Source organism: Cervus elaphus, chromosome 29, assembly GCF_910594005.1.
Source record: "Cervus elaphus chromosome 29, mCerEla1.1, whole genome shotgun sequence".
Classification (NCBI taxonomy): Eukaryota; Metazoa; Chordata; class Mammalia; order Artiodactyla; family Cervidae; genus Cervus; species Cervus elaphus.
The window spans coordinates 55365547-55942262 of NC_057843.1; the positions used below are offsets into that span (position 1 = coordinate 55365547).

At 38.6% G+C, this 576716-nt stretch overlaps 1 non-coding gene across 1 annotated transcript; it reads right to left on the reverse strand.

Annotated features, from left to right (window-relative positions):
• Positions 1–349661: 349661 nt before the first annotated feature.
• TRNAW-CCA lies at positions 349662–349734 on the reverse strand. The gene has a single exon. It is a non-coding gene; the product is annotated as a tRNA-Trp (tRNA).
• Positions 349735–576716: the final 226982 nt, after the last annotated feature.

The following is a 576716-nucleotide window of genomic DNA, read 5'->3' on the forward strand; positions in this document are numbered from 1 at the left end:
GTAAAATGTTTGACTTCTTAGATTGAGTCTCTCTATGTGTCTTTTAAATCTCTTCTCTACCTGCCTCCTGTGAAACCTGTATGCAGATCAAAAAACAACAGTTAGAACCAGATATGGAACAACTGACTGGTACCACGTTAGGAAAGGAGTACGTCAAGGCTGTATATTGTCACCCTGCTTGTTTAACTTATATGCAGAGTACATCATGCGAAATGCTGGGCTGAATGAAGCACAAGCCAGAATCAAAGATGGCTGGGAGAAATATCAATAACCTCAAATATGCAGATGATACCACCCTTATGGCAGAAAGCAAAGAAGAAGTAAAGAGCCTCTTGATGAAAGTGAAAGAGGAGAGTGAATAAGTTGGCTTAAAACAACATTCAGAAAACAAAGATCATGGCATCTGGTCCCATCACTTCATGGCAAATAGATGGGGAAACAATGCAAAAAGTGAGAGACTTCATTGTCTTGGGCTCCAAAATCACTGCAGATGGTGACTGCAGCTATGAAATTAAAAGACACTTGCTCCTTGGAAGAAAAGCTATGACAAACTTAGACAGCATTGTTGAAAAGCAGAGACATTAATCTATGGTTTTTCCAGTGGTCATGTATAGATAGGAGAGTTGGACCATAAAGAAGGCTGAGCGCTGAAGAATTGATGCTTTTGAACTGTGGTGTTGAAGAAGACTCTTAAGAATCTCTTGGACTCAAACCAGTCAATCCTAAAGGAAGTCAATCCTGAATATTCATTAGAAGGACTATTGCTGAAGCTGAAGCTCCGATACTTTAGTGAAGAGTGTTGGAGCTGATGTGAAGAGCCAACTCATTATAAAAGACCCTGATGCCAGGAAGGATTGAAGGCAGGAGGAGAAGGGGATGACAGAGGATGAGATGTTTGCATAGTGTCACCGACTCAATGGACATGAGTTTAAGCAAGCTCCGGGAGATGGTGAAGGATAGGGAAACCTGGCGTGCTGCAGTCTGTGGGGTTACAAAGAGTCAGACACGACTGAGCAACAACAACTTGCTTTTGTTCCACATTCTTAAAGATTTCCTTACCTTTATCTTTTAAAATTATAATTGAATTTTTAATAATAATACTTTTAATTTTTAAGCATTTTTTTCTGAATTTTTTTCTTCACATTGTGTTCTTTTGTAGATTACATCTTCTTGAATGTTTTGGAATATATTTATGACAAATTAAAATTTTAAAAAATCAGTTTCTTTTAGGTTCAGTTTTTCTATTTCTTTACTTTGGTCTTTTTCATGTAGTTAGTTTTCTCCTAATAACCTCTGATTTCTGATTGTTGGTTCATGTATCGCTATTGTTGTTCAGTTGCTAAGTTGCGTCTGAATTGGCCACCCCACGGACTGCAGCACGCCAGGCTCCTCTGTCCTTTGGTTTCTCCTGGCATCACAGTTCAAAAGCATCATTTCTTTCGCACTTAGACTTCTTTATGGTCAAACTTTCACATTTGTACAGGACTACTGGAAAAACCATGGCTTTGACTATATGAATCTTTTTTTTTCTTTGGCAAAGTGATATCTCTGCTTTTTAATTTCTACACAGCATGTTGAAAAGCAGAAACATTACTCTGCTGACAAAGGTCTGTATTGTCAATGCTATGGTCCTCCCAGTGGTCAGGTACAGTTGTGAGAGCTGGACTGTAAAGAAGGCAAAATGCCAAAGAATTGATGCCTTCTAACTGTGGTGCTGGAGAAGACTCCTGAAAGTCCCTTGGATGGCAAGGAGATTGAACCAGTCAATCTTAAGGTAAATCAACCCTGAATACTCATTGAAAGGACTTATGCTGAAGCTTCAGCTTCAGTAGTTTGGTCATCTGATATGAAGAGCTGACTCACTGGAAAAGTTCCTGACGTTGGGAAGGACTGAGGGCTGAAGGAGAAGAGGGCATCAGAAGATGAGATGACTGGATGCATCACCGATGCAATGAACATGAACTTGGGCAAACTTTGGGAGGTGGTGAGGGACAGAGAAGGTTGGTGTGCTGCTTTCCATGGGATCACAACAAGTTGGACATGTCTGGGCAACTGAACAACAACTAGCTTTCCTTCCAAGGAGTGTGTAAGTGTCTTTTAATTTCATGGCTGTAGTCACCATCCACAGTGATTTTGGAACCCATGAAAATAAAATCTGCCACTGTTTCCACTTTTTCCCCATCTATTTGCCATGAAGTGATGGGACAGGATGCCATGATCTTAGTTTTTTTGAATGTTGAGTTTCAAGCCAGTTTTTTCACTCTCCTCATGTGGTTGAGGGAATAGGTGAGTCCTCTGTGAGCTTTGTGTATACAGGGAATACTTGTAAACCTGCAGGCTTAGCTCTTATATGAGTAGATGGGAAGTTTATTGCCCTGTGTGAGGCTGTCAAAGAAGAGTTGAGGGGTTGACCATTCACATGTAGAAACCTTTCATTACTCCAATATTTTCACTTTAAAGTTTAAGTGAAAAATTTTAAGGTTCCATTCACTTATCTACTGATTTGTTATTTCACAATAATACCAGGAGTCGACTCCTTCCACATTGAAATTCCTTCCACAGATATTTTTAGTTTGCAGCTTTCTCCTTCCTATTTCACTTAGTGACATTCTTTTATTTCTCTATCTTAGATATTTGTTGAAATTCACTCCCCTGAACCTCTTATTTTCTATTATAGATTTGTACCTCTGTTATAACTTCAGCATAATTTTAATAGATTCTCAAGAGGGAGGAGGAAGAAGCATGTAACCTCAGTTGGATACTTCACCCAGTAGTTTTCTCCATACCTTACTTTATCCGCCTGCAATGTGGGAGACCTGGGTTCGATCCCTGAGTTGGGAAGATTCTCTGGAGAAGGGAAAGGCTACCCACTCCAGTATTCTGGCCTGGAGAATTCCATGGACTATATAGTCCCTAGGGTTGCAAAGAGTTGGACATGACCGAGCAACTTTCACTTTTTCTTTTACTTTTCAAAAAGGAAAAATCCTAGCTTTATATACTCTGCTCAGGAGGAATATCATTCTTCTTTAACTGATGAAGGAATACTCTTTATGTAGTAGCATCTATATTTGCTATACTTTTAGGTCCTTTTAGCTAAAGCTCTTAAAAACAATGATGTTGTTTATGGTTTAGCACCTACAGGGATGGGAATGAAATCCTTATGTTGGTGTACTGATATACTATCCATATATCACTATATTATGGAATATGATAGGTCTGTTATAGTTCCTTCTTCCAGCTCTCCTGGGATTATCTGATATATTGGACAGGAACTCTTACAATACATGTATATAAATATGCTTAATTAACATAGACAGATTTCTAGTCAGTGGTTGGTATATTAATCTGGCAAATCCTTCTTCTCCCATCCTGCCAAATTTTTGATTCCATGAAAATCTGCCAATCTAGTTCTTAATGGGTCTAAATATGGGGAACCCTTCATTTACACTTCCTTGAAGCAATGGCCTGTCTTCTTGCTCTCATTCTAATTCTTTTGGAATGTTCTCTTCTTTTTCTCCCCTGTTCAAACCCCTGGAAAGTCACTGCCTTCCTCATTGGGTAGATTTGACTGGTTTCCTCTCAAGTCCAGCTCATGTTTTATTGAACTCACATTGAATTCTCCCAGGGACGTGATTTGCATGTCCTCACCATCTTTTCTTTCCTGTAAATTCTTCTAGCTCTGTGTCTTCACCATCAGCAAGAGTGTCCTTTAGACTCCCCCTGAGAGTTTTCACACGTTTTCCCTGTGTCACTTTTCTCATGCGAGGCATTGGAGGTGTTTTCTTTGTTGTCTTGGTAGCTTTCTAGAAATACAGGTTAGATAAACAAGAAGGACTTTAGAAACCATTTGGACTTAAATATTCAGCAATATTAGATCAATTTTGGTGTAGATCAAGGTGCAAGAAGGATTATTATTTTTATAAGTCTAAAGTATTTCATTCTATTAATTGTACATATATCTGTTCAACTGTATATAGTATCACTAAAAAGTGTTTCACTGCCCTAAAAGTCCTCTGTGTTTCACCTGTTCATTTCTTTTCCCCCACTAATCCCTGGCAGCCAGCAATGTTTTTACTGTAGTTTTGTTTTTTTCCAGAATGTCATGTGGTTTAAATCATATAGCATGTAGCCTTTTCAGATTGACTTCTTACACTTAGTAATACGCATTTAAGCTTCTTCCATGTCTTCTCATGACTTGATAGCCTATTTCTGTTCAGCACTGAAATAATATTCCATTGTCTGGATGTACATAGTTGATTTATCCATTCACCCACTGAAGGGGACATCTTGGTTGCATCTAAGTTTTGGAAATTAGAATGAGCTGCTATAATCATCCAAGTGAAGATTTTTCTGTGGATTTTGGGCTCCAAAATCACTGCAGATGGTGACTGCAGCCGTGAAATTAAAAGACACTTGCTCCTTGGAAGAAAAGCTATGACAAACCTAGACAGCATATTAAAAAGCAGTGACATTACTTTGCTGACAAAGGTCTGTCTAGTCAGAGTTACGGTTTTCCCAGTAGTCATGTATGGATGTGAAAGTTGGACTGTAAAGAAAGCTGAGCACCGAAGATTTAGTGCTTTTGAACTGTGGTGTTGGAGAAGACTCTTGAGGGTCCCGTGGACTGCAAGGAGATCAAACCAGCCAATCCTAAAGGAAATCAATCCTGAATATTCAATGGAAGGAGTGAGACTGAAGCTGAAGCTACAACACTTTGGCCACCTGATGTGAAGAACTGACTCATTGGAAAAGACCCTGATGCTGGGAAAGACTGTGGGCAGGAGGAGAAGGGGACGACAGAGGATGAGATGATTCAGTATCATCACTGCCTCAATGGACATGAGTCTGAGCAAAGTTCGGAAGATAGTAAAGGGCAGGGAAGCCTGGCATGCTGCAGTCCATGGGGTCGAAAGAGTTGGACATGACTGAGTGATTGAACTGAACTAAAATTTTAAATTCTTTTGGGTAAATATCAAAGAGCATGATTACTGGATGAGATGTCTAACTTTATAAGAAAGTATGTTTAGTTTTATAAGGAACTGCCAAACTCTCTTCCATAGTGGCTGTAACATTTTGTATTTCCACGGAGAGTTTCTGTTTCCCCACATGCTTCCCAGTTGGTGTTATCAGTGTTCTGGGTTTTGGCCATTCTGGTTGGTGCGTAGTGGTATCTCATTATTGTTTTGGTTAGCATTTATCTAATAACATATGATGTTGGACAGCTTTTCCAATGCCAATTTGCCATGTCTATATCTTTTTTGGTGAGGTGACTGTAAGGTCTTTGGATCATTTTTTAATCAAATTCTTTGTTTTCTTATTGTTGTGTTTTAAGAGTTCTTTGTATACTTTGGATAACAGTCCTTTTTCAGGTATGTCTTTTGTAAGTATTCCTTCCAATCTGTAGCTTGTCTCCTCATTCTTTTGACACTGTCTTTCACATTAAGGTTTACTTTTGATAAAGTTTTATGTTCTGTGCTGTCTGTCTCTTTGTGCAAAAAGTACTTCTGGAATCTGGAAATTCTTGTCTAGAGGTGAAATAACTTTTGTGAATTTTGGTGTAGTCTCTAGAGGGACATTCCAAACTTGATGTCTTAGCTTACCCTTGAAGGCTCACATTATATTAATATCTGTCAGTCAGTTCTCACCTCCTTAAAGGGAATTCTATGCTCTTGACCTTGGGCAGTTGTGGAGTTTTGGCCATGAAGTGAGAGCTAAATATTCTGTGGGTTCTAGATCTCTTATTGGAAGAAGTGTAAATCTTATTCCCACAAAATTGAAAACTACTACAATAATGTTAGAGGCAGTGTGATTATTGGAATGTACATGTAATGAGGAGTAATGAGATCTGGTTTCTAGTGTGAGCTAACACGGTAGCTAGTAATTTTGGCTAAATAATGCTAACAAAAGCCCTTTTCCTTATCTGTAAAGTTGGAACAATAAAGCTTAGTAATATTAATTACTAATAATATTCTTTCATGGTTTTAATGGCTTGATAGCTCTTTTCTTTTTAACACTGAATAATAGTGAATAATTTTGTGATGGTTAATTTTACGTGTCAACTTGGCTAGGCCATGGTACACAGATTTTGGTCAAACAGCATTCTAGATGTTACTGTGGAGGTATATTAATATTGTAGATGTGATTACCATTTAAAATCAGTAGGCTCTGAGTAAAGCATATTACCCTTCATAGTATGGATGGGCTTCATTTAGTCAGCTGAAAGCCTTAAGAAAAAAGATTGAGGTCCCCCAAAGAAGAACAAATTCTGACTCTTGACTGCCTTAGACTTGAGACTGTAGCATCAGCTTTTTGCCAGATCTTCAGCCTACTGGTCTGCACTGCAGATTTTTGTCTTGCCAGTGTCCATAATTGAATGAGCTGATTCCTTAAAATCATTCAGTCAGTTAATCAGTCAATGAATCAATTAATCAGTCTCTCTCATACACAGATACACAGCACACACACACAGTCACACACATACTATATTGGTTCTATCTCTTTGGAGAACGCTGACTAATAAAACTATGCAACTGTCTAGATACTATGACAGTAGGATAAAATCAGTTAATGAGTGCAACTGTGCTATGTAAACTTTAGGGCACCACACTGAAATATAAATGACATAAAACCCAAATATAGATACAGAGGCTTTTCTGTATAAGGGAATGATTATTTCCTTGTTTTTTTTAAATTTGTTCACCCACATTATACTAATTAAAATGGTTGCAAGGTTAAAGAGCAGATCTGGAAGCAAAACATGAGCTCTGGAGGTTGAGTGAAGATTTGGAATAAGGGTCAGTTAGAATGTACTGAATCTCAGAAGGGTAAAACAGAGAGGGGGTTGGTTATGAACACAAAGAAGGGGGTGAAATAAGGGTTTCTGGATTTGGTCATTAGGAGGTAACAGATGGCATTTCATGAAATGGGTTTCATAGATTGATGGTAGAGGATCTCCATTTGTATGGGCAAATCCAAGGTCATAAAATGTTTTCAAGAAGTACACTCTAGAAAAGAAGTAAAATCTTGGGCTCGTACCCTGTACAGTTATTTTAGAAACACTTACTTTCAGAGGAGATCATGCATCATCAAATGGCCAGAACAGTAACTTAATCCAGCAGGGTGGGAGGTCTTTTTGTGAGTTTAAAAGCAGAGAAGACATTTTAATATCTTACTTCTTTGTTCAGATTTCTCTTCTGATTGTGTGGGAAAGTTCTTAATAAAGAAATTAAATAGAGAGATAAGAACTTTACGTAATATACTGTGTACATTTGATGCTATCAAGATTGGCAAATTTTCTAGATTAAAAGCTGCTATTAGCTCACTGTTTTTTTTTAGCCAACTATTTTCATTCAAATAATCTACTGTGCACTGACATGCAAGAGAAACATCAGTTCCTAATGAAATAAGCCCCCTAGTTTTCTGATGTTTTATATCTAAGGGTAATCTCACGAATACAAAGTTTAATGGAACTCAAGTGCTGTACTAAGTAAATATCCCCTTTTTGCAGTAATCTCATGACCATATTTATTTTAAATTGCTGGAATAAATGATTTCTGTTCAGATGATTTTTAGGTAGACCTACCCAGAGTTGATTCCCTGATGCAAGTGCTTATGTGCAAACAGCAAGAGTCTGAATGCATGCATAATCAATAATGCATCTAGAGGCTCTCAGCTGAGTTCACTCAGAGTATCTATTAGATGTTGTCTCTCAATATCTCATCTCTCTAGCTAATTAGGCAAGCATTCCAGGGAACCTTGGCTGCAGTAACCCACCTTACTTTGAGCAATAAGGAGAAAGAAATTATCCCTAGAGGGGTGAAGGGTAGTTTTCTGTGGTGGCTCCATACATATTTGAACCTGTGCCTCAATGATTTTGCACAACTGGCACATATTTTAGAGTCCTTTATTCTTTCAACATTTATTCAAAAACATTAACTGAGTGCTTCCTAGGTGTCAATTATTGTTGGGGATAGAAGACAGGTTTTCTGCTGTTTGTAGACTGTTTAATCGGAGAAAATAGAAAATATACAGGTAAACCAATAAATAAATGAGATAGTTTATAGCTAGTACCTACAAGTCCTAAAAAATGAAGTGGGTATGTATTATAGTGTGGGTAGTGAAATTGGCAGGGCTAACTATATACAGTAGTCAGGGAAGGCCTGTTCAAGGAAGTGACTTAGGCTGAAGATTTAGAAGAAGAGATATTCCAGGGCAAAGGGAATTACAATCCCAAAATTCTGAAGTAGGATTTTGAAGTGAAAGTGAAAGTTGATCAGTCGTGTCCGACTCTTTGCGACCTCATTTACTATATGGTCCATGGAATTCTTCAGGCCAGAATACTGGAGTGGGTAGCCTTCTCCAGGGGATCTTCCTGACCCAGGAATTGAACTGGGGTCTCCTGCATTGCAGGCAGATTCTTTCCTAACTGAGCTATCAGGGAAGCCCTGATATTATATATATGATATATAGGATTTTAATATGTTGAAATAAAAAAGGAAGTCTTCCCGGCCATAGTGCAGAGATTAGTAGTAAGAATGATATGAAGGAAGATCCTGCACAATCTTAAAGATTGTGATTGGGAGTTTGGATTTTATTCTAACTATATTTGGAAGCCACTGGAATATTTTGAGTTGGGTGTCAACATGATCTACCCTCTGTTTGTTCTGCCATTCTTTCTTACACTTTTTGAAGCACTTAACTGTTTGCTTTCCATGGGTTTTCTGAGTCAGTATTTCAAGTAATGTGTTCTCTAGATAGTTCTTGTTTGTTCAAAAGCCCCATTCCATGAAGTGTTAGTAATAGTATTATTACTGTTTTTTAATTGCATAACTGCCCCAATATTTTTTATTTACTCTCAAATGAATTGTGATACTATAACATCTCATGAAGTGAAGTTAAATTGATTCCATTATATTAGAGTTTGCACACACACAGACCATGAGGCACATTCAGCCCATAGACATGTTTTATTTTTTTCATTTGGGATTTTACAAATTGGGAAACTTAACATAAACATCTAGAGTAATGGGAAAGTATCATATATACACAAATAGGTAAAGTATATACTCAAATAAGCTCACATTTGGAAAATAACATTAGAGAAAGAACTTAACAGGAAGGGACTTAATCAGACCAAAAGACAAAGATGGTGGGGAAGCAGGTTCACAAAGCCAAAGAGGAAAGCCTGGAGACCAACATTCAGTGTGTGTGGCTTGCGGTATTTGGGAAACTGTCATATTACATATAGCTTGTTGTTGTTCAGTTGCTAAGTTGTGTCTGACTCTTTAAGACCCCATGGACTGCAGCATGCCAGTCTCCTCTGTCCTCTACCATCTCGTGGAGTTTACTCAAATTCATATCCATTGAGTCAGTGATGCTATGTAACCATTTCATCCTCCGCTGCCCCCTTTTTCTTTTGCTTTCAATCTTTCCCAGCATCAGGGCCTTTACCAATGAGTCAGCTCTTCACATCAGGTGGCCAAAGTATGGGAGCTTCAATATCAGTACTTCCAATGAATATTCTGGGTTGATTTCTTTTAGGACTGACCGATATGATCTCCTTGCAGTCCAAGGGACTCTCAAGAGATTTCTCCGGCACCACAGTTGGAAAGCGTCAATTCTTTGGTGCTCAGCCTTCTATATGGTCCAACTCTCACATCCATCCATGACTACTGGAAAAATGGCTTTGACTGTATGGATCTTTGTTGGCAAAGTAGTGTCTTTGCTTTTTAATATGCTGTCTAGGTTTGTCATAATTTTCCTCCCAAGGAGCTAGCATCATTTAATTTCATGGCTGCAGTCACCATCTGCAGTGATTTTGAAGCCTAAGAAAATGAAATCAGTCACTGCTTCCAATTTTTACATAGAGCTAGAGGGATCTAATACATATTATGAACCCATATTGTAGGAGTTCAAGTTTCAGATCTAGTGCTTTTTATATATATGATCTTGGACAAGTTACTTAATCTTTCTCTGTTTCCATTTTCTTCTCTGTAAAATGGGGATAATAAACTCCTTTTTCATAGGGCTGCAATGAGTATTTTTTAAAATCAGTTTTTGTTTTTCTTTTATTTATAGTTGATTTACAACTTCCCTTCCCTGACAGCTCAGTTGGTAAAGAATCTGCCTGTAATGCAGGAGATCCCGAATCAATTCCTGGGTTGGGAAGACCCGCTGGAGAAGGGATAGGCTACCCACTCCAGTATTCTTGGGCTTCCCTTGTGGCTCAGCTGGTAAAGAATCTGCCTGCAATGTGGGAGACTGGGTTCAATCCTTGGGTTGGGAAGATCCCCTGAAGAAAGGAAAGGCTACCCACTCCAGTATTCGGTCCATGGGGTCACGTAGAGTCGGACATGACTGAGCGACTTTCACTTTCACTTTTGATTTACAGTGTTGTGTTAGTGTCTGCTGTTCAGTTCAGTTCAGTTGCTCAGTCGTGTCCGACTCTTTGTGACCCCATGGACTGCAGCTCACAAGACTTCCCTGTTCATCACCAACTCCTAGAGCTTGTGCAAACTTATGTCCATAGAGTCAGTAATGCCACCCACCCATCTGATCCTCTGTCGTCCCCTTGTCCTGCTGCCTTCAATCTTTCCCAACATCAGGGTCTTTTCCAGTGAGTCAGCTCTTCACATCAGGTGGCCAAAGTATTGGAGTTTCCGTTTCAGCATTAGCCCTTCCAATGAATAGTCAGGACTGATTTCATTTAGGAATGACTGGTTTGATCTCCGTGCAGTCCAAGGGACTCTCAAGAGTCTTCTCCGACACCACAGTTCGAGTAGTCATGTATGGATGTGAGAGTTGGCCTGTAAAGAAAGCTGAGCACCAAAGAAATGATGCTTTTGAACTGTGGTGTTGGAGTTTCTGCTGTACAGTAAAGTAAATCAGTTATACATAAATATATCTACTTAAAAAATTCTGTTCCTGTATAGATCATTACCGAGTATTGAGTATTGTGCTGTGTAGTAAGTTCTCATTAGGTATCTTTCTTATATATGATGATGTGTATATGTCAGTCTTAGTATCCCAGTTTATCCTTCCCTCTCTTCCCTCTTGGTAACCAAAAGTGTGTTTTCTACATCTGTAAACTCAATTTCTGTTTCATAAATAGGTTCATATATGTTGTTATTCAGTTGCTAAGTCTTTGCGACCCCATGGGCTATAGCATGCCAAGCTCCTTGTCCTTCACTATCTCTGGGAGTTTGCTCAAACTCATTTCCATTGAGTCCCTGATGCCATCCAATCTAGATATCCTCTGTCACCCCCTTCTCCTCCTGCCTTCAATTTTTCTTAGTATCAGTGTCTTTTCCAATGAGTTGGCTCATTCAGATCAGGAGACCAAAGTATTAGAGCCTCAGTTTTAGCATCAGTCCTTCCAATGAATATTCAGGGTTGATTTCTTTTAGGATTGACTGGTTTGATCTCCTTGCTGTCCAAAGGACTCTCAAGAGTCTTCTTCAACACCACAATTTGAAAGCATCAATTCTTCGGTGCTCAGCCTTCTTGATGGTCCAACTCTCACATCCATACATGACTACTGGAAAAACCATAGCTTTAACTATACAGATATTTGTTGGCACAGTGATGTCTGTGCTTTTTAATATACTGTCTAGATTTGTGATATCTTTTCTTCCAAGGAGGAAGCATATTTAATTTCATGGCTGCAGTCACCATCTGCAGTGATTTTGGAGCCCAAGAAAATAAAGTCTGCCACTGTTTCCACTTTTTCTCCATCTATCTGTCATGAAGTGATGGGACAAGATTCAATGATCTTCATTTTTTGAATGTTGAGTTTTTAAGTTAGTTTTTTCACTCTCCTCTTTCACCCTCATCAGGACGCTCTTTAGTTCCTCTTCACTTTCGGCCATTAGAGAGGTATCTGCATATCTGAGGTTGTTGATATTTCTCCTGGCAATCTTGATTTCTGCTTCTGATTAATCCAGCCTGGCATTTCACATGATGTACTCTGCATATAAGTTAAATTAGCAGGGTGACAATATACAGCCTTGCTGTACTCCTTTCCCAGTTTGAACCAGGCAGTTGTTCCTTGTGCAGTTCTAACTGTTGCTTCTTGATCTGCATACAGTTTCTCAGGAGGCAGGTAAAGTGGTCTGGTATTCCCATCGCTTTAAGGATTTTCCATAGTTTGTTGTGATCCACACAAAGACTTTAGCATAGTCCATGAAGCAGAAGTAGATGTTTTTCTGGAATTCCCTTGCTTTCTCTATGATCCAGTTGATTTTTGCAGTTTGATCTCTGGTTCCTGGTTCTAAATCCAGCTTGTACATCTGGAAGTTCTTGGTTCACGCGGTATCAAAGCCTAGTCTGAGGGACTTTGAGCATTACCTTGCTAGCATGTGAAATGAGTGCAGTTGTGCGGTAGTTTGAACATTCTTTAGCACTGACTCTCTTTAGAGTTGGGATGAATACTGACCTTTTGCAGTCCTGTGGTCATCGCTGAGTTTTCCAAATTTGCTGGAATATTGGGTGCAGCACTTTCACAGCATCGTCTTTTAGGATTTGAAATAGCTCAGCTGGAATCCTATCACCTCCACTAGCTTTGTTTGTATTAATGCTTCCTAAGGCCCAGTTGACTTCACACTCATCTTTAAATTTTAATTTAATTTTTTGTGACTCCTTTTAAAACATTTTTTTACTTTTTTTTAAAAAATGGAGTGCAGTTGCTTTATAATGTTGTGTTAGTTTCTGTTGTACAACAGCAAACACCAGCTGTGTGTGTACATGTGTCTTCTCCCTCTTGAGCCTCCCTCCCCCCCACCCCTATCTCACCCCACCCCCTGCCTCACCCCACCCCTGCCTCACCCCACCCCTGCCTCACCCCTCCCCCTGCCTCACCCCTACCCCTGCCTCACCCCACCCCCTGCCTCACCCCACCCCTGCCTCACCCCACCCCCTGCCTCACCCCACCCCTGCCTCACCCCTCCCCCTGCCTCACCCCTACCCCTGCCTCACCCCACCCCCTGCCTCACCCCACCCCTGCCTCACCCCACCTCCTGCCTCACCCCACCCCTGCCTCACCCCACCTCCTGCCTCACCCCACCCCTGCCTCACCCCACCCCCTGCCTCACCCCACCCCTGCCTCACCCCTCCCCCTGCCTCACCCCTCTGAGGCATCCCAGAGTACGGAGCTGAGCTCCCTGTGCTATATGACAGCTTCCCACTGTTATCTGTTTTACACATGGTAGTGTGTATATGTCCGTGCTAGTCTCTCAGTTCGTCTCACCCTCTCCTCCCCTTTTCCCCTTGTCTACAATTCCATTCTCTAAGTCTGTACCTGTATTCCCGTCCTGAAAATAGGTTCAGCAGTACTGTTTTTTCTGGATTCCACATATATGCATAATATACTATACTTTTTTTCTTTTCTTACTTACTTCACTCTGTATGACTCTAGGTTCATCCACATCACTGCAGATGGCCCAGTTTAATTCCTTCTTACAGCTGAGGAATCTTTCATTGTATATACGTGTCACTCTTTATCCATTCCTATGTTGATGGACTTTCAGGTTGCTTCCGTATCCTCGCTATTGTAAATAGTGCTGCGATGAACACTGAGGTGCGTGTGTCTTTTCGAATTGTTGTTTTCACCGGATATATTCAAGAGTGGGACTGCAGGGTCCTTTGGTGGCACTTTTTAGTTTTCAGAGGAACCTCCATACTGTTCTCCGTAATGGCTGGACCAGTTTACATTCCCGCCGGCAGTGTGTGAGGATTCTTTTGTTATGAGGCTGAAGTTACTAACACATATGAAGCACTTAGAATAATTCCTGATACTCAGTAACATTTAGTAAGGATTAGCTATTGTTAACGATCATCCTCACTTTATCAATGAAAAAACTTGACATACTCAAACAACTAATTGATCTCATAGAAGTTACCCAGAAGTTCTCCTGGAGAAGGAAATGGCAACCCACTCCAGTATTCTTGCCTGGTGAATCCCATGGACTGAGGAGCGTGGAGGGCTACAGTTCATGGGATTGCCAAGAGTCAGGTACGAATTAGTGCTGTCTTTCTTTCTTTTTACCCAGAAAGTTAATGGAAGACTCAGATCCTGAGACCAAGTCTCTCTTTTTTTTTTTTCATTTATTTTTATTAGTTGGAGGCTAATTACTTTACAATTTTGTAGTGGGTTTTGTCATACATTGACATGAATCAGCCATGCATTTACATGTATTCCCCATCCCGATCCCCCCTCCCACCTCCCTCTCTACCCAATCCCTCTGAGTCTTCCCAGTGCACCAGGCCCGAGCACTTGTGAGACCAAGTCTCTTATGATGCTCTACTGGGGATAAGTGTTTCAGGGATAATTTGAATAGTTTATCTTGAGTAAATTTTAAAAAATAATTTACCTCTGTTAAGTCCAAAAGTTTATCTAAATCAGCAGTTCTCATTTTTGCTTAAATTTCAAGATGCTTTAACATTCTTAAAAATTATTGAAGGCCCCAAAAGAACTTTTGTTTTTGTAGGTTATATCTATTAATATTTACTATATTAGAAATTAAGGTAAGATAACTTATTCATTAATTCATTTTAAAAACCAAAAATAAACCTATTACAAATGATCATAAATAACATATTTTTATGAAAAATAACTATTATCAAAAATAAAAGTATTTAGTGAGAAAGTGAAATTATTTTACATTTTTACAAACCTTTAATGTCTGGCACAATGACATCTGGATTCTCATATCTGCTTATGCATTCAATCTGTTGTGATATTACTCTGGAAAACTCCAATGTATATGCAGTTCCTTGTTTATATGAAAGTGGTTTTTACTTGACTGACTCTCTTATAATCTCAAGGACCCCCAGAGGTCCTGAGAACCACCGATCCAGGTGAAAATGGAGACTTTAGATGGAAAAGATACAAAGCCCTCCCAAGTCCCAAAACTTAGTTTAGAGGTAGAAACTTAGTGGCCAAGAGCAAACTTTCCCAGGGAACAAACAGTAAAATCAAACATTTGTTGCCTTGCATACTCTAGGTACATATCTTTAAAGCAAATGCCCACAGCCACCCCAAAATATTTATTGCTTTATCTAATTATAAAATATTGTCTATCTAACCCCACTCCCTCAAACTACATGTCCGAAAGAGCTTGAGTGAAACAGAGATGGTGCTCAGTTGCTCTAAAGTAAATTAATAAGTAAACGTATGTTCTGTGAATTCATAGGAAAATGAGAAATAGTCCATGTACTCACCTGTCTTCCTTCTTGTCCTTCCAAGCTTCTTGGCCCTCCTAAATATATGGTATTAGTGCTTTGTGATAGGAGTTGGGTTACTCCAGTGGCTCCTTTCTGCAGTTGATAGGGATAGATGGGGCATTTGAAGGATAATTTCTACTTGATAACAGACCCAATGACCTGTAAAGTATTCATTTTTCTTCTTATCCATTAGATCTTCACAGTTCTGAAGACTGGTTATTACACAGACTAAATTTAGAAGAAGAAAATTATTTATAATCAACCTAGCAAAGCACTGATATTTTAGGCAGGTACGTAGAAACACTTTGAATGAATCATTTCTTATAATGAGATTTATTCTGATTAAGTCTGAGTATTTGTGGACTCTTTAACAGGCCAAGTATTTCATTTCTTCAGGCAAAGCTTGAAGTCCCACATCCTCTGTGAGAGACGTCTATAATGCATTCATTTACTCAATTGACACCGTTTTCTAGCTATAGACATAGTGCCAGATATAGTGGCAGATACTAGTGACCTAAAGATAAATGTTCAAAATTTATGTACTTGAGACGGTCAGGAGATATGTATATAAGTAAATTATTCACATATATGTGAAAAAACACCATAATAGATATAGGAACAGTACTTTGGGAGATGAGCAAGGGGAGACTGATTCTACCTGGATAATTTGTGAAAAGGTACTCACTGGAACCTGGTCCTGATGAAGGTACAAGAATTCAAGGCAAGCAAGGGGAGGATGTTATTAACAAAGGGGATAGAATGGGTAGAGGCTTGGAGTTGTGAAAAAGCATGAGGTGTGCAGGGAATGATGAAAAGTTCCATGAGACTGGAACGTAGGTTGCAAGTGAATGGAGGCTTGGCAAGGCTGGAAAGGAAGGCTGTGGTCTCACTTTGACAGGTCCTGGGGGTTGAAAAAGGAAGATTTACATTTTATCCCTTAAACTGCAAGGAACCTTCTGTGGGCTGTTTTCTGTTGAGATGTGTATTTTAGGAAGATTTCTCTGGTAGTGAATGGACAGGTAGGTGAATGAGTTAGGGAATGGGAGCTGTAGTCCAAGTGAGATAAAATGTTTCTGTCACTAAGACAATCATTGTGGGAATAGAAGGGAGATGTGGGGTTAGACTTGAGAAGTATTTAGAAGTGGAAATCAGTCATCATGGAGATTGGATGTAGCAAATGAGAGTGACAACCTTAAGGGCAACTTGTAGGAAACTGAATTAGTGAATTAAAATGGAAATGACTACTAACGTGATATAGAAAACTGGAAGAACAATAGGAGGTGGTAGAAATGATGATAATGATTTTATTTATTTATTTTCCCAATTATTTTTATTAGTTGGAGGCTAGTGGTTTTTGCCATACATTGACATGAATCACCCATGGATTTACATGTGTTCCCCATCCTGAACTCCCCTACCCTCTCCCTCCCCATCCCATCCCTCTGGGTCTTCCCAGTGCACCAGCCCTGAGCACTTGTCTCATGCATCCAACCTGGACTGGCGATCTGTTTCACACTTGATAATATACATGTTTCGATGCTGTTCTCTCAGATCATCCCACCCTCGCCTTCTCCCACAGAGTCCAAAAGTCTGTTCTATACATCTGTGTCTCTTTTTCTGTCTTGCATATAGGGTTATCGTTACCATCTTTCTAAATTCCATATATATGCGTTAGTATACTGTATTGGTGTTTATCTTTCTGGCTTACTTCACTCTGTATAATGGGCTCCAGTTTTATCCATCTCATTAGAACTGATTCAAATGTATTCTTTTTAATGGCTGAGTAATATTCCATTGTGTGTATGCACCACAGCTTCCCTATCTATTCGTCTGCTGATGGGCATCTAGGTTGCTTCCATGTCCTGGCTATTATAAACAGTGCTGCGATGAACATTGGGGTGCACGTGTCTCTTTCAGATCCAGTTTCCTCAGTGTGTATGCCCAGGAGTGGGATTGCTGGGTCATATGGCAGTTCTATTTCCAGTTTTTTAAGAAATCTCCACACTGTTCTCCATAGCGGCTGTACTAGTTTGCATTCCCACCAACAGTGTAAGAGGGTTCCCTTTTCTCCACACCCTCTCCAGCATTTATTGCTTGTAGACTTTTGGATAGCAGCCATCCTGACTGGCATGTAATGGTACCTCATTGTGGTTTTGATTTGCATTTATCTGATAATGAGTGATGTTGAGCATCTTTTCATGTGTTTGTTAGCCATCTGTATGTCTTCTTTGGAGAAATGTCTGTTTAGTTCTTTGGCCCATTTTTTGATTGAGTCATTTATTTTTCTGGAATTGAGCTGTAGGAGTTGCTTGTATATTTTTGAGATGAATCCTTTGTCTGTTTCTTCATTTGCTATTATTTTCTCCCAATCTGAGGGCTGTCTTTTCACCTTGCTTATAGTTTCCTTTGTTGTGCAAAAGCTTTTAAGTTTAATTACGTCCCATTTGTTTATTTTTGCTTTTATTTCCGATATTCTGGGAGGTGGGTCATAGAGGATCCTGCTGTGATTTATGTCAGAGAGTGTTTTGCATATGTTCTCCTCTAGGAGTTTTATAGTTTCTGGTCTTACAAGATGATAGTGATTTTAAACATGCTAAATTTGACCTATGGTTTATGTAGGTGGCATTTGGAAATATGGATCTCAAAAGAGAGGTCAAGGAGAAGTTTGTGTTTTATTTCTAGAAATTTCTCTAACATGATCCATCTATACTGCATATGAAGTTGATGACAGATCTTTTGTGTCATTCTTGGATGTCTTGTGTCTTCAACTATAAATAAAATTTTCAAATGCTTCCAAACATTTTGGATATCTAGTAGTAAGCTTTTAAAAGATAAAGATGATGGATTCTACCTCTTTTGTTAACGTTCTCTGCCCAACATGGAGCTAGGCATGAATTAGAAAGAAACAAAACAAAACAAACACCTAACAATTTTAAGGTCTGAAGAGAGAATCAGAGATGAAAGGCAATGAAGAATATTTTAGAAAATTGAGCAATTAAAGATATTCAGGGAATTTATAAAAAGAATAAAAAATCCCTCATAAGGATTCTTAGTAAGACGTAGAAAGAAATACAGAATCCAGAAAGTATGAGGAAAGATGAAGAATATGAACAGTGATGGTTTTTTATTTCTGGTACTAACACTGATTGAAGGAACAGTACTAGCTAGGAGGGAAAATTTTTAGAAGAGTATTTAAAAAATATAAAATATTTGTAATGTTACATAGAGAAAACATAAACAAAGATGTCACTGAGGGTTAATAAGGTGATGAACTTGATGATTACGGTAAAAAAAATTCTTGGGATATAGGGAGCCAAGATGGCGGAGGAGTAGGACGGGGAGACCTACTTTCTCTCCTACAAATTCATCAAAAGAATGACTGAACGCAGAGCAAACTTCGCAAAACAACTTCGGATCACTAGCTGAGGTCATCAGGCGCCCAGAAAAGCAGCCCATTGTCTTCGAAAGGAGGTAGGACAAAATATAAAAGATAAAAAGTGAGACAAAAGAGCTAAGGACGGAGATCCGTCCCGGGAGCTCTTAGGCGGCATTGCTTGGGGTAGGGTCCGGGCCTGAGTGCCCTGAGGACAATCGGAGGGAACTTCTGTGAGTTGCCAACTTGAACTGTGGGAGACCAAAAGAGAGAGAGTAAATTAACCGGCCCGAACACACTGCCGGCCGTTCGCAGAACAAAGAGACCGAGAGGGTCCAGAGAGGAGCTCGCAGGCTGCGGACCGGCCCAGCCCCGCCGGAGGCAGGAGGCAGGGGGGAGGGGAAGGTCGCGGCGAGACACAGGGCGCAGGCACCCAACCGGCGCGGGCGGGGACTGGGGCTGGGGACGCGGAGGGCGGAAGGCGCACGCATCCGACTGGCGCCAGCGGAAACTGAGACTGGGTCCGCGGAAGGGAGGGGGCGCGCCACACCTGGGTAGAGTGCGCCCACCAAGCCCTTGGCTGCCTGGACCGCTCTGACGGGGAAGGCACAGAGAGTGGGCGCAGCTTTTCGTTCCGCGCTTTTGTGGAACACCCGAGGGCTGGAACCTCGCGCAGCGCTGGGCGCGCTCCATATAGAACAGCCGGGAGCCTGAGCAGCACAGACGGAGAAAGCAGCGTCAGCCGCTCCCGGCAGCCCCAGCCCATCCCCGCGGCGCAAGCCTGTCCCCACAGCGCCAGCCTCTCCCTGCAGCGCAAGCCCCTCCCTGCCCCGCAGAGCGACGGAACTAGCTACCTGAATAAGAGTCCACCTCCGCCCGCCTGTGTCAGGGCGGAAATGAGGCTCTGAAGAGACTGGCAAACAGAAGCCAAATAAACAAAGGGAACCGCTTCAGAAGGGACTGGTGCAACAGATTAAAATCCCTCTAGGAAACACTGACTACACCGGAGGGGCCTGTAGATATCGAGAAGCGTAAGCTGGAACGAGGAGCTATCTGAAACTGAGCCGAACCCACACTGACCGCAACAGCTCCAGAGAAACTCCTAGATATAATTTTACTTTTTTCTCTTTTTTTAAAATTTTTTCTTTTTTTTCTTTTTTCTTTCTTCTCTTTTACTTTCCTTTAAAATCCCCTATTACTCCCCCATTGCTCCTTAACTTTCATTTCCACAGACTTTTACAATTTTTTAATTAGGGGGAAAAAAAAATTTTTTTTTTTTCTTTTTTCTTTTTTTTCTTTTTCTTTCTTTTTTTTTCTTTTTTTTCTTTCCTTTTTCTCTTCTATTTTCTATTTTTCTTTTTCTCTTATTCCTTTTAAAGTCCTCTAGTACTCCTCTACTACTCCTTAATTTTCATTTTCAATACACTATAACCTTACAAAAAAAAAAAAAAAAAAAGAAGAGAAGCCCTATTTTTAAACTGAAGATTATTCTCTCCCAATCTTGACTCTCTGTTTTCTACCTCAGAACACCTCTATTTCCTCCTTTCCCCTTCTCTTCCCAATCCAATTCTGTGAATCCTTGTAGGTGACTGGGCTACGGAGAACACTCTGGGAACAGACAGCTGCGTAGATCTGTCTCTCTCCTCTTGAGTCCCCCTTTTTCTCCTCCTGTTCATCTCTATCTCCCTCCTCCCTCTCCTCTTCTTCACGTAACTCTGTGAACCTCTCTGGGTGTCCCTAACGGGGGAGAATCTTTTAGCCATTAACCTAGAAGTTTTCTTATCAGGGCTGTATAGTTGGAGAAGTCCTGAGACTACAGGAAGAAGAAAACTGAAATCCAGAGGCAGGAGACTTAAGCCCAAAACCTGAGAACACCAGAAAACTCCTGACTACATGGAACTTTAAGTAATAAGTGACCGTCCAAAAGCCTCCATACCTACACTGAAACCAACCACCACCCAAGAGCCAATAAGTTTTAGAGCAAGACATACCACGCAAATTCTCCAACAACACAGGAACATAGCCCTGAACGTCAACATACAGGCTGCCCAAGGACACACCTAACACATAGACCCATCTCAAAACTCATTACTGGGCACTCTATTGCTCTCCAAAGAGAAGAAATCAAGTTCCACGCACCAGAACACTGACGCAAGCTCCCCTAACCAGGAAATCTTGACAAGCCAATCGTCTAACCCCACCCACTGGGTTAATCCTCCACAATAAAAAGGAACCACAGACCTCCAGAATACAGACAGCCCACTCCAGATACAGCAATCTAAACAAGATGAAAAGGCAAAGAAATACCCAACAGGTAAAGGAACATGAAAAATGCCCACCAAGTCAAACAAAAGAGGAGGAGATAGGGAATCTACCTGAAAAAGAATTTAGAATAATGATAATAAAAATGATCCAAAATCTTGAAAACAAAATGGAGTTACAGATAAATAGCCTGGAAACAAAGATTGAAAAGATTCAAGAACTGTTTAATAAAGACCTAGAAGAAATAAAAAAGAGTCAATTAAAAATGAATAATGCAATGAATGAGATCAAAAACACTTTGGAGGGAACCAAGAGTAGAATAACGGAGGCAGAAGATAGGATAAGTGAGGTAGAAGATAAAATGGTGGAAATAAATGAAGCAGAGAGGAAAAAAGAAAAAAGGATCAAAAGAAATGAGGACAACCTCAGGGACCTCTGGGACACTGTGAAACGCCCCAGCATTCGAATCATAGGAGTTCCAGAAGAAGAAGACAAAAAGAAAGGCCATGAGAAAATACTCGAGGAGATAATAGCTGAAAACTTCCCTAAAATGGGGAAGGAAATAGCCACCCAAATCCAAGAAACCCAGAGAGTCCCAAACAGGATAAACCCAAGGTGAAACACCCCAAGACACATATTAATCAAATTAACAAAGATCAAACACAAAGAACAAATATTAAAAGCAGCAAGGGAAAAACAACAAATAACACACAAAGGGATTCCCATAAGGATAACAGCTGATCTTTCAATAGAAACCCTCCAGGCCAGAAGGGAATGGCAGGACGTACTGAAACTAATGAAAGAGAATAACCTACAACCTAGATTACTGTATCCAGCAAGGATCTCATTCAGATATGAAGGAGAATTCAAAAGCTTTACAGATAAGCAAAAGCTGAGAGAATTCAGCACCACCAAACCAGCTCTTCAACAAATGCTAAAGGATCTTCTCTAGACAGGAAATGCAGAAAGGTTGTATAAACGTGAACCCAAAACAACAAAGTAAATGGCAACGGGACCACACCTATCAATAATTACCCTAAATGTAAATGGGTTGAATGCCCCAACCAAAAGACAAAGATTGGCTGAATGGATACAAAAACAAGACCCCTATATATGCTGTCTACAAGAGACCCACCTCAAAACAAGAGACACATACAGACTAAAAGTGAAGGGCTGGAAAAAAATATTTCATGCAAACGGAGACCAAAAGAAAGCAGGAGTCGCAATACTCATATCAGATAAAATAGACTTTCAAATAAAGGCTGTGAAAAGAGACAAAGAAAGATACTACATAATGATCAAAGGATCAATCCAAGAAGAAGATATAACAATTATAAATATATATGCACCCAACATAGGAGCACCGCAATATGTATGGCAAACGCTAATGAGTATGAAAGAGGAAATTAATAGTAACACAATAATAGTGGGAGACTTTAATACCCCACTCACAACTATGGATAGATCAACTAAACAGAAAATTAACAAGGAAACACAAACCTTAAATGACACAATGGACCAGCTAGACCTAATTGATATCTATAGGACATTTCACCCCAAAACAATCAACTTCACCTTTTTCTCAAGTGCACACGGAACATTCTCCAGAATAGATCACATCCTGGGCCATAAATCTGGCCTTGGAAAATTCAAAAAAATTGAAATCATTCCAGTCATCTTTTCTGACCACAGTGCAGTAAGATTAGATCTCAATTACAGGAAAAAAATTGTTAAAACTTCAAACATATGGAGGCTAAATAACACGCTTCTGAATAACCAACAAATCATAGAAGAAATCAAAAAAGAAATCAAAATATGTATAGAAATGAATGAAAATGAAAACACAACAACCCAAAACCTATGGGACACTGTAAAAGCAGTGCTAAGGGGAAGGTTCATAGCATTACAGGCTTACATCAAGAAACAAGAAAAAAACCAAATAAATAACCTAACTCCACACCTAAAGCAATTAGAGAAGGAAGAAATGAAGAACCCCAGAGTTAGCAGAAGGAAAGAAATCTTAAAAATCAGGGCAGAAATAAATGCAAAAGAAACTAAAGAGACCATAGCAAAAATCAACAAAGCTAAAAGCTGGTTTTTTGAAAAAATAAACAAAATTGACAAACCATTAGCAAGACTCATTAAGAAACAAAGAGAGAAAAACCAAATTAACAAAATTAGAAATGAAAGTGGAGAGATCACAACAGACAACACTGAAATACAAAGGATCATAAGAGACTACTACCAGCAGCTCTATGCCAATAAAATGGACAACTTGGATGAAATGGACAAATTCTTAGAAAAGTATAACTTTCCAAAACTGAACCAGGAAGAAATAGAAGATCTTAACAGACCCATCACAAGCAAGGAAATCGAAACTGTCATCAAAAATCTTCCAGAAAACAAAAGCCCAGGACCAGATGGCTTCACAGCTGAATTCTACCAAAAATTTAGAGAAGAGCTAACACCTATCTTACTCAAACTCTTCCAGAAAATTGCAGATGAAGGTAAGCTTCCAAACTCATTCTATGAGGCCACCATCACCCTAATTCCAAAACCAGACAAAGATGCCACAAAAAAAGAAAACTACAGGCCAATATCACTGATGAACATAGATGCAAACATCCTTAACAAAATTCTAGCAAACAGAATCCAACAACATATTAAAAAAATCATACACCACGACCAAGTGGGCTTTATCCCAGGAATGCAAGGATTCTTTAATATCCGCAAATCAATCAATGTAATACACCACATTAGCAAATTGAAAGATAAAAACCATATGATTATCTCAATAGATGCAGAGAAAGCCTTTGATAAAATTCAACACTCATTTATGATTAAAACTCTCCAAAAAGCAGGAATAGAAGGAACATACCTCAACATCATAAAAGCTATATATGACAAACCCACAGCAAGCATCACCCTCAATGGTGAAAAATTGAAGTCATTTTCCCTGAAATCAGGAACAAGACAAGGGTGCCCACTCTCACCACTACTATTCAACATAGTGTTGGAAGTTCTGGCCACAGCAATCAGAGCAGAAAAAGAAGTAAAAGGAATCCAGATAGGAAAAGAAGAAGTAAAACTCTCACTGTTTGCAGATGACATGATCCTCTATATAGAAAACCCTAAAGACTCTACCAGAAAATTACTAGAGCTAATCAATGAATATAGTAAAGTTGCAGGATATAAAATTAACACACAGAAATCCCTTGCATTCCTATATACTAACAATGAAAAAACAGAAAGAGAAATTAAGGAAACAATACCATTCACCATTGCAACAAAAATAATAAAATACTTAGGAGTATATCTACCTAAAGAAACAAAGGACCTATACATAGAAAACTATAAAACACTGATGAAAGAAATCAAAGAGGACACAAACAGATGGAGAAACATACCGTGTTCATGGATTGGAAGAATCAATATTGTCAAAATGGCTATTCTACCCAAAGCAGTCTATAGATTCAATGCAATCCCTACCAAGCTACCAACGGTATTTTTCACAGAACTAGACCAAAGAATTTCACAATTTGTATGGAAATACAAAAAACCTCGAATAGCGAAAATAATCTTGAGAAAGAAGAATGGAACTGGAGGAATCAACCTGCCTGACTTCAGACTCTACTACAAAGCCACAGTCATCAAGACAGTATGGTACTGGCACAAAGACAGAAATATAGATCAATGGAACAGAATAGAAAGCCCAGAGATAAATCCACGAACCTATGGACACCTTATCTTTGACAAAGGAGGCAAGGATATACAATGGAAAAAAGACAACCTCTTTAACAAGTGGTGCTGGGAAAACTGGTCAACCACTTGTAAAAGAATGAAACTAGAACACTTTCTAACACCATACACAAAAATAAACTCAAAATGGATTAAAGATCTAAATGTAAGACCAGAAACTATAAAACTCCTAGAGGAGAACATAGGCAAAACACTCTCCGACATAAATCACAGCAAGATCCTCTATGACCCACCTCCCAGAATATTGGAAATAAAAGCAAAACTAAACAAATGGGACCTAATGAAACTTAAAAGCTTTTGCACTACAAAGGAAACTATAAGTAAGGTGAAAAGACAGCCGTCAGATTGGGAGAAAATAATAGCAAATGAAGAAACAGACAAAGGATTAATCTCAAAAATATACAAGCAACTCCTGCAGCTCAATTCCAGAAAAATAAATGACCCAATCAAAAAATGGGCCAAAGAACTAAACAGACATTTCTCCAAAGAAGACATACAGATGGCTAACAAACACATGAAAAGATGCTCAACATCACTCATTATCAGATAAATGCAAATCAAAACCACAATGAGGTACCATTACACGCCAGTCAGGATGGCTGCTATCCAAAAGTCTACAAGCAATAAATGCTGGATAGGGTGTGGAGAAAAGGGAACCCTCTTACACTGTTGGTGGGAATGCAAACTAGTACAGCCGCTATGGAGAACAGTGTGGAGATTTCTTAAAAAACTGGAAATAGAACTGCCATATGACCCAGCAATCCCACTTCTGGGCATACACACTGAGGAAACCAGATCTGAAAGAGACACGTGCACCCCAATGTTCATCGCAGCACTGTTTATAATAGCCAGGACATGGAAGCAACCTAGATGCCCATCAGCAGATGAATGGATAAGGAAGCTGTGGTACATATACACCATGGAATATTACTCAGCCATTAAAAAGAATTCATTTGAACCAGTCCTAATGAAGTGGATGAAGCTGGAGCCCATTATACAGAGTGAAGTAAGCCAGAAAGATAAAGAACATTACAGCATACTAACACATATATATGGAATTTAGAAAGGTGATAACGATAACCCTATATGCAAAACAGAAAAAGAGACACAGAAATACAGAACAGACTTTTGAACTTTGTGGGAGAATGTGAGGGTGGGATATTTCAAAAGAACAGCATGTATACTATCTATGGTGAAACAGATCACCAGCCCAGGTGGGATGCATGAGACAAGTGCTCCGGCCTGGTGCACTGGGAAGACCCAGAGGAATCGGGTGGAGAGGGAGGTGGGAGGGGGGATCGGGATTGGGAATACATGTAAATCCATGGCTGATTCATATCAATGTATGACAAAACCCACTGGAAAAAAAAAAAATCATTGGCAAAAAAAAAAAAAATTCTTGGTCTTTATGCACACTAAATCAACAGAGGTGTTTTACATTCCATAAAGAGAGAATACAGACTATTGATTAACTGAAGAGTAAATTCTTACTGTACAGAGATAGACATAAGCTCAGTAGAATATACTGTGTTTTCCTATAGCTTGATGATGACTTTGTCAAGTAAGTTTTTATTTTGTTTTATTTTCAGGCTATATGTTGTTTTCTCACTATTTCCTCTCCACCCCATATAGTATCAGTTCAGTCACTCAGTTGTGGCCAACTATTCGCGACCATATGGACTGCAGCACACCAGGCTCCCTGTCCATCGCCAACTCCTGGAGCTTGCTCAAACTCATGTCCATCAGGTCAGTGATGCCATCCAACCATCTCAACCTCTGTTACCCCTTCTCCTCCTGCCCTCAATCTTTCCCAGCATCAGGGTCTTTTCTAATGAGTCAGTTCTGCACATCAGGTGGCCAAAGTATTGGAGCTTCAGCTTTAGCATCAGTCTTTCCAATGAATATTCAGGCTTAATTTCCTTTAGGACTGACTGGTTTGACTCCTTGCAGTCCAAACAGTCTTATTCAGCAACACAATCTTCTCAAGCACAAGCTTCACAGTCTTCAACACAGCACAAGCTGTCTTCTCCTGCACCACAGTTCAAAAGCATCAATTCTTCGGTGCTCAGCTTTCTTTATTGTCCAGCTCTCACATCCATACATGACTACAGGAAAAACTGTAGCTTTGACTAGATGTTATTTGTTGGCCAAGTAATGTCTCTGCTTTTTAATATGCTGTTTAGGTTTGTCATAGCTTTTCTTCCAAGGAACAAGCATATTTAATTTCATGGCTGCAGTCTTCCTCTGCAGTGATTTTAGAGCCCAAGAAAATAAAGTCTCTCACTGTTTGCATTATTTCCCCATCTGTTTGCCATGAAGTGATGGGACCGGATGCCATGATCTTCGTTTTTTGAACGTTGAGTTTTAAGCCAGCTTTTTCACTGTCCTCTTTCACTTTCATCAAAGAGGCTCTTTAGTTTCTCTTCACTTTCTGCCATAAGGGTGGTGTCATTTGCATATCTGAGGTTATTGATATTTCTCCCTGCAATCTTGCTTCCAGCTTGTGCTTCATCCAGCCTGACATTTCGCATGATGTACTCTGCATATAAGTTAAATAAGCAGGGTGACAATATACAGCCTTGATGTACTCCTTTCCCAATGTGGAACCAGTCCATTGTTCCATGACCTGATCTAATTGTTGCTACTTGACCTGCGTACAGATTTCTCAGAAGTCAGATAAGTAGTCTGGTATTCCCATCTCTTTAAGGTCCCCACAGTCTCTTGTGATCCACACAGTCAAAGGTTTTGGCATAGTCAATGAAGCAGAAGTAGATGTTTTTCTGGAACTCTCTTGCTTTTTCTGTGATCCAGTTGATATTGGCAATTTGATGTCTGGTTCCTCTGCCTTTCCTAAATCCAGCTTGAACATCTGGAAATTCTCGGATCATGTACTGTTGAAGCCTTGCTTTGCTAGCATGTGAGATGAGTACAGCTGTGCGGTAGTTTGAACATCCTTTGGCATTGCTCTCCTTTGGCATTGGAATGAAAACTGACTTCTCCAGTCCTGTGGCCATTGCTAAGTTTTCCAAATTTGCTGGCATATTGAGTAGAGCACTTTCACAGCATCATCTTTCAGGATTTGAAATAACTCAGTTGGAATTCCATCACCTCCACTACCTTTGCTTGTAGTGATGCTTTCTAAGGTCCACTTGACTTTCATTACAGGATGTCTGGTTCTAGGTGAGTGAATACACCATCAATCTTATCTGGGTCATTAAAATCTTTTTTGTACAGTTTGTCTGTGTATTCCTGCCACCTCTTCTTATTATCTTTTGCTTATGATAGGCCCATACCATTTCTGTCCTTTATTGTGCCCATCGTTGCATGCAAAGTTCCCTTAGTATCTCTAATTTTCTTGAAGAGATCTCTAGTCTTTCCCATTCTATTGTTTTCCTCTATTTCTTTGCATTGATCATTGAGGAAGGCTTTCTTATCTCTCCTTGCTATTCTTTGGAACTCTGCATTCAAATGGATATATCTTTCCTTTTCTCCTTTGCCTTTTTCTTCTGTTCTTTTCTCAAAAGTAAAGCCTCCTCCGACAACCATTTTGCCTTTTTGCATTTGTTTTTCTTGGGCATGGTTTTGATCACTGCCTCCTGTACAATGTCACAAACCTCCATCCATAGTTCTTCAGGCACTCTATCAGATCTAATCCCTTGAACCTGTCTGTCACTTCCACTGTATAATTGTAAGGGATTTAATTTAGGTCATACCTGAGTGGACTAGTGGTTTTCCCTACTTTCTTCAGTTTAAGTCTGAATTTGGTAATAAGGAGTTCATGATCTGAGTTCAAGTCAGCTCCCAGTCTTGTTTTTGTTGACTGTGTAGAGCTTCTCCATCTTTGACTGCAAAGAATATAATCAATCTGATTCAGTATTGACCATCTGGTGATGTCCATGTGTAGAGTCATCTCTTGTGTTGTTGGAAGAGGGTGTTTGCTGTGACCAATGTGTTCTCTTGGCAAAATTCTGTTAACCTTTGCCCTGCTTCATTTTATACTCCAAGGCTAAACTTGCCTGTTACTCCAATCATCTCTTGACCTCCTACTTTTGCATTCCAGTTCCCTATATTGAAAAGGACATCTGTTTTTGGTGTTAGTTCTAGAAGGTCTTGTAGGTCTTCATAGAACCGTTAAACTTCAGCTTCTTTAGCATTAGGGGTTGGGGCATAGACTTGGATTACTGTGATATTGAATGGTTTGCCTTGGATACAATCTGAGATCACTCTGTCATTTTTGAGATTGTACCCAAGTGCTGCATTTTGGGCTCTTTTGTTGATCATGAGGGCTATTCCATTTCTTTAAGGAATTTTGGCCACAGTAGTAGATATAATGGTTATCTGAATTAAATTTGCCAATTCCAGTCCTTTTTAGTTCACTGATTCCTAAAATATCGATATTAACTCTTGCTATCTCCCATTTGACACTTCCAATTTACCTTGATTTGTGGACTTAACATTGCAGGTCCCTGTGCAATATTGTTCTTTGCAGCATCGGACTTTACTTCCATCGCCAGTCACATCCGCAATTAGGTGGTGTTTTTGCTTTGGCTCTGTCTCTTCATTCTTTCTGGAGTTATTTTTCTACTCTTCTCCAGTAACATATTGGGCACCTACCAACCTGGGGAGTTCATCTTTCAGTGTCATATCTTTTTGCCTTTTCACACTGTTCATGGGGTTCCCAAGGCAGGAATACTGAAGTGGTTTGCCATTCCCTTCTCCAGTGGGCCATGTTTTGTTAGAACTCTCCACCATGACCCATCCATCTTGGGTGGCCCTACATGGCATGGCTTATTGTTTCATTGAGTTAGAGAAGACTGTGATCCATGTGATTAGTTTGGTTAGTTTTCTGTGATTATGGTTTTCATTCTGTCTGCCCTCTGATAGAGAAGGGTAAGAGGCTTGTGGAAGCTTCCTGAATTGAGCACCATTTAACATTTAATAATGCTCAATTTTCCCTACTCGTATTATTGACATAGTGTTCCACGTTTCATCTGTCATACATAGATATATTCCTATTTGAGCCTCTGGGCCAAATTAACTCCATGTACTAAATTTTGTCATGTGCTGTTCAATTTTTCTCTTATTTAGTAGATCATTATTAATTTGACGAACCTGGCCCTACATGGTGCTATAGGTGTGGAAGAATTCCTACAGTATTGATGAACATTTTTTCTTTTTTTTGTCGTTTGAGTGCTGCACAAGCTATTCTGCAGCCAGAATTCTTGGTGGCCAAATATAAAGCCTACTAATTAGAAGTATGTGATGCTATAATGAAAATATTATCGAACCAGCTGTACTGTGTATACAGATTTTCTGTTTTTATTCATGTGTGTGCATCTATTACAAACATAGCACAAATAGAATATAAAAATAAGTTGACACTCACAGCCAAACCTGTTAAATTTAGTTCAGCAAATTGTATGAAACCCTCCATCTGTTTGCTACATTATCCCCACAATGATAATAGGCAAGGCAGATTTGCTAGCTGAGTTTTATAGAGCGAATGGCTTGTTCAGAAAATATATAAGCTTCCCTAAATGAAACCAAACCAAACAGCATTATTTTCTTTTCTGTGGCTTTGAGTGTTTATGTTGTGATATTACATTTACACAGATGTTATTGTTGATCTGTTGTGCCAAAGGATGACTTTGAAGCTCTTTATCAATAATTATTGCTTTGGCCAATAGGTGTGTACCAAAAGAGCAAACAAGTAGGAGGAACAGATCTTTCGATTTCTTTAGTGACGGTCATGAGCTGAATTCTGCCTTTTGTATCTTTTTTCTATGGTTTGCTCTTGGCATTGCAAATACAGCATTTATGTTTTCAGATAGAAGAGGGTCACGAAGGTCTTTATCATGTAATATTTTGTAAATGGAATACTATTCATATTGTAGGATTGTTGAGGATTGCATGAGACAAGAAGTGCCTAGCATCAGTGCTAACTTCTTAGACAGTGAAGAACTTTGCTTATTCTCCCAGCACCCACATCTCTTTTAGCAGTAATTAGAAATTGTTGGGGATATTTCAGAAATCCCATGACACGTCTTTCTAGACTTGTGACTATAGTTTTCTGAGAAGCAAACTTAGTTCTAAGATATCTCTCTCATGATAATTTTAAAAACCTTTTTCATTTTAAATGCACAAAAATTAGCTAGCTGCTATTACGTGTGAAGCATCTGTGTTCTGGCTATATAGGGGCCAAAGATAAATGAATCATACAACCTATACAGGTTCAAATGTTTACTTGGAGCACACTTTTATTTCATAAAAACAAATTTCCCTTTCAGTTATTGAATATTTTGATTATTTGCTTGGAGAGACCTTAACACCTGTCAAGAAATCATAGCTACATGTCACACATCTATCACTATTCATTAATTTACTCATTTTAAAACTTATTATTATTAGCTTTTTAAAAAAATATAAACAGGATTGAGACATTTCAAGAAATAAGAACTATGTAGAACCAAACAGGTTTCATTATACTCTATATTCATACTAAACCAGTGTTCCCCAATTCTCCAGGTGTTAGGGCCATATCTCCCTTTTGCACTGAAATTCTAGTAGTAAACCTCCTCACTATCACACTTATTATAACCAGAGGAATGCATCCCTCACAAATCTGGGAATTCCTGGGGAACATGTGCATGCTCTTGAAATTGTATTCTGGGAGGTTTTTGCTGTCTTAAACTCTGTCTGATTTTCTCAAGTCACATATGGAGATCTTGTGGCAAGCTTCTCCAAGCTGCTGTCACCTTCCTTTCCTCTTCTGTTCCACATGTGAACACAAACATTCGTCTAACTCTCTGTAGTACAATTATAATTAGATTCCCTTTAAGAATTTTGAATTATTAGGTAGAAGTGTTTAGCATCTGGCTTTTTCAACCTACCTACTTCTTTTTTTAAAAAAAAAATGATATATTTATTTTAATTGGAGGATAATTACTTCACAGTATTGTGGTGGTTTCTGCTATACATCGACTGGAATCAGCCACAGGTGCACATGTGTCCCCCTATCCTGAAGCCTTCTCCCAGCTCCCTCCCCACCCCATCCCTCTGGGTTGTCCCAGAGCACCAGCTTTGAGTGCCCTGCTTCATGCATTGAACTTGCACTGGTCATCTGTTTTCTGTATGGTAATATGCATGTTTCAATGCTAATCTCTCAAACCATCCCACCCTCACCTTCTCCCACAGAGTCCAAAAGTCTGTTCTTTACATCTGTGTCTCTTTTGCTGTCTTGCACATAGGGTCATTGTTATCGACTTTCTAAATTCCACATATATATGTTAATACACTGTATTGGTGTTTCTCTTTCTGACTTACTTCACTCTGTAGAATAGGCTCCAGTTTCATCCACCTTGTTAGAACTGACTCAAATGCATTCCTTTTTATAGCTGAGTTATATTCCATTGTGTATATGTACCACAACTTCCTTATCCATTTGTCTGCTGATGGACATCTAGGTTGCTTCCATGTTCTAGCTATTGTAAACAGTGCTGTAATAAACATTGGGGTACATATGTCGCTTTCAATTCGGGTTTCCTTGGTGTGCATGCCCAGCAGTGGGATTGCTGGGTCCTAAGAAGAGAAGTGAAAAGCAAAGGAGAAAAGGAAAGATATACACATTTGAAAGCAGGATTCCAAAGAATAGCAAGGAGAGATAAGAAAGGCTTCCTCAGTGATCGGTGCAAAGAAATAGAGGAAAACAATAGAATGGGAAAGACTAAAGATCACTTCAAGAAAATTAGAGATACCAAGGGAACATTGCATGCAAAGACGGGCACAATAAAGGACCGAAATGGTATGGACCTAACAGAAGCAGAAGATAATAAGAAGAGGTGGCAAGAATACACAGAAGAACTGTACAAAAAAGATCTTCATGACCCAGATAATCACAGTGGTATGGTCACTCATCTAGAGCCAGACATCCTGGAAGGTGAAGTCAAGTGGGCCTTAGGAAGCATCACTATGAACAAAGCTAGTGGAGGTGATGAAATTCCAGTTGAGCTATTTCAAATCCTGAAAGATGATGCTGTGAAAGTGTTGTAGTCGATATGCCAGCAAATTTGGAAAACTCAGCAGTGGCCACAGGATTGGAGAAGGTCAGTTTCCATTCCAGTCCCTAAGAAAGGCAATCCCAAAGAATGCTGGGACTACCGCACAATTGCACTCATCTCACACGCTAGTAAAGTAATGCTCAAAATTCTCCAGGCCAGGCTTCAGCAATATATGAACCCTGAACTTCAGATGTTCAAACTGGTTTTAGAAAAGGCAGAGGAACCAGAGATCAAATTGCGAGCATCCACTGGATCATTGAAAAAGCAAGAGAGTTCCAGAAAAAACATCTATTTCTGCTTTATTGACTACGCTAAAGCCTTTGACTGTGTGGACCACAATAAACTGTGGAAAATCCTGAAAGAGATGGGAATACCAGACCACATGAGCTGCCTCTTGAGAAACCTGTATGCAGGTCAGGAAGCAACAGTTAGAACTGGACATGGAACAACAGACTGGTTCCAAATAGGAAAAGGACTATGTCAAGGCTGTATCTTGTCACCCTGCTTATTTAACTTATATGCAGGGTACATCATGAGAAACGCTGGGCTGGATGACGCACAGGCTAGAATCAAGGTTGCCAGGAGAAATATCAATAACCTCAGATATGCAGATGACACCACCCTTGTGGCAGAAAGTGAAGAATAACTAAAGAGCCTCTGATGAACGTGAAAGAGGAGAGTAAAAAAGTTGGCTTAAAGCTCACATTCAGAAAACTAAGATCATGGCATCTGGTCCCATCACTTCCTGGCAAATAGATGGGGAAACAGTGGAAACAGTGGCAGACCTTATTTTCTTGGGCTCCAGTATTTCTTCAGATGGTGACTGCAGCCATGAAATTAAATATTCTTGCTCCTTGGAAGAAATGCTATGACCAACCTAGACAGCATATTAAAAAGCAGAGCTGTTACTTTGCTAACAAAGGTCCATCTAGTCAAAGCTATGATTTTTCCAGTGGTCATGTATGGATGTGAGAGTTGGACTATAAAGAAAGCTGAGCACCGAAGAATTGATGCTTTTGAACTGTGGTGCTGGAGAAGACTCTTGAGAGTCCCTTGGACTGCAAGGAGATCCAACCAGTCCATCCTAAAGGAGATCAGTCTTGAGTGTTCTTTGGAAGGACTGATGTTGAAGCTGAAATCCGATACTTTGGCCACCTGATGCAAAGAGCTGACTCATTGGAAAAGACCGTGATGCTGGGAAAGATTGAAGGTAGGAGGAGAAGTGGACGACAGAGGATGAGGTTGTTGGATGGCATCACCAACTCAATGGACCTGAGTTTGGGTAAACTCCGGCAGTTGGTGATGGACAGGGAAGCCTGGCATGCTGCAGTCCATGGGGTTGCAAAGAGTCGGACATCTATGGCTGATTCATATCAATGTATGACAAAACCCACTGAAATGTTGTGAGGTAATTAGCCTCCAACTAATTAAAAAAAAAAAAAGAGTCGGACATGATTGAGCGACTGAACTAAACTGAACTGAACTAATGGCAGTTCTAGGTCTAATTTTTTTTAAAGGAATCTCCACACTGTTCTCCCTAGTGGCTGTACTAGTGTGCATTCCCACCAACAGTGTAAGAGGGTTCCCTTTTCTCCACATCCTTTCCAGCATTTATCGTTTGTAGACTTTTTGATGGTGGCCATTCTTACTGGCCTGATATAGGACCTCATTGTGGTTTTTGATTTGCATTTCTCTGATAATGAGTCATGTTGAGTATCTTCTCATGCGTTTATTAGCCATCTGTATGTTTTCTTTGGAGAAATGTCTGTTTAGTTCTTTGGCCCACTTTTTGATTGGCTTGCTCATTTTTCTGGTATTGAGCTGCATGAGCTGCTTATGTATTTTGGAGATTAATTCTTTGTCAATTGTTTTGCTTGCTATTATTTTCTCTCATTCTAAAGGCTCCCTTTTCACCTTGCTTATAGTTTCCTTCATTGTGCAAAAGCTTTTAAGTTTAATTAGGTTTATTTCTGTTTTTATTTCCATTACTCTGGGAGGTGGGTCATAGAGAATCTTGCTATGATTTATGACAGAGAGTATTCTGCCTATGTTTTCCTCTAAGAGTTTAATAGATTCTGGTCTTACATTTAGATCTTTAATCCATTTTGAGTTTATTTTTGTGTATGGTGTTAGAAAGTGTTCTAGTCTCATTCTTTTACAGGTGTCAACCTACCTAATTCTGAAAAGCAGGATTTACAACCTCAAATACCTTTGGAATCTGTTAAATATGAATATGTGGGATGAAGTAAATATAAGAAAAATTATGCAGTTCTCAATTTTTATTGAAATATACGAGTGGACTTCCTAGGGTATCTCTCATTATTCAGCCTTTGATAGAATTGCTACTGCTACTGCTAAGTCACTTCAGTCGTGTCCGACTCTGTGCGACCCCATCCCTGGGATTCTCCAGGCGAGAACACTGGAGTGGGTTGCCATTTCCTTCTCCAATGCATGAAAGTGAAAAGTGAAAGTGAAGTCGCTCAGTCATGTCGGACTCTTCGCGACCCCATGGACTGCAGCCTACCAGGCTCCTCTGTCCATGGGATATTCCAGGCAAGAGTACTGGAGTGGGGTGCCATTGCCTTCTCTGTTTGATAGAAGAAGGTATAAGAAATATTAATCTTAATTGTGAAGACAATTGTCATCTGATACATATAACAGCTAAAGATAGGACTGTGGTGAATGGAGAGTACATCCTTCATTGTGGAGAGCTTGGTAACTCAGCTTCAGTTGATTATACCAGGAGAAAGCATTGTGCCACTGTTTCCTACTCTTCCAACATTTTGAGAGATACCAGAAATTTACATTTTGATGTGATAATTACTTATTAAAATACTGTTGCTTTTTAATTTGTCAAAATCCAAGATCTTAAAAATGATAGGAGAGTCAGTGGTATATATTTTAGTTAAACATGTCTGCAAACCAGATCTGACTTAAGGCTGCCATCTTGCAACCACTGTTGAAAAGAATTGGGGGCTTCACCTTTGCAAAACCAAGAGGCCAAAAGGTCAGTGAAAGTTTTTGTTTTTTTGCCAAACTGTCTACCCATTAATAGTGTTTCCATTCTCCTTTGGAGCAACAGGAACAAAGAGCTATGACATTATCATAGCATTAAGTCCCTGGTACATCGACAAGATGAAGATTTTAGGGAAAAACGGTTGTTTACCTGAAAATGTTTAATTTGGTGATAGAAATCAGTATGGAATAGTGGAAAGGGTGTGAAGGGGTTGGAATCAGAAAGATTTAAGCTTAAACCCAGCTTGGATATTGATGTGTAACTTGGTATAAAAGTCAAACTCTGTGACTCATCTTTCTTGTTTGTTAAATGGGGATAACAAAATCTACCTTACAAGTTATAATAAGGCCAGATAATCTTTACAAATGACTGATGCATAGTAAGCATTAAAAATATCACTTTCCTCCTTTCCACCTCCTATTTTCTTTAATTTAATGATCACCTTTACCTTAATTCTAATGCCAGAACTCTTAAGTTTGTTTTGTTTCTGTGTAGGTTTTGCAAATGTGTTCAAATGGGATGGCTATCTTGACAAGTTCCAGTAGATTATTAGTTTCATCAAATGGCAGACTTCCTGGTCTCTTGCCAGGATTAATTATGGCACTTCCCCAGTACATTGTCATATTTCAAGTACTGAGTTAATCCAACTCACTGTGCTCACTTGTTGCCTAATGGCTGGTCCTGCTGTTATAGCCTTAGCAACCTTATTCTGCATCCAGAGCAGCCAGGTAGCTCGTTCACCAAATTTACATTTAATTGTTTTCATAGTTGCATGTATTTCTCCCTTACATCTCCATTTATATCATTCTTGTGGAATTTGGGGCAGAAAAGCTATGGTCTCTTTGCCTGTCGTTATTCATCTATATGAATCAGTGCAAAGCAGTCTGGAGAAGGCACAGGTTTGGTATCAGGAACTCTGTGTTCTAGTAGCAGAAGGTCTGACATTAGCTGTATGCCATTAGGCAAGTCACCTGATTCTTGGGTGTTTGGTTATCTCTTTTGCAACTCAGAGTTAATAGCTTTTGCCCTGCATATCTCTTTGAGTTGTCATGAGATAATAGACATCAGGAATTTCACTGTACAAATATAATGTGATTGAAAAAATAAAGATCATCTTTTTAGACTTTCAAGGAATAGAGCTTAAAAAATAAAGAAGGCTGAGAGCCAAAAAATTGATGCTTTCTAACTGTGGTGCTGGAGAAGACTCTTGAGAGTCCCTTGGACTGCAAAGAGATCAAACCAGTCCATCCTAAAGGAAATCAACCCTGAATATTCATTGGAGGGACTAATGCTGTAGCTAAAAGCTCCGATACTTTGGCTACTTGGTGTAAAGAGCTGACTCATTGGGAAAGACCCTGATGCTGAGAAAGATTAAGGGCAGGAGTAGAAGGAAGCAACAGTGGATGAAATGGTTGGATGTCATCACCACCTCAATGGACATGAGTTTGAGCAAACTCTGGGAGATCATGAAGGACAGGGAAGCCTGGCGTGCTGCAGTCCATGGGGTTGCAAACAGTTGGACATGACTTAGTGACTGAACAGCAACAACTAAACAGCAACAACAAAAAATAAAGATCATAATTTTCGACTTTTAAGGAATAGAGTGAAGTTCTCAGAATTTGGGAAACTTTTTAATCACTTGAGGAGCTTCAAAATCTCCCCATAGCCAAACATAGCTGTTGATAAGCCATTAAACTAGACCCTGGGGATGGCACCAGGTATTGACATATTTTTTAAACTCCCCAGGTTATCTAATGTGCAGCCAAGTTTAAGAACTAGTGCTTTAGCATCTTGCTCTTACAATGTGATCCTGGACCAATAGTTACCAACATTGTCTGAGAACTTGTTAAGATTGCAGAATGTCAGTTCCAGTCTAAACCAGAGTTATTCATGAACATATTAAAATTTGATAAGCAGTAATTTAGAGGTTATTTCATCTTTTATTTCACAATTGAGGAAATCTAGAGATAGAGATTTACAGAGGGTCACAATTCTAGATTGTGAAGCCAGAACTAGAATTCAGCTTTCTTGAATTCTAGGCATGTACACATTATCCCACATCTGGATGTGGATGAACATTATTCTCCATATAGAAAAAAAAGGTGTGGATAAAATTGTCATTAGTGTGTACACTCTAACTCTACTTTGAGTGTTTTTCAGATGTGGTTAATGGACTTGCTATGATCCATCTTATCTTCCCAGACTCTTCACCTTTGAGAAAAATGTTCATGAGATGGAGAAAGTGACTGAAATTGCACTTAGGTTGCTTTGAATATTTTGGGAGAGAGTGGAGTAGTTGGCAATTCGTGCTTATTATTGAGTTTCTTACTAAAATCTCCCAACCCCAGAGCATAGATTCTAATACTAGTATTTATAAAATAAGACTTTTCTGTTTATCATTAGCTGATTTATTAGTCTCAAAAGACCATGGCATAGGATAAGAATACTAATATGCAGCATGTTTAATAAACATTTTTTTTTTCTTTTTTTAGTTACCAACTTGAAGCTTTTGCAAAGAAAGAAAATCTAGAAATTTGAGGATGCAGATGGTTCTGTAAGTAGTTGACTGAAGGCGGAGTTTTTGCTGGTCTCTATGCCCTAACTTATCTAGTCAGAGTATAAAGGAAGCTGGAGAGAAAATGCAGGCTGGGTTGTTGTTGAATTGTCCAATCAAACACCACATGGTTATAGCAGATGTATGCCATGCACACTGAGATGTGCAATATTAAATTTCCTGGGGCACTGCTTGTTGGAGACAAGCAGTGTGTTGGACTCATCAGGCCTCTTGGTAATATGTACCTAGCTCTCTCCCCCTCTCTGCATCTGCTGTGCCACTGATTATACTGTAAGTAATGGCAGCTTTGCCCTGGGAGGTTATGGATGTGCTACAGATGGGGGCAACCCATCTGTGAAGGTGTGCGAATTTCAAATTGCTAGTTGCAGTTCCTTGCAGGAGGGCCATGGGGAGCAGAAGGGAGAGAACCCCAGTGGGAGTGACACCCAAAGCCACAATAATTTCGGACGATTAACCTCCTGTTTTTCACATCAGCTATTATGTATGTTTCTAGGATCATAGACAAAATGCTTGCTTTGCTGTATGGAAAATCTGGTTCTGTAAAACTATCTAATCTTCCTCACATGGTATCATAATACCTCTGGTAGCACTATTTGTAGCTAAAACTTCTCTCTCTTCCTCGGGGCTTCCTGTTTTTTCCTCTGTTTGATGTCCCTTCCTTTCATTCATTAATTGCCAAGGGACATCAGCCTAAAGGGAGGTTGGAGAGTAGTGTGACAGCGGTAGTGTGAAGGCCTCAGAGCTTCTTGTCTCCCTGGTAAGAAATGTGCGTGTGCGTGTGCTTGTGTATCTGCTTGGGAGAGGATTCCTAGACACCAAGAATGGTGTTATAAGAGCTAACATGCACTTAGAGAACTCTAATCACATGAATGTAAGGATTGAGGCAAGTAATTTAAACGAGTGACTGGGCCAAGAGTCAGCAGTAAGTAATAGGGTCTGTGGTGGCCTTGATAGCTCCTAGTCTGTCTTAGCAAACCACCAGCCAGCTCCACCAGCTTTTGCTTTAGGGAGTTACAATCCAGTGCTGTGAGATTGTATCATTTTTAAAGAGAAGCTGAAAATTCTAATCCCATGTGATACTTTCTGCATCTGAATGTTCATAATTAATTGAAGTTTGTTTTTAACACCGTGGATGCTAAAACTATGCAGGGTGAAAACCATGTCTCTGGGGGCTGGACTGGACCTGTGGGGCAGCGGTTGGCAAACTTGATTTAGTCTGATGTTCCTGTCATAGAAGAAAAGGGATTTGTTCAAGATTATGGCATTGGTGAGGTGCAGAGCTGAGAGAAGAATGCAAGTCAGGAGGCTTTCTATTCCTCTCACCTTCTAACATACCTGCAGGAGGATTTATGTTCTGGTCACAGCAAAGTCAGGGTTGTGTTGACAGATATTGCTCCAGCCCTTAATGAGCTTACAGTCTGATGAAGTGACAGACAAACAAATAATTATATCCGCTGGTGTATGTGCAACAAACAAGTAGCTACATGATGCAGAGGCAGCAGTCAGAACAAGTATGTTTTGTCAGAAGAAGGAGTGATATGGGGTGGAGAGTCAGGGATGGCTCTCCAAACAAGGTGATGCTTGAGTTGGGTATTTACAGCTAAATATTTTAATAACAGTTTTAGTGTTTGGTTTGTTTGTTTGCTTGCTTCTTTTACTTCAGTTGGACAGCTGGTTTATTACTGTGATTCTGATGAATTTTTGGAGGTAAAAATCAACAATAATTTTTTTATATTGGGTTTTTGACTTAAAGCTCACACATATAATCCCTCTTGAACCTCAGAAACTTGGGGGGGATAAAGGAATAAGACAAGAATTAATTCTGTTTTATAGATGAGATAGAATTTAGGTCTGGCCAAGTTCAAAGAACATATCATAAGAAGCCTAAAATAAATGAATTTTCCGTGTAACAGAGATGAATTTATTTCATGTCATGGTTTCATTTGGAGGTGTGTGTGTATATGGATGTTTATGTATGATGAGGTGGCAACAGAGTAAGAATGCTGGAAGAAATAACCAGATGGATGAGTTGGCTTCTAGACCAATTTATTATGTTGGCTATTCACCTTCCATTTCCCTGTGTTAATGGAGGTAAAGAGTCTGGTGGCAAATCTCAAAAGTGAACAAGTGAAATTATTTGTATTGGCATTGGGTGTGAGTGTGTGTAATGGTTTAGAAAATTATAAAACAAATAAAGAGACCATTTAGTCAATATTCAACATGGGAGGAATAGGAAAGCTGTGCATTTCATCAGCTCTGTTAAAACGACCTCTCTCTCCTTTCTTCTCCCACATAGCAGTGTCTCTTAGGTAGGCACAGGTTAGGCATATAAAGGAAACTGGTTTCTCTCTCTCAGTTTGCTTTTTGGCTTTTTTCAAGCCTTGGAAGAGTTAAGGTAGCTAAATAGCTTGGTGTAATGGAGGAAATTTCTAGCCTTCTTTTCCAGTTTCTGTTAGTCCACAGCCTACAGTTGGGAGGGAGAAAGACTACCAGTTCATTCAGTCTACCGTACTTTTATTTAACACCTAACATACACGTATAAAAATGACACAGGCAGATATGCCACTAACTACATTGTGGTTGGATTGTAACAAAACAGACCCAGACCAGGCCAGGTGGGAATCATGGGGAATCTAGTAATTTGATGTCCTTAGAACACGTGTTTAAAAACTATTTTTTAAAACATTTGTTTAGCTGAGAGAGGATTATTACCAGCGAGATTTTTGTTGTTGTTGTTCAAGTGTATCATCAGCTTTGATGAGCAAGATCAATTTATGTGTTACCATGGTACCATTTTATTCCAGTGTAACCCCCTTTATGGATTATTGTTTTTGGCCACCACTCAACTGGTCCAGCCCTTTATTCTGCTTTCCAGAGAAAAATGGGGCTTATAGATACAGGCGAGGGAGACAGAGGAGGGAAAGACTAATTTTGACTGGGGACTGAGCCAGGCCTCAAACAATGAACAAAGTTTCTAAAAGCAGGGAAATTCAGGGCCAGGGCAGGAAGGGCCTGGCAGGAAGAGAGGGCAGCAAAGAGGGGGCAAAGGCTGACCCCATGAAACAAAGGTGCTAATACTACACATTGAAAGCAAGATTTAGGTAGTCTCTTGCTGACTGCAGAGATTGCCCTGATGAAATGTGTCTGGCAGATTCAAAGGTTTTATTTCTCATGATACAATTCTACTCATGAAGAGAAAAAAATTGAAGTTGAGATGAAGTGGGTGAGGGCAAGGCTGAAGTGTTTCTCTAATTGGTGGTGATGGTCATTCCCTTTAGGATATGCCTGTTCTTAAGCATAAGCATTCTGGGCCAGCTTCCAGATTACCCCAGCTGCCCTTCACCTTGCTTTTCTTAAAAGCTTCTCTTGAAAGGATGTGACATTTGCTGGCTCTCTGTTACTTTTTTTTTTCACATATCTTGAGATTACTGAGTTTATCTTTTATGACAAGTATACTAATTGGACCAATTTATGAAGTTAATGAAAGGGTGGGGAGAGGACCAGGCTGAGAGCCTAGAAGAAGTGAGATGTCTGTTGGTTCTGCTTGAAGCAGTCTTTCCTTATGAGAAACCCCTAGGGACATTAGAGGAGTTGAGCTCTCTAGGCTTAAAAAATGCCTGGACCTTTGGAAATGCAGACTTAAGGAGAAGATCTGCCAGACCAGTATGCAAGATGGGAGACATTACTTATGTAATTATAACTCCATGTTAGCTTTTGGCCTTCACCTTTAAGAACAAGGGCTTCCCTGATAGCTCAGTTAGTAAAGAATCTGCCTGCAATGCAGGAGACCCTGGTTCAGTTCCTGGGTTGGGAAGATCCTCTGGAGAAGGGATAGGCTACCCATGCCAGTATTCTAGGGCTTCCCTTGTGGCTTAGCTGGTAAAGAATACGCCTGCTTGCAGGAGACCTCGGTTCGATTCCTGGTTTGGGAAGATTCCCTGGAGAAGAGAAATGCTACGCATTCCAGTATTCTGACCTGGAGAATTCCATGGACTATACAGTCTGTGGGGTCACAAAGAGTCAGACACGACTGAACGACTTTCACTTTAGGAACAAGTACATATTTTAATGTTTCTTGGTTAAGCATTAAGACAGCTATAGTTTTACCCTTACACTCTGGCCACAGGTACAACACAGACATAGTAACTCAGGATTTTTAGAGAAGAGGGCATTTAAGGAGGAGAATATTTAGAGAGTGGTGTTACATGGGGTGTTGCGCTAGCAAAGTAATGCTTAAAATCCTCCAAGTCAGGCTTCTACAGTACCTGAACCATGAACTTCCAGATGTTCAAGCTGGATTTAGAAAAGGCAGAGGAACTAGAGATCAAATTGCCAACATTCGATGGATCATCAAAAAAGCAAGAGAGTTCCAGAAAAACATCTACTTCTGCTTCATTGACTATGCCAAAGCCTTGACTGTGTGGATCATAACAAACTGTGGAAAATTCTTAAAGACATGGGAATATCAAACCACCTTACCTGCCTCCTGAGAAATCTGTATGAAGGTCAAGAATCAAGTTAGAACCAGACATGGAACAACAGACTGGTTCCAAATCGGGAAAGGAGTACATCAAGGCTGTATATTGTCACCCTGCTTATTTAACTTATATGCAGAGTACATCATGTGAAATGCCGGACTGGATGAAGTACAAGCTGGAATCAAGATTGCTAGGAGAAATATCAATAACTCCAGGTATGCAGATGACACCACCCTTATGGCAGAAAGTGAAGAATAACTGAAGAGCTTCTTGATGAAAGGGAAAGAGGAGAGTGAAAAAGTTGGCTTAAAACTCAACACAGAAAACTAAGATCATGGCATCCGGTCCCATTACTTCATGGCAAATAGATGGGAAACAGTGGAAACAGCGGCAGACTTTATTTTCTTGGGCTCCAAAATTACTGCAGATAGTGACTGCAGCCATGAAATTAAATATGCTTGCTCCTTGGAAGAAATGCTACGACCAACCTAGACAGCATATTAAAAAGCAGAGACATTGCTTTGCCAACAAAGGTCCATCTAGTCAAAGCTATGGTTTTTCCTGTAGTCATGTATGGATGTGAGAGTTGGACTATAAAGAATGCTGGGCACCGAAGAATTGATGCTTTTGAACTGTGGTGTTGGACAAGAAGAAGAAGAGGACTCTTGAGAGTCCCTTGGTCTATAAGGAGATCCAATCAGTCCATCCTAAAGGAAATCAGTCCTGAGTATTCATTGGAAGGACTGATGCTGAAGCTGAAACTCCAATACTTTGACCACCTGATGTGAAGAACCCGACTCATTGGAAAAGACCTTGATGCTGGGAAAGATTGAAGGCAGGAGGAGAAAGGGACGACAGAGGATGAGATGGTTGGATGGCATCACCAACGTGATGGACATGAGTTTGAGTAAGCTCCGGGAGTTGGTAATGGACAGGGAAGGCTGGAGTGCTGCAGTCTATGAAGTTGCAGAGTTGTACACAACTGTGACTGAACTGAATTGAACTGAACTGTTACATGGGGAGTTTTTTTTTTGTCACCTAATTTTCTATCATTTTTGATGTTTATTTTTTCCAAAGGGTATTTTGTAAAACGATAAATGGTTTTGTTTAAAAATAAAAAACCTCTCTGGCTACATGTATTTGGGAAATGTTTGGATTAAAACAGTTAAACAGACTTTTAAAAAATAAAGTACAGGACTTATCTAAGCTTTAAATATGATAATATACTTTTTGAGTTTATAAGAAGAGTATGTGGTACTCATTGTTTCCTCTTGTATAGTAAACCAAGATCCATTGTACACAACATGCAAAGTATTGCTCTAGATCTTAATTTACATGTTTTCTTAGAGAAGCTACTTGACTGCTAAACTGCAGTTTGCAGTATGAAAATTGACAATGAGAGCACTTGGGATCATGTGACAACCAACTGAGATTTTGCCAACCTTAAAGTGCTAAGCAAATGTTAGTTACTAGTAGTCTATAAAATTTATATCTTCAAAGTAGAACATTTTAGAATTATTATTCAATGCAATAAAATTTTAATGGTATTTCCACTGTTTTATTGATTTCAAAAAACAAAAAAAGTGAGAATGGAGGAGTTTAGAGAATATGAATGGATGTTTGAGTACCATGTCATAGTATTGTTATTTCTTTCTTAAAGTTAATAAAGGGGGTACTCTTAAGTGTTTCAAGATAAGGTTTATTTAATATAGGAGAATAATAATAATGCCTTTCAGGGGCTGGAAATAATTTATAGATATTAAATCTTAGTTTGTTTCAACAACAGCATTTTAAGGACCCAGAAAAACTAAGGAGTTCAGGTATTATCATACAATCAAATTCCCTCATCATACATCACAAGATGCATCAGTATAAACTGAAGGAATGTGACATAACTGGACAACAACAAAAAAAGAGAAATAAAAGAGAGCCCTTTATCTCCTTGATTGTTAGTATGAAATATGGTATGTTTAAGCTGTTTTAGATTGGGGAGTGTATCTCACATCATCTTGGAGTGTTTTTCAAGAACCTTTAAAAGTGCTAAGCAATTTCTATTAATATAAATTACAGATTTGGTTCCATGTCTTAATTCCTGGAAAAACATGGTTTAAATTAGGTTACCATTAAGTGGTTCATACCTAGTTGGCAATGAGATTTTTAATGATTTACTGTCAACATAAGAGCATTTATTAGCTGAATGAAACTCCACAATGGTCAGTCTTTGGGCAACTCAGTGGGGATTCCATTCAGACTAATTCACTTAAAGAAAGAAAAAGAATCTCAAGAAGATAAATTCTTTACTATTTTTGAATAAGTATGTAAGAAAAAGGAGCTGAGTATCAAACATCCCTTCCTGACACTAGGCAACAAAGCTGATTGTTACCAAATTAAGACATTTAAGATACAGTTAATGGCGGTCTTTGCCTATAAACGTGAACTTCTGAGGCCTTTGGATATATTATCTTCCAAGAACATAGATAACTTCTTCTGGAGCTGCCCTCTTTTATCCAGGCCTTTTTATATTAGGCCAGGGTAGTGCTTACATTTTATTCATCTTTGTTTGTAGAGCTAATATGCTCCCATGTCATTGCACTGGCATCATGGCGCTGCTCTGTGTAAAATAGCTTTTAGAATCAGCTAGGTCTTCATTGGGCTATTTTCTGCTTTCTGGGGATAGCATAATGAAATCAGACAATTAGGAAATTAATACTGTCCGAGCTGTATCATACGTATGCTAGCCTCTAGTGACATGTGTTTATTTAAATTTGAATATAAATTAATTAAAATTTAAAAATTCAGTTCCTCAGTCTCACTGGCTAAATTTTAAATGATCACTTGTCACATGTGGCTAGTTTCTACTGTATTTGGACAGCAGAGATATAGAACATTTCCATCATTGCAGAAAGTCTATTGGGCTGTGGTGTTCTAAAGAATAGCAATATAGATATTGAGATACACCTCTATTTGGGAATATTTGGGTTATTTAGCCTCAAGAATAGGTGCGTGAAAGAGACGATGACAGCCATCGGCTATATGAAAAGCTATAGTAAGCATCTTGTAACTTCAGAAAGGAACAAAAAATTAAGCTCAGGTAAAATTGAAGCAGGAAAGATTTAGATTAGACCCTTAAGGTTGTTCTAGCCAATGAGGATTAAGAAGCACTGGAATCTAGTGAATATGTAGAATGTGCAAATGTTTTCTGGATTGTTGATAAAAATGTGTAGAACAATAATTTCTAATGTTATAATGTAAAAAAAAAATCACATGTATGGATATTATCCTTTGATAAAAGTAAATTTAAAGAAATCCACATATCATTGTCCCCAGCACCCAACCCTGAGTGTAATGTTGCCATTAGTGTCTGTGGTTTGAAAAACCACCTAAGGAAAGAGAATTTCTGTGATCAGTAATGCTTTGAAATCAGTATCTAAATGTCATTTTAAAGTGGTGTTTTATATTTGTGTGAGACATATTGTTCAGTCAGCCCCAGTTAACGTTTGTTGCTCATGTGGCTTCTTTGACTTCTCTTAATAACTCTGAGTCTTGCCAGAGGTTTGTGGTTCATGCCTGGGAACCACTGGTTTACACATTTACCTCAGAGGGAGTTAAAAGGAGTTTGACTGGAGACTATAGGCAGAGGCAAATGACTTTTCACTGTTCTTTCTGGACCTCAACTTTGTGATTAATTACTTCTGCTCATATGTTTGAGCTTTGTTACTTTTATTTTCTGGTCTCTCTCCAGATTTTTACTGGTTTGATCTGAAATGAAATTTTTCATTTGATTTAAAATCAAGTCATTGTACACTTTTGAAAGCTCAATGATAGCTTCTCATGTCTTATCTTTAGTACCCTGAAGGATCATTTTATTAAATATAAAACCAGATGGTGTCCATCAGAATTAGCAATGTATACACGTTCTACTTCCAGTAGGACCTCAATTATGAACATTTAAGCATGAAAATTTTGTTTCCTTTTCAGTCATGCATCCTTGAGTTCCTTGAGAATTAATTCTTCTTCCTTCCTTTCTTCCTCCCTCCCTCCCTTCTTTTCTCTCTTTCTTTCTTTCTCTTGCACTCTCCCCCTTCCTTCCTTCTAAATTAATAATGTAAGTCTATGAACATCTCATTGAAAAGGATTAGCTCTTAGGAGAAAAGATATTTGAATTCTTGATTTGTATTCATCAGTCTAGGATGGGGAGTTTGGGACCATTGATTATGGCTCTGGGAAAATTGGTTATCCTGTGCATAATCTCATGTGGACAACAAAATCTGCTAGGGAAGCAATTATGAGTTCATTTTGTTTTAATCTTGCTTTATTCTGAAGACCAAACTCTGGTGGCAAGCAAACATTCAACAGTCTAGCCAAGGAAGCCTGCATCATGGTTCAGTGAAACCCTCAATCCCTTTAGTCAGTTTAAGAACAATGTTTCTTTCAGAAGTGCCAGAGGCACAGCATGTAGAAATCAACATTCAGGTCATTTTAGCTATAGGAATTGCCCTCTCTTTAACTGAAGATGAACATTTCTCTCTAGCCTAGCGTAGGAAAAAAGAAATTCTTTTACAACTTGGGCTATAAAGACATGTTACTGATGAACATCATCTTTAAAATTTTAGGGTCCATAAATTCTTAAGAATGGGGAAGAAAAAATATTTTATTTTTATTTATTTATTTTTTTAATTAATTAATTTTTTTACCATACATTGACATGAATATACAGTGGTTTAAGGAGCACTTACTGAGTATCAGCTCTTTGCCAGACACTGGGGATATGATGATTTTTCATGGGAAAGCCAAACAAGTCAACCTGTGTTTACAACATAGTGCAGTTAGTTTGGTATTAGAGTGGTACAAATATTTCCATGGTAGTGCAAAAGAGAGGCACCCAGCCTGCCTGTGTCAGTGAGAGGGGGTTAGGATTAGATGAGTTTTCCTAGAAGATGTAGTGTTTAAGCTGAATGGTGAATGATTTTTTTCAATGGTAAGGAGATAGAGTTGGGGAAAATTGAGGTCATAAGGAAGATATGTGTAGAGTGCTACGAGAGTCCTGTTTAGGTAGAATGTAAATAGCAAATTATTGAGTATCAGGACATCTAGAAACAAAGAATGTCAGCAAACTGTCCTTGAATGTCACATGATCATTTCTTTCCTCTTAGCTCAATATCCCAAACAAAAATAACTGAAGTAAAATACATACATATGCAAACATGTACACAATTTTCAAATATAAGGAAAGCAAGTGCTGTGAAAACAATACAGTATTTGAAAGAAGTTTAGCTGAGGTCAAAATTAAAGCCATCAGTCAAGAAACTAGACTTCAAATCTTGTCAGAGCCAAAGAGAGCAAAGAAAGAAATTTCGAGTTCCGATCAACTTTTGAAAACCACAATTTCACCCCAATAGCTCCTCCAGTAGCCTAACAAATATTTATGGAGTTATTGATTATTTATTTTGATGGTTGTGATGCAGAAGCAAGTTTGGAAACATCAGAAAGAGTAATTGTTTCCTCAGTTCATAGAGGACAAGCTTTGTCCTTCTGCTGATGAAGTCTCTAGAGCAGACAGCTAACCACATGGTGTGCTCAGTCTCATTTACAACTTGCTGCTTGCTAGGCTCAAGCTACAATGTAGTCTTGGCCTGAAACACTTTGTTCTGTACCCTCCCTGAAAAAATAAAAATAAAAGGTATTCTCTATGTAAATAAAATACCATTCTGTTACTTAAGGATTTGGGCATTTTAGTTCTTCATTAACCCTTCTTTGAAGTATGGGTCACAGCACATCTGTAAAGTGTCCTAGGTTTTTATAAGGCTATTTTTAGATTTTGAACAAATTTAACAATTTCTACTGCAAGAATGTCTTCTTCTTTTTTTTTTTAATTAGGATTAGAAAAACATCATTTTAATTTTCTTCTGTTTTAGTCAGGAGCTGAGATTTTCATATTGGTCAGAAAAGAACATTTCCCGAAAGCAACAGATTTTTACCAAGCCAGGGGTAATTTTTATTTTCTTTCTTGGCACAGTATGAGGAGAATTGCAAAACTCATATGAGAACTGATAAAGAGTACAGAGCATGTTCTTTGTTTCTTGGCAAAAGAAGCTTCGTCCGTCCCAAATGCTGTAGTTGAAAGAAACATAAATCCACCCCCAAAAGAGCCAAAATCATATTTGGATTCAAGTGAGAAACCACTTTTCTGGTTACGCTTGGGTGGCATCCTTTGGCTGGTTCTTAGAACACTCCCCACAGTAGAAGGCTTATGAGTTCGTCTAAGTGGGTTGAATATGCAGTGCCTTTTCATTCAAAGAAACTCAGTCCACGTATTTTACAGAAGCAGGAGGCTGTCCTTCGAGGCTGCTTGGGAAAGAATGTCTTGTGGTGAGTATCAAGCCACCTGAACAAACGTGAGCACAGTAAGGGTCTCCCCACGAGGACTTTCTCAGGATGGAAGGTGGAGAAGCCACCGTTTTCATCTCTAGGAAAGCTGAGAGTTTACTTTCTTAAGAGAGATATGACTCCATCTGGGCCTGAGTTCTGCCCTGTTTAAATCTTTGGAGTGAAGGAGGTGGCAGGCATGTGCATAGATCTGCTAATACAAGTCATAGAGCCTTACTTCAGGAGGGATAGCAATGCCAGACTTCGGAATGAGCACATAGACCCTGTTAATTTCTCATCAGCTCCATTTTGGATGCCAGAGAGGAAAGGGGGGATGGGGAAAGTATAATGGATTATTGCAGTGAGGAAAGGAATGCATACTGCTGTTTATTTGAACATCTGTGAAAAAACACACAAAGGAGAAGCCGGCATGAAGCATGACAGGCCTTTGTAATTGGGAGATGTCTTAGGTTAATATACTTTTATGCCTAGGATCATTGTGATATTTAGTCACAGGTATTCAAATAGAATGATACCCTAACTTGCTAGTGAACAATACTTTTGGTTTGAGATTGAATAATACATTTGGTTTGAGGTTGGAATCATATTACCCAAGGAAGTTCTTATAACAGGCTAAAAATACCTCCCTCCCCCCAAAAGATATCCACCTCCTAATCTCTGTATACTATAAATGTTATTTCAAAAAAGAATTTTTGTGGATGTGATAAAGTTAAGGATCTTGATATGAGATTATCCTGAATATTTATGTGGGTCCTAAATGCCATCACATGTGTCCTTATGAGCAGAGGGAAATTATCCAAACAGCAGAGGATGAGGCAGTGTGACCACAGAGGCAGAGATTGGAGTGATATACTCACAAGCCATGGAATGCCAGCAGCCCCCAGAAACTGGAAGAGGCAAGAAATGGATTCTGCCCTAAAACCTTCAGAGGGAATGTGGTCCTACCAACGTCTTGATTTGGGGCAAGTGATACTGATTTTAGACCTCTGGCCACCAGAGCCAAAGATAATGCATTTCTGGCATTTCAGGCTACCATGTTTACATGATTACTATAATTGGTTTTTTTTGTTTTTTGTTTTTAACAACAGACATAAGAAACTAATGCAGTTCTGGTATCAGACCACTGACAAATTACTGAGAACTCAGGACTATTAATATGGAAATGCAAACTAGGGAGAAAAGACAACAAACAGTTCATGAGCTGGGCACCCTGGTCCTCTGGAGTCCAGGATCAGGGGTGGGAAGTCTTCCGAGAAGGCTGGAAGAACTGAGCAAGAAGAAGAAGGATGTGGTGCAGCTAAGGGACAGGACAGAGTCATGAAAACAGTGGATTCTAGCAGCTTATGTGAGTAGTTTGGCCTGTCCTTATAGGACTGAAAGAAGACCCTAAGTCACATGCCATCATCTCAAGACACTGAATTCATAGGGCCACGTGGAATACAAAATAGTGCTGTCTTTCCTGGATTGCCACCAGAAGGAGTGCGTCAGCAGAGTAAGAGGGAATTTGGTGAACCTAAAATACTCACAATGCCTTTTATCTTCTATCGTCCAAACCCTGTCTTTACCATACCCCTCCATCTCCACTGCTAGAGAAGAGTGAAAGGAGAAAGTTTGATGCCTGAGGACGATTTGGACTGAAACAACTTCATCCATGAAGTGAGCCCATGACTCAGGTTGCTTATATATTTTCCTCTGCTACTTTCATTTATTTTCTGTTTTCCTCACTTCATGCAGTTTATTGCTACGTTAAAGGAGTTGATATTGATTTTCAAAATACACAGCATTCTGAGTCATTTTAAAGAAAGCATATTATTTATCTATCCATTGATTATCTATATATCTATCTATAATGAAGTCTTAATGAAAATGAAATCCCTTAGAAAAACTAATTTAGGGATTATTATAGGTTTGGAAATGTCTCAGAGACAGTTTTGAGAACAAAGAAACTCAGATGAGTGAGATTTACCCATACTGTGAGGGTACAATCTAAATTGTCTGTTTCAGCTCTCTCACTTAGCTTTATTTGTTTACGTGAGTCATCAATTCAAGCACCTACTAAGAGCAGATAGTGTGCTATGTGTGTGAGCTATAAAGCTCGAGAAGCTGCCATTCTGTCCTTAAGGACTGGAGAGGCTTAAGGAGAGAAGGCTGGTGGCCTGCTCAGCTTTCTTTTTTAAAATTGGAATTTGTATGCTTTCTCTGTTTTACCATAGACCTCATCTCTCCCTACTGTGTTACACATAAATAGCTTTATATATTTACTTTACCTGCCTGATCCCTGAAGACAACAGAGTTTTAGAGACCTGACTTGAATTTTATTTGGGAAGAATAGTCTCTGGGGGCTGTCCTCATTTCAGACTTTAATTCTTGAATCATTATCAACCTTTCATGGCAACCGGAGACATGGAGTCTGGGAACCATGACTAGAATGAATGAGCTGATGGAAAAGGCCTGTACACGGACTAAATGGGGATACAGCGGCAGCATTGATGTCCTGGTTGGATACTGGAGCCTGGTAACAAAAATTCAGAGTGCTGAAAGTCTGATTTTGAGTCCTGAGAGAAAAACATGATTCCTTAGGGAGAACTGGGAGTCACATTTACTTTTAGGGATATAAGAATTCCATGGACAGAAGACTAATCCAAATCCTAGATGGACGGCACTGGCGTGGTCACCTAGTAACTATTAGGACATTAAAGAGCCAGTTCCTGAGGATTATTTATGACCTGAGGCAAGTCGGCAGACTTGGTGTGTCAGATGACAATCCCCAGGATATTCTGGATGTGAAGAAAAATGACTATGAAGAAAAAAGCATTTAAGTTTGAACCAGTACTTATTCTTATTGTAATCAATGCCTAGAACAGCACTTGGTACAGAGTAGTTACTTAATAAATATTTGTTGGATTGAGTCATTCTGTGTACTTGGACTGGGTGAGTTGGAGGTGGAGTGAAGCAGGGCTGTGGTTTGAAGCTCATGAAACTTTTTTTTTTAAACAAAAGTTTATTTCTAAAAGATAGAATAGCCAGGGGGTTAGGATAACTTAATCTGTTGTTCAGAGCTTTTAGGTGCAAAGACTTCTTGACTTGTTCCTCTATGTGTTACGATGGATGAGAGGAAGTTCCTTAGGAATGCTGCAGCAAATTGTGACTTTCAAAGGAAAAATGGAGGGGGTGTGTGTGAAATGTGTTAAGGTGGTCAAAGGGCACAAACTTTCAGTTAGAAAATGAATCCTGAAAATAGAATAAACTACATGGTGTCTGTAGTCAATAATACTGTATTATATATTTGAAAGTTGCTAAGAGAGTAGGAAAGATATTCCCATTTGAATGCAGAGTTCCAAATTAGCCAGGAGAGAGAAGAAAGCCTTCCTCAGCGATCAATGCAAAGAAATAGAGGAAAACAACAGAATGGGAAAGACTAGAGATCTCTTCAAGAAAATTAGAGATATCAAGGGAACATTTCAGGCAAAGATGGGTTTGATAAAGGACAGAAATGGTATGGACATAACAGAAGCAGAAGATATTAAAAAGGGGTGGCAAGAATACACAGAAGAACTGTACAAAAACGATCTTCACAAGCCAGATAATCACAATGGTGTGATAACTCACCTAGAGCCAGACATCCTGGAATGTGAAGTCAAGTGGGCCTTAGAAAGCATCGCTACGAACAAAGCTAGTGGATGTGATAGAATTCCAGTTGAGCTATTTCAAATCCTGAAAGATGATGCTGTGAAAGTGCTGTACTCAATATGCCAGCAAATTTGGAAAACTCAGCAGTGGCCACAGGACTGGAGAAGGTCAGTTTTCATTCCAATCCCTAAGAAAGGCAACCCCAAAGAATGCTCAAACTACCGCACAATTGCACTCATCTCACATGCTAGTAAAGCAATGCTCAAAATTCTCCAAGCCAGGCTTCAGCAATACGTGAACTGTGAACTTCCAGATGTTCAAGCTGGTTTTAGAAAAGGCAGAGGAACCAGAGATCAAATTGCCAACATCCGCTGGATCATCGAAAAAGCAAGAGAGTTCCAGAAAAACATCTATTTCTGCTTTATTGACTACGCCAAAGCCTTTGACTGTGTGGATCACAATAAACTATGGAAAATTCTGAAAGAGATGGGAATACCAGACCACCTGACCTGTCTCTTGAGAAACCTGTATGTAGGTCAGGAAGCAACGGTTAGAACTGGACATGGAACACCAGACTGGTTCCAAATAGGAAAAGGAGTACGTCAAGGCTGTATCTTGTCACCCTTCTTATTTAACTTATATGCAGAGTACATCATGAGAAACGCTGGGCTGGAAGAAGCACAAGCTGGAATCAAGATTGCCAGGAGAAATATCAATAACCTCAGATATGCAGATGACACCACCCTTAAGACAGAGAGTGAAGAGGAACTAAAGAGCCTCTTAATGAAAGTGAGGGAGAGTGAAAAAGTTGGCTTAAAGCTTAGCATTCAGAAAACTAAGATCATGGCATCTGGTCCCATCACCTCATGGGAAATAGATGGGGAGACAGTGGAAACAGTGTCAGACTTTACTTTTTTGGGCTCCAAAATCACTGCAGATGGTGACCGAAGCCATGAAATGAAAAGACTCTTACTCCTTGGAAGGAAAGTTATGACCAACCTAGATAGCATATTAAAAAGCAGAGACATTACTTTGCCAACAAAGGTCCATCTAGTCAAGGCTGTGGTTTTTCCAGTGGTCATGTATGGATGTGAGAGTTGGACTGTGAAGAAAGCTGAGCAGCGAAGAATTGATGCTTTTGAACTGTGGTGTTGGAGAAGACTCTTGAGAGTCCCTTGGACTGCAAGGAGATCCAACCAGTCCATCCTAAAGGAGATCAGTCCTGGGTGTTCATTGGAAGGACTGATGCTGAAGCTGAAACTCCAATACTTTGGCCACCTCATGCAAAGAGTTGACTCATTAGAAAAAACCCTGATGCTGGGAGGGATTGGGGGCAGGAGGAGAAGGGGACGACAGAGGTTGAGATGGCTGGATGGCATCACCAACTCGATGGGCATGAGTCTGAGTAAACTCCGGGAGTTTGTGATGGACAGGGAGGCCTGGCGTGCTGTGATTCATGGGTTCGCAAAGAGTTGGACATGACTGAGTGACTGAACTGAACTGAACTGAAGAGGGTAGGTCTTAAAAGTTCTCATCAGATGTAAAAAAATTTGTCACCATGTGTGGTGATGGATGTTAACTAGATTTATTTTACTTTGTAATGTATACTTTGCAATATATACATATATTAAATCATTACATTACATACCTGAAACTAATACATCAATTATATCTCAATAAAATAACAAATAAAAGTCTTTTCTCTAGGAATGCACAGCATACTTTTAAAAAACATATCTGCCTTAGCTATAGTGTTAGAGCTTTATGAGTATTAGAAGATAGTACTTGGGAAATGGTGTTTTTCATATCTAATTTTCCAAATCTCAGCAACTAAAAAATGGAAGAAAACAGCTCTGTGTGTTGTCCAGATTCAGTTTAATTCAGAATAATTTACTGAGCAGTAATGGTTTAAGATAGTACAAAACTGGATGCACAACTCCCCTCAGGTAGCTCAGAATATAGTTCTAAACTGTGTTCATCTGGGAATTCCCTGGTGGACCAGTGGTTAGAACTCAGCGCTTTCACTGCTGAGACCTAGATTTGATTCCTAGTCAGGGAGCTAAGATCCTTCAAGCCACTTGGCACAGCAAAGAAAACAAAATAAAAACAAACCTCTAGGTTTTGATAGGTCAGGCCCATCAAGAGATAACCACCGTTTATATAATGATGACAATAAAAATAATAACTACTAGTGGTAACAGCCACCACGCCTATGGAGAGTCCACTCTAAGCCAGTTGCTGTGTTAAGCTCCATCCCCACGTTCATCGCTGTATTTAAACCTTGCAGCAACCTTGAAAGGTGGGAGTAGTTGTTCAACGTCAATAAATATGGAAGCCAGAACTCAGAGTAATTAAAGAACTTGTCAAAGACTACACAGCTAGGAAAATATAACCAGGTCATAAATGCAGGTCAGTTTTGTTCTGGATAGATGCTTCTTACCTTTCATCACATTGCTTCCCCATCCCAGACTCGTTCACGGAAGAAGATGAGCATCTTTTTTTAAATCACATAATATATATAGGGTAATATAGGATCGTCTCTGGGCTCGGCACAATACTAGATGATTTTTTGGAACATAATCACTAATTCTCACAAATACTCCGTAGGAAAGATATTTTGAGACCCATTTTGTTGATGAGGAAGCTGTTCAGAGAGTTTAAGTAAGTGGACCATCATCAAAAGTTAATAGACACAGATCTGGCATAATCCCTGAAGCCTCCTGTGTAGCCGTATTAAATGATTATACAGCATGATTTGTAAAGAACTGAGTAGTCCTCAGAGAATTTCCACTTCCCCTTAAGCTTGCTACAAGGATCATAATTCCACCATTAGAAATTTATTTATTTGAGCTAATTAACTTCTCCCTGGTATGAGAAAAGGTTACTATGGAGATAGGGATTCTGGTGGAGAAACTAAGAAGTGGATCTTTTTGTAATACGGGGTCTCACTATCAGAGAACTAGCCTGAATGAAGAGCTCCAAAGGGGAACTCTTGGAAACCACAGGCCAACAGAAGGCATGGCAGTGTTGTGGGACAGTAGGAAAGTATCCGACTCTGCCAGTGGGGCATATTGAAGGGCAGGTCGGTTAGAGCAGTGATTCTCAAACAGGAGAATCATCTGGAGGGCATCTTAAGACACAAAATGCCGAGCTTGACAGATTTCTGATTCAGCAGGCCTAGATTGGGGGTCTAAGAATTTGCCTAGCTGACAAATTCCCAGGTGATGCTGAGGTTGCTAGTTTAGGGACCACACACTGAGAACCATGATTCTATAGCCTGGTACAGAGAATCATGAGGTATAATGATATCTGGAGGAGGAGAAATGTCTGGCATTATTTGGTTATCTTCTGCTTGATATTGTATCCAAGGGATGGTAGGGGAAGAGACATAAATAGGGGAGGGAGAAACCAATGGGAAATTTAAGATTTTCTTTGTATTAGCACCAGATATTTTATATTATCTCTCATTTATTAATCTCTATGGAGCGAATTTAAAAAATATGTAAGTCCATCACTTCGTGGCAAATAGATGGGGAAACAGTGGAAACAGTGTCAGACTTTATCTTTTTGGGCTCCAAAACCACTGCAGATGGTGACTGTAGCCATGAAATTAAAAGACGCTTGCTCCTTGAAAGAAAAGTTATGACCAACCTAGACAGCATATTAAAAAGCAGAGACAATACTTTGCCAACAAAGGTCCATTTAGTCAAAGGTACGGTTTTTCCAGTAGTCATGTATGGATGTGAGAGTTGGACTATAAAGAAAGCTGAGCGCCAAAAAACTGATGCTTTTGAACTGTGGTGTTGGAGAAGACTCTTGAGAGTCCCTTGGACTGCAAGGAAATCCAATCAGTCCATCCTAAAGGAAATCAGTCCTGAATATTCATTGAAAGGACTGATGCTGAAGCTGAAGTTCCAGTACTTTGGTCACCTGATGCGAAGAACTGACTCATTGGAAAAGACCCTGATGCTGGGAAAGATTGAAGGCAGGAGGAGAAGGGGACAACAGAGGATGAGATGATTGGATGGCATCACCGACTGAATGGACATGAATTAAGATAAACTCTGGGAGTTGGTGATGGACAGGGAGGCCTAGAGTGCTGCAGTCCATGGGGTCACAAAGTGTTGGACACTACTGAACAACTGAATTGACCTGAAAGAGCAAGCTTAAAAAATATGTAAGGAAGACACAGTTAATAATGCTTCTATGAGAATATGTTCAAACAACAAAAACAGAATTGGCATTTAATGCATGTATTAGAAGTAACTCAGAAGCAACATACACACTCCTGGAAAGAACTGAAACATTAATTAAAGAATTAAAAAAAAATTCCCAATTTCTTCCTTTTGTGTATGGTCTACATGGTTGACTAAAAAGTCAGAAAATGGACCTTAATGATAACACATTTGTGTGAAAACACAAATTAATTTTGTCTTTAATTATATCACTTACACTTAGCAGAATTTAATTTAGTCCTAAATTTAAGACACTTTGCTTGACCATGTGAATTTAAGGTACAAACAGGTGGCTCAGAATTCTTGGCTGTTTATTTCCTTACTCCCAGAGAGTCATGTGCTTAATAACTGATGATGTGTGATGAATTTTCAGTGAATGCCTCTGGGTGAACTGTTCTGACTTGCAGCTCAGAGAGAAGCTGGAACAGAAAGCAAAGGAGAAGGTTGCAAATCCCTTAATGAAATTTTTAATAAAAGCAGCTTTGAATGCATGCCTTTTCAAATCATTGCATCCGACCATTTTTGAGAGTCGACGTAACTCATCAAGAGAGTGAGTAGTAAGAATGCTAAAAGACGGCACAATTAAAGAGAGAGGCACATCTAGGAAAACATTATGGCCAGAAAGTAACTTTGCACCTGGATCAGGAAATCTTCATGGTAGGCATTTCTCATGGGGATTTTTCAGGATGCCTATCTTTTAGTTCCTTCACCTTGAAGAATAAAAAGTGTGTAGTAGAAATTTGTATGTACCACTGCCATGCCACCATGACCGTGTATTTCTAGAGTTTTCATAGTGAGAGGAAGAAAATTTTGTACAGGAACATTACAGGGCCGGGATTTTGCCAGGATCACAACGCCAGGTGAGAGATGGGTGAGGATATAAGCTATGTGAAGGTACTTCTTGAGAGTTTAGTGGTCAGCCTCACTTCCGTCTTAGGCTGTCTTTGCTCTCCACTCCACTGAGAGCCTTTTTCCCAGGTGGTACTGAGGTCACCTCATGGACGTTATTGCTCGTCGAATGCCAGAATCTCCTGGTCAAAAGGGATGATCAGAAGATGGCAAGGGTCTATTGGACAGACATTTGTGATATCTGGACCGCTAAGCTGTTCTCACCCCTCACAGCAAAAAAAGCAATGGTGTTGCCTGAAACGTGCTAATGGACACTTCTTGCCTTTCCTTTCTTGAAAAAAATAGGCATTGTTTTTAAGGCTTCCTCAGAGCCAGGACTCAGGAAGCATTGACCTCCAAGGTCCTCATGGTATTCCCTAACAAATGTAAATTAAATAAAAAAAATCAGTATGGCAAGCCCAATGAATGAGAAAGACAGTGAGAGCAGGCATAATTGTCCTCTCAACAATTATTTGCAGACATCATTAATAAATTTCCCTCTGAAGCAGCAGTCAAGCCAATCCTTCCCTTTGGTAAGATGTTTAACTGCTACACAGAAATAGCTGTAAGCAGACCAAGATTAGAACATAGGGAGTCTTACTTTGTGTGTTTCCTTTCTCCTGTAGTTTTTGAACAAGTGTTTGTGGTACTAGGCAAGTAGGTTTCCCAGTGATCCTGTGTATATGCCCCTCGGGAGTCCTCATTCGTTGACATATTTATTATATGTGCAATGGAAAGTTCCCCTTATCCCATTTTTGAATCTTTTGTGTTTTATCAAAAACAGAATGAAGTACCCTTTCTGTATGTTTACACTGAAAGTGTGTGGAGAGGGTGTATCTCAAAAGACCCCACTGAGGTGTAATTCATTGCAGGTTTTACTGGGGAGGGAAAAGAAAGGGGATGAGAAGAAAAGATTTTTTTTTTTTTTCTTCAAGAAAGGATTTTGTGGCTTTTGGCACTGTTAATAATTTGTGTGGAAAAATAATGTTTTCTTGTGTGTTTAATCCTGTGCCAAGGCAGCTGCTGGTGCAGTAGCGTTCTGCAACAAATTAGGGGGCAGTTAGAGCGAGATTTTCCACCATCAAGAACAAAGCAAGGCCAGTTAGCATGAGGACAGCTTGTTCTACTTGCTAATGTGCTTAAAAACTTGCTGCACATAATTTGAAACAGCTTTTGTGTGAGGATGCTGCAGCTCCGGTTTCTGAGGTCTAGTTCTAATTCCAAATCAAATGGAAGCAGCTGAATTAGAAAATGACAAGTTATGCTCTGACATCGTCTGCCCAGGCTACCAAGATAATTTTTTCATCATTGCTATTGATTTGAAAGTTAATTCCTCTCAATATTAAAATATTTAATGGATGACAGCTGTCTGAAATATGAAACCTGCAGCCCCTATTTACAGAAGGAGCATTCTCAGTAACTGTGTGGCAGCTCTAACACACTTACAAATTATTTAAAGATGTATTACCTTTGCTGGTAAGGAAGCAGATGTTAAAAAGATTCAGGGCTTCCTTAAAACTTGATCTGAATCTCAAGAGTTTTAATCAATGTAGCTCTTTATTTCACTGACTTGGAATTAAATGGGATTCCTTGGTTGAAATGCATTGGAAAAGAGCATGCTGTAGTCCAAATACCTTTCAATGCCTAGAATTTAAAACTTTCATTTGTAACTCTGATAGGCTGTAGAGAATTAAATCTAGGTGGGAGAGAAATAGGAGAAGGCGGATTTTCAGTTGGAGTTTTTGCCTACTTAAACACGGGCTGGGCACAGCTGTAGTGGTGAGGTTTCAGACCCTGTGTGAGCAAGGAATGAGGATTCAGCTCCTAAATTCACATTCATCTGGCTGAATACTAAGTTCTTCTTAAAGGCCACGTGCACTGCTGACACCCTCACTAATAGGATTTCAAACGCTATTGTTGTAGCTATACTAAAAAATACTAATGAGGGACATTAAGGTTCAAAGACGGCCTTGAAGAAATCTCAGAGGTCAAAAGTTCTTGGGACAGTGTATACACTTGAAGAAAAATCAGAGGATTTTGGCTAAAAATAATTTAAATAGCAGAATTTTATTCAAAGGAAGCTTGGGAGCCCTCTCTTGATACCACTATGCCATTTATACCATCAGCACCTGGGGTTGGAAAACAATATACTTTTTAAAAACTACCTAAAGTCAAATATAGGCCTCTTTGGGTTCATTTTCTTTTGGGGGAAATATAAATTGACCACATATTTAGTATTTATAAACATACATTTTGAACTTCCCTGGTGGCTCAGACGGTAAAGATTCTGCCCACAATACGGGAGACCTCGGTTTGATCCCTGGGTTGGGAAGATCCCCCTGGTGAAGGGCATGGCAACCCACTCCAGTATTCTTGACTGGAGAACCCATGGACAGGAGCCTGGCAGGCTACATACAGTACATGGGGTCGCAAAGATTTGGACACGACTGAAGCGACTTAGCAGCAGCAGCAGCAGCAAGCGACTTAAGCACACACACATGCATTTATCTCTGGTTGAACTGAAGTGAACCAGAAATAAGGAATTAGAGTAGAAAAAGGGTGGGTTGGACCTCATAACACACAGGAAAATGAACAGCTGTGTATTGGTAAAGAGCTACTGTGTGTGGTTGTATTGGTTGTGCACTGTACAACTGAAGGGGGAACTGTTCGGTTTGTAGTCTGTGTGAATGATATCAAAAGAGTTATGTAATATACAATTTGTATGGCTACCTGTGGTCATACCTGAATTGGTGGATTTTAAGGTACCTGGACAAACTCATCTATCTAAATCAGTAGTCCCCGACATTTTTGGCATCAGGGACCAGTTTTGTGGAAGACAATTTTTCCAAGGACTCGGGTGGGAGATTATTTTGGGGTGATTTTTTTTTTTTTGTATTTTATAAGTTTATTTGTGATTTTCAAAAAGCTAGAGAAAGAAAGACCTTAGCAACCAAGAAGACACAAAGAAAAGAAAATCCATGAGGGGATTTTTAGGGTAGGCTTTCTCAATTATTTAAAGCTAACATGCTGAAATGTGAATTCAGCATGAATTCAGGGTACTAACTTTGCATCTATAGGTGCTTGTATATATATTGCACCTTAGGTTTGTTTCCGAAATCAATGTGTGTATTACTGATTTTTTTTTCCAGTTGAGCTACTTAAAATCTTTTTTTTCCCAGTTTATTTATTTATTTATTTATTTTCTTTACAATATTGTATTGGTTTTGCCATACATTGACATGAATCCGCCACAGGTGTACATGTGTTCCCCATCCAGAACCCCCCTCCCACCTCCCTCCCCATCCCATCCCTCTGGGTCATCCCAGTGCACCAGCCCCGAGCACCCTTGTAATGAGTGCGCTGTTTGATCCCTTTCACATAGTAGTTCACAGTAGGGTTCGTGTTCCTATGACAATCTAATGCTCCCACTAATTGTACTGGAGGCAGAGCTCAGGTGGTAATGGAGAGAGGGGGAGTGGCTGTAAATACAGGTGAAGCTTTGCTTGCTAGCCAGCTGCTCACCTCCTGCTGTGTGGTCCCGTTCCTAACATGCCACAGACTGCGACTGGTTCGTGGTTCAGGGTTTCAGGATCCCTGGCCTAACTTTTCTGTTATGGATAATCACAGTACCTGATTTTCTTGTATAAGTAACTTGATAAGGGATAACGTTTAAATGATTTATATCAAGGATAGTAGCAATGAAGAATCATACTTTAGTAAGCTAACATATGTTAACGTCCCCACAAATTTTTGGTAAAAGAGGCATTGTTACTGTCTCTATTAGGATTCAGAATGCTATAAGAAAGGAATATAGGAAAGGTCAGTATTAATGATGAAATAGGAAAGTATTAGAAGCTTGAGGAGCTATTTGGTTTAGGAAGAAGCATAATATGGTAGGTTTGGCAGCAAAGAAACAGTTTGAGAGCATTGAGGACCTGGGTTGAAAAGGTACAGAAAGAAGGAATAAAAGCTTGGCATATTTCAGAATTTTTCATAAGGGTATCCTAATTGAAGAAACAAGTATTCACTTGAAATTTTCAATTAGTTCTGCATCCAAATTAGTAGGAAAAGGCTTGAAGAAATATTTTAAAATAATTTCTATTCTTATCCATTTTCTACAAAGACTAATTGGTCTTCCCAAGATTCAGCATTTCAACAAATACTTAGTGGGCACCTCTTACCAGAGAGAAGTGAGGTAACATGCAATGGTACATGTCATAGTTCCTGATCTAGCTGTTGACATTTAAGTAAGAGACATAATATAAACCAAATGCATTAACATCAGCATAAAAAGTTCTGAGGATTTAAAGAAGGCAGAGATCATGTATGGTTAGGAATAAGATCAAGAAAATTTTTCTGGTGAAGGTGGTATATTAGATGGGCCTCAGTGAATGATACCAGTAGCCACTCGGACTAGAACTGAATCCCAGGGCCCTAAAAGTCCTGAGAGTTTTAAGGATTTAGACAGGTTGAAAATTTTCCTAATATCTTTTGTTTTCCCCCTAATATCTTAAAATTAAGTTTGATTAGAATTCCATTTAATTTGTTCATGTTTTATGCTAGCTATTTTTGTTACCTTTTGGAGAGAAAGATGTTAAAAAAAATAAGATATTTGTAGTGACAAGGAGTAAGGATAATATTGCATAACAGATATTTTGTGAAGCAACTTGAATTGTTCATGTCCTCTCAGGAAAATATAGTTGTATCTTTTCCAGCCACTTTCATGCTGAATCTAAGCCACCTAAACTTCTTGAGCAACATCATTCTGAACAGACAGCACACAAGCTGTCTTTTGTCCCTTTTGCTTTATTTTGTTTTGCTCAATTCTGTATCTTTGAGATACTCTGTGGAACATAACTCAGAATTATCCTACTGAGAGTTAAAGGGGTTGGAGTAGCTATTTACCAACTCTTCCTCTTACAGTCCATGGGGTCGCAAAGAGTCGGACACAACTGAGCGACTTTCACATCACGTCGTATCCTCTTATAGGTTACTCCAGAGAGTAACCTCCTGGGGCTTCCTGAACTGATGGACGTGCTGAACATGCTCCAGTGGCCAGAGCACGCCTTCAGACAGAGAGATGTAGGAAGTGGCTTTTAAGGAAAGTTTCCCCAGGTGATCTCTAGGAGGGCTCCAGGATATATAGGAGACGAAAGAGTGGTGTCTGTTATAGTGTAATCCTTACCAAAAAAGAAAAGAAACAAAGAGCAGGACTCTGTGGTAAATAAGAAGCTGAGGAGTACAGTTAGTTTCTTTACCATTAGACTTCTTAGTAATTTTAATATTCGTTATGAATATTCTAGAAGGAATTATGTCAGTTTTATCAAGTTTAGTTGAACAGAGAACACAGCTTTTTGAGAAGGAAATTACAAGGCTATTGCATGGAAGATATTTTGTAAATATTTGTATTGATAAATACTTTGTAAGTATCTTATTCCTACATTTATATAATATCTCTATATTGAGGTTACCCTCCAAGGCTCTAGATGAGAAAAGGGAGATGTAGAAGTAAATCTGACTTAAGTCTTGGCTTTCGGTTGCTTGTGATCCATTAGAGAAGATAAGATATGTATGACAGTTATCATTGTCATTGTTGTTGTTCTGTCCCTCAGTCGTGTCCGACTCTTTGCAACCCCGTGGACTGCAGCACGCCAGACTTCCCTGTCCTTCACCATCTCCCCAAGCTTGCTCAAATTCAAGTCCATTGAATCAGTGAGGCCATCCAACCATTTCATCCTCTGTCATCCCCTTCTCCTCCTACCTTCAATCTTTCCCAGCATCAGAGTCTTTTCCAATGAGTCAGCTCTTCATATCAAGTGGCCAAAGTATTAGAACTTCAGCCTCAGCATCAGTCCCTCCAGTGAATATTCAAGACTGATTTCCTTTAGGATTGACTAGTTTGATCTCCTTGCAGTCCAAGGGACTCTCAAGAGTCTTCTCCAACACCACAACTCAGAAGCATCAGTTCTTTGGTGTTCAGCCTTCTTTATGGTCCAACTCTCACATCCATACAGGACTGCTGGAAAAACATAGCTTTGACTAGCTGACTTTTGTCGACAAAGTAATGTCTCTGCCTTTTAGTATGCTGTCTAGGTTTGTCATAGCTTTTCTTCCAAAGAGCAAGCATCTTTTAATTTCATGGCTGCAGTCACCATCTGCAGAGATTTTGGAGCCCCCCAAAATAAAGTCTGTCACTGTTTCCATTGTTTCTCCATCTATTTGCCATGAAGTGATGAGACCAGATGCCATGATCTTCATTTTTTAAATGTTGAGTTTTAAACCAGCTTTTTCACTCTCTTCTTTCACTTTCATCAAAAGGCTCTTTATTTCCTCTTCACTTTCTGCCATAAGGGTGATGTCATCAGCATATCTGAGGTTACTGATATTTCTCCCATCCATCATGATTCCAGCTTGTGCTTCATCCAGTCTGGCATTTCACATGATGTATTCTGCATATAAGTTAAATAAGTGTGTGACAATATACAGCCTTGATGTACTCCTTTCCCAATCTTGAACCAGTCCATTGTTTCATCTCCAGTTCTAACTGTTGCTTCTTGATGTGCATACAGGTTTCTCAAGAGGCAGGTAAAGTGGTTTGGTATTCTCATCTCTTTAAGAACTTTCCACAGTTTGATCTGATCCACATAGTCAGACATAGTCAACGAAGCAGAAGTAGATGTTTTCTGGAATACCCTCACTTTTTGTGTGATCCAACGGATGTTGGCAGTTTGATCTCTGGTTCCTCTGCCTTTTCTAAATCCAGCTTGAACATCTGGAAGTGCTCGGTTCACATACTGTTGAATCCTCGCTTGGAGAATTTTGAACATTACTCTGCTAGTGTGTGAGATGAGTGCAATTGTGCAGTAGTTTGAGCATTCTTTGGCATTGCCCTTCTTTGGGATAGGAATGAAAACTGATCTTTTCCAGTCCTGTGGCCACTGCTCAGTTTTCCAAATTTGCTGGCATACTGAGTGCAGCACTTTCACAGCATCATCTTTTAGGATTTGAAATAGCTCAGCTGGAATTCCATCACCTCCACTGGCTTTGTTTGGAGTGATGCTCCCTAAGGCCCACTTGTCTTCACATTCCAGGATGTCTGGCTCTAGGTGAGTCATCACTCCATCGAGGTTATCTGGGTTGTTAAAATCTTTTTTGTATTGTTATTCTGTGTATTCTGCTTCTGTTGGGTCCATACTACTTGTGTCCTTTATTGTGCCTATCTTTGCATGAAATGTTCCCTTGGTATCTCTAGTTTTCTTAAAATTGTCATCATTATCCTAATGTAAATTAATAAGGGATGAATAGGATATCACAGATTAAAAGAAAGAAGGATTTTTTTTTTTCCTAGCTGGGACATAAGGAGCCTTCCTGAATGAAGCAGCATTGACCTGAACCTTGAATTTAAGGTGCTTTTGGCTTTTTAAGAGAGAGAATAGTAGCAAGTTATTCTAGGCTAAGGAAGCAGTATCAGCAGAAGGCATGGAAGGTGGAATTACTAAAGAATAGTGTTGAAAATGTCCTTCTTTTATAGATCCTCTAGTCTACAAAAATTAGACTAGAGGCATGAACAATAAACTATGTGTGTGTGTGTATACTGTATATACACAGTAGTTACTAAGCTTCTGAAAAGCCTTTCCATGTTGACATGCAACCTCATGCTCTTTGTTGCTGAATCTAGGAAGTAGTTCAAAATGTCATGAAACTGCCTGGTGTTCTCTAGGCATCTCCTGTGGGATCTCTTATGATTTTTATTACATATGAATCTGTTACAGCTGCTGTCTCAACCCTTCAGAGGGCTTCCCTCATGAAAAATCTGCCAATTCTAGCAGGTACTGCATTCCATAATCTGTCCATTTAACCCTGAAACTCAAAAATGTTTCTTCTATCCCTTTAACTTAAATTCTTCCAAGTGCCTAGGTGACTGCTTGTAATGGAAGGCGAAGGTGATTAGTTCAGTTGCCATGTAAACCAGACTGATAACAGTGAAGCTCTCTGCTCCTGGTAAAACAATTCGAAATTATATAATTATGTTGTTAAAAATATACCAGAAGTTTCAAGGAAAAGCTTCAATAAGACTACTTTTCATTTTCAAAATGTTGCCTTCTAATTCTTATCCAGATGTGTGCATATTTTTCTTATTACCATAAAGTGTTTCCAGTGTTACATTCTTATTTATTAAAGTGCCTTATTTTTTTGTTCCTCCATATTCTTTTTAACTTTAGTCAAAGCATATATTTTTAAAGAATAATTTGATTGTGTTTGCAAAAACTTTTAAAGTGCTCGTTATAAAAGTGTCAATCAAAACTCAAAACTACAAAAAGAAAGTTAAAAAAAATTCTAAAAATTCCACTTCCCAAAATAACTACCATTAACAGTTGTTATACATCATTCTAGGCATATTAGCATTATGTTTCAGCAAGAAAGGTTAAAACTGAGGTAATTGCTTATATTTAGATAAACCTCCTTTTAATGCAAATATGGGGCTTCCTAAAGTGTCCCTTTAAAATTTTTCATCAAAACAATATTGATAGAGTAAAAAAGACTTGATTTTGTTTTTTAGCTCCGTGTTTCAACTTTGCCTTTGCCTTTAAAGATGAGAAAATTAGACTTTCCATTTTCCCCTCCCACTTCTTTGTATTATTGCATTGTCATTGTAATATCTTCAGGTTATATTTGCATTCTTTTCCATAACCATAACTTTTATAGTCCTGAGTGATTTATTTTGATTCTCCTTTTTGTTAATTGGATAAATAGCTCTTGTGTTTTATATACTTGAGCTCTTTCATACTGTCCTATATAGTAACTATGTGGGTATATTTGGCTACTGAATACTTGAAATGAGGCTAGTGCGACTGAAAAACTGAATTTTACATTTTGTTTAATCTTAATTAAGTTAATTTAAATAGCTTTGTGTGGCTAATGGCTGCTATATTGGATAAAAACTCTTATCTTTAATGTTTTAGCATATTTTCATATCTTTTATATCTCTATATCAAATGTATAAAATCTTGAAATACAAGTTTTCCTTAGAAACTTGTATGCATCAAGGATTACTATGAAAAATTCTAAGGCTATTATTAGTTTTTCTTTCTTGTTTGATAATATTTAACATTTTGAGAGATCCCAGGGGCAGGTGGAGGAGGCTGCCTAGAGCAGCCTCTTATAGTGGGCAGGATCCGTGATATTTTGAACTGTTGTTCATATTTACCAACCAGTGGTTGCATGTCCTCATGGATATGTCAACATAGGAAAGTTATTCTATTGCAAGTTATTGGTTAATATTATCCCAGTTTCACAAAAGAGAAATTTAGAGACATTAAATAATTTTTCTAATGTTACATTGATAGTAGATGGCAAAATAGGATATGAATCCAAGTTTGTTACTGTTTTTTCCACCACTCTAGTGATTTAATCTTTTCAGCAGCAAAAATTCTTACCTAAAAATGAAATTTTGTGTAGAATTCTAAAATACAGTTATTTAAAATTGCTTATAATTCTATAATATCTTAAATCCCAAATTTGAAACATTAAGTATTAAAAAGCCAACATATGAGAATAATGAAGTTATATTAATCAACACCAAAACTTGAAATCTGAGCCTATAACTAACATTTGTAGCTTTACATTACTCAGCATCCAACTTATTTCTGTCTAGTTTAGTTTACCACGTCATGGAATCATGACTCATGCAGATACATGGTTGTAATGGTCACTGTTTTTAGTGGCATGCATTTAGCTGAGGACATTTTTCAATTAAGCTGATCCAGAAACTTAAAAGAGAAGCAGTAGAAAAAGTCTCTGGCTTTAAAATTGAGTCATAACCACATCTAATAAGTGCTTGCCTTTCTAAACTTTAATAGAAAGGTCAACCTCAAACTTACAGCAAACATCAAAGCTATCTGTAGAATGCTACATGTCACTGGTTTAATTATAATTGAATAAGTGACTACTGAGATATGCCAAGGGCTTGAGCCAAATAGACATGTGTGAATCTTTCCTGGTACATGACTGAGCAAACATTCCGTGATGTAGTGAATATTCACCTAGGTGCTATTACATGAGTAAATTTTTTAAAAAGATGATAATTGACCTATAACTTTTCTGACTAATGGTACATTTTTAAGCTCACAGAAGTGCATAAAGGTAGTCAGGGAGGCTCCCTTCTGATATATGTAAAAAATAAAAAATAGATTAATCCGGCAGCATGAGTTAAATTTTTGTGATCTTCTGTGTCATATAATTTAATGATTATATATTAAGTTCTGTATCTTATTTTTCTAAATGCAGTTTAAATTATTTGGATGTGATTGAAAATCTATTTGAACAAAATAACCCATAGAACACTATTGTATACAGTTGACATAGTTTCATAGCCTCACTATCAAGTCTTATAAACCTTTATAGATGCAAATATTTATGTCTGGATAGCATCTATCAAAAACATTGCCACAGGCTTTCATTATTTTGTTCCTAAACTCATTATTCATATTATTTCTTTTGTGGCCAAGGTAAAAATGGTAGTCCACTTGGACCTGCTTGCTCTGAATTGGCAAAGAGTGAAAAAAGATCACTCTTCCTGGTGTAGATCTTGTAGACCTTGAAGCAAGAGGTGTTTGGGTGTGTTACAAAAAACTGGTATAATTTACTAGAGCCAGTGGCCCAAAAAATGGTCTAGGCTGATTATATTGCATCTTAACAAAAATCTTGTGTAGAGATCCTGGTCAGCTCTGGAGTCGGTCAGCTCTTGGTCAGCTGGTCAGCTCTTGCTGGGAAGAGTGCCTGATTTTTCTTTTTTACTATCATGAATCACCTTTTGGCAACTCTGGAAAGAAATTCCAGAAGTGGATATTACTCTCCTCTGATTTTTTTTTCTTTAGTTGAAATTCCATGCTTCTGAGGTTCCTCATCTGAGCTCTAGTCTTTGGCTAATTCTTACCTCTTACAAAAGTAAGACAGGTCTATGCAGTCAATCACAGGGAAGAGGGATCAGATATGTGCAGACAATAAAATTTGAAGGATACACAAGGTGAATCACACACCTTAACTTTTGTGTGTGTGTGTGTGTGTGTGAGAAGACTTGCTCTTCTAAATTTAGAAACATTCCAAGTATTGGTCAAGACTATGAAATTCTTTTCCAAAATATGGGGAGAGTAAGTTATCGAGGTAGAAGGAAGTTAATATCCCTTAAAGATGCCTCCCATGTAAAATATGAGATATAGATTAGTTTCATTCATTGAATGAAGGAAGGCAGGGATCTTGGAGGAACTGTAGTTCACCACCTTCATGGATTGATGGGGAGAATGAGGCATGGGGAGGTGCAATGGATTCTCTAAGGCCAAAGGCCAAGTGAGTGCCAGCTCAACTTTCACTTGTATACTTACTATTCAGGCAGACATTATCCTTGACTCTGCAAAGTAGATATGGTCCGTAATCTCAAGATGCTGCTTATATACTGTGGGAGCAGGCACTTGAGGAGAAATTTTAGTACAGTGCACTTATATAAGGATAGAATAGATTTACCTAAAGTAATTTTTTCACTTTGTTTAATTTCCTAAGGATCTGCTTTGTAACTGGTTCTGCATCTGTAATTACCAGCCAACATTTATATGTATGATTATTTTATTACTCAGAAAACCCATTAAGGTAGATACTATTATCTGCCCCATTTTATGGATGAGTAAACTAAGGCTAAGGAAAATAAGCTGTTTGTCTGCAACAGTTTTATTTTATAATATCCTAAAATAAAAGCATGTGACAGATTCAAATTCAAAACAAAAATCAAAACAAAATCCCGCAAACCAAAAAACTTTAAAGAGAATGAGAAGACGAGTCACCGACTTGGAGAAAATATTTGCAAAACACACATATGACAATGGACTATTGTCTAAATATACGAAGAACTCTTCAAACTCAACAATAAGAAAATGAACAACTCAATTAAAAAAATAGAAGATACCTCACTAAAGTAAACGACAGATGAGCATGTGAAGACGTGCTCAATATCATATGTCCTTAGAGAATTATAAGTGAAAGCAGTGACATACCACCACCCAGCTATTAGAATGGCCCCAATACAAAAGCATTGACAACACTAAGTGCTGGGAAGCTTGTAGACCAACAAAAATTCTTGCTCATTGCCTCTGAGAATACAAAATGGTACCGTCACTGCAAAAGTCAGTGTGGCAGTTTCTTATGATTCAGCAATAACACTCCTTGGATATTTACTCAAAGATGTTGAAAATGTGTATGCATGGAAAAACCTGCTTATGGAGGTGTGAAGCAGCTTTACTCATATTTCGGTAAACTTGGAAACAACCAAGGTGTCCTTAAAGTATGGTACATCCAGACAATGGAACATTATTCAGCACTAAAAAACCCCAATCTTCCCTGAAAAGACATGAAAGAAACTATTCTATATACTAAAATGGTGGATGCTTGCCGCTGTACATTTGCCAAAATCCATGGGGTTTGCCCAGTTGGACATGACTGTGCAACGAAGCATGCAGCGGTGCGTAGAACGTACAAGAACAAAAGTGAACCCTAATATAGACTATGGACTGTGGGTGATAATGATGTCCCAGTGTAAGTTCACTGATCGCAGCAGACATATCACTTTGGTGAGAGATGTTGGAAGTGGGGAGGCTGTGCATGTGTGTGGGCAGGGCATGTATGGGAACTCTTAGTACATTTCACTCAGTTTTGCTGTGAACCTAAAACTTCCCTGAAAAAATAGTCTATTAAAAAATACTGTTAGGCTCCTTTGCCCAAATGCAGGATTAATTGAGAAGGTTGGCTTAGCAAATGATTGGCCCCTGATTTATTACTTTCTTTTGATCCATATTGGTGGGTAATATTTTACTCAGTAGAGCTCTAGGTAACCTTGAACCTTCTTATCAGAAGAAACTAAGGAAAAAGCCTTCAACCAAGAAGAAAATGCTTATGTACCTTACACATTTTTTTACTTCATTAACTGTCTCTGTATTCCATTTCCTCATTTGAAGTGTATTGTTAATGGCCTTTTCCTTCCCACAGTTGAGGGTGGGCAGATGATTACTAGGTCATACTGACTTTGAATGGGGCATACATTATGGGAAGGCCCCACTGAGTTTATTATTAATCCCTATATATAATAGGAAACAAAACAAAATCCTCTACACAACCCTGACCCTCTGTTTCTTGTTTGCATTATTGTTTGTTGTGGTGTGCCGCTGCCTGACCTGATGTAAATGCCAAGTTCACAGCCCCTTCTTTGAATTTAACACTGCAACCATAAATTGTTTGTCCATTTATAAATAAAATAAAATGTGGGAGATGATGGAGCTTGAGAGAACATACTGTCTGAAACGCTTGGATCTCGTTCTTACACAGATGTGCCAAAGCTAAACGTTTGGCAAAGTATAAATTGAACTGGATGTTAAGGTTGTTCATAGCTCTCTCGGGGCAGGTGGGCTGGGTACTTGGCTGTGAATGCCTCAGAGCATTAGAAAATGGCAGTTGCCTGAGACTTTTCATGCTTTTTCCTGAAACATTTCTCTCTTCCCATTTCCCTAGTATAACCATTAAGGTTGATTTGGATTAGCTAGGAGTGTTACTGGTTGAAGGAAAAAAAAAAACCCTTAGAAACTGACATATTCAGGGGCTTCCCTGGTGGTCCAGTGGTTAAGAATCCATCTGCCAGGGGACATGAGTTCAGTCCCTGCTCTGTGAAGATCCCACATACCATGGAGCAGCTGAGTCCATGTGCCACAACTGCTGCCCAAGAGCCCGTGCCCTGCAACAAAAAAGCCATTGCAGAGAAGCCGGTGCGCTGCCGGCTGGAGGGTAGGCCCCACGCGCTGCAACTTGAGAAGCACCGCTGCAACAACAAAGACCCAGCCAAAAGTAAAATATAAAAAAATCTCTAAAAAATAAATTCACATGTTCAAATACTGCATAAAGAGGTGACTTGTTTTCTCTGCAGGGACAGATACAGAGAAAGCAAACTTTATTTCTCATTAAAGTTTACTTTTCCAATTTTATTCAGTTTGGAAATGCCAAGAGGCTTTTGAAGATTAAATATGACATTGGATGTGCCACTCCTTTTTATGTGATTGATTTTTCCATGGAATTAGAGCAGGACATGTGACTTTATGAGTGAGTGTTAATTGGTCATTGAACAAGAATGGTGTGGAAGTGACTTGAGAGAGAATCTTGTATCACGAAAAGTGTGGTAGTGCCTAAAGACCCAGGTGCTGTCTCTGGTTCTGCTACTAATTAGTGTTCTTCATGAGTGGGACACTTGAATTTCACAGTCTCTGATGCATCTTTTGTGAAATCTATGAAGAGAGGAAGGTTGAGTAGTGTTAGCATATGGCTACCAAAGTTCCTCTTGATTCTAACTTTTTATAGTTCTGTGAATATGAGCTGGGACATGAGGGGTTGGCTTTGGACATTCTTTGAACAATTTCCCCTACAATCTTCTGTCCACTTCATGGAGGGAATCTACAAGAGATATTGACCTTCTTCTCTCTGCCCTCTACCACAGAACAAACAGACCACACTAGAATTCTGACTCTCCAGCCCTTGGTATTTTGTAGATGAAAGAGATCGTCTCCATGTATTATCCTCTCAAAATTCTCTAAGATGTGTACTGCCATTGTCCAGAGCTTAAAAGTGAGGAAACTATCTCAGAGGCAAAGAATGCTTGCCCAAACCATATAAAATCATCCCAGGCTGTCATGAACTGGTAGTGAAGTGTAGCCTTAGGAATAGAAAAGACTGGTTTTGAATCCTGACTCTGCCATTTTTTCTTTCTGTAATCTTGTGCAGATTACTTTATTTCAGTTTCTGCACTTATATAAAGACAATCTTAATACTCAATGTTTTTATATAATGTGTGTGTGGTGGCAAAAGCATGTTTTTATATAATGTATGAAAAATGAATTGTACAATACCATCCATGGAATAAATATTTAAAAATTACAGCTCTGATTATTATTTTATTACTAAGTAATGTTATTATGAAGGCTCCAGGCCTTCTGATTCATGATCTTCCTACTATACCCAGCATCATTTGGGAGCATAGACATTTTTATGATCTCGATCACTTTAATGTTTGGAGATCAGTTTCTCTAAAAATGTCAATTTATGGCCAAAAAGATCCTATATGAATCAGTACCTGCTGGGAAGGCTTCATTTTCTTGCTACTTAATGGAGTGAAAATGGGCCATAGGTCAACCTTAAAAGAACTGGGGTCATCCTTTTCCACAGTTTCCAAGGAAAACAAAAGCAAGAAATACCAATGCCCAGTTGTTGTTTTTTTTAAAGTTATCCTTATAAAAATAATATAGCTTATTTTAAAATTTTTTGGGACAATGGTGTAAATAAGGAAGAAATGAAAATATACTGCATATGGTTCTATCTCTTATGAACAAATGCTTCTCACCTAATGGTATAATTTGTTTTCTTTGCAGGGCATTATTGTTAATATCATTCTTATTGGCCACAGTTACTATCAGCTCTGGTAGAATAAGTATCCTAAAAATATGAACTTTAATTCCTTCTAATCCTAATTATTTGTAACATTTTCATAGGCTTGAGAGAATGAAGGGAAGTGGGAAACACAGTACTGGATGACTGTCTTGGCAGTTTTTAAAAAAGGTTTAACTTCCTTTCAAAAGGAAAAACCGTAAAGTCTGAAAACAAAACTCAGGTTTTAGAAACCTGGTTCTAACCTGTTACTGATACTATGTTACCATGTTTTCTTTGAGCCTCAGTTTTCTTTTCTTTTTTTTTTTTTTATATTGTAGTGGTTTTTGTCATACATTGACATGAATCAGCCATGGATTTACATGTATTCCCCATCCCGATCCCCCCTCCCACCTCCCTCTCCACCCAATTCCTCTGGGTCTTCCCAGTGCACCAGGCCCGAGCACTTGTCTCATGCCGTTACACGCCAGTCAGGATGGCTGCTATCCAAAAGTCTACAAGCAATAAATGCTGGAGAGGGTGTGGAGAAAAGGGAATTCTCTTACACTGTTGGTGGGAATGCAATTTAGTACAGCCACTATGGAGAACAGTGTGGAGAATTCTTAAAAAACTGGAAATAGAGCCTCAGTTTTCAATCAAAGAAATCACAGAATTGGTTGTAGGACTTCCTGAAGATTTATTCTTAATTCCTAAAGTCTCCTGAGGTATGACTCTAGAAAGTAGTTCTTATCAACCTCACAGGTCTGTTCAGATTTCAATTCTGTATGGCTGTGGATGCCTCCTGCTATTTGCCAAGTCCTGGCTACCTAAGATAACATTATGGCTGCTACATCATTTTGCTATTGTCACAAAACATGCTACATGAAAACCCTGTCAGACTCAGTGGCTAATCTACAAGTATTTATTCTTGTATATCTGTTGTCAGTCGACTGAGGGTTGACTGAAAGAAGCTGATCCTAGCAGGCTGGCTCTGTTGCTCTTGGCTAACTCACTCAGATGTCTGGCGGTCGGTTGGCTGATGTAAGCTGGGCTCAGTCTGGCAGATAGACCTGGCTTCCCAAGTCTCTCACCCTCCTTTTGCTGAAGCCAGTCAGCTAGCAGGGGCTTGTAATAAGAGCCACAAGAGAGGAGGTCAGCAAGGCAAGGACTTTTCAAGCCTTTGGTCACAACACACCTGCTGACATCACATTGGCCAAAGAAAGTCATGTGGTCAAACCCAAGGCCAAAGGATAGGGAAATATACTTTGCTTATCTAGCAGGATGAATTGAAAAATCATATGGTATAAAAGAGATACATACAAAGAGGGCTGAAGAATCGGGCCACTGATGCAATCCACTGTGTGTGTGTGTGTTCAGTTGCTAAGTTGTGTCCAACCCTTTGCATTCCCATGGACTGCAGCATACCAGGCTTCCTTGTCCTTCACTATCTCCTGGAGTTTGCTCAAATTCATGTCTGTTGAGTTGGTGATGCTTAGCCAACCATCTTATCCTCTGTTGTCCTCTTCTCCTCATGCCTTCAGTCTTTTCCCAGCATCAGGGTCTTTTCCAATGAGACAGCTCTTCACATTAGGTGGCTAAAGTATTGGAGCTTCAGCTTTAGCCAACAGTCATTTTAATAAATATTCAGAGTTTAATTCCTTTAAGATTGACTGATTGATCTCCTTGCTGTCCAAGGAACTCTCAAGAGCCTTCTCCAATACCACAATTCGAAAACATCAATTCTTTGGCACTCATCCTTCTTTATGGTCCAACTCTCACATCCATGCATGACTAGTGGTAAAACCATAGTTTTGACTATACTGACCTTTGTCATCAATCTACTACATATCTTTCTTTTTTGAAACATGAAGTTGCACTGTTGCCTCCCAGACACATTTGTACTGATTGGTCTCAAGGAAGAGATTTTCTGTACGTGATACCTGTCTTTTAGGAGATGGCAATATCTGGGTCTACCTTTCCTGAGACTCATTTTGCCTTCTAATTAGGTATCTAGGATTGCATAGTCAGTGCTACTCAAAGTGTGGTTTGAGGGCTGGCAGTATTAGCAACACCTAGGGTTTTGTTGGAGCAAATTCTGGGTCCCATCTGAGAACTACTGATTCAGAAACTCTTTGGTGGGGCCCAGGAATCTGTCTTGTGACATGCTCCCCAAGGAATTTTTATGCTTACTGAAGTTTGAGAACCACTCAGTTCAGTCAGTTCAGTCATTCAGTCGTGTCTGACTCTTTATGACCCCATGGACTGCAGCACGCCAGGCCTCCCTGTCCATCACCAGCTCCCGGACTTCACCCAAACTCATGTCCATTGAGTCAGTGATGCCATCCAACCATCTCATCCTCTGTTGTCCCCTTCTCCTCCTGCCAATCTTTCCCACTGTCAGGGTCTTTTCAAATAAGTCAGTTCTTCGCATCAGGTGACCAAAGTATTGGAATTTCAGCTTCAACATCAGTCCTTCCAATCAACACCCAGGACTGAACTCCTTTAGGATGGACTGGTTGGATCTCCTTGCAGTCCAAGGGACTCTCAAGAGTCTTTTCCAACACCACAGTTCAAAAGCATCAATTCTTCGGCACTCAGCTTTCTTTATAGTCTAACTCCCACATCCATACATGACTACTGGAAAAACCATAGCATTGACTAGACGGACCTTTGTTGGCAAAGTAATGTCTCTGCTTTTTAATATGCAGTCTAGGTTGTTCATAACTTTCCTTCCAAGGAGAACCACTAGAAAAGATCAGATCAAATCTTTGCTGTGGTGTTCCTGGCAGCTTCATCCCTTGTAACCTTGCCTTCTCTTGCTTAACTAAACTGCCATCATTCACTGCCTGACCCTGCTATTGGCGATCGCAGGGTAACAATTAATATCCCAAATTGGTAGCAGCCTTCTTTACTGGGCCTGAGGCCAAAGTGGTCTTTCTGATCCTTCTGTCCCACTTTGAGTCTCAACTTCTACACCAGTATGTGTGGATTAATACAGAGAAGACTGCAGATGACAGAGGATGAGATGGCTGGATGGCATCACTGACTCAATGGACGTGAGTTTGGGTAAACTCCAGGAGTGGGTGATGGACAGGGAGGCCTGGTGTGTTGTGGTCCATGGGGTCGCAAAGAGTCAGACACGACGGAGTGACTAAACTGAACTGAACGGATGACCGCCTATCCCTGTGTTTTTTATGCTTGACAGGAAGCCTCACTGTCGTCCCCTTCTCCTCCTGCCCTCAATCTTTCCCAGCATCAGGATCTTTTCAAATGAGTCAGCTCTTCCCATCAGGTGGCCAAAGTATTGGAGTTTCAGCTTCAACATCAGTCCTTCCAATGAACACTTAGGACTGATCTCCTTTACAGTGGACTGGCTGGATCTCCTTGCAGTCCAAGGGATTCTCAAGATTCTTCCCCAACACCACAGTTGGAAAGTATCAGTTCTTCGGCTCTCAGTTTTCTTTATAGTCCAACTCTCACATCCATACATGACTACTGGAAAAACCATAGCCTTGACTAGACGGGCTTTTGTTGATAAAGTAATGTCTCTGCTTTTTAATATGCTGTCTAGGTTGGTCATAACTTTCCTTCCAAGGAGTAAGTGTCTTTTAATTTCATGGCTGCAGTCACCATCTGCAGTGATTTTCGAGCCCCCCAAAATAAAGTCTGACACTGTTTCCACTGTTTCCCCATCTATTTGCCATGAAGTGATGGGACCGCATGCCATGATCTTAGTTTTCTGAATGTTGGGCTTTAAGCCAACTTTTTCACTCTCCTGTTTCAGTTTCATCAAGAGGCTCTTTAGTTCCTCTTCACTTTCTGCCATAAGGATGGTGTCATCTACATATCTGAGGTTATTGATATTTCTTCCGGCAATCTTGATTCCAGTTTGTGCTTCCTCCAGCCCAGCGTTTCTCATGATGTACTCTGCATATAAGTTAAATAAGCTGGGTGACAATATACAGCCTTAACATACTCCTTTCCAGATTTGGAACCAGTCTGTTGTTCCATGTCCAGTTCTAACTTGCTTCCTGACCTGCATGGAGATTTCTCAAGAGGCAGCTCAGGTGTTCTGTTATTTCCATCTCTTTCAGAATTTTCCACAGTTTTTTGTGATCCACACAGTCACAGGCTTTGGCATAGTCAATAAAACAGAAATAGATGTTCTTCTGGAATCCTTTTGCTTTTTCAATGATCCAACAGATGTTGGCAATTTGATCTCTGGTTCCTCTGCCTTTTCTAAAACCAGTTTGAACATCTGGAAGTTCACGGTTTATGTATTGCTGAAGCCTGACTTGGAGAATTTTGAGCATTACTTTACTAGCATATGAGATGAGTGCAATTGTGCAGTAGTTTGAGCATTCTTTGGCATTTCCTTTCTTTTGGATTAGAATGAAAACTGACCTTTTCCAGTCCTGTGGCCACTGCTGAGTTTTCCAAATTTGCTGGCATGTTGAGTACAGCACTTTCACAGCATCATCTTCAAGATTTGAAATAGCTCAACTGAAATTGCATCACCTCCACTAGCTTGTTTGTAGTGATGTTTCCTAAGGCCCGCTTGACTTCACATTCCAGGATGTCTGGCTCTAGATGAGTGATCACACCATCGTGATTATCTGGGTCATGAAGATCTTTTTTGTATAGTTCTTCTGTGTATTCTTGCCCCATCTTCTTAATATCTTCTGCTTTTGTTATGTCCATACCATTTCTGTCTTTTATTGAGCATATCTTTGCATGAAATGTTCCCTTGGTATCTCTAATTATCTTGAAGAAATCTGTAGTCTTCCCTATCATAATATTTTCCTCTGTTTCTTTGCACTGATCTCCAAGGAAGACTTTCTTATCTCTCCTTGCTATTCTTTGGAACTCTGTATTCAAATGGGTATATCTTTCCTTTTCTCCTTTCTTTTCACAGCTATTTGTAGAGCCTCCTCAGACAGTCACTTTGCTTTTTTTCCATTTCTTTTTCTTTGGGATGGTCTTGATCCCTGTCTCCTGTACAATGTCACAAACCTCTGTCCATAGTTCTTCAGACACTCTGACTGAGCCAAAGCAAAAACAACACCCAGTTGTGGATGTGACTGGTGATGGAAGCAAGGTCCAATGCTATAAAGAGCAATATTGCATAGGAACCTGGAATGTTAGATCATTCAGGTAGTCATCAGTTCAGTTCAGTTCAGTCACTTGGTCGTGTCTGACTCTTTGCGACCCCATGAATCGCAGCATGCCAGGCTTCCCTGTCTATCACCAACTCCCGGAGTCCACTCAAACTCATGCCCATCGAGTCGGTGATGCCATCCAGCCATCTCATCCTCTGTCGTCTTCTTCTCCTCCTGCCCCCAAACCCTCCCAGCATCAGGGTCTTTTCCAATGAGTCAACTCTTCACATGAGGTGGCCAAAGTACTGGAGTTTCAGCTTCAGCATCAGTCCTTCCAATGAACACCCAGGACTGATCTCCTCTAGGATGGACCGGTTGGATCTCCTTGCAGTCCAAGGGACTCTCAAGAGTCTTCTCCAACACCACAGTTCAAAAGCATCAATTTTTTGGCACTCAGCTTTCTTCACAGTCCAACTCTCACATCCATACATGACCAGTGGAAAAACCATAGCCTTGACTAGATGGAACATTGTTGGCAAATGTCTCTGCTTTTTAATATGCTGTCTAGGTTGGTCATAACTTTCTTTCCAAGGAGTAAGGTGGTCATAGGCATATGCAAATCTTAACTTTGAGTCCAATTAATCAATATGTGCCAATAGACATCACATCAATGCTATCTCATTAATTACATGAATCATTCAACTTTATAGCTAGAGATGAAGAGGATTAAAGACTGCTTCTTAATACTTCTAAAAGAGTGAAAGTTATATTCTTCGTGGTTGCAGAATTACTGGAGAGGTAGAATAGTGATGTTCCCTTTTGTCAGAGAAACTTCCCTATTGGATCAGACAGTAAAGAATATGCCCACAATGTGGGAGACCTGGGTTCAATCCCTGTGTCAGGAAGATTCCCTGGAGAAGGAACTGGCAACCCACTCCAGTATTCTTGCTTGGAGAATTCCGTGAACAGAGTTGCCTGGTCAGCTGCAGTCCATGGGATCACAAAGAGTTGGACATGACTGAGCAACTAACACTTTCACTTTTCTTTCAATCTTCTTAGCAGTTTTATGACTCTTTTGAGATGAAAGTTTTACATCTTGTTTCCATTTAGCAACTAGTATATATTATTTATTGAAAATGGTATTTGTGATCATATAATATAATGTAATATCTAAAAAAATACTACTTTCTCATTCTCATTTCACTTTGAGATAGCAGAGCTGAGTTTGCAAAGTTTAGTATCAGCACTTAACATTCCTAAGATGAAAATATCTAGTGTCATAACTCAGCACAGCTGTATGTTAGCTATGCATATGGTATGTCACAGGGAAAAAGACGAAAGGAAATAAAGGAAAAGTAGGGAATTGCTCTGGAGAAGGCAATGGCACCCCACTCCAGTACTCTTGCCTGGAAAATCCCATGGATGGAGGAGCCTGGTAGGCTGCAGTCCATGGGGTCACGAAGAGTCGGACACGACTGAGGGACTTCACTTTCACTTTTCACTTTCATGCATTGGAGAAGGAAATGGCAACCCACTCCAGTGTTCTTGCCTGGAGAATCCCAGGGATGGGGTCGCACAGAGTCGGACACAACTCAAGTGACTTAGCAGTAGCAGAGAATTGCTCACATGATAGAGGAAAATATTATCCTGCCAATTCCTTCCTGGAACCATATGCATCATATCCTGTGTTTGTGATATAGCACTAGGAATCATTGCTGACAGTGAATAACATTATTGGGATGACACCAGTTTAAGTGAAAGAGAAATCTGAGTTCTAACAAACTAGGCATACACACACAACGTGAAAAATATGTAATGCATTACCACGACCAGTTGTGTCTGTAGTGGTTAAGATACTGATACTGATTGGGAGGCTTATCTGTACATTTGATTGTGACTCATTGTTTAAATCTCTCTGAAGAGTGGAGGGTGCTGGAAAGAGCTAGTTTGCTCTGATTGATGGTGCAAAGAGGGAGGTTTCATCTGCTTCTCATATATTTGTAAGAAATAAGCTTCTCTGAGCTTGTATTGACTTTATTATCAGAGATAATCAACAAATAGATTCTAAAAAATTAAGAGGAAATCTAAAAGCCTTGAAAGCTTTGGAAATTGCTGTGTTAACACAAAGCCAGTTACTGATACCTTTGCCAGTGTTGTTGTCATTGTTTATTTGATAATTTGCTTTCTTCCATAAACGTATGGAAGAAAACATGGAGCTGTAATTGATACATCACTTTTCTCTTACACTCAAATTCATGGGAATTGTCATCTTTTATTCTCAGTATTTCTAGAATATTCCCTTTTCTCTTTATTCTTGCTGTCACTGACTTGCTCATCCTTAGTCTAATTCTTGTTCAGTTTATCCTTTGCCAGAGCTTTCTAATTGGTTTCCCACCTTCAGTATTGGATGTCCTTCTTTGTAGCTGCCATCAGTGATCTTTTTACTCTTTGAGTCATGAACTCTTCCATGGTGCACCGTCTATCACTGTGGCAGTGTTTTTCAAAGAGAATGTTCAAGGTGACTGGATTGGGTAAAGGAAGAGATGCTAGCACATACAAACATACATAGTTGAAAATAATTAAGAAATAGAGATATATTATCATTTAATATAGAGTGACACTGTCACTCATACTCTGTCTCTGTGTCATGTTTGGATTGAGGTAACCAAAGGAAAGAGGGGATTCTACAACAGAGTGGTAGAAAGCAGTGCCTTTGTGAATCTGCTTAACTGTATTTATAGGTCATACCTTCCAATTTTAACCAAATGATCTCCCCACAAAATGGGCAAGTGACTTGCAAAAAAAACAATAAGACAATAGTGGAACTCGAAGTTTGCTTTTTCTTAGTACATACTCTTTATCAACTATATTATGGGCAAATGCAATCAGAATCTAATTAGATCTGACAAATAGCCAAAAAGAAACAGAAATTATCAAGAAGACTATTTGCGTTAACAAAGAACCTCTCCCACAGTGTAATCATGCTTTGAGATATTAGCTATGAGAGTGATAGGTGTATGTAGTAAGTACAAATTATGCTTATATATGTAATTTTTAAAGCCAACTTAAACGTAAATTTCAAGCTCCTCAATGTAGAATGCTAAACTATCACACTCTGGCCTCTAGCTTCAGTCCAGTCTAGTTTATCTTCTGTCCACTCCTTCATCTCACTGGACTTCCCAGATGTCCCGAATAACCTGTAGTTTCCTAGACATTTGATGATGGCTCATGTCTCCAAGTCTGAGCTTTTTGCCCGAATAACACTTTTCTCATTCATCTCCTGTCCAAATACGTTGTGTCTCTTAACTTCCACAGACCAGAGGGCTATTTTGGTAGGACATTTTTGTCTATTGTAGTACTTCTCAAAACTTGGCCTGGGGAGCTTTAAAATATACCCACTGCTCAGGCCCCACCCCTAGAGATTCTGGTTATTTCAAAAGGTCCTCTTGTAATTCCGATGTGCAAATTTGATCCTAGCATTGATCATATTGATTTATGGTGATCAGTTCATATGCTTATCTGCTAGATGTAAGCATTCAGAGGGTAAGATCTGTGTTATTCTTTCCTATATCCCCAATGTTTAAGACATTACATGGCTCTTAGTAGATGTACCATAAAATTATTATTGATCAGTGGTTCTTAACACATCAGAATCACTTGAGGAGCTTTAAAAATATTAAAGTCTGGTGTGACTTAAGCATTATGATTTTTGAAAGCTCCCTATGATTTTAAAGTTGAGATCAAAACTGGTCTCAACCAATTGATAAAACTATAAGCATTTTCAGTAACTATTCAAGGCTCAAATCCCAGCTCTGGTACTAATTAACTATATGACTCTGGATAAGTTAACCTTTCTGAGTCTTTGTTCCCTTACCTTCAAAATATAGGAGTGGGGCCAGAGGAATTTTTAAAGACATTACAAACCTATAATTTGATTTTTTCTCTGTGTTATCATCATCTAAAAATTAGATTTTTAAATATATAAGTGGAATTTATTTTTTTAATTACCATAAATTTTAGAACTTTATTTTTGAAAGGAAATTTTATTTAAAATATTTCATACTTCCCTCACTTCTTAAACAGAACCCTGAACGTAATTTGACTTTCTTTTGATGTTTTAGCATCATTAATATACAATTCCCTATTGTACTGTTTTCTTATATAGTATTAGCTTTAAGTGCCATTGAATTATGCAGTTTATTTGCCCTTATATTAAATGGTTCCAGACTGCTATAATTTCACTCACATGTGACTTTGTTTTTTTGTTACCACCAAGTTGCTCACTGGTACTTTGTACTGCTTCATTGTACGTGCCCTCCACTTCCAGTCTCACAGTTTCAATTTGCTGACTGTAAGGTATCATAGGCTCGGAAGAGAGACGTATGGTTAAAGTAATAGCAGTAACAGAACCATTTAATCACTATGAAGAGTAAGGGAGTTGAAGCAAGACTGAAGTTCGGATTGTATTAACTTGTGTGTGCTTTGGTATCCTCATCTGCCAAATGGAGATAATAGTGATGATATTCAGATCAAGGGTTTTAAGATACGGCTTGCAACATGCTAGGGTAATACCCTGCAGTACTAAATACATTTTAGCAACAACAATTAGTAATGATACCTAATGTTTATTAAATGATCACTATGGCAGATGGTGATGGCAGCCATGAAATTAAAAGACGCTTACTCCTTGGAAGGAAAGTTATGACCAACCTAGACAGCACGTTAAAAAGCAGAGACACTACTATGTCAACAAAGGTCCGTCTAGTCAAGGCTATGGTTTTTCCAGTGGTCATGTATGGACGTGAGAGTTGGACTATAAAGAAAGCTGAGCACTGAAGAATTGATGCTTTTGAACTGTGGTGTTGGAGAAGACTCTTGAGAGTCCCTTGGACAGCAAGGAGATCCAACCAGTTCATCCTAAAGGAGATCAGTCCTGGGTGTTCATTGGAAGGACTGATTCTGAAGCTGAAACTCCATTACTTTGGCCACCTGATGCAAAGAGCTGACTCATTGGAAAAGACCCTGATGCTGGGAAAGATTGAGGGCAGGAGGAAAAGGGGATGACAGAGGATGAGATGGTTGGGTGGCATCACCGACTTGATGGACATGGGTTTGGGTGAACTCCGGGAGTTGGTGATGGACAGGGAGGCCTCGCGTGCTGCAGTTCATGGGGCCGCAAAGAGCCGGACACGACTGAGCGACTGAACTGAACTGATGTTACAGTTACTGTCCCAGACACTTTATATAGATCAACACCTACAAAAGCCGTGTGAGGTTGTGTTTCCCATTAATCCCATTTAACCTTCTAGTAAAGTAAGATCAGAGTGGTGAAGTAACTTGTCCCAGGTTGCACACTTTGGTTCACTGGGATTACACCCTGTGCTGGCTGTCACATGTGGGGAAGGTGCTTTTTCCACCCCTGTGTCTTCAACCAGGATTCAACAGGCCTGGTGGACTCTCCTTGATCTTTTATCTTCCTTAGGGGTAGTTACTCTTTCCACCTGGGCCACTGCTAATCACCTACAGTGATGTTTTAGTTGACTTTTAAAAACTCAGAATAGTCATTTGACAGAGATGTTCAAGGCAGGGTCTGTGTTTAGTCACATCTCTAACCTCGGGAACTAGAAAACTGTCTGGTTCATACTGTTTTGAATGAGAAGAAACTTTTAAGTTAAAGTCAGTTTCCAAATATGTTTTTCCTATGTTCTAAAAAATTACTCCACATCTCACCAGTTCTTGACATTGCAAGAGGTTGAGGGAAGTTGTGATCCCAGAAAGAAATCTTCTGTCAGGAAGCAGTGTCATTCCCATTTTCCACTGTGGGATTCCACTGCTGCTCTACAGGACAGTGAACAAATCGGGGAGTAGGAGAGAATGTTTCAGACGGGCGTTTCCCAAGTTTTGGCCTTGATCCTTTGGCCAGGGAGGACAGGAGAAGGAAAATTGTGAAACCACTATTCAAGAATGTATCATATTTTAGAATTGTTGTGTAAAATGCCAAGTGAACCCAGACACATGATGTAGAATAGTTCGCAGCTGGACTTACGAATGACAGCAATATATGGCCAACTGTTTTGGGGGGGGGGATGAATAGTCCTCTTGATATATCAACCCAGAGCCTGATAACATTCTCTACCTGTCCTTTCAGTTGGAAAGCTGGAGAAGCAGAAAGGACTCCTTCACGGGGCTCCCTGTAGGGAGCTGTGAGTCAGGATGAAACAGGCAACATTAACTATCAGAAAGTGAGCTTTGAGGAGTGATATGCTCAATTTTTCTCCCTTTGGCATCTTCCCTTTCTCCTTTCCTTCCTCCTCCCTTTTTCTCTTACTTCCTCCTTCTGTTCCTCCTTCTTTCTTTCCTGCCAAAATAATTAAATGCAAAAGTTTCTTGAATGCAGTGACAGGTCAAAAATTTAAACCCTCAAGAGTCAGTAAGTGTAGAACTGAAAGCTTTTAGGGGGACATTAACTTTTCCACTTTTATATCATATAGTAAAGCTCTTCATTTAATAGTCTAATTTGTAATCACATAAACCGTGGGAAATTTTGCTATGCCAACCTCTGGCTTCCCTTGTGGCTCAGCTGGTAAAGAATCTGCCAGGAATGAGGGAGACCTGGGTTCCATCCCTGGGCTGGAAAGATCCCCTGGAGAAGGAAAAGGCTACCCACTCCAGTATTCTGGCCTGGAGAATTCCATGGACTGTATAGGCTATGGGGTCACAAAGAGTCAGACACAACTGAGCGACTTTCACTTTCAACTTCTAGCTTCAGTTTTCCTGTCTTGGTTGGTGATTCTGAATGTTGTAACCTTTAGAAATGCATATTTTTAGTATTTAGCAGTCCATATCACTGGCAGATTAAATTGCTTATTACTCACAATCTTCTCACCTCTATACTTTTCCTGATACATAATAAACTTGGTAAAATTTAATGAGGACACATCTATAAAGATAAGAATAACTAACTCCATTTGTGCTATTCCCCTTTGTTTAACTTATATGTGGTCTAATGAAAGTGTATTCCACTTATTTTAACCACAGGAAGCCATGGCTCAACCACTGTTAATGATTCTGTTTAGAATTAGTTCTTAAAAGACCCCTTGTCCATTGAGTGCACTAAGGTCCCTGTGTGTCCTTACTCTTTTTTTCTGTGACTTTGTAGCCCCTTCTCTGATGGTTGGCTTGATCATGTGATTTATCTTGGTCAGTAAATTTGCTTTAGCAATTGTGACTCAAACGGATGCTTGACAAACACTTGAGATGTCCACCTGTTCTCCTGAGAACATGCCTAGGCTAGTCTTCTGGATTTATAAGAGAGAGCCAGACATCCCAGCTAAGGCCACCTAGACAGACCAGCTCCCAGCCCACACACTGGCTGACTATACTCACATGACTGAGCCTGGCCGAGACCACCAGAACCTGAGCCAGATCAGCAGAATCACCCAGTCAATCCATAGACTCAGGACAAATAGTAAGGGAATATCTTTTTAAGACAAGTAGCATTGGTGGCATCTGGAACACAGCATTATTGTGATAACAGATAACTTATACACCTCTCTGTAAACTTTTTTTAACATTGGAAATGGGTGGGAAGTATTCCTTACTCACTTCTTTAAAGCAGTTTCTTTGAAGTTATGAGCCTCCTGTGGTAGAATCAAAACTTTTGTGTTTAATCCCTTATACTGTTGTTTTACAGCGTCTAGTCATGTGGTGTGTTGCCAATTATATTTCTACTATTTCTTAAAGAGAGAATTGCATTCAGAAACACCTGGTGGAAGCTCTGCTTCTCACAGTCTGTCTCCCAGACCCCCAAATTCTGTTTTCATTATTTCCCATTTGAGTGTTGGCTAGGGAAAGCAGCAGCTCTCTGAGTCTTAGATAATCTCATGAATAAGGTCTTCAGTTCCCCCATCTAAAGATGTGTTAAAGGCAGGAGAGTTTCCCGACATACACCAGTAAAGAAGAAATCCCTGTAAGAAGCAGCCTTCCACTTGACAATGCATCTTGAAAGTCCTCATCAACAACCCCCAACTGCTGTTAAGATGCACCCTGTCTCTTCAGAACGAGGACAGATTGTCTCCTCTCAGCCTGATTCAAAGGTCCCGAAGCACCAGATTATACACCAGAAATATTCAATTCTGAGTACAGAGGTTTTTAATGATTTTATTATGTGCCTCACAATCTGTTCCTAAATCTGTTCCCATATAGTTTACATTTACCAATTAATAGGTGAAGTAATGGACCTTTGTATGGGACATTAAAGATGATAACAGAGAATAAGCTCTATTAGAATGATCAGCTTTGATGAAAATGTAATTTGAGGATGTCTGATTAAGTGTACTGGATTCATTGTTGTGTATATTATCTGAGTCAGGAGAAAACTCCAGACTGGACAAAAATAAACATAATCTTTAATAACCGATAGTACAAAATTAGCGATTAGAAATCTATGGTAAGTCGCTATTCATTATTGTTACTATTATTTTTAGCCATGCTGCATGGCATATGGGATCTTAATTCCCAGATCAGGGATCGAACTTGCACCTTGCTAAAGTGGGCGCACAGTCTTAACTGCTGGAGGATCAGGGAAGTCCCTATGAGTCTCTATTTAGATAGAAGGCATCCTTCTTCCATTAGTTGAAAGTGCAAATACTGGAAGTAGAAAATTTTTAATAAAACAGTAACAGTGCTCCAAAGGTGAGTGTGAAAGTTACTTGGGCATTTGGCTGATGGAGGTTTGCTAAATACTAATCATGGGTAGGATAAGAAGGAAAGAATGGCCCACAGACTGACTTTGGAACACATGCCTGCAAAATATAGAAGTCTTGTGCTGTCTGATTGAACTTTATATATATTTTTTTCTTGCTACCAATTTGTTAACTGCACTTTATACTGCTTCTTTTTGCACACTCTCCTCTTTGTCTCTCAACTTTCTATTTACTGACCGTAAAGTGGCGTGGGCTGGGAAAAGAGGCCTGTGAGTCTGTGCCCACACATAGCTGATAGGTAGGGTATAGAGTTAGCCAGACCTGTGTTCAAATTTACTATTCACCATTCATTAGCTGCGTGACCTTGGATGGCTTTGAGTTTCACGAATCTTATTTGTAAAATGTTGAATGGGAAAATAATAGTTAACATGGCTTGTTATAAGGATTAAATTAAATAATACTTGTGTGTCTGGCATAGGGTCTGGAATAGAATAGGCACTTGATAAATATTCAAGCCCCCTCTTGTCCCTCCCTTCCTCATCATGTTCTAACTTTAAAGAAGTTTATAATATGCTATGACAGGGAAGACAGGGAGTATGGGACATTTTTTAGTACTCAGAATCCTTAGGGCAGCTCTGTGTGAAGCTGGCAGCTAGCTAATGAGGCCTGATTTCTTGGGCATTTGCCTCTAATGGCTGACTGACCTGGTAACTGAATTATTCAAAGATTTTCATAATATGTTTGAATTTCTTATATCCATTCAGTGGCTAATGATTCCTAGCCAGGCCTAGGGCCTCAGTTGAGAGAGAAAAACAGCTCTCTTCTGAAGTGAATTTTTTTAATTTAAGAAAATAGTTATAACATTCTGATGAATACCTGCAATTATTAGTTTGGGATTTATTGAAATTGGATGATTTGATAGTAACAGTGAATTTAGGCAGACGGTGTGGGAGAAAGTTGGTATATTGATTTATTCTCACAGGGATTCCAACAGCTGATGATCACAAAACTAGTAGAAGTGCAATACCAGAGTATTACGGTTTATAGGGGGAAAGTTATGTTGGTCATTTTTAAACCAGATAGCACAGTCTGAACCTTTCCCACTTGTCTAACCTTTCAGTAATGCCATTACTTTATATTACTATTAAGTTTTAAAAAATGCCATTTGTGTAGATGTTGTGTCCATTTAGGATATTTCTGTTATAAGCTTTCATCTCTGTGCTAAGCTCTGAACTATCAGTCACCAAGAGGTGCTCCTTAGATTCCTCTAAAGTGTTATGTGCCTGCTTTTAAATACAAATATGTGTTAAGATATTCTTTGGGTTATCACCAGAGAGACACCTGTATAACTGAAAAATGACCCTATTTGAAGTAACTACTGGATCCACATTAAGCATACAGTGAGGAGAAATTATTTCTAAGTTTATATGGGTAACATTTTTTTATTTTAATAAGTAATAGTGAATTAGACATGTTCTCAAGAAGGAAGCTATTCCTTTCTTTTAATTATTTTTTCTCACTATCAAAAATGTTCATGAGATACAAAACAACTCCTGTGTGCCCCCCTCCCCCCGCCCCATCCCTGCAAAAGTCCACCTTTTAAATTCTGGCATCCTCTCAAACCCTAAAGAAGTCATTTTTTTTTTCCTTTGGTGGTGGGCCAGTTGGCCAAATAGGAAAAGGTCTGTCTGTAGATGCCTTCTTATTTATAGGAAGGATGTGGGAAGGGAAGCGGCCAGATTGAGGGACTATCCATGGTTAACCATTAATAGCATTCATAAATATCTTTGCTTCTATGATTCAGGTGCCTTGTTATCAAAACTTTGATACCAATTCATCTCCAAAATGTTGATTTCCCCCATCACCCCATTCTTTGAAGATGGTATCTTGGAATTTTTTAAAAAAAATTATGTGTTTATTCTGTTCTCAGTGATATTATCTGTCCAGAGCTACAGCGTCTTCCAGATTGTTTTTCTTTCCCAAGAAATAGTGTATTTTGGGAACCACTTCATCTCAAGGGAATGTAAAAGAGAAATGTGTGCCGACTAAGTGGCTCCCATCCTCTGGGATGTGGACTTTGAGGGTGAGGAGCTATGGAAAGAGTCCAGACATTTGTAAACTTCCTAAGGACTAAGTAAGTAACATGCTTCTACATGGATGTTTTGTTTTTTGTTTTTGAATGTATGTCTGTGGTTATTCTGAAGGATAGGCACATCTTCTTAAAGCTGTTTCTGAATTCTTAATTGCTTTTTGCCATTTTATGTTTTTTAAGTCAGTGATTACTAAAAGTACACCTGCTACATGCAATTTATTAAGTAAAAATGAAGTACTCATGTTTGAAATGTTGGGGAGCCCCTACCTACAGTGAGAAAAAGTGGAGATAATTATATTTAGAAAGCGATCAATGAATCAGGAGAGAGAAAATAGGTTTGCATAAAAACTAATGAACTGAAGCAGGAAAATTAGAAAACTAATCAGTAAATCAGGAGATAGAAAAGAGGTTTGTATAAAGAGTAATAAACTGAAATGAGAAAACTAGAGAACTAGTCTCATGAAATCATGAAATGGGAATAGCTAAAATAGGCTGGCAAACTGATTACTTAGAGCTGTAGTTATTTACTACTGTGTAACAACACTAAGACATAGTGGCTTTAAGAAACACCATCTCTATAGGTTAGGTGGGCAGAGCATGGCTACACTCATTTGAACACTGAACTGGCTGGATGTCTAGGACTTTACAAGCTGGACACTTTGACAGGGACAGCTGAACTGCCAGGCCTTTCTTATTCTCTGTCATCTTAGAGCTTCTCCCTCTGAACTGCTGGGCCTTTCTTGTTCTCTGTTATCTTAGAGCTCCTCCCTCTACCTGTGGTCTCTCCAGTAGAGTGACCAGACTATTAAATGATGAGCCAGGGCTCCCCAAAGATCAAAAGTAGACTATCCCAGGTCTTTTCAAGGTGCAGGTATCGAACTGGCATAGCATCACTTTCTCTACATTCTGTTGGTTGAAGCAAGTCACAGGTCAACCCACATTCACTGTGCTAACTCGTTTCAGTCGTATCTGACTCTTTGTGACCCCGTGGACTGTAGCCCGCCAGGCTCCTCTGTCCACGGGATTCTCCAGGCAAGAATACTGGAATGGATTGCCATGCCCTCCTCCAGGGGATCTTCCCAACCCAGGGATCGAACCTGCATCTCTTATGTCCCCTGCATTGGCAGGCAGGTTCTTTACCACTAGCTCCACCTGGGAAGCCCTACATTCATTGTTTAAGTGGGGACTATTATAAGGGGTGAAATACCTGTAGGTGAGGTTTATTGAGAGCCATTTGGGAGACTAGATACCACAACCAGGCGTGGCCATATACAAAGAACAGTGTGGCTAGTGGTATGTTTTTGCTGGCCCTGTGGCCCCTGGGTACTCACATGTCTAGTAGTGACAAGGGCTAGTGATATTCTTTAATAGCCACTGCATTTTTACCTTATTTCTTCGAGGAGTGTCTGAGTGAACCAGTAAAGGTGTCCTAAGTGTCAGGCAGCGGGGAGAGGGATTGTGTCTCTTGATGGTTCCTATTGTAGAAGGCAGAGACTGCCTTTTCCTGGGTGTGAGCAGCCAAATGCCCTGGCTTGCTTGGAGCAGTCCTCGTTGATATTGATTATTGCAGCATAATTATTAACAATGCCCATTTAACTCTTAATAGCTTTTCCATGTGGGATAATGAATCATCTGTTCATCCTATGGCTGACCTGCACAATGGAGAATCCTCTAAAATTAAGACAGGATTCAGATCGCAGATAACCAAAAAAATAAAAAATGCCTCCTCCTTCCAGTCATTTCGTTGGCTGTCCAACATCCACATACTTCTTCATGTACTTCATCTACACTATTCTTTATGTGTGTGTATTAGTTGCTCAGTCATGTCTGACTCTTTATGACCCCATGTGACCCCTGTAGCCTTCCAGGCTCCTCTAGTCCATGGAACTCTCCAGGCAAGAATACTGTAGTGGGTTGCCATTCCCTTCTCCAGGGGATCTTCCCAACTCAGGGATGGAACCCGGATCTCCTGCATTGCAGGCAGGTTCTTTACTGACTGAGCCACCAGGGAAACCTGTTCTTTATGTACTTTAAAAAGATAAATGTCTCCAGTTACAGTGAACCTAGGTCTTCTTTGTAGAACTGGCTGTATAGTCCATCTTCACATATAGGGTACTAAGTCTTCTCAGTTACTTCATCCTGTTAAAAACTTAGAATCTCCACAGTTTGACCATGTTCTGTCATGACCCTCTTTCCATTTTCTGTGATCTAACGGATAAGCTATAAAGTTAACTATTTCTAACACAGTCCATATACAATAGTTAGGGAAAAGTGAGAGAAAATGAGTTAAAATATGTAAGCATGCATATAACACAACAAAGAGGAAAGAACATACATTAGAGGATACACTGCTTATATCTGCATCTGGCATCTTACCCTGGACTTTCAGTCCTGAGTTAGGAATACTCTTTCACTGTCCTTTCACATTCACCTCCCTCCCTAGAGACTCAAAGTACAAGGCAAGATTGGTGGAGCCTCACATCATGAGCAAATGTCTAAACTGCTACAAGAAAGACAATATCTGCCTTTCTCTCTCCAGGGGTAGGAGGCATGGTACTGCTTTCCATAAGACTCACGTAATAGTGGATGCTTCCTGAGTAGAAAAGGGAACAAATGCTTATCATTCACTTTCATCTAATACTTTATTGAACATTGTGAAAAAGGACATTGATAGGTATGGATGAAGTAGGGGCTTTAGATTTTAAACTTAGTATATAGGGAATTTGCTGGCCAAAAGATTATTAGCTGAGCCCAGGGGCTACTGTCTTGGGATAATCTAAATCAAAATGTTTGTACAGGGGGAGAAGAATCTTTGCAAGGGCAACAATGGTGAGAAGTGTGATAAAGTAGGGGAGGAGGGAACACTAGCTGTGTTGGAGAGGCAGAGGCAAGGAGTGTTCTGAGGGGTGTGTATTGGCAGAATATTTAAAGGATGATGTAGATTTTAAGAGATGTGGCATAGAATCAGCGTATATCTCTCCTTCAGTTTGATAAATGCCTGTCTGAGCCAGGCTGAGAGCAAGGTGAGAGGATTGGCTGGTGCTGGAAAAAAAAATGGAGGAAACATAGGTCATATTCTTGTGATGGGTTAAAAAATGATCTCAACACTTAGAAGTCCCTTGTGTTGAATTCTGAAATCTAAATTCTAGTCTAAGCCTGCCTCAGATTAGATGTGTTACTATTGTTGTCTGTTACCACAGATAGGGCTTGTTTCTTAATTCATAAACTAGAGGGTTTAGATCAGAGTAGTGAATCTTAATATAGAATCTCCAAATTCCAAGAGATCCTCAGTAAAAGCTGGGGGTGGGACAGAAGTCGGTTCACTATCTACAATATTGATTCGTAGGTTAGCTAAAAAGGTTAATTCCTGTAGACAGAATGTGATGAGAAATGCCATGGGGAAGTATAGAGTGCTATGTAAATACACTCTGCAAGACCTAACCTGTTCCAGGGGTCTGGGAAGGTCTCCTGGAGGAAGTGGTACTTAAATAAAAGGGGAAAACAAAAGTGGGGTGTTTCCAATAATGTTTAGAAATAATTCAGTTGTGGGGCATGATAAAGAGCAGCAGATGTGGAGCGTGGATATTTCTTTATAAATGTCCTAGTTTATAACTGCAAGGAATCAAGGTTGTTTGAGAAAGGTTTGCTGCTGATATAGTAATGCTGCACAAACTGTGCAGGAACTTAAATTTTTCTTGCAACTTGGTAATTTTTCCAGCTCCTGTCTCCTTTAATGAACCACAGTCCCAGATTATGAACAGAGCACTTCAGCCCTGAGATGCTCTTAGACCTCCATATAGAAATGTACCTTACTTTTGAACTTGAAACCATCACTAAATAATTGTTGAGATGCTTTAAATAGACCTCATTAAGGTTAGCATATAGCTCTGTGCCTTTCTGTCATGCCTGTGTTAGTGAAGGATGGTTTTAGATGTACGATTAAAGTTATTCCAAAAAACATGATGTATCAGTCACCGATTTTATTAGAATTTCAAGAATTTGGGCATAGACCTTCCTTTGCCTTGTGCCTGCTGCCACTTCAGTGAAATTTTTTTTTCTTGAATATTTTGCTGATGAAGCTTGAAGATTCTGTAGTTTGTCTGTTAGAGGTACTATTATAGCAAGGTTGCCATGGGAAAATAGCCGTCCTTCCCTTAAGATTAATTATTGTTTAGTCTCTGTCACAAGCATGAGGAGAGATGATTCAGAAATTATTAATTCTGGTCTCCCAGGTTGCCACTGTGCCTACAAATCTATTGTATAAAATCCTATGGGACTAGTGAAAGAGCACTTCCCATGTCTCTCCTACAAAACTCAAAAGTCCAAAGTATCAAAGAAAAATATTTACTGTTTTTATGAAATGCAAAATACTTTTGGTTTTAAATCCCCAGAGTTTTGTAATACTGAACACCCATTATCTTTTTTCTTCTGCTCAAATCTCTTTCTCGCCTTGTCTATGCATTTTGAACACTCTGCATCAGCTGTGGCCAGTATTTCCCGTTTTCTGTGTCAGGGCGGTAATAAGTGCCTGTGTCATACTCCCCAACCCAAACTATGGACTTTCTGCTCAGAGGGACAAGCAAGCATAATGATATCCATCTGGGAGGGAGCTTAAAATAGCGTCCATGCGTCATTTTGCAGTTAGGAATCTGGATATGGCTAATGAGGTGTTATCAATCAAGAGATAAAAAAAAAAAGTTAAAATCCTACATTAGGAACTGCTCCTGCCAGAAACAGTGGATTTTGTAACAGCTGTTTTCTATTAGATGCTATTGTGTTCTTTAGCAACAAATTACATAGATCAGAAATGTACAGTTAACAGTTTCCCCAAGTGAGGTTGTAAATGAGCCTGTTGTCCTCTGTACAAAGTAGTGCAGGAAGGAGAGGAAGCTATGAGCAAAGTCTTGGTGGACTTAATGCAGTTTTCTGCTCCCTCTTGAAGGCTAGATAGCTCTCTCAGAAGGGAATATATATATGTATATATATATATACATATACATATATAAAATCCTAGTAAGGAAATGATCCTAGGGAAGTGATCCTAGTAGGGAAATGACCTTTTGAACTCTGGAGGGGATGATATTAAAGCTTTTACCTGGATAGTGTCTCCTACAACCTGAATTTGATTGGTTTCAGAATTCATTAAACCTTAAGGGGAAAAATTATATGGAGGTGGGGTAGAGGGCAGAGAGAGAGAGAGGAAGCCCTGTATCCAGCAAGCACCAGTGTTTCAGCTCCAAATGAAGATAAGTTGTTTGAAATTAACAGCTAAGAGACAATCGGTACATTCTCCTCCTTACTGTGACTCAGTAAATTAGACTTGGCATGCTCAAAGGTTGCTTCTATACTGATGTTCCTGCCTTATGGAAAATAACATGCTTCTTCCCCGCCCCCCCCCCCACCTTTTTTCTGTCTCTAACAGATGACAGTAATAATGAGAACTAAAATCACTCAAGTCAGTGTATGAAAGGGTACTGTCTATTTAAAAAAAATAAAAATTAAGAGACATCTCTTTGTACCATCTGCTGAGGTACAATAATGTTTTGTAACGGGTTTTGGAAAGCACATTAAAAGGCTTTATCTGTACTTGTCCTTTCCAGTTAGTCAAGATATAGTTGTGTTTCTTCTGTTTAATGTGGATTCTTGAATCATGTAATTATTTCTAATTTATCTCTAAATTGAAGCGTCTCAAATACAATTTTAATTGGGATTTCATTAAGCACTTATTATACCATGTGTCAAATGAAGTTGATTATTCTTAGCCTGGATATAGATTCTGAAAAAGATAGTAGGAGAATGATGGGTACCTCTGAAAGCTGATGGTGCTCAATAAATACGTCTTAAAAATAATCAGTTGATATATAATTAACATAAGTAATTACTGCAATTAAACTCAGTTTGTGGAACCCTGCTGTGTTGTTTTCCCTCCTGAGCTTAAACATGATTGTTGTTCTTTTGCCCAAATAAAATTAATGTAATGAGAGAAAAATAGAATAAATATAGGCCTGGATAACACAGAGATGAAAATATTTTCCCTTTATTAGAAAAGAATGGCATGAAGAGAAAATTTTCCTTTCATCAGGAAAAGGTATATGAGGCTTTAACTATATCCTTTTCACCTAAATGAATTAGACACATTCAATGCACATTGAAAAGTGCAGAAATAACTTGGAGATACTGTGGGTTTGGTTTTAGACCACTGCAATGAAGCAAATATCACAATAAATTGAATCGCATGAACTTTTTGGTTTCCCAGTGCATATAAAAGTTATCTTTATGCCATCCTTTAGTGAGTAGAACAAAGAGTTATATCTAAAAGAACAATGTACATAGCTAAATTTAAAAATACGTTGTTTAAAAAAAATTCCAGAAGAATTACAATAATAATATCAAATACCACTTATCACAGATTACCACAACAAATACAGTGATAACAAAAAATGTTTGAAATATTGCAAGAATTACCAAAGTGTGACATAGAGACACAAAGTTAGCAAATGCAGTTGGGAAAATGGCACCAGTAGAATTGTTCGATGAAAGGTTGTCACAAACTTTTGATTTGTAAGTGATGCATTATCTTCAAGGCACGATAAAGTGAAGGACACACAAAATGAGGTATGCCTATAATAGAGTTAGTAGGTGGGGTAAAAGTATATGGATCTAGATGAAGGAAGAAGAGAGATGTTGCTGATCTGAAAAGACTTGATGGTGAAAAAGTAGATTGCCCATAGACTCCTCATCATGTGGTTGCTGTTTTAATTTGTCTCTATATTCTCAGCACTTAGGATAGTGCTGGCTCTAGTGAGTATAGATAGTCTCTGCCTTATGATGATTCAACTTACAATTTTTCAGCTTCACAATAGTGTGAAAGTGATACACATTTCAGTAGAAACTGTACTTCAGATTTTGAATATTGATCTTTTCCTAATCTAGCCACAGGCAGTTCCATACTTTCTCATGATGTTGTCAGTGAGCCACAGCTCCCAGTCAGCCATGCGATCATGAGGGTAAACAAGCGATAGAGTTACAACCCATTCTGTATCAGTACATCCATTCTATTTTTCAGTTTCAGTATTCAGTAAATTACATGAGATATTTATTATAAAATAGGCTTTGTGTTAGCTGCTCTTGCCCAACTATAGGATAATGTAAGTGTTGTAAGTGTGTTAAAAGTAGATTAGGCTAAGCTGTGATGTTTAGTAAATTAGGTATATTAAATGCATCTTGGCTTCATATTTTCAACTTAAGATGGGTTTATTAGGACTTAATTCCACTATCAATTCAGTTCAGTTGCTCCGTCGTGTCCAACTGCAACCCGATGGACTGCATATGTTGAGGAAGACTGGTACTTAAGGACTACAGTGCTGCCTGACTATGACTAGGTCAAGTCTGTCTTGAGTGACAGTGACCATACCTGGTTTACAGAAGGGTGATGGAAAAGCAAATGAAGGGAAAAAAAGATCAACAGACTCAACTAAATGTGTTCCTATGATCAAAGTAAATGTTCCTAACTTTTGCTTCTGGGTAACAGGTATTGGGTTTACTTTCCTACCTGAATCAACTTGAAAAAGTAGCAGACAAATATATGGAACAATGGTTTCAAGACACTGAACATCAAGCAATAAATGACAACTTCCTGAGAAATGAGAAGCAGATGAGGAAGACCATCTGATTATCCCAGCTTGCTTCCTAGAGAGAGTTTTTAGGTTTTAGCAGTGAGGAAGAACTCAGGTAAAACTGGGTTGCTGCTGATAAGTCACTTCAGTCGTGTCCGACTCTGTGCGACCCCATAGATAGCAGCAGTCTCCCTTAATTAATGAGACAGAGCTGGGAATCTGGGGAGATCAAAGCAGCTAGAGTTTGCAGTGCAGGGAACAAGAGGAGAGATCTGTATAGAGAAAGAACTTCAGATATCTGCAACTCTCCTTTGAGGCTTCAGCTGAATAATGATCAGCACATGCTGTTGAGGAAACTTCTGAAGCCATGGAAAGCACCATCTGAAAGAAGGAGAAGGAATATTCACAAGGACACACATAGGGCTTGGAATAGTTCCTGACTTTACCAGATAAAATAGTTCCTATTATTACTCACTCTAGAAAAGGTAGATGGAGTATTCAGAGGATTTTAACTCAGTAATGTAGCAAATTGTACTTCAACAGTATGTGAGCCATGAACTTCCAGATGTTCAAGCTGAGTTTAGAAAAAGGAGAGGAACCATAGATCAAATTGCCAACATCTGTTGGATCGTTGAAAAAGCAAGAGAGTTCCAGAAAAACATCTACTTCTGCTTCATTGAATATGTCAAAGCCTTTGACTGTGTGGACCACAACAAACTATGGAGAATTCTTAAGGAGATGGGAATACCAGACCACTTTACCTGCCTCCTGAGAAATCTGTATGCGGGTGAAGAAGCAACAGTTAGAATCAGACATGAAACAACAGACTTGTTCCAAATAGGGAAAGGGGTACATCAAGGCTGTATATTATCACCCTGCTTATTTAACTTATATGCAGAGTACATCATGTTAAATGCCAGCCTGGATGAAACACAAGCTGGAATCAAGACTGCTGGGAGAAATATCAATAACCTCAGATATGCAGATGACACCAGCCTTATTGCAGAAAGTAAGGAACTGAAGAGCCTCTTGATCAAAGTGAAAGAGGAATGTGAAAAATTTGGCTTAAAACTCAACATTAAAAAAACTAAGATCATGGCAACTGGTCCCATCACTTCATAACAAATAGATGGGGAAACAATGGAAACAGTGACAGATTTTATTTTGGGGGGGGGCTCCCAAATCACTGCAGATGGTGACTGCAGCCATGAAATTAAAAGATGCTTGCTCCTTGGAAGAAAAGCTATGGCCAACCTAGACAGCATATTAAAAAGAAGAAACATTACTTTGCCAACAAAGGTCCGTCTAGTCAAAGCTATGGTTTTTCCAGTAGTCGTGTATGGATGTGAGAGTTGGACTATAAAGAAAGCTGAGCACCGAAGAATTGATGCTTTTGAACTGTGGTGTTGAGAAGACTCTTGAGAGTCCCTTGGACTGCAAGGAGATCCAGTCAGTCCATCCTAAAGGAAATCAGTCCTAAATATTCATTGTAACGACTGATGCTGAAACTGAAATTCCAGTACTTTGGTCATCTGATGTCAGGAACTGACTTATTGGAAAAGACCCTGATGCTGGGAAAGATTGAAGGCAGGAGGAGAAGGGGACAATGGAGGATGAGATGATTGGAAGGCATCACTGACTCAATGGACATGAGTTTGAGCAGGCTCTGGGAGCTGGTGATGGACAGGGAAGCCTGGCATGCTGCAGTCCATGGGGTTGCAAAGAGTCGGACACGACTGAGGGACTGAACTGAACTGAACTGAATGTAACAAAGTTAGCTGTAGACTGAAGCCTGCTCTGTTACCACATAACAAAGTTTTAAAGGAAGACCCAAGAAGACCATGTGTTAGTTTAGAATGCTATAACAAAATATCATGGACTGGGTGGCTTAAACAATAAACATTATTTACCAGAGTTCTGGAGGCTGGGAAGTTCAAGATCAAGGTGTGATCAAATTTGGTGCCTGGTGAAAACTATCTTCTCATTCATAGATCGGTGTCTTCTCATTGTCTCCTCATATGGCAGAGTGAGAGAAGTCTCTGGGGTCTCTTATAATTCCATTGACACTAATCTCATTTGTGGAGCTCTGTTCTCATGACCTGAGCACCTCCTAAAGGCTGTCTCCTAATTCCATCACTTTAAGGGGTTGAATTTCAATTTATGGATTTTAAGGACCTAAATATTCATCAGATTGTTTCCAATAAACTTGTGTCCAAGAACAAAGCTCAAGACTATGTATAGAGACACAAAGTTATCTAGCACCCAACAAGGTAAAATTCACAATGTTTGGCATCCAATTAAAACTTGCTAAGCATGCAAACAATCAGTAAAATATGACTCATAATAAACAGAAAAGACCGTCATTTGTGAAGCCTAACTTTATTCCAAAGTGAAGGGAGAGGCAGATTCTCTCCCTAAAAAAAAAAATAAAACCAGATAATTTGTCAAAAACAAACATCTTGTGGCTCTTGAAATCAACCAAAGGGGGAAAAAAAGACAAATTGAGAAGAACTTATTCATGAGAAACTGCTGAACTTCAGAGGAAAACATTGGGAATCAATCACATTCTTGCCTGGAGCTTTTTCCATCTTTCCTATTTTGGTTGGTATGGTAGTTTTACTATGTGGGGCAGGCTCTGAAGGCAATAGCTTTGCTGCCAGAAGGGACTCACTTGATTTTGGGTGAAAGGTGAAAAACCCACTCTCAAAATCATTCTCAGCAAAAGTAATGATCCTGGAAGTGTGCAAATGAGAAAGGCCAGCAAGTGTTCATTTGAGGTATAGTCCCATTTGAGAAAAGCAATAGGTTGGTGAACCAACCAGACGTTAAACAGAGAGATCCTAGATATGAGATAGCCACAGAGGTGGTCGGTAATATCTCTACACATCCCTGGCTGCCTTCATTGTGCTGCACATGTGGGATGAAAGACAGTCCAATATATCCAACTGTGAAAATGAAGTGAAAGTGTTAGTTGTGCACTCATGTCTGACTCTTTGCAATCCCATGGACTGTAGCCCGCCAGACTCCTCTGTCCATGGAATTCTCTAGGCAAGAACACTGGAGTGGGTAGCCATTCCCTTCTCCAGGGGATCTTCCTGACCCAGGGATCAAACCTGCATCTCCCGTGTCACAGGCAGCTTCTTTACCGTCTGATCCACCATATGCAAATAACCGTGGTGAACACACTTGTGAAGAGTATATCCAAGAGAACCCAGCAGAAAATAAATACTGGGGTAGGACAGAAAGCCTTTGAACTTTGAATGAACCCACACACAGAACCAGTGATAAAAGATAGAAGGCTTATAGGTTCAGAGAGATTGAGTGTAACTCTGATGAATCATTGACTGACTTTAAGCTTTGCAGACATAGAGATGACTTCAAGGAAGTCAAAGTTAAGAATAAAACAAGAATTTTAAAAATTACTGAGAAGAGAAACCAGAAACTACACATGGCAGAGGAAACCAATTCCACAGATTAAATATCTAAAACAAGTAAATGCAGAAAACCTACTACCAACAGCAAGGGAAAATATTAGAATCCAGAATTACTGTAAGACATTATCTAAAATGTCCAATTTTCAAAAAGTGAAACATTCAGAGAAACAAGAAAGGGTAACCCATACTCGGGGGAAAAAAGCAGCCAACAGAAACTAAATAGGTACAGATGTTAGATTTTTCCAAGAAAGGTTTCAAAGCAGCTGGTATAAATATGTTAAAAGAATTACAGGAAACCATGCTTAAAAATTAAAGAAAAGTATGATGCCAATCAGTTAGTAATTAGAAGATATCAATAAAGAGATACAAAATGTAAAAAAGAACTACATGGACGTTTGAGAGTTGAGAAGTATGATAACTGAGGACAAGTTCATGAGAAGGGCTCAGCAGAAGATTTAAGAAGAATCAGCAAATTTCAAGTAAGTTAGTAGAACTATTTCAATATGAAGACTAGAGAGAGCAAAGATTTAAGAAAATGAACAGTGTGCCAGAGAACATGAGTCAAAAGCAAGTTTATCAGTGTAAATATATTGGAACTCCCAGAGGAAGAAGAGAGAGAGGAAGGGGTAGAAGGAATATTTTTAGAAGTAACAACAGAAATTTTCAAAAATTTGAAATAAAAAATTACTCTAGAGATACAAGCTCAGCAAATACTAAGTAGAATGAAAGAGATATATACCTAGTCATGTCTTAGACAAACTGAAAGATGAAATCTTAAAAGCAGCAAGAACAAAAAAAAGACACTGAATATAAGGAAACCTTGATAAGATTAACAAATCACTTCTTATAAGAAATAATGAAGGACATGAGACAGTAAAATGATACATTCAAAATACTGAAAGAAAAAACAAACCTGCCAACGAAGAATTCTATGTCTAGGAAAATTAGCCTTCAGAAATGAACATGAAAAAAAGATATTCTCACATAGCTAAAGGGTGAGAGAATTTTTTACTTGCAGATTTGTCTTAAGAAATACAAAAGGAAGTCCTTTAGACTGAAAGGAATTACATTAGATGGTAACTCAAATCCATAAGATTTAATAAAGAGCATCACTCATGTTTAAAATATGTGGGTAAATATAAGATTGCACAAATATTTTTTACTTTTCTTAAATTCTTTGAATGCATTAGGCTATATGAAACACTAATTAAAACTATAGTGTTGGGTTTATAACATATGTAGATGTAATAATAGCACAAATGGAGAGTACAGTAAAGGTTCTGCATTTTACCAGAATTAAGTTTCTATTAGTTTGAAGTACACTGTGATAACGTATGTATTATAACCCTTAGATCAATCACTAAGAAAAGAACTAAAAAATATATATAGTGAAAAATCAACTTCTGCTTCTGCAAAAATGTAGAGAAACAGAGACCAGATTTACGCTGTCACCTGAAATAACCAAGGTAAAAGCCCCACTCAGTCCAAATGTATGAAACAATGGTTTTTAAGACACTGAACATCAGGAAGGGAGAAATACAAAAGAATATAAGGAACTTTTGAAGGTAATGGATATGATATGTTCACTATCCTGGTTATGGTGATGGTTTCATTTATGTGTATATATTTATTTCAAACCTTACCAAACTGTCCAATTTAAATACATGTGGTATATGTCAATAATATCAAAATAAAACTTTAAAAGCATTTTGCATATCATGGATGCTTAAATTTAAAACACATATACACAAACATGTACAATACATACACAACTTACTTCGGAAGGGACTATAAAAGTAATTCATGTTAACTTGAAATTCTCCTTATGGAACACTTATCCATAATTTAGAAATAATTTTGAAAACATTTAGAAAGTGGATAATTTAAAAGATACAGAAAAGTAGATGTAGTTAATATCCTGGTAAGTTTAGCCTTTAAAAACTGTTGTTGTTCAGTCACTAAGTCATGTCTGACTCTTCTCGACTCCATGGACTGTAGCAAGCCAGGCCTTCTTGTTCCTCACCATCTCCCAGAGTTCATCCAAGTTCATGTTCATTGAATTGGTGACGTGATCCAACACCTCATCCTCTTCTGCCCTCTTCTCCTTTTCCCTTCTGTTTTTCTGAGCATCATTCTGAGTCTTTTCCAATGAGTCAGTTCTTCACATCAGGTGGTCAAAGTATTGGAGCTTCAGCTTCAGCATCAATCCTTCCAATGAGTATTCAGGGCTTATTTCCCCTAGGATTTACTGGTTTGATCTCCTAGCTGTCCAAGGGATTCTCAAAATTCTTCTGCAGCACCACAATTCAAAAGCATCAATTCTATAGTGGTCAGCCTTCTTTGTGGTCCTAGTCTGACATCCATACATGAGCACTGGAAAGACAAAAACTTTGGCTGTATGGACCTTTGTTGGCAAGTTGATATCTTTGCTTTTTAATACACTGTCAAGGTTTGTCATAGCCTTCCTTCCAAGAAGCAAGTGTCTCTAATTTCATGGCTGCAATCACCATACACAGAGATTTTGGAGCCCAAGAAGAGAAAATCTGTCACTGCTTCCACTTTTATCTATTTGCCATAAACTGATGGAACTGATGACATTATCTTAGTTTTTTTAGTTGAGTTTTAAAACTTAACTTAGTTGAGTTTTAAAACTTAGTTGAGTTTTAAGCCAGCTTATTCACTCTCCTCTTTCACCCTCATCAAGAGGCTCTTTTGTTCCTCTTCGATTTCTGCCATTAGAGTGGTTATCATCTGCGTATCTGAGGATGTTGATATTTCTCCCAGCAATCTTAATTCCACCTTGTAATTCATCCAGCATGGCATTTCACATGATGTACTCTGCATAGAAGTTAAATAAACAAAGTGACAATATACAGCCTTGTTGTAGTACTCCTTCCTCAATTTTGAACCAGTCTGTCGCTCCATGTCTGGTTCTAACTGTTGTTTCTTGACCTGAATACACGTTTCTCAGGAGACAGGGTAAGGTCGTATGGTAGTCCCATCTCTTTAAGAATTTTACACAGTTTGTTGTGATCTTGTCAGACGCTTTAGTGTAGTCAATGAAGCAGAAATATATGTTTTTCTAGAATTCACATACTTTTTCTACTATCCAGTGGATGTTGGCAATTTGATCTCTGGTTCTTCTGCCTTTGCTAAATCCATCTTGTACATCAGGAACTTCTCAGTTCACGTACTGTTGAAGTCTAGCTTGAAGGAATTTGAGCATAACTTTACTAGCGTATGAAATGAGTGCAGTTGTATGGTAGTTTGAACATTCTTTGGCATTGCCTTCTTGTGATTGGAATGAAAACTGACCTTTTGCAGTCCTGTGGCCACTACTTAGTTTTCTTAATTTGCTGGCGTATAGAGTGCAGCAGGTTATTAAGACCATTTTTGTATAGTTCTTCTGTGTGTTCCTGCCACCTCTTCTTAATCTCTTCTGCTTCTGTTAGGTTTTTACTGTTCTGTCCTTTATTGTGCCCATCTTTGCATGAAATGTTCTCTTGTTATCTGTAATTTTCTTGAAGAGATCATCAGTCTTTCCCATTCTTTTGTTTTCCTATATTTCTTTCCATTGTTCATTTAAGAAGCTTTCTGATCTCTCCTTGCTATTCTCTGGAGCTCTGCATTCAGTTGGGTGTCTTTCCTTTTCTCCTTTGCCTTTTGCCGCTCTTCTTTTCTCAGCTATTTGTAAGGCCTCCTCAGACAACCAGCTTGTCCTCTTGCATTTCTCTTTTCCTTAAGGATGGTTTTGGTCACCACGTCCTGCACCATGTTACGAACCTCCATCCACTGTTGTTCAGATCTAATCCCTTGAATCTATTTGTCATTTCGAGTGTGTAATCATAAGGGATTTGATTTATCATACCTGAATGGCTTATTGGTTTTCCCTACACTTTTCAATTTTAGCCTGAATTTTGAAGTAAGGAGCTCATGATCTGAGCCATAGTCAGCTCCTGCTCTTGTGTTTGCTGTATAGAGTGCTTGCTATAGACTGTATAGAGCTTCTCCATCTTCAGCTGCATAGAATATAATCAATCTGATTTTGGTATTGACCGTCTGGTGCTGTCCATGTGTGGCATCATCTCTTGTGCTGTTGGAAGAGAGTCTTTGCTATGATCAGTGCATTCTCTTGGCAAAACTCTGTTAGCCTTTGCCCTGCTTCATTTTGTACTCCAAGGCCAAACTTGCCTGTTACTCCATGTATGTCTTGACTGCTCACTTTTACATTCCAGTCCCCTATGATGAAAAGGATATCTTTTTTTGGTGTTAGTTCTAGAAGATCTTGGAGGTCTTCATAGAACAGTTTGACTTTTCAGCTTCTTTGGCATTAGTGGTTGGGGCATAGACTTGGATTACTGTGATGTTGAATGATTTGCCTTGGAAATGAATTGAGATCATTTTGTTGCTTTGAGATTGCACCCAAGTACTGCATTTCAGACTCTTTTGTTGACTATGAGGGCTACTTCATTTCTTCTATAATGGATTCTTGCCAACAGTAGTAGATATAATGGTCAACTGAATTAAATTCACCCATTCCCGTCCATTTTAGTTCACTGATTCCTTGATATTCACTCTTGCCATGTCCTGCTAGACCACATCCAATTTACCTTGATTCATGGACCTAACATTTCAGGTTTTTATGCAATATTGTTCTTTCTCTGAATTTTCCTCTGAAAATGTTTATTCATTTAAAAATGACTTTGTGGATGTTTTGCCAAATCCTGAAACTGGTTCTCTTCTGTAGCAATGCTGGAGATTGAACTCAAGGATGAACTGTAGGTGATCTTAGTAACCAAGCAGTCAGCATATATTTGTTGAGACTTTATGCCAAGTTCAGAGAAAGGAGAAATATGGACAGTGTTGTTACCTTTATAGGCCCTTTTCCTGGAGATTTGGATATTGCAGAGGCATCATTCTGAAAGTTAAAATGGAACATTTCAACCCTTGATTTTGCAGTCACTGTTAGAGATGAAAACAAGTCGTATGGGGGCAAGATTCAGGAATATAGAATTGAATGCCTCCTGTGGTCAGGAATCTAACTTAGTGGGGCATATAACAGCTCTGATTCTGCTTCACTCAGCTTCAGTCTTTGCTTCATTTAAGTTAGGAAAATGCCTAGATTTCTTAATTACAAAAGGTAGGGGATAGTATGTGGAAATTCTGGGTACACTTAGTATTTTCTGTAGAATCAAATTATGGTATAAGTGCTACCACAAAACCAGACTGTATTTACAGCAATTAAAGTGATAGTTCTTTGAAAGGCAGAATGAATATGGTGCTCTTTGGTTCTCTGCAATAAGATTTCCCTCCACATTATTGACTTGATATCTGTTTATAAAATTTCTTTTATTGAAAGTATAGTTGATTTACAATGTTATGTTAATTTCTGCTTTACAGAAAAGTGATTCAGTTATATGTATACATTCTTTTCCATTATAGTTATTATAGGATGTTGAATGTATTTCCCTGTGCTATACAGTAGGACCTTGTTTATCCATTTTATATATAATAGTTTGCATCTGTTAATTCCAAACCTTCACTCCATCCCTTCCCCATCCCCTGTTTCTGTTTCATAGATTAGATTCTATGATTTATGGAATAAGTAATTTCTGTTTGATGTGATTGGTATCAGTGTTAAATTTGAGCTAAAAAATTTGGATTATGGAGACACTTAGTTCTAAAGTGGATTTTTCCTGATACTTTCTTGAATTTTCTTAATTAAGCATTTACCCTTGCTCCATATTCTGGGAGACGAAAGGTGATGTCATCATTTTAAATAATCTAACATTCATTACTCCCTTGGTAGATTTAATAGCACAGGAGCAATTATTAAAATATTATTTCTGTACAATTTTGACTCAGTAATTTAAAGAGTAAATTATTAAAGTGCTTTAAATAGGTTTTATCTAAGATTTAAATGGAATAAGACAAGTTTTATTTATTAAATGCTAATTATTTCAAACATGTTTTGGTTGCTTTAAGAATGGCATATGATTCCAGAAATCACAGCCTGCATTGAATGTTGAAAACAATGTATTTGCTTTGAATTTATGCTTTTTATAGCTATCCTAAATTTGAGTGCATTTAAATAAATGAAATTTTGTGGAAGATTTTTAATACTTCAAAATCATGGTGATATTTGGCACCAGTAAGAGGGTTTCATAGGGGTATAACTCTGACAATTAGTTGGAAAATAAGTTTTGAGATTCAGGTCACAAGTTCAAGCTGACATCAAGTTTATAATGACCAGTGTTGATACCATCTGAGAGCTACTGATTGGTGCTTAAAATGAGTGGATAGCCTCAAAATATTTTTTCTAATTCCTACATACTTTTAGTAAAATATTCTTCCTGCAAGTATTAAAAAGTGCTTTATTCATTGTTTAACAGTCAACTGTAAATTTGATAAACATTGAATTAAAAAGAATCATTCTTCACTTTTACTGGATAAAGAATTTTAAATACTATAGTTATTCAGGCCCAACTTTTAACAACTGGTAGGTTTTATTTTCTTGTCTTTTCCTGTTAGCGTAAGGGAGACTGTGTCAATTTAATCTATTTTTCAAGAAGGAAGTACACCTGAAATTACTTTGTCGTTGTTGTCGCTTAGTTACTAAGTCATATTAGACTCCTTTGCAGCCCCATGGACTGTAACTCGCCAGGCTCCTTTGTCTATGGGATTTCCCAGGCAAAAATGCAGTAGCGGGCTGCCATTTCCTTTTCCAGGGGACCTTCTTGACACGGGGATCATACTCGAGGCTCCTGCATTGGCAGGTGTGTTCTTCAGCACTGAGCCACTGAGGCTGACTTTACTCCAGAAAGTGTTGTATTTCGTCTTAATGCCTTCCGAGGTTCGGGGTCCAAGGGTGCGTGAGCATGGCCTGGAAGCCAGTGTTGGCCTCTCAAAGTGTTCAGTCACTAAAGTCAGGTCCAGCTCTTTGCAACCCCATTAACTGCAGCATGCTAGGCTTCCCTGTCCTTCGCTGTCTTCTGGACTTTGCTCAAACTTGTGTTCACTGAGTTGGTGATGCCCTCCAATCATCTCATCCTCTGTCACCCCCTTCTCCTGCCTTCAATCTTTCCCAGCATCAGGGTCTTTTCCAGTGAGTGAGCTCTTCGCATCAGGTGGCCCAAGTATTGGAGCTTCACCTTCAACATCAGTCCTTCCAATGAATATCAGGATTGATTTCCTTTAGGATTGACTGGTTTGATCTCGTTGCTGTCCAAGGGACTCTCAAGAGTTTTCTCCAGCACCACAGTGTAAAAGCATCAATTTTTTGGTGCTCAGCCTTCTTTATGGTCCAACTCTCATATCCACACATGACTACTGAAAAACCCATAGCTTTGACTAGATAGACCTTTGTCAGCAAAGTGATGTTTCTGCTTTTTAATATACTATTTAGCTTTGTCTTAGCTTTTCTTCCAAGGAACAAGTCTTTTAATTTTGTGGCTGTGGTCATTGTCTGCAGTGATTTTGGAGCCCAAGAAAGGAAAGTCTGTCACTGTTTCCATTGTTTCCCCATCTATTTGCCATGAAGTGATGGGACTGGATGCCATGATCTTAGTTTTCTGAATGTTGAATTTTAAGCCAACTTTTTCACTCTCCTCTTTCACCCTTGTCACCTTTTAGTTCCTCTTCACTTTCTGCCCTTAGAGTGGTATCATCTGCATATCTGAGGTTGTTGATATTTCTCCTGGCAATGTTGATTCCAGCTTGTGATTTATCCATCTTGGCATTTTCCATGATGCACTTGGCATATTAATTAAATAAGCAGGGTGACAATCTACAGCCTTGTCATACTCCTTTCCCAATTTTGAAACAGTTCATTATTCCAGGTCTGGTTCTAGCTGGTGCTTCTTGCCCTGCATACAGGTTTCTCAGGAGACAGGTGAGGTGGTTTGATATTCCCATTTCTTTAAGAATATTCCATAGTGTTTTATGATCTACACAAAGATTCTAGAGTAGTCAATGAAGCAGAAATAGATTTTATTTTATTTATTTTTGGAATTCCCTTGCTTTTTCTACTATCCAGTGGATGTTGGCAATTTGATCTCTGCTTCCTCTGCCTTTTCTAAATCCAGCTTGTACATCTGGAAGTTCTCAGTTCACGTACTGTTGAAACCTAGCTTGAAGGATTCTGAGCATTATTTTGTTAGCCTGTGAGATGATTGCAATTGTTCAATAGATTGAACATTCTTTAGAATTGCCTTTCTTTGGAATTGGAATGAAATCTGACCTTTTCTAGTCCTATGGTCACTGCTGAGTTTCCCAAATTTGCTGGCATATGGAGTGCAGCACTTTCATAGCATCATTTTTAATGATTTAAAATAGCTCAGCTGGAATTCCATCACCTCCACTAGCTTTGTTCATAGTGATTTTTCATAAGGCCCACTTGACTTTACACTCCAGGATGTCTGGCTCTAGGTGCGTGATCACACCATCATGATCATCTGGGTTGTGAAGATCAAGAGATGTCATAATATAAAACAATGACTTGCTTGGTGAATTTTACGATTCATATAAAGTTTAAAGACCATAGACATCAGTTTAGAATGAGTGAACTTTTATAGAGTAGATGGGACTTGCATGTTTCAGAAGCAGCATATTTTGATTTGAGTGACGAGTAAGAATAAGGATTGGTAAAAGCAGAAGAGACAGCTAGGGACTCTCAGAATAACTGTATAGAGGAATGGATTTTCAGCTAGTTACATGGTCATGGTAGAGGTGTGAGGAACCAGAAATCAAATTGCCAACATCTATTGGATCATCAAAAAAAGCAAGAGAGTTCCAGAAAACATCGACTTCTACTTCATTACACAAAAGCCTTTGACTGTGTGGATCACAACAAACTGTGGAAAATTCTTTAAGAGATGGGAATATCAGACCACCTTCCCTGCCTTCTGAGAAATCTGTATGAAGGTCAAGAAGCAACAGTTAGAACCGGACATGAAACAACAGACTGGTTCCAAATAGCAAAAGGAGTACGTCAAGGCTGTATATTGTCACCCTGCTTATTTAACTTCTATGCAGAGTACATCATGCGAAATGCCAGCCTGAATGAAACACAAGCTGGAATCAAGATTTCAGGGAGAAATATCAATAACTTCAGATATGCAGATGACACCACCCTTGTTGCAGAAAGTGAAGAAGAACTAAAGAGCCCCTTGATGAATGTGAAAGAAGAGAGTGAAAAGCTGGCTTAAAACTCAACATTCAAAAAACTAAGATCATGGCAACTGATCCCATCACTTCATGGCAAATAGATGGGGAAACAGTGGAAACAGTAACAGACTTTATTTTGGGGGGCTCTAAAATCACTGCAGATGGTGACTGAAGCCATGAAATTAAAGGACACTCGCCTCTTGGAAGAAAAGTTATGACCAAAATAGACAGCAAAATAAAAAGTAGAGACATTACTTTGCCAACAAAGGTCCATCTAGTCAAAGCTATGGTTTTTCCAGTAGTCATGTATGGATGTGAGAGTTGGACTATAAAGAAGGCTGAGTGCTAAAGAAGTGATGCTTTTGAATTGTGGTGTTAGATAAGATTCTTGAGAGTCCCTTGGACTGCAAGGAGATCCAACCAGTCCATCCTAAAGGAAATCAGTCCTAAATATTCATTGGAAGGGCTGATGCTGTATGTGAAACTCCAATACTTTGGCCACCTGATGCGAAGAACTGACTTATTGGAAAAGACCCTGATGCTGGGAAAGATTGAAGGCAGGAGGAGAAGGGGATGACAGAGGATAAGATGGTTGGATGGCATCACTGACTAATTGGACATGAGTTTGAGCAGGCTCTGGGAGTTGGTGATGGACAGGGAAGCCTGGCGTGCTGCAGTCCTTGGGGTCGCAGAGTCGGAAACAACTGAGTGACTGAACTGACCTGACATGGTCACGGAGGAATTATCTGGTGAGAACTAGGACCTGCCTTGTGAAGGAGGATCAGATTAGTAATTTTCTAGAGAGATGTGATTAGGAACTCACTGAAGAAACTTAAAGTAGACAGGTTAGTGGATAAAACTGAAATTAGGACCTTGACATTTGCCTTCATATCGCACATTAAATTCTTTAGTAAATTCCTTCCACTCTTTGTTCAAATTATGTCCCCCAGTACTTTTCCTCCTGCCATCTGCTCCAACCCAACACCATTTTTTAAGTTGGGGGCTATGGCAATAGATCCCATCTGGCCTCCTTCTTTTCATTCTCCCTCCAACTCCCATTCCCATGAAACCATAGTCTTTTACCACACAGTAGACATGACTTAGCAAGTAAACAACAACAACAACAACAGCAAAGCCTTGACTTACTTTCACAAAATCAGAACCCTTCAAATGGTTCATCATCCCACTAAGAATGAAAGCCCAAGTCCTTTCATGGTATACAGAGTCCCATATGACATGGTTGCCAGCTACCTTCTTAACTGATTTCTTCTCAGTGTCCCTGCCTCATTCACTGTTTGCCTGCCCTGCTCATTTTCTTGTTCTTGAACACACCAAACTTGTTCCTCCTCAAAGCTTTGGATGTGATATTCTCTTTGTTTGGGACACTCTTCTCCAGTTAGCTGTCTGGTTCGCTTCCATAATACTTCATAATACCTCCTCAGAAAGATATTCCCTGATTCCCCATCAAATATTCATGCTCACCACCCTATCACTTTCTAACCATTTATTTTTCTTTATATTTTTCCCATAGCACTTATATAGCCAAAGTGAAGTGAAGTGAAAGTCACTCAGTCGTGTCCGACTCTTTGTGACCCCATGGACAATACAGTCCATGGAATTCTCCAGGCCAGAATACTGGAGTAGGTAGCCTTTCTCTTCTCCAGGGGATCTTCCCAACCCAGGGTTCAATCCCAGGTCCCCTGCATTGCAGGTGGATTTGTTACCAGCTGAGCCACCAGGAAAGCCCTTTATATGCCTGACATAGTATATATATATATTTATTTATTTATCATCACCTCTTTCCACCAAAATATAACTCCATGTGGGCAGAGATTCCTTTTTCTTTGCTGTATCCCAAGCACCAGGAATGGTGCAAAATATATATTAGGTGTTCAAAAAATATTAAGTAAGCTGAGGGTTAACCCAATGGAACAGAGGTACCAGAAGAAGTAACAGCCATGATAACCTTTAAAGTGATTCGGTTCAGTTCAGTTCAGTCACTCAGTCATGTCTGACTCTTTGCGACCCCATGGATTGCAGCATGCCAGGCTTTCCTGTCCATCACCAACCCCTGAAGCTTACTCAGACTCACGTCCATTGAGTCAGTGATGCCATCCAACCATCTTATCCTCTGTCATCCCCTTCTCCTCCTGCCTTCAATCTTTCCCAGCATCAGGGTCTTTTCAAATGAGTCATTTCTTTGCATCAGTTGGCCAAAGTATTGGAGTTTCAGATTCAGCATCAATCCTTCCAATGAATAGTCAGGACTGATTTCCATTAGGATTGACTGACTGGATCTCCTTGCTGTCCAAGGGACTCTCAAGAGTCTTCTCCAACACCACAGTTCAAAAGCATCAATTCTTCAGCACTCAGCTTTCTTTATAGTCCAACTCTCACATCCATACATGACTACTGGAAAAACCATAGCTTTGACTAGATGGACCTTTGTTGGCAAAGTATTGTCTCTGCTTTTTAATATGCTGTCTATTTTGGTCATGACTTTTCTTCCAAGGAGCAAGCATCTTTTAATTTCATGGCTGCAGTCACCATCTGCAGTGATTTTGGAGCCCCCCAAAATAAGGGGATTAGAAGGTTTAAGGGGATTAGAAAGTTCAAATTCTAGATTGTGGGAATATAATATCCTGCTCTCATTCTCCTGGGAAGACAGATAGTAAGTAAACAATATGATGACTTTAGAGGAATAAGACTTATGAAGGTAGTCTTAAAAAGCTTTTCTTTTTAAGAAAATAGAAATAGAAAGCAGAGCAATAGAAAGTGATGGGTATGGAGTGTAGGGCATTAGATGGGGTAGTTAAGGATATATTCTCTGAGGAAATGATAGTTGAGCTTGGACCTGAATGATAAAGTACCAGTCAAGTAACTGTTTAGGGGACAAGAATTCTTTGTACTGGGAAGAATAAGCGAAGGTTCTAGAGTTCCCTTGGGTGCTATCCCAGGGCAGTCTTTTCTTGCTATGTATATGAGTGTGCTATACATGAGTGTGCTAGGGAGGAAAGACAGGGTAAGTGGGGACTCCTGGGAGTACTGGCTGTGCCTTTTTAGATTTATGAGTTCTCTTTGACTATTGTCTTTGGGATGCTGAAGACTTTGTCAAGGAGCCATATGCATGTAACTCTTGAGTGCTTCTAGACAAATGCTCATCTGCAAAATAAGAAAACGTTAATAGTACTGATAATCCCCCAGATCAGTCCAGCACACATTTAAAATAGGGACACACTGATAGAAATAAAACACTTCATTTGTTCTTTTATTAACCATCTCTTACCTTCTCCCAGTTACAGGGTTTCCAGGGTCTCAGATGTGCTCAAGAATAAGACCTATTGTTTTCTATATCATCTTTTCTCCATTTGTTCAAGTCTTTTTAGTGGTACTGTGAAGTTTTTTTTACATAGATTGTTCATATTTTGTTGTTTATCAATACTTTGGCCACCTCATGCGAAGAGTTGACTCATTGGAAAAGACCCTGATGCTGGAGGGGGGATTGGGGGCAGGAGGAGAAGGGGACGACAGAGGATGAGATGGCTGGATGGCATCACCGACTCGAAGCAGAGGAGTCTGAGTAATCTCCGGGAGTTGGTGATGGACAGGGAGGCCTGGCGTGCTGCGATTCATGAGGTCACAAAGAGTCGGACACGACTGAGCAACTGAACTGAACTGACTGATGATTTCATTTTTGGTTATAATTGTAAATAGGCTCTTTTATATATTCTATCTGGTTGTATAAATGCAGACTATTGATTTGTGTACATTTGGCCCTTCTTATCTGTAGGTTCTGCATCTGCAGATTCAACCAATTGCAGATCAGAAGTGTTAAAAAATCCAGAAAATTCCAGAAAGCAAAACTTGAATTTGCCACACACCAGCAAGTATTTACATAGCATTTACATTGTATTAAGTATTATAAGTAATCTAGAGATGATTTAAAGTATACAGAAGGGTGTGTGTAGATTATATGACAATACTACACCATTTTATATAAGGAATTTGAGCATCTGCAGATTTTGGTGTCTGCAGGGTGTCCTAGAACCAGTCCCCTATGGATGCCAAGGGACAATTGTAGGTTAATTCTGTAACTAGCCATTTTACAAATTTTCTAATCGTAGATAATAATTCTGGGACTTTCCTTTAAAATATTAGTCATTACTTCAATATAGATTCATAGGGTTAATAGGAAATTCTGATTCATTCACTAGGAAATATTCAATGAATATCTGCTCTATGTCAGGTAATCTTCAAGGCCCTAGATATCAGGGCTGTTATTCTGGAAGGTTTTTTTTTTGTGTGTGTGTGTGAGAATTAGCTTCCTCAAGAGATTTTTCTTATGGAAAGTTGTCATGATATCCTGATTTTATTGAAACATATTGCTTTTTCAGCATAAATTTAGTGTGTTCAGTCTCTAAGTTGTGGTTATGTCCAACTCTTTGCGATCCCATGGACTGCAGCTTGCCAGGCTTCTCTGTTCTTCACTATGTCCCAGAGTTTGCCCAAATTCATGTCCATTGAGTCAGAGTTGCTATCTAACCATCTCATCCTCTGCTGCTCTCTTCTCCTTTTGTCTTCAGTCTTTCCCAGCATCAGAGTCTTTTCTAATGAGTCGACTCTGCATCAAGTGGCCAAAGTATTGGAGCAGCAAAAGTAAACCTGCAAATCTACGTCTGTGAATTGAATGACATCTTCTTGGATGTCATGCCATTGTGCAGTGATAGCCTGCACATGCAAATACAGCATCCAAGGAAACAGCAATATGAATCAGATAGTCTAAGGATTCTGCTCTTACAGGGCTTACCTTTTGCCAAGGAGATACAGTTTTTGCCAGCGAAATGAACTTGTAGGTGTCATGGAATATATTCGTAAAATCATCTTTGTTTTGTCTGCTGCTCTTTAAACCTACTTAGAGGAAGTTATCCTTTCCCTGACTTCTTCATGAATACCTTGGTAATCCTATGACCTTTCTTGTCACTCTCAGGTTATAAAATATTTTATTCATTGGAAGCTGAGACCACAATCCCAACTTACATCTTCTCTATGTTCCCTAGATGAAAATCTGAAAGTGAAAGTCGCTCAGTCATGTCCGGCTCTCCAGGCCAAAATACTGGATTGGGTAGTCTTTCTCTTCTCCAGGGGATCTTCCCAACCCAGGGATCGAACCCAGGTGTCCCTCACTGCAGGTGGATTCTTTAACAGCTGAGCCACAAGGGAAGCCCAAGAATACTGGAGGGGGTAGCCTATCCCTTTCTACAGCGGATCTTTCTGACCCAGGAATTGAACCGGGGTCTCCTGCATTGCAGGCGGATTCTTTACCAACTGAGCTATCAGGGAAGCCCTGATGAAAACCTACCTACTGAGAAAAAGTATTGTTGGGTTCCTCTCTTTTTGTTGTTGACCTTCTCCTCTACGCATAAGTTAATTGCTGTTCTTGCGTCTCCAATGTTGGGGCATGGAGATAGAGGAGAGGAAAGGGTATCAGGAAACTGATGCTGTAAACAGCTTCTTTTCTGTCTGTGGACAATTTCTCATATAATTTTTTTTCTGACAAACTCTGGGAGTTTGGACTGATCATAACACAGTTACTGCTGCTATCAGAGCAGCCGGCAGCCAGCAGCCTTTAACCTGTTAGGTTTCTCAGATGACAGTCAGACTCAGACTCAGCTCATTTGCCATTCAAAATCTAAGGGTCACGTAGCAGACTCCAAGAGCTTCAGTTGAAGTCTCTTGTATTAGACTTGGGTTTGGGAAGCAGCGTTCCCTCACATGTATGTCTCTTCCTTATGAGAGTCAATGAGAAGGAATAAACATGGTTCAGCTCTCAGTAAAATAATCCTCCTCTCAAACCCCCATCTCCATTCTTTCATCTTTTTAATTTCATTTTTATAAATCTACCATCTTATCCCTTGCTACTAAAAATGTGGTTTTTGGACCAGCAATATCGGTATTACTGGGAGCTTATTAGAAATGCAGAATCTTGTGCTCTCTCCAGACCTGCTAAATCACATTTTAACAAGATCTCTAGGTGATTTATGTGCATATTCAAGTTTGAAAAGTACTGATCTAATCTATTTTTATTCTCTTATTTTAAAGTTTCTTTTAGTAATCTTTCTCATACTTCATGTTGATATCCAATATCTGTCATATCATGGTACCTCAAAGGAGACTTAAAATTTACCATCGTTTTACATAGACAAAGGGCAAAAAAAAAGTTTTTTTTAATCAGATTGGAATAACTTATATGAAGAAAATATATAAAGGTAATTGTTATGAGTTGAACTGTGTTCTCCCCATATTCATATCTTTAAGTCTTTATGCCTACTACCTCAAAATGGGACCTCGTTTGGAAATAGAGTCATTGTAGATAGAATTAGATAAAGATGAACTTGCATTGGAGTAGAGTGGGCTCCTAATCCATTATGACCAATGTCCTTATAAAAAGAGGAATATTTGGACACAGACACACACACTGGGAACACATCATGTGGAGATGAAGGTTCCAATCAGGGAAATGTTTCTACAAACCAAGGAATGCCAGAGATTGCAATATGTTGCCAGAAGCTGGGAAAGAGACAGAGAACAGATTTTTTTTTCTTACAGCCCTCAAAAGGAACAAACCTTGCTGACATCTTGATCTTGGACTTCTAGCCTCTAAAACTATGAGCCAGTAAATTTCTGTTGGTTAAACCACCCAGTTTGTGATAGTTTGTTACGACAACCCTAGCATGCCATGTGACTGGGACCTCAGTGAGTTACAGTTAGGAGGGGAACACAGGAGATGATCACAGTTTACAAAGGAAGGTCAAGAAACATGGAAGGGTTAAGTGAAGGCTTACTCAGAAGAGAGGGAGAAGCAAAAGTAGAACTCATTTCTGATTCTCATTGCTTGTAGCTTCTGCTGGTCCCACTGCAGCTTCCTCCAGAGCCTTTGTGGGCAGTGAATACATATTTGTTGATGTGACAACATCAAAACATTGTCTTGCTTTGGGAAATGTAAAGTGAAGAGAAAAAGGCAGTTTCTGGTAAATGGAAGTAATTCTTAGCAGGCTGAATTCTTACCCAGTGAACGCTAAGGAATTTTGCTCAAGTCGTGAGAATGAAAACATATTGAAACAAATAACCCAAGTTTTCCATTGCAGTTCCAGAAGATGAGGATTTGGCTTGTTATTAATATTCTGCACTTGATTGCTTCTTTCTGTTGTGCTAGAGATGAAAGTGCTCTGTGGTCCTATTCAAGCAGCTATTCATTAATCTGCAGACAGGGCTGGAGGAGTGACTGATGTGGAGCATAGCCTAGCAGGATGGGGACACGTGGGGCATTGGCGGGAAACCTGGAAACATGCTAACCAAAATGTGAGGCAGGTGAAGTTCCCTTTTCATGCCCTCTTTTCTCCCTTTTCTGCCGATATTAATACCTCATTCTTTCAATGAGGAAATTAGTTTTTAATGATTGCATATTCACATTAAATTCTCACAACACAATTTGATATAAGAATTTTTATTTCTAACTTCCTAAACAGACACTTGGGGCTAAAGGTTAAGTCACTCACATTATGGAACATCTTAAAGTTGACATAATTTGTTGAGGATTGGCCTCTCCCAGACAGGCTACCTATGCTCAAATTCCATCTTCACCCCTTACAAACTGTGGGACCTTGGGCAATTATTTAAACTTTTCTGTACCTCTGTTGTCCCATCTGTAAAGTAAAGGTAATAATGTTGATAGTTCTTATTTCCTGACGTTGTTGAGAGGATTAAATGGATCATTATGTATAGTATTTGAAACATTGCCCAACATACGAGGGTATTGTAGGAGGAGCATGAATCCAGTCCTTTTTGACTTCGAGACCAGCGCTCTTTTCATGATGCACAAGCTACTTCTCTCAGCACCCAGCTGCCCTCATGACCCTTGTCCATTCTTCAGATCTTTCTTTCCTTTTCCTCTCACCGCACTTACCTCCTTTGATCTCCAATTCCTCATAAACTACCAGGTATATGTATCAATTAATTGGATAAATCTCTGAAGGCTAAGCTGTTAATGAGTGCTCCTGGCTTGATGATATGCTTTTTAGTATGGTGTCAGTTTGAGTTGTGCAGACTTGGAATGAGCTCTCATATAAAGTAAAGATTGGAAAGTCACTGTTAGGGGGACTGGATAGGGGATACAGGATCTGGGAGAGAGTGAATCTACTTTTCTATGCAAAGGGAAGACCAACCAATGCCAGAAGTGCAGCCATTATTACTGCAGATTCGGAAACTAGACCTTTGGGCCATAGGCCTTTGTGTTGCCTCTCAAATCTTGCCATTTGTTAGAGATCTTTTGCACTTGCACATAGGTTAGCCGGACCTGGTGGGGAGCGGAGAGGAACAAGTCATTTAAAATAAAAGCTAGTCACTTCAGAATCTTAGTAGAAACTGATTTACTATTTCCATAGTCTTTTTTTTTTTTTTGACCATTCAAGGTTTCCATTCTTGGATTAATGTATTTTTCTGGGTGATTTTCTCAAGCCAAAATAATCATTTATTTTAAAATTTATATCAATACTAGATGCCGGAAGTTTAGTTTTCCAAGTAAACAATTCCTTGTTCAAGAGATTTTTTTCTGCCTAAATTTTAACAACCTAAAGAAGGTTTTAAATGCAAGCCTAACCTGACTTTCAATGATGGTGCAAGAAGTGCACTGAAAAGAAAAATTTTGGCAGGAATCAGAAAAGAAACAAACTGACTAGCACCATCCCCTGCTGCTAAAAACTGAACTAAGAAGGGGAACAGGCTAAAGAACCACAGATCTTTTAAGGAAACAAAGCTTGTGTGTGTGTGTGTCTGTGTGTGTGTGTGTGTGTGTGTATGTGTGCGCGCGCACTGCGCGTTCGTTCTTTATTTCTGTTGACAGATGGGTCTTAGCTACCAAACTTGGAAAAAATGTAGGCAGTAAATCAGTTTTCCCATTTCATGACAGACTTTATCATGAAAGATGATTCTAAATGTAAACACAGTGGGTAAAATGCCACTTAGAGGGAATTTAATAAACATACTAATTTAGACCTCAGCAAGAGAGCACCTAAATATCAAACATAATAATATACCACAAATCAAATATTCAGGATATCTTTTTTAATCTAAGAGGAAACAGAACTCTTTATTCTAATCTTGCTGTAAATCCTTTGGCTTCCTAAAGTATGTGATCTTGTTAAATTAAAGGATTAAAGTGAATGCATCCTTACTTTGGTATGTACTTACAACTAAATAAATAACATGCTTGTTATGACTGCAAACAAATGAATTAAGTGAAACAAGACAGACAGCATGGACTTGCTGATGTCTTTGTTTTTGACAGCCTCTAATCCTGGAAACAGGAAGATATCGAGATGAATAAACATTCCTTGCCTATGTGAGCTCCCAAGTGGTTAAGTCTATGCCCAGATTCGTGCTAAGAAGTTCAGAAACTGAAGTATCTGGGGACCTTGCATATGTATAAAGGAAATATCTCTCGTCCATTGTCTTCTCTGTTTCCTGCTTATCTGAAAACCCATCAATGCTTTAGCATTTGGGGCCCTCAAAATAAAGTAGGGGCAGTGGGGATGGGCAAGAAACGTTTCTCATTAGATGGTTTTGAAGAATTGTCCCCCTTGAACAGCTGTCCCAGTTTAGTCTCCACCAGCTGTCACTGACCCTTGTGAAAAAGCAAAAATGACATAGTGCTGTCAAAGTGAAACCCCATTCTCCACAACATTTAACCCAGGGGCCACAAATGTGTCCCCTTTCTTCATGGAATGTGGTCCTGAACCAAATATGCTAGCAGTTAAACAGCCCACGAACACACCACAAATATTTGTTTACTGGGAATCAAAATGTGGAGTGGGCTACAAAACCGGGGGCTGGCTTATTAAGACCAGATTTAAGAGTGCTGTGGTGGTGCTTGGGTAAATATCACTAGTGGTACAATATTGAAAAGATTGGGAAGTCATCAACCAGCCCTTCAGAACTGAAACACATGATTTAACCACAAGCTGTACTTTATGAAATCTTAAACTGTAACACGAAGAGTGACCTAATTTAATCCATGTGGGCTATATGTTTGATGTCAACAGACTTTTCTTTTTAAGCTGTTTGGGGAATGCAACAGGGTCTTTAGTCTTTAATAAAATCTGGGCTGTTTCCTGCTAAGTCACTTATCTTGAGGGATTAATTATTTTACTTTATGATTGATATTCCGTGGATTCCATGGGTCTTCCTGTACCTTTTGTGCATATCCTTTTTGCAAAAGATAGCTACCTATAAGTGTTAAAACATTAGTCTCCCACAGGTGTAAGAGGTATGGAAGTAGATCCTAAGGCAGACAGTACTTTTCTTACCCTGAGAGGCTTATGAGAGACAGAATGAAGACAATAGTTTCTGGTATACGTCATATACATGATACTTGCTTCATAGAGAGACTACTTGTTGACTTAATGTTACAGACGTGTACATAATATAGAAAAACCCTTCCTTAAGCAACTCTTCTTAAACCAGTTTGAGACAAAACTTGGAGGCTGGAGCCTTGCCATAGATTAAGCCCACAATATATTTTGTCACCAGAATGAGATTGTCTCGACATGATTATAAATTGTTTTTTTTTTTTTTCCTACCAGATGGACAACAAGTTAACCCTTCACTTTTGAAAAATACTGTGACCATTAACTGAAAATACCAGATGGGATTATTTCACAAGTGTGTCTTTTTAAACGCTCAGTGTGACTAAAATTTCTGAGATAATAGCCTTAGTCCACACTGGAGTAGTTGAAAGTGATACGGTGTCTGCCCTCAAGTACTTTTGAGGATTGCGAGCTTGATAAAAACAGGGATAACATAACTAGACTATTAAAAAAGAAATAAGCTAGGCAGAATTTAGGCCTGTGTCCCTTCCCTAAAAGTCAAAGTATTAGTTGCTCAGTTGTGTCTGACTCTATGTGACCCCATGGACTGTAGCCCACCAGGCTCCTCTGTCCATGGAATTCTCCAGGCAAATATGGAGTAGGTACCCATTCCCTTCTTCAGGTCCCTTCCCTACCTGTTCGCAATTATTTATGGCTTCCCTGCTCAATGTGATGGCTTGCAGACCCTGGCATTATCACCTGAAGGTTTGTTAGAAATGTAGACCGACTCAAAGTCTTCTCCCCAGACCTACTGAATCAGAATGCATTTTACCAAGAACCCTGGCACATTTATATTTGAGAAGCACTGCTTTAGCGTGTTTGGCAACATGATTATAGAACAGCTGAGCTCATCTCTTAAAAACTCCTAGCCGAGCTGATCTCTTAAAAAAATACCCCATCGAAGGGAAATTTCCTTTTACTGGATTCTGATATCAGAATCATTTTGACGTATCAGAACCAATGAGTTAGGACGAGGTTTATGTGAATATATAAAATCATATATCTAACTAAGTATTGAAGGATGGTGTTCAGTACAAAATGAGAATAAGAATAGACATGTATCATCCCTCTGTAAAAGCCTGAGGCTGAATATAGTAAGAAAGTAGACTGTGGGTATTCTTTCCTGTTTAATAACTTTAAAGTTGAACTCTGCTCTTTAACTTTCAATTTGAACAGTCAAATATTCTAGACCAGAAGTATCTTCACAATTTCTGGTTTTTCCTCTGAAATTAATTAGATAGGAGAGGACCTTTTTCATAGGGCCGGGCCTTTAACACCTTAAAAATACTTTGGTTCGTACTATGTAAAAAAAACACACGTTCTACTTATTGATGAAACTGAATATTCAATCCAAATTGTAAAATATTATTATGCATACTAACTTTGACATTTGTCTTATATAATAAAAGGAAATGTATTCTTATCAGATACTTGCCTATTTTTAATTTATTAAAAATAAACATAAATTTACAAGTTCAAAAATTCCAACTATAAACACAAAGTAAAAACAAAAACAAAACTTTTCTCCCTAATTCTTCAGGCTCCTCTTCCAATACCAAAAAAATTAATTATGGTTAATGGTTTATTTTTAGTATCTTTCCAGAAAAATTATTTTATTCTTCATTTGTTTACTTTCCTTTTTCTCTCCCGCCCACTTCTCCCCTCTTCTCTCTCTTTGATTGTAATGCCTTAAATTTCTACAATAGTGTTGTTTCTTACTGATATTATAGTGCTTTGCTTTATTCACATAATTTGTTTTGCATAATTTTCCATGTCATCACTTTCAGATATACCTCATTTTTATTTATTTGGAAACTTTCCCAGAGAAGTTGAAAGCATACAATTGTCCATGGGTATTCAACAGGGATAGGTAGGTTCCAGGAGCTCCTCTTGGGTACCAAAATTCATGTTTGCTCAAGTTCCTTATATAAAATGGCTAGTATAATGAATACAGTTAGCCCTACATATCCATGTGTTTCACATCACTGGTATTAGCCAACTGGGATTGGTTAGTTGAATCTGAAAATGTGAAGCCTGCTAATAGGAAGGCTAATAACTGTAGTACATTGTACCCTTTACTCAGATTCACTTATTAGTTAACATTCTACCTCATTTGACTTACAATTTGAGCTCTCTTTCCTCTGTATCATTTTCTGTGACTTAGTATCTCTGTATATGTATGTATTTACCCTTCATGGATCACAGCCTAGTAATGGCAAAGGAGCTAGGGCAACTCAATGAAGCTAGGAGCCTTGCTATGCAGGGCCACCCAAGATGGATGGGTCATAGTGAAGAGTTTTGACAAAACGGTCCACTGGAGGGGGAAATGGCAACCCACTTCAGCTTGCCTAGAGAAGCCCATGGACAGTATGAAAACGCAAAAAGATATGACACTGGAAGAGGAGCTCCCCAAGTTGGAATATGTGCAATATCCTACTGGGGAGGAGTGGAGAGCAATGACTAATAGCTCCAGAAAGAATGAAGAGGCTGGGCCAAAGTGGAAAAGATGCTCAATTGGGAATGTGTCTGGTGATGAAAGTAAAGTCTAATGCTGTGAAGAACACTGTTGCATAGAAACCTGGAATGTTAGGTCCATGAAACAAAATAAATTGGGTGTTGTCAAGCAGGAGATGGCAAGATTTAAGATTGACAGCTTGGAAATTAGTGAACTAAAATGGTCGAGAAAGGCAAATTTAATTTAAATAGCCATTGTATCAATTTCTGTGGGCAAGAATCCCTTAGAAGAAATAGAGTAGCCCTTGCAGGATACAAAAGAGTCTGAAATGCAGTGCTTGGGTGCAACCTCAAAAACAACAGAATGACCTTGGTTTGTTTCCAAGGCAAAACATTCAACATCACAGTAAGGGCATGGAACAACAGACTGGTTCCAAATAGGAAAAGGAGTACGTCAAGGCTGTATATTGTCACCCTGCTTATTTAACTTATATGCAGAGTACGTCATGAGAAACACTGGGCTGGAAGAAGCACAAGCTGGAATCAAGATTGCTGGAAGAAATATCAATAACCTCAGATATGCAGATGACACCACCCTTAAGACAGAGAGTGAAGAGGAACTGAAAAGCCTCTTGATGAAAGTGAAAGAGGAGAGTGAAAAAGTTGGCTTAAAGCTTAACATTCAGAAAACTAAGATCATGGCATCTGGTCCCATCACTTCATGGGAAATAGATGGGGATACAGTGGAAACAGTGTCAGACTTTATTTTTGGGGGGCTCCGAAATCACTGCAGATGGTGACTGCAGCCATGAAATTAAAAGACGCTTACTCCTTGGAAGGAAAGTTATGACCAACCTAGATAGCATATTAAAAAGCAGACAAATTACTTTGCCAACAAAGGTCCGTCTGGTCAAGGCTATGGGTTTTCCAGTATTCATGTATGGATGTGAGAATTGGACTGTAAAGAAAGCTGAGCACTGAAAAATTGATGCTTTTGAACTGTGGTGTTGGAGAAGACTCTTGAGGGTCCCTTGGACTGCAAAAGATCCAACCAGTCCATCCTGAAGGAGATCAGTCCTGGGTGTTCATTGGAAGGACTGATGCTGAAGCTGAAACTCCAGTACTTTGGCCACCTCATGCAAAGAGCTGACTTATTGGAAAAGACCCTGATGCTGGGAAGGATTGGGGGAAAAAATAGAAGGGGATGACAGAGAATGAGATGGCTGGATGGCATCACCAACTCGATGGGCATGAGTTTGAGTAAACTCCAGGAGTTTGTGATGGACAGGGAGGCCTGGCGTGCTGTGATTCATGGGGTCGCAGAGAGTCGGACACGACTGAGCGACTGGACTGAACTGAACTGATGCCTCAACCACTGATGAGAGATACCCAGGAATAACAGGCAAGTTTGGCTTTGGAGTACAAAATGAAGGAGGGCAAATGCTAACAGAATTTTGTCAAGAGAACAAGCAAACACCCTTTTCCAACAGTACAAGAGACAGCTCTACACATGGACATTACCAGATGGTCAATACTAAAATCAGACTGATTACATTCTTTGCAGCCAAAGATGGAGAAGCTCTATATACAGTCAGCAAAAAAAAAAAAAGGCCTGGAGCCGACTATGGCTCAGATCATGAGCTCCTTATTGCACAATTCAGGCTTAATTTGAAGAAAGTAGAGAAAACCACTAGGCCATTTAGTTATGACCTAAATCAAATCCTCTATGATTATAAGGTAGAAGTGACAAATAGATTCAAGGGATTAGATGTGGCAGACAGAGTGTCTGAAGAACTATGAATGGAGATTTGTGATACTGTACAAGAGTCAGTGACCAAAACCATCCTAAAGAAAAATGAGAGAGGCAAAGTGGTTTTCTGAGTAAGCTTTACAAATAGCTGAGGAAAGAAGAGAAGGAAAAGGCAAGGGAGAAAGGGAAGGATATACCCAATGGAATGCAGATTTCCAGAGAATAGCATGGATAGATAAGAAGGCCTTCTTAAGTGAACAATGCAAAGAAATAGAGGAAAACAATAGAATGGAAAAGACTGGAGATCTCTTCAAGAAAATTAGAGACACCATGGGACCATTTAATGAAAGGTGGGCAAGATAAAGGAAAGAAATGATAAGGACCTAACAGAAGCAGAAGAAATTAAGAAGAGGTAGCAAGAATACACAGAAGAATTATTCAAAAAGGTCTTAATGACCTGGATAACCAAAATGGTATGGTCACTCACCTAGAGCCAGACATCCTGGAGTGTGAAGTCAAATGGTCCTTAGGAAGCATTACTCTGAACAAAGTTAATAGGGGTGATGGAATTCCAGCTGAGCTATTTCAAATCCTAAGAGATGATTTTGTTAAAGTATTGCAATCAATACGCCAGTAAATTTGGAGAAAACTCAGCAATGGCCCCAGGACTGGAAAATGACAGTTTTCATTCCAGTTCCAAAGAAGGGCAATGCCATAGAATGTTCAAACTACTGTACAGTTGTGCTCATTTCACGTGCTAGCAAAGTTATGCTCAAAATCCTTCAAGCTAGGCTTCAGCAGTATGTGAACCGAGAACTTTCAGATGAACAAGATGAGTTTTGAAGAAGCAGATGAACCAGAGATCAAGTTGCCAATATTCACTGGATCATGGAGAGAGCAATGGAGTTTCAGAGAAACATCTAGTTCTGTTTCAGTGACTATGCTAAAGCCTTTGACTGTGTGTCTCACAACAAACTGTGGACAATTCTTAAAGAAATGGGAGTACCAGACCACTTCACCTGCCTCCCGAGAAACTGTGTGCAGGTCAAGAAGAAACACTTAGAACTGGACATGGGACAATGGTTCAAAATTGGGAAAGAAGTAAGCCAAGTTATATATTGTCACCCTGCTTATTAAACTTCTGTGCAGAGTACATCATGTGAAATGTTGGGCTGGATGAATCACAGGCTAAAATCAAGATTTCCAGGAGAAATGTCAACAACTTCAGATATGCAGATGATATCACTCTAATGGCAGAAACTAAAGAGCAGCTAAAGAGCCTCTTGATGAAAGTGAAAGAGGAGCATAAGAAAGCTGGCTTGAAACTCAATGTTCAACAAACTAAGATCATGGCATCGGGTCCCATAACTTCATGGCAAATAGAAGGGGAAAAAAAGGAAGCAGTGACATTTTGTTTTCTGGGCTCTAAAATCACTGCAGACAGTGACTGTAGCCATGAAATTAAAAGATGCTTGCTCCTTGGAAGAAAAGCTATGACAAACTTAGACAGAATGTTAAAAAGCAGAAATATCACTTTGCTGACCAAGGTCCATATAATCAAATCTATGGTTTTTCTGATAGTCATGTATGTATGTAAGAGACCATAAAGAAGGCTGAGTGTGAAAGAATTGATGCTTTTGAATTGTGATGCTGGAGAAGACTCTTGAGAGTGTCTTGGACACCCAGATCAAACCAGTCAATCCAAAAGGAAATCGAACCTGAATTTTCATTGAAAGGACTGATGCTGAAGCTGAAGCTCCAATACTTTGGCCACCTGATGTGAAGAGCTGACTCATTGAAAAAGATTCTGATGTAGGGAAAGACTGAAGGGAAAAAGAGAAGAGGGTGGCAGAGGATGAAATGTTTAGATAGCATCTCTGACTCAGTGGACAGGAATTTAAGGAACCTCTGGGAGATAGTGGAGGACAGAGGAGCCTGGCGTGCTATAGTCTATGAGCTTGCAAAAAGTTGGACATAACTTAGTGACTGAACAACAGTAGTCATATGAATGTGAGAGTTGGACTATAAAGAAAGCCGAGCACCAAAGAATTGATGCTTTTGAACTGTGGTGTTGGAGAAGAAGAAGACTCTTGAGAGTCCCTTGGACTGCAAGGAGATCCAATCAGTCCATCCTGATGGAAATCAGTCCTGAATATTCTTTGGAAGGACTGATGCTGGAACTGAAACTCCAGTACTTTGGCCATCTGATGCAAAGAACTGATGTATTGGAAAAGACCCTGATGCTGGGAAAGATTGAAGGCAGGAGGAGAAGGGGACGACAGAGGATGAGATGGTTGGATGGCATCACTGACTTGATGGACATGAGTTTGAGTAAGCTCTAGGAGTTGGTAATGGACAGGGAAGCCTGGAGTGCTGCAGTTCATGGGGTTGCAAAAAGTCAGACACAACTGATCAACTGAACAACAACAAATAGATGTTTGGTAATAACTAGTTTGTGTTTTAATTTGCAATTTCCTAGTAACATATGAAGTTGAGCATGTGTTTACATGCTTATTTGCCATCTGTATATCTTCTTTGGTGAGGTGTCTATTCAACAGGGTTTTTATTTTCCTGTTCATAAGTTGAGTGGTTTGCTTTTTATTTTGAGTTTTAGCTGTTATTTGTATATTTTGGATAACAGTTCTTTATCAGATATGTATTTTACAAATATTTTCTCCCAGTCTGTAGCTTGTCTTCTGAGCCTTTGATATTACCCTAGGTATATATTGCTTACTTCCCAGGTGGCACTATTTGTAAGGAACCCACCTGCCAGTGTTGATCTCTGGGCTGGGAAGAGCTCCAGGGGCTCCAGGGGCGTGGCAACCCAGTGTAGTATTCTTGCCTGAGAAGTCCCATGGACAGAGTAGCCTGGCAGGCTGCAGTCCATGGGGTTACAAAAGAGTTGATCATGACTTTGCGACTAACAACAATATATATTGCTGAGTTTGATTTGCTAACTTTTTTCAAAGGTTTAGCATCTATATTCACAAAGGATGCTGGTATGCAGTTTTCTTTTCTTTTGATGTGTTTGTTATTAGTGTAACAAGTGCTTATCTCATAAATGAGTTGGGAAGTGTTTCTTCTTTTTCTAGTTTTTGGAGAAGAGATTTTGTAGAATTAGTATTGTTTCCTTCATGAATGTTTGCTAGAATTCACAACTGAAACCAGTTGGGCCTGGAGTTTTCTTTACTGAAGGTTTTTTTTTACTATGAATAAAATTCATTTAGTCATTCTACATATAGGACTACTCAGTTATCTATATAATTTTGAGTGGATTTTTTTGTGTGTCTGATTAATGCTCTCTCTCTCTCTCTTTTTTTTTTTTTGGTCTTACTCCCTTGATTTCTGCTCTTATCTGTATAATTTTCTCTATTCTGCATGATTTCATTTCCTTTCCTCTCCTTTCTCTGGTTCTCAACATGGAGTTTTAGGTTACTGATTTGAAAATTTTTTTCTTTTTTAAAATAAAAACTTAGTGCTATAAAATTTCCTCTTGTTTTAGCTACATTCCACCAATTTTGACATATTGAATTTTCATTTCTTTTCACTTCAAACAGTTTCATTGATCTGTTTTGATTGAAATGTTATTTATAATTGTGCTGTTTAATTTCCAAATAATCAGGATTTTTCCATGTATTTTTCTGTTATTGATTTCTAGTTTAATTTGATTATGGTCAGATTATTTTTGGTTAGTTAATATTGTTTTCAATTTGGTAAAATTTATTCTATCACCCTGAATATGATTTCTTCATCAACATTCCAAGTGTATTTGAGAAAAATGTGTATTGAGCTGTTGTTTAATGTCATGTTCTCTAAATATTACTTAGATAAAGCTGGTGATAACATTGTTCATGTTATCTAGATCCTTACTGATGTCCTGCCTTCTTATTCTATCGATTACTGAAAAGAATAATAATATCTCCAGTTACAATTGTGAGTTTATCTGTTCTATTGTCTTTTGCTTTATATATTTTGAAACTCTATACACAATTTAGGATTGTTATATTTTCTTTAGAATTGATCCTTTTATTATTACATGATGTCTCTCTTTATATAACTTTGATTATATACCTTGTTCTGAGGTCTCTTTTGCCAGATATTATTATAGCTATTCCAACTTTCTTTTGGCTAGTGTTTACATTAATATCATATATTTCTTTCTATCTTTTAAAGTTTACTTTATCTATATCTTTATGTGAAAGTGGATTTCTTATAGATAGCATTTAATGGGTATTGCTATTTTATCCAGTGTGATAATCTCTTATTTTATTTGTTTAGACCATTCACACATATGTGATTATTGATATGAGTGGACTAAAATCTCCTCACTTGAAAGCTATTTACAATTTGTTCCATTTGTCATTTATCTCTCTTTTCTCTTTCTCTTCCTTCTCTTAGATGAATCAAGCATTTTTATCCTATTTTATCTCCTCTAATGAATAATTATTAATATTTATCTCTTTATAAAAGTTTTTAGCTATTACCCTAGAGTTTACAATATACATCAGAATCTATCTTTAAATATTTTAACACAGTTTCATTTGTAGTGTAAGGACCTTACAATATGACATATTGAATTCTCCATCCCATCCTCTGTGGTATTATTATGCCACATTTTATTTTTTTATGTGCTATAAACAACTGATTGCTACATTTTTTTCTATTTTTTGCTTTTCACAGGTATATTTTAGACCAATTAAAATAGAAAAAAATGAATTTTGTTCAGTTTGCTCTGTTTCAAGTACCTTTTATTTCTTTATGTATATACAAATTTGTCTTGCATCATTCCTTCTTCTTTAATATTTTCCCCCAGCATTTTAAAGAATTTGACCTGTAGCTGTATAAATTCAAAATGTACAGCACAATCATTTGATACACGTATTATTGTAAACTGATAACCACAGTAAGGTTAGTTAACACATGCATCACCTCATATAAATGCTATCTTTTTTTTGTAGTGAGAATATTTAAGATTTACTCTTAGCAACTTCCAATTATATAATACAGTACTGTTAACTCTTGTCACCATGCTCTATATTAGATCCCTCAAACTTACTAATCTTTTAACTAGAAGTCTGTGTCCTTTGATCAAAATTTCTCCATTTCCCTATCCCTCCCCCAGTCCTTTCTTCTCACCTCCCCTAACCCTGGTAGCAACCATATACTATTTCTATGAGTTTGGCTTTTTATATATTATGAGTTTGGCTTTTTATATACATGTATGTGAGATTATACAGTATCTATATTTCTCTGACTTATTTTATTAGCATAAGACCCTCAAGTTTCATCCATTGCAACTGGAAGGATTTACTTCTTTTAAAAATCCAAATAATAAATGTTTTCTGAATATATTGAGATGACTATATGATTTTTATCCCTCTTTTTATTAATGTGCTGTATCACAGTTATTGATTTGCATATATTATACCATCTTTGCATCCAGGGATATATCCTATTTGATCATGATATATGATCCTTTGAATGTGTTGCTGAATTTGGCTTGCCAGTTTTTTCTTGAGAATGTTTGCATCTGTATTCAGCAGGGTTGTTAGTCTGTAATTTTCCTTTCTTGTAGTGTCTTTATTCGCTTTGCTATCAAGGTAATGCTGACCTCAAAAAATAAATTTGGGAGTATGCCTTTGTGTTTGATTTTTTTAGAAGAGTTTGAGAAGTATTGGCATTAATAGTTTAAATGTTTGGACAAATTCACCAGTGAAACCATCTGGTCCTGGGATTTTGTTTGTTGGGAGGGTTTTAGTTACTGATTCAGTCTCCTTAGTTGTTATTGGTCTATCTGAATTTTCTATTTCTTCATGATTCACTCCTGATAGGTTATATGTTTCTAGGAATTTACTTATGTCCTCTGGTTTATCCAATTTGTTGGCACATAACTGTTTATAATTAAAGCCTCTTATGACACTTTATATTTTTGTAGTGAGCAGTTGTAATGTCTTTTCATTTTTAATTTCCTTTGTTTAACTCTTCTTTCTTTTCTTGGTCTAGCTAATGTTTACTAGTTTTATCTTTTCAAATAACAACTGTTTGTTTTATTAAATTTTTCTATTGTCTTTATAGTCTCTTATATTATTTGTTTCTATTTGATTATTTTAGTTCCTCTACCAACTTTGGGCTTAGATTTTTCTTCTTTTTCTACCTCTTTAAGATGTAATTTTTGATTATTTGCAATATTTTGAGGGGGGTCTTGGGTCTTAATATTAATGAAGTTATTTATTACTATATTAATAAATACCTGACTTAGACCTGCTTTTGCTGCATACCATACTATTAGGTGAGCTGTGGTTTTGTTTCATTTGCTTCAGCATACTTTTTAAGTCCCCATTTGATGTCTTCTTTAACCCATTGGTTGTTCAGGAGTGTGTTGTTTAATATAAAAGCATTTGTGATTATTTTTTCCATTTTTCTATTGTTATTAATTTCAAGTTTCATACCATTTTTGTCAGAAAAGATGCTTGATATATTTTCAGTCTTGTCAAATATGTTAAGTGTTGCTTTGTGGCCCAACACATACTTTGTCCTTGAAAATGTTCCATATATACTTGAGAAGATTTGTATTCTGGTGCTGTTGGATGGAATATTCTGTAAACGTCTGTTAGATCACTTCAGTCTATAGTGTTACTTAGGTCTTCTGTTTACTTACTGATTTTCTGTCTGGATGATCCACCTAATGTTTAAATTAGTGTTGAAGTCCCCTTCTATTATTTTATTGTTCCCTTAAGTTCTGTTAATATTTGCTTTAAATATTTAGGTACTCCAATGTTGGCTGCATATATATTTGCAGTTGTTATATTTACTTGATGAATTGACTCCTATATCACTTATTTTATGTGACCTTCTTTCTCTCTTTTAACCAGTTTTGACTGAAAATCTATTTTTACCTGATATGCCTAGATAATTCTGTTCTCTTTTGTTTACCATTTGCATGAGATATCTTTTTCTGTCTCTTCACTTTTAACTGTGTATGTCCTACAAAGCTAAAATGACTTCTCTTGTAAGCAGCATATTGTTGACTTTTGTGTTTTTTTTCACCCACTCAGGCATTTGGTTTTTTTATTGCAGAATTTGATCCAGTTATGTTTGAAGTAATTATTGATAGATAAGGACTTAATAGTGTCATTTTGTAGTTATTTTCTGACTATTTTTTAAAAAATCCTTTTGTTGATGTCTTTCATTCTTGCTATCTCTGTGTGTTTTTCCGTTTTTTTTGGAGTGGTATGCTTTTGTTCCTTTCCTTTGATCTTCTATGTATCTATAATAGGTGATTTTTTCCTTTTGTGGTAGCCATGAGACTTACATAAAACATTTTATAACTATAAGCTAATAACAACTTACCTTCAGACTCATATAAAACCTCTACCCTTTCACTTCTCCCCCATGTTTTGTGCTATTATATCACACTTCTATGTATTTTTAATATTGTGCATCCTTTAGTAAATTATTGCAGCTATGAGTATTTTAATAGTATTAAAAATCTTTTCTACTAGAAATAAAAGTACTCTATATACCATCACTACAGTATTAGGTATTCTGAATTTTACTATATATTTACCTTTACCAATAAGTTTTATACTTTTATACATTTTCACGTTGTTACTTTGTGTCCTTTTATTTCTTTAAAAACTCCCTTGAGCATTTCTTGTAAAACATATGTATTGGTGATGAACTCCCTTAGCTTTAGTTTATCTGGGGATGTCTTTAGCTCTCATTTATTTCTGAAGAATGATTTTTCCAGGTATATTATTCTTTGTAGGCATTTTTTTTTCTTTTGAGTACTTTGAATATATTCACTGTCTTCTGACATGCAGAGAAATCTGCTGATAACCTCATAATGGGATGTTTTTCTCTTGTTGATTTTAAAATTATCTATGTATTTTTTACTTTTGACATTTTGACCATAATGTGTCTTGGCATAATATTCTTTGGTTGATCTTACTTGGAGCTCTTTGAACTTCCTGTGCTTGATGGCATATATTTTTTCCCAAGATTTGGGATGTTTTCAAATATTATTTTCTTAAGTAAACTTTTTACATCTTCCTCTCCTCCTGGGACTCCCATGATGGGAATATTTGTTCATTTGAGTGTGTCTCATAATTCATGTTTCTTTACTTTTTTCTTTCTGTTTCTCTATTTGGTTAATTTCAAATGATCTGTGAGAGTTCAGTGATTCTCCTGCAAGATCAAGTATGTTGTTGAAACTCATTATTGAACTGTTCAATTCTGTCATTATTTAGCTCAGCTCTAAGATTTTGGTTTGTTTCTTTCTTATCATTCTCTTTTTTATTAAACTTCATTAATATTTTGTTCAAATATTGTTTTCCTAATTTTATTTTTGTGTTTGTCTATATTCTTTTGCATTTCACTGAGTTTCTTTAAGATTATTATTTTGAATTCTTTGTCAGGAAAATCATAAATCTTCATTTCTTTGGAGTTGGTTATTGGAGCTTTATTAGTTTCCTTTGGTGTCATATTTGCTTGCTCCTTAGAGATACCAAAGGAAGGTTTCATGAAAAGATGGGCACAATAAAGGACAGAAGTAGTATGGATTTAACAGAAGCAGAAATATTAAGAAGAGGTGGCAAGAATACATAGAACTATACAAAAATGACCTTAATGACCCAGATAACCACGATGATGTGATAGCCCACCTAGAGCCAGCCATCCTGGAATGGGAAGTCAGGTGGACCTTAGGAAGCATCACTACAAACTATGTTAGTGGAGGTGATGGAATTCCAGCTGAGGTATTTCAAATCCTAAAAAATGATTCTGTGAAAGTGCTGCACTCAATATGCCAGCAAATTTGGAAAATTCAGCAGTGGCCACAGGACTGGAAAAGGTCAGTTTTCATTCCAATCCAAAGAAAGGCAATGCCAAAGAATGTTCAAACTACCACACAATTGCATTCTTCTCACACACTAGCAAAGTAATGCTCAAAATTCTCCAAGTGAGGCTTCAACAGTACATGAACCAAGAACTTTCAGACATTCAAGCTGGATTTAGAAAAGGCAGAGGAACCAGAGATCGTATTGCCAATATCCATTGGAACATAGAAAAAAGAAGCAGAAAAATATCTACTTCTGCTTTATTGACTATGCCAAAGCCTTTGACTGTGTGGATTACAACACTGTGGAAAATTCTGAAAAAGATGGGAATACCAAACCATCTTACCTGCCTCTTAAGAAATCTGTATGCAGGTCAAGAAACAACAGTTAGAACGAGACATTGGGAAAGGTGTACGTCAAGGCTTATATTGTCACCCTGCTTGTTTAACTTCTATGCAGAGTACATCATGTGAAATGGGAAAGGTGTTCCAAATTGGGAAAGCTGTATGTCAAGGCTATATATTGTCACCCTGCTTATTTAACTTATATGCAGAGTACATCATGTGAAATGCCAGGCTAGATGAAGCACAAGCTGGAATCAAGGTTGCAGCAAGAAATATCAATAACCTCAGATATGCAGATGCCACCACCCTTATGGCAGAAAGCAAAGAGAAACTAAAAAGCGTCTTGATGAAAATGAAAGAGAAGAGTGAAAAAGCTGGCTTAAAACTCAACATTCATAAAACAAAGATTATGGCTACCAGTCTGATCACTTCATGGCAAATAGATGGGGAAACAGTGTGAGACTATTTTCTTGGGCTCCAAAATCACTGCAGATGGTGACTGCAGCCATGAAATTAAAAGATGCTCCTTGGAAGAAAAGCTATCACAAACCTAGACAGCATATGAAAAAGCAGAGACATTACTTTTCCAACAAAGGTCCATATAATCAATGCTATTTTTTTTCCAGTAGTCATGTATGGATGTGAGAGTTGGACAGTAAAGAAAGCTGAGCACTGAAGAATTTGAACTGTGGTGTTAGAGAAAAGACTCGAGAGTCCCTTGGACTGCAAGGAGATCAAACAAGTCAATCCTAAAGGAAATCAGTCCTGAACATTCATTGGAAAGACTGATGCTGAAACTGAAGCCCCAATATTTTGGCCACCTGATACAAATATTTTGGCCAACTGACTCATTGGAAAAGATCCTGATGCTGGGAATGATTGAAAGCAGGATGAGAAGGGGACGGCAGAGGATGAGACTGTTAGATGGCATCACCGACTCGATGGACATGAGTTTGAGCAAGTTTCGGGTGTTGGTGATGGACAGGGAGACCTGGCATGCTGCAGTTCATGGGTTTGCAAAGAGTCAGACACGGCTGAGCGATTGAACTGAACTTATGATCCATGTAGCCTTGCGTTGGTATTTGTGCATTTTAAGATAAAAAACACCTCTTCCAGTTTTTATACCCTGGTTTTAGTGGGTAAAGATTTCTTATTTGTTCCCTCGGCTGATAGGATTACCTCCAGAATCTTAAGTTGTACTGCCTTGGAGCTGGTTTATGAGGCTGTCACAAGTTTGTGGTGGGGTTTCTGGTTGGTGGGCTTGTTACAAGGGTTTCTGATGGGTGTGGATTTTGTCTGGTCCTTTGGTGCATTGGATTACTTTCAGTACCATGTTTAGTAGGGTGGTTCTTGGACAAGGATTTGCTTCAGGATCCACAGTTGGCTCACTTGTTAGTGGGCCTATTACCAGGTGCATGGCCAGGTGTGGGTTCTGCCAGCTTCCTGGAAAACCTCCTGCCTTGGTTACTGGATTGATCTCTAGATTGGCTGGTCTGGTCTTGGACAATAGCAAAAAGGGACTGGGGCCAAGCCCCAGGGCTCTTTCAGGTTCCATAGTCAAGATCGAGGTCTCTAGACTTGGTCTGAAGCCATGGATGAGCATATCTTCCTAACAGGCTCCTGCGTGGGTTCAACTGCTTCCCGACCATGCCTAGAGGGACTGGAACCAATAATAGGGCCCTTTTCTGGATCCCCTGAGGTGCAGTTCTGAATTCCCCGCTGGATCACTGGGTCAGCAGTGCTGCTTGTGAACTGTGACTGAAAGGAGCTGGAACTGAGTATAGCGTCCTTTCATGGTTTTTGGCAGCACAGATAGGAGTTTCTCCTGCTGGGTTCTTACGCTCACAGAATTGTTTGAGAAGTGTAGCTGGGGGTGGGGGGGAAGGAAATGGCAACCCACTCCAGTATTCTTGCCTGGAGAATCCCGTGGACAGGGGAGCCTGGTAGGCTGCTGTTCATAGGGTCGCACAGAGTCGGACACAACTGAAGTGACTTAGCATGCATGCATGCATTGGAGAAGGAAATGGCAACCCACTCCAGTATTCTTGCCTGGAGAATCCCAGGGGTAGAGGAACCTGGTGGGCTGCCGTCTATGGGGTTGCACAGAGTCGGACACGACTGAAGCGACTTAGCAGCAGCAGCTGAGAGGGACTAGAACTGAGCGTTGGCCCCTTTAGAATCTCTGGAAGCACAGGCAGTCACGTCTTCCACTGGGCCCCTGGGCACTCAGGACTGTAGGCAAACTGTAGCTGTGAAGGGCCTGGAGCCTTAGTGTAGGGCCCATTATGAATGTTCAAGGTTGCAGATGGGATTGTTTCCCACTGGGTCCCTTGACCTGCAAGACTGAGGCAAACTGTGGTTATGAGGAAGCTGGAGCCAAGTATAGTGTCCTTTCAGGATCTCTGGGGCACAGATGGGAGAGTTACCTTCCAGGTCCCTATGCCAGCAGGACTGTTCACAGAATATGACAGGGATGAACTGGAGCCCAGTTATAGGGCTCTTTCAGAATCTATAGTCTTACTTTCAGGGGCTCTCAGACTATGGCTGAGAGGAGCTGGAGCTGGTGTACAGGCTAATTCAGGGTCCACAGTTGAGACCAAGTTCTGTATGCCTATTACCCAGTGTTCACGTGGGTGTGACTTCTACTGGTTCCTTTGGTATGTGATGTCAGCCCTGGTGGCTCAGAGGGTAAAGAATCTGTCTGCAGTGTGGGAGACCCAGGTTCAGTCCCTGGGTTGGGAAAATCTCCTGGAGGAGGGAGTGGCTACCCACTCCAGTATTCTTGCCTGGAGAATTCAGAGGAGCCTGGTGGGGTCCAGTCCATGGGGTCACAAAGAATCGGGCATGACTGAGCAACTAACACTTTGATATACGATGCTTGTGATAGGACCGAATCAAATGGGGCTGCTGCCAAGTCCTCAGAGGATGGAGATTTTTCTGGGTCTGTAGCTGGGACCATGGTCAGTGATTCAGCTGCTTGGGTGACATCTTGCTTTTTCAATGTGGCTGTCCTCAGTGTTAGACTTCACTGAGGCTTTACAGTCTCCAACCTGGATTCTAGCACTCCCAGAAAGGCACTTTTGGGAGTGAATGGATGCCAAATTGTTTTTCAGAAGGGATACAATTGAAGGATGTCTTGTTTGACCATCCTGCTGATAATTACTTACATTATTTCTTGTAGAGTAGGGTGACTGGCAGTAAATTCCTACAGTTTGTCTGTGTCCGTGAAAAGTTTTCTTTTTCCTTCATTTTTGAAAGTTACTTTTGCTGGGGTTGAATTTTGGGTTGACAACTTCATCTTTTAGTATTTTAAAGATATTATATAATTATTTTCTAACTTGTATAGTTTCTGAAGAGAAATTCATGTTTTAAATATTTTTTTTTCTTTTGCATGTAACGTCTCTTTTTTTCCTCTGGCTACCTAGTTATCTCTTGTGTTTTGATTTTAGCAATTAAATTTTTTTTTTTCACTGTGTTACTTGGATCTGTGGTTTGGCATTTGTAATTAATCCTAAAAAATTCTTGGTCATTATTTTTCAAATATTTCACCCTGTCCTAGTCTCTCTCTCTTTTCCTTTCTGGGATTATAATTATGTGTACACTATACTGTTTGATATATTGTCCCACAGCTCTTAAATGTTCCATCCTTTTTTATTCTCTTTTTATCTCTTTATATTTCAGTTTGGATAACTCTTTTGACCTAGTTTTCTAGTTCACTGATTCTTTAGTCTACTTATGAGCCCATTGAAAGTATTCTTGTTCTCTGATACTATGCTTTTGATTTCACATTTCCATTTGATTCTTTTTTGCAGTTTCCATCTATGTGCTAAAATTATCCCTGTGATGTTAGGTATTGTCCAACTATTCCATTAGATCCTTTAACATATTAATTCCTACTTATTTAAAATTTTATGTCTGACATTTAACATCTTTGTCATATCTGACTTTGGCTATGATGATCACTTTGTCTTTTGGGAGTTTTTTTTTTTTTCATGCTTTCTATGCCTGTCCTTTTTGTTGAAAGCCAAACATCTTAAAAATTTTTTTATTTTATATTGGTGTATAGTTGATTAACAATTTTGTGTTAGTCTCAGGTGTATAGAAAGGTGACTCAGTTATACAAATGCCTGTATATATTCCTTTTCAGATGCTTTTCTCATTTAGGTTATTATAGAATATTGAGCAAGCTTCCCTGTGCTATACAGTAGGTCTCTGTTGGTTATCTGTTTTAAATATAGAAAGCTGAATGAACATTTTGTGTAGGACATTAGAGATTGATGTAAATAATTTTTATCTTTGGAAGTGGGCATGCATTTCCTTTAACCAAGCCTTTAGTACCAGGATTTGTGTTAATCTAATTAAGAGCTGGGCTAGGTTTGAGGTTTATTGTTGCTATGATAGCCCTATTACACCATGGATTTTACATTCTACTGGGGTTATTTTCTGTTTAAGATAGTAGTTAGTTATTTGGCTTTTTTCTTGTTTCTTGATGTAAGCCTGTAATGCTATGAACCTTCCCCTTAGCACTGCTTTTACAGTGTCCCATAGGTTTTGGGTTGTTGTGTTTTCATTTTCATTCATTTCTATACATATTTTGATTTCTTTTTTGATTTCTTCTATGATTTGTTGGTTATTCAGAAGCGTGTTATTTAGCCTCCATGTGTTTGAATTTTTAACAATTTTTTTCCTGTAATTGAGATCTAATCTTACTGCACTGTGGTCAGAAAAGATGACTGGAATGATTTCAATTTTTTTGAATTTTCCAAGACTAGATTTATGGCCCAGGATGTGATCTATTCTGGAGAAGGTTCCATGTGCACTTGAGAAAAAGGTGAAGTTGCTTGTTTTGGGGTGAAATGTCCTATAGATATCAATTAGGTCTAGCTGGTCCATTGTGTCATTTAAAGTTTGTGTTTCCTTGTTAATTTTCTGTTTAGTTGATCTATCCATAGTTGTGAGTGGGGTATTAAAGTCTCCCACTATCCATAGTTGTGAGTGGGGTATTAAAGTCTCCCACTATTATTGTGTTACTATTAATTTCCTCTTTCATACTCGTTAGTGTTTGCCGTACATATTGCGGTGCTCCTATGTTGGGTGCATATATATTTATAATTGTTATATCTTCTTCTTGGATTGATCCTTTGATCATTATGTAGTGTCCTTCTTTGTCTCTTTTCACATCCTTTATTTGAAAGTCTATTTTATCTGATATGAGTATTGCGACTCCTGCTTTCTTTTGGTCTCCGTTTGCATGAAATATTTTTTTCCAGCCCTTCACTTTTAGTCTGTATGTGTCTCTTGTTTTGAGGTGGGTCTCTTGTAGACAGCATATATGGGGGTCTTGATTTTGTATCCATTCAGCCAATCTTTGTCTTTTGGTTGGGGCATTCAACCCATTTACATTTAAGGTAATTATTGATAGGTGTGGTCCCGTTGCCATTTACTTTGTTGTTTTGGGTTCACATTTATACAACCTTTCTGCATTTCCTGTCTAGAGAAGATCCTTTAGCATTTGTTGAAGAGCTGGTTTGGTGGTGCTGAATTCTCTCAGCTTTTGCTTATCTGTAAAGCTTTTGAGTTCTCCTTCATATCTGAATGAGATCCTTGCTGGATACAGTAATCTAGGTTGTAGGTTATTCTCTTCCATTACTTTCAGGACGTCCTGCCATTCCCTTCTGGCCTGGAGGGTTTCTATTGATAGGTCAGCTGTTATCCTTATGGGAATCCCTTTGTGTGTTATTTGTTGTTTTTCCCTTGCTGCTTTTAATATTTGTTCTTTGTGTTTGATCTTTGTCAGTTTGATTAATATGTGTCTTGGGGTGTTTCGCCTTGGGTTTATCCTGTTTGGGACTCTCTGGGTTTCTTGGACTTGAGTGGCTATTTCCTTCCCCATTTTAGGGAAGTTTTCAGCTATTATCTCCTCGAGTATTTTCTCATGGCCTTTCTTTTTGTCTTCTTCTTCTGGGACTCCTATGATTCGAATGTTGGGGCGTTTCACAGTGTCCCAGAGGTCCCTGAGGTTGTCCTCATTTCTTTTGATCCTTTTTTCTTTTTTCCTCTCTGCTTCATTTATTTCCACCATTTTATCTTCTACCTCACTTATCCTATCTTCTGCCTCCGTTATTCTACTCTTGGTTCCCTCCAAAGTGTTTTTGATCTCATTCATTGCATTGTTCATTTTTAATTGACTCTTTTTTATTTCTTCTAGGTCTTTATTAAACAATTCTTGTATCTTTTCAATCTTTGTCTCCAGGCTATTTATCTGTAACTCCATTTTGTTTTCAAGATTTTGGATCATTTTTATTATCATTATTCTAAATTCTTTTTCAGGTAGATTCCCTATCTCCTCCTCTTTTGTTTGACTTGGTGGGCATTTTTCATGTTCCTTTACCTGTTGGGTATTTCTTTGCCTTTTCATCTTGTTTAGATTGCTGTGTCTGGAGTGGACTTTCTGTATTCTGGAGGTCTGTGGTTCCTTTTTATTGTGGAGGATTTACCCAGTGGGTGGGGTTAGACGATTGGCTTGTCAAGGTTTCCCGGTTAGGGAAGCTTGCGTCAGTGTACTGGTGCGTGGAACTTGATTTCTTCTTTATGGAGAGCAATGGAGTGCCCAGTAATGAGTTTTGAGATGGGTCTATGTGTTAGGTGTCACCTTGGGCAGCCTGTATGTTGACATTCGGGGCTATGTTCCTGTGTTGCTGGAGAATCTTCTTTCCTACTGTTCCACATAGTGTTGGAAGTTTTGGCCACAGCAATCAGAGCAGAAAAAGAAGTAAAAGGAATCCAGATAGGAAAAGAAGAAGTGAAACTCTCACTGTTTGCAGATGACATGATCCTCTATATAGAAAACCCTAAAGACTCTACCATAAAATTACTAGAACTAATCAATGAATATAGTAAAGTTGCAGGATATAAAATTAACACACAGAAATCCCTTGCATTCCTATATACTAACAATGAAAAAACAGAAAGAGAAATTAAGGAAACAATACCATTCACCATTGCAACAAAAAGAATAAAATACTTAGGAGTATATCTACCTAAAGAAACAAAAGACCTATACATAGAAAACTATAAAACACTGATGAAAGAAATCAAAGAGGACACAAACAGATGGAGAAACATACCGTGTTCATGGATTGGAAGAATCAATATTGTCAAAATGGCTATTCTACCCAAAGCAATCTATAGATTCAATGCAATCCCTATCAAGCTACCAACGGTATTTTTCACAGAACTAGACCAAAGAATTTCACAATTTGTATGGAAATACAAAAAACCTCGAATAGCCAAAGTAATCTTGAAAAAGAAGAATGGAACTGGAGGAATCAACCTGCCTGACTTCAGACTCTACTACAAAGCCACAGTCATCAAGACAGTGTGGTACTGGCACAAAGACAGAAATATAGACCAATGGAACAGAATAGAAAGCCCAGAGATAAATCCACGAACCTATGGACACCTTATCTTTGACAAAGGAGGCAAGGATATACAATGGAAAAAAGACAACCTCTTTAACAAGTGGTGCTGGGAAAACTGGTCAACCACTTGCAAAAGAATGAAACTAGAACACTTTCTAACACCATACACAAAAATAAACTCAAAATGGATTAAAGATCTAAATGTAAGACCAGAAACTATAAAACTCCTAGAGGAGAACATAGGCAAAACACTCTCCGACATAAATCACAGCAAGATCCTCTATGACCCACCTCCCAGAATATTGGAAATAAAAGAAAAACTAAACAAATGGGATCTAATGAAACTTAAAAGCTTTTGCACTACAAAAGAAACTATAAGTAAGGTGAAAAGACAGCCGTCAGATTGGGAGAAAATAATAGCAAATGAAGAAACAGACAAAGGATTAATCTCAAAAATATACAAGCAACTCCTGAAGCTCAATTCCAGAAAAATAAATGACCCAATCAAAAAATGGGCCAGAGAACTAAACAGACATTTCTCCAAAGAAGACATACAGATGGCTAACAAACACATGAAAAGGTGCTCAACATCACTCATTATTAGAGAAATGCAAATCAAAACCACAATGAGGTACCATTACACACCAGTCAGGATGGCTGCTATCCAAAAGTCTACAAGCAATAAATGCTGGAGAGGCTGTGGAGAAAAGGGAACCCTCTTACACTGTTGGTGGGAATGCAAACTAGTACAGCCACTATGGAAAACAGTGTGGAGATTCCTTAAAAAACTGGAAATAGAACTGCCATATGACCCAGGAATACCACTTCTGGGCATACACACTGAGGAAACCAGATCTGAAAGAGACACATGCACCCCAATGTTCATCGCAGCACTGTTTATAATAGCCAGGACATGGAAGCAACCTAGATGCCCATCAGCAGATGAATGGATAAGGAAGCTGTGGTACATATACACCATGGAATTTTACTCAGCCGTCAAAAAGAATTCATTTGAACCAGTCCTAATGAAATGGATGAAACTGGAGCCCCTTATACAGAGTGAAGTAAGCCAGAAAGATAAAGAACATTACAGCATACTAACACATATATATGGAATTTAGAAAGATGGTAACGATAACCCTATATGCAAAACAGAAAGAGAGACACAGAAATACAGAACAGACTTTTGAACTCTGTGGGAGAAGGTGAGGGTGGGATGTTTCAAAAGAACAGCATGTATACTATCTATGGTGAAACAGATCACCAGCCCAGGTGGGATGCACGAGACAAGTGCTCCAGCCTGGTGCACTGGGAAGACCCAGAGGAATCGGGTGGAGAGGGAGATGGGAGGGGGGATCGGGATGGGGAATAAGTGTAAATCTATGGCTGATTCATATAAAAAGAAAAAAAAAAAAAAGAAATAAAAAAAAAAAAAAAGAAAAAAAAAAAAAAAGATAGTAGTTAGTTTGAAAAAGTAATTTTTTTCAGTGTTTATTCTCAGCCTTAAGTCTTTCGTTTGTGCCATTCCTTAGAGTGATCTGGCTCTTGCATGTTACTTGTGACTCAGTGCTTCTTAGTCTGGCAGTGAGCACTACGGTTCGGTTCAGTTCAGTTCAGTTGCTCAGTCATGTCTGACTCTTTGCGACCCCATGGACTGCAGCACACCAGGCCTCCCTGTCCATCACCAACTCCCGGAGTTTACTCAAACTCATGTCCATTGAGTTGGTGATGCCATCCAACCATTTCATCCTCTGTCATCCCCTTCTCCTCCTGCCTTCAATCTTTCCCAGCATCAGGGTCTTTTCCAATAAGTCAGTTCTTCGCATCAGGTGGTCAAAGTACTGGAGTTTAAGCTTCAGAATCAGTCCTTCCAATGAATATTCAGGTCTGATTTCCTTTAGGATGGACTGGTTGGATCTCCTTGCAGTCCAAGGGACTCTCAAGAGTCTTCTCCAACACCACAATTCAAAAGCATCAATTCTTCAGCGCTCAGCTTTCTTTATAGTCCAACTCTCACATCCATACATGACTACTGGAAAAACCATAGCTTTGACTAGATGGACCTTTGTTGGCCAAGTAATGTCTCTGCTTTTTAATATGCTGTCTAAATTGGTCATAACTTTTCTTCTAAGGAGAACGCGTCTTTTAATATCATGGCTGCAATCACCATCTGCAGTGATTTTGGAGCCCCCCAAAATAAACTCTGTTACTGTTTCCACTATTTCCCCATCTGTTTGCCATGAAGTTATGGGACCAGATGCCATGACCTTAGTTTTCTGAATGTTAGCTTTAAGCCAACTTCTTCACTCTCCTCTTTCACTTTCAATAAGAGGCTCTTTAGTTCTTCTTTGCTTTCTGCCATAAGGGTGGTATCATCTGCATATCTGAGGTTATTGATATTTCTCCCTGCAATCTTGTTTCCAATTTGTGCTTTGTCCAGCCCAGTGTTTCTCATGATTTACTCTGCATATAAGTTAAATAAACAGGGTGACAATATACAGACCTGACGTACTCCTTTTCCTATTTGAAACCAGTCTGTTGTTCCATGTCCAGTTCTAACTGTTGCTTCCTGACTTGCATACAGATTTCTCAAGAGGCAGCTCAGGTGGTCTGGTATTCCCATCTCTTTAAGAATTTTCCACAGTTTTTTGTGGTCCATACAGTCAAAGGCTTTGGCATAGTCAATAAAGCAGAAGTCGATGTTTTTCTGGAACTCTCTTGATTTTTCAATGATCCAATGGATGTTGGCAATTTGATCTCTGGTTCCTCTGCCTTTTCTAAATCCAGCTTGAATGTCTGGAAGTTCATGGTTCACGTACTGTTGAAGCCTGGGTTGGAGAATTTTGAGCATTACATTACTACCGTTTAAGATGAGTGCAATTGTGTGGTAGTTTGAGCATTCTTTGGCATTGCCTTTCTTAGGGATTGGAATGAAAACTGACCTTTTCCAGTCCTGTGGCCACTGCTGAGTTTTCCAAATTTGCTGGCATATTGAGTGCAGCACTTTCACAACATCATCTTTTAGAATTTGAAATAGCTCAACTGGAATTCCATCACCTCCACTAGCTTTGTTCATAGTGATGTTTCCTAAGGCCCACTTGACTTCCCATTCCAGGATGTCTGGCTCTAGGTGAATGATCACACCATTGTGATTATCTGGGTCATGATCTTTTTTATATAGTTCTTATGTGTATTCTTGCTACCTCTTCTTAATATCTTCTTCTTCTGTTAAATCCATACCATTTCTGTCTGTTATTGTGTCCATCTTTGCATAAAATGTTCCCTTTGTATCTCTAATTTTCTTGCAGAGATCTCTAGACTTTCCCATTCTATTAGGGATGGTATTCTCCATTGTTTTATTTAAGCCTCTGTTTGAGGCAGTCCTATGTTCAGGTATCTTGGGGATGTGGTCTTAACATTGACCCTGCCCATCACCCCGTGATGTTCTGAACTTTGCACATATATTTTTCCTCCCTCAGGGATCCAGGTTTGTTTCTCGGTCTGTTCCCCCAGCTTCAGTGGGATTTCACTAATGTCCAAAGTGTGTTGGTGTTTTTTCTCCTTTCCCTTCAGATTAAAGCTTTTCCTCTTTTCTTCCCTTCTTTCCTTCTTTCAGTTTTCCTCCCTCCTTCCCTCCCCTCTTCCCTTCTTTCCTTTGCTTTTATAGGTGAGAAAAGAGAGAAGGGTTTGGACAAATTGCTTCCAATTTGTCCGCTGTTCTCCTTTTTTAGTTCTACACCAGAAGGGAGACTTTTTCATTACTCTCCCAGTTATTTCTGTGAGTGTCCAGTGCAGTCTGTGTGTGCGGGGAGGACGAGGGGGTGGGGGGAGGGTTTTACATTTGCTGCGCTTAAGAGTTTACCCTCTCTCCAGTGTATTGTTGGCCTCCAGAAATGTGTCTGCTTCCTTAGCTGAATTCTTCTTACTGGTGTTTGGCTTCCACTTTAATCCAATCAAATTAGATTAACTTCTTCCTGGATTTGACCTGGGTAAGTTAGTGTTCCTATGTTGTCTGTCCCTGTAAGTGCTTCTTTTTCCCTAGGTGCTGGGCCAGTTGGTTGCCCCATAGCATTGACACACTGCCAAGTTTAAGAACAGTCATGAATTTGTTTTTTACTCCAGCTTTTGTTTTTTTCCACCAAAATGTTGGGAGCAATACTCTTCCCTGCTTTATATATCTCCAAGTGGAGATTGGATATCTACTATTGTTTTTATTTATTTTTTTTTTTTACTTTTTTTTTTTTTTACTATTGTTTTTAAAATTATAATAATTATATATTTTCAAAAAGAAACAAACAGGACAAACTGCACATATTCCACAGGCAATCTTTCCACTGTCAGTAGGAGCTGAAGTAGAGAAAGAGGAAAGCAGATAGTGAGTACAGTCATGTTCACATAGGTTTACAGAAGTTGGACAGTTTATTCTGAAATACCAAAGTAAAAATATAAACAGCGCTAAGTCTTCCTTTGAGGTCTATTTATAAAACTTGTTAGAAATTAGTGTTTTCTAACCACATTGACAGATGTCAGAAAGGAGGTAGGACTTTATCACTAGCTTCCCAGTTTACATCATTTATGATTCAGTATTTTTCTACTTTATTTTCTGATCTCTAAATTATCCTCAAACTCTAAATAATAAATGCTATTTATTATTATTAAGTAATGCATTTGTCTTTCAAAATCAAATATGGACCCTCTAACAAAATATTACCATAATTAAAAATAGTATGAATGAAGAGAGCCCAAGATATAGAAGCAATAGGAAGAGGCATAGAAGATGTATTCAGAACTATGTCTATCTTTTTCAACAAAAAGAATACTTCTCAAATGCTGAGCAGATATGAACCATTCTTAACTGAGAACTGGTGGACTGGTGGCTAGTGGAGAAAGGACTGACCCAAGAACCAGGAAACTTTAGTTTGCTTCTCTGTGTAACTTTAAGCAAGTTAGTTAATATGTCTAGATCTCAGCTATCCCAAATATCAAATAAGAGGTGGGGTGGATTGGATTAAAAGGTCTTTAACATTCCCCTTACATTAATGATTGCTGGAGTATCTGTTGTGCTTCCTGATATCCGATATCTTTCCAAAACGTGCATGGATACCCATTTTAGGTTGTTGTCTACAATTCATTCTGGCTCCAGGAGCTCTGCCAGATTCCTGGGCTCTCCCACATTGGGGGCTCCTACCTTATGGCTCACTGGTTAGCATATTAAGTATTTTCAGCTCTAAGATTTATACCTGTGTTTTTTGGTCGATGTAGGAAGGCTCCTCCTGGAGTTAGATCCTCACTTAGTTTGGAACCCAGCTGAAGCTGAATTCCTTACAATTGTGAAGAGCCTTCCTCCAGTGGTGCTGAAACTGCCGTGGAGTTACTTCACTGCCTCAAGCCTTTGGGATAAACAGACTGTTGAGGCACATGTGCCCACATGATATAATGGTTTCTAGGCACCCAAATGAAACATACAGAATTACAAAGAAACCTTATTTAGGCACTTTCAAAGAAAGAGAAGTTTCTTTCTATGCTCTGAAACAAAATAAGGTGATCTCAGCTAAAGAAACACAAGGATTGGGTTGTATTATCCTCAGACCCAAAGGAAAATATTAGAGGTTGCACAAATTAAATATGTATTGTGTGAGTATGTGCTCAGTTGCTCAGTTGTATCTGACTATTTGTGACCCCGTGGACTATAGCCTGAGAGGTTCCTCTGTCCATGGGATTTTCCAGGCAGGAATACTGGAGTGGTTGCCATTTCCTTCTTAGGGAATCTTCCAGACCTATTTGCTAAACTTGAGGGAAGTGAGTGCTCTTTGCAGGAAAGGGCCAGAGGAGCAGATATCACTGTGGAAAGGGAGGGAAGGAGTTGGTTTTTCTGTAGATACTCAGAGTAGCATCAGGGTCACATGTATAGCAGCAAAAAGGGAGCATCCTGATAGGAGGCAAAGGGGAAGCCAGAGTCTTTAATTCATGGGACCAGCACTCAAATTTCAAAACTTTGCCCAATTTTTATAGAAATATGGACTCCCTAGAAAGAAAAGCTGGATGAGCAGCAACATTCTAGCCCACTTGCAAAGGGCATTATTTAATGGGTCTTATTTCGAGTGGGGCTGCTGAAAGATTTGTAGTGAGAAGGTTTGGGGGATTTCAGTGGATTTGGGAGGCTCTGTTTGGCTCAATGTGAAGAAGTTAATGATCAGTTAGTAATGCTTGCCATGAGCCTAGGATGGAGGTTATTGAAAGTCCCTGAGAGCATTGCATTTTATTATTGAAGGAAAGCTTGGTACATTCCAGTAAACCAGCTGGGGTGAAAAATCTGTTTTAATAAATCTTAGGTGAAAAATCTGTTTTAATAAGTCTTAGGTAAAAAATCTGTTTTCAGAAATCTTAACTGATTAGAAATATTTTTCTTTTTTTGGAGTACTGTTGCTTTACACTGTTGTGTTAGTTTCTGCTATACAACAAAGTGAATCAGCTATAAGTGTACGTATATCCCCTCCCTCTAAAGCCCCCCTTCCACCCCACCACACCCAGAGTCTTACCCATCTAGGTCGTCACAGAGCACCAGGCTGAGTTCCCGGTGGTGTAGAGCAGCTTCCTGCTAGCTGTCTGTGTTATACATGGTAGTGTGTATAATGTCAGCGCCACTCTGCCAGGCCTTCCACCCTCCCCTTCCTTCACTGTGCTCGCATGTCCATTCTCTGTATCTGTGACTTCATTCCTGCCCTGCAAATAGGTTCACCTGTACCATTTTAATAGACTTCATGTATATTCATTAATATATGATATTTGTTTTTCTCTCTCTGATTTACTTTACTCTAGTGACAGACTCTGGTCCATCCACATCACTTCAAATGACCCAGTTTCATTCCTTTTTATGGCTGAGTAACATGCCAGTCTCCTGCAGAGACGTGGGTCAGCAGTGGCTGGCTGTGGTGACTGGTGGCAGCAGTCCTGGGAGGCATGGTGTGTCGGCAGAAGTCCTCATGGAGGAGGTCGCCATTAGCCATGCAGTGGAGCCTATAGTCCTACCATAGAGCCATTGGGTTGGTGATGCACGATTTGGAGTATAATTGTACCAAAGGAGTTCCTGAACTGTTGCAAAGGTTCTAGGCCCCACATCAGACTTCCTAACCCGGAGATCCAGCAAAGGGACTGAGTATCCCCAGGGAATCTGGCTTTGAAGATCATCAGGAATTGATTACAGAACTTCCATAGGCCTAGGGGAAACAGAGACTCTTTGAGGGTGCAAACAAAACCTTGTGCACACCAGGACCCAGGGTAAAGGAGCAGTGACCCCAGAAGAGACTGAGACAGACCTGCCTGTGAGTGTTTGAGGGTCTCCTGAGGAGGTGTGTGTTGACAATGGCCTGCCACGGGCACAGGGGCACTGGTATTAGCAGCTGTGGGAGGTGCAGCATAAGTCCTCTTATGGGCTAAGTCCTCTTGGAGGAGGTCACCATTAGCCCTACCACAGAGCCTGCAGACTCCAGGACTGGGCCATCTCAGGCCAAATAACTAGCAAGGAAGGAGCAGAGCAAGACCTTTAAGCAGAAAATTGGATTAAAGGTTTACTGAGCATGGCCCTGCCCACCAGAACAAGACCCAGTATTCCTCACAGCCAGTCCCTCCCATCAGGAAGCTTGCACAAGCACCTTATCCCCATCCATCAGAAGGCAAACAGAAGAAGCAAGGACTACAATCCCATGGCCTCCAGAATGAAAACCACAATCACAGAAAACCAAAATGATCACATGAATCACAGCCTTGTGTAACTCAATGAAGCTGTGAGCCATGCCTTGCAGGGCCACCCAAGTCGGACAGGTCATAGTGGAGAGTTCTGAATGAACATGGTCCACTGGAGAAGGGAAGGGCTAACCACTTCAGCTTTCTTGCCTTGAGAACCACATAAACAGTATAAAAAGGCAAAAAGATATGACACCAGAAGATGAGCCCCCTAGGTTGGTCGGTGTCCAATATGCTACTGGGGAATAGTGGAGAAACAGCTCAACAAAGAATGAAGGGCTTGGCCAAAGTGGAAATGATGCCCAGGTGTGGATGTGTCTGGTGGTGAAACTAAAGTCCGATGCTGTAAAGAACAATATTGCATAAGAACCTGGAATGTTGGGTTCGTGAATCAAAGTAAATTGGATGTGGTCAAGCAGGAAATTGAAAGAGTTAACAGCAACATTTTAGGAATCAGTGAACTAAAATGAACAGAAGTAGGGGAATTTAATTCAGATGACCACTATTATCTACAATTGTGGGCAAGAATCCTCCAGAAGAAATAGAATAGCCCTCAGAGTCAACAGACGAGTCTGAAATGCAGTACTTGGGTGCAATGTCAAAAACAACAGAATGATCTTGGTTTGTTTACAAGGCAAACCATTCAACATCACAGTAATCCAAGTCTATGCCCAACCACTGATGCCAAAGAAGCTGAAGTTGAATGATTCTATGAAGACCTACAAGACCTTCTAGAACTAACACCAAAAAAAAAAGTCCTTTTCATCATAGGGGATTGGTATGCAAAAGTGGGAAATCAAGACATACCAGTAGTAACAGGCAAGTTTGGCCTTGCAGTACAAAATGAAGCAGGGCAAAGACTAACAGAGGTTTGCCAAGTGAACACACTGGTCATAGCAAACACCCTCTTCCAACAACACAAGAGATGACTCCACACATGGACATCACCAGATGGTCAATACAGAAATCAAATTGATTATATTCTTTGCAGCCAAATATGGAGAAGCTCTATACAGTCAGCAAAAACAAGTCCTGGAGCTGACTCTGGCAGCAAAATTCAGACTTAAATTGCAAAATTCAGACTTAAATTGAAAGTAGGGAAAACCACTAGGCCATTCAGGTATGACCTAAATAAAATCCCTTATGATTACACAGTGGAAGTGACAAATAGATTCAAGGGGCTAGATCTGGTAGATAGAGTGCCTGAAGAACTATGGATGGAGGTTCCTAACTTTGTATAGGAGGCAGTGACCAAAACCATTCCAAAGAAAAAGAAATGCAAGAAGGCAAAATGGTTGTCTGAGGAGGTCTTCCAAATAGCTGAGAAAAGAAGAGAAATGAAAGGCAAAGGAGAAAGGGAAAGATATACCCAATGGAATGCAGAGTTCCAGAGAATAGTAAGAAGAGATAAGAAAGCCTTCTTAAATGAACAATGCAAAGAAATAGAGGGGAACAATAGAATGGGAAAGACTAGAGATCTCTTCAAGAAAATTCAAGATACCAGGGGAACATTTCATGCAAAGATAGACACGAAAAAGGACAGACATGACAAGCACCTAACAGAAACAGAAGATACTAAAAAGAGGTGACAAGAAAACACAGAAGAACTGAACAAAAAAAAATCTAAATGATCTAGATAACCATGATGGTGTGCTCACTCACCTAGAGCCAGACATCCTGGAGTGTAAAGTCACATGGGCCTTAGGAGGAATTACTATGAACAAAGCTAATGGAGGTGATGGAATTGCAGCTGAGTTATTTCAAATCCTAAAAGATGATGCTGTTAAAGAGTTGCACTCAGTATGCCAGCAAATTTGGAAAACTCAGCAGTGGCCACAGGACTCCAAATGGTCAGTTTTCATTCTAATCCCAAAGAAAGGCAATGCCAAAGAATGTCCAGACTATTGTACAGTTGTGCTCATTTCATATGCTAGCAAGGTAATGCTCAAAATCCTTCAAGTGAGGCTTCAACAGTACATGAACTGAGAAGTTGCAGATGTACAAGCTAGATCTAAAGAAGGCACAGGAGCAAGAGACTGAATTGCCAACATCCCTTGAATCAGTCCATTAGTATTCACTAGTAATGAGGAAAAAAAGAGAATGTATTTCCAAAAGTAGCCATCCTTGCCCTCCCACAATGTTCATTACCCTTATGAAAGTCCCAAAGATGGAACATGCCTAATTCAAAGCTAAAAGACAGCAAGGCAACAGGAGCTGTTGGCTTCATTGTAGAGAGTATCTGAGATAAGGTCCTCTAATGCTGTGTTACTTCAGCATGGCAGATAAGTAAAGTGAAAAAAAAAAAAAGGTCATTAGGGAATAATCTAGTGGACAAATTCTTAGCTTTATCCTTGTCATTCTAATTAATTCCCTGAAAAGAGTTTACTGATTTCTGTTTTCTCTGGTTCACAAACAGAGCAAAGAACATTTCTGGATAGAGATATGGCTCTTTAGGAATTTGATACTTAATAGAAAGATGTTTGATAGTTATAATGACAGCAGTAAAAATAACTATAATTAGTTTGACAAGAATATAAATTATCAACAGTACTTGCCAACTTTGAAACGATCATCTGCAGTTGTCTTTTAAAATTATAATTCCAAAGCTGGTGCTCTGGGACAACCAACAGGGATAGGGTGGGGAGAGAGGTGGAAAGGAGTTTCAGGATTGGCGGGGGGGACACACGTGTATACCTATGGCCAATTCATTTTGATGTATGGCAAAAAAACACTCCCAATATTATAAAGTAATTAACCTCCAATTAAATTAATTTTAAAAACTATGTTTTAAGCAAATTATTTTATTATTTGATGGGTAGCATAAGTTCAAAAACTTAAAACCTACATTTCTCATAAGTCCCCTAGAAACAATTTTATTATAATACCAATGGGTTCTTGATTTTAAAAGGTGTTAAATCTCTTTTTAATTCATGAATGTAATCTATTATGCAGTAAGACACTGGTAGTGTGCTCATGTGCCCCAAATATCATTTGGGGGCAGCATTGTTTTAGACTTCATCATAGAAATAAGAGAGAGTGCTTTAAGAAATTAGGTATAATAGTTTAAAATGAGTAAATGAAATAAGGAAATTAAGAAAGATATTAGAAGGTTTTTACCTAATGGAACTGGTAATACTTGAACGTACTGTGCGTCACCTTATCTGATTTCCCATGGCACTATCTCAAGGAGATGATTAATTTGTTTGTCTGTCACTTAATTATTTGTTTGTCTATCACTTTCATTATAGAAAGTTCTCGGAGGGTAGGCACCATGCTTTATGCATCTGTACTTCCTAACTACTGCAATACCTAACATATGGAAGATAGTCAATGCGTCTTTATTAATAAATAAATAGAGCTATGGGCACATGGAAGAATGAGTATAAAATAAGTTTAGGGAATAGAATATAAGATGTGAAGGGAAAAATATTAGAGTGACAAAAAGAACATCCTCTAAATCAAAAGAAATTAAGAATTCTGAAGACCCTGTAGTTTGGAAGCTGAGAGTAGATAAAGGGTCTGGAATTTCCAGGAAAATACCTTGCAATACCTTGTACAAAAGATAAATATTCTCAGTGTGAGATGATTGCTTTTATGCTATATCATTGCATGATGAGTTGACTGGTGGTAGATTTTAATTTGAAAATATTTTTCCTCAGAAGTATAAAGTTACTACACCAGATGTTGTTTTTGGTGAAAAGTCTGATGCATATTTGATTATCATTCCTTTGTAGGTTGCATTTTCTCTCTGCAAACCTTAAGGTTCTTCTCCTTATTCTTTTTTTTATGTTTATTTATTTACTTTATTTTTGGCTGTGCTGGGTCTTTGTTGCTACGTGTGGGCTTTCTCTGGCTACGGTAAGCAGGGGCGACTCTGCAGCTGTGGTGTGAGGGTTTCTCTTGTTACAGAGCCCAGATGTAGGGCAGGAGGGTTTCAGTAGTTGTGGCGCATAGGCTGAGTAGTTGCAGCTCCCAGGCTCCAGAGACCAGGCTCGTTGGTTGTGGCACGTGGGTGCCATTGCCCTGCAGCATGTGGGAATCTTTCTGGGCCAGGGATCTAAGTGGTGTCGCCTGTATCGCATGGCTGATTCTTAACCCCTGGACCACCACAGAAGACCTCCTTATTCTTAATGTTTGGAGCTGTCACCGTGATGTGCCCAAGTAGATATTGTTTGTTGTGCTGGCTACTGTTGTGCCCTTGCATTTCGAGGACTTGAGTCCTTAAGTTCTGGAAAAGCATCCTGATTGAGTACTCACTTTCATTTTCTCTATACTGTCATTCTGTGACTCCTACCATTTGCAATTTAAATTCGTGGACTATAAGTTTTCCACTTTCAGTTATAAACTTTAATTTGTTCAGAATTTCTCTAATGTTTTCAGTCCTTTGGATCTACATTCTGAGTTATTTATTTTAGTGCACTGTATTTTTGGTAATAATATTCTTTAAGAGTCTGTTTTTTCTTCTGTTATTGTTTCTTTTTCATGTATATAGTACATGGTCGAAAAAAGGACCTCAATTCCAATATCTATTAAGTTAGGAAGTGCCTATAATATATATGGAATTAGCTTAAAGAATCTGGGTTCATCACCTGCAGCCTTAAGTACTACATTATAATGCACAAAGAGATAGAGACATGTAACAAAATTTTTATGTTTGCTATACATTTCTGTGAAAAATACAGATAGATGTTCAGGTTCTACAGAACATTAGCCCATATTCTGCAATCCAGACTGATATAAATGCAAGTAGAGAATCTGTGTGGTTTCACTTTTGGAACTGAGGCCAAGAAGGGAAGTCCTTCTTGTTTGCTTATGTATTATTTTGTTTAACACTGACATTCCTCCTGTAGATAATTCTCAAAGTTGCACTCTAGAGTGCTGAAGAGGGGGATACTTATAGCAGTTAAATTTTATCTCAAGCTATTTTAAAATGACTCTAAAAATGTGCTATGACTTTGTCTTGCACATCAATAACAGACATCTCTCACTCTATTCGAGCATTTATTCACTTCATTCAGATGTTGTTTATTTAAGTGATTTGGGGAAGGATGCTTTTCTTCTATTTGTGGTTCTAAAGGTATCTGTTGCACACTTTGCAGGAAGGAAATCACATAGGTTTCAGACAAAAGGAACTTCACGTGTAGTGAGGATAAGAGAAATGGGTAAGAGTCAGTGTTAATCAGACATGTCTGAAAAGGTCCCCCATGGGTTGACTTGTTATAGAAACTGTGGCAATGGAAAGAGACAAGTAACACTCAGAAATGCAGAACAGCAGGGTTTATTCAGCACTGGTGCGGGCTCAGTGGAGTTGCTTCCAGAGGCTGAGCACCCAGGCTTTGGTCTGGGTATCTTTTATATGGCACAGGCTTCTGAATTCTAGTGATTTTCCCACCTAGGCAGTTTGGCTGACTCAATAAGCAGATCAGTTCACAGAAGCAGAGGTAAGCAGTAATAAGCAGGTCAGTTCACGGAAGCAGAAGTGGTGAGCAGTGAGCATAGCAGTAACTTAAGAAACTATTTTAGTTTCTTTTTTTTTCCTGTCCATTCCCCCCTTTTGATGCTCAGGGTGTATCTGAAGCTGTCAGAGAACATCATCATCTGCCAGCTGCTGGTATCATCTTATAAGTAGCAATTGAGTGGCCATCTTTCTTTCCACACGGTCTCTATGGAACTTTTTACAGTGCTGACTAGGAGGGCCATGAGGCAAGGAATAAGCAAGCATCCGGCGAGCATGGCCATGACTACCCTGATTATTGTCTTAGTTCCTCCTAGCCAAGAGAACCATCCTCTGAAGAAACTGTTTATGTCCCATCCCTTCTAGGTCTGAACCGGGACATGAACAATCTTTCTGATATTTTTAGCTATGCCTATTATGGCCTTTCCGTTTAACCACCTCTTTAACTGCTTCCTTCCTAGCCTGGTCCTGTCTCCTGCCACCCCCCTCCCCCCATCTGACATCCCAAAAGGAGTCTTTCGAGGCCAGCAGGCCATCTGTCTTGGGGTGCCATAGCACGTTAGGTCTTTCTCCCTGCAAGTTTTAATTTTTTCCTTCCAGTAATGTTTTCCTTCTCTAGTGAAGAGGCTGAACTGTAAAATGCAACCAGTTGGTAGGTATAGTAAGCAAATCCTCGGACCCATTTCCCCTCATGGTAGAAAGATTCCATACAGTCAAAACAATCATCCTGACTTTCAGATGAGGAGGGGATTTTACAAATTAACAAAACTGTAAGGCAAAAATACACTGTTTTCATACTTAAGCTGATCATTGTAGGAGGAGACTCCAAAAAATAAGAACTATGAAGAGGTAGGCAAAGCAGAGGGAAAGTTTTCGAATGATAGTCCACTCAAGGGGAGACACAGGGTACTGTCCTATTTCAAATAAGGTAAGTAGAAGGAATCCTGGTCCAATTAGTAACCAATACATGTGTTGTTCGCCAGTCCCGCTGGTTCCTCAAGCTTTAGCCGTGCATTGACTGACCAGCTTCCCGCATGGCCAGAGAAGGGATCGTTGTTCCCTTCTTTGCAAGGTCGGGTGCAGGGGTTCCTCCAGATTGAGGGCGGCTTCCTACTTCCTTTGGCTATCTGTTGGACTCGAGGGTTTGACTGTGCAGTTATGGATTCAAGCGTCTATTCCTGCCATTTTGAGGGCAGGGAGAGTAGTTAGGATTACAGAATAGGGCCCTGTCCATGTGGGTTTTAAGGCTCTATTCTCCAGTCCTTTACCCATACTTGGTCCTCTGGTTGGTGGGGATGTACTGTTTTGACTAAGGATATGGGTATCCTATCAGTTACCTACTTATGTATTAGAGAGATGGTGTGTCCTAACCCTTCCAGCTGCTTATGTAAGTCCAAGTCCCCCATTTCTCTGGTGTCTCCCCTTAAGTTGACTGGCAGAGGCAATTATCCATACAGGATTTCAAATGGTGAGAATCCTAGCCCTGCCTGGGGTGAGCACCTTCAAGAGGGCCACAGGTAACACATCTACCCAAAGTAAGCTAGTCTCTTGACATAGTTAGGCCATGTTTGAGGGTTCAGTTCATGCATTGTACTTTCCCTGAGCTCTGGGGACGGTAAGCAATATGCAGTTTTCACCAGATCTTCAAAGCCCTTGCCACCGGTTGTACTGTCTCAGCTACAAATGCTGGTCATTGTCTGACCCTATGGTCAGAGGCATTCCATATCTGGGGACAGTGTCTCTCAGGAGTGCCTTGGTTACTTATCTTGCCTTTTCAGTTTGAGTAGGAAAGGCCTCCACCCATCCTGGAAAGGTGCAGATAAAAGCTAAAAGGTATCTGAATCCTCAACTCAGAGTGATTTCAGTGAAGTCCACTTCCATATCCTCAAATTGGGATCAGTTCAGTTCAATTCAGTCACTTAGTCGTGTCCAACTCTTCGCGATCCCATAGACCACAGAACACCAGGCCTCCCTGTCCATCACCAGCTCCCAGAGTCTACTCAAACTCATCTCCATTGAGTCAGTGATGTCATCCAACCATTTCATCCTCTGGTGTCCTCTTCCCCTCCTGCCTTCAATCTTTCCCAGCATCAGGGTCTTTTCAAATGAGTCAGCTCTTCCCATCAGGTAGCCAAAGTATTGGAGTTTCAGCTTCAACATCAGTCCCTCCAATGAACACTCAGGACTGATCTCTTTTAGGTTGGACTGGTTGGATCTCCTTGCAGTCCAAGGGACTCTCAAGAGTCTTCTCCAACACCACATTTCAGAAGCATCAATTCTTTGGCGCTCAGCTTTCTTTATTGTCCAACTTTCACATTCTATATATGACTACTAGAAAAACCATATCCTTCACAAATGGACTTTTCTTGGTAAAGTAATGTCTCTGCTTTTTAATATGCTGTCTAGGTTGGTCATAACTTTCCTTCAAAGGAGTAACCGTCTTTTAATTTCATGGCTGCAATTTTCTTACATATTGCGGTGCTTCTATGCTGGGTGCATATATATTTATAATTGTTGTATCTTCTTCTTGGATTGATCCTTTGATGATTATGTAGTGTCTTTCTTTGTCTCTTTTCACAGCCTTTATTTTAAAGTCTATTTTATCTGATATGAGTATTGCGACTCCTGCTTTCTTTTGGTCTCTGTTTGTATGAAATATTTTTTTCCAGCCCTTCACTTTCAGTCTGTATGTGTCCCTTGTTAAAAAAAAAATAATAACAATAATAATTTCATGGCTGCAGTCACCATCTGCAGTGATTTTCGAGTCCCCAAAAATAATGTCAGCCACTGTTTCTACTGCCTCCTCCTCTATTTGCCATGAAGTGGTGGGACCAGATGCCATGATCTTGGTTTTTTGGATGTTGAGCTTTAAGCCAACATTTTCACTCTCCTCTTTCACTTTCCTCAAGAGGCTTTTTAGTTCTTCTTCCCTTTCTGCCATAAGGGTAGTGTCATCTGCATATCTGAGGTTATTGATATTTCTCCCGGCAATGTTGATTCCAGCTTGTACTTCATCCAGCCCAGCGTTTCTCATGATGTACTTTGCATATAAGTTAAATAAACAGGGTGACAATATACAGACCTGACGTACTCCTTTTCCTATTTGAAACCAGTCTGTTGGTCTAGTTCTAACTGTTGCTTCCTGACCTGTATACAGATTTCTCAAGAGGCAGGTCAGGTGGTCTGATATTCCCATCTCTTTAAGAATTTTTCACAGTTTATTGTGATCCACACAGTCAAAGGCTTTGGCATAGTCAATAAAGCAGAAATAGATGTTTTTATGGAACTCTCTTGCTTTTTCGATGATCCAACAGATGTTGGCAGTTTGATCTCTAGTTCCTCTGCCTTTTCTAAAACTAGCTTAAACATCTGGAAGTTCATGGTTCACATACTGTTGAACCCTGGCTTGGAGAATTTTGATTAATACTTTACTAGCGTGTGAGATGGGTGCAATTGTGTGGTAGTTTGAGCATTCTTTGGCATTGCCTTTCTTAGGGATTGGAATGAAAACTGACCTTTTCCAGTCCTGTGGCCACTGCTGAGTTTTCCAAATTTGCTGACATATTGAGTGCAGCACTTTCACACCATCATCTTTTAGGATTTGAAATAGCTCAACTGGAATTCTATCACATCCACTAACTTTGTTTGTAGTGATGCTTCCTAAGGCCCACTTGACTTCACATTCCAGGATGTCTGGCTCTAGGTCAGTGATCATACCATCGTAATTATCTGGGTTGTGAAGATCTTTTTTGTATAGTTCTTCTGTGTATTCTTGCCCCATCTTCTTAATATCTTCTGCTTCTGTTAGGTCCATACCATTTCTGTCCTTTATTGAGCCCATCTTTGCATGAAATGTTCCTTAGGTATCTCTAATTTTCTTGAGAGATCTCTAGTCTTTTCCATTCTATTGTTGTCCTCTATTTCTTTGCATTGATCACTGAGGAAGGCTTTCTTATCTCTCCTTGCTATGCTTTGGAACTCTGCATTCACATGGGTATATCTTTCCTTTTCTCCTTTGCTTTTCACTTCTCTTCTTTTCACAGCTATTTGTAAGGCCTCCTCGGACAGTCATTTTGCTTTTTTGCATTTATTTTTCTTGGGTATGGTCTTAATTCCTGTGTCCTGTACAATGTCATGAACCTCTGTCCATATTTCATCAGGCACTCCGTCCATTAGATCTAGTCCCTTAAATCTATTTCTCACTTCTACTATATAACCATAAGTGGTTTGATTTAGGTCATACCTGAATGGTCTAGTGGTTTTCCCACCTTTCTTCAATTTAAGTCTGAATTTGACAATAAGGAGTTCATGATCTGAGCCACAGTCAGCTCCCCGTCTTGTTTTTGCTGACTGTATAGAGCTTCTCCATCTTTGGCTGCAAAGAATATATCAGTCTAATTCTGGTGTTGGCCATCTGGTGATGTCCATGTGTAGAGTCTTCTCTTGTGTTGTCGGAAGGGGGTGTTTCCTATGACCAGTGCATTCTCTTGTCAAAACTCTATTAGCCTTTACCGTGCTTCGTTTTGTACTCCAAGGCCAAATTTGCCTGTTACTCCAGGTGTTTCTTGACTTCCTACTTTTCCTTTCCAGTCTCCTATAATGAGAAGTACATCTTTTTTGGGTGTTAGTTCTAAAACATCTTGTAGGTCTTCATAGAGCCGTTCAACTTCAGCTTCTTCAGCATTACTGGTTGAGGCATAGGCTTGGATTACCATGATATTGAATAGTTTGCCTTGGAAACAAACAGAGATCATTCTGTTGTTTTTGAGATTGCATCCAAGAACTGCAATTTGGACTCTTTTGTTGAATATGATGGCTACTCCATTTCTTCTAAGGGATTCTTGCCCACGGGAGTAGATAAAATGGTCATCTGAGTTAAATTCACCCATTCCAGTCCATTTTAGTTTGCTGATTCCTAAAATGTCGACATTCAAATGGGGATAGTCTACAACACTGTGTCCCTCCCGGCCTACTAGGCCCCTGACAAGCACTGTTTTGTTAACAGGTTGCACATTGCTGGGAGACAGAGGAGCCGAGTGCGGGGAGCTGAGCGATGAGATAGTACCAGACTAGCAAGGTCTCCAAGGCAGTCTTAGAGACCCGTATGGGTCAGTTCATGTTGTTGGTAGACCAGCTTCTAGGTTAGCTGCTCCAGAACATTGACTCAGTGGTGTTTCGTGATCCACCATGCTGTCTTCGCCTTGGTTCCCCCTTCCTTTTTTATCCATTCCTCCTCTTCAGGAGAGTACCTGGGGGCAACTGATATTTTCAGGGCTAGCAGGACTTTTGGTTTGTCTGGCGGCTGCCCTCAGGCAGCCTGCATTGGTGTGTAGGTTTCCTTTGTCCACTGGGTCTCCCCACTTCTGGTGGTCTTTGCAGTGGATGCCTGCCACTTCCTTCGGTCACCATACTACCTCCAGGAGGTCCCCGTACTACCTTCAAGATTTCAGCTTGGTTCCTGAGCCCCTTTCCTTCTGTAGTAAGGAGTCCTCTTTCCTTGTACAAGCCTCCATGAACTTGTAGAGTAGCGAAAGCATACCGTGTGTCTGTATAGATGTTGCCTTTCCAGTCTTGGCTGAGTTCTAGTGCTCTGATTAATGCCCACAACTCCACTCTCTGTGCTGAGCATCCTTGAGGACGTGCCTCTGCCTCCACCACTTCAGAGTCAGGCACAATGGCATACCCGGCCATCCTTTCCCCATGCTCCATGAAGCTGCTACCATCAGTATATAGGACCAGGTCTGGGTTTTGGAGTTTATCAGTCAAGTCAAGTTTATCAGTCAAGTCTGGTCTTCTAGAAAATACTTCATCTAGTATTTCTAAGCAGTCATGGTCCAGGGGCCCTGCTTCGTCTGGTAGGAAAGTAGCTGGGTTTAGAGTCCATACAACTTCCAGTTTTACTTGTGGATTTTCACATAGTAACCCTTGATACTGAGTCATCCATGCATGCGTGAGCCAATGGTGGCCTCTGTTATCCATCAGGGTTACAACTGAGTGTGGGACTTTAACACTGAGGTTTTGCCCCAGCGTTAACTTGTCAACTTCCCTCACTAGTAAGATAGTGGCCGCTAGTGCTCAGAGGCAGGGTGGCCCTGCAGCCACGACTGAGTCAATTTGTTTAGACAGGCTGGCCACTGGCCTTTGCTAGGGTCTGAATTCTTGGATTAGGACTCCCAAGGTCATTCTGTTCTTTTCATGAACAAAGAGGTTGACCACTCTGGTTACACTGGGAAGTCCTAGGGCTGGGGCCTTGGAGAGTTTGGCCTTAATTGTTTGAAACGCTGCCTCCTGGGTTGGTCCCCACTCAAGGGGGACCTTTTCCTCTCCTTTTAGAGCCTCATATAGGGGTCTGGCCAAGTCTGAAAATCCAGGGATCCATGTCCCTGCAGAACTCTGCTGCTCCCAGGAACTTGTGGACCTTCCTGTGAGTGGTAGGGGTAGGGATGGTGCAAACTGCTCGTTTCCTTTCTGTTCCCAGCATCCACTGGCCTGGCATGATGCTAAAACCTAGATATTTCACTTGTCTTTTTTTCTTTGATACCCGATACCCAGCTTCCATTAACAGGGAGAGGAGGACCTTTGTTCCTTCTAGGCATTGAGCCTGTGTCATGCTGGCCAGCAGAAGGTCATTGATGTATTGCAGCAGGACACAGTTTAACTCTTGACCAGGAAATTTAGCCAGGTTGGTGGCCAAGGCTCTGCTGTAGGGAGTAGGGGAGTTCTTGAACCCCTGAGGAAGCCTCGTCCAAGTAAGCTGTTTCTTGCTTCCCATGTATAGGTTTTCCCATTTAAAGGCAAATAGTGGTTGGCTGACAGATGCTACCCAGAGGCAGAAGGAGGCATCTTTTAAGTCCAAGCAAGTAAACCATTCGGCTGTGGATGGGATCAGTCTTTGTAGGATACATGGATTAGGCACTGCCGGGTACAGAGTAATTGTTGCCTGTTTACAGCCCTTAGGTCCCGAACCAGACAATAGTCGTGTGTTCCCAGCTTTCTTATGGGCAGCAATGGGATGTTCCATGGTGACTGGAATTTTATCAGGAGTCTGTGTTGGAGTAGTCTGTCTTAATGAGCCTGGATTCTCAGTCAGGCCTCTTGGGGAATCGAGTACTGTCATAGTTTTATAGGCTGAGCTCCTGGTTTCAGATCCATCAGGATGGGGACATAGTGTTTTGCTAGGTCTGGGGGGTTCTCCTAGGCTGAAACTAGTGGGTACTCAATCTCGAATTCAGGAGGAATGGTCCTCTCTTCTGGAAGGGAGGAATACAGGCTCCATTCTTCTCTCCTTAAAGCGAGAGTCATAATCAAAGAGGTGGGTGGTCCTTTAATTTTAGCTGGGCTGACCCATCGACAGAGAAGGAAATTTGGACCCCTATCTTGGCAGCAGTTCTCTTCCCCTCACGGGGACAGGGCAGTCAGGTAGGTAGAGGAATTCATGTAGTACCTCATGACCCCGTAATTGGCATTGTCGAGGACCACAGAAGGGCCTGCAGGTCTGAGCACCTGTGGCCCCAGTGACAGTGGTCTCCTTTTCTGAGATGGGGGGATACTTGTTGAGTGACCACAGAATGCCCAGCCCCTGTATCCACCATAAAGTCCACTGGATGGCCCCCTACTTGAATTCTGACCATAGGCTCTGGGGGCGCAATTGGAGAGAGCCTGGTCCCCTCTAGTCATATTCTGCTCCAGTTAGGCCAGTCAGATTAGTGCGGGGTGGCTCAGGTTGATGTCTGCTCAGTGGGCCTGCTGCTTTGGTTCTCTTCTCAGGGCGGCTGGGGACTCATTCTTCCAGTGATACTGCTCCTTGCAGTAGGCACACTGATTCAGCTGAGGAGTTCCTCTTTCTTGGGTCTGGGCCCCTTGACTTTGAGGTGGCCCCACTAGGGCTGCAGGCTTTGACAGGGCAGCCACCAGGAGTGCGGCTTTTTGCTTCATCCTCTTTTCTGCTTCTCGATGTGCTGTTTGGTCACGATTGACAAAGACTTTGTTAGCCATTGCTAGTAGTTCTGTGGCGTTTTTTCCTGCAAACCCTTCTAACTTCTGTAATTTCTTCTGGATGTCCAGTTGGGCCTGTCCCACAAAGGCCACATTTATCAGCCGTTGATTCTCAGGGGCTTCAGGATCAAAAGGGGTGAAGGCCCGGAAGACCTCATATAGCCTCTCGTAGAAGTCGGCCAGGCTTTCAGTCTGGTTTTTTGCAATACCTCAGTGGTCCTGGCCATGTTAGTAGGCTTATTAGCCCCAGCTTTTACTCCATGTAGGAGGGCCTGTCGATACCTCTCCAGCCAGTTTTTCTTTCCCTTGGTGTTGGGGTCCCAATGGGGCTCTTCTTCTGAAAGGGCCTTCCATGCCCAGTTATCCACATCTAATTGACCCCCTGGGGCATTGGCCTGGAGCCATTTTCAAGCCTCTATCACAACTCATCGCGCTCCTCAGCATTGAACAGGGTGAGGAGAAGCTGCTGACAGTCCACCCAGGTGGGGCGATGAGTCTGGAAAATGGACTCTAGGAGATCAACTGGTGTCTGAGGTTTCTCAGAGTATGAAGGAGTATGATGCTTCCAGTTGAGAAGATCAGTCGTGGAAAATGGTTGGTAGCAGAAGACAGTTCCTCCCTCTTGTAGAGTCCCACTGGGGACAATACGCTGCAGTCCCTGTGTCTCTCTTAGAGGCATTTGAAGTGATAGGGCAGCCGCCCCTTGAGCCAACTGGAGACCCTGCTCGTTGGCTCTGGGGTCTCTGATCATGGGGGCACAATAGCTTCAGGAGCATCAGGGGGAAGAGGTGTAACAGAAGCCGGTAGACTGCCTGGTAAATGCAGATCCGCTGCTCCCGGCTGGGGAGCTGTGGGGACGTAAGGTGGGGGCACTGGAGGCATGTCTTTAGCTTCACCCTGGAGGATAGGTGGTTCCTTTTTCTGACATGAAGCCTTTTTTTCGATTGAGCCATAGAACCTTACCTTGCCCCTGACCTGTCATGCAGAACCAAACCCAGGGAGGCCTTCGCTGGGCAATTTTTAACCATTGGTCAATATATGGAAATTGGTCTGGGTGGCCGGAGTCTCCAGTCATAACTCTATATACTGCTTGGACAGTGGGCACATCTAAAGTCCCCTCTGGGAGCCATCCAACCCTAAAGGAGGGCCATTCCAGGGTACAAAATTGCGCAGCTTTCCAGGGGTTAGTTTCACACCGTACTCTCCAGAGAATCCTTTCTTAAAATCTTAATCATGCTTTCTAAAACAATAGGTTTTGAGGTTGAACTGCCCATTATGTGAGAGTTCCTAACTTGTGATGGTCCCACACAATGAACAAAGGGAAACACTCACTTTCATCTGTCTGGCCGCTCCCCTCATGGAGATTTAGCTGCCTCTTAGCACTGGCAGGTCAGCATAAGCCCCTGACTTGACCAGCCTCACGGGGAGGAATTAGATCCTCCTGGAGACTGGCGCTGTCCTAAGTCATATGAGGTCATTACGGAACCACAGGTTGGGACTTAGGCTCCGTAGTCAAAGATGGTGGAGAGCGGTCTCTCATTCAACACAGGCACACATCCACAGCACCCAGGATTAATAGACCACCCAAGGGAACACATCCTATTCTGAGTGACCCTCGGGTCACTGGCTTCTGCTTCTGTAGCATGGCCAGTCCTGACTCGGGCAGATGTCCCCAGGGCACTGTCTGACATCCGGTCCTGGAACCCGCTTCTGCTCTCCTTCTGAGTCCATTCAGCAAGCAGCATGAGCCACAGCCGATGCAGCCCTTGTGAGGGGTCGGTCTCCAGCAAACGGCTGGTTGGCATCACCGGGCTGGCAGCTGTGGCTTCCCTCGGTTCCCTGACAACGGTGGCACAGGGGAGCAACTCAGTTGTCATTTCTCGGCCAATGTACCAGGAAATCTTATAGAAACCATGGCGATGGAAAGGGACAAGCAACACTTGGAGATACAAAACAGCAGGGTTTATTCAGACCAGTGTGGGCTCAGCAGAGTCGCCTCCAGAGGCGAGCACCTGGGCTTTGGTCTGGGTATCTTTTATATGGCACGGGCTTCCAGGTCCTCCTGACTTCCCACCTAAGCAGTTTGGCTCCCTCAATAAGTAGACCAGTTTACAGAAGCAGAAGCGGTGAGCAGTGAGCACAGCAGTAAACTTAAGCAACTATTTTAGTTTCTCTTTTTTTCTTCCTCTTCAGACTGAGCATGATATCTACATCTAGATAGTACAAGAAGGTAAAATAATACAGTAGCATTATTTTTTTAATTTAAAATAGTAGTTATTTTTAATTATACAAGTTATATGTGTTCAAGATAAAGAATTCAACTATTAGATGATTTAAGGTAAAAATAAAAAATTTTGACTCCATATCCATACCCTTGGTGACAGACTAATATACCTATAAACACAGTAAAGGAGTCTTCATCTTAGAGTCTATCAGAAATATTCAAAACCTTCCCAATACTGTAATTATCCTCCAATTAAAATTAATTAATTAATTAAAAAAGAAATACTCAACAATGAAATTGATTAATGCCTTACATTAAAAAAAAAAACAAAAAACCTGCAGTTGAATGATGGGAGAATATTAGACTTAGGTTTGGTAGTATTGGGCTTCCCTTGTGGCTCAGCTGGTAAAGAATCTGCCTGCAATGCGGGAGACATGGGTTGCCTTGTAATGGAGTGAATTGATTTATCAGTGATAACAAAGACACCAAGCTATAAGGTGTATATCACGTATTATACATCACAGGAAAGATGATGACAGCAACTACAGCAACCTTGATTATAATGCATAAGTTGTCACACTTTTCAATCACGTGTGTTAGTAGGTAAGTCTTATTGGAATTCGGTCAATTATATGTGAGCAGGATTGCGGCCTCTCTTCTGATATTCTTAGGTCAGGTTTACACCATAGTTGGGTCTTCCCAGGTGGTGCTGGTGGTAAAGAACCCGCCTGCTAAGGCAGGAGACGTAAGAGACACAGTTTGGGTCCCTGGCTCAGCAAGATGCCCTGAAGGAGGGCATGACAGCCCACTCCAGTATTCTGGCCTGGAGAATCCCATGGACAGAGGGGCCTGGCGGGCTACAGTCCATAGGGTTGCACAGAGTCCAACGTGACTGAAGCAGCTTAGCATGCACACACGCACACCATGGTTAACAATTTTTCGGATTTTGGAAAGGCAGTGTAGTATACACACCATGTATTTTGTAACATTCATGGAGGAGTTGGACCAAAGTCATATAATCAAATACCTTAATATTTCTTCAGTGAAATGTAGGAATGGTTGGGTTTTGCTGCCAAATATATCATGAAGAAATTTCCAAGTTTCAGAACATTTTCTATTTCAGAATCATGGACTGGTGAGATATCCTATTCTTTAATCCTGATAATGCAAAGAAAAATTAAGATAGCATATCCAAAAGATGTTGGCACTAGACTGAATTTGTTTTTCAAATAGTGTGCTCTTTTGGAGTTAAGAAGTGGGAACTTCAGAAATATCATTATCTAGAATAGGTCATATGTTAGTCATTCAAGTAAATTCTGTATGAATATAGAAAATAAAAGATAAACAGAGAATGGGTGAATTCAGAAGCTTGTAGTGAGTAACATACCTGGCAGGGAATTTAAGAGTTTCACAGAACAGGATCTTTTTTAAACAACAGAAGCTACTTGTGATGGGGTAGCTTGAATATTTATTTGGAAATTAAAGAAGTTCCTTCTGTGAGGATTTTTGGCTGAGAACAGTGAAGTTTTCAATGGAAAATTTTCTTAACTCTGCTTTTGTAACTGAGACCGAGTGTGTCATATGTTTAAATGAAATGTCTCATGTAAAACCGAAGCTTCCTTTTACATTTCAAGTAGCTATTTAGATACCTGGTCTCTATTGTATGATTTTTTGATTTGCACATAGTTTGTCTTTCATTCCTACCGGGTTTCCATGACTCAAACCACTATGTTAGGCCAGAATGTGGTAATAGAGGCAATTATGCCATTGAGTATGTGGCCCAGCCTTCAGATTAAGGTTTCACACCTGGGTATCATTATTCTTTCCCGTATCAATTTATTATTTAAGGACTTATTGTTTGAAAGTCCTTATAGCACATAAGCAATTAGAGTAGCTGAGAGTCTGCCTGAATTCAGTGTATTTATTTTGCTTTCCCTAGCTTTTTCATGCCAGAATAATTAAATCCCCTTCTAATGTGTCAGGAGCAGACTGTTTTGAAATTGACAGCACTCTTTCCTCTCCTCTTCAATAAGAAAAGAATCACAGAAACCTGGCAGATAAATAATAAACTTTACAAAAAGGGAGGAGAAAACAGAACACATTCATTGAAAGGATATTCTCCCCTTCCACCTAAAGCAGTAATTGGTGAATGTAACTGATTAATTTTTTTTTACTAAACAGAGTTTACAAATGCTGCTATTTTGTTGACTGCATAAGAAACAACCTACTTCTTAGAAATGAATATTTCATGTAGCAAATTTGTTTCCTGTAGTGTGTGAGTAACAAGATGTTATACTGAGCTTTTACAAATGAAGTGACCTATTCCATAGGACACTTTTGGGAGAAGGAAATGGACTGGCTAGACCTCATGGAAATATTTATTTGCATATGCTTCAATGCAGTGAGCACTTTGCAAATTTTGAATTTTACCATGTGGTTGTTGTCGCAGAATAGCTAGTCTCTTTCTAAAGAGTATATTTGCATATGATAGTTTAACAGCTTTCCCCTTTTGTTCCTAGAAGATTAAGTCTCAGTCTGAGGAGGAGAGAAAATAAAAGTGGTTCCTTACAACTTAAAAAAAATATAATTTGAAGATAAGAGCAAACTCTGAAATGCACTTTTTACTTCAAAAGTTCAGTCTAAGAAGTACAGTTTTTCTCTGTATGTGCCAGCAGAGCTGTTGGTGATTCTTGGTGGCAGGTGTGTTATCAGGAGCCCTGTGAAGTTGAAATAACTCATCAAAATTTCCCCAAACTATTTTTTTGCCTACCTAGTGAAATTCAGGCTTCAGCATTTCATTCCTTTGGTTTAGGTTTGCATCCTTTGTTTAAAATTAAAATTTTCTCAGGGAGTGGATGAGGAACAGAGATGAGTGCTTTCCAAACATTATTGATCACTTTAAATGCTCTGTGAATAAAAAGGCTGTGAGCTTTAAAAAGATTAGGAAACTGCGAAGTGTATACCTTTGAAGGATCTTCCCCCGCTCCCCATATAATACCTATTCGAGTCCTTGAAATTGATAACCCCTGGGATACATTTGGGGATATTATACAATTTCCTGGGTAGTATCTTAGAATTGTTTACTGATTGATCAAGGATATTCATATTAATTTCCTTGGAGTTCTACACAGTGCTGATTCCCATTAGACTGTGGGCAGCAATGGACTATAGAATTCTGTGTCTCTGCAAGTGAGCAAACAGATGGGATGTAGAGGCACTGGTTTGCTTCTTAAAGGGTCTTAGGTTAGTAATCAGGAAACTGGCTGACTGACAGCTTTACTTTTGCTTATGTTTGATCAATGTTATGTGGGGAAAGCTTTACTAAGATTTTAGCAGAATGTATATTCCACTGGAGCACTGCCAGTTCTTTGGGGTGACATTGTTCTTTACCAAACTTTGTCTCCTTAATTATTCTGAGAGACAAAATGAGATTTAGAAATAGCATACAGAAACAGGAGGAACAGGAGGACTACATTTTAAAAAATCTCCGTTAGGTCTTCTTGTGTAGATATTTGTGATTATTTTCTGCTACTGTTGACTCAGTTGTTTATTTCCCTGATTTTTTCCTTTCAAATTCTGAAAAGCAATCTAAGTAACACTGAAGCAATTTTTCTGTTAGCAAAAATAAAAGGACCCAGCAAATTCATCTGTATTCTGTGATTTGTTTACAAAGGTACTTAGAAATAATAATTTCTTCCCCTAATTGTTGCTAAATAGGTCTGCAGTGGATGCAGAGTCCTTCCATAATTGCAGATTAAACAATATTGCACTTTTGAATGAAATTAGGGAATTGAGGACTCAAAATTGGCAACATAACAAATGTCTGTTATCTCTGAGGAAATTTGTGATGTTGATTCTAACTAAAAGTAGAAACTAAAAGTAGAAACACACTGGGATATCAAGAGAACAGTTTAAAAAGCCAATGGGATGGTAGTTGTGGTGGTGATACAGATTTATGATTATAAAATTACAGAGTATAATACTTTGAAAACACCTGTGATTTTTACTTAACTATTTTAGTTGAAAACTGTCACTGACAACACCGTTGTTCTCTGAACAAGTTATTTACTACATTATTAAAATTTAATGCACTGTGGCATGCTCTTGAGAAATCCATTCCCTCAAAACAAACAAATTACACTTAAAGAGTTCTTTCTAGCACACACCTGGGAGTTAACTTCTATATGTCTTTAATTGGTAAAATTAGATTAATAACACATATTGGTCAAGTGACATAGAATCAAAAGAGTTGAATATGTAAACAACAATATCCTCCTCTACCTATCACTTCCCAAATGAATGCAAATGAGCATTTCAAGAAAAGCAGTGTAGACCATTTAAGCAGTGTTTACTTTTCGGTTCAGAGTATGTTTATAGTATATCACATATCCAAGGAGATTTAAAATGTAGCCATGTATTTAGATGTTTGAAATCATTATGCCATTAGGACATAGAGTCTTTTCTCACCATTGTATTCCCTGCATGCATCATTTAGGTTGTCTCCATGTCTTGGCTAATGTAAACCCTGCTGCAATGAACATTGGGGTGCATTTATCTCTTTGAATTATGGTTTTCTCCAGATATATGCCCAGGAGTGGACTTGCTGGATCCATTATTAGTCCGTTTTTAGCTTCTCAGGGAACTTCTGTTCTCCATAGTGGCTGTGCTAATTTACATTCCCACCACAACACAGGAGGGTTCCCTTTCCTCCACGCGCTCTCCAACATTAATTGCTTGGAGACTTTTTGGTGGTGGCCGCTCTGACAGGTACAAAGTGATGCACATGTGCAAGCTAAGTTGCTTCGGTCGTGTCCAACTCTTTGCTCCCCAGGGGACTGAAGCCCACCAGGCTCCTCTGTCTGTGGGACTCTCCAGGTAAGGATACTGGAGTTGGTTGCCATGCCCTCCCTCCAGGGGATCTTCCCAACTCTGGGACTGAGCCCATGTCTCAAGTCTCCTGCACTGGCTGGAGACACTATTTATTTACCACTAGAGCCATCTGGGAAATATTTTTTTTAAAATACTCATTGTATTTTTTTAAAATTTATTTATTTTTAACTGAAGGATAATTGCTTTACAGTATTGTATTGGTTTCTGCCAAACATCAACAACCTCATTGTATTTTTAAAATATTTTATATTTAATCCTCATTGTATTTTTGAGTTGCATTTCTCTAATAATTAGCAATGTTGAGAATATTTTCATGTGCTTTTTGGCCATATGTATGTCTTTAGAGAAATGTCTATTTAGATCTTTTGCCCATTTTAAAAAAAATTTTGGTTGTTTGTTTTTTGATACTGAGCTACAGGAACTATTTCTATGTTTTTAGAGATTAATCTCTTGTGAGGTCAGTCATATCATTTGCAAATATTTTCTCCCATTCTATGGGTTGTCTTTTCATTTTTTTATTTTATATTTATTTATTTGTATTTTTTTTTGGCTATGCAAAAGCTTATAAGTTTAATAAGGCCCCATTTATTTATTTCTGTTTTTACTTTCATTATCTAGAAGGTAGATCCAGAAGATATTGCTATAATTTATATCAGAAAGTGTTCTGCCTATGTTTTCCTCCAAAAGTTTTACAGTATCCAGCCTGTGTTTCCTTACTGATTTTCTTTCTGGATGATCTGCCCTTTGATGAAAGTGTGTGTTAAAGACCCCACTATTATTGTGTTACTGTTGATTTCTCCTTTTACGGCTGTTAGTACTTGCATTATATATTAAGGTGCTCCTATTTTCAGTTCAGTTCAGTTCAGTCACTCAGTCATATCCAACTCTTTGCGACCCCATGAACACAGCACGCCAGGCCTCCCTGTCCATCACCAACTGCCGGAGTCCACCCAAACTCATGTCCATTGAGTCAGTGATGCCATCCAACCATCTCATCCTCTGTTGTCCCCTTCTCCTCCTGCCTTCAATCTTTCCCAGCATCAGGGTCTTTTCCAGTGAGTCAGCTCTTTGCATGAGGTGGCCAAAGTAATGGAGTTTCAGCTTCAGCATCAGTCCTTCCAATGAACACCCAGGACTGATCTCCTTTAGGATGAACTGGTTGGATCTCCTTGCAGTCCAAGGGACTCTCAAGAGTCTTCTCCAACACCACAGTTCAAAAGCATCAATTCTTCAGTGCTCAGCCATCTTTATAGTCCGACTCTCACATCCATACATGACTACTGGAAAAACCATAGCCTTGACTAGACAGACCTTTGTTGACAAAGTAATGTCTCTGCTTTTTAATATGCTATCTAGGTTGGTCATAACTTTTCTTCCAAGAAGTAAGTGTCTTTTAATTTCATGGCTGCAATCACCATCTGCAGTGATTTTGGAGCCCAGAAAAATAATATCAGCCACTGTTTCCACTATTTCCCCATCTATTTGCCATGAAGTGATGGGACCAGATGCCATGATCTTAGTTTTCTGAATGTTGAGCTTTAAGCCAACTTTTTCACTCTCCTTTTTCACTTTCATCAAGAGGCTCTTTAGTTTTTCCTCACTTTCTGCCATAAGGGTGATCATCTACATATCTGAGGTTATTGATATTTCTCCCGGCTATCTTGATTCCATCTTGTGCTTCCTCCACCTCCTATTTTGGTTTTATGTATATATTACAATTGTTATATCTTCCTCTTGGATGATCCCATGATCATGATGTATTGTCTTTCTCTGTCTCTTGTAACAGCCTTTATTTTAATGTCTATTTTGTTTAATATAAGTATTGCTATTCCAGCTTTCTTTTGGTTTTTATTTGTATGGAATACCTTTTTCCATCCCCTCACTTTCAGTCTGTATGTCCCTAGATTTGAAGTGGGTCTCCTGTAGACAGCATATATATGTATGGGTCTTGTTTTTGTATCCATTCAGCCAATGTTTGTTTTTTGGTTGAAATGTTTAATCTGGTTACAATTAAGGTAATTTTCGATATGTATGTGCCTATTGCTGTTTTGTTAATTGTCTTGGATTTGTTCTTGTAGGTGTTTTCTCTTTCCTTCCTGTTTTGTTCTCTTGTGATTTGATGACTACTTTTAGTGTTGTGTTTGGATTCCTTTTTCTTTTTTGTGTATGTATCTATTGTAAAAGTTCCATCTGCAGTTACCATGGGGTTTTTATGTAGCATTCTTTAAATGAATGAGATTATTTAAAGTTGCTGGTCTCTCTTAATTTCAAATGTATTTCCAATATTCTACATCTGTACTCTACTGTTTGCATGATTCCTGGCTTTGATATCATATTTGTGTGTGGATGATTTCCTACCTTCACCATAGGTTTACGTAATCAGTGAGCATTTCCATTCTTAGTTTTTTTGTTTCTAGTTGTGTCCTTTCTTTTCTACCTAGAGAAGTTCCTTTAGCTTTTGTTGTAATGCTGATTTGGTGATGCTGAATTCTCTGAGCTTTTATTTATCTATAAATGTTTTGATTTCTCCATTGAATCTGAATGAAAACCTTGCCAGGAAGAGCATTATTGGCTGCAGGGTTTTCCTTTTCATCACTTTAAATATATTTATGCCACTCCCTTCTGCCCTCTAGAGTTTTTGTTGGAAAATCAGCTAATAACATTATAGCGATTTCCTTATATGTTATTTGTTGCTTTTTAATATTTTCTCTTGTCTTTAACTTTTGTTAACTTGATTAGTGTGTATCTTGGCATATTCTTCCTTGGGTTTATCCTGTATGAGACTCTGTGCTTTATGGACTTGAGTGACTATCTTTTTCCCATGTTAGGGGACTTTTTAGCTATTATCTCTGCAAATATTTTCTCAGGCCCTTTCTCTCTCTCTTCTCCTTCTGGGACCTGTATAATGTCAATACTTGTGTATTTAATGTTGTCCCAGAGGTCTCTTACACTATCCTCATTTCTCTCCATTCTTTTCTTTTTTTCTATTCTGTAATAGTGATTTCCACCATTCTGTTTTCCATTTACACTGGTGTTCTTCTGCCTCATTTATTCTGCTATTGATCCCTTCTAGTGTATTTTTCATTTCAGTTATTGTATTGTTCATCTCTGTTTGTTCTTTATATCTTCTAGCTCTTTGTTAAAAATTTCTTGTATCTTCTTGGCGTGTGTCTCCATTATTTTTCTGAGATTTTTGAACCATCTTTCTACTCTGAATTCCTTTTCAGTTAGATTGCCTATCTCCACTTCACTTAGTTGTTCTTCTAGAACTTTATCTTGTTCTTTCATCTGGAACATATTTCTCTTTTGTCTCATTTTGTCCAAATTACTGTGATTGCACTTTCTGTTCCACTGGCTGAAGGGTTGTCAAGAGTGTAAAATTTACAGTGGCTTGGTGGAACTTAGGTTTGCTGCTTCTAGTAATTATATACAGTGGCACTGGTTAGTTCCAGGGCCCTGAGGCACACTGCGCAGTTTTTTTTCTAGAAAACTTCTGCCTGGTCCATAGGAATGAGCCAGTGGGCAGGAAGAGCCAATTGACTCCAATTTTGAAAGAAATTCTACCAGGAGTAAAAATGCTATCAAACTGGGTTGCATACTACAGAGAAGTTGTTCATGAAGGAAAAGTCAGTGATGTGACAAACTTCACTATTGTCTTATTTTAAGTTGAGGGAAAGGATAGCTTGAGATTGACATGTACACACTGCTATATTTAAAACAGAAAACCAACAAGGATCTACTGTATAGCACAGGAAACTCTGCTCAATACTGTATAATAATCTAAATAGGAAAATATTTAAAGAAGAATAGTTTATATATATATATATATATGAAAACTGAATCACTTTACCATACACATGAAACTAACAACATTGTTAATCAACTATCCTTCTGTATAGTAATAAATTTTTTTTTTGTAATAAAATTTTTAAAAAATTAAGAAAAAAAGAAATTTCCACATCTACTCAAACCATTAGCAACTTCTACCCTGATCAGTTCAGAAGTCCCTGGTGGCCCAGAGTGTAAAGAGTTTGCCTGCAGTATGGGAGACCCAGGTTCGATCCCTCTGTCAGGAAGATCCCCTGGAGAAGGAAATGTCAACCTACTCCAGGATTCTTGCTTGGAGAATCCCATGGACGGAGGAGCCTAGCAGGCTATAGTCCACGGGGTCACAAAGAGTCGGACACGACTGAGTGACTTCACTTTCACTTTTTTCACCCTGATCAGTCAGCAGCCATCAATGTCAAGGCAATAACTAGCAAAATGTTTATGACTCACAGAAGGCTCACATGTTGCTTAGCATTTTCTAGCAATAAAGTATTTTAAAATTAAGACTATGTACATTTTTTAGATATAATGCTATTACACACTTAATAAACTGCATATACTATATCCTATAGTGTAAACATAACTTTTACATGCACTGGGAAACCAAAAATTTGTGTGACTTACTTTACTGCCATATTTGCTTTGCTGCAGTGGTCTGGAACTAAATCTACAATATCTTTGAGGTATACCTCTAAGTACTGATTCTAGATAGTTTAAGGTAAGTCCAAGAATTAAGTGAATTTGAGCACTTAAAAACAGCAAATAACAGGGATAAAGAGTTACATTTGGAACAGGATTTTGGCTTTAAGTATAGCCAGGTCTGGGTCCAAAACCTGGTACCACTGGTTATTAGCAGTTTGGCTTTGAGGAAATATCTTAATGTTTCTGAGCCTCATTTGTAAAGTGGGACTAATACTAATAGCTATCCTAGAGAACTGCTGTTGGAAAGATATGAAGTAAAATCTGTAAAGAGTCTATAGCATAATACCTGGTATATTATAAATACTTAGTGTCCCATGGATTCTCATCCTGTGCTCAGAATTTAATTCACATTAATAGCATATTCTTGCTAAGTCTAAGCTCTCTGTTTCATGAAAATTCAGTCACTTGCCGAGTTCTGTTGTCAAAGTATTTCTGAGAATCCCCAGAATTGTAACTTACATGTGTGAAGTAGTAGTCTTATTGCTATTATGGTACAGTGTACAAGGACTCCCAGACAATGACCTTGAGTTATCAGTAAAAATCTGCTATTGGTTGTAAAACTACCAGGATTAAACTTTGCTGCTTATAAGGAGAAAGATTATATGGCATACCTTATATGTGGACTCTAAAAGGAAATGATACAAATGAACTTACAGAGCAGAAAGAGACTCACAGACTTAGAGAATGAATTTATGGTTGCCTCTTGTTTTTGTTGTTCATTCCCTCAGTTGTGTCCAGCTCTTTGTGACCCCATGGACTGAAGCATGCCAAGCTTCCCTGTTCTTCACCATCTCCCAAAGCTTGATCAAATTCATGTCCATGGAGTCGGTGATGCCGTTCAACCATCTCATCCTCTGTTGTCCCCTTCTCCTCCTGCCTTCAATCTTTCCTAGCATCAGGGTCTTTTCCAATGAGTTGTCTCTTCGCATCCGCTGGCTGAAGTGTTGGAGCTTCAGCATCAGTCCTTCTAATGAATATTCAGGATTGATTTCCTTTGGGACTGACTGGTTTGATCCCCTTGCAGTCCAAGGGACTGAGCCATTGAACAACAGCAAGTGGCAAACAGCCTGTTAAGAGGTGTAAAGTACCCGCATATCTGCAGCCTCTCAGGGATCTGCATTCTCCCATGAGCCCATATTTGGCCTGTATCAATTTCCTAAACATTTTTGTTTGAATTCTTTCCAGTATCTGACTGCATTTTCCTTGGATAAACAAGTGTTGGTGTCCTGACTCTTCTCAGAGATACCTATCTTTCCTTAAATTTCCAATGAGTTGGGTGTCCTGAAGTTTCAGCTCTCTGATGAGTTCAAGAGGAGTTATGAATCTTTCCAAATTGTTCATTACTTTTTGTATTTATTTTCGTGTGTGTGTGTGATGGTAGGAACATTTCTTTCCAACTTTCTAAATCCCAGGCAGGAATTAGAAGTCCCAGACATCTCCCAGGGTAACTTTTTACCTCGTTGGTAGGAGGTAGAACCAGAATACAAATCATGCAGTTGACTCTAGGCTCCATATTTGTAACTACCAGGCAACTGAGTTGCTTTCCCTTGGTGACAGCGACGCTTCACAGGCAGTTTATTGTTGACTGTGATGCTTTAATCTGTGCTGTCTAATAACAGTAGCCACTAACCACATATGACTATTTAAAGTTAAATAAAATGAAATAAAATGAAACATTTATTTCCTTAGTCACACTAGCAGCCATACTTCAAGTGCTAATTAGCCACATGTTTTAGTGACAACCATCTTGGACAGCACAGATAAGAACATTTTCATCACTGTAGAAAGTTCTGTTGAATAGTTCTTCTTTAGTTCCTCTCAACAACAAGTTTGTCTCTTGAAACAAGAGGGAAAAATGCACTTCCTCTTCTTCTGGGGTATGCTTAAGAAAAGAAAGTGTTACGGAATTTAATGAAATGATTTATTCATGTGTTGAACATAAGTCTTTCTGTTTGGCCACCCTTATGCCACCAGGATATGGGCATAACAGAATGAATTTCCAGGAAAGCTGAAACACTGCTCTTGAATCTACTAGCTGCTTATAACTTTAGGCCACTTTGGTACACTGTGATTTTTCTGCCCTCACCGTGAATTCTCCTTCAGAGGCTCTATCATAGTTGACTGAAATTTGGCTTTCTTTAGGTTTCCTACAGTCAGTCAGACACATGGATATGAACGTCTGTGTTGGGCTGCATTGCAACAGTGCTCTGAAGTCAGGTAATTTTCCTAGCAGCCTCCTTAGCTCCCATGCAAATCAGTGGACCCAGACACAGAGCCCGGGAAGCCTTCTCCCTAACCCTACTCAAATACCAAGACTAGTCTTATCATTAGAGAACATCTAAAAGCAGTCAACCACAAAGGAAATCAACCGTGAATATTCATTGGAGGGACTGATGTTGAAGTTGAAGCTCCAATACTTTGGGCCACTGATGCAAAGAGCAGACTTGCTGGAAAAGACCCTGATGCTGGGAAAGATTGAGGGAAGGAGGAGAAGAGGGTGACAGAGGATGATATGGTAGGATGGTATCACCAACTCAGTGGACATGAGTTTGACCAAACTCTGGGAGACGGTGAAGGACAGGAAAGCCTGGCATGCTATAGTCCATGGGGTTGCAAAGAGTTGGACATGACTAAGCGACTCAGTGACAACAACAACATCATCTAAAATGTGACGCAAAGTCTATTCACTCAAGCTTTCTTGACTAAGATTTTGTTAAGGGTTCTTGTGATACATATACTTTTAGTTTCGCCTCTGAAATCTGGAACGCAATACTAAACTTGGAATTTCCGTTGAATATTTTTATCACTACTTGTTAATAAGCTCAACTAATCTAAAAACTTGCTTGTATTTAGTTCTCTTTCTCATTATTTCCCCATCTGCTTTAGATTCCCCCCCCCCCCAAAATCCTCCACATCTTTTGGGCAAAATAATAATGATGATAGCACAAGTGTACACAGTCAACACATGCTAGGCATGTACCCATTTACTCCTCAGCACAGTTCTACCAGAGAGATACTAATATCATTCTTTTTTCTGGATTAGGGAAATTGAGGCATGGAGAAGTTAAAGTTTGCAACACTAATATGATAAAGCTTAGGGATCTGAATCAAGATTGGCCTGGTATGGTCTAGAGGCCAAGCGTTTAACCTAGATGTTAATTATCTAAGGTTACTAACGGGGACTTCTCTGGTGGTCCAGGGGTTAATCCACCTGCCAATGCAGGGGACTTGGGTTTGATCCCTGCTCTGGGAAGATTCCACATGGTGCGGGGCAGCTAAGCCTGTGTTCCATGACTACTGAGCCTACACTCCAGAACCCAGGAGCTGCAGCCGCTGAAGCCTGCATGCTTTAGAGCCCGTACTCTGTGGCAGGAAAAGCCCCCACAACTGGAGAGTAGCCCCCACTTGCCACAACTAGAGAAAGCCCACGTGCAGCGATGAAGACCCAGTGCAACGTTAGATATGTAATTTAAAAAGCAAAATCACTAATTACCTGCATAATATTTCCCTATTTTTCTTGAAGACTAATTGCGCTGAGTATCTTCCTTACTAAAGAAAACTACTGGCCATGTTGTCCAGTCTGGGATGTTCCTGACCCATTAGTCAATAGCTCCTCGTTTTGCTCTGACCACTTAACTTTCAAATAATCCCTTCCCTTGGTCTACCCTCTGACTGTCTTTCATTTCTGACATTGCCATGACCCAGATGTTTCTTTTACCGGGTTTTTCTTTTTTTGCTGTTGTTGAATGAAGCTAATTTCCAGTATATCCCAAAACACACTTTTTCTTAATACTTTAAACCCTCAAACTAGGTAGAATTTAAATGAACATATGGTGTTTTTTTTTTTTTCAGAGTATAGAAGGTGTTTTTTTCTTTCCATATATATAAAAAGGTAAAAATATATCCATGTAATTAAAGTCATATTAGTTTCCATGTCTTTGCTAGAAAACTTGATTGCTATGATTTAGGGAAAATTATTCATCCACTCCATGTATGCAATTCTCTCAATTCTGAAACCCATAAAATAATTTTTTTCTAGCCCACCATTATCCATCTCTTCCTTCTGCCACCACTATCTTCTGTACATCATACACTTTGGTTGCATCAACCTTTACAAGTTATTGCTAATGAAAAATTTTAAGTGCAATAGTTGTCGTGTTAACAATATAATATATGATAATAATGGGACCTAATGAAGAAAAATGACATAAGTAAGCTGAATATTCATAATTGCCTTTTAAAATGAATAAATACAAGAGAATTGAGGTGCTAAGCATGCACAGTTTATACTTACTGAGTATGTGTACTTGGTGACATTGCCTTCTAAGACATATTAAGGCAGATTAGTCACTGTGCTGTGTTGTTTATCTAAACATGATTTGTGACCTTAAACTTCCCATTTGTTCTGATCAAAGCTCACCTTAAGAGCCAAATTTAATAATGTTTTTTCCCTAGTACTAGTGCTTACAGAAACCCATATTCTCTGACATTTAGAAAACAGTATTGCCCACAAAATCCATTAACATCTAAAGAGATTAAATTAAAATTCATTTAAAGGCCTCACACGTTCATGGAACATTCTTGTTTTAAGATTTCAGTTTAAAATGAATTTTTCCCAAATTCCTGATAATTTTTTGTTTTTATCTAATAGGAGTTAATCTCAACTATACCCAACGTTTCTTCCCCTTTTCTTCTTCCTACTAAATACTGAAATAGTAGCCCAGTTGGAAAATTTGGCTAATTCTTCAGGTAGACATTCTGATATAAAAATGTTCTTATTAATCTAGATACCACTGGGAAACTAGTTTCCTTTCCCTTCTCTTCCTTTTGGCTGGGGGAGGCCATGGAGCTGAGAACCATAAACTTAATATCCTAACTACCAATCTACAGGCTTTTTAAAAAAAATTCTGAAAGTGTTGTATATTTACTTTTGCCAGATAATTACTTTTCTATTTGTCTAGGCTATTAAAATGTCAGAAAAAATGCAAACTGCCAAAACAGATATGTTAATATCCTTATTCATATAGCACTGGAGCTAAGATCATCAGTCAGTTCAGTTCAGTCGCTCAGTCCTGTCCGACTCTTTGTGACCTCATGGACTGCAGCATTTGAATGTAAAAATCACATTAACTAAAATCAGTAGGAGATGGAAGGAGAAATTGGGATTAGACTATGTAGAGACATCATTTTTGTGGCATTTGTAAGGTGATGTTTTATCATAGGATCAGAAAGGTAATGTGAAATATGTGCAATAAACAATCTGGCTAGAATTATGCAGTCTCTGCCACAAACATATAAAGAACTTTCTTGTTCGAGGGGCCAGAGAATTTGAATGAGAAGAACAATGCTGTTTTACTAAAGAGCATTAGTTGTAATTTAGACTTTAATATTAAAATAGAAACTCTGAAATCAGACCTGTATTCAGATCCCATCTGTCTTTTCTAAGTGTGTAACCTTCTGACTTCACTTTCATAATCTGTGAAATGGGGATTAAAATAGTACCCATTTCACATGGCTTTTATGTAGAGCACTTCAGATATTGCTTGGCACATGACAAACACTCCATAATGGTAACTGCTGTAATAATAACATTATTAATAGTCATAGCAATTATTATAATGTTAATATATATCATTATTAAAATCCTAAGGTGAGAGGATTGTTCTTTTGGTGTTTTTTTTTTTTTTAAGTGTATCAAGTTGCTTTTTCTATTTTCTGACTCTGCAGAACTTTGCCAACTGGAGTCCTTTGTAGAGCTAGGATAGTTCTACCATAATTAGCCAAGATAGAGTAAAATGGGTTTGCCCTTGGAATTGCCTTCCACCATCATCAATTCCTAAATTGGTACCCTTTAATAAAATTTATGGCATTGAATGTATATTCTGCCAGATCCAGATTTAATGCTCTCATTAAAAAAAAAGTGTTTTTTCTTTTCTTTTTAAATCAAGGAACCAAAAAGATCCAAAGGCAGAAAGACTTCCCTCCCTGTTTCTTGTTCCCTTGTACTGAAATGTCCTTTCCTACTGTTCTACCATAACTTGTCCATCTGACTAACTCCTTTTTGTCTTTAAAATCATAGTGTTAGAGTCACTGCCTTTAAGAAACCTTTTTCAATCTGCACAGTTGGATTTCATGCCTCTTCTCTGATTGCCTATCGTCACCTTTATACCCTAGATCTTAACCATTTGTTTATTTGTATACCTCTATCTTTAATTTAAAGACTTTCCAGGCGGTGCAGTGGTAAAGAATCAGCCTGCCAGTGCAGGAGATGCAAAAAATGGGTTCGATCCTTGGATTGGGAAGATTTCCTGGAGTAGGAAATGGCAACCACTCTACTATTCTTGCCTAGAAAACTCCATGCTCGGTGGAGCTTGGCAGGCTACAGTCCATGAGGTTGAAAGCATCAGACGAGACTGAGCACGCACACTAATGCACGCTCTTTAGTTCGTGAGTTCTTTGAGGGCAGAATATTTAATACTTGTACCTCATGTAGACAGCAGATTCTTAATAAATATTTGTAGAATTAAAGAATTTAGAATGAAAATAGAGATCAAAGTAGAAACTAAAATAGCTGATAGACATATGAAAAGGTGCTTAACATAATTTCTTATCAGGAACATGCAAATTTAAGCCCAGTGAAATACCCATGCATACCTAACAGAATAGTTGAATTCAAAAAAATTGATCATACCAAGTTTTAGATAGTTTGAAGAGCAACTGAAGCTTTTATATACTGCTGGTGGGAGTGTAAATTGCTTTGACCACTTGGAAAAACCATTTGGTAGAGCCTATTAAAGCTAAACATCTGTCTACCTAATGATCCAGCGATTCTACTTGTAGGTATATACCCAAGAGGAATGAATAAAAAGACAGTATAAAAATGTTCATCATATCTTTATTCATAATAGTTCCCAAATGGAAGCACCAAAGATGTTCATCAGTAGTAGGACATATAAACAGACAATGGTATATTCTAACAATAGGAGGAAAACAACAACAACAACAACGCCTTATATACACAGCCTGCAATGCAGAATCTGCCTGCAATGCAGGAGACCCGGGTTTGATCACTGGGTCGGGAAGATGTCCTAGAGAAGGAAATGGCAACCCACTCCAGTATTCTTGCCTGGAAAACCCTATGACAGAGGAGCTTAGTGGGCCACAGTCAGTCCATGGGATTGCAAAAGAGTCGGACACTACCGAGCACACCACATTACTTGTGAACACAGGTTCTCTCTACCCATCTTACAGGTAAAATCACGATTACCTTTACAGGAAGAGTGTAGACAGGGAATGAGATTGGAGGAGCACCCTTTGGGGTGCTGGAGATATTATACCTCTTGATTTAAGTGGCGGTTACATAGCGGTGGGCTTCCCTCATGGCTCAGTTGGTGAAGAATCTGCCTGCAATGCAGGAGGCCCAGATTCAACCCCTGGGTTGGGAATGTACCCCGGAGAAGGGAATGGCAATCCACTCCAGTACACATAGACAGAGTTTGTCAAGCTATACACTAAGCTTTCTACACATTACTGTATATAAATTATGTCTTGAAGAAAACATTAAAAAAACTTTTAGAACCTTAAATCCCTAATAAACAAACTTAAGCTTTTCTCCATGTTCTTTTGCAGCTCTTGTTCATTTATTCAGTTATATATATTTCAGCAACCCTGTTAAAAATACATTTCACTCCAAGGTGGTTAGATGTGGTAAACCAACATGTAGTAAACATATTTTAGAATTATCATCAGCAGAAATGGCAAAATAAGGACCTTCGAAAATCTCCTGCTCAATAAAAGCTATGAGAACACTCTATGACAAAAAATTGTCACAATCAGCATATTCAGAACACAAAATTAACCAAAGACTTGCAATATGAGGTATATTTATATAAGATAACTGGCTAAATCTCAGTAAGAACAGTGAGCTTTGTGGCATTTTATTTTGTCTTAGGTCCATCCCCTTCTCTCCAGCAATGTGGTATCCTCCAAAATCAGTACCCTTGAAATCATGGGGGAAGCCATCAGCGTTGGTGCCTCTAGGGGACAAGGAAGAACTCTGGAGAAAGGATTAGAATTCTTCCAGAGTCCAGTTCCCATAAAGTTGTCATTATTTAATCTGTTTGGAAGTTCTCTAAAAAAATCCCACTTGGCTTTATTTGACCTAGCTCAGACATCAGCTCATAGAAAGTCTCTCCTACAGTAGCATTTATCAGAAACAGTCAGTCTCAATAATACAATATCACACCTGCCGAAGGTGAGGACAACAGTTGGAGCAAATCACAAGCTGATGAAAACATTTAAAACAAACCCAAGGGAATGGAGATGTCACAGGGAGCTTTAAAAGCTCTGACGTATTCCTGAGGATCTAGAAAACTATGCACGTGTGTAAGGGTTGTTGCACATGCCCAGAAAGACCAGAGAATACCCTAAGAAGGCTCTCACTTCTAGCTGACTTTGAGGATCCATGAAAACAGGAAATGAAGGCCAAGACAAAGTAGTATGTATAATGCCTGCCTGTGCATTAGACTCATGCCCCAGCACACACACAGAGCTCCTTAGCAAGGACTATGGGCTTTAGGGAATTTAAGGAAATCTCTTCCAGTCATTAATTAGCCACTAAGCCAACTGAAGGGCTTTCCAGGGGGCTCAGTGGTAAAGAATCCGCCTGCTAACGCAGGATAGGTGGTTTAACCAAGGGATTGGGAAGATCCCTTGGAGAAGGAAATGACAGCCCACTCCAGTATTCTTGCCTGGGAAATCCCACGGACAGAGGAGCCTGGCCGGCTATAGTTCATGGGGTCACAAAAGAGTTGGACGTGACTTAGTGACTAAACAACAATGACGAGTCAACTGAACAGACACTTCAGTGGCCACCTATGTCAAAGAATACTGAGTTTACAGAATTAATTTCACAAAGAAACTAAACAAAAAACAGCAAAAAGAAACGGCCACAGCAAATGCTAGAGAGAGAGAAATCTGATTCTGTAATTGCCACATTATTTAGAATGTATACATTATTTAGAATGTATAGTTAGAAAAAGAGATAGATGCAAAGAAAGAAAAAAGTATGACCCATACACAGGAAAAAATAGTCAAATAAAATTTTCTGAGAGAGTCCAGCTATTGGAAGTACTAGACAGAGTTCAAAGTTCTTTGACATATATTCCATTGTATACTATATACCATGGGAAGAGCTGACTCATTGGAAAAGACCCTGATGCTGGGAAAGATTGAAGATGGGAGGAGAAGGGGATGACAGAGGATGAGATGGTTGGATGGCATCACCGACTCAACGGACATGAGTCTGAGCAAGCTCCAAGGGTTGGTGATGGACAGGGAACCTGGGGCACTGCAGTCCATGGGGTCATATAGAGTCAGACATGAATGAGTAACTGAACACAGTATACCATATCTTCTTTATTTGTGATGGACACTTCGGTTGTTTCCATATCTTGTCTATTCTAAACAATGCTGCTGTGAACATTTGGATGTTATTTTTTTTTTTCAAATTAGTGTTTTTGTTTTCTTTGGTATATACCAATGAATGGAATTGCTGAAGCATATGGTAGTTCTATTTTTAGTTTTTTGAGGAATCTCCATCTCCAATAATGGATGCACCAATTCACATTCCCATTAACAGTATACAAGTGTTCCCTTTGCTTCACATCCTCAGCCACATTTGTTATTTGTGGTATTTTTAATGATAATCATTTCCACAAGTTGAAGGGGTATCTCATTGTGGTTTTTATTTGCATTTCTCTGACAATTAGTGATGTTGAGCATCTTTCATGTGCTTGTTAGCCATTGTATCTCATCTTTGGAAAAATGTCTGTTTAGGTTTTCTGGCTGTTTCTCAATCAGGTTGTTTGTTTCATGTTGAGTTGTATGTGCTGTTTATATAGTTTGAATATTAATCCCCTATGGATCATCTTATTTGCAAATATTTTATCCCATTCCAGTTGTCTTTTCTTTTTGTTGATGATTTCCTTTGCTGTGTGAGAGCTTTTAAGTTTAATTTGACCCAATTTGTTTTTATTGGGTTGGCCAAAAATTCATTTGGGTTTTTCCATACTATATTACCTGAGTGAAACTTTTTGGCCAAACTATTTACGTCCTTTGCCTTAGGAGACAGATCCAAAAAATATTCCTAATATATGTCAAAAAGTGTTCTGCTTATATTTTCTTGTAGGAGTTTTATGATTTTTGATCTTACATATAAGCATTTAATCCATTTTGAGTTTATTTCTGTATATTGTGTGAGAAGTGTTTTATTACATGTACCTGTCTAGTTTCACAGCACCAGTTATTGAAGAGACTTTTTTTCTCCATTGTATACTCTTTCCTCTTTTGTCTTAGATAAATTGACCCTGAGTGCATGGGTTTATCTCTGGGATCACCATTCTGTTCCATTGATCTATGTATCTGTTTTTATGCCAGTATTATCTTGTTTTGATTACTGTAGCTTTGCAGTACAGTTTGAAGTCAGGTAACATGATGCCTCTAGCTTTTTTCTTTTTTCCCAAGATTGTTTTGGCTCTTCAGGGTCTTTTGTGTTTCTATAAAAATGTTAAAATAATTTGATCTAGTTCTGTAAAAAATTCCATTGATATATTTTTTATAAAGATTTGCATTGAGTCTTTAGATTGCTTTGGATACTATGGTCATTTTAACAGTATCAATTCTTCTGGTTTTTGAACATGATATATCTTTCCATGTATTTGTGTTAGCTTCAGTTTCTTTCATCAGCTTCTTACAGTTTTCCAACTATAGGTCTTTACTTCTTTGAGTAAGTTTAGTCCTAGATATTTCATTTTTTTGATGTGATCATAAGTAGAATTGTTTCCTTAACTTTTCTTTCTGAGAGTTCATTCTTAGTGTATAGAAATGCAACAGATTGCTGTGTATTAATTTTGTGTCCTGCAACTTTACCAATTCATTGATGATATCTGGTAATTTTCTGGTGGCGTCATTAGGGTTTTCTGTGTATGTAGTATCGTATCTTCTGCAAGCAGTAGCAGTTTTACTTTTTCATTTCAAATTTGGACTGCTTTTATTTCTTTTACTTCTCTGATTTCTGTGGCTAGGACTTCCAACACTGTGTTGAATAAAATTAGTGAGAGTGTGAATCCTTGTCTGATTCTTGACCTTAGAGAATGCTTTCAGCTTTTCACCTTGAGCATGATTTTAGCCGTGGACTTTCCACACCTGGCCTTTATTATGTTGAAGTATTTTCCCTCTATACCCATGTTTTGGGGGAGTTTTTTAATCATAAATGGATGTTGAAGTTTATCAAAAGATTTCTTTTGCATCTATTGAGATGATCATATGGCTTTTATTCTTCAGTTTGTTAAAAGGGCAAAGGACCCTCAGTGTTCCATTAACTGAAGAGTGGATAAATAAAATGTGGATTATGGATGAATCTTGAAAATCTTAGTCCTTAGTTAAGTGAAAGATGTCAGACACAAAAAGTTACGTAGTATATGATTCCTTTTACATGAAATGTCCAAGATAAATAGATTCATAGAGATAGAAAGTAGATAAGTTGATTTCTAGGATCTGGGTGCAGGGGGAATGAGTAAAGCTACTAATGCTTATGGAGGTTTCTTTTTGGAGTGATGAAATATTCTGGAATTGCATATTGGTAATGATTGTGCAACTTCACAAATATGCTGGAATTGACTAAATTGTAGACTTTAATTGTAGAATTTTATGATATGTGAGTTACATTTCCGAAAGAACCACCAAAACAAAACCAATTTAAAGATACAACTTGCCACTGGCATAACTTGAAGCCACCAGCCTATATCTATCTAGATCAAAAGTGGAATTCCATTCTGTATGGAAAACGTTGTTCTCCGTATAACCGACTGCAGTAAAATAGTGCCCTGATAATGTGCTTTGGGGTGGCAGAGTGCCTAAAGTGCCCAGCACCATCCAGGAACGTTCTGTCAGTGAGTTGTCAGAAAGGAATATGAAGGCACTGCATGTCATGGTTCAGGTTTTTGGTTCGTTTGTTTTTATTTTTTGGTTTAAACTACTTAATGACAGTCATTATATTTCTGATATCTCCTTGTTCAAAGTGTATGGCATAGAGAATGATTGAAAGTTTGCCCAGTAAATGTTTTTGCCAGTAATTACTATCCCTTACAGTGTTAGAATTTTCTATTTTTAAAAGAACTTTCTATTGAAAACACAGCAAAGCCTATTTTGAAGTGCTTAAATATTGTTCTTAATTTTATTGATTAAAGTTTGTCACATGAAGCATATATGTTTTTAGCTTTATTTCTAGAATTAATTTAGAGAATTATGAGTTTTTATCAATAACCAATCAACAGAACCACCAGGTTCCCAATAAACAATTAATCTTGGTTTTGGGAGAACACATGTAGCAACAAAAATGGAACTGAGTCCTGTTCTGCCAACTCAAGTGCCTACTTGAAAAGAATATCTGTTATGCCCTCTACGAAAAAGAAATTATTATATTTATAGTGGGAACTTGAAATTTTTTATGCATGGCAGAGGCCACTTAGAAAATCCATTAGAAGTTATCACTCAGATTCAATGTTATGAACATCACTCACATTCAATGTTGACTGCTCGGCAGTCAAAGGATAGATGGTCCTAATGGTAAATTGGATGTATGGGATGACCTTAGATGTTTGTCTTTATTGCACTTATTAGTATAAGTAAGTAAGTATTAGTTGCTCAGTCATGCCCGACTCTTTGCGACCCCATGGACTGCAGCCCACCAGGCTCCTCTGTCCATGGGATTTTCCAGGCATTTCCTTCTCCAGGGGTTCTTCCCAACCCAGGGATCGAACCCAGGTCTCCTGCACTGCAGGCAGATTCTTTACTGACTGAGCTACAAGAGAAGCCCATTGCACTTATTAGACAATCCTAAATTCATGATTTTAAGCAATTTGAGAAGTAGTATAAGATTCAGTTATTGTTATTTTCAATTGTTTTAAAAAACTAATGTTAGTTGAATTTCATTCGTAAATGTAAAACTAAGGGAAGCATTAGTTTGGGATTTCAGACTGAAAATGAACTTGAAACCCTATGCTGAACAAACAAATCGGAATAGTATTAATGGGTGACTTCTAGTCTAGAAACTGTCCTTTCATGAGAAATTCAAGACAGCAAGGCTAGTTTCCCTAAATGCAGCACATTCATTGCAACCTACAAAGCCCCTGAAATAATGTCAAGCTTTTCCTCTTCTGTGAAATAAAAAAAATGTCCCCAAAGGAAAGAAAAAAAAATGTGACTGTAAATGAAATTGAAATACCCTTTCAAACTGTTGCATATAGTGCCTTTCAGCTTATCATTCTGCCTTATTTCTTTTTCACCAACTGACAGTTTAGGTAATAACTTAGAGTCAACTCACCTGCTTTTACCAGTGCCCTGTGATGCTGTGGAATCACAAAATGAATCTGAGTCTCAGGATTTGAGAGAAGAGTACATTCTAATAATGCTTTAAGGGTTGACCAAGAAAATCCCCAAAATTTTGGTTTTCTCTTAAAAAAATTACTGTAAATAAGTTCAGTTTATAAGCCTTTTCAATTTTTTTCTTTCTGTTAACTCCCCGACAGGTTTAAACAGTTTTTGATAACCATTATCATTCAAACTAGGTGGAAATATCTATCAAAATGCAAAGGGTTGGGTTCACCGTTCCCGAAACTATGGGGGATTAGATATCAGTAGTTAATTGCATTATCATGTTAAATATTTATTTGTTATTTTTCTCACATATTGAATCACTTTAGTATAAGTGGCAAGGATCCAATAAAGCATAAAATCAGAAGTTTCAAATATGTAGCCAATGCAATGAAAGTCAGAGTGAGGAAAACCAAGTTGTTCCAAAACAACATAAAATTCATAATGGGAAAAAGAGGCTTTTGCCCCAGTCATTTAAAGACCTTTTCTGAAATGCATTTGCTATTCCTCCAAAGTCATTTTCCTACTATTTTGTTTCTAGATTTCCCATTATGTAAAACTTCACCTTTACTTTAAATTATTGTGCTATTGGAAATATTTTTAATCTTGAGGATAAATTTTCTTAATGTTCTAGGTTATAGTAAAAGGGTAATATTTTTGTCAATCTCAAATACCAAAATCAAATAGGAATAGATCAAACTTGAGATGTTCAACAGATGATGGCCTTGGCATATTCTCTCCAGAAAAGACTGATAGAAAAACCATCATTTCCTGTCTGCTCTTACCTCACTAAACTCCCCTAGTTCCCAACTTTTTAGTATTCTCTTGGGGAGATTTCCTTTTTACACTGGAGCTTTTGCCTTGGAAATTTTCAGTTTCTTAAGTGCTGTCATCTATTAAAATCATTTCAATGTTACATTCTTCAACACTATGAAGTTGATACTATCCTCATCTCTCACCTTGGAAACTGAAACCTAAAATGTTAATTGAATTGCTCAGGATCACATAGTAATGGACAGCCTTGCAATTTAATTCTTCAGACCTGATACTAACTTACCTGGAATGTTGCCTGTAGTGTAGATCTTCACAATTTTCAAGCAGCAATATAATTTCTTGGTTCCTGTCAGCCCTTCCTTCTTCCTTGTCCACTTTCTTTGAATTCTCAGCTTTCACCCATGTTCAAAAGACTCGTGTTTCTATTTATTGCTTCTTCTTCTTCTCTAATTAAACTGTTTCTACTGTTGCATGCGTTACTCCACCCAGGCAATTTGGTTTCCATAATTTCTGTACAGTGTTAAGAGAGCAAACCTCAGGGTTTAAATTTGGTCAAATTGACTGCTTTTTGTTTTCATCCTTTCTAAAATCCCCTTGACTCAAGTCTAATAAAGTTCTTCAAAAATCCACTGGCTTTTTGCTTTTGTACCATGGGAGTAGTAGCTTCCACCACTGTACAACATCTAGGTGGCTTTCTGTCTGAAAAGGATGAAACTTTCAGGATTCTGCCATGGAGCTGTGCAGGGATCACATTGCTTACAACAGGTCTCTCTCCATTCCTAATCTCAAATAGTATTTCACTGTGCCTTCCTGCTTTTTAAAGCAGCTTTAAAAAGGAGCTTTTATTTTACTCTCTCCAGGATGTCTAACTTTCAAAATGTATTGAAAATTTTACATTTTTCCTGAAATAATAAACACATATTTTTTTAAAGTATGATAAACACATATTTTTTTTAAAGTATGAAGAGAAACAAGAAGTTCTTATTTCCATCCCTCTTTATTCTTCTCAATAACCATTTCTTCTCTTATTCACCTAGATATTAACAACTAAAGATATGTACTGCTGTTTTTGGAATTATAAGTATTTGGGTATCAGGTGCTAACTTTTTGATATAATAGTTTATCTCTTTTTATTATTCTTTTAATTTCTCTGTTTCCATTATCCTATTGTCGTCTACCACAGCTTTGTTTAAATCAGTTCCAGTGTTCATAGTACTATTGCCTTGTTAAAATTCTACATTACAGAGCCAAGGAATATACTGTGACTTATTTCAGGGTACATATTTTGTAGTTAAAAACTTCCTAAAATACTCATTTTAGTTTTCTATGAATTTGTTAGTTTTCCAAATAATCCAATAGTTCTGTTGTAGTGCTAATATTTCTGTGTGCCAAAACATTAATTGATATATTGGCTATTTTTCCCAGGAATCCTCCTTTGACATCCTTCTAATTTACTCTAATATAGTCTTTCATTTTCTCCTTCAGTCAGAAATGCAGCTTTTATTCTGGGCTGTCCTTTTATTATTAATACCCTCCTGTGTTGTAATCCTTATTTCCTGGGTTTCATCTAGATAACTTTTCCATATTTTGTAGCATATTCTTCAGGAGATTTCTAGTAAAAGATGCACTGAAATTATTATTATTATTCCTTGCATGTCTAAAAATGTTGACTGGCAATAGGGCTTGATAGAGAATTCTAGTTTGAAAATAATTTTTCCTTAGAATTTTAAAACCATAGCTTTATCACATTCTAGATTCTATTGTTGCTAAGTATAATAAAAGTCAATTCCTTTTCCTATATGAAAATTTTAATGATTTCTCTTTACCCATGATGTGCAATTTCATGATGATATACTTTGGTACTTTTCCCTTTCATTGTTCTGGGCTTTTAGTGGGACTATATGATTGAAATGCATGTCTTTCAGTTCTGGGAAATTTTCTTATATTATTTGGCAGTTTTCAGCTTTCCTTTTGTCTCTTTCTGTAATTACTCTTAATGAGAATGTAAAACTCCCAAATTAATTCTCCAATTTGTTATGTTTCTCACTTTTCCCAGCTCTATTCCCAGCTCAACTATCCGAGAGACTTCTCAAGTTTGCTTTCCAACACTTATAATATTAACATATTTGTTTTGCTTAGCATATTTTTAATCTATGAGAACACCTTCTTGTTCTAGTATTTCTGCTTCCCTGTTTTACATACAATGTGGTTATTGTTCTATAGACACAGTATTTCCTTTTATTACTCTGAATATTTGAGAAAATTTCCTTTTATTACTCTTGTTTTTCATTTAAAATTTTTAAAATGTTTCCTTCATATTGGAGCTTTTTCTCAAACACCTGGTGAAATGTGTCAGTGAACAGAGGCATTGGAAAAATAAAGTTTATGGGCTACTATATTTGTCAGAAGTTTTTCAGTTGTGATTGACAGAAACTCAGTTTAAACTAGCTCAAGAGAAAAGAGAGATCTAGCCTCATACACAACCATAAAGCAGAAAGCAGTCTTTAAACATGGTTGTATTCATAAGCTAATATAATGCTGTCACAATTATCTCCATTTTTCATATGGTGGGGTCAACTCTTCTGCCACATGAAAATGAGTGAAAGAAAAGAGGAATTCTCTGATCAAAAGAAGGTTTTAAGGGAAGGGAGTAATTGAAAGAGAAAAACCATTACTGTCTCCTAAAGCCTCTTTGGGGCTTCCCTGGTGGTTCAGCTGGTAGAGTCCTCTTGCAGTGTGGGAGATCTGGGTTCAATTCCTGGGTTGGGAAGATCCCCTAGTGAAAGGAAAGGCTACCCACTCCAGTATTCTGGCCTGGAGAATTTCATAGACTGTGTAGTCCATGGGGTCGCAAAGAGTCGGACAGGACTTTCACTTTCACTTTCAATCTTTCACTTTCACTTTCAATCTTGACTACAGGGAGCTGCTTTCATAAGCTTCAAGACTGAGTCAAGTCCTTCATAGCTTAGGCCTTTATGTAGGTAGGCTAATGCATCCAGGATGAATAATTTACACTGACCAGAGTGAAAAAGCAAACAGTGGGGGGAAAAAAAGAGACTTTCTGGGAGGGATGTACATTTTCTAGGGGCTTCCCCAGTGACTCGGCAGTGAAGAATCCACCTGCAGTGCAGGAGACACAGGAGACGTGCGGTTCAATCCCTGGGTCGGGAAGACCCCCTGGAGGATGATGGCAACCCACTCCAGCATTCTTGCCTGCAGAATCGCATGGTCAGAGTAGCCTGGAAGCAGAGTCAGAAATGACTGAAGTGGCTGAGCATGCACATCCGTTTGCTAACTCTCCAGTACCTCAGGCTTTCTCTGCTTCTGTATGAACATAGACCTAGGGGAGGGCTATAGTTTATACTTGTGACTGCAAATGAATGTGAGATTGGCCAAAGTCAGTCCTCTGCAAACAGATGCTAACTAGCTTTTAAAAAATACAGTCTGAAGTCCATGAAGTATCAGAAGAACAGATAAAAATTAAACCATAAGCTCAATACCTGGTAAGAGAATTTGTCCATAATGAAGGCATGGGTATTCACAAATAGTAAGAAATGTGTGTCTTCCTGTGGCACTGCTCCCCAATGTATACAGTTCTTTCATTATTCAATAGTAGTATTTCAGTTCTACTGCATTATTACTCTCAATTTTAGCTATGTATTTTTATCTAGAATAGAAACTTGAATAATGGCAACATTTATTTTTCACTGAAGTCCTGAGTCTTTTCCATATTTTTATATCTCTTAGAACTCATGTTTAGTCATTCCTCACATGCCTGGGATCTTTAAATAATAAAAATTAAAGCAATGCTGTGAGTAATTTGGCACCAGAACAACCTTAGGCTTTGGTAGAGAGGTGTGGAATGATCAAGGCTTAGGGACTGGGGAACCCCTGTGTGCTAAACCTGGGTCTGATATTACCTTCTTCAGGAACTGGGGCAAATGCTCAGCTCAGTTGCTCCCAGCTGAAATGGTCAGGAGGCTAATAATACTTAATCTACCTTTCCCATAGAGAATTAATTAACTGGCAAAGCACTTTGGGTAGAGGTGGGGGAGAAAGGCCTATTAAATACTCAAAATGGTATGTATAAGTTCTGCAAAAATGTGTTCATTGAATCCCATCAGCTCCAAAAGTGGTTTGCAGTTCCTGTCCAATGAATGATTGCTAAAGTTTAAACACCAGTTAACACACTATATTAGAATTACAATCATGAGTATGTTTATACTTTGGACACATATTTATGTAAACCAGAGGGTTGTTATGAACACTTGTGATATCCTTTCATAATTCATGTATTTACACATGGAGCCAATCTTAAAAATTGACTAAATGATTCCATCCATTTTAGAAAAACGGAAGGTGAAGAACAAGATCAATTAACTTGGAGTCATAGACTATGACTGCTTTATGCCAGAGGCAGGACAAGAAAAACAAAAAAGAAAAATGTGCATTTGTTGAGGGTCTCCTAAATACTAGAATCCTGCTGATATTCTTCACATAAGTTATTTAATTTAATGCTCACAGTAAATCTTTAGGGTATTATCCATAAAGGTTTTATTTTGTCCAAGGCATCACAATTAGCAATGTAAGAGCTGGAGTCCTACTGGTTGAAAGAGCATGTTTTGCTTCTTTATTTCTTTGCTTCTTTATTTTACACCTAGCTATCTCTGTAAAACAGAATTATCAATGCTTAAAAAGTCTAGGTTTTAGGGACAAGAAGCCCAGGAAATCTGGACGTAGTCCTCTCAGACGTGCTCTGGGATGTTGACTGGAGAGTCCCTATTCCCGTAACAGGTCTCATGCTCTCCATTCCAGACATGATGTTAGTTCTGGTCTCCAGGTGCAGTTATGCCACCTCCCTATGTTCCCGTTACCACCCATCTCTCCCAAAATTCTTGACACTTCCCAAAGTGTATCTTTGAACTTCTCTGTTTCTTTCACCAGGTTTTAGAGACCCTCCTCCTCTTTATAAATAAACTCTACAAGAGTTTATTCAGTATTTTTTAATTGATAAATGGTGACCATCATATTTTGGCTTCCCTGGTAGCCCAGTGTTAAAGAATCCACCTGCCAATGCAGGAGATGCAGGTTCAATCCCTAGATCAGTAAGATCCGCTAGAGAAGGAGATGGCAACACATTCCAGTATTCTTGCTTGGGAAATCAGATGGACAGAGGAGTCTGGCAGGCTACAGTCCATGGGGGCACAAAAGAGTTGAACGTGACTTAGCGACTAAACAACAACAGCATTAGCCATCACATCTGTAGGATTATGCATGAGCCAAATATTCCACAGAGAGAACACAGGAGCTATGCTGACATCTCTGGCTTGCACAAACCACACTGCAGGATAATTTACGCCTTTGGCTCTTGTGCTTAGTCCTTCAGTCATGTCCAACTCTTTGTGACCCCACAGACTGTCGCCCACCAGGCTCTTCTGTCCATGCGGATTCTCCAGGCAAGAATACTAGAGTGGGTTGCCATGCCCTCCTCCAGGGGATCTTCTCAACCCAGGGATTGAACCCCGGTCTCCCACATTGCACATGGATTCTTTACCCTCTGAGTCACCAGGAAAGCCCGTGTTCACCTTACTAGCATACTTATGAAAACATCAGAAACCCAAGTGCAGAGGCTTCACTACTTCAAAACCTATAGTCCATTAGTGGGTGTATTTCACTAATGCTAACTGGTAGCATTTTAGTAGTGTTATAGACCCTGTCAGTCAATTGTGGAAAATCAGTTTTCCATGTAAGAGCCTTTACTTGTATTTACAAGCTGAGAAAAATTTAATTTGCCCTCTGAATCCCTTTTTATGAAACTTCTTACACAAAGCACATGTGCTTCATGGTTTTCATGGCTGTGTATATTCTAAGACTTATTATTAAAAGTTTCTAAAATAATGTGAGCAATAGTCATGAACTTGGATTTTTTGTTTTCTCTTAAGAAAGACATATTGGCAATATAGGCCTTATTAGAGTATAACACAGTCTTGAGAATGACATAGAAAAGCTAGAATCAAGATTTTCATAAACTTGGGACATGATATACCTATTAATCTTATAATTCATGTATTAACTACTTAGCTTGACAATTAGCTTGTTTAATAAAGCCCCACTTGTATTTTGTATTTGTAAACCAAGAGAAAATAGTTTGTAGGAACCTCAGTCAAAACAGTCTCTTTACAAACTCACTATTTCTATTAGTTTTTCTATAAATCATCATCAAGGCGCTTTTTTAATTAGAGAAAGTGGAGTTTTGTTAGGAATTATTCAGTGATCTGATCTATTTCTCATAACATTTCCTTTTTTTTCTTTTTAAGGATAATTGCTTTACAGCATTTTATTGTTTTCTGTCAAACCTCAACATGAATCAGCCATAGGTATACACATATCCCGTCCCTTTTGAACCTCCCTCCCCATCCTATTGCTTTAGGTTGATACAGAGCCCCAGTTTGAGTTTCCTGAGCTATATGGCAAATTTCTCATAGCAATTCTTAATATTCAGAGAAATACCAAAATAGTCCAATTGGTTGTTAGGACAGCCCAGAAATTTAGAATCTTTTAAACTCACTATTAAGAAAGTCACAAATTCACAAGTTAAATACATAGCGCATTCATTTCTTGCTTTGGTATACTCACAGAAGAAATATGTTTGAGAGTGAGTATTTGGGGTTTTGGCATTCCTATATTACTATATCTTTTACCTATGTCTGTTGACAAGTTCAGCCCCAAATATAATGGTTTTAAATAACAACCATTTCTTTGTTCATGAATCTGTTGGTTGGCAATCAAGGCTGGGTTCAGTTGAGAGGGCTTGGCTCTGTACCACCATATATTTGGCTCTGCCGTATGTTTGGCTAAGCTTAATCTTATGTTTGGGCTCATGATGTTCCCCAGTCATATGTTTGGGGAAGCTTAGGTTACTCTCTGCTTCCTCTCTCATCCTCCAGAAGGCTATCCCATGCTTTTCCATATAGTAATAGAAAAGCAAGCAAAGAACATAACCCCCCATGTTCAAGCCTTTTTCTAGCTTCTGCTTGCTTCATATTTGTTAATATCCATTGGGTTCAAGATCCAGATGGAGAATCTTAACCCCGGGATCTGGAACCAGAAAGATGAGCACCCGTAGCTAGCTTTGAAAACTGGTGAAACTTACTTCCAGGACAACCTGAGGACAGTAGTTAACTGAGAATCAGTTCTTAATGGAGTTGCACACAAACTCATTCACCCTGAGTCCCAGTGCAGAAACAGCAAATTGAAAAGCATCTGGTGATCTATCTGGCCTGCCAAGATCGCCCCAGCAACCACACTGGCTCTGCTGTTCTCTGGTAAAAGTCACGGTCCGTGCTCAGTTCGAACTCCAGCCCCCTGCCAAAGCAGCAGCCTCCAGTGTACCCTAAGAAAAGCCCAAGAAAAGCCCTGGTCAGTGTCCAGCTCTGGTTCCAGTCCTCTTGCCAAGATGTAGCCCCTGATGCAGCCCAGAAAAAGCCCTGGCCTATATCTCTTCCAGCTCCAAGTCTCCTGCCAAAGACACTGGAAACGTGCAACTCTCTTAGGGATGCTCCTACACAAGGGATGCCACATCTTCAAAACCTGGGTAGGTAACTATTTCAAGTAATTCATAGAAACAGTTAGAGAAAGTCAAACAAAATGAAAAGACAGAGGAATTTGTTTCAAGTTAAAGAAAAGATAAACCCCCAGAAAAACCCTGAAGAAATGGAGATAACTGATTTATCTGATAAAGAGTTAATGTCATAAAGATTCTCACCAAATTTGTCAGAGAAACAGAGAAATACAGTGAGAATTTTGACAAAGACTTAGAAATTGTAAAGGAGAACTAATCAGAGATGAAGGATATAATATCTGAAAGGAAAATGCACTGCAAGGAATCAAAAGCTTATTAGATGATACAGAAGAAAGCATATGTGACCTGGAAGATAGAATAGTGGAAAACACCTAATCAGAAAAGCAAAAAGGAAAAATATTTTTTTTTAAAATGAGGATAGTTTAGGGACCTGTGGAACAACATCAGGCATACTTTTAATAGCGTCATATTATAGGGGTCCCAGAAGGAGAAAAGAGAGAGAAAGTGGCAAAAAACTTCTTTAATGAAATAATAGCTGAAAACTTCCTTATCCTAGAGAAGAAAACAGATATTCTGATCCAGAAAGTACAGAGTTTGAAACAAGATGAATCTAAAGCGATCCATAGCAAGTCATATCCCAATTAAAAAGTTAAAAAGGAAAAATGTAAGGGCAGCAAGGAGAAAAAACACTGAGTCACATACAGGGGAACTCCAATAAGGTTATCAGCTGATTTTTCAGGAGAGATTTTCTAGGCAAGAAAAGAGTACCTTAATGAATTTAAAGTGCTGAAAGAAAAAGACCTTCAAACAAAGGTACTCTGCCTAGCAGGACTGTCATTCAGAATTAGAGGAGAGAGGAAGAGTTTCTTAGATAAGCAAAAACTAAAAGCTTATTACCACTAAATCAGCCTTATAAGAAGTGTTAAAGGATGTTCTTTAAATTTTAAAAAGGGCCATAACTAGAAAGAAAAAAAAATATGAAAGAAAAAGACATCATAGACTCTTGGTAAAGGCAGACTCAATTACTTAAAAAGCTCCTAGGAAGGTTAGAGGATAAAAGACATAAAATCAACTATAGCTACAATGAAAAGTTAAGGGATGCACACAGAAAAAAGATGTAAAATATGAAATCAGAAGCATGAAGCAGGGAGTAAAAAATGTAGAACTTTTAGAATGTGTTCAAACTTAAGTGACCATCACCTTAAATCAAATAGCTATGTGTGTGTGTGTGTGTGCGCGTGCATGTGTGTGTGCATGCTCAGTAGTGTCTGACTCTTTGTGAACCTATGGACTGTAGCCTGTCAGGCTTCTCTGTCCATGGAATTCTCCAGGCAAGAACACTGGATTGGGTTTCCACTTCCTCCTCCAGGGGATCTTCCCATCCCAGGGATTGAACCCACATCTCCTGCAGTGCCCGTGGATTCTTTACCATCTGAGCCAGCAGGGAAGCCCAAGCCCATACATATACTCACATACACACGAACGTTATAGTAACCATAAACCCAAAGTCTGTAATAGATACATAAAAAACAAAGAGCAAGTAATACAAACTAAAAAAAATAAAATAAAATAACCTGGCTCTTCTGCCCCTTTTTTGATTGGATTTTTTTTTTTTTTTTAGTTTCCTTAATACTGTATTTCAATAAACTGATAATAGTGTATCAGTATTTTTTTTTTATATTGAGCTGCATAAGCTGTTTATAAATTTTGGAGAATAATTCCTTGTTTTCGTACTGTTGAGTTTTAAGAGTTCTTTGTATGTTTTGAACACAGTCCCTCATCAGATATGTGGTTTGCAAATATTTTCTTCCAATCAGTGGCTTGTCTTTTTATTCTGTTAACAATGTTTTACACAGAACAGAAGTTTTTAACTTTTAGAAATCCAGTTTCTCAATTTTTCTCTCTTATGAATCATGCTTTAGATGTTCTATCAAAAAGATCATCACCAAACTAGTCACCTATATTTACTTCTTCATTGTCTGCTGAACATTTCCTACTTTTTTTTTTTTTCAGGGAATTATCCTTGCATAGCAAAACCTTTGTCTTCCTTGATGTTTTCCTCTCATCACATAATGCCTTTTCCCCCCTTCTGTATACTTATCTAGAGAAGTCTTAACCATTCTTCAAAGAATCAGTTCAAGGCTCACATCCTTCAAAACTTGTCCTGGCCATATCACTCCACTTTGATTTTGTTCTTCTTTGAACTCCTAAAGCTGTGGGAATCTACATATATTGTTTAGTACTGCATTATACTCTGTTTAGTTCTATTTAGGAAATTATTGCCATATGATAATCATATATTTCAGGCAAGAGAAGTTGGGAATTATGCACCCTTTATAACTACCAGAAAACTTAGTATAGTTTGGATCCAGTGCAGAGTCTAAAAAAAAATGCTTGGAATCAGGAAGCTGTAAGGTGAAATCATTAAGACCCTGAGTTTTGAAATCACTTTAATAAGGTTTTATTTCGCCTGTGAGACTGATGCCAGTGTGATATTTGGCAAACAAGTTACTGGACCTTTCTGCCTTGAATATGTTTATCTGTAAATAGAGGATTAAGATAATACCTATCTAATATAGTTGATATCAACAGGAGAAAAATGCAAAAATGATCTTAGCAGGCATCAGGACACATGCCATGTGCTTTATATTGTCCTTGTTATTATTATATTAGTATTTAATAAATATAGTAAAATATGAGTATGAATAACTAGAATATGAATGGGCTAGGTTACTTATAATGAGGATACAAATATGAAAATACTTTGTGACTTCTATGTCTGATTTTCATTTTTCATGCTATCAATATTATGCTTAAAGGCACATGTTATATAGAAAAATATTAAATTGAACTAAGAATCTTGGAAAACCCATTTTATATCTTAATTTTACCTTTATTCTTCTAAATTGGATTCAGCTTTCTTGACTGCTATAGAGTATACAACTTAGTGATCACATTTACTAGCTCTGTAATCCTCGGAAAGTTGTGTTCCTCCTTCCATTCCCTTCACTAGAGCTGTTTCCTCCTTTTAAAAACCTATCAAAAACTACCTCTCAAAATTGTTATAAGGGTTAAAAAGATTATTATGTGAAAGTAGCACAGTCTCACATTTTGTGGCTGTTCAATAAATATTACATTTTGATTTCCTCAGAGTGGGTGCCCTTTAAAAAATCTTCATAAACTTCTCCCTTACATTCTTCTACGCAGTTGTCATAATGGGTTACCTGAAGTGCCAGACAGGCCAAGCAGCTTCTATTTCAGTGGCTTCTTGCCACTGGCTACGCCACAATAACATTCAACTGGAGACTTCAGCTCCTGTCTTCCCATATGGTCTCAGTGTCTGCTTTTCTATCTCATTTTAATAATATGAAGCTCCAGTAATTTCTTCTTTCTATATTCCATTCTTCCTGCTTTTATACCTGGCTAGTTCTTTGAAATGGCAACCCACTCCAGTGTTCTTGCCTGGAGAATCCCAGGGACGGGGGAGCCTGGTGGGCTGCTGTCCATGGGGTCACACAGAGTCGGACACGACTGAAGTGACTTAGCAGCAGCAGCAGTTCTTTGAGACTCAGTTTAGTTATCTCATTCAGGAAGATCCTGGGCACACACCTTTCTGTAGCCAGGCTGGTGTAAATCTTCTGTGTTTTTCCATGGCATCAGTCTTACTCATAGATCTTCTTCCCAGGACTGTAATCTCTTCAAAGGCCATGATGATTCCCTCAGTATACAGTAAATAGTAGGTGCTTATTAGTGAAGAATAAATAGAAGAATTAATTCTTTATTGAGCTCTATTTTAAAATGGGTCCTAATACAGTGTCTTCTGTACTCTAGTCATCTTATAGATTTGGTGAATGAACCAACTGGAAAATATAAGAATGAAGATGACATTTTACGTGAGGACAGGATTCAGATAACCTCTCAAGATTTTCTTAGCTTTGTTTTTATATAAAATATCCACATAATACCAGTGTGGTAGAGGCTTTAACATTAAATGTAAAACATAAAAAAGATATGCAGTAATTACGTGGCTATAGAAATTTGGGACCATAACTCTATCTTCAACAAAATCACTAGAATGAATAACTTCTTAGAATCAGACATGTTTTATGTAAATAAAATTATCTTTTTATATGTCTACTCAATGGGAAGAACTCCAAAGTGTTTCATAAACATTTGTCTCACCTGCTGTGTGCTCTTAGTTGATTAAGTCCCTTCCTCTTACATAGAACTCAAAATGTGGTAAACTATCCACTCCCTAATAGTGCATGTCATTCAAGAGTCATCAAGTTATCTCCAGCTCCAGGGGTGGGTTTGGATAAATCATTCAATACATTCTCAACACCTTTTGCCATGATTGGTCCTAGAGATCAAGCTTAAGCCAATGAGCATATGATATTCCCTTGGGGACTGTTGGTGTGGCACATGACCCCAGTGAGCTAAGTCAGACTGGAGGCAGCCCCCTTTTCTCCCTGATTTAGGGGGGGCTTTCTCTCTCTTGCTTGCTGAACAGAAATGAGAAAGAACAGAGTCTCATTTGACCCCAGAACCTCGAGGGGAACCAAGACCAAGAATTGCAGAACAGAGAGGTGGACAGATTCTGCATACTTTATATAAGTGAGTGTCTGCATAGGTGAGATAATTGTGCTTTTTGTTTAAAATAATTTTGAGACAGACTGCCCTATTGCATTTCCCAAAAAAAATCCTAACTAGTACCTTTTCATAATTTTTCTATACTTTATATAGACTAAGATATAAAGTAGTCTTTTTCTTTTTTTAATTTTAATTTTATTTTTTAATTGAAGGATAATTGCTTTACAGAATTGTGTTGGTTTCTGCCAAACATCAACGTGAATCAACCAGAGGTATACATATGTCCCCTCCCTCTTGAAGTCGTCTCTTTCTGACTCAGCAGTGAAATGAGTATAAAAGCGTATAACCAATTCCCTATGAAACGATGGCCTAACTTACAGGTAGATACATGAGATTTAATCAGCAGTCCACTGGACCTGAGGGAAGAAGTGTAAAGAGGAGGCTTTGCACCTGAAGGTGATAAGAGGAATCACCAGTGGAGAGCAGAGAGTGATGCATCTTTTCTGATAGCCAGAAAAGCTGAATGTAGTCTGTCTTGAGGTCATTTCCCTTTTTCCTCTGGATTTTCTAATGATAGGTGAGAGCAAAATGTCTCCCTTAAGATATAACCTCCCATAAGCTGAGGAGCCAAGTATTAACATGAGAGAGAGAAAGCAGGGAAGAAAGACTGTGTGCTTTCCTGGAGCTGTTAATAATATACTGGACAAGGACAATAAATAATTGATAGTTGTCACCTTTCTGCTTCTTAGTTATTCATGGGCTTCAAGATGGTCCTTTATCTTAGCGCCATCTAATCGTGTTACATCACATGCACTCCTTGTCGCCAACATTAATATGTCTGCCAGTGACATGTGCTGCACACGGGCTTTTCAGAGCTATCACAAACTGCTGATCTGCGCCAGTCAAGAGCAATGTAATTGTCACCAGTAGACAGAAATATTACCGCCAGACAGAATAGTGTAAATAATACAAAAAATAGCCTCCACCACCACCGACAAATTTCCATAATTAGGGAGCGGTCTCTTCCATCACATCCACTGTACTACTCTCCTGCTTGAGAATTGCTGTAGTCTGGAGGGAAGCAGGCTCAATTCAATCAGGCTGAGCACCTGCACTCTTTTGATTATATATGTTGCAGAGACAGAGTAGGTTGGATTCTGGAGCAAAGCAGTGGGGGACTGCGAGTGAGTATTTTAGATTTTTGTTCCTGAGACCTTTACATACACCTGCAGAGGTACCACAGCAACCTAGCAGTGATTGCCTTCCATGGCAATGTGGCCGCATTAACCCACATATACGGCATTTCCTAAATCTTGATTATAGGCAGAATGAGAGTACTAAGTACAGAGGGAATAAATTCAGAAAGAAAGAGAAGGCAAAATATGTGCTTTGACTGGAAGCTGAAACTATCTAGACATTACACAGCTTACATTTTAGTCTCAAGTGTTCAAGGGAGCATTACCTAATGAATTCTTTTTATCAGATGCTGCAAGATCCCCCATGCACCTGTGGCAAACATTATCCATTCCTCTCTTCATTGCCAACAGGATTCCAATTTTGAACAGGATGGCAGAATGCCCAGCTAAAGAAAAACTTCCTCAGCCTTCCTTGCAGCTATGAGCGGAAGTGGCAGAGTTCTGGCCAATGAGACACAAGTGGAGGACTGTTGGAGATTTCCGGGATTTTTGTTTTCCTAATAAAAAGAGCAGATGTTACTGGAGCCACCCTTCTCTTTTCCACCCTCTACCTGCCTTGAAATTCTGAAGCTAAAGCAGCTCTGAGGACAAATCAAGAGATACACAGATTCAGACTCTGACCTCAGCTAGCCATGAATTATGCTAGTGGTCCCTTAATTCTGGGTTTCTTATTTGAGGGAAAGAACCCTCTATTTTTTTGTTGTTGCTGTTGTCCCACAGGTGATATTTTGTATTGTTACTTGCTGATGAGCACATTCCTAAGTATAGGACCCAATCTAAAAATCCCTTGCTACATCCCCAATATTAAGACAAATCAAAAATTTAAAAATTCTTTTGAAAGTCACATTGAAAAGTGAGAAGAGATAGGAAAGAATACGGTAATAAACTAACATCTATTGAGGATATACGCTGTGCTAAGCACTTTTGTAGGACCTTTATATGCACCAATTCATTCAACCTTTACAGCAATGTTATGAAGTAGGTTCTGTTATAAACCCATTTAATAAATGGAAGAGAGGCATATCAAGGTTAAGCAACTTTCCCGTGGGCCGACATCTAAGAGAGGATGGAGCCAAGATTCCAGATTCCAGAGTCTAGACTTTTAACTATTATATTTTCTGGTTTACATTTTCCATGTCATAAAAGGGGAAAACTAAATGAAAGGTTTTTTTTAAATTTTTTAATTGGAGGATAATTGCTTTATAGAATTTTGTTATTTCTGTCAAACCTCAACATGAATCAGCCATAGGTACACATATATCCCCTCCCTTTTGAACCTCCCCCCCATCTCCCTCCCCATCCCACCCCTCCAATTTGACACAGAGCCCCAGCCTAAGGCCCCGGAGCCTCATAGCAAATTCCCGTTGGCTGTCTACCTCACACATGGCAATGTAAGTTTCCGTGTTACTCCTTCCATACATCTCACCCTCTCTTCCCCCTCCCCATGTCCACAAGTCTGTTCTCTATGTCTGTTTCTCCATTCTGTCCTGCAAATAAATTCCTCAGTACCATTTTTTTTAGATTCTATATGCGTGCGTTAGAATAAGATATATATCTTTCTCTTTCTGACTCACTTCACTCCGTATTATAGATTCTAGGTTCATCCAACTCATCAGAACTCAAATGTGTTCCTTTTTATGGCTGAGTAATATTCCATTGTGTATATATACCACAATTTCTTTATCCATTCATCTGCCAATGGACATCTGGGTTGCTTCCATGTTCTAGCTATTGTAAATAGTGCTGCAATGAACAATGGGACACATGTGTCTTTTTCAATTTTGGTTTCCTCAGGGTATATGCCTAGGAGTGGGATTGCTGGGTCATATCATGGTTTTATTCCTAGTTTTTTAAGGAATCTTCATACCATCTTCCATAGGGGCTGTATCAATTTACATTCCCACCAACAGTGCAAGAGTGTTCCCTTTTCTCCACACCCTCTCCAGCATTTATTGTTTGTACTTTTTGATGATGGCCATTCTGACCAGTGTGAGGTGATATCCCATTGTAGTTTTGATTTGCATTTCTCTAATAATGAGAGATACTGAGCATCTTTTCATGTGTTTGTTAGCCATCTGTATGTCTTTGGAGAAAGGTCTGTTTAGGGTTTTTTCCCCACTTTTTGATTGGGTTGTTTGTTTTTCTGACATTGAGTTGTATGAGCTACTTATATATTTTGGAAATTAATCCTTTGTCAGTTGTTTCATTTGCTAGCATTTTCTCCCATTCTGAGGATTGTCTTTTCACCTTGCTTATAGTTTCCTTTGCTGTGCAAAAGTTTTTAAGTTTAATCAGGTCCCACTTCTTTACTTTTGTTTTTATTTCCGTTACTCTAGGAGGTGGGTTATAGAGGATCTTACTTTGGTTTATGTCATCGAATGTTTTCTCCCTATGTTTTCTTCTAAGAGTTTTATAGTTTTTGGTCTTACATTTAGGTCTTTAATTCATTTTGAGGTTATTTTTGTGTATGTGTTAGGAAGTGTTCTAATTTCATTCTTTTACATGTAATTGTCCAGTTTTCCCAGCACCATTTATTGAAGAGGCTGTTTTGCCCCATTGTGTATTCTTGCCTCCTTTGTCAAAAATAAGGTACCCATAGGTGCGTGGGTTTATTTCTGGGCTTTCCCTCTTGTTCCATTGGTCTATATTTCTCTTTTTATGCCAGTACCACAGATATACTGCTATTGATTCCTTCTAGATTATTTTTAATTTCAATAGTTGTGTTGTTTGTCTCTGTATGTTTATGCTTTAATTCTTCTAGGCCTTTGTTAACTGATTCTTGGGTTTTCTCCATTTTGTTTTCAAGGTTTTTGGTCATCTTTACTATCATTATTCTGACTTCTTTTTCAGGTAGTCTGCCTGTTTCCTCTTCATTTATTTGGACTTCTTTGTTTCTAGTTTGTTCCTTCGTTTGTGCAGTATTTCTCTGCATTTTCACTGTTTTGTTTTGTTTTTAACTTATTGTGTTTGAGGACTCCTTTTCCCAGTCTTCAAGGCTAAATTCTTTCTTCCTTTTGGTTTCTGCCCTCCTAAGGTTGGTCCAGTGGTTTGTGTAAGCTTTGTATAGGATGAGATTTGTGCTGAGTTTTTGTTTCTTTGCTTGTTTATTTTTCCTCTGATGGGCAAGGCTGAATGAGGTCGGAATCCTGTCTGCTGATGATTGGGTTTGTATTTTTGTTTTGCTTGTTGTTTAGATGAGGCGTCCTGCACAGGGTGCTACTGGTGGTTGGGTGATGCTGGGTCTTGTATGCCAGTGGTTTCCTTTGTGTGAGTTCTCACTGTTTGATACTCCCTAGGGTTAGTTCTCTGGTAGTCTAGGGTCTTGGAGTCAGTGCTCCCACTCCAAAGGCTCAGGGCGTGATCTCTGGTCAGGAATGAAGATTCCACAAGTGGTTTATTATGGCACTAAGTGAGATTAAAATATCCAAAAATGAAAAACCAAAGAGGAACCCCAGACAAATGGTGGTTATAAAATCAGGCAAATAATAATTAAAATTATGGAATAAACACATATACATGTACACCCATGAGCAAAGTGAAAATAGTCCAGCAAAAATAAAGTACAATAGATTGGCCTGTTGAACAAAGAAAATAAAAAATTATATCTACCAGTTAAGAACAAAACTAGCTAAAGCACAAACTGGAAAACAAAACTAAAGCAAGGTGCCAATTGGGGAATAAAGCAATGAAAATAAAACTAAAATATGTTGAGAGGAAAGGAAAGAAAGAAAAGAAAGAAAGAGTAGATATGCAAAGTTAAGTAGAGGTAGATAAAGATTTATGTACATTATGGATTAACTGCAAGGGGAAAAGAACAGTAGGAAAAGCAAACAAAGGAATAAATGTAGAAAAAATAATAATAGGTTTAAAAATGAAAAGAAAAAAAAAAGGAAAACTCCACAGAACTGCAAAAGCCCAACGTAGAGGCAGAGATTTATAATAATAATAAATAATGTGACTGAGAAAAAAAGAAAAAAAAAGTTCAAAAGCTTAATTAGATTTCATTGTGCCAGTAAAATCGACAGCTACAACAGAGGGGGGAGAAAAGGAAAAAATCCAAAAGAATCTACAGAACAAGTCAAAAAATAAGAATAATGTTTTTCTTGAGTCCCTGCTGTCAGAGTCCTTTCCCTTGCTGGGAGTCACAGTCCACTTCCCCTCCCTAGGATGCCCTCCAACACTGTGCTGGTCTCTGGCCCTGCTGTGGGGGCAGCTCAGATTCTAGTCTGGTCCTGCTCCTGTGTGTTCTTGCCTCCAATGTCCACAGCTGTCAGAGCTAGTGCGTTTCCTCTTGTGGGAGCTCTCAGTGGCCTTTTGTAGATTCCATAGACACACAGTCTGCTCAGTTGATCGTGTGGATTTAATCTGCAGCTTGTGCAGCTGGTGGGAAGGTTTGGGGTCTCCTTCCTTAGCCACACTGCCCCTAGGTTTCAGTTGTGGTTTTATTCCCACCTCTCCATGTGGGTCGGCCACTGGGATTTGCTCCTGAGGCTGCCCTGGAGGACCTGGGTTTGCCCCGGTGAGGGCCAGGTATGGAGGTGGTGCAGCTGCCTGGGTTTCAGGGGTTCTGGCAGCACTAGGTACTCAGCGGGGTTTGGTGGCTAGGGCAGCAGGAAATATGGTGCTCTAGGAGGGGATGGCGGCCAGTATTGGCCAATACGCTCCAGTGTTCTTGTCTGGAGAGCCCCCCTCCCTGACAGAGAAGCCTGACAGGCCACAGTCTACAAGGCTGCAAAGATTCGGACACAACTGAAGCGACCCTGTGTGCATAGATAGAAGACTTTTTTTGCCTGTGGCAGCTCTGCCCCAGTGAGAGTTGAGTGTGAAGGTGGCGCAGCTGCTTGGCTTGCGGGGACCCTGGCGGCGCCAATTGTGCAGGGACACGGACTGCCTCCACCACAGGACTTACGGCCCTATGAGAGTCTGTTTTTGAGCTCTTCTAGCTGGCAATCAGAAGGCCTCTTTGGTCAGTGTTTCTCTGTAGCTCTGCCCGTTCAGGCACTTAGAGGGCTCCTGTGCCTGGGGTCCTTCTCTGTTGTTGGGTGCATCAGGCACATAGAGGGGCCTCCGGGGCTGGGGTCCTACTCTGTAATTTGGCACATCAGTCTCTTAAAGGAGCACGCTGGGTGGGGTCCTATTCTGTAGTTCAGTGCATCAGGCGTTTGATGGGCCAGCCTCTCTCTTGTTCAGCTGTGAATGCTGGCGTGTGTGGGGGGAGAGAGGCTATGATGATGTCTCCACCCCTTGCATGTGACTCAGCAGCATTGCCCCTCTTCCGTGGCTGCCCAGCTTTCCTCCACAGGTATCTTCCCACCACAGTCTTCTCCCTCACCCCGCCCCCACCCCCCCGATCTGTCTCTCTGCAGTCAACAGGAGCCCTTGCCTGGGGATTGCTCCACAATCCCCAAACTCCAGCTCCCAGCCACTGTGCCTTCCAGGGGGTCTGTGTCCCTGTCTGGGGTATGTGTGGCTGCGGCAAGGACTGTCTGATTCTCATTCCATTTAGGCTGCCACAGATCAGCTGTTTCACTCTCAGCCTTAAATCTTTCTCCTCTGACTCAGACAGTTGCCCCGCTGTGGGGATCGGACCCCTGCTTCATTTCCCCCACCTGCTGAGGGCAAGTCCAGTTCTACTAACACTCCTGTTTCCCCCCTAGTTCCGTTGTCCTACTGAGTTTTGCGTGGTTTTATATTTTCTTTTCTGCTGGTTGGGTACTCCTGTCCGCTCTCAGCTGGTGTTCTGCATGCACTTCTGTGTCTGAAGGTGTATTCCGGATGTATCCGTGGAGAGCGATGTACTCCATGTCCACCTACTCCCCCACCATCTTGTTCCTTCCCCTAAGTCAAAAGTTTTAATTGATGAATCCACAGTTATAGAAAGCTCTTTTTTGAGATATAGTTTTGCTGTGTCTTCAGTATTACCAGGAAAAGATTCTTTTGTGAGATATAATTTCAAGCAGTTTTTGCTTTATGTAGTATTTTTGTTTTCAGAAGCTCAAAACAAAAATTTAATCTATCCATCTATCCATCATATGGAAATTACCATGGAAACGATCCACACTGCATCTAACATATTTGCATTGATATGTGTTGAACTTGCCCAGTTTTTGAACTGTGGCATTTAAAACAATATTCTTTAAATTTTGGTTACCCTAAAGTGGATTTGAAATCCAGCTATGTTGCCGTTCTGTCCCCCCACCCCCACCCCCGCTGGAAGCTAAAGCATCCTTTTGTGTATTCATTATCATTGAAAATGATAATGCATGTCAAAATATTTTGGAAATTATAGAAATTATAGAGGTATTTTGATGTAGTACAATGAGAATTAGGAAACCTGAATTCTTCTGGCTGTGTGTCTTAATTTCTGTGTGAAATGGGAAGAGCTCACTTATCATTTCTGGGCATTGTTGACCTGACTTTTGTTCTCTGGGCCAATATAACGCCATTGTTCCATGTATCTACCAGTTAATAAAAGTAAGATAAGAACATTAATCATATGTTTGGAGGCTCTCATATTGACCTCATCCTTCTGTATTTATTTACATCTTGCTTTTATTTGATCTCATCTAATGGTAATTGGACTGTGAAGAAAGCTGAGCGCCAAAGAATTGATGCTTTTGAACTGTGGTGTTGGAGAAGACTCTTGAGAGTCCCTTGGACTGCAAGGAGATCCAACCAGTCCATCCTAAAGGAGATCAGTCCTGGGTGTTCATTGGAAGGACTGATGCTGAAGCTGAAACGCCAATACTTTGGCCACCTCATGCGAAGAGTTGACTCATTGGAAAAGACCCTGATGCTGGGTGGGATTAGGGGCAGGAGGAGAAGGGGACGACAGAGGATGAGATTGCTGGATGGCATCACCAACTCAATGGACGTGAGTTTGAGTAAACTCCGGGAGTTGGTGATGGACAGGGAGGCCTGGCGTGCTGCGATTCATGAGGTCGCAAAGAGTCAGACACGACTGAGCGACTGGACTGAACTGAACTGAATGGTAATTGGGCTTCCCTAGTGGCTCAGCTGGTAAGGAATCCGCCTGCAATGCAGGGGACCTGGGTGTGGTCCCTGGGTTGGGAAGATCCACTGGAGAAGGGAAAGGCTACCTATTCCAGTATTCTGGCCTGGAGAATTCCATGGGGTCGCAGAGAGTAGGACACAACTGAGCAACTTTCACTTTCACTCACTTTCAGTGGTAATAGTTCATATTTATTGAGTGCTTGGTCTGTGTCAGACACAACAGGTAATCCTTTGCTTGTACAATCTCATTTAACATATACCACAACTAGGACATTTACCTATAGGCAATAGCATGACTAGACTGATTCTTTTTACCACTGGTTCCAAGCTGGGTTTAGAAAAGGCAGAGGAACCAGAGATTAAATTGTCCACATTCACTGGATCATAGAGAAAACAAGGGAATTCCAGAAAAACATCTGTCTCTGTTTCATCAGCTACACTAAAGCCTTGATTGTGTGGATCATAACAAACTGTGGAAAGCTCCTAAAGAGATGGAAACACCTGTCTTCTGAGAAACCTGTGTGCAGGTCAAGAAGCAATAGAACCCTGTATGGAACAACTGATTGGATCAAGATTGAGAAAGGAGTATGACAGGGCTGTCTGCTGTCACCCTGTTTGTTTAACCTATACGCTGAGCAAATCTTGAGAAATGCCAGGCTGGATGGGTTACAAGCTTGAATCAAGATAGGCAGGGGAAATATCTACATCCTCAGATATGTGGATGATACCATTCCAATGGCAGAAAGCAAAAAGGAACTAAACAGCCTTTTGATGAGGGTGAAGGAGGAGACTGAAAGAGCCAGATTAAAACTAAATATTAAAAAATTTAAGACCATGACATCTGGCCCTATTACTTCATTGCAAATAGAAGGGGAAAATGTGGAAGTAGTGACAGATTTCCTCTTCTTGGGCTCTAAACTCACTGCGGAGTGTGACTGCAGCCATGAAATCAGAAGTTTGCTTCTCGGCAGGAAAGCTATGACAAACCTAGACTGTGTGTTGAAAAGCAAAGACATTTCTCTGCCAACCAAGGTCTGTGTAGTCAAGGCTATGGTCTTCCCAGTGGTCCCATACGGTTGTGAGAGTTGGACCATAAAGAAGGCAGAGCACCAAAGAGTTGATGCCTTTGAACTGTGGTGCTGGAGAAAATTCCTAAAATTCCCTTGGACAATAAGGACATCAAACCAGTCAATCTTAAGGGAAATCAATCCTGAATACTCATTGGAAGGACTGATACTAAAGCTAAAGCTCCAGTATTTTGGTCATCTGATGTGAACAGCCTACTCATTGGAAAAGTCCCTGCTTCTGGGAAAGATTGAGGACAGAAGGGGAAGAGGGCATCAGAGGATGAGATGGCTGGATGGCATCACCAATGCAATGGACATGAACTTGGGCAAACTTCGGGAGATGGTGAGGGACAGGGAGACCTGGCGTCCTGCAGTCATGGGATCACGAAGAGGTGGACGCAACTGGGTGACTGAACAACCACTGATTGACCGCTGCCTGTGTTCCTGGCTGGTGCCGATTTACTGTTATTTTTCATGTCACCCCTCATCACAGCTTAGGAAGATAGGTTTGACTGTTATTTCTATTTTTTTTTTTTATTTTTTTTATTTTTTTTATTTTTTATTTATTTTTTTTTTAATTTATTTTTTTTTTCCCAATGGGTTTTGTCATACATTGATATGAATCAGCCATGGATTTACATGTATTCCCAATCCCGATCCCCCCTCCCACCTCCCTCTCCACCCGATTCCTCTGGGTCTTCCCAGTGCACCAGGTCGGAGCACTTGTCTCATGCATCCCACCTGGGCTGGTGATCTGTTTCACCATAGATAGTATACATGCTGTTCTTTTGAAATATCCCACCCTCACATTCTCCCACAAAGTTCAAAAGTCTGTTCTGTATTTCTGTGTCTCTTTTTCTGTTTTGCATATAGGGTTATCGTTATCACCTTTCTAAATTCCATATATATGTGTTAGTATGCTGTAATGTTCTTTATCTTTCTGGCTTACTTCACTCTGTATAATGGGCTCCAGCTTCATCCATCTCATTAGGACTGGTTCAAATGAATTCTTTTTAATGGCTGAATAATATTCCATGGTGTATATGTACCACAGCTTCCTTATCCATTCATCTGCTGATGGGCATCTAGGTTGCTTCCATGTCCTGGCTATTATAAACAGTGCTGCGATGAACATTGGGGTGCACATGTCTCTTTCAGATCTGGTTTCCTCAGTGTGTATGCCCAGAAGTGGGATTGCTGGGTCATATGGCAGTTCTATTTCCAGTTTTTTAAGAAATCTCCACACTGTTTTCCATAGCAGCTGTACTAGTTTGCATTCCCACCAACAGTGTAAGAGGGTTCCCTCTTCTCCACACCCTCTCCAGCATTTATTGCTTGTAGACTTTTGGATAGCAGCCATCCTGACTGGCGTGTAATGGTACCTCATTGTGGTTTTGATTTGCATTTCTCTGATAATGAGTGATGTTGAGCATCTTTTCATGTGTTTGTTAGCCATCTGTATATCTTCTTTGGAGAAATGTCTGTTTAGTTCTTTGGCCCATTTTTTGATTGGGTCATTTATTTTTCTGGAATTGAGCTGCAGGAGTTGCTTGTATATTTTTGAGATTAATCCTTTGTCTGTTTCTTCATTTGCTATTATTTTCTCCCAATCTGAGGGCTGTCTTTTCACCTTGCTTATAGTTTCCTTTGTAGTGCAAAAGCTTTTAAGTTTCATTAGGTCCCATTTGTTTAGTTTTGCTTTTATTTCCAATATTCTGGGAGGTGGGTCATAGAGGATCTTGCTGTGATTTATGTTGGAGAGTGTTTTGCCTATGTTCTCCTCTAGGAGTTTTATACTTTCTGGTCTTACATTTAGATCTTTAATCCATTTTGAGTTTATTTTTGTGTATGGTGTTAGAAAGTGTTCTAGTTTCATTCTTTTACAAGTGGTTGACCAGTTTTCCCAGCACCACTTGTTAAAGAGGTTGTCTTTTTTCCATTGTATATCCTTGCCTCCTTTGTCAAAGATAAGGTGTCCATAGGTTCGTGGATTTATCTCTGGGCTTTCTATTCTGTTCCATTGATCTATATTTCTGTCTTTGTGCCAGTACCATACTGTCTTGATGACTGTGGCTTTGTAGTAGAGTCTGAAGTCAGGCAAGTTGATTCCTCCAGTTCCATTCTTCTTTCTCAAGATTATTTTGGCTATTCGAGGTTTTTTGTATTTCCATACAAATTGTGAAATTCTTTGGTCTAGTTCTGTGAAAAATACCGTTGGTAGCTTGATAGGGATTGCATTGAATCTATAGATTGCTTTGGGTAGAATAGCCATTTTGACAATATTGATTCTTCCAATCCATGAACACGGTATGTTCCTCCATCTGTTTGTGTCCTCTTTGATTTCTTTCATCAGTGTTTTATAGTTTTCTATGTATAGGTCCTTTGTTTCTTTAGGTAGATATACTCCTAAGTATTTTATTATTTTTGTTGCAGTGGTGAATGGTATTGTTTCCTTAATTTCTCTTTCTGTTTTTTCATTGTTAGTATATAGGAATGCAAGGGATTTCTGTGTGTTAATTTTATATCCTGCAACTTTACTATATTCATTGATTAGCTCTAGTAATTTTCTGGTAGAGTCTTTAGGGTTTTCTATATAGAGGATCATGTCATCTGCAAACAGTGAGAGTTTTACTTCTTCTTTTCCTATCTGGATTCCTTTTACTTCTTTTTCTGCTCTGATTGCTGTGGCCAGAACTTCCAACACTATGTTGAATAGTAGTGGTGAGAGTGGGCACCCTTGTCTTGTTCCTGATTTCAGGGGAAATGCCTTCAATTTTTCACCATTGAGGGTAATGCTTGCTGTGGGTTTGTCATATATAGCTTTTATTATGTTGAGGTATGTTCCTTCTATTCCTGCTTTTTGGAGAGTTTTAATCATAAATGAGTGTTGAATTTTGTCAAAGGCTTTCTCTGCATCTATTGAGATAATCATATGGTTTTTATCTTTCAATTTGTTAATGTGGTGTATTACATTGATTGATTTGCGGATATTAAAGAATCCTTGCATTCCTGGGATAAAGCCCACTTGGTCATGGTGTATGATTTTTTTAATATGTTGTTGGATTCTGTTTGCTAGAATTTTGTTAAGGATTTTTGCATCTATGTTCATCAGTGATATTGGCCTGTAGTTTTCTTTTTTTGTGGCATCTCTGTCTGGTTTTGGAATTAGGGTGATGGTGGCCTCATAGAATGAGTTTGGAAGCTTACCTTCATCTGCAATTTTCTGGAAGAGTTTGAGTAAGATAGGTGTTAGCTCTTCTCTAAATTTTTGGTAGAATTCAGCTGTGAAGCCATCTGGTCCTGGGCTTTTGTTTGCTGGAAGATTTTTGATGACAGTTTCGATTTCCTTGCTTGTGATGGGTCTGTTAAGATCTTCTATTTCTTCCTGGTTCAGTTTTGGAAAGTTATACTTTTCTAAGAATTTGTCCATTTCATCCAAGTTGTCCATTTTATTGGCATAGAGCTGCTGGTAGTAGTCTCTTATGATCCTTTGTATTTCAGTGTTGTCTGTTGTGATCTCTCCATTTTCATTTCTAATTTTGTTAATTTGGTTTTTCTCTCTTTGTTTCTTAATGAGTCTTGCTAATGGTTTGTCAATTTTGTTTATTTTTTCAAAAAACCAGCTTTTAGCTTTGTTGATTTTTGCTATGGTCTCTTTAGTTTCTTTTGCATTTATTTCCGCCCTGATTTTTAAGATTTCTTTCCTTCTGCTAACTCTGGGGTTCTTCATTTCTTCCTTCTCTAATTGCTTTAGGTGTAGAGTTAGGTTATTTATTTGGTTTTTTTCTTGTTTCTTGATGTAAGCCTGTAATGCTATGAACCTTCCCCTTAGCACTGCTTTTACAGTGTCCCATAGGTTTTGGGTTGTTGTGTTTTCATTTTCATTCATTTCTATACATATTTTGATTTCTTTTTTGATTTCTTCTATGATTTGTTGGTTATTCAGAAGCGTGTTATTTAGCCTCCATATGTTTGAAGTTTTAACAATTTTTTTCCTGTAATTGAGATCTAATCTTACTGCACTGTGGTCAGAAAAGATGACTGGAATGATTTCAATTTTTTTGAATTTTCCAAGACCAGATTTATGGCCCAGGATGTGATCTATTCTGGAGAATGTTCCGTGTGCACTTGAGAAAAAGGTGAAGTTGATTGTTTTGGGGTGAAATGTCCTATAGATATCAATTAGGTCTAGCTGGTCCATTGTGTCATTTAAGGTTTGTGTTTCCTTGTTAATTTTCTGTTTAGTTGATCTATCCATAGTTGTGAGTGGGGTATTAAAGTCTCCCACTGTTATTGTGTTACTATTAATTTCCTCTTTCATACTCGTTAGCGTTTGCCGTACATATTGCGGTGCTCCTATGTTGGGTGCATATATATTTATAATTGTTATATCTTCTTCTTGGATTGATCCTTTGATCATTATGTAGTGTCCTTCTTTGTCTCTTTTCACATCCTTTATTTGAAAGTCTATTTTATCTGATATGAGTATTGCGACTCCTGCTTTCTTTTGGTCTCCGTTTGCATGAAATATTTTTTTCCAGCCCTTCACTTTTAGTCTGTATGTGTCTCTTGTTTTGAGGTGGGTCTCTTGTAGACAGCATATATAGGGGTCTTGTTTTTGTATCCATTCAGCCAATCTTTGTCTTTTGGTTGGGGCATTCAACCCATTTACATTTAGGGTAATTATTGATAGGTGTGGTCCCGTTGCCATTTACTTTGTTGTTTTGGGTTCACGTTTATACAACCTTTCTGCATTTCCTGTCTAGAGAAGATCCTTTAGCATTTGTTGAAGAGCTGGTTTGGTGGTGCTGAATTCTCTCAGCTTTTGCTTATCTGTAAAGCTTTTGAATTCTCCTTCATATCTGAATGAGATCCTTGCTGGATACAGTAATCTAGGTTGTAGGTTATTCTCTTTCATTACTTTCAGGACGTCCTGCCATTCCCTTCTGGCCTGGAGGGTTTCTATTGATAGATCAGCTGTTATCCTTATGGGAATCCCTTTGTGTGTTATTTGTTGTTTTTCCCTTGCTGCTTTTAATATTTGTTCTTTGTGTTTGATCTTTGTTAATTTGATTAATATGTGTCTTGGGGTGTTTCGCCTTGGGTTTATCCTGTTTGGGACTCTCTGGGTTTCTTGGATTTGGGTGGCTATTTCCTTCCCCATTTTAGGGAAGTTTTCAGCTATTATCTCCTCGAGTATTTTCTCATGGCCTTTCTTTTTGTCTTCTTCTTCTGGAACTCCTATGATTCGAATGTTGGGGCGTTTCACAGTGTCCCAGAGGTCCCTGAGGTTGTCCTCATTTCTTTTGATCCTTTTTTCTTTTTTCCTCTCTGCTTCATTTATTTCCACCATTTTATCTTCTACCTCACTTATCCTATCTTCTGCCTCCGTTATTCTACTCTTGGTTCCCTCCAAAGTGTTTTTGATCTCATTCATTGCATTATTCATTTTTAATTGACTCTTTTTTATTTCTTCTAGGTCTTTATTAAACAGTTCTTGAATCTTTTCAATCTTTGTTTCCAGGCTATTTATCTGTAACTCCATTTTGCTTTCAAGATTTTGGATCATTTTTATTATCATTATTCTAAATTCTTTTTCAGGTAGATTCCCTATCTCCTCCTCTTTTGTTTGACTTGGTGGGCATTTTTCATGTTCCTTTACCTGTTGGGTATTTCTTTGCCTTTTCATCTTGTTTAGATTGGTGTATCTGGAGTGGGCTTTCTGTATTCTGGAGGTCTGTGGTTCCTTTATATTGTGGAGGATTAACCCAGTGGGTGGGGTTAGACGATTGGCTTGTTAAGATTTCCTGGTTAGGGGAGCTTGCGTCAGTGTTCTGGTGCGTGGAACTTGATTTCTTCTCTTTGGAGAGCAATGGAGTGCCCAGTAATCAGTTTTGAGATGGGTCTATGTGTTAGGTGTGTCCTTGGGCAGCCTGTATGTTGATGTTCAGGGCTATGTTCCTGCGTTGCTGGAGAATTTGCATGGTATGTCTTGCTCTAAAACTTATTGGCTCTTGGGTGGTGGTTGGTTTCAGTGTAGGTATGGAGGCTTTTGGACGGTCACTTATTACTTAAAGTTCCATGTAGTCAGGAGTTTTCTGGTGTTCTCAGGTTTTGGGCTTAAGTCTCCTGCCTCTGGATTTCAGTTTTCTTCTTCCTGTAGTCTCAGGACTTCTCCAACTATACAGCCCTGATAAGAAAACTTCTAGGTTAATGGCTAAAAGATTCTCCCCCGTTAGGGACACCCAGAGAGGTTCACAGAGTTACGTGAAGAAGAGGAGAGGGAGGAGGGAGATAGAGATGAACAGGAGGAGAAAAAGGGGGACTCAAGAGGAGAGAGACAGATCTACGCAGCTGTCTGTTCCCAGAGTGTTCTCCTAGCCCAGTCACCTACAAGGATTCACAGAATTGGATTGGGAAGAGAAGGGGAAAGGAGGAAATAGAGGTGTTCTGAGGTAGAAAACAGAGAGTCAAGATTGGGAGAGAATAATCTTTGGTTTAAAAATAGGGCTTCTCTTCTTTTTTTTGTAAGGTTATAGTGTATTGAAAATGAAAATTAAGGAGTAGTAGAGGAGTACTAGAGGACTTTAAAAGAAATAAGAGGAAAAGAAAAATAGAAAATAGAAGAGAAAAAGGAAAGAAAAAAAAGAAAAGAAAAGAAAAAAAAAAAAGAAAAAAAAATTTTTTTTTCCCCCTAATTAAAAAATCGTAAAAGTCTGTGGAAATGAAAGTTAAGGAGTAATGGGGGAGTTATAGGGGATTTTAAAGGAAAATAAAAGAGAAGAAAGAAAAAAGAAAAAAAAGAAAAAAAGAAAAAAAAATAAAAAAAAAAAAAAGAGAAAAAAGTAAAATTATATCTAGGAGTTTCTCTGGAGCTGTTGCGGTCAGTGTGGGTTCGGCTCAGTTTCAGATAGCTCCTCATTCCAGATTACGCTTCTCGATATCTACAGGCCCCTCCGGTGTAGTCAGCGTTTCCTCCTTTCGAAGACAATGGGCTGCTTTTCTGGGCTCCTGATGACCTCAGCTAGCGATCCGAAGTTGTTTTGCGAAGTTTGCTCTGCATTCAGTTATTCTTTTGATGAATTTGTAGGAGAGAAAGTGGTCTCCCCGTCCTACTCCTCCGCCATCTTGGCTCCTCCCCCCTGTTATTTCTATTTTAAAGTTAAGGAAACACATTAATATTTGGTATTCATGTTTAGGGCTTTTTTCCCCTAGTGAATTCTGGCTTATTTCACTCCTTTCACCACTAGTGGCTATTTTTAGTTTTTTAGCAACTGCCTATCCATGCGAGCCCCATTCCCTTATTCTAACCTCCGGCCCAAGGAGCCCATTTTCACTTTTGGCATTTTGTTTGGACACACTTGCTTGTATGTGGATTAGTGACTGAGTGAGTTTGGTCTCAGTCCCTGGGTTTTAGAGTCTTAGAATAGAGTAAAACACTTCCCCTTTTAACCTGACATTTCTGACTCATCTTGCTTGAGCTCCACTGCCATCCTCAATACAGATATAACCTATCAGGGACAGAAAGTGGGGAGTGTGTATGCTTCCTGCGTCTGTATGTGTATTTATAAATAGAAAAACATAGGCATACATCTGTCTTCTCTATATTTTCCAAAGTTTATTTTCTTTTACTTACAGTAAAGAATTAAAGTTCATTAAAGTTCATTCTGAGATATGAATTAAAAAATACTTTGGCCCTTTAGTTTTAGAAAGATATGGTCTAAGCCAATATAACAATACTGTCACTGCAAACTCTTAGACACTAAGAAGAATAGAGGAATTTCTATAAAAATCCATGGTGGAACTAGTAAGCAAGACAGGAAAATCAACAAATACCAGAAAAAAAAAGCATTAGGTATATGAACCAATGCCACAACAGTCCTAGACTGGAGGAAGATGAGAGAAAGATAATATTGTACTTGGTAATAGCTTGGGAAGATTCCCTGGAGAAGGAAATGCCAACCCACTCCAGTCTTCTTGCCTGGAGAATCCCATGGACAGAGGAGCCTGGTGGGCTACAGTCCATGGGATCACATGAGTCGGACACGACTTAGCGACTAAACCCCCACCACCAATAGGTAACTACTGAGGTTTTAGGATTCTACTCAACGACACAGAGAAACAACAAGGAAACTTGCCTTTGTTTAGGATCTCTGTTTTTAAAAAGCTTCACTCGGAGTCTGATTTAATGCCATCAGTGTGGTAAGAAAACCCCTGCTAAAAAATGAACATAAAGATTGGTCCCAGGCTATTAGGTGTAAAGCACCTGGCATAGGCAAACAAAGTCACCTTGGAGAGACATTTTTACAAATCATCTGTGCAGAATTCACACAGAAAAGCTCAAGCTAAAGATGGACTCAAAAAATTAGGAGACACATAGATTATACCTGTGATTGAGAATCAGCAAATACAAGATGTATCAAGCTTTGTCCCTCAGAATATTTGGGATGAACACTCTTAACTAGATACTATAAAGTATTTTAAATTATTGGTAACTCAACTATAAGAAAAGAACAGTAGTATGTTTGCAAAAGTATATAAAAGTAATTTTGCAAAAAGATAAAAATATAACTTTCAAGAATATGAGATATAGTCATGGAAATTAAAATTAAACTGGATGGATTATATAAAACAGTGGATTGGACATAACTGAAAAAAAAAAAAAAGGGTTGGAAAAACAATTTAAAGAAATTAAGAGGGTGCTTCCCTGGTGGCTCAGTGGTAAAGAATCTGCCTGCCAATGCAGGAAACAAGAGTTTGATCCCTGGTCTGGGAAGATCTCACTTGTCGCAGAGCAACTAATCCCACATGCCACAACTATTGAGCCTATGCTCTAGAGCCAAGGACCCACAACTTCTGAAGCCCAAGAGCCCTAGGGCCCATGCCACACAGCAAGAGAAGTCATCGCAATGGGAGGCCTGCACACGGCAACAAAGACTTGCCCCCACTTGTTGTAACTAGAGAAAAGCCCATGCAGCAGTAAAGATGGCCCAGCCAAAAATAAGCAAATAAGTAGCTTGCACTTCAGATGATGATATGGAAAAGAAGAAAGAGCTTTACAAATATGTAGAGTAGAATGGAATAGAAAGTTCTAACATTTGTCTAAAAGGAGTTTCCGAAAGGGAGAAATGTTCAATTGGTTATAATTTTCTAGAACTGAGGAAAGATATCAACATTATTTAAAAAAACATAAGTTCTAGCAATGAAAATAAATCCATACCTGGAAATATCTTAGAAAAATATCCAGAAACAAAGAAAGAATCTTATTAGCTACTACAGAATAAAAAGCAGATTACTTACAGAAGAAACAACAATTAGTGTGAAAATATATATAAAAACTACAGTAAAGGGCAGAAAACAATGGAATGATATATTCAAATGCTGGTTTAGGATAGCTATTTTAAATTACTTTTCTGATAATTCTAACATTTCTGAGTCCAGTTCTGACACTTCATTAAATTGTATTTTTTATCTTCTGGCATGCTTTGCAGATTTTTTTGTTGTTGTTGTTCAAAACAGAACATGTTACAGTGGATAAAAGCACTGAGGTAAATAACCCTTTACTGAGGTTTTATATTTATCTGACTAGGAGTTAGACTTTGTTTACTGTTTACTTTAGTTGTAGGTTTCAGAGGCTAAAATTTCCTCTGGTGTCCTTGTTTTTGTCTCACCTGTTGTCTTTGGATTTATCTAGAGACGTCTTAAAAATTCTCTGGGATGCATGGTTTTTTCACTTGAGCACATAGTTCTTTTCACTGTTTCACAGGAGCCTACACAGATATGGGTAAGGTAAAGAGGATGGGGAAACAGAATTCTATAGTCCTGGTAGGCTTCCATGGTGGCACAGACGGTAAAGAATCCACCGGCAACGCAGGAGACCAAGGATTGATTCCTGGGTCAAGAAGATCCCCTGGAGAAGGAATGGCTATCCACTCCAGTGTTCTTGCTGGAAATTTCCATAGGCAGAGAAGCCTGGCGGGCTACAGGACTGAGTGACTAACTTAACACTTGATTAGTTTTCAGCGTTGTGGTGAGCCTGTACCCCTGGGCTGTGATCTTCACAGATGCTTCTGAGTTTTGTTTTATTTTTTCCTCCTTAGGTGGGACAGGAAGGTCAAGGCAACCGGGGTGGATATTTCTGTTCCGTCAGGTTGGTTAGTCTTTGAATAAATTCCCAGTCAGTTAGGCTCTGGTAAAATAGTTTCTCATGAGGGCAAGACTTGTTACAAAGATTGCTCTGGGCACTTTTCAAAATGGGTGTTTTCACCCTCCTCCTACTAGAAGTGAGACATTTTTCACCAATCTTTGCTGTCAGAGGAACCTGGCAGGGCTTGTGGAGATTCACACATGCAAGTGTGGATCCCCCACTCCAGGACTGGACCTCCATGAGTCTTAACCTCTCGAACTTCTCTACCTTGATCCTCTCGCAATTCATTAGTCACCGTTTAGGTTTTTCTACTTTGGTGCTAGTTCCCACAAAGATTTCTGATTTGGTAAATTATGATTCTCTCTATCAGCCTGTGTGTCTCTTCATTTTGGGGGGCAGTGGTTTGCCCTGGGGCCTCAGTTCTCTTGTGAATCTAAGAGGAGTTGTTGACTTTTAGTTTTTGCAGCTTTTTCCTTGTTACGTGGTTGGGAGTGACAAGTTCCAACTTCTTACTTGCTGGAAACTAGAAATTTCCACAGTTTTGACTATAGTTAATAAAGTACCACTCAAAAATAAAAGAATATAAAGAAATTTTATATGGCTCTCTAGAAAAAAACCACAAAATTGCTAACACCAAAAACACGATAAAAAAACCAAAAGATTAAAAACCCCCAAAAAAGTGTTAAAGCTATTTATTCACAGATCCTTAAAGAAAGAACTAAAGAGTATATTTTAATAAGAAGGAAGGAATAGAATATGAAAAACAATAAAAATAAACCTTTAGGCTCATTCTGGTCACTGTATTTAAAATACAGCAGATTTTTCTAATTGTTGGGGGAATAGAAACTTTTTAATAAGAGAAATTATTAGTTATTATCATTATTAGTTACATCTATTTTTATTAATAGCAGAAGCTTTTGGTTTGGTCCTGTTCTACTTATTCAAATGTATTTCCATGATTTTTCAATATAAACTGTCCTTTCCCATTACACAGAACTCCTCCCCATCCTCTCTTTATCTCCAACTACTGTGCCCATTCTCACCAGCCTATTCTGTGCCCTGACTTTGAATAACTTATTTTCCCCTGAATTTCTTAACTGTACTTATACTTCAAGGTCCAGATCAAGTTCTGCCCCCTCTATTTGATGCTGAATCATTTCCAAGATGATTCATCATATATTGTCTTCACCCCCACAAGTGGAGTGAAAGCTTCTTGAGTTCACCAGGCATGTTTTATTTACTTATATATAAGACCTGTCTACCAATATCATAAAATGGGAGTAGTTGTCTAATTTTCCTTCCCCGACTAAAATTAGACATAGAGACCTCAACCAAATGAGTCAGATACTTGCCAGCCTCAACATTTGGTCAATTTGACTTTCAGTTCAGTTCAGTTCAGTCGCTCAGTTGTGTCTGACTCTTTGCAACCCCATGAATCGCAGCACGCCAGGCCTCCCTGTCCATCACCAACTCCCAGAGTTTACTCAAACTCATGTCCATCGAGTCGGTGATGCCATCCAGCCATCTCATCCTCTGTCGTCCCTTTCTCCTCCTGCAGGCTAACTGAAATTTAAAGCACTATGAAGTCAAGTGAAGTGAAAGTCACTCAGCTGTGTCCAACTCTTTGTGATGCCATGGGCTGTAGCCTGCCAGGCTCCTCTGTCCATGGAATTCTCCAGGCCAGAATACTGGAGTGGGGGGATCTTCCCAACCCAGGGTTCAAACCCAGGTCTCCCACATTGCTGGTGAATTCTTTACCATCTAAGCCACCAGGGAAGCTCAAGAATACTGGAGTGGGTAGCCTATCCCTTCTCCAAGGGATCTTCCCGATCCAGGAATCGAACCAGGGTCTCCTGCTTTGCAGGTGGATTCTTTACCAGCTGAGCTACCAGGGAAGCCCCTAAAGTGATTTTAAAGATATAGTGTCAGCTAATGTATAGCTTTTCAAACACATCCTTGTGGCTACAAGCCTTTGCATTAATATTTGTGAGTATGAGTTGCTTTCCTTTGAATGGACAGTTGGCAAGGGATTAAAAATTTCTTACACAGAATGACTCAATTTTTCTTTATGTCAGTTGAAGGTTTGAATTGTTCTCAAAACTAAAAGATTACATACCTGTGACCACATGGTAAGAAAACAGATATTCAAGTGCACATATACAGAGTATTTTTAAATTTGAAATCTCATGTTAAGCCACACACACACACAATTAAGAACTTGTTCATATTTGTAATCACTTTGTATTATGTACATGTTTAGGTGACTGTTTGACAGCTTGAATGTCTTTTTTTTTTCATTAAGAGATTCAGAGTGAAAATCAACCACATTAGTGAACATTGAACTATCTCTTTTATTCTCACTTCTGAGAAGTGGATAATAGCCCAAACTGTCTCTCTTTGGCTTTTCATGAGTATGGTGAGTGATTCCTTTTACCCATAGGCAATTGTAAGACGGGAGGTAGTGGTTTGGTAGGATGCTGGTGTGATTACTGATTCTAATGTTGAAGTTATTTATTGCTGTGATGCCACTGTACAGGTGCCGACCTCACCACCCTGGCATCCACTTTGTTTCTCTTTATTGATTTTTCCACTGCTGTTGTGCTTCTTTGCCTAGATGTGAATAGTTTTCATTGAGAGGTCTTAGAGTCATAGACCATTTGTGCATTGGTGTCTGAAATCTTTCATTTAGGATTTCCTTCCATATTCTTGGAGAAGGAAATGGCAGCCCACTCCAGTACTCTTGCCTGGAAAATCCCATGGACGGAGAAGCGTGGTAGGCTACTGTCCATGGGGTCGCAAAGAGTCAGACACGACTGAGCAACTTCACTTCTATATTCTTGAAAGATGTCAGTTTCCCCCCAAACATCTCCATTACCAGCCTCCTCTCCGTACATGCAGTGTTTTAAGTGTTGACTGAAAAATATAGTCACAACCTGAAAGTAGAGAGTTCTTTTATTTGGTGGGAATGTTTTGGACTCAGATCCCAGGAGACAGCACCTCAGTAGCTCTGAGAAAACTGCTCCAAGAAGGCAGGAGGGGTAATCAGTCAGGCTATGTAGGAGTTTGCAACAAAGGGAGCAGGCAGTCTGAACATCAAAGATCAGGTATCAAGTTAAGGAATTTAGCATTCTTTGTCTGGGAAGATGCAAGCCTCAGGGCTCACTGACTTTATTCCTTTCATATGCACCTCAGCTATCTGGGGCCAATCCTGTTTCCTTGTTCACCTTGCTTCTTGCATTCCCCCAGCTCCTCAGCAATCACCCTGGGGAATGGCAGCATCCTCTGGATTGCAGTTTTGGGAGCCCTCTTTCACATTTGAAGGCCAGAAATCACTGATGGCTGTGACATTTCTTGTTTATTAATATGGCAGAAGATATTTTCATTTCACACAAAGCTGTAGGATTCCCATCAAGAAAAGAAGGTTATTTCCTGCTTTTGCCCAGCTAAAAATGTTAGTATTATTCTTAAAGGATGCTTGATTTACAAAGAAGGTTTACTACTGCATATCCGGGTTTTTGGTTTATTGGCTACTTGATCAAACACCTAGAAAGGAGATAAAGCACATTTGAAGGTTTCATCAATAAGAAAACAAATAAACAAAAAACAAAAGTGTTGTCAGTTAATATGTAGTTTCACAAATATGTCAAAATCAACATATAACTCTTTCAGGAGAACATCTGTTAAATAAATCAGAATAATGTGCACTGCTTTAGTTTAGCAAGAAAATGACTTTCTAACTTAATAACATTTTCTTTTTCAGGCTGAGAATGTATAAATCTACATTCTCTTTCTCTCTCTCCTTGTCTCTCTCTCTCTCTCTCATTCACTCCTCCTCCCTCTCCTTCATTTCCAATATGCAGCCTCTAATTATGCATGTGAAGATTTTATTTCAGTAAATAAAATTTTAAAAGCCCTTGAGAATAAAATGTCAGGGAGATCTTAGAAAATTAAAGTTCTGCCTAAGATAGTTTGGGTCAAGTCTATTGGAAGTAATTATTCATAATACAGGCACAAGTTTAAATGATCTTTTATCTGACAATGATTGTTTAGGAAGTACTTTTTCTTTACACTGATTAAATAAGAATTAAAAACTTGATAATTCTTAATGGGCCAATACATGGAACAACTCTGTGGTTAAGTCCAGTATGGCATAAGGTCTATGAATGTAGCCCGTGAAGCCAGATTACGTGGGTCAAATCTTAGCATTACCCCTTATAAACTGTATAAGTTGAGTAAGTTACTTAACTTCTTTGTGCCTCAGGTTTTTTACTTGTCAAATAGTGTAGAGGATGACATACCCCAGAGAGCTGTTCCGAGAACTCATGCATTAATATCTATAAATTACTTAGAGTGGTGTGGGGAACTTAGTAAACACTCAATAAATATTAGCTTAAAAATTCCCAAATCATAGATCTATATGCTTTTGAAGACTTTGTTTTTCCTTCAGTATAGTTAGTAACTGCAAATCTTTAAAATATATTTGGACTTTGCTAGCTGACAATTTCTGTGATAATATATCATATCATTATAAATTGTGATCCTATACTGTGAAATATAGAAGGCACATAAAAGCTTAAAATTTATAGGGCTATCTCAGGTACCTATCAGTAATACCATAGACAGCACAGTACGTTAAAGTGACAGCAAGGTTCACTATATCTATAGTAGCCACGGAATTCAAAGTTGTCTAAAAATTTTTCATCTACTGGGTTTCATAGAACTGTATATATGGTGTGGTGGTGGGTTACTTTAATAAACTCATATGTTATTAGTCGAAAATGTATTTCCTGCAAGAAGTAGCTTGATATATTTAGGACCTTAAGATCAGAAGCTTGAGTTTGCTTTTTGGGTCTAGCAGTATCCATAAACCTATCTAGACCTCAGTTTTTCTTAGCTATACAATGGAGATAATAATACCTGGTTTTTAAGACTCAAAATAGATAAGGTATGTGGAAGTACTCTTTATAGTATAATATTCGTTAGGGCACTGTATGATTTTACTATTTCCAAAACAATAAAGTTCTAATGTAAATTATTTAGTGCTCCATAAAAAAAGAATTCAGTTCAGTTCAGTTGCTCATTCGGGTCCAACTCTTTGCGACCCCATGGACTGCAGCACGCCAGGCCTCCCTTTCCATCACCAACTACAGGAGCTTACTCAAACTCATGTCCATTGAGTTGCTGATGCCATCCAACCATCTCATCCTCTGTCGTCCCTTTCTCCTCCCGCCTTCAATCTTTCCCAGCATCAGGGTCTTTTCCGATGAGTCAGTTCTTCGCATCAGGTGGCCAAAGTAAAGAATTAGGTCATCAATTAGTTTGGGAAACACTTGTACCTGTAGCAGCTGCTCTCAGAGCTCTTCACGTATTCACAGGCCTTCCTCCCTCTGTACTGGGCTTGACTTCCCACCCCTTGTGTTGGAAGTACCCAGAATTCACACCTGTTGGAGCAGACTTCTTCCAGTGACTGACAGCAGTTGCGATATAGAGTTTTCCTGCCCTCCAGATGTGACAGGTCTGCAGCATGGTTTCTACCTTGTGTCCCAGAGGTCCCACATGGAATTGTGCTTTGGTTGTGCTCAATGAAACTGTCCTAAAATTACACTCTTAATTAGTTGCCTTCCGTTCCTTTCTCACTTTTCTATTCCCTACATATCATTTCTGCCTCTCCCTCAATGTCACTAGTATTCAAATCCTCTTCTTGGGATCTGCTTCTTAGACAAACCGTGATGATAGAATAGCTTCTCTTATGGAAATTTGTAGTTGCTTTTGCTTGTTGAAGCTCAGAAAGAAGCTCAGAAAGACTGAGTGATCTTTTATAGTATCTTAGTCTTTCCATACTTTTTAAACCTTTTGTTAGGGAGGAGTTTGGGTCAGGTCAGTGTCATTTCTAGCAGCATTAACCCTTTAAGGACTGAAACCTTATGTGGAGTTGCAAACAAAAATTAAAGTCCTTTCTTATATGTATAACATTACTTTATGCTTACAGTTTATAACACTGACTTGCTATAAATAAATCAGTGAGAACAACCTGGCTATTTGGATTAACACTTAAACTTTAAAATTGGGGGTTTGGATGACAATCATAGTTTTTTATGAACATCATCACCCAATTTATTTCTGTACTTTGTTTGGCTCCACAGTATTGCAGTCATAAAATTCAGTACTTACAAGTAGTAGTAAATGGTTTGCTTTGCAATTTCAGAACTATTTTCAACTGAACTGAACCAGAACCTTAAAAAGGATGTGGTAGAAGCAGTTAGCACCAAAGTTGAGTTAATGCCAGTGTATAAAAACTACTTACACACTATCATTGTAAGTGTTCAATTAAGAGAAAATTCATACTCATGCACCTAAATGTTCACTCTTCTATGGGGAAAATAGTTTTCCAATATTCTTTATGTCATTAAAGATGTTTAAAATTCTAATTTACTTCATTTTAGATACTTCAGTGCCTGCCTTTGTCAGAAATTCACAACTTTTCAACCAGTAAAATTTATCTGTTTATTTTGCTTAGCATATGAAGTTCAACGATTTAGTTTATTACATTGCTCAAAGTATATCTGTAGTACTGTGATACTATAACCCTAACAAGCCAAACTGAACTTGTTTCACTTATTAAAACTATCAGGTAGTAGAATCATATCATGTTAAAAATATATTTAGTTAATGAGGTTTATTTTATAAGCAAACAAATGTATTCTCATTTGAAATATTTGTACAATGAATATTCTTGTTTTGGTTCAGAATAGCCAATAAAGTTTAGTATAAAAGGCAAACTACTCTCTGCTACTGTAGTTATAAATAATTCCTAAACTAGGAAATATAAAGAGACATGTTAATTTGTGTGGTTGCCCAACTCTGTTTTGAAGCTCCCAGCATTGTTTCAGCATAGGGCTCACCTATACAATGCATATTTGAACATCCTGGTTATTTTAGCAGCCTCTTTAATAGGGACTTTAGCTCCTGTTTTTTTTTGTTGTTGTTTGTTTGTTCTATTTTGGGCATTCTTTTTGACTGTCATTACAGATGTCACATCATTTTCCGATGGATGCTATGGCAAAACGGACATAAATGCTTAAATTTTGTTCTCCTGTTGTGTTTATGTAGTATTCGTACAAAGCTACAAATCTATCTTATATTTTCGTCCATGAACCTTCTCAAAAAGAGCAAAAAGAGTTCTGCAGTATCTTTCTCCTTGGTCAATGATTTGTAAAGAAATACATTAATGGGGACTTTAATTCTTCATGTACATTTTAAAATTTTGACTAGATTGCATTTTTCATAAAAGGATATTAATTTTATTATTTAGCTCTGTGTCCCCAGCATAGCACGCCTAAGAATGCCAACACAGTAGGCTTGAATACATTCAACTTGTATCACCTCAATGCTGTGATTTTCATTGTCATGTGGATTTTCATTGTCAGGTTTTACTTTTACTTGTGTGTTTTACATATGTGTCTACATATCTGCAAAACACATTCACAAAGTCCTTGAGTTCCACAAAAACAGCTTGAGATTTCCTTCTTATGAGGAAGTACAAACGGAACTGAAAGTCAGGATTTTCGGGGTGATCCCTTTCACCCTTGTTCATGAACTACTCTCATTTTGGGAGGCTAGATATAGAAGGTTTTGCCATAGGCTTGTCATCTGTGAAATGGAATTAATGCAGTGCTCAAAGTAAAATATGGATAGCAGCAAATAAAAGCCTTATAAAATGCCCTTTGAAGCCACAGAGGGTCCACCTATAATGTTTGTAAACTAGGGGCCAGAGACGGCTAGATTGTTTGGAGAGCCAGCAAAAGTTATCCAGTACTAATTTTGGTAACAGAGTCATGAAATAAAGTTAACTTATTTATGTGTGTATTGAGGAAATATTTATTATGTATTCCATGCACTGTCTAGGCTCTGAAAATACAATTGAGAACAGGGTAGTCACCATTCTTCCCCTCTCAGATCTTAACAATCTTCAGTGTTATGATCAGAAAATAAAAAAGTACTGTGGGAGCACATAGGAGGAGAAATTAACATGGTCCAGCTGGACAAGGTGATAGGAAAGATTATTTCAAGATCAGAATATTTACACAGCAAGTCCCCCCTACATACAAAAGAGTTCCATTCCATGATCACATTCATAAGTCCAATAAAGTTAGGCTAGATATCCAACTAGTGTGGTTGTCTAGGTAGTACTGTACTATAATAGGTTTATACTTTTCACATAAATAATACATAAAAACAAACACAGAAGATAAAGAAAACATTTTTCATCTTATAGTTCAGTACCTTGAAAAGTACAGTAATACAGGACAGCAGCCAGCCTGCAGGGGCTGGCATCAAGTGAACAGGCAAGAGGAGCTGCTGACTGAAAGAAGGAGAGTAGGTGGGAGATGGTAGAGCTGAGATCCTCAGCAACAGGAGATGGAGGGCAAACTGCAATTTCACTCACGCCTGACGTTAATGACACAGGTTCTGGTTCCTTTGCCGGATGCAATTCATTTGCATCTTTGAAAGTTCACAACTTGAAGTTTTATATGTAGGTGACTTACTGTATCATGAAATTTTATCATACAGTAATTGGGATTCATATGTTACAAGCAGTTTTCTCAGGAAAGAATGTCTATACATTTTACATCTTGACAGAGTGAAGAGTTTTGATGTCAGCACTGTGTCTGGGTTCACTTATGTTACTAACTCAAAACCAAGTTTGAGAACTTAGATCTCTGTTTCAAATGCAGATGCCAGTCGCTACCTACTTTGCATACACTTGGAAAATGAGCAATTGTGAAATAACTATAACCATACTGTAGCAGTTACACTAGAGAGAGAGAGTTGCTGAATAATAGTTTTGGTACCTAAATATCTTCTATCAGAGCTATTTAATACTTAAATATATTCTATCAGAAGACAGTAGGCCTTCCCAGAAAGAGTTGTTTCAGATTCAGGGTATCAGCCATGTTATGAATGAGAAAATTTTCTTTATAAAGAATTCTTCAGTGGATATTCAGTCTGATGCTGATGGTACTGGTAGTAACCTTTCCTCACTTTAATAATCAGGATTTAAATATGTAATAAAATGCCTTACCTTACTCCTTCCAGTTTCTAGTCTTGTAATTTTAAACTTAATTCTTGATGCTTCCTGATTGTCATAAACCAGTGTTTTTTAAAGTCCACATGACTTCCTATTTATGAAAGAAATCATCACCTGCTGTATAGGTCAGCCCTTAGTGTGAGTTCCCTATTGGGCTACTTTATGCTTTTGGGGTGAGTGAGGGCAGAGGTGCTTTGTGGTGGTGTTCCATGGGGAGAAGAGGGATAGAAAATGTGAATGGTAGATACTTAAGACCCTTTCTCACTTGCTCTGAATTTTTCCTGGGGCCAGGCTTGGATAATAGGATATTGTAATGCTTAATGTTTAGATCTTGTTATTATTGCTGTAAAAATGTGCACATGCCCAAATTAGAAAAGGAAGGATGAGGAGGAGGAGTAGATGAACAAAATGGTCAGAGAGTAAAGACATTTTTGAGCATTAACAAAATCAATCAATCCACTTTCTACATTTTATAGACGAGAAGACCAAGGCCAACTAAGTAGATATGTAGTTATTCTTGAAATCAGAAATCAGAATCAAAAGTCTGTTATTTATTTTGAATCACCAGTCAATCTACCTTCCTTCTCTTTTCCTCTTTTCTGAAAACATTAGAAAAATCATCGTTGAATTAATCTAACCTTGGGGAAAAAGCTACAAATTTCCCATAGTGTGTGGTCTTACCATTTCTGGGTTTCTGGGTTATGCAGTGAGTGAATGTTTGTATGTGTGTGTTGGGGTTGGGGTTGGGTGGGAATGTTACTGGTAATAGCCACACACATATGTTTAGAAAATCCAAAATGCATTTGGCCTTAAGCACTTCCCTCCTCACCTTGTTTCTAAATCCATGTGTATTTCAAGAAAATCTTAATCCATATGTTCCCGATTTACTTTCACTAAGTCATCTGCGTGTTGTTGGAAAGAGTCCTTTGATGTCTACAAAGACTTATATGAGCAACTTTTATGACCTCTCGGAGCCTTTGTTCTTTCAAGAAGCAAGATGTGCTTTGCCGGCATGGATAATGCTTTCATTGTAACAATCAAAAAATTTCCTAAAATTTGTAAAGGTGGTAGAGTGAATCCTAATCTTGACCAAAGCCCCATTCTTTACCCAGTGCCAGAACTATAGAGAGAAAGGTCTTGTCTGACTCACGAAAGGAATGTGCTGTCATCATTCAAGCATCCCTTTATTTTGTGCTTTGATCCTTCCGTGTTCAGGCAAATTGATTACTCTTGTTGGGAATGATAGTTTATTAAAATATTAATTTGTGCTCATTATTTTTTCATTTATTTTCCTTTTCTCATTTCACACGGGCAGTCAGGTCCTTTATAATTCCCTGCCTCAGAGAATTTTTTTTTAGTAGGACTGAAAGCAAATCCTAAATTTATTAAAGTCATTATGTAGGCTCCCTATTAAAGTCATTATTAGGTAGCCAGGAAAGTAAGAGAGGGAGTTGCCTTTCATAGCAGAGAGTACGGGGAGGTAATCCCTTTGACTGACACGGGAAAAGAGAATGATCTGATCCTTTTGGAGTGGGGCTCATATCTCACTCCTGGCAAAGTCCTGGGAAGATGAAAGAATCCCAGAAGTGATGGCCAAGCAAAACACTGGGAACTGTACTCTGAGCTCAGGCTTGAATTGTAGCTAGTCCAGTTGCCTACTATTCAATGCACGGCGGAGAAGAAACTCAGCTGCTGGTGACCCACAGGGACCATACAAGCTGGGTCACTGGGCGTGTCAGTAGTGACCAGTATGGAACAGTGTGAAAATTCCCTGAAGTTCTTGTGTTAAGAAGACCCTAGGATTTTTTCTCCTGGAATAGATAATCATGACTGACACTGAATTTCCTTCAATAAAGGAGGATGAATCATTTAAAATGATTTAAAGAAAATGTGAGTACATGATAATTCTGAAATACCTGAGTTTGTGTACTAGGGTTCATTTCTGCTATGCCTACTTATTTTATTTTAGAGTACCATAAATATCAGTCCACAAATATCTCCTGTGTGATGCTATCCTGTGTCACCTTCTGGAGTGAGGGAAGTGGTTAACGATATAAAGGAAGTTTCCATCTCTGTCTTCAAGTTGCTTCAACCTGAACTGTAAGCTGTCACCCTGGTTTTTATTAAGTTTTATAAAATGCCTTTAGTAAATTCCAAACACTCTACTAATTGCCTTAAGTAGATTGTCTTTTTAAATCTTTGCAACAATTCTACAAGACAGAAACTTTTATTTTACAGATAAGGAAGCTGAAGTTTATGAAACAACTTGCCCTATATCATACTGATAATAAAGAATCAAGCTAGGACCCGATATGAGTCTATTTATAAAATAGTTTATTTGATTAAGCCTGGGGGCTAAAAAAAGAGACTGACCAAGTTCAAAAAGAGGAGTCAGGGAAGGCTGAAGTGATCAGGGATGGGTTCAAGGAAACGTAGAATTTAAAACGAGTCTTAGAATAGTGAGGTTAAAATGTAACTTAGATGTCATTTAATCTGTTCCATACCCTCCTTTACAGATGTGGAAACTGAGCTTGTGTATATTGATAGAATATAGATAAGCAGAAGGTAAAGACAGAACAATATGTCTGAAGGTATAGCTGTGGGAATGATTATATTAGTCATTTTTACATTAAGAAACCAAGTCATAGGACAACAGAAAAGTGATGTGGGATGAGAAGTAAGTTACAGTGGGCCTCAGGGCAGCGTACTTCCTCTTGAAAGCCTTCCTTAACCACCATCACACCACCCAGACGGGATTATCAGGACGACTTACTGATATCCCCAGTATCAGTATATAGTGGAGAAATTACAGAGATCCATGAGTTCCAGGTTATAGCTCTGAACTTCATCTTGGATGTTTGTTTATAAGACTTATTTATGGATACCATACCATATCTAAATCAGAAATTTTATCCTGATAGGGGCTGGGCTTCTTAATTTGCCACAGGCTCCACACCCCAACATCTCAGTGATTGAGATTTTCACTTAAGTTTGAGGACTAGTGCTGTAGATAGTGGGGATCGAGTGCATGACAGGCACTGGAGATTGCAGAATAGAGAAGAGGCCTCTGAGGATTTATTAGGTTGTAGAACATGGGTTGGCGACCAGAGAGACTAGCCCAGATATAGAAGTCAGTCGCGATATAGCACAGGGCTTATCATTGTGGAAAGAGTCTTCAGTATCTGTGGGAACCAATGAGAGTAGCTGTATAATGCTTAGTTTGAAAAAAGAACCAATAGGCTTGGTGACCAGCTAGGTTAGGGCGATCAAATCAATCATTAGTCCTGTTATCTCTACTCATAAATAGTTCTCAACCACTTTCAGGTTTCTCCAGTCTCACAGCTCATGCTGTTATTGCCCTTGCCCTCTGGTAGTCTTCCTAACTTAATCATCATCCCATCTCTCCTACTGTTTTTCCCCCACTATTGTGAGAGTGATCCTTCTAAAATGGAGAACCCACCATGTCAATGTTCTGTTTAAAAGTATTTAAGTTTCCCATTGCTCTCAGAATCCCTTAAATTTCTTTATAAAGCATACAGGGCTTTTCACGGTCTGGCCTCTACTGCATCTAAACGTCTTCCTCTCCCTCACTCCCTACACCTCTTGGTCTCAGCTGTGCTGAACTTGGATCCTACCCTTTTTCCAGCTCTGAATCTCTGCAGCGCTCTGCTCCATTTTCCTAGAAGTTTCCCTGTCCTCTCCTCTCGTGACCTTAGGTTTCATATCCTCTTGGAAGTCTTCCTTCACTACCACCACCCTGCCCAGGCTGGATCAGGACTTCCTCTAATGTGTTGCCATTATCCTTTATTTTTTCATTTAATGTGCAAGCTTCTTGAGGGAAGGCCATGTCTGATTCATGATTGTAAACTAGTATCTAACACAGGGCTTAGTCCATGTCCTCATGACCTGTTGGCTGAATAAATGAACATATGAATGATTGAAAAAGAGGGAAGAGCTGAGGACGTTACCAAGGTATCATGCCTGACTACCTTGAAGAAGTGGTAATGTTAGAGTGCTCATTTACCTCTTCAATAATTCCACCTCAACCTTAAGGAGACACAGGGCCCTTTTCTTTCTCAGGACAAAAACAATAATGCCCTAAGCTCTGAGATCCAATCTATCTTAACTGATTTAGTTTTTTTAATGGTTAGAAGTCAACAGCTCTTCCAACCAGTATAATAATGACCAAACTGTGCCTAACAAGACTAAAACTAGTATTTATCAAATCTGTATTAGATAAATCATGTGAGAACAGAAAGCTATGCAGTCGTTCATTAAATGCTTTTTTTTTTTTGATTGGGGGGCATTTAAAAGGAACCCTTTTTCCACTGGGAGAGGGAGAGGTGAGGAACAGGATGTCTTGATCCTGGGGAGAAGCAGCAACCTACTTTGTGTGTTGACTTTCTGTTTGTGAGATATATAGTCAGCATTTCTAATGAATCTGCTGGAAGCGGCTGGAATATTATGATTTATAGCACCTTCCCACTCTCTATCATAGCATTTTATTAGATGGATGGGAAGCTGGTAGTAATGAGGTTAGGAATGAGAAAACATCCATCAAGCCCTGCTACATCTTCTCAGGAAAGACAACACACTATCTCATATGTCACAGGCAGTGATCTAGGTCACGATGATATAAAATGCGTGATTAAAACCAAGCATTTGACACTAGATAATAGGCATCTAGTTAAAAAATAGCTCTAGTGTTCCCGACTTTTAATTAAACCCAACTCGTAAATATGCACTGTGGTAAATATACTGCAGAATGGGGCTTGTTTATATTCCACCACATAACAATTACCTCCAGAATGGGTGCTTTATTTCACTACATAGTGTTATTAGTCAGGCGATGGACTGAAATACAAATGTTAAGCCAGTGATGTCAGACAGGCATGCCACCGCAGAGCCTCCACGCGACTCCTGCTTTTCCCTCCCACCTGCCCTGGTTTTCCTGCCTTTCTCTCAACCTCTCCACTGGAGCTGTCAATCTAAAATAAAACACATTTAATCATTTCCAGCAATCTCTTACTGTACGTTTGATTGCATCAGTAATGACTGGAAGAGAGAAGATCTTTTAAATATATAACCTTGGCATTCCATAAGTCTGCCCTGTTAACAGGTTTATTCTTTGACAGATTTGTTTATGAGAATTTTTTTTTTTTAAATACCAAATTCAGGACTATAATACTAGTATAGCATCGAATGGGGAGGAGTTAGGAAACAGGCTAATTGAGCAGAGTTTTTTCATATTGTTGGGTATTTGGAAATTTGGAGGGTAGTAATATGGATCATGGACAGGGCACTATCTAGGATTTAGATTTAACTCTGACATTAATTAGTTATCCGACATTTAATTGCCTTTTAGCCATGCAACTTTGGTGAGTGTTCACATTTGAAAAATGAGATTAGATATGACCTTAAGCAAGATTTCTTCCCCTCTGCTGGTTTATGAATCAGTTAAATCAGTGCATCTCAAACTCAGGTGTCATACAAATCTCTGGATCTTGTTAAAATGAAGATTATGACTCAACAGATGTAGGGCCTGTAATTCTATATTTCTGATGAACTTCTAGTGAATGCTGATCCTACTGATCTACAGATCACACTTTGGGTAGCAAGATGTTAAAATACAAGGATCACTTCTCATCATTGCAGGCTTTAAAGCTCTGGGTGTGTTTTCCCCTCTCTCTCCCAGTATAATTACTTATTATTTGTGTAGCGCCTTTAGGTAGAACACCTACCTTTTTTTGGGTAAAATATTGTTAGAACCGCTTTTTTTTGACCAGTGGTGTTAAACCAAGAACATTTCTGAATACACATCTACCCTCATGGAGTTCAATCCAATTCAGTTAATATTTCTCCAGTGTCACAGTCTAATTAGTAACACATTCCTGTGATCAGACAGCTCCCTGTCAGAGTGATTCGTAATCCCTTTAGATCCCACATGTTCACATTTAAGTTCTTTTTTCTTTCTCTGATTTCAAAGGAGATGAGGAACAGCTGATCACCTGTGGAAGTAATTTATATTAAATTGGCATGGGCAAACCATGTGCCTCAGAGCTAGAAAATTCTGTTAATAAACAGGAAGCCAACCAGTCAAGCCTCTCCTCCAAAACTTGTGTCTCTGCAGAGCCGGGGAGCAAAAGGTTTCACACCCAGGACAGTCGAGCAGTTAACCAGCCACAAGCATCTGTGAACGGGCTGGTCTGAGTGCCTGTGTGCATTTGGAATAAGGAGTTTCCTCTTGCATGAGATTTAACTTGTTATTTTATTTCTTCTTAATATGAAGATCAGATCTCTATTCTCTTTCCTGTATTTTCATTCAGTTTTGATGCGATTGCCGTAATTATGTGTCAGCTATTACCAGCACATTCTAATTACTCCACTTATTGCCAGAATTGCTACTACTGCATACTGCTTTGTTCCCTAGTGAACTCTAAGGGGAATTCCTTGTACATGTCACACTTTAGAGACAGTTATATTTTCCATGTTGTGTGATACTCAAAATCATTATTATTTTGAACAAATTCACAAAATTAATATGTGATTTTCAATTGGATTTTTTTGACTAATGCAGCTCAGCATTTCCCATTTCTGAACATGTTGTTGCTAAGAAAAATAACCATCTCATTATTTGATAGGAGTACATAAAAAGGAGAAGATTTATGAATCAATATTTTGCTTCCAGCTTTTAAAGATAGCGCCATGGTGTTTTAATTTTCAAATCACTAAACTCCTTCATTGATTTTTGTTTTTAACTGCATGAATTAGATAGGCTTTGTGATTCTAAACCCAGCTTCTCTATTGACTTATGTTATCTTAAGCAGCTGGTCAGAGTTGAGCCTCCCTTTATCCATCTGTAAAAGAGTTTTAACAGAGCTATCTCTCAATGTCCTAATAATGCTGTGAATTTAACAGGCTGTTTGATATGTGAGACAGTGTCAGTATCCTCAAATCTTAGAAAAGCAAAGGCTATTAAATTTAACAAATTTTTACTGATTTTACATAATATATTCTAAGTTTCTCATTGAATATCAACTCTGTACCTTTTCACTCACTTTAGCATACATTTGTATACCCTTTGTAGATGCAGTTATTTCAGTTTTTATTATCTTTTATTCTAATTCTAAAAATTTCAGTAAAGTATTACTCTTATCTCTTCCTCTTATCACCCAAACATCCGATAGATTGATCAGAGAAAAATAAACTGCATCTGAAAACTAGGAATAAGTATTTACAGAAAGATTTTTCAACCTGGAAGGAGTAAAACATAACATCCCAATGCAAAGGAAAAGAACACAATTTTAAAATATTGTCTATAGAAGTAAACATGTGTTTTATATTTGCAATAAAATTTAAAGACCCATAATATTAAATGTTAAAGATGAGAGAGAATGATATATTGGCATGAAGAATTGGGAAGAAGAGGTAAGGAGAATTATATAGGATAGGGATCTAAGTACCTTTCTTACTAAAAGGTAAGAAAATAAAGTATAAGACTAGAATTAATATTATCAGAAAATAAATTGAGCAGTTTGGAGAAAACTTTGAAAAGCTCAATTAGAATACAGAAGAAATGGTTCAAAAGGCAAAGTATCTATGGAGGTGGTTATACTTATGGAGATCAGAAAAATTTAGTTTTTAGTTTTTATAGCAAAAAACATAATGCCTATAAAAGAGAAAAATGATTCTGACCAATAAAAGCTTGTACTGAAACAAAGGGACTCATTATAAATCAGAAAAATACATTCAATAAGAGAAGCCTCTAGGTTTAGTCTGAAGAAATGGTTAAATTTAAGTGTAAAGACCTCCTGGAAGCATCTAACTAGAAATAATAATAAAAAGAACTATCAGATGTGTTTCAGACTTTTCCTCTACAACAGGATTAGTGACAGGAGACCATGGAATTAAAGTTTCTTAGGAAAAGGATTCTAATCCAATAATTTCACATCAGTCAAACTGTTATTCATGGAGGAAACATAAAATTACTGAGAGTAGTTCAGACATGTATGTTTCCTGGGGGGAAAGTTAACCAAACACAGCAGTAAGCTGAGATGAAAGATGAATAGAAAACAAAGAACTTAAATATAGGGAGATCACACTTTGAGGAAGGTCAGAAGTAAATTTCAAACCAAATTTGCCATTAAATAAAATAAATTTACCATTAAAAAAATAATTTGCCATAAATAGAATAACAAATGGTAATATGATTTACTTAAAGAGAAGATATAAAGTGTGGAAAAAATGGTCTAGAGGATCAGTTGTAAAAATTAAAACAGAAAATTGTTGGAAAGAAGTTGAAAATTATTTTCTTGTTTTTTTCACGTAAGGAATTCAATGGGTACTGATCATTAGAAAATAATAATGTTCAACTATGCTTAGAAAAAACTTAAGCTTGTAATAAGATAGATAACTTTTAAGTTAAAGAGAAAAGATTTTTAAATGTCAAAAAAAGAACAGAAAGAGTAAAACAAGACAAAAGTCATTGATTATTTGAGAAAATAGATGAAATGAGGTAAAATATCACTAATAAGAAGTAACTGGAATTGAAAATCAGTTCTATACTTTGTACAAAAACTTTACCTAGAATAAAATTATAGGGAATAATTAACACTAATGGCTGTGTAGAGTTAATAGGCAAATGCAAAAGAATAAAGTAGTTGGCATTAAATTAATATTAGTGTGTATTTCAAGGTATTAGTTCATTAAATGAGTATAAATGCAAGGCAGATAACCATTAAATCTTATTTACTTTACATTGAAAAACTGTTATAATCTGCAATGAAGTAGGGATGTTATAAACTTTATTTGATGAATAATATATACCTTAAAATGTGAATAAAAAGTATTAGAAATACAAATAGATGCTGACATAATTATGATGGTACCATAAATATTACCATGTTGCCTTTAGTTCTTGATAGATGATGTAGGAAAAATCCAACTAAGAAAACGCAAGATGAATAATAAAACAATAATATTGACTTAATAAAACATATCTAACTCAACAACTTAAACAAATAAAATATATTTTCTTTTGCATTGACCTAAACATTTCTACAAAGTTGATCATGTGTTCTACAACATGGTCTCAAGAAATTCTCAAATTATAAATTTTACAAGACTGAATTACCTGACCAAAGTGCAATATAAGAAGTAATAACATCAATAGTAAAGAATGCAAACAAACAAAAAGTTAAGAGACTTTCTTAAATATGTTATGGTCAAGAATAACATGAAATTATATACTCTTTAGAAAATAATAATAATGAATAGTTTATATAATGTTCCTGATAAGTGGAAAATTGTAATCCGGAAGTAAATTATTTATCTAAATTACTCCATTATTAAACAAATAATGATCATAAATTTTAAAATTTAATGTATGAAGTAAAGGGAAACAAAACTGTAGCAGAAACAGTTATTAAGAATAAATTTAAGAATTAACATCTGTAAAAGAAAAAAAAGAAATCAAGAAGTGATTCTTTTAAGAAAAATTATTGATGGTCCCTAACTAGCAAGCAAGATGAATATAAATGAGGGGAAAAAACCCAATACACACAGCTTGCAATTGATAACTTCCTCAGACCAGTTTTCATTTGGATTTTATAATGCTCCACTACACTAAATTCCCTTGTAGTTCTCTAGTCATCCCTTTGTTTCTTTTGAAATTTGCTTTTCCTTTGTGAATTCCAAATATTGGAGCTGTCCACGGTGGACCCTTAGCCCTCTTCTCCTGAGGCTTTGAATTACTGTTTTTCAGTCCCTATATCCTGTCTGACTCTTTGCCACCACATGAAATGCAGCACATCAGGCTTCCCAGTCCTTCACTAATGGAGTTGGCTCAAAATCATGTCCATTGGGTTGGTGATGCCATCCAACCATCTCATCCTCTGCCGTCCCCTTCTCCTCCCGCCTTCAGTCTTTCCCAGGATCAAGGTCTTTTCTAGTGAGTCAGTTCTTCGCTTCAGGTGGCTGAAGTATTGAAGCTTCAGCCTCAGCATCAGTCCTTCCAATGAATATTCCAGATGAATTTCCTTTAGAATTGACTGTTTGATCTCCTTGCAATCCAAGGGACTCTCAAGATGTCTTCTCCAGCACCACAATTCAAAAGAATTAGTTCTTTGGCGCTCACCCTTCTTTGTGGTCCAGCTCTCACATCTGAACATGACAACTGGAAAAACCATCGCTTTGACTCTGTGGACCTTTTTCGGCAAAGTAACGTCTCTGCTATTTAATAGTGTCTAGGTTTGTCATAGCTTTTCTTCCAAAGAGCAAGCATCTTTCAATTTCATGGCTGTAGGTCACTGTCTGAAGGGATTTTGGAGCCCAGGAAAATAAAATCTGTCACTGTTTCCACTTTTTCCTCATCTATATGTCATGAACTGATGTAACCATCTGCCATGACTTTAGTTTTTTGAATGTTGAGTTTTAAGACATATTTTTCACTCTCCTCTTTCACCCTCATCAGAAGGCTCTTTAGTTCTTCTTTGATTTCTGCCATTAGAGTGGTATCATCTGAATATCTGAGTTTGTTGATATTTCTCCCAGCAATCTTGACTCCAGTTTGTGAGTCCTCCTGCCCAGCATTTCACATGATGTGCTCTGTATAAAAGTTAAATAAGCAGGGTGGCAATGTACAGCCTTGACATATTCCTTTCCCTACTGTGAACCAGTCCATTCTTCCATGTCCATTTCTAACTGTTGCTTCTTGTCCTGCATACAGGTTTCTCAGGAGGGAGGTAAATGTTAGTTGCTCAATCATGTCTGATTCTTTGCAACCCCGTGACTGTAGCCCGCCAGGCTCCTTGTCCATGGAATTTCCCCAAGAATACTGGAGTGGGTTGCCATTCCCTTCTCCAAGGGATCTTCCTGGCCCAGGGATTAAACCTGAGTCTCTTGCATGCATGCACTCCTGCATTATAGGCTGATTCTTTACCACCTGAGCCATCAGGAAAGATATCTCTTGAAGAGTTTGTTGTGATCAAAGGCTTTATTGTAGTCAATGAAGCAGATGTAGACTTATTTTTGGAATTCCTTTGCTTTTTCTGTGATCCATTTGATGTTGGTAATTTGATCTCTGGTTCCTCTGCCTTTTCTAAATCCAGCTTGTACATCTGGAAGTTCTTGGTTCATGTACTACTGATGCCTGGCTTAAAGGATTTTGAGCATTTCCTTGCTAGCATGTGAAATGAGTGTAATTGTACCATAGTTTGAACATTCTTTGGGATTGGAGTGATAACTGACCTTTTCCAGTCCTGTGGCCACTGCTGAGTTTTACAAATTTGTTGACATATTGAGTGCAGCACTTGCATAGCATCATCTTTTAGTATTCGATATAGCTCAGGTGGAATTCCATCACCTCCACTAGCTCTGCTTGTAGTAATACTTCCTAAGGCCCACTTAGCTTCACACTCCGTAATGTCTGGCTCTAGGTGAGTGACCACACCATCATGGTTATCCGGGTCATTTAAGAGAGTCCTATTTATTCCCCTTCCATATGATATAACCCAATGCATTCTCTTCACTCCTCAGCCCACTCTGGTCCAAGCAGTAAATCTTTCTCACCTAGATTATTCTAGCAGCCTCTTTACTAGCTTCAATTCCACATGTGCTCCTCTACACTGTTTTCTACACAGCAGTGACAGAGAGTCATCTTTTTAATATAGACATATTCTGGTTTTTTTTTTTTAATATTTGTTTATTTAGCTGCATTGATCTTATTCAGCATACAAGATCTTCATTTTCTCAGGCAAATATTCCATTGTGGTGCATGGACTCTCTAGTTGTGGCACAATGATTCAGTGGTTGTGGTGGAAAGACTTAGTTGCTCCCCAGCATATGGGATCTTAGTTCCCCTACCAGGGATCAAACCCACATCCCCTGCATTGCAAGGCAGATTCTTAACCACTGGAACACCAGGGAAGTCCAAAATAAACACATATTCAAAATTCTTTGATAAATGACAGTGCAAATAAAATAATACCTAGTCTGCACAAAAATCTGTGCAATAACATTTATACTAGCTTTATTAATAATTGCCAAAACTTGGGAGCAACTAAGATGTCCTTCAAGAGGTGAATGGATAAAGAAGTTGTGGTATATTCAGATAACGGAAGTGATAAAAAGAATAAACTATCAAACCATGGAAAGACATGGAAGAACCTTCAATGCATATTGCTAAGTTAAAGAATCCAGTCTGAAAAGGCTACATATTGAATGACATTCTGGAAAAGGAAAACTGTGGAGGCAGTAAAAAGATCAGTGGTTGCCAGGGCCTCAGAGGGAGGGAGGAAGGGAGGGATGGATAGATGGAGTACAGGAGATTTTTAGAGTGGTGAAATTATCCTATATGATACTGTAATGGTAGAGTCATGACATTATACATGTTTTAAAAGCTGCAGAATGTAAAGCACAAAGACTGACCCCTAATGTAAACTGTGGAAGGCAGCTGTGGTCACCACTGTATCACCGACACCCTGATGTGAAGTATGGATGTTAATAACAATGTACCATAATTTATTCTTAATTGCCAAAATTTTATCAGTTGTGGAAATTTACTGTATTAATTTAAGATGTTAATGATAGGAGAAACTGATTGGGATATGGAGTGAGGTGATAAAGTGGGGGAGTGAATGAGGGTGGGAGGAAAGGGGTTATATAGGAGCTTTCTGTACTTTCTGCTCAATTCTTACATAAAGTAAACACTGCTAATAGTAAAATCTAGAAATTAAAACAAATTATTTAAACTGGTTACAGTGACCCATAAAGATCCAAGTAGTCAGAGCTATGGTTTTCCCAGTAATGATGTACAGATCTACAGTGATGTGAGAGTTGAACCATAAGGAAGACTGAATGCCACAGAATTGATGCTTTTGAATTGTGGTGCTGGAGAAGACTCTTGAGAATCCCTTGGACAGCAAGGAGATCAAACCAGTCAATTCTAAAAGAAATCAACCCTGAATACTCATTGAAAGGACTGATGCTGAAGCTCCTATATTTTGGCTACCTATTGCAAAGAGCTGACTCATTGGAAAAGACCCTGATGCTGGGAAAGATTGAAGGCAAAAGGAGAAGGGGGCGACAGAGGAATAGATGGTTAGATAGAATCACTGACTCAATGGACATGAATTTGAGCAAACTCTGGGAGATAGGGAAGGACAGGGAAGCCTGGCGTGCTGCAGTTCATGGGATTGCAAAGAGCCAGACACGACTTAAAGACTAAACAACAACAATATGATCCACAAAATGCTTGTTACAGAGTACCGCATTCTTGGATATGGATTATTGATTTGTTCTCTAGTTTACATAAAGAACTTTGCAAAATTGGTTATAACTTCCCCTTTTGATTGGATTGCCAGCACCTAATCAGAAATTAAACAGAAACCTAAACAGAAACCTAAACAAAAATTGCCCAAAAGCCATTGAACGACCTACATTACCTGCTTGGTTTTCCAAAAGCTTCTCAGGGACCTCTCCTGTTTCAGCCACCTTGTATTTCTTTCTTCCCTTCCTTCAGAGCTGGTTCTTCCTAATCTTCCAGGTCTGGATAAATGTCACCTCATAGTGAGGTGTTCCCATACAACTCTCTTAACCCTATAGCTCTACTCCCAGTTTTTGTTACCTTCATAGCATTTATGGTGGTTTAGTTGCTAAGTCATGTATGACTCTTGCAACCCCAGGCTACAGTCCATGGGATTCTCCAGGCAAGAATACTGTAATGGGTTGCCTTTTCCTTCTTCAGCAGATCTTCTCAACCCAGGGATCGAACCCAGGTCTCCTGCACTGCAGGCAGATTCTTTACTGACTGAGCTACAAGGGAAGCCTAACAATTTGTAATTACTTGTTTGCTGACTTGTTTACCATTGTTCTTGTCCACTTGGCTATGTAATCCTGAAGGGCCTGAAACCATTTATGGTTTGTTTATTAGTAATTACTCAGTGCTCTGAGCAGGGTCAGACACAAAGCCGATGGTCAGTAATGGGGCAATTGGTAGAGACAATGGTTCTAAGATTCCAGATATGGAGAGAATGTCATAAACACATTTTTATTCTAATTAATATGACAAATTTAATAAAATGAACAGTTTACTAGAAAAAAGTGAATTTCTAAAAATAATTCAAGCAGGAATAGAAGATCTGAATATTTATGGAATAAACTGAGACGATTATTAAAACACTAACTCTGTGGAGGATACAAGGCTAAGAATATTTTAAGGATGAGTTTCCCTAAACCTTTAAGAAAAAAGCAATTCCTATGTTATTTAAAATGCTATTGAACTTAGAGAAAGATTAATTTATCCCTTATTAACTTTTTGAATCACAAAATATAGCCAGTTCACATAAGAATAAAGATTTAAAAATCCTAAATAAAATTAATGACAGCTCATATACAGACTGTATTAAAATAATATGTTATGAACATTTTATTAAGTCTAGGAAAAGATGGATTGATCCCCAGTTCATTTTATGAATTACAAAAATAGCTAGCTCACTTAAGAGTAGAAATTCAAAAAACCCTAAATAAATAATAGCAACTCAAATACACTATTTTATTAAAACATGTATGTGTTGACTTTGTCACAGAAGTGCAAAATATTTTTAAAGTAGAAAATTTATTAAAACAATTAATCGTACCAAGAGATCAAAGAAAGTGAAAAACTTATGTGATCATCTCAATTGATGCTAAAAGGACATTTAAGAAATTCAGCTTCAGTGGATGAAGAAAGGTTTTGCAAAATAGGATATATAGTCAGTGTGATAAGACCTATTCTAAAATCTGAAGCAAATATTTGCATTAAATGTCAAAAATTAAGAAACTGTAGAGTGATATTTGACAGTGCATTTTATCCCTGTAAGTCTTAATTTCCATATCTGTAAAATGGAGGTAAATAATATAATTTCCTTTATGGGGTTTTTTATTGTTTTTCTATGTTATTTATAAATAGATTTACCCAATACCTATTGGAGAGTAATAGAAATTAATTTTGTGTGTATTTCCCCTCTTCATTCCATAAGCATTAGGCTTAGTTTCATTTTGAATGGTGAACGCATAGAAGTCTAGGTAAATTACAAGGAAAGGACTGCAGCAAGACAGGACAGAAAAAAAAGTGTGATATTTATGATTTTGTGTTATGAGAGTTCAGAGGGCAAGCTAAGGAAGATAGGCCTTGGATCTAGGGTTTCAGATTCCCAAGCCTCAACACTGAATGGCCTCAGTAAATCCATAGCCTTGGAAAACTAGATGCCAGTGGACTAGAAGAAGAAGCAGCCATGAGCGTCCAGAGAACTGCATCTCTTTGCTTTGCCTGGCTCAGTTATACCTGGCATATGTCATGAGCCCTCATCTTGCTAGATTTTCTGAGAATGAAAGTCATTTGCCTGTGCCTTGAGATCTTTCCTGATAGTTATTCACTTATGGCTTGAGGTAATTTTATATCATTTTGATGCTTTAAGATCATACTCCAGTTGAGTCAGATTTCTAGGGAAGATGCTTCTGTGATATATCCCAGGATGCTGGTAACCCTAAGAGGACCAGTGGATACCATATCAGGATAGAAAATACAGTAGGTTCCGTTTTAAGATGTCTCAATTTGAGGCTAGCCTAGGGCATGTTGAACTGCGAGTGGTGGAGTATTGACAGCTCTGTGATAAATACTATATGCCTATTTATAATATCAATAGAATCTACCATTATCATTACTAATGTTTAGTTTTGCCTTGGAATTTCTATCCAGTGAAATAAAATGAAAAGAAACTGTAGCAGTTTCTTTTGGATTTTTTTATTTTATATTATTATTTAAAATTATACTTGGAGGTCTTATTATTTTTAAATAGGAGTATTAGTTACCTGGAAAAATCTAAAAGATTTGACTGTAAAGCTCTGAAGTTTAACAATAGGAACAGAGTTCAATAAGAGTACTTCTCACAAAATAGCTATATATAACTTCACATAGATCTTATAAATGAGTAATAACCCTTCATAAAATATAAAGGAAATATGCTGTTCCAAATAGCAATTTAAACTTAAAATCTGGAATATCTACATAAAAAAATTCTATAAAACATTTACTGAGAGACTTAAAAGAATTAAAGAATTGGAAAGACCTACCCTGTTCTCAGATAATCAAGGCTTGAAAGATGTCAGAGTTCCCCAAATGTATCATAAATTATATAACACAAAGAGTGCAGTGAATTTTTGGCTATATCTGATGAAATGATTTTGAAATTATGAAATACGTCCCACACTAATAACCAAGAAAGAAACATTAACCTAGAAACAATAATATATTTGATACCTGCACTATCGAATATTAAAATTGTTGAAATAGTTACAACAATTACAGTAGTGTGTTGAAAAGAGAACAATGAAATAAAGTAAAAATCTAGAAATAGACTTAAGCATGTGTTAAAAACAGCACAGTAAGCAGAATTTGGGCTTCCCTGTAGCTCAGACAGTAAAGAACCTGCCTGCAGTGAAGACCTGGGTTCAATCCCTGGGTTGGAAAGATACCCTAGAGAAGGCAATGGCAACCCACTCCAGTATTCTTGCCTGGAGAATCCCATGACAAAGGAGCCTGAAAGGCTACAGTTCATGGGTTCACAAACAGTTGGACATGACTGAGCGAATAACACTTAAGGAGAATTTACATGAAAAGTGGTGCTGGAAATTCTGGTTGATTAGTAAGGAAAGCAAAAAACAAACTGTATCTTATATGTATTATAGAATTAAATAGATTTAGATGTTACATGGTTATATATTTAATATAAAATTAGGATATAAATTAATATTATCTGAATCAAGGATGTAGAAATGTTTTCTAAACTTAAAGCAAGTCTTTTAAAAACGTCTTGATATAAAAAGATTGATGATTTGAATTCTGAAACTACTTGGAGTTTTCTTTACAAAAACTCACTATAATCAGGGTCCATGAATGGAATGGAGTGTTAGGTCCATAAATCAAGGTAAATTGGATGTTGTTAAGCAGGAGATGGCAGGAGTGAACATTGACATTTAGGAATCGGTGAACTAAACTAATGAGAATGGGCAAATTTAATTCAAATGACCATTATATCTACTACTCTGGGCAAGAATCACTTAGAAGAAATGGATAGCCCTTGTACTCAACAAGAGAGCCTGAAATGCAGTACTTGGGTGCAGTCTCAAAAATGACAGAATGATCTTGTTTCATTTAAAGGCAAACCATTCAACATCACAGTAATCTAAGTCTATGCCCCAACCACTAATGCTAAAGAACCTGAAAGTTGAACAGTCTGTGAAGACCTACAAGACCTTCTAGAACTAACAACAACAAAAAATGTCCCTCTCTTTGAAGGGAATTGGAATGCGAAATTAGGAAGTCAAGAAATACCTGGAGTAACGGACAAGTTTGGCCTTGAAATACAAAATGAAGCAGGACAAAGGCTAACAGAGTTTTGCCAAAAGAACACACTGGCCATAGCTAACACCCTCTGCCAACAACACAAGAGACAACTTTACATGTGGACATCACCAGATGGTCAATACCAGAATCAGATTGATTATTTTCTTTGCAGCTGAAAATGGAGAAGCTCTATACAGTCAGCAAAAACAAGACCTGGAGCTGACTGTGGCTCAGATCATGAGCTCCTTATTGAGTGGGTTGCCATTTCCTTCTCCAGGGGATCTTCCCCACTCAGGGATCAAACCTGGGTCTCCTGCATTGCAGGCGGTTTCTTTACTGACTGAGACATCAAGGAAGCTCCCTTATTGAAAAATTCAGGCTTAAATTGAATAAAGTAGGGAAAACTATTAGACCATTCAGGGATGACCTAAGTTATACAGTGTATATAATTATACAATTATACAGTGAAAGTCACAGATAAATTCAAGGTATTAGATCTGATAGAATGCCTGAAGAATAATGGGCAGAGTTTCGTGATATTGTACAGGAGGCGGTGATCAAGACTATCCCCCCCAAAAAAGAAATGCAAACGGCAAAATGGTTGTTTGAGGAGGCCTTACAAATAGAAAAAGAAGAGAAGCAAAAGGCAAAGGAAAAAAGGAAATATATACCCATCTAAATGCAGAGTTCCAAAGAATAGCAAGGAGAGGTAAGAAAGCCTTCATCAGTGATCAATGCAAAGAAATAAAGGAAAACAATAGAATGGGAAGACTAGAGATCTCTTCAAGACAATGAAGAGATACTAAGGGAACATTTCGTGCAAAGATGGGTACAAAAAAGGACCTAACAGAAATGGTATGGACCTAACAGAAGCAGAAGATAAAAAGATAAGGTGGCAAGAATACACAGAAAAACTACACAAAAAAGATCTTCATCACCCAGATAACCATGAAGGTATGAACACTAACCTAGAGCCAGACATCCAGGAATGGAAGTCAAGTGGGCCTTAGGAACAAACCTAATGGAGGTGATGGAATTCCACCTGAGCTATTTCAAATACTAAAAGATGATGCTGTGAAAGTGCTGTACTCAATATGCCGGCACATTTGGAAAACTCAGCAGTGATCACAGGACTGGAAAAGGTCAGATTTCATTCCAATCCCAAAGAAAGGCAATGCCAAAGAATGTTCAATCTACTGCACAATTGCATTCATCCTACATGCTAGCAAAGTAATGCTCAAAATCCTCCAAGCTAGGCTTCAAAAGTATGTGAACTGAGAAATTCCAGATGTTCAAGCTGGATTTAGAAAAGGCAGAGGAACCAGAGATCAAATTGCCAACATCCGTTGGGTCATCGAAAAAGCAAGAGTTCCAGAAAAACATCTACGTCTGCTTTATTGACTAAGCCAATGCCATTGACTGTGTGGATCGCAACAAACTGGAGAATTCTTAAAGAGAAGGGAATACCAGACCACCTTACCTGCCTCCTGAGAAATCTGTATGGAGGTCAAGAAGCAGCAGTTAAAACCAGACGTGGAACAATGGACTGGTTCCAATTTGGGAAAGGAGTACGTCAAGGATGTATATTGTCACCCTGATTATTTAACTTGTATGTGGAGTACATCATGCGAAATGCCAGGGTGGGTGAAGCATAAGCTGAAATCAAGATTGCTGGGAGAAATATCAATAACCTCAGATATGCAGATGATATCACCCTTATGACAGAAAGTGAAGAGGAACTAAGAGGCCTGTTGATGAAGGTGAAAGAGGAGAGTCAAAAAACTGGCTTAAAACTCAACATTCAGAAAACTAAGATCATGACATCCAGTCCCATCTTTTCAGTTCAGTCACTGAGTCATGTCCAACTCTTTGCAGCCTCATGGACTGAAGCATGCCATGCTTCCCTGTCCATCGCCAACTCCTGGAGCTTGCTCAGATTCATGTCCATTGAGTTGATGATGCCATCCAACCATCTCATCCTCTGTCATCCCCTTCTCCTCCTGCCTTCAATCTTTCCCAGCATCAGAGTCTTTTCCAATGAATCAGTTCTTCTTATCAGGTGGCCAAAGTATCAGCTTCAGCTTCAGCACCAATCCTCCCAATGAATATTCAGGACTGATTTCCTTTAGGATGGACTGGTTTGATCTCCTTGCAGTCCAAGGGACTCTCAAGAGTCTTCTCCAACACCACAGTTCAAAAGCATCAATTCTTCAGTGCTCAGCTTTCTTTGCCATCCAACTCTCACATGACTACTGGAAAGACCATAGCTTTGACCTGATGAACTTTTGATGGTAAAGTAATACCTCTACTTTTTGATACACTGTCTAGGTTTGTCATAGCTTTTCTTCCAAGGACCAAGTGTCTTTTAATTTCATGGCTGCAGTCACTGTTTGCAGTGATTTTGCAGCCCAAGAAAATAAAGGCTATGACTGTTTCCATTGTCACTTCATTGCAAATAGATGGGAAACAATGGAAACAGTGACAAAGTGCTGAAGAATTGATGTGTTTTTTTAATATAAATTTATTTATTTTAATTGGAGGCTAATTACTTTACAATATTTTAGTGGCTTTGCCATACATTGACATGAATCCACCACAGGTGTACATGTGTGTGTTCCCCATCCTGAACCCCCCTCCCACCTCCCTCCCCATCCCATCCCTCTGGGTCATCCCAGTGCACCAGCCCCGAGCACCCTGTCTCATGATTCAAATCTGAACTGGCAGTTTGTTTCACATATGATAATATACATGTTTCAATGCCATTCTCCCAAATCATCCCACCCTTGCCTTCTCCTACAGAGTCCAAAAGACTGTTCTATACATCTGTGTCTCTTTTGCTATCTCGCATATAGGGTTATCGTTACCATCTTTCTAAATTCCATATATATGCATTAGTATACTGTATTGGTGTTTTTCTTTCTGGCTTACTTCACTCTGTATAATAGGCTCCAGTTTCATCCACCTCATTAGAACTGATTCAAATGCATTCTTTTTAATGGCTGAGTAATATTCCATAGTGTATATGTACCACAGCTTTCTTATCCATTCATCTGCTAATGGACATCTAGGTTGCTTCCATGTCCTGGCTATTGTAAACAGTGTTACAATGAACATTGGGGTACACATGTCTCCTTCAATTCTGGTTTCCTCGGTGTGTGTGCCCAGCAGTGGGATTGCTGGGTCATATGGCAGTTCTAAGAATTGATATTTGAACTGTGGTGTTGGGGAAGTCTCTTGAGAGTCCCTTGGAGTGCAAGGAGATCCAGTCAGTCAACCCTAAAGGAAATCAGTCCTGAATATTCATTGGAAGGACTGATGCTGAAGCTGAAACTCCAATACTTTGGCCACCTAATGCAAAAACTGACTCATTGTTCAGAAGAGGATGACAGAGGATGAGATGGTCCACTGACTCAATGGACATGAGTTTGAGCAAGCTCTGGGTGTTGGTGATGGACAGAGAAGCCTGTTGTGCTGCAGTCCATGGAGTGACCAAGAGTTGGACACTACTGTGTGACTGAACTGAACTGAATTGATACAGTATATCTTTGATACCTGAAACTAAGATAATATTGTTAATCAACTATACTTCAGTAAAACATTCAGTTCAGTTCAGTTCAGTTGCTCAGTCGTGTCTGACTCTTTAAAACATTATATACTTTAAAAATTCATGCTAGGAAAATATTTTAATTACATGAGAAATACTCATTTTAGACTATTAAGTGAAAGCATTATTTAGAAAAGACAGAAGAACCAGAGATCAAATTGCCAACATTCGTTGGCTCATTGAAAAAGCAAGAGGACACTAGAAAAACATCTACCTCTGCTTTATTGACGACGCCAAAGCCTTTGTGTGGATAGCAACAAACTGTGGAAAATTCTTAAAGAGGTGTGAATACCAGACCACCTGACAAGCCTCCCGAGAAATCTGTGTGCAGGTCAAGAAGCAACAGTTAGAACTGGACTTGGAACAACAGACTGGTTCCAAATCGGGAAAGGAGTGTGTCAAGGCTATATGTTGTTACCCTGCTTAATTAAGAGTACATCACGCGAAATGCCGGACTGGATGAAGCACAAGCTGAAAGCAATATTGCTGGGAGAAATATCAATAACCTCAGATACACAGATGACAGCACACTTATGGCAGAAATTGAAGAAGAACTAAAGAGCCTGCACTCATCTCACACACTAGTAAAGTGATGCTTAAAATTCTCCAAGCCAGGCTTCAGCAATACGTGAACCGTGAACTTCTAGATGTTCAAACTGGTTTTAGAAAAGGCGAAGGAACCAGAGATCAAATTGCCAACATCCGCTGGATCATCGAAAAGCAAGAGAGTTCCAGAAAAACATCTAATTCTGCTTTCTTGACTATGACAAAGCCTTTGACTGTGTGGATCACAATAAACTGTGGCAAATTCTGAGAGAGATGGGAATACCAGACCACCTGAGCTGCCTCTTGAGAAATCTGTATGCAGGTCAGGAAGCAACAGTTAGAACTGGGCATGGAACAACAGACTGGTTCCAAATAGGAAAAGGAGTACGTCAAGGCTGTATATGTCATCCTGCTTATTTAACTTATATGCTTATACTCATCATGAGAAACGCTGAGCTGATGAAGCACAAGCTGGAATCAAGGTTGCCAGGAGAAATATCAATAACCTCAGATATGCAGATGACACCACCCTTGTGGCAGAAAGTGAAGAACTAAAGAGCCTCTTGATGAAAGTGAAAGAGGAGAGTGAAAAAGTCGGCTTAAAACTCAACATTCAGAACACTGAGATCATCACAGCCAGTCCCATCACTTCATGGCAAATAGATGGGGAAACAGTGGAAACAGTGGCTGACTTTATTTTTCTGGGCTCCAAAATCACTGCAGATGGTGATTGCTGCCATGAAATTAAAAGACGCTTACTCCTTGGAAGGAAAGTTATGACCAACCTAGATAGCATATTAAAAAGCAGAGACATTACTTTGTCAACAAAGGTCCATCTAGTCAAGGCTATGGTTTTTCCAGTGGTCATGTATGGATGTGAGAGTTGGACTATAAAGAAAGTTGAGCGCCGAAAAATTGATGCTTTTGAACTGTGGTGTTGGAGAAGACTCTTGAGAGTCCCTTGGACTGCAAGGAGATCCAACCAGTCCATGCTAAAGGAGATCAGACCTGGGTGTTCATTGGAAGGACTGATGTTGAAGCTGAAACTCCAGTACTTTGGCCACCTGATGCAAAGAGCTGACTCATTGGAAAAGACCCTGATGCTGGGAAAGTTTGAGGGCAGGAGGAGAAGGAGACGACAGAGGATAGATGGTTGGATGGCATCACCGACTGAATGGACATGAGTTGGGTGGACTCCAGGAGTTGGTTATGGACAGGGAGGCCTGGCGTGCTGCCGTTCATGGGGTTGCAAAGAGTCAGACACGACTGAGTGACTGAACTGAACTGAACTGAAAGAGCCTCTTGATGAAAGTGAAAGAGGAGAGTGAAAAAGTTGGCTTAATAGTCAACATTCAGAAAACTAACATCATGGCACCTGGCCCCATCACTTCTTGGCAAATAGATGGGGAAACAATGGAAACAGTGACAGACTTTATTTTGGGGGGCTCCAAAATCACTGCAGATGGTGCCTGCAGCCATGAAATTAAAAGACGCTTACTCCTTGGAAGAAAAGTTATGGCCAACCTAGACAGCATATTGAAAAGCAGAGACATTACTTTGCCAACAAAGGTCCATCTAGTCAAAGCTATGGTTTTCCAATAGTCATGTATGAATGTGAGATTTGGACTATAAAGAAAGCTGAGCACCGAAAAATTGATGCTTTTAAACTGGTGTTGGTGGAGATTCTTGAGAGTCCCTTGGACAGCAAGGCAATCAAACCAGTCCATCCTAAAGGAAATCAATCCTGAATATTCATTGGAAGGACTGATGCTGAAGCTGAAACTCCAGTACTTTGGCCACCTGATGCCAAGAACTGACTTATTGGAAAAGATCCTGATCCTGGGAAAGATTGAAGGCAGGAGGAGAAGGAGACGACAGAGGATGAGATGGTTGGATGGCATCACTGACTCAATGGATATAAGTTTGAGTAGGCTCTGGGAGTTGGTGATGGACAGGGAAGCCTGGCATGCTGCAGTCCATGGGGTTGCAAAGAGTAGGATATGACTGAGCGACTGAACTGAACTGTATTATCTCCATAGAAAATTTGATGAAATAACATATCTTAAAATGTTCAGTTCAGCACGCCAGGCCTCCCTGTCCATTACCAACTCCTGGAGTTTACTCAAACTCATGTCCGTCAAGTCGGTGGTGCCATCCAGCCGTCTCATTGTCTGTCATCCCCTTCTCCACTACTACTAACTTTAACTCTAGATTGTGGTTATATGGGTGGTTCTAAGTATATATTTTATATTTTTATGTAACTTCCTTTTTTCCCAATAATCACATATAACTTTGTAATAAATGATAACAATAAATTTTATTTTTCAAATTATAAATAAAAGTTTACTAAAGCTTGAAAATGTATAGGAAATTATAAAAATGATAATAATACTAAATTTTTGTCCTAGCACCTAAAATTATTGTTCATGTTGAATTACCTTTTTCAATAGAATATGGCATAAAGAAGGAAAATGTAGCCAAAGGAACTCAGCTTTGGAAGAAATATAAAGATTCATTTTAGCTTTTTCTTAGGGGGTATTCTTTAATGATTATTGCAGATGGAGGTATATTGATGATTTGTTAAAAGAAACCCCATTTCATGAAAAATAATACTTGAATTGACAAAGTTTCATCTTTAATAATGTTAAAGACATATCTCTGTCATGCCTACTCTTAAATATCATGAGTATATAGGTTTGAGAGTTACTTTACATTAAAGACAGTATGTGGAAAGTCCAGCATAATGAAGTAAACGTCAATCACCTGGACCAAGTTTCTCAGACTTTAGTGAGCACACGCTCACCTGGGGGGTGTTATTACTGGGTTGGCCAAGACATTCATTCGGTTTTTACATAAGATGGCTGTTGTAGTGCTTTGTTATCTTTAACTTCATGCAGAACAGCTTTGTTAGATTGTTTTGTGAAAGCTGTCATTTCAGCATGCATTAAAAATATCTTATCAAAATTGGTGAATTTTTGTGTAGGCATTTTAATAATGAAGATAGAAGGAAAAAGGCAACATTTTGGTATATTATGCTTATTATTTTAAGGAAAGTAAAAACACATCTGAGAAAGATTTGTCTCGAATATGGAGAAGGTGCTGTGACTGATCAAATGTGTCAAAAGTGGTTTGTGAAGTTTCGTATTGGAGATTTTTCACTGGACGATGCTCCATAGTCAGATAGACAAGTTGAAGATGATAGCAATCACATCAAGACATTGAGAACAGTCAACGTTATACTGCATGGGAGATAGCTGACATACTCAAAACATGCAAATCAAACGTTAGAAATCATCTGCACCAGCTTGGTTATGTTAACTGCTTAACATAAGTGAAAATAAAAAACCTTATTGACTGTATTTTCACATGCTATTATCTACTTAAGCATAAGAAAAACATTCCATTTTTAAAACAAATTGTGATGGGTGATGAAAAATGAATATTGTACAATAATATGAAACAGAAGAGATTGTGCGGCAAGCTAAATGAACCACCCCCAACCACACCAAAGGCCAGTCTTCATCCAAGAAGGTGATGCTGTGTATATGGTAGGGTTAGAAGGGTGTCCTGTATTATGAGCTCCTTCCGGAAAACCAAGTGATTAATTCCAGTAAGTTCTGCTCCCAATTCCAATAAGTTCTGTTCCCAACTGAAAGGAATACTCAATGAAAAGCATCTGTTAGTCAACAGAAAATGCATACTCTTCCATCAGGATAATGCAAGACCCCTTGCTTCTTTGATGACCAGGCAAAAAGTGTTACAGCTTGGCTGGGAAGTTCTGATTCATCTGCTGTATTCACCAGAAATTACACTTTTGGATTTTCCATTTATTTTGGTCTTTACAAAATTCTCTTAATGGAAGAATTTTCAATTCCCAGGAAGATTGTAAAAGATACCTGTAAAAGGCATCTGCTCAAAAAGATAATAAGTCTTGGGGAGATGGAATTATGAAGTTGCCTGAAAAATGGCAGGAGATAGTGGAATAAGACTATGTTATTGAATATGTTGTTCAGTAAAGTTCTTGGTGAAATGAAAACAAAGTTCCTTCGTTTTTTACTTTAAAACCGAGGGAAGTTTTTGGCCAACCAATGAAATACAGATTCTTTTCCCGGATGAGGCATCAGATACTGCATTTCCAGGAAGTTCCTAGGTGATGCCTATGCTGCTGATCTGTGGACTCTTCTCAGAGTAACAAGCGTTTTTCTTATTCCTGGATCTGCAACTGATCCTGGTATTATTAGTTCTTGCCATCTTTTTTTATATATTAATAAAACTGAGACTAAAATTCAGGCTTTTTAAATAGGGAGGGGTGAAATTATATTTTTTTGGTTCAAAAAAATGAATTTCAAAGTACTTATTAAATTTCAAGTCTTACCTAATAGCATTCTCAGTTCTCTACATAATATTTTTCTAGGGGCATTGTTGCTTTTTTTTTTAAGTGACTAAAAAGGATTTGAACTTCCCTAGTGGCTCAGTGGTAAAGAATTCATCTGCAATGCAGGAGCTGCAAGAGATGCAGTTCAATCCCTGGATTAGGAAGGTCCTCTGGAGGAGGGCATGGCAATCCATGAACAGAGGAACCTGGCAAGTTGCAGTCCACAGGGTCACAAAGAGTCAGACATGACTGAAGCAATGTGGCATATGCACACATATGAAAAAAGATTTTTCCTACTCCTGTGTTATTAAAACAATTACAAAAAAGTAGTTATCAGTAAGCAACTTTGACGTTGTCAGTTGCCCTTTTCTTTAGTGACCTATACTATTATTTTTCCATATGCATCATAGATCTTAGCAAAGCTTATTAGTTGTTTTCTGCACTTTAGGAAGTGATACAAGTGTGTGACCAGTAGCACTAAGTCAAAATGTCCTAATTGTGAAGAGGATATGAAATGAGAGAAATGAGTTATTGATAACATTTTGTTTTCATGAGTTGCAGGAAGCTGAAATAATTTTGCAATGTGAACACTTCTCCAAATTAAGCAGCAACTTCCTTTCACTGAATTCTCTTGCCCTGTCAGCCAACTACTCTCCACAAATATCCCTAAGTAAATAGCTTAGCATGTGTTTCTCCAAGGATTTTTTTTTTTCCTGGTAAGATGTAAGATGTAAGACTGATAGTGGGTAGAGAGTGAACAACCAACACCTTTGTCGTGGATCTTTTACTCTGGTTTTCAAAGTTGTCATTCAGTGCTATAATTAGAGGACTAAAGGGAAATCTGTAGTTTTTAAGACTAGCTAAATTCTTAACAAAAAGTCTCAGCTTGCTTTTAGAATATATAATTCTGTTACTTAAGTAAAAACCTTTATATTTCATAAAAAGTATGATATTAACACAAAGATTAGTAACCTACTCAAGTATGTTTATCACCCACCCGAAGAAATAAATTACTACTAATATTATTTCTTGAGCTTCCCAGGTGGCTCAGTGGTAAAGAATCCACCTGCCAATGCAGGAGACTCAGGTTCGATTCCTGGGCCAGGAAGATCCCCTGGAGGAGGAAATGGCAACAAACTCCAGCATTCTTGCCTGGAAAATCCATGGGCAGAGAAGCCTGGTGGGCTACAGTCCTTGGGGTCTCAAAGAATCGGACAAAACTGAGCAAGCGGTGTTGTTTCATAGTACATGTATTCTTCTACAGCTTTCTTTTTTCTAACGTTACCTTTGTATGGTTCATTCTTTCCTCTGGTTCATTCATATTCACTGCTATAAAGTATTACATTGTATGACTATACCACACCTTAGTGATCAGTTCACTTACTGATGAACTTTTAAATTGTGTATTCATCAGGATGTAGGCTACATCCAAATCATAGTGGCCTGAGAGAAAACATTTACTTTTTATTTACTTGAATTTTGCCTATACTTCACGTCCTGTACTGCCCAGCCGGGGTGGAACCTAGCCTGACAGGACCTCCACCATGTGCAGGGTCCTGTTACTATGGTGAGGAAAATCACTGGGGTGAATCATACAGTCTCTTAAAACTGACTTGACCCAAGTTCCTTCTGTTCATATTTTATTGCCATAGAAAGTCACATGGTCACTCTTAATTCCAAAGTGTGTGTGTGTATTAGGCACTCAGTTGTGGCTGACTCTTTGTGACCCCCATGGACTATAGCCCACCAGCCTTCTCTGTCCATGGAATTCTCCAGGCAAGAATACTGGAGTCGGTTGCCATTTCCTTCTCCAGAAGGTTGCAATCTCCTTCTCGATCTTCCTGATCAAGGGATCGAACCTGGGTCTCCACATTACCGACGGGTTCTTTAGCAACTGAGCCACTAGAGAAACCACAAATTACAAAGGAGTAAGTTAAAACTGTGTAACCATGTCATGTAATCGAAGAAGGAGACTCATAATAATAGCCAGTAGCTATATGATAACTGCAAGTCATTTTCAAAGTTTTGTCTTGCTAACAATACTGATATGAACTTAGATATATTTAATTTCATATGCATATATGTAAAAGTTCCTAAGGCTAAATAGACTTAGAATTGGATTCACTAGGTCATGGGCACTCAACTTTCTGGAAGCTATCAGAATGCTCTTTAGAGTAATACAGATATACACTCCCACCAGCAGTGTATAAATGTTATCCATGTGCTGTATTCTCAGTAGCATCTTCTGTTTTCTGCCATTCTGATAGTTATGCATTGGCAATTGCATAATATCCCTTCATATTTTTACTAGAAGTTGAGGTATTTTTTTGGGTGTTTATTAGCCATTTAGGTTTCCTTTTCTGTGATTTGACTATTCAAGTACTTTGTCCATTTTTCAAGCATTTTTATCTTTTGCATATTAGTTCATGGGGGTATATCAGTTACTTTTGAATGCTAATCCCTTGTGATTATTGGTATGACAAATATTTTTCCCTAATTTACTAAATCATTTTTCCATTGATGAAAGTGGGGTGTTAAAGTCCCCAACTATTTTTGTGTTACTGTCCATTTCTCCTTTTATGGTGATTAGTATTTACCTTATATTTTGATGCTCCTATGTTGGGTTCATATGTATTTACAATTGTTGTATCTTTTTCTTGAATTGACCCTTGATCATTAATTAGTGTCCTTCTTTGTCTCTTGTAACAGTCTTTATTTTAAAGTCATTTTGTCTGATACAATTATTGCTCCTCCAGCTTTCTTTTGCTTTCCATTTGCATGGAATAATTTTTTCCATCCTCTCACTTTCATTCTGTTTGTGTCCCTAGATCTGAAGTGGGTTTCTTGTAGACAGAATATATATGACTCTTGTATATATATATATACAAGCCACTGCCTTCCCCCTTGTATATAGCCACCCCCCCAACCCTTGCAGGAGACCCTTCAATACTAGCAGGTAAGTCTAGTCCAGTCTTTTATGAGATTACCTCTTTTTTCTCTTGGCCCTGGTGTGCAAGAGACCCTGTGTGTGCCTTCCAAAAGTGGATTTTATGTTTCCCTCAGTTCTGTGGAATTTCTGCAATGAAACTCCATTGGATTTCAAAGCTAGATTCTCTAGCGGCTCTTCCTCCTATTGCCAGACCCCCTCAGGCTGGGGAGCCTGATGTGGGGCTCAGAACTGTCACTCCTGTGGGAGAATTTCTGTGGTATAATTATTTTCCAGTTTGTGGGTAGCCTACCCAGTGTGTGTGGGATTTGATTTGTATCATGATTGTACTGCTCCTACCATCTCATTGTGACTTCTTTGTCTTTGAAGGTTCCACCATTTTTTGTCAATGATTGTTTAGCAATTAGCTGTGATTTTAGTATTTCCATAAGAATAGGTGAACTCATGTGCTACTCCATCATTTTGTCTCCAAGCCCTGTTGGTGTTTGACTATTGGTGTTTTTGACTTGCCATTCTGCAAGTAGTAATTATTCTGCCATCTCTGGCAATGTACTTGCACTGTGCCCCCCAGCCTCAGGGAAGCTCCACCAGGCCCCTCCACCTATAATATCTTGATGTTTGGTAAGGAGTATAGATTTTTTTAGTGTTCCTTTCACCCATACTAGAGGGCCTTTTTAAAAAATAATTTTATACCCCCAGTATATAGAAAAGTACCTAGGATAGGGTATATGCCCTCTTACTATGAGTGGAAGAAAGTGTTAGTTGCTCGTTGTGTCCAACTCTTTGTGTCCCCATGGACTGAAGACCACCAGGCTCCTCTGTTGATGGGATTCTTCAGGCAAGAATACTGGAGTAGGTTGCCATTTCCTTCTCCAGGGGATCTTCCCGACCCAGAGTTGGACACAACTGAAGTGACTAAGCATGCACATCTCTTATACTATCTCAACTAAAGGAGGTGATGGTCCTAATCTACCTCTTTGTACAGATACATCTGTAGTTTTGGGTCCATTTATATCTTCTAGGCTTTATGAATAACAAAGGTAGACTTGAGTATTCTTGGAAGAGAGTTCTAGGTACAAGTGGACTCAAAATTCAGTAATATTGGCGCATGTGGAGGAGGAGATTGTTTTGATTGGAGTGGTTCAGGTGGTGGTGGAGAGGGGTGTCATTAAAAATGTGTCTCTAAATGGCATCAATAAGAGGAATGGATAATACCTGAAGGAAATTCTTTCTCACTGGCAGTGTTCAAGGATAGATTCACTAGCTGACCTAGTGAATTTTATACCAGGGATTCATTTCAAAAGTGGTGTTTGTCAGTATAACTTCTGTGGTTTATATACATTTCTTGAGACATTATATGTTTAAATTATTTAATAAATATTCCTTTGATGTTTAAATGGTTCTACCTCATATTTTGGATGTCTTATTATGTTTGGCTCTCACTTTTGTCCTGTATTATGAATGATGAAAAATAAGTTAAGCGTTCCCTAGCCTTCCAGATATGTGACTATAACCTCAGCCTAACCTACTAATTTCATTTTTAAAATTTATTTATTTTTAATTGAATGATAATTGCTTTACAGTATTGTGTTGGTTTCTACCAAACATCAACATGAATCAGCCATAGGTTTACCTATGTCTCCTCCACTTGAACATCCCTCCCACCTCCTTCCCCATCCCACCCCTCTAGGTTGTTACTGAGCCCTGGTTTGAGTTTCCTGAGTCCTACAGGAAATTCCCATTGGCTATCTATTTTACATATGGTAATGCATGTTTCCATGGTACTATCTCCATACATTCCACCCTCTCCTTCTTCCCCACCACCAGCCATATCCATGTCTGTGTCTCCATTGCTGCTCTGCAAATTGGTTCATCGGTATAATCTTTCTAGATTCCATATATGTGCGTTAGTATACAATATTTGTTTTTCTAACTTACTTTACCCTATATAATAGGCTCTAGGTTCATCCTCATTAGGACTGACTCACATGTGCTCTTTTTTATGTCTGAATAATATTCCATTGTATATATCTACCACAGCTTCTTTATCCATTCATCTGTCGATGGACATCTAGGGCTAACCTGCAAATTTCATTTTTGTTGTGCATTGATCACCATCATTCACCAGCCAACCTGTCCAGGGCTGCAAAAAGCAAACTAGGATATGTGATTACATTTTGAGTGTATTACTGAGTTTGTGTTTCTCTAAATAATAGTTTTAGAAACAAGGAAGAACAATGAAGGTAGAGAGTGAAAAGTTCTTGGGTTAGGGACCATATCCAGTTATGTCTGTTGCTTATCATATTGCCTGAAAAATGAAAGTGTGCAATTAATATTGGTTTAATTTAAAGAACTGTTATTTCTCAATAATCATAGAAACTGTTCATGTCATCAGTAGTAAGGATTACTTTAAATTAATATTAATTAATATATTTGTTCTTTGTATACAAAACTTCTTGTCCTCAACATTTACTGTGAACTATGGGGGCTAGGGAAACTGTATTAGGTTTGGGAGAAAACAGATTGAGAAGTCAGAAGTTTTGTTTGAGCCCAGGATAAACACATTATAAGTACTTTAAAACTCTGCAAACCAACACATATTCATTTTTCTACAGTGTAGGAGCATTCATGAAATACACCAAGAAGGAAATGATTGGAAATCATTGTATTAAAAGCCTTTAATTTTTGACTTTTGACAGCCAGTTCCTCTCCACTCCAAAGGGTAATATCAGTAATTTATATTTTGAATTGCAAATTATTTAAAGTGACTTTCAAGTTCATTATTAAGGGTTACTCTGATGGCTTCGAAAACCAAGTTTTACCAACCTTTTAACACTTGGGAATTATGGCTTTGAAAGGAATTTGGACATAATTCCTTTTTGGAGTTTACTAACAAAAATCATATATGAAGTCAGGTATTCATCCCAGACACTAACATAAGTTAAGTAGTCTTGATTTCATTGTGGGACCAGAATAGTTCTTTGAAAAGAATAAGTAAATTCCTAATGTGAGTGCAGGTTGCTTTCCTGATGCCACCATGATCCTCACAGCAAGAATGATTTATTATGTTGGATTATATTGTCCAACTCTTTTTTCAAAGGAATAAATCACATGCTTCTATTACTATGATAATATGGAAGCAGCTATGACCACTGTTGAATACTCTCTCAGCCACATTTTTTATACTGTGCCAATTAAGCAGAAGGTGGGGAATGTTGGCAGGGGATTTAAATGTCTCATTTAAAGGTCAACACCTAACAACAGGACAGCATTTATCCTGAACTGGACTGTAGAGTCAGCACTGGGTTGGAGCCCAGTTGCTGTTGGGGGACTTAAAAATACAGTCCTCCAAATGAGAGCAGGTGGTGTCAGAGGAGTTATACTGGTGTTCACGATATATCCTAAAATAGCTTTAAGCTTCTCCATGACCTCATTTTGCCATGCTGGCTTGCTTACGAGTGTGTTTTTGGGTGGTGTTAATGTTCTAGTGTTAGCCATTATAATTTATGGACTCACATAGTATCATTAACACTGAGCATGGATTATACTCAGTAGCCAAGGCATAACTTTTTCCCTTCCATGTTTCCTGCAGCTGGGTAGTGTTTTGTAACCAGGGCACCAACTCTGGAGTCATTTGGTAACTTTAGATGTTTGATTGGGTGTGCAGCTGGCATCAAAGATGTGGTTAACCAAGGATAATATTAGAGTATGCATGACAGTTTCAAGATTTCATACTGTTAGAACTAGTTTTAGCACAAGATGAAACCAGATAGCTGGATCTATAGTAAGCTTTTATTTGATAAGAATGTTTTATGAAGGTAAAAGTTGTTATTGTTCAGTCACCAAGTTCTGTCTGGCTCTTTGCGACCCCACTGACTGCAGCACTCCAGGCTCCTCTGTTCTCCATATCTCCTGGAGTTGCTCAAATTCATGTCTATTGAGTTGGCGATGCTAACTATCTCATCCTCTGCTGCCCCCTTCTCCTTTTGCCTTCAGTATTTCCCAGCATCAGGTTCTTTTCCAATGAGTAGGCTTTTTGCATCAAGTGGCCAAGGTATTAGAGCTTTGGTTTCAGCATCAGTCTTACCAATGAATATTCAAGGTTGATTTCCTTTAGTATTGACTGATTTGATCTCCTTGCAGAACCCCATGGGCAGTATCAAAAGGTAAAAGTAACTGTGACTATATGGCCTTTGAATACGTGAATGAGTTAATAATTTTTAAAATTAAATTTCTATTTTAATCAAAGCATGTCATGTATGTGGTGTGTTTGTAAAATGAATAATATTCTAAGACTTACAGTGAAAAGTATCGGACACTTCCCATGATCATTTCTTCTCTGCCTTAGGTCCTGCTTCCAAGGGACTTTCCATTCTTTTTGTTGCACCTCCTAGTATTTGCCACCATATTTTTAAATAACACCATTATACTTGTGGTTCTTGATTCTTCAGTTTTAGAAATTATAGATTGTGTTTCTGTTATGAAAGATGAATATTTAACTTTTAAACCCCTTTGCTTCCAACACAGATTCTTCTCTTCCTCCTATCCTTTCTGTCACAAATTTTGGTGAAATCAATATTAGATATTTTTCTCATTATGACCATATAAACTCGTTGGTTTCCAACTGGGACAGAAATAGTCATTAAGAATGAATAGTCATTAAGAGATTACAGTAATTTAGGTTAAGGAGTATGATGCTGCTAAAGCAATGCTGGGATACTACTATAGAGACAAAATGATATGCGGAACTTAAAGAAGTAAGTTGCTTCCTGGGCTTAAAAGGAAAAAAGCAATAGCATAAATATATGTGCCTCCAAACAGAAATCAGAAGTGGATGCTCTGCGGGAGAGGGGTCAGGGAGGTCTATAGTCCCTGACCTTGCTAACTCTAGCCACTTTTGTTTTAGTTTTATATCTGCAGAACCTAAAGGTCACTGCTCAAAATGGTCCTTGGCCATCTCTTTATGTCTCAGCCTGAGTCTGTGAAGCAATTTCTCCTCCAGTTGTCAGCAAATGGAGAGGAATGGTGTTGATTGAACTTCAGGTATTGATTGAACTTTAGGCAGCAGGTAAAGACTGGCACTATTTGAAGCTGTCGCATCCTTGGATAACATTTTGTTATTGGGAGCTAAGGAGAGACTGAGAAGTTGAAATTAAATATTACAAATGCTTTTACAAGGTTACTATAATCCAGGGCAGAGATCAAGCTTAATGTGTCATCACATACATTACAAACAGCAAAAACTCCACAATGTTAAGGTGTATTTTGTGTGTATCTGTTTAAAAGTCCTTTAACTGGCCTCATGAACTCTTGCAGTACTTTTACTAGCACCTAACACAATCCCTGTCACATGCTAAGAAATAAATAATAGTGGTTTGTTCGAGTCTCAGCTATTTGCATATAACTGTGTAAGGTGTAGTTTAACTTACTATTCAGGTGCAGTCCTTTCATTAGGGCTGTTCCCTAGCAGGTGTGCCCACTTGATATGCTAAACTCTCGATGGTAATTATCCTCTGTGTCATCTGATCAAGTTAACAATACCAAAAGGGCTCTTTTACTTGGAACATTACAGTGACAATAGACTTGGTAACTTGGGAATAAGTGAACACACAGGAGTGAATTATATCATGAAATACTTGATTTCAGCAGATATATACAGGTAAGAAGCTACAAATGATATACAGAGTGGGTTTGGATATTTAATTTATTCCTACCTGTAAGGGAATTAGTGAAATACTAAGCTAGATCATGTTAAGAGAAGTATCTCTGTCTTTACTCTCTTTATATCTTTGCCTTCTTTCTTTATCCTTTTCTTATTTTATGTGTTATTTTTTCTTCATGCCCTATATTGGTCCACATCCAAATCTATTTGTCATTATTCAAGTTTAGATATTAATCACTGAATGATTATAATCTAATGTCTTTAGGTGAATATTTTATTTAATAACTTTAAAAAATAAATATTCTTTTTTGAAACACTAGAAAATAAGGAAAAGTCAGATAATCAAACAAAAAAATCAATTCTCCTGCCCCAGAAAAAGCGCTTTTAACACATTGGTGTAGGTGCTTCTCTTTCTCTGTATGTGCATGTTTTTGTATATGGATTAAAAATTGGAATCATACTATTTTGTAGCTTGTTTTCTTTTTCTTAGCATTTGCCCATGTCAGAACTTTTCTTTAATACTATTACTGGTCATGGGTGTATTATGTTTATTTGTATGAATATACTACAATTTGGAATAATAAATTATACTGTTGAAACTTAAGTATGCTTCCAGTTTTTTTGGTCATTGTACCTATGATCTCTGCTATCCTTGTTCCATTGAATTACTGCATTGACTTGGGCAAAGCTGAGAACAGAGGTTTCCCATTAACGTACAGACTTAAAATATGTGAAGATTCCTAGGTACCCTGTATGCATGTCTCCTCTCTCTCTCTCTCTCTCTCAGTTTTGCTCTCACTCATTCTTCTAACATAAGGTGGTAAAGAGATTTTAACTATCTCCTAGGATTCATTTAGAAAGAGTCAAACTTCCTGGCTTGATTTTACCTAGGAGCATCCCCCCCGCCTTTGCACAAATGTTATTAGCTTTTAAATGGTGATTTGACCATTTCAAGCAGTCTTGTATGTTGTTCTCATGCTTTATAAAACTAGCCCCCATGGGCTTCAGCATTTCCTTGTCAACAGTGGATTATAGTGAACGTGCAAAAGAAACTTATAAGATGCAAGGGTTGAGGGATGCTGTGGAAGCAGGATAGTGTAATGAACAACCAGCCTGCCAGGACCTTTGCAAGCTAATTATTGCCTCTCAACTTCTGTTTTGTCATCCGTACAATGAATATATACGGATATATACAATGAATATATACGGATACCCAATCATAAGGTTTTTGTGGAGATTAAGAGGGAAAATATATTTATTTATCAGAACAGTGTCTTGTACAGAGCATTAATGGTATCGTTATTATGTTGTTCTGATGACACTGCAGATGGCAAGAGATATGCTGGTGCTGTGTTGAGGCGCATATCCAGATGGACAAAGCCAGATGGAAAAGGATCCTTAAAACAGATCTTCCATAGTCTTTATTTGCCTACCCTCCTTCATACATCTTGGAAAAAGCAGCTCTTTTTTATTCCAGTATTTTCCCTGTCCTGAGAGCCAATATGATACCAATGAAAAGAAAAACAAAACAAAACAAAAAAACCCCACTAACAGCCTGAAAACTGAGAGTGCTCCTGAGAGGCCAGCATTTGCTGGAGCTTTCCCAATAGATTAGTATTCATTTCTCCTACTTCCTACTGGCCCCAGACCCTCTACCAGCTTCAGTTTTACTTTGTTATTAACAATAAAGGCTTTGTTCATGAGCAAAGCAGATACAGGCTTCATCTTAACTGATTTGTTTAACCCTCATTTAAAGTTATTGCTTTTTGCAACCCAGGGCATTTCTGGTATTCGAACAGGAAAAATTCTGAGAAAATGTATCAACTAACACTTTGTCTTAAAATTATTCTTTATTACCAATAAGCTAGCTAGTAAGCATAGAGTAGCACAGTAATTGGGATTATATTCTTGAGCAGGGTCACCGCATTTAATTACCAAAAGTGTTATCAGCACAGTGTTATAAATGAAGATACTCTTGTTATAAATCTAAGTAGTAATTTCAAATGGTAAAATGTTGCAAGTCCCATAGAATAAATATAAATATACCTTATGCATTGATTATGCAAGCAATCTTTATGAACCATAGAGTGTACACGTAGCACATAAACATACTATGTCATAAATTTGGCCTAGCTCAAATTAATGTTTGCTATGACAAAAATGTTAACATTTAAGTCACAATTTTAAATTTAAATTCATTTGGAGACATTATTTGAATGATTAAAATAGATTCAAAAGCTATCAAATGAGGTTTGATCATTTTTTAAATAAATAAATTTTTGCTCTAGTAAGTAGAAGCATTTATAGTCATTTCATTGACCTCAAAGCTGCTGTCAAATTTGAAATGTTGATTTTTTTTTAAAAGAGGCATTGAAGTATCTAAATATTTCAAGGGTTCGCCAAGGATTTTCATTGTGAGAGTTTGAAGAGCAGTAGACTCTTAAGTCCTGCCCTTCTGTTCATCTTTCTTCTCTCAGCAACTAAGCAACAATAAGGGCAGAAAGGAATAAGAAAAGAAGCCACAGAACAGTCCCCGAAGCAACAGGGAAGGTGGGATTGGGGAAAGGCAGTCATGCCTCTTTCCTTTTAAGGTTGAAAGTATTTTCTGGCTGATCTATATATCTGTGTATCTATCTATTGCTATCTAGGTATATAACAATATGAAACTCTGAGGCATATATATATTTATCATGTTCTATGTATGTGTTTGTGTGTATTATTATATATTACATATACATACAAACTCACATATAACATATTGTGTGATATGTCATATGTGCCTATGTATATACATCTATATATATTTCAGCCTCAGGGTTTCAAATCTTTTGAGAGCTCACCTCACAGAGTTGCTGTCTTTTTCAGGTTTAGTTGCCTTCTAGTTTGTACCATGTTGCAAAAATTCTATAAGCAGATGTTGCTGAAAAGTAGAAAATATCCCTTTTCTATTACTTGTTAATTCTGTGAACTTGAGGATACTATTACTGTATTGAGCATGAATTTCTTCATCTATGAAATAGAACTCATAATACCAACTCTTTAAGGTGAGGATTACATAAAATATTAAAAAGAAACTGGTCATGATAGACGAGCTCAAAAAATAGTTTTTATAATTAATGTTTCTATTATGATTATGTCTATTACTAATAGTAGTGTCTAAGTAAGTGGAATTTATCAGGCAAAATGTTGACTAAAAGAGACTGACTTTATTATGGTTTATATATTTACTTGGGCTTCCCAGGTGGCTCAGTGGCAAAGAATCTACCTGCCAAACAAGAGATACACGTTTGATCCCTGGGAAGATGCCCTGGAGAAGGAAATGGCAACCCACTCCAGTATCCTTGCCTGGGAAATCCCATGGACAGAGAGACTTAGCGACTAAACAGCAACAGCATATATTGACTTATATTACTCAAGTTTCTTGAAACAATGCATGAAGCAAAGTTTCTATTTATTTCTAAATATATTTCTATTCTGAGTCTCAAATTAGAATTTTTTCTCTAAGCAATTCTTATCCACATTGTTAAGTATAGGCAAAGTCAGTGTAGGTGAGTTGAAAGGAGCTAGATCATCAGAGCTTAATATTTTTAGCCTTTGCCTATAACTAGCTATAACTAGTTATAAGGGCTATAACTAGCCCTTAGTAGCTAATGGGAGAGGCAAGAACATTTATTTTAAAAAGAAACTTTTCAGAGGTTGCCTAAGAAGAGTTTGGAAAGAATTGTAGTCTCACTTGTTCTGATGTTTATTAAAATGCCACAAAAATCCTATGCCGACTTTGATCTTGACTCAAGAGAATGTCATGAAATTGTCACCAAATGAATCAAATCAACTCTGTATTTGTCTACTTGGGTGCATCTTGCAGACAGATGAGAAGGAGGAACAGGAAAGATTTGATGGCATACATCTTTTTTGAAAGTGTAATATCAACTAGATGTTGGAAAGAAAATACATTATACATTCTGGCATTAGTAGTCAATGTCCATCTAATTATAAGAGCTTCAGGAACCTGGTATTCTGTTTGACATCAAACATGTTAAAGGCTAACCCTACTATAATATTTTCTGAGGATTTGGTCAGATCATTTTCTTGCCTCAAATATTTAATTGAACCAGTTGTGGGTAATGAGGTCAGCTTCTTGACATCTCACTAGTAGTTTTCACACTGAATTATCCTTAATCATATGTTATATGTCATCTGTGGCCTTCAGCACAGGCAGATGGGAGTTTGGTGGGACAGTCCATGAAAATTTGTTGTTGTTGTTCAGTCGCTAAGTCGTGTGTAACTCTGCGATGCCATGGACTGCAACAAACCAGACTTCCCTGTTCACCATCTCCCAGAGTTTGCTCAAATTCATGTCCATTGAGTCGGTGATGCCATCCAACCATCTCACCCTCTGTGACCCCTTCTCTTCCTGCCCTCAGTCTTTTCTGAGCATCAGGGTCTTTTCCATTGAGTCAAGTTTTCACATCAGGTCGCCAAAATATTGGAGCTTCAGCTTCAGCATCAGTCCTTCCAATGAATATTAAGGGCTCATTTCCTTTAGTATTGACTGGTTTGATCTCCTTGTTGCCCAAGGGATTCTCAAGAGTCTTCTTTAGCACCACAATTTAAAAGCAGCCAATCTTCAGTGCTCAGCTTTCTTTATGGTTCAGCTCTCACATCCATACATGACTGCTGGAAAAACCATAGCTTGGACTATACTTAAATAGCTATATTTAATTGAACTGGCTGTGGGTAATGATGTCTGCTTCTTGACAACTCACAAGTAGTTTTCACACTGAGTTATGCTTAATTGTAAGTTATATGTCATCTCTGGCCTTCAGCACAGGCAGATGGAAGATTAGTAGGACAGTACATGAAAATTTGTTGTTGTTGTCAGTTTAGCTATTATATGTAGCTTGGACCTTTGTCAGCAAAGTGATGACTCTTTATACACTGTCTAGGTTTGCCATAGTTTTTCTTCCAAGGAGCAAGCGTCTTTTAATTTCATGGCTGCAGTCACCATCCCCAGTGATTTTAGAGAACAAGGAAATAAAATATGTCACTGTTTCCACTTTTTCCCAATCTATTTACCATGAAGTGATGGGACCAGATGTCAAGATCTTAGTTTTCTGAATGTTAAATTTTAAGTCAGCTTTTTCACTCTCCTCTTTCACCCTTATCAAGAGGCTCTTTAGTTCCTCTTCACTTTCTGCCATTAGAGTGGTATCATCTGCATGTCTGAGGTTGTTGATATTTCTCCTGGAAATCTTGATTCCAGCTTGTGAGTCATCCAGCCCGGCATTTCACATAATGTACTCTGCATATAAGTTAAATAAGGAGAGTGACAATATACAGCCTTGATGTACTCCTTTCCCTGTTTTGAATTAGTCTGTTGTTCCATGTCTGATTCTAACTCTTGCTTCTTGATCTGCATACAAGTTTCTCAGGAGACAGTTATGGTAGTCTGGTATCCCCATCTCTTTAAGAATTTTTCACAGTGTGTTGTGGTCCACAGAGCTAAAGGCTTTATTGTAGTCAATGAGGCAGAAGTAGATGTTTTTTGGAATTCCCTTGCTTTTTCTATGGTCCAACGGATGTTGGCAATTTGATCTCTGGTTCCTCTGCCTTTTCTAAACTCTAAACCTTTCTAAAGCCAGTACATCTGAATATTCTCAGTCCACATACTATTGAAGCCTAGCTTGAAGAGTTTTGAATATTATCTTGCTAGCATGTGAAATGAACGCAATTGTATGGTAGTTTGAACATTCTTTGGCATTGCATTTCTTTGGGCTTGGAATGAAAACTGACCTTTTACAGTCCTGGGACTACTGCTAAATTTTCCAAATTTGTTGACATATTGAGTGCATCACTTTCACATAATCACCTTTTAGGATTTGAAATAACTCATCTGGAATTCCATCACTTCCACTGGCTTTGTTCATAGTAATGCTTCTTATGGCTCACTTGACTTCATACTCCAGGATGTCTGGCTCTAGGTGAGTAACCACACCATCATGTCCTGCCAACCAAAGCAAGACCCAGTTTTCACCACAGCCATTCCCTCCCATTAGGAAACTTGCATAATCCTCTTATCCTCATGCCTCAGAGGGCATACAGAAGAAGAAAGAACCACAATGGCATGGCAGCCAGTATGAAAAAAACCACAGTCTTAGAAAGCTAACTAAAATGATCATTGAGCCTTATGTAACTCAATGAAACTATGAGCCATGCAGGTGCAGGGCCACCCAAGACAGACAAGACACGGTGGAGAGAACTGACAAAACGTGGCCCACTGGAAAAGGGAATGGCAAACTACTCCAGTTTCTTGCCTAGAGAACCCCGTAAACAGTATGAAAAGGCAAAAAGGTATGGCACTGGAAGATGAGCCCCCAGGTTGGTAGGTATTCAATACACCACTGGGGAGAGTGGAGAAAATACCTCCAGAAAGAATGAAGAGGCTGGGCCAAAGTGGAAACAGTGCTCAGTTGTGGATGTGTCTTGTGGTGAAAGTAAATTCTGAGGCTGTAAAGAACAATATTGCATAGGAACCTGGAGTATTAGGTCCATGAATCAAGGTAAATTGGACCTGGAAAACAGGATATGGCAAGAGTGAACATCAACATCTTAACAATCAGTAAACCAAATGAACAAGAATGGGTGAATTTAATTCAGTTGATCATTGAATTATTACTACTGTGGGCAAGAATCCCTTAGAAGAAATGGAGTAGCCCTCATAATCAATAAAAGAGTCCAAAATGCAGTGCTTGGGTGCAACATCAATAACAACAGAATGATCTCAGTTCCTTTCCAAGGGAAACCATTCAGCATCAAAGTAATCCAAGTCTATCCCGCAACCACTAATGGCAAAGAAGCTCAAGATGAACAATTTATGAAGACCTCCAAGACCTTCTAGAACTAACATCAAAAAAAGGTGTCCTTTTCATCACAGGGGATTGGAATGCAGAAGTAGGAAATCAAGAGATACCTGTAGTAACAGGCAAGTTTGGTCTTGGAGTCCAAAAGGAAGCAGGGCAAAGGCTAACAGAGTTTTGCCAAGAGAATGCACTGATCATAGCAAACACCTCTAACAACAGAAGGGTAATTCTACACAAGGACATCACTGGATGGTCAATACTGAAATCAGATTGATTATATTCTTTGCAGCTGAGGGTGGAGAATCTCTATATATTCAGCAAAAACAAGACCTGGAGCTGACTGTGGCTCAGATCATGAGCTCCTTATTGCAAATTTCAGGCTTAAATTGAAAAAGCAGGGAAAGCCACTAGGACATTCCAGTAAGACCTAAATCAAATCCCTTATGATTATAGAGTAGAGGTGACAAATAGATTCAGGGGATTAGTGTGGTAGACAGAGTGCCTAAAGAACGATGGACGGAAGTTCATAACATTGTAGAGGAGGCGGTGACCAAAACTACCCCGGCAAAAAAGAAATGCAAAACGGCAAAGTGATTGTCTGAGGAGGCCTTACAAATAGCTGAGAAAAAAAAGAGAAACAGAAGGTAAAGGAGAAAGGGAAAGATTTAGTCAACTGAATGCAGAGTTCCAAACAGCAAGGAGATAAGAAAGCCTTCTTAAGTGAACAGTGCAAAGAAATTGAGGAAAACATTAGAATTGGAAAGAACAGAGATCTCGTCAAGAAAATTGGAGATTACAAAGGAACATTTCATGCAAAGATGGGTACAATAAAGGGCAGAACGGGCAAGGACCTAATGGAAGCAGAGGAGATTAAGAAGAGATGGCAAGAATACACAGAAGTACTCTACAAAAAGGGTCCGTGAAAATACTGGCCCATAAAAAAGTCTTGACAATAGGCTGTATTTCAGAACACTTCATTCAGGCCTTATGTCAGTGTAAATATTAGAAGACTTGGGAGAGTTTGCAATCTTTAGCCTGGTTAAATTGTTATTTTAACCCTTCCTTTTCCTGAGTACCATTTATGGATAGTTTAGTCCATTTGTTTTGTTTCTCATGTTGTTTTCCTAAAGATTTCCCACTTTACGGAAAAGGAAACCAAACAAAATGATACAAAGCACAACATAACACAACAATAACAAAAAACAATGTGTGATCCATTGACATAGTTTGGAGTTGTGGCTTATTAATTATTTTTTAATCTCAGAAAAAACCTTAACTCTATTGCTTAGATATAGAGTTCTGTAAAAGCCCCAGGCTTTCTGTGAGCAGGCTTTTTCTTTTATAAAGGAATGGAGATTACAGGAAAAAAAAATAGCAGTTGGAGAAATCTGTTAAGTAATTTGCATGTGAATAATCCCCAAGGATGTTATTTAGGCATAAGAGTATAGCAGCTTCTACAAAATGGAAGTGACGCTAGACAGGGAAAAATAATTTTATAGCTTGTATTTGAGAAAAAGTAAACTAGGAAAGGAAAGATGAAGAGCCTGATTCTTCTGTGAATGTTGTGTACTTGGACAGTAAACACGTCCGTAGCGATTCTGTGTTTTGTTTTTCTTCAGCCATGCATGGTGCTTTTTTGGATGCATGGCTTTTCTTTCTTGATGCCGTCAGTCCCAGTTCAGATCTCCACATCCCAGACTGCTTGTCTTACATTGGCTGTGTATTAAAATTGCCTTATGTCATACACTCCCTGCAATCTAGAGAAAGATTTTTCATTGTGGAACAAATTTGAAAAAACGAAATATCTCTTTGAAAAGCAATTTGCTTTGCTAGGCTTTGCTTGTATTCCCAGTACAATTACTATAGATTATATGAGTTTGAAAATGAGCTTTCTTCCTCGCAATCCACTCCTACCTCTGGTTCTCTCGTGAAGTCATAATCCTCTGACATAAGCCTGTTACCATGGAGATTAATGTGATGTTACAAAGTTGCTATTATTTATGACTTCATTGTAAGATGGATCCAAAGAGAAATTAATCTCTGATTTCTTCACCAAATATTTGGGGAGACATATGAGAACAGGTGAAGGTATTTCAGCTTGCACCTCTTAATTGGAAAATGGAAGTGTTTTCACTGGTAACAAATAAAAATATCCAAGGAATAATAATTTTTAAGAATATTAAAATAAATATCTTGAAGGAAAGTTGAAATGTGAAATGGTAGGATAAAATATATATTCCATTTACATAATATCTTCTGAGAGCTACAAGATAAGTCCCACCTTGAGAAGTGCAGACGTGTCATTCTCTGAACAAGTTCCTCCTTGGTACCGCATGTTTACTTTCTTAGCAAAAGAAAGCCAAACGGTGAGCCTTCTTGGTGCATAAGCCCCTCAACCATTGAGATATTGAATTCTGATCTTTAATAAACCAACATTGATTTACTTCACTGCTTCTGTTTGCTTAGTTAAGCTCCATTGGCATAGGAAAAGGCACACATAATTTAATTAAATTACTCTTTTTTTCATTTGATTTTTTATTAGTGCATAAAGTAGGCTTTAAGCATTTGGAATTTATTTTTACCAGTAAAATATCTTTCATCTCTCTTGGAGGCAAAGTTTGAAATTTCAGTTAATTTCACCCCTTACTCTCAATACATACAAAGATAAAATACAACCAAAGATCTTATTTTTGAATGTCAGATTTACTTTTTCTTTCTTGACATCAGTGTTGACTCTTAAAGAATCCAGTGTAATATCTAAACAGGGCTGAGCTTTGAGATTTCCAGATTTCAGATGCCAATAAGCAACTTGATATCTAACATTTTTAGTTATGCAACATTTTTGTTTTGTAGGAACTGAATTTTTCCTGATCATCTAGGTTAGCCATTTAATAGATCAAAAAAACATACTTGGAATGGTGAAGTCGTCTGTCAAAGCTCAGGAGGCTGATCGGTTGACAGTTCAGGGTTATATTCAGAGATCTTGAGAATTTAATTCCACATTATCAATGTTACTTGAAAAATACTCTTTCTTTTTCTCTTGAGTTTACTTCAAATTAGAGAGTTAAAACTTGTTTTCCTAAATATAAAAGTTAATGTTAAACATATTTTTCATATCTAATTTTTGTTAGTTTTCTTTTTAAGACACTGGATATTTAGAATTTCCAAACGAAGGTTCTAGTTGTTTCTGTGGGAAGGAAGTCAGTGAATTATTTTAGAGTGTGAGTGGGATGCATGAAATAGCTTGTGATGTTGCACTTTGAGAGGCCTAGAAGCACATAGACTTGCCAGCTTTATTGGAGAATGACAAGGTCAAAAAGCTGTGAATTCTGTTTTTCTGCACAATACACTTGTTTCTTATGACTAGTGCAGGGTTAAAAAATATAGTAGTGTTACTTAGCTTTATGAAATTAGTCTAACCAGCTGTTACAAATTTTTATGTATAGAATTCTTCTGAATTATACTGTTCTACAGGTATTTCTCAATTAATGGAAGATATCTTTTTCTTATTTCCCAACATTTGAAGAGTAGGGAAGGGTTTTTCTCTCTATCACTTGATGCAGGCAAGGAGGCATTTTTCCGTTAGCTGGATGGCAGCCACCTCCTCACCGTGTGGAGAACTAAGCTTGAGTGGATAGAAGAACATATAGGCAGAGTGGAGAGATGCAATCTGTCTGGGATCCTGATAAATATATTGACACGCTAAGTTAAACAGTCCTAGAACCTGAACTACTTTTGGATATAATTTCATATGAGATAAGAAATAACCTTAATACTGTACTGACCAGTTTAGCTGCCTCCCAGATCTGCTCACCCCCATTGCCTTCTAGCACTCAACCGTTGCCCTGATTCCTGGACAGAGTGAGGACCAGACTGTGGCAAAGTTTCTATTATATCTTCCATGTCTGGAGCCCCAGTTCAGAAGTTCATCCCAAATGGACCCACTGAAGCTCTGGCTTTCCTCCCTAGTAGCTGCTTAGAGTGGTAATGAGAGGGTGTTAGAGAAGAAATGAGGAGTTGGCAGATAGATTGCTGGCTCGTCCCCACCCTACGGGCTATTTAGAGATTTAGTGGTTCCATGTAGCTGACGTCCTACATGATTAAGCAAATCAGTTACATTTTTTATAAGGCTGTGGCCAGCTGCATAATGTACCACTTCATAATGTTCTTCCTCATTCAGTGTTCATTCCACTCCCCCTTGTTCTTGCTTCCCTGGGATTATAATCCCTAATCTCAGTGAAAGGTTAAACTGGTAAATTACATCTTAGATTCTATTTTCTAGGAAACTCAGATCTGAAGATTCCCTTAGAACCCTGTAGAGAGGTCCTAGAAGGCAGACCCTCAGCATGGATTACCTGCCTAACAGGGGGCAACAGGGGCCAGATTGCTGCTGGTGTGGGGAGTCGTGATCATCTCTGGCACGCATGGCCTCACAACTGCAACAGTTTCCATAGTGGTAAATTAAGATGAGGTAGAAAGGCAAGTCATTGGAAATGATACAACTACTGTGCTTGACTGGGAAGGCAGAAAACAATGTAAGATTTGTGGTATGGGGTGGCTGTTTTTGATGGTATTGAGGGGCCTTGCTAAAGGGCAGTGGTATATTTGGGTCCTAATTATTTATATAAGGTATGCTGAGAATGCCAGAGGACTTCCATAGCAATTCTAAAGAAGACTAGTTTAAAAAGAAACAAAATAAAATGAAAACCAGGCTTAGCATCTAATTAGAAATGTGACAGACAACTGCAGAAGAAGGAAAGTAAAGATCTGCCCCATGTCCTATGTCAAAGTCAGGGCTCTGATAAGACAAGAGTAGGCCATTGAGACTAGCAGTGTAAGTGGGTAAGACTAAGAAATTTTAATCCTTTCATGCTTCTGAATCACTGGCCATAAGGAGCAGCCTCTTTTCTCTTTCTAGAGGAGAATGGCCTCACAATACCTGGAGACTACGGTGCTTCTACATAAAGCATTTATCCAGCAAAATGATGTTTGTTTTCATTACTATCCTTCACTACTGCCCCCGTTTAGTCAGCTAACCAAAGTTATTCTATAGCTGATATTAATATTTAGTAGGAGGGAGTAGGGGTAAAGAATAGAGGAGTGGATCCCATGGGCTCACTGGATCCACACTGAAACTCTGGCTTATCATTCCAGTGGCTCCTCAGAGGAGAAAATAGCACAATCTAAGAATGAGAGGCAGTAAATTTAAATGCCATAAACTTTAACCAGTGAGAGATAGGAAATGGCAAACAAATTCCTAGGCCTTTCTCCCCTGAATGGATTGCTTTTGGTACAGTGGTTTCATATGGCAGAAATCCTTTACAACTGAGCAAACCAGCAGTATTTTCTAGAAAAAAGAAAAGTTGTGTCTATCTGGATGTTAAACTTGTGGAGTTGGGAGTGAAAATGTAAAGCTGGATGGGGAAAATTCATTGTTATGGAGAAATTCACCTTTGATTAGGAATTTGATGTTCTGGCAAGGATACTTGGTCTGATGGTGATAATTTGTAGACACGGTTCCTGGGATCTGGTAAGCAACAAGAGCTATTAAACAGGGCTGATATGCCAGAACTTCTTGGCGTGGTGTGAAGGAAGAAATCAGAAAACTTAGAGAATTGAGAATGTACCTCTATATTACTAGGTAATATCTGAGACTCCATCACATTCACGTTACTATGTAGCCTGGGGATTAAGCAAGGGACACTGCCTCGTTTAGGTAATAAAGAATATACTGGGATGGATGGTACCAGAACCTTTGAGAGCTCTAGTAATGATTGTGAAGGCTAGGTGTGTTAGTTAGAGTTGCTGCCATAGCCCTGGGCTCCCTAATATCTCTGAGGATTATAAAATTCTAAAACAGGAGAGTCCAGGTGGCAACCTTTAACTGTCAGATGCAAAGTATGTGTATTTACTGGAATGGACAGCAAGGGCAGAGTGACAGCCACAGGCGCCTTTGCCCACAGGAATCTATGGTAACGAATAATAGATCATGGTGGTGTCCTTGCAGTGGGACATACAGACAGTGACTAAAATACTGCTTGCTTTTTACAATACAATAATAATAATAATAATCCTGAAAGTGTTGAGCACAAGGCTGACACCTAACACTGCAATGAAAATGGTGGTTTTTCAGCCTGTTTCCAGATATATATTAATTTACTGACTCATAGCCCATTGGCTGAAGGGGAAAATGTGTTTACTTTAAAAGGACTCTGCAGTAATGCAAAACTACATGTGCAAAAATACTTCTCTGATTATTTTTCAAAGAGTAATCCCTCTCTACAGCACTTTTTAACAACATCTTCTTTTCTCTAAAGAAAGAGGATACCAGACTTTTAAAGGACTGTTAAATATGAAGTCTGTATGGACATTCATACCAGGACACCTGAAATGTTGTCATAGTCTGATTAGGGTGAAGACTATGGAAGCCACATAATAAATTTAATTTTCTAGATCCAGTGTGTTTGAGCACCCATTCTGTAATTATTTCTCTACTCCAGGAAAATATAATTGAAGTAGATATGCTATACTCAGAAACTGACAGAACCCTTACACCGGCATCCCGACTTACTCTAGGAAGCATTGTGGAAGTCCTTAAAATTGTCCCAACACCTGTCCCAAAACTTGAAAACAGCCATGATGATAAATTAGAAGGAATGCTGTTCTTGGAATGAATCACAGAGATTAGTAACATTACCGAAGATTTTAAGGATATAGCAGAGGTGCCCCTTGTCTCATTCCCTTACCTGAATGCTACAAAAAGCAGATGGATCGTGACAGTAGATAATGGACTCCCGTAAACCAAACCAGGTGGTAGCTCCAATTGAAGCTGTTAGACTGAATGTGGTATGTGTCATGCTGAAGCCTGATCTGCAGACCATGCACTGCCTCTTTTATTTAGTATGTGATTATTGATTTGGAGGATGCTTTCTTCTACAGTAATATAAGTAGCACATAAGTACAACTTCACACAGTAAGGACAGAGGTACACTGACACTATCCTTAGGGCTCTGTTCACTCTCCTGATTTCTATCATAAGGGACTTTGATCATTGTATCTGTCAGAGTCTATTTAAGGAACAGAAACCATACCAACTACTTAAAAGATGTATTAGTATAAAGAATTGTTAACCTACTGTAAGTGAACTGAAAAAGCAAAAGGAACCTGAAGTATCACAAAAGTAGCAATTACAGGAAGCATTTATCACTCGTAGGGTTGATAGTAAAAGGGAAGATATTGGGACTATTATAATCTGGAGGCTTGAACAGGGGACTCAGACCTGGAAGAGGGGCCTTGCATGGCTGGTGTAAGTGCCTAACAGCTCAGTGGAAAGATACGGCAGCTGGGATTTAGACCTGTGAGGAGAGAACTCAGCTGATGTGCTAAGTCAGAAAAGGTGTGATAAAGCTGATGATAGTTGTGTGGAAAAACTGCAAAATGGAACTAGTTCCTGTTACTGGAAACAGCTAGGAACAAGGTAAATCATGGACATGAGAGTAAAGCGTATCACACCATGGAACCACTCCTAAAGAGGAGAGTCTCAGCAGTAAGTGAATAAAATCACACATCCTGAGTATACTCACCACCCTCTCTCCTCGGCCACCTCATCATTGCACAACAAGCTCACTTAAAGAGAAAACATGGTGTCAGGGATGGAGGTTATTCATGGATTAGTAGCATAAATTCTCCTTAACCAAAAATGATATAGCTACTGCTACTGCTGATTGGCCAAACTGATAGTGAAAAAAAAAACTGAGACTCCTGTGGATATAGCCCCTGAGATGCCTGCTTTATGCAAAGCTGTCTTATTAGAACTCCCCTAGGAGGAGCTCCCATTGAGCTGGTCCTTGGCTTTGTCTCCTGTTCCCAGAACTCAGTTCTTTCTTTTTCCCTCTTTTCAACTGTCCCTCTCTCCCTCCCTCCTTTCCTTTCTTCCCCTCTCTCCCTTTCTTCCTTCCTCCTCTTCCTCTTCTTCATTTGCTTCCTTTCTTCTTTTGCTTTCTTCAGTTCAGTTCAGTCACTCAGTCGTGTCCAACTCTCTGCAACCCCATGGGCCATCACCAACTCCTGGAGTTTATCCAAACTCATGTCCATTGAGTCAGTGATGCCATCCAACCATCTCATCCTCTGTCATCCCCTTCTTCTCCCACCTTCAATCTTTCCCAGTATCAGGGTCTTTTCAAATGAGTCAGCTCTTTGCATCTGGTGGCCAAAGTATTGGAGTTTCAGCTTCAGTATCAGTCCTTCCAAAGAACACTCAGGACCGATCTCTTTTAGGATGGACTGGTTGGATCTCCTTGCAGTCCAAGGGACTCTCAAGAGTCTTCTCCAACACCACAGTTCAAAAGCATCAATTCTTTGGTGCTCAGCTTTCTTTATAGTCCAACTCTCACATCCATACATGACTACTGGAAAAATCATAGCCTTGATGAGATGGACTTTTTTGGTAAAGTAATGTCTCTGCTTTTTAATATGCTGTCTAGGTTGATTTATTTTATATTTAAGGTTGTTTATATTTAAAATTGTTTTATTTTTTATTTAAGACAGTGTTTAAATAAGATTTTCTTCCATAGATAGCCAGCTGTTTCAGCTGCATTTATTGAGGAGTTCCTCCTTCACCCAGATTGTTTACAAAACCAGTTCTTTTCATGCGATATCTGTTCTTTTCCACTGGTCTATTTGATTAATTTTGCACTAATTACAAATACTTAGGTTGTATAGTTTTAATATAATTTTTAATATCTGAGGACAGCCAGTCCCTTAACCATCTTTTTCTTTTTCAGTAGTGTTTCTACAAGCTCCCTCTTTCTCTAACAAGTTAACTTAGTTATTTTATAGACTTTTTTCTTTAGTTATATATAACTTGTTTCTCTTATTCTTTATTATTTTTTAAAATTGAAGTATAGTTGATTTGCAATATTGCATTACTTTGAGGTATACAACAATGTATATATTTGCATATATACATATATGCAAATCACCTTATATCATACATATATGCAAATATTTATATTCTTTTAAAAATTCTTTTCCATTATAGCTTATTGCAACGTATTTAATATAGTTCCCTGGACTATATAGTAAATCCTTGTTGTTTATCTATTTTATATATGGTAGTGTGCATTTGTTAATCCCATACTCCCAATTTATTCCTCCCCCAGTTCCCCTTTGTCAACCATAAGTTTGTTTTCTATGTCTGTGAGTCTGTTTCTATTTTGTAAATAAGTTCATTTATACTATTTTTTTAGATTCCACATATAAGTAATACTATATAATATTTGTCTTTCTCTGACTTCTCTTAGTATGATAATCTCTAGGTTCATACATGTTGCTGCAAATGGCATATTTCATTCTTTTTTATGGCTGAGTAATATTTCTCTTACTCATTTAAATGTTGAATATACTTATTTTTATATGAAAAGCCTGATATTTTCCCATTTTTGGAGTCTCGTGCATATTGGCTCTCTTTTTTGTACCTCCTTTTCTTGTGAGTTTTGAGGTTTTTGAATTTGTGTTACTGTTAAGTGGAACTCTATCTAAATTACCCCTGTGAGGCATTCTTGAAGGTATGTTAATCTAGAAGATTTGCTTCTGCCAAAGGCCCAGGGCTACCAGTAATCCAGGACAAATTGAACATAAATCTTGGTTTAAGGTTTTGGGGATTATCCTGGAGGTATGACTGGCTCATGATTAAGAATTCACAAAGGAAACTTTGATTTCACCCAGAGTCAGGGCTGAGAATGGAAATCTTTCTTGTCTTTTTCTAAGGACCTTATTTATTTTGGTCTACTGCTATACAATGGTCTAGCCCTCTGGGAAAACTCCCTCTATGTAGCTATGTCTTGCTAGAACTCCCACCTTGAACTCATCCTGCAGTTTTGTCTCTTGTTCCCAGCACTCTGCTTACATATTTATCAAAACAGAAACTCAGTGTACCCAGCATTGAATACTTGTCCTCAGTGTGAAAACTGCTTTGATTTCTTGTCTTTTCAAATTCTGATTTTACTTCATTATTGACCTTTGAAGTTTCCTAAACTTTCCTGCCAACTCAGTAATTGAATATGTCTTTTATTCCTCCCTTTTATCTTTCTATATTTTTTCCAGCATTTTTGTTATTTTTAAAATAGAGGGCTTAGTCTACCATGTTTCAAAATGGAAATATTTATGAGACCATTTTTTTTAATGAATGTGAAAGGGTAACTTCAAGGTTATAGACACATGCATCATCTGCTCTGCCAGTAGCTATCAGACTGGTCAGATCATGTAAGCTAATCTTTTGGTGATTCTGTTTCTATAAAATATGCTCCTCTGTCAGGGTCATTGTGGGGATCGAATGAGGTTCTGTAGGCTGAAGCAGTAACTGACATATGTTGAGCTTTCATAAGTTGTTATAAATATAAATATTATGAATCATACATCTTTCTAGATCTATGATTTAAGAATTCTTATATAAATCACACAAATATAAAGAGATAATCTCATAAAACATACCATGGCTTGTAAAACAACAACAGCAATACTTGAATGTTTAAAATAAGGATTTCTCTTTAAAATGTTGGTTGTTAAACTGAACCACTGTAAATTAACAATCCCCACAATAAGTCCACAACTAAGACAAGTTGAATAATTTGAAGATAGATCCTCTTGCTATTCCAAGTGGTGCTAGTGGTAAAGAACCCACCTGCCAATGAAGGGGATGTAAGAGACGCAGTTTTGACCTCTGGGCTGGGAAGATCCCCTGGAGAAGGGCATGGAAACCCACTCCAGTATTCTTGCCTGGAGAATCCTATGGACAGAGGAGCGTGACAGGCTACAGTCCAGAGGTCGCACAGAGTTGGACACAACTGAAGTGACTTAGCATGCACGCCTCTTGCTAAGACAGCTCTGGAAATAGAGAAGCATTTCCTATGTTTAAAATATACAAAATTTCTAAATCTCATGAGTACCCACTAGCTCTGTGATGTTAGCAGAAACTAACAGCAGTGGCTCTAGATTTGCCATCCAAAAACTTGGTTACTTCTTAAAATTCTTGCTAGTGTACCATCTGTGTAGTAGACTGAGCATAGGTTTAGTATACTCTGATATTTTTATCCTCCAGATTGTTTTTAAAAACATTTATTTACTAACTAGTTTTTCTCTAATTTTTCCTCTCTATTTGGAAGTTAGAACATTTTAATGATCACTGATTAGTTCTGGAACAGTTAATATGTTGGTAATTACAAAATATACATTTAAGGGAAAATTGTTTTGATTTTCTGGTCAATAAAGTTTAATAGTATTTTGACAGTAATTATATACATGTAAAATGCAAATTAAAATGTATGCTATTATTTAGGAAAAAAATAGCTAGGCAATTGTGGGTTTCTTTAGTTTTATATTCCTAAGCCCTAGAGAAAGTTAGAATTTGACTCATTGTAACCAGAATGATCTAGCCAAATGTCTATATTTTCTAACAATATTCAGAATAGCCTAGGTTGAAAACATGTCCCTATCTAGCTCTATTGGTCTCTGCATTGGCAATGTATCAGAACTGTTTTTATCATGATTTCCAAAAATTACAATAGAAATTAATGTGGGGTTTCAGTGCAGCCTCATAAGTAGTTCTATTTCAAGAAATAGCCTTATTTTTCAGAATATTGTTATCTTTTACTGTATAGTGGTCCCAAAATGCACAAAAGCCATATTTTTGGCAATTCTAATGAACTCAAAGAAACTCTGGTTTATAGTTTTATGTATTTCTGTTGAGTAAAAACTCAAGTCAAAGATCAAGTATTTACTTGAGTGAGGCTTTGTGTTACATTAAAAAATTATACATTTTAGTAAATTAGTAATGGTTATTGAGATGGTTATTGCTAAGATTCAGGCACTTTACTAAGTGATCTGTATCTTATATTCTTTAAAACAACTGTTTTTGAAACAGATACATATTCCTGGATTGAACTTCCAGGCTCCAAGTTGGAACCTATTGTATCAAGTCTTCTTTATCATATGGTGAAGTGAATTACAAATGCATACCCAAGTCTCAGTTTATGTTAAGTTAGTTTTGTTTTAAAAATATTTTGGAGTGAATTATAAAAACTAACTGCCGTTTTCCTGGCATTTTGAATGAGATTTCATGTGTGTGTGTGTTTATGTAGTTTTAACTGTGATATTAATTGATACTATCTTCTTTTACAAGTGTGAAAGTTATCAGCTTTAACTCTTCAGTATAAACTTTTTTGTATAAACATCACCTGACATTTTATTCTGGGTTGATTAAAGTTAGCTGCCTTAAGGTTTATGTGATAACTCTGAAGCTTCAATATCTGAGCTTAATTACAACAAAAGAGACTATTGTGAAGTTTTAAGTATGAGTGTTTCATTCGTCCAAGTAAGAGCTCCTAAGTGATTAATCTTAATGAGAGTTCCCAGAGTGACCAATTGCTTCTAATATTCTTTTATGGCCAGATTTTGTTTGCTGAGAATAGGTCACAAAAGAGAAATCTAAAGGGCACTTCATAATCTTTGAAAAACTTCTCGTTTTGTCTTGCCTGAGGTTTATTTAGCAGAAAAGTTAACATTCTAAGGTCATTTTGGGAAGTTGTACATAAAACCTGATGTTTAAGAATTGAAAGTGAGGAATTACCACTTACTACTTTTAGATTCTGCTCAATTCAGAGAACCTGCTTTTGTTTTTTTTTAAGGAATTTTTCAAGTTTTATTTACTTTTTATTTTAATTTTCGGTCACATCCTGCAGCATATAGGATCTTAATTCCCCAACCAGGGATAGAACCTGCAGCCCTTGCATTGAAAGCCGGAGTGTTAACCATTGGACTGCTGGGGAAGTCTCCAAGTCAGAGAATCTTCCCAAAGTCTTGTTTTGCTCTATAAAGTACTCATTGTTCCTATACATGGATGCTGTTGAAGGTATTGCATAGATTAATATATATGGTAAGGGCTTCTCTAACAGCTCAGATAAAGAATCTGCCTGAAGTGCAGGAGACCCCGATTCTATTCCTAGGTTGGGAAGATCTGCTGGAGAAGGGATAGGCTACCCACTCCAGTATTCTGGCCTGGAGAGTTCCATGGACTAGTCCATGTGGTCGCAAAGAGTTGGACACAACTGAGTGACTTTCACTTTCACTTTCAGTATATATGGAAGCATTTCATAAGTGATTAAGTGCTATACAAAAAATAAGAGCGTGTTTACCAACAACTGTAATACTAGTTTGGTGCTAAGAATCTTGGAGTGACTTGTTTATTTCAGTAGTTAAATCATACCTATTTTTCAGTATCATTCTTTAAGCTGCAAAAAAGTAAAGAAAAAAAGACACAGAAAAGGAAATTTGTGTACAGTGGGAAATTCATTGTACTTCAAGAAAAATCCTGGGGGAGGAGCCAAGATGGCGGAGGAGTAGGACAGGGAGACCACTTTCTCTCCTACAAATTCATCAAAAGAATAACTGAACACAGAGCAAACTTCGCAAAACAACTTCGGATCGCTAGCTGAGGTCATCAGGCGCCCAGAAAAGCAGCCCATTGTCTTCGAAAGGAGGTAGGACAAAATATAAAAGATAAAAAGTGAGACAAAAGAGCTAAGGACGGAGATCCATCCCGGGAGCTCTTAGGCGGCATTGCTTGGGGTAGGGTCTGGCCCGAGTGCCCTGAGGACAATCGGAGGGAACTTCTGTGAGTTGCCAACTTGAACTGTGGGAGACCAAAAGAGAGAGTAAATTAACCGACCCGAACACACTGCCGGCCGTTCGCAGAACAAAGAGACCGAGAGGGTCCAGAGAGGAGCTCGCAGGCTGCGGACCGGCCCAGCCCCGCCGGAGGCAGGAGGCAGGGGGGAGGGGAAGGTCGCGGCGAGACACAGGGCACAGGCACCCGACCGGCGCGGGCGGGGACTGGGGCTGGGGACGCGGAGGGCGGAAGGCGCGCGCGCCCGACTGGCGCCAGCGGAAACTGAGACTGGGTCCGCGGAAGGGAGGGGGCGCGCCACACCTGGGTAGAGTGCGCCCACCAAGCCCCTGGCTGCCTGGACCGCTCTGACGGGGAAGGCACAGAGAGCAGGCGCAGCTTTTCCTTCCGCGCTTTTGTGGAACACCCGAGGGCTGGAACCTCGCGCAGCGCGGGGCACGCTCCATATAGAACAGCCGGGAGCCTGAGCAGCGCAGACGGAGAAAGCAGCGTCAGCCCCTCCCGGCAGCCCCAGCCCATCCCCGCAGCGCAAGCCCGTCCCCATAGCGCCAGCCACTCCCGGCAGCGCAAGTCCCTCCCTGCCCCGCAGAGCGACGGAACTAGCTACCTGAATAAGAGTCCACCTCCGCCCGCCTGTGTCAGGGCGGAAATGAGGCTCTGAAGAGACCGGCAACAGAAGCCAAATAAACAAAGGGAACCGCTTCAGAAGGGACTGGTGCAACAGATTAAAATCCCTGTAGGAAACACTGACTACACCGGAGGGGCCTGTAGATATCGAGAAGCGTAAGCTGGAACGAGGAGCTATCTGAAACTGAGCCGAACCCACACTGACCGCAACAGCTCCAGAGAAACTCCTAGATATAATTTTACTTTTTTCTCTTTTTTTTTTTTTTTAATTTTTTTTAAAATTTTTTTTCTTTTTTTATTTTTTTTCTTTTTTCTTTCTTCTCTTTTATTTTCCTTTAAAATCCCCTATTACTCCGCCATTACTCCTTAACTTTCATTTCCACAGACTTTTACGATTTTTTTAATTAGGGGGGAAAAAAAATTTTTTTTTTCTTTTTTCTTTTTTTTTTTCTTTTTTTCTTTTTCTTTCTTTTTTTTTTCTTTTTTTTCTTTCCTTTTTCTCTTCTATTTTCTATTTTTCTTTTTCTCTTATTTCTTTTAAAGTCCTCTAGTACTCCTCTACTACTCCTTAATTTTCATTTTCAATACACTATAACCTTACAAAAAAAAGAAGAGAAGCCCTATTTTTAAACCGAAGATTATTCTCTCCCAATCTTGACTCTCTGTTTTCTACCTCAGAACACCTCTATTTCCTCCTTTCCCCTTCTCTTCCCAATCCAATTCTGTGAATCCTTGTAGGTGACTGGGCTACGGAGAACACTCTGGGAACAGACAGCTGCGTAGATCTGTCTCTCTCCTCTTGAGTCCCCCTTTTTCTCCTCCTGTTCATCTCTATCTCCCTCCTCCCTCTCCTCTTCTTCATGTAACTCTGTGAACCTCTCTGGGTGTCCCTAACGGGGGAGAATCTTTTAGCCATTAACCTAGAAGTTTTCTTATCAGGGCTGTATAGTTGGAGAAGTCCTGAGACTACAGGAAGAAGAAAACTGAAATCCAGAGGCAGGAGACTTAAGCCCAAAACCTGAGAACACCAGAAAACTCCTGACTACATGGAACTTTAAGTAATAAGTGACCGTCCAAAAGCCTCCATACCTACACTGAAACCAACCACCACCCAAGAGCCAATAAGTTTTAGAGCAAGACATACCACGCAAATTCTCCAGCAACGCAGGAACATAGCCCTGAACATCAACATACAGGCTGCCCAAGGACACACCTAACACATAGACCCATCTCAAAACTCATTACTGGGCACTCCATTGCTCTCCAAAGAGAAGAAATCAAGTTCCACGCACCAGAACACTGACGCAAGCTCCCCTAACCAGGAAATCTTGACAAGCCAATCGTCTAACCCCACCCACTGGGTTAATCCTCCACAATAAAAAGGAACCACAGACCTCCAGAATACAGAAAGCCCACTCCAGATACAGCAATCTAAACAAGATGAAAAGGCAAAGAAATACCCAACAGGTAAAGGAACATGAAAAATGGCCACCAAGTCAAACAAAAGAGGAGGAGATAGGGAATCTACCTGAAAAAGAATTTAGAATAATGATAATAAAAATGATCCAAAATCTTGAAAACAAAATGGAGTTACAGATAAATAGCCTGGAAACAAAGATTGAAAAGATTCAAGAACTGTTTAATAAAGACCTAGAAGAAATAAAAAAGAGTCAATTAAAAATGAATAATGCAATGAATGAGATCAAAAACACTTTGGAGGGAACCAAGAGTAGAATAACGGAGGCAGAAGATAGGATAAGTGAGGTAGAAGATAAAATGGTGGAAATAAATGAAGCAGAGAGGAAAAAAGAAAAAAGGATCAAAAGAAATGAGGACAATCTCAGGGACCTCTGGGACACTGTGAAACACCCCAACATTCGAATCATAGGAGTTCCAGAAGAAGAAGACAAAAAGAAAGGCCATGAGAAAATACTCGAGGAGATAATAGCTGAAAACTTCCCTAAAATGGGGAAGGAAATAGCCACCCAAATCCAAGAAACCCAGAGAGTCCCAAACAGGATAAACCCAAGGTGAAACACCCCAAGACACATATTAATCAAATTAACAAAGATCAAACACAAAGAACAAATATTAAAAGCAGCAAGGGAAAAACAACAAATAACACACAAAGGGATTCCCATAAGGATAACAGCTGATCTATCAATAGAAACCCTCCAGGCCAGAAGGGAATGGCAGGACGTCCTGAAAGTAATGAAAGAGAATAACCTACAACCTAGATTACTGTATCCAGCAAGGATCTCATTCAGATATGAAGGAGAATTCAAAAGCTTTACAGATAAGCAAAAGCTGAGAGAATTCAGCACCACCAAACCAGCTCTTCAACAAATGCTAAAGGATCTTCTCTAGACAGGAAATACAGAAAGGTTGTATAAACGTGAACCCAAAACAACAAAGTAAATGGCAATGGGACCACACCTATCAATAATTACCCTAAATGTAAATGGGTTGAATGCCCCAACCAAAAGACAAAGATTGGCTGAATGGATACAAAAACAAGACCCCTATATATGCTGTCTACAAGAGACCCACCTCAAAACAAGAGACACATACAGACTAAAAGTGAAGGGCTGGAAAAAAATATTTCATGCAAACGGAGACCAAAAGAAAGCAGGAGTCGCAATACTCATATCAGATAAAATAGACTTTCAAATAAAGGATGTGAAAAGAGACAAAGAAGGACACTACATAATGATCAAAGGATCAATCCAAGAAGAAGATATAACAATTATAAATATATATGCACCCAACATAGGAGCACCGCAATATGTACGGCAAACGCTAACGAGTATGAAAAAGGAAATTAATAGTAACACAATAATAGTGGGAGACTTTAATACCCCACTCACAACTATGGATAGATCAACTAAACAGAAAATTAACAAGGAAACACAAACCTTAAATGACACAATGGACCAGCTAGACCTAATTGATATCTATAGGACATTTCACCCCAAAACAATCAACTTCACCTTTTTCTCAAGTGCACACGGAACATTCTCCAGAATAGATCACATCCTGGGCCATAAATCTGGTCTTGGAAAATTCAAAAAAATTGAAATCATTCCAGTCATCTTTTCTGACCACAGTGCAGTAAGATTAGATCTCAATTACAGGAAAAAAATTGTTAAAACTTCAAACATATGGAGGCTAAATAACACGCTTCTGAATAACCAACAAATCATAGAAGAAATCAAAAAAGAAATCAAAATATGTATAGAAATGAATGAAAATGAAAACACAACAACCCAAAACCTATGGGACACTGTAAAAGTAGTGCTAAGGGGAAGGTTCATAGCATTACAGGCTTACATCAAGAAACAAGAAAAAAACCAAATAAATAACCTAACTCTACACCTAAAGCAATTAGAGAAGGAAGAAATGAAGAACCCCAGAGTTAGCAGAAGGAAAGAAATCTTAAAAATCAGGGCGGAAATAAATGCAAAAGAAACTAAAGAGACCATAGCAAAAATCAACAAAGCTAAAAGCTGGTTTTTTGAAAAAATAAACAAAATTGACAAACCATTAGCAAGACTCATTAAGAAAGAAAGAGAGAAGAACCAAATTAACAAAATTAGAAATGAAAATGGAGAGATCACAACAGACAACACTGAAATACAAAGGATCATAAGAGACTACTACCAGCAGCTCTATGCCAATAAAATGGACAACTTGGATGAAATGGACAAATTCTTAGAAAAGTATAACTTTCCAAAACTGAACCAGGAAGAAATAGAAGATCTTAACAGACCCATCACAAGCAAGGAAATTGAAACTGTCATCAAAAATCTTCCAGCAAACAAAAGCCCAGGACCAGATGGCTTCACAGCTGAATTCTACCAAAAATTTAGAGAGGAGCTAACACCTATCTTACTCAAACTCTTCCAGAAAATTGCAGAGGAAGGTAAGCTTCCAAACTCATTCTATGAGGCCACCATCACCCTAATTCCAAAACCAGACAAAGATGCCACAAAAAAAGAAAACTACAGGCCAATATCACTGATGAACATAGATGCAAAAATCCTTAACAAAATTCTAGCAAACAGAATCCAACAACATATTAAAAAAATCATACACCACGACCAAGTGGGCTTTATCCCAGGAATGCAAGGATTCTTTAATATCCGCAAATCAATCAATGTAATACACCACATTAACAAATTGAAAGATAAAAACCATATGATTATCTCAATAGATGCAGAGAAAGCCTTTGACAAAATTCAACACTCATTTATGATTAAAACTCTCCAAAAAGCAGGAATAGAAGGAACATACCTCAACATAATAAAAGCTATATATGACAAACCCACAGCAAGCATCACCCTCAATGGTGAAAAATTGAAGGCATTTCCCCTGAAATCAGGAACAAGACAAGGGTGCCCACTCTCACCACTACTATTCAACATAGTGTTGGAAGTTCTGGCCACAGCAATCAGAGCAGAAAAAGAAGTAAAAGGAATCCAGATAGGAAAAGAAGAAGTAAAACTCTCACTGTTTGCAGATGACATGATCCTCTATATAGAAAACCCTAAAGACTCTACCAGAAAATTACTAGAGCTAATCAATGAATATAGTAAAGTTGCAGGATATAAAATTAACACACAGAAATCCCTTGCATTCCTATATACTAACAATGAAAAAACAGAAAGAGAAATTAAGGAAACAATACCATTCACCACTGCAACAAAAATAATAAAATACTTAGGAGTATATCTACCTAAAGAAACAAAGGACCTATACATAGAAAACTATAAAACACTGATGAAAGAAATCAAAGAGGACACAAACAGATGGAGGAACATACCGTGTTCATGGATTGGAAGAATCAATATTGTCAAAATGGCTATTCTACCCAAAGCAATCTATAGATTCAATGCAATCCCTATCAAGCTACCAACGGTAGTTTTCACAGAACTAGACCAAAGAATTTCACAATTTGTATGGAAATACAAAAAACCTCGAATAGCCAAAGTAATCTTGAGAAAGAAGAATGGAACCAGAGGCATCAACCTGCCTGACTTCAGACTCTACTACAAAGCCACAGTCATCAAGACAGTATGGTACTGGCACAAAGACAGAAATATAGATCAATGGAACAGAATAGAAAGCCCAGAGATAAATCCACGAACCTATGGACACTTTATCTTTGACAAAGGAGGCAAGGATATACAATGGAAAAAAGACAACCTCTTTAACAAGTGGTGCTGGGAAAACTGGTCAACCACTTGTAAAAGAATGAAACTAGAACACTTTCTAACACCATACACAAAAATAAACTCAAAATGGATTAAAGATCTAAATGTAAGACCAGAAACTATAAAACTCCTAGAGGAGAACATAGGCAAAACACTCTCCGACATAAATCACAGCAAGATCCTCTATGACCCACCTCCCAGAATATTGGAAATAAAAGCAAAACTAAACAAATGGGACCTAATGAAACTTAAAAGCTTTTGCACTACAAAGGAAACTATAAGTAAGGTGAAAAGACAGCCCTCAGATTGGGAGAAAATAATAGCAAATGAAGAAACGGACAAAGGATTAATCTCAAAAATATACAAGCAACTCCTGCAGCTCAATTCCAGAAAAATAAATGACCCAATCAAAAAATGGGCCAAAGAACTAAACAGACATTTCTCCAAAGAAGACATACAGATGGCTAACAAACACATGAAAAGATGCTCAACATCACTCATTATCAGAGAAATGCAAATCAAAACCACAATGAGGTACCATTACACGCCAGTCAGGATGGCTGCTATCCAAAAGTCTACAAGCAATAAATGCTGGAGAGGGTGTGGAGAAAAGGGAACCCTCTTACACTGTTGGTGGGAATGCAAACTAGTACAGCCGCTATGGAAAACAGTGTGGAGATTTCTTAAAAAACTGGAAATAGAACTGCCATATGACCCAGCAATCCCACTTCTGGGCATACACACTGAGGAAACCAGATCTGAAAGAGACACGTGCACCCCAATGTTCATCGCAGCACTGTTTATAATAGCCAGGACATGGAAGCAACCTAGATGCCCATCAGCAGATGAATGGATAAGGAAGCTGTGGTACATATACACCATGGAATATTACTCAGCCATTAAAAAGAATTCATTTGAGCCAGTCCTAATGAGATGGATGAAGCTGGAGCCCATTGTACAGAGTGAAGTAAGCCAGAAAGATAAAGAACATTACAGCATACTAACACATATATATGGAATTTAGAAAGGTGATAACGATAACCCTATATGCAAAACAGAAAAAGAGACACAGAAATACAGAACAGACTTTTGAACTTTGTGGGAGAATGTGAGGGTGGGATATTTCAAAAGAACAGCATGTATACTATCTATGGTGAAACAGATCACCAGCCCAGGTGGGATGCATGAGACAAGTGCTCCGACCTGGTGCACTGGGAAGACCCAGAGGAATCGGGTGGAGAGGGAGGTGGGAGGGGGGATCGGGATTGGGAATACATGTAAATCCATGGCTGATTCATATCAATGTATGACAAAACCCACTGGAAAAAAAAAATAATAATTAAAAAAAAAAGATACATGCAAAAAAAAAAAAAAAGAAAAATCCTTACTATATTAAAGTTAAACTTGGATCTCTTAGTCAATTATTGATTTTTAATATATATATTTTATTGAAGAATAATTGACTTACAGTGTTTCAGATGCACAACAAGGTGATTCAGTTATACAAATACATATATATCATTTTTGACATTATTTTCCATCATGAGTTATTATAAGATATCGACAATGGTTCCCTATGCTATATAGTAAATTAGATTACAATATTGCTTGTTGCATATCTATTTTTTAATTAGATATCTATCATTCTTTTCATAGTCAAACAAGTAGAATCAAAATGTCATTTTTTTTTAGTTAGGCAAAAATCCATGTTTTCTAAAATATATATGTATAGTACATATTTATATGCATATATATATATATATATATACACAAAAGTTTTTCTACTACACTTGATAAAGGCTTGAGAAAGAATATCTTAAAAAAGCAAGATATGGAGAAATTGGAGAACATAAACTAAATGAAATGGGAGCACTGAATATGAAATAGAAAAAGTGAAACAAACTGGAGTAAAGTAAGTGGTCATCATACAGTCCAGTTGTTTTTAAACATGACTACTTATCAGAAGCATATCTGGAGCTCTGGGGGAAAAAAAAGCAATACCTGAGCATTTGTATTTTTAAAAAAATTTCAAGGTAATGATATGAATCTGGATTTTAAAAAGTGATTACAGATTTTTCTATTAGATCCTACTTTTGGTGATGTAGAGTTCTATTATTTTTCTGTTGGCCGATCGTGATATAGTGATATTAAATTAGGACTATGGGGTCGCACAGAGTCGGACACTACTGAAGCGGCGCAGCAGCAGCAGCAGCAGCAGCTACATAATCACAATAGTAGAAGACGTTTATCAGTTTTCACAATCAATAGCTATACAAAAGATAATAGATAATTACAGTTCCAAGCCATAATGGGAACATGATTAACTTAACAATATAAAATAATTACATACAATTTGGGGGATCAAGCAAAGTGACGTGGTAAGTGGAAGTGCATACATGCGCATGTTTTCACCCAGCCAGCCAGTCGATGTCTTTTGGTTGGTTCATTTAATCTACTTACATTTAAGGTAATTATTGATATGTATGATCCTATTACTGTTTCTTAATTGTTTTGAGTTTATTTTTCATAGATCTTTTCCTTCTCTTGTGTTTCCTGCCTAGAGGAGTTCCTTCAGCATTTGTTGTGAAGCTGGTTTGGTGGTGCTGAATTCTTTTAACTTTTGTTCAGAAAGTTTTTGGTTTCGCCATCAAATCTGAAGGAGAGTTTTGCTGGGTAGAGTATTCTTGGTTGTAGGTTCTTCTCTTTCATTACTTTAAATATATCTTGCCATTCCCTTCTGGTTGGTAGAGTTTCTATTGAGAAATCAATTGACAGCTGGTGGGAAGTCCTTTTATGTTATTTGTCGCTTCCCCTAGTTGCTTTTAATATTTTCTCTCTGTCTTTAAATTTCGTCAGTTTTATTGTCATTGTCTCAGTGAGTTCTTCCTTGGGTTTTTCCTTCCTGGGGCTCTCTGTGCTTCCTGAACTGGGTTGACTATTTCCTTTCCCATGTTATCTCTTCAAATATTTTCTCAAATATTTTCGCTAAAATGTGAATGTTGGTGCATTTAATGTTGTCCCAGAGGTCTCTTTGGCTGTCTTCATTTCTTTTCATTCTTTTTTCTATATTCTGTTCTGTGGCAGTGATTTCCACAATTTTGTCCTCCAGATCATTTATCCCTTCTTCTGCCTCAGTTATTTTGCTATTGATTCCTTCTAGTGTATTATTCATCTCTCTTTGTTCTTCAGTTCTTCTAGTTCTATGGTAAACATTTCTTGCATCTTCTCAATCTTTGCCACCATTCTTTTCCCGAGATCCTGGATCATCATCACTATCATTATTCTGAATTACTTTTCTGGGAGGTTGCCTATCTCCACTTCATTTAGTTGTTTTTCTGGGGTGTTATCTTGTCCCTTCATCTGGGACATAGCTTTCTGCTTTTTCATCGTGATTACTCTGTAACATGGTTTTTGTTTTAGCTACCATGAGACTGTGCTTCTTTGGTCTACCCTCTGATGGATGAGGCTAACAGGCTTGTATAAGCTTCTTGACGGGAAGGATTGGCCATGGGAAAAACTGGGTCTTGCTCTGGTGGGCAGGGCCTTGCTCAGTAAAGCTTTAATCCAACTCTCTGCTGATGGGTAGGGTTGCACTCCCTCCCTGGTAGTTGTTTGGCATGAAGTGACCCAGTCCTGGGGTCTATGGTAAGGTTAATGGCAAACTACAGGAGAGTTTATGCCTAGAGGGACCTTCCAATGCTCTTGTCTCTGTGGTGAGCTCCTGTCAACCCACGCCTCCACAGGAGGACCTCCAACAGTAGCAGGTAGTTTTGGTTCGGTCTCCTGTAAGGTCTCTGCTCCTCTCCTCTGGGTCTTGGTGCACACAAAATTTTGTTTGTACTCTCCAAGACTGTGGTCTCTGTTTCCCTCAGTCCTCTGGATGGCCTACAGTCAAATCCCGCTGGCCCTCAAGTCCAGATTCTCTGGGGATTCCCAGTCCCTTTATCTGATCCCCAAGCTAGGAACCTTGATGTGGGGTTCAGAACATTCACAATAGTGTGAGAACTTCTTTGGTATTATTGTTCTCCAGTCTGTGAGTCACCCATCCAGCTGGTATGGGATTTGATTTGATCTTGACTGCGCCCCTCCTACTGTCTTGCTGTGGCTACTTCTTTGTCTTTGGATAGTGGGTATCCTTTCTCAGTGGGTTCCAGAGTCCTTCTGTCAGTGGTTGTTCAACAGCTAGCTGCAATTTTGGTGCTCTTAACAGGAGAAGATGAGCACACATCCTTCTTATCCACAATCTTAAACCAGAAGCCTCAATTATTGATTTTAGAGAGTGGGGGGAAAAAAAAGAGTAGGGAAAGAAGGCTTAAAACAATAGAGTGTTTCCTTCATCTATGAAAGGAGGAAGGAAAGACTTTTTGACATCTCATTTTTAACTTACTTGTCATTTATACAAACAGCAAAGTTCTGTTTCAAAATATAACTGCAATTTTCAGCTAAACTGGGCCTGATATGTTTTCTTGATTTGACTAGAAGTAACAAGGAGATCCAACCAGTCCATCCTAGAGATCAGTCCTAGGTGTTCATTGGAAGCACTGATGCTGAAGCTGAAACTCCAATACTTTGGCCACCTCATGCAAAGAGTTGTCTCATTGGAAAAGACTCTGATGCTGGGAGGGATTGGGGGCAGGAGGAGAATGGGACGACAGAGGATGAGATGGCTGGATGGCATCACCAACTCGATGGACATGAGTTTGAGTAAACTCTAGGAGTTGGTGATGGAGAGGGAGGCCTGGCGTGCTGCGATTCAGGGGGTCGCAAAGAGTCAGACATGACTGAGAGACTGAACTGAACTATAATCTTTATTTTTGATAACAAATTATAAACTCTATCCTTCTACTTCAAATGCAAAAATTTTGATATTTTCTTGGGTGCCTTTTTAATAAACAAATTTGATATGTTGATAAAAGTAAAAAGAAAAATTTCAAGAAGCTAAAATATCAGATATTTCTACAGACTGGCTGACTAGTTTCTTCTTGAACCTTAACTTTGTTATTTAATCTAGTGTCTTCCTCTCATGGGAAATGCACTGATGGGGAATCCATATAAAATTAAAATTCTGTTTCTAAAGGGCAAGAAGCTACAAGTGCCACAGAAATTAATCAGGAGTAATAGACACAAATAGGTATTACCATCACATTAGAATGGGCACAAATCAGGAGGAACTTTATCTTATCAAGTCCAAGACTATCTCTGGGCATTATAAAAGGCTGTAGAATAATTCTTAAATCAAAATCCATTCTTAGTCTCATATAAAAATCACATACCTTTAATAGTTTGAACAAAGATATAAAGTTTGAGCAAAGATATTACCAAAACATGAAGTAATAAGAGGTTTGCATTTAATGTAAATTATTCTGAGGAAATATCATTGGCCTAAATTGCTGGAGAATTGGGCTAGTTCTGTCTTTGCCTAGCTTGCCATGTAACCTGAAGTAGCAGCTTCTCTGTGCCCTGTTTTTCTAGCCTGAAAAATGGGGGTTTGGATTTTTCCCCTTATCTTCTTTGATGATGCCATTTATGTTTATAACATGCTCCATTTAGTACCATTTCTCATTCCATTCAGTGATTCTTAGTAAGAATGCTCCCTGTCCCCACCCGGTTGAGAATTGCCACTAAATAGTCTCTAGCATCACTCAGAGCTATTAAATTCGGTGTGTCCCAACTTAAGAAAGGTCAGGAGTTCACTGTTAAGCTTTTAGGCCAATACTTACTCAATGTCTTTCATATTGCTTTCATGTAAGAATGGTTAGTGCTCTTGTCAGGAGGATGCCTCTGATGTTAAACTATCATTTTTTTGTATTACAAATAGCTTAATTTTCTCTTCAGTGCATCAGATACAGATCCCAAAAGTCAGCTTTAAGGATGCCTTCTGTATAGTGTAAGCAGTTTGGGATCTATAGAGCTAAATTCTCATTTTGAATCAGCAATGAGAAATAGCTTATTCAGTGCCTAAATTAGCATTGATAAACTTTTACATTTATACAGAGGGATCCAGGGAAGGTATAAGAGAACATTATAAACTTTCATTACAGATTATTTTAGCCAGTATTTTAATTTATATTTTTAAAGGATTTTAATTTGGGGGGTGGACTTCACAGTGAAAATACTATTGTTAAAGTAAGTGATTTCATTGCTAAGTCCTTCTAATCATAATTATAAGCTATTGGTTGAATGTCCAAAATTAACTATAATTATTGCTATGAAAAGAGGAAGGAAACAGAGCAATGTTGCCATTCACTAGGTATCTTTATATGAAAGGATATTTGGGACGTGAGCCAGCACTGCTCCACTGCTATTAAAAGAAAGCAGTCAATTTGACTTTGTCATTCAGAAAGAAAAAATATTGGCCTTTAAGGTTTGCTTTGCCTGTAGATTGAGGTGCATTTATCTCTTCCTTTCCTCATTTTCCATACTCTTAACATTTCCACAGAGGAAAGAAATTTGCACTGTCCAGAAGGAATGAGAATGGAAGAAACTCTGCTGGCCTCTGTTTCCATATATTCATACTCATTTCTTGTTGGAGATAGAAGGCGTGGCTTCCCTGAGAGTGATATCTGGAGATGTGCTTGCTTCTCTCACTTAGAGCTGTTTGGCTTCAGGAGTCTGAGCTCTGAGCTTGCTCCTGTTTCCATGTTTAAGCACCCAGTAAATGGATCAGAGTCCACACCTGTCTCTGTCTCTGCTCTAAGGGCTCAATGGGTATAAGACTACAGTTGTGATTAAGAGGGTTGTCTCTGTAGACCTTTGCTTTTCTTTAAATGGCTCTCTGAAAGTCCAGACTTTGGGATAGAGGTGAGAGCGAGGGGAAGATACTAGGAGGCCAGAGGTTGGTCACATGCCCAAATCACAGAGGTGCCTTAATTTCTATCAGTTTGATTCCCTATTTCTCAATTGCTTTGAAGTTTGCATGTAATATTAGAATGTGAACAATTATCATCCTTAAAACCTAGTAATTTATTTTGCTAAGTTGTGATGATAGACAAATTATTACTATCACAGATGTCTGCTTTATTTATTATGAACCTATACATTAATCTGTTCAAGCTTTTTGCTTTATTATAGATTTTCTAAGAGTAGTTTTAGGTTTATGACAAAACTGAAAGAGAGGTACAAAGGTTTATCATGTGTCTCCTACCCTTTCACATATATAACCCCTCCATTATCAACATCACACACCGGAATGGCATTTTTTTTTACCAAGGAGGAACCTACATTGAAACATCATAATCACCCAATATCCATAGTTTACCTTAAAGTTCACTCTTGGAATTATGCATCCTATGGGTTTGGACAAATATATATATTTGTCCATATACACAATATACTATATATATGTGTGTGTATAAATAAATATATCTGTATATACTTATAATATATGGAATATTTTCACTGCCTTAAAAATTATGTGCTCTGCCTGTTCATCTCTGTTGCCACATGCTTGGCTACCACTGATATTTCTATTGTCTCCATAGCTCTTCTAGAATATTGTATACTTGCAATAATAAAGTATGTAATATTTTCAGATCAGCTTCTTTCATTTAAGTTTCCTGCATGGAAACTTTTTTCATGGCTTGATAGCTCACTTCTTTTTAATGCTGAATAATATCCCATGGTCTGCATGTACCAGCTTATTTATTTATTCACCTACTAAAGGACTTCTTGCAGAACTCGCCTGGTAACTCAGGCAGTAAAGAATCTGCCTGCAATGCAGGAGACCTGGGTTCAATCCCTAGGTTGGAAGGATCCCCTGGAGAAGGAAATGGCAACCCATTCCAGTGTTCTTGCCTGGAGAATTCTATGGACAGAGGAGCCTGGTGGTCTGTGGTCCATGGGGTTGCAAAAATTGGACACAAATGAGCAACTAACATAACACAAAGGATTTCTTGGTTGCTTCCAAGTGTTTTCATTTGTGAATAAAGCTTCTATAAACATCCATATGCAGGTTTTCGTACAGACATAAGTTTTCAGCTCCTTTGAGTAAATGCCAAGGAGCATGATTAGCTAGACTGTTTCATGAGAGAATGTTTAGTTTGGTAAGAAATTGCCAAACTGTTTTCCAAAGAGTCTGTACCATTTTGCATTCCCACTAGCAACAAGTGAGAGTTTTCTTACCCCACATCTTTGCCAGCACTTGGTGTTTTTAGTGTTCTGGATCTTGTGTATTCTAATAAGTATGTCATGGTATTTCATTGTTTTGCACTTCCCTGATGACATAAGATGTGGTGCCTCATTTCATATGCTTATTTGCAATCTGTATATCATGTGGATGAAGTGTCTGTCAAAGTCTCTGGCCAATTTTAAAATCAGGTTCTTTGTTTTTTTATTGTTGAATTTTAAAGTTCTTTGTATATTTGTATATTTTGTGTGTTTATCAGGTGTGTCTTTTGAAAATGCTTTTTCCTAATCTGTGGCTTGTCTTTTTATCCTCTTCATTCTTCTCTCTTCTGCTCTTTCACAGAGCAAAAGCTTTAAATTTTTATAAAGTCCAGCTTATCAATTATTTCTTTTATGGATTTAGTTTAGGTTTTGGTGCTATATCTAAAAAGGTCTCACCATACTCAAGGTCTTTTGGGTTTTCTCCATGTCATCTTCTAGGAGTTTCATAGTTTTACATTTTACATTTAGGTCTATGATCAATTTTGAGTTAATTTTTATGAAAGGTGTAATGTCTGTGTCTAGATAAATTTTTTGTGTATGAATCGTCAATTGTTCTAACACCATTTGTTCAAAGACTGTTTTTGTTCCATTGTATTACTTTTGCTCCTTTTTACAAAGATAAGTTAAAAAAGAGTTCTATTTCTAGGCTCTCTATTCTCTTTCATTGATTGATCTCCTTGTCTATTCTTTCTCCATTACCACACTATCTTGATTACTGTAGCTTTATAGTAAATCTTGAAGTTGGGTAATATCAGTCCTTCAATTTTTATCTGTTCAATTAATATTGTGTTGACTTTTCTGATATCTGGGCTTCCCTGGTGACTCAGAGGTAAAGAATCTGCCTGCCAATGCAGGAGGCATGGGTTTGATCCCTGGGTTGGGAAGATCCCCTGGAGAAGAAAATGGCAACCCACTCCACTATTTTTCCCTGGGAAATCCCATGGACCCAGGAATTTGGTGGGCTGTAGTCCATGGAGTCACAGAGAGCCAAACATGGCCTAGCCACTAAACAACAACAACAACAACAAAATTTTGTATTCTGCCTCTGCATGTAGACTTTAGAACTGGTTTATAGACATCATAAAATAACTTGTTGAGATTTTTATTGGGATTGCATTGAATCTATATACCAAGATAAGAAGAACTAAGATCTTGCCAGTATTGAGCTTTCCTATCTATGAGCATGGGATATATATCCATTCACCCACCTCTTCTTTGATTTCGTTCATCAGAATTTTGTAGTTTTCCACATACAGATCTTGTACATGTTTTGTTATATCTAAATATTTCTCTATTTTTTGATTGCCAGCATAAATGGTACTGTGTTTTAATTTCATATTACACTTGTTCATTGTTGGTATATAAGAAAGCAGTTTACTTTTGTGTATTAATCTTATATCCTGGAATCTTGCTGTAATTGCTTATCAGTTCCTGGAGTTATATTGTTGATTCTTCTGAATTTTCTACATAGAAAAATATGTGGTCTGCTAACAATGACAGTTTTATACCTTTCATCCCAATCTTTATAACTTTTATTCCTTTTATTGCCTTATTGCATCAGTAAGCACTTTCAATACAATGTTGAAAAGGAAAGGTGAGGGGGACATCCTTGTCTTGCACCTGATCTTAGTGAAAGTCCTTAAGAGAGTTCCTCACTATTATATATGATGTTAGCTATAGGATTTTTTGCAGATAGTCTTTATCCAGTTGAAGAAGTTTCCCTCTATTCCTAGTTTACTGAGAGGTTTTTTTTTTTAATCTAAATGGGTATGGCTTATGTCAAAGGCTTTCTCTGCATCTATTGATATGACCACGTGATTTAATATTTTTAGTCTATTGATGTGATGGATGACATTACTTGATTTCTTTTATAATTTTATTTATTTATTTGTATAGCTATTTTTGTCTAAGCTGGGTGTACATTGCTGCGTGGGCTTTTTGTCTAGTTGTGGCAAGCTGGGCTACTCTAGTTGTGGTGTGCAGGCTTCTCATTGCAGTGACATCTCTTGTTGCAGAGCACATGCTCTACAGCTTGTGAGTTTCAGTAGTTGCAGTGCTTGGGCTCAGTCAGTGTGGGTCTCAGACTCTAGAGCACAGGCGCAATAGTTGTGATGCACAGGCTGAGTTGCTCTGTGGAATGTGGGATCTTCCTGGACCAGGGATCAAACCTATGTCTCCTGCATTGGCAGGTGGCTCCTTTATCACTGAGCCACCTGGGAGGCATTTTTATACATTCAGTTCAGTTCAGTCACTCAGTCGTGTCCGACTCTTTGCGACCCCGTGGACTGCAACACACCAGGCCTCCCTGTCCATCACCAGCTCCCAGAGTTTACCCAAACTCATGTCCATTGAGTCGGTGATGCCATCCAACCATCTCATCCTCTGTCATCCACTTCTCCTCCCACCTTCAATCTTTCCCAGCATCAGGGTCTTTTCAAATGAGTCAGCTCTTTGCATCAGGTGGTGGAAGTATTGGAGTTTCAGCTTCAACATCAGTCCTTCCAATGAACACTCAGAACTGATCTCCTTTAGGATGGACTGGTTGGATCTCCTTGCAGTCCAAGGGGCTCTCAAGGGTCTTCTCCAACACCACAGTTCAAAAGCATCAATTCTTCGGCACTAAGCTTTCTTTATAGTCCAACTCTCACATCCATACATGACCACTGGAAAAACCATAGCCTTGACTAGTCAGACCTTTGTTGGCAAAGTAATGTCTCTGCTTTTTAATATGCTGTCTAGGTTGGTCATAACTTTCCTTCAAAGGAGTAAGCGTCTTTTAATATCGTGGCTGCAATCACCATCTGCAGTGATTTTGGAGCCCAAAAAAATAAAGTGTGCCACTGTTTCCACTGTTTCCCCATCTATTTGCCATGAAGTGATGGGACCAGATGCCATGATCTTAGTTTTCTGAATGTTGAGCTTTTTTTTATTTTTTTATTTTTTTTATTTTTTATTTTTTTTTTTTCCAGTGGGTTTTGTCATACATTGATATGAATCAGCCATAGATTTACATGTATTCCCAATCCCGATCCCCCCTCCCACCTCCCTCTCCACCCGATTCCTCTGGGTCTTCCCAGTGCACCAGAAAAAGAGACACAGAAATACAGAACAGACTTTTGAACTTTGTGGGAGAATGTGAGGGTGGGATATTTCAAAAGAACAGCATGTATACTATCTATGGTGAAACAGATCACCAGCCCAGGTGGGATGCATGAGACAAGTGCTCCGGCCTGGTGAATGTTGAGCTTTAAGCCAACTTTTTCACTCTGCTCGTTCACTTTCATCAAGAGGCTCTTTAGTTCTTCTTCACTCTCTGCCACAAGGGTGGTGTCATCTGCATATCTGAGGTTATTGATATTTCTCCCAGCAATCTTGATTCCAGCTTGTGCTTCCTCCAGCCCAGCGTTTCTCATGATGTACTCTGCATATAAGTTGAATAAGCAGGGTAACAATATACAGCCTTGACGTACTCCTTTTCCTATTTGGAACCTATTATACATTATACTCTACTGAAAGGTATTATAAGATATTGCCTGTAACTCCCTGTGCCATGCAATACATGCTTTTTAGTTATCTATTTTATATATATTATTTAAATCTCTTAATCCCATGATCCTCACTTGCCGCCCCCCCTTTTGGTAACCACAAATTTGTTTTTTATGTCTGTGAGTCTGTTTCTGTTTTGTGAATACATTAATTAGTATTATTTTTTAGATTCCACATGTAACTGATATCATGCAGTATTTGTCTTTCTCTGTCTGACTTAAGTTTCTCTAAGCATAATATTCTCTAGGTCAATCCATACTGCTGCAAATGATGGGATTTCATTCTTGTTTATGGATGAATAGAATGTCATTGTATATGTTATATTATGTCTTCTTTATCCATTTGTCTGTTGGTGGGCACTTGGGGTGCTTCATATTTTGGCTAAGAAATAGAGGAAAACAATAGAATGGGAAAGACTAGAGACCTCTTCAAGAAAACTAGAGATACCAAGGGAACATTTCATGCAAAGATGGGCTCAATAAAGGACAGAAATGGTAGGGACCTAACAGAAGCAGAAGATATTAAGAAGAGGTGGCAAGAATACATAGAAGAACTGTACAAAAAAGATCGTCACGACCCAGATAATTACAGTGGTGTGATCACCCCCCTAGAGCCAGACAACCTGGAATGGGAAGTCAAGTGGTCTTTAGGAAGCATCACTATGAACAAAGTTAGAGGAGGTGATGGAATTCCAGTTGAGCTATTTCAAATCCTGAAAGATGATGCCATGAAAGTGCTCCACTCAGTATGCCAGCAAATATGGAAAACTCAGCAGTGGCCACAGGACTGGAAAAGGTCAGTTTTCATTCCAATCCCAAAGAAAGGCAATGCCAAAGAATGCTCAAACTACTGCACAATTGCACTCATCTCACACACTAGTAAAGTAATGCTTACAATTCTCCAAGCCAGACTTCAGCAATATGTGAACCATGAACTTCCAGATGTTCAAGCTGGTTTTAGAAAAGGCAGAGGAACCAGAGATCAAATTGCTAACATTCACTGGATCAGCAAAAAAGCAAGAGAGTTCCAGAAAAACATCTATTTCTGCTTTATTGACTGTGCCAAAGCCTTTGACTGTGTGGATCACAATAAACTGTGGAATATTCTTAAAGAGATGGGAATACTAGACCACCTGACCTGACTCTTGAGAAACCTGAATGCAGGTCAGGAAGCAACAGTTAGAATTGGACATGGACCAACAAACTGGTTCCAAATAGGAAAAGGAGTACGTCAAGGCTGTATATTGTCACCCTGCTTATTTAACTTATATGCAGAGTACATCATGAGAAGCGCTGGGCTGGAGGAAGCACAAGCTGGAATCAAGATTGCTGGGGGAAATATCAATAACCTCAGATATGCAGATGACACCACCCTTGTGGCAGAAAGTGAAGAAGAACTATAGAGCCTCTTGATGAAAGTGAACGAGCAGAGTGAAAAAGTTGGCTTAAAGCTCAACATTCAGAAAACTAAGATCATGGCATCTGGTCCCATCACTTCATGGCAGATAGATGGGGAAATAGTGGCTGACTTTATTTATTTGGGCTCCAAAATCACTGCAGATGGTGATTGCAGCCACGATATTAAAAGACGCTTACTCCTTTGAAGGAAAGGTATGACCAACCTAGACAGCATATTAAAAAGCAGAGACATTACTTTGCCAACAATGGTCTGTCTAGTCAAGGCTATGGTTTTTCCATTGGTCATGTATGGATGTGAGAGTTGGACTATAAAGAAAGCTTAGTGCCGAAGAATTGATGCTTTTGAACTGTGGTGTTGGAGAAGGCTCTTGAGAGCCCCTTGGACTGCAAGGAGATCCAACCAGTCCATCCTAAAGGAGATCAGTCCTGGGTGTTCATTGGAAGGACTGATGTTGAAGCTGAAACTCCAATCCTTTGGCCACCTGATGTGAAGAGCTGACTCATTTGAAGAGACCCTGATGCTAGGAAATATTGAAGGTGGGAGGAGAAGGGGATGACAGAGGATGAGATGGTTGGATGGCATCACCGACTCGATGGACATGGGTTTGGGTGAACTCCAGGAGTTGGTGGTGGACAGGGAGGCCTGGTGTTCTGCGGTTCTTGGGGTCACAAAGAGTCAGACACGACTGAGCAACTGAACTGAACTGAACTGAACTGAAACATTGCTTCAGTGAACATTGGAGTACCTGTGTCTTTTTGAAATGGTATTTGCATGTTTTTCAAATCTATACCTCAGGATGGAATTGCTGTATCATATGGTAGCTCTATTTTTAGCTTTTTGAGGAACCTCAGTACTGTTTTCCATAGTTGCTGACCAAGTTACATACCCACCAGCAGTGTACAGGGGCTCCCTTTGTCCACATCCTGATGTTAGTCATTTGTAGTCTTTTTAATGAAAGTCATTCTGACAGGTATCATGTGATATCTCTTTGTTGCTTTGATTTGCATTTCTCTGGTAATTAGCATTGTTGAGCATCTTTTCATGTGCTTGTTAGTCATTTGTATGTCTAGAAAAATGTCAGTTCAGGTCTTCTGCAAAGTTTTAGCTGAGTTTTGGGGTTTTTTATATTAAGTTTTATTAGTTGTTTGTGTATTTTGCATATTAACTTCTTGTCAGTCATATGAGTGTAAATCTTATTTCCCATCCTGTAGGCTTTTCATTTTGTCAATGATTTTCTTTGCTGTTTAAAAGCTTTTACATTTAAACTTGTTCATTTTGCTTTTATTTCTTGTGCCTCGGGAGACAGATCCACAAAATTTATGTTAAGAATGTCTTTCTGTGTTATCTTCTAGGAATTTTATGGTTTTAGGTCTTATATTTAGACCTTTAATACTTTTTGAGTTTATTTTTTGTTATATGATATGAGGAAATGTCCTCACCAGTTAAATAAGAACAAAAATGTAACAGTTTTATGTCAACAAATTGGACAATCTGGAGTAAATGGACAAATTCTAGAAACATACAACCTCCTAAGACAGAATCAAAAAGAAACAGACAGTTTCAACAGGGCTGATCACTAGTAGTAAAATTAAGTTTGTAATCAAAAAAACTTCCAGCAAACAAAGTCCAGGACTGGATGGCTTTACAGGGGAAGTCTACCAAACATAGAAAAAAGGACTAATGCCTATCTTTTTCAAAATGTTGCAAAAGGTTGATGAGGACAGTACACTACCAAATTCATTCTGTGAGACCACCATTACCCTAAATGCCAAAACCAAAAAAGCTACAGAAAAGTAAATTACAGGACAATATCTTTGATGAATATAGATGCCAAAATTCTCCACAAAATATTAACAAGCCAAATACAACATTATATAGAAAGGATCATACAGAATGATCAAGTGGGATTTATTCAAGCAATGTAAGAATAGGTCAACATTCACAAATCAATCAATGTGATAGGAAAAATAAAAATCACATGATAATCTCAGTAGATATAGAAAAACATTTGAAAAAATTCAACATCCATTCATGATAAAAACTCTTATCAGAGTAGGTATAGAGGGAATATATCTCAACATAATAAAAGCCATTTATACATTTAGCACACACCAATAGCTAACATCATACTCAGTGGTGAAATTCTGAAAGTTTTTTCTTTAAACTCAGGAACAAGAAAAGGAAGCTCACTCTTCTATTTAACATAGTATTGGAAGTCCCAGCCACATCAATCAGACAATAAAAAGAAATACATAGCATCTATATTGAAAGGGAAGAAGTAAAATTGTCAGTATTTGCATATGACATGGTGTATATATTTCATAAAGAAAGCCCACAGTATTCAGCCAAGAACCATTAGGACTAATTAATGAATTCAGAAAAGTTTCAGGATACAAGATTAATGTACAGAAATCTATTTCTTTTGTATATACTTATAATTAACTCTAAGAAAGAGAAAGTTTAAAACCATAGTTACATTTAAAATTTGCATCAAAAATAATTAAATAACTAGCAATAAACTTATCTAAGGAGGTGAAAGACATATACTCTGAAAGCTATAAAACACTGATGAAGGACATTGAAGATAATACAAAGAAATGGAAGGATATACTGTGCTCTTGAATTGGCAGAATTAGCATTGTTAAAATGGCTGTAGCACTCAAAGAAATCTATAGATTTAATGCAATTCCTATCATAAAGCACATGATGTTTTTCACAGAATCAGAATAAGTAATCCTAAAATTCGTATGGAACCACAGAACACCCCTAGTTGCCAATAAATCTTTAGAGAAAAGAACAAAGTTGGAAGTATCATGCTCCTAGTCTTTAGACCATACTGCAAAGCTATAGTAATCAAAACAGCTTGGTACTGGCATAATAACAGACACATAGATTAGTGGAACAGAATAGAGTGCCCAGAAATAAAGCCACACACCGATGGTCAATTAACCTATGACAAAAGAGGAAAGAATATGTAATGGAGAAATGACAGTCTATTCAAAAAGTTGTGCTGGGAAAACTGGACAACTACACAGAAAACAATGAAATTAGAATATTTCCTTATAATAATTAATTTTTAAATATTGAACCAGCTTTGTATATCTGAGATAAATCCCTCTTGGTTGTGGTGTATTAAATCTTTTACATTTTTTGTATTTTATTTTTAATATGTTGCTGAGAATTTTTGCATCTACGTTCATGAGAAATATTGGTCTGTAGTTTTCTTTTCTTTTCATATCTTTATCTGGTTTTGGTATTGGTGTAAAGCTGGCTATAGAATGAGGTAGAAGGTATGCCCTTTGCTTCTATTTTCAGAAGAGATTGTAGAGAATTGATATAATTCTCCCTTAAATGTTTGGAAGAATTCCCTAGTGAACCCATCTAGGTTAGGTGCACTCTATTTGGAAGGGTATTAATTGTTGATTCAGTTTTGCTAATGTGAATAGGCCTATTCAGATCATCTGTTTCTCCTTGTGTGAGTTTTGACAGATTGTGTCTTTCTAGGAATTGGTCCATCTATAAGTTATCAATTTTGTGGGCATAGAGTTGTTCATAGTATTCCTTTATAGTCCTTTTTATTTTCATGAGATTGATGGTGGTCTCATTTCTGATAATTAGTAATTCGTGTCGTCTTTCTTTTTTTTTTTTTAGTTAGCTTGTCTAGAGGCTTATCAAGTTCATTGATCTCTTCAAAAAAGCAGCTTTTGGTTTCCTTGAGTTTCTCTGTTGATTTCCTATTTTTCAATTTCATTGATTTCTGCTCTAATTCTTATTTCTTTTTTTCAAGTTCCTTTGGTTTTAATTTGCTCTTCTTTTTCTAGTTTCCTGTGATGGAAGCCTGGAAATTGAATTTAGTTCTTTCTTCTTTTCTAATACATGCATTCACTCCTATAAATTTTCCTCTAAACACTTCTTTTGCTGCACTCCACATATTTTGATAAGTTGTGTTTTAATTTTCACTTAATTCAAAATATTTTAGAATTTCTCTTGATATTTCTTTTATTTATTTATTTTTTTTAACACCAAAAATATTTTGTATTGGGATATAGCCAATTAACATCGGGATGGGGAATACATGTAAATCCATGGCTGATTCATGTCAATGTATGACAAAAACCACTACAATATTGTAAAGTAATTAGCCTCCAACTAATAAAAATAAATGGGAAAAAAAAAACAAAACAGTGTTGTGACAGTTTTAGGTTAACAGCAAAGGGACTCAGCCATACATATACATATATCTATTCTTCCCCAAACCCCTCTCCCATTCAGGCTGGCACATAACATTGAGCAGAATTTCAAGTGCTATACAATAGGTTTTTTTGGTAATCCATTTTAAATATAGCAGTGTGTACATGACTTTCCCAAAGTTCTTAACTATCCCTTACCCGTGGCAACCATGAATTCATTTTCTAAGTCTGTGAATCTCTATCTGTTTTGTCAGTAAGTTCACCTTATCATTTCTTTTTGGATTCTAGATATATGGGATGTCATATGATGGTTCTCCTTCTCTGTCTTACTTAATTCACTAAGTACGACATGTTCTAGGTCCATCCATGTTGCTGCAATGGCCTTATTTCATTCTTTTCAATGACTGAGTAATATTCCATTGTATATATGCACCAAATCTTCTTTATCCATTCCTCTTTCAATAGACATTTAGGTTGTTTCCTTGTCTTAGCTATTGTAAACAGTACTGCAATGAACATTGGGGTGCATGTATCTTTTGGGGCCATGTTTTTTTCTGGATATATGCCCAGGAGTGCAATCACAGGGTCATATGGTAGCTCATATGACCCTGCAAACTAAGATCATGGCATCTGGTCCCATCACTTCATGGTAAATAGATGGGGTAACAATGAAAAGAGTGACAGACTTCATTTCCTTGGGCTCCAAAATCTCTGCAGATGGTGACTGCAGCCATGAAATTAAAAGATGCTTGCTCCTAGGAAGAAAAGCTACAACCAACCTAGACAGTGTACTAAAAAGCAGAGACATTACTTTGCTGACGAGTGTCCATCTAGTCAAAACTATGGTTTTTCCATTAGTCATGTATGGATGTGGGAGTTGAACCGTAAAGAAGGCTGAGCATTGAAAAATTGATGCTTTTGAACTGTGGTGTTGGAGAAGACTCTTGAGAGTCCCTTGAACAGCAAAGAAATCAAACCATTCAATCCTAAAGGAAATCAGCCATGAATATTCATTAGAAGGACTGATACTGAAGCTGAAATTACAATACTTTGACCACCTGATGCGAAGAGCCAACTCATTAGAAAAGATCCTGATGCTGGGAAAGATTGAAGGCAGGAGGAGAAGGGGACGAGAGAGGACAAGATTGTTGGATGGCATCACTGACTCAATGGACATGAATTTGAGCAAGCTCCAGGAGATGATGAAGGACAGGAAAGCCTGGCGTGCTGCATTCATGGGGTTGCAATGTATCGGACAGGACTGAGTGACTGAACAACAACAGCAAATGGTAGCTTTATTTTCAGTTTTTTAGGAACCTCCATACTCTTCCCCATGTTGGGTATGCCAATTTACATTCTTACCAACAGTGAAGGAGGGTTCTCTTCTCTCCACACCCTCTCCAGCATTTGTTGTTTGTGGATTTTTTGATGATAGCCATTCTGACTGATGTGAGGTGGTATCTCGTTGTAGCTTTGATTTGCGTTTCTCTAATAACTAGTTATTTTTAATATCATTTCATGTGCTTTTTGACCATCTGTATGTCCTCTTTAGAGAAATGTCTATTCAGATCTTCTGCCCATTTTTTGAGTGGGTTGTTTGTATTATTTGGAAGCGTGATGTTTAATTTCCATTTGGGAGGGTTGTCCAGTTTTCCAGTTTCTGTTATTCATTTCCAGTTTAATTTTACTGTGGTCTGTGAGCAGATATTGTATTATTTCTATTCTTTTAAATTTGTTATGCTTTATGGCCCAGATTGGGCTTGCCTGATAGCTCAGTTGGTAATGAATCCACCTGCAATGCAGGAGACCCTGGTTCAATTCCTGGGGCGGGAAGATCAGTTGGAGAAGGGATAGACTACCCACTCCAGTATTCTTCGGTTTTCCTGGTGGCTCAGCTGGTGACTAATCTGCCTGCAATGTGGGAGACCTGGGTTCAATCCCTGGGTTGGGAAGATCCCCTGGAGAAGGGAAAGGCTACCCACTCCAGTATTCTAGCCTGGAGAATTCCATGGACTGTATAGTCCATGGGGTCACAAAGAGTCAGACACGACTGAGCAACTTTCATTTTCATGGCCCAGATTATGGCCTGTTTTGGTGAAAGTTCCATGTCAGTTTGAGAAAAATGTGAATTAAGCTCTTGTTGGATGGAGTAGTCTTCTAGATATTAGCTAATCCAGTAGATTGATGGTGTTGTTGAGTTCAGCTGTGTCCTTGCTGATTTCTTTCTGGTTGATCTGTCCAGTGCTTTGAGTGGAGTGTTAAGTCTTCAGCTGTGATAGTGGATTCATCTCTTTCTCCATGTAGTTCTCTTAATTTCTGTCTCATATAGTTTGATGTTTTTTTGTCAGATGCAACATGTTAGGATTATTATATCTTCTTGGAGAATTGACCTCTTACTATTATGCAATGCACTTCTTTATATTAATACCTGATACTTTTTCTTACTTTGAAATGTTCTCTGCTTGAAATTAGTATAGCTTCTCCTTCCTGTTTTGATAGGTATTACCATGTTATATTTTCCTCCATAATTTACCTTTTTTTGGCTTCTTCATCTTTTGTCCAACATTGTACTTGAGGTTCCAGCCAATATAGTAAGGCAGGAAAAGGAAACTTGTTTCACCAGCTTGCAATGAAACATTAAAACTGTATTTATTTTAAGAAAATGTGATTGTTTATGTAGAAAATCCAATGATCCTCAAGAACATCACTAGAACTAAGAAGTAAGTCCAGAAAGGATGAAGCATTCAATATCAGCATCCAGAAATTAACTGACTTTCTGTGTAGTAGCAAAGGCAACAGTAAGAAAAGACGAAAAGATATGACACTGGAAGATGAGCCCCTCAGGTCAGAAGGTGTCCAATATGCTACTGGGGAAGAGTGGAGGGCAATTACTAACAGGTACAGAAAGAATGAAGCAACTGGGCTAAAGCAGGAAAGACCCTGAGTTGTGGATGTGTCTGGTGGTGAAAGTAAAGTCCAGTGCTGTAAGAACAATATTGCATAGGAATCTGGAATGTTAGGCCCATAAGTCAAGGTATATTAGACATGGTCATGCAGGAGATAGAAAGAGTGAACATTGACATTTTAGGAATCAGTGAACTAAAATGGATGGGAATGGGCAAATTTAATTCAGATGACCATTATATCTACTGCTGTGGTCAAGAATCCCTAGAAGAAATGGAATAGCCTTCATAGTCAACAAAAGAATCTGAAATGGTAGTACTTGGTTGTAAACTCAAAAATGATAGAATGATCTCAGTTCATTTTCAAGACAAACCATTCAACATCACAGTAATCCAAGTCTATGACCCAACCACTGATGCCAAAGAAGCTGAAGTTGAACGGTTCTATGAAGACCTTCTAGAACTAACACCAAAGAATGATGTCCTTTTCATCATGGGGGATTGGGATACAAGCTTCTTAATTTGAAGTTAAGACATACCTGGAGTAACGGGCAAATTTGGCCTTGGAGTACAAAATGAAGCAGGGCAAAGGCCAACACAGAGTTTTGCCAAGAAAACACAAACACAATGTCCATTGCAAATGCCCTTTTTCAATAACACAAGGGATGACTCTACACCTGGACATCACCAGATGGTCAATACCGAAATCAGATTGATTATATTCTTTGCAGCCAAAAATAGAGAAACTCTATACAGTCAGCAAAAACAAGTCCTGGAGCTGACTGTGGCTCAGATCATAAGCTCCTTAGTGAAAAATTCAGGCATAAATTGAAAAAGCTATGGAAAACCATCAGACCATTCAGGTATGACCTAAATCAAATCCCTTATGATTATACAGTGGAGGTGATTCAAGGTATTATCTGTGGTAGAGTGCCTGAAGAACTGTGGATGAGTTTCATAACATTGTACAAGAGGCAGTGACCAAAACCATCCCAAAGAAAAAGAAATGCAAGAAGGCAAAGTGGTTGTTTGAGGAGACTTTACAAAAAGGTGAGGAAAGAAGAGAAGTGAAAAGCAAGGGAGAAAAGGAAAGATATACCCAAATGAATGCAGCATTCCAGAGAATAGCAAGGAGAAATAAGGATTTCTTAAATGAACAATGTGAAGAAGTAGAGGAAAACCAAAGAATGGGAAACACTAGAGATCTCTTCAAGAAAATTGGAGATATGAAAGCAAGATTCATGAAAGGATGGGCAGGATAAAGGACAGAAACAGTAAGGATATAACAGAAGGAACAGAGATTAAGAAGAGGTGGCAAGAATACACAGAAGAATTGTACAAAAAAAGGTCTTAATGGCCTGGATCACCACAATGGTATGGTCACTCACCTAAAGCCAGACATCCTAGAGTGTGAAGTCAAGTGGGCCTTAGGAAGCATTACTACACACAAAGCTAGTGGAGGTGATGAAATTCCAGTTGAGCTATTTCAAATCCTATGATGATGCTATTAAAAAGTGCCGCTCTCAGTATGCCAGCAAATTTGGAAAGTTCAGCAGGGACCACAGAACTGGAAAAGGTCAGTTTTTCTTCCAATCCCAAAGAAAGGCAATGCCAGGAGATGTTAAATTACCATACAACTGTGCTCATTTCACATGCTAGTGAGTTTATACTCAAAATCCTTCAAGCTGGGCATCAGCAGTACATGAATCAAGAGCTTCCAGATGTACAAGCTGGATTTAGAAAAGGCAGAGGAACCAGAGATCACATTGCCAACATACATTGGATCATAGAGAAAGCAAGAGAGTTCCAGAAAAACGTCTACTTCTGTTTCATTGGCTACCCTAAAGCCTTTGTGTGGATCACAGCAAACTAGAAAATTCTTAAAGTGATAGGAAAACCAGACCACCTTACCTGTCTCCTGAGAAACCTATATGCGGGTCAAGAAGAAAAAGTAAGAACCTTCCATGCAACAATTGACTGGTCCAAAATTGGGAAAAGAGTATGACAAAGCTATATATTGTCACCCTGTTTATTTAACCTATATGCAGAGTACATCGTGCTAAATGCTGAGTTGAATGAATCACAAGCTGGAATCAAGATTGCCAGGAGAAATATCAACAACGTCAGATATGCAGACAACACCATCCTAATGGCAGAAAGTGAAGAGGAACTTTATAAAAAGTCTCTTGATGAGGATGAAAAAGGAGATTGAAAAAGCTGGTTTGAAACTCAACATTCAAAAAACTAAGATCATGGTATCTGGTCCTATCACCTCATGGCAAATCGAAGCAGAAAAAGTGAAAACAGTGACAGATTTTCTTTTCTTGGGCTCCAAAATCACTGGGGATGGTGACTGCAGCCATGACATTAAAAGATCCTTGCTCTTTGGAAGGAAAGCTATGACAAAGCTAGACAGCGTATTTAAAAGCAAAGACATCACTTTGCTGACATCGGTCCATATAGTCCAAGCTATAGTTTTCCCAGTAGTCATGTATAGATGTGAAATTTGGACCATAAAGAAGGCTGAGCACTGAAGGTTTGAGCTTTAGAATCATGGTGCTGGAGAAGACTCTTGAGAGTCCCTTGGACTGTAAGGAGATCAAACCTGTCAATCCTAAATGAAATCAAACCTGAATATTTATTGGAAAGACTGATGCTGAAACTGAAGCTGCAATGCTTTGGCCACCTGATGTGAAGAGCGACTCATTGATAAAAACCCTGATGCCTGAAAAGATTGAAGGCAAAGGAGGAGAGAACTGCAGAGGATGAGATGGTTAGATAGCATCACGGACTCAATGAATACAAATTTGAGCAAATTCTGGGAGATAGTGAAGGACAGAGAAGCCTGATGTTCTGCAGTCTATGGGGTCACAAAGGGTTGGGCTGAACTTAGCAACTGAACAACAACAACAAAGCAAAGACAGTAGAAATTGAAATGTAAAAAAAGTCACTTGTCATAGCATCAGAAAATATTAGATATTAAATTCTTTCTGATAAATCTATTCAAGACTTATATACTGAAAGTATAAGACATTACTGAGAGAAATCAAAGAAGTCTTAAGTAGAAATATACTATGTGTATAGATCAGAAGGCTCAACACTGTTTTTATATATATATATAACACTGTGTATATATGTATATACACACACACACACACACACACACACAGACACACACATGCTTTTATATTCTTTTCCACTACGGTTTACTAAAGGATATTCAGTATTGTCCCCTGTATTATACAGTAGGATCTTATTGTTCATCCATTCTGCATTCCACCCATTTACCTTTAATCTGTACCATCTTTATATTTACAATTGATTTCTTGTGGACAACATAAATTGGATCATGTTTTTTTAATCTGCTCCGACAATCTCTGTCCTTTAATTGATGTATATAGGCCATTTCCTTTCCATTTTGACTTTTTTTATTCATGAAATAAACTCTCTGTGAAGTGACAGTGTTGTATGTATATCCTAGAAGTTTAACTTAAATTACATGGAAATCATACATTAAAAATGTTTGATATAAATATCCTAGAAGCATGCCATATAATATAGAATGTAGCATAAGGCTCATGCATTTTAAAGCTCTAGATAAAAAGATCTATATTTTGTGATGTTTAGTAATTCAATAAATAGTTATTAAATTCTGGATACACTTTTTATCTCATTATTTTGCTGAGAATATAACAGAGAATGTCTCTCAGATATTCTGTGAATGAGGTTATTTCAAAGGACATTATAGTACTGTAATGAAAATTACAGCTGAAGATGTGCTGGAAAGTGATTGGAGGATAAGGAAACTACTTTATATAATATAATAAATCAAAGTATATCAGTCAAAATAATCTAAATTATTCTGGAATCTCCAGACCTTGGTGGCTTAAGACTGCAAAGGCTTATTCTTGCTCCAATTGCATGTCCAGTACAGATGGTCAGGTGGCAGGAAGGTTGTCCTCTGGCCATCATAGTCTAGAAACACAGCATGTCAAAGGCTCCATAGAAATATTTATTTATGTATTTCTTTTCTATGATCACCATTGCAGGAGAGAAGAGATATGGTGCCTCTGCTAGAATTGACAGATGTCACTTGTGTATAAAAGCTCTACGTGCCACTTCTCAAATTTCACTGGCAAGGCACATGGCCATATTTGACCTGAAAGGAAGTCAAGGATTCCAGTCACACCAGGGCCTAGAAGAAGGAGCACTGGAATGTTTCTGAACATTCCTAAGGACTATCACAGAAAGCCTTTATGAGGAGGCAACATTTTTTGAAACCTTATCAGTAAGCCAGTCAAACTTAGATATAGTCAGTAATTCTTAACCTTACTGCCCATTAAAATCACCTTGGACAGAAATTGTGTGTGTGCTTTCAGGCTTTAATTCCATTATTGTACAGCAATGCTCGCATTCTGTTTTCATCCTCGTTTTACAGAAAAAGAAACTGAGGTAGAGTGAGGCTATGTTATTTTCACAAGGTTGCAAAAATAATAAATAGAATCAGGATTTGCATTCAGATAGTCTGACTCCAGGACCAACAATTTTAACTACTCTAATATTGTCCCTATTTAAATTATGTGAATTATGGCCTCACATGTAACTAAGTAAAAATCAAGAGTGCTGATCCCTTGGACTCACCTTCTCTACCCTCAGATGTGTATGCATGTGTGTGTATGTGAGTGTGCACACATTTTCGCTTACTTGCATGGCTGCATTCCAACCCTTAGTAAATTGGAGGGCTTTGCGTCCTGGCTGACACTGGTCTCCTCGCTGTTCTTTGGTTCTCAAAGTATACCTTTCAGCCTCAAAACCTTTTCATTGACTTTTCCTGATACATAGAAACCATTTCCCAGAGATATCCAAACAATTCACTCCCTCACCTTCTTCAACTCTTTGTTGAAACATTACCGTCTCAGTGAGGCCTACCATAGCATTTAAAATTACAGCCCTCCTTCTGCACTCCACAGATTTTTTTCCTGTGTCCCCAGGACCTAAAAGAGGGCTAGCACATAGTAGGGACTCACTAAACATTGGTTACCTAAATCTTGGGAATTCAGGCTGAGAGTTGGTCAATGAGGGTAAATGGGATTGGATGCCACAATCTTGTCACAGCATGTGGAGGCAGAGTGGGATGCCTCCCTGGGAGAGGTGGAAGGGAAGGGAAGGATGTGCGGAAGTATGGAAGGAAGTATGGTATGGAAGGCCCATCAGTGGGGCCTGCTACACTCTTTCCATCCCAAAGAGTACATTAACCTCATCAATAGTCATTGTAGCGAAGGAAAGGTATATAATCCTGTCTAGCCCAGGGGAAAAAAAAAATTATTTTCCTTCTTTCTCTCATCCTTGTCTAGTTCGTGAGAGATCAAGTGAAGGGGGAAAGTACAGGAGGTTGGGAGGGAGGGTGGAGCAGACAAGGAGCTGACCGTGCCTCAGCTCAACTCCTAGAGTCACAGTCTGTCCTGCCCCGGAGGCAGAGAGAACTTTGAATCAGATCTGGGATTGAGATGAAACCCTGAACAGAACTGTCTTTCAATACTGAAATAAGAAATAAGATTTTTCTGATAACCAAAATTCACTGGAAAATTGGGAAATCTGCCACAATTTATGTTAAGGGAGTGGCTGCCCAGAAGGAAAGTTTGGTTCCACATAGCTGACTTGAAGGAATATATTGAAGAAAAGCTTAATTTACTGTTTATACTTCAGAAAATTAACAGTCCTCCTCAACACAACAGTTTAGTTTAAAACTAGATATTACTATCCCATTGGAGAAGGTAGAAATTAAGGCTTAGAAAATTAAACAATGAGTTTAAGGTCATACTGCAGAAAGTATCAGGTTGGCCAAAAAATTCGTTCATGTTTTTCCATAGGCTCTTATGGAAAAACCTGAACAAATTTTTTGGTTAACCCAGTATTAGCCACGATTAAATATCAAGTTTGGCTGAATCTACTGTCTGTACATTACTGTTGGAGATATTTTCTCACTTGCAATGAGAAAGAAAGAAAAACACAAAGGGAAACACACACCGCACACACACACACCCCTCCTTCAGCCCAACCCATTTTACATTGTTCTCATAAAAGTGCTGAATAGAGATTATCTCTCTTTAGAAATATTCTTAAATAGTTTGATATCCCCAAATTATGCAATTGGAATATATCCCCAAATATTATGCAATTATCCAACAGCACCAACAAAATATTAATAGACTCAGGAAGCTGGTTACATTTATGCCCTTTTGTAGTTTCCCTCCCTGTTTTTATTTGTTTTTTCTCAGTAACATTCAGTTAATAACTAGCATTCAGTTAAAAGCTGGAATTACTTCATTAGATTAGCCAAATCATCTTTTTATGCTGGTGATAAATAAGCAGCTATTAGCAGTGATTCACGTTAGTTCCGTGGTTTGAAACAGCTGATTTCCTCCTGGATGCTTTACTGCCCTCACACCGATACTTTTGCTCAATGTATTCTTATTACAGTACTTGTACTAACAAGTCACCCTCTTCTTTTGAACCAGAGTATAAATTTCTCTTCTTTGCAAGGTTAGACTTGGTAGAACCTACTTTCTTAGAAGCATGCTCTTTTTTTTTAGATCTCTGGGTCGGTCCAAAGGCTTAGGGTGAGATAAATGGAAGAAAGACCAGCTGTTTCAAATGTTGGATGAATTTTCAGACACAAGTAGTACATGCTGGAGAGTCAGTCAAGCTGTGGAGGAAGAGGCTGATGGCATCACAGTCTCGTCGCCTCCTTCTTATGCTTTCTCTTGTCTTTTGCCTATCCTTCTGCTTTGTTTCAACAAGAGCTCAAATGGACTCTGATAGCTTCTTTTAAAGTTTAATGTGTTGTTTGTGGAGTGTAATCATGTTGCCTTTGGTGTTTAACCAGTAAAATGACTATAAGATGTCCAGTAAAATGAGAGTTTTCCCTCACTTCCTATCAGAACTTTAGCTGATGTTCAATTAGTTATCAAACTCAACTTGTTTTATCTATGGAACATTGAGAATAGTCCTTATACAGTATCCAAGTGTTCTACAAACATATTGGAAGGAAATCAGCAAATAAATGTTGATTGGAAGAATTATTCTTCTGTGTTGATTGGTGGTTTTGTATGCATTAGGTCAAGTTCAGAGGTTAAATTCTTACATATGATGGTGATGTGTACTGTTACTTTATGGGTTTACACTCATGATATTCTTCCTTGATAACTGGAGTATATTTGGTATCTGTTGAACAATAATGGTCTCATAATTGGAAAGCTAGAATTCTTAGAAGTTTTTCAACATAAGTAATCCATGCTTTAAATTTAATTTTACTTTTATATCAAAATCAAATTCTAGTTTTAAAAAATGTATTTAAGAAGGATTTTCAAGGAAAATACTAAAGAAACAAATGGTTAGATATAACTTAGTATTTTTTTATCACTAATCCATTACTATTATATATATAACTTGTGTTTCCTCCTGGTAGTGACAGTATTTTCTCTAATTCATATATATAGGAGTCATCTACTATTCAGAAATAATTAGTTTAAGATGTATTGTTTGGCTGTAGTATTTAAGTTTATTCACTCATTGAATACCTTCTGTGTACTAGCCCTTTTGTTCCTACTTGTAAAGAAGTGTTAGTAAAATGAAGGACATGCATTGGACAATGTATGTTAATAATAGAATGGGATAAATGTTCCTTTAAAGTGTGTTGTATACCAGAGGGAAAGGTGACCTGTGTTTGCATTGAAACCTGGAGGATACAAGACAATGAATCAGAAAGAAGAGAATGCTAGGCCAAAGGAGCTACATTAAAGTAAGCCAAGGAAGTAAAATGAAAATGGTCTGAGAATGCCATAATCTAGGATAGATGACAGGAAATGACTAGAGTGATAGATGGAAGGATAATTAGGGGACAGATTTTCGAGGATCATTCTGAAACATTTATAACTAATGGACAACCGTTAATAGATCTCAGATGTCTTGGAATGATCCTCTCTGACCTTGACCTTGACTGCTGTATAACACACTCCAAACTCAGTGAGCATCTTGCTCATGAATCTGTAGATCAGTTAAAGTTCACCTGATCTAGATGAATGCAGCTGGGCTTGGTGCCACAGTGTCCCTCATGCTCCTTGGACTAACTGGAGGCATTTTCTTCTCATGCCAAAAGGCCAAGGCAGAAGAGAACAAGCCCATTGTAAATGAACGTTCTGAGCTCTTTTCCTCATGCCATGTCCAACCCATTAGCCAATGCAAGTCATATGGCCAAGGTTCCAGTCAAGGGGTGAGAGGTGTATTCTACCTATTATGAAATCAAGACACGAGTATGAAGGTATAAAACTATCACAGGGAAGTGAACTACTGAAATCAACCTATGGTACTCCATATGGTTGTTTTTATTACTCTGGGAACTAGCGCATCAGTGCATGATGCTGCTGAATTTGGGTGACAATGTGTTTTCCAGTAAACAGGTATCTAAGTTGGTTGGGCGTGTTCCTTTTAGGCATCCCACTCATCAGAAATCCAGCAGCCATAGCTACAGCCCCTTTCCTCCACTGCCCTAGTAAACCTTAATAACCTCCCTAGAGATCTGCCAATTCCACAATATTGATTGGCCTTGATTCTGTTTAACTTATGAGAACAATCAAACTCCCCACTTGAGGTGATACAGTATCTGCAGTTCCTGGGAAAGAAAGACTAAATAAATGTCATGGAGAGGAAGCGGTAAGAGGCAGTGTCTGCCTCGACCTGTAAACGCTGTGTGTGTCTTTGTGTCTGTCTCTGCTGTCACCTGAAATGTTTTTACCTTGGTTGTTTACAGGTTTTCCACTACAGTCTCTTTTTGCTGTCTCTTGCAACCCTTCCAATAAGGCAGGCAGTTTACAGTAATAGCATAGGAATGAAGCTCTGCTTCAGGCAAGAAAGGTTAAGCATTTTTAAAATGCAAACCAGATAAATTTTTAAAAACCTCAAAACAGTCTTGGTGCCACGCTGCCTCTATGCCATCCCCAGCCATTCTCTTAACAAAAGACGCCTCTCTTTTGCAGGCTTCTCATTTGTCAGAGGAGAGATTTCCCTGTCTCCTCAGCGGCACACTCTGTATAATTTAAGGTGACTCACTATCCAGGAAAGTTCACCTTCCATTAGCATGTTTTCTTTAGTAAGCACTCTCTTGCAAGTGCTGTAGTGTAAACATGAGTGCCTACGAATATGAACATTTATTAAATAGCACTGATGAATATTTCAATACCTTGGGGAGAGCAATTCACAGCTCAATCATTCAGGCTGTTTTAAGTGCAGCATAGGACAATTCCACTACATCTTCCATTAATATTTAATTGCCCATTTTATTCTGTTTACCTTTTTGGTTAATATATAATTTAAAGCCCTTCTACTAAAAAGGGGGGGAAAAGAGAACAGCTGTTCATCTGCTTTTAACAAATCTCTAGTGAGAGCTTTTATCTCATTTAAAATTCATTGCAAAGAGTTTTTATTTAATATCAGTAACACAAAACCTCAGGTATTAAAAGTAAAACTTGGAAGTGGCTCTCAAGCAGAAAGCCTCGTTGTGACTTGGGTTTGATTACACATCCATTCCTGAGTGGCAGGCATTGACAGGAAACGTCTGAATTGCCAGCAATGGCGCCATGTGTCACGTCCTCATGAAATAGAATCACAGTAACTCGACCTGACACATTCTGACAACATGTCGGAAAGTTGTTATGCACCCTGCAGAAAGTGAGTCCTGTCATCCCAGCAATGCAGATTTTACTGACGGGATAAAACACTTCTCTGCTTGCTAAAGGACAAGGGAGTCAAATATGTGCGTGGCCTTGAGGAGCTGGGGAATCCCTGATGCGCTAACCATTCGTTTCTCCTTGGCTTCCCTTGGTGGATGCTATCGGCTTGGCTTCTCTTCCTGTTGGGTTCAGAGCCCCAGGACTTCTCTCCTGTCATTTCAAGTTTTCTTTCCTTTCCCAGTTGGCTGCAGTTGTTTGTCTCAAGTCTGTCCCTTAAACCCTACCTGGTGGCAGGGATCCTGACATTTACTGACAGATCTCCACGTCATTGGGGTCTTTCTAGACCTCCCAGGCTAGCCAGTAAAACCGACCCCCACATCCACCCCATTGAGGGTCACCCTATCCCTTCATCCTCAGTCACCTGGAATCAACCGCTTTCCAGGACAGTGAGCTGCATAATCTGCTGTTTTTCTTGCTCTGCTTGAACTCTGCAGCAGATCCATTCCTTCCTGTCTACTGAACTATGGTCTGTTTAAGTATTCCCAGCATGGCTAAGCCAGCAACAGCAGGAACCTCAGAACACCATCACCACTGTCACTTTACTTCAGTTCTCAATTTCTTTTCTAAGATAGATTTCTCTTATCTGCTTTGCATCACTTTATTACTCCTTTCCTCAGTCTCTTGTTAAACTTGGTTCACTTTCTCCATCTGACTGTTAATGGAGACTTTTTACATAATGCTTCCTTTCCCTCATTCATTTATTCATTCACAAATTTTTGCTGAGCATCTGAGCCAGCCTTTATTTAAGGTGCTGGAAATATAGAAATAGAGTAGGGTGAGGAGGAGAGAGAAGGAGAAAGAAGGGACAGAGAGACAAAGATAGAGACAGAAATACTACCTGACTTCACGTAGCTTACATAATTTGAAGAGGAGTCTTGAACTCTGCTGATGGTGAACACAGTCACGGAGGCACTTCACCCTTGCCCCAACACTGGGATGCTGCCTCTATGTGCCCAGAATGCCTCAGTAGGCAGTTGGAAATGGAAAGATATAAAATACTGTTATAAATTCATTGCAAAGTCAGCCGCAGTTTTCACCCTTCTCTGTATCAACACTCTGAAGTTTGTCTTATTCAATTGTCGAATCTGGGTTGTACTTACGACTTTCTTTGGCAGTAAAATTAGGATTAAAGTGTGGTGTGCCAGTTCTAAGCCTGGATTTTAAGAGACCCGTTTGCTTCTGTTTTCTTTTGAACCTTGCCTCTGCCTGCACTGGCTTGCAGGAGAATAAGAGGCCACATGCAGCAAAGATAAGATACTCCTGCTGAGACCATTTTATACTGGCTAACAGCCAGCCAACCCCTATACATGGGAGGGCACTCAACCAAGATCAGCAGAGTGCCTATCCATCACATAGCTGACCACAGATGGGTGAGTGTTCCTAGCTAAGACAAGCAGAACCACCCTGAGAAGAAGGCCGAAAGGTTAGCACTCCCAGATTCTTGTAGGCAACAAGAATACGTAACGTTTTAAGCTATTAAATATAGGGATGTTTTGGTATGCTCTCATAGCTAACTGATATAAACTTCTTATGTGATCCAGTTGGGTGAGATATGCACTCCCTTATTCTGTGGCAAATCCCACTCAACTAGATCTTAGGATTTCATAGTTTGGGCTTATTTAAATTTTTTTCATGTTTCTGAGCCAGGCAGTTGGATCAAATCCCTTAAAAATTGAGCTGAGACCACAGTGAGCTAGAAATGAAATGAGAACCAAAGGCTAAAGGATGGGAAAGATATGGTTTAAATTTATTGCAAGGGAGAATTGGATGACTGTTTGGATTGATTTATATCTCATCAGAAAGGGCTCACATATCTCTGGATGTAGTCATTTACCAGCTTGAGTGCAAAAACTGATGCCATGATGTAACTGTACACAGCTCAGATTGTGGTTACAACTCACATTTCTATCCCTCCTCCCCCATTATTATCTGTATTAATTCAATCACAGAAGTTAGGTGGGTTGGTAGGGAGGCCTATTAAGTCATCATGCTTTTTCCCAAGAGCCGTATCTGAATTTCTACCCATAGTATATTTTCAGATGCTTTCTTCAATAAAGTTGAAAATGGCTTGAGCAATGGTCCACTGTAAAAGCTTTAACTGGAAGTATATTCTTTAAGCACTTTACTGGAAAAGAAATTAATGCAGAAAAAATAATTGGAGCTTTGTCTGACCAAAACCCGCAAAATACAGGGACATTCAGGTTAATGGTAAGATTTTCTTTCCTCTCAGCCCCCTTTTTTTGCTTTGTGTTCTGCTGCAAAGGTATCAAATACCTCTTGCCTGGGCCTAAGAGCACATTGGAGTTGGGATTGCGTATTATAATGATTCAGGGTCTACCTGAATTACATGGCTCATTTAAATTTCTTAGTATGACCAAGTACTCAAAAGTTTATCAAGGTCAGAAAACTCCAGATTATTTGCCAGCTGGGTAATTTGAACCGGAGAGAACCACAATATTGTGTCTTGTTACAGCTGAGCCCGCAATCATCTTATATTTTGCAGGCTTTAAGGAGTCTCAGATCTTGAGTTCTTGCCCTAGTGTCATTCTATACATATAGAATATCCTTACTCTAAAAAATATTACAGTGAATTAAGGAAATCCAGTATGGAGTAATTCCCAAGCTGAGTGGATTTACACAGGTCTCTGCAATAGCTGGTCAGAACTCTTCAATTGGGAAGACCAGGTAAGAATCCACATAGGGGTAGAATGGTCTTGGTCAAGGTTACCTAAATATACGAAATCTCAATTTTCTAATTTTTGAAATGAAGAGAATAGTTTCCTCATATTTGTTATTATGATCAAATGAGATAATGTATATAAAAGGAGATAGATCCATATTTCCCCATGTGTTCTGCCTAATGTTAATAGAAGTTATGAATAAAAAAGTACTCTATTATCAAATACTTGTGGGAAACAGTGTCAAGCAAAATTAAAGGTTTTCTATACTGTAGGACTTGTCAGAGTTTGTAATGTACTGGTAGACATAATGAATCTGATTTCCTAAATTCATTTGACTGTGGTACTATTGGGTTGGCCAAAAAGTTTGTTCGAGTTTTTCCATACTATCTTACGGAAAAACCTGAGTGACCATTTTGGCCAACCCAATATAACACCAGCAGAAAAGTATTGTGCAGGAAATAGTGAGTGTCCAGAAATGTTAATTTCCTTCTCTGTTCTGCTTATCATAGAGTAGTCCCAGTGGTTTGGTAAGATCTGAGAGGGAGAGCTTTTTCTAATTCTCTCCACCTCTTTCTCCAAAGTTTCAGGATGGAATGATTGACTTAAACCTGCTTATGCTTTCAAACATAAAAGTAGCTCATCATTCCATTCCAAATAATGCTTGTTAGCATTCAAAAAATTTCCATTACTTGAGATTCAAATAATTTTGTTGTTCAGTCGCTAAGTCATTTCCAACTCTTTGCAACCCCATGGACTGAAGCTTGCCAGGCTTACCTGTCCTTCATTATCTCCCAGAGTTTGCTCAAATTCACATCCATTGAGTCTGTGATGCCATCTAACCATGTCATTCTCTACCTCCCCCTTCTCCTTTTGTCTTCAACATTTCCCAGAATCAGAGTCTTTTCCAATGAGTCGGCTGGCTCTTCCCATCAGGTGGTTAAAGTACTGGAGCTTCAGCTTTAGCATCAGTCCTTCCAATGAATATTCAGGGTTGCTTTCCTTTAGGATTGACTGGTTAGATCTCCTTGCAGTCCAAGGGACTCTCAAGAGTCTTCAGCATCACCATTCGAAAGCATCAAAACTTTGGTGCTCATCCTTTTAATGGTCCCAACTCTCACATCCATATGTGATTACTGAAAAAACTATAGCTTTGACTATGTGGACCTTTGTTAGCAAAGTGATGTCTCTGTTTTTTAATACACTGTCTAGATTTGTCATAGCTTTCCTTCCAAAGAGCAAGCATCTTTTAATTTCATGGTTACAGTCACTGTCCCCAGTGATTTTGGAGCCCAGGAAAAGAAAACCTGTCACTGTTTCCATTTTTTCCCCTTCTATTTGCCATAGGGTTATGGGACCAGATGGCATGATCTTTGTTTTTTGAATGTTGAGTTTTAAGCCAGGTTTTTCACTCTTCTCTCTTACCCTCATCAAGAGGATCTTTAGTTCTTCACTTTCTGCCGTTAGAGTGGTATCATCTGCATGTCTGAGGTTGTAGATATTTCTCCTGGCAAGAGCTTGTGATTCATCCAGTCTGGCATTTCTCATGATGTACTCTGCATATAAATTGAATAAGCAGGGTGATAATAGGATATAAAAAGTAAAAATTTCGCTATTTACCAATCAGAATGACAAAAATCCAGAATACTGACAATATTAAATCTTGACAAAATTTGGGCAACAGGAACTCTCTTTCATTGCTGGTGGAAATGCAAACTAGTGCACTCACTTTGAAAGATGGTTTGGTGTTTTTGGACAAAACTGAACATGTGCATGTGTGTTCATGCTAAGTTGCTTCAGGCATGCTCACCTCTTTGTGACTCTGTGGACTGTTGCCTGCCAGGCTCCTCTGTCCATGGGATTCTCCAAGCAAGAATACTGGAGTGGTTGCCACACTCTCCTCCAGCAAATCTTCCTGACCCAGGGATTGAACTCAAGTCTCCTGCGTTGCAGGTGGATTCTTTACCACTGAGCCACCAGGGAAGCCCCCAAACTGAACATACTGTTACTATTTTTGTTGTTGTTCAGTCACTAAGTCATATACAACTCATTGCAACCCCCTTGACTGCAGAATGCCAGGCTTCCCTCACATTCCTTAGTTTCTACCCAGATGGGTTGAAGACTTATGTCCACACAAAAACCTGCACACAGAGATTTACAGCAGCTTTATTCATAATTGTCACTGGGAAGCAGCCAAGATCTCCATCAGTAGGTAAATGGATAAATAAATTGTGGTCCATCCAAGTAATACAATACTGCTGCTGCTAAGTCGCTTCAGTCGTGTCTGACTCTGTGTGACCCCATAGACGGCAGCCCACCAGGCTCCCCCGTCCCTGGGATTCTCCAGGCAAGAATACTGGAGTGGGGTGCCATTGCCTTCTCCAATACAATACTATTCAGCACTCAAATGGACTGTCAAGCTGCGAAAAAACCTGGAAGAATCTTCAATATATATGATGAAGTGAAAGAAGTAAAATGCTGCATAATTCCAACTATATGATACTCTGGAAAAGGGACAATAAAAAGATCACTGGTTGCCAGGGTTTAGGAGGGACTGAGGATTAGCGTCTTTTCGTATGATCATTGTTCATTTGTGTTTGTTTTCTCCCCTGTGCTCCTCCTTTGCTCATTTTTCCATTGAGCTACTCCTTAAAAAGAGTTATTGATTCTTATAAGCTCTTTGTAAATTAAGAAAATTATCTTTATAGGTAACATTGTGTAAGTTGGAGATAATATTTTTGTAGCATATGTATTGTAAAATGTTCCTTATTTTGCTGTTATCTTCTGGTTTTGTCACATAGAAATTTAGAATGTTTATACTGCTAAATTTATTTTCATTTTTCTTTTATGTGTTTTTAGTTTAGGTCTTCCTGTGAAGACCTAATTCTATATTCTAATATCATAATAATTTTATTTTTAATTTTTCTGATAATGTTTAAGAATTCATTTTTTCACATTTAAATCTTCAGCATAGCTGAAAATTATTTTGATATAAAGAATAAAAGAGGGATTCAACTTTTATTTTTCCAAACAGCATTCTAGTTGTTTTAACCTCATTTATAAGTAATCTGCTTTTCTCCATCGATGAAAAATGCCACATTTAAATTAATTTCCTATATGTATTTCGTTCTATATCTGAATTCTCTACTCAGTTTGTATACTCCTGTTCATAACAATTCTTATCATTTTCCTAGATTTGGTTTTCCAGGAATGGAATAAGCATTTTAATAGAATAGGCTATACTTTTTATTTAACATAAGATTAAAACGTTAAGCCTAACAATTTCCTGTTCAAATATTTAGGCTTAGTTATTGAATTGGGAAATTGTGTGCTTATGTGTATGTATATGTGTGTGTGTATAAGTGAGAGAGAGGAAAGAGAGGGTAGATTTTATTGATATAAGTACTTTTAACACTTGAAATTAAAAGGAAAAAATAGTAAAACTGGTTATTTCCATACATTTCAAGTCTTAGTTGTTAATGGGGTAGTTTTTCAATTTGCTATAATTCTAAAACTTAAAGTAAGAATTAGAAGTAATACAAATTCACAAGCTGGAAATAGCAAAGTCAATGTAATTTGTACCTCTGTCCCTATAAAATTTCTGAGTGATGAATCAGTCTTACCCCCATTTACTGATGATAGAAAAAGGTAAAAAAAAAAAAAAAAAAAAAGTGAAATCTGATTAAAACAAACAAAAGAATCCATGTTAGGACTTGAAACAAACCCCCAAAGAGACGCTTGCTCGCTTCATGTATCTTCATTGATAAAAGCCAGGCTGGAGACTTGTTTGACTTACACTTTTTATTGCTGTTGTTATAAGAAATTTAGAGATTGAAGCTGATAGTGAGACCTGGAAGAGCATGTTAAACCTTCAACAAAGCTTTCCCAAATGGCTTAATTTTACTTCCAGCATTCAACTGTAGGTAAAATGATCCTTTAGAGAGTATTCAATAAGGAATTTTAGATAAGTCAAACTGAAGCTTCAGAACTATGGGGTAAGGCCAGGAGTAACCTTTTTATCTTTGCTTAGTTTCAGTTATACCTGTGTTTTTACTATTTCGGAAAGAAACTTGGGAGTAGATTCTAATCTAATAGTTCATTTTATATACCACAAAGGCACAGTACATATGTTATTTCCTTTCTGATTACATCTTTCTTAAATGTTCTTCTTTCACCAAAATTAAATTGCCTGCTTGGATGTTGCCTTTCTCAAAGTGGAGGATAATTCCATGCAGGTATTATATTCACTATCTTAGCCCCTTGCTTTTAATGAAAATAACATAAATTCAAAAATGAATCTCTTAAAAACCTTGGCTCTCTCTTTCCTATTTCCCTCTGATGCTTCTTGTGTGGATTTATCAGATGAAAGATACTCTATCAGCGGTACCACTATTATCTACCCACTTCCGAATGCTCATGCTTTCAGTTGAAGAAATCTGATCCCCAAATGGAAGAAATCTATAGTCTTTTCTATTTGTAAAGACAGCTGCAAGTAATTGTTTAGTGTCTCCATTATTTCCTTTTTCATTGTCTCTAATTCCCCCTGTTATTATTATAAGTGCACACAATTTTTCCTTGATGTTGTCCTCTTAAATACACACACTGCTTACAAAACATTTAAAAAATTTCTTGGTTGTAATGTTCTGCTTTTTCTCATGCTTACTATTTAATTTTCCTCCTTTAATTTTTGATTACTTGTTTGCAATTTTCCCCTTTAAAAGCCAGATTTTTTTCCTTTTACTTTAATGACTGATGGTTTTTTTTTTTTTTTCCTTTCACAATATGGATTATTTAATACCCAGAAGAAAAGAACAAATGCCTCTTCTATTTTATCTTAACTTCAGCAGCTTTTGTCTTGTTTCAGTCCCTTTGGGGCCCTGGGAAGCCTACTTCCAAGTGACGAGCAAAAGCACAAGAGTCCCCAGGCTCTGGAGGAGCTCCTTTTCTTCTCATGCATCTCCACCAACCTCAGTATGCAGTGTGCTGGCTGCTGGCCAGGCCTTTGCAAGAAGAGTATTGCCACATACACATATTCGTCTACTTGGGGGCTCACTCTGGCTTGCTTAGTTCTGGAGGTGCTTTCTCTGAACACGATTCTTCCAGATTCTCTGTAATTCTTCCAACACTTTGGCTTCATTCAATACACTGGAGGTACCTTACCAGGTTGAATAGTCCAGCGTGGGGCAAGCTGTGCTAGGGAAGCACCATGCCTGTTAGTGTCCCAGATAGTCAGTACCCTTTGTACTTCACTTTTCAACACCTCCCTGTTGGAAGTCACATAGAAGAAGACATCTAGACATCTAGAAACCTCCCATTAAGTCAGTCTTGCTATTTTAGCAACATGCTTCTACTTGAAGCTAGGGGGCTTCCCTGGTGGTTTAGAGGGTAAAGTGTATGCCTGCAAGGCAGCAGACTTCAGTTCGGTCCCTGGGTTGGGAAGATCCCCTCAAGAAGGAAATGGTAACCCACTCCGGTATTCTTGCCTAGAGAATCCCATGGATGGAGGAGCCTGGGATAGTCCACGGGGTCACAAAGAGTTGGATATGACTGTGTGACTTCACTTTTCTTTTCTACTTGAAGCCAACCTCTGTACTATGCTATGGCTGTCTACCTCACAGACTTTGCCCCTATGACAGCCCTCTATTGGTAATACCCTCCCGCCTTAACATTTCACATAACTCCTACTCATTCTTTATTTAAAGATGGCTTTCATTTTTATCAAATATACATATACTTAGTTCAAAAGGTCGGTTACTCCTACCAGCTATGTTAAGCTCACCAACATTCTCTGGTCTCCTTTTCCTTTTCTCCCTACCTAGAGATAATCACTTCCTCTCTTATACTTTTTTCTTTAGTTATTTATATTTTAGGCATTATTTGTTGATATCCTAGTAGGGAAGGTAAGAATTTGGTTTCCCCCCTGCCCCTCTATCCTCTAATACTTATTATATCAATGGTGCCAACATAGAAAAAGCATAGTTTAGGTTGGTAAAGTTAGTATTTACATTATTATTTATTATGTAATTTGGACCTGAACTGTATAGTAAACAGTGACCATTTTTCTTACCTACGCAACCTTTTTTTTTTTTTTCCTACTGGATATAATACTTTCTGTTTTTTGTTTGCTTATTTTCTCATATATTTAAAAGAGGCCAGTTCTGAACTTTGTCAATTGCCTAAATTGCCTCTCACCACTTTCATTCACATCTGCTATCCTAACAGTTTCATCTTCTGCAGGGATCTCTCTTAGAATGTTCTGACCTGCTTTAGTCTGCATAGGTTGTCCTCGATACCTGGAGCACAGCTGTTATTTCAGATTCCCATTTGCCACCATCTCAGGGATTCTCTTTGCCACTGATCTGTATTGGATCTTGTATTGCTCTTGTTTCAAGGTTGCATCATACTCTCTGATTACTCTGAGGATAAAGACCCTGATGCTGGGAAAGATTGAGGGCAGGAGGAGAAGGGGACGACAGAGGATGAGGTGGTTGGAGGGCATCACCAACTCAATGGACATGGGTTTGGATGGACTCTGGGAGTTGATGATGGACAGGGAGGCCTGGCCTGCTGCGGTTCATGGGATCACAAAGAGTCAGACATGACTGAGCAACTGAACTGAACTGATTAAAGATAACTTTTGAGACTTCTTTTTGCATAATTTCTGTTTCCTCCACATTGCTTTTTTTCTGTTTATTTTCTTAGAATTTTCAATAGTCCTGGATGTCTGTTCAAGTTTAGGAGTAGGGAAATAAAGCTTATTGGAAGCTCTGAGCATGTAAGTAGGATGAATTGAAAGTATTATCATTGTGGGTTGATTTGGCTCAGTTGATACGGGAGAACTCCTGATTTCAGTATCTTTTTGTCTTTTCTCATTGGCTAAATAGTTTCTCCGGAAGAGACTTATGAAATCTTCTGCCTGGAGGGCAAATATCCAGCAGCCAAGATTTGGAAACTGTGTGGAGGAAGCACAGTAGAGTAAGTATTATTTCCATTTTTAGCAAAGTATAGCTTGATTCCCCCTGTCCAGAGACTATATCACTCAGCCAACTGTGTTTTTAGTCTCCAAATTTTGTTATTCTCTTCCCTCCTTTTACAAGTTTTTAAAAAGCGAGGTATAATGTACATACAGAAAAGCAAAAAATTTTAAATATGTAGCCTGATGAATTCTGACAAAGTGAACACATTTGTGTAACTACTGCCTAGATCACATTATAAAACATTACAACACCTGGGAAACCTTCTCTTTTATTCCCTTCATCTAATCAAAAGTGTCCACTCTTCTAAAAGTCTAACTGACTTTTATCAGTTTTATCAGTTTTTGAATTTTATATAGATTGCATCATTCAGTATGTTTTCTTCTGTGTCTGGCTTTCTTTGTTCCACATAATGTTTGCAATATTCAACAATATACTGAGTAATTATAGTCCTGTCTGTGAAATACTGTAATTTCCTTATCCTACTGCTAAATGCATATTTGGATTGTTTCCAGTTTGGGGCTACTACAACTAACGCTGCTGTGAATATTGTTATATATCTTTTTGGTGAACATATATATGAATTTCTTTGTATATATACCCAGAAGTAGAATTGTTGGATCATGAAAGCATATGTTTGTTTTACTTTGGTAGATACAGCTGAAAAATTGTCTAAAGTTTTTGTAACAATTTATGTTCCTACCAGCAGTGTAAGGGTTCCAGTGGCTCCATGTCCTCAGAGCTCTTCATATTAAATCAGTCCCTTTAGTCTTTCCTCTCTAGGAATGTTATGATAGCTCACTGTGGTTTTAATTTACATACTTCTGATGACTAATTATGTCAAGACCTTTTATGTTTATTTGTTACCATTATTTATAAAGTTCCTGTTCATGGTATTTAGAAGAAAATTTTTAAAAAATTGTTTTTTTCATATATGCTAAACAAACTTGAATTCATTGTACTATATTATCCATCTTTGTATCATTGGACTTAATTTGCTAATATTTCGATTAGGATTTAGTATCAATACTCCAGAGATTGGATAGCAATTTTATAATCTTGCTTTTTCTTATCAGATTTTGATAATCAACTTTATCCTGGGCTGGCAAGTTTTTCCTCTTTCTAATCTCTTAAAGGATTTGTATAAAATAGGTGTTATTTACTTATAAGCATTAAGAAGAATTTTTTGTTACAGATTCAATTCTTTCATAAATATGAAATTTTCATATTTTCTTTTTGTCAGTTATAAGAGCTGTATTTTGTGTGAATTTATTGATTTCATCTAAATATTCAGATTCATTGGCCTAAAGTTTTTCATAGAGTCCCCTACTTATTGTTTCTTTTCTGATTCTGTAGGGACCGTAGTGCTGCCCCATGCTTCTCTCCTATTGTTCGTTCTTTTCTACCTTTTTCTTTCTTGTCTTCACTCTTGATGTTTATAAACTTCATAATTCCTTTCAAAGAATCAAACTTTTGATTTCCTGATCTTTTCTACTGTGTTTTTATTTTCTTCATCATTCATTTCTTCACTCATTCATTTATTCTTATTATTGTCTTTCGATTGCTTTTTACAGAGGTAATTTAGGTAATAGGTTTTTAGCTTTTTCTCCGAACACAGGCTTTCACTGCATTCTAAGGGCTTTCATATACATTTTTATAAATTTTCATTTAGTTCAAAGTATTTTCTTTTCAATTGATTTCTTTAACATATAGTCTATTTATTAGCATATTACATAAGTTTCAAACATTTGGTGATTTTCTACTTTCTGCAATTAATTTCTAATTTAATTGCTTTATGGCTAGAAAACATAACATGGCCATAGTAAGTTTTCACAAAATTAGTCATTATATCAGTGTGTGAGAGTGGTTATTATTTAACTATGAGCTGCTCCTACTTTGCTCATTTCTCCTCTTTTTAACAGTTCTGAGGCCTTGGGTAAGTCAGTTTACTTCTCTTAGGCTTCAGTTAAGTTCAGTTGCTCAGTCGTGTCTGAATTTTTGAGACCCCATGGACTGCAGCACGCCTGGCCTCCCTGTCCATCACCAGCTCCAGGAGTTTACTCAAACTCATGTCCATTGAGTGGGTGACACCTCCAACCGTCTCATCCTCTGTCATCCCCTTCTCCTCCTGCCTTCAATCTTTCCCAACATCAGGGTCTTTTCAAATGAGTCTGCTCTTTGCATGAGGTAGCCAAAGTATTAGAGTTTCAGCTTCAACATCAGTCCTTCCAATGAATATTCAGGACTGATTTCCTTTAGGATGGACTGGTTGGATCTCCATGCAGTCCAAGGGACTCTCAAGAGTCTTCTCCAACACCACAGTTCAAAAGCATCAAATATCTTAGGCTTAGTTTCATGAAATATAAATAAGGAAATATGAGTTATATTCCTTTCATAGCTCAAATATTCTATTTTCTAGGTTGCCTTTTCTCCTCTTAACTAGAATTCAGCAGCATAATAAAAAGGAATCCATAGAGCAAACTTCATTATTTTTTAACATACTGAGTAGTTTTAATTGGCAAAATAATTGCTGTTTCACCAAAACATGGATTGAATTTTGTTTAAATAAGAATAAGGTATAGAGACTCCCCTGACAGTCCAGTGATTAAGACTTGGCTTTCCAATGCAGGGGGTGTAGGTTCTATCCCTGGTTAGAGAGCTAAGATTCCACATGCTTCATGGCCAAAAAAACCTGAACATAAAACAGAAGCAGTATTTTAACACATTCAATAAAAACTTTAAAAATGGTTCACATCAAAAAGAAAATCTTAAAAAATAAGAATAAGACATATACTTACTTTTTTTAAAAGCGTTATTGTTGTTCACTTGCCAGATTATGTCGGACTCTTTGTGGACCCCATGGACTATAGCCCACCAGACTTCTCTGTCCCTGGGATTTCCCAGGCAAAAATACTGAAATCCATTGCCATTTCCTTCTCCAAGGGCTCTTCCCAACTCAGGGATTGAACCAGTGTCTCCTGTGGTCTCCTGAGTCTCCTGTGTTGGTAGGTAGATTCTTTACCACTGAGCCACCAGAGAAGCCCCTTTTAAAAGGGTATGTAATTGTTAACAATGTTTACAGTCCCTGCTTCTTAAGGCATGCCTCACTTCATGAAAGATCATGAATGAAAACATTGAAATACCCCAAGAAAGCTATAATCTTATTATGGAGAGCCTGAGTAAATCCTGGAAATCTTGGAAAATTGCAAGAGAAAAATGACTGCAACACAAATTTTAGCCTCCAGTCACAGAGTGCTCTCTTCCAAATGCAGCTTGCTCTTGATACATTTCATTAATGAGCACTGTGCTTTAACAGTGAATGAGCCAAGTTTATTTCAGACACATGGCAAATGTTTTCTTCTTGCCCTATGCATTGGAAATACTTGCTGATTTTTATTCTGATAATTTTTTTGGTTTTTTTAGAATTTTGATTCTTAAGGAAGAGTCAAGACTGATATTTGAAAGTAGGTTGAGATTTTGTTTTGTTCACAGTTTTGAGCTTTTTTTAAAGATTAAAAAAAGCACAGTAGCAAGCCCTTCTAGTTTGTTCGGCGTTGTACTAAAGCACACTGATGGTTTTACACTATGGAATGCTTTTTCACATATTGAGAGTTGTGGTCACTTTTTTGCTATTTGATAATATGTATGCATTGTGAAAAGATTTTCCTCCCATCTAGTTAATTAGAATATCTGTTATCTCCAACATATGTGTGTGTGTGTTGTATGTGTGTATATATATGTATGTATGTATGTATGTATTTTTGGTGAAAACATTTAAGTTTTAATGTTGCAGCAAATTTCAGCTCTGGTGTTACCAGTTGTGGTCACCATATTTTACATTAGATCCTCAGACCTTACTCATCTTGTAGCTGAAGGTTTGTACCCTTTTACCAACCTCTCTCACTTTCCCCCACTCCTACGTCAACCTCTAACAACCACTTTTCTACTCTGTGATGAATTATAATTGCTATTCTAGAGTCCAGTTTGACTTATATACCTTTAAAGTGGTTTAACCTGGAACTATCTTGGACACAGAAAGGCTTGGGTTCCCAATTAATAAAATACTAGAACTTTCTGAGATTGGTCCTATATGCAAAACATATTTTCCTAAGAGCCTGTTTTTTTTCCCTTGGTAGAAGACAAAGAAGTATTAAGCTTGAAATTTTCTGATTGTTTCTTATCCCCATCCTCAAAACAAGATAGTGAATCATTTCTGTTTCCTCACCAAGAGGCATAGTTATCCTTAAAAACTATCTTGTTTTTATGGCTTCAGGTTTTATTTCCTAAACTTCTTCTATCCTGCCTTTCCACAGTGGCATACAAGCTTACTGTACCTTTGGTTTCTCCTGTTTCTAGTCTTTGTCTTTCTTTCTTCCTGGACTCAATATTGTGAACTGTCCCTTTTTACCCTGGTGTACCTTTGCTTGGGACTTAAAAATTGCTTTCCCCCTTTTTATGCTCTGTGGCTATGGTCAGTAAAACTATCTCCATCCTTACCCTTGGATGTTGGAGAGCATCTTTCCAAGTGTTTATTTTAAAGTCCATGAGACTAAGTCCCAAGGAAGTAAAGAATCTCACCTCTTGGAGCCTCTTCTCTTCCAGGAGAAGAACTCAGACAGGAGTATATCTGAGTTCCCACTGGCATTTCTCATTGTTTAAATGGGAGAAAGTTTAAGAGAAACAGCCTAGAGAAAAATGAGACTGGTTTGCTCTACTTTATGGGCCAAAGCTAGCTACTGCCATGCACCATTAATTTAAATTCTGAAGTTCAAGAATCAGTGCCTCCTTGTCAGATTCTTTTAGTGTACTCTAAGGATTCTTATCGTCAGTATTAGAAATATTTTTCTGCCTGGTTTGGTGGTTTAGTCACTAAGTTGTGTCCAACTCTTGCGATCTCGTGGACTGTAGCCTGTCAGGCTCCTCTGTCTATGGGATTCTCCAAGCAAGAATACTGGAGTGGGTTGCCATTTCTGCCTAGATAACTTCAAAATACAAATCTTAATAGCAGCAGCAACAATAAAAACATTATAACATTTATTGAGAACTAGCTCTGGTTCTAATCAATTTTATATATATTCTCTCATTTAACACAACAACATAGTAAGTTAGGTTATATCATAATCCTTCCCAGGTGGCTCAGTGGTGAAGAACCTGCCTGCCAATGCAAGAGACACAAGTTCGATCCCTGGGTTGGAAAGAAGGAAATGGCAACCCACTCCAGTATTCTTGCCTGGGATATCCCATGGACAGAGGAGCCTGACAGGCTACAGTCCATGGGGTCGCAAAAGAGTCAGACACAACTTAGTGACTAAACAACAACAAATCATTACTCGCATTTGAAAGAAGAGGAAACTAGGGTTTTAGAGAGGTAAATAAATTGCCTAAGGTCACATAACTAGTATATACTGAAACTTGTAATATCCAGTGGGCCTAGCTCTTAGTTGCTAGGAATGTCACCTTCTTCTTTGCTCCATGGCTTAATAATACAAAATGATTTCTGAGATATGTGGTTTGGCTTATTATTAATGCCAAATTAGATATTCTGTATCAGAAACTCTTATTTTTGATAGTACGTAACCAAGAATGTTCAAGCAGTAATAGGCTTTTACACTTAGTACAGTGTTTTAGATATAGAACATATTTTCAGTATTTGGCCCACATATTGATCCTATATGGATGCTTCAATAAAGAGGAAAAGATTGATTTTTACAGAAATCATGGAATTGCCCACGATCACATGCAAATGGCAGAATTAAGACATGGGGCACAGTCTTTGACAAATATGTCATTCTTCTTTACATAGGGTGCTATATTACTGATTACCAGAATTACTCCAGGGACTTCCCTGGTGGTCCAGTAGGTAGGACTCTGGGCTCCCAATGCAGGGAGCCTGGGATTAAGGAGCTAGATCCCACATGCTGTAGCTAAGAAGTTCGCGTGCTTCAACTAAGGTCTTGCGAGCTATAACTAGGACCCACTACAGCCAAAATAAATAAATAATTTTTTTTTTTGTAAAGAATGACTCCAAAGTATCTGTGAGATGGAATTTCATCTGTTTGGTAACATAAGGTTATATCTGTGTGATATAACCTAGCTTATTATGTTGTTGTGTTAAATGAGAGACTATATATAAAAATTTTATCTTTCTGGTAGCATCTCCAGAAAGATGATAAGGGTAATCAATCATAAGAATATTTCCAATATTTTTTACAGAGTAGAATTTTACGCCATTTATGATCTTATGTGTCCGGAGGAAGACAGATATCCTATAGGGTTTCATGAAGCACTCTCATCTTAGTCACCAGGAGAAAGAAAACTTCGATGCCTTTATACCCACTATTCCTACCACACCCCTGCACGTTATTAGAAAGTCAGCCTTCCAATTATAGCACCTTCTGGGATAGCAGTTAGTCCTCTTCACTGAATCTATGGTAACTTCTATGTCACAGATTTCATTTTTTATCTAATGTGATATGTTGAATTGCACTATCACATAATTTTAGTACCTTATTATATGTCTATTGGGAATACATTCCCAACTGCTGCAGCAGGGTGCTGTGATTTCTTGAGTGAGTCCCTTGATTAAAAGGAAAACTTTGCGGGGGGAGATGCCACTTGAGGCTAAACAGAAAGTGCCAGCGACTCAGTAGAACCTAGACAATTAAAAAACTCAAATGCAGCGTTTATTACCTTTGCTTAAGCAGTGTATCAGAGATCAAAATACTACAGCAGAGATTCACTTGTTATTTAAATTCTAATCAAGGTCATCCTAACAAATAGCTTCATATATTGTCAGAAACACCAGCAAAGGCAAATCCTTAACAAATGACTGATTATAAAGAGAGATTGTTACTAGAATGTTCTTGATATAGAAGTAAAGCCATCTTTGCAAACTTCAGGACAGGAAAGGAAAGAGGAAAGCATTTGGATACTCTGTTAAACAGTTTGCATGTTACATAATTTTCAGTAATGAGCTAGTAAACCAGGTCTCTAGGGGTTTGGAAGCTCTAATTTTTAGTTTTATGGCCAGTATTCTCACCACGGCTGATTTCAGGCTACCAACATGAAGCCACTGCATGCCAAATTTTAAAAAGATGCACACATTTGTTTCTCACAAGCTGTAGGAGCCAACTATAGCATGCCATTGAATCCTCACTGTAATTTTATGAGGTAGGTATTATTATCAGAGATGTTAAGTCAAAATGGCTGGAAAATTGTAGCAGTTCAATTGAAATTGAAATACCAAGAGTTCTATACTTTTCTGCTGTATTCTACTATGCCTAACATGTATATATGGAAAGCTTTGCCTATGCTAAGCATGGGAAGACATATTGCCCTAGTAACCTAAAAATAATGAAGAAGAAATGCATGAAGGCTTTATTCTTGGCATTATGTTGATTCTCTACCCACCCACATGGGAATTGTGAAAGCAGTTTTCAAGATTTCTAAGAAATTTACAATAGAAAGAGATTTATGAATTCAAAAATGCAGTGTAGTGGAAAGAAAACATCTGATGTATCTTCCAGGTTTTTGGTGGTTTTTTTTTTGTTTTTTTTTTTTTTTGGTGTGTGTATACTTACATTAGGGCTTCCCTGGTGGTGCTAGTGCATAAGGGATGTGAGTTCGATCCCTGGGTTGGGAAGATCTCGTGGAGGAGGCCATGGCAGCCCACCCCAGTGTTCTTGCCTGGAAAATCTCATGGACAGAGGAGCCTGGTGGGCTACAGTCCATAGAGTCACAAAAAGTCAGATACAACTGACGCAACTTAGCACACACACATACTTATGTTACTGCTTAAAAGAGGTGGGAACACAATCATGCCCATAACGTTCTTGAAATGGGGAAGAATTAAATGTAATTAAGACCCCTCTTCCCTGCTATTCTGCTAAAGAAATATGATTGCATTCTGCTTTTCTAGTTTGTCTCAGGACGAATTTGATAATGCCATAAGACAAGACAACAATGGGCCCTTTCTCAAATGGGCCCGAAGTGATCAAAGGTGTTTCATTTTATTTTGATTGATCCCTCATCTGTTTCTATTTTATGTTTAATTGGAAAGAATTGGCAGGGAGCGCTTAGTGTCTAAACCTATTAAATCCAATTTCAAATTTTGTTTACCAAACTCGGACAGGTACTCAGGCTCATAGCCTTATAGAAGCCTGGTATGCCTTACTACTGTTTTAATTAGGTTACCTAGAATAAGTGATTGTCTTAAAATTATGCTAAAAGTAGAGTTTCACAAGAATTTACAACATTGTCTGGTAGATGTTTATAGAGGTTTTAATGCTTCAGTGGCCTGAAAGACTGAAAGAACCTCTCTAAGTAGCTAATTTACCGTCTGTCTAACACTGTTTTTGACAGTTATACAGTCAGTTGAAATAGAGCTCAACTGCCTCTTTGCTCTCAGTTCCTTGTCAAGCTGATTCCACCCCTAGGCTACTATAGCATCATGGAGATACAGGCTTAGAGGCTCATAGGATTGAAACTGTTAGTGAAAATTATGGTGTCTCAAAATGACTGCTGGACTATCTGGATTCTGAATAAGAATTTTTGGAAGGAAATCTAGAGGTTTATGTGTGGACACCAAGTGGGAGGCAGATAGGGAAATGACTCTCCTGCAGGTCTTCCTTTTCTGATTCTGTCTGTGTATCTTGGCCGACCTTTAGTAACAAAGGCAACAGACATCAGAGGCTACTTTCCTTGGAGTCAGTGAGAGTTAACGAGGAAGGAGACATCATACCTTATCTCCAAGCCCTCATGACAAGCTCTCCCAAAACCCCTCACTGTTCTTCATGTTGGCTGACCGGCCTTGGCCATAGTGGAGGTGATATATAATAGATGGGTCATTTAACCCAGTTGTGCCTAAGCTTTATCATCCAAAAAATGAGAAACCCAAGTCATAGACCAGTATGCAAAATGCTTCTATATGAATGCTATATACGTGTTCACCCAGATAAAGTTGCCTAAACCAGATGATGTAGCACATGATTTCAATGTTCTGGCCATATCTCCCAGAATCTTCTGACATTCACTCTGTGTTTTGAAGACTGTTATGGCAAGCACCAGCCAGAGGTCTTTTTTCCTGTCACGGGTTGGCTTACAAGAAGACAAAGTTTTATCTGTACACATAATGCTTCTGGAAGGAATCCCAAGCCAATGACAGAAAGGATGTTGGTGGATAAGTACTTGGCTTCTTGTCCTTCAGTTGAGATCATTCTGGAGTGTGTTCTATACTGTTTTCTCAAGGTCCACTGGGAGATTAAGCTCTAGTTGCCCACAGTGGTAACTGGTTCGATAACACATACTTTACTGACTTTCTTCTCTTTACGTTTCCCTCTCTCTTCCCATCTTTTCCTTCCCTTCCTCCCTTTTTGCCTCACTACTCTATTTCCCTACTATTGTTTCTGGGACTCACCTCCTAAATAAACTACTTGCATTTGAATCCTTTTCTCAGGGTCTGCTTCTGGGGGAACCTAAATCAAGACAAGTTTCATGGCTTTTTAAAAGTATTATTAATGGCTATTAGACTGAGGGCATTGCTATTAAGAATTTCATTGAGATAGCATATTTTATTTAGAATTTCTAATGGGCATGTAAGTTTTTATGCTCTGTATTTTGTATATTAAGATTTCTTTCTTAAGTAGGAAAAAGTTCTGAAATTAGAGGCAGAGGACCCAAGTTACTGTTGACCAACTAGGTGAATATTTTTAAAAAATATCAGTTTTATCATGTGATACTAATATATATCCAATATTGTAATAAATAAGATAATGTACCTAAAAGGCTTCTGCAGAGCCTACATTTATTGTATCATTAGCACTCTTCTCAATAGGTTTTGTTGTTGCTCTTAGAATTTTCACTACTTGATGCAGATTCGTCCTGTGAAATTCTGTGAAGTAAAAATATATTCACTTATAATAAAAAGAGAAATATTGTAACCCTATTGTTATGACCTACCTTCTGTTACTCAGTTTTGGTTAAGATTTTAATTTCAACTTTTCTTTTTATTTATTTATTTATTTTATTAGTTGGAGGCTAATTACTTCACAACATTTCAGTGGGTTTTGTCATACATTGATATGAATCAGCCATAGATTTACACGTAGTCCCCATCCCGATCCCCCCTCCCACCTCCCTCTCCACCCGATTCCTCTGGGTCTTCCCAGTGCACCAGGCCCGAGCACTTGTCTCATGCATCCCACCTGGGCTGGTGATCTGTTTCACCATAGATAGTATACATGCTGTTCTTTTGAAATATCCCACCCTCACATTCTCCCACAGAGTTCAAAAGTCTGTTCTGTATTTCTGTGTCTCTTTTTCTGTTTTGCATATAGGGTTATCGTTACCATCTTTCTAAATTCCATATATATGTGTTAGTATGCTGTAATGTTCTTTATCTTTCTGGCTTACTTCACTCTGTATAAGGGGCTCCAGTTTCATCCATCTCATTAGGAATTTCAACTTTTCAACAACCTTATATTCCTTCTATTTCAGAAGCTGCCTGATGATCTAGCCATAGTTTGTGTGTCTTGTAGCAAGCAGGGTAACAGATTTTTGAGCTGTGTCCCCCAGAACTTGGACTCTTAAGTTGCAAGCTGCATGAGACATTTTGATAATAATGTCAAGAATATTTATGTTTCCATTATGCAAACAATTCATGTGCTGTTTGACTAATGCTTATGCCAAGTATGAGTTTACCAAACTACTCAGCCACAGTCAAATTCAAACTGTATAGTTTTTCCCTGTGACTAAAAAATAATGAAAAAGACATACATGGCCATAAAAATAAGGAACATTCTATTGCTTATTATATTAGCTAGTTCAGAAAGAATTGATCCTTAAGTAAACTAGTTATTTAAAAAATAATTTAAAAAATTAAGCCCTGTGAGAGTGAAGAGACTAAGACTCCACCCCCTTCTCTGTAAGATTTGACATTAGACAAGTTTGGAGGGAACCACAGTGTCCTCGGCCGAGGCCCCGTGACAGGAAAGAACCACAGGAGTGACAGCTGGGAAAACATGACAAGAGAAAGTAAGTTTGGGCTTCAGCAAGGTTTGAAGATAGGTCTGGCCTTGGCGGGCCTTGTGCGGAGCCTTCATCTGTCCTTAGGCCTGGCCAGCCCGCGACGAGGGTCAGGACTTGGCAACAGTGGGGTGGCCCTAGGAATCTAAAGGTCCCCGGGTCACCTGTCGCTGTGGGAGTCTCATTCAGTTTCAGGGTCCCCTTGTGACAGCGCTGACAGTGTTGCTCGATCTGTGGTGTTCCCTCTCATTGAGAAGGGCGGTGGGAATCCCCTGGCTGAATAATTGTGATGGCAGGTGACTTGGGGTAAAAAGCTGCTTGCCAATATAGGCATGTGGGTTTGTAAGTGATTAATTAGAATAATAAAAAGGATGTGGCTGTGTTTATATGTCCAGGCTGGTGAAGCAAGTTACTATTATTTGAACATTTTTCAGGTTATCATGGATTTTAATGCCTGCCTAGGGGTATGGTGAGAGAATAGGCCATATCTTATTTTATCTTTTCTGTACTATTGAACACGAACATCTTTTGTGTGAGGCATTTCTGACAGAATCTAGTATTATTGTAGCCTTATTAGTATAACGGTAGTAGGAATACATTTTCCAGGTGTTGAAAAATATGCAGTTACAGTATAAAATAAGTTATTTAGAACACAAACATTATTTTTTGCAACATGATGAATTTAGCCTCCTTGTCTTCTTGTATTCAAGGGGCAGGAGGAATCTTTGCCAAGGGTGGGCATGACAGGGAGAGGGGCCTCAGAGAGCAAAGAGTGTGGTCTGGGCTTGAGTTCTGTCTTTTCCAGGACACCTTTGATCCAAAGGAGGGTCAGGGGTAGTATTGTGTGTAGAGTGGAAGGTCCATATCCATTAGACGAAAGAGGCCATGACTCTCCCCAGTAAGTCCGCAGAAACAAGCAGGGCCCAACACATAGTAAGTGTTTGGTACATATTTTGTGAGTATTTGAATGAATGAATATTTCTACTAAATACTGAGGGAACAGATTACAAGACTATGTAAGCATTCCAGAATTAAAGGACCAGATTTGTACAAAGTTGCCATAATTTTGGAAGTGCTGTTTAACCTCAGGAAGTCCATTTTCTTATATGAAAAATTGGTGATGATTTCTGTATTTACCTATATAAAAAGCATAATATTATATTACAAGTGGATTCATGTGGTTCCTTTTCAATCATGTTATGTTATTTCAAGATATTATTTTTCCTGATAGCAGTTCTGTGATCTTCTGCACCTGGATGTAAGCAATAGCAACAACAACAACAGAAAAGAAATAAAGCACCACTGATTTCAGAGAAAATAAATAATAGTTCATGGCCATAAATGATACCTACAGTACATAGGAGATGACTTTAGGCCTGTATTTCTGAGTGTACGTGAGGTTGCAAAGAGTTAGCGACTAAACAACAATATTACTTTTACTTGATTGCCCTCCAATTTCCATTCATTTGAGAACTGTGGCAAAATGAGACTCTAAGCGCCACTTTTAAACTGGAGAATTTGGGGAACTATAGAGTGGGGTTTGTTTTGTTTTGTTTCCAGAATATAGTTTCTGTTGTGTTCTGAGAACATGGTGGCCTATGGAGAAATAGGTCCAGTCAGGACCCCCCCCAGGTACATTATCTTGAAAGAAGGGCTGAGAAGAATTGTGACTCTGAGTCTTTTTTATTTATTTATATTTTTTGTAGACATGAGGAAATAAAATTTCTGCTACAAAATAGAGAGTGAATTTAAAAGTTCTGTTTTTGTGAGCACTGAAAGGAAACTGGGCAATGAGATCAAGTTCAGGACGCAAGTGGTGATAAAACAGTCTCTTAAAAGGGATTAGAGCTCTACAATCAACGAAATGCAATTAACATATACTAAGTCTCAGCACAGCCTCTGGAGGCAAGTTGGTGAAGCACTATAATCCTAAAATATTGGGAACTGAGACTCAGAATGATTAGGGGCCTTGTCCACTTCAATATAACTTGTAACTGAGGGTTAGAGTTTGGGTTTTCACTTTCCTTCTACCACAGCCTCTCCATGCCGCTGTTGAAGGTGCCAGAAGCTTGGCATCTTTATGTCTTTCTCTCCTACATCATTTAGTCATAGTTTCAGAATATCTTTGCAAAAGAAATGAATGTCCCTTCTGAAACCCAGCGCCTTTAACATATATGTTATTTGTATAGCTCCATCTACAAAGTCTTAAAGTAACATGAAAGCTTGAGGTATTTATTCCTTCTTTTTCCTCTCCCTTTTCCTTTCACGCATGTCCAGAGGGTATTCTTTTTATACTGCCATTTCCTAGAGGAAAGAAAAATAGAAATTCTCCTTTATCAAGGCTAATAATCTGACTGCTTTTTGTTTAAATTTAAAAAACAAAAACAACCAAGAAAATCCTTTCTGTGGGCTTAACTGGTTATTCCAGTTCTCTCTAAAATGTGCTCGGAGATTTTAACATTTTCTATTTCCTGGCCACAAGACTTTTTGACAGAAAGTTGGAACAAGAGAAAGGTCTGTTCCCTTTTGGAATGCTCTCCACACAGAAGCCTAGGAGAAAAGTTGTAGCATATGTTCGAGACCCCAGCTTCTAGGAGCCGGGCCAGAATAGGCAGCATGAAATAGGAAAAGGTGATTGTTTTTACTTTTAAGCTTTGGTTCCCTTTTTAAAGAACTCCATTTTTTGTGTCCATGGAAAGCAAATAGAGTTGATTCTGAAGTGGATGCTGCTCAGACTTCCTGATTGTCAAAGTAGAAGTGAGGAGGTAGAATAAAATGAATGAGTGTGTATATGTTTGTTTACTTTCACACACACACACACACACACTTGCATGGGCTCAAAGGATAAAGCAGCAACATTTGAAAACCCAATATAGTCTGCGAAACAAAGCACATCTTCAATTTCAAGGAAGAATGAATAAAAATGAATATCTCTATAGCAGGAGTCAACAAGCTTTTTCCGTAAAGAGCCAGAGAAAGATACATTTTAGACTTGATGGCAACCTGGTGTCTGTCTCAAACGTTCAACTCCACTGTTGTAGCGCAAAACAGCCTTAGCACACAAGCAAATAAGCACATCTGTGTCCCAGGAAAACTTTATTTATGGACACTTACATTTGAATTTCATATGACTTTCACATCATTAAACATTATTATTTTTTTTCCTCCCACCACTTAAAAAAACAAAAGCCATTCTTACCTTGTGGACTGTACAAAAGCAGGCACTGAACCCAGATTTGGCCCATGGGTGCCTAGAGGAAGGGTAATGCTAGTATAGGAGTGGTGTGAAATATGAAAGACATTTCTTTTCATTCTCTTGTGAAATGGTGACCAGATGAGCATATTTCCCCATGTGCCTCCTCATTCTCCTTATGCAAAAAAGAAATTTACTAAAGTTACATCCATTAAAATCATATCTCTGAAATTCTCTTAATTATCAATGGGCATTTTTTGAAAGTTTACTTGCATTTATCTGTCTTTACATTTAAGACAGATAGACTGCAAATATTTCAGAGAAATCTAGTAATCAAAGGAAGAATATCTTAAATCAAGATTGGGAATTGATGGGATTGTCCCAAAAATCCATACCAGTACATCATCAGGTTAATTTTCTGTTCTATAATATAATAGAACTGTCCCATAATACTGAAAACATTAACATGCTTGCAATCAAATAAAATAATGTGTGTTATTAGTGTCCTGCATCTATGTGGGGAAAGAATCTGTGTTTCTAACTGAACTAAAAAAAACCCAACAAACCAACTCATTAAGAAAGCAAACCACTTCTGATGAAGGGAACATGAGTATAAGTCCATATCTACAAATCTTTATTTTTAAGGCACCCTCTCCCCAATTTCCTTTCCTTATTACTTTAATTGTGCCCATAACTATGGGCACTCAGATTTAGGTGGGGTATAATTTGAAAGAATGTCTGACTATGACCATAAACATAAATTTTTACATTTAACTGTTGCCATAAATCCCAGATGTGGGCAACAAAATAAACATTTACTTGTGGGAGTGAGAATCATCCAGATAAATGCTATCCAATTGTTTTCTGTAGATCAGGAGTATCAGCATTACAAAGAAGCTTATTGGAAATGTCAGACTCCACCCTCCAGCTTCACTGAATCAATATCTGCATTTCAACAAAATTTTCAAATGGTTTGTATGCACATGAATGGTAAAAAGGCATTCAGCTTTAGGAATAGTTTCCAACACTGGCTATAAATTAGAATTCCCTACAGAGGGTTGGAAAGATCCCCTGGAGAAGGAAATGGCAATCCACTCCAGTACTATTGTCTGGAAAATCCCATGGACAGAGGAGCCTGGTAGGCTACAGTACATGGGGCTGCAAAGAGTCGGACACGACTGAGCGTAGAAAGAAAAAGACAGAGCCTCTAGAAAAAGCAGTGTCCAATCTGGATTGCTGACCAATAAAATCAGAATATCTGCAGGTGGGAATCTAAAGATAAATATTTTTTTAAAGTTCCCTAGATTGTCCTAGTGTGCAGGAAAGTCAGAATCACTGGACTAGGTGGTGGACCCAAGGTATTATTGCTCTGAGGGTAAGAGTGGAACCCTCTCAATATCAAGTGGAAACAAAAGTCCCCAGAACTACAGGCTTTACTGGAAGGGTTACAAAAGGTTAGCATGATATGTACTAAAAGAGTGACTTTCAGGAAGAAAATCCAGCCCTCACAATGAGATAAAATGTTCAGGATACTAACAAGTTAACTAAAATGAACAAAATTAAAGGTTAAGTTCATTGGGTTCTGGTACTTATTGATTCTCCCTAACCAGAAAGAATTCTGCCTAATGGCTGACAGATTTAAATTGGGTCCTCTTCATGAATGGTGAAAGTGTAAGTGGCTCAGTCCTATCTGACTCTTTGCAACACCATAGACCATACAGCCGACCAGGCTCGCCTCTCCATGGACTTCTCCAGGGAAGAATACTGGAGTGGGTTGTCATTTCCTTCTCCAGGGATGTTCAGTTCAGTTCAGTTCAGTCCCTTAGTCATGTCCGACTCTTTGTGATCCCATGGACTGCAGCACGCCAGGCCTCCATGTCCATCACCAACTCCTGGCGCTTACTCAAACTCATGTCCATTGAGTCAGTGATGCCATCCAACCATCTCATACTTTGCCATCCCCTATTCCTCCCACTTTCAATCTTTCCCAGCATCAGGTGGCCAAAGTATTGGAGTTTCAGCTTCAACATCAGTCCTTCCAATGAATATTCAGGAATGATTGCCTTTAGGATGAACTGGTTGGATCTCTTTGCTGTTGAAGGGACTCTCAAGAGTCTTCTCAAACACCATAGTTCAAAAGCATCAACTCTTCAGTACTCAGCTTTTTTTATAGTCCAACTCTCACATCCATACATGACTCCTGGAAAAACCATAGCCTTGACTAGACAGACCTTTGTTGGCAAAGTAATGTCTCTGCTTTTTAATATGCAGTCTAGGTTGGTCATAGCATTTCTTCCAAGGAGCAGGTGTCTTTTAATTTCACGGCTGCAGTCACCATCTGCAGTGATTTTGAAACCCAAAAGAATAAAGTTTGTCACTGTTTCCATTGTTTCCCCATCTACTTGCCATGAAGTGGTGGGACCAGATACCATGACCTTAGTTTTCTGAATGTTGAGTTTTAAGCCAACTTTTTCACTCTCCTCTTTCACTTTCATCAAGAGGCTCTTTAATTCTTCTTTGCTTTCTGCCATAAGTGTGGTATCATATGCATATCTGAGTTTATTGATAGTTCTCCCAGCAATCTTGATTCCAGCTTTGCTTCATCCAGCCCAGCATTTCACATGATGTACTCTGCAAAGAAGTTAAATAAGCAGGGTGATAATATACAGCCTTGACGTTCTCCTTTTCCCGATTTGGAACCAGTCTGTTGTTTCATGTCCAGTTGTAACATTTGCTTCTTGACCTGCATACAGATTTCTCAGGAGGCAGGACAGGTGGTCTGGTATTCCCAACTCTTTAAGAATTTTCCACAGTTTGTTGTGATCAACACAGTCAAAGGCTTTGGCATAGTCAATAAAGCAGACGTAGATGTTTCTCTGGAACTCTTGCTTTTTTGATGATCCAGCGGATGTTGGCAATTTGACCCTCTGCCTTTTCTAAATCCAACTTGGACATCTGGAAGTTCACGGTTCATGTACTGTTGAAGCCTAGCTTGGAGAATTTTGAGCATTATTTTACTAGCGTGTAAGATGAGTGCAATTGTGTGGTAGTTTGAACATTCTTTGGCATTGCCTTTCTTTGGGATTAGAATGAAAACTGACCTTTTCTATTCCTGTGGCCACTGCTGAGTTTTCCAAATGTGCTGGCATATTGAGTGCAGCACTTTCACAGCAGTATCTTTTAGGATTTGAAATAGCTCAGGTGGAATTCCGTCACCTCCACCTGCTTTCTTCGTAGTGAGGCCAACTTGACTTCACATTCCAGGATGTCTGGCTCTAGATGAGTGATCACACCATCGAGTGACCAGGGATGTTACAGAGCAGTATTGTGGGCTTCCCAGGTGGCGCTCGTGGTAAAGAACCCACCTACCAATGCAGATTAAACAAAAGAGATGCAGGTTCTATCCCTAGGTCAGGAAGATCCCTGGAGTAGGGCTCAGCAACCCACTCCAGTATTCTTGCCTGGAGAATCCCATCAGTAGAAGAGCCTGGCAGGCTACAGTCCATAGGGTCACAAAAAAATTGGACAGGACTGAAGCAACTTAGGACACACGGCAAGCTCCTGTCTTGTAGGCAGATTCTTGGCAGTCTGAGCCGCTAGGGAATCCCCCTCTTCTTGCTACCTGCTACTAATTATGCATCATCTTTAGATCTTCCTACATCTCCCTCCACCCCCCCACCCCTCCACTCCCATTTAATCCTGGTGTTTTAGGTTCCTGGTGCTAGAGTTTATCTTCTAATTGCAGAGTTCTAAAGTTTTAGCTTGTCATTGCTCCATACAGCCCATCTACACTGTTTCTATTGTTCTAGCTACTTCTGTGGTTACTTGTTAATTTCACAGACCTGTGGAACACTGCAAGTGCAATTATCTTCCAGTGTAACTGCCTTCTGCAAAAACTGACTCCCACAGTACTCCCACAAAAACTGCGTCCTGTTTGTTATTACCTAGGAATTATATGGATGCCTTTTCAGCTATATAGAGAGGTGTTTTCTAGATTTCCCTGGCTTTAGAAAAGAATAAGTTATCTCTATAGTTGGAACACCTTTTTAAATTAGGGGCCTTTTATGACGGTTATTCCAGGTGTCCCATTAATCTGATATCCCTCCTGGGTATATCGGTTGACATTAAAGGTGATCTGATTGGTATCACTTGGGAGCATTTGTCTGTTTAAATATTTCATTTTCAATTATACAAAGTTACTCACATTAAATAGCTCCTAAATTCTTTACTATCACTTGATACAGGTACTACAATACACAAACACTCTTCAGCATTCAATTATGCAATTGTGATTTACTTCATAAACATGAACCAAAGGGCCTACTCTGTGTAAGATAGTATCCTAGATTCTGTGAGGAATTAAAAGATTCAGAAAAAGTGAATCTTTCCCTGCTCTCTTTGGAGCCCACAGATATATATTCTTGTGTGCACAGAAATGCACACAAATATAATATTCTCCCAATCCCTTGTGGCTCAGCTGGTAAAGAATCCGCCTGCAGTGAGGGAGACCTGGGTTCGATCCCTGGGTTGAGAAGATCCCCTGGAGAAGGGAATGGCTACCCACTCTGGTATTCTGGCCTGGAGAATCCCATGGACTGTACAGTCCATGGGGTCACAAAGAGTCAGCCGTGACTGAATGACTTTCACAGTCAAATACAATCAGTGACTAAAGCAAACAACAAGCAGTAAGTGCTCTGGGATTCCCGAGAAAAGGAAGGGCAAGAACACGTGGGGACAAAATTTCAACAAATGCTTCATGAGAGAGCGAGCATTGGAGGTGGATCTCGAAGATGGGTAGTTTTCAATGGGGAGTTCTCAGGATAAGTGGAAACGGAGTTAACCAAGATACTGTCTGTAAATGCATGAACATTCATGCATGAGCATTTATCAAATGGAAGGGGCTATCACTTCCTTCATCCGAAAACCTTTGTGATTGGGTAGCTAAGTGCTATGTGCTTGGTAATAATAATGTAAGGCAACCAATGTTCTTGTCTCCTTTGAGGTAGAAAGTGAAAATGAAAAGAATCATCAAGGGCTCACACACCTGCCACAGAGAAAACAACCAGTGCAGTTGAACAAAGCCTAACGTTCCTGATTTGAAATCTATTTAAGCATGCCACCAGATTTTTTTTAGCATTTTTCTGTTTGATAAAAACTTCTTGTAACTTCTCCCTCTGTGCAGCCGTTCTTTTCCTGAGTTCTTTATGTAGTCCCTTATTTATGTGACCCTCTGTAGGGGATATCCTACGTGTCCCAGCAGTATACTCCCCTCTCGTCACCCCAGGACCAGGAGCCGGCTCGCTGGTCCCAGGGTAGGTTCTGACCCAGGTCAGTTCCGCACTCTGCGGGACGGTAGTTTCCTTCCTTCTAATGCCTGCCTCTTGCTGGATGAGGCTGGTCCAGAGGTTTGTGTAGACTTCCTAGTGGGAGGCGCTGATGCCTGCCCATTGGTAGATGGAGCCAGAGATTGGCCCTGTGGTGGGCCGGGCTGAGTCAAGGGGGCGTGTCTAGAGATGACTGTGGACTTAGAAAGTCTTTTTCGGCAGCCTGTCTGCTGATGGTCGGGCTGTGTTCCCCGATCCGTTTGTTGTTTGGCTAAGGCGTCCCACCACTAAAGCTTACAGGCTGTTGAGTGGAGCGAGGTCTCCGTATCAAGGGCCCAAAATATCTGCCTCCGACGCCAGCTAGAGTTCATATAGGCCCCTGCTGTGTCTGCCATCAGCTTTTATGACTCCAGAGAGAGCTACAGTTGTCTCCCTGCCTCTCTAGAAGACCTTCCAAGACAGGTAGGTCTGCCCCAGCCTCCTGTGGAGTCACGGCTTTTTTCCTGGGACCCCGTGCACATGGGACCTTGTGTGGACCCTCCGAGGGTAGAGTCTGTATCCCCCAGTCCCGTGGAGCTCCTGCACTCAAGCCCTACTGACCTTCAAAGCTCAGTGCTCTCGCGGGTCCTCCTCCTGATGCCAGACCTCTAGGCTGAGGGGCCTGCACTGGGCCCAGAGCTCTCGCTACTGTGAGCGAATTTCTGCAATATAATTGTTTTCCAGTTTGTGGATTGTCCTCCTGGATGATATGGTAGGATTTGGCTATATCATGACCTCCTGCATTCTCATGGTTTCTTCTTATGTCATTAGATGTAGAATATATTTTTTTGATGGATTCCAGTCTTTTCTAAATCAGTGGTTGTTTAACAGTTAGTTGTGATTTTGGTGTGCTCATGAGAGGGGGTGAACTCAAGAGCCTGCTTAATCTGTAGTCTTGTCTCCAGCTTGTTTGCAACCAAAGAGGAGGAACCCTCAAATATCTGTAAAGAAGTCAGTTCTTCTTGTTATTTTCTAATTTGGCTGTGGCGTGTCTTTGTTGTAGCACCTGGGATCCTCAGCTGCAGCGGGCAGTATCTTTTTTAGTTGCCACAGGTGTGATCTTAAGTTGCACCATGAGAACCCTTAGTTGCAGCATGTGAACTCTTAATTATAGTGTCTGAGACCTAGTTCCCTGACCAGGGATTGAACCTGGGCCCCCTGCATTGGGAGCATGGAGTCTTAGCCACTGGACCACCAGGGAAGTCCTGAGAAGTCAATTCTTTATTAATGCATGAACACCGAGGTCTTCCTGGGATTGATGTACTGAAGTGACTTTTACCCCTGAAATCCCTACCATCTTTTGTTTGAATTTCAAAGAATTTACTTTTCCCATATGAAAAAATCAGGGGCAAATCAAAAGGAATTTAGGTTGTTGATAAATATTCTAAATCCTTCATTGACTGATGACTGCCAAGAGTCAGCAGCAGGTGGTAACATTTCCTTTGTAATCATTCTAATTGTTTGAAATAATTCAGTGTTCTGTTCCAGGGCTGTTTTTGGAGAAGAGGCCTAAGAGAGACAATGCAGATGGGCCTGATTTAAACAGTACTGTTGTTAAAAGTGCATATTATATTTGCTGGTTAAGTTATTGGCAAATTTAAATATATTGTCAGTAAATTGAACTAATCATTTGTTGCAAAGCAGTAATAGCAACAGCCATTCTCCCTTTAATTTTTGAGAAAATACCATGTTCAATTAGTTATACATATCCAACATGCCATATTTTCTTTCTTTTGCACTCAGGGTCTCCGATGTCACAATGTTTCTTTTTTGTTATGAATAGACATCTTTGTGGGCTTTTTTCTTTTAAATTTATGGAACATATGCAGTATCCACTTCACCCAAAGCTATAGAATAATGACGCTATTACTGTAGCCATCTGTCTCTTCACATCAGTGTCTTCCGTGGTTTTATAGTCCAGTCTTAGGGCTCTGTAAGAAACAATATTGGTTAACATTAATAACTGCCTTCATCTGACAATTTACATCTCTATTTGGAGGCAGCTCCTGAAAGCATCTTTCCCAGTTTAGGGTGCAGGGCTTTGTGGGGAAGGAGGGAAGACTGTCTTGAGGGAGATGGAGGCAGAGCACCTATTTTGCTCCACTTGACTGACGCCCAAAGGAAAGGGTGAGTCAGTCTCCCACTTCCTGTTATAACTCTGCATTTGCAGTTTTCCACCTTGACAGGCAGTAACAGTTCCAGCCAATGCTAATTTGGGTAACATCTAAAAGGCTTGCCTGACAAGGCAGATTCAAATTATGAAGCAAACCCCTCACATACTGAGACCTTGTTAGCTAGATTAGTGGTGGATTGGCTCCTTATGACAGCTTGTTTGCTAGAGGTGAGCTATCTGCATTTTCAGTGCAGGCAGGTTATATCATCATTTAAAGAAAAAAAATAAAGATGTCGTTTTTCTTGTTTGTCATGGACTTCATGTAATATTCCCTCTCGATTTTCTCATTGTTGACTTCAGAAAGAAATAGCAGCCAGTGTGTACCTTTGAGTGCGACAGCTAATTTTGTTATGGATGAACAGAGGATTGTGACAAAACAGTGGCACACCTGTCACAGCAGCTGTCACACATTAATCACGACAGTGACAAATAGCATAATTACCTTATCTGGAATTCCTAGCATGCACACTCAGTATGCCCCAATGCCGAGCGAGCATATCACGCATGGTTTAATTAAAAAGACATCAATACAGGTTAGTTAGACAAGGGCTAGAAGACATTGATCCAAAATGAAAATAAAATTATTTGTAGGTTGGTGTTTAGGGACACCCAAAGACCAATTACTTAGCCGACATGATAATTTGAATCTTATTTCCCTAACTGGCCCTTCTCAATGTGGTACGCTGGCTGCTCTGCCCCAAACCAGCAGTCCTTTCTCCTGAAATATTTGATCCCCTTTTTTCTGAGCTGCAGCATGGGTCTTTGGGAGCCATCTTGATGCGCTGTCAATTGATTGAAGGGGCTTTATTGATCAATGTGATTACCAGCGAACAAGTTGCAGCTAACAGTTTTTAACTTGCTTTCCAATCAGGTACTAAGTCAGGAGAATGATATTAAAATTGAGTAATTTTTGTTTTATTTGGAAATTCTTCTTAAGTAAAGAATAAAGGCAGGGGAGACTGATTTAAGCCTAGAAATGATAGTGTCTTGCATGTGCTATGTTTTAATATGTATGGCTGTATTCATGTGCATATATGTGTCACATCAGTATGTATAAATATGCACACATGCCAAATATATGTATATTTTTGCCCCCACCCCCACCCCCTGATATTTTAAGCTCAACAATTCATTGAATTCACTGATTGAATTCCTGGTAGCTAGTTCTTGAATTGCTCTGAAGCTGCCTCGATGAAATATTAATGAATCAATTTCCATAGACATGGACTCATTATCTTCTGGGATGCCACTGGAAAACACAGTCCTGCCTGCGGTGTCCTTCCACCTGCCTGTGACATGATTCAATTTTCTCTCTCTCTTTTTAATTAAATAAAAATATAGGAAATTTTTGATAACTGTAGAACAGACATTTCCATTTCTCTTGATAGGCACCTAAAAGGAGGTAAACCATTTAAAATACATTTATATTTCACTTAAGTGATATATTGAAAAGTGAGTCCTGGAAATTAAAAGAAGGTGGCCAGTTTAGTTCTGTGGTCTCTGTAATGCCCTTTGGAAATGAGGGAACTGTTGTTCTCAGAACAATCTACTTGGAAAATGTCTGTATTTTAGGAAACTGGAGTGAACCCTCTAATTGTTTACAAAGTTATCAACTTTAGAAAATGTTACTAAACACAAATACTTGTCATGTTAATTTAAGACTGATGGAATATAGATGGAATTATTCAGACTGCGTCTACAAAATGCCAAAACAGCTGGTTAGAACATGAAAAATTCAGGCAAGTAATGATTAACTACACACAATATAAATAGCTGGTTTGAGGTATTTTGTGGTTTGTTCACTGAAATTGACTGGTTTCTTAAGTATTATGCAAGTCACGCCAGTTAAGCACATTGAACTGCAATTATATCAAACGAAGTTTTTAGTTTCCTTCCTCACCATTCATTCTGTTTCAGTGAAGATTATTGATGCCTGCTTTGGGTACCACCAACACCTACTTTATAGAACTAAAAAAGTCCACTGGTAAATGGTTGCCAGCATTGTTTGATAACAACTAAGATTATGTTCTCAAATTCAGTAGCTTTCACCATTTTGATTTGGAACCAGTGGTATATTTGAATGTCATGTGATCTGAGGACAATGTTACCTTTTCAATATGTACATATTATATAACCTGAGAATGGTATTATTATTTCAGCAAATTTTTTTAAAGAGAAAATGGGAAAGCACAACCCTGACCAAGGATATCTTCTCAATACTGAGGCAAGAAAAGTATTTTATCTTTGAGAGGAACTCTGGCTCCCCATGGGAAACCCACTTGGCTCCCGTTCTCTATGGAGCTGATCTGATTCTATATTCCAGATCTGAGGAATGCCTGGAAGTAGCCCCTGGTTTGAAATAGTTTGAGGAAAGCTATAAAAAACACAAAAGCATCTACACACAGCAATTTTTGCATTTCATGTCTAGGTACTGGTTAAGATGGATAGCCCATGTGTGGACACTTGGTAATCAATCCCTCAAATATAGAAAAAGGTCAAAAATGATCTGGAACTGCTCTCAGAGGCTGGACACCGTTCTAGATCTTTAGTCTCTAAATCTTTCTTGGGCTCCTCTTGAATCTATAGGCAGAAACAGGTTTCTTGAGAATAAATCTAAGGTTTATTTATTCCACTAGATATTCAAGGAGATTTTAATGAGAAAGAATCAATTTTACGTCATCATGAAAGAAAGTAAGAGCAGTTTTAGCCGCCTTGATCAAACTTTTTAGATGGAATCTCCCTCTCTTCCCTGTACATGGTCGTTTTTATTTTAGGGCATGTATTTACTAGTGTGAAAGTGAAAGTTTTAATTGCTTCAGTCATGTCCAACTCTTTGCGAACCCATGGACTGTAACCCATCAGGCTCCTCTGTCCATGGAAGTCTCCAAACAAGAATACTGGAGGGGATGGCCATTCTCTTCTCCGGGAGGTCTTTCCAACCAGGGATTGAAACTGGGTCTCCTGCATTGCTGGCAGTTTTTTTTTTACCATGTGAACCATGTACATTGCTGCTTTTTATGTGGAATTATCTCAGTATACTGTAAGCTCTTTGAAGGTTGATTCTGTATTTGATTCTCCTTTTTCTTCCTTATGGAACCTCGGATTGTGCCTGCATGTTGTAACTGCTGACTAAACATACACATAATAAATGACAACACCTTGGCTTTGATAATTAAAACAGAGGCATGGGTTTGCTTGAAAATGTTCAGGCTGTTTCTTGAATTTAGCCTGTTACTTGACTGAAAGCTCTAAGAACGTCAGTGTTTATTTTTAAAACAAATTTTCTTCCACATACTCTTCTTAAGATGGTTTGATTTCCTTCCTCCCTTCTGCCTGCTAGTATCAGAACTGACCTTTTATAGAAAGGTTGGATTGATTTCCATTGGTTTGAATGGAGTGGGATATTGATCCAATAGCTGAGATATCAACAACCCATTTTCTTCTCTCTCAAACTTTCATATCTCTGATCTTCCCTGACCTTGAAGGGTGAGTTACCTATATTACACATACCTGTTTTACATATTATATGATAAAACGTTCCCAATCGTCCTCTGCCATGTAAACTTGCTCCACAATGAAATTCAGTGGGATGGCCTTATCCAGCTTAAGTGAATTGATACAAACAAAACTTTGTCTCTCTGCACCCCATCACCCTTTGGATCTTTTACTCTCTATGCCTCAGAATATTTCTATAGCACTTCCTCTGTCCAGCAGTGACAATCAGCAGGCTTTCCATGTAAGAACTAGCAGGAGCAATTGTGTTTATCTCACTGACTAAGAGGTTTCCTATTTATCTTCCCTGAGGTGGTGCCCATGTGGCTGTCCTGATATTGAGCAACTGGACAGATTACACCCTGGAGCCACATCTGTGGACACATAGATCAACACCATTTTCATTGCCTTGGTGCCCAAGAAGTTTATCTTCTGTCAGTGAGATTTAGTACTTTCTTCATGGATTGTTAAGGCTTTCTTTTGTCCTGATGTTTCCTTTCCTCATCCACCTTATTTGGTTTCAAGCTACCTTAGCATAATCTGATCAGGATTATTAACAGTTGATTTTTAGTTTTTGTTTCCTTCCATCATTAGTAAGGATTTTCAGTGGGACTTTGTAGGGGAATCTTGACTAGTAAAACATAGCATGAGTGTCTTGCATAGAAAGAAAATGACTTTAATTCCCAAGTATACATCTAATAGGACTGGTTTTATATACTGTGTCTAAATGCATAGTAAAGGCATTGTTCACAGGACTAATATTTTTGCTGATGTTGCTTCAGTCAGGACCTAATCCCTCAAATCTCTGTTAGGATCTTTTAGCTTACAGTACACTTTCACTAATGCTTTCTACTTAGACTCTCAACAGAGCCCTGAAAGGTGAAAGGAAGGATTTTGTTATAATGCTCAGTTTTATACATGGAAAATGAAAGTTCAAATAGATAAGAAAATCACAAAGTCAGCTGTAAAGCCAAGACTCAAATCTAGGAAATCATATTTGCATCTCAACTTCTCCCCACTTAACTTCAGTGTCTCCTCCAAATAATTCTCCCTATGACTGTCTTTTTTACTTTGTCAGGCTTTCTCTCAACTGTTCTAATAGCTAATAACTTTTCCCTTGCCAAGTTCTGTGACTTTGCTGACTGAATTATAATAGAAGATTTAGGTTATGCAAGTTACCTATCCACTTACTTAACTGTAAAGCCAAAAAAAAAAGGTGAGACCGTTCTTCAGAGTATTGATTACTTCAATAGTTTCTCATCTGCCTGCATATTTGAATTACCTGAAGAACTTTAAAAGTAAATAATGATGTCTGGATCCAACCTCCAGAGAGTCTGATTTAATTGTTCTGGAGTCAGAGCCCAGACATGGGATATTATTTTTTAAAGCTCCCCAGATGAGTCTGATATGCATAGAGTGTTGAAAACCATTGGGGAAATTCCATCTCTTCACCCCTTTTTGAACCCATTTCCTTATTTTCCCCCCCACCAAATTTTCAGAAACACCTTGTTTTCTCAAAATCAGAATTCTGCATCTTGGACAACAGTGGTGACACTCCAAATTTTAGAGTTTAAGTGAATGTGTGTACCTATATGTGTACTTACTTTGGCTAGTCTAGAAGGAGAATAATCATGGAGAAGGATGTTGTGGAAATCGATTATGAGCTAGAGACATTTTGTGGCATAAATTTATATCCCCTAGAATGTCAGCCCCCATGTCCCCCCAGCACTCCTGCCCCAGTGTAGTGATTTGGTCTGTTTTTGTAAGTGTTCTTTCCCTAGCATGTTAAACAGTGATTGGCTTATAGCCCTGTGAAAGTTGATCAGCCCTGACAGATTCTTTGCAACCCCATAGGCTGTAGCCAGCCAGGTTCCTCTCTCCATGGAATTCTCCAGGCAAGAATACTAGAGTGGGTAGCCATTCCCTTCTCCAGGGGATCTTCCCAACCCAGGGATTGAGTCCAGTCTCCCACATTGCAGATGGATTCTTTACCGTCTGAGCTACCAGGGAAGCCCTGGCTTATAGCATACATTAAATAAATGTTCAGTTCACTTCAGTTACTCAGTCATGTCCAACTCTTTGCAACCCCGTGGACTGCAGTACGCCAGGCTTCCCTGTTCGTCATCAAGTCCCAGAGCTTACTCAAACTCATGTCCATTGAGTTGGTGATGCCATCCAACCATCTCACCCTCTGTCATCCCCATCTCCTCCGACCTTCAATCTTTCCCGCATCAGGATCTTTTCAAATGAGTCACTTTCTCATATCAGGTAGCCAAAGCATTGGAGTTTCAGCTTCAACATCAGTCCTTCCAATGAATATTCAGAAGCGATCTCCTTTAGGATGGACTGGTTGGATCTCCTTGCTGTCCAAGGGACTCTCAAGAGTCTTCTCCAACACCATAGTTCAAAAGCATCAATTCTTTGGTGTTCAGCTTTCTTTATAGTCCAACTCTTACATCCATACATGACTACTGGAAAAATCGTAGCTTTGACTAGATGGACCTTTGTTGGCAGAGTAATGTCTCTACTTTTTAATATGCTGTTTAGGTTGGTCATAACTTTCCTTCCAAGGAGCAAGTGTCTTTTAATTTCATAGCTGCAATCACCATCTGCAGTGATTTTGGAACCCAAAAAAATAAAGTCTGTCACTGTTTCCATTGTTTCCCCATCTACTTGCCATGAAGTGATGGGACCAGATGCCATGATCTTAGTTTTCTGAATGCTGAGCTTTAAGCCAACTTTTTCACTCTCCTCTTTCACTTTCATCAAGAGGCTCTTTAGTTCTTCTTTGCTTTCTGCCATAAGTGTGGTGTCATCTGCGTATCTGAAGTTATTGATATTTCTCCTGGCAATCTTGATTCCAGCTTGTGCTTCATCCAGTCCAGCATTTCTCATGATGTACTCTGCATATAAGTTAAATAAACAGGGTGACAATATACAGCCTTGATGTACTCCTTTCCTGATTTGGAACCAGTCTGTTCCATGTCCAGTTCTAACTGTTGCTTCTTGACTTGCATATAGATTTCTCAGGAGGCAGGTCAGGTGGTCTGATATTCCCATCTCTTTAAGAATTTTCCACAGTTTGTTGTGATCCGCACAATAAACATTACCAGGGAATATTTCCCCAACATTTCCCTCACTCATTCTGAACAAGAGCTTAATAGACCCCCTTGCAGTTTCTCTGTGTTAGAGGAATCACAGTTTTGGTTCCCGCCACCTCATACTGTTTCTCTGCTTAGAAGACTTGCCTCCCCGTCTCTTCATGTCTAAATTCTGTCATTCTTTAAGGCCTAGCATTAGTAAAGTGTCTTCCAAAAGGCTTTCTGATTCTTCTTTGAGCTGTTATAGGCAATTACCTGGGCTTCCCTGATAGCTCAGTTGGTAAAGAATCCTCCTGCAATGCAAGAGACCCCAGTTTGATTCCTGGGTCGGAAAGATGTGCTGGAGAAGGGATAGGCTAACCACTGCAGTATTCTGGCCTGGAGAATTCCATGGACTATATAGTCCATGGAGTCACAAAAAGTCTGACACAGCTGAGTGACTTCCACTTTTTTCAGGCAATTATCTATATTTTACTCATCACAGCTACTTACCGCTACTGATCTTATATACATTACAGTTATTTATGTCTTCACTGTTCTGCTGCTGCTGCTGCTAAGTCACTTCAGTTATGTCTGACTCTGTGCAACCCCATAGATGGCAGCCCACCAGGCTCCCCCGTCCCTGGGATTCTTCAGGCAAGAATACTGGAGTGGGTTGCCATTTCCTTCTCCAATGCATCAAAGTGAAAAATGAAAGTGAAGTCACTCAGTCATGTCTTAATCTTAGCGACCCCATGGACTGCAGCCTACCAGGCTCCTCCATCCATGGAATTTTCCAGGCAAGAATACTGGAGTGGGATGCCATTGCCTTCTCTGAACACTGTTCTAATCATGGCCAATTTCTATTTGTATCTCTTTCAATACCTATAGAAAGCTCTCAGTATGTTTTTGGATGGTTGCAAATACCTGGTTGCAATCCCTGTTGCTTCTGGTATGTATGTTAGATTCCTATGTTATACTATAACAAGAGGTTAAATAGCATTTTATAATGTTTGATTTTGTTTTATACTTTGCATTTAAAAAAATATTTCCATATACAGTATCTTATTGGTTCCTCAACATAACTCTGATGAATGAAACAGATGATATTACAAATATAGATGAAAAGAAACTGAGGCACAACTACTTTAAATGACTTTTCAGCGTCGCACCATTCAAAGGTAGGGTGTGGATGGAGTAGCTAATTTTCCAACTCCTAAGCCATGCAACTTCACTAAAGAGCGATGTGTTTTCCCCCAAGCTGGGTGTGCTAACTGGCATAGTTTGTTTTCGTTAACTTCCGTGGGTCCCCCCCTCCAGCTGAGGGGCGGGTGCGTGTTAGTCGCTCAGTCATGTCTGACTCTCTGCGATCGCATAGATGGGAGCCCGCCAGCCTCCTCCGTCCGTGGGATTCTCCAGGCAAGAGTACTGGAGTGGGTTGCCATTTCCTTCTCATACAACTACATGTGTGTGTGTGTGTGTTAGTCAGTGAGTCGTGTCCGGCTCTTTGTGACCCCGTGGATTGTAGCTGAGTTATCAAACCTCAGTTCGCATCATAAGTTGTATGTGGAGAGTGTTTGTATTGTTTGTGATAGAAATCTGTTTTTAGGTAGAACACAATCCAGAAAGGCAATTCTTTGTCCTTGTTGATGTCTTGTGCATTATGTGTTCCTGCTCCAGTGTGTCATGGCTTGTTTATTTTCCTTCATGTAAACTTCACTTTGTTCATTAGATCAAAATCATACTAGAAAGTGGGATGCATGTTTGTAACATCCTAAGTAGGTGAATGACTAAGCAGTGAGAAGTACCACATTGGAAAAAAAACAAAAACACTAGAAAAGGAATGAGAACCCAGTCTTCCGTGGCTTCCCACTTGATTTTCTGTGTGTATTTTTTAAAAAAACATCTAAACTCAAACTCTTAGCCATTCAGTTTCTAAATACCAATCAACAGCATGAATACAGGGGCAGGGATTCCTTTTAATCATATATTTTAGTTCAAAGAAATGATTAAGAATCTAGATTAAATGACCTGAGGTTTTATTTTTTCTTAAATATATAACACATACATGAATGAAACCATCAGTCTAACCTTTTGAGTAAGACTCACCATTGATTTATCCAAGACAGAACTAAGCAATAGTTTTTGACAGAACAAGTGGTATAAATTGCTGTTCTTAGTATGATTTAAATTTAATCATTACATATTTTTAATGATAATCCGTGAGCATTTTGTTCAGTTGCAAGTGCACTTATTTTCCAAGAGTGGAAATAAAACATTATCAAATACTCTGGAATGAAATAAAATTGTATTTTGGTTTCCATAAGATATAGTTACGTTGAGAGTTGTGCTTGACTGTAAAGGATAAAGTAGCCTTAGGGATTTTTTTTTCCATTTACATAAATACAGTTCAGGGAATATTACTAATGAAGTGGATGTGGGGTCACCTAGCCACCTTAGGAAAAGGTTACTACGTTATTTTAAGTAGCCCATCAATCATTGTGAATTAATGTCACATTCTAGGTGAAAGCACTAATCATAATAAATTCATTTTGTATTCATGAGGGTGTCAAATGTACACCCATAGGAGTCCCATGTCATTTGTCAATATGGAAAGGAAAATTTAAATATGACCTGTTTGCCATCTCTTTGCGATGGCTTCTACTCAGATGCATGCTGTGGTGCTGATGGACATGTGATGCGTGTGGGGGAAAGCTGGAAACTTCTCTAAGATTATTGGAAATGGAATGAAATCTGTGTCAGGAATAATGACCTGAGGCTGCTGGCTGACATTTCCATGTCCTCCAAGGAATGCCAAAGGGTCAAGTGGGTGCCTGAGGGCACAGCTGTAAGTGGGAATTCATGAGCCCACGACAGAGCTGCCTTGTTTAATTCCCTGCTTCCAAATTCTGTGTCTACCTCCCATTTAAGACAATGATGCAGTGTCGTTATTACCATAACTTTACCTATTACCAAAGCAACATAAAACACTTTTCTGAGTGGTTTCTAGACCTTGATAGTTCAACAGAGCATTGGGCATGGTGCAGGAAAGGCTTTTTCTATTTCTCCCTTTGCCCTCTGTTGGGAGTATTGAAGAGAAACCTTCTTCTTCTCTCTTCTCACTGAATCCATCTCCATGGGAAAAGGATTAATAGAAATGGCAGATGGTTAAAAGAGCGAGTGTCTAACACACAATTAGAACTACATCTCTACTGGGTAGAATTACTGTGTTAAGTGACTTGCTGATACGATTTTTTTTATCATTGTTATTAGTATTGCTGATATTATTATTTCCATTTTAAAGAAAAAAATTCAGCATAGATTGGCTAAATAACTTACTATGGTTATATAGCCCAAAGTGGTAGAGTTGCCATTTGAACCACTATTCTGCCCCTCTGTAACTAAAATAGTACCTACTACATGTGAGGGTATTGTTTTTAAAAATTAAATGAGGCCAGATATCTAAATTTCACAGAAGAGTAATTAATGTTAGCTAATATGATTAAATTGTATGGTTTGGAGTAATTCCACACACACACACACACATGCCCCCAGCACCTGTCTCCACCTCATCCTGTTTTTCCTTTGGAAAGAAGGAAAGACATGGGGCTTGTGGCTTCCTTTTTAGTTTGTTCTGATTGGTTCTGGTACCAAGATAACAATTTTTCATAGTCAGGGACCCACCTCTCCTCAAGAGATTCTTCCTGCCACCATGCTCAGGTTATTTCTGGGCCCTCTGATGTTCAGGTCCTATAGAAAGTAAAAGTGAAAGTCGCTCAGTTGCATCTGACTCTTTGCGACCCCATGGACTACATAGTCCATGGAATTCTCCAGGCCAGAATACTGAAGTGGGTTGCCTTTCCCTTCTCCAGGGAATCTTCCCAACCCAGGGATTGAACCCAGGTCTCCCACATTGCAGGCAGATTCTGTATCAGCTGAGCCACAAGGGAAGACCTTCAGGTCCTATCAGTTCAGTTCAGTTGCTCAGTCGTGTCTGACTCTTTGCAGCCCCATGGACTGCAGCACGCCAGGCTTCCCTGTCCTTCACCAACTGCTGGAGTTTACCCAAACTCATGTCCATCGAGTCAGTGATGCCATCCAACCATCTCATCCTCTGTCATCCCCTTCTCCTCCTGCCTTCAGTCTTTCCCAACATCAGGGTCTTTTCCAATGAGTCCGTTCTTTGCATCAGGTGGTCATAGTATTGAAGCTTCAGCATCAGTCCTTCCAATAAATACTCAGGACTGATCTCCTTTAGGATGGACTGGTGGATCTCCTTGCTGTCCAAGGGACTCTCAAGAGTCTTCTCCAACACCACAGTTCAAAAGCATCAGTGCTCCGGCACTCAGCTTTCTTTATAGTCCAACTCTCACATCCGTATATGACTACTGGAAAAACCATAGCTTTGACTATATGGACCTTTGTTGGCAAAGTAATGTCTCTGTCTAGGTTGGTCATAACTTTTCTTTCAAGGAGCAAGCATCTTTTAACTTCATGGCTACAGTCAACATCTACAGTGATTTTGGAGCCTAAGAAAATAAAGTCTGTCACTGTTCCCATTGTTTCTCCATCTATTTGCCATTGAGTGATGGGACTAGATGTCATGATCTTCATTTTTTGAATGTTGAGTTTTAAGCCAGCCTTTTCACTCTCCCCTTTCACTTTCATCAAGAGGCTCTTTAGTTCCTCTTCACTTTCTGCCATAAGGGTGGTGTCATCTATGTATCTGAGGTTGTCTGAGGTCCTATGTCTAGAATTAAACAGTTCTCTGCACTTTCTGTAACTCCTTAAAGGTGGCAAATGGAGGCTGCTGGTCCTGCTTTGAAGCCTCTGAACCCTGGAGGACTTGACTTCTCACAAAGTTTCTCTATTTTTGGTACCAGGAAAGAATCCTCTTGCTTTTTAGAATCCTCGTGCTTTTACCTTGAAGCCTAAATGGATAATTTGGACCCTGTGAAATTCATTTCTCTCTTTTCATCACACTTTCTCTTCCTTTCCACAAATAACTCTGTTTGATGAAATAGAGACAGACTTGTATAAGAAGAGTAGGACTCAAAAACAATGGAGCTTAAGAACTTCACACTGCAATCCTAGGAACACTTTTATGCTCACTCCCCTTCCAAAGATTTGATAGCAAAGAACTAACCTGAGACAGTCTATGTGTAAGAGTCCATTTCTCTAGCAAAAAGGTACTATGAAGTATTAGATCAAATGAGAGGAAGTACAGTTCAAAGGACTTGTTGAATGGCTAGATATATGATTATTAGTTCTTTTTAAACTCCACTTTGCCACTGAAATTTCTAAGTGGCTTTGGTCAAGATATGTATTCATGCTGTTTCCCAAGAAGGTAGAAATTACTCTCACATTTATGAGTATTCAAATCCCATGTCATACTCAGTTGACCTTCCCTGGACGCTTTCCTTGGCTGCTGGAAACTTAAGTTTATACCTAATAATTTAAATCTTAATCATATTCTGATTTTATTAGTCATTATTGTCTAGTCCTAGATTGCAAGTTCTTATAAAGTATGGCATATGTCTTAATTTAAAAAGCAATCTGGTGTGATAGAGAGAACACTGAAATTTCTCTCAAGGGTAGTATAAAAGTTTTCAAATGGGGAAGTAACTTCATCAGTAGGTAATAAATTGCAGGACTTTTTGATTGACACCAAGATTTCTATCTGGGGAGACTGGAATATAACATTTATGCAACACGTTTTGAATAACTTTTTTTGAGGAACGCAGACATTGCCTTTGAAAATATTCAGTGCGTTGTTCATTCTCTTTATGATATGTAAATGTCTAATGGTCAAGGAGGATGCTGGTGAAAGGGCTCTCTAAACAGTTTCATATATTTGTGAAAAGAAGATGAAGCAGAAAGGAATTAGATATCTTATTCAAGCCAATGCTTAAACTTCATGGATTAGCTCAAGCAAAGAATAATTTGAATAAAATTTCTGTTTTATTCATTTCATATAGGCAGCCCTTTTACTGGCAAATTCTAAGAATCAGATTTCCTGATAACAAATCTTCAATATATCTTAGAGCATCCAGTTAAAGCACAAATTTTATATAAGATTACTGATTTTTTTTTTTAAACTAATACTTCAGAGCAACAGTTCTTACCTTTTGGTAAGTTATATATTGTACCAGTCAAAAACTGGAAGACAAAGGATAACATTCTCCATGAATTTGGCTAAAGATATTTTTATGAATATAGTATTTAAGGGGTGTGGGCCTGATTTAAGGTGACCAAGAACAGAGGGTGAAGCATGCTGAGACTGGCAACAGTGGGAAGCCTTTACTACTTCTAACTGTAAATGGGGAAATGAAAGGAATGCTGTTTCCAGAATTGGGGAGGAAGGTATTCACAGTAGGAATTATGATCATAGAGGGATGCTGACACTGCCAACATCATCTACAACGGAGGAATTGAAATCTTGGTGATACGCATGGCATAAAGAAGTGTGAGTTAGTTCATGATTCTGAACCCTTAAATAACACAGCGAAAGAGTTTAAGAACCTAAGTACAAAACTCCCGAAAACCAGAGTGGAATATTGAGCAGTTTCATGGGCCTGAGGAAATAAAAATTTAATTTCAGTCTCCATCAGCCACATTTGGGCCTCTAGAGAACTATATCCTAAGAATGAGTATGAACCAGATGTAGACCAAAGTTTATAAAAACTGCAACCAAGCCTGGACTCCTGACTAGATTAAGGTAATTATCCAGAGAATAGAGTAAAAATTCTCTGGAGTAATATCAAATCATCTAGAACCTCTACAATTAATACAAAATGTTTAGCATTCAATAAAATTACCAGCTATACCAAAAAGGTAATCAGGGGAAAAGGCAAGTGAGCCATTTATCAGTGTTATCAAACACACATGTTTAAATAATGTATTAAAATGCTGGAAAAAATAAATGACAAATGGAAAATGCACCCAAGAAATGGAACTCAAAAGCCAAGTGAAAAATATAAAACTGAAAAATGCAGTAATAAAATTTAAGAACCAAATAATGACTTTAACAGCAGATTGGAAGAATTAGAAAAAGAAAGCATTAGTTAGAATAGGTCATTAGAAACTACCCAGGTTGAAGTATGGAGAGAAAAATAAAACTACAGAAAAATTAATAAGATATATGAGATATTATATAATTGTCTAATATAGATAAAATTGGAATCCCAGAAGAGGAAGAGGAGGAAAATAGGCAGAAGCAATATATAGGATATATATGCAAAGAGCCAACTCGTTAGAAAAGACCCTGATGCTGGGAAAGATTGAGGGCAGGAGAAGAAGCGGGTGACAGGGGATGAGATGATTGAATGGCTTCACCAACTCACTGGACAGGAGTTTGAGCAAGCTTTGGGAGATAGTGAAGGACAGGGAAACCTTGCATGCTGCAGTTCATGGGACTGCAAAGAATCAGACACGACTTAGCAACTGAACAAAATAACAATATATGAGGAATAAATTGAGAATTTTCCAAAACAGATGAAAGACCTCCAAGCCATAGATTTAACAAATACTACAAATTCAAACCAAAATAAATACAAATAATTTAATTATACCTACCACATCTTACTGAACTTGTTGAAGGCCAAAGGCAAAGAGAAGATATCAATGGCAACCAGAGGGGAAAGGGGAACATTACCTTCAAAGAAGCAACAGTAAAACTGTTGGCTGACTTTTCAATAGAAAAAAATGGAAGCTGAAAAATAATGTGATGGCTATCTTTAACAGCATATTAAAAAGCAGAGACATTTCTTTGCCAACAAAGGTCCATCTAGTCAAAGCTATGGTTTTTCCAGTAGTCATGTATGGATGTGAGAATTAGACTATAAGAAAGCTGAGTGCCTAAGAATTGATGCTTTTGAACTGTGGTGTTGGAGAAGACTCTTGAGAGTCCCTTGGACAGCAAGAAGATCCAACCAGTCCATCCTAAAGGAAATCAGTCCTGAATATTCATTAGAAGGATTGAAGCTGAAGCTGAAACTCCAATATTTTGGCCACCTGATGTGAAGAACTGACTCAAGAGAAAAGACCCTGATGCTGGGAAAGATTGAAGGTGGGAGGAGAAGGGGACAGCAGAGGATGAGATGGTTGGATGGCATCACCAACTCAATGGACATGAGTTTGAGTAAGCTCCAGAAGTTGGTGGTGGACAGGGTGGCCTGGAGTGCTGCAGTTCATGGAGTCACAAAGAGTAGGACACAACTGAGTGATGGAACTGAACTGACTGATCTTTAACAGGCAAGGGAAAAAATATTCTGCCAACTTAGAACTTTATACTCATTGAAAATATCCACAAAAATGATAGCGACTTAGACATTTACAGATACACAAAATTGAAAGATCTCATTTCCATCAGATCTGCATTTATTGAAATACAAAGAGAGGTCTTCAAATAGAAAATTTGAAGTTGAAAATGAATTATAGAAAGGAATGAAGAGTAGGAGTAAGTGAAAATATGTAAGCAAGTGTATTTATGTCATCTTACAGAATAAGACTAATGTCATTTGTATATCTAAAGTGAAGTGAGTCACTCAGTCTTGTCCAGCTCTTTGCAACTCCATGGACTATGCAGTCCATGGAATTCTCCAGGCCAGTATATAGTATACAGGCCCGTATAGCCATTCCTTTCTCCAGGGAATCTTCCCAACCCAGGGGTTGAACCCAGGTCTCCCATATTGCAGGCAGATTCTTTTTTTTTTTTTTCCTTCCTTTTTTTTTTTTTTAAATTTTTGCAGGCAGATTCTTTACCAGCTGAACCACCAGGAAAGCTATTGCAGAATTAAGATACATAGCAACATTAAAGAAAGGGATAAGGAGGCAGTTGGAGTTGAAATGATCATAATATTGCCTGGGAACTGGTAAAATTAATAATTCATGTTCAGTTCAGTCAGTCATGTCCGACTCTTTGCAACCCCATGAATCGCAGCATGCTAGGTCTCCCTGTCCATCACCAACTCCTGGAGTCTACTCAAACTCATGTCCATCCAGTTGGTGATGCCATCCAACCATCTCATCCTGTCCTCCTGCCCCCAATCCCTCCCCCATCATGGTCTTTTCCCTTGAGTTGACTCATGTAGTTTCATGTAGTTTCGCATGAGGTGGCCAAAGTATTGGAGTTTCAGCTTCAGCATCAGTCCTTCCAGTGAACACCCAGGACCAATCTCCTTTAGGATGGACTGGTTGGGTCTCCTTGCAGTCCAAGGGACTCTCAAGAGTCTTTCTCCAACACCACAGTTCAAAAACATCCATTCTTCAGCACTCAGCTTTCTTCACAGTCCAACTCTCACATCCATACATGACCACTGGAAAAACCATAGTGTTGACTAGACGGACCTTTGTTGGCAAAGTAATGTCTCTGCTTTTTAATATGCTCTTCATGTTAGACTAACATAAATGAAAGGTCTGTGTCATAATCTATAAGGCAACCATGAAAATAATAGTCAAAGAGTTCATTATTATTTAGATAATTAGTAGATGAGGAAAAGAGAATTTAAAATATGGATTAATCCAGAAAAGAGAAGCTAGGAGAGAATATAAAAAAAATACAAAATTGCATGGAACAAGTAGAAAACAATAAGATGGTAGATATTAACCCAAATTTATCTGTATTTATGTTAAATGTACTAGAAATATTTTTCAACTGAGCTAAAACAATGTTGTTTATAAGATCCATGGCATAAATATAATGACACTGTATGGTAGAAAGTAAAAGAATGGAAAGATATATACCATTTAAACAGTAACCAAAAGGAAATAAAGTGTAACTATATGAGAATTCAGTAAGGATTGGACTCCTGTTGGATAAGAAGTATAAGAAGCATTATTACAGATGAGAGACATTTAATGTTGATAAAAAAAATAATATGCCAGGAAGCTAGAATCTTTAATTTATAGGAATGGTATCAAAATATATCAAGAAAGAACCATAAAGAAACAAAAACCACAGTTAAAGTGTAAGACTTTATTTAACACACCTCTCTCATAAATTAATAAATTAAAAATGAGTAATGATATCATTTTTGAAATTTAAATAGATGTATTTTCTGCTTGTTACTTATATAGTATCTATTATCAATACTATCATCATAGTATTTTGACCTGAAAAGTGTGACTAAAATATTAATCTGGGGGATGTCCTTATCAAAGAAATCCTCTTGCAACAAATATTGACATTTCCCTTGTAAACAAACCAAACTATTGAAAGGCTTCATATTGAAGTTTTCCTTAATATAACCTTTTAGTGAGCCTGTGTTTTAGGATATAACAATGAAAAATCTTGTCTCTCTGGTGTTTGTTGTTAAATATAAATACTTCATTATAATGGGAAAACAGAAGATGTTTCAGAATAAATGATGATTACTCTCAAGTATTCTTATCTGTATATTATGAGTATGTTGTGTGGCACATATACATACTGCTTATCTCACTTATCATTTATGTTTACCTGTGTTTTGATGGTATATGTAATATGGTGATTGTTTAGCACTATGAAAGTTATACCTTGAAATTCTTCTGGGTTTGAATTTTGTTACCTCTTTGGGTTGTTACAGTTTTATTCATAATTTTAATTGTTGTCATAATTATGCTTTCAACATAGCAGATGAAATGTCAGTAAAGAACATATATAGACTTAATGACAGAGAATATGTTCTTTATTCAAAAATATATTTAAACTAGTGACCATTAGAGTGAGTGCCATATGTTATACGTTGAATTCTGAAATGACTTGTAGCCCTGGTTTTATGATGCCCTAGCATACCTTCAATTAGCTTAAGGGATGTGAAGACCTGTAAAAAATTCTCAAAGATAATTTATGTTAAATTCACTTTAATTCCGTAAATATCATTCAGCATGTTTGTGCTAAATGACATAAGAGGAGAGGGTTATGAATTTCAGAAACATTGACAGGTTTTAATGGAATGGTAAAAGGTATATTACACAACCAAGGGATGTAATGGACTTAACATCTTTATCCTTCCAGAATCCTCCCTTCTATTTCTGGATATAATATAAAGATATGCTTAATACAGTGAAGTGAAGTCGCTCAGTCATGTCTGACTCTTTGCGACCCCATGGACTGTAGCCTACCAGGCTTCTCTGTCCATGGGATTTTCCAGGCAAGAATACTGAAGTGGGTTGCCATTTCCTTCATTCAACATAATTAAGCCCCATGAAGGCTAATGAGGTCTGTCTACATTTTCTGAGTAAAGCTATGATTGAGGAATTGAGGGACACATACATTTACTTGATGATAAAATCAAGATTGTGATTCAACGGAATTAGAAATATATCAAAGTATGAAATACTTCTCTTACTATAAAAGAAGAAGAGAACATTATGAAATTATCAGTCATTTTGCAGAAACAAAATTTTGTTTCTATATTAATAATTAAATTCTTTAGTAGGGTTTAAAAGCTTTCAAAGATACCTATATATATATGTCTTGAAAACTCAAATATCCATTATCCCTTAAATATTTCTGAGTAAAGAATATCTTCTGTGGTTTTCATTTTTAAACATATATGTAAGTTTATATGGCAGTTTGCTTCTTTGCTGTTGGAACTACACACGGTTAAGATGCCACAGATTTAAACAGCAGCAAAAAAATTAAACACCATTAATGTAAAATTTCTGATACTTTAGTGAGTAAAATACAGTAAGTTCTAAATATGTTTCTTGTTTTTTTTGTGATTTTTAAAAACCCATAATGTTAAAAGCTACATAATCAAGGCAATACCCTAATGTCTTTTGTTGTTTAGTTGCTAGGTTATGTCCAACTCTCGTGACTCCGTGGACTGGAGCCTCCCAGACGCCTCTGTCCATAGGGTTTTCCTGGCAAGAATACTGGAGTAGGTTTGCCATTTCCTTTTCTAGGGGATCTAATTATTTTTGAAAACAGATAGTGGTTTCTGGGTCATATTTTGCCAACCCCTAAAAATCAACAACGTTGGTCAGTTATTCATTAATCACTTACTATATGCCATGCCCTGTGCTAGGCATGCATGCATGCTCAGTTGTATCTGACTCTTTGCAACTCCATGGACTGTAGCCCGCCAGGCTTCTCTGTCCATTCCAGGCAAGAATACTGGAGTGGGTTGCCATTTCCTCCTCCAGGGGATCATCCAGATGCAGATTTCAAATTCATGTCTCCTGCATCTCCTGTATTTGATTTGGTTCCTGCCCTCAAAGGGCTTTTAGACTAGTAAGAGTATACTGATACATGTAGTGAACAAGTATAGTGTGCTGGGTAACATGACAAATATAGAGGCAGACAGGGAGAAAGAGAAAGCAAGAGAGAGAATATCCTTAATTTAGGGGTATAGTGAAAAGTTTTTCAAGTACACACACAAAAAAAGGAATTGGTGTTTGGAAAGAGGAAATTGTATACAAATTACAGAATCATAAAAGAGTTTGGTGAGTTTGAATGCTAAATAATGATTTAGTATGGCTGCGATGCAATATGTGAAGTGAAGTCGCTCAGTCGTGTGCGACTCTTTGTGACCCCGTGGACACCAGGCTCCTCTGTCCATGGGACTTTCTAGGCAAGAGTACTGGAGTGGGTTGCCAGCAGTTTAGGAAGTGGCATGTAGGAAAAATGAGAGTAGAAAGATTGGTGATAGGTAGGCTCCTTAAAACATGCCTGCTAAGGGCAACAGAGGATGAGATGGTTGGATGGCATCAGCGACTCGATGGACATGAGTTTGAGTAAGCTCTGGCAGTTGGTGATGGACAGGGAGGCCTGGCGTGCTGCAGTCCGTGGGGTCGCAAAGAGTTGGTGGACACGAGTGAGTGACCAAACTGAAGGACACTTGGTTTCTTGCTACGGCAGTGGGGAGATGAAAGTGTTTTAAATTAGAAGAAGGGTAATCTTATTTGTGTTTTTGAAAGATATTCCTGGCAGTTTTGGGGACGTTGCAGCAAGGAAAAAGCAAGGAAACCAAATCATGGAGTGTGTATATTGTGGTCAAAACCCTAATTATAAGGGTTTGGATCAAGATGAGATCACTGTGCACATAGCATTTTGTTCAGTATGTTTTCCTACCAGGTCTTACATTTGTCAGAGAAGGAAGCATTAATGCACAAAGTGATTGAAATCTTTCTAGGGTTATTCAAAGAAAATATTTTATTGTCACATGTTTTAAAATGTTAATGAAAATGTGTCCAGGATTACAAGGTTGTTTCTTATGGTATTTATAGCACTTAGCAAATCATAAAATGTGGTTTTTAATCTCAGTTTTACCACTTAGAGGTGTTAAGGCACACTTCTTAATTTGAGCCTCAGTTTTCTTTTTGGATAAAATTCACAGTTTTTCTTTCAAGTTTTTTGGGAAGAATACCTTTTCTTCCAAGATTATAGGGAAAAATACATGAATGATTATGAAATTATTTTAAAGCTATCGTTCTATCATTCAATGGTAAGTTATTATCACAATATGGAGAAAATATTGGAGAAAATTGATTACTCTTGATCCCCTTATCTACAACAACTAGAGCAGAGATCAGAGATTATTAATGTGTTGGCAGGAATGCACACCTCCCACAATTATAGCCAGCTCAGAAAACCAGACCCATGGAAAGGGAGCCCAAAGGAACCCATGAGATTAATGATCCTTATAAAATTGCCCACCCTGTGCTTCCAGGCTCCTAGCATTTTATATGTGTGAGTGCACACATGTATGCACTCCCACACATCACACAGATGCACAATGCATTTAAAATATCATCCTTCATGCTCAGTCTCATTATTAATGCTGTTTGCAGTCTCCATGGATGTATGTGCAACCTAAGTGTTTGATATGTAGCTAGAGTGTCAACATCTTCTTTTCTATTTGCAGTAACTATTTGACCGAGCTCCCCTAGTACACACACAGGCACACATACAGACCACAACATACACAATATAGCACATACACAAAATACAAATAAAACTCACACAGAACCCATAATGCACACAATGCGTTGTGTTGTTGTAAGAGAGTGTTTGCTATGACCAGTGTTTTCTCTTGGCAAAACTCTATTAGCCTTTGCCCTGCTTCATTCTGTACTCCAAAGCCAAATCTGCCTATTTCTTAACTTCCTACTTTTTTGTTCCAGTCACCTGTAATGAAAAGGACATCTTTTTTGGGTGTTAGTTCTAAAAGGTCTTGTAGATCTTCATAGAACCATTCAACTTCAGCTTTTTCAGCATTACTGGTTGGGGCATAGGCTTGGATTACCGTGATATTGAATGGTTTGCCTTGGAAACAGAGATCATTCTGTTGTTTTTGAGATTGCATCCAAGTACTGCATTTCAGACTCTTTCGTTGTCCATGATGGCTACTCCATTTCTTCTAAGGGATTCCTGCCCACAGTAGTAGATATAATGGTCATCTGAGTTAAATTCACCCATTCCAGTCCATTTTAGTTCACTGATTCCTAGAATATCAACATTCACTCTTGCCATCTCCTGTTTGACTACTTCTAATTTGCCTTGATTCATGGACCTAACATTCTAGGTTCCTATGCAATATTGCTCTTTACAGATTCGGACCTTGCTTCTATCACCAGTACATCCACAACTGTGTATTGTTTTTGCTTTGGCTCCATCCCTTCATTCTTTCTGGAGTTATTTCTCCACTGATCTCCAGTAGCATACTGGGCACCTACCAACCTGGGGAGTTCCTCTTTCAGTATCCTATCTTTTTGCCTTTCCATACTGTTCATGGGGTTCTCAAGGCAAGAATACTGAAGTGGTTTGCCATTCCCTTCTCCAGTGGACCACATTCTGTCGGACCTCTCCACCATGACCTGTCTGTCTTGGGTGGCCCCACACGGCATGGCTTAGTTTTATTGAGTTAGACAAGGCTGTGGTCCGTGTGATCAGATTGGCTAGTTTTCTGTGATTATGGTTTCAGTGTCTGCCCTCTGATGCCCTCTCATAACACCTACCCTCTTACTTGGGTTTCACTTACCTTGGACATGCGGTATCTCTTCACGACTGCTCCAGCAAAGCACAGCCGCTGCTCCTTACCTTGGACGAGGAGTATCTCCTCACAACTGCCCCTCCTGACCTTGAACATGGAGTAGCTCCTCTCAAGAGGAGAGTGAAAATGTTGGCTTAAAGCTCAACATTCAGAAAACTAAGATCATGGCATCTGGTCCCATCACCTCATGGGAAATAGAAGGGTAAACAATGGAAACAGTGACAGACTTTACTTTCTTGGGCTCCAAATTCACTGCACATGGTGACTGCAGCCATGAAATTAAAACATGCTTCCTCCTTGGAAGAAAACCTGTGACCAACCTAGACACCACATTAAAAAGCAGAGACATTACTTTGCCAACAAAAGTCTGTCTAGTCAAAGCTGTGGTTTTTCCAGTTGTCATGTATGGATGTGAGAGTTGGACTATAAAGAAAGCTGAGCACCAAAGAATTGATGCTTTTGAGCTGTGGTTTTGGAGAAGACTCTTGAGAGTCCCTTGGACAGCAAGGAGGTCCAACCAGTCCATCCTAAAGGAAGTCAGTCCTGAATATTCATTGGAAGGACTGATGTTGAAGCTGAAACTCCAATGCTTTGGCCACCTGATGTGAAGAACTGTCTTATTAGAGAAAGTCCTTGATGCTGGGAAAGATTGAAGGCAGGAGGAGAAGTGGATGACAGAGGATGAGATGGTTGGATGGCATCACCGACTTGATGGACATGAGTTTGAGTAAGCTCCAGAAGTCTTAGATTGACAGGGAAGCCTGGCGTGCTGTAGTCCATGGGATTGGAAAGAGTTGGACACAACTGAACAACTGAACTGAACAGTGGGCTTATCTATCCACATAGCAGTTTCTTTATAAGTTACGGAGACATATTTATAAAGATAAGAATTTTAAAATTTGGAGGCACATTAGAAGTTAGTCAGCCCAGTCTGATGGTGTCATGCTCATGCTGTTTCTACCCTGTAGCGCTAATGCTAAGAATAGCAAGTTTATCAGTAACATTAATGATACTGTTTTGGAAATCATCTATGATAGCTTATAAATGTATTGAAGACAAATGGTCAGGTTGATATGGGTGCTCTGTACATAATATGTCTGCTCAAGGACAGATGTAAAATTTATTAAAATATAATTTGTGGTAATCATAGAAAAATTGGAAAAATATACAGTGGTAAATTAAAAATTAAAAGCATAATTAATCTTACTGCATAGAAACAACATTGTTCTGGAAGTAAGTTCTTTGATCCAAAGGACATGTATAGTTTCAGTGCTTTCAGAACATATAACACAATTGTTTTCCAGAACATATATGCCAAGATATACTCCTCACAGAATTGAGCATGCTGCTGCTGCTACTAAGTCACTTCAGTCATGTCCGACCCTCTGCGACCCCATAGACAGCAGCCCACCAGGCTCCTCAGTCCCTGGGATTCTCAAGGCAAGAACACTGGAGTGGGTTGCCATTTCCTTCTCCAATGTGTGAAAGTGAAGTCGCTCAGTCGTGTCCGACTCACAGCGACCCAATGGACTGCAGCCTACCAGGCTCCTCCGTCCATGGGATTCCCCAGGCAAGAGTACTGGAGTGGGGTGACATTGCCTTCTCCATGTTAGAATTGAATATTGCCATTAAAAATAATCTTTTCAAAATTAATTTTTTCTATTGACTGTTCCCTAGGTCTACCTATTGATCAGAGTTATTTCCATAGAGATTCAGCTCAGGTTCCAAGAAAATACCTATTATAATTTAGAACAGTCCTTAAAATGAATTGGCACATTGAGTAAGGAAGTCTTAATGGTTTAATTTTCTTTTGTGGCAAAGCCTTTCCTGTGGTGCCTGATATCCAGAGCCATATTGGTTAAAAGGTTTTCCCTTAATAGCTAACTTTTCTCTTGATAGCTAACTTCCATGTCCAAAACTCTTCCATTCTTGAAGTAAAGTGCCAACAAGATATTTGAAAAGACAGTGGCATTCTCATATTTCAGTTAAAATACATTTATTTTAATTTTTTTTTTTAGCACTTGATTCTCAGACTGCCTTCAAGAAGGTTTTGATGCAGAGTGACTTCTAATAAAGTTAGGGTTGCTACAGAACCTTTTAAGCAAAGCAAAAGAGTGTCCCTTATGATCTGTTCGTTCATAATACTTTTTATGAAACATGAAGGACCGTCTTTGAGTTTGATGTATAGTAAATGCAAAAGTATACATATATACAGACACCAAAATTTATCTGATAAAATACTGTGCTAATTGGTTAATATGCCTTAATGATGTAACAGTAAAAATTATTTATGGATATTACTTTTTACATGTGTTTTATTCCAAAGAGTATACCTTCTAAGTAAGTAGAAACCACTGATTATAAGTTTAAGGTAGTTGTTTTATATTTTCTCTTTTTTTTTTCCCCCTCAGGTTAGATTCACTTAAAAGATGCATCTTTTTTTATATAAAAGATGTATTTCATTTCTGTTACAATCATAATAACCTTTTAAGAATGTGTGCTGGAGAGTTCCTGGCTCACAGTTAATTTTTACATCTATATAAATCCGTTAAAGGAAGAGCTAATTCTAGGCAAATAACATGGAGTTGAGTAATGCTTATATGAAATTGTTTTCTTTTATTTATTTATTTATTTTTTTATTAGTTGGAGGCTAATTACTTAACAACATTTCAGTGGGTTTTGTCATACATTGATATGAATCAGCCATAGATTTACACGTAGTCCCCATCCCGATCCCCCCTCCCACCTCCCTCTCCACCCGATTCCTCTGGGTCTTCCCAGTGTACCAGGCCCGAGCACTTGTCTCATGCATCCCACCTGGGCTGGTGATCTGTTTCACCATAGATAGTATACATGCTGTTCTTTTGAAATATCCCACCCTCACCTTCTCCCACAGAGTTCAAAAGTCTGTTCTGTATTTCTGTGTCTCTTTTTCTGTTTTGCATATAGGGTTATTGTTACCATCTTTCTAAATTCCATATATATGTGTTAGTATCCTGTAATGTTCTTTATCTTTCTGGCTTACTTCACTCTGTAAAAGGGGCTCCAGTTTCATCCATCTCATTAGGACTGATTCAAATGAATTCTTTTTAACGGCTGAGTAATATTCCCTGGTGTATATGTACCACAGCTTCTTTATCCATTCATCTGTTGATGGGCATCTAGGTTGCTTCCATGTCCTGGCTATTATAAACAGTGCTGCGATGAACATTGGGGTGCACGTGTCTCTTTCAGATCTGGTTTCCTCAGTGTGTATGCCCAGAAGTGGGATTGCTGGGTCATATGGCAGTTCTATTTCCAGTTTTTTAAGAAATCTCCACACTGTTTTCCATAGCAGCTGTACTAGTTTGCATTCCCACCAACAGTGTAAGAGGGTTCCCTCTTCTCCACACCCTCTCCAGCATTTATTGCTTGTAGACTTTTGGATAGCAGCCATCCTGACTGGCGTGTAATGGTACCTCATTGTGGTTTTGATTTGCATTTCTCTGATAATGAGTGATGTTGAGCATCTTTTCATGTGTTTGTTAGCCATCTGTATGTCTTCTTTGGAGAAATGTCTGTTTAGTTCTTTGGCCCATTTTTTGATTGGGTCATTTATTTTTCTGGAATTGAGCTGCAGGAGTTGCTTGTATATTTTTGAGATTAATCCTTTGTCTGTTTCTTCATTTGCTATTATTTTCTCCCAATCTGAGGGCTGTCTTTTCACCTTACTTATAGTTTCCTTTGTAGTGCAAAAGCTTTTAAGTTTCATTAGGTCCCATTTGTTTAGTTTTGCTTTTATTTCCAATATTCTGGGAGGTGGGTCATAGAGGATCTTGCTGTGATTTATGTTGGAGAGTGTTTTGCCTATGTTCTCCTCTAGGAGTTTTATAGTTTCTGGTCTTACATTTAGATCTTTAATCCATTTTGAGTTTATTTTTGTGTATGGTGTTAGAAAGTGTTCTAGTTTCATTCTTTTACAAGTGGTTGACCAGTTTTCCCAGCACCACTTGTTAAAGAGGTTGTCTTTTTTCCATTGTATATCCTTGCCTCCTTTGTCAAAGATAAGGTGTCCATAGGTTCGTGGATTTATCTCTGGGCTTTCTATTCTGTTCCATTGATCTATATTTCTGTCTTTGTGCCAGTACCATACTGTCTTGATGACTGTGGCTTTGTAGTAGAGTCTGAAGTCAGGCAGGTTGATGCCTCCGGTTCCATTCTTCTTTCTCAAGATTACTTTGGCTATTCGAGGTTTTTTGTATTTCCATACAAATTGTGAAATTCTTTGGTCTAGTTCTGTGAAAAATACCGTTGGTAGCTTGATAGGGATTGCATTGAATCTATAGATTGCTTTGGGTAGAATAGCCATTTTGACAATATTGATTCTTCCAATCCATGAACACAGTATGTTTCTCCATCTGTTTGTGTCCTCTTTGATTTCTTTCATCAGTGTTTTATAGTTTTCTATGTATAGGTCCTTTGTTTCTTTAGGTAGATGTACTCCTAAGTATTTTATTATTTTTGTTGCAATGGTGAATGGTATTGTTTCCTTAATTTCTCTTTCTGTTTTTTCATTGTTAGTATATAGGAATGCAAGGGATTTCTGTGTGTTAATTTTATATCCTGCAACTTTACTATATTCATTGATTAGCTCTAGTAATTTTCTGGTAGAGTCTTTAGGGTTTTCTATGTAGAGGATCATGTCATCTGCAAACAGCGAGACTTTCACTTCTTCTTTTCCTATCTGGATTCCTTTTACTTCTTTTTCTGCTCTGATTGCTGTGGCCAAAACTTCCAACACTATGTTGAATAGTAGTGGTGAGAGTGGGCACCCTTGTCTTGTTCCTGATTTCAGGGGAAATGCTTTCAATTTTTCACCATTGAGGGTGATGCTTGCTGTGGGTTTGTCATATATAGCTTTTATGATGTTGAGGTATGTTCCTTCTATTCCTGCTTTCTGGAGAGTTTTAATCATAAATGAGTGTTGAATTTTGTCAAAGGCTTTCTCTGCATCTATTGAGATAATCATATGGTTTTTATCTTTCAATTTGTTAATGTGGTATATTACATTGATTGATTTGTGGATATTAAAGAATCCTTGCATTCCTGGGATAAAGCCCACTTGGTCATGGTGTATGATTTTTTTAATATGTTGTTGGATTCTGTTTGCTAGAATTTTGTTAAGGATGTTTGCATCTATGTTCATCAGTGATATTGGCCTGTAGTTTTCTTTTTTTGTGGCATCTTTGTCTGGTTTTGGAATTAGGGTGATGGTGGCCTCATAGAATGAGTTTGGAAGCTTACCTTCATCTGCAATTTTCTGGAAGAGTTTGAGTAAGATAGGTGTTAGTTCTTCTCTAAATTTTTGGTAGAATTCAGCTGTGAAGCCATCTGGTCCTGGGCTTTTGTTTGCTGGGAGGTTTCTGATTACAGTTTCGATTTCCTTGCTTGTGATGGGTCTGTTAAGAGCTTCTATTTCTTCCTGGTTCAGTTTTGGAAAGTTATACTTTTCTAAGAATTTGTCCATTTCATCCAAGTTGTCCATTTTATTGGCATAGAGCTGCTGGTAGTAGTCTCTTATGATCCTTTGTATTTCAGTGTTGTCTGTTGTGATCTCTCCATTTTCATTTCTAATTTTGTTAATTTGGTTCTTCTCTCTTTCTTTCTTAATGAGTCTTGCTAATGGTTTGTCAATTTTGTTTATTTTTTCAAAAAACCAGCTTTTAGCTTTGTTGATTTTTGCTATGGTCTCTTTAGTTTCTATTGCATTTATTTCTGCCCTGATTTTTAAGATTTCTTTCCTTCTGCTAACCCTGGGGTTCTTCATTTCTTCCTTCTCTAATTGCTTTAGGTGTAGGGTTAGGTTATTTATTTGGCTTTTTTCTTGTTTCTTGATGTAAGCCTGTAATGCTATGAACCTTCCCCTTAGCACTACTTTTACAGTGTCCCATAGGTTTTGGGTTGTTGTGTTTTCATTTTCATTCATTTCTATACATATTTTGATTTCTTTTTTGATTTCTTCTATGATTCGGTTATTCAGAAGCGTGTTATTTAGCCTCCATATATTTGAATTTTTAACAATTTTTTTCCCTGTAATTGAGATCTAATCTTACTGCACTGTGGTCAGAAAAGATGACTGGAATGATTTCAATGTTTTTGAATTTTCCAAGACCAGATTTATGGCCCAGGATGTGATCTATTCTGGAGAAGGTTCCGTGTGCACTTGAGAAAAAGGTGAAGTTGCTTGTTTTGGGGTGAAATGTCCTATAGATATCAATTAGGTCTAGCTGGTCCATTGTGTCATTTAAGGTTTGTGTTTCCTTGTTAATTTTCTGTTTAGTTGATCTATCCATAGTTGTGAGTGGGGTATTAAAGTCTCCCACTGTTATTGTGTTACTATTAATTTCCTCTTTCATACTCGTTAGTGTTTGCCGTACATATTGCGGTGCTCCTATGTTGGGTGCATATATATTTATAATTGTTATATCTTCTTCTTGGATTGATCCTTTGATCATTATGTAGTGTCCTTCTTTGTCTCTTTTCACATCCTTTATTTGAAAGTCTATTTTATCTGATATGAGTATTGTGACTCCTGCTTTCTTTTGGTCTCCGTTTGCATGAAATATTTTTTTCCAGCCCTTCACTTTTAGTCTGTATGTGTCTCTTGTTTTGAGGTGGGTCTCTTGTAGACAGCATATATAGGGGTCTTGTTTTTGTATCCATTCAGCCAATCTTTGTCTTTTGGTTGGGGCATTCAACCCATTTACATTTAGGGTAATTATTGATAGGTGTGGTCCCATTGCCATTTACTTTGTTGTTTTGGGTTCACATTTATACAACCTTTCTGCATTTCCTGTCTAGAGAAGATCCTTTAGCATTTGTTGAAGAGCTGGTTTGGTGGTGCTGAATTCTCTCAGCTTTTGCTTATCTGTAAAGCTTTTGAATTCTCCTTCATATCTGAATGAGATCCTTGCTGGATACAGTAACCTAGGTTGTAGGTTATTCTCTTTCATTACTTTCAGTACGTCCTGCCATTCCCTTCTAGCCTGGAGGGTTTCTATTGATAGATCAGCTGTTATCCTTATGGGAATCCCTTTGTGTGTTATTTGTTGTTTTTCCCTTGCTGCTTTTAATATTTGTTCTTTGTGTTTGATCTTTGTTAATTTGATTAATATGTGTCTTGGGGTGTTTCGCCTTGGGTTTATCCTGTTTGGGACTCTCTGGGTTTCTTGGACTTGGGTGGCTATTTCCTTCCCCATTTTAGGGAAGTTTTCAGCTATTATCTCCTCGAGTATTTTCTCATGGCCTTTCTTTTGTCTTCTTCTTCTGGGACTCCTATGATTCGAATGTTGGGGCGTTTCACATTGTCCCAGAGGTCCCAGAGGTTCTCCTCATTTGTTTTGATCCTTTTTTCTTTTTTCCTCTCTGCTTCATTTATTTCCACCATTTTATCTTCTACCTCACTTATCCTATCTTCTGCCTCCGTTATTCTACTCTTGGTTCCCTCCAAAGTGTTTTTGATCTCATTCATTGCATTATTCATTTTTAATTGACTCTTTTTTATTTCTTCTAGGTCTTTATTAAACAATTCTTGTATCTTTTCAATCTTTGTCTCCAGGCTATTTATCTGTAACTCCATTTTGTTTTCAAGATTTTGGATCATTTTTATTATCATTATTCTAAATTCTTTTTCAGGTAGATTCCCTATCTCCTCCTCTTTTGTTTGACTTGGTGGGCATTTTTCATGTTCCTTTACCTGTTGGGTACTTCTTTGCCTTTTCATCTTGTTTAGATTGCTGTGTCTGTAGTGGGCTTTCTGTATTCTGGAGGTCTGTGGTTCCTTTTTATTGTGGAGGATTTACCCAGTGGGTGGGGTTAGACGATTGGCTTGTCAAGGTTTCCTGGTTAGGGAAGCTTGCGTCAGTGTTCTGGTGCGTGGAACTTGATTTCTTCTCTTTGGAGAGCAATGGAGTGCCCAGCAATGAGTTTTGAGATGGGTCTATGTGTTAGGTGTGACCTTGGGCAGCCTGTATGTTGACGTTCAGGGCTATGTTTCTGCGTTGCTGGAGAATTTGCGTGGTATGTCTTGCTCTAAAACTTATTGGCTCTTGGGTGGTGGTTGGTTTCAGTGTAGGTATGGAGGCTTTTGGACGGTCTCTTATTACTTAAAGTTCCATGTAGTCAGGAGTTTTCTGGTGTTCTCAGGTTTTGGGCTTAAGTCTCCTGCCTCTGGATTTCAGTTTTATTCTTCCTGTAGTCTCAGGACTTCTCCATCTATACAGCACTGATAATAAAACTTCTAGGATAATGGCGAAAAGATTCTCCCCCGTTAGGGACACCCAGAGAGGTTCACAGAGTTACATGAAGAAAAGGAGAGGGAGGAGGGAGATAGAGATGAGCAGGAGGAGAAAAAGGGGGACTCAAGAGGAGAGAGACAGATCTACGCAGCTGTCTGTTCCCAGAGTGTTCTCCTTAGCCCAGACACCTACAAAGATTCACAGAACTGGATTGGGAAGAGAAGGGGAAAGTAGGAAATAGAGGTATTCTGAGGTAGAAAACAGAGAGTCAAGATTGGGAGAGAATAATCTTCGGTTTACAAATAGGGCTTCTCTTTTTTTTTTTTTTGTAAGGTTATAGTGTATTGAAAATGAAAATTAAGGAGTAGTAGAGGAGTACTAGAGGACTTTAAAAGAAATAAGAGAAAAAGAAAAATAGAAAATAGAAGAGAAAAAGGAAAGAAAGATAAAAAAAAGAAGAAAAGAGGAAAAAAAAGAAAGAAAAAATTTTTTTTTCCCTAATTAAAAAAATCATAAAAATCTATGAAAATGAAAGTTAAGGAGTAATGGGGAAGTAATAGGGAATTTTAAAGGAAAATAAAAGAGAAAAAATAAAAAAGAAAAAATAAAAACAAATTTTTTTGTTTTTCTTACTTAAAAAAAAAAAAGTAAAAATATATCTAGGAATTTCTCTGGAGCTGTTGCGGTCAGTGTGGGTTCGGCTCAGTTTCAGATAGCTCCTCATTCCAGCTTACACTTCTTGATATCTACAGGCCCCTTCTGGTGTAGTCGGTGTTTTCTACAGGGATTTTAATCTGTTGCACCAGTCCCTTCTGAAGCGGTTCCCTCTGTTTATTTAGCTTCTGTTTGCCGGTCTCTTCAGAGCCTCATTTCTGCCCTGACACAGGCGGGCGGAGGTGGACTCTTATTCAGGTAGCTAGTTCCGTCGCTCTGCGGGGCAGGGAGGGGCTTGCGCCGCGGGGACGGGCTGGCGCTGCTGGGAGGGGCTGACGCTGCTTTCTCCGTCTGCGCTGCTCAGGCAGGCTCCCGGCTGCTCTATATGGAGCGCGCCCCGCGCTGCGCGAGGTTCCAGCCCTCGGGTGTTCCACAAAAGCGCGGAACAAAAAGCTGCGCCTGCTCTCTGTGCCTTCCCCGTCAGAGCGGTCCAGGCAGCCAGGGGCTTGATGAGCGCACTCTCCCCAGGTGTGGCGCACTCACTCCCTTCCGCGGACCCAGACTCAGTTTCCACTGACGCCAGTCGGGTGCGCGCGCCTTCCGCCCTCTGCGTCCCCAGCCCCAGTCCCCGCCCGCGCCGGTCGGGTGCCTGCGCCCTGTGTCTCGCCACGACCTTCCCCTTCCCCCTGCCTCCTGCCTCCTGCGGGGCTGGGCCGGTCTGCAGCCTGCGCGCTCTTCTCTGGACTTTCTCGGTCTCTTTGTTCTGTGAACGGCCGGCAGTGTGTTCCGGACGGTTAATTTTCTCTCTCTCTTTTGGTCTCCCACAGTTCAAGTTGGCAACTCACAGAAGCTCCCTCCGATTGTCCTCAGGGCACTCAGGCCCGGACCCTACCCCAAGCAATGCCGCCTAAGACTCCCTTCCCGGGACGGATCTCCGTCCTTAGCTCTTTTGTCTCACTTTTTATCTTTTATATTTTGTCCTACCTCCTTTCGAAGACAATGGGCTGCTTTTCTGGGCGCCTGATGACCTCAGCTAGCGATCAGAAGTTGTTTTGTGAAGTTTGCTCTGCGTTCAGTTATTCTTTTGATGAATTTGTAGGAGAGAAAGTGGTCTCCCCGTCCTACTCCTCCGCCATCTTGGCCCTTCCCTCATGAAATTGTTTTCTAAGAAAAGTATACCAATTACTAAGCTTTCAAGATATTTTTTAAGGTTTAGCAGTAAATATTTAGTCCTTTATTTTTGTTGTACAATGAATATTTTTTGGTAATGGTAGTTCATGTTAGTGACACTTTGATAAATTTGTGGTTAACAGGTTATATCAATATAAGAGACTAAAGCATGAGGGGGATTGGAAAATTACTTCTAAGTTCCTTTTCAATTGCATCAGCCTGTGATTATATAACTTATTAAGAAATAGCTCCCAGGTAATAAGTAATATACTGTCCCCTCTGTCCTTTTCATTAAAGTGAAGTCGCTCAGTCGTGTCCAACTCTTTGTGATCCCATGGACTGTAGTCTACCAGGCTTCTCTGTCCGTGGGATTTTCCAGGCAAGAGTACTGGAGTGGGTTGCCATTTCCTTCTCCAGGGGATCTTCCTGACCCAGGCATCGAACCCAGATCTCCTGCATTGCAGGCAGACACTTTACCCTCTAAGTCACCAGGGAAGCCCCTTTACATTAAAGCATAATGTAAAAAGCCTTCTTCTGGAACGCTCCCTCAGAATGCCTGGTGGTACATAATCTGAAGGCTCCTTCTATTATATAGAATACAATCAGGTTCTATTGTAATACAATCAGGTCCTGGATTAAAAAAGATGCCATGATGTATTTTAGGCTTGCAGGAATTGAACAAAACGTCCAAAGGCTAATAACTCTCAAAACATATTTGCAAACAAAGGGAAAACAATGAGCTGAAGGTAGCTCAATCATGTCCAACTCCTTGTTACCCCATGGACTGTAGCCTGCCAGGCTCTTCTGTCCATGGAACACTCCAGGCACGAATACTGAAGTGGGTTGGGATTTCCTTCTACAGGGAATCTTCCCCACCCAGGGAGTGAACCTGGGTCTCCTGCATTGCAGGCAGATTGTTTACTGTCTGAGCTACCAGGGAAGCAATAAGGAGCATGAGTGAAGTCGCCCAGTCGTGTCTGACTCTGCGACCCCACGGACTGTAGCCCATCAGGTTCCTCCATCCATGGAATTTTCTAGGCAAGAATACTGGAGTGGGTTGCCATTTCCTTCTCCCGGGGATCTTTCTGGCCCAGGGAACAAACCCAGGTCTCCCGCATTGCAGGTAAAGGCTTTACCGTCTCAGCCACCAGGGAATCCCAGTAGGGAGCATAGGTTAACACAAATGCTGATCTCCTACACCGACATTAAGTTCAAATCCTTAGGCGGTGCTAAAGAAATCTCAGATTGATAGTGCTCTTGGATCTTGGAGGGAGAAAAAGCAAAAAGTATCCTTTTTGGAAGAAAACATCTCCAAACTAAGTCCTCAGAAATCTCATGTTCTAAGATCAACCAAAAAACAAACAAAAAAAAAACGAACTGTTGATGTCCAACTCTTTGCAACCCCATGGACTGTAGCCTGCCAGGCTCCTCTGCCCATGGGATTCTCCAGGCAAGAAGACTAGCGGGTTGCCATTCCCTTCTCCAGGAGATCTTCCCAACCCAGGGATCAAACCCTGATATCCTGCATTGCAGGTGGATTGTGAAACACACAGGATGAAAGCCACTTATGGGTAGTCAGCAGAATCATGTTGAATATAGACCCCTAAGAATGTCAAATATTGAAATGATCAGATACAGAATGAAACATAACTATGCATGAGATATTTAAATAAATAAAAATAGAATAAAAATGAGCAAGTAACATGACTATGAGGATGACCAGGAAAATGAAAAAAAAAAAAATAGAACTTTTATAGAATCCGAAGATTATAGAACAGGATAGACACAGATAAGGGGAAAATTGTGAATTGAAAGCTTGATCTGGAGAAAAATATGCCAGAGCACATAAAGACAAGGAAATGAAAATATGAAAGAGAGGTTAAAGGACATGAAGGGTTATATATGAAATCCTAATGAATGTGTAAGTGGAGTCACAGAATAAGAGAATAGACAGTTGGATAAGAGGTAATATTCAAAGAACCAAGAGGCAGATTTGTATTTTTGGAACCTGAAGCCTATTTCTGAGATATATGATTTCAGAGTATTATGACCCTTATTACCAGTCTGTCATTAATGTTTTCATTGTAGTGGCATATAAGACACTATCTCTTCAAAATTTATCTTCTCTCAACGCAGCTTTTCTTATCCTTCACTTTTGGAAGGTACTGGACCCCTCTTTGATCTCCTCAATTAGAATATCAATGAGATCCTGTACTGTCTCTGTTTTGTTTTCACATCCTTGGAGAAACCTTTATTTACCACTCTCAAGCAATGTGACCTTTAGCAATTTGTTTAATTCCTCAGGGATATTTCCTCAACATTGTAGAAGAATGGGAGGGTAGATTAGATGAACCTGTAAAACACCACCATCTTAAGGGTCTTAAACTTGTTTTATTTTGATAATATATATAAAATGTATAGAAGAGTTGTAATAAAAACACCACAAAGAAATCTCAGATACCAATACTCATTATTCCAAATCTTGAATGTTAGCATTTTGCTGCAGTTGCTTTATATCTATCTTCTTATCTATCTTTCTATATTTTTTCTAATTTTAAAAAATAAGTTATAGATATGATGCCCTTTTACTCATAAGTACTTGAGTGTATATATATTCTAAAAACAAGAATTTCTTTCCGTTACAACAGCATAATTATAAATACAAGGAAAATCACACAGATACAAAACTATTGTGTATTCTATAGTCACTTCATGGATCTTTTTACTTTACATCAAATCATTTAAAGTTGGTTTTGCTTTATATTATGCTTCTAACAGGGGTGATTTTTAATCCTCCTAATCTCTCAACAAGGGATATCATTCCTCTTTTTTGTGAATTTGATTCGTGATGATACTCCCTACCTCCATCTGGATTCTTATTTACAAGCCACTTGAACTGTATTTGGCTGTCTTAAGTAAAATATCAGAATTAAAAAGGGAGTATAGATAATAACTTAGGACTCCATAGAATCAGTGGGAAAAAAAATCAGAGAACCAAAATGTAAAAATATACAGGAAACAAGGATGGCTACCCGACCAGAGCCACAACTGAGGTCTCACCACAGGTGCATCTGGTGAGATGTGGCCCTTAGAACCGCTGTTCTCATTAATGACACGGTCACCACTACCGTCAGCCTGCTGCTATGGCAGTAATTTGCCTGCCTGCCCTCCTTGCGTCTTTGCATCACACACTCAGAGTTCTATATCTCAGTTTTATTGTTCATGTTTAGGTTATGTGTTCATTTCGTGCCTTTCATTGTTAGAAAAGAGAGGCCATGGTAGAAGGTTGGTCTGGCCAATACCTAACCCTTAAGATCAAACATGAAGTATCAGAGTGTCAACTTCCTTTAAGGTAACTAGAGTACTCCTAGGAAGGGGAAGTTGAGGAACAGGGTACTTGTACATTCATTAACAAAAAATATACAGCTCATATTAAAATCCAAATATAGTCACAACTAAAATTGTCCTCAAAAGTGCAAATGCTCAATGGCAATTAAATATTTATCTCAAAATAAGGATCCATCTGCTAAGAGAGGAAACTTACTTCAGAAAAGAGGTTTGCTGTTGCAGATAGTTTTAATATATATAAGCATCATTGCCTCCCCCATACCCACTCTTATAGCATCAGGGAAAGTAAAATGAATTCACAGAAGATTTATTACACTTGAGTTTAAATGTACAAATGAAAAATCTGACCCAGTCAGCAATGATGTCCATTAGTTGTTTCATGTAATATTTCAGGAGAGTAATATCTTGAACATTAAATAAATTGAAAAGACTTCATGAAACTATGAATTTTAAAGAACCCAACCAAGCTTTTGTGACCTCTTTGAACCCAAAGACCACATATAAAAAAATTAATGGGACAAAGAACAGAACTTTACAAAGAAATTGAAAAGGAAGGGAAATTACTGCATGTAACCACAACTGGGGACAGATTGTATCACAGGATTATTAGAATTTGGAGGAAAACAATATTATTTTTAAAATTGAATTGGATTATTTATTACAGCTCTAAAAAGTATTGAACATGAGGAAGATTCCTAGCAAATATTAGATTATACCAGGAAATAATGTATATGAGAGGAGCGTCTCAGAGATAAATCTCTGTATAAACATTACAAATATTAAATTTTTCTTCTTGTAGCTCCAATCTGATAAGAATTGCTCTTATATTTTATAAATAGCAAGTGCTGTAATTCTACTTTCTTACCTTTGTAGACAAGAATGGTAATGTTTTTCAGAACTGACAGCAATGGCAGTATCATGAATCTGGCCGAGTTGGTGACCATAGTGAGGGAATTTGAATACCACAACAGAGGAACTCTCCTGTGGGCAAGTGTGGCTTTTATATTGAATTGCAGGGTTTTAGCTAATTAATTCCTTCCACCCTGCTTTCACCTTTCAAAATATTGTTCAGCCAAAATTTCACTGCTTCTAGGAGGCCTGTCTCAGTGCCTTAAATGAAGTTTTCTATACGTGCCCCCCAGGTTCCCCTTGTACTTTCTGATATAAATGTATGGTGGTAGTTTTGTTTTGTCTTGCATGAATAGAGCATAATGGGTATCTACCTTATCTACTAGATTATAATTTCTTGGAAGGCAAATACTGTATACATAGAGAAGGAAACAGCAGGCTTCATTTTTTGGTCAAGTCTAAGTGTTCTTTAAATTGCAATAGAAATGCATGTTACCCCCAGGCTTTTCTTGCCCTTCCCACCACTGAAAAAGCCCGAATTGCCTCACAGTTCATAGTAACTATGTAATCCTGGTCTAAGCTTCTCATGTTTTAAAATATACCCTGGTCCACAAGGATCCAAACAGGCTTACTTCCTGCCATTCTTTTGGTATTAATGATATAAATTGCATCCCCACTGCTTGTGACCTGGGTGTGTGGAAAATGCAGTTTAATATGAAAACCTGGGCACGGTTTTACAACACTCTATATAAGTGCATCTAGTTTACTGAGAGTATTGGACCAAGAGGGAGAACATTTAAACTGGTATCAGGGAATCTTCTAAAATGAGAGGTCTTCTAAATGAGAATAGGACAAGTTCATTAAAACCATTTCAAGACACATGGCTCCAAAAATTGTGGAATGAACGTATTTTTCGATAGAATATCCAGATGTGTTTCTAAACGTTTGTCTTAGATTTCTGTTTTAAGGCCCTAAAGAAATGTAAAGTCTTTTATAATACTCAGATGGAATAAAACTACTCTTCCATCATTGTACTTAGAATTCATGGCAGAAAAATAATGCAATGAGTGTATCCTGCTTATTTGCTAACAAGCACAACTAGCATTGCCCAATTAACTGAAAACTTAATTGAAGAGAATTAAGTTTTTACTTAAAAAAAGAAAGTCATTTTCCTCTTGAACACTGTTAGATGTTTTTCTGTGTGAATAATTGGAAAATTTTAACACTGAAAGTATATTATGAATTTTTGGGTAGTGATTATGGTGTGAAGGTCTGACCTTTTCAACAGTCTTACATGCTCTGCCTGGAGTTCCTTGAAGGTTAATGCTGTACATCACTGGTCTCATAAAGCATTGCTGGAGGGTTTGAGGGCAGAGTTTGTGCAGGGGTATTTCTCATTCTCGTGGGTTTAAAAAGGCTCTAAGTGAGTTTTCCTTCTGCTGCTGTTCTCAACTGATTATATCTACTGACAGGAGAAGAAAAAATAGATTTTATCCAGATACTTTTCTAGAGGTAGACTCCATAAGAGGCTGAGAGTAGCTTCCTGTTTGGACTCATCTTTTCCTTTTTCCTGTGCTGTCGCTCGGAAGTACTGGGGACTAGCATCGAAACATGTCTGTTATCTCGGGTGAAACAGATCACCAGCCCAGGCTGGATGCATGAGACAAGTGCTCGGGCCTGGTGCACTGGGAAGACCCAGAGGAATCGGGTGGAGAGGGAGGTGGGAGGGGGGATCGAGATGGGGAATACATGTAAATCCATGGCTGATTCATGTCAATGTATGACAAAATACACTACAATATTGTAAAGTAATTAGCCTCCAACTAATAAAAATAAATGAAAAAAAAAAAAAAAAAGGAAGTACTGGGAACTATGTCTACAGGCTGCCCTTTCATGTCTTATTCCTGCCTTTTTCACAGTGAACATGTGTGAGAAAGCTGGTGGCCTGAAGATATTTCGAGTAAACCTTTGTGTCTACTCAGCCAAGCCTTTTTATGCCATTCCAATGTTAAAGCAAGCCTCGGTTTGCATTTTGATTTGAAAATGTAATAATTGTGTAAATCCAAAGCTGGAAATACTGCTAGGATTTAGAGAACAAAGCTGGATATTTGCATCTAATTAAACTAAAATTCTACCCACAGTTTATGTCTAGAATTTATTCTTCTTTTAGAATGAGTACGGGAGATTTTAATCAATATTGTGAATTTCCTGTAAGGCAAAATTTACATCAAATGTTTAGAAAATAATCAAGTATAATTTTATACATAAAAACTTTTATAATGACAATCATTTATGGGAAAGGGGTATGGTAAAATTTAAGATGTGTATTTTTTCCCCATTTTAAAATTTAAAACTATGTAAGTTTTTTATTATAAAGAGTACTAATGATTAGTTTCTTCTTTTATTGATTTAACTTCAAAATTGGGTGAGGTTGAGTGCAACTACATTTCAAGAAGCATTTCATATTAATTTGGTATTTAGCCTTGTAGTTTATTGAGGAGTCAGTTCAATTTCACAAATCATGGAGTCAGATTATTTCAGTGAGTCCATGCTGATCTAACAGGCAAGGCTTTAGAGTTTCACCTGTAACTATTTTCTGTTCTCCTTGTTGTGGTCTTATTATATTCAGTTGGGAAGGAGCTATGGCAGAATGTACTGAGGATTTTTTTTTTTTAATGCACCTTGCAAAATAGAGTGCTTTAACCACCAAATATGTGTCCACTGAATTGCATTGAAGTTTATTCTTTATATACTGTATAGAACTATGGCAAAAGGAGTCTCTATTGACTTGAGTTGGAAAAACTAATATTTTAATTCAAATAGAGCACTCACCTGGGAAACTGGCAGATTTGGATTACAGACCTTAAACCCCAAACTTGCTTTTTGTCTTCTGTCGGCCTCACTCCAAATTAACAAATAATTGACATCCACTTAAAGCTTGCTGCCTTTTTAACTAAAGACAAGTGCGTTATATGCTTTGGTTATATATTGAAAATGGAATAGTTTAGTATTTAAAAAGTGGAGAGGATTTGGGAGAGGCCTTTATATCTGTACGACTAAGTTAATTAAACCTCTGAAATTATCATGTAAAACATTTTCTCAAGTTGCCTTCAAAAGATATCAGGTTTATTTAACAAATGTTTGTTTCTAAATAACGGCAACAAAACAACCACTAAAATGTTTTGTGTTGTTTTGTATTTTATGGTGCTTAGGGAAAAAACATTAAAATAACTTTGCAGGAAACATGATGTATCTTTATCAGAAGGATCAAATACAGAATTTGAAACATATGGGCTTGTTAAACTTTCTTCTTAACTCACTCATTACTCAGGAAGCTGCCTTGATCGCAATCTAAAATTGACCATTTCAGGAAAAGCAAACCTCAGCCTTCTCCAGAGGGTCCAATCTGGGTTGTGGTCGTTATTTTACTACCAGTAATTTAAAATCTTCTTGGAAACATTACCTTTCTAATTTACTGTAAATTTTGACGGATATGAGAAACCACACTTGAGATGTTGGTAAACAAGATAGCTAAGATGAGTATGGATTGAGAGGAAAACAAGCAGTACTAAGTAAAACTAAAGAAACCTGTAGCATGAACTTGAAAATCATCTGGCTTCATTTCTTCATTGATTGCAATCCAACAGAAAGTCAATCTAGGTTTTCCTTTGATTTACATTTACCTGTGAACCCTTCAGCAAATTATAAAAGGACATAATGCCACTGGAAAGTCATAAGTAGTGACCTTCCAGAGAAAATAAGATCTCACATTCCCCCTTCAGAAATGCAGGAACCCAGGGAAGTCATTCAGAGACCAAATAGGGAAAGTAAAAGCATTTGTCAAAGTATGTTTCTTCTTAAAGAAGGATCAGGCTCATGGTTATAATATTGATGATTCTCTCTTTAAAAAATAAAAAAATGATGCTGTATTATCAGGGCAGTTCTTGGTAGTTAAAATGAACTAAGTCTTATCACTGTGCCTGGGAAAGGTCAGTTGAGTTTCTGTGATTGACTTTATAATAGTAAGTCTAGGTTTAAGATCAGAATCTCAAAAGATATTGTTAACCTTTATTGAGAGGTAATTAAATAAGCTTGGGAAATATGAAGAAATTATTGTACACTATGGCAACCATCATTGTAGATTTTTTTCCCACATGGAAGAATAATACCAGAAGGTGTTTTATTAAACTCCAAGAAAAACAAACAACCACAATGACAAGAGATAGATCCTTCTTGACTATAGAACTTTAATAGGAGAGGTTTAAAAAAAAACCATTTCAACACACAGCTATGAACTAGTTATAGAGACTTCTGATTAAAAGTGGAGAAGGGAACACATGCATTTACTTTCACCAATTCCTAACTTTCTACTAAATTAGCAGTAAAGATACATATACTCAAGTATGAAGCAAAAAGAAAAGAGACAATAACAACAAATGTTTAAAGGTAAAATTCCAAATAGGTAAGTGGTATAATGTAGCAGATCTGAGAAAATGAAATCTTAAACTGTCAACAGATAAGGGGAAAACATCTGATTTAAACCAAAAAAAGTCTCTAGTATTCTAAGGAATTTGTGATGCCAAATAACTCTGGATTTGGGAAGTGAAGGTGGAGCTTAAAAAAAAATTAGTTGAAAGAATGTTGAAGATAACTAAGCCCCATGATTCTCTTCCCATATGGGATCAAAGGACTAGAGGCTTATTCTCTGGAGAGGACTCTACACTGGGACACACCAGACACAGTTGGGGGTAATGTTTCCTACTAAGCAAGATGATTAAGTAAATGTAGTGATTTTGGGATTTATCCAATGAATTGACTTAACTATGCCACTCTACACTGAAGTCTACAATGTAGGAGGCTTTTCTCATTAACATAGAACTTCCAATCAGCTTCTTAGAGCAGTTCAGTTCAGTCGCTCAGTTGTATCTGACTCTTTGTGACCCCATGGAGTACAGCACGCCAAGCCACCCTGTCCATCACCAACTCCCCGAGTTTACTCAAACTCATGTCCATTGAGTTGGTGATGACATCCAACCATCTCATCTTCTATTGACCCCTTCTCCTCCTGTTTTCAATCTTTCCCAGCATCAGGGCCTTTTCAAATGAGTCAGTTCTTCGTTTCAGGTGGCCAAAGTATTGGAGTTTGAGCTTCAGCATTAGTCCTTCCAATGAATACCCAGCACTGATTTCCTTTAGAATTGACTGGTTGGATACCCTCACAGTCGAAGGGACTGTCAAGGGTCTTCTGCAACACCACAGTTCAAAAGCATCAATTCTTCGGTGCTCAGCTTTCTTTATGGTCCAACTCTTACATCCATACATGACTACTGGAAAAACCATAGCTTCGACTAGATGGACTTTTGTTGGCAAAGTAATGTCTCTGCTTTTTAATATGCTGTCTAGGTTGGTCATAACTTTCCTTTCAAGGAGTAAGTGTCTTTTAATTTCATGGCTGCAATCACCATCTGCAGTGATTTTGGAGCCCCCTAAAATAAAGTCTGTCACTGTTTCCACTGTTTCCCTGTCTATTTGCCATGAAGTGATGGGACCAGGTGGCATGATCACAGCTTTCTGAATGTTGAGCTTTAAGACAACTTTTTCATTCTCCTTTTTCACTTTCATCAAGAGGCTCTTTAGTTCTTCTTTGCTTTCTGCCATAAGGGTGGTGTCATCTGCATATTTGAGGTTATTGATATTTCTCCCAGCAATCTTGATTCTAGCTTGTGCTTCATCCAGCCTGGCATTTCTCATGATGTACTCTGCATATAAGTTAAATAAGCAGGGTGACAACATACAGCCTTGATGCACTCCTTTTCATATTTGGAGCCAGTCTGTTGTTCCATGTCCAGTTCTAAATGTTGCTTCTTGACCTGCATACAGATTTCTCAGGAGTCGGGTCAGGTGGTCTGGTATTCCCATCTTTTTCAGAATTTTCCACAGTTTATGGTGATCCACACAGTCAAAGGCATTGGCGTAGTCAATAAAGCAGAATTAGATGTTTTTCTGGAACTCTCTTGCTTTTTCAATGATCCAGCGGATGTTGCCAATTTGATCTCTCGTTCCTCTGCCTTTTCTAAAACCAGCTTGAACATCTAGAAGTTCACAGTTCACATATTGCTGAAGCCTGGCTTGGAGAATTTTGAGCATTACTAGCGTGTGAGATGAGTGCAATTCTATGGTAGTTTGAGCATTCTTTGGCATTGCCTTTCTTAGGGATTGGAATGAAAACTGACCTTTTCCAGTCCTGTGGCCACTGCTGAGTTTTCCAAATTTGCTGGCATATTGAATGCAGCACTTTCACAGCATCATCTTTTAGGATTTGAAATAGCTTCCCATCAGGAAGCTTCCATAAGCCTCTTATCCTTCTCCATCAGAGGGCAGACATACTGAAAAACACAGTCACAGTCACAGAAAACTAACCAATCTGATCACATGGACCACAGCCTTGTCTAACTCAATGAAACTATGAGCCATGCTGTGTAGGGCCACCCAAGACCAACGGGTCATGGTGAAGAGTTCTGACAAAATGTGGTCCGTGGCAGAAGGGAATGGCAAACCACGTCAGTATTCTTGTCTTGAGAACCCCATGAACAGTATGAAAAGGCAAAAAGATAGGACACTGAAAGATGAACTCCCCAGGTCTGTAGGTGCCCAATATGCTACTGGAGATCAGTGGTGAAATAACTCCAGAAAGAATGAAGAGATGGAGCCAAAGCAATAACAACACCCAGTTGTGTATGTAACTCGTGATAGAAGCAAAGTCCAATGCGTAAAGAGCAATATTGCATAAGAACCTGGAATGTTAGGTCCATGAATCGAGGCAAATTGGAAGTGGTCAAACAGGAGATGGCAAGAGTAAACGTTGACATTTTAGGAATTGGTGAACTAAAATGGACTGGAATGGGTGAATTTAACTCAGATGACCATTATATCTACTACTGTGGGCAGGAATCCCTTAGAAGAAATAGAGTAGCCATCACAGTCAACAAAAGAGTCCAAAATGCAGTACTTGGATGCAGTCTCAAAAACGACAGAATGATCTCTGTTCGTTTCCAAGGCTAAACATTCAATATCACAGTAATCCAAGTCTGTGCTCCAACCACTAATGCTGAAGAAGCTGAAGCTAAATGGTTCTATGAAGACCTACAAGACCTTCTAGAACTAACACCCAAAAAAGATATCCTTTCATTATAGGCGACTGGAATGCAAAAGTAGGAAGTCAAGAAACACCTGGAGTAACAGACAAATGTGGCCTTGGAGTATGGAGTGAAGCAGGGCAAAGGCTAATAGAGTTCTGCCAAGATAACACATTGGTCATAGCAAACACCCTCTTCCAACAACACAAGAGAAGACGCTGCATATGGACATCACCAGATGGTCAATACTGAAATCAGATTGATTATATTCTTTGTAGCCAAAGATGGAGAAGCTCTTACACAATCTGCAAAAACAAGACCAGGAACTGACTGTGGCTCAGATCATGGACTATTTATTGCCAAATTCAGACTTAAATTGAAGAAAGGTGGGAAAACCACTAGACCATTCAGGTATGACCTAAATCAAATGCCTTACGATTATACAGTGAAAGTGAGAAATAGATTCAAAGGATTAGATATGATAGACAGAGTGCCTTATGAACTATGGATGGAGGTCCGTGACATGGTACAGGAGACAGGGATCAAGACCATCCCCAAGAAAAAGAAATGCAAAAAAGCAAAATGACTGTCTGAGGAGGGCTTACAAATAGCTGTGAAAAGAAGAAAAGCAAAAAGCATAGGAGAAAAGGAAAGATATACCCATTTGAATGCAGAGTTCCAAAGAATAGCAAGGAGAGATAAGAAAGCCTTCCTCAGTGATCAGTGCAGAGAAATAGAGGAGAACAATAGAATGGAAAAGACTAGAGATCTCTTCAAGAAAATTAGAGATACCAAGGGAACATTTCCTGCAAAAAACTGGGCTCAATAAAAGACAGAAATTGTATGGACCTAACAGAAGCAGAAGATATTAAGAAGAGGTGGCAAGAATACACAGAATTATACAAAAAAGATCTTCACAACCCAGATAGTCACTCACCTAGAGACAGATATCTTGGAATGTGAAGTAAGTGGGCCTTAGGAAGCATCGCTATGAACAAAGCTAGTGGAGGTGGTGGAATTCCTGTTGAGCTTCTTAGTGCACCTCTCTTTAATAGGAATAGACTGTAAAAGACCACCAGACATTTGAGAAAAATATGTAATACAAATCTCAAAAATCAAAACCAGTAGACTCTAACATTAGAAGAGAAGACAGAATGCACAGGGAGAATGTAATTAAAACCAACAGAGAAAGTTATCAATATTACTATAGATGGAGGATAGTAAAGCCGGTAAAATAAGAGACCATATTTTAAGAAAATTTCAGAGGGCAGCAAACATTTGGAAATTAAAAATAGCAGAAATAAAAAGCTCAAAAGACTAGAAAGACAAAGCAAAGAATTTTCTAGAAAAGAGTAAAAGGTAAAAGTATGAGAGAAAGGGAAAGAGGACCAATCTACAAGTTCTAAGAGCTGAATAACAGAAATCCCCAAAGAGAGAGTAGAGACAATGGCATGTAGAAAATCATTAAGTAAAAGATTCAGGATAGTTTCGTAGAGCTGAAGATTGTGACTTTCTAGAAAGAATGGGCTCACAGAGTACTTTGAAAATAGATGAATATAGTACAAAAGCATGCCATTGTTGAATTTTAGAACATGGTGTATAAAAAGAAGAGTCTAATGAATTCCAGAGAAAAAACAGATACATAGGAAACATGAGTTGGACTGACTTCAGACCACTCAACATTGGATGGTGTAAAATTATAAAGCATTACTTACAAAATTCTGAGGAAAAGTGACTTCTGATTTAGAATTCTCTATCTAGCAAGATACAAATTAAGTGTAGATGTAAATTGATTTCATGGCAGATAAAATCTCACAAATTTACCTTCTAAAAATCACTGAAGTTATGGAATTATGTGGTCTACAAAACAAGTGAGAAAACCAAAAACCACAAACACACATGAAGTACGGAAGACAAGCAATCCAACACGAGAAATGAACAAATACAATCCTCTGAAAAAGGGTGAAATAAACTCCCAATGAGATATCTGTGCAGTGAACATCGGGGTACATGTGTATTTTTCAACTCTGGTTTCCTCAGGGTATTATGACCCAGTAGTGGGATTGCTGGGTCATGTGGTAGTTTTATTCTTAGTTTTTAAGGAATCTCCATACTGTTATCCATGGTGGTTTTATCAGTTTACATTCCCACCAACAGTGTAAGAGGGTTCCCTTTTCTCTACACCCACTCCAGCATTTGTTTGTAGACATTTTGATGATGGCCATTCTGACTAGTATGAGATGATGATTCATTGTGATTTTGATTTGCATTTGTCTAATAATGAGCAATGTTGAGCATCTTTTGGGCTGCCCTTGTGGCTCAGCTGGTACAAAATCTGCCTGCAATGCAGGAGACCTGGGTTCGATCCCTGAGTTGGGAAGATCCCCTGGAGAAGCAAAAGGCTACCCACTCCAGTATTCTGGCCTGGAGAATTCCATGGACTGTATAGACCATGGGGTCGCAAAGAGACACAGCTGAGCAACTTTCACTCACAGAACATCTTTTCACGTGTTTATTAGCCATCTGTATGTCTTCCTTGGAAAATAGCTAGGACATGGAAGCAACATAGATGTCCACTGGCAGATAAATGGATAAGGAAGTTGTGGTACATATCAGTTCAGTTCAGTCACTTAGTCGTGTCCAATTCTTTGCAACCCCATGGACTGCAGCACGCCAGGCTTCCCTGTCCATCACCAACTCCTGGAGCTTGCTCAAACTCATGTCCATCGAGTCAGTGATGCCATCCAACCATCTCATCCTCTGTCGTCCCCTTCTCCTCCTGCCTTCAGTCTTTCCCAGCATGAGGGTCTTTTCCAATTAGTCAGCTCTTTGTGTCAGGGGTGTATGAACCTAGAGTGTATTGTACAGATTGCAGTAAGTCAGAGAGAGAAAGACAAACTACATATATTAATGCATATATATGAAATCTAGAAAGATGGTACCGATGATCCTACATGCAGGGCAGCAAAGGAGATACAGATGTAAAGAAAGACTTTTGGACTCAGTGGGAGAAGGAGATGGTAGGATGATTTGAGAGAATAGCATTGAAACATATATAGTACCATATGTAAAATAGATAACCAGTGCAAGTTTGATGTATGATGCAGGAGACTCAAAGCCAGTCCTCTGTGATAACCTAGAGGGATAGGTTGGTGAGAGAGGTGGGATGGGGTTCAGGCTAGAGGGAACATATGTATACCTATGGACAATTCATATTGATGCATGGCAAAAACCATCATAATATTGTAAAATAATTATCCTCCAATTAAAATAAATAAAGAGAAATTAGTGCAAACTGGAGCTGGCCAGAGGCTGTTTAAGAGGTTTATTCAAGTATTATAGATGACATTGACCTAATATATAACAAGTTTGAACATAAGAGATTTTTTTCAACCAGAGGAGAATCTGAATGTATTAGTAATAAGTGTTTAGAAACCTAAGAAAATGAAAAAAATCATTACTATCTTCAGGAAACATAAGCAAATAACAGCAACAAAATTAGATGTGAAAATATAAGTGTTAGAGTATGTGGCTTAACTGTGCATAGGAATTGCATAGTCATAGTAATGTAAGCACTGGGTATTGATCTAGCCATATTATGACTTTATTGGGATGAAGATGGCTGAGGAAGTGTACTCATGTGTCAAGGATATGGAAAGAAATAAAGTTGCCTCAAAAGTATGGTCAGTAATTCAAGCCAAAAGATAGAAAAAACTGGTGTTGTATGATCTATTAATTATTCAAAAATATGAAGATAACTGTCAAAAGAATAAGCTGAAAGATTAAAAGTGTTTCTGGAGAGTGGGTATTTCAGGAGAGGGGGCTGGCTAGAAGACTTACTGCTTTCCCTAGCAACTAATATGCAACTTGATATGCACTAAGTGTATGTATAACTTGAAAATATTAATTAAAAGACCTTACCAACAATTCTGCTAATGAGAAATTCATAACAAAACTACTCCAAATTTGCTTTAAAATATACCATAATTTGCCTTAAATTTTAAGTTTCTGTAGTTTTAATAATATATTTTTCACCCATACTAATGTTACCTGGTTAATAAAATTATCACTCCTTTACTATCTAAAATTTATTAAAACCTAGCAATAATAGCATTATTGTATGAAAGTAAATGCCACAAATCATCACTCAGTAGGAAGCCACAAATGCAAATCCCATTTATTCACATGTTAGATACAATTGCATGTATCAAGCCTTGTAAGTGCAAGTTCAAGAATTCTGATTTCTTCTTTGCAAAGGAGGCCACATATATATTGTATAAACAGTGAGTGTCTATGAAAAACAACTAAAATTTATCAGACATTGTGTTAAGGCTTTAATAAAATATATATGCAAGTTTTTGTTTAAAAACTTTATTGGAGTATAATTCATGTTTTAGTTTCAAGTGTACAGCAAAGTGATTCAGTTATATATATACACGTATATTCCTTTTTCAGATTCTTCTCTGAAAGGAAATGGCAACCCACTCCAGTGTTCTTGCCTGGAGAATCCCAGGGATGGGGTTGCACAGAGTTGGACATGACTGAAGTGATTTAGCAGTAGCAGGCTATATAAAGGTTTAATTTCTCATCTAAAGAATGAAAATCAAAAGTTGTGTGTGTATGTAAAGAAAAACACAGTCCACAGAATGGGAGAAAACATTCACAAAAAAAGCAACCAACAAGGGATTAACCTCCAAATATATAATGAGCTCATGCAGCTCAAGATAAAAAAAAAAAAAAAAAAAAACAGATAGACACAGAATATTGAGTAGAGTTCCTTGTGCTATACAGGAGATCCTTATTAGTTATCTTTCTTATATATAGTAGTATTTGTATGTTCATTTCAAGCTCCTGATTTATCCCTTCCCCCATGTTTCCCCTTTGGAAATCACAAATTTTTCAATATCTGTAAATCTGTTTCTGTTTTATAAATATGTTCATTTGTATCATTTTTTAAAATTAGTTTCCACATATGAGTGATATCATGTGACATTTATCTTTCTCTGTTTGACTTACTTAGTATGATAATATCTAGGTCTATCTATGTAGCTTAGTATGATAATGTCTAGGTCTATCTGTTTTTTTTTTACCTTGAGCTGCATGAGCTCATTATATATTTGGAGGTTAATCCCTTGTTGGTTGCTTTTTTTGTGAATGTTTTCTCCCATTCTGTGGACTGTGTTTTTCTTTATACACACACACAACTTTTGATTTTCATTCTTTAGATGAGAAATTAAACCTTTATATAGCCTGCTACTGCTAAGTCACTTCAGTCATGTCCGACTCTGTGCGACCCCATCCCTGGGATTCTCCAGGCAAGAACACTGGAGTGGGTTGCCATTTCCTTCTCCAATGCATAAACGTGAAAAGTGAAGGTGAAATGAAGGTGAAGTTGCTCAGTCGTGTCCGACTCTTCGTGACCCCATGGACTGCAGCCTACCAGGCTCCTCTGTCCATGGGATTTTCCAGGCAAGAGTACTGGAGTGGGGTGCCATTGCCTTCTCCATTATATAGCCTAACACATCTAATTTATCCCACTAATCAGTAGTCATGCCAAGATATAGTCTTCCTTCATAGATAGACATCTTTATGGGCACTGATAAGTCAAGCTTGCTCATTACCACATTTTTCTGGAGTCATGACACTTAAGTGTCAGTTAACCATGACAATATTATTTTGAACACAGTTTCTCTAGGTAAATGATCACAGTGCTGACTATCTACATAGAGGTTTCCACCAAATTAATATCATTCTTTTGTAATACAGTTGACCCTTAAACAAAAATTGCAATAAACAAAAAATTGCAAATTTTTTTATTGCAAAAATTGCAATAAATACTACCATACTATATGATTCCAGGTTGGCTTAATCCTTACATGCAGAACCTGGGATGTGGAGGAACTATGTAAATAGAGGGCCAACTACTGTACTTGTGTAGGTGGATTTTTGACTGTGCAGAGGGATGGCACCGCTAACCTTCACATTGTTTGAGGGACAACTATACAATATAATTCATTTACATTATCTTTTCTCTAAAAAAAAAAGCCTTTCTAATATGACCTTTTATAGCAGTATGATTCTCATGACTTTGATAGACACTACTCTCATTTAACTTTGGTTATCTCCTTTTTGTTATATTGTTCAATCCTGGAAATGAAATTTTTAAAAGCTAAATCTGAGGAATTAATGGGAGTTTATCATTATAATAAAGTTATATCAATATAATAAAAACCAAATTCAATGATTTTTCTTTGTCCAGACACTCAACTTGATTACTCCTATATTTTGATTCATTCATCCAACACATTGAGTGCTTGCAATGTGAAAAATGCTATCCTAAGTACTAGTGATTGTCTAACTGATGTTTTGTTACTTAGAGATGAGTAAAGTAATTGTTTATTGAATGTCCTCTGTGTGCCACGCACATTATAAGTGTTATCTAATTTAATCTGTATGAATAGCTTTAAGTTGGGTATTATCTGTGTTTTAAAAAGAAAAAAACTTTGGTTCCAAGATGTTAACTTGCTTTAAGTCACAGAGGTAGTAAGAGGGGAAACAGGGATTTGTATCTAATCATGTTGATAAACTGCACAATTGCACTCATCTCACACGCTAGCAAAGTAATGCTCAAAATTCTCCAAGCCAGGCTTCAACAATACATGAACCGTGAACTTCCAGATGTTCAACCTGGATGTAGAAAAGGCAGAGGAACCAGAGATCAAATTGCCAACATCCTTTGGATCATCGAAAAAGTAAGAGAGTTCCAGAATAACATCGACTTCTGCTTTATTGACTATGCCAAAGCCTTTGACTGTATGGATCACCACAAATTATGGAAAATTCTTAAAGCATTGGGAAAACCAGACCACCTGATGTGACTCCTGAGAAATTTGTATGCAGGTCAAGAAGCAACGTTTAGAACTGAACGTGGAACAACACACTGGTTCCAAAACAGGAAAGGAGTATGTCAAGGCTGTATATTGTCACCCTGCTTATTTAACTTATGTGCAGAGTACATCATGAGAAATGCTGGTCTGGATGGAGCACAAGGTGGAATCAAGATTGCAGGGAGGAATATTAATAACCTCAGATATGCAGATGACACCACCCTTATGGCAGAAAGTGAAGAGGAACTAAAGAGCCTCTTGATGAAAGTGAAAGAGGAGAGTGAAAAAGCTGACTTAAAACTCAACATTCAGAAAACTAAGATCATGGCCTCTGGTCCCATCATTTCATGGCAAATAGATGGGGAAACGATGGAAACAGTGACAGACTTTATTTTTTTGGGCTCCAAAATCACTGCAGATGGTGCCTGCAGCCATGAAATTAAAAGACGCTTGCTCCTTGGAAGAAAAGTCATGACCAACCTAGACAACATACTAAAAAGTAGGAACATTACTTTGCCAACAAAGGTCCATCTAGTCAAAGCTATAGTTTTTCCAGTAGTCATGTATGAATGTGATTTTGGACTATAAAGAAAGTTGAGCGCCAATGAATTGATGCTTTTGAACTGTGGTGTTGGAGAAGACTCTTGAGAGTCGCTTGGACTGCAAGGAGAGTCCAACCGGTCCATCCTAAAGGCAATCAATCCTGAATATTCATTGGAAGGACTGATGCCGAAGCTGAAACTCCAATTCTTTGGCCACCTGATGGGAAGAACTGACTCAAGAGAAAAGACCCTGATGCTGGGAAGGATTGAAGGCAGGAGGAGAAGGGGACGACAGAGGATGAGATGGTTGGATAGCATCACCAACTGAATGGACATGAGTTTGAGTAAGCTCCAGGAGTTGGTGATGGACAGAGAAGCCTGGCGTGCTGCAGTCCATGGGGTCGCAAAGAGTCAGACATGACTGAGCCACTGAACTGAACATGTTGATCTGCATTGTATTTGTTGAATACTCACTCATTGCTAGGTTTTGTAAGTATTAAAAGGTTAAAGACATTTATAACAATGTCTTTAACTTAACACTACTGAAACATACATCTATAAATAGTTCAGATGGTAGAAAAAAAAGTATCAAGTTTTATATTTATAAATGTGCAGTATATTGTATATTATATTTCAACAAAACTAAATATAGAATATCATTGTTTTCTTTTAGAAGGCCCAATAATTTAGTTCATGTGCCTTGTATGTGGATAATTTATGAACTACTTAGAAAGCAATTAGATTATTTCAGAGACGAACAACCAAGTACAGAACATCAGAGGTGCAACATGATGATAATTTTGTCTCCTAATTGTTGTCTCTTACTTTGCAAAAGAATAAATTAACAACACTGAAATTTTGACAGTTACTCACCAAAAGATCTTAAGGAAGTAATGATCCATAAAGATGATATAGAAATTCTTGAAAAGATGTGAGCCATTAGGGACTGAAAGAATGAAAACAAAGAAGAGGATGGATGTTTTTGAACTGAGGATAGAATAAATTACTCTCCGGTGGGGTGGTGGGGGAGATGACATCATTTGGATAAGATTACCCAAATGATTAAAGGGTTGGAAAATATCCCATTGAGAAAAGTCTAAACCATGTGAGATAGCTTAGTGTAAAGAAGGGAAACTATGAGATTATATATTAGTGAACAGTTTTTGAGTTTATGGAAGGGTATCATTTAGAGAAATTTTCTGCCTTAATGAAGTCTGGACAGAAATAATTAACTGGTGATATAGCAAAGGGAGTATTTGCTAAATATGATAGAGGTTATTAAAAACAGAATTAACTTACCAGGCAATGTTGCAGGCTGTCTTCAAAGGAGTTTATTACAAACACATTCTTTTCCAACCATCTGGAATGGTTTCTGTGTGATACTATAGAACACCACATGATGGGAAATAAATCAGGGTTCCCCTTAAATACCCTTCCAGCTTTCTAATTTAAGACTCAATATGAACTTTTACTTTGCTTCCTTTTTGCAGAACTCTGCAACTGATGATTCGAGCAGGATGGTGTAAGGTACCAGATTTAGATGAGACTGCCAGAGGTCCTGTGGGCCTTCCCTGCTCACAGTGTCGTCTGCAGGCAGCGGCGCTGACATCACCTGAGAGCTTGTTAGCTGTGCGGGATGGCAGGCCCACTGCAGACCTCTTGAGTCGGAATCTGTCCTATAAAAAGATCCCAGGTTATGTATGTGTACTTGGAAGTTTGAGAAGCATTGGTCTAGTGCATTCTCTCTATCTCTAAAATAAACCCTTTTTGCCTCTTTCCTAAGCAGATTTCTTCCCAAATTGTTCCAAAAGATAATATGAAAGGAAAGAAATTCTCCCTTGACTCAAACCATTATAGTGATGGATACAGATTGATTTTCATTGTCAAGCTTTTATTTTATCGGGGGAAGTTATTCTTCAGAGAACCAAAAAAGAAAGAGACTCAAGGTGATCCTACTCAATGGCATTAAAAGAATCATTTGACCACCAGGCTTTCCACAATAAAAAAGGGACAATTTAACATTGTGACGAAATTGAGATTTGGTATAATTGTTTCTATCCCATGGAAAACTAAAGGCACGGTTTACCTCTCTGTTTGTTTCTGTCCCAAACAACATTCTCCCCTTCACACTTCTCTTTCTCTCATTGAATGTTCTGTGTTTATACAAACTGAAAACTTTGGAAAAGTTTACTGTTTTAACTTAAGCAATCTGATTTTATTTTACTCAAGATGGAAAGCAAGCCCTTTGGTCTTGAAGACCAATAGAAATGAAATCCAAGAAGTGATGCTTTGTGAAATATAGTGCAGATCAACTGCAAACATTTCAAAGGGCACCATCATTCAGACAGGGGCTTTCCAGGTAGCTCAGGCAGTAAAGAATCTGCCTGCAGTGTGGGAGACCTGGGTTCAGTCTTTGGGTTGGGAAGATCCCCTGGAGTAGGGAATGGCAACTCACTCCAGTGTTCTGGCCTGGAGAATCCCATGGACAGAGGAGCCTGGCAATCTACAGTCCATGGGTCACAAAGAGTCATAAATGACTTAGTGACTAACACACACATTAAGACAGCATGGAAGTGTCTCTTAATCCCTTAAAAGAGGAAATTATAGCCATTATTTTTTAATGGGGTGTAATTCTTGGGCTCCAAAATCACTGCAAATGGTTACTGCAGGCATGAAATTAAAAGATGCTTACTTGGAAGAAAAACTATGACCAACCTAGACAGGATATTAAAAAGCAGAGGCATTACTTTGCCAACAAAAGTCCGTCTAGTCAAAGCTATGGTTTTTCCAGTAGTCATGTATGGATGTGAGAGTTGGACTATAAAGAAAGCTGAGCACCAAAGAATTGATGCTTTTGAACTGTGGTGTTGGAGAAGACCCTTGAGAGTCCCTTGGACTGCAAGGAGATCCAACCAGTGAACCCTAAAGGAAATCAGTCCTGAATATTCATTGGAAGGATTGATGTTGAAGCTGAAACTCCAATATTCTGGCCACCAGATGCAAAGAACTGACTCATTTGAAAAGACCCTGATGCTGGGAAAGATTGAAGGTGGGAAGAGAAGGGATCAACAGAGGATGAGATGGTTGGATGGCATCATCAACATGATGGACATGAGTTTGAGTAAGCTCCAGGAGTTGGTGATGGACAGGGAAGCCTGGTATGCTACAGTCCATGGGATCGCAGAGAGTCAGACACGACTGAGAAACTGAGCTGAACTGAATCTGTAAAAATACTGAATTACTGTATTATACACTTGAAACTAATATATTATAAATCAACTATACTTCAATTTTAAAGAAACAACATGGAAGTGGAGAAAACAACTGAACATTACAGGGTAGAAAGACAGCCAACTATGTTAAGAGGGTAGGGTATGTCACTGTGATTATCCAGGAAAACAAAAGATACCTCTTGGTTTTAATTTTTCTATTCAGTCTACCCAGTTATTTTATGAAAAACTATTTTAAGCATTTGTATTTCCCACCTCTTCTCTACATAAGCTTTGTAAAAGAAAATTGCTTTAGGTGACGTTATGCTCTGCTCTGCCTCCTCCTTACTCATCCCAATACCCTTATAAGGAAAGAAGGATTAGACTAAAGGATTATGAAATATTTGATGGTATAACCATCATCCTAAAGACAGCATGTAATGTTTAAAATATGCTTAAAATATAGAGCTTTCTCACTGAACTGATTTAGAAAACAATTACCACTAGAGTGGCCAAGTTATCTCAAACTCATTTAGGCCAATTTGTTTTCTCTGAATGAAGCCTGAACTCTCTAAAAGTGGAAGCTCATTGTAATTTAAAGTGTTTAGAATTTTTATTTAAATATCTAAGGCTTTACTCTAAGTATGTTTGTTTCTAAAAGTGACCTCTTCTTTCACTTTATAAACTAACAGATAAGAAGACCTTGCATATAATGTTGTGCATTTGTCTTGCGCTTCTGCAGTAATTAGCGAAGTTTCTGGATGAATTATGCCATTTAACATCTGTTATTAACTATAACCACATTTATTGCCTCATAACAATATCATTACAAAGGAAAGCTGTGCAGATGAGAAGCGTTTCTTTGTAAACTGTAATAAGTGTACAATGTGTGTGTAAATATTTACTTTTCCATAATTCTCTCACTGTTTAATTGTGACTCTGCATTCAGCCATTTTAATTAGGTTGAATTTCTAGCCCTTTAGCATTTAGATATTTAAGTTTAATGCTCTGTTGATGAAATTTTCTTGCTTTTAATCTACACTACATGTTAAAGAAGCTCAGTCTTTGCAAAACTAAAGCTTCAAACAGGAACTATGTGAAAGGAAGACCGGCAATGCAATTAGAATCCATTCTTGGGGCACTATGGCCACTGTAGATTTTAGTGACCTGCCAAAGAATTTTTTTTTTTTTAATTACTACACTATCTGTTAAAAATGGGAAATGTACTAAGCTTAACATCAGTGTACTTATTAGGAGTTTGAGCCACATTCCTTATCTTCCTTGTGTCTTTATGTAGAAAAGAAATGGATGAATTAGGGGGTGGGTGATGGATGAAGCTTCAGTCACCTGGCTAGGATAAAACAGAAACTACTTATGTATGGAATGAAAGAGTCCGTCATCTTTGAGCTTTGGGAGCCCTACTGGAGAAAGAAATGCTCTGTTAAATCTATGTTACAGTTCCCACTTCAGTGCCCAAGAAATGATCTCTGTTTGATATCCGGGTGGTTCCAGACGTGGGGAGAGAATATCTGCTCTACTCCTGGGGTGCTGTACGTCTTAGGACTGGAAACATAGGGGACATAAGGCTTCGTGAAATATTCTGTAGTGGTGGAGGTGGTGGTGGTAATAGTAAAGAGGATTGTGTTAATCACTCAGTTTTGCCCGACTCCCTGTGATCCCATAAGCTACAGTCCACCAGGCACCTCTGTCCAAGGGATTCTCCAGGCAAGGATCCTGGAGTGGTTTGCCATTTCCATCTCCGGTGAAGAGGGTTAGGGGAGAGAATGGAACAATGTGGAATGGAGAAAATCTGATTCAGAGGAGAATAGGTGCATGCGTCCTTAGGGAGAAACAGTAGCTGAGCCTTCTACCAATAACTTATCCATGGTCACAGAACTAATAAGATGCAGAGACAAGATTCTTGCCTGGGGTGTCTGATTCCAGAGTCTGTCCTCATAAACACTGCTGTCTTCTGTCTCCCTTGGTGACCATGTCAATGATTCATATTACTTATTAAGACATTGCCAAGGGCCACACCCCATGTTAAGGCTTATTATCTCATTAAATTCTTATAATAACACTATGAGATGAGAATGATAGGTGTGAATATTACAGTGAGAGCAGGAGAACTAGTTTTTGTATTGTGGCCCAAGCCAACAGCTTGGCTTTGATTGCAGCAAGACTTTGTCTCCAAGCCTTTCTTTGGAAAATGGCCTCCAGCATGTGGGATTTTAGTGCTGCAGCAGGAACAGGGAAGGAAGACTTGAGAGGAAGTGCCCCAGGCACACAGTGGATATAACACTGGTACTTAGGCTAAGGTGGCCACAGGGCAGGGCCTGGAAGCATAAATGCCCTGCTTACAGTGTCCAAAGGAGCAGTATGGACAAATGCCCAAGGGAAGATATTGAACTTCCCAAGTAATTCCCCAGGACATAAAGAACTTGAAGAAGGACCAAGTTACACTGATTACAGAGATAGAGTTTGGATCCAGAAATTTATATTTGGTTTTAGTCATTTTTGCAGTTGGTTACCATATGTCTTTTAAATGCTGGAAAAACATTTAGAAGAGTTACATTGTTGGGTCATTTGTAATATTAGCTCCCTTGCCCCACCTTAAATTCTTTTTTTTTTTTTTTTTCCACCTTAAATTCTTATGTAGAGAAAATCAGGCATAGTATTTGGTGGTGGGCCTGGGGAAGGAAAAGAGGAGGAGGAAAGGAAACTAGAGCCAGATCAAGGAGTATAAAGTGATAGTGGAGAATATCCAGCTGACTTTCACTCAGACCTTTGAGCAAGAATGAATAGCTGAAATTATGGACAAAAGCAACTCCTTAGTCAGACATGCTACAGCTCCTGAGGGAAACTCAATAGGCAAGAATGAAAGGATTTATCTGTTGACAGAAAGTCTAAGCTCTTTAAAACAAGAGTCAACTAGAGTGTTGACACAAACAGAAGAGTATGTTTGTGTGAGATTGAAGAGGAGGGAGGGTACTGAAAAAGTCTTTGCTGGGCAGTGATGGCCAGAATGACCAGAAAGGGCTCACAATGGAAACAAGAATTTGGGAGTAGTCTCCAAGTTAGTTCATTAGTCTATTGAACTCATCACACTCCAACAGAAGCTAAGCTTCTAGATGCTATCTGTGTCTGAGCTCAAGTCTGAGTCACCAGAGATAGTGAGTCCTTTGGGTCCCTTTCCCCTTTTGGAGAAGAATGCAAAAAGGATCTGTAGCAAAAATATCTAGATCTTGACAACTTTTCTGATGCAAGAGCCAGGGAAGAGATGAAAAGTTCAGAAATAATCACAAGTTTATGTCAGTTCAGTTCAGTCACTCAGTCATGTCCGACTCTTTGCGACCCCATGAATCGCAACACGCCAGGCCTCCCTGTCCATCACCAACTCCCAGAGTTTACTCAAACTCATGTCCATCGAGTCGGTGATGCCATCCAGCCATCTCATCCTCTGTTGTCCCCTTCTCCTCCTGCCCCCAATCCCTCCCAGCATCAGGGTCTTTTCCAATTAGTCAACTCTTCGCATCAGGCGGCCAAAGTATTAGAGTTTCAGCTTCAGCATCAGTCCTTCCAATGAGCACCCAGGACTGATCTCCTTTAGGATGGACTGGTTGGATCTCCTTGCAGTCCAAGGGACTCTCAAGAGTCTTCTCCAACACCGCAATTCAAAAGCATCAATTCTTTGGCACTCAGCTTTCTTCACAGTCCAACTCTCACATGCATACATGACCACTGGAAAAACCATAGCCTTGACTAGATGGACCTTTGTTGGCAAAATAATGGCTCTACTTTTTAAGATGCTGTCTAGGTTGGTCATAACTTTCCTTCCAAGGAGTAAGCGTTTTTTAATTTCATGGCTGCAGTCATCATCTGCAGTGATTTTGGAGCCCACCAAAATAAAGTCTGACACTGTTTCCACTGTCTCCCCATCTATTTGCCATGAAGTGATGGGACCAGATGCCATGATCTTAGTTTTCTGAATGTTGAGCTTTAAGCCAACTTTTTCACTCTCTTCCTTCGCTTTCATCAAGAGGCTTTTTAGTTCCTCTTCACTCTCTGCCATAAGGGTGGTGTCATCTGCATATCTGAGGTTATTGATATTTCTCCCGGCAATCTTGATTCCAGCTGTGCTTCTTCTAGCCCAGCGTTTCTCATGATGTTCTCTGCATATAAGTTAAATAAGCAGGGTGACAATATGTAGCCTTGATGTACTCCTCTTCCTATTTGGAACCAGTCTGCTGTTCCATGTCCAGTTCTCACTGTTGCTTCCTGACCTGCATATAGGTTTCTCAAGAGGCAGGGCAGGTGGTCTGGTATTTCCATCTCTTTCAGAATTTTCCACAGTTTATTGTGATCCACACAGTCAAAGGCTTTGGCATAGTTAAGTTTATGTACCTAAAAGAAAAGTAAGAGGAGGGAGCTTATGTTGGTAAGGAGACAACATGTTCTGATTTGTATCTGGTAAATTTAATGAGTCTCAATTTGTGTGGTTTCTCTTTCCGACAAGTATACACTGACTTTTTCACCCATTCTGTTGTTTGGCTATAAACATGAGGGAATAGTTATGATTGTTGTTGCCTAGGCCAACCAGATACTAATCCCCAGAAAAAGGGAAGCAGTACTCCGTCTGCTGAAAGACTTTAGACATGAGCTTCTCAGCTACAATATCTTTAGAACATTTCTTTTGTGAATCATTAAAATCCAAGACCAATCTATAAAATAGCTTTTATTACCGCATCAAAGTTTCAGGTTCATGAAGTTGGAAAACCTGACAACTGTGTCCTGCCAACATTTCAGTTTTTAAGAGGAAAATTCAAACCTTCCAATTTCTCATCATTTGTACCATTACTAAGGCCCTCAAAGATCATTAATATCAACAACATCATTTCCTGTCCTAAAGAGAGATTGTCTTAACAGCCTCTCTTTGGCCATCACTAGTACTGATGCTTATATCTATATAGCTCTATTAAAATATTAGCTTGGTGCATGTGCATTGATTTTAGATTTGCACAGCATCATTTAGCAGAAGCAATATAACAGGAGCAGTGAGTAACGTCCCAATTTAAAAATCAGAATGCTGAGATTCAGTTGTGATCCAGTGGCCCCACAAGACCACTTGTAGGTAGCATAACTAGATCTGAAATTGGTTTTTTGATCCCTAGACTGATGGTTTTTTTTCACTTTGCCACTTTTGGACCCAACTCTAAAGCTCAAGAACCATTAAAAGTGTAAAGACAAAGGCAGTGTTATATCTCTCTGGAAGAAGATGCACAGTTCTCAGATTAACTCAGATGTAATGGAGGAAGACTTCCACTCATCCTAGAGATGAGGAAGTTTTTACACTTCATCCAGAGAGATTGAAAAACACTAGACTTCACTAACAGCTCTTCATAACTTCTACACAAATCATGTGAGCCTGTTTCTAAGAATACTTATATCTACCTGTCACACTTGATTTCCTCCTCTCAGAGTAGAGTGGCTTTCTTTTGTAATCCTCAAATCACTTTGCTTCCCACTCTTAGAAGTCATGAGCAGGGCAGTTATAGCCTCATGACATAACTTAAGGCTGAGAACCACAGGACAGTGATGTGGTACATCTTAACAGTTTCATGAATACTATTCTTGGGCCTGGGAATCTTACTGACCTGAAAATATCATTTAAGAATAGCTGACAGTCTTAATTTCACCTCCTTATTCTTGTCCTATTATGCAAACTTCATGCAATAACAACAGATTCTAGGGACTTGCCAGTAAGATGATTTTTACAAAGCTGAGTTGTTTTTGACAACTATTATAGTGAATTCCTTCCCTCATTATTTTTACAAAATTTTTCTTGGAGGTAAGTTGATTTACAATGTTGTGTTATTTTCTGCTGTACAGAAAGTACAGAATCTTGTAACCGTAAGATTGTTTTCTACATCTATAACTGTTTTTGTCTTGTATTAATAAATAAATTAGTATCTTTTTCTTCTTTTTTTTTTTCTTTTTAGATTTCACCCATAAGCAGTATCACAAGATATTTGTCCTTCTCTGTCTTCTCTCTGTATATGACAATCCAGGTCCGTGCGTGTTGCTGCAAATGGCATTAATTTCATTCTTTGTTACACATGAGTAATGTTCCATTCTGTACATATGCCACATCTTCTTTATCCATTCCTCTGATGGTGGACATTTAGGTTGTTTTCATCTCTTGGCTATTGTGTATAGTGCTGCAGTGAACATTGGGGTGCATGTATCTTTTCAAATTATGATATTTGAAAAGGTGTATGCCCAGGTGTATGCCCTGGGGTGGGATTGCTGGATCATATGGTAGCTCCATTTTTAGTTATTTTAAGGAGCTTTCATACTGTTCTGCATAGTGTTTGTACCAATTCACATTCCCAGTGTCAGTGGGGTCCCTTTTCTCCACACCCCCTCCAGCATTTATTGTTTGTAGACTTTTTATAATGGCTATTCTGACTGGTGTGTAGTGATAACGTCACTGTAGTTTTGATTTGTATTTACCTAACAGTCAAGTAATGCTCAAAATTCTCCAAGCCAGGCTTCAGCAATACATGAACTGTGAACTTCCAGTTGTTCAAGCTGGTTTTAGAAAAGGCAGAGGAACCAGAGGTGAAATTGCCAACATCCGCTGGATCAGTGAAAAAGCAAGAGAGTTCCAGAAAAACATCTCTGCTTTATTGACTACGCCAAAGCCTTTGACTGTGTGGGTCACAATAAACTGTGGAAAATTCTGAAAGAGATGGAAATACCAGACCACCTGCCCTACCTCTTGAGAAACCTGTATGCAGGTCAGGAAGCAACAGTTACAACTGGACATGGAACAACAGACTGGTTCCAAATAGGAAGAGGAGTGCGTCAAGGCTGTATATTGTCACCCTGCTTATTTAACTTATATGCAGAGTACATCATGAGAAACGCTGGGCTAGAAGAAGCACAGCTGGAATCAAGATTGCCGGGAGAAGTATCAATAACCTCAGATATGCAGATGACACCACCCTTATGGCAGAGAGTGAAGAGGAACTAAAAAGCCTCTTGATGAAAGTGAAGGAAGAAGAAATGCAAATCAAAACCACAATGAGGTACCATTACACGCCAGTCAGGATGGCTGCTATCCGAAAGTCTACAAGCAGTAAATGCTGGAGAGGGTGTGGAGAAAAGGGAACCCTCTTACACTGTTGGTGGGAATGCAAACTAGTACAGCCACTATGGAGAACAGTGTGGAGATTTCTTAAAAAACTGGAAATAGAACTGCCATATGACCCAGCAGTACCACTTCTGGGCATACACACCGAGGAAACCAGATCTGAAAGAGACACATGCACCCCAGTGTTCATCGCAGCACTGTCTATAATAGCCAGGACATGGAAGCAACCTAGATGCCCATCAGCAGACGAATGGATAAGGAAGCTGTGGTATATATACACCATGGAATATTACTCAGCCATTAAAAAGAATTCATTTGAATCAGTTCTAATGAGATGGATGAAACTGGAGCCTATTATACAGAGTGAAGTAAGCCAGAAAGATAAAGAACATTACAGCATACTAACACATATATATGGAATTTAGAAAGATGGTAATGATAACTCTATATGCAAAACAGAAAAAGAGACACAGATGTACAGAACAGACTTTTGGACTCTGTGGGAGAAGGCAAGGGTGGGATGTTTCAAGAGAACAGCATCGAAACATGTATATTATCTATAGTGAAACATCACCAGCCCAGGTTGGATGCATGAGACAAGTGCTCGGGCCTGGTGCACTGAGAAGACTCAGAGGGATTGGGTAGAGAGGGAGGTGGGAGTGGGGATTGGGATGGGGAATACATGTAAATCCATGGCTGATTCATGTCAATGTATGACAAAACCCACTACTATATTGCAAAGTAATTAGCCTCCAACTAATAAAAATAAATGGAAAAAAAAAAAAAGCACATCACACTGTAAAAAAAAAAAAAAAAAGAAAGTGAAGGAAGAGAGTGAAAAAGTTGGCTTAAAGCTCAACATTCAGAAAACTAAGATCATGGCATCTGATCCCATCACTTCATGGGAAATAGATGGGGAGACAGTGGAAACAGTGTCAGACTTTATTTTGGGGGGCTCCAAAATCACTGCAGATGGTGATTGCAGCCATGAAATTAAAAGACGTTTACTCCTGGAAGGAAAGTTATGACCAACCTAGACAGCATCTTAAAAAGTAGAGCCATTACTTTGCCGACAAGGTCCATCTAGTCAAGGCTATGGTTTTTCCAGTGGTCATGTATGCATGTGAGAGTTGGACTGTGAAGAAAGCTGAGTGCCAAAGAATTGATGCTTTTGAATTGTGGTGTTGGAGAAGACTCTTGAGAGTCCCTTGGACTGCAAGGAGATCCAACCAGTCCATCCTAAAGGAGATCAGTCCTGGGTGTTCATTGGAAGGGCTGATGTTGAAGCTGAAACCAATACTTTGGCCACCTCATGCGAAGAGTTGACTAATTGGAAAAGACCCTGATGCTGGGAGGGATTGGGGGCAGGAGGAGAAGGGGACAACAGAGGATGAGATGGCTGGATGGCATCACCGACTCGATGGACATGAGTTTGAGTAAACTCTGGGAGTTGGTGATGGACAGGGAGGCCTGGTGTGTTGCGATTCATCGGGTCGCAAAGAGTCAGACACGACTGAGTGACTGAACTGAACTGAAGTGAATAGTTAGTGATGTTAAGCATCTTTTTTGTATGCCTTTGGTCATCTGTATTTTTTCTTTGGAGAAATATCTATTTAGATCTGCCCATTTTTTAATTGGGTTATTTGTTTTTTTGACATAGAGCTATATATACTGTATATTTTGGATATTAATCCCTTGTTGGTTGCATTGTTTGCAAATATTCTATCCCATTCTGTGGGTTACCTTTTCATTTTTTTATGGAATCCTTTGCTGTTCAAAAGCTATTGAATTTAATTACATCAGATTTGTTTATTTTTGTTTCCATTACTCTAGGAGATAGATGTTGCTGTGATTTATGTCAGAGTATGTTTACGGTGTTTACTAGTGTTCTGTAATCCAGCCTTATACTTAGTTATTTAATCCACTTTGAGTTTATGTTTGTGTATGGTGTTAAGGAGTGATATAATTTCATTGTTTACCTGTAGCTGTCCTGTTTTACCAGCATCACTTATTGAAGGAGACTGTCTTTTCTTTATTTTAAATTCTTGCTTCTTTTGTCATAGATTAGTTGACTATAGGTACATAAGTTTATCTCTGGACTTTCTATTCTGTTTCATTAACTTATATTCTGTTTTTGTGCCAGTACCATACTATTTTGAATATGGTAGCTTTGTGTATAATCTGAGGTCAGGGAGCCTGATTCTTCCAGTTTTATTTTTCTTTTTCAAGATTGGTTTTGCTATTTAGAATCTTTTGTGTTTTCATACAAATTGTAAAATTTTTTGTTCTAATTCTGTGAAAAATGCCATTGGTAATTTTATAGGGATGTGTTGAATCTTTAGATTGCTTTGGGTAGTATAGTCATTTTGATAATGTTGATTCTTCCAGTACAAGAACATGGATGTCTCTCCATCTGTTGGTGTCATCGTTGATTTCCCTCATCAATGTCTTATAGTTTTCTTAGTACAGATCTTTTGTCTCCTTAGGTAGATTTATTCCTAGGTATTCTATTCTTTTTGATGTGGTTGTAAATGGGATTGTTTTCTTAATTTCTCCTTCTGATCTTTGATTATTAGTGTATAGGAATGCAAGACATTTTTGTGTACAAATTTTATGTCCTGTAACTTTACCAGATTCATTGATAAACTCTAGTAGTTTCCTGGTAGCATCTTTAGGATTTTCTATATATAATATTATGTTAACTATGGACTGACAATTTTAGTTCTTCTTTTCCAATTTGGATTCCTTTCATATCTTTTTAATCTATGATTGCCATGGTTATAATGGCTTCCAAAACTATGTTGAATAATAGTGGCAAAAGTAGACATCGCTGTCCTGTCCCTAACCTTAGAGAAAATGCTTTTGGCTTTTCACCCTTGAGAATAATGTTTGTTGTGATATATCATTAAAAAATGGTTTTGATTATGTTGAGTTAGGTTCCTTCTATGCCCACTTTCTGGAGAGTTTTTTTTTTTTTTTTAATCATAAATGGGTATTTAATTTTGTTCAAAGCTTTTCTGCATCTATTGAGATAATGATACCATTTTTATTCTTCAGTTTGTTAATGTGGTGTACCATTGACTTATGTATATTGAAGAATCCTTACATTCTAGGGATAAATCCCACTTGACCATGGTATGTGATCCTTTTAATATATTGCTGGATTCAGTTTGCTAGTATTTTGTTTGAGGATTTCTGTGTCTGTGTGAATCAGTGATATTAACCTGTAGTTTCCTTTTTTTCTGATATCTTTGTCTGGTTTTGGTATCCGGGTGATGACAGCCTCATAGAATGAGCTTGGAAGTGTTCCTTCCTCTGCAATTTTTTGGAATAGTTTGAGAAAGATAGGTGTTAAGTATTCTCTAAATGTTTTATAGAATTTAACCTTGAAGCCTTCTAGTCCTGAACTTTTGTTTGTTGGAAGTTTTTAAATCACAGTTTTAATTTTAGTACTTGTGATTGGTCTGTTAATATATTCTTATATAATATAATACTTCTTCCTGGTTCAGTCTTGGAAAGTTGTACCTTTATAAGAAATTGTCTGTTTCTCCTTGGTTGTCTCTCTTCACCTTGGTTGATTGGAAAATATCTACCCCCCCCTTTTTTTTTTTTAATATAACTCAAATGACATCTGCTCTGTGACCTTTTCCCTGCTTTTCCCAGATATTGTAGAGGATCATCACCTTCTTACACTCCAAGGGATCTTGTACACAATTTTAATCTTATCATCATCATCACCATCATCATATACTGTATGGAATTTTGTCTCTTTCTTGGCTTTTTGCATATCAGAATTCAACTTCCTTGAAAGAAGATCATGTGAGAGATTAAATGATTGCATAATTTTCCCAAAATGTTTTACTCTATATCCAGATTTAAAGGTGGGAGACTATAAATAAGAAATGAATCTCATGTGCATTTTTCTTTCAGTGAAAGGTTTTGTGTTGAGAGAGTCAATTCCTAGGCAGGTTGATAAGAAGTCTGGAGTCCCCAAGGATGAGAAAGGGGTCTGGGGCTCTCGAGGAGATGCTGCTGCTGCTAAGTCGCTTCAATCATGTCCGACTCTGTGCGACCCCAAAGATGGCAGCCCACCAGGCCCGCCCCCCATCCCTGGGATCCTCCAGGCAAGAACAATGGAGCGGGTTGCCATTTCCTTCTCCAGTGCATGAAAGTGAAAAGTGAAAGTGAAGTCGCTTAGTCGTGTCCGACTCCTAGCGACCCCATGGACTGCAGCCTACCAGGCTCCTCTGTCCATGGGATTCACCAGGCAAGAGTACTGGAGTGGGGTGCCATTGCCGATTCTCAAGGAGGAGGAAAGGACAAACTTTTTCTCTACATTCCTTAGTAAGGATTATATAAAAATAGTGTAACCTGCTTGAGGACATGTTTCTCCTTCCTGAAAACCTTCTGACTAATCCTGTTATCTTAAAATGTATATTATGGGAGTGGGTCTAGTAAGATCTTTACAACCTTGCGACATTATTTTGATTTATTGTAATAACCAATTAAAAAGTATATAATTCCTTTGCTAAGACTATGGATGGGGGGCACTCTCCATCCCTCTTCTGCTGTCTATGTCAGAAGTTTTATCCCTTTTTCTATTTAATAAAACTCTGCTATATAAAAGCTCTTGAGTGATCAAGGCCTGGTCCCTGGTCCCGAAGCTAAATCTTCTTCTTTGGAGATCACAAATCCTATACCATTCACCAGAAGTTATCAGTGTCTTTAGCAAATCTTTTATCTTTGAGGTGAGCTTTAAATTGATATGTAGATTGAACTCAAAGCAGATTATGAACTATTGTAACTCCTCCCATACACTTTACTTACACTTCCTATTGTGCTCCTGTCTCTATTCCTCCCTATCCATGCCAGTTCTTCCTCAGAGTGATACAGTTAAAACTGTCTTTATAACCTCAGAGCAATGATCAGAACCATCTTAGACTACATAAACTACCAGTCGAAAAGCAAAAAATATAGATAAGAGCATGTATGTAGACATATAGATCCTAAACACACTTAAAAATCATTTTCTTCTTTGTTTCCCAGTCTCTTGCGTTTTTGGAATTGGTCCAAACTTCTTTTTTGAATACCTTGATCTTTAAGTCCTCAAATAAGACTAAAACATGTCTTGCTTCAATCTGTTGCTATTTCCTTTTTCATGACATTATAAGAATCAACTAAAATTTCAAGAGTCCAGAATGTTGCAGCTGAAGAAGCACTTTCATATTTGAAGAAAGCATAATAAAATTCTTTCCCATATGCTACCTTTTCAACAGGGCCATTTTTTTTCACCCTTAGAAATTTATAGTGTCAGAATTCCTCAAAGAAGTTAAGAGTTGAGAATTAAATCCAGAATAATCATATAACCACATTCCAGAGGAATTACCTCTTGTCCAGATTCCACTCTAAGGTCTCTGGATTCTCCCAGCACCCAATTCTGTGCCATAGACCTAGACCAAGCTTAACAGAATCACTGTTCGAAAAGGACACACGTTTCTATTTTCATCCAATTAAACATGTGGTCTGAGATACATATTGGAGAGCAGGGTTTTTTTCCCCCCCTCTTATGATATTTAAAATTCTCTTGATACCATCTGGAAACAGGTTTTCTTTAACAATGTCAGTCTAGCCTCACGTTTCTCTAGTTCTTGCTTGCTTTCTAGCTGTCATCCAGTATTTCTTGGTTGTGGGTTAGAGAGAGACACTTTTCCTACTGCCTACCTCCATTTGGTGAGCTCTTCTTCAGCTCTTTCCTATTTCATTTTTCACTTTTTTATGGTAAAGTAGCTTTGATTGGTAGTCAAGACAAATTTGTTAGTGTAAAAGAGGTGTAGAGTAGGCGCTTGATGTAGAGACAAGCGTATGAAGCCCCGAGTATGCAGACTGAATGTGGACTCATTCAACATCGGTGTGCTCTATGTCTATAAAATGAGCTCATTAGAAGGCTTTTATCTTGAAGTTCTAATACCTCTAATTAGCATAACTTTGAAGTCTTCTCTCTGTGAAGCTGTCCAAGTAAGTGATTCTCAGTCTTTGCGTGTCATCTTTCATCCATGACTTTGTTAAGCAAGCTGACTTAGATTTACTCATAATTACAAAACTTTTGGGGGTTATGGCAAGATACTTTGATATTTCTACTATCCAGAAAACTGAGCTCTTTTAGAAGGAATAAATGTCAATGGCCATTACAACTGTTACCACTGGTGTTCCCTGGATAGCCCACATCATATGGCGCTGGAAGTTATGAAATTAGCTTTAAGAAAATTAATTCTGACCTTTTGAGAGAATTCTATTGGTTTGTACATGGGCTTCCCTGTCTCTGAATTCAGGGCACACACATTTCTACACATAAGCATTCAATCAGGAGCATTGGGGCAAGTTTGGCATGGGACTTTGGTCTCTGCTTCTTTCTATACGGTTTAATACAGAGCACCTGGAGAATATACTCTGTAGTGGAGGCAGTTCATTGGAAGTGGAGAGTTGCAAATACTAAGGCCAGGAATAGTTTTCTTCCTTATCTGCTGTCATCTCTGTGGCTGGAACAGCTAACCTCAATTAGAAGTACAAGACTCTCCCCATCTTGGTACCCACTGCTGAAGCATGGAACATATTTTCAAATAGAAATAAAGTAAATGAGGTGTGTGTGTGTGCTTGGAATAATGCTGTTATTGCTTTCCATCACTTGAAATTAGGCCCTTTGTGGATGAGTCCAGGGCCCAAGCCTCCAGTCATTATATGCCTGTGAGACTATACCAACTTAAAAAAAGTTGTGGATTTAACTCATTTATACAAATATAAATCAGGCTCTGGTCGAAACAGAATATAAGTTCTCATTATTGGTTTTACTGGGATTACCCAACCATGCAATTCTCCTATGCCAACCTAAAACTTAGTATTTAGAACTCGAAATAATTGCCTGAATATTACTCACGAAGGCTAAAATAAGTATTACACTCATTTCAGCATTTAGTACAAGAACTGGGTAATACAAGAAAAAATTACTGCAACTTTAGAGGGAAGCAATTAAAATAAAGTTGCAAGGAGGAGGGAACAGTTCCTTCACTGTGGGGGAGTTAGATTTGAAACTCTTGTGCAGTAATTTCAGCCTCAATCAGCCTACTTGACAATTTTGTAGACAGACATAAATTCCTTTCAATTTTGTATCTTTTATCATCTAGTTATTAACAGAGGAAAAGACAGATTTTTTAAAGTTATCTTCTAGAATTTATGGAAATAGAGAGTAGTCTATTCATTATTTTTCCTGTTTCCTGCTGTGGTCCCTATTTACCTTAACCAATAAATGTAAGAGGAAAAAAATCTAGCTAGGATTTTCCAAAAGCAATTTTTCACCATAAAGGTTGAAGAGACAACCTCATGAAAAGTCCATCCCCTAGAAAGAGAATAGTTCTGTTCATTACTTTTCTATTTATTGAATGCCAGCGCTGAATCTGGGATACAAAGTCAGACCTGGCCCCACCAATCCTGTGAGTGGGGGAGGTATGATTACACATTAAAACAAGAACTGGAAGAAGCTCTTGTTCTTGTAAAGAAGTTTCACCATATGCACAGAATGAGTGCATATAGCCAGTCATCTGACTTGGCCTGGGGATCTAGAGGTATCTTTGAGGAGGCTGGAATCTCTAGGAAGGATAAAAATTAACCAGGGGAGAAGGGTAATAATGGGAAGAAATTCCACAGTGGGGCACAAAATTTAGTGTGAGGAAACAGACCCCAGAGGGGAGAGTGAAGGAAGTGTGATTACACAGAGAACGTAGGTAGTAGTGGAAAAAGAGCCAGGAGACAGACCACAAGAGGCTTTCTAAACCTCATATCTGATTTAAACTTTATTCTAATACAAATGTGTATGTTCAGTCACTCAGTTATGTCTAGCTCTTTATGACTTCATGGACTGTAGCCCGCCAGACTCTATCCATGGATTTTTCCAAGAAGGAATACCGGGTGGATTGCCATTTTTTACTCCAGGCAATCTTCCCAACCCAGGGATCGAACCTGCATCTCCTGCATGGCCGGCAGATTGTTTACCACTGCCCCCTTATACAAATGGAAAGGCTTCCCTGGTTGCTCATTTGGTAAAGAATCTACCTGCAGTGCAGGAGACCTGACCTCCCCAGATCATGAAGATCCTCTGGAGAAGGATATGGCAACCCACTCAAGTATTTTTGCCTGGGAAGTCCCATGGACAGAGGAACCTGGCAGCTATAGTCCATGGGGTTGCAAGAGTTGGACACGACTTAGCGACTAACCCTACCTATCTTTGTGGGGGTAGTTGGTAACCTGACTGCATTTTCAGTGTGGTCTCTGGCTAGAGAATGGAAAAGAGAGACAAAGTCCAGAGAAAAAGAGAAGATAAAGAGTGGTACTAGAGAGAGAGAAAATGGAAAAATTCAAAATATGTTTTGTAAATAAACTCAGAGTTATTAGGGAATGGGTTTAATGTAAAAGGCAAAGTGACTCATGTGTTTTGGATTTTAGATTTGGGTGGATGGTAGTGCCCCTGGTATAGAAAATAAAGAGGTCTAAGTTTGTGGATGGGAAATTGCCATGACTTCTGCTTTAGGCGTGTTGAATTTTAGGTAGCTTTGAGACGTGGCAGGAGATATAGCAGGTTTGTAAGTGTAATAAAGGTGATTCAGATGTATAGAGAACATTTGTCTTCTTTATTTTCTGTAATTGATTGTTTCTTCCTCATAAACGTCCCCCTCCCCTGGTAGCAGAAGTGCTGGAGGATTTTAACTTGACAGTTAATGTATTTCCAGTTCTATTCTGGTTGAAATTGTATCTTTTGTTTTCTTCAGTATCTTTGGGGTAAATTTAGTCTTTCAGATTTCTGCTCCCCTTCTATGCTTTCTGAGATGGTATATGTACTGTGCATAGTGTTCAGAGGCATCAGTGTGGGGGGCCAATGTGTGTAAGAAGACTGGCAGTTGAAAAAAAGCAAGGTGACTTGCCTAGGGCCACACCACTTGTAAGTGGTAGATCAGGAGAGGAACCCTGTCTCCTGACATCTCATTTACCATACTTTTTGCTGTGCAGTAATATTTCCTGCAACTTAAACCACTGAAGCACTCACCCTTGAGTGCTCTGATACATTTCTAGAATTTATTTGAACAACAAAAAAAGCAGGACAAATAGTTGTTTTGGCTCACTTAGCAGATTAGATATCCAGGAATGCCAAAAGCATATATATTTATTTACTCACAGGTAGCAAAAACACCATAAAATTCTTTTTGTGGTTGTCCAGTCAACATAATTTTTTTTCCTGTTCTTGTAAAGTGTGCATTGATTCGAAATTATTGTGAAAAAAAGGCTACCACTCAAACTGAGGGTCTGAATAGGCAAGATGTATGAACCCCCAAGTACCTATTGTGGTCCTGTGAAAATGTATGTCCTCCCTTTATTTATTTTTTAAAGATTTATTCCACACAGAAATGGAAACTCTCTCCTGTGGTTATGTTGGTGAAATTCAGCTGGTAAATGAGCTAAAAAGAGAGAAGGCACATAATCTTAAGTGTTTGGGAATATAAGAATCAGACATCACATCCTATGTGTGATAGGAAGTTATATTTTTAAATATTAGTGAATAAATCTAACTTTCCTTTATCTCTCTGCTATATCCTACTTACTCAAATTTGGTTCTGCTATGGATTAGGATGAAAATCCGTGAGTTAAATGGTGGAATAGTAAAGCACTAACATTTCTTATATCTAAGTGTATATGCATAGAACATTCAGAATGACTGTTTTTAATTTAGTATTGAATCGTGACATCTTTACAATCTACTTCAGCTGTCCTTTTTGAAAAGGTGCACTTTCTTTTCTGGGGCTCCTTGAAGGTAAAATTTCCTCCACCCCCTGCTCCACCTGGGAAACCCCAAATCTCCAGACTCTGTGAAACATTCAGTACCAATAATTGTTAATCCTGATAGGGGAGAAAATTTTCTCCAGCAACTAAAAGAATAATGTTCCAGGCTTTTTTTAATTCATATATATCTGTTTGTTTTTTTATTTTATTTTTTCAATTAGTTAATTTATTTTGATTGGAGGGTAATTACTTTACAGTAATGCGATGGTTTTGCCATATGTCAGCATGAATTAGCCACAGGTATACATGTCCCCCCCCCCCCCCCCGCCCCTGCCCATCCTGAATGCCCTCCCCACCCTATCCCTCTGAGTTGTCCCAGAGCACCAACTTTGGGTACCCTACTTCACTCATCGAACTTGCACTGGTCATCTGTTTTACATATGGTAATGTAGATGTTTCAGTGCTATTCTCTCAAATCATCCCACCCTCACCTTCTCCCACTGAATCCAGAAGTCTGTTATTGACATCTGTGTCTTCTTTGTTGCCCCACATGTAAGATCATTGGTACCATCTTTCTAAATTCCATATATATGCGTTAATATACAGTATTTGTGTTTCTCTTTCTGACTTACTTCACTCTGTATAAACTGCTCTAGGTTCATCCAGCTCATTAGAACTGACTCAAATGTGTTCCTTCTTATAGCTGAGTAATATTCCGTTGTGTATATATATGTACCACAATTCCTTATCCATTCATCTATCTGCTAATGGTCATTTAGGTTGTTTCCATGTCCTAGCTCTTGTAAACAGTGCTGCAATGAGCATTGGGGTACTTGTGTCTTTTTAAATTCTGGTTTCCTCGGAGTATAAGCCTAGCAATGAAATTGCTGGGTTTTATGGCAGTTCTAAGGACTTCCCTAGTAGCTCAGCTGGTAAAGAATCTGCCTGCAATGCAGGAGACCCTGATTTGATTTCTGGGTCAGGAAGATCCCCTAGAGAAAGGATAGGCTACCCATTCCAGTATTCTTGGGCTTCCCTGGAGGCTCAGATGGTAAAGAATCCACCTGCAATGTCAGAGACCTGGATTTGATCCCTGGGTTGGAAAGATTCCCTGGAGGAGGACATGGCAACCCACTCCAATATACCTGTCTGGAGAATCCCCATGGACAGAGGAGGCTGGCAGGCTACAGGCCATGGGGTCACAAAGAGTCTGACACAACTGGCCAACTTAGACACAGCGCAGCACATGGCAATTCTACTCCCAGTTTTTTAAGGAATTTGCACACCATTCTCCATAATGGCAGTACCAGTTTGCATTCCCACCAACAGTGTAAGAGGGTTCCCTTTTCTCCACACCCTCTCCGGCATTTATTGTTTGTGGACTTTTTTGATGATGGCCATTCTGATTATTTAAACAGTCCTAAGAAAATATCTTCAGTTCTATTGCCTTATTAGGTAACAACAACTGCCTTCTATCTATGTTGTTTATTTGCAATAAAATTTTAAAACCAAGCAGATATACATCCTCCTGATCTTTCTGTGCCAACTATCTTTGGTAAGTATGTACTTTTTAGTGGTGGTGAGAAAGAGAAAAGAGAGAGGGAGAGGCTCTAGACTATGTTTCTTTCCCAGACAAATAATCTCATGATTTTGAAATCCTAAATAATATCAAAAGAAGCACGGGCTCTGTGTAGCCATTTATGCTGCTTTAAATAGCTTTCAACTTTTACATAAGTTCCAGGTTTTTTCTAAATCCTGCCTCATTTCCGACGTCACCGGCCATGAGCACCACTGCCTTGCAGGCATGCCACATGGAGGGAGTAAAGCTGAAATTAGATGCAACAAAAGGCGTGCTCTCTTATTCATGGACTCAATAAAAACGCTTCCTCGGGGAGATATTATATTTCCATCTCTAAGTCTGGGAGTTTGGGCACCCCAAAGTGATTGTCAGCAGCCCAGCCAGAGCAAATTTAACCTTGCTCTGAACTCTGATGGAGCTCCAATGGGACTGTCGTGAAAATGTCGACTTTTGGCCCTGAGTTTCCAGTTCCAAAGTAAGGTCTGGAGAGCCAAAGAAAACAGAGCCTGAATTAAGAAGTGAGGAGAGAAAGGGACCAGAAACTTCATCTAAAGGAACCTGCAACTCAGCAAGCACAATGGGAGCCGAAGAGGTAGAAGGAAGGCCTCTCCACTGCTGACATCCGTTCTCTTTGCAGTGCTCAGAACAGCACAGGCAGCACCAGAGAGCTTGTTTATAAAAGCAGAATCTCGCTCCACCCTAGAATGACTGGGTCCGAATCTGCATTTCAATAGGATCTTCAAAAGGTCCCTGTGCACATTAAAGCGGGATATGCTCTGGTGTAAAAGGCAGAGGCCCAGATGCCCAGTGGCAAATCCATCGAGGTCGACCCCCATTTAAACACAAAGAGTGTGTGTGTGTGTGTGTTACTGTGAGGTAAGCCTGTCACTTAGATCCGAAGCACTTCACAGGGTTGACATGTATAAACTAGATCAGCGAGCATTCACTGAGCTCCTACAAAGCATGGGCACCCACTGAAGGCTGACTACCAGAGCAGTCCCCCTCAGGTTTGCAATCTGACTGTAAAGATGAGATAAACATAGAAAGTTTATATATATAGGAATATAGCACACAGGAATATAGCTCAGAGGCACTATTAAAACAGCAAATCTATCTCAGAAAAGAACAGGATAACAGAGACTCTTCTCAGAGTCCTATTTGCATAGGTGTTCCTGAGTCCTTTGGAGCTTTGTGCAGAGTGATTTGGGACTTCTGCCAAATCCCCAGTTGCCTAAAGTACAAAGTTCAGATACTGTCAGAAGGGCACAATTGGCATCCATCCTCTGGAAGAAAGGCCTAATGGAGACTGGAAATTCACCTCAGCTGTGAGACTCAGGAGACACAGATCCTGCCCCAAACTTAATCCCATGAGACTAAGGAGATGTGTGGCCCCATCATGGGACAGACTTTTCCTACTCTCTGGATGCTACTCTGGGGCCCTCTCACCAGTTCCCTGACGGCTGATGCCACCTTGTCACTGCTCTCGCAGGGCTCAGCAAGAGCTAGAAGGCTGATAACGAAAAGAACCTTGACTTTTCCATCTGCCTAGAGCTCTCCAGGGAAGCAGGAGGTACCAGGGCACTCCAGAAGCCACAGACAAGAAGAAAGCCACATGGCTAAATATGGCTGATGATGTAGCTGCTAAAAGGCCTGGAAAGCCATTTTTAGATGGGTGTAGGCTCTTGACTGGAGACATCAGCTACAGGACATGATGTTGAAAGTCTTTATGCAAAACCCCTGTTGATGGAGGTTGCTTCCCCAGGCAGACACCATGCTACTGTACTCTGTCAGACACTATTATATACACTCTATAGGAGATCTAGATCATTTGACATTGAGGATGCTGAGGCTCAAACAGGTCAAATAGTTTGTACCCAGTTGAACCAGGGTCAAATTTGAATCCAGGTCTCCATGGCTCCAAAGCCCACAGTCCTTTTGCTGCACTTCAGAAACTCTCTTGGGTAGATGACACTTGCCAAAAAGAATCAACCAAGGCTTTGCAAGAAGTCATTAGTTGCCCAAAACCATACACGGGAAAGTGGATAAGAATGACAAGTTGGTGGAATTTTCTTATTTGGACCTTGGATGCCCATCTCACTTGTGGTCCATGACCATCCATGTGTCCCTCCCCTGCCAGACACTTTGTAGCTCTTTGGGAGGGTAAGAGTATTAACCTGGATGGGAAAGCTTGGGCTGCAAGCAGTCAGCCTAATCACAAAGGGCCTTTGCTCACAGGAGCCCCACACTTAGAGTTTAATGATCTGCCATTGCTGTCTTTGAATTCTTAACAATTTAATCTTTGAATTGATGCTGTATAAGCGAAGTCTGGTGAGACAATGGAGTCTGTGCTCAGACTGTGCTTGGCTCATACCAGCCCCCCTCAAGCCGCCTCCTGCCTCCCTGGCATGCGTTGTCTGCCTTCCGCCCTCTGACTCACCAGGCTGTGCCCAGCCTCCCCACACCCTGCTACCCTTCACCCAGGACTTCAGGTACCCACTGGGTCCTGTGTGGAGACTGCAAGCCCTTGGGAGTTGCCTGTCTCCCATGAGTTGGAGGAATACCCTTGTGAAAAGGAGATGTTGACTTTCCCACGTCTGGCTGGGGCCCTACATTTTCATTTTGCACTGGGCCCTGAAAAACACATAGCCAGTATTAGGCTTAGGCTGCAATATTCTAAGGTTGGAACTGAAAGTGAGTAACAGTTCATTGCATACAGGCAGAGTGTTTCTCCTTTCCTTTCCAGAAGCCAGTGGTAGGGTGGGGAGCAGTCTTAGCCATCTTTTTCTCTCCTTCCTTGTCCTCCTACCTGGCTCCCAGGACTAGAACTACTGCCCTGTTCACTTTCTAGGTTGGCTTGGCATCAGGCATTAGGTACAGACTCTCTTCTCCCTCTAGCTCTAGCTTTTCAGGCTCTGGCAAGTAAATTTTGAATTGGCCTTTTAAGATAGTGGTAAGGTCTAGCACTAGAGTTAATGCATGGAGGGTAGAATAGGTGTAGCAGTTCTCCAGAATTGCTTTGCTTCAAGGTTGTTTGTTTGGCCTGTTTAACTGAAGTAAAAGGAGCTTTCCACATGATCCAACTCACTGGAGTCGAAGTCCGCCAAATTATGAATCATTACTTTGATTTAGCTTCTTTGTGCCCTAGTTCTTTTGTACATATTTTTCCCGTAGGGAACCTGTTGACAGGAGAAATCCTGAGCCAAAGCAGCATTCATATACTGTTGATCTCTGTCCAAACGTCATATTCATACCATTCTAATAATACTTGATGTCATCCCAAGTCCAGTGATAAGAGAAGGGGTGAAGATAAAAAATTGTGATCTTTCAATAAGGTCTCTTTAGTGTTAAACAACACATTTTTCTTTCAAGAAATCTTTAAAGGCCAAGAAAATTGCTGAAGGAAGCTTTAGCTACCTTAGGTTATAATCCAACCAACTACAAAATCCTGATGATAGAATGAGTGGTCAGAAAAGAATTAGGAGGTCATGCAAGCATCATACAAGCAAGGTTGCAATGTTGCCAATGACTAATAGTCACATTTTTTTTATACAGGCAACAATTAAATTATAAAACCAAGACTCTTGAACTTTAAATAGCATCAGAGATTATATATTTCAAGATTAATTTCCAAGTTAAGAAACTGAGGCTCTAAGGGGTGAAATACTTACATTTTGTCATTCAGGAAATCACTTTCATAATTGGTATTTAGACCCAGGTCTCTAGCAGCTGAAATCCTGATCTTTTCCAATATAATTTATCCATAGAGGTTTAACAATAGTGGATAATTACATCTAACAAAGGTAAAAATTACATCTATATGAGATGATCATTTCTTATTAAACTTTCTAAATTAGGACTAATCTCTAAACAAGGTATAAATGGAGAATTGAGTGTGTGTATGAGAGAGAGAACATGTACACACACACATGTGTCCTGCTTTATTACATGAACATTCTTTACTAGTAGGTAGAATGAGGCAATAACCTTCATGACAAGGTTTGTAGATTCTGGAAGATAATCCATAATATATCTGTAAAACTTATCATCACAGATTAGAAAATACCTAAAGTTGAGCTTTGCTCAAGTCCCTGAGGAAAGAAAAAGAGAGCTCTGGCCTGGTAGATGCAGTCAATTCAAGCATGAGGCCCACAGACCTAGGAGTCTAAAAGGGCCTTACCAATCTTCTAGTCTAATCTTTACCTGACACTGAACTCCATTGTATCAATCTCTGAAAAATATCGATCCACTCATCCATCCATTCATCAATCTCTTCATCCTACTATCTCTTCATTCATCCATTTATTTAGTGAGTATTTTTTGAATCCTTTTTACCCAGTCATTATGTCAGATATTGCTTCTTATCTGTCAGTAACAAACCTATTCTCTTTATTCTGTTTGGATTTTCCCATTGAGATGCATTTCTGTGAGATTTGGAAGGCAGGAGGGGAGAAGGAGAAAGCATTCTTTTCTGTGGCAGAAAGTCCACAGGCACTAGTAAATGGAAGAGGAAGCTGGATTTCACCAGCGTTCTCTTGAGCATTATCCGTTTTTGTATCACAAACAGTTGAGATTTTTGGTAGCAGCTTCCCTGAATTTCTGGTACTTCTAGACTCTTCAAGCCAGTAGAGACCTCCCTGAACTTAGCTCACCAGCCATCCCAATGGTTGGATAAACTTCTAATTCCCTGTATTAAATTTACTACTGTTTAAAATACCTATGATGGTTTCTCTGAAAAGTCCTGAAAGAAATAGCCAAACACCAGGCAATGAACAAAAGATAAAAAGCTGAGTCCACCTGCTCCATCTCAGAAGCCTTTCCTCCTACTGAGTAGCATCCTATTTCTCTCATGTGTAAGTTAGTTTTTTTTTTTTTTTCCCCCTGCCCTAGGCAGGAACATGTAAAATATCTTATTCATTTATTTATGTCTCGTTTCAGGTTAGCCTTCCTGAGAGGAGGTGTCCACAAGAAAAAGAGAAAGGTAAGGTCATGGATGTAGGAATAAGCATATAAAGACAAAGCTAATTCTTTTATGGTTTTCATGACTGTTAGTACACAGAAGTTACATTCAGTCCTTGGAGAGACATGGACAAATCCCACTGGCTTCAGTGAGAGTCATATATTTTTTGCAGAACAAGGGATCAGGAGAGAAGGTCTTAGAAAGCCTCACACATTAGTGTGATGGCTCTAGGGAAGTCTTCTTCTAGTGACACGGGTATGCAAAGCCCCTCACTTTTGCCTCTAATAATCACTAAGGAGGTGACTACAGGTATACATTCATCCTCTAAAATCTTCTCTCTTCTTTACTAGTTTGCTAATAAGAAAAGATACCATGAATTCAAAAGGGGCTTTGGATTCCACAAGAACTATCCCACAGCTGAGCCATGAACCAACCTTGAGCTTGATTCCTCTTGTCTTCTTAAGCTGCTGGAAAGCTTTGTGACCATGAGCTGCCTTGGTCATTTTTCACAGTGACCAGCTCTTGGCAGTATGCTTAATGAGAGGAGGAGTGGAATTAGAGGATAAAATTTTACAAGAATTAAAAAAAAAAAACTCTTTAAAGCATAAAGTTATGTTCAAGGAAGCTCTGAATCCTCTATCAATATTTATTCTTCCAGAGAAAACTAATATTTACTTAACACTTAGATTTTCTTAGGTTTTTCAGTATGTTCTTGCTATAGACATGAGGTTTCTAAAAAATCTGTTACCCGTATAATAACCTGAGAGTGTATATGTGTGATAGTCACATTATACCTCCTAGTAGTATTTAATATCTAGTGGAATTGAAGAACAGTGGAACTAGTCATACAGTAAACAGTATTGAGATTTAAAAGGACCTCAGTCTAATCAGACAATAAATGTTGTAAAGAACATATAGTCCCCTCTGTTCCTCAAACCTCTAATGCAGATGACGAGAACCTACAAACCATGGAAATGACTTGCAGAGAGTTCATGAAGGCTTTTAAGTAACAGGAGCGTGTCATCTTTGGCAGTGTATGGAAATGTTGAATCTGTTCCACTAACTGAGCCTGGCTTTCATACATATTTGTAAAGAGGCTGCCTTATTATTGTCCAGGAAAAATGATTCTACTTTTTGTTTATGTGGGCTACTTAATCTTGCTTTTACCAAACACTTATTTAATGCTTACTCTGGGTACAGCATTGCCTTGTACAATGTGATGAAACCCTCAATACTTTTATAATTGAGTTAGAAAATCAAGATTTCACACTTGAAATATAAAATAAAGATATGAATGTTTTTATCATCAAAAACATTAAAAACAATTCCTGAGCCTCTGTTCTGTCCAAGGCAGGGTACTAAGCATTTCTTTTGGCGCCTCCCATTTTTCTTCAGATTTGCTCTTCACTCTTATCCGCATGCTCTCAGCTCAGGGTGGTGGACACACACAGTCTGCATCTGTAGAGGGTCCCTTGCCTTCCCGCTTCTCATTAGGTTTGGCCAGTGAGAGATACTGGCATGAGATCGCAGGTAGGTAAAGAATGAAGTTATAGTAGTTATTCTCCTGACTTCCTTCTTACTGAATTGTCCTAGATGGGCTGCTTTGCTCACAGATCCACTCTCTTCAGGGTCTAGTAAATGCTTGGTGCCCTGCCCTTCATGCCCAGGGAAGTAATGGTTCCTTGTAGCCGCTCATCCTAGAGTGCTGCACTCTCTTCTATTGGTCAAGGAGAGCATAAACCCCACCACAGTTTTGCAGATAGTCCCTGAAGTTCAATATAAGTTGCTCAGTTTTAATGTTCTGTCTCTTTCCCATCTGGATTCAAACTCATACAAAAATAAATCAGACAAGTATCAGGTCTTCAAAGAGAAGATAAAGTATGTATCAACATAAATATGACAAGACGAAATTTAAGTATAGTGAAATTGCTTAGCTGTGTCTGACTCTTTGTGACCCCATGGACTGTAGCCTACCAGGCTCCTCCGTCCATGGAATTTTCCAAGCAAGAATACTGGAATGGATTGCCATTTCCTTCTCCAGGAGATCTTCCTGATCCAGGGATTGAACCCGGGTCTCCCACATTGTAGGCAGATGCTTCAAGACAGAATTTATTAATGTACCAGTAAGAAGAGTAATCTTGAGATTAGATTATATAGATTCCTCATCCCTGCTCTCCTTCTAATTGTGAACACTTGAGCAAGACATGTTATGTTAACTTTCTTGGATGTTGGTTTCCTTAGGTGTATAAAAAGAGAGATGAACTTGATGGACTTAAAGATTCTGTCCAATGTTGAGATTCTGTGAACGCAGGCTTGCTTTCAGAGCTCTAAGGGAGTAGTAATTAAATGCCCTCAGGGAGTGGCCGCGAAAGTAAGATGGGAACCTGGAGGGAACATTGACGTCTAAGAGCTGTGAATACCTGGGGAAGAGGAGATCGTTGTGATAAGAGAAAACTCCGTGCAGTATAAGGTACAGGGAGAATCTTTATTTTATCTGTTGGATTAGAAACTCATTGAGTGGGTAAATAAATGTCAGTAAATCTTTCTGAGTTACAGCAGAGCCTAAGAAATTCTTCCCATTCCATGTAGAGTAATGCAACTGTAGGACCTGACTTACCTGTAGGAGCCAGCATGTATATGACGCCAGCTGTCCCCTGAGTAGCCTCTGTAGAGACCCCTCTGTCCACTTTAAGACATCTCAGATCCCCACTTTTTCTCCTGGAACACATACTTCTGCTGCCTCTAGATTTCACATGTATAATCCACTGCCTCCATCTCATATGACACTGGATTTCCCCAAATTAGGTAGACACATAAAGACTTCTTTGCTGATAATGACTCAGACTCTTCTAGAAGTGAATTTGAAGATCTAAGAGAGCATCACGGTTGGCGTGGTGCAGGAAGAGAGGGAGAGAGTGTGCTGGATGGGGACTCCCGGAGACAGAAATTGTTGTGTGACTGCTAATTAAGTTGCTATTTATGAAAATGTATTGAGCAACCAGTACTTCTTGGGCACAGTGTTGGCCAAGTCCTCAAGGAATTTAAGTCTAATAAAATAAAGGCAGAGAATAGTATTTTAGTCCAATATTGTAAGCATTTACAATATGGCACCACATACACTTGGATTACGATGTGTGCCTAGAGAGCATACCTAACCCCACTGGTGGATGGGTGTGCTGGGGGGAGTCAGAAAAAGCTCAATCAGAGGTGATTTATTAGAGTCAGATGAGTAGAGAAGGGAGGGATGTTTGTATCAATGAGAATAGGTGACTTGAAGCCTTCGAAATATAAAATAGCAAGAGATGTGCTTGAATTGTCTGTGTATGTGTGTGTGTCATGTGAACAAAGAGTGGCTTGGTGGAAGTAAATAAATGCATAAAAATGTGAGATAAAACTGGAGGAGTATCCTATTAAGGGTTAATTTGTCCTTAGTGATCTATCCGGGGAACCTAACCCACCCAAGATGGTCTTATTTTTCTGGGAAATGTATCTAATATCCACCAAATCAATTTATGAAGGAGATTGAGTATAGCAGGTAGGTAAGTTGGGACTGTCTGTATAGCATATTTCCCATACATCTACTGGCAAGCTGCTGCTGCTAAGTCACTTCAGTTGTGTCCGCCTCTGTGTGACCCCATAGACGGCAGCCCACCAGGCTCCCCCGTCCCTGGGATTCTCCAGGCAAGAACACTGGAGTGGGTTGCCGTTCCCTTCTCCAATGCATGAAAGGGAAAAGTAAAAGTGAAGTCGTTCAGTCGTGCCCGACTCTTAGTGACCTCATGGACTGCAGCCCACCAGGCTCCTCTGTCCATAGGATTTTCCAGGCAAGAGTACTGGAGTGGGGTGCCATTGCCTTCTCCTCTCCTGGCAAGAGGCCCTGACAAATAGCAACAATAAAAGCTTCACATCTTTTAGTCAATATATTGTATAATGTGCATGTGCACTCACTCAGTCATGTCTGACTCTTTGCAACTGCATCGACTGTAGCCTGCCAGGCTCCCCTGTCAATGGAATTCTCCAGACAAAAATACTGGAGAAGTTTGCCATTTCCTCCTCCAAGGGACCTTCCTGACCCAGGATTCAAACCCACGTATCCTGTGTCTCCTGCGTTGGCAGGCAGATTCTCTACCACTGACCCACCTGGGAGGTCCATTGTATAATAGAATGTATAATAGAAGTCCATCCATGTAATTCCATCCATGAATGACTTGGGAATCATACTGTGTTGCCAAAGATGGGGAGACTGATTCCCTTATCCAAACTAAAGTCTTTGTGTCAAGGGAGGCTTGGTAACAAACTCTTGCAATTTTCTCTGGATTGTGGAATTATTGCTGCTTTTCTCCCCTCTTGGTTTTAATGGGTCAGAAATAGTCCAACTCCCAGGGCTTCATAGGAAGGGAAAAAAAACAGATTTAATGCTATTCTAAGTCTTTAGACACATTTACACATCCTCCATCTGCTTGGGAGGGAAAAAAATTCACATTTCAATAACAAAAATTGTACAGGTCTTCCTTGAGGCAACAGAAAAGGCATGTGATAAGGGAATAGCCATGAAGTGCAAAGGCGCATTTAGGTCTTAGCGCTTATTGACTGGAGCTGCAAAGAAGATGTGAAGGATGTGTGAAAAATCCCAAATAAAAGAGCTCTAGTAACATACATTGTGAATAAGGAAATGTGCTTCAAAGGAAATTCAACAATCACAAATGAACATGGGGGCGGAAAATAAGGGGGGCTGAGGGAGGAGAAGTGTATGACAAGAATGAAGATAAGCAACAGTCTCTTGTTGGAAGCTTGGCTCAGAGAAACAATATTCTGTTCTGCAATTAGTGGTATGTGTAACATTCATTCAAAATATGGTTTAAAATGCAAGAATCTTGAATTTGATCTGCTGCCGCCCTGCCCCCCACCCCCCCACCCAACCTTGCCACCAATAAGGCAGTTTTCAGCTGTTTAAGAACTGAAACCTATGGTTCCTGTGAAGTCTCATCAGGACAGCTGCAAATATGCAGTCCCAAGAGGAGGCTGGAGCCACAAAAGCCTGCAGTTCCCAGTAGGGCTGGGGCAGGGCATGTTGTACCAACAATCGTATTTGGGGTAGAGATTAGATGGGAAGTACAGTAAATGTATATTACTGCTCATGAAGATCTTCTGGAGTGAAGTACTAAATATGTTTTGGGTTGGTTTACAGCCAATCTGGTGGACTTGTGTGACACATTGTGAAATGTCACTTTTCTATTTAAACTCTGAAAGGGCACTGGCTTCACATGTTTACCAGTTGTCACTTTCCTGCTATTCTACAGCGTAAGCCCCATCTGATGGTAGCATGTACCTTGTGTACCGGCTATAAATATAACAGCCCTCAAAGTAGTCCCTGCCCAAATGTCTATAATGATCTTAAAGATGTTTCCAAAGTTCTTCTGTCCCTCTCCCCAGTCACAGTATTTATACCCCAGGCCTGGAAGATGTCAGGAATGATTGATTATGTGTTCCATCATTTTGGGGTGTGGATTTTTATGAGATTTTTAACAATTTGGATTTATGTCAAACCAGAGAAATTTCCATTAGGCCACACCTTTGGCTTTGGGAAACATACTCTGAACCAAAAGACTGTCTTGGCCAGCAATCAGCCTCCACAGACACAGGCCACATCTCACCTCCTTGCATGATAGGCTGCTTTCTGGACTAGAGCTCCCTTGCTCAGGACTCCCACTTGCTTCCTGCCACCGGTCCTGCTAGCACCCCTCGCATGACTCAGCCACTTTGTCCCCTTCAGCACTGACAGTAACTGTTCTGGTTTCTCACACATCACCAAGCTGTGTAAGAGACAGAAGCAGTTATGATCCTACTAGCAAATCTGGGGGCATATACCCCAGTTTTCTTGGAATCTAGAAACTCTTGCATCTGGACAGTGCACTGGCAGCTCAGTACTGCATTTCTCTCTGCTGTGTGGACAAGACTAAAGGAAGTTTCCTGACATTGAATCTATGTTTCACTCCAGTATTCCTGCCTGGAGAATTCCACAGGCTGAGTAGCCTGGTGGGCTATAGTCCGTGGGGTCGCAAAGAGCTGGACATGATTAAGTGACTAACAGTTTCATTTTCTTTCTCACTGTAGGCATTAAGATTTCTTTTTTAAATAACATTTCATTCAAAAATATTTATTGTACTCTTGATAGAGATCAGACATGCTTAGGGTTGTAACTATAACTGAAGCATGACTGCCATTCCTGAGGCGCTAACAGTATGGTAGGGGAGAAGAGGGTACAGGTAGCTGCAAGTCAGAGAGTTGCTATCAGTTTAGTGTGATAAACCCCTGATGGAAGCAGCATAGAAAAGGGAGCCATCATTTCTGGCTGAGAGTATCACAGAAGTCTCTCGGGATGGCAGCTTTTGAGATAGACTTTGGAGATTGGGTGGAACTTTAGGAGGAGAAACTGAAAAGAGTATGTATTAAGATGGAAGTAACAGGGTAGACAAGGGCAAAAATACAGGCTATATTTAAGTAACAATGATTGGGATAATTTGCTGGAGCAAGGGATGCTCCCAGAGGAAATGAAGTAAGAAAGATAAATTTGGAACATTTGTACCGAACGAAATATGCTGAGCCGGGGAGGAGCACTATCAAAGCCTGAGTGCTTAACTGTTAGTGGTGCTAGGATGGATATGCGGTTCTTAACTGGAGGGGATTTTATCCCCCAGGGACACGTATATTGTCACCCTGCTTATTTAACTTACATGCACAGTACATCATGAGAAATGCTGGGCTGGATGAAGCACAAGCTGGAATCAAGATTGCCAGGAGAAATATCAATAACCTCAGATATGCAGATGACACCACCCTTATGGCAGAAAGCAAAGAAGAACTAAAGAGCCTCTTAATGAAAGTGAAAGAGGAGAATGAAAAATCGGTTTAAAGCTCAACATTCAGAAAACTAAGATCATGGCTTCCGGTCCCATCACTTTACAGCAAATAGATGGGGAAACAGTGGAAAAAGTGGCTGACTTTATTTTTCTGGACTCCAAAATCACTGCAGATGGTGCCTGCAGCCATGAAATTAAAAGATGCTTACTCCTTGGAAGGAAAGTTATGACCAACCTAGACAGCATATTAAAAAGCAGAGATATTACTTTGTCATCCACCTAGTCAAGGCTATAGTTTTTCCAGTAGTCATGTATGGATGTGAGAGTTGGACCATAAAGAAAGCTGAGCACCAAAGAACTGATGCTTTTGAACTGTGGTGCTGGAGAAGACTCTTGAGAGTCCCTTGGACTGCATGGAGATCTAACCAGTCCATCCTAAAGGAGATAAGTCCTGGGTGTTCATTGGAAGGACTGATGCTGAAGCTGAAACTCCAATACTTTGGCCACCTGATGTGAAGAGCTGACTCATTTGAAAAACCCTGATGCTGGGAAAGTTTGGGACAGGAGGAGAAGGGGACGACAGAGGATGAAATGGTTGGATGGCATCACCGACTCAATAGACATGAGTTTGGGTAAACTCCGGGAGTTGGTGATGGACAGGGAGGCCTGGCATGCTGTGGTTCATGGGGCCGCAAAGAGTTGGACACGACTGAGTGACTGAACTGATACTGATAATGGAGATACTTTTGATTGTTACAGTTGGGTGGAAAGAGGGAGTAAAATCTAGCCGGCAGCGTCCAGGATGTTGCAAAAAGTTCTACAATGCTTCCTATAACAAAGAATTGCATGGCCCCATGTGTCAGAGGTGCTGAGGTTGAAGAACACTGGGATGGGGTGATGGGGGAGTTGACTGCTGGAAGTGGAAACAAGAGTTAAGACCCTATTGAAAAGAAAGAGGATCTCAACAGGGTGGTGGCCATAAAAATACAAAAACAGAGGTAGCTATACCAAATATTTAAAGGTAGAGTCAGGAAAAAAAAAAAAGGCAACAAATTGCCTGTGGTGAGGAAAAAGGAAAGAAGAAAAAGAGAATCCAAGACTTTGAACTGATTTTTGTTGGAGAATGTTTAGGATCTTCACAGAAATGAAGGAGTCAGTGAGAAGAACTGGAAAAAAGCAGTATATCCTTTTGGCTAACAATATAGAATTCAAATGATGTAAATCTAGTTTCAAATCCCAACTTTTTCATTTACTAATTAGTGTAATAATAATAATTTCTCATTAGTGTCAGGTCACACTAAAAATCAAATCGTGTCCATAGAGCACATTGTCAAGCATATAGTTTTGCTCCATATTTGGAGCTATAATTTTGTTACTGCTGCTGTTATTAAACATTGTTGTCCAGCCTGGAGAGATGTTAAATACTGTTTGACAGAAATCTTAACCACATACCTGCCTTTCACTGACACCAGTTCCCAAAAAGTCAAATCTGTTGGTTTCAGTGATTTGGAAAGCATTTTGGCAGATCACTTGTCTTATGTGAAAATTCTACCATGTTCTTGGACTATAACAACAACATGGCAGTGGTCTTAGTGGTTTGTCTGTGGATTCTGGTGTAATTCTTGGCGATGACAAATCTAACTGAAGAAATGAAAATCAGGGGCTGTTGGAGAGACTTGAAATTACACTTGTATGACCTAATGATGAAAGAAGACTGATTAAATCCATGGGTATTAAGTACTTGCTCTAAACAAACACAGTGACAGAAACAGCACTCACCGTGAATAACAAGGTATAACAATTTAATCATAAATATTTTGTGGTGGTCAAGGAGAAGCAAAGACAGCACTTAAAATCATATGAAAAGTAATTGGACTTGACTTTACTCTTTTAAAATATAATACACTTGAAAGTTTTTCTTTGATGTAAAAATTTTGCTATATTAAAATATATTGCTATGTTAAAATCACCTGCTGTTTGAAATATGTATTTTTCTCTTGCTAGTTGACTATTATTTTTCAAGAAAAATGTGCTCTCACTTTCTTTTTTAAAATTTTTTATTGACGTGTAGTTGATTTACAATGTTGTACTTATTTCTGCTGTACAACAGTGACTCAGTTATACACATATACACTTTCTTTTGTATATTGTTTTTCTTTATTCCTTTTTTCCCCTAATTTCAAGAGATTGGATATAATTATCTACACTATATAATATGACCTTGTCGTTTATCCATTCTAAATGTAGTAGTTTGCATCCACTAACCCCAGACTCCCAGTTCATCCCCCCCTTTCCCTTGACAACTACAAGTTTGTTCTCTGTGAGTCTGTTTCTGTTTTGTAGATAGGTTCATTTGTGCCATATTTTAGATTCCACAGATAAGTGATATCATATGGTATTTGTCTTTCTCTTTCTGATTTACTTCAGTTAGTCTGATAATCTCTAGTTGTATCCATGTTGCTGCAAATAGCATTGTTTCATTTTTCGTGGCTGAATAGTATTCCATTGCGTGTATGTGCAACATCTCTTCTTTATCCACTCGTCTGTCAATGTCCTGGCTATTGTGAATGGTGCTGCTGTGACTATAGCGATGCATGTGTTTTTTTGAATTATAGTTTGTCTAGCTATATCCCCACGAGTGGGATTGCTGGATCATATGGTAGGCCTACTTTTAGTTTTCCAAGGTACCTCCATACTGTTTTCCATAGTGGTTGCATCAACTTACATTCCCACAAACAGTGTATGAGGGTTCCCTTTTCTCAACAACCTCTTCAGCATTTGTTGTTTATAGACTTTTTAATGATGACCATTCTGAATGGTGTTAGGTGGTACCTCATGGTAGTTTTGATTTGCATTTCTCTGATAATTAGGATTTCCCAGGTGGCACAGTGGGTAAAAAAATCCAGCTTCAATGCAGGACACACAGGAGATATAGGTTCATTCCCTGAGTTGTGAAGATCCTCTAGAGGAAAAAATGCAACCCACTCCAGTATTCTTCCATGGACAATCCCATGGACAGAGGAGACTGACAGACTATAGTCCATGTGCCTACTGGCCATCTGTATGATTTATTTGGAACAATGTCTCTAAATGTCTTCTGCCCATTTTTCAATTGGGTTTTGATATTGTTATGGTTGAGTTGTATGAGCTGTTTGTATATTTTGGAGATTAAACTCGTCTGTCACATCATTTGCAAATATTTCCTCCCATTCTGTAGGTTGCCTTTTCTTTTTTTTTTTTTTTATGCTTTTCTTTGCTGTACAAAGGCTTGTAAGTTTGATTAGGTCCCATTTGTTTATTTTTGTTCTTATTACTATTGCCTTGGGACACTGACCTAAGAAAATATTGGTACAATTTATGTCAGAGAATATTTTGCTCTCCTCTAGGAGTTTTATGGTGTCATGTCTTTTATTTATGCCTTTTTCACAATATGTTTGAGAGGAAGAATACATTTCATGAATGGAAACTTCTAGAATATACCTTTGAGGGTTTTATAGGTGCCCCATCACAGTGACCTGTGAGTAGTGGAGGTGTTTTCAGCAGATATAATGATAATGATAATATTCAGACTTCTAAGAGTGTTTGGATTCAATGGCCTTTTTTTTTTTTTCCAAAATCTGAATTTGTTCCATCATATTGATGGTAAATTCTTTTGTCACCATTTGCCAAGATTTTATGCATGTTGGTTGTATTGTAGAGTGTCTTTATATTAATATTTTAAGGGGACTTCCCTAGTGGTTCAGTTGGTAAAGAATCTGCAATGCAGGGGACCTTGGTTTGATCCCTGGCTTGTAAAGATCCCCTGGAGAAGGGAATGGCAACCCACTCCAGTATTCTTGCCTGGAGAATTCCATGGATAGAGGAGTGTCCACGTTGGGCTACTGTCCATGGGTTTGCAAAGAGTTGGACACAACTGAGCAACTATCACTTTCACACAAAAATGGATGTTTAGTATATTAAAACAGGGGATTTATCAAAGAAGAAAATAGCCAGAAGAAAAGAAATAGGTGAGATAGAGCATCAGTGCTCATAAGAAGTGCTTGGTAGATGGAAAGAGTAGGTAAGAGGAAAACAAACACCTAAGTGGTTGTGTACAAGTTCTTATTCTCTTGAAGACAGACCAGGTTGTTCTCAAGGTATTGAGAACACTCCACAGATCCTTTCAGTTTTTCTAAGAACAATGTTCTCTCTTCATTTTCATCATCTCTTAGTAGTATTTGCGATATATGTGTGTGTAACTGTTTACAGGTACCCACTGCTTTCTGAAACTTCACTTTATGCCACTTGTGTGCATGCTAAGTTATTTCAGTCATGTCTGACTTTTTACAACCCTAAGGACTATATAGCCTGCCAGGCTCCTCTGTCCATGGGATTCTACAGGCAAGAATACTGGAGTGGGTTGCCATTTCCTTCTCCAGCGGATCTTCCCGACCCAGGGATTGAACCCATCTCTCTTACATCTCCTGCATTGACAGGCATGTTCTTTACTATTAGTGCCACCTGGGAAGCCTTATGCCACTTGGCTTTTACCAAAGACCTGTGCTAGTACCCATTTTTGCTATCCAAAGGGAATTTTCACTTTATGAAAAAAGGGAAAACATGAAAATAGCATTCAGGCATTGTTTTGCAGGTAGTCATTATAGAGGCAGTACACACCCAAAGCTTCTTTCTGGGAACTACATGTAGCATCTCAGCCTTAAGCCACCTCGGCTTTGAACTGTGTCTGTGAGCATCTGTGCTTTATCACGGTTTACTTTATGCATCTGTTAGCAGAATGGATCCTAAGGTAATTGATTCTTTGCTTTACACCATTTCAGCTTACGAAAGGATTCATAGGAATGCTCTACTTTTGGAAAGCAGGGAAAGCCTATAATTCTTTAATGTTTAATTGAGCACAGAGAGTTCTTGGAAAGGTATGACTTGAAGTCATGACTAAATTAGTAGTTTTCTCATCTTTTTCACAGTTACAGAAAAATGTATAAACAAACAGATACTTTTTTTTTCCCCTCATAAACAATCCTTAACCATGGAACTAACGTTTGCCAAAGAAGACTCTTACTGAGAATTTGGGAAATATTGTTCAGCCATTTCTTCCTAAAAATCTTCTACAGAAGGTGACACATTCTCTTTGTTACAAAACACCATTTCTTTGCAAAGCCAATAATGCATTCAATACTGTGCACAATGTGACACATAATATATAGTCAATCAATTTTTTAACAAATTAATTAATTCAATAGTAGGCTTGTAGAGTTGTCAAGGCAGGCATCTCCCAATATTTTAAGCCCCCCATGAAAACAGTTCTCGGTTATATACTCACATAGTTGACAATCTAAATATGCATATGTATGCACATTTATGCATATGTATTCCTATAGTTATACACATGCACACACATATTCTGGACTTTTTTTGAAAGCTTTATGTGTGATGATATACTGTATATAAAGTGTGTCTTTATGTTGCTACCCATTCAAGGCATGTATATTGACTGTACATATGTTGCACCATATGGCAGAACTTCACCGCCTATCTCTCAGCTTTATTCTTAGAGTCAGTAAAGAAATGCCTCCTGAGATAAGACAGCTTTAAAATAGGTCAGAGACCTCCAGAGTCAATTTTTTTGATGGTAAATCACATCATGGGGAAAAAGCTGAAAGTGGGAAATACCCTTGCTAATAAGCTAGCTTTCACAAGCAAAGTCAGGCTGCTGAGATTCTTTCTCCTGACATACTGCTTTTGCAATACTTTTCTTACAGCTTCTTACCTTGGCTGATATAGCCCAAGGATTGATCATTTTAAATATCCTAAAATCATTGAAGATGTAAATTTGAAGGGGCCACAGAGCCCTCGTTTTAGTAGCAACATAACATCAGGCAAATAGATTGACTAGATGGCATATTTTGTCTTCAATACAAGCATAGAGAAAAGTGTGTGTATGGCTATGTTAATGTTGTTCTACTTCATACTTCAAGAAAACCAAGTTGTAAAAAACTTATGTTAAGTGACCCCCTAGTGATTCATTTCTTAAGCTAGTCGTTTAGCATGATAATATTGTCACTGCTGATAATTTGCTGCAAGTTTTCATTCCATTTCAAAACCATGTTACTATGTAGATATTACTATCTTGATTTCATAGATGATTAAACTAAAGCTGAGGAAAGTTAGAAATTACCTAAGCTCACTCAGATAGTAAGAGGCAGGGATAGCATTTAATAAATATTTTTAATGAACAAATAAATGAAATAATAAAATTGTTTAGTTTATTTTAGTCTTAAGCCTAATATCCTTTGGGTGCATTATACTGATAATAAATGATATAACTTTCCTTCCTTATGCTAATAACAGGAAAAGCAATTGCCAATTTTAAGAGCCCATTACAAATTTCAAGGGCCTGTCTTTTGATAGATCTTTGGCTTACATGATCTTATCAGGTATTTAAAACTGCCATGCAGGAGAGACTCAGGGTCCCCAGTTTATAGGTGAGAAAAATATAGCTCACCAAAGTTTACATTTTAGTCTAAGCTTACACAGCTGGGAAGTGAATTCTATAAATCTTATCAAACTACTGTCTGTCTTATTCCAATCAGCTTTTTAGTGCTGATTCATTCATACATATGAACAACAACTAAGGAGCCACAAACATTTAAGGAAAGCATCTAAAATGAAAGCAACGCTAAAACAGACGTATAGAATAAATAAACTCAGAGGAAAGAAATTTTAATTAAGAAAAATTTCTTCTATATATATATATTCTATAACATCAGGGATGCTTTTTGTTTGAATTTTTGTTGGTGAAATAGGTGTTATCCAAGGCTGTGCTTCCCTGTAGAGAGGACCTGGGCAGAAGGATCCAGAAAGTATAACCTGTGTCCAGACCTGTATTGTATGCCTGCTTTGTATAGACTTGTTCTATAAGTTTCCAGATCCTTTGCCATCAAAGAACCTAATTTAATCACATCCTCTAATTGTGATTTTTTTTTGTATATTTTCATCAATACCTCCATTCAGTTTTGGAGGGAAATTTTAGGAGAAAATGCTGGAGATATACATTTAGAAAACATAAGAATCAGGAGTAAGAATGAGTAGATCATGTCTGTTGTAACTTTCATACTTGTTAGAAAAATAAAGTTGAAAAATTATCCTCAAAAACCAAACCAAAATGCTCAGAAGTAGGAAAGGGGGAGTGAAAAGATAAGATGAATTATGAAGTTCTTGACTGGCAGAAATTTCAGAAGGGAAACCTTTCCTACTTCTGAGCATTTTGGCTCTATCCAAAACTATCCAAAAAACTATTCAAAAATTTCCCACAAATGATAAATATGCATTTCTATATTGAAAAGACTCATTAAAATATTGTCTCTAAAATATTGGTGAAAATAAAAACAGCAACATCATAGAATTCACGGAATTTCTGACATTGAATAAAAAATTTGAAAAGCCATCAGGAAGAATAACACAAGTCACATGGGAAAGACTCTGAATCAAAATAGGCATATTTCTCAATGATAATTAGGAGCTCAAAGGAAATGAAGATACAGTTCAAAATTCTGAGGAGAAAATTATTTCTAATCTAGAATTCTATACACAGTTACAATGTGAAAGATGTGGATAGAATAGAGTCATTTGAAGAACCTATGTGATATCAAAAAGTTTACGGTCAGTGCACTTTTTCTAGGCAAACTGTTGAAAGGATGGTATAAAACAAGAAAGACATGGGATTCAGGAAGGAAAGAATTCAGCCCAGGAGAGAAGTGCAGGGGAGTGTGAGGATGATGACTGTGCAGCAGATATAGAAAGAGGCATGTCCAGAGTAAAGCAAGAATGTTAAAATGTCTAGGAGTGAGATCTTTAAGAAAACAAAGGGAACTGACCACCTGATGTAAGACCAAGGGTTATCAAACTACGGCTGAGGCCAAATCTGGCTCCCTGCTTGTTTTTGTAAATAAAGTTTTATTGAGCTAGCCCCATGCCCATTCATTTACGTTGCTACAGAGTTAGGGTTGAGGAGTTGCAACAGAGACCCTATTGCCCACAAAGCATAAACTGCTTACTCTGTGGCCCTTTGCAGAAAACGATTTCCTGTTCCTGATTAGATTATTGGAAAACTGTTACACTCTTGGATTGTGTTAATGATCGATATTTGGAAATCCAAGAAGAAAAAGGAGGACAGTTATTAGCAGTAGAAAAAATAACAAGCTGAACCACAAAGGTACTGTGGCTATTTGTTTAAAATTGTGACATATTTATAATAAAATTGTGTATAGTTGTATCTTGGGGTGGATATGGAAAGAAGCTGAAATCCTTATATCCCTCAGAGGAAACTGAAAGATAGTCTCTAAAATAGAAAAATAAATAAATAAGGAAGTGAGAACATTATTTACCTCCAGAGAAATATGGAGGTAAATTTTAGGAGAAGATGTGGAAAATGTACATTTAGAAAATTTAGGAATCTGGGCTGAGAGCAGGTAGGTCAGCAGACACCTGTTTTTGTAGTATTTTTGAGTATGTAAATCACACTGTTCAAAATAAAAATCAAATTAAATGTATGGCAATTTGCATTAGACAATCATTAAAATACACAGAACCTCAATAATGATGAATTATTTGAATCTTGGTATGCAATTTGTTTTAGCAAACATTTATATTTGAAGGGTTCTTCTCATAAAAAGAAAACAAAGAACAGAAAGCATTGCTGAGGGTTTAAGGTACATTTGAAATGACACAGTTAAGCTGAAGAATCCCCTTGTTGACAGTGTTCAATCCAAGGCAAGCTCCCCTGTACACATGTTCTAACATATGGTAAAATTTTAATCTCGTATCTCTCAGTATTTCCATCAGAGTCACCAAGGGGCCATTTTGCAGGAGGATCTACTAAAATGGGACAGGGACTTGGTGGCTAGGAATTAATTCATTTTTTTTTTTATCATGGGAAAACATATGCTTCAGTACTCTGTAAACAAACAAAACAAAAACAATTTTCATACTTTGAAAATATTAAGCAATTATCTAAGTAACTTGTCAATTTTTATATTTTGAGACTATTACATTTGTATTTTCTTCTGTATCTTTCTATATTTTTGGTTTATGCAGCCAATATCATGATCAGAGAGCAGGACCATTCATTTTAGGTTATTTGGTTTCAAAAAATTTAAATGGCTACATTAAAGCATAAATACATTAGACTCATCACAGGTGAAAATTAGTCACCATCATCTGCCAGGTTCATTTTGTACGGTGACCCTGGTAGACAGGAAATCAGACATAAAGAACTGTGAATCTTTCTGTGTGAAGAATGTACATTTGGAAATGTACATTTGTGTGTGTGTGTATAAACCTACATTCATGTATATACATATACATATGTATGCACATACAGATTTATATGTGTATATACTGTGTGTGAGGAGGAGCTTCTAAGAAAAAGATTTGACTCAGTAGCTTCTTTTACTGAAATATGATGCCACTCTTAGTTTGATATTTCTCTTAAAAATGTTTAAGCAATAAATCAATATGCAGGAAAAAAATAACAAATAAATGAAACTGGAATTTTTTTTCTAAACCCCACATGCAGTCGATCTAATGCTATGAACTTACTAGGTAAAACACAAGTCTATATTGGAGTGCCCGAAAGACTTTTAAAAGTTCAGAACATTACCTGGCTTTCCACATGTGGTTTTGTTTGTTTGTTTGTTTGTTTGTTTTAGCAAAATTCTCTTGCAAATTCTTTTGCAAATTTAGCAAAATTAAGTTTTCTGCATGATTTGCTATCATTTTTCAGGTGCTAAAGTGAAATAACTGTGTCACCTAATAACTGCTCGTGTAATGGCATTATGAACTCAGAGACGTGATAAACAGTCAGGCGGGATAGCACTTTTGCCTTATCATAGGGAAGACTAGATAAAAAGTAGGAGGAATGTATTTGCCAATATAATCCACACTCTCAAATACCTTTGTTTACTTAAACTCTGTAGGTGTATACTCAATGGAGGGCATAAAAAAGACATTTACAGAGCTCATTGAAAGCTGGCTTTCGGCAGCTCTTGCCACAGCAGAAGGAGCATATTAATCACGTTGGTGATCGTAATGCTTCTTGCACAGGGACAGTGGATGGGTTTGACTGAACTCCAGGGTAAATAGCAGAAAATATTAAGCTTGCTGGAGACTTAGCTGCAAGCCTGTTCCCTGCTCCAGTGTGGAAGGAGTTTTGGAGTCCTACCTGAAGCTTTGTTTACCTGGGGTATATAATGGGAAATTCCAGCTCAATAACTGTTGATTCGGTCAAGCAACAGGCCTGGCATTCTAGTCAACCAGTTGTTTATTGGGTATTCATAGTGTGTGAGAGTGAATGATTCTTACATAGTAGATTAAAGCAAATGTCCTAAATTTTTAAGTCCTTTGTACCTTGTAGCATTCAGGGTGGTTGCCAAAATAGCAGTGTCCACCCAAGGCAAGTATACCACCTTAACAATATATGTGATTTTTAATTTGGAAATTTAGGAGAGCAGCAAAAGGCCACTTGGAGAATGAAACCCACAGTATGAAACTATCTAACAAGCACTCTTTACTGATGAGAAACATAGACATAAATCATTTGCCTTAAGTTTCAGATTATACAAGACGCGGTTTGTGTTAGCCAAGTGTTCTCCCTGTTTAGGAGCTGGAGAAGCTCTGACGCCAGGGTAACGAGAGAATCTCTGGTCCCCGTGCTCATCCTGGCTTCGTCTGAATCCACCTCTAAAGCCGTCCTAGTTCTCCATGGCTCTGCGTTTAACCATTTTACCTGCTTCTATGTCACACTCTGGACAAGGTTGGACAGGGTCATTGGCAAAATTAGGAAGATACCTACTCCTTCTGTCAGTAATGGCTTGGAGCAAAGAGCTTTCTGCCTCATTGACACCAAACCTTGCAAATGTATTTCTGATGCAATCACAAGTTCTGTTCCTAACTGAGAATCCATGTAAAACTGAAAGGGCAAAGGAAAAGTAGTTTATGTACCTTCAAATGCCAGGAACTGTTACTGCTTTTGGAATGAGTCTGTTATCTATTTTCTTCTGGTAATGGGTTATCTACCTCATTACACATGCTCATTAAGTCTTTGGTCAATGATCAAAGGAATGAATGTTTCTTAGAAGATGACTCATTTCCTTTTTGGCTGTATTCTCTTTTTAAAATATATTTCTTGTTTTTAATTGGAGGATAATTAATTTGCAATGTTGTGTTGGTTTCCATGATACAGTGGCATGAATCAGCCAAAAGTATTCGTATATCTCCTCCCTCTTGAGCCTATCATGTATTCTCTTTCAATATAGATTATTTCCAGTGCTGTCTAAGATTGAGACTAAAGACTTCATCCTGGGGCTGCCTATTTTAGGCCTCTACTGTTTGTACATTCCAGGCTCTCCTGGTGGCTCAGATGGTAAAGAATTGGCTGGCAATGTGGAAGACCTGGTTCGATCCCTGGTTGGCAAGATCCCTTGGAGGAGGGCATGGTAACCCACTCCAGTATTCTTGCCTGGAGATTCCCCATGGACAGAGGAGCCTGGTGGGCTACAGTCCTTGGGATCGCAAAGAGTCAGACATGACTGAGTAACAAAGCACACATGCACATTTATACATCCCATGCTTGCTTCTTTTAGTTACACAGAAACCTTATGCTGGGTAATGTGAAGGATATAAGTGAAAAGTCTAAACCATCATCTTTGGCAAGAATTTCAAGAATACAGTGGGAAAGGATAGTCTGTTTAATAAATGATTTTGGAAAAACTGGAGATCCACATGCAGAAGAATGAAAGTGGACTCCTATCTTATACCACTCACAGAAATAACTTGAAATGGATTACAACTTAAATGTGAAACTTGAAACTGTAAAACTCCTAGAAGAAAATGGGGGGAAGATTCTTGATGTTGATTGGTCTTGGCAACTATTTTTTTTTTTAATATTGCACCAAAAGCACAGATAATAAAAGCAAAAATAAATAAGTGGGACATATCAAACTAAAAAGCTTCTGCCCAGCAAAGAAACAGTTAATAAAATGAAAAAGTAACCTATGGAAAGGGAGATACACTTGTAACCCATGTATCTGACAAGAGTTAAGTGTGAGAGCATTTTAATGAAAAGCATGTAAAGGTTTACTGTGCAGTGGCATGCAGAGTAGGTGGAATGAGAGAGCTCCAGAAAGCAGGACAGTAAATTAGGTGGCCTCTGTTGAGTGGGCCTTGCCCGGGAGGGAAGCTTTGGAGCCAGACAGAGAATGCTTGTTCCAGTTAGGCATTCTGATAGGTCTGGTTCTCTTGGCATTTTGTAAATATTCTCTATCAGCCTTTTCCCTGCTAAAAGATTGGCAACCTTTCAACAATCTCAGGTTATCAGAAGGTAATCCCTTTTCTTCCAATGTTTTTATGCATCATACATCTACTGAATTGTTCCATTAAATGCCTATCTCTAATCATGAAATTTATATGCAGAATGCACTTATCTCATCTGGAAGGAACTCTGAGGGCTAGAGTGAGCACTTAGGAAGTTCAGCAATCATAAGCTTTAAGAATTATGTTTAGTTGCACTAGGCAGATTTGAGTGCACTTCTAGAATACAGCTTAAATCTTCACCCTTAGACTAAGATATACCCTCCTCGAACCTTGTGCCTAGCAAGCAATCTCAGATCTGAGGTTACCTGGATGACAATAAGCCAAAGCACCTAACAGATAATCAGGATGTGGAAGGAGGTGCTGAAAATGCTCTCTTCCTGGCTCAGGTGCCCTGAGTTAGCTCAACATGCAGCCATTTTCACCACTGGGCCTAAAAAGGGATTTTGAGTCTGTTATACTGTAATTCCAGCTTGGCCTTATAAAATACTTTGTTTTAAGCCTGCTTGAAAGCTGCACAGTGCAAACAGATTATTCATTTGCTATCTGTACCTCACTGAATTTTCCTTTGAGAAGAGTGCTGGTTTGGCCTTCTGGGGGGTGTTCCTTTTTTCATAAATAAAAGGCACAAGGAAAGACATGTGACTACCTGACTATGAAAAGTGCCCCAAGTGGATTCTGCAGATGAGCGAGAAATGACAGGTGAACACTGTCTTAAAGTCACCCCAGGGGATTCTCTGTCTGATGTGAGGGAAACAGCAGGGTCCATCCTTTCTGATTCAGTCTTTGACAGGCTGCTTTTCTGACAGTGGCTACAATGTACTAAGTGCTGGATTGGGAAAGGGATAATGGCTGAAGGGCACCATTTACCAATGGCAGGGGAAAGAAGGGAGGAACTAAGGAGATGAAATACGGGAGAGATTTAGATTAGGAAAATCTCTCAAAAAGCCGACCTGCACTTACCTTTGCAAACATCAGAAACTTCATCCTGGTGATCATGTGTTTGGAATGAATGGAGAGTGGATTGTTGTGCATGTCTATAGATACAGTTTTAGTTAAGAACTAAACCACTCTTGAAGATATGAACTTTAGGGTTTTAACAATGGGAGTTAATATACCTTTAGTAGTTTGGCAAACAACCTGTGAGTATGTTTGTTTTTAAACTATTTAATTCCACCTGTGGAGAAGTAAGAATATAAGAATCAAGATTATTCTCCAAATGCTCAGGAAAAATGATGGGCCACTCCAAGGAAGTGTAGGAATAGAAATTGACACAATTGTTAGAAACTCATACACATGGACTGCTTACCTCAACAAGAAAAATTCTCAGGACAGAAATATAGACTTCAAAGTAGCGATGGAAAGACAGCTACAGCTCTAATTTGTATCTAATTTATTTAAGGACAATCTAGAGAAAGCAAAAGAACAGATTCACCCTTGTGATTGTATTATGTCAAGATTGAGACACAGTTCCTATTCTGTTTTTTTTTTTCTACAGATATAAAAACATTTTTTTCCCTCAAAACTCAAAGCTACCTTGCTATCTTGAATAAATTTATTTACCCCAGGGTGCATAGTTTATTCTTAGAAAACAACACACACTTAGGTTTCTTCAACATAGCTGTTAGCTAGCTTACTATTTTATTGGACATTTTTTTTTCCTCATAGGTTTTCTTCAAATGGGAATCAGTAAACTAGATGATATATTTAAGTGCACAGCCAGCAGATGGTCAGGCTGAGATGAGAACATATGGTTGAATATATTGTTTGGTTCAATCTTCCATTGGCACAGAAGGCATATTTGTCTTAATATTCTCCTTTAGCACCTGGATAAATAGGGTAAAAGATTTCCTTTAGTTCTAGGAAATATCTATAATCATCATTAGAAGCATGTTACTATTTTCTATCTAAAAAAGATGAATTGGGCATTATTTAAAAAAAAAAAACCACAAAGAAAATCTAACAATGGCTTTTTTCCTTCTTTTAAAAATCAACTTTATTGAGATATACTTTGCATATAATATGCCTTATTAATTTAAATATTTCAATTTCAAGGAATTTTGACAAATGTGTAGCCACGTAACCACCTCTAAAGTCAAAATAAGAAACTTCTATTATCCCAAGAAAAATTCTTTTATTCCCCTTTTCAATTAATGCCTTCCCATTATTTTAGCCTCTGTCAGCCAATGAAGTGCTTTCTGTCATTATAGTTTTGCCTTTTTTGGAATTTTATGTGAACAAAAATTATGCCATATGTAGTCTTTTAAATCTGACTTCTTTCACAGAGCACAGTGTTTTTGAGATCCATCCCTGTTGTTGTCACTTTTTATTGCTGGATAATTTTCCATTGTATGGATATACATGTTTGTTTATACATTCACAAATTGATGGACATTTGGGTTGTGTACAGCTTGAGACTCGAATGAATATGCCTGATATGGATATTCATTTACAAATATTTGTGACTAAACTTTTTTTTTCAGTTCCCTTGGGTAAATATGTAGGAGTGAACTTGCTAAATTACATCAAATGTCTTTTTTTTTTCTTTTTGGTTTTTAGGATTTTTAAAAAAAACATTCTAAAATAAACAAGTCATTAACCATGCAACTACATGCTATATTTACCATGCAACTAAATATGTATATATATATATATATATATATATGCATATAAAATATATGTATGCTATATATATATATATGTATATATATATATATAATAACAAACCCTTAGTGTCGTATTATTCAGCCAGAAACAAATGCTTATTATCACATACCACTAAGTTTTAAGAATGTTGGTTAAGGAACATTATTAAAGCAATTCATTTGGCTTTCCAGGTGGTGCTAGTGGGAAAGAACCTGCCTACCACTGCAGGAGATGTAAGAGACGCGGGTTCAATCCCTGGGTTGGAAAGATCCCCTGGAGGAGAAAATGGGAACCCACTCCAGTATTCTTGCCTGAAGAATCCCACGGACAGAGGGGCCTGGCGGGCTACAGGCCATCATGTAGCAAGGAGTCATGTCTGACTGACAGGACTCAGCACACGTGCAAAAACTGGTAGTAAGAATGTGATGGAGCTGTAAGAGCAACCTAAATTTGCGGCATTGTCTTTAGAATGAGAAACTGTTGTAAGGATCCTGAAAATAGCAACCCATATTTTCTGGGGGAGAGGAACATCTGGTAAATCTGTCTCCTAATGAACTTGTGACATTGGGCATGGAAATTTTGAGGCAGATTGTCAATAGGATGAGCTGATTGATATTAGTTCACATTTGATAAGATGCTTGAAAAACCAGTGAGTGTTAGTCACTCAGTCGTGTCTGACTCTTTGTGACCCCATGAACCCCACCAGGCTCCTCTGTCCATGGAATTCTGCAGGGAAGAATTTTGGAGAGGGTAGCCATTCTCTTTTCCAGGGGATCTTCTCAACCCAGAGACCAAACCTGGGTCTTCTGCATTTCAGGCAGATTCTTCACTGTCTGGGCCACCAGGGAAGCAACAAACAGAGGAACTCAGGAAAAGAATATTTAAAAGGTAATATTGAATGCTCAGAAAATCTAGAATTTTCAAGGTTGAAAAATGAAACTCAAATCTCCACCAGTTGAAGATAAAATTAAGTGATATTTTGAGTTTAAAATGCCTTCTACGACATGGCCTCATGGCAAAAACCAAATTGAGGGTTTGATTTTAAAGACAGCTTCACAAAAATGACAAAACATGTATATGACTGTGGCACGTTTGGTTAGGAACACTGAACAACTTAAGATAGGGCTCAGTAGATCATTACAACTGGACAAAATACTCCTATAAAGGAGATTAAGAATATAATCAACCCCACTGAAGGAATATACAGTAAAAGGACTTGCACTTAAGTCTATAGAGGGAGAAACATGCCCCCAAAAGAATTATGAATGTGACATTAGGCATATGAGACTGACTGATCAAACTCAAAGACTTTTTATAAAAGGACAGGGGTGAGTTTCAGAAAGTTGTATTTACAAAAGTACATCAGCCTTGTTTTAAGAATGAGCAATGAGAAGAACATTGGGATTCCAACTTTATTCAGGCAGGAGCACTGTTCAGGTTCTTAAAAGGACCTATCCTCTGGTGGTCTTTTCAGATGTAACCAAAGGTGAAAGAGAAAGTATCACAGAGGGTGGATCAAAGAACCATGGGGAACAGTAGTTTAGGAACATACTTCTAGGGCCTAATCGAGATGCATTTACTGCCTGCAGTAGGATTTTGGGGACTCCAGTGCTGTGCTTAGTCACTGTCATGTCTTACTCTTTGTGACCCCACGGACTGTAGCCTGCCAGCCTCCTCTGTCCATGGGGATTCTCTAGGCAAGAATACTGGAGTGGGTTGCCATGCCCTCCTCTTCCCAACATAAGTATCAAACCCAGGTTTCCCGCATTGCATTTACCATCTGAGCCACCAGGGGGGCCCAAGAAGACTGGAGTGGTTAGCCTGTCTCTTCTCCAGGGGAAATTCCCGACCCAGGGATTGAACTGGGGTCTCCTGCATTGTCGGTGGATTCTTTACCAGCATGAATAGGTAAACTAAATAGTCTAAACGAATATGGTTCACATCTATTCTTTTGTTTTCCAAATTTTGAATGGATTGTGTATCCAAGAGATGCTTAAGGTTGAATTCATGAACAATGCTTTTTAATTTTCAAATTCTATGGATACTTTTTTCTTCCATTAATAAGGTCTCAGTCTTTTGTTTCAGTGGCCTGGCAGTGATTTTCTTAATTTTTGTTTTTCGGAATGGTTCTCTTAATCTCATACATACTTCTTTGTCTTGGGCCAACCCCTTGTGGGTGCCTTTGGAGAATAAATTCAAGTCCCCAGTGTAGTGGATGCTCATGATCAGAAGAGTCAAACCCCAGTTTAGAAGCCTGGTTCCTTCTTAAGCAGTATTGTTCAGTGGCATCTGTTATGGAGATGCCCCCTAATAGCCACCCTTCTGAGACTCCGGAATTTATTATTCTCAAGAAGTCTGTGAAAACCAAAACCAGTGTTGAAATTGGTTAAGTTTATATTCTTCTTCAGAAATCCAGAAATTTATGCAGACCAAACCTAAGGCGCTGTTGTTCTTACTTCCTTGCCGCAGTCAGAATGCTTGTGTGTATGTATGCTCAGCTGCCCAGTTGTGTGCGACAGTTTGTGTCCCCATGGACTATAGCCTGCCAGGCTCCTCTCTTCATGGTATTTTTCAGGCAAGAATACTGGAGGGTTTGCCATTTCCTTCTCCAGCAAATCTTCCCAACCCAAGCATTGAACCCACATCTCCTGCATTGGCAGGCTGATCCTTAACCACTGAGCCACCCGGGAAACCCTTTTAGAGGGCTTGGGTTGCCTTATTTCAGCCTGAAGTAGCCAGTTGGTCCACTGTAGTCTTAGAGCCATGTCCCTAGCATCCCCTCTAGGTTCCATGCAGGTCACTGACAACTGTAAAAAGGTAAAAAGTCACCTTAAAAAAAGTTTTAATTTTATAGTTCAAAACTGGCATGCACTCTCCATGGCTGGAGGCTACTTTATTCCTCTGACATAGATGACTGAGAAGCCTTGGAACATAAATATATGCAATAAGCCAATAATTCTGCCTGCCTTTCTGCTGCTCCTACAGGGTATCTCAGTTCTGGCAAACAGAAGGGTAATGGGAATTAGAAGGTGGGGGAAACAGCAATAAAAATATAAATCAAAGAAAGAAGGAAATCCATTTGCTCCTTGGCAGCAGAGACAGTGCTCGGCTAATCCATGCTGAGTGCAATCCAATACTCCTTTATATAATCCTGCGCCGGTGGAAGAAAATTAAAGTTTAATGCAATAACGGCTGACACAAATCACTTTTGTTGCCCAGAAGCAGATTAAAGAATAGTTAAAATCATACAAATCTAATTTCTTTTTTTGTTGTTGCGTTATTCTGTAACATCTTGACGCTTTAATCCCTAGCATCAGTTTTTGATTATTAAACATATATTACCAACATAAGAAAGATTGTGGGAAAAACAGTGACAGCCAGGAAATGATTTGTGCTCAAATGGTACATGTTAAAGCTCTTTCAAAATCCATAAATTTTTCATAGGTTCATAGAGGGCTGTGCCTTTAATCAATCTGTGTCAAGGGAATTTTAAAATAAGCATAAAGGTAATGGAATGCTATCAATCATAATTGGGACTGGAAAGAACCATCACTGTCCATCAGCTCTCACTCTTGCATTGTGCATATCTCTGTGTGTGTGTGTGTGTGTGTGGTGCACACGTATATGTCAGAATTGTGCGTTACCATTTTCTGTTTTTGATTGCTGCCATCAGTGGGATAATGTGAGGACTTTGTATGAAGATAGACATGAATTTTAAAACAGAGCTTAATTTGGCTACAGTTTCCCCCTTTGCCTGCTCTCTGCCTCTTCAGAGACAGTGACTCGCTTCATCTCTGAAACAGACTTGCTTCGTCAGAACAAATGCCTTTGTGAAAATAAAGCTCCCCCAGTTTTTAACCTATATAAAAATTTCTCTTCGTAGATGCAGACATTACAAATGATTTAGAATTTTGTGTTTGGAAACTTTCAAACACAAAGACCCAGGACCAACACAGTGAAAGGAAAATTAACACAGGTTTCTTGACAAAATTTTGATAGGGCAGAAAAGTTTTTTTGCAGAAAGTTTTGCTGGACTTATGTAAAATTTTTGTTTTGATGCTGTGGGTTTCCAGTAACACTCTGGGTGTTTTTCCATAGAAAGTTCTAAAATAATCTCTGTTCCATTTCGTGGAAACTTTGTGGCCAGTAGACAGTATCCATATTTAGCTCATAGTGTCAGCAAAAGATTTCCAAGGAAAGAGAATTCTAGATGCATGCTTCAGTTGTCCTATTGATAGGATTTTTATCTCTCCCCTTGACCTCAATCTTTGTGTGTGTGTGTGTGTTTGTTTTTTAACTTTTATGATGGAAAGTTTCAAACACAATAGCAGAAAGTATGGTATCACAAGTAATAATCCATTAAGTCCAAATCTGTTCTACCTCCAAATTTACTTTTACCCATTCTTCCATACCCCTGATTATTTTGAAGTAAATCTCTGATACCATATCATTTAATCAACAAATACTTCAGCATCTATATCTAAATATAAGAATTGTTTTTCAAAATATAACCAAAAAGCATTATACCAACTTAGAAATCATCAATAAATTTTAAATATCACTAAATATTCATCATTCCAATTTCCACGCTTTTCTCGTGTTATTTTTTAAATTTTATTTGCTCAAATAATCAAAAGAGTGTTTCCAATTGCAATTGATTGATTGTGTCAGATACTTTTTATCTATAAGCTTCTTTATTATATTTCAATCTCTTTCTCTTATTCTCTCTCACTTTTCTTTTTAGTTGTCATACAAACTTCCATACCTACCATTTGAGTTTCCTACCATTTGAGTTTCACTGAATGAATTTCCTTGATGTCCATTTAACATGACTTGTCCTGGAATTTCTCATAACTTGGTAGTTAGGACTATAGGCTTGATCTTTTCCAGAGCAGATCTTCCTGGTTCCATTTTCTTGGTTCAAATATTGACCAAGTTTGATGGAAGGTACTTTTGGGGTCAGTTCAAGGTTGGGTTCAGATACAATCATTCAGTGGCTGTGCCAAAAATCATTATGAACATTGGAGGCTTTGTATGGAAGGGGTTGTTTCAGAAGAGCCCATGCCGTCCTGGGTTCCAGTAATCAGCGGTTATCCTGTATAATTCCTTTCTTGTTCCACTCACCTAAGAGCACTGTAAGCACATTATTTTTTGCAGTGAATTTATACACTCTTGGAATTTTGGGTCTGGATTTGATAATATAAATTCTCATCCATCCTAAAATACTTACTTCTGAAAGGACACTGAGGCTGAGAAACAACATGTAAGTTGTACAAGACTGTATGATTTTTTTTAACACAAGTTTACTCTAGAATTCCCACATTTATTAAATCTAGAGTTTGACTCCATTTCTATGGACTCTATATCTTCCCTAATGTATTGTATGCACTTTGATAGGGCAAAAGTCCTATTCAGGGTGCTCTGCAATTTAGTGACCACTCTCCTATGAGATTATTGTTGGTATAACAAGATTCAATGTTATTCCTTAATGGATTTTGGGTTTTTTCTGTTTATGCGAGTACCCAGTCATGTCTGACTCTCTGAAACCCTGTGGCCTGTAGCCCGCCAGGCTCCTCTGTCCATGGGATTTTCCAGGCAAGAATACTGGAGGGGATTGCCATTTCCTTCTCTAGGGGATCTTCCCAACCCGGGGATTGAACCTAAATATCTTATATCTCCTGCACTGGCAGACCGATTCTTTACCACTAGTGCTGTCTGAGTAGCTTGGGTTTACTGTTAAAGCTGAAAAACAAAGCTCTGTAAGCAGATATATATGATCAAAAAATTTATTTGTCACAACTCCTCTAAATCAGGGACATTTAAAAATTAATGGTATCATTGCATCACATAGACTCTAAGTAAGCCTTGTGATTTATTGTGTTTAAAACTAAAACTCAATGTATTTGCCACCCATCTCTAGATGGCTTGTGTTTATACCTTTGAGAGTGGACCATTTCTGGTGGTAATATTGGTTTATTTGTGCTCAAACACAAGTGAAACGAGACTTCAAGTGTAATAAAGAACTTTAGTTGATTAAATACCTATTATATGCCATGTGCTGACACTTGGTTTGAATAAACACATCTAATGACTGTAGAAAGTGTGTTGGTGCTGGTATTATTATTTTACATGTGGAGAATTGAGCCTTATGGAGTTTAGGCAAAGTTGCTCGAGCTTACACAGCTGATAAATGGAAATGCTGGAATGTAACCAGAGTTGTCTGAGTCCAAATCATATGGTTTTCTGCCGTGATACATTGCCTCTGTGATGATGGGACTTCAAGTCAGAAGATCATAGCTGTGCCTCTAATTATCTGTGATAAAACTGAGCAAATCATTTGCTCTTTGAACCTCAGGTTTATCATTTCTGAAAATGGATTATAAAAAGAAATTAAATTTGTCATTAGAGTCAAAGGGCTGGTATATGTGAATAACACTCTAAAGATGGTAATGTGTTATACAAATGCCTGTCATTCTAATTTACCTTCTTATCTCTATCATACTTGTGACAGTAATTTTGCCTGTGTGGGCCATTAGAGGATTAGAGAAAAAATGGGAATCTCTGTCTCAAAATCTGGCTTTATTTCCTAAGTCAGTAACTCCTGCGAGTACTTGTGATTCTGTGGCAGAAGTGTTGTATGGTTTTGCATAGTGGCAGGCGTGAAGAAGCTTTTGATCAGATTCGCATTAAGAAATGACTTGTAGGCCAGCTTCTGGGAGTGCTGTCCATAGTCACCAACGAGCTCCCAGTCCTGATTGCCCCAGATGAAGAAAGCTGCGTCACTCAACAGTAAATCTTTTCCAGGATGACCCAAATAGGACTCCTAGTTGCGACAGGGATAGTAAACTCAGCCATTTAGTCCATGTAGGACACTTTTCCTGTCCACTGTAGGATACCAGGGGCTTCCCTGGTGGCTCAGACGGTGAAGAATCTGCCTGCAATGAGGGAGACCTGGATTCGATCCCTGGGTTGGGAAGATCCTCTGGAGGAGGGCATGGCAACCCACTCCAATATTCTTGCCTGTTCATGAGGATTCTCAGGAACAGAGGAGCCTGGCGGGCTACAGTCCATGTGTTCACAGAGAGTTGGACTCAGCTGAGTGACTAAACACAGCACAGTACGGGACACATTTATGGATATGCCCTCCAGAACTTCCCGTGTGGCTGGACAAGGTTTTGTGGACCTGTATCAGTTTGACTTCTCTCTCTGATCAGTCCTGCTTTCTCCTCTTCCATTCCACAAGCATGGATTCCTAATCAAACCTGATAAATATTTGGCATGCTGTACTCCATTTCATTGTCTGTTTTCACAGAACCTAACCTGTGACAGACATATGTATTTCCAGAGATAATTTCTTTTGATGTTTCATTCTAGGAAAACAAACTATAATATGCCTGCCTATTACAGACTTAGAGTCTTCTTCAAATGTAATTCCCTTTTGACTTCCAATAAAATAGAATGTGTTTGAAAAATGGCAGATGCATTCCAATTCAGGTAGACCATTTGGGATCTCCTTTCCCTTGGACTGCAAGGAGATCAAACCAGTCAATCCTAAAGGAAATCAGTCCTGAATATTCATTGGAAGGACTGAGGCTGACGCTGAAACTACAATATTTTGGCCTCCCAATGCAAAAAACTAACTCATTGGAAAAGACCTTGATGCTGGGAAAGATTAAAGGCAGGAGGAGAAGGGGATGACGGAGGATGAGATGGTTGGGTGGCATTACTGACTCAATGGACATGAGTTTGAGCAAGCCCTGGGAGTTGGTGATGGACAGGGAAGCCTGGCGTGCTGCAGTCCATGGGGTCACAAAGAATCGGACATGACTGAGTGACTGAACTGAACTTCTTTGATTGGCTTTCCCTTGTGGCTCAGCTAGTAAAGAATCTGCCTGCAATGCGGGAGACCTGGGTTCGATTCCTGGGTTGGGAAGATCCCCTGGAGAGGGAAAAGGCTACCCACTCCAGTATTCTAGCCTGTAATAATCCATGGACTGTTTAGTCCATGGGGTCACAAAGAGTTGGACACGACTGAGCAACTTTCACTTCTTTGGTTAATTTGAACAGGAATCAAAAAAGGTTTTATAACTGTGTGTTGCAGTGTCTGAATATATCAACTTGATATCATCAGTAACAATGTCCATGACAAAGAGAGCATGTCTTCATTCAATTTTTCCTTTCTTGCGAAGAGAGAAAAGGGTCTTTGTTGGTAGATTTGATGTTTTATTTGAAGTGGATTTGATTTGACTCTAAGAACATAGTATTGTGACTGAGAACCAAGAAGTAAAGGGTGATGATTTCAAAATACAGTGGAGGAAATGGAACATAGGAAAAGGATAGAATTAGAAACAGGATAGAACATTGCTAGTACTCTAAAATATGCCTAAAATTAGGTGGATGGAATTAGATAGAAATCATTGTACAAAGTAAAGAAATGAGATTACACTAAGAAAATATGGTTAGAAAGTTTATATTCTTTTTTTCTTTCAGTACCACAATCTAATTTTAATTTTCTTAAAATTTATTAGTTCTTTTAAATTTAGAAAAAACATAAGGAAGGTCTTTTATGTCACCATCACCTTTTTCCTAATGAAAAAAGAAAAACAGCAATTTTAAAAAGCAAAGTTTAAAAATTCAGGGTAAAGATAGCTGTATCATGAAGAGGAAATGCCTTCCTTTAAGTGCCTATCCCATAAAGAAGCTGCTGTAACAGCTCCTTATTAATCTTCTCAGGAGAAAAAGTTAGGCATATATTATTGTGTGCATGTGCATTTATGTATTTAGTTATCAATGTATGTGTAAAATATGTACATATTATTATTTTCTGATTCTATTCCAAAAACAAACTACCCCAAAACTTAGTGGTTTAAAACAATAACTGTCTTATTATATCTTCTGATTGTGTATATTAGGAATTTGAACAGAGCCCCCCTAGGCAATTCTTCTGCTCTATGTGGCATTGATTTGGCTTCTAGGAAATATTCAGTTGGTGGCTGGTCTGGTCTGAAGTGCTGTCTTATGTGGCAGCTCAGGGATCTCAGTGATCAAACCAGAGTTGGAATAGGGTCACTGTATGTTTTCTGTTGGTCAGCGCAGTCACAGCTAGGTCAGATTCAAGGGGAGGAAAATAAGACCTCACTTATTGGTGGCTGGAGCGTCAAAGTTACCATGTGAATTTACTTTAACTGAGTATTATGTATATAATTTACCAGTTATATACCTATGTATATGCAGCATGTGTATTCATTAATGTATTTATCTATATTCCACAAGAAATGCACACAAAATGATCAGAAACTGAATATTCTTACAACCGAAGAATATGTATGGTGTAGGATAAACCATTAGAAGTAAAATTCCTCTCAATTTTATATTATAGAACTGTAACTTCTTATTTTAAAGGATAAGTCTCAACTACTATTCATGATCATGAACATAGATTTCAGAACTTGAAATTGGACTCTGCCTAAATGTAGCAGCATTTGATGCTTACGGTTACAGAAGACAAATAGTAAACAATTTGTCTTTTAAAAATGTTTTAATCGAAGTATAGTTGATTTACAGTACTGTGTTAGCCTTAGGTATACATCACCATATTTTAGTTACATATTCATATATGTGTATATGTATATATCAATATATATGTGTGCGTGCTAAGTTGCTTCAGTTGTGTCCAACTCTTCGCAACCCTATGGACTGTAACCTGCCAGACTCCTCTGTCCTTGGGATTCTCCAGGCAGCAATACTGAAGTAGGTTGTAACGCCCTTCTCAGGGGATCTTCTCAACTGAGGGATCGAACCCACATCTCTTATGTCTCCTGCATTTGCAGGTAGATTCTTCGCCATTAGTGCTACCTGGGAAACCATATATATATTATATATTATATATATATATGTATATATATATATATCTTCTTAATGTAAAGCTTGTTGAATTTTTTAAAAATATTCATGTATTTGGCTGTATTAGCTGTAGCACGCAGCTTGTGTCACGTGGGATCTTTCATCATGGTTCACCGACTCAGTAGTTGTGGTGTGCAGGCTTAGTTCCCCTGAGGCCTATGGGATCTTAGTTCCCCAAGCAGGGATTTTACCCATGTGCCCTACATTGCAAGGTGGGTTCTTAACCACTGGGACACCAGAGAAGTCTCCATATATTTTCTTTTTCAGATTCTTTCCCCTTACAGGTTATTACAAGATATTGAGTATAATTCCCTGTACTATTCAGTAGGTCCTTGGTGGTTATCTATTATATATATAATAATATGTATGTATAGTGTGTATATGTTAATCCTGCCCTCCTAATTTATCCCTCCCCCACTTTCCCCTTCAGCAACCATGTTTGTTTCTGTATCTGTGGGTCTGTTTCTGTTTTGGAAATAATAAGTCCATTAGTATGTTCTTTTTTTCAGATTCCACATGTAAGTGATAGCATATGACATTTGTCTTTCTCTGTCTGGCTTACTTCTTTTTGTATGATAATCGCTAGGTCCATCCATGGTGGTGCAAATGGCATTCATTCTTTTATGCGATTGAGTTATATTACACAGTGTATGCATATATATTTTATATGCCACATATTCCTTATCCATTCATCTGTTGATGGACGTTTAGGCTGCATCCATGTCTTAGCTGTTGTATTCAACAGTACTGCAGTGAACATTGAGGTGCATGTATCCTTTTGAATTACAGTTTTCTCCAGATGTATACCCAGGAGTGGGATTGCAGGATCGTATGGTAAATCTATTTTTAATTTTTTAAGGAACCTTTGTACTGTTCTCCATAGCGGTTGGACCAATTCACATCCCTACTAACAGTGTAGTAGAGTTTCCTTTTCTGCATACCCTCTCCAGCATTTATTGTTTGTAGACTTTTTTGTAGATAACCATTCTGACTGGAGTGAGGTTACTTTTATATACCTCATTGTAGTTTTGATTTGCATTTCTCTAGTAACTAGTGATGTTGAGCATTTTTCCATGTGTCTGTCTGTGATCTGTATGTCTTTGGAGAAATGTCTATAGATCTTCTGCCTGTTTTTTTTGAATGGGCTTTTAATACTGAGTTATATAAGCTGTTTGTGTGTTTGTATATTTTGGAAATTGTTGGTCTCATCATTTGCCAGTATCTTCTCCCATTTGGTACATTGTCTTTTCATTTTGTTTATGGTTTCTTTTACTGTGTAAAAACTTTTAAGTTTAGGTCCTATTTAGTTGTTTGTCTGTTTGTTTTTATTTCCATTACTCTAGCAGACAGATCCAAAAATATTGCTACAATTTATGTCAGAGTCTTCCGCCTGTGTTTCCCTCTAGGAAACTGGTCTTCCTCTGGTGTCTGGTCTTACATTTAAATCTTTAACCAATTTTGAGTTTTATATTTTGTATCTAGCAGTATAGGCTGTTAGAGAATGTTCTAATTTCATTCTTTACATGTAGCTACCCAGTTTTCCCAGCACCACTTATTGAAGAGACTGTCTTTTCTCCATCATGTAGTCTTGCTTCCTTTGTTGTAGATCAATTGACCATAGGTGCATGGGTTTATTTCTGGGCTTTCTATCCTATTCCATTAATCTATATGTCTGTTTTTGTGTGAGTACCATACTGTTTTAATAACTGTAGCTTTGTTGTATTGTCTGAAATCAGGGATTCTGATTACTCCAGTTCTGTTTTTCTTTCTCAGGATTGTGTGACTATTCAGGATCTTTCATATTTCCATTTAAATTAAAAGTATTTTTGCTCTAGTTTTGTGAAAAAAATGCCGTTGATAATGTATTAGGGATTGCATTAAATTTGTAGATATCTTTGGGTAGTATAGTCATTTTAACAATATAGATTCTTTTAATCTTAGAACATAGTGTATCTTTCTATCTGTTTGTGTTATCTTCAGTTTCTTTCATCAGTGTCTTATAGGTTTCAGAGTATAGGTCTTTTGCCTCCTTAGATAGGTTTACTCCTAGGTATTTTATTTTTTTGATGTAATCATATGGGATTGTTTCCTTAATTTCTCTTTCTGATTTTTCATTGTTAGTGTATAGTAATGCAACAGGTTTCTGTGTATCAATTTTATATTTTTCTACTTTACTCAATTCATTGATGAGCTCTAGTAGTTTTCTGGTAGCATTTTTAGGAATTTCTAGGGACATGTATAGTATCATGTCCTCTGCAAACAATGAGTTTTACTTCTTTTCTTTGGATTCCTTTTATTTCCTCTTCTTATCTGATTGCTGTAGCTAGGACTTCTAAAACTGTTGAATAAAACTGACAAGAGTAGACATCCTTGTCTTGTTCCTAATTAGAGGAAATGCTTTAAGCTTTTAACCATTGAGTAATATGTTAGCTGTGATTTGTCATACATGGCCTGTACTATTTTTTAAATTAATTTATTTTAATTGGAGGCTAATTACTTTACAATACTGTGGTGGTTTTTGCCATACATTGACATGAATCGGCCATAGGTGTACATGTCTCCCCCCATCCTGAACCTCCCACCCACCTCCCTGCCCACCCCATCCCTCTGACTTGTCCCAGAGCACCAGCTTTGAGTGTCCTGCTTCATGCATCAAACTTCCACTGGTCATCTATTTTACTTATGGTAACATACATGTTCCAATGCTATCCTCTCAAATCATCCTACCCTCACCTTCTCCTACATAGTCCAAAAGTCTGTTCTTTAGATCTGTGTCTCTTCTGTTGTCTTGCATATAAGATCATCATTACATTACCATCTTTCTAAATTCCCTACTGCTGCTGCTAAGTTGCTTCAGTCATGTCCGACTCTGTGTGACCCCATAGACGGCAGCCCACCAGGCTTCCCCATCCCTGGGATTCTCCAGGCAAGGACACTGGAGTGGGTTACCATTTCCTTCTCCAATGCATAGAAAATGAAAAGTGAAAGTGAAGTCGCTCAGTCATGTCCAACTCCCAGCGACTCATGGACTACAGCCCACCAGGCTCCTCCGTCCATGGGATTTTCCAGGCAAGAGTACTGAAGTGGGGTGCCATTACCTTCTCAAATCCCCTAATATATGCATTAATATACAGTATTGGTGTTTTTCTTTCTGACTTACTTCACTCTGTGTAATAGGCTCAAGTTTCATCCGCCTCATTAGAACTGACTCAAACATATTCTTTTTTTTTCAGTTCAGTTCAGTCGCTCAGTCATGTCCGACTCTTTGCAACCCCATGAATCGCAGCATGCCAGGCCCCCCTGTCCATCACTAACTCCCGGAGTTTATTCAAACTCATGCCCATCAAGTCGGTGATGCCATCCAGCCATCTCACCCTCTGTTGTCCCCTTCTCCTCCTGCCCCCAATCCCTCCCAGCATCAGGGTCTTTTCCAATGAGTCAACTCTTTGCATGAGGTGGCCAAAGTATTTGAGTTTCAGCTTCAGCCTCAGTCCTTCCAATGAACACCCAGGACTGATCTCCTTTAGGATGGACTGGTTGGATCTCCTTGCAGTCCAAGGAACTCTCAAGAGTCTTCTCCAACACCACAGTTCAAAAGCATTAATTGTTTGGTGCTCAGCTTTCCTCACAGTCCAACTCTCACATCCATATATGACCACTGGAAAAACCATAGCCTTGGCCAGATGGACCTTTGTTGGCAAAGTAATGTCTCTGCTTTTTAATATGCTATCTAGGTTGGTCATAACTTTCCTTCCAAGGAGTAAGCGTCTTTTAATTTCATGGCTGCAGTCACCATCTGCAGTGATTTTGAAGCCCAAAAAAATAAAGTCTGACACTGTTTCCACTGTCTCCCCATCTATTTGCCATGAAGTGATGGGACCAGATGCCATGATCTTAGTTTTCTGAATGTTGAGCTTTAAGCCAACTTTGTTTTTTTGAATAATATTCCATTGTGTATATGTACCATAACTTCCTTATCCATTCATCTGCTGATAAACATCTAGGTTGCTTCCATATCCTAGCTATTGTAAACAGTAGTACAATGAACATTGGGGTACATGTGTCTCTTTCAGTTCTGGTTTCCTTGGTCTATATACCCAGCAGTGGGATTGATGGATCGCATGGCAATTCTATTTCCAGTATTTTAAGGAATCTCCACACTGTTCTCTCTAGTGGCTGTACTAGTTTGCATTTCTACCAACAGTGTAAGAGGGTTCCCTTTTCTCCACACCCTCTCCAGCACTTATTGTTTGTAGAATTTTTGATGGCAGCCATTCTGTCCAGCATGAGATGGTACCTCATTGTGGTTTTGATTTGCATTTCTCTGATGATGAGTGATGTTGAGAATCTTTTCATGTGTTTGTTAGCCATCTGTATGTCTTCTTTGGAGAAATGTCTGTTTAGTTCTTTGGCCCATTTTTTGATTGGGTCGTTTATTTTACTAGTATTGAGCTGCATGAACTGCTTGTATATTTTGGAGATTAAATCTTTGTCAATTGTTTTGTCTGCTATTATTTTCTCCCATTCTGAAGGCTCCCTTTTCACCTTGCTTATAGTTTTCTTCATTGTGCAAAAGCTTATAAATTTAATAAGGTCCCATTTGTTTATTTTTGTTTTAATTTCCTTTACTCTGGGAGGTGAGTCAAAGAGGATCTTGCTGTGGTTTATGTCAGAGAGTGTTCTGTCTAATACTTGGCCTTTATTGTGTTAAGGTAAGTTCCCTCTATTCCTACTTTCTAGAGAATTTCTATCATAAATGGATGTTGATTTTTGTCAAAAGCTTTTTCTGCATCTATTGAGATGATCATTTGATTTTTGTTCTTTAGTTTGATAATGTTCATTTCTAGGATAACTCCCACTTTGCATCCCTGGGATAACTCCCACTTGATCTTGGTGTATGACCCTTTAGTGTATTGTTGGGGATTCAATTTGCTAGTATTTTGTTGAGGATTTTTGTGTCTCTTTTCATCAGTGATATTGGCCTGTAATTTTGTTTTTGTGTGTGTGGTTATCTTTTTTTGTGGTATTAAGTTGATAAAGGCCTCATGATTTCAGAAGTGTTTCTTCCTCTATGATTTTAGGAAATAATTTCAAAAGGATTGGTATTAACTCTTCTCTAAATGTTTGGTAAAATTCACCTGTGAAGCCTGGACTTTTGGTCCTGGACTTTCATTTGCTGAGAAAGTCTTTTTTTGCAAGATCTCTTTAAATGATTTTTTAAATCTTTTTTTAAAAAGATTTATTGATTAATTATTATTATTTTGCCTGGGCTGGGTCTTTGTTGCCATGTTCAGGCTTTCTCTAGTTGCAGTGAGCAGGGTCCACTCTTCCTTGCAGTGCATGGGTTTCTCATTGCGGCTGCCTCTCTTGGGGAGCGTGGGCTGTAGGGCACTCGGGCTTCAGTATTTGCAGCTCACGAGCTCTGGCGCATGGGCTCAGTAGTTGTGGCACACAAGCTTAACTGCTCCGCAGCAGGTGGAATCCTCCTGGACCAGGGATCAAACTTGTGTCTCCTGCATTGGCAGGCAGATTCTCAACCACTGGACCACCAGGGAAGCCCTTGCTGGGAGTTTTTCAGTCACAGATTAAATTACAGTACTTTAAATTGGTCTGTCCATATTTCCTATTTCTTCCTGGTTCAGTCTTGGGAGAATGTACCTTTCTCAGAATTTCTCAGTTTTTTTCTAGGTTTTCCATTTTGTTGATGTATAGTTGTTACAGTAGTATCTTATGATTCTTTGTATTAATGTGGTGTCATTTGTGACTTCTCCTTTTTCACTTCTAATTTTATTTTTTTGAGCCCTCTCCCTTTTTTCTTGAAGAATCTGGCTAAAGGTTTATCAATTTTATTTATCTTTTCAGAGAAGCAGCTTTTAGTTTCACTGATCTTTTCTATTGTTTTCTTCTTCTTTATTTCATTTATTTCTGCTTTGATCTTTATGGTTTCTTTTCTTGTACTAACTTTGGGTTTTGTTTGTTCTTCTTCCTCTCATTGCTTTAGATGTAAGGTTAGGTTATTTGATGTTTTTCTTGTTCCTTTTAGTTAGCCTGTATTTCTGTAAACTTGTCTCTTAGAACTGCTTTGCTGCATCTCATAGATTTTGGATCTAGGGATACAATTAGACCAAAAGTGAGGGAATGTAAAAAGATATTCCATGGAAATGGAAATCAAAAGAAAACAGGAGTTGCAATACTTATGTCAGACAGAATAGACTTTAAAATAAAGACTTCTGTAAGAGACGAAGAAGGACAGTACATAATGGTCAAGGGATCAATCCGAGAAGAAGACAATTATAAATATATATGCACCCAACATAGGAGCACTTCAGTTTTTATGGGAAATATTGACAGATGTAAAAGGAGAAATTAACCTTAACACAATGATAGTGGTAGACTTTAACACATCACTTACAATGTATGATCATCCAGAAAAATCAGTAAGGAAACACAGGCCTTAAATGACACATTAGACCAGATGAAATTAATATTTATAAAGTATTCCATCTAAAAGCAGCAAAATATACATTCTTTTCAAGAATACATAGAATAGGCTCCAGGATTGATCACATGCTGGGCCACAAAGCAAGACTCAGTAAATTTAAGAAAATTTAAATCATATCAAGCATCTTTTCCAACCACAACACTATGAGATTAGAAATCAGCTACAAGAAAAAAAGTGCAAAAAAACACAGATATGTGGAAGCTAAACAATATGCTACTTAACAACCAAGGGATCACTGAAGAAATCAAAGAGGAAATAAAAAAATATCTAGAGGCAAATGAAAGTGAAAACATGACAACCCAAAGCTATGGGATGTAGTAAACTACTTATTCTATTTACACTGATCATTAATGCAAAGCAAACAACACAATAAGAATAAATAAGTCTCATTATTGATTTTAAAGATTCTTTTCTATTCCATGATTTCCATTTTGTTGGCATACTGTTACATGAGATTCCTGAAGCTTGTCTCTTGGGAAATTGTATAAATCACAAACAGTAAATCTGGAGTAGGTATTTACTAATTTTGGCAGTAAGTTGACATGTCATAACTAGCTATAGGGGAATTATCTGGGGTGAGAGAATAAGAGAATAAATTCTTTGTAAAAGTGAATTGGGTTTTTCCTCCCTTTCCTGTAAACCTACTCAGAGGCTTAAGTACTTCTCCTCCTCTACACTTAACGCAGACTATTCTAAGTGGTAACTGAGCTCTGCGGGACTGATGGATCTGCCTGAAGGTAGTTTAGGGGACTGTCTCTTCTCTACTTGATCCTTGTTCTTATCATTGTCTTCAGACAGGTGTTGTATATACTTGAAACTTCTCTATTTGTCTGTAGCCTCAATGGTTTCCTTCCTTAATCTCACACAGATAGTACTGTGGGTACAGTTTTGTTCATCTTCTTCCTCTTTCACTCCTTTCCACTGTCTTAATTCCATCTTTTCAGAAGCACATCAAATATATAGAAAGCTTTTAATATTTGAATTAAAGAAAATACATACATTCTAAAGGAAAATCATATGTATTCAAAGAAATCAGTCTTTTTAAACTCTGAAAAACTATGTATTAGTAAAAATACATTATTTTTATGCCATTTGTGGCTTTATCTGATACACTGCTGCCATGATTTAAGCAGAAAATGTTTGTTATTGTCAATATCCCTGAAAAGGAATGAGGTCACCCTGATACATTCATCATCAGTAAATATTTATTGAATTCCTCCTGCATGCTGTTTCAGGAACTAGCAGTAAAGAGACAGACATAGTTCTCAGAAACTTTACATTCTGTTGTTTATGTGAATGTAGCTAGGTAGTAGACGAGGCCACTAAGATTATTTCTTAATTTTTGTCCAGGGTATAGGTTACAATCACTATGATCAGCCAGCATTTGCAAAGCCTGAAATATCATCATTTGGTCTGATCATGGCCTGGGATTCTATCTGAAGTTCAGCCCACGTGCCTTCTGTAATAAATATCTTTTGCTTCCAAAAACTTCAGATATTATATTTTTCCAAACAATGTTTGAGAGACAGCTCTGCATGAGTCTCCTGTGTTTCTGCTCCTCTTACGAAGGAAGCACTTCCTACCATTTGTTTCAGGATGTCTCTTCAATGATATTTTTATGCAGAAGAACCTTGGTAGATAGGGATCATGCCTCCCTTGGGAGCGAAGGACAGGCATGCTTCCTGTCCACGATAATAAAGATGATGTCTTCCTCTGGAGTAAAGGGCAGGCGTGCTAGTGATGGTTATTAAATGATTCGAGTTCCCTAAGCCCAGGGTTCCCTTCTTGTAATGCAACCCTTTGTGTGTGCAGGTGTCTTCTGGCTCTTTTCAGATTGCCTCATGGAATTGAGTTTATGGAACTGCTGTAAAAATGCTCTCTGAAAAAATACTCTAGCTCCTGCTATTGCTGTGAGTTATAAACTGTCTTTTATCTATGACTCGGAAGTCTTGTATCTTCTACCATCGTCCATGAAACTTGGCAGGATAACTTGTGTCTCGCTGATCCAGCTTGTGATGCGAATTGTCTCACTGTTCACACTGTCCGCACTGTTCACTGAACCCAGGGTAGGCAAGGTGTGAGCTAAGAGGCTGGAAGGAGACTTGAGGACCTGTAGGAACTGTAGGCATGACAGCCATAATCCAGCCTCTCTCCTGGCTAACACAGCGGCTGTAGCAGCAGCCACAACATAACCGTAACATAGCCATTATATAACCTCATGTAACATAATCATGATGTCACTCCAATCCAGCCCCAGTGCAGCAGCAGCCAGGGCCTTCGTGGTGAAGTTTTTACAGGCATACAGCACAAAGTGGCTCATGAGCAAGCAAGTACCTCCTGACACATATGCACAGCGCCGTAAGTGATCTCAGCTGTTACATAAACATTATTTACAAAACGTGGGGCAAGAGCGAGAGGCTGTGGGGCGAGGGAGCCTGACCACACCACCGTGGCTAAGTTGCTCTTTCCCTACAACTTGTTACCTTGAAAATAGGCAAACTCTCAGACCCTTCACAGTTCTTGAAGGCAACTTTGCCAAATAAACCATATTGAAATAAGTGCTATTCCAAGAGTGTTACCAGCAAATCATTATTCGCTACTCCAGAGTTTAATAAGAGAATGAGGCAAGGATAGAAAGGGGTGATGTCCTTACCTTCCAGTTCTTGAGAAACATGGCCGTATGCCCCACACTCAGGAGAGTGGAGTCAGAGTTGCGAGGTCAAAAGTGAAATGTTGATATGTCTCTTTCTGCACTGGTCTTTTTTGGAGCGACTATTATCATGTACATTTTAATGAAATGATTTGATGCCTTCATGATCACACATTATTCAATATCATTCCAACATTCTGCAGAATGAAAGCTCCTCATTACAAACATAATTTACTGTATTAAAGTAGCACTGTGCCCTTGCTGCAGTTCAGATGGCTTGTGAGCTGACAACAAACTCTCCTTCCTAGGTGTTGAGGGGCCACTTCAGCAGAGCATGGTCTTGTTCTCTTGCTACTTCCAATCTACTGACCAAGGACACTGAGTTTCACACAAACTCTGGGCCCTGTTCTAACATGAAGAGAAGGACAGCCTCTTCTACATAGTAAATTACACCAGCTTTGTGAAAGTTTGGCAGCTTCCTGAGACTTTCTTACTTTGGACTGTTTCTTTCAGAGAGATGCGGTGGATGTGATGTGTTACATTCTTCATTATCTAGATGTCTGTCTCTTTCCCAAGTTTTACAAATTGCCTTGTGTATCCTTTTTTATTCATCATAGAGTGAATCACTTTTCTGTGATTTTTCTGCTATAATGTCTGTTTTGCAATGAGTATGATAACCATGTACTCATTACTAATTATTTTCTAAATGATCAGACTCCTTATGGCTTCAAGTCGTGCTTATTTTGTTTCATTATTTGTTTTACTAATACCAATTGTATTATATTAGTGCATTTTATTAATATGTTTTGTAAAATGTGGGATATATTTTATAAAACATTTATTATTTGTAAAACATATATAAAATAAAATAGTAACATATAATACTTTGGCCACCTGATGCAAAGGGCTGATTTGTTAAAAAAAAAAAAGCCCCTGATGCTGGGTAAGACTGAAGGCAGGAGGAGAAGGAGATGACAGAGGATGAGATGGTTGGATGGCATCACTGACTTGATGGACATGAGTCTGACCATGCTCCAGGAGTTGGTGATGGACAGGGAAGCCTGGCCTGCTGCAGTCCATAGGGCTGCAAAGAGTCAAACCTGACTGAGTGACTGAACTGAACTGATGGAATATTTCTATCATATATACATGACATATAATTAAATATAATATGTATATAAACTCAGATCATAAATATCTGTATGTAAAATAATTATACTTGAACATTTGCCTAGGTAGATTGCAAGATGGATTGGAAGGTAGGTTTTGCTGTAGTGACAGATTTATCCCCATGTTTCAGTGGCTTAAATTACAAATATTTATTTCTTCTTCACACTCTGTGTCTTAACATGATTGATGAGGGATTCTATTCCGCGTAGTTTTTCGAGTTCCAGGTTGAGCCATGTTATGATTCTGCCATCTCCACACATAGCTTTCAGGGTGGCTGGTGAAAGAGAAGAAAGTATGGAGAACTTACATTTTTCTCCTAATTGCCTCTAACCAGATAGTGCACATTGAATTTCCACTGAGATTATTGGTCAAATCTAGTCACATGGTGCACTCTTAAGTGCAGAAGGGACTGAGAAATACAGGAAAGCACATGGAATATTTGGTAGGCTTTGTGTGCATCTGCCACAGTAATAACTACCAGAGCTGGCTGAATAGTAGAGCGGTCTGTACTCCCATCGTTGGCATGGCAAGGATACATATTTCCTGTGGCATTTCAGTAAGTAGCTCAGCCTGAATCATCTTCCTGTAACCATCCCAGGAGGAATGCTTACCTGTCAAGTTGACCCCAGAAACAAGAATTCTGTTCATTACTGCTGGGGGTAGGAGCTATGGGGAGTGAAAATGGAATCATGAAATGGGAGGACTTCCCAGAAGTCCTCATGAGAAACAGCATTTGCACATATACCACATGGATGGCATTGAGGCCAGGCAGGCATTGTTAGCCAGACAAGCATGGACAAATAGCAGGAAAGAACTGAAATCACATGCCCAATTCACTGGCCCTTGTTTTTGCTCTCTCATTCCTTTTCATGGCAGCTGATATAAATGAAGTTGGGCTTTGTAAAGGGAGCCGAACAAATGACCCCAAACAAAACCTGTTTGCCAATCAATCCTAACTCTAAGATGAGGGTGAGAAAGGAGCAAAAAAGCACGCGTGTGTCATGCATTTGCATACACACACACACACACTTTACTGTTCTAAAGCTAAAGCCTCACTGGCAATGAGGAAAGGAACATTTTACATCAGATATGGTATTGAAGTTTTAAGCTGGACTAAACAAAAGTCTTGTTATTGTCATCTGCAGAGGCAGATGGACCCTCCCCACCCCACCCCACCCCCCAAAGTTTAGTTGTGATTTTGAAGATTTTGATTGATTGTACCAAACACTAACATACAGCAAGAAGATATAAAAAAGTTTATTATTGATATTTACAAAATTGAGGTCTGGATAAAACAGGGAATGTCCCACAAATAGATTCAAGATTTCTTATGAGAGCTAGCATAGGAGACTGGCCTAGATTTTTATTGTGGTTAAGGAATAAGGGTGGATGAGAGTTCACCCACATATGTGCAGTTAGGGGCTTGTGTGATTTGAATCTCCCTCCCCTGTATCAAAGGAGGAAGCACCCAAATTTTCTAATCAGCTTACCCTGATGTGGGACACAGAGCAAAGAGTGAAGGTAAGCTTAAAATGTGTCAGCATAAAACATCAAAAAAATGGAGTCAGAATCCTCATTGCTATTCCATAACTGAAAGTGATGATATACTGTGGAATCTTCCTGGGGCATTTGTTGGTTGAGGATCAGAGGAAAGGCGATGTTTTGCAACCAAGAGGAAGATGAAGGAACTCATGCCGAGTCTCCTCTATGGTAGAATGGCCCCTGAAAGACAGTGAGACACAGAAGACTGGCTCCCAGTTCTCACTGTAGGTTTACTCTGTAGGTCAACAGGCCTTTGTTCATGTTGCTACTTAAGTGAGTGCACAAAGTTGCTGCTGCTGCTAAGTCGCTTCAGTCATGTCCGACTCCATGTGACCCCAAAGTTGAAGAGACCCTAAAAAGTGCTTTAGTTTTATTAAATTAGAGCACCATTGTACTAGCATCTGTCTAACCAAGCTAGGGTAGGAAAGCCCAGTTCACGGGACTGGGTATAAGGCCTCCACAGACCAACTCCAAGGTGAGGCCTTCCCACTAAAGCCCATGTAGTAATGGAGCTCATGGAGAGTTGGCACATTAGGCCAGAAGCTGAGAGGTGAAAGACATCAGGGCATCTGCAAGTACATTGTGACCAATGACGTTTATCTTGGTAAGCATTAGTGTCTTCCTCAAATAAGTTATTTCATTTAACATTTAATTAGCCATGTAAAATAGTTTAAAAATTCACAGTGGAATCATTTTATATAGGAAGCCTAAGTTAGGAGAGAGGACCTACTTTGATAGGAAAAAAAAATGAGTATTACAAAATGAAATGTCATCTTTTACCCATAATGTTCAAAGGTTAAACTGAAGTTTTATAAAAGCACTCTGTTAAAGCTGGGATTCTGCTGCCTCACTTTTTTTGTATTTTATATAACACGTGTACATGTGTGCTAAGTCACTTCAGTCGTGGCCAACTCTTTGCAACCCTATGGACTGTAGTCCACCAGGATTCTCTGTCCATGAGATTCTCCAGGCAATAATGCTAGAGTGGGTTGCCATGCCCTCCTCCAGGGAATCTTCCTGATCCAGGGGTCAAACCCACATCTCTTATGTCTCCTGCATTGGCAGGTGGGGTCCTTACCACTAGGACACACATAAACATGTATGTAGTTAGAAATTCTGATTTTTTATTTAGGGCTGTTTCCCCAAATCTGGCTAATAATTGGAATTACCTGAGACCCACATTAGAAATATGGATCCCTAAGCTTCATCTCAGACTTACTATATCAGAATATCCAGAAGGAAATATGTTTTTGTTCAGTCACTCAGTCATGTCCAACTCTTTGCAACTCCATGGACTGCAGCATGCCAGGTTTCCCGGTCCCTCACCATCTCCAGGAAATTGCTCAAATTCGTGTCCATCGAGTCAATGATGCCATCCAACCATCTCATGCTCTGTTATCCCATTCTCCTCCTGCCTTCAATCTTTTGCAGTATCAGGGTCTTTTCCAGTGTCAGCTCTTCATATCAGGTGGCCAAAGTATTGGACCTTCAACTTTATCAGTCCTTTGATAAATATTCAGGGTTGATTTCCTTTAAGACTGACTGATTTGATCTGCAGTTCAAGGGACTCTCAAGAGTCTTATCCTACACCACAGTTCGAAAACATTAATTCTTTGGCACTCAGCCTTCTTTATGATTCATTTCTCACATCCATACATGACTTCTGGAAAAAGCATGACTTGGACTAAACAGACCTTTGTTGGCAAAGTAATATCTCTGCTTTTTAATGTGCTGTCTAGGTTTGTCATAACTTTTCTTCCAAGGAGCAAGTATCTTTTAATTTCATGGCTGCAGTCACCATCTGCAGTGATTCTGGAGCCCAAGAAAACAGTCTGTCACTGTTTCCATTGTTTCCCCATCTATTTGCCATGAAATGATGGGACCAGAGGCCATGATCTTCTTTTTTTGAATGTTGAGCTTTAAACCAACTTTTTCACTCTCCTTTTTCACCTTCATCAAGAGGCTCTTTAGTTCCTTTTCACTTTCTGCCATAAGGGTGGTGTCATCTGCATGTCTGAGGTTATTGATATTTCTCCCGGCAATCTTGATTCCAGCTTGTGCTTCACCCAGCCCAGCATTTCTCATGATGTACTCTGCATAAAAGTTAATTAAGCAGGGTGACAATATACAGCCTTGCCGTACTCCTTTCCCGATTAGGAACCAGTCTATTGTTCCATGTCCAGTACTAACTTTTGCTTGTTGATCTGCATACAGGTTTCTCAGGAGGCAGATAAGGTAGTCTGGTATTCCCATATCTTTAAGAATTTTCCGCAGTTTGTTGTGATCCACACAAAGGCCTTAGGGTAGTCAATGAAACAGAAGTAGGTGATTTTCTGGAATTCCCTTGCTTTCTCTATTATCCAACAGTTGCTGGCAATTTGAAGGAAGTATATAGATTTGTATTTTTGACAAGTCCCCCACTCCTCACCAGATGATTCTGACAGTAGCCAATTCTGGTGCCCCTTGAACATGTTGCATATTGTCAACCTTATATTGGACTGATAAGGTTCCTACTATTAGCTGAGGAAAAGTTGAGGTGATATGGCTGCAGTTTGGGAACAAATGAACTGTCCTTAAGACCTCTTCTGGGTTTTATTCCACTTAGTGGATTCTATTTTGAACTTTCTATGGAGGGGGCATATTTTGTTGGCTAATTATGGTGAGGCTGTTGGTGACATTTAGGTAGCCTTTCTTCTTCATTCTAACAGCACTCTGTCCATACCACCATTAGGGCATAATTCTACGCTATTTTCTCTTAAAAAATACATTTTCCTCCCACCAAGACTGAGCTTCCACAAAGCAGAGAGCAAGTGTTTTCTAAGGTGTAGTCTTGGTGATTAGAACAGGAATTATTTGTTGAATAAATGTAAGAATTAATGAGTGAATGAATGCGTGAAAACATAAATGCATGAATGTGATAATTACATTAATTAAAGGAGTTAATGATGAAACAGGCAGAAGACAAAAATCAGTCAGTAGTTCTTTTTCAATGAGGGCTTATAATGACCATTATTCCCAAAGAGTTACTAACACATCCAACACCATAAAAATCTGAGCACCAAAGCTTATGTATAATGAAGAGGCAGTAAAACTCTCTCAAGGTCTTTAGTGAAAAGCAACTGCTAAAAATTCATAACAGAGAGAATGTCCTAAGAGAAGTGGTAAAATGTGCCATATATACAACTTAAAAACGTGTATGTGTCATGTCAGAAAGCTTTACAAGTAGGAAGTTGTTAAACATTTGTACTGTACTTTTTACTCATTTATTATCTTGAGTTCCTGCCTAGTGCTGCCACATTTCTCTTTGAAGAATTTTATGCTTACCCATCTATCTATCTATATGAACATCTATGTTCATGCCAGGTTTTGTTTGTTTTTTTTTTCTGGGTTTTTCTTTTTTTTTTTTTTACTCTATGTAATATGTCTCATATGCCACACCACACTCATTGGTACTTAATAAAGATTATTTGGACATGAATATTTGATTAGTGGTAAATGGCAGTTGAATATTTAATAGAAGATGACATCTTTGTATTTAAATGTATAGTCATTTTAAAGATGTTAACCAGAAATAGTTGGTGGGAAAACCCTAAAGAAGGGTTATGTCGGCAGTAATTCTCTACTATATTAGTTCCTTCAAAGGTGAATGGTTTTTGATTATGATATAACCTTAATTTGCCATCTGTTATGCAATCATGTACAAAGCTTAAACTTAGGATTGTCAGCTTCACAAATTCTTCAGCAATTATGAACTCTTCCTAACTTCGTAATTAAGTCTAGACAAGGTTAACAATCACCTGCCATTCTGTTAATGTAATTGTTCATCTGTGACCCTTGCAAATTCTTATAATTGTGATATTAGCTTTGAAAACCAAAATATTCTTATAAGATTTCAGGGAGTGAAAAATTCTATGAAAAATCAGGAAGAACTCTTGGGGTTTAAGAGGTACCTTTAAAACCGTCTAACTCAGCTCTCTGGCCATTTCCTGAAACAGAACCCCATGTTGAAGAACATAAATATTAAGGAACTTTTTCAACATCAGCTCTGACAAGGGAAGATTTGGGATTAGAACTTGTGTCTTTCTAATCCAGGATTCTTGACAGTGTCCCACACAAGTTGAAGGCGAAGATATTTTATAAACAAAGATGAAATTTATCCACTTAAAGCCTTCAAGAGCTATGCTTTTATGAAGCAATATTCTTGTGACTATGCTGTTACATGATTCTTACACAGTCAGATAATTTACAGAAATTTGCTTCTCTGGGTAGCATCTGCCTTTGCTATATATGGTTTGCTGAGTGTTTTTCTTAGTAAAATATATACTATGATTACCAGATAAATAGCATCTTATGAACTATATGTTCATGTATAGTTCTTATGAACTATAGCTTACTTTCCACATAGCTCTCAGTAATGACCAGAAATTTAATAATAAACACAGGTGTTTGCCTCTGATATGAAGAGCATTTCTTTCTGGAAATGTTAGGCCTCCTACCATTAAGGAGGAAGCCCTTCTTGGCTCAGCTCAGCTCAGGGTCTCTCTCTTTCTGTCTCCCTCTCTCTCAACCTCTCTCTCTCCCCCCAGCCCCAGCCCCAGCTACCTACTCTCTCTCTCTCTCTCCCTCCCTCTCTTTTAGTAGAGGCGCATCTAATGAAAGGTAAAAGGGATCCTAACACAGAAATGTTTGACCCCAACCTCTGTATTCTTAGCCAACTTTTTGCACTGCCCTCCACCCTCACTGGGCCAACCTGAGCTAATAGACACCTCCAGGGTCCTGGTGCAGACAGTTCAGGGTCCTTGCTCAAATGCAGCACAATCACAGTACACTCTGATCCTGTCCCCGTCACGCACACTAGGAGACAGAGAAGGCTGCTTGTCATGAATGTTCAATATTTCCTTGATCTTCAAGATGATTTTTCTCCTGAATGAAACCCTTCTGGAATCAAATTTTCATAGTTACCAGCAACTCTGGTCTACTAAAATATGTTCTTTCATGATAAAAAACACCTTTTACCACTTATACCTGCCCTTCCCACATGTACTAAATACAATCCAGTTTAATGAGAACATATCTACCCAATCACTTGTCATAAATGAATAAGTCTTTACTCTGGGTCCTTTTGACATAATAGAAAGTATGCTCAGAGGAGGGTTATCAATTTAAAATGTACAATTTGGGGAGATACACCGCTGATTCTACTGCTGAGCTGTTCTTTCTGACATAGTCAAATGCGTCTTTTCAAAGAACAAGGCTTCACATTGTAGTTAGGGCATGGCTATGTGAGGTCCTGGGATAATCAAAAAGCCACCCAGTGGTGCAGCCTTTCATGGTCTCATTTGGTCATTGTCTTTCCCCCTTCAGTCTTTCAAAAGACGAAAAATATTGTTCCCAATGGCACTGTCTAAAAAAACTACATTGGCCTATTTAGATAGGAATTCCAGGATAAAAACAGTATTTTTTAAAGTAGTGGCAAGGTAACACTGAGTACTCTGTCATAGAAAATATTTAGAGGTAGAAGGAGATCTAGGGTTTGCAAGAGACAAATTGTCATTTATCACAGCCTCACCCCCTCGTGTTTCTACTGTGGATTCCTCTTCTCCTTTGTTTGCTCATTCATTCCTTCCTTTTGCAAACGCATATGTTTTCTGTGTTCCAGTCCCTACAGAAATGAAGGTCACAACCCACATAGGACTGCATGAGGGTAACATTTGGAAAGTGAGGAGGCTTTAGAGCAGTGATTCTCAATTACAACAGAAATTAGAATCATGTGGGAACTTTAAAAAAAACAATGCTAGGGATGCACCCCAAACAAATCAAATCAGAATTTCGGGAGAATGGTGGTTGGGTTTTTTGGCATTCAGAACCACTTCTTTCGTGGAGAAGGGGAAAGGAAAGAGAAGTTCAAGGAGTTCAAGAATCAGGGTAAGAGACCCTTCCAATATTTCTGACTCTCCCATGTTTCCTGCAAGTAGCCTGCTAGCAGCACAAATATCAGTTGGCTTTCCTAAAATGAACAAGGCAAAATATCTTTAATACTTCTCCAATTACCCTGTAGTGATTACATAACAATCTGTTGACCTTTGGAACTGCAGGTTGCAGAGTCCCTGAGCTGACTGACCTCTGCTATGGTGGCTGTCCTCTACGTGAGGCAGCAAGGCTCACCTGACATCTCCTCTTAACTTGGGCAGCCCACTTGCTTTCCAGAACTCCACCTTTCATTTCATGAATTTCAGGAGTAAGCTTCATAGGGAGAAGCAAGTGTTAGAAACTTGATGGAAGAGCAGGTTTTCATTCTGTGGATAACAGAACTTCAGATATCAGTCAGAGAATATTTGCACAACAAAGAACATCCCACCCATTTTATGGAGGAAATTAAAGCAAAGTTTTAGTGACTCAGAAGACTCCCCCTGTTCTTATCCAAGTCTTCCTAAAACTCAGATCTCCAGGTTCTGTGTCTCTATCTTGGTGTCATGATGTTTAGTTATGGAGAAAACATGTTTTTAATAAATCACAAGCATCAACCATGAAAACTGAGAAGGTAGTCTATCCATTACCAAGAAAAAACATTTACTTAACACACACACATATATATATGAGGAGGAAGAATATTAATAGTAGTTCCTCATGCTTACGACAGAGTATAAATGAAGAGGGTAAAAGGCTTGAGGGAGTAAAATAATAAGGAAGGGAGGGAGGTTTAGGAGCGGAGAGAAGGAGAGGGGAGAAGAAAAGCAAAGCAATTGTTGGTAGTTTCACAGACTGTCAACAACCCCAAGGTGCTTTTGTGCATCTACACAGATTGTGAAAATGACCCATTTCTCAAATCATAGCATGAGAAGTGCCATCACAGTAGAGCCATGTTTCCCAAAGAAGCACAAGCTAAGACAGATACATTCCTAATGGGATACATGAGATGTTTGCAAAAATGCAAATTGCTGGGTGTGGCTGACTTAGAGTTAAGACTATGAAATAACCTTGCTATTTTTAGGCAGGATGTGTGATGTGGGAGGGAAAGAGAAGAGAAGAGACATGATAAAGAGTGGCTATTGTCAGAACTATCTCTTGGCTGTAATTAACTTATAGTGCCAGTTTGGGGGGGAGTTGGTTTTGTTCTTGGTTGAGTAGATAGTACAGATGACACAGATAAGCATGGGAAGAAGATGCTGCTGTTATGATTTTTATGTCCTGCTTGAAGGGCACAAGGTTCGTTTGAGTCCTCTGAGCGTCTCTGGCGGGAATGCGATTTGATTCTAAACGCGAATTCGCCCCTCCTACCATCTTACTGGGGCTTCTCCTTGGCCCTTGGACATGGGGTATCTCCTCACAGCCACCCCGGCGCCTACCGTCTTACTGGGATTTCTCTGACTTTGGACATGGGCTATCTGCACATGACTGGTCCAGCAAAGTGCAGCCGCTGCTCCTGACCTTGGATGTGGGGTATCTCCTCACGGCCACTGCTCCTGACCTTGGATGTGGGGTATCTCCTCACGGCCACCGCTCCTGACCTTGGATGTGGGGTGTCTCCTCACGGCCAGCGCTCCTGACGTTGGGCACGGGCTATCTCCTCTCGGCCTCTCACCACTCCGGCGCTGTGCAGCCGCCGCCCGCCGCTCCCACTCTTGTGTGCAGCAGGACCCAGGGACCCCACAGAGACTGAGTGTCTCCTGTGGAGGTACCGGAAGGCAGTGGGCTGCTGCAGGGACAGAGGCTCTGGGCGCAGCAGACCTGGGTATGGCATAAGCCCTCTTGGAGGAGGTCACCATTAACCCCACCATAGAGCTGCCAGAACTTACACAGGACTGGGAAATAGACTCTCGGGGGGCACAACAGACCCTTGTGCACCAGGACCAGGAGAAAGGAGCAGTGACCCCACAGGAGACTGCCCCGGACTTGCCTGTGGGTGTCCAGGAGTCTCTGGGGAGGCCTGGGTCGGTGGTGGCCTGCTGCAGGGTCAGGGCACAGAGTGTAGCAGTACATGCCTGGGATCTTTTGAGCGAGGTCACCATTGTCTTCATCACCTCCACCATAGTCTGGCTCCAGGTAAACAGCAGGGAGGGAACACAGCTCCACCCATTAGCAGAAAATTAGACTAACGATTTACTGACCATGGCCCTGCCCATCAGAACAAGACCCAGTTTCCCCCTCAGTCAGTGTCTCCCATCAGGAAGCTTCCATAAGCCTCTTATCCTTCTCCATCAGAGGGCAGACAGACTGAAAACCACAGTCACCAAAAACTAACCAATTTAATCACATGGACCACAGCCTTGTCTAACTCAATAAAACTATGGGCCATGCCGTGTAGGGCCACCCAAGACCAATGAATCTTGGTGAAGAGTTCTGACAAAATGTGGTCCACTGGAAAAGGGAATGGCAAACCACTTCAGTATTCTTGCCTTGAGAACCCCATGAACAGTATGAAAAGGCAAAAAGATAGGAAACTGAAAGATGAATTCCCCAGGTCGGTAGGTCCCCAATAAGCTACTGGAGATCAGTGCAGAAATAACTCCAGAAAGAATGAAGGGATGGAGCCAAAGCCAAAACAACACCCAGTTGTGGATGGGACTAGAGATGAGAGCAAGGTCCGATGCTGTAAAGAGCAATATTGCATAGGAACCTGGAATGTTAGGTCCATGAATCAAGGCGAATTGGAAGTAGTCAAACAGGAGATGGCAAGAGTGAATGTCAACATTCTAGGAATCAGAGAACTAAAATGGACTGGAATGGGCGAATTTAACTCAGGTGATCATTATGTCTACTACTGTGGGCAAGAATCCCTTAGAAGAAATGGAGTAGCCATTACAGTCAACAAAAGAGTCTGAGTTGCAGTACTTGGATGCAATCTCAAAAATGACAGAATGATCTCTGTTCGTTTCCAAGGCAAATCATTCAATATCACAATAATCCAAGTCTATGCCCTGACCAGTAATGCTGAAGAAGCTGAAGTTGAACAGTTCTATGAAAACCTACAAGACCTTCTAGAACTAACACCCAGGAAAGATGTCCTACTCATTATAAGAGACTGCAAAGGAAAAGTAGGAAGTCAATAAACACCTGGAGTAACAGGCAAATTTGGCCTTGTACGGAATGAAGCAGGGCAAAGGCTAATAGAGTTCTCCCAAGAGAACACACGGTCATAGCAAACACCCTCTTCCAACAACACAAGAGAAGACACTGCATATGGACATCACCAGATGGTCAGTACTAAAATCAGATTGATTATATTCTTTGCAAACAAAGATGGAGAAACTATACAGTCAGCCAAAATAAGACTGGGAGCTGACTGTGGCTCAAATCATGAACTCCTTATTGCCAAATTCAGACTTAAATTGAGGAAAGTACTGCATTCAGCTAGACCATTCAGCTATGACCTAAATTAAAGCCCTTATGATTATACAGTGGAAGTTAGAAATAGATTTAAGGGACTAGATCTGTTAGACAGAGTGCCTGATGAACCATGGATGGAGGTTCATGACATTGTACAGGAGGCAGGAATCAAGAGCATCCCCAAGAAAAAGAAATGCAAAAAAAGCAAAATGGCTGTCTGAGGAGGCCTTACAAATAGCTGTGAAAAGAAGAGAAGCAAAAAGCAAAGGAGAAAAGAAAGATATAACCATTTGAATGCAGAGCTCGAAAGAATAGCAAGGAAGGATAAGAAAGCCTTCCTCAGTGATCAGTGCAAAGAAATAGAGGAAAACAATAGAATGGGAAAGACTAGAGATCTCTTCCAGAAAATTAGAGATACCAAGGGAACATTTCATGCAAAGATGGGCTCAATAAAGGACAGAAATGATATAGACCTAACAGAAGAAGAAAATATTAAGAAGAGGTGGCAAGAATACACAGAAGATATATATATATATATATATATATATATATATATATATATATATATATATATAAAATATATATATAAAAGAATACACAGAAGAACTGTACAAAAAAGATCTTCATAACACAGATAATCACGATGGTATGATCACTCACCTAGAGCTAGACATCCTGGAATGTGAAGTAAGTGGGCATTAGGAAGCATCACTATGAACAAAGCTAGTGGAGGTGATGGAATTCCAGTTGAGCTATTTCATATCCTAAAAGATAATACTGTGAAAGTGCTGCACTCAATGTGTCAGCAAATTTGGAAAACTCATCCGTGGCCACAGGACTGGAAATGGTCAGTTTTCATTCCAATCCCAAAGAAAGGCAATGCCAAAGAAGGCACAAACTACCACACAATTGTACTCATCTCACACGCTAGTAAAGTAATGCTCAAAATTCTCCAAGCCAGGCTTCAGCAATACGTGAACCGTGAACTTCCAGATGTTCAAGCTGGATTTAGATAAAGTAGAGGAACTAGAGATCAAATTGCCAACATCTGCTGCATCGTTGAAAGTGCAAGAGAGTTCCAGAAAAACACCTACTACTGCTTTATTGACTATGCCAAAGCCTTTGACTCTGTGGATCACAATAAACTGTCGAAAATTCAGGAGATAGGAATACCAGACCACCTGAGCTGCCTCTTGAGAAATCTGTATGCAGGTCAGGAAGCAACATTTAGAACTGGACATGGAACAACAGACTGGTTCCAAATAGGAAAAGGAGTACGTCAAGGCTGTATATTGTCACCCTGCTTATTTAACTTATATGCAGAGTACATCATGAGAAACGCTGGGCTGGATTAAGCACAAGCTGGAATCAAGATTGCTGGGAGAAAAATCAATAATCTCAGATATGCAGATGACACCACCCTTATGGCAGAAAGTGAAGAAGAGCTAAAGAGCCTATTGATGAAAGTGAAAGAGGAGAGTGAAAAAGTTGGCTTAAAGCTCAACATTCAGAAAACAAAGATCATGGCATCCGATCCCATCACTGAATGGCAAATAGATGGAGAAACAATGGAAGCAGTGGCAGACTTTGTTTTTCTGGGCTCCAAAATCACTGCAGATGGTGACTGCAGCCATGAAATTAAAAGATGCTTGCTCCTTGGGAGAAAGGTTGTGACCAACCTAGACAGCATATTAAAAAGCAGAGACATTACTTTGCCAACAAAGCTCCATCTAGTGAATGCTATGGTTTTTCCAGTGGTCATGTATGGGTGTGAGAGCTGGACTATAAAGAAAGCTGAGCGCCAAAGAATTGATGCTTTTGAACTATGGTGTTGGAGTAGACTCTTGAGAGTCCCTTGGACTGCAAGGATATCTCACTAGTCCATCCTCAAAGAAATCAGTCCTGATTATCCATTGAAAGGACTGATGTTGAAGCTGAAACTCCAATACTTTGGCCACCTGATGCAAATAGCTGACTCATTTGAAAAGACTTCTGATGCTGGAAAAGATTGAAGGTGTTAGGAGAAGGGGATGATAGAGGATGAAATGGTTGGATGACATCACTGACTCAGTGGACATGAGTTTGAGTAAACTCCAGGAGTTGGTGATGGACAGGGAAGCCTGGCATGCTGCAGTCCATGGGGTCACAAAGAGTTGGACACAACTGAGCAACTGAACTGAACTGAACTGAAGGGCAGACTGTTTAAAGATCTTGACTCTTTACAGCCAGAATTTAGGTTGCTCTTCTGATGTTTGAGGTCAAATAATCCAGAACATACTGGTATTGAATACATTGGTCTCTGTAAATGTCTTGCTCAGGCTATAAAGCAGACCACCCTTAAATTGACACACACAGAGTTTTATATCATGGAAATGGTATTCCAACTGTCAGTAAACTGGGACTAAATCATCATTGGGCCAGAAACATGGCTTGGAATAAATCATAATCTTGAGAAAGAAAGATACTCCTCCATTCTCTGGACTCTGCCATGGATGGTCTTAGACTCCAAAGCCTACATACTCAAAATATTCCCTTGAAATGGGTGAACTGATCTGTACTGGATGGTAAATGGGAACAGATCTACACTAGAGTAGAAAGGAAGTGACTTTTTTGATGAACCAGAATATTTTCTTTTCATCATTCTTGCTGTTTACTTAAATCATTTAAATAAAGTCTTACTGTCTGGTCTTAAAAGTACTGTGGAGAATCAAAGAAAAACCTTGCTTAATGTATAGAGCAGTGACGTCAAATAGAGGTGTGCAATCTCCCCTCTAAAGATAGAATGGTTGTAGCAAGAGGAGACATTCTTACAGGATGTCCATGCCCAGCAGAAGAGTTACTCTGTCATAAGGGGAAAGTGAGAGCAGAAAGAGAGGACATAAGCCAAGGGAAATGAGGGCCCAGATTCTGAACATCAATGAAGCAGCAGTGGTAACTCTCCAAAAGAACTGGTGGGGAGTGTGCAAGTGGGGGCTCTGAGTAATTATAAATTGGAGTATAAATGGAAGTATACCTCAGTTACAGCCAGATCAGTGGAGTCTGTACTCTGACTGGCAAATATCCTTATGAAATGATCCAGGAACCAAGCAAGTATTCTAAATACACTGCCAAACATTGTCATCTGTTGTCCTTACAAGCCAGGCCTGGTGTTTAAAAACTGCTAACAAACCTGTATTACATGCTTTTTATGTGCCACATATAGTGCTGACACTTCAAATTCTTATGATAACATTTTGAGTTTCATATCACAACTCTCTTTTCGTCAATAAGGAACCTGTAGCTTTAAAAGGTTAAATAAACTGCCCAAGATCAACAGCTAGAAAGTGGTTGTGCTGGGCATCAAACAGAGATCACTTGTTCTAAAGCCTGAGATCTTGACCATCATGCTATGCTGTCCATTAAGAACCAAAGATGAAGGCATGAGGGTGGTAGGGAAGGGAGGTGAAAGGGATGGAACTAGTACAATGTAATTCCACAATTTTGGGACATATCAGCAATGTCATCCCTTTTTAGGGATAGGAAAGAAAGAAAAATTTGAAGTGTGTCAATTGTAAGATATCCTCTTCTTTAAGAAATATCAAAGTGAGAAAAATAAGTTTCATAGAATATGAGACATGTGTATTTTTAAATTTTTAAATTAAAAAAATTTTTTTCCAATGTTTTATTGGTTTGTCACATGTCAGTGTAAATTAGCCATAATTGTATATACATCCCCTCCCTCCCTATCCTCCCTTTCCTCTTCCATCCCATCCCTCCAAGTCATCAGAGAGCATCAGTCTGGGTTCCCTGTGCTACACAGAAACTTTTTACCAACTACCATCTTACACTATAATTCTATACACTATATATATATATATGCTACTTACATATATATCAATAGATATATATGCTACTCTCTCCATTTATCCCACTCTCTTCCTCCCTCACTGTGTCCAAAAGGCATTCTCTACATCTGTGTCTCCATTCCTTCCCTGAAAATAGGTTCATCCCAATACTATTTTTCTAGATTTCTTATATAGTTGTTAATATACTGTATTTGTTTTTCTGACTTATTTCACTCTGTATAACAGGCTCTAGATTCATCCACCTACCTAGAACTGACTCAAAAGTTGTTCTTTTTATGGCTGAGTAATATTCCATTGTATAGATGCACCACATCTTCTTTATCCATTCATCTGTTGATGGATATCTAGGTTGCTGCCATGTCCTGGCTATTGGAAATAGTGCTGCCATGAACATGAGGGTACATGTGTCTTTTTCATTATGATTTTCTCAGGGTATATGCCCAGTAGTGGGGTTGCTGTTTCATTTGATGTTATTCAGTTGATAAGTTGTGTCCAACTCTTTGCTACCACATGGACTGCAGCACGCCAGCCTTCCTTGTCTTTCACTATCTCCCAGAGTTTACTCAAACTCATGTCCATTGAGTCAGTGATTCTATCTAACCATCTCATCCTCTGCCGCTCTCTTCTCCTTTTGCCTTCAATCTTTCCCAACTTCAGGATCTCTCCTAATGAGTCACTCTTGGCATCAGATGACAAGAGTATTGGAGCTTCAGCACCAGTCCTTCCAATGAAGATTCAGGGTTGATTTCCTTTAGGACTGATCTCCTTGCAGGGACTCTCAAGAGTCTTCTCCAGCACCACAATTCAAAGCATCAATTCTGCAGCACTCAGCTTTCTTTATAGTCCAACTCTCACATCCATACATGACTACTGGAAAAACCATAGATTTGACTATACAGACTTTTGTCAGCAAAGTGGTATCTCTGCTTTTTAATATGCTGTCTAGGTTTGTCATAGCTTTCGTTCCAAGGAGCAATCGTCTCAATTCCATGGCTGCAGTCACTGTCCACAGTGATTTTGGAGCCCAGGAAAATAAAATATGTCACTGTTTCCACTTTACCCCCTTCTGTTTGCCATGAAGTGATGAGACTGGATGCCATGATCTTAGTTTTCTGAATGTTGAGTTTTAAGCCAGTTTTTTCACTCTCCTCTTTCACCTTCATCAAGAGGCTCTTTTGTTCCTCTTTGCTTTCTGCAATTAATGTCATATCATCTGCATATCTGAGGTTGTTGATATTTCTCCCAGCAACCTTGAACCCAACTTGTGATTCTTCCAACATGGCCCTTTGCATGAAGTACTCTGCGTATAAGTTAAATATGCAGGGTGACAATATACAGCGTTGTTGTACTCCTTTCCTAATTTTTAATCAGTCTGTTGTTCCATGTCTGGTTCCGACTGTTGCTTCTTGACCTACATACAGGCTTCTCAGGGACAGGTCAGGTGTTCTGATATTCCCATCTGTTTAAAATTTTCCAGTTTGTTGCGATCCATAGTCAAAAGCTTTAGCATTGTCAATGAAACAGAAGTAGATGTTCTTCTGGAATTCCCTTGCTTTCTCTATGATCCAGCACATGCTGGCAATTTGATCCCTGGTTCCTCTACCTTTTCTAAACCCAGCTGGTACATCTGAAAGTTCTCAGTTCATGTACTACTGAAGCCTAGTTTGAAGAATTTGATGGGTTGGCCAAAAATTTCATTTGAATTTTCCCACAGCATCTTATGGGAAAACTGGCTAACCCAATATTTAATATTCATAATGATCCTCAAAGAAGTAAATGACTCACACCAAAATTTGAACCCATACCTGTCTGAGAATTAATTCAATATTGAGAAGGTACAAAGATTCCATCCTATTTTTTCTCCTGAGACAGGAGCCCCTGATTCCATACTGGAAACACTGTTCTTAGCTGTGGTTTCTATAATTGCTGCTCCAGAAAGCAGTGTAGGTGAGAGTTCTACAGTCACCTTCAGACATTTTGGATGCATTAGAGAAAATGATGATAGTTTCTGCAATTTACCTAGTAACCACTCCTTTAGAGCCATGTTACTTATGTGAATTTTCAGCTGCTTTATTTTGGAACCTAACACTGAGGTTGTTCAAGGCTTCATACATGAAGGGTTATTATTATTTCTTACCTACAGAAGATTTAATATATTTCAATGTGCCATTTTTTTTCAATGTGCAATAGTGTTGCTGGGATATACATGTTAGGAAATTACAGTAAATATTCTTGGGAAAAATAGTTTAAACTGAAATGTATTACCCTTATGGTTAAAAGAGTTAAACATAAGTTCTTAAAATTTTCTTGCTTGCCATGAAGGCATAGCTTAAATACAAGGAGTACTGTCACACTTAGTAACAGAATTCTGAACAATTTAATTGCCATGAGAGAGTGCTGGTAATAGAAAGTCCAGATGAATTGTTGAAAATTATCCACATCATCATATATACATACACATATATGTGTGTCTCCATGTATATGGATGTATATACATTTCTACATACACATAAGCACTTGGAGGAATCCTTTGAACTCCAAAAAAGGTAATGAATATTATAATCTCCCTAGATAAGTACATGCATACCTTATCACAGGCATTAATACATATACTCCTATGTATACACATGTATCCCTTGTCAAAAATAGCACTGAAAAACTGACTGTAAATTGAGTTTTTACTTAAATTTATTTTACTGACTTGATGAGCCTATATTTAATTGAACAATTTCTAAAATTTTGTTCTTGCTCATGTTTTTGTTTTAAAATTTTTAAAAATTAAAAAAAATGTAATAGAGATATAATTGACAGTATTACTTCTTTTTCAAAAGTTAAGATCCCTGGGGAATTTATGACTTTCAAAATAAAAGTGTATGCTTAGTCTTCCCAAAGCAAGGCATCCATATTTTAAATATACACATGAATTGCATCTGTTCCATCAGTGTCAGTCACTCACGGAATATATATTTAGCATCTTCTGTGTACCTACCACTCTGTCAGGTGCTGGAGAAGCTGTGTGTGTGTGTGCGCGCGCGTGCGCACGTGTGTGCACATACACATGTGTATATACACACACAAAAAGAATTTAAGTATGAATTTGTAGCAAGAAACTTATAGAAATAATAAAAATTTCTTGGGCTCCCAGCAGTCTGTTGGTCCTTGGGAAGCTATTCACTACATATGGAAGTTCTCTGGACACTATTAGCAATACAGCCTATCCATAATCTTAGCCTTTTAGTCTAGCCCAGACATTTGCACTTGGTTCCCATATTCAAATTCAATTCCATAGCTGGATCGTTCAATATATTCATTTTAAAGTCCACTCTGCAACTTCAAAGTCGATGACAGATTGGGAACATTGTTCCAAGTAGAAGAATACATGTTCATATCTTTCAGCTTTTTACTACTACTTGTAGGCTGCATAGGAAAATTAAGGATAGATGAACTAAAGACACCCAATGAAGAACATTTCCATGCAGTTTAGCAACCCCCTTGCTGTGAGTCCAGATTTGATGCTTTTGAAAATCCTTCAACAGTTAAGTAATACCAAGAAATTGGCCCCCTCAAGCAATAAATTATTTTGATATTCACCACAACAGAACAACAAACTGGCTGTCAGGTTTGGCAACAATTTGAAAAAAGGCGGGCCTCCTCTCTGAACTCTGAATGGAAACATTATTTTTCCTCCACTAGAAGCCATCATCACTCTTTCACCATAAGGAAGGTCACACCATCTTTCACAAAAGATTTGCCTGCTTGTAATTACTGCCTGCAGCGTACAGACAAATGCAATCTTTTAAAATGCTAACTGTGTTATACTTATACCCACGGGATCCCGGGTACAAATGTAACTGCGGCCTCACCAGTTTGTCTTTGCGAGACCGAACAGTGCTGATTGAAAACAGCTGAACTAAATCAACAGTTACCTTGAGCCAGCGGCCTTTGGAGAGCAATTAGAGTCAAGGCCTGGGTTTTGAACCCAATATGCTCTGTCAGTCTCAATGATTTGTGTTTGTTGTACTCAGTCTCATTTCCTGCATGAAATATGAGGCTGTATAAAGAGGAAAAATTCCCAAGATTAAAAAATATTTGACCTCAGTGCATTTGTGAGCATAAAAGTACACATGTCTAAATGACCATTTGGGTTTGTAGTACAAAGTTCTATTGATGTTGGCAGCCTGAGCTTCCCAGTCTCAAAGCCACATGAATGGTTTCGAGTTTCAGCCAAAAAATGTTTTCCACATGCTTTAGTGTGGGCCAATTTACACAGTAGATTTTGTGGAGACTGTGGCCAAGCGCTTCATAAAGGGCTGCCTTCTCTGGGATCAGGGAAACCACAACAGACACATTGCTAATGCAATCTAATTATCTGCTTGAATATTTTTCCAGATGTATCCAATGTCTAAAAATACTGCAATAAAAAAGGTATTATTTGGCCCTCTCAACTGAAACAGTGGCATAAAGAACCTGTTTGTCTAGAGGGAAAGTTATGACATTATACTCCTATGACTGCGTTTAAATCAGTCAAACAAAATAGTACCCATAGGGTGGGCCTTTTTTTCTGTTTGAATGAGTGTTCCAAATTGAGACCTCAGTATAAGAGATCATTCCTTTATATAAAGGGGTGAACCTATCACTTATAAGTTAATTCCTCTCATTTGCGGTTTCCTAACTTGATTGAAGTTCGGGAGTAATTCATGACAAAGAGATCAAATGCTTTTTCCATTAGTGAAAAAGCTTAGGCTCATTGTACACCTCACCCAACAGGACAGCAGACCATTTCCTTCCTGTCAGGAGAAAAATATCTTTTGACTAATAAGTTGAGATTTTTACCCTGTCCCCATAGAAAAACTGGCTGTTCTGAAAGTCTTAATGTTTCCCTTTTGTTTTCCTTCGGCAGAATTTATTTTTGTATAGCAAGCCCCATACTTCAGCCTAGTTTCCTTTGTCACTTGGATCTCAGCTAATCTAGCAGATACATGATGTTATGCCAGGTTATTGTTCAAGTTGTTGGCAACCATGCTCATTCCTAACACATCCAACTGCCTTGGAGAACAAAGTACATTCAGTAGGAATTTTGGGTACTAAATTGAGAGGTCAGTTTTATCAACCTGTGTATTTATGTACCCTTGTTTTAACCAAGGCTTTAAAGTGAACTATAAAATTCCATATAAATAATCAAGGCTAGACAAAACATACATTTTTCCAAAAAACTGAAAAATTTATAAATTTATCTTTGTCCTTTTTTTTTGTCCTTTGCCTCCATCTAGCAAAAAGGGTTGCAGGGAAGGTGAATTCTGCATTACACCTTTCAGGAAATAATAAATCAGACACAAAATGTACTTTCGTGGCTATGACAGGGCTCAACCACAACTCTGAAACCATGTGCTAGCTTCTTTAATTTCTGTACTATACCACTGGATGAGCAGAGATACCCAACATGGTGATACCTTTACACAGTTAGACATTGAAGTTGTGGCTGAAACCATGGAGAAAGCATAGTGCCAAGAACTTCCGTGAGCTAAAGATGAGCAAGCAACTCCTCCCAGGAGGGTTCGTTCCATTTTCCTTAAATGAGCTATTCTCCTTGCAGTGAGAGTTCTCACTGACTGATTTGAGTCTATTGTTTCTTGTGAAATCTCGAAACTATATCTTCATTCATTCCACTGTTGGGTTTTTTTTTTCACCTCAGCTGCGATATGGTTTCAAAATCTGTTCATAGTTCCCTAAAAGATCCTTAGGGAATGAAGTCACTTGGGTTTTCCAATTTAAAAAATAAACAGTTCCATTCCTCTGGCAATCCTTTTTTGTTATATGACCCCCACCCATAACAATGTGTGATTATCCTATTTCCATGTATCATCAGGATGTTCTCAGGGAAGTGAGGGCAGGAATGAGAGGCTAGTCATTTTGGCAAATAGAGAATATTTTATTTAAAAGTGGATTGTGTTTCAAATGTGTATTTATAATTCAGTTGTTTGAAATTCAGTTCGTGCTTTCTTGTAGAAGAAATGTTGTTAAGTGGGAGAAAGGTTCTTACAAAGACTTTTTAACCCATAACAAAACTTGTAATATATTTAAAGTATTGTATTAGGATAAAAGGTCTTTTTCTTATGAAAAAATAATTAAAGAAAACCATTGAGGTGATATAGATGAGCTTTAACATTTCATGAAGTAGATAGTCTTCTTTCTCAGAACTGCAAAAGACAAAAGGTACAAGGCAAAAAACTTTCGTAGGATAAGAATAAGGAACAAGCAGAGACAAACAGAAAATATCTGATTGGCAGAAGCCACATAGTCAGCCTTGTTTAGGGTGAGAAGGTCCAGAGTTGGCTTGAAATTTGGCTGACTGGATATACAACATTTGTGGTCACGAGGAGGATTTACAAGGACGTGAAAGTTACCTAAGTTCTGGTTTGCTGATGTGGCACTCTGGCAGCAGCAGCTCAATCTCTGGCCTAGAAAGTTATTTCAACAGTTTGAAGATATGAACTATGTCCCATTTATATAGGAGTCTAGAGGCATAAGGCCAAAGAGTAAAGGAATAAGAAGGAAAAAAAGAAGAATTTCTTCCTGAATTTCTGGTAGGATTATCCCAAGCAGCATTTTGAGAGTCAGAAGTTGACTTGGCACTCTGTTCTCACTCATCTGTAGTTTTCCTCTTGCTTTCTCACAGTAGTCTTTCGGGTCCTACTTATTTCATGTTTCCCTAGACTTTTTGAAATTGTGAAGCCCTCCTTTCTTCTTGTCTCACATGTGGCACCAGTTATGCATAGGCCTTCACTCACCTTCATCCAGGCATCTTGGTATCATCAGGAGGAATGCCTAGTGATCAGAATAATTTGTGCTAGGGAGGAGAGAAGATGGCAGAGAAAGAGATTGTAGAGCTCATCTCCCTCCATGAATCAAAAGTACATCTACATGTGGAAAAATTCTCACTGAAAACTAACTGGAAACGAGCTGAAGGACTCTGGTACAACCAAGACTGTAATACAGATATATGCATGATTGGGTAGAAAGAGAAAAAAAGCAATCAGATAGGGGACCTGTGTGCTTGGGAGCTAACCCAGGAAAAGGGAATGCAAGGCAGACACTCCTTGGGGTGTGTGCTGTGAGAACCACAGACTGGATGCCCCTGTCCTGGGGTCCTCTGTGGGGCAGACAAGCCCAAGCCCCCTTGGCTGCTTGGGGAACTCCCGGCATGAATGGGTGGGCGAGGGGGAAGCCTGGACTTTGCTTGTGAGGATGTGCACATGCTGGCCTGACCCCACGCGAAATAGAGTCACAGATATAAACTAGTCGTTGCAAATGGGGAGAGGGAAGGTGGGAGGGGCCCGAGAGAGGCAAGGGACTAACAGGTACAAAATACTGTGTGTGAAATAGGCAAGCAAAAGGATGTATTGTGCGGCGCAGGGATTTATAGCCATTGTGTTATAGTAACTTTCAATGGAGTATAATCTGGAAAAGTCCTGAATCACTATGATGTATACCAGAAACTAATACTGCAAATCAATTATACTTCAGTATGTAAAATAAATTGTGCTAAGGTATGAATAACATTTTAATCATCTTGAGCTATTTGTATTTCTAGAAAGTATGAAAATTAATATGAAATATTTAATTTGTTCATTTCAGGCATTGTGATAAAATTGAAAACAATTCAACAACTTGGGGGAAACAAGATTTGATGTCTGAATCCCAAGTCAGAGGCAGGCCTGCCCAGGTTGAAGCTTTGCTCTTCAGGTAAGTGTTCTGACTTTTCACATATGATTCTCTGCCTAAAGCTCTGCATTGCTGAGAAAGGATTTTTTAGGGACACTGTTCCCATCATTAACTTCCTTTGTTTGACAGTGTTATTAGTACATACGGTGACTGTAAGTTGAAGACTGACTGTAGCAGAAAGTAAGGTGGATCTTTGAGATCTAAATTTTAGTCTTAGAAAATGCTATCCATAATCTTCATCATTATTTTGGGCAAATAGAGCCACAATACATTTTTATAAAAACATTTTGTCATAGAACAAGCTAAGAAATAAAGCACTTTGAACTGAATTTCCGGACCCAATTTCATGGGTCCTGGGTCCTGAAATTGGCTATTTTGGTTGTGAAAGTTTGGGTTTTGGTTTTCATGGTTTTAAAGATCATAACATGATATGAAGCAGTGTTTCTCAAAGTGTAGACCATAAATCATTTGTGTCCTCTGGTGGTTTTTCAGCAAATTGTTTAGAGATTTCAGAGGAAAAAGAAATTTTAAAAAATTTTGTTCATAAATACTTAACAAATTTAAAATATAAGATTAAATAGAATTCTTCCTGAGGTCTACTTTATTATTCATGGTCATTAGCAGTCTAAAGGTAGCCCACTCATTGCAAGGACTGTGGTGATTAAGTCTTAGCTTCCTATCAGTTCATTGGATGAAATGCATTTATGTTAGTTTATTTCACATTATTAGCATGTTACTGTTCACATTTGTTCCATTTGCCTTTATAAAAATTGTTACTATTGGGGTTTATTATTAAATTTCTGATTTTATTAAAGAAGCAATCACATAAAAGTAGTTTATGCAAATATAAAGATAGTTATAAAAGTAGAGACAGAAATACAGCTCTGCCATAATCACTTTTAGTGACCAGGTTTTAGAGAGAATATAGAATGTGATTATGTATGGGCTGAGACCAGGGGAAAGCAGCTTAGAAGTAGCTATTGTTCATTGCAGCACTGTTTACAATAGCTAGAACATGGAAGCAACCTGTCCATTGGCAGATGAATGGATAAAAAAGTTGTGGTATATATACTCAATGGAATATTGCTCAGCCATAGCAAGGAATGTGTTTGAGTCAGTCCTCATGAGGTGGATGAACCTAGAACCTATTATACAGAGTGAAGTAAGTCAGAAAGAGAAAGATAAATATCATATTCTAATGCTTATACACAGAATCTAGAAAAATGGTACTGAAGAATTTATTTCCAGGGCACCAGTGGAGAAACAGACATAGAGAATAGACATATGGACATGGGGAGAGGGGAGGAGAGGGTGAGATGTATGGAAAGAATAACATGGAAACTTACATTACCATATGTAAAATAGACAGCCAACGGGAATTTGCTGTATGGCTCAGGAAACTCAGACATATCAACATATCAACATCTCAACCCCTGCATCAACATAGAGGGGTGGGGTGAGGGGGGAGATGGGAGGGAGGTTCAAAAGGGAGGGGACATATGTATACCTGTGGCTGATTCATGTTGAGGTTTGACAAGAAACAGCAAAATTCTGTAAAGCAATTATCCTTCAATAAAAATAAATTTTTTTTAAAAGTGGAAAAAGGATAAATGATGGAAAGTTTTATTTAAGGAGACTAGCAGTCATTTAACCCTGTTGTAAATTGCTTTTTATAAGACTTGGTTAAATAGTGGCATGAAGCCATCAAATCTTTGCATGTAAGTACTATGTACCTCTCTGGTTTTAAAAATGATGTTTTTTCCTATAGAAATATTTCCAGTTTTAAATTGTTGGATTTTGTTGCTAAAGAAAATGAGAATATCAAAACTAAAGTGGCATAATTCAGAAGTTGCATTCTTTGTAGCAAAAGCAGGTATAGATGCCATCTGTAATTTTTCAAGGCAGCTGGTAAAACTAGCTAAAAATTAATAACAAATAGTAAGTTCAAAGAGAAAGCATAATAAATGAAAATGGTTAAAACTTCCTATGATATGACAGTTGTATATGATGGAACATTAATGGCATGTACGGTTCATGATCTAGGACTTATTTTGCTTTTCAGTTGACAAAACCATTAGTATATAAAGTATGAATCAGGTCTTGGCTAATGTGAGACATGTACATAGAGGAGAAATGTTTGATGATTGGTTTGTTGTTTTGGGTTTTTTTGTTTGTTCTTGTTTGTTAATAGTTCACTTGAGCACATTATTTTTAAATTTTAATATCATATTTTTCACGTTGCCCACCATTACTCAGTCGTGACCTTGAAATTAAGCTCCCTCTGTGCTGCCCTCTGAGCCACCATGCCTTTTTGTTCCGTTAGTCATTCAAGTCCACATTAGAAGAAATGATTCATCTAGCATTGCTATTTTTCTGAAGCATGATGTACATTGGAAAAAGAGTATTGGCACTTTTACTAATAAGGCATAATGGTTGGTTCAGGTTGGTTCTGTGTTAAAGGAAATACAGAAATTTGTGGGTATAATCAGATGGTGGTATATGCCTTTTTGGTTTAGTCTGGGAAATGAGATTCTACTTTTCCACACTGACGTATGTATGCTGATTTCCAAGAGGCAATTTTCATAACTTTTAGAATGATGAAAGATAACACACACAGAGAAATGTGAATAGAACATAAATGTACAATAAATCATTAGAAAGTGAACACCCTTTTAGCCATCATCTAAGTAAAAACTTAGAATCTTGGAGACATTGAAGAAGCACCTCCTTGCCTCTGGGTATCTCTTCTCTATCATATTTCCTTTATGCCATTTAGATTAAAAAAAATTATCTTGATATGTATGATAGCTCTTTTCTTGATATTCCTTGACTTTTATTGCTCTTTTATGTAGCCCTAAGTAAAATGGCTAATATGGACTGGTTTTAAATTTTATATAAATGCATTATTTTTAAAAAATTCTTTCAATTTGTCTGTAAGATGCAGTTTGTTGTACATAGCTTTAATTTGATTGTGGTACAAAATTCCACAATTAAACTAGAGCTACGTAAAACTTTAATTGTGGTACAAAATTATCAATACATTTTATTAACCACCATAATTTATTTATCCATCCTAATATTCTTACTTCATGATGGATGTTAGAGTTGTTTTCAGCTATTGCAAAAACTGATGCTATGAACTTTATTTTGTTTCCTGACACACATGTGAATGTATTTCTTTAGATATATACCCAAAAATGTAATGTTTGGTATTGTTTGGTCATAAAGATACTGATTTTTCAGTATGGGTGTTTGGGTAAGGACAATACTTTAAGTATTGTATTTAAGTATTTAAACCAGTTTTCACTCTTGTCAGCTCCGTATGAAAGTTTCTTGCTCCCTGTCTTCACCAACACTTGATATTGTCAGACTTTTAAATTTGCCCAAGCTCATAGCTGTGTAGAAGGACTTTACTGTGGTTTCAATTTGCATTTCAAGTGGAAATTATTGAGATAAACACTCGAAATACTAAATAAAATTTAAATATCTTTATAAAATTGATAATACCAGTAAAAAATCTTTTCTAATAGCTTGAAAATATTATTTCAAAGTTGAAATGTCATCACCTTTAATGTTAATTATGACACACTAATATTTGTCACAAAATTGATTTATGTTACAAAGACAATGTCTTCTATTTTGATTCTTTGTCAATACTTGATATTTTGCTTCATTTGTTAGATAAATAAATTAATAATTAACTGACTTCATTTGAAACTTCCATTTGAATAACAAACAGAATATAAACACTTTCCAGATGTTGATATAACTGAGGGATGGTAGTAGTAATCCATTTGCTTATCTTCCAATTTGAAACTTAGAAGCCTCTAGTTTTTGTTTATGTTCTGCTCACTGACCTCATTGGTGATAGAGGACTGAATATTGTTTTATTAATTGTAGAATTACAATTCTATAATTATATAGAGTTCTATAATTCTATATAATTCTTTGTTCAGTGTACAATGGAAATATCTCAAATTCTCTAACAGTCTCCAAACAAATGCTATGTTTCTCAATAATGTATAATATTGCAGAAAGATATTTTACCATAGTTAATATAAATACTAAAAAATGAAAACTTCTGGTTTGAAATAATAATTTTTATCTTTGTGGAAGATGCCAAGCAAAACCATCCCAATATTTGAAAAAAAAAGATTTTTAATGATAATTATATTTTATATATTGCTTTATATTAAATAATTAAGATGATTTTTCAGAAAACTCCATAATTACAATTGCTCCAAAACATGATTAAGTCGTCTATCAATGACTCAAGTTTGATAAACACTAGTATATTATAAAGTGCCAGTGATTAAGAGGTAATAAAAAGATTCTTGGACTGACTTTCACTGCATCATACTAACAATCTGGAAGAATTGTTAATACTGTTTAATTTCCATTTCTTCACCTAGAAAATAGATATCACTAGCTGCCCTGAGTTCCTCATATTGTTTTGTCTAAATGAGATAATTTGAAAAAAATATGTTAAATAGCATTCTGCTGCCAATTATGATGGAACAGCTGGTATCAGAATAATTGTTCTATAAGAACTTTGAAACTTGGATACAATAAAGCAATAAAAACAATTGAAAATATTTTTGAAGGCACAGGAGACCAACCAAAATAGCCAAGACATAAAAGCTCAGATCCAGAGAGGAGAGAATCATAAAAAGGAAAGACCTACGTTTTGTAGGCATTTTCCCCTCAAGACATTTTGTGACCACTAACTTGTGCTTGAACAGAGCAAGATCCTGAGAAAGTAAGTATAAGGTAACTATTAAGCTAATCAGAGATTATCACAGCTTCAGTAGTTTCTAAAGAGGAGGAGCCCTAATAAACAACCTAGGATTTTAGTGAAGAACTCTGAAAGCCTACTCCCTTAGGAATAATAGCAAACCAGAAATAGACTAGTCTTACTGAATCAAGGCAATATACCTATATTCTTTGCACCTGAGAAATGAAGCTCAAACCCTCTCTGGAAGAGATGATATCACCCAGGAATACTAAATAATTCATACATATCATTTAGCATTCATTCAAGAAATACCAGACATGCCAAGAAACGTAACCAAATGAAAAGAAAAAACAATCAAGAGAAAATAGAAACATCCAAAAGTGATCCAGGATGGTAGATAATTTCACAGTAAATTATGAAATTATAAAAATAATAAAATATAAATGTTTATAATTAATACATTTAACAACAGATTAGAAAAATATAAAAAGAATTAATGAAGTAGAAGATGGGTTAGTAGAAAATATCTAGACTGAGGCAAACGCAGAGAGAGAAGAAAAGATGCTTTAAATACCATAAGAGATATATGGGGCACAATGAGAAGACTGAACTTATGTCTATAAAGAGAAGTGAGACAGAATGGGAGGGAAACTTTTTAAACAGATCAGAAATTTTTTTTTTCATTTATTTTTATTAGTTGGAGGCTAATTACTTTACAATATTGTAGTGGTTTTTGCCATACATTGACATGAATCAGCCATGGATTCACATGTGTTCCCCATCCCTATCCACCCTCCCGCCTCCCTCTCCATCCCATCCCTCTGGGTCTTCCCAGTGCACCAGCCCTGAGCACTTGTCTCATGCATCCAACCTTGGCTGGTGATCTTATACAGATCAGAAATTTTAAAAGGCTAGAATTATTCAACATTACAGAAAGGCCTATTTATTCAAGAATATCATTGTATAAAAATAAACTATACAAACAACAAAAAAGAATTTTTAAATGAAATATTTAAATGATATCATTTACTCTAAATTGTTTAGGAAAAAATATATGAATATTTTAAATATACTTTATTTTTAAAATAAAAGAAAAATCCTAGAAATAAAAATATAAACCCCAGAAAACCTAAAAATACAAACCCTAGAAAGCAGTGCTGTGAGAAATTAAAGCCTAAACAAATGGAAGCTATGTTGTGTTCATGGACTGAGAGATTCAAAATTGAAGAATAGTAACTCTGTAGACCCAATAAATTATAATTAATGTACAAACAGTCCCACTGGAGAGCATGGTGGAAACTGATATACTGATTTTTGAACAATTTTGGCACAATAAGAGCAAAGTAAGAGTACTTACATTCCCAAACTCAAGCCTTATTATAAAGTAACTAAAATATAGTGGTATTGCTATGGGACTAGACAAACAAAGAGAACATAGCAGAGAAACCAGAGAAAGAATCTGTTTAAAGTCACCAAATTCATCATTGCAGTGCAATGAGGAAAGAATGCTCTTTCCAGTAAATAATGTTGGATCAATTGAATATCCATAGAGATTTTTAAAAAGAACCTTTGCTTCATACTTCACACTATACATAAAATCATTTTCTGGTGGATTAAAGACATACATGTGAAACATAAAATAATAGATTCATAACATAATATAAGAGATCTTGGGATGTACAAAACAATTTTTAAAGGACACAGAAGCACTAAGCATAATAGGCATGATTATTATAAATTCTTCACTAAATGTAAGAACAGATCACTAAGAAAGTGAACATACAAGTCACAGAATAGAATTATATTCACAATAATAGAGAAAATTTTACAGGCTAACAAGGAAAAAAACAGAAAACATAATTTAAAACAAAAAAGACTTGAACTGACATTTCACAGACAAGTAATAAATATATGGAAGCATGATCAGCATTTGTTAGTTATCAGGATAAAGCAACATAAAATGAGATATCACTGCCTACCCTCTAGTAGGTAAAATTTGGAAGTGGCTAAAATTTGGAAAATTTAGAAAAAATGGCCAAATTTGGGGGGAAAATTAGATAAAATCAAGTGTAGACAAATATACAGAGCAACAGAAAATCTCATTCACTGCTGATGAAAGCATAAACTTCTGAAATCACTTTGCAAGTCTGTTTGGCAGAACAACACATCATATGACACAACAATTCTATTTTTAGGTATCAATGGAAAAGCATACACATAATGCAGCAAATGTATAAGAATGTTCATAGCACTATTATCCAGCATAGTAAAAAATGAAAAACAATCTAATGTTCAGTAACAATAAAATGAATAAATTTTGCTGTATTTGTGCAACGGAATACTGCCAACCATGAAAAACAGCAAACTACTGCTACATACAACATGAATGAGTATCACAAATATAATGTTGAATCAGAGAGCAGAGACAAAGAGTACATATTGTGTGAGTCTATTTACATAAAATTGAAAATGTGCAAAGCTAATATATGGTTACAGAAGCCAAACATAGTGGTTATATTTGGTAAAATAATCATGACTGGGAGAGCCTATGAGAAAGGTTTCTGAACACTGGAAAATTTGATCTGGGTGATGGTTAACAAGTGTCTACATAAATAAGTTGTATTGAACTATACACATATGATTTGTAGATCTTATGTATACTGTAACACTATTAAACAGACCAACAAATAAATTAATCCTTTAAACAGAAGAGAAAGTTCAAGAATTCTTACTATTTTACCCCTCTTCTGTCTCATCCCATCTGATATAGGGACATTACAATTATATGTCTTTAAGTTTTTTCATGAGGTTCCTAAAAAATAATAATAAGACCCTCCAGTATAATCCAAGGCAATGGTATGGCAAAGGAGGAACACTCAAAGGAGGTCTAAAGGAGAGGACAGTGGAGTCTGAGAGTGATGCTGCCTATAGAGGGGGATGTCTTTCACCCTGCATTTCATGATCCTTAATGGACACAACTGAGGTGACTATACACACAATAGCAGTGACAGTAAATTATTCATCTTGGAACAATGAGTGCCTGGAATATAGTAATAATTTAAGCCAATATTTATTCAGGGCTTGGTCTATGGCATACTCTGTACTAAGTTTCTTACATGTATGAACTCAATTAATTTTCATAAAAACCCGTGAGGTAGCTATGATTTTGTCCCCATATAAGAGCTACTAAAATTGAAATTCATGGAAACTACATAACTTAAAAAGTCACCCAGTTTGTAGGTGGTAGAACATAGATGCAAGTCCAAGTCATTGTGAGTCTTGAGACTATGTGCATAACCTTTTGTATCATACTTCTAAGAAAGCAGTTGGGTATTATATCAGGCTGGAGTCTTCTCTATCTCTGTACTACAGAATTGAAAACAATCTGTTAAGTTTAAACTCTGGAATTCCTCCTCTCTAGGATGTGCGATCCCTGAGGCAGGGGTACTCTGTTATTCATTGATGGTTCTCTATTGTCTAGCACAGTACTTGGCTCACAATAAATTATCATTTTAATAAAGATTGGTTCTATGAGGTAGCTTGAATTGCCATGGTTATAGGTTTACTGTAGGATTCATCTATTCTCCACACTCATTTGTAAGTGAAATAGAAGTTATCTCTTAATAGCAAGCTTCATAAGGTAATAAGAATATGCATCAAAGAGTTCTGATACAAGTTGTGGAAGCCTGGTGATCCCTGCTGGATCAGAAATTAACAACTGGTCTAGAAATAAAAAGTGGAAAGAACTGTCGTAGTGATTGCTTGAAAATGTAATTTAAGATATTTTTATATGTTCTTTGTAGTTACAGCAAACTTTAGGATTCTAAACAAAATTTCTCCATTCTGTTACATTTTCCGCTTTCTCATTGAAGTGATGGTTTCTTAATGTGCTGTTTTTGTATTTCTTGGACACTGTCCTTGTGTTATGAAGATAAGCTGTCAACACAATCCCATAGTCTTCTGGAAGGGAAAGAATGTTCAGGGATACTACCTCTGCCTAGAGCTCTGCCAGGAGACACATGCCCGAAAAATGTCCCCTTTTTCACCAACTCTGTGTACTTGGAGAGGAACTAATTTTCCTTAGTGTTGGAATGTATTAGATATACAGAGATGCCTCAGTGAGGAATCTAGCATATCATCCGAGGAATACCTTAGTCTTTGGTTTGGCAAAACATCATCACTGGAGGAGATAGTAGCTGTTCAGCAATTCATGGGAGTGCCATAGGGTCTGGCAGCTGCTTTCATTTTTTCCCATTCTGGAAGCTTGTTTCCTTTGAGTCACCTTTTGATTGTCATGGATTTATTTTCTGTTGTATATTCATTTCAAAGATATTGGGTAATCTTTTTTTTTTTCAAGATTCATGGAAACAAAGATTCATAGTTTTGTTGAAATTTGTGCTTAATATCTGTCAGAACCTACATCACTGCACAATTTTAATGGCACAGTTTTGACTTTCTAAAAAGTTACATAATATTCATTATGACACATGGAAATATCTAAAGTAGGAGTGCTCAATCGTTGGTCCATTCTTAAGTAAAATTTAAATGTATTAGAAGATTCAGATCACCCTCGGCCCCATAGGTATTATCATTTTAAATGAAAGCTATGCTATTTCTTTCATATGAGGCTACTGCAAAAAGGAGAAAATATAACTTGAGGGAAGACTTGTTTTTCTAATATTAACAAATATGGAGCATGATTTCAAGCAACATTTAAGATTTTAATCTCAGGCAACCAATAGGACTTCAGGATAGGATATGTCCTGTCCACTTCTAGCTGTGGAGTTATTGTAACAGAATCATTTATTTTTTTAAATAATACCTGAGGAAATGGCAACCCAGTCCAGTATTATTGCCTGGAAAATCTCATGGACAGAGGAGCCTGGCAGGCTACAGTCCATAGGGTCACAAAGAGTTGGACATAGATGAGCAACGGAGCACTCACACAGGCTTCTAAGTAGCTTACTAAATTTTTTGTTTTCTGAGATTGTATATAAAAAATTCAAAATATCTTTTACCTCAGTAGATCTGTTTATTAATACTAATTTACAAGAATATCAAGTTCATAGAATCTCTCCCTTTTCATGACAAATGTAGGTTTAATGTGAGAAAGGGTCTAGGAAAACCTTGCTAACAAGGTTTAACCCCTCACTCCATCTCATTGTGAGTTAGGTCAGGTTTTCTTTGCGTAACCTTTCATTCTTTCTTTGAGTTACTCAGTAACATTAAGATTTTTTGGTTGCAAGCAATAGAAAAGACCCTGAACTAAATTTAAAAGAACTAATTAGGATATAAACATAAGTGATAGTAAGAACGGCCCACTAGAAGAAGTGATAATAAGAAACACCATTAGAAGGGTCTGAAGAACCAGCAAAGCGTGAGGAGAGTTTGGTGAACGAGCAAGACAAGGACAGGTACCAGGAAAGCTCAAACAGTCTATGTATCAGCAACTAATGAAGAATATTTAGGAGTCGCTGATTTCTGAGGCTGAAGCCGTTCCATCTCTTAACCAGTGGTTTGTGATTGGGGGGAAGAGATCTGATTGGTCCAGATTGGACTACATATCACCCATTGACTAGGAGAAGGCAGGAAATCTTGAGTGATGAACTAAATCAGGCAGTTATTGCAGTGTAACAAACCATTCCAAAACTCAGTGGCTTGAAATCAGACTCATTTATTTCTTCTTCTGCAGACAGACTGGGGATCAACAGATCTAAGCTGGACCCAGCTATGTGGCTGTGCTTAAAGATATGGGACTTGAATATAAGACTTTAATGAATCAAAGCAATTCACATATTCAGACTCTAGGGCTCGGCTCCTCAGGGTTCTAATTAAGTATATTAGTGTTGAAGCCTTAAACCAATCTGTTTTCTTTTGACACTGCAAAATTCTCCAAGTAATTCCAAGGTTTATCCAGGTTTAAAATCTACTTAGTCCAGTGCTTTATTTTAAGGATGAAAAAAGTGCTACTCAGAGTGAATGACAGCATGATTTTCTTTCCAATGTCACACAGCTGGTTTGTCTATGTGTCAGAACTTGGACTATTAACCTGATTTACTCTATGTCTGCTAATCCAGTGTTCATTCCTCTACACTCTTGTCTCTGTTTTGTGAGGACCGGTAAGGTTTCATGCTGACCTGAATTTCTGGAGGGTAAACACCATTGCCTCCCCATTCCCAGGCATGTTAATTCCTTTTAACTTAGAGCATATATTTTCATATTTATGTAGATTTAGACTTAATTGTTCATGGGTTAACCTATTCAATTAGTCTTTAGTTACTAGAAAAGGGAGCTAAGATCATTTTAAAATGAAACCTCTGAATCCAACCGCATCATAGACAGAAAGTACAGGCCTTGGGTCATTGTGATAAGGGATACAGCAGCAGGTTCATGGAAGAGACCTCCAGAGCGAAATCAGCCCACAATGGAATGTGAATTAAAAGCCAAAAACTGTTAGTCAAAAGAAAAAGATGAAAGCAGAGGGAAGAAAGGAGAGTGGAGTGAGTGTGAGGTGAGAATGCAAAGGGCTTGACATCAGCCTGGGCAGCCTGTCTCTCGGCAGGTCAGCACACACTGGCTGGCAGCCAGGATAAGATAGGGGTGCGAGACAGTCACCCAAAAGGAAGAAAGATGGTCTTCAGGAAAGGAAAATATGCTTGAAATTAAACACAGGGGAGGAAAAGGGTGTTCACAGTTTTCTGAGATGAGATTCAAGGCTGAAGTCATAGTTTGGCAGCCAAACCAACGAAATTTGGTTTCCCTCTGAAAGATTTATGTCTTCTAAGGTTGAGAAATATGTCTGACTGCCAATATTTCATAAAGCAACATAGAGAGAAATACTACCTACTTCAGTGTTTGGCTTGGTACTTTTCACCTTTGTTTGGCGAGGTATTTTTCATTTTGAAAGAGTGAGAGAACAATTCGTATCAACTTCCTATGAAGATCTCAAAGGTCTTTGCCTAAATCATCCAATGGTTCATAATATTACCTATATACAAATATTTTAAATGGTGAATTAAACTTGTTGATGTACATTAACAGAATCTCTAAAACACATAACCTTTCTGTTCCAAAACTCTTTGAGATAACATAACCTTCAAAGAGAAAGAAAAGAAATATAATCAAGCCCTTTGAGAATTTCGTGTAGTTGTGGGGAGGAACAAAACTCAGAGCTAGCTGTACCATTCATTCACTGTTTGTGTGACCTTGAGAAGTGACTCAAACCCTCCATGCTACAAATTCCTTATCTGTGAACTGGAGATAATAAAAGAACCTACTTCATAGGGCTGTTGAGAGGATTAAATGACTTAAGCCCTAAGAACAATGCCTGGCACTCAAAAAGGATTAATTGTTATTATTACGTATTGTGCAATTTCCGAGATATTCCAATTTCACATATTCACATACTGCAATTATATATCATGGAAAAATCCTAAAAATGCCAACAAGCTACATTTACAGACAATCTTTCCTGCTTGAAAGCAGCAGAAAATTCCTTTACCAAGGTTATGTGTCTTTATTTGAGGTTCAGAAAATGTGATCATGTGGAGAAAGCACACAGATATTGAAACAGTGGAGAGAGGAAAATTCCCCACAATCTTCTCCAGCTCCAAACCATGTAGACCTAATGTTATAACCCTTGAACTACCAACCCTTTGTGCATATCCATCTGGAGTTTTAAATCCCTGTTTTTTCATTCATGGATACATTTTTTCTGGCATAGTCATCTGCATGCTCTAGCCACAGTTTCCCCCACAGCCTGTCGCCAGATTATCTTTCCTTCTGCCTTTCACTTTTTATCTCTTCTCCCTTTACTTCATCCTATTTTCTCTTGTTTCTTTCCCATCCTTTTTTCCTTCCTTCCCAAAATCTTTGGGTCCTGCTGTCCTCCAGACACTATGTCATTTTCTTCCCAATTCCCTAGTGTTAACCTATATTTTGAGAGACACTATTTGGCAACAAAGGCCCGTATAATCAGAGCTATGGTTTTTCCAGCACTCATATATGGATGTGAGAGTTGGACCATAAGGAAGCCTGAATGCCAAAGAATTGATGCTTTCGAAGTGTGGTGTTGAAGAAGACTCTTGAGAGTCCTTGGACTCAAGGAGATCAAACCAGTCAATCCAAGAAAATCAACCCTGAATATTCATTGAAAGGACTGATGCTGAAGCTGAAGTTCCAATACTTTGGCCACCTGATGTGAAGAGGTGAGTCTTAAGAAAAGACCCTGATGCTGGGAAAGATAGAAGGCAGCAGGAGACGACAGAGGATGAGATGGTTGGATGGCATTAAAACTCGATGGACATGAGTTTGAGCAAGCTCTGGGAGATGATGAAGGACCAGAAAGCCTGGCATGCTACAGTACATAAAGTTGCAAAGAGTCAGACATGACTGAGTGACTAAACAACAAAACCTATATTTGGGTATTATCCAGATAGATGTTAATTTCACTACTTCACCTTCTCTCTAAATCTTCGTTTATGCTCTCAGTGTCCTTATCATCCAACTCTTCTGCTTTAGTTCAGTGCTCTGCCTTTTGTTCTTTCACAACAATCTTCACTGTTACACATGCCACCTATACATGTAATGTAGTTGATAGATGGCTTGAACGGAAGGAAGCAATCTAACTTCTCTTTCTTTTATTTGCCATCCAAGTGAACCTGGGCAAGGCACTTACCAGCTGAGCTTCAGTCTCCACATATGTGTATTCCATGCTCTGAGTACACATGGAGGTGCTATCGTCAGTTCAGTCGCTCAGTCGTGTCCGACTCTGCAACCTCACGCACTGCAGCACCCTGGGCTTCTCTGACCATCACCAGCTCTCCGACCTTGCTCAGACTCATGTCCATTGAGTCAGTGATGCCATCCAACCATCTCGTTCTCTGTCATCCCCTTCTCTTCCTGCCTTCAATCTTTCCCAGAGTCAGGGTCTTTTACAATGAGTCGGTTCTTCACATCAGGTGGCCAAAGTATTGGAGCTTAAACTTTTGCATCAGTCCTTCCAATGAATATTCAGTACTGATTTCCTTTAGAATTGACTGCTTTGATCTCCTTGTTGTCCAAGAGACTCTCAAGAGTCTTCTACAACACCACAGTTCAAAAGCATCAATTCTTTAGCACTCAGCTTTCTTTATGGTACAATTCTCATGTCCATACATGACTATTGGAAAAACCATAGCTTTGACTAGACAAACCTTTGTTGGCAAAGTAATGTCTCTGCTTTTTAATATGCTGTCTAGGTTGGTCATAACTTTTCTTCCAAGGATCTAGCATGTTTTAATTTCATGGCTGCAGTCACCATCTGCAGTGATTTTGGAACCCAAGAAAATAAAGTCTGCCACTGTTTCCACTGTTTCCCTATCTATTTGCCATGAAGTGATGGGACCAGATGCCATGATCTTTGTTTTTGAAATATTGAGTTTTAAGTCAGCTTTTTCACTGTCCTTTTTCACCTTCATTTAGAGGCTCATTAGTTTCTCTTCGCTTTCTGCCGTAAGGGTGGTATCATCTGCATATCTGAGGTTATTGATATTTCTCCCAGCAATCTTGATTCTAGCTTCTGCTTCATCCAGCCTGGCATTTCGCATGATGTACTCTGCATATAAGTTAAATAAGCAGGGTGACAATATACAGCCTTGTCGTACTCCTTTCCCGATTAGGAACCAGTCTCTTGTTCCATGTCTGGTTCTAACTGTTGCTTCTTGACCTGCATACAGATTTCTTAGGAGGCAGGTAAAATCGTCTGGTATTCCCATTTCTTTAAGAATTTTCCATTGTTTGTTGTGATCCACACAGTCAAAGGCTTTAGCATAGTCAATAAAGCAGAAGTAGATGTTTTCCTTGAATTCTCTTTTCTGTGATCCAAATGATGTTGGCACTTTGATCTTTGGTTCCTCTGCCTTTACTAAATCCAGCTTAAATATCTGGAAGTTCTCAGTTCACGTACTGTTGAAGCCTAGCTTGGAGAATTTTGAGCATTACTTTGCTAGCCTGTAAGATGAGTGCAATTGTGCAGTAGTTCAAACATTCTTTGGCATTGCCTTTCTTTGGGATTGGAATAGAAACTGATCTTTTCCAGTCCTGTGGCCACTGCTGAGTTTTCCAAATATGCTTGTATACTGAGTGCAGTTCTTTCACAGCATCATCTTTTAGGATTTGAAATAGCTTAGCTGGAATGCCATCACTTGCACTAGCTTTGTTTGTAGGGATGCTTCCTAAGGCCCAGTTGACTTCACACTACAAGATGTCTGGCTCTAGGTGAGTGATCACACCATAGTGGTTATCTGGGTCAAAAGATCATTTTTGTATAGTTCTTTTGTGTATTCTTGCCACCTCTTCTTAATATCTTCTGCTTCTGTTAGGTCCCTACCATTTTTGTCCGTTATTGTGCCCATCTTTGCATGAAATGTTCCCTTGGTATCTCTAATTTTCTTGAAAAGATATCTAGTCATTCTCACTCTGTTGTTTTTCTCTATTTCTTTGCATTTATCACTTAGGAAGGCATTCCTACCTCTCTTTGCTATTCTCTGTAACTCTGCTTTCAGATGGGTATATCTTTCCTTTTCTCCTTTGCCTTTCACTTCTCTCCTTTTCTCAGCTGTTTTTAAGGCCTCCTCAGACAACCATACCCTTTTTGCACTTCTTTTTTTGGGGATGGTTTTGATCTCTTCCTCCTGTACAATGTCATGAACCTCTGTCCGTATTCTTCAGGCATTCTATCAGATCTAATCCACTGAATCTGTTCGTGTTTTCCACTGTATAATCGTAAGGAATTTGACTTAGGTCTTACCTGAATGGTCTAGTGGTTTTCCCTTCTTTCTTCAGTTTAAGTCTGAAATTTACAATAAGGAGTTCAGGATCTGAGCCACAGTCAGCTCCCGGAGTTGTTTTTGCTGACCGTATAGATCTTCTCCATCTTTGGCTGCAAAGAATATAATCAGGCTCATACGAGACAACGTAAGTCAAGCAGTATGTTTAAGTGCCATGTATTGCTGTTTCTTTAATGTCATTATTGCCCCACTGTTCCTGGCACTCCAGATATTCTACTCACTTTCAACTTACAAAATTAGTTGATGTTTTCAATCATATTATCATTACTATTGGTCATTATTACACCCCTGACTCCCTTTCCTCCAACCTCAGCTCCTCGTTCTTCCTCCACATACTGCTATACCAATAATATCAAATCAATCACAGTTTGCCACACTTGAAAATCTGCTTCTTATTCCACCACAGGGCCTTTGTATGTGCTTTTTTCTTCTAGGAGCATTCTTCCAACGGTTCTTTTTGTGTCTGACTCCTCCTTTTCATTCAGGTGTCAATTCCTCAGAATAGTTTTTCCTAAAACCCTGTCCCATTTAGCCCCAGCCCCATTACTTTCCATTTTGTTACCCTATTTTATTTTCTTCTGAGCACTTTTTACAATCTGAAATTATCATTTACTCTATTGGCTGTTTCCTGTATTCTTAGTGCTTAGCATAGCAGATTCTACACATATTTGTTAAAAGAATGAACAGTCCAAAGTCAACTAACCAAGAGGGATGGAATTGGAATTTAAAAGCAAATTGAATAGGGTTATTGGAGAGAAACAGTAGTCCAATCTAGGAGACATGCTTTCTAAACTCCAAGTGTTAAGTCTATATGAAGTAACCAAGTTATGTCAATCTATCCTTCATTGTCCTCTGCTGGATGCCACACCCATTCAGACTGTCCATTCTCAAGAGACAATGTCATTACCAATTGTAGGAAGAAAGGCTGTTAGCTACAAAGATCCTGCTGATATTGCTTTAAGAATTATTGGTGAGAAAATTTCTCCTTTCTCTCTTGGCCAGCCCCTTGCTAATGCTATCTTTATCTTGTACTCTGTTGACCTTGGCTTCCTTTCTGCCATTAAGGGAATTTATTTAAAAGTTTCCATTCATTCTTCATTAACCAATTTAATGCATTCTATTTTCATGGAAATTTTAGACCTCTGTTCAACCCCCAACTATGCTATATTCCTACAGAGGGCATTGTGATTATTGTTTAGTCACTAAGCCTGTCTTTTGCGACCCTATGGACTGCAGCCCCCACAGGTTTCTCTGTCCATGGGATTTCCCAGGCAAGAATACTAGAGTGGATTTCCATTTCCTTCTCCAGGGGATCTTCCTGACCCAGGGATTACACCCACATCTCCTGTATCGGCAGGTAGATTCTTTAGCACTGAGCCACAGAAGGCTTAGAATAACAAAAATCAAATTAAGGCTCCTTCTTCCATTTTTGATGGAAAGAAAACAGAAGTTTGTGTGTGTGTGTGTGTGTGTGTGTGTGTGTGTGTGTGTGTGTGTGTGTGTGTGTGTGTGTGTGTGTGTGTGTGTGTGTGTGTGTGTATTTATATATAACTAAGTTCCCTGAAGTCAACAAGCTAGTGAATGGCAAGGCCAGAATGAAAAACTGGTTGCCAAGTGCTTCTTTTCCTAAAACCTGTTGGATTTGTTTGTTTAACTAGTTTTCAGTTAGAATATCAATGTAAAAAATTTCCAGTGTGATTTATGTTTTAAAGAAAATATTTTGCATTTAACCCAAAGTAAATATTTATTCTATGATACATAAATAAAGTAACAACCCATGTATTTTGTCTTTGTATTTGTAAAATCCCCCAAATTTCAAAAGTAAATGATTTGTTTCTGTATCAGTGACCTAAATTAATGTCCTTTCACTGTATTCCTTTGAACTCTTAGGCTATAGTCAGTATCATTTTAGGATTTGCTAAGGTCCAATATCTCTAAAAACTATCTAGTACTTAGATATTTGAATAATTCTGTTGTTTTCCAAGCAAAGTATGGAGTATGCCTTTAAAAACCTACAAATTACAAAAGTTAAATTTTATTTAAAGTTGTAAATATTTTAGGAAGCACATAACTTCTTCATGCTTTGAAACTTTACAGTTTGCCCTGCTGGTGTCTTGTCTTACAAAGTTAAAAAACTAAAATGAAGATAATATAGTCAGATCACAGAGTATTACTCTTTAGAAATGCAGTCGTTTCATCAATTAGCTCATAGAAATAAAAACAAAGATTTGTGAAGTTTTCCTTATCTGAATATCTAAATCATTTTCTCTTCATGGAAGAAAATAAGTGGTAGATACTGAAAAGGAAGAAGACAAAATTCTTTGGCCTTCTAATCTTCTTCCAAGGTATTCTTTTCTGGCTGGTTTACCATATTAGTTTATACATAGCTCAGCTACATACATGGGGCTTCCCAGATGATGCTAGTGGTAAAGAACCCACCTGCCAATGCAGGAGCCAAAGGAGACTCAGGTTTGATCCCTGGGTCAGGAAGATCCCCTGGAGGAGGGCATGGCAACCCACTCCAGTATTTTTGCCTGGAGAGTCCCATGAACAGAGGAGCCTGATGGGCTACAGTCCATTGGGTCACAAAGAGTCAGACATGGCTGAAGTGACTTAACATGCACTCACATAACTACATACATGCCATGCTTTCCACAAGTACTTAAGAAAGTTTTGAAGTTTACCAAGTTCTTTCCTTACACCAAAAAGAATTTTTTTACTTTTTTTCCTGTGATTTTTAGTAAATGAGGCTAGTTTCTCTTCTCTGTAGGAAATAGATTATTATGATTGAGTCATAGATCATTGCTATTAATAATACATAATGCCATTTGGAGCATACTCACACCCTAGAAATTTTCCAAGTTTACAGTGTCTACTTGAATTTTTCTATAGAACATTTGTCCTTTCGTTCAAGAGCAGGCCTATGGATAATCATTTAGTCAAAATTACTACAGTGATTGCTACTTGTACAGAAAATTTTAAAACTACAGGAAGACCAAAGCTAAGTCTATATGGGTACTGCTTCTTTGTTAAGTGTTGGGTGACAGTAAATACTACATTCTTAAATTTGGAGGAAGTTGAAGAAAGAGAATCATTCTTTGGTCAGAACCACATTACTAATTTTCATTTCCTCTATTTTATTTATACAAAAATACGTAATGAAAATTAATAGTAGACACGTATAGAGAACATCTAACTATGACTCAAGCATTTAAAGAAAATTCTTATTATAGCTTTGTGGCCTCTGAGATATCATTTTAAGTCAAGAGGCTGAAAAATATTGAAAGACATTAATGGTGGTGGTTGTTATTGTTTAGTCACTAAGTCATGTCTGACTCTTTGTGACCCCATGGACTGTAGCCCACCAGGCTTCTCTGCACATGGGATTGCCCAAGCAAGAATACTGGAGTGGGTAGCCATTCCCTTCTACAGGTGATCTTCCCAACCCAGGGATTGAACCCATATCTCTTGCATTACAAGTAGATTCTTTACCAACTGAGCCACCATGAAAGTCATTAAGTAGTATTTTTTATGCCTGACTATGATTTTGTATATACCAACCATCAAGTTAAAAAAATACTGAGATCAATAGTTTCTGACATATTCAATCTTAATATGTGAACAAGAGCTTATTGAGAGGCAGGGGAATATGGAAATATCTGCTCTTCTGGAAAGAAGCTTTGTTTGGAGTTTGAAACTTTATAAATTATGCTTTTATGTACATAATACTGTCTTATTTTCATCATCTCCAATGGACATAAGGTTAGTACATTGCTAACTATAGATATAACCCCTCAGGGGATAGTTGGATATGTAACTGGAGAAAGTAAACATCATTCCTTAAAAGGTAATACAGGGAGGTCAAACTCTGCAAAGAGATGATACCAGAGACAGTTTTAGCTTACTATTTATTTGCTTTTCCAGTAGCATTCTTTTAAAAATGAACTCAATTTTTTAGTTAGAAGGTGACTTTCTCAAATGCTGATATAAAAAGTGGGCCCAAATTAGTATCCACAAAAGAGGAACTCTACCCTCATTTATGATTAATTAAATGATGTGTGATACATGACTGAAACTGGATCTCATAACAACAAAATTTATTTTCTGTTTTGAAGTAAAGCGCGTCAGATTCTGCTGCTATCTCACATTGACAAAAGAGAAAGGAAGCTTTAAATCTCTGGCTTCTCTTCATGAGTGGTGAAAGATGACATGAGTGGGTAGGTTTTGGAGGAGCTAACCCACCCTAAGATGATCCAAGTGTGTTGACAGAATCTCACTGTCCCAAGACCAGCAATAAACAAGGTTTCCCATGGAGCTTGTTTAACCACCATAAAAAAAAAAAAAAAAGATTTGTTTCTTGACAGGAAATCATCCTAAAAAGTTTCTTGTCCAAGTTTAAATATAATTCTTCAGGTTTTAAGGCCAAGTTGCTAAAATCTGTTCCCTGTGAATTTCCTTACAGTAGTAAGGAAGCTGTCTGTATCCACCATATTGAGGACAGGAGTGCCTTTATTTAATCTGTGGAGCAAAAAACTGGAGAAATAGACTAAAACTCATCTTGAACTTGGGCAACTAGGGAACCAAGCCAATTAGAGGGCAGGGACCTGCAGTTCAGCTAAGTTGAAGACCTATTTATCAGGGATATAATTCACTGAGACCAGAAATTATATCTAGGGATAACAGCTAAATCAGGAAGGAATAGACCACAACTGTGGAGCCAGACAAGGTAGAGGTTAAATACTTGAAATCAGCAAAGGAAAAAGGAAAATGGAAGTACCATTGCATGATAGTTCAGAGTCAAACAGCAGGATTCAAATGCCAGCTTTGCCTCTTTCTGCCTGTGAAACTTTGGAAACTGTGGTTATATTATTTTCTTTAAATACTAGCTGTCTCTCTACAGCATCCTTCCTTCAGGGTCCTCTCTGTTGGAGGAATCCCCCTATACCCACTGATATCAGGGTTGGCTGTGTGACTTGCTTGGACAATAAAATAGGAGCAGAAATAAGGAAAAATCATGTCAAGATCCATTGCATGATTTTTTTCATTGTTGCTTTCCCTCTGCCTTAAGAAGGGCATGTTACAATTGAGGTTGGCTCCCTCAGCTGGCATCCCAGAATAAAGACTCATGGGGAGAGCCAAGGCCCTAAAGACATACAACTGACATCATGAGTCTGTGCTTTAGCCACTAAAATCCGGGCGTAGTTTGTCATGGCAGCGTAACCTGGCAAATAGTGACTTATACTGCAAGTTTTATAAATTTCTCTATGCCTCAGGTTACTCTTCTATAAAATCAGGATTAAGGTATCTTTTTAAAGATTTATTTATTTAGTTTTATTTATTTCTGGCTGCACTGGGCCTTCGTTGTTGCATGTGAGCGTTCTCTAGTTGCCACAAGCTGGGCATAGTCTTCATTGTGGTGTGTGAGATTCTCACTGTGGTGGCTTTTCTCATTCTGGAGCACAGGTTCTAGGCACACCTGCTTCAGTAGTTGTGATTCACGGGCTCTAGAGTGGGGCCTCAGTAGTTGCTTTGTGGCATGTGGGATCGTCCCAGACCAGGGATCAAACCCATGTCTCCTGGGTTGGCAGCTGGATTCTTTACCACTGAGCCACCAGGGAAGCCCAGAATTATATTATCTTGAAGAGAATATGGGTTGATATTTGGATGTTTTGTGTTTTCTTAGCAATATCTATAGCAAGTTGCGGTCATTGTTATTATTATAGGCCCAGGCAGGAAGTCTGTGGAACAAAGGATCAGGAATCCAGAAGAAGGACTAGGCAGGAATTGATGAAAATCACAAGGTCAAAGGTCTATACAACTAAATGTTGGGATTTTGCTGGAGGCATGAGTAGCAGACTCCAGGGGTTTGAGAAGAGGGGCAGCAAGTATGACATTTGGTAGTGAGCCAACTGTCCACTGAGGCACATGTTTGCAAAGATTTCTGTTGAAGACCAAGGTCATCTGAGAACATAGACATCTCGGCTTATGTGGGGAGACAAATACATACGTGGGATACTGGTAACTTACTGACATGAGGTTTACATGAGGCAAATTCTTCTAAAATGAACTGTCTTTTTTGTTCCCAAACAGGCTTTTTCACTCAGTGTTTTTGAATACATTATGGTTATGTCTAAAATTCCATAATGACAAAATCCTCTCCTTGTGGATAAAGTTTTTATGAAAGCTACATCATTTATGTGTCTAAAATTATTTTAAAAAGGGAAACGGGCTAGAAGTTCTAAACAAATTTTAAATCTGTTAACACTAAAAAACCTATATGCGTACAATGATAGATATAGCTGTCTTTGACAGTGGTAAAGAAAAAGCATCATATTGCTGATGATGCAACACTAGTCATGTGGGTTTCTTCCCATAGATTGTTTAGAGAGGAAAACTGATCAGCTACTTTCCCTTGATATAGGACAAGTGAGGCTCCCTGGGCCTAACATGTTTTAGCAGGGAGCATATAAATTACCAGTAGAATGGTCTTATGGAGCCAGAGAGCAAAAGCCAGGAGTCCAAACCAATCATTTCTTTAAAGTGTTTCACTGGTTTTCAGTACTAGTCTCATTTATATTAGAATCACCCAAGGCAGTTAAAACTGATCTCAGTCAGTACTCCCAATTAAAAAACAAAAAATCTCTAAGGGTGGGAACTAGACATCACAAATAAAAAACAAATAAAACTCCCCAGGTCATTCTAATGTGCTTCCAAGTCAAGATGAGAGGTAGAGAAGTGCAGGGGTAAGGAGGGGTCACAAGAGGAGGGTGGTTGAAAAACCAGGATGAACAGAGGGATTGTGATGGGGAAGAATACTAGTGCTTAAGCATCAGCACGCGTAAGATTCACCTGAGCATCTTGTGAAAATGCAGATTCTGATTCAGCAAGACTGAGGTGGGAACTGAGCATTTGCAGTTTTTCACAAGCTCCCAGCCCCTGGACCACACTTGGAGTACTGAGGAACTGGAGTAGACAAGTTTTTCCAAGTGAATCCTAGGCTATTAAAGCCTGAGTGACAATACTGAGGCTGTACAGGCAAGCCAGGATCTGAGAAAGCAGTGTGGTCAGGTGCCAAGATAGAGTATAGTTACTGCTCATAAACAAAAGGCTGGTTGCCATGGTTTAAATTTATTCTAGGGGTTTTGTCAGAAGAAGAACTAGATTTGGGTTGCTCTGTGGCAGATGATACACATAGAACTAAAAATTAAACATAGATATGAACCTTGCAGAACAGTACCAGGTAGGTGCTTGATAAAGGTAGAGTTAAAGTCGAGGCAGTGTAGTAGTATTAATAGACAGTCAAGGCAGGAATGAATTCAGAAAGCAAGACTAAATGATCTCAAATGGCATTTCCAAACACTAATATTACTGAGGTCAATTAGCTGAGGCACCCAGAAATGATAAAGTATATTGAATCACATAGAAGTAACATGATTTCCTTTTTAACTTTCTTTCAATCCTTCTGATTAGCTTCTGGGGAAAACAGTTTTAGTTTGAGGTTGTATGTTCTTTAGTAATTTTATGATACCTGTTAAGTACCTGTTTTAACAAAAAGAGACCAGTCTTCAAGCTCAGAACTCCAGCAAGCAAAAAATATGATTGGTTTATTTTTCTTACAATTTTAAGTGTAGTTACTTACTATTTCCAGTGAATAATGAGGTTTTTAAAATTTCTGATAGTGATACATAGTTTTCTTTCAATATGAATTTAAGTAAAATTAGTTTCCTTAAATAAAATATTAATGATAGTATGTATAGTAGTGTACCAACATGAAAAAAATTATGAAGCTGAAGTTTAGAAAATGATGTGGAACAAACACAAAACTATACTGAAATCTGTGCTGTTTACAAACTTAGATCCTGAGAAAATATTTACATTGATTTATTTAGCAAGAACTGCACATAGAATAGTCTTATAAAGACAAAGCAAATTTAATCAACCAATATTTGGTGAAACAAAGGGGCAAATTTTTTAATTCAAAATATTTTCTTGATTTTTTTCCTGATTTTATTTATTTTTTTCTACATGTAAACAGTTTTGTGGGTTCAGATGAATATCTCGAACAATTTACTAATGAAAAGATTCTGAAAACATAAGGACTGATTTTCAAATGTGTTGTTTTCTATTTGAGGCCCTGTATACATGTTTTTTAAAAAATGATAATTTATTTTCCTGTTATATTGTTCAAAATGGTAGTTTCTATCTCTTAATCATTTTGTATCTAATCATCAGGCATCACCATAGCCTCTTGATACCAAGTTGTGATTTTAGAAGTACGACTTTACCCAGTAGTTTATCAAGTCAACTACAATATTTGGTTTAGGATAATGTACCTGGTCTTGATCAAATTAATACAAAAAAAATAGTTCAAAAATTCATGAGATAGAATAGTTTTTAAATGAATTTCTGCTCATATGTGCATTCTACTGGACTTCTTTTAGGTTTTCAAGGGCTCCTTACTACTACACGACAAAAACCACACAATTATACAGTTTCTCCAAGTCCCCAAACTTTACCTCCTGTTACATTCTGAATGTCTGTGTTCCCTTGAAATTCATATGTTGAAATCCTAAAACCCAATGTGAAGATTGTGAAGGTAGATCCCTGATGATGGGATTTCTGTCCTTATAAAAGAGATCTTGCCCCTTCTGCCAGGCGAGGACATAGCAAGAAATTGGCATTCTGTAACCCAGAACGGGGCTTTTGCCAGAACCAGATCGCTCTGGCACTCTGTTAGACTTCTAGCCTCCAGAACTGTGAGAGATAATTGTATGTTTTTTCTAAGCCACCCAGTTTATGGTATTTTTCTTAGCAGTCTCAATGAACTAAGGAACCTCAAAAGGTTTGTTCCACATCAGTTTCAGAATTGTACCTGGAGTATTTTGACAAGTGAATTTCCAGGCTCCCCCTACATCCCCTCAGTGGATGGTTATAGAGTTGTTGGATTAACAAGATGGGAAGTTTTTCCCTTAGGGGTGACCAGGATCCTAACATGTCTGAACATAGGCAGGCTGGTGGGGATAGGACCACCAGGTTCATTTGCATGAGTCAACTTGCCTGAGGATATTGATAGGAGTAGGAAAGAACTGGAATCAGAGTTTACTATTAGTTTACTAGCTTACTATTGTTTCTATAACAAATTACCACGAATGTAGTGGCTTAAAACAACAAAAAATCTATTGTCTTATAGTTCTGGAGGTCAGAACTTTAAAATGGCCTAAAATCAAGGTGTTGGCTGGAGGGCATTACTTGTGGAGCCTCTAGGAGATAATCCATTTTCTTGTCTTTTCCAGATTCTAGAGGCTGCCAATATTCGTTGGCTCAGAGAACTCTTCCAAAGTCAGCAATTGTATTACTCTCAAGTTCTGCTTTCAGCTTCACATCTTCTTATCTGATTCTGACTCTTCTGCCTCCTCCTTCCATGTATAATAGCCCATCCAGATAACCATGGATAATCTCCCTATTATAAGGTCAGTTAGTTAGCAACCTTAATTCCATCTACAATCTTAATTTCTCCATGCCATGAAATATAACATATTCACAGGTTCCAAGGTTACAATATAGACATTTTGGAGGGTCATTATTTTGCCTACCACAGAGAGGTAGAGAAAGGATGAGAAGAGACACTGGACTGGTCTTAGAGTTTATTCCTTTCTAAATCTCTGTGAATGACCTTCGTTGGTCATATGTGATAGTGGGAAGAAAGAAAAGACTAAATACTGTGCTCTGAGATTCATGGATGCAAAAGGATTCTACTTCATTCTGATCATTTTGGGGGAGGGATATAAAGAGTGGGGAAATATAGCTTGTTCCTACTTTCACAGGGAACGTATGTGGAAGCCTGAAGACCTCCACAGGCTGGATTGCTGTCTCTGATTTGTGCATTGTTGATACCCCTACAGGGGCAGTGGAACGGCAGGAGTTACACAACAATGGGCTTCAGAAGCAGTGACAAGATACTTAATAGGTTTTTATAAGTATTGGTTCAGCTTAGCCATAGACCACACTAGGAAGCAGTAGCAAATGAAGCGAGGACATGAACTAGGTTTGTTTATAAGACACTTCTGGAATCTTCCAGAAATAACTATAGTACAATTTCAGGGGGTTGGACAAAAAACAAAATGAAAAGCAGGCAGAGTGAAAGCTATAAAACAGGATTTATCATGTTAGTATGGTCCCATTTTTCACAGCATCATGGGACATCCAGAGGAAACTTAGATTATTTCAGGGAGTGGAGGCTCAAACAGATGGCTGGAGAAAAGAAACAGCATTCATTTCAGAGTAATGCCAGTTTGAGAATCAAGAGCCACCTCTGTTTATCTGAACTTCTGACTTTGATTTTGTTTTAATTTCATTTCAGTTGACAATTTAACTCTTACCTCCCTGATCAGATGCTTCATATACTGACTTTCATCAATATGATGATTTTAAATTTGGCATTGGTTTCTTGATTTTCTTCCAAATTAAGGTCTTACACTTATGGTTCTGTGCCTGGGGCATTTCAGGGAGTTTGGATGTCATGCGGGGCGGGGGGTGGGGGAGTGAGGAAGTACTATAATGGCCTGCCCAGATCCGTCCTTCAAAACTGAAGCATTCATTTCACCAGTTTTCAGGCTGTCTCCTAACAACTCACAGCGGAACAGCCCATATTGAATGATATATTGAATGACTGGTCCTTGTGGCAGTACCGAAGCCTGTCTACCTTTTCCCATTTTGGGAATCTATGAAGGGTCATCCCAGCTTCAGAGTGCCCCTTGGCGTTATCTGAAGTTCCTGTTGTGCTCTGCTACAGTTCATCATCTCCTTCTGCCATATCTTTATTTCCTCAAAGACATTGTTCCTGAGAGCATGCATTTCCTGCATGCAAATCTCCATCTCTGAGAGTTTGTTTTTCCAGGGGAACTAAACTAAGAGAAGTGGTGTGAAGATTTGTCTAAGGAGGTGGATTCTAAAATGGGACTTGGGAGCTGGATCACTTACTGGTTGACTGGCAATGAGAACCCATCACTAGTCATTGATGGAGTCCTAGGAGTGCTGGCGTGCTATAGTAGTACAAATACTAAAGCTTTTACTAGTGGTGAATTGAGATGGGATATGGGTGTAAGGAAATGCCTCGGTGGGCTCAGAGGATATCCTCAGGCATTTGAGAGGTTCAGAGAAACTGGTTACTAAAAGGACAGTGAAACTGGAAGGCTGTTGCTGAGTGCAATTAAGTAGCTGAGAAGGACAATGAAAGACAAAGATGTCTTTATTGAGACATCTCATTTAAATCCCCAATTCGAAGTAAAATGTGAAAAGTTAAAGCACCTACATGGTAGCATTTAAAAAGACCCTGCTGAAGCTGGAGAGTAGAAAAGGTGAGGATTGAGCCAGTATTTAATTATAAGGATAGCAGACAGGGCTCTCAGGATGATTGAATTCCCAAGTTCAGCAAGACTTCTGCACAAAATCAGGACCCTGGTGAAGAAGGGGGATCCTGAGGCTTCATATGGGACATCTGGGTCACTGTGCTAGAAAACTTTGAAACCCCAATACCCCTGAATTGTCTGGGCCCACAGTAGTAGCCTACTGCTTTCTATTAAGGCCTAGCATTCCCTCCTTCAGGATCTATTTCTACTTCCTCTCGAACACCAGACATTGGCATCTTCATAAAAAACAAAGACACATGAATACTAGTAAGTGGAAGATACTCCATATAAAAACTTCGGAATACCTTTGAGATATTGTGCTTTTGGTTCCAAGCCACCACAATAAAGTAAATAACACCATAAAGGGAGTCAAACAATTTTTTTTGGCTTCTCAGTACCTACTAGAGTCATTATATAGTATATTAAGTATGCTGCTGCTGCTAAGTCACTTCAGTCGTGTCCGACTCTGTCCGACCCCATAGACAGCAGCCCACCAGGCTTCCCCATCCCTGGGATTCTCCAGGCAAGAACACTGGAGTGGGTTGCCATTTCCTTCTCCAATGCATGAAAGTGAAAAGTGAAAGTGAAGTCGTTCAGTTGTGTCCAACTCTTAGCGACCCCATGGACTGCAGCCTACCAGGCTTCTCTATCCATGGGATTTTCCAGGCAAGAGTACTGGAGTGGGGTGCCATTGCCTTCTCCAAGTATGCTAGCATTGTCTAAAAAATGTACATACCTCAATTTAAAAAATACTTTATTGCTGAAAAATGCTAACCCATCATTTGAGCTTCAGCAAGTTGGAATCTTTGTGCCAGTGGAGGGTCTTGCCTTGATGTCAATGGCTGCTAATTGATCAGGGTGGTGATTGCTGATTGGGGTGACTGTGGCAATTTCTTAAGATAACAGTGGAGTTTGCCACATCATTGACTCTTCCTTTCATGAAGAATTTCTCTGTAGCATGCAGTGCTTTTTGATAGCATTTTACCCATGGTAGAACTTCTTTCAAAATTGGAGTCAACCCTCTCAAACCTTGACACTGCTTTATGAAGTAAGTTTATGTGATATTCTAAATCATTTGTTGTCATTTCAACACTCCTCACAGCATCTTCACCAGGAGTAGATTTCATCTCAAGAAACTATTTTCTTTGCTCATCCTTAAGAAGCAACTCCTCATCTGTTACAATTTTATTATGAGATTGAAGCAATTCAGTCATACCATCAGACTTCACTTCTAATTCTATTTCTTTTTCTATTTCCTCCACATCTGCTCCACCACTTCCTCAGCTGAAGTCTTGGAACCCTCAAACATCCATGAGCAATGGACTCAACTGCTCCCCAGTTCCTGTTGGTGTTGATATTTGGACCTCTTTTCTTTTTTACATAAAAAAATATAAAAGATATTTCCTCTTTTACAAATGTTCTTAAAGGCATCTAGAATGGTTTGTCTTTTTCCAGAGGGCTTTCAATTGACTTTGCCCAGATCCATCAGAGAAATCATTATCCAGGCAACTATAGTCACATGAAATGTATTTCTTCAATAATAGGACTTGAACGTTGAAATTAGTCCTTGGTCCATGGGTTGCAGAACGGGTTGCAGTAATCTTATATATCTCCATAAGAGCTCTTGGGTAACCAGGTGCATTTTCAATGAGCAGTAATATTTTTAATAATCTTTCTTTTTTTTCCTAAGCAGTGATTCTCCAATAGTGGGCTTAAAATATTCAGTAAACTATGATACTTGAGATTTGTTGGATCCTTTAAAGTCTTTGTTTTGAACATTGTTAGTGTGGGTACAGAGCAACCTTTGGATTAGTACTAGAGTACTGTAGTCCTAATGCAGTGCTCCTCTGTGTTCTCTTCTTGATGCCTGCGTATTATGAGAACTTTCACTCTGACTAATGCCAGCACAAACTATTTACGATCCTACATGAACTCCTAGAATTGTTCGCAAATTACATATCACCCAATACTTTTGTATGCCTTGTCCTTGATTTTTTTTTCCTTTAGGTCTTGTTACTATCTCAAATTATATACTTATTGAAATTTTATTGTTATTCCTTTCTGTGTATGCTCTGTTAGGAGATAGAATTTTGTGTGTGTTATTCACTATTATTTAACTAGCTTTCAGAATAAAGTTTGACTCATTATAGATATCTGATAAATATTTGCTGTGTTAGTGAATGATTGAATGAATCCTTTCTTAATTAGCATATGTTTATTATTATTCATTTCTTGAAATCCCTAATATCTGCTGTAATGAGTTATTACTGATAAACAGTGATAAAGATATTGCTTGTGAAGCTTATTTCAAACATGACTATCCCAGATGAGGACTTTCTGTCCTCATCATTTTATGTTGCAGATTGTACATTGCACAAAACTGTGTGATGACATTCATATTTGTGGTCACTTTAATGTTTTTATTATTCTAATTTTCCTAGAGATGACAATAAATGTCTTAGGAACTAATGTGCCCATTTTTAATAGCAGTAGGGTTGTCACCAATGACATATTCATATCTTGTGAGGCCCTTATCCTCTCTTCTCCATCCTGGTGGGTTTTAAGATATTTCTTATACTTTGCTTCCTTGAATCAGCACCTATTGAAAAATGTTGAACCAGGTTTAAAAATGTTGATTTGCCCTTCTTTTTGGTGCAGTAGCCAGAAAAAAACACTCAATATGGTGATTCAGTAACTGAAAAGTTCCAGGCTACAGCAGCGAAGAGCTTCCTAAAGACCTGTGACCTATGCTCAGTATCTTCCTCACATAGACTCCTCCCATTAAGGGTTGCTTTGCACAGATGGTGCCTGGAAAGTATAGACATCTGATGAGTCAGTGCATCGTAAGCCTAGGGCAGAGTTCAGTTTCTCTGACTGGGGGGATGGCTTAAATAAAGGATCATGGATTCTGAGTCCAGAAATTCTTAGTTTCAAATCCGTGATCTAACATCTACTAGCAAAGTATATGGCCTAGTCAGTTCATTTAGTATCTCCAAGGCTATTTCTTCATCTGATAGATAATCTTCATCTGATAGATAAACATAAGTGCATCAAAGAGCTGAGATATCTAAATGAGGTTGCACACAGAATATACAGCTCTTAATAGGTGAACAATAAATGCTATCTTGAGAAATCTGTATGCAGGTCAGGAAGCAACAGTTATAGAACAACAGACTGGTTCCAAATAGGAAAAGGAGTACATCAAAGCTGTATATTGTCACCCTGCTTATTTAACTTATATGCAGAGTACATCATGAGAAATGCTGGGCTGGATTAAGCACAAGCTGAAATCAAGATTTCTGGGAGAAATATCAATAACCTCAGATATGCAAATGACACCACCGTTATGGCAGAAAGTGAAGAAGAACTAAAGAGCCTCTTGATGAAAGTGAAAGAGGAGAGTGAAAAAGTTGGCTTAAAGCTCAACAATTCAGAAAACTAAGATCATGGCATCTGGCCCCATCACTTCATGGCAAATAGATGGGGAAACAGTGGAAACAGTGGCAGAATTAATTTTGGGGGGCTCCAAAATCACTGCAGACGGTGATTGCAGCCATGATATTAAAAGACACTTACTCCTTGGAAGAAAAGTTATGACCAACCTAGACAGCATATTAAAAAGCAGAGACATTACTTTGTCGACAAAGGTCTGTCTTGTCAAGGCTATGGTTTTTCCAGTGGTCATGTATGGATGTGAGAGTTGGACTGTGAAGAAAGCTGAGCACCGAAAAATTGATGCTTTTGAACTGTGGTGTTGGAGAAGACTCTTGAGGGTCCCTTGGACTGCAAGGAGATCCAACCAGTCCATCCTAAAGGAGATCAGCCCTGGGTGTTCACTGGAAGGACTGATGCTGAAGCTGAAATGCCAATACTTTGGTCACCTGATGCAAAGAGCTGACTCATTTGAAAATCCCTGATGCTGGGAAAGATTGAGGGCAGGAGGAGAAGGGGATGACAGAGGATGAGATGGTTGGATGGTGTCACTGACTCAATGGACATGAGTTTGAGTATACTCCAGGAGTTGGTGATGGACAGGGAGGCCTGGCGTGCTGCAGTCCATGGGGTCGCAAAGAGTTGGACGCGACTGAGCGACTGAACTGAACTCAACTGAATAAATGCTTTTGCCCATTCACCTTCCAGTGTAAGTAAACACAGGCTAAGTTAGCCATCAGAAAGTTGGTAAAGACAGAGAATTATACAGTATGAAAAACTGGTCATATTGTTTTGTCCAACTCAACATCTGTAGTGCAATAATTTTCTCTATGGTATTCATATCAGTTAGCACCCAGTCTCAAGCTAAACATTCCAATGGTAGGAATTTCCCTTCTCTTCTGAGGTAGGCAACCATTTTAAAATTGTGTTGTAAAAAGAAATTGATCTCTAAAGAGAGCTCAACTATCAGTCCTACTTTTGCTTCCTGTAACTTTATGGAACAGTGTTAATCTCCCATCCAAAGGATCCTTCCGGATATTTGCATGAAGCTAATTATGACCCTTTTGAGTCATCTCTTTAGCACATAAAATATATATACTCCCTTAACCTGCACATGTGATATGATATTGAGCCTTGTCACCATGGTAATGGAATTCTTCAATCTGTGTTTGGATTTCCATTATTATTTCTGTGTTAACACCCACTGCTGTTTTGTTGTTAATTTCCCAGAATCTCTCTCTTCGCCTATACACGCACCCTCTGACATTCCTATTTTAGACACATTTTCCCAATACAGACACATCTCTCCTGCCCCCCTCTATCAAAACTGACCTATATCATTTCTCATTCTCTTAAACTCTGAGATATTAGTATTGACACATTTATAAATATCTGCATCTTGACAGTCTTCTGTTTCTTATGTAAGGGGATGAGGAATCTGGGAATTTTAAGAACAGTTAGAAGGCCAGTAAGGGAGGCCCTACCAACAATGATACTTCTTGGCATCTGCATCTTGACATGTACCTCTGTGTGTTCAATTTCAATAACCTGTGTTCAATTTCAGTATCCTGTCTCTGCCTAATAACTATTTCCATTGGCATATCTGTGGTGAGACATTAGCAGGCAAAAGAGAGACAAAGGTGTGTAGTAAAGAAAGAGGCATCATGATTATTTTTGATTAAAGAGGAGATTTCACATAGAACTGTCTTAGTATGTTACTAAAACAGGAAGCCAATGAATATACTTTTATCCCAAAAGCCTATAAATATACACTAGCATTAAAATAACTTCCTAACTTGATCTAGTGATTGCCATCAACATTTCTTCTAAGGATCAAACTAATTTAATGTGGGTTAAATAATATTGACCTTAAATACTTTTTAATCCCATTGATTTCCCTCATTCATGCTTTTGAGTTTACATTAAAGGTGCATGTACTTAACAGCACTTTATTTTTTTAAATATCAGGGATCCATTGTATATAATGAAATGGTGCCAAAAGTAAAGAATGAAAAGGAAAGCACTCTTGGCATTTTAAAAGCTAGTGACAATATGGCACAAGTATGCAGGGGTGGTAGGAGTAGTCTGAACCAGTAAACACAACTTAGGCGGTGAATGAAGAGCACAGACTGAAATAGTGAGTTGCAGTGACCCTGTGTATTCAAACTGATTTTCCACCCTGAGCAGTCTTTAGGAACTGGAGTAGGTTGATGTTCAGTGAGTACAAATCACAAGACTAGTATCCGTGCACAGCTGTGTGCAAGGCGATCGGGACTTAAGACTCTGTGCTCCACTTGCGTTCCATTTCAGCACACTTTAACCCGAGACCTCTAAGTATCTGGGAAACGTTGCTTCCTTCATCTCTGCAGCATTCTGTTTGGGGAATTAAGTTACAAATATTATGGGGCCTGTTCTATACTTGAGAAAGCTGAATTACAGAAAGGTTAAGTGGACTGCTGAAGGTCAGAAATTGGCAATAGAGATCAAGTGCAGGTTGTAGGGGACCCAGCAATAGTTCCCAGGATACCTCAGCAGTGTCACTATGGAATCCTTTCAGCGATTTCTCTACATTATTCCCCAGGGCAGCGAATTCACAAGTGCAAATAGGAAGCTTCTATGGGGCAATTGTACGAGCAGGGTCCTTTCTGTAGGGGACAGATGCTATGCTGATACTTTAGACTTTTCTCCTACATTTTCAAAGAGGCAGAGTTAATGACAGATTTAGCTAACATTGGATACACCTCATCTTTAAAGCCATACACACCACCTTGAAAAACAGACACTCAGTTCAGAAATGCTTCTTGAAGAAGTTTATTGCAATTCAAGAAAACTCTTGGGCTTTCAGAAACCACAGCCTAGATACAGTTTCTTTTCCTTCAAAGAGGAAACTTGAGAAGGAACATTTAGAATACCTTCACAGTCAGTCCTTTCTGTGGACAAGTTTTTGCTTGAGAGATTTCAAAATGTTGTCCTTATTCTATGGTTATCTTCATCTCCATGGAAATCTCTACAGTTTCATATAAAGGGGATTGAGGCATTTTTTGTGGTTTCTTATACTTTAACTTTCTTACTAACTGGCAGAACTCACAAGAAGGGGAGGAAATGAAAAGGAAAGTTGGTTTTATGCATTTACTCCCTTGAGTGAGGCTCTTACCTATAACAAGCTTAAGGCTTTTCAAGTCTGTTTTCAAGGCTGAAAAGAAGATTAGAAATTATCCACCCATTTCTAATCCAGTAATTTGCAAAGTAGGTGAGACTATTTTCCAAGATTTTATACTTTTTATGCTAGCCAGATTGTCTTTATAGTTTTCTGAGTAATATATGGCAAATCATAAACTTCTTTCCAAAAATGAGAAATATTGTATTTCCTGAACCACTCAAGAATGTGTTTTCTCTTTGAAGATACCGCTACCTTGAATGTTTACAATGTTATGCATATAATAAGAAAATAAAATTACTGTTACTATTTACTAAGCAACACACTACCTAATTATTCTATATATAAATAAATAAAACATACATACATACATGTATATAAAAGTTTATTAGACTTCCTGGACACATATATTAGACTTTCCTGAGGGAGGAAATGGCAACCCACTCCAGTATTCTTGCCCGGGAAATCCCATGGACAGAATAGTCTGGTGGGCTACTGTCCAAAAGGTCACAAAGAGTCAGACATGACTAAGCAGCTGAGCTTTTATAAGCAGCTCAGTCATTTCCGATTCTTTGTGACCCCATGGTCTGCAGCACACCATGCTTCCATGTCCTTCACCATCTCCCAGAGCTTGCTCAAACTCATGTCCATTGAGTTAGTGATGCCATCCAACCATCCCATCCTCTCTCGTCCCCTTCTCCTCCTTCCTTCAATCTTTCCCAGCATCAGGGTCTTTTCTAATGAGTTGGCTCTTTGCATCAGGTGGCCAAAGTATTGGAGTTTCAACGTCAGCATCAGTCTTTCCAATGAATATTCAGGGTTGATTTCCTTTAGGATTGACTGGTTTGATCTCCTTGCAGTCCAAGTGACTTCTCCAACACCACAGCTCAAAAGCAGCAGTTCTTCAGTGCTCAGCTTTCTTTATGGTCCAACTCTCACATCTGTACATCACTACTGGAAAAACCGTAGCTTTGACTGTATGGACCTTTGTTGGCAAAGTAATGTCTCTGCTTTTTAATATGCTGTCTAGATTGGTCATAACTTTTCTTCCAAGGAGCAAGCCTCTTTTAATTTCATGGCTGCAGTCACCATTTGCAGTGATTTTGGAGCCCAAGAAAATAAAGTCTGTCACTGTTACCATTGTTTCCCCATCTATTTGCCATGAAGTGATGGCACCAGATGCCATGATCTTCATTTTTTGAATGTTGAGTTTTAAACCAGCTAAGCATAGCACACATAAAAGTATATACATATATGTGTATAAAGTCCATATGTAAAATATATACATATGGATACATGCATATATACACATATGAAATCTTATTTAATTGTTCTAACATTACTTCATTGTAATGATTATTTTACCCATGAGGAGTCTAAGAGACTTGTGGCCTAACAACTATACATTGCTGACAGAATTGTCTAACATCAAAGCATGAGGTTAAATTTAAAACAAACAAAAAGATGCAAGTTGTTGTGTAGGTACTCCCTCACACAATCTGCAGAGAGAAAAGTACTATAAAAGAAAAAGCATTATCTGATTGCACTGTCGGATAATCTGCATGGTTGGCTAGAACAATTAGTCTCATTTTTCTGATGAAGACTCTGAAGCCCACAAGAATGCATATCATTGCCTGTCAATTGCTTAAAATCAACCAGCATCAGAACTGCAGGAATCTGCTTACTATGTGCCTTTATCACTTAAATTCACTAAGAGAAAACCATGTCATTCAGGCCATAATCCCTAAAATCAGGGTAGAATTTTCTTAGAATGTGAAGTTTGGACTCCAACAGTGAGAAGGTAAAAAACTATCCACGTTAATGTACGCAAGTACAAGTAGTAGGCCTGGGAAGTGCACAAATATCCATAAAAAATGTAGCAATAGAATCATAATTTATGGGTCAGGAGTGTGCAAGCATTTAAATAGTAGCATTTAAACTTTGCAGAGTTCAAGAAACATTTTCTGTCTTCTCAATCCTTGAGGTTTTGGAAATTGGGGGTTTGAATGACTTCGTGAGTCAAAATGTGACTCCTCTATTCCTTCAGATTCCATTACAAATTCACAGTCATCTCATGCTGGAACTTTATATTTCCTAGACAGGCCAGTCTGTCTCCCCTGCATCCACTCACCTGTAGATGGGCTGGTAGAGCCACTGAATATTTCCTCACATATATCTCCAATATATTAAGTAGTAGGTAGGTAGGTAAAGACATAGGTAGATGATTGACAGACTGATAGATTGATAGGTAGGTGGACTGATAGTTCACTGGAGTGATAGATCACACTTCACATTTCTGGATCTAATACTGAGTTGCTGGAACATTGTTTATTGTCATTGCTGTTGTTGTTTTACCCCAGTAGTCTCAACAGCTAATGCATTTTCTCCCTCTGTAGTTTGGTCCTCTCACAGCAAGCCTTTCATAGCGAGAAGGTTTCAGAAATCCCAATTTACCACCATTTGGATTATCTACATTTCACCTGGCTTTTCCACTCAAATGCATTTTTAGGCCAAGAACCCAGCAGTGTTATTCTTTTAATTTTATATGCCCACAGAGCTGAAACATTTGAAGTGCAAGTGTGGGACCGTGTACTTTTCAATTAGATGTTGGCACATTCAAACACTCACAGATACTAACTGGCACAGACCAAGTACCATTCACTTAACTTAATGGATGTGCTCTAATGGCATGGCCAATGGTAGTGCAATGTTTGAACCTCGAGAATTGTAGAAGTAGTGGAAATTATAGTCCACAGCATGACAAGAAGGCCTTAAAAAGGTTTTGCACAATTAGCTTATTTCAGAAATGAAGAATGCCAATTGGATTAATCTGCCACATCTTGGCAGGACATTGATACCAACTGCCTTTTGTCACTATTTATTTACCTCTCTGTTTCCTTAGATATGGAGTCAATGAGTATTTGTACCAAAGCTTTTTATACTTGAGAAAGCACAGGGCGGTGAATCCCACTTCCCTCTTTTCCTCTTGAACTCGGTGAATTTTTGAAACTCAAGTCCTGTTTTTCACATAAAAGTTTCTCATTAAATATTCTAGGTCTTTGCTTAGATTGAGATTTCTTTGGGTCTACTGAGATTGAGATTTTGGTCTATTGGGATTATTACTTGCAAATTCTAGTAGTCATTTTTATAGTATACAACTATGGGTGTTATTGTTCCCTTTCCATCTTATAATTTCAACTAAATCGAGCAATGAAAATTTTATAGTGCATCCCTAATTGTGCACCAGACTGGAACTGTTCATACAAATTCCAAGCAATTATAAGGCTTTCTGGGAAACATTGGCAACAAACACTGGATTAAATGTTTATAACAGCAAGCCAGATGGGAAATAGAGATAAGGAAAATCTCATGGAAACTTTTTTTTTCCCCAAACCACAACACTATTTTAAATTAACCTAGCCAAGGGGAAGCATTTTTACATTGTTGACCAATACAGAGGTTTAGTAAGTAATAGCAATTAACTTGTGGGAATAATTTTACAAAGATGTAACTCTTTATGACAACTGTGACTATTATAAAAAGATACCATATAGACAGAGTTGATGAATGAGACTCCAAAGATATGTTAGAGAAGGCAGATATTAAAAGCGGGTGCTTTAAAGTTAAAAAATGTGCTTTGTATTTCACTGAAGGTGGGGAAAAAAATCACATCATATGGAAATATTTAGCTATACTTGAAAATGTTTGACGTGGAGACTGCGGTGAACATATAGTCACCTTACTCATGCTAAAAATACTTTCACTGCTTGAGAACTCAGAGTTAATAATGCAATTTTTACAGATAAAAATCTTTCTCTTAATGGAATTGGGCAATAAATGTCTCACACCCATTTGTGTCCATGCTTGCTTCCTAATGTGATTTAAATGATATGAAAGTTACAGAAGTAGATTTATAAGGAAGGTGATGACACTAAAGTCTCAAGTTTCCTCACTTGCATGAGGGAAAGGTTCCTAGCAATATGTTCACATTCTCCTATGCTTTTAGAAGTTTGTGAGGGAAGATATTGTAAGTGTAGTTAGCTAAGACTGCTGTCTCTTTCCACTCTGATTTTCCCTCCCTTATTTCCCCTTTGTTGGGTGGTGGTGGAGCAGCCATTAGCATCGGTGAATTCTGGCTAAATGAAAGTTAAATATGAGAGACATATATGGGGTTTAGTTGGATATATTTATGTGAGACAATGTGAACTTCCTGTGTAGTTAAATGGTACTATCCAAGCTTAGAAATAATTTCTGAAACTAGTCTGCTACCCACTATGTCTAGCCACTTGTCATGGCATTTGAAGGCACAGGCCAGAAGCATGTTTATTACGTTTTACCATGCCTGGCATGTCTAGTAGAGAAGAAACAAGGTTTCCGCCTGCAGCAAGGAGCTAGTCTGCGGAACATTTCTCCAGTCAACAGATGTGTTAAGGCATTCAGACTTAAAACATGACTAAATAGTGACTTTTTTTTTTTTTAAAGAGCTCTAAGTTATATTTTCCAGGAACTGGAGAAAGAATACAAACATTAGAAAACTGCAAATTTATTCAAAAAGTTGGTCACATTCAAAGACAACCCTTTAACTGCTAAGTTGGAAAGATGTTTTAGAGAATATAAGTGAAACAGATGAGTAATTACAGACTTCTGATTTGGCATACATATATGTATGTGTGTTTTCCTTTAATTTTATTTCTAATGTGGTTAAAAGAATATTAATATAAAATTAGAGGAATGTGAAATGGACAAGACAAAAATGAGCTATGTAATCAATAGAGATTATTCTTAAGAGAATTTGACAAAAATTTTCATACCATACAGAAGCAGGAGTTTGTTAAATTGGAGAGATAAATTTTGAATCAAAGAAATATCAGACCCTGGGATTGCTGTGAATCCATATGAATGCATTTGGGAAAACACTACATTTCTTGTTGTTTGAATTACTTTTTGCTTTGTAACAAACTTCCTTCCTGTAAACTCAATGGCTAACAAATATGGCCAATGGTTTTACATCTTTAAAGAGATGTAGGAAAAAATGAAGAAATTTAACAGAGACCATAAGTGGCCTCCAAAGCCTAAAATATTTACTATCTGATCCTTCATGGAAAAAATTTGCTAACCTTTGGCTTAAAACAGCAGTTTATTTTGGTGCTTCTCTAGTGGCTCAGACAGTGGAGAATCTGCCTGCAATGTGGGAGACCTGGGTTCAATCCCTGGGTCAGGAAGATCCCCTACAGAAGGGAATGGCAACCCACTCAAGTATTCTTGCCTGGAGAATTCCATGGACAGAAGAGCCTGGAGGGCTAAAGTCCGTGGACTCACAAAGAGTCAGACACAACTGTGTGGATAACACCATTCATTCATTCACTTAGCTGCTGATTTGGGTTGGGCTTAGATGGGCAGTTCTGCTGCTGCTCTTGGCTCATCTCTCATATGTCTGCAGTTAGCTGCTATGTCACCTGAAGCTTGGTGATCTGGTATATTCTCCATTGAAGGTTTGGCAATTGGCTGACAGTCCTCTGGGATAACTGGGCCGCAGCCTGTCATTATTTAGCAGACAAATCAGAGATTATTCTCAGGATAGTAGTTGTAAGCAGAGACAAGCCCCAAATCCAGGTGCTTTTTAAGAGCCAATATGTATCATGTTTAGTAATGTCTATTAAACTAAGTCACATGGCTAAGTTTAGCGTTGTTGTAGGGGGGTGATACCAAAAATTATGGATGAGTGAAAGGGAAAAAATTGTGACCATCTTTACAATCCTTCATACTCATTCAATTGACATGAAATACATGCACACACACAACAACAGTAATAAAGGCAGTGTAAAACTAATAATATGCCATAACAAACTGTGAATAATTCTTAAAGAGATGGGAAAACCAAACCACTTTACCTGCCTCCTGAGAAATCTGTATGCAGGTCAAGAAGCAATAGTTACAACTGGACATGGAACAACAGACTGGTTCCAAGTCGGGAAAGGAGTACGTCAAGGCTGTATACTTCACCCTGCTTACTTAACTTCTATGCAGACTACATCATGAGAAACGCTGGGCTGGATGAAGCACAAGCTGGAATCAAGATTTCCAGGAGAAATATCAATAACCTCAGATATGCAGATGACACCATCCTTATGGCAGAAAGTGAAGAAGAGCTAAAGAGCTTTTTGATGAAGGTGAAAGAGGATAGTGAAAAAGTTGGCCAAAACTCAACATTCAAAAAATGAAGATAATGCATCCAGTCCCATCACTTCATGGCTAATAGATGGGGAAACAATGGAAACAGTGACAGACTTTATTTTTGGGGGATCCAAAATCACTGCAGATGGTGACTGCAGCCATGAAATTAAAAGATGCTTGCTCCTTGGAAGAAAAGCTATGACCCCAACATAGATAGCATAGATAGCATATTAAAAAGTAGAGACATTACTTTGCTGACAAAGGTCCATCTAGTCAAAACTATGGTTTTTCCAGTAGTCATGTATGAATGTGAGAGTTGGACTGTGAAGAAAGCAGAATGCCGAAGAATTGATGCTTTTGAACTGTGGTGTTGGAGAAGACTCTTGAGGATCCCTTGGACTGCAAGGAGATCAACCCAGTCAGCCCTAAAGGAAATCAGTCCTGAATATTCATTGGAAGGACTGATGCTGAAGCTGAAGCTCTAATGCTTTGGCCTATCTAATACTGATGCAAAGAGCTGACTCATTTGAAAAGATGCTGATGCTGGGAAAGAATGAAGGCAAGAGGAGAAGGGGACGACAGAGGATGAGATGGTTGGATGGCATCACTGATTCAATGGACATGAGTTTGAATAAGCTCTGGTAGTTGGTAATGGACAGGGAAGCCTGGCATGCTGCAGTCCATGGGGTTGCAAAGAGTCGTACATGGCTGAGCAACCGAACTAAACTGACTATGAAGATATTGGTGACAAGCTCTTAATAACTGCTGTTAATGTAATGAATATCTAAGAATAGTTACTACACAAGAAAATTTTAAATGCCCTGAAGTCTTTCTGTTTATATATAAAATACATTTGGTTGATATTTTCCCAAATTGACAATTCTGAAATTTTACATGGAATTGTCAGTAACAAATTGTGAATATGAATGAATCTTTTTAAACTACCAATAATAAAAACATTTGATTAATTATGCTAATAGAAACTGAATTATCTTTAGATTCTTTTTTATTAAACAATATTATAAAATCATTGTCATATGAAAGTGAAAGTCACTCAGTTGTGTCCTACTCTTCGCGACCCCATGGACCATACAGTCCATGGAATTCTCCAGGCCAGAATACTGGAGTGGGTTGCCTATCCCTTTTCCAGGGGATCTTTCCAACCCAGGAATCGAACCGAGGTCTCGATTCCTGCATTGCAGGTGGATTCTTTACCAACTGAGCTATCAGGGAAGCCCATTGTCATATTAATTCCTAATAAAAGCATATACAGCCAAAAATGTAGGGGAGAAATATGTATTATAGGGGAATGTCAGGCATTTCATTTAAAAGCATATATTTCTTGATTTTGTGATGTGGGTGGCATTTTCAGCTTTAAAATTTTTATTTCTGGTTTATTTCCTTATTCTAAAAAATAGTTACTTTCATATCTAATTATATTAGATACATACTTTTTTAATTCTTTTCCTTCTATAGGGCTTCTAAAACATCCTAAGTTTCAGGTCCCATGCAACCTAGATCTACCTAAGAAAGGACCAGTAAGCTCTCCTGCTCTGGAGATCTAGGCCTGGGCAGAAGAGCAGCTGGCACAGAGAAGGAGGGGAGTGCCAGGTTCTCATGTGGGAATGGTAGAGGTTTTGGGGGAATCCCGAATCATCTTATGGGCTCCAAGTTCGATTTAAAAATCTTTAGTAATTCTTTCTGCTTACAGTCAAATTGCATGCAATGTATCAACTCAAGGATGATCAGAACCCAATAGTTTTTGAAGACTGCTAAGCTGATATGTTGAATACATGGTCACTTCTGACACCCCCATTCCTACTTTCCATGGCAATTTTTCCCTTCCTTGGAGAGGATTTTTGGATATCAGAAGGTGGTTTTATTTGACAAGAGGAGGAAAGCCTCTGAGAGATCAAGTAACACTGTACATTGGGGAAGCTGGGTTGCAAACTATGTGTATCTATTGACAAGTATCATTCTTTTCCCATAATCCTCGGTTTTCATTCTTCCAACACACAGGGCCTGCCTCTTTAATGATAAATACATCTTATATGGGAGTTGAAACTTTATCATAAGATAATCATTGTCCATAAATGCCTTCTATATGCAAACACGTATGTTAAGTACCAGAAATCTTGGGGAACATGGAAAATTTTTGAAAATATACAAATTATAACATGTCATCTGCTAAGTATCTAATAAGTGATAGAGAAGTTTTCACATGTGAAGATTTGGGTAGATGACTTTGAAGGGCATATATAGCATATATCAAGTGAAGATGTGTTGGTCAGGGCAACTCAGGAAGAAAGAAGGAATGTTGAGCAGTGACTGGCTTTATTCCAGGCATATAGCATTATTTAATTTACTGCATGATGCTTCTCACAAAGCATAGAGTTACAAATCCAAAAAAAGGCTCTGACAAAGTCATCTAATGCAGATTCCCACTATTTACACCAAAGATACTTGACTGTCTCCATCCCACCCACCCATCACCACCAACCTGACTTGCCCAAGATCCTCTACAGAGTCAAAGTTTTTAATTGTGTTTCCTCAGCACTCTTTTCACTAAACTACCAGAATTAACCATAGCATTATTACTTGAAATCAATAGCTATTATGTAACACCACCTATATGTTGATTCAAACCCTTAAAGTTACCTCTGGCCTTCACTTTGCTGTCCCTTCATACTTTTCATATTTTATTCCAAGGTGGAACCCTCTAATGCATGCTCTTCATTCTTCACTTTGTTGTGTATTTTCATTTTCCCTTTATATTGTTGAGGCATCTCAGAGAAAGTGATGGCACACAGAATGTAACTCTCAAGAAGAAATTGAATTCTTCCCATTCTAAAAACAGTTTGAGGGCGCTATTAAGGAAGCTAGATGAGAAGGCCTTTTATATTTTGACGTAGTCCTTGATAAAAGCAAATAAGTTCCATGTACCCTATCTCTCTTATAACTGTCTAGAATATGTTAGATACTTAATATGTATATGATAATAAAAAACATGGAATCTCCATCTGGCGACTCCACACTGCTCTTATAGCTATTATTTATCGCTAGTCTTATATGCCAAATGACTAGATTTTGAGCCTGAGTGAATGAAAATGAGGTAGAGATGAGCGATTTCCAAGTGGTTCAAAGGATAGTTCTCAATGCACCTAGGAAAAAATAATATAATAGGTTAAATACGTACAGCAATGTAACTTTTTCTCTTCTAAAAATTATCTCAAATAATCATTTTAAGAGCTCAATAAAAGTGAGTAGAATATTCCATTTTACAGTTGAAGAAATTAAGATACAGAGACATCAAATGAAGAGCTCAAGATTGCATACATACCACAGTAGGGTTACAGTTGAGATCAAGCCCTGAAGCTGACCAGGGTCCCATGGCTTTTCCCCTTCCCTATACCATACATCTTTCCCAAACTGTGTATTACCATCACAATACCCTCTCCCACATCTCAGTTCAGTCGCTCTGTCGTGTCCGACTCTTTGCGACCCCATGAATTAGGTGGCCAAAGTATTGGCCACCAATATTCTTCTCACTTCCACTGTATAGTCATAAGGGATTTGATTTAGGTCATGCCTGAATGGTCTAGTGGTTTTCCGTACTTTCTTCAGTTTAAGTCTAAATTTGGCAATAAGAAGTTCATGGTCTGAGCCACAGTCAGCTCCAGGTCTTGTTTTTGCTGACTGTATAGAGCTTCTCCATCTTTGGCTGCAAAGAATATAATCAATCTGATTTCAGTGCTGACCATCTGGTGATGTCCATGTGTAGAACCTTCTCTTGTGTTTTTGGAAGAGGGTGTTTGCTATGACCAGTGCGTTCTCTGACAGAACGTGGTCCACTGGAGAAGGGAATGGCAAACCACTTCAGTATTCTTGCCTTGAGAACCCATGAACAGTATAAAAAGGCAAAAAGATAGGACACTGAAAGATGAACTCCCCAGGTCAGTAGGTGCCCAATATGCTACTGGAGATCAGTAGAGAAATAACTCCAGAAAGAATGAAGGGATGGAGGCAAAGCCAAACAACATCCAGCTGTGGATGGGACTGGTGATAGAAGCAAGGTCTGATGCTGTAAAGAGCAATATTGCATAGGAACATGGAATGTTAGGTCCATGAATCAAAGCAAATTGGAAGTGTTCAAACAGGAGATGGCAAGAGTGAACATTGACATTTTAGAAATCAGCGAACTAAGATGGACTGGAATGCGTGAATTTAACTCAGATGACCATTATATCTACTACTGTGGGCAAGAATCCCTTAGAAGAAATGGAGTAGCCATCACAGTCAACAAGAGTCTGAGATGCAGTACTTGGATACAATCTCAAAAATGACAGAATGATCTCTGTTCGTTTCCAAGGCAAACAATTCAGTATCACAGTAATCCAAGTCTATGCCCCGGCCGTAATGCTGAAGAAGCTGAAGTTGAACGGTTCTATGAAGACCTACAAGACCTTCTAGAACTAACACCCAGGAAAGATGTCCTTTTCATTATAGAGGACTGGAATGGAAAAGTAGGAAGTCAAGAAACACCTGGAGTCACAGGCAAATTTGGCCTTGGAGTAGAGAATGCAGCAGGGCAAAGGCTAGTAGAGCTCTGCCAAGAGAACACACTCCCACATCTACTCCAATAAAAACAAGTGGTATCCCTGGATTCCAATATTGTTCAGAATTTTATATTTTGGCCTAATACATCTTTACAGTAGCTAGACAATGACAACAAAGTTCACTTCTACATCACAGGATTTTGTGAGTAAATAATACATAGCTGTGAAAAACCTTTAAATCAATCTAAACATTTCCCCAAAGCTTGAAGTATAAAATGGACAAGTCAGGCATTGTTCCACAGTACCTATGGCCATTTTCTTTTACTATACAGTTCATATACTTCAGATCAAAAGGGAAATGCTTGTGAACTCAAGACATAGTCCATAATTATAATGATGTTAAAAATGTATCCAAAAAGTAGAACTTAACTATTAATCTGTTATATTTATTAGCTTTTTGGTTAACATGTCCAGAGGCTAATGACAGTTGTTAACTCAAAGCTTGCATACAATAATTTATTTTACTTTACATTTCTAGATGAAATAGGAAAATCATACTTATGAAAAATACTACATCACTTTAACTTTCAGTTACCTCTCACATCTAGTTTGCCCAGAGTCATGTCATCTGAAATGAATCCAGGGCCTTTGAGAAGAAAGCCCACAGCAAAGGGACAGAAGCTGTGAGCAAATCTGGGATGACTGTAACCAGGGCTTAATGGCTGTTCTTTGGCCTGATTTACAAAGTCCTCTTGCTGCACTTTATAATTTGATGTCTCAGACACAAAATTAAAATGGTGCCACAAACAAATCATGGATGCAACTCCAAATGCTATGTAATTGCTCCATCACCCCGAGGAGATGTTCTGATTAAAATGAGTCACATTGACCTTGGATGACATGGCCTAAGGGGCAATTATTCCCCAAGGGACTTAATTAAATGCAATTAGACCAGTGAGAGTACATTTAACGAGGCCCCTTGTGATACCTATGTTTCCAATTTATTTTTCCAGCAACTTTCACTAATGATTTGATTCACTCAGACTCCATCAATAGATAATGATTGGACACTCACTACTCCCAGGTGATTATGGGATACCTGGATTTCACAATTCAAGGATTAGAGGGAAAAGGCATGTATGACAAGTTAAACAGTCATGTAAGATTATAGTTGTTCATGGGCTGAATGAGTAGTGGGAGAAGGGGCAAATTAGAGGAAAAGGTGCTCACTGTGGGTTGCAAGAAGACCACAACTGGCCTTAGTGCAATGTTGGAAGGCTTGAAGGATATGGATGGAGAGAAAATGCTGTCTCTAAATCTTGGAGTTCTAAGAAGAGAAGGGTTTTAGAGATCATCTTTTCTTATAACTTCATCTTACTGTGAGTACTCTGGAGCTCTTACTGGGTTATCTGGCTCACTCAAAACATTACTCCTGGTGGTATTTTAGGAATAAAAAACAGTATGAGCTAGTTGAGTGATACAGATGCATGAGGTAAATTTGGGGGATGGTATGCTGACCAGTTGAATAAAATAAATAGTACAGGTAAATGTTGGTTCAAAAGATAGGTTTGGGCTTATTTATAAAATGCTATGTTTGAAGTTTGGAATTCATTGTGTCAACAAACAGGAATGTGGGTTTTCATAATTTAAGTGGTGTTTTCCAAAAAATTAATCTGTTAATTGTGTTCCAGATATATGAAAAATTGTAGGGACTGACACAGGCCTGGACCAGGCCAATAATAATTATAACAAGAGCACCACATCAGTACAAAGATTTCTAATTATAATATGAGAAACAAAAAGCATTGTGCAAGTGATTCTGGACAATAGAGGAACAATATCAAATATGACTCCAAGGTTTTAAGCAAGGCTGTAAAGAGAGAGAAGATGGTGGCAGTTGTCAGAGATAGGAACCAGAATTGAAAGCAAGAAGGTCAAGGGACCACTGAGAGGAAAAGGTGTAGTCTAGGACCAGAGCGTTCTGGAGAGGCCCAAGGGTACAGTCAGGGATGAGTCAGGGTCCACAGGAACAGTTTAGAACTGGGGTGAATTTGGGCCCTTCAGGTCTGAGCAAAGCCATGGAGTTAGCAGACTGCGAGGGGTCAGGAGGGCTCAGACACTAAAGGGAAAGCCATAGCCTGCCAGGACCAATCATCAAATGCAGGAAATATGGAATAAACTCTGAGATCATAATCCAGACCCACAGCCTGGGTAGCAACAAACACGGAGAATCTGGTAAAGAGGGAAGGTGAGGATTTAGACAAAAGATCATAGGTTGTGTGAATGTGCAGCATTAAGAAACTACTGATACTGCTAACCGGGGCCCCCCAAGGCAAACAAAGGGATGTCTTAGGGCATCTGGAAATCGGAACGAGCACTAAGAAAGGGCAAGAAAGAGTAGAAACAAGTGGAAATTAAATTATTAAATATATTGACGTAATCATCACAGAAAAAACAGAACACTGTAAGATTCTTTGCTGTGTGTGTGTGTGTGTGTGTGTGTGTGTATACAAGCATATGCATACATATATTAGCTAGTGCTGTTTTTATTTTTATTGATATGGGGACAGGGACTGTGTTGAGAAGCAGAACATTAAGTTCTCATTGAGGCTAAATGTACTTAACTGATTCTTCTGTTATTATTGTTCAGTCGTGCAGTCAGGTCCAACCCTTTGCAACCACATAGACTGCAGCAAATCAGGCTTCCCTGTCATTCACCATCTCCCAGAGCTTGCTCAAACTCATGTCCATAGAGTTGGTGATGCCACCCAACTATCTCATCCTCTCTTGTCCCCTTCTCCTCTTGCCTTCAATCTTTCCCAGCATCAGGGTTTTTCTAATGAGTTGGCTCTTCACATCAGGTGGCCAAAGTATTGGAACTTCAGCTTCAACATCAGTGCTTCCAATGAATGTTAGGATTGATCTCCTTTAGGACTGACTGCTTTGATCTCCTTGCAGTCCAAAGAATTCTAAAGAGTCTTCTCCAACACCACAGTTCAAAAGCATCAATTCTTCGGTGCTCATCCTTCTTTATGGTCCAAATCTCATCTCCATACATGACTACTGGAAAAACCATAGCTTTGACTAGATGCACCTTCGCTGGCAAAGTAATGTCTCTGCTTTTTAATATGCTGTCTAGGTTGGTCATAGCTTTTCTTCCAAGGAGCAAGCGTCTTTTCATTTCATGGCTGCAGTCACCATCTGCAGTGATTTTGGAGCCCCAGAAACAAAGTTTGTCACTGTTTCCATTGTTTCCCCGTCTATTAGCCATGAAGTGATGGGACCAGATGCATTATCTTCATTTTTTGAATGTTGAGTTTTGAGCCAACTTTTTCACTATCCTCTTTCACCTTAATCAAAATGCTCTTCACTTTCTGCCATAAGGGTGGTGTCATCTGCATATCAGAGGTTATGATATTTCTCAGAGCAATCTTAATTCCAGCTTGTGCTTCATACAACCTGGCATTTCGCATGATGTACTCTGCATATAAGTTAAGTAAGCAGGGTGAAGTATACAGCCTTGACGTACTCCTTTCCCAATTTGGAACCACTCCATTGTTCCATGTCCAGTTGTAACTATTGCTTCTTGACCTGCATACAGATTTGTCAGGAGACAGGTAAGGTGGTCTGGTATTCTCATTTCTTTAAGAATTTTCCACAGTTTGTTGTGATCCATGAAGTCAAAGGCTTTAGCATAGTAAATAAAGCAGAAGTAGATATTTTTCTGGAATTCTTTTGCTTTTTCTATGAACCAATGGATGTTGGCAATTTGATCTCTCATTCTTCTGCCTTATCTAAATCCAGCTTGAATATCTGGGAGTTCTCAGTTCACATACTGTTGAAGCCTAGTTTGGAGAATTTTGAGCATTTCTTTGCTAGCATGTGAAATGAGTTCAGTTGTGCGACAATTTGAACATTCTTTGGCATTGCCCTTCTTTGGGATTGGAATGAAATCTGACCTTTCCCAGTCCTGTGGCCTCTGCTCAGTTTTCCAGATTTGCTGGCATTTTGAGTGCAGCACTTTCACAGCATCTTATTTAGGATTTGAAATAAATCAACTGGAATTCCATCACCTCCACTAGCTTTGTTTGTACTGACGCTTCCCTAGGCCCACTTGACTTTGTACTCCAAGATGTCTGGCTCTAAGTGAGTGATCACAGCACTGTGGTTACTGGGTCCTTAAGATCTTTTTTTGTATAGTTCTTCTGTGTATTCTTGCTACCTCCTCTTAATACTTTCTGCTTCTGTTAGGTCCATACCATTCCTGTCCTTTATTGTGCCCATCTTTGCATGAAATGTTCCCTTAGTGTCTCTAATTTTCTTGAAGTGATCTCTAGTCATTCCCACTCTTTTGTTTTCCTCTATTTCTTTGCATTTATCACTTAGGAAGGCTATCTTATCTCTCCTTGATATTCTTTGAAACTCTGCATTCAAATGGGTATATCTTTTCTTTTCTCCTTTGCCTTTTGCTTCTCTTCTCTTCTGAGCTGTTTGTAAGGCCTCCTCAGACAACCATTTTGCCTTTTTGCATTTCCTTTTCTTGGGGATGGTTTTAATCTCCACCTTCTGTACAGTGTTACAAACCTCCATTCATACTTCTTCAGGCACTCTATTAGATCTAATCCCTTGAATCTATTTGTCACTTCCACGGTATAATTTTAAGTGATTTGATATAGGACATACCTCAAAAGTCTAGTGGTTTTACCTACTTATCTTCAATTTAATCTGAATTTTGCAATAAGGAATTCATGATCTGAGCCACAGTCAACTCCTGGTCTTATTTTTGCTGACTGTACAGAGCTTCTCCATCTGCAGCTGCAAAGAATATAATCAATCTGATTTTGGTATTGACCATCTAGTGATGTCCATGTGTAGAACCATCCCTTGTGTTGCTAAAACAGAGTGTTTGCTATGACCAGTGTGTTCTCTTGGCAAAACTCTGTTAGCCTTTGGCCTGTTTCATTCTGTACTCCAAGGCCAAACTTACCTGTTACTCCAGGTATCTTTTGACTTCCTACTTTTGCATTCCAGTCCGCTATGATGAAAAGGACATCTTTTTTGGGTGTGAGTTCTAGAAGGTCTTGTAGGTCTTTATAGAACCATTCAACTTCAGCTTCTGTGGCATTAGGGCATTAGTGACTAGGGCATAGACTTGGATTACTGTGATATAGAATGGTTTGCCTTGGAAATGAACAGAGATTGTTCTGTCGTTTTTGAGATTGTATCCAAGCACTGCATTTTGGACTCTTTTGTTGACTATGAAGCCTTCTCCATTTCTTCTAAGGGATTCTTGCCCACAGTAGTAGGTATAATGGTCGTCTGAGTTAAATTCACGCATTCCAATCCATCTCAGTTCACTGATTCCTAAAATGTCGATGTTCATTCTTGCCATCTGCTGTGTGACCACTTCCACTTTGCCTTGAATCATGGACCTAACACCCTAGGTTCCTATGCAATATTGCTGTTTACAGCATTGAACCTTGCTTCCATCACCAGTTACATCCACAACTGGGTATTTTTTTTGCTTTGGCTCTGTCTCTTTATTCTTTCTGAAGTTATTTCTCCACTGATCTCCAGTAGCATTTTGGACACCTATTGACCTGGGGAGTTCATCTTTCAGTGTCATACCTTTTTGTCTTTTCATACTGTTCATGGGGTTCTCAAGGCAAGAATACGGAAATGGTTTGCCATTCCCTTCTCCAGTGGACCATGTTTGGTCAAACATTTGGCCAAAGATGGGGAAGCTCTATACAGTCAGCAAAAACAAGACCGGGAGCTGACTGTGGCTCAGATCATGAACTCCTTATTGCCAAATACAGACTTAAATTGAAGAAAAGTAGGGAAAACCACTAGACCATTCAGGTATGACCTAAATCATATCCCTTATGATTATACAGTGGAAATGACAAATAGATTCAAGGGATTAGATCTGATAGAGTGCCTGAAGAACTATGGACGGAGGTTCGTGACATTGTACTGGAGGCAGTGATCAAGACCATCCACAAGTAAAAGAAATGCAAAAAGGCAAAATGGCTGTCTGAGGAGGCCTTACAGATAGCTCAGAAAAGAAGAGAAGCTTAAGGCAAGGAGAAAAGGAAAGGCATACCCATTTGAATACAGAGTTCCAAACAATAGCAAGGAGAGATAAGAAAACTTTCCTCAGTGATCAATGCAAGAAAAGAGGAAAACAATAGAGAGGGAATGGCTAGAGACCACTTCAAGAAAATTAGAGAATCCAAGGGAACATCTCATGCAAAGATGGGCACAATAAAGGACAGAAATGGTATGGACCTAACAGAAGCAGAAGATAGTAAGAAGAGGTGGCAATAATGCACAGAAGAACTATACTAAAAAGGTCTTCATAATTCAGATGATCACAATGATGTGATCACTGGACTAGAGCCAGACATCCTGGAATGTAAATTCAAGTGGATCATAGGAAGCATCACTATGAACAAAGCTAGTGGAGGTGATGGAATTCCAGTTGATTTATTTCAAATCCTAAACGATGATGCTGTGAAAGTGCTGCATTCAATATGCCAGCAAATCTGGAAAACTCAGCAGTGGCCACGACTGGAAAAGGTCACTTTTCATTTCAATCCCAAAGAAGGGCAATGCCAAAGAATGTTCAGACTACCACACAATTGCACTCATCTCACACACTAGCAAAGTAATGCTCAAAATTCTCCAAGCTAGGCTTTAACAGTGTGTGAACCGTGAACTTCCAGATGTTCAAGCTGGATTTAGAAAAAGCAGAGGAACCAGAGATCAAATTGCCAACATCCACTAGATCATCGAAAAAGCAAGAGTTCCAAAAAACACATCTACTTCTGCTTTATTTACTATGCTAAAGCCTTTGACTGTGTGGATCACAACAAACTGTGGAAAATTCTTTAAGTGTTGAGAATACCAGACCATCTGACCTGCCTCTTGACAAATCTGTATGCAGGACAAGAAGCAACAGTTAGAACTGGACATGGAACAAGAAACTTCTTCCAGATTGGGAAAGGAGTACGTCAAGACTGTCTATTGTCACCCTGCTTATTTAACTAATATGCAGAGTACATCATGCATAATACTGGACTGGATAAAGCATGAAGCACATGCTGGAATTAAGATTACCAGAAGAAATATCAATAACCTCAGATATGCAGATGACAACCACCCTTAGGACAGAAAGCAAAGAGGAACTGAAGAGCCTTTTGATGAAAGTGAAAGAGGAGAGTGAAAAAGTTGGTTTAAAGCTCAACATTCAGAAAACTAAGATCATGGCATCTGGTCCCATCACTTCATGGCAAATAGACGGAGAAACAATGGAAACAGTGACAGTCTTTATTTTGGGGAGCTCCAAAATCACTACAGATGTGACTGCAGCTATGAAATTAAAAGACACTTGCTCCTTGGAAGAAAAGCTATGACCAACCTAGACAGCATATTAAAAAGCAAAGACATTACTTTGCCAACAAAGATCTGTCTAGTCAAAGTGATGGTTTTTCCAGTAGTTATGTTTGGATGTGAGAGTTGGACTATAAAGAAAGCTGAGCACCGAAGAATTGATGCTTTTGAACTGTGGTGTTGGGAGAAGACTCTTGGAGAGTCCCTTGGACTGCAAGGAGATCCAACCAGTCCATCCTAAAGGAAATCAGTCCTGAATATTCATTGGAAGGACTGATGCTGAAGCTGAAACACCAATACTTTGGTCACCTGATGCGAAAAACCGACTCATTGAAAAAGACCCTGATGCTGGGAAAGATTGAAGGAAGGAAGAAGGGGACAACAGAGGATGAGATGGCTTAATGACATCACTGATATGATGGACATGAATTTTTGTAGGCTCCAGGAGTTGCAATGGACAGGGAAGCCTGACATGCTGCAGTCCATGGGGTCTCAAAGAGTTGGACATGATTGAGCGACTGAACTGAATTGGACTTGATCTAATTAGATGGACAGCTAGGGGAGCTTGTGAATTACAAATATATCTATAGATGTGGCATCCATTTAAAAAGAAAGCTGCTGCAAAGAGGTAGCAGGCACTGGGCAAATGCTGAGTAAAGCAGGGCTTATAGCTCTGTCAGTCACTTGGGTTAGGACTGGCTCAGGTCAGCCTTTGAAAAATTAGGGTATCTATGGCTGAAAGATTCTCTCTTGAGGTTTTGGGTATTTTCTGGTTGTTGTCATAGCATCTTTATCCTGACCCCTCACATGGCATTCTGAAACTTTACCCCTATTGCAGCCTAAGCTATAGAGCTAAAATGAAAATAAAAAATAAGCTCAGACCTAACAAAGTAGTCTGTGGGGAAAATTGCTTTTTAATTAAGATTCTTCCTTATTTATACGTACTGATTCATAAAATGTCTCATTTTGAAATACAGTGGCCAAAGTGTTCAGGTACTCATTTTTTCACTGAGCCAGCTTTAATGCCATTAACCATGGGTGAATGATGGGGTAGGTATGACACCGTAAGTGCAGAGACAGGTCTGGGTTCATTGGCTTGGTGATAGCAAGGATGAGTGTATTCCATGCCAGCTCTGTTGAAATGCATCCAATTTTAGAATGACAATTTAATATAAGCAGCCAAACATGGACTTAGTCCAACCTCAAATGTCCTACTAAAACTGTGTGATGGCTCATAAAGATAGCTCTGTCTCTAGGAACTTTATGGACTAAAGCAGTGTGTTGAAGTGATAAATAGTACCCCCAATACTTTCATTAGGAACTGTGTCTGTATTCCTTTGAACCACCATGCAGCAAACAGAAGTGTCCAGCAGAGGTGGATTAGTTATAAAGTCTATATTCAACTTTTCCTTCTGGTTCTACAAACATGGTTCCTTTTTTTTTTAAAAAAAGTCTTCAAAATATGGGAGAGGGTAGTTCTGATAACCAGTTGGAAGATTATTATGATGCTCCTTTGTTTTGAGAACACATTTTCTACTGTGTTGTTAATGTCCCTTCTATAACAATTCATGATCCCTGACATGTTTCTTTCAGAATTTACTGCCATGCACACATTCTTTCTAAACATCTTTTAAATTTAAATTCAAATAATGAGAAATTACATGACACATTAGTTTTCCTTCTTGCACTAGTTTCTAGTTCAGATCTAAATTCAGTGCTGAATTCCTTATAGAAAGCATTAGATAAAATGATTTTTTGCCTTTTTTTTTTTTACCTGTGTTGGACCTCTTTTTAAAATATCTATTATAAGTATATTTTGGCAAATTTTAAACTTCACAGTATTTGAAGAGCAGTTATATGGGAATATTAAAGGAAAACAAGAATTGTGATCAGCTATTTATAACCCATGCTGCAGTCTCCTCATGACTTGAGCTGTTTTCCCCAACATAACCCGGGTTAATTGGTAGGAAAGACTAATACTGCATGTATTAATACTCCATGTATTGCCTTGCCACTGAGCTTATTAGGGGATCCTATTCCTATTTATTACACTCCAAACTAGACAGGAGTGGATTTAAGATGGAAGATATAGAAGGTGAGATAAAGGAGTTACAAGTGAAGAATATATAGCCCCATGAATAAGTGAGTGAGAATAATATTGTGTTTGAGTAATTTTTATCAAATACTTTGAAATTATTTTTCTCTCTGTAATTCTATACATCTCCCCACCATGAGCTTTAATTAGTGAGAGATTTTGATAATGGCAGTGCTGTGGAGTGGCAGAAAAAATAAACACATAAAATTTTGACCATATGGAAGATTCATTGAGGCAAATACCAAAATTATCTTTTAGGCAATTAAATGTATTTTGGGTCCATATCTGGTCTTAAGTATTAAAATGTTTTATTCTATCCAGTGTTTTTGGTCTTTACAATTTGGGGACAACATGATATGATTTGGGCTATCTCAAAATATTACTGTTATCAACTATGAGTTTTATAGCTGCTGATGAAATCATAGAGTACACAACAAAATGAACCTTTGGATTGGGCTTTAACTAATGATTTAGAATGGAAATTTCTCAGAGAAATTGTGAATAAATTTTTTCTGTGAGAGGAAAGAATTTCCAAAATATGCTGATTCCTATGATGCCTCAGGACTAAAATCTTATATTCTCAGTGAGGCAGAAGAACTCACATTCTTCTGCTGAAATTTAAAGGTAGAAATTTAAGCTGTATTGTGATTATTTAGTGACATCTCTTACACAGAATAAAGGTTATGATCAAGAAACTAATTTTACATTTTGAAATATGTGTACACTAAGGAATAACATGTCCATAACTTAATAGCAACCCCCACTTTTTATAAGACTAATAGGAACTATCCAATGAGAAAGGAGTGATACGATATTGATGCTCATATCAGTAGTTGCATTTTTTATTCTTTGAGAATTTCTTAATCTCTCCATTGCTGAAATATGTAATCCCTCTCTCCTAAGGTCTGACACAGACCTGGGGCTGTAGGAGCTCTTCATTCTGCTTGAATTAACCTTTCAAATTCATGAAATAAGCAGCTCCAGTTTCTATTAATTGGTCATTTTATTTACTAAACTGATTGATTTAAGCATTTTTTCAAGGTCACTTAAAAATGCGTAACTGTGGTATCCATGATCTCTATTAATTCAGCAAGTCTTATTGATATCTAATGCTTGAAAAAGAAAAACTCTAAGAAGCACAGGAAACTGATATAAAGTCAATTTGTTTTTAAATTCACTTATTCAACGAGTAGTTTTTGAATACTTACTGAGCTTACAATTTTGAATTCAGTCTGTTATCCCCTTTGTTCCTAGATCTCATGGCTAGGGACTGGTGTGTGGCTCCCGTGTTACAGTCCACAGGGCAAAGTGAGAAGTTAGTCCAGGTTGCCACGGAGGGCATGGGTGGGTCATCTCATCCATACTGGAAAAGGGTGGGCACAGAGAACAGACAAGGCTTCCTAGAGGAAATGACCAAAGCAGCTGGAAGGGGCAGTGGGGAGAGACTGAGCAAACAAGAGGCTCTAGATACATGACCCGTTTCCTAGTGTATCAAAAGAAAAGAAGAAAAAGACATGTGGAAAATTTGTGATTTCAGTGGTAAGGATCTGTGAGAATTCTCAACCAGTGGTTTCTGGTTTCTTTGTGAAGCAGGAGACAGGGCTACAATCACATCCTAAGAGCAAAGAAGAAACATCAGGTGGGGAGATACAGGCAGGGAAGGTTGTGTGAGGGAAATACATGGTTTGAGGAAAGTAAAGGAAGTTTGAAATGTTGCTAGAAAAAGCTAGAGAGAAAGACTGCATTAGGAAAGTATAATAAGGTTGCCAGGATCGTTGAGGGTCTAGTTAAGACTATGATCTTTTAGAGTCATTATTTCCCATAGTTCTGTGATATTGACTGACAGGACTTCACTGACCAGCTGTAGATGCAAAAGAAATGGATGACTGAGGGGTAAGTGTTAAAATCACCAGTGTTGAAGAGTGAGCTTGGAGACATAAACCATGCAATCTCACCTGAATAGGAAAAGCAGTCAAGTCTGGGCAAGGCTGGTAGAGGAGTTCAGGGTATTATGAATCTCAGCAGGGTCAAAGAACAAATCTAAGAGTGACTTAAGAGGGTGAAGGATAAGAATTGGTAGAGGCAGCATGTGAATTAACATTTGTTAGGGGAGCAGTTATAGAAGATGACAGTGCAGTGTGTGTCTCAGGGAACAAATGGCTAAAATAGAGGTAAAGATCTCTGGAAAAGGAGCCCAGGTGTCCAGGGAGATATCCTCACAGGTGTGGAGCTGCATGGGGGATGTTAGGATGTGAGGCGTGATGGGAGACCATGAGCCATGTGTTAGACTCACTAATGGACTGACACCAAGGTAGTAGGCATCTCACAGAAGCAGTGTTTTAAAAAGATACTGTGGGAATTATAGCATGGGAATCTGGGTGAAACATCAACCCCACCTCCTGGCCCCAAGCTGGGAAAATGAGTAGCTTCTGCTAAAGAAGGTATCAGTGACTCACTGTCTTCAGGAGAGAGCTTCTGGGAAGAAGTTTGACGAGTTGAGGGTTTAGACCCCGAAAGTTGCCATAACTTGCCCCGTCTCCAAGACACTATCAGGGTTTTACCCATATCCCTTGGTACTCCATGTTCTAGTATTTGCCAGTGGCTGCCTCCTGAAAGTCCCTACAACTCTCTGCCAAAGGTGTTCTATGGCTCCTGGAGGGTACTTCCCCTGCCACCTTACCCAGGCAAACAGCTTGAGTGGGGGGACTTATGTCCCCAGAATCAACCTTTAAAATGATGAAAGGAGATGATGGATACATACCCCCAGTTGCTTTGTCCCCAGATAGACCCCTCTAAGCTATGTATATTCTACACAGTTTATGCACGTCCCCAGAGGGACTGAGCTATTGTTGTTCACGCCTACTCATTCGTGCACCCTTCATTGGTCTCCTCATTCCTGTCCCATGTGCCTATTCTCTTAGCTTCCTGGCATTGAGGTTGCTGGATAAAATGCAGGATTCCCAACTGCATTTTCATTCCATATAAACAGTCTCTTTTTTTTTTTTTTTTTTTACTGTTAAGTATGTCCCAAATATTGCATGGGATATAACTTATACTAAAATTTTTGGTGTTTATTTGATATTCAAATATAGCTGGGCCCCTGCATTTTTATTTGCTAAATCTGACAACCCTATCTGGGATTGCTTTGCAACTAATCTACTTGTATTCATATCCTTGCCTCAGGGCATGCTTCTGATAGAGCCCAAACAAAGATAGTCAACAACTATCCTAGAGGGATAAATTTTGGATAAAGAACAAACTTCAGAAGCAACATCCTATTGTAACATTCGAATCAGATTGCAATTATAAAGGGCTGTTGCTCTGTTGCCAGCTATAAGCTAAAGTTATCAGGAAAGGGCTAAAAACCAGCCTCAGCATTTAGCCTGATTTGTAGAAGCCATCACCTCATCAGAAGAGCACCTGTTATCCAGTCACCTTTATTAAACTCAATGCCAAGTATCATTAGTACAGCAATGCTGTGATGATGCTCTATTCATTCTATCACCAAATGTCCTAAATGTCTGTCACTGGAGAACAGCTTCTGTTTCAGTAAAATAATAACACTGAATAGGAAAAGGGAAGACTCTGCATCTCTGGTACTCTTGTTCCTAGCTAAGTGGTGGCCCCACCATGTCCTAGCAATAAATTGGACTGGATTATATCAACATGGGTGATTCCTTCATTGGAGGGACTGATGTTGAAGCTGAAACTCCAATACTTCGGCCACCTGATGTGAAGAGCTGACTCATTTGAAAAGACCCTGATGCCGGGAAAGATTGAGGACAGGAGGACACGGGGATGACAGAAGATGAGATGGTTGGATGGCATCACCAACTCAATGGACATGGGTTTGGGTGAACTCCAGCAGCTGGTGATGGACAGGGAGGCCTGGCGTGCTGCGGTTCATGGGGTCGCGAAGAGTCAGACATGACTGAGTGACTGAACTGAACATCAATGTAGGGAATCCCAGATGTATTATCATTAATGGACTTTCAAACTGAGGTTGTTTGTTAGTAATTTAGTTAAAATTCCAAGTGTTTTCTTGTTGCTCTCTCTTCTGAGAGATCCCTCTGCCCATTGACTGCAGAGTGTCCTTTCAGGATCACTTAGAAGGCCAGAGAGAGTCATCCATGTCCTGATTCCTTGACTTTGCTCCATGTGCAGCACTTGTGTGAAATCTGTGGGGAGCTGACTAGAAAAAGCTCAAAAGGTGGCAGGGAGAGACAAGTGTCTGGTCCCCAACCTTCTTTCCAGAATAATTACAAGGCCAAGTGGAGACTGGGGAACTAGGTATAATCATGCCAGTGAGTCATCGTTGGAAAATGAGCACTCATATCCAGCATGGCAGGCAAATGGCTCCAAAAAAAAGCACTTTATATGGGGTGCTTATATCTCTCTACCATGCATGTCCAGTCTTCACCATTTCAAAATTTCAGGCAACTGGACCCACACCAGAGTTAGAAGGTAAATAAGCTCCTGATCCACAGATTATTAAATTGTGTGAATACAAATGAGAGATCAGGGTGGGTGAAGATAGCTATCTATCTTCATTTGCTTTCATCACGCATTCCTGACTGTAGTTTAGGATTTTCCCCATGGAATGGATGGATGGCAGAAACCCTGCTGGGAAGAGCACTCAGCCCTGAGCTTCCCCAGCTGCCTCTTCCTGGAGTCAGCATCGTCCTGATAATAAGGTCCAGGTGGTTTTTGCATCAGCTTGTACTTCAGGCCAGTACCTTATAGTTCATGAGGTCGGTCTGAAGAACCATAGTCCTGCTGTCATCTTTCCTTGGCCCATGTGGTTGATCCTATATTTGACCATGACACAGTAACAAATTGATTGCATGGTGGGCCACAGTGACAGGGCTTCCCAGGCTTTGTATCACCCATGATAGAGGGCTCACCGCCCAGTCAGCGGTCTCCAATTCAGCTTTGTAATTAATTTCACTTAACTGCTAAACACATTCCGAGTACTTTTACATCATTTAGTGTCCAGGCTACGCTTAGATGATATAAGATCAAATGAACAAAACATGCAAAAATTCAGACGAAGTGGGAATTTATCATTCTGTGGGAGAAGCTCTTTGGTTATTTCATGGAATTCAGCAGTCCATTTTTTAAAATTACTTTTTCTTTATCTCTTGAACATAGCTAAGCATGCCAGTGTTTTCCAAGGTGAAAGGTTTTTCTTGGCGCTGATGTCTTCAGACCACACATTTATATCGTTTATGCTGTCTCACCTGATTAGGGTTTTACAAAAACTTAAGTTGAAAAATAAGAATTCATAGGCATCTCCACCAGAGCTTCCTGGACCCCCATGTAAGCACTTGCCACTATTGGTAGAGCTCTTCTCAAAGTATGCTGGGAAGCTCTTGTTGCACAGTTTTTCCAAAGACCAGGCAAAGGCCACATCATTTTAATAAGGGGAATGGTTCTTTTGAGCAAGTCTCAGATAAAGTTAGTGATTTACGAAAGCTTTTATCAGTCTCCTGATGGCTTTTACAGAGTGGAACAGTACATGACCCATGTGATTTGTTTTCATTTACAAAGGTGCAGAAGCTTTGAATTTAAAAACGGAACGTTTTCTTCTTGTGCCAAATGTAAACAATTTAACATCCATTTCCCATCCAGCTATTTTACCAGTTCAAAAGAGTTTATATGAATCTTATCTGTATTATATTTCCTGCTGATTGGCAGTGCCTCCTACTTTAGCTGGGAAGCCAAAAATGTGCTGGCTCAGATTTGAACAGGAAAGGAATAACAAAGAAAACTGGGAAATAAATGTAATAAGTGGTTACGGTGTGCTGAAAACTATACTTATCATTTCTTATTCTCACAGAGTTGGTGCTGCCATATTGATTTATGCCTGGGAAGTCTTTTATGGAAACACACAACAAAAGCTTCATATTATTTTGTCAACAAGAAAACACAGTTTACCTTATCTTCAAAGTCCCCATCTATTCCTGATTTGAACAGTTCCATATTCCTTGCTCGCTGAGATCTCTGTGAGCCCTAGAGGAGATTTGCGTTGGATACAGTAATTTACCGTAACAGATAAAAGTCCCCAGAATGTCACAGAGCTGGTTTTCAAGGCCAGTGGAATAATTCTGTGGGGACCACAAGGAGTCCAGAGAATGAAAAGTATTGTGGCTCTCCCAGGCCAACTTAGAGTCAGGATACTGAGCCCTTGAGACCTGTTTTTTTCTTTCCAGAATGTAAAAAACATGTATTTGGACTATTGTTTGAAAATCTTAACTCTCTCTTTCACATTCAAGACCTGCACAATTGAAAAGCAGGGGAGGGAAAGAACAAAAATAGCTGTCTAGACCTTTCCTAGTGGAGTATTATGTTTATATGTCCTAGTAATACAATATGAAGTGAGATAAAATGCTGGATCATAAACTTGGGCCCTACTGTAAGGACAAGGCAAGAGATGCTTTTTGTTCAAATATTAAACATTAATTTTTTTCAAGATAAGATGAGCAACAATTTCTATTAAAGGCCTTTCTCTAGCCACCCTTTCTAGAAATTTTCTCATTTGCCATTGGCTGTCCCACACCCACATTCCCTTATACTCCCATCCTATACTCCATCCTCAATTTCTACTCTGTTCTCATGTCTCAATTTAACTGGACGTAACCAAGTATAGGGGGAGAATGTTGTTTTTCATTAGCGTCCTGACATTCCTGTCAACATTATGACTACCACCACTGTCTAACAGTTGGATGCTCATGTTAAAGATAAGACATAATGTAAGAAAATTTTGGTACTGAATAGAGAGATAAGGTTGTGCTTCCTGAGGCTTTCTAGGCAAGATGTACTTGGTAGATCTTGCTGGAGTTCAGTTTCCAATCCTTGCATAAGACGTATAACCTCTCTGAGCCACTAATTTATTCATCAATCAAAAGAGAGCACAGAGCCTGATAAACTGAAAAGTCCCTGATTCTTGAAGTTTTTTTAAACTTTTCATTTCCTGAAAGCTGACTACACCCCTAAAAATTACTTCCTGACATTAGATGCTATTGCTATAAGAAACACAAAATATCTTACTAGAATACACATGTATTGATCTTCATATTAATATCTTACATTTCTTGAATGCTCTTGGTTTACCAAGCATTCACACACCAGCTAACTTCACATTCATTAGCCAACATACAAATGACATGGGTATGTATCAGCTGCAACATGTGGTACAGTGACATTCTTAAGAGCAAATGGGATGGTGCATATGAGGACAAAATAACTGGTAAGCTAAAGCTCACCAATCATAAATTAAAATTGACATTTAACAGAAGTTTTCTAGTTCTTTTTTCTAGTTTTCTTTATACACTGATACATGCCTTATTTTTTTTTCTCCAACAAAGAATTACACTGATTTTGTGTTCCTGTATTTACATGTTTTCCATTTGAAAAGTCATTAGTTATTTGAACAGTAATAACAAGATATTTCATTAAAAGTAATCTCCAAATATTGAGCAACTCCAGAGGTGGAACTGTCATTAAGTTCATTTGATGATATGCCATGTATGCAGTTAAAACCGAAGGAGGAGACATGTCATATCCCCAGCCTCACAGACCCAGTCTCAGATAGGACACTTTGAGATATGATTATGTTTCAGAAAGGGATAAGTTTATTTAAAAGAATGTGTACATTTTGCCTCTTACCAAGTCACCAGTGCTAGACCAATAGTGCCTGGCTCAAATTAGATGCTCAAAGAATATTAAAGCAATGAATGGATTAATGAATAAGTTGCCTTTGTATTAATATATGTTACACTGTGGTAACTGACTAATGAGTGGTGGCTGTTGGGTAGCTTACTTCACCAAAGATGGAGAAATAATATTAATGGATCTCATAGTATCTCTTTACTTGACTGTTTTTTCCCTCAAGAGCAAGCCATTGGGCCTACTAGGTACACACATTATTTAGGCATCTTTCAGATTTGAAATTATGCAAGACTCTGCCCTGCAGTGTCAGTCCATTAGGTAGATAATCTAATGCCTTATTCACACCTGGTGGAGACAACTGTTCGGTTCATTTACGCCAGACACTGCCCGGACTGGTGCCGTAGTCACAGTGCAGTCACTCAGTCGTGTCCAGCTCTTTGTGACCCCATGGGCTTCAGCAAACCAGTCTTTCGTGTCCTTCACCAACTCCTGGAGCTTGCTCAAACTCATGTCCATTGAGTCAGTGATGCTATCCAACCATCTCATCCTCTGTCATCCCCTTCTCCTCCTGCCTTCAATCTTTCCCAGCATCAAGGTCTTTTCAAATGAATCAGTTCTTTGCATCAGGTGGCCAGAGTATTGGAATTTCAGCTTCAGCATCAGTCCTTCCAATGAATATTCAGGACTGATTTCCTTTAGGATTGACTGGGTTGATCTCCTTGCAGTCCAAGGGGCTCTCAAGAGTCTTCTCCAACACCACAGTTCAAAAGCATCAATTCTTCAGCACTCAGCTTTTTTTATAGTCCAACTCTCACATCCATACATGACTACTGGAAATACCATAGCTTTGACTAGATGGACCTTTGTTGGCAAAGTAATGTCTCTGTTTTTTAATATGCTGTCTAGGTTGGTCATAGCTTTTTTTCCAAGGAGCAAGCATCTTTTAATTTCATAGCTGCAGGCTCATCTGCAGTGATTTTGGAGCCCAAGAAAGTAAAGTCTGTCACTGTTTTCATTGTTTCCGCATCTATTTGCCATGAAGTGATGGGACCAGATGCCATGATCGTAGTTTTCTGAATGTTGAGCTTTAAGCCAACTTTTTCACTCTTCTCTTTCACTTTCATCAAGAGGCTCTTCAGTTCCTCTTTGCTTTCTGCCATAAGGGTGGTGTCATCTGCATATCTGAGGTTATTGATATTTCTCCCAGCAATCTTGATTCCAGCTTGTTCTTCATCCAGCCCAGCGTTTCGCATGATGTACTCTGCATATAAGTTAAATAAGCAAGGTGACAATTAGCCATAGACTAATTACTCAGTTTTTCTTGATATAAATGAAGGAATAGAGCCCCCATGAGCTCCAGGTTCCCTCATGACATTAATATCTATGATTCTGCACAAAAAATAACTTTGCTCACAGAATGAGCTTTGTTCACTGTAATAGGCAATGGGTAAAAGTGGCAGCCCTTCTTGGTGGTTATCTTTGAGTCGTGGTATTACTGGTGGTTTTTAACATAATAAAATTTTCTTTATCACATTTTTACAATGAATATACATGATTTGTAATCATGTGAAACAATGTCCTTTCCATTTTGGAAAAAAATAATTCTAGAAAGAAAAATAAAAGGCAGTAACAACAATAAAATATTAGTTTTTATATCCAGATCCAGAACCATGTTTTTCAGATGGTAGCTCACAGATTTATAGACCTCCCATCCTGAGGTTTCCTAACTCCATAACTCAGGTTGGAGCCTGAGAATTTGTTTTAACAAGCTTCAGAATCCCACTTTAAGGAACCTGGGTCTAACAGTGAAACATCATATGAATATACTTCATGGCATATATTAAGTACTGAGTCACTTCTACCAAAAATTATTCTTTATATTTGACTATCACAGTTATAAGAAGGAATCTCTACACCAAAATCTATTTAACCTAAGAGGCATCTAGGACTAAAGAATTGTCCAAAAACTCAGCTCCACTGAAAAAAGTGTGGTTCCCCTGCAGACAGGACTTGAATGAACCCAGAATTATCAGCTCACCATCTGAGAGTTTAATATATTTAGGCCCTGATCCCCCAGGGCCCTCCAAAACCATACACTGAGAAAACACGGACTGATGTCTAAAGTCAGGGATGAATCAGTGGGGCAGTGGCTTGAAACAGGGTTTGTCTCTGGGTCTTTGGTGCTAGAGTATGCTCTCAGGAATGAAATTATAGGTCATCCTTTGGCAGTGGTTGAACTGGTTAGTGAACTAAACTACTTTTTCACTGGATTTTATTTGAAAATTTAAAAAAGAAAAACAGAAAGAGAAAGAAATGTCTCCTAAGAGCTCTCAATATTAACTTATCAAGGGTTAAATTCTGTGTAAATTTTATGCATTAATACTTAAAAGCATAATCTATGAAAATTAATACCAAAATTAATTATTTTATTTGATCACATTGCTTATGTTTAAATGATAGAAGAAAGTAAAATGAATCTTCCAGTCACAGAATGCCTTAAATTTATGACTTTATTCAAGAGGCCGCAAATAATACTAATATTTATTGAGTGTTTATTCAGTGCCTATTATGTACAGAAAGTTTGTGTCCCCCACAAAGTTCATATATTGAAGCCCTTAACCTCATCTGATGGTATGTAGAGATGGAATCTTTGGGAGGTAATTAGGGTTAGATTAGGTCATGAGGGGTAGAGCCCTCATGATGGGATTAATGGCCTTACAAGAAGAGAAAGAGATCAATTTCTTTCTCCACAAGCAGAAACCAAGCTGAAGAAAGACCATGTGAGGGCATAGGGAGAAGTCAGCCATCTGCAAGTCAGGTAGAGGGCTGTCATCAGGAACCTAATCAGACAGCAGCTTGCTCTTGGACTTTCCAGACTGCAGAACATTAATAAATTTCTGCTACTTAAGCCACCCAGTCTATGGTATTTTATAATGGCAGGCTAAGCAGACTAAGGCAGTGCTCAATTGCATTACCTAATTTAGCCAGCCCCACAGGGTCACTTTAAACAGGAGGCTCCAAAGCATCAAAATCTTGTTTTCAAAGTTAGTGTCACTTTGGCAAAAGCATCGTTTTATATTTTGCTGTGTGCTAACAGCTAGAAAATTTTGTTAATATATTTCATGTGTGTATATATGTGTATATACTTGTTACCAAGCCCAAGCTTGTACTTCTTGCTGACCACAGATCAGTAAATTAAGAGGCGAATTGTTGGGACAAGAAACTGTGGCTATTAGGAATGCCAGCTGATGGAAAAGATGGTAGACTAGTGTCAAACCTTCTTACCCAAGTTAGAATTCAAGCTTCTTTTATACTAAAAGGGGAAGGGGTATGGTTGATCATTGCAGACCTGGTGTCAGAATCCTTTGTTCTTGCACTGGTCCAAGGACAGGTCATGATGTTCCTGTAAACCTCCAACAAGACAAATGTTAATCTCTGTTCTGCAACATTTAATCTCTATATGAATGGAAAATTGTTCTGTTTTAGAGGTCAGAGCCTTGAGAATGGGTTATCCTGTATATTTCAGGCTATAGGCAACAACTTGTAGCAAAAGCAATAGAATGCAAAGGTTAAAGTAAAAGAAAAAGATCCAATGTGAAGTCACACTTGTTCTTCCCTATTACATGCTAATCTAGGATATATAAGGGTGTGTTTGTAGGTATATGTGCCTGAGGACAGTAGACCCTCGGACCCAATATACTTAGTGGCTAATTTCCTCCATTTTTCTTTTTTTTTCCCATTTATTTTTATTAGTTGGAGACTAATTACTTTACAGTATTGTAGTGGTTTTTGTCATACATTGACATGAATCTGCTCAACATCACTCATTATCAGAAAAATGCAAATCAAAACCACAATGAGGTACCATTACACGCCAGTCAGGATGGCTGCTATCCAAAAGTCTACAAGCAATAAATGCTGGAGAGGGTGTGGAGAAAAGGTAATCCTCTTACACTGTTGGTGGGAATGCAAACTAGTACAGCCACTGTGGAGAACAGTATGGAGATTTCTTAAAAAACTGGAAAAAGAACTGCCATATGACCCAGCAATCCCACTCCTGGGCATACACACCGAGGAAACCAGATCTGAAAGAGACATATACACCCCAGTGTTCATCGCAGCACTGTTTATAATAGCCAGGACATGGAAGCAACCTAGATGCCCATCAGCAGACGAATGGATAGGGAAGCTGTGGTACATATACACCATGGAATATTACTCAGCCATCCATTTTTCTTTTAAGCGACTCTCTGTCTCCTCATTATTCCAGAAGGAGAAGAAGAGAGATGAAGGAAGAGGGAGAAAGGAGGAAGAAAAAAAGATAAGCAAGAATGAAAAGAGAGAGGTAAAAGGAGAGAAAATTATGTGAAAGCACATACAGGGGCGTGGGGTTTAGAAAAGAAGAAAAGGAGGAGTGACTTTAAGATGCCCTGCTTTCCCCAGCTCTACCCTCTGCTCTTTTTCAAATTCCCAGGCTGTGGCCAGACCAGTCCCCCCTGCCTCTTCTATCCATTCCCTGACCCTGTGCATGAAAGCTGAAGCTTTCACCTCATTCTCTGAGTTCCGCCCCCAGCACTCTAGCCAGAATAAGAAATAAAAGGAAATTTCCTGTTCATTAGTATTGCACCAAGAGGCTAATTAAAGAAAACACAGAAATCTACAAGGAATTTCTGACGCTTTCCAATTCTTTAAAACCATGGATGATGAGGGCATGGCCCCTTACAGCCCTTCATGGGGCAACCCACCACTTCTTCCTCCCTCCCAGCTCTGGAGACCTCCTTAAATTTATGCAGAATGGATAACAGCAGCCCCCTTCAAACTGAACTCAAAACTGCCCGTTACATGTCACCCCATTATGCATTCCATTCTTTGCAAGGTTTTATTTTGAGGATGTACACTGCTGAGGAAAGAGAGGCCTTTAGGGTACAGTATATTTCAAAAACACAATTAAAATAAACTCTTCAAGTGGAAATATAAAATGCATTTGTATTCTATTAAAGGCTTTGGCCTTATCAACTGGAGAGTGCTCCATATCAAGGTCATTAGTAACCAGCCGTTCACAATGGGCAACACGCATCAGCTGCACAAAATCAAACAGGGGCCCCAAACACCACAATAACTTCCTGGACCTGTTCTTGTTTGCTTGCTGAGCCCTCGAACAGTGGGAGTTGCTGCAATACATAAAAGCGTAACAGCTTAAGTCAATATTTGCCAGCCTAAGTGAGTGATTTTATTTAGTGAGATGACTGAACCCTTTTGAATAAACACCTCTCCTTGCAAACATCCCAGGCAGGAACTGGAGAAAGGGCTGAGGGCAGAACCAGTTCTGCTCTTGGGGTGGAGCTCAGGCTAGGGCTTCAAGGCTTCAGAAAATCTTTTTCTGGCCCCTTTTCTGCAATTCTTTGCATCCTCAGGCAAGGATAGAGTCCTAGTGGCATGAGGTCCAGTTTAGAGGCCAGGGAAAACTCTCACCTCTCGGCTGCTCTCTCTTATATCCATAGATATGTAGTTCTCATCACAGTCGCCCAGAGGGCACTCATAGCCAGGTCCAGACACTGACTGACTCAGTGTGTATGGAATGGGGCCTGAGACTGTGTTTCTAATAAGTTCCCAGAGGATACTGAGGCTGCTGGTTCTGGGGCCACACTTTGAGAACCACTGGTCTAGACCAGCTCCTTCCAATAGAAATGTAACACTAACCACATATATAATTTGATATTTTCCAGTAGGCGTGTTGGGGAAAAAAAAAAAAAAAACAGATGAAATTGTTTAATAATATATCCAAAATGATATTATTTCAAACTATAATCATATAAAAATTACTAATGAGATACTTCACATTCATTTTTTTATACCAAGTCTTCAAGTTCCAAGGGCTTCCCTGGTGGCTCAGATGGTAAAGCGTCTGTCTGCCTACAATGCAGGAGACCCGGGTTCGATCCCTGGGTCAGGAAGATCCCCTGGAGTAGGAAAATGGCAATCCACTCCAGCACTCTTGCCTGGAAAATCCCATGGACGGAGGAGCCTGATAGGCTACAGTCCATGGGGTCACAAAGAGTCGGACACGACTGAGTGACTTCACTTTTACTTTCAAGTTCCAGGATGTAATTTCCACTCCCAGCACATCTCAATTTGGACCAGTTGCATTTCAAGGGCTCGGTAGCCACATGCAGCTAGTCGCGGTTGTGTTCCACAGCACGGTTGTAGACCATGCTCTGGGTGTGCGGGACTCAGAGGTCCCCAGACCTATACCATAAGCTCCCTCCAGGGCCCGAGTGTCCCCACAAGTGTGCATCCTACGGTTGGAATCCAGGGCATATCCCCAACACCAAGGGTGGCCCTGAAGAGAGCGAGATCGGGAGCTGAAGTGTATGGGAATAAACTAGAACTTAAGAGCTGGGTGTCCATACATAGGAACATGAGGCACGTTGAGGTGTGGGGCAGAGTTGGGTGGGGATAAAAATGGAGCAAAATGGGCTAAGTATAAGAGAGAAGATTGATTGTATTCCAGACTGCACAATTCATTCCCTATACTATGCTGTCGATGGATTTTGCAGAAAGTTCTGGCTGCCACTGTATTTTCACTTTCTCACCTGTCTTCAGGACAATTAGCTTTGGGGTTTGGAGCTCTCCCAGGGCACTACTCATAAAAGGAGATGCTTCATATGCCTTCCTGCTGTAGGGCTCTCCTTCCTGGCGTTTTTCCTCTCTTTTATAAGTGACTTGGGGTCTGGCTTCAAGGAGTGATCATAAAGAGAATGATTACTTTACACTGGCTGCTATGAGGAGAGGATTCTGTGAGGAGGGATTTATACATGGAAATCAATAACCGCATTGGAAGGCATCACCTTTTGCCCATATAAGTGCTGCCCACAGGGTCAATAGCTGGAATTAACCTGGATCCCTTTTTTATTATTATTATTTTTAATAAAGCCGCTTTATGATAGACTCTGATGTGAGCTCCCATGCTGCAACTGCACCAACATGAAGGGAAAGAACACATAGTTTCATTTAAGAATTGTTTTTTGTCCCAGTAGGTACCACTTCCTCACTCCCACCTCCCTCACCCTTCTAGTCTCCAGAGAGCCAGAGAGAGAAGAGCAAAATTAAGCCTTTTATGAACATAAACTGATACCAATATAAAAGAGAATGAGCTCATTGCCCTGGTTTTATAGGTTGTTTAATTTGTGAGATCCAATAATGGAAATCAGGTTTTGTAGGTATGGCTGTACTGAATGCTCGCTGGATACCACATCCCATGTTTGGTGCTTTGCTTACCTCATTTAATTCTTTCAACTATCCTATAAGATGAAGAAATTGAGACCCAGCATGGTTAAATGTCCCAAGGAGGATGAAAGAGATTGACAGCCTTCTTCCTACCAGTCTTTTTGACTCTAAACTGTGCTGTTTGATGGAACAGAAAGGTTGAATTGATGGATGCTTCTTTTTTGCCAGTGTATGTTCTCAGCTGCTCCGTCATGTCTGACTCTTTGTGGCCCCATGGACTATAGCCTGCCAGGCTTCTCTGTCCTAGAATAGGTGTTAAAAGCTTCATATATCTGTGTACCTTATCCCAGCAAATCACCATTCCTTCTCTTAACGATGTACAAAGATGGGGCAGTAAGAAAATGCTTCTGTGGTAATCCTAGAGTCAGTCCTTAAATCTTCTGTTTCTCTCACACCTCACAGCCATCAGCTCTAAGGATGATAATGTTGAGGAAAGCACAACCCTTCAGAAGGGACCCTGACCAATCCAAAATGATACTTTCCCAGCTGGTGAACTAGACAAAGTGCTAACCTACACAGAGTCAGTCCTTGGCAATGTAATAATTTCTATGACTCCCTTTAAACTTCTCTGGCTTTGGTTATCTTGCCATACATGGCTGGGCTATCTTTGTTGGTTCAGCTAAACAGTAATTTCTAAATCTCTTCTAAATTTCTAAATTCTAAATGGCGCAGGCACAGTCCCACTGCAGGCCTGTTTGTTTCATGAGCCTAAAACAACAGCCTACATTATTTGAAAGCCTGGGAGGAAGGCTTCAGACTCCCAGAAATACTTCAGTGTGCCTTTGACTGCAGAACAGTTCACAAGGGTAATGTATTCTGGGAGTCTGCTGGAATGCTCAGCTGACAAGAGCCCTGTTGAGATGATGTTCATTCTCCTGGGAACTTTTCTGTTTACATGTGTCTTTACTCATCTTTTAGCAGAATCAGAAAGCTGAATGGGAAACTGCAGTGTTTGAGAACACAAAATGGATTTTGACTGTTAAAAGAACTTTCATGCAGAGAAACCCAGAGTTAGTTTTCACATGTAGGCTAGTTCTAAAGCCCTGGAATTTGGGAGTTGCCTGGAACTGTAGGGATTGTTTCCTCTTCAGCCAATACAGTAACCACTAGCCACATTTGTCAATTTACATTAAATGTAAAATAATTTGAGAGAGACTGGCCAAGATAGTAGAGTAGGAAGGCCCTGAGCTCAACTCCTCCTCCCACGGGCATACCAAAATTGAAACTATTTATAGAGCAACCATAAACTCTAGCAGAAAAGATCTTCTACAACTAAGATATAAGGAAGGAAACACATCAAGATGGGTGGGAAGGCCACAAAAGCACTGCCATCAAGACCCATACCCCTAGGCAGGTGACCCACAAAAGGGAGGATAATTACAGCTGCAGAGGTTCTCCCCAGGAAGTGAGGGGTCAGAGCCCCACATTGGGCTTCTCAGCTGCACCAGAAAGATGAGCTCCCAGAACATTTGGGTTTGAAGGCCAGTGGGACTTACTTTGGGGAGAGGTAGAGAACTGTGGAAATTAGACACTCCACTCTTTTTTTTTTTTCTTAATTATTTATTTTAATTGGAGGCTAATTACTTTACAATATTGTGGTGGTTTTTGTGGTACATTGACATGAATCAGCCACAGGTGTACATGTGTCCCCCATCCTGAGCTCCCCTCCCACCTCCCTCCCCATCCCATCCCTCAGGGTCATCCCAGTGCACCAGCTTTGAGTGCCCCATGTCATGCACTGAACATGGACTGGTGATCTGTTTCACATTTGGTAATACACATGTTTCAGTGCTATTCTCTCAAATCATCCCACCCTCGCCTTCTCCCACAGAGTCCAAAAGTCTGTTCTTTACATCTGTGTCTCTTTTGCTATCTCACAGTATAGGGTCATCATTATCATCTTTCTAAATTCCATATATATGTGTTGGTGTTTTTCTTTCTGACTTACTTCACTCTGTATGATAGGCTCCAGTTTCATCCACCTCTTTAGAACTGATTCAAATGCATTCTTTTTAATAGCTGAGTAATATTCCATTATGTATATGTACCACAACATTCTTATCCATTCATCTGCCTATAGACATCTAGATTGCTTCCATGTCCTAGCTGTTGTAAACAGTGCTGTGATGAACATTTGGGTACACATATCTCTTTGAATTCTGGTTCCCTCAGTGTGTATGCCCAGCAGTGGGATTGCTGGGTCTTATGGCAGTTCTGTTTTCAGATTTTTAAGGAATCCCCCAACTGTTTCCCATAGTGGCTGTACTAGTTTGCATTCCCACCAACAGTGTCAGAGGGTTCCCTTTTCTCCACACCCTCTCCAGCATTTATTGTTTATAGACTTTTTGATAGCAGCCATTCTGACCAGCATAGACACTCCACACACAAAATTTCACATACTCAGAGATATAGGGCAGAAGCAGTAATTTGAAAGGAACTTGGGTCATACCCACTTGATGATTTTGGACATCCTCTCGGAGAGGCAACTGGGACTCATTCTGGGGACATAAATACTGAAAGCAGCCATTTTGGGGAGCTCATCCTGCCCCAAGGACACTGGTGCTAACAAGAGCCATTCTGGAATCTTTCTTCTAGCTTATTCACACAGGGATCTAGCCCTGCCCAGCAGCCAGTTGGCACCAGTCCTAGAATACCACAGGCCAAGTAGCTAGCTGGGAAAGAAGAACAAAACTGGAGATACCATGTGCCCTGATTTCAAACTATACTATAAAGTCACAGTAATCAAAACAGTATGGTATTGGCTCAAAAATAGAAACAGTGAATCAGATCAATGGGGCAGATTACAAAGCCCAAAAATGAAGCCATTCTGTATGACCAATTAATCTATGACAAAGGGCTTCCCTGATGGCTCAGATGGTAAAGAGTCTACCTGCAGTTCAGGAGACCCAGGTTTGATCCCTAGATCAGGAAGATCCCCTGGAGAAGGGAATGGCTACCCAATCCAGTATTCTTTCCTGGAGAATTCCATGGACAGAGGAGCCTGGTGGGCTACAGTCCATGGGGTCACAATGAGTCAGACACAACTGAGTGACCTTCACTGTCAATCTGTGACAGAGGAGGTCTAAAACATACAATGGGGAAAAGACAGCCTCTGCAGTAAATTGTGTTGAGAATAGTGGACAGCTGTAGGTAAAAGAACCAAATCAGACTACTTTCTTATGCCATATACAAAGGTAAACTCAAAATTAAGGACTGAAATGTACAACCTGAAATCATGAAAATTCTAGATGAAAACATGGGCAGTGTGCTTTTTGACATCAGTCTGCAATTTGGGGGGAGTATGTCTCCTCAAGCAAGAGAAACAAAAGCAAAAATAAACAAGTGGGTCTTCATCAAACGAAAAAGTTTTTGCACAGTGAAGGAAACATTTTCAAAATGAAAAGGCTACCCACTGCATAGGAGAAGATATTGCAAAAGATATATCTAATAGAGGTTAACACCCAAAATACACAAATAATTCATACAGATCAACATTTTTAAAAGTGAATAAAAAATAGTAGAGGACCTGAATAGACACGTTTCCAAAGAAGACATATAGATGTCCAATAGGCACATGAAAAGATGTTCACCATCACTAACCATCAGGGAAATGCAAATCAAAACCATAATGAGATATCACTTACATCTGTCAGAATGGCTATTATCAAAAAGACAAGAAATAAAAATTGTTGGTGAGGATTTGGAGAAAAGGGAACTCTTGTGCACTGTTGGTGGGAATGTAATTTGATGTGGCCACCAAGGAAAACTGTATTGATATTCCTCAAGAAATCAAAAATAGAACTACCATTTAATCCAGCAATTCTACTCCTGGGCATTTATACAAAGAAAATGAAAATGCTTATTAGAAAAGATATATGCTCCCCTATGTTCATTACAGCATTGTTTACAATAGCCAAGATATGGAAGTGCCCATCAATAGATGAGTGGGTAAAGAAGATGTGGAATATATATTATACATATATACATATGTGTGAATACTACTCAGCCATAAAAAAATAAAATCTTGCCATGCGTGACAATATGGGTGGACCTAAAATGTATTATGCTAAGTGAAATAAGTCAGAAAAATAAAAATACTATATGATTTTACCTATACGTGGAATCTGAAAAACAAGTGAACAAACATAGCTAAACAGAAATAGATTCATAGATATAGAGAACAAATAGGTGGTCACCAGAGGACAGGGGAAGAAGAGAAGTAGATGAGGCAGACAAAGAGGTCTAAACTTCCTGTTACAAAATAAATATGTCATGGGTATGAATGTATAGTCAATAATTACATAATATCTTTGTATGGTGACAGATGGTAACTAGTCTTACCATGGTGATTGTTTTGAAATGTATAGAAACGTTGAATCACTGTTCTGTATACGAGGAACTAACAATGTCGTAGATCAATTATATTTCAAAAACAAACAGAAAAACTCATAGGCCAGATTTGTAGTTTCCAGAGGCAGGGGGTTAGGGGAGGGTGAACTTGTTGAAGATAGTCAGAAGATAATAACTTCCAGGTATAAGATAAATAAATACTAAGGATGTAATGTAAAACATGATAAATATAGTTAACACAGTTGTGATACACATATATGAAACTTTTTTAATGAAACTTTTTAAGAAAGTAAATCCTGAGAGTTCTCATCACAAGAAAGAAGTTTTTTTTTCCATTTTTTAAATTTCATTTCTATGTGAGATGATGGATCTTCACTAAACTTTCATGACACAGGTAAGTCAAATCATTATGCTGTGTACCTAAACTTATGCAGTACTGTGTCCATTATATCTCAATAAAGCTGAAAAAAAGATCATCCAGAATGAAAGTAAAAGAATAATTTAAATCAAGTTAAAACTAAAAATTAAAATAAGTTTCTCAGTCACACTAGTTAGTCATCAGCCACATATGGTTAAGTGGCTACTCTGTTGGACAATACAAATATAGAACCCTTACATCATTGCTGAATGTTCTGCTGGCTAGCACTGGCTAGACTACTCTCCCCTCATTTTATAGAAAATTAAACAAGGCGTACAGAAGTTAGTCAAGTGTCTTGCCCTCTTTCAGATAGTAGTTTGACTGCAATTAGAAAAGATCTAGTTTGTCTTCTGCTGTCCTTTCATACTATCAGGCCATTTGCCATCTCTGATTAAAGTATCAAGCATTATTCTAATAATGTCCAGAACAAATACAGATGAATGAAAGCAAGCTGGTGACACAGGAGGGAAGACGGGAAAGAGTGATACCTTTAAAACCCTATCTAGCTTCTCAAGTTGAAGAGTAACACGTATCGTGGAGAAATTCAATTCTTCTAATCTGGCACCCTTTATCTACATGGCTAAAAGCAATCACATGTCTGAAGTGGATGCATTTTATTCTTGTCTGCTCAGCACCCCTTGTATTAAGAGAATCTGTCTCTTCCTTCAGCCATTACTTCCATTCAGCTCATGTAATGCTTCAGTTAATAGTATTGAGCGTGCTTAGTTTAGAATGGAAACTAGACCTGGACCTGACCACAGACATTAGTGGAGGTGTGAGCATAGCTCATTTGAGTAACCTCCAAAGATGTCAAGAGGAAGAAACTCATTGCTGCTATTTCTAAGTTGGAAGAAACTGATCGTAGAATTGTTACTAGCCATCTTTGGTCCCTCATTGATCCTCTCATTGGAAAAAGCAGAGACAAAAGATGGAGAAAGAAAGATGTCTGATGTCATTGTTTGGACATGCAAATCCAGTCTTGAACTTTGCAATTACCTGAACCAATAAATTATTCCCTGCCCTCTTTTTTTGAGCCTATTTTAGTTTGGTTTATATTACTTAGAATAGAAAGAGTCTGGATTAGTATAAACACAGGTTCTAAAAATCACTTTTGAAAGATTACCACCATGACCTTTGCAGCCATTAACAGAATGTGGACTTCCTTAGGCTGAAAAAAAAAATGCCTCTGGAAAGTTCAGCTTTTCTCAGACTTCCAGGCATCTCTGGCCTTCCTAATGGTATCCATTTCAAGGAAGATAATCTTCATACACTGCCTCCTCTGCTTTCTTCAGCATTCTCAAGCTCACAGACCACGCATTTATAATGCTCTGTGCTAGCATTCTACACTGACCTTTTCCTAACCTTTAATTTTCCGTATCTCATGAACTGTATCTCATGAACAGTTCAGCCCAGGTGTGAGCAATAGGAAACAAAGATTTATATGCCATGGTATATTTTATATTTAATAACTGATCTGTCATGGCATTTATCTATATAAAAAGTTGGATAATTCATGAGTGGGCTGGCAATAGCACCCTCCACTGAGTTATGCTTCCTGTTCTAACTCAAGAAGATGGAAAGCTTGGTAGATACTCTCACATGCACAGAAATCTTCAAATATGTTTTTCTATGTGGGAAAATGAAAAGTAGCCTTATCAGGAAATGTTGGCTCACAGGAACACATTCTATGGTGATCTCGTAACAGAGGATACATGACTAGAAGGCTGCTAGTGTAGTGTAGGCTGCTAATAGTTTGCTTTAGACCCTTATTGCAAAGGCTCACAGATATACAGATACACAAGAATACTAAGTGATGAAGCTAGAATTTGCCCAACTCCAAAGCCCCGATTCTTTCTATTTGTTTTTCTCCAGGTGTTTTATAACCATGCACTTTGGAGGACAAGACAAAGAGAAACTGACATTTTGGTTAAACAGAATATTGTGTAGTTTGTATGCCAGGTCTCAGTTTTATAAAATAATATCAGAGACTAATAGATAATAAAGCAAAAAAAGAGCTAGTCTCACATTTGTAGCTTCATATTCTTATTCTTCTATCATTAATCTATAAAAGTGTCAAATACTGTCTATTTGGTACTGTCTAGTCACTCTGTGTTTTGCTTTATTTATGTTTTCATTCACAAATATAATTTTCATGTACTAGTTTCAGAAAGTTCAGCATCCCAATCCAATTCTAGGATAGCTAAAGATTATGGTGGATCATGCCTACCATCTGAGATTTAAAAGCACCACCATGTATCCTGGAGTCACTTGCATATCTTCCGTAAGTATCTGGGAGAAGAAGTAAAGGTTTGAGGAAGTTTTAGGAAACAAATCCTGACTCTCAGAGAGTTAAAGATCTTAATGGGCTAGGATGTGGTTACATTCCTAACACCATGACTCTCTTCTTTGGCAATACCCATTGCACTTGAATTTTCTTGACTTTTATTAAGCATCCTTACAGGCTATAAGTCTCTTGAGGGCAGGGACTATGAAGGTTTTCTTTAGCACAGTGTCCCAGGCCCTGCTACTACTCATTGCCTGGCCAAGTTCAGTTCAGTTCAGTCGCTCAGTCGTGTCCAGCTCTTTGCAACCCCATGGATTGCAGCACGCCAGGCCTCCCTGTCCATCACCAACTCCCAGAATTTACTCAAACTCATGTCCATTGAGTCAGTGATGCCATCAAACCATCTCATCCTCTGTCATCCCCTTCTCCTCCTGCCTTCAATCTTTCCCAGCATTAGGGTCTGTTCAAATGTGTCAAATCTTCACATCAGGTGGCCAAAGTATTGGAGTTTCAGCTTTAGCATCAGTCCTTCCAATGAATATTCAGAACTGATTTCCTTTAGGATGGACTGGTTGGATCTCCTTGCAGTCCAAGGGACTCTCAAGAGTCTTCTCCAACACCACAGTTCAAAAGCATCAATTCTTCGGTGCTCAGCTTTCTTTGTAGTCCAACTCTCACATCCACATGTGACTACTGGAAAAACCATAGCTTTGACTAGACAGACCTTTGTCAACAAAGTAATGTCTATGCTTTTTAATGTGCTGTTTAGGTTGGTCATAGGTTTTCTTCCAAGGAGCAAGCGTCTTTTAATTTCGTGGCTGCAGTCACCATCTGCAGTGATTTTGGAGCCCAAGAAAGTAAAGTCTGTCACTGTTTCCACTGTCTCCTCATCTATTTGCTATGAAGTGATGGGACCAGAGGCCATGATCTTAGTTTTCTGAATGTTGAGTTTTAAGTCAACTTTTTCACTCTCCTCTTTCACTTTCATCAAGAGGCTCTTCAGTTCCTCTTCACTTTCTGCCGTAAGGGTGGTGTCATCTGCATATCTGAGGTTATTGATATTTCTTCTGGCAATCTTGATTCAAAGAGAGGCACAAGTTGTTGGAATGCATTTATGTTTAATGCACCATGGGTTTCATTGTGAAGTTCTGGCACATTCTCCTTTCCACTGCTTAGAGGTTAGAGAATTAGAGTTGAGAGAAAAAGACAACATGTAACTCCGAGCTGGGTCTCACTTTGAACTCTATGTTCCTCACTTAGGGAATCCAAATCAGCTGCCTCATATCTTGAGTGGAGAAAAGTAAGAAGGAGGTGGTTTGCCCTCAGGGTTTCACTGGCAGGACCAGTTTTCCAGAGATGTATGTCAAGTGAGGAAGAGGAGTTTAAAGACTCTGGTAGTTCCTGCTACTTCTGGGTCACACCTGTAGTGTGATGCCGGGATAACAAAGTAGATGATTGTGAACAGAGCTACAGTAAGGGATGCTCTCTTTCCAGCAGCAGTGTCAGAGTAAAGAGCACCCCCTGGAGGCTCTCACTTGGAAGTCCAGCATCCGTGCTCTGGCGTTTTTCCAGGGGTGACCATATCTGAGAATAGCTTCAGGTCCAAAATTTCAGCAGTTCCTGGAAGAAAGGTATACTGGGGAATGCAAGGCAACTGTTATGGAAACAACCGGGTTCTGTATTCGCAACACTTGAATGGTCAGACGAGGTCAGCCTGAAGGTCTGTACAGACACTTGCCCTCTCATGAATGAACATGAGCTGCAGACAAGTATCTTCACTCCTTGGGGACAAGTTCATGGTCTTCTGTAATCTTGCGTTCCCCACTAAATAGAGGATTCTGTTTCTTAATTCAACTAGAGATTAGTTATCCTGCTGTCAGAATATTTGCTGCACTTGCCTTGGGGGTACATCTTACAAGTAAGCTGCTTGTCAGAATGTTGAACAGGATAAGGAGTGGGAATACTCATAAGCTTCCAAGAAATGGGTATATGACTTTGTTGTACTCATTTGCCAATGTATTGGGGAAGTAAGGCAGAAATTCTTCTGAAGATTTTATTTCATCAATAAATACAATCTGTGAGAAGACATTAGTCCCATTTATTTATAACATTTGAAAGTCACTGATATATCCTAAATAACTGAAATATTTTAATGGGCAGACTAGCTTAGACAAAGTCTACAATTAGCCCAGTCCCCATTTTTTCAACTCAAATACCAGCTTGTTAGCTTATTATTTCTGTGATTATGATCAAATCACTTAACACTATCTGAGCCATTTGTATATTCATTTATCCATTGAGCTTTTCTTCATTCAAGTATTTTTTGAGAACCTACTGTGTGACATTAGGTGTTATAAAAGAGCTCCTAATGCCTATTTCACAGAGTAATTCCAAATAATAAGTGAGAAAATTTAGAAAATCTCCTAGCATAGAGGGGTAGTTGATAAATTTCTACTGTATATGAATTTGAAAACAAAACATATTAGAGGGTTAGGGAGAGAAAAGACTATTTCAGAGTTCAGCTAGGTGCTTAAATCTTATATATTGTTACTAAAGACTTTAGAGGTGTATCTTTTTTCCCTCAATAGAACAGAGATATTAGTCTATGTAATTGCCCAGAGGTCAGGTAAAATGATGTTTCAAATCAGCATTCCCCCATGCACACATATTTCCTTCCTTTTGCTTTGGAGTCAAGTCCATGATATGAACCATATTCAGATAGAGCCTTCCTGTAAGAATAGCCACACTTCAGGGAGCATGCTGAGAGGTGCTTTAACCTCAGGTTTCAGGAAGGCTTCCCAGGCAGCCTCTCTGAAACAGTCCCCAGTGATTGTGCGCACACAATATGTGTACACACTGTTTCACAAAGACACCCTTCTAACTTCTCCCCCGTCACTTCATTAGGTAGTTCAATTTACACCACATAAATAGTGCTGTTGGGTTACTGGAAGAAATTATTTCTATATTATCTCTACTTTGAAAATTTAGAATGAAACTGGGATAAAAATTTTCAAATTACCAAGAAGTAGGCAGATATCCCAGGGCCACAATGAAAAGCCAAAAATTTTTCATTGACTGCTTTGCTTGGTGAATCAATGGAGGTTAATTAAATGTCCTACTGAGAAAGGGGAATTTGGTGTATTTTATAAGGCTGACTAATCCTCCAGTGAGTCAAAGTGAAGATTTTTCTTGTAGAAAGCTGCTGACTAATGTGAGGTCGGTGAACTCTTTGGAAGAGCCTTGAGCAAATGCAGCTGGTATGCAAGTGAGAAACCATTTATTAGCCAGCACCCTGGGAGCCCTGGTGAGGGGAGATAAATTTAGGGTAACTATGCATTTTTCTTCCTGTGCTTTCCCAAGAACCAGCCTTTGCTTCATTGTTGAAAGTAGGAAGAATTCTGTATTTTAATCAGTTTCCACATAATCCTGCACTTTGCAAAAATAGACAATATTCTTTAAGCCAAAAGCTTTGTATTCTTCTTTGACCTCATGGAGAATCTTTAGAAATATATCCCTCACTCTGCTTTTTGTCTCACCTGGCCTGGTTGGGTGCCCTTGTGAACATAGATAGCTTTTGATCTTTGCCTTCTCTTCTTCAATGAAATTTGGTTTCCTAAGAAGATAAAGGGGATTCTTCCAGGACCCATGACTCTTCTTATCATTTCTTTTTGTCTTTGAACAATGGCTTGAAAGGAAGATACTTTATTAAATGCGAAGTGAAGGAAAATTTCTTGATCAAATTTCCCAGTTTTTTTCCCCTTTTAAAAGTCTGCATGTATAAAATTTTGCTAAAGGTCTTAGAAATACATTTTCAAGGAGAGGGAATTATGAAAACATTTGACTTTGTAACTCATTTAGAAAGGTTAAGAATTTGGCTCCATCCAGACAGAGCTCAGTAAGAATAGAATAAAGTCATCTTTATTCATTTAGACAGTAAAAAAGAGAGTGAAAAAATAATAAGAGAGAAGATCCAATATTTACCAATTTAAAAAGCCAGTGGTATGTTTAAAGGCAGATTCCAGGTTTACTGAGTGGGTTAAGGGGCTATAATTATGAAGTATTGATATTTAGTGTTAATTTGAATACCAACAAGGCTGATCAGAATTATAATGCCAGACAGCTACAGTATACTGCTTGTTTGCTTTAAAATAAAAAGTTTTAGTAAATCCAAACAAGGAACTGCGATTCCAACATATTAATTTTTCTTAAAATTGTGGAAGCCATTTTGAGCCAATTTTTAAAGTCTATAAATTTGAAATGTACCTTTGGAAATAAGAATTCACCTGGTCTAGATGCAATGGCCTAAGGAGATCAGCTCCAAACGTGACTTCTTAAAATAGAATTACAAATTTTTCACAGGATGTCTAAGCTCTGAAAAACAAAGGTTTACGGTTACCAAGCCAATGCCATATATATATATATATATATATATTTTAAGTCATCTGGCAAAGGGTAGGAACATTTTGCAGCATTTTTACTCATTCTTGCCCTGGCAAAGCCATTTTTCCCTTTTTCCCTTTCATGGCAGTGGTTTTGGTCTTTAAGCAGAAGAATCCTGATTCCCAGTTCCTTACCTCAAACCAGAGGAAGGAGAGCAGAATTTATTTGTACATCATTTGTATATGTCTGTTCTAACTTAGTTTGACAGATATCCAAAGGACTGACATAAGGTGTTTATCTCTCTTTTGCCCACCCTGGAACTTAGGCAGGAAAAGTGGTAAGCACTATTCAGTAAAGGTGCAGAGTGATTATAACCACGTAGATGCCTGTGGCTTGAGATTGCATGTGCAGATGTACAATAGACTATCTAATGCCTGGAGGAGAAGCTGGGGAATTTCAGGGAATTAAATTAATAAGTTTAAATTAAATTAATTTAATTTCAGGGAATTAAAACTTTCAAAAGCAGCCCTGTATATAGGGGAATTTAGAAGTCTGTGCACATGCCCAGGCAAGGTGCATGTTCAAAAAATACCTGAGAAGACCTTAAGCTTTCACCTCAGGATTATCCCTACATTTAGAACAAACCTAGCTAAGTTTTGAAGGATTGTCATAGAACAGACCCAATCTGCAAAGACTGGACAGTTCCTGGCATTTAAGGAAATCTTTTTTAAAACATTTTCTGAACATAGAGACTTAAGTGATCACACATTACAAGGAACAGTCTTTGATTATAATAAAGTAGCTTGGAGAAGTCTCCAACAAATGGGCCACTGTAGTATTCAACAATTAAAAACAAACAACAACAACAAAAAAACCTAGGGAAGGGGAAGAACCTGATTTCCAGAGCTTCCCACATTATAATAGTCAGATACCTAACTTCTAACACACACACACACGCACACACACACACAAATCACAAGGCATACAAAGAAACAGAAGTATATAGATCATTCAAAGATCAAAATAAATAGACAGAATCTGTTCCCAAGAAAACCCAGAAATCAGACTCACTAAACCAAGACTTTAAAATATGTCTTAAATATGCACAAAAAGCTAAAGAAAAACAGGAACAAAAAACTAGACGATAGCAGGAAAACAATGCATGAACAAAATAAGAATATAAACAAAGATTAAAATTATTAAAAGGAAGCAAATAGAAATTCTGGCACTACTGAGTATAATACATGAAATAAAAAATTCTCTAGAGGAGTTCAATGGCAGATTTGAATAGGAAGTAGGAATAATCAGGTATCTGAAGACAGGAAAATTGAAATTATTCAATCTGAGGAACAAAAAGAAAAAGAACAAAGAAAAGTGAATAGTGCCCAAAGGACTTGTAGGGCAGTGTCAAATGGGCCAACATACATATTGTGTAAGTCCCAGAAGGAAAAGAGAGAACAGAACAGGAAGAATATTTGAAGAAATAATGGACAAAACTTACCAAGTTGGATGATAGACATGAATCTACAAATCCAAGAAGCTCAACAAACTCCAAGAGTGATAAACTCAGAAACTCACTCTGAAACAATTATAGTTAACCTGTCAAGACTAAAAGGCCAAAAGAGAATCCCCAAAGCAGCAAGAGAGAATCAACTCTTCACAAAAGTGATCCTCAATAAGATTATCAACTGATTGCTAATCAGAAACCTTTAAATCCAGAAGGCAATAGAATGACACATTTACAATGCTGAAAGGGAAAAAAAAACCTGCAAACCAAGAATTTCATATCTAGCAAAATTATCCTTCAAAGTGAGTGAGAAATTAAGACCTCTCCAGGTAGACAAAAGCTGAGACAGTTCATTACCATTAGACCTGCCTTATAAGAACTGCTTTTTGGCAAATGAAAGGATAATAGATGGTACCTTGAAATCATGTGAAGAAATAAAGATCTCCAGTAAAGAAAAATCAGTTCAGTTCAGTTCAGTCGCTCAGTCATGTCCAACTCTTTGTGACCCCATGAATCGCAGCATGCCAGGCCTCCCTGTCCATCACCAACTCCCGGAGTTTACTCAAACTCATCTCCATCGAGTCGGTGATGCCATCCAGCCAAAAGATAAATACAAGGACAAAAATAAAGATATTATTGTAATTTTGGATTGTAACTCCACTTTTTATTTTCTATAGTACTCAAAAGCAAATGCAAAAATTTATAAATCTATGTTATTGAGCAAAGAATGTATAAAGATGTAATTTGTGATATCAGTAACCTAAAGGGCAAGGGAGATGGAACTGTATATAAGTAAAATTTTGTACACAATTGAATTTAAGCCGGTTTTAGTTTAAATTATAATGTTATAACTTAAGATTGTATATGTAAGCTCCATGGTAACTACAATTCAAATACCTATATAATATACACAAGTGGAGATGAGAAAGCAATCAAAGCATATCACTACAAAATATCAACTAAATACAAAGGAAGGCAGCAATGGAATGAGGGGGACAAAAGCTATAAGACATACCAAAAACAAATAATAAAATGACAATGATAAATCCTTCCCTATCAATAATTAAGTGTATGTGGATTAAACTCTAAAATGAAAAGGCAAAGATTGACAGAATGGACAGAAAACATAATCCAACTATATATATGCTGTCTGAAAGAGACTTACTTATGTCTAAAGATACAAATAGTTTAAAAGTGAAAGAATGGAAAAAAGATATTCCCTGCATGTATTAACAAGAAGAACACAGTGGCTAAACGAAAATGAGACAAAGTAGATTTTAAGTTAAAAACTATTGTAAAAGACAAAAGACATCATATATTGATAAAGAGGTCAATTCATCAAGAATATATAATAGTTATAAGCATACATACAAACAACAGAGCCCAAAAATATGTGAAGGAAACATTGACAGAAAATAGACAATTTTACAGTAATAATTAGAAAGTTAAATACCCCACATTTAAGAATGGATGAAATAACTAGATAGAAGACCAATAAGGAAAAAGAGGAATTGAACAACACAATAAACCAATTAGTCATAAAAATATATACAGAATCTTACAACAGCAGAATGCACATTCTTCTCATGTGCACATAAATATTCTCCAAGACAAACCATGTGTTAGACCACAAAACAAGTCTTAGCAAATTTTAAAAGATTGAAAACATACAAAGAATCTTCCAGTCACAATGGAATAAAATGAGAAATGAATAGCAGAAGCAAAGCTGAAAAATCTACAAATATGTGGAATATAAAATGGTACTCAAGCACAACCAATGGTTCAAAGAAGTCACAAGAGCAAATAGAAAGACAAGATCTTAAAGACAAATGAGAATGGAAAATATTCTGCAATTTCTGTGATCTTCAGAACCAGTTAAAGTCACGTTTGCCTTATTGATTCAAGCCTACTGCCTAGCAATGAAAAGAAACAATTGCAGGTATAAATTACAGACTTTCTGACTCAGTCACCCATGAGGTCTGTCTTTTGACATTCTTTATTCTTTTCCAGGAACATTTTGAGCAAAGACACATTGACTGCCTTCGCATATGATTTATGATTTTTAAAAAAGTTAATTAAAATAAGTGTGTTAGCTAATTTCCATGAATGTCTCCTTAAGGAACCATACCTCCCACAATTCATTCCTTTGGGTTGGTTGTCCACTCCCACACTGAATAATGTAGAAAGGCAGCAATAGTTTACATGTGGCTAGATTTTTTTTTAAGTGAAGTATTTTATATTCAATTATAAAAAGCAACATACAAACATTAAAAAGAACAATTTAAGTTTCTTTTCTTGGAAGTTTATGTCTGACATTTTAAAGTGTACTGTGGTATCTAGAGCAGTCTGCTTATAAGTGAGTTTTGAGGAATTGATTGTAATTCTAGTAAAAATAGTGACCTTCTGTTTGTTGTAACAAATATTTTGTGGCGTTAGTGGTAAAGAACCCACCTGCCAATGCAGGAAACCTAAGAGACACGAGTTCAATCCCTCAGTTGGGAAGATCTCCTTGGAGGCAGGCATGGCAACCCAGTCCACCATTCTTACCTGGAGAATTCCTTGGACAGAGGAGTGTGGCAGGCTAATTCCACTGGATTGCAAAGAGTCAGACATGACTGAAGTGACTTAACATTGAGCAGCTACAAGATGTCAAGAACAGTACTA